The following is a 576,716-nucleotide window of genomic DNA, read 5'->3' on the forward strand; positions in this document are numbered from 1 at the left end:
TTGACTGCACCCTCAAAGGCTCACTCCTCCATTGTCTCCCGAGACAGATGGATGGCAGCCAACCAACCAGATGTGAACAGCTCTTGTGTCAAATTCAGTGTCATTTTTCTTGAAAAAGAGGTGCCAGAACTCAACATGAACACTGAAATATACTTGGAGTCGAGTGCGAATTTCATGCTCTTTATTCAGTCCGTAGTTGCAATGAATGAAGGTAAAGGTACCCCTGCCCGAAGGCCAGTCGTGTCCGACTCTAGGGTTGTGCGCCCATCTCACTCTATAGGCCGGGGGCCAGCGCTGTCTGGAGACACTTCTGGGTCACGTGGCCAGTGTGACGAAGCTGGTCTGGCGAGCTGGCACCAGAGCAGCACATGGAAACGCCGTTTACCTTCCCGCTAGAAAGCGGTACCTATTTATCTACTTGCACTTTATGGGTGCTTTCGATCTGCTAGGTGGGCAGGAGCTGGGACCGAACGACGGGAGCTCACCCCACCACGGGGATTTGCAATGAATGAAACTTTCCCCCAAACGTCTAGCTATATATACATTATTTACACAATGGGCCCCGCGTGATTGGCTAATTCTGGGCTGCTCCTGTAGGCCAATCAGGTTTCTGATTCACTTCCACCTGGAGCTGGATTGGGTGGCTCCTGCGGACCAATCAGACTGCTGCATTCTGCATCCTATTTTTCTAGGATTCAGCTCAGTACATAACAAACGCGCCTAAGATTTCAGATTAAAACTGCAGAGTGGAAGGAAAGGAAGACCTTTTTCAGCTTCCAGCTACTCTCTGAAGACTGGAGAAGAGACCCTCTTAAGAATATTAGGGGGCGGGGGGAGGACTACTAGAGCATGTGAAAAATGAACATAATATTTTAGCTGCCGTTCATTCAGTTTCAGCTTTGTATTATTGTTATTTTTTAAAATTGTGCCTAGACATTCCATTGTTGCGCCCATAACCTCGGTTTAAGGTGCCATTTAGCTCCTAGCTTTCATATATTTGTTTCTAACACTGCTCTCACTTACTTGTCATTTCCTTTGCCTCCGATGGCATAGATGAGGTCATTCTGGGATACCACACTGTGGCCATAGACTGGGTAAGGAAGGTTGTCCGCTTCTCCCCATTTAAAGGACCTGGTGGACAGAAGAATGATATTATTTCAGGCAGCCTTCAGCTTTCTTCCCAGGCCCCCAGGCCGTATGAAAAGAACATCCAGAAATGCGTTGCGTTAGGGGGAATCGCTGGGCAAAAATGGTATTTTATACAAAAAATGTATATTACTCCAAAAAAACTGCATATAAATGTGCCCATTAGGAGAACACGCTGATGAATTTTCTTTAAAAAAAAGATCTGCAAACTAACATCGAGAACTGAAGAAAAGGAGACACTGAGGGAATTCTGACATATTTGCTTCTTTGTCCTCCCAGGAAAATGGCTCTAGGATTGCTCCCCTTCACCCCTCTTTTCTGCATTTCTTTGCTCCTTTCACAGCAGCATACTAAAATCTCTCCCCACTTCCATGAATGTCTTTTAGGCACCAAGCAAATATCTCCCTGTTTCCCCAGGCTTTTAACCTCAGACGTGCTTAAAAAAATATATCAAAAAATCTATTGCAATCGTTTCTACTGCTGCCTTTTGCTGTGATTAACTATTTTAACGGATGGCTTCTGTATCTATTTTCTGCGCAATCCGAATTCTCTGGGTGGCTCACAAGGAACAAATTAAATGCAGACATAGTATAGAACAATAAAAGCGGCGACACAATTAAAGCATAATTATAAAGTAAGTTATGGGTTGTTGTCTGCTGCTGCAAACTACCCAGACGTTGTTTTGTTTTTAATGTTTGTGTGTTATGGAAATGTTTTAAATAAATAAAGACACTAATCCCAGGGGTGACAAATTATTACCCCGAGGCCCTTGTTGATTTTGACAGGCACAACTGAGGCCGATTTGATCTCCATTTTCATATAATCATAGAATTGTAGAGTAGGAATTGACTCTGAGGGTCATAGTTCAACCCCTTGCGATGCAAAATCTCAACTAAAGCATCCTTGACAGATGGCCATCCATTAAAAAGGTCCAAGATTCACCACCTCCCTAGGGAGACTGTTCCACTGTTGAACAGCTCTCACTACCAAAACGTTCTTCCTAATGTTTAGACGGAATCTCCTTTCTCGTAACTTGAATCCATTGGTTCGGGTCCTAGCCTCCAGAGCAGGAGAAAACAAGCTCCATTTGAAAGCCCTTGAGATATTTGAAGATGGCTCTCATATCTCCTCTCAGTCTCCTCTTTTCTAGGCTAAACATGCCCAACTCCCTCAACCGTTCCTCATAAGGCCCTTGGTTATCTTGGTTGCACACCTTGCAGCTTGTCAACACCCTCCAACCCACAGTTTTGCCTGTCAAAATTTGAACAATGGCCTCAGGGTCATAATGTGGACTGCCCCTCGTCCAAAATCTGCTTCGGAGTCTGTATTGGCTGGCTCATGTTTTAGGCCCAAGTCTGAAACCAACGACTAGAAAAAAAGCAGCTAAAAAAGCCAATGCAATTCTGGGCTGCATCAATAGGAGTATAGCATCTAGATCAAGGGAAGTAATAGTGCCACTGTATTCTGCTCTGGTCAGACCTCACCTGGAGTACTGTGTCCAGTTCTGGGCACCCCAGTTCAAGAAGGACACTGACAAACTGGAACGTGTCCAGAGGAGGGCAACCAAAATGGTCCAAGGCCTGGAAACGATGCCTTATGAGGAACGGCTAAGGGAGCTGGGCATGTTTAGCCTGGAGAAGAGGAGGTTAAGGGGTGATATGATAGCCATGTTCAAATATATAAAAGGATGTCACATAGAGGAGGGAGAAAGGTTGTTTTCTGCTGCTCCAGAGAAGCGGACACGGAGCAATGGCTCCAAACTACAAGAAAGAAGATTCCACCTAAACATTAGGAAGAACTTCCTGACAGTAAGAGCTGTTCGACAGTGGAATTTGCTGCCAAGGAGTGTGGTGGAGTCTCCTCCTTTGGAGGTCTTTAAGCAGAGGCTTGACAACCATATGTCAGGAGTGCTCTGATGGTGTTTCCTGCTTGGCAGGGGGTTGGACTCGATGGCCCTTGTGGTCTCTTCCAACTCTATGATTCTATGACTTTGTTTTGCACTCACAGCCGATCGTAGCACAGGACTGAGTCCAGGGTTTCTTCTCCTTCCTTCAGCTCTTTTCCACCAACCACAAAGATGGAGTTTTCAGCCTCGCCGAGGCCAAACAGGCAGCGCGGAGACGGCAGGGGAGGCATCCCGAGCCAGTCTGAGTCCAAGTGGTCATACTGCAGAGAAGCGATAAGGCAGAGAAGCATCAGGGCAGAGCTGAGGACCACAGTCCCACCTGCACAACTTTCTGAGGGCCGCAGGGCCAGAGGCAAAACCAGCTTGTTTCTTCTGCGCACCCCTTTATCCTCCGTCCAGGAAGCCCAGAGGTTCCATCAGAGATTGAGGACATTTTCCAGCCAGGCCAAAGCACTCAAGTCCAAAAGGTCTGATAGAAAGGCCTGGAAGGTCACATTTGGACCCTGGGCCTGAAGTCTCCCACTCCTGTTATACAGGAAGAAGAAGACTCCAAAGAGCGTGGACCTTTATCATACCCCTCAGCCATCTAGATTTGAGCAGGACATCTTGGAATTACAGAAGCCAACCTTTGCTTCTGACTGGATCCCAGAATGTCCTGTTTTTTGGCCTCTCGCTCTCACCCAAGTCAACTGACTCCCGCAAGGTAAAGGTAAAGGGACCCCTGACCAGTAGGTCCAGTCGTGGCCGACTCTGGGGTTGCGGTGCTCATCTCGCGTTATTGGCTGAGGGAGCCGGCGTACAGCTTCCAGGTCATGTGGCCAGCATGACAAAGCCGCTTCTGGCGAACCAGAGCAGCACACGGAAACACCGTTTACCTTCCCACCAGAGTGGTACCTATTTATCTACTTGCACTTTTGGCGTGCTTTCGAACTGCTAGGTTGGCAGGAGCTGGGACTGAGCAATGGGCGCTCACCCCGTCGCGGGGATTTGAACCGCCGACCTTCTGATCGGCAAGCCTTAGGCTCTGTGGTTTAACCCACAGCGCCACCCGACTCCCGCAAGAGTTTGGGCCAAAAAAACAAGCATCCCAATTTTGATCAGTTGGAGTTGATGCTGTATAGATTTATTCAGAAGTACATCACACTGCATTGAGCAGGGTTTACGCTCACCCTGCTGCTAGGGTTTTTAGGACTGAGATATAGCTTTGGTTGTGGTTGGGCAGTAGAACGATGGAGTTGACAGGTCCCCCAGAGGTTATCTGGCCCAATGCCACTGGATCTACAATGCAGGATGCAGCTGCAGCCTCCCCAATAGAGAACCATCCAGCCTCTGCTTCTATACCTTCAGGGGACAAGGAAAGCCTCTTCCACAGTTCAACAAATCTCATCATTTGGATCTTCCTCTGAATGCAGGGGCGAGAAACTTGTAGCCTTCCAGATGTGTCTGGACTCTAGCTCCCATCACTCCGGACTAGTATCCTTGGTGTCTGGGGCTGATGGGAAACAGAGTCCAACCGCATTTGCCATTTCCACCCATCGGTTCTAGTCCTGCCCTCTGGAACAATGGAGAACTAGGCCATGTTTACACCCTGCTCTCAAAGCACTATACTATTTTAAACAGTCATAAAAAGGTAAAGGGACCCCTGACCTTTAGGTCCAGTTGTGGCCGACTCTGGGGTTGCGGTGCTCATCTCGCTTTATTGGCCGAGGGAGCCGGCGTACATCTTCCAGGTCATGTGGCCAGCATGACTAAACCGCTTCTGGCGAGCCAGAGCAGCACATGGAAAAGCTGTTTACCTTCCCGCCAAAGCGGTACCTATTTATCTACTTGCACTTTTGACGTCCTTTTGAACTGCTAGGTTGGCAGGAGCAGGGACTGAGCAGCGGGAGCTCACCCCGTCGCGGGGATTTGAACCGCTGACCTTCTGATCAGCAAGCCCTAAGCTCTGTGGTTCAACCCACAGCGCCACCCACGTCCCTCTTTAAACAGTCATAGCTTCCTGCAAAGAATTTTCGGCACAGTAGTTCGCTAAGCATGCTGAGAGTTGCTAAGAGACCTTCTCGGCTCCCAATATGTGACTGGAATACTCAGCAGAAGCACTTCATACTGCAAGTTTCTGTTGCAGGGCCCACTTGTGTTCGGCTAAAGGGGAAGCGGGACCCCTGGCTATGTGGATCTCCTGCCTCATCTAGCCAGACAACTGTTAGATTATGAACAAAGCAATAACTATCTAGGTAATGCAATATAAGGTGATGCAATGCCATTGTTCTGAACTTGCCACCATCCCTGCTGAGCCACAAACTTAAAACAGGGTGTCAGGCCAGTTTGAACCAGTGCACATCTGAAACTGGACCTAAACCACCCTGGAGTCGGCTCCGCACTCCAAGGGGAATCTAGCACTGCATGACTCTTGGCCCAGGAGCAGGAAGCTGTGTACATCATTCAAAAGCCAGGAGGAAGAATACAACAAGTGGTACCTGCAAGAAATAGGAGTTCATGGGGTCCTCTTTATTGTCCTCGTTGTAGTAAATTCCACCTGCTATGAAGATCTGGTTCTCGCGGGTGACCAGGCTGACGTGATTCTTTGGGATCTGAGCAGAGACGGAGGCAAAATAGCACTCGTTGGCTCCCGGATCATAGGCCACTGCCCCAGAGTCACTGACCATGAAAATAAGGTCTTGTAGAAACATCCCAAAGCGCATTGTGTCGTTCAAGATCCCTGGGAGAGCCGCCTCCTCTTCCTCTTCCTCTCCTGCTTCTTGCTCTACCTCTCCGTTGATGACATTGTCGCCAGCTTTCTTCTCCCCCTTTTTCTTCCCTGTTGTCTTTCTCACCACCGTGAACTTCCCGTCATGGGCATCCTTGACCATCTGGACCTTCTTGAGGAGCTCTGGGCTGGACTTGACCAAGGCGTGCTTCTCCACATGGTCCTTGAAGTAAGCTTTGTCCATGAGTCGGAAGCGGATGCTCTCAAAGACCACCGGGAGCGCTTTCGCCCGGGCCTCGCGGTCCCTCGCGGTGGCCCACTTCATCACCACCTCGAAGACGGTCTCCTCCTTCTCTACGTTGAGCGAGTCGGTGGAGATGATGGCGATGAGCTCGTCGGGAGAGAGCTGGTTGAACTCCTCGTCCCGGGAGATGAGGGTGAAGCGGTCGCTTATGAAGTCCCTCGCCGCTATGGCTAGGCGTGCGCAGTCCAGCATCAAGCCCAGCCTGAAGATGGCCAGGCAGTTGCTGAGGCAAAGCCTCTTTTGAAGGAAGGAGACGCAGACGGTGAAGATGGAAGGTATCTGGAACATGTTAGCCACCGTGAAGATGTCCTGGACGTTCTGCTCGGTGATGTCCAGCTCCGAAGTGTAGATGTAGTGGAGAATCTTCCCCATGACTTCTGGGTCGACGTCCTCCAAGTCGATCTCCTTTTTCTTGCTTTCCTCCATGTCCGAGAGAAACATAGCCCTGAAGTAGGGGCTGCAGGCGGCGAGGACCAGGCGGTGGCACGGGAATTCTCTCCCTTTGACCTTCAAGACGCAGTCGAGGAACTTGTTGTGGTCTAGCATGTCTTTCAGACCATCCTGGAGGAGGGTTTGCTGGTAGAGACGCAACTCCTCAGCTTGTTCCATCGGCAAGGCCATGACTCCTGTCTCTTCCTCCTCCTAGGTCTTCTCTTCCCACTCCTTTGAACCCGTGAGTGTCCGAAGTCCCCCTTTTTTTGCTCCCAGATGGAGCTCAGAGAATATGAGATACTTGCTGCCAACGCAGCTGACTGTGTGGCTCAGTTTCCACAGCAAGAGGGGCTTTTTATATATAGCTACAGCATTACGGAGCTTAGGGAATCCATTCGGCAGCATATGTAAGCCGATCACCTTTTAATATGACAAACTGGCCTGCCGGGGAGGGGTGGCTGTTGTTGGCGGGTGGGGTGGCACGAGGGGGGCTGAGTAACAGCTGTAAGTGTAATTCTAGATCCATGGCAGACGCTTTCGTGATTCACTATCGGGGAAGCCTTTTCCTGAAGGACCTTCAGCAGAAAAGCTGGGGACCGGCTGCCTTAGGAACTGTGTGTGTGTGTGAGAAATAGATTCTGCCTCAGAGTGACTCAAAGTCCCTAAAATCAAGCTCAGGAGCCATGGGGATAGTCTTGACTGCACACACACACACACACACACACACACACACACACACACACACACCCATATCCCTGGTCTCCTTTGCTAAATCCGGAGCAAAGATTAATGCGCTAAAAATATACTGCAAAGTCAGAGTTGAGTAAACAGCAAATATATGCATCTGACGTTTGGTGCGAAAGAAGGAAATCCGTCCAAGTCACAAATGCCCCAGGGATGGTTTATCTGATTTGATTTATTGATTTATTCACATGTACATCGTTGTTTGAGCTGTGTTCCCTCAAGTGACCGGCTGTTCCATGGGCAGCCGTACGCAGGATTCGTTTCCTCGTCAGGAGCAAGTGCAGTTGTGTTATGGGGCCCTTGGCAACAAACTTTTTGTTTACAAGTGAACAGATGGGGAAATAGGCAAGCTGCTAGTCCCTAAGGTGAAGCCCACTATACCCATCACGCCAAGCCAGAAGCCTTTTAGCAGCCTGTTCCAGACAGCTTTGAACAGAGGCTGAGTTTCATTGTGTTCAAATTTCATTCCCCATCCTGCTCCTGGCTTCATATTTTCCCCATACTGAAATAATAAGCCCTATTCCTGGCATTTCCACCATAATAGCAGGACTTGACTGCTCGTTTTGTCGCTGGGAACAGCAACAAAATGTTGCAGTATGAAGCGCTTCTGCTTAGGATTCCGGTCAGCCAGCCACGCCCTGCCTCAGGATACTCCACTCCATAATAATAATTTATTATTTATACCCCGCCCATCTGGCTGGGCTTCCCCAGCCACTCTGGGCGGCTTCCAACAAAATATTAAAATACAGTAATGCATCAAACATTAAAAGCTTCCCTAAACAGGGCTGCCTTCAGATGTCTTTTAAAAGTCTGGTAGTTGTTCTCTTTGACATCTGGTGGGAGGGCGTTCCACAGGGCGGGTGCCACCACCAAGAACGCCCTCTGCCTGGTTTCCTGTAACTTGGCTTCTCACAGTGAGGGAACCACCAGAAGGCCCTCGGAGCTGGACCTCAGTGTCTGGGTAGAATGATGGGGGTGGAGATGCTCCTTCAGATTACCTGTCCCTCTTGCTTTTACACACCCTGCCCCCAAAATAGCCAGTCAGGATTCCCTTTATGTACTTCAGCAGACTTTGAGGGTACCCGCAAAGCTGCAGGTGTATCCCTCTTGCTTGTTGGTGGTACCATTTTGGACGCATAAGCACTGGCAATACCCTCTGTTTTCAGAAATATGTGGAATGATTGTTAGTGGCCAACTGACACTAAAGGATGAAAGTCCTGCTGGGACTATAATATTTATATTGCTTTGTCCCAAGCATTCACAGAGGCCTATATATAGCTTATTCAATATCCACTCAGGCATGGTGCTCGCTTGGGTCCTGGGGCCACATCCTGCTTCACCCAAACCTACCTCACAAGGCTGTTGTGAAGATCATGGGGAGGATGAACTCTCAGCGCTGCCTTGATTTCTGTAGAGCAAAGGCAAGATGCAAATTCAAGAATACCATAAAGATTTATGGATTTGAGAGTCTGAAATGCTGAAAATCCAGCCAAAATTTTAATGCTCGGGTAATACTGTTCCCAGCATCTTAAAAAGCAGAGACATCACCTTGCCAACAAAGGTCCATATAGTTAAAGCTATGGTTTCCCCAATAGTGATGTGTGGAAGTGAGAGCTGGACCATAAAGAAGGCTGATCGCTGAAGAATGGATGCTTTTGAATTCTGGTGCTGGAGGAGACTCTTGAGAGTCCCATGGACTGCAAGAAGATCAAACCTATCCATTCTGAAGGAAATCAGCCCTGAGTGCTCACTGGAAGGACAGATCCTGCAGCTGAGGCTCCAGTACTTTGGCCGCCTCATGAGAAGAGAAGACTCCCTGGAAAAGACCCTGATGTTGGGAAAGATGGAGGGCACAAGGAGAAGGGGACGGCAGAGGACGAGATGGGTGGACAGTGTTCTCGAAGCTACCAGGATGAGTTTGACCAAACTGTGGGAGGCAGTGGAAGACAGGAGTGCCTGGCGTGCTCTGGTCCAGGGGGTCACGAAGAGTCGGACACAACTAAACGACTAAACAACAACAATACCGTTCCACTAATAGCTTAGGATATCTTTCAGCTTTTATGGCGTTAATTAACGGGAAACTTTACTAGACATTTACATATTGCATGATGATGATGATGTGTAGTACAATATGCTGATGACACCCGTGTCGGTTTGGCAGTCAGAATTCAAGGCTGACAACTGACATGGTGGATAGCTAAATAAGATGGTTATTTTCAAAATCCCAGGTGCTTGGGGTTTGTTCGTTTTTTTAAAGCTGGATCTCAAAAGATGTTTTGCAAGGAAATTAAATATATGTACACACCTCCCTCAGACTTGGGCACATTATTTCAGTGGAGTGGGTTTGGGTGTCCTTGGCACAGAGTATTATTTATTTTATTGCATTTATATCTCACCTTTTTTCTCCAAAAGGGTTCTCCCCCTCCCCATTTAAACCCCACAACAGCCCTGTGAGGTAGATTAAGGCTGAGAGGCAGTGACTTGCCCTAATGTCGCCCAGCGAGCTTTGTGGCCAAGTGGGGATTTGAACCCTGTTCTCCCAGGTCCTAGTCCAACACTTTAACCACTGCACCACATTGGCTCTCAGTAAACAGATGCCCTGATTAGTCAAGTGTAGTCTGGGGCAACAGCTGGAATTCATAATCCAGCCTGTCCTCCCCTTGCCTTTTTTATTTTTTGGCAAACAAAGGGTTAGCAGGTCTTTCCAGAGCAGCACATTGTCTCGGCTCCAAGCCATGTTCTTAATCCTCTCTGTGGATTATATTTTCCCATCTGCATTAATTTGCCCCTTTGCAAGGGGACTTAACATCTGATGAGCTCTTTAATCTCTCAAATGTCCCTGTCACCCCATCAGCTGCAAAGGATGGCAAATTAATGTGTGAGATCCACACTGCACAGCCACGCGGGTGCGATGGGACTCCTTCATTCCTCTTTGTCGATTAACCACATTTCCATGCCATTTAGGGCCTTCTCGGTGGTGGCTTATCCTAGACTTTGGAACTCTCTGCCTAGAGAAACCAGACTGGCTCCCTCCTTGCTGTCTTTCTGCCACCTGGTGAAGAACTTCTTCCAACAGGCTTTTGGGAAGCAACTGCATTCAGTGAAAGGGCTGGCGCCATGTTGTTTTTATTACAATTGTCCATTTGATTCTATGAGTTCTTTTATATTTGTGTTCTGCATAGGTCTACCTTTGAAGGTGACCCAAAAATTACAACTAATTCAGACTGCGGCAGCTAGACTGGTGATTGGGAGTGGCTGCCGGGACCACATAACACCACTTCTGAAAGACCTACATTGGCTCCCAGTACGTTCCCAAGCACAAATCATTGTGTTGATGCTGACTTTTAAAGCCCTAAATGGCCTTGGCCCAGTATACCTGAAGGAGCGTTTCCACCCCCATCGTTCAGCCCAGACACTGAGATCCTCCTCAGAGGGCCTTCTGGCAGTTCCTTCACTGTGAGAAGTGAAGTAACAGGGAACCAGGCAGAGGGCCTTCTCAAAGGTGGCCCCCACCCTGTGGAACGCCAACCCATCAGATGTCAAGGAAATAATCAACTATCTGACTTTTCGAAGGCATCTGAAATCAGCCCTGTTTGTTGTTTAGTCATTTAGTCATGTCCGACTCTTCGTGACCCCATGGACCAGAGCACGCCAGGGACTCCTGTCCTCCACTGCCTCCCGCAGTTTGGTCAAACTCATGCTGGTAGCTTTGAGAACACTGTCCAACCATCTCGTCCTCTGTCGTCCCCTTCTCCTTGTGCCCTCCATCTTTCCCAGCATCAGGGTCTTTTCCAGGGCGTCTTCTCTTCTCATGAGATGGTCAAAGTATTGGAGCCTCAGCTTCAGGATCTGTCCTTCCAGTGAGCACTCAGGGCTGATTTCCTTCAGGATGGAGAGGTTTGACCTTCTTGCAGTCTATGGGACTCTCAAGAGTCTCCTCCAGCACCATTTAGGGAAGCTTTTAATGTCTGATCTTTTATGGTGTTTTTAATATTTTGTTGGAAGTCGCCCAGAGTGGCTGGGGAAACCCAGCCAGATGGGTGGGGTATAAATAATAAAGTATTATTATTATATGGTTTTAATTATATTAATGTTTAATTGTTTTTTATCATTGGTTCCCCTGCCCCTATGTTTTTAGCTGATCTGAAAGCTGCCTTGAGTCCCTGTCAGGGAAAAAGGGAAGGGAATAAATCAATAATAAAAAATAATGCAATACAGTGGTGCCCCGCAAGACGAATGCCTCGCAAGATGGAAAACTCGCTAGACGAAAGAGTTTTCTGTTTTGGAGGTGCTTCACAAAACGAATTTCCTATGGGCTTGCTTCGCAAGACGACAATGTCTTGCGAGTTCCTGCTGGTTTTTTTCCCCTCCCCTCCTTTTTCTAAGCCGCTAATAGCGCTAATCCGCTAATCCGTCAATGGGCTTGCTTCGCAAGACGAAAAAACCGCTAGACGAAGAGAATCACAGAACGGATTCTTTTCGTCTTGCGAGGCACCACTGTACAGTGGTACCTCTGGTTGTGAACGGGATCCATTCTGGAGGCCCCTTCGCAACATGAGCAGCATGCAACCCTCATCTGCGTTGGTCGCGATTCGCCGCTTCTGCCCATGCGCGTGATGTCATTTTGCGCATCTGCGCATGTGCGAGCGGCGAAACCCAGAAGTAACCCTTTCCAGTACTTCGCCACAGGACGCAACCTGAAAACACTCAACCTGAAGCAAACGTAACATGAGGTATGACTGTAGTGCTATAGTTGAACCCTAAACCCATGGTTAGCAGAAACAAACCAGTTTGACATCTCATGGTTTGAAGTTGGAGTGTTTCGCTAAAGCCCAGTTAGTTCCTAATTAGCTGGGCTAACCCCAACGAAGACCTTTAATCTCTGTTGCTGGGAAGAGGCTGCAACCGTGTGATATGGAAGACTTGCCCGCCCAATCGTTCATTCCGCCTGTTCAGCGAGTTGCACTTCCTTCTGATGGTATCTAACTTTAGATCCTTCTGTAGCATTCCAGAAAGCTCAGCTCCCGGTTTAAATTTAGCCGCATTGTGGAGGGACAGCTAGTCCTTCTGGAACGGGGCGTGGAATCCATTTGTCATCGTCGGGCTTTTATTGATGCGTCATGGCAGAGGCCACCAAGTGGTCCCATGACTTCAACACCAGGGACTGGATGACCCAGTTTCCCTGATGGAGGAAATGACCATTCTACTCTGAAGGTTTGGGAGAAGGAGCAGCAACAGCCTTCAGTGTCGTCATCTTCAGGGTGAAGGCAGGGATTTAGGAGATTTTTTCAAAAAAGAGGACAACATGAACTTGGAAGTGTTCTTTATAATTAGTGGTGGGTGGAAGGCAAGGAGACCAACAGTACGTGGCATCAGAGCCAAGGACAGACAGTGGCAAATTATCTCTGCCACCCCTCATGGGTCAAGTTTGACAGATGAGAGGATGCATGTGAGAGCTTTCTTCATACACCCCTCCCCAAACAATACTTCTTTGCAATGTTATTTTTCTAGAAAAAGAGGAGCGCATCCCCTGCACTCTTATAAACGGCCTCAGTCCAGTATACCTGAAGGAGCGTCTCCACCCCTATCATTCTCCCCAGACACTGAGGTCCAGCTCCAAGGGCCTTCTGGCAGTTCCCTCGCTGCGAGAAGCCAAGTTACAGGGAACCAGACAGAGGGCCTTCTCGGTGGTGGTGCCCACCCTGTGAAACGCCCTCCCCTCTGATGTCAAAGAGAAAAACAACTACCAGACTTGTAGAAGATATCTGAAGGCCGCCCTGTTTAGGGAAGCTTTTAATGTTTAACAGACTATTGTATTTTAATATTTTGTTGGAAGCTGCCCAGAGTGGCTGGGGAAACCCAGCCAGATGGGCGGGGTATAAATAATAAATTATTATTATGATTATAATGGCAATGACTCCCACCTGAGCACTGCTGGAACCGAGTTCTGGCTGAAAAAAAGCTCTGAATCTTCAATAAGTGTTATGTACTGAGTTGAATAGGATCCAAACTGAAGCAGTCTGATTGGTCCTAGAACAATAGGATCCAAATTGCAGCAGTCTGATTAGTCCTAGAACAATAGGATTCAGAATGCAGCAGTCGGATTGGTCCTAGAACAATGCAGCAGTATGATTGGTTGGCAGGAACCACCCAATCCTGCTCCAGATAGAAGTGAATCCACAACCTGATTGGCTTACAGTAGAATTCCGGAATTAGCCAATCATGTGCATCCCATTGTGTAAATAATGTATATAAAGCAGATACTGTGAGGGGACTTTCATTCATTCCTCCTCACCACTATGAGCTGAATAAAGAGCATGAAATCACTTTGCGACTCTGAGTATATTTCACTGGCGACGAGGATGGGATCCCGCTGAGATGACTGCTACACACAGCACCGCAACACCGCCACCTGCCGCACCGCTGCCTCGCACCGTGTATCCAGGCTTCAGCTCCGGGACACAAGGAACTCAGAATGGCAGCCAACAGCAGCTTCTCGCCATTCAACCCAGCATCTGGAGACTGGGAATCGTACGCCTCCCGTTTCACCTTCCTCCTAGAAGCCAAAGGGGTCACCGACGAAGAAGACGCCAAGAAGAGGGTGATATTCTTCAGCGTCTGCGGAGAGGAGACGTTTGAAATCGCCCGGGCTCTCCTTGCGCCTGAAGACGTCGCTACTGTTCCATACAAAACAATAATGGAACAGCTGAAGGGGCACTTTTCGCCGCAGCCCTCAGTGGTGGCTCGTCGAAATGCCTTCTACGCAAAGCGACAAGCCCCTGGGGAAACCATAACTGGGTTTGTGACCTCTCTCCGCCAAGCCGCCCGGTTCTGCAACTTCTCAGAGCTGGAGAACATGCTTCGTGACCGCCTCGTCGGTGGCCTGAAGGATGAGAAGCTGCAACGACGCCTCTACGCTAAGAAGGACCTAACGTTCCAGGTCGCTCTGGAGGAGGCCCTGGCAACGGAAGCTGCCGAGAGGTCGACGCAAGAGGCACGGCCGAGCCTGCCATCCCAACCGAGGGTCCACCACGAAGACCTCACCGACGACTCAGGATCCGACAGGGAGGAGGTGCACCGAATACAGCAGCGCAGTCAAGCAGCGCGCAGACCACAGCTGCCTCGACGAGAAGGAGGAAACTGCGCAAGCTGCGGGGAGAGTCACGAGAGGAGGACCTGCCGTTTCCGCAATGCAGAGTGCAGGCAGTGCAGAAAATCGGGACACATCACCCGGGTGTGTCGGGCTCGGCCCACCCGACACCAGGCATCAGATGACCAACCCAAGAGCCCCAGGTCCCGGGGCCCAACACACCAAGGCAACTCGACGGAGCTCACGGACTGCCAGGTATACCAGTTGCCCCACCCCAACGTAGAGAAAATTTATGTAGAGGTACAGATAGAGGGGGCCCCGTGCCGCATAGAGCTTGACACGGGTTCAACTCTATCCATAATCTCGGCAAGGACCTTAAGGAAACTGTGTCCTACTGGGGGTCCCAAACTCAGGCCAGCCCCATTCACCCTACGGGACTTCCAGAAACGTAAGGTCCCCACAATGGGGGTGGGGACCTTCAGGGTGCAATACCGAGGGCGGACGCGGCAACTGGACTTGCTTGTGGTCAAGGGCCCCTACATTAGCTTACTGGGATTGGCATGGTTTGGACCACTGGGGCTAGCTGTCACCGGGGTGAACCACACTAGCTTACAAGTGGACGTGGACGCCATATGCAAGGAATTTCCAGGGGTTTTTGACGGGAAATTGGGACAGTATACGGGCCCCCCCATTGCGCTACAGCTTGACCCCACAGTACGACCGGTCAGGCTCAAGGCCCGCCGGGTCCCGTTTGCCCTGAAACCCCGTATAGACGAGGAATTGGACCGACTCGTGGAGCAAGGAGTGCTGGAGCCGGTGGCTAATGCCCCCTGGGAAACCCCAATCGTCACACCCGTCAAGCCTAATGGTTCGGTCCGCATCTGCGCAGACTACAAATGTACCATAAACAACGCCCTCACGGCCCACGCATACCCAGCGCCAGTGGTCAGCCATGTCCTTGCCACCCTGGCTGGGTCGAAAATGTTTGGCAAGCTGGACTTGGCCCAAGCATATCAACAGCTGCCAGTAGATGAGGCCACAGCAGAGGCACAGACAATTGTGACGCACAGAGGAGCGTTCAGGGTAAAGCGGCTGCAATTCGGGGTCAGCGTGGCACCAGGCATATTCCAGAATCTAATGGACTCTCTCCTTAAAGGGATTCCTGGCGTCACCCCCTTCTTCGATGATGTGTTGATTGCCGGGCCCACACCAGAGGAGTTTGAGGACCGCCTCCGCACCGTTTCCAGACGGCGGGTCTCAAGGTGAAGCGGGAAAAATGTCTACTAGGAGTGCCTCAGGTGGACTTTCTGGGATTTATGGTGGACGCAGAAGGGGTCCATCCAACTGGGGACAAGGTACGGGCCATTTGTGATGCCCCAGCGCCCAAGAGCAAGACTGAACTTCAGGCCTTCTTGGGACTATTGAACTTTTACCATTCCTTCCTTCCCCACAAGGCGGCGGTAGCGGAGCCCCTACACAGACTCCTGGACAAGCAGGCCCCTTGGGTGTGGGGCCAGCGCCAGGAGGCCGCATTCCAGGCAGTCAAGGACTTGCTTGTCTCAAACTCTGTCTTGGCACACTTCGACGAGAGGCTGCCGGTGGTGCTAGCATGCGACGCCTCACCCTATGGCATTGGCGCTGTCCTGGGGCACCAACTCCCAGATGGAAGAGAGGTACCAGTGGCGTACTTTTCCCAGACACTCAACGCAACTGAGCGGAACTACTCGCAAATAGACAAGGAGGGTCTGGCAATCGTGAAGGGAGTAAAAAAAATCCATGATTTCTTGTACGAGCGGCCCTTCACCGTGGTGACTGACCACAAGCCGTTGCTTGGCTTGTTTGCCCCCGAAAAGCAGACCCCCCAAGTGCTGTCTCCTCGCGTCCTCAGGTGGTCAATTTTCCTTGCCAGCTACCAGTATGCACTGATTCACCGACCTGGGAAGGCGATGGGCCATGCGGACGCCCTCAGCAGGCTACCACTACCGGAAACAGGCCCTGACCCAGCACCTGCACAAGAGGTTATGAGCCTGGAGCTGCTTCCCGACCGCCCCATTCAGGCACAAGAAGTTGCACACCATTCCAAGAAAGATAGGGTCATCTCCCGGGTCCTGGACTGGGTGTGGAGGGGATGGCCCAGCAGCAGCCCCGGGCCAGAATTCGCCGGCTACACAACCCGCAAACATGAACTGTCGGCCCACAAGGGGTGCCTGTTATGGGGAAGCAGAGTCGTTGTTCCCCAGCCCCTCCACAAAAGGGTCCTCACAGCCCTACATGAGACACATCCAGGGGTAGTAAGAATGAAGGCCCTTGCCAGGAGTTATGTGTGGTGGCCGGGGATCGATGGAGAGATAGAGGCCTGGGTCAAACACTGCCAGGCCTGCCAAGAATCCTGCCCAGATCCTCCAAGGGCCCCAGTCCAGTCCTGGGAGTCCACCCGAGCACCATGGTCACGCCTGCATGTGGATTTTGCTGGCCCCTTTCAGGGGAAAACATTCTTCATAGTGGTGGACTCCTACACCAAATGGCTGGAAGTCGCACTGGTACCGTCCACTTCCACGTCCGCAGCCATCCGGGTACTACGCAGGCTGTTTGCAACCCACGGGCTCCCTGACACTCTCGTCTCAGACAACGGGACTGCATTTACGTCAGGAGAATTCCAAACCTTCACAGCACAGAACGCCATCCGCCACATCCGTTCGGCGCCGTTCCACCCTGCCACCAATGGCCAAGCAGAACGCATGGTGCGGACCACCAAGGACACCCTTCGTCGCATGACACAAGGGGACTGGGAGTACCTCCTTGCCACATTCCTTCTAGCACAGCACAGCACCCCCAGCTCAACGACTGGCCGGAGCCCCGCTGAACTACTAATGGGTCGGCGCCTTGCAATCAGATTGGACCGCCTTCACCCCGATAGAGCTCAGGATGAGGTAGTGGTGGGGGAAGGCAGGAACCCCCGGACCTTCGAGGCCCAGGACCCAGTGTACGCAAAGAATTTTGGGGCAGGCCCAGCATGGGTACCTGCCACAGTCACCAGGGTCACTGGCCCAGTGTCGTACGAGGTGCTAACGGATGGGGAGCAATGCTGGCGCCGCCACTGCGACCAGATACGGCGACGATTCCCGGGAGAAGCCCAGGAGGAGGACAGGTCAGAGGAGTCCCAAGGGAACAGCGGGGCAGTGAGGCCCATAGAGCAGGAGGGGCCAGCAGGAGAGGCAGAATCAGTAAATACAGAGAGGACCCGTGAGGCCGAAAGGACACCGGAACCAGAACCACGACTGAGCGAGCCGGTTGCACCAGACCAAACAGCCCCATCACAGCCAGCATCCTTGGAACACGAGCCAGAACCTGGAGCCTGGACCAGGGAACACCCCAGGCCGCAACGCACACGTAGGCTGCCGGCATACCTTGAGGACTATGAATGCAACCTCCCGGGCAGGACTGGAACTTAGAGGGGAGGGGTGTTATGTACTGAGTTGAATAGGATCCAAACTGAAGCAGTCTGATTGGTCCTAGAACAATAGGATCCAAATTGCAGCAGTCTGATTAGTCCTAGAACAATAGGATTCAGAATGCAGCAGTCGGATTGGTCCTAGAACAATGCAGCAGTATGATTGGTTGGCAGGAACCACCCAATCCTGCTCCAGATAGAAGTGAATCCACAACCTGATTGGCTTACAGTAGAATTCCGGAATTAGCCAATCATGTGCATCCCATTGTGTAAATAATGTATATAAAGCAGATACTGTGAGGGGACTTTCATTCATTCCTCCTCACCACTATGAGCTGAATAAAGAGCATGAAATCACTTTGCGACTCTGAGTATATTTCAATAAGAATATAAAAATAGCCTGCTGGATCAACCCAGAGGCCCCTCTAGTTCAGCATACTCATCTCACAGTAGCTAACCCGATGCCTCTAGGGGGAGCCCCAGTGGCATTGCGTCCTTTGCTGGTGCCCGGGGCAGGGCACAGAGGGTGAACAAAACCCACCGCACCAGCCCAGCCCTCGCCACTTACACTACCAGGCAGACACAAGGGCAGAGAGGGTTTATGGGGCCACGCTATGCCACCTGCCCACACAGTGGGGAGCCCAGTCAGCCAACGCAGCCCTTGATACTTCCCCCGAACACTGGCCCATACCCTCCAACATTTCTCAGATGAAAACAGGGACGTCCCATTCCATAATGATAAGTTTACTATTTGTACCCCACACACCTTACTGGGTTGCCCCAGCCACTCTGGGAGGCTTCCAATATATATATAAACATAACAAAACAAAACATTAAATGTCCTTATACAGGATTGCCTTCAGACGGCTCGGGGGTCGGATAACTCCACACCCTCCAACATTTCTCCGATGGAAGTAGAGACGTCCTAAGGAAAAGCAGGACATTCCGGGATCAAATCAGAAACTGGGATGGCTTCTCTAAATCAAAGATGCCCCTGGAATATAGGGGCATGTGGAGGGCCTGCTGGCAGCAAGGGGACCTGGAGCGTGGTAGCAAGGCCAGGCTGGACTTCGGGGCCAGAGGCCCCTGACAGCAGACAAGGTAGGACAGGGATCAGTGCTTAGTTCGCAGCACCTCAAAATCATGTTCCTGGGGCTATGGCTATGGCTACACCCCTGGGAAGCCCATGAGCTGAACCTAAACACAACAGGTCACTCTTTCCTCTATATTAGGTAAAGGTAAAGGGACCCCTGACCATTAGGTCCAGTTGCGGACGACTCTGGGGTTGCGGCGCTCATCTTGCTTTATTGACCAAGGGAGCTCCGGGTCATGTGGCCAGCACGACTAAGCTGCTTCTGGCGAACCAGAGCAGCGCACGGAAACGGCGTTTACCTTCCCGCCAGAGCAGTACCTATTTATCTACTTTCACTTTGACGTGCTTTCGAACTGCTAGGTTGGCAGGAGCAGGGACCGAGCAACCTGAGCTCACCCTGTCACAGGGATTCGAACTGCCGACCTTTTGATCGGCAAGTCACAAATACAAGATGGGTGTATTTTGATCGAGAGGCACAAATTTTGATGGGTGGCACCTGGCTTGAGAGCAGTACATGTGAAAAGGATCTAGGAGTCTTGGTTGACCACAAACTTGACATGAGCCAACAGTGTGACGCGGCAGCTAAAAAAGCCAATGCAATTCTGGGCTGCATCAATAGGAGTATAGCATCTAGATCAAGGGAAGTAATAGTGCCACTGTATTCTGCTCTGGTCAGACCTCACCTGGAGTACTGTGTCCAGTTCTGGGCACCACAGTTCAAGAAGGACACTGACAAACTCGACCGTGTCCAGAGGAGGGCAACCAAAATGGTCCAAGACCTGGAAACGATGCCTTATGAGGAACGGCTAAGGGAGCTGGGCATGTTTAGCCTGGAGAAGAGGAGGTTAAGGGGTGATATGATAGCCATGTTCAAATATATAAAAGGATGTCACATAGAGGAGGGAGAAAGGTTGTTTTCTGCTGCTCCAGAGAAGCGGACACGGAGCAATGGATCCAAACTACAAGAAAGAAGATTCCACCTAAACATTAGGAAGAACTTCCTGACAGTAAGAGCTGTTTGACAGTGGAATTTGCTGCCAAGGAGTGTGGTGGAGTCTCCTACTTTGGAGGTCTTTAAGCAGAGGCTTGACAACCATATGTCAGGAGTGCTCTGATGGTGTTTCCTGCTTGGCAGGGGGTTGGACTCGATGGCCCTTGTGGTCTCTTCCAACTCTATGATTCTATGGTTCTATGATTCTAAGTCCTAAGCTCTGTGGTTTAACCCACAGCGCCACCTGTGTCCCGGACTTCCTCTGTATTACCTACTATTTAATGGTTTGTGACCATGTGTAACCTTCCCGCAGAGCCAGAAGCTGGCCATAGATGAGAGGCGCTCCCAAAGAATGGCGAGGTCTGAATCACGGCACACTCACAACACAACGGCTCTTTACAGAAATAACTTGGCAGCCCTTGTGTTTGAGTCTTATAGAAAATATCTTTTTTAATTTAAATAGGGAAAGGAGTTCATTACACAGGTGAGCTTGCACGTGGCTACAGGAGATCTTCGTGGCAGCATACAGGCGCTCAGGGCTGAGGGGTCAGGCACTTTGGCCTAGCGTGTCAAAAAGCTGCGGCGGCCATTTTGCGGGCTGGCCTCTCTCCCTCTCCTTTACTCTGTCTTGTCCTTGTCTCCTTTCTCCTCCTGGAGAGCCAGGAAACGTTCTCTCTCCTTGATCAGCTGCACACCGCAGTAAGTGATGAACCAGATGGATAATGTGCTGAGGGGGAAACCTGAGGAGGAGAGCAAAGGAGAAGAGATCAACATGGCCACAGGGCAGATATTTCGTAGCTGGCCAGATAGCGTCTGTTGAGGAACAGGAATGTTATGAGAGAATGAGCATATCTGGGCCACAGTTTTAGACTGGTTTAGCAGTCATTCCCTCTCTGTACATGCTCACATGCACCTTCTACCCTTGACCCAAAAGGCATGCTCAGAGTTCAAGGACAAATTCCAGATAGGCAAAAACACTCAGGATGTGAAGCAGGGACAGTGAGAGGTGTGGCTGTGGGGAAATCCTGAGGGACAGACAGAGAGGTTTTTGAGGGGGCACATTTGGACCCTGAGCCCGAGGTTCCCCACCCCTCCCCTTCTATTAGCCTCACCTTTCTCACACTTGGGCCCCCAGATGTTGCTGGACTACAAATTCCATCATCCCTTGCTACCAGTGGTCAAGGATGATGGGAGTTGTAGTCCAACAACATCTGGGGGCCCAAGGTTGAGGAAGGCTGTGTTAGCCTGAGGTCCCTCATACTTTTAATCCAGTTCTGAGGCAGAGTTTTATGGGGAGGATGGAAGGGCCTAGGACGCCCCACACAGGGACCAGGGACAGAAGAAGTAATGTGTGCTACTGGAGATAAGTAAGGAGGTCGAGAGGCCTCAGAAACAGCAGGTGTTCAATTCCAAATATTGATCTGCATCTCTAGTAGGTTTGTTAGGTAAGCTGGCTAACGGGTACAGCCATGGTAAATATGGTTTTCAGCCCATCATGGTCAATATGGTTTTCAGCCCATGGTAAATATGGTTTTCAGCCCATTCCTCTGCCGGAGGAACGTTACCTGTTTGGAGAATTCTAGTGGTGACGAGAATGGCGAATTCGAGGCTATTGAGGGCAAGGATGTTGTACAGGACGATAGCCCAGAAGTTGGCTGCCCCAAAGAAGCCTCTAATCCGCCGAGACATTGCCTCCGACATTCTGGCCTGCCCGGGAGAAGAGACTTGTGTGAGAGTTTCTCGTGGGCATAAGTTTAAGGGTTAACACACAACCATAACAAGTATATCCACTTATAAACGTCATCTCCAACTCCTTGAAAGATTCCATCAATTGTGTCTCTGAAAAATGTTACACATCACTTGGGAAGACATGCGAGCTAATGCCAGTATACTGGAAGAAGCGAAGATCACCAGTGTCAAAGCAATGATTCTTCAACATCATCTTCATTGGACTGGTCATGTTGTGCGGATGCCTGATTATCGTCTTCCAAAGCAACTACTCTATTCCGAACTTAAAAATGGAAAGCGTAATGCTGGTGGTCAACAAAAAAAGGTTTATCAAGGCAAATCTAAAAAAATGTAGTATACACACTGACAACTGGGAAACACTGGTCTGCGAGCGCTCCAGTTGGAGAACAGCCTTTACCAAAGGTGTCATGGGCTTCAAAGACACTTGAACTCAGAACGCAAGGGAGAAACGTGCTAAGAGGAAGGCACGCTTGGCAAATCCACACCGTGATCAACTCCCACCCGGAAACCAATGTCCCCACTGTGGAAGGACGTGTGGATCCAAAATTGGCCTCCACAGTCACTTACGGACTCACTATTAAAACTGTTTATGGAAGACAATCTTACTCGGCTACGAGTGATCGCCAAAGAAGAAAAAGATGACAAGTGTATGCCGTAACGCCAGTAAAAGATCCTGCAATGTGTCTACGAACATATGCTAGTGTTGGCTGCACACATGCAACACAATAACCTCTGGAGGTATCCGCACCCTCAGCCCAGCGGGTCTTAAGAGTCTAGCAATGCATTAAGGACCAACACTTATACCTCTATGGCGGCAAACGGCTTCAGCTGAAAGAACTGCTGCACCCACAGCTCAAAATTGAGGCCAAAGCAGTTGCAGATGGACCAGATGTAAACTATTTCGCAAGGACCAAGCCAGAGGGTGGTCACAAGAAAGGTGGCGATGGTGGCTACCAGCTCCTTCAAGATGTTGTCGTGATTGCCCCCGATATAATCGTAGACGTACCTAGGAGTCAAAGCACACACACACAAAGTGAGAAGGTTAGCTCGAGGTTTCATGTCCCCAAGATGGAATAAGCTTCTTTTCTGCTGCTCCAGAGGGTAGAACCTGAAGTTGACAATTCTATGATTTGATAAGGACCTGAAGGACCAGGTGCACAGCCTGGGAGTCATTCTGGACTCACAGCTGTCCATAGAGGCACAGGTCAATTCTGTGTCCAGGGCAGCTGTTTATCAGCTCCATCTGGTACGCAGGCTGTGACCCTCCCTGCCCGCAGTCTCGCCGGGGTGGTGCATGCTCTGGTTATCTCCTGCTTGGACTACTGCAATGCACTCTACGTTGGTCTACCTTTGAAGGTGACCCGGAAACTACAACTAATCCAGAATGCGGTAGCTAAACTGGTGACTGGGAGCAGCTGCTGAGACCATATGGCACCAGTCTTGAAAGACCTACACTAGCTCCCTGTACGTTTCAGAGCACAATTCAAATGTTGGTGCTGACCTTTAAAGCCCTAAATGGCCTCGGTCCAGTATACCTGAAGGAGCATCTCCACCTCCATCTTTCTGCCCGGACACTGAGGTCCAGCGCTGAGGGCCTTCTGGCGGTTCCCTCGCTGCGAGAAGCCAAGTTACAGGGAACCAGGCAGAGGGCCTTCTCGGTAGTGGCACCCGTCCTGTGGAATGCCCCCCCCCCCAGATGTCAAAGAGAACAACAACTACCAGACTTTTAGAAGACATCTGAAGACAGGTTAGGGAAGCTTTTAATGTTTAATAGGTTATTGTATTTTAGTGTTCTGTTGGAAGCCGCCCAGAGTGGCTGGGGAAACCCAGCCAGATGGGCAGGGTATAAATAATAAATTATTATTATTAGGTGGAAATGGCGGGCACTAGATGAATATTCCCTTATTTCTCCACCACCGTCTGTGAATAGTTTGTAATGAGAGCAGAAAATCTCCCAGGGACCTCAAGAAACATTAAGTGCCATCGCCGGAAAGGAAACTTACTTGCATAGCCAGTCGTTAATCCCTCTGTCAAAGTGCCTGCGAGACAAATGCAGAAGTTAGATTAAAAAACAGAAGCTTTTGCTTTATTTGTTGCCCCTGGTTCCACATCTATTCCCTCCAGGGCACATGGCTGCTGCAAAGTGCTCTAAGCCCATGGGTGAAGTAACACAACCAGATTTTATTTTATTTACCAATTTATAATTCACGCTTTCATTTTTTAAAAAAATCCAGGCGTCACAAAGCATGCAAGAATAATATCAGCAAAAGGCTTCTGTAAAAACATCATTGAAAACCTCAATAAATACTGATTGGTTAAGAAAGAGAAACTTCCGTGTTTCAAAGGCCTGTCTAAACAATATATACGGCAAGGAATCTTTCACGGTTCTCAAGTGTGCCTTTAAATGCTGCCTCCTCCACAGTTCAAGGTGCCTTTCAAAGCCATTCAGAAGAATATAAAAATACCAAAGGCAATGAAAAGCCCACAATACCATAGAAACAAACAGTGGATTTAGAGTTATTGGAGAAATGAGATTTTTATTTTCAAGAGGCAAGCTTTGAACTGTCCCTCTTAGAAACAAGGTTTGTGTGTGTTCATGCAAGGGGTTCAAAAGTCTATTTATTTTTCCGATGGCTGTTTAATGGCTTTGTTTTATTAACTGTTGCTGCTGCATTTTCATTGGCTATTTTTTTTGGGGGGGGGTTGAAAATAGTTTTCCATTTTCCATAGTGTTTGGATTAGCCTTGAAAGCAAAGAGCTCAAGCTCAGTCGGCAGAGAATGAGACTCTTACTCTCAGGGTCCTGGGTTCGAATGCCACATTCGGCAGGATTCCTGTGTTGCAAGGGGTTGGACTAGATTAGGGCCTTTTCAGTGATGGCTCCGACCTGGTGGAATGCTCTGTCCCAGGAGACTAGGGCCCTTCAGGATTTAACCTCCTTCTGCCAGGCCTGTAAGACAGAGCTATTCCGCCTGGCCTTTAATTCAAATTCAGCCTGATCTTTTATTTCCCTTCTCTTCCCTCCCCTCTCCTTTTATGAAAATTACCTGCTCTGAGACCCCACAGCTAATTCTCCCCTGGCCTCCTCGCTGGCCCAAGTAGGACCAATTCAGCCATCTAGCCCTATATAATGCTTATTGGATAGATTTCCCCCCAATCGATTTTTGAAGTTTGAATTTTATTGTTATTCGTGCTTATACTGTATTTTATGCTGCTTCTATATAGTACACTCATACCTTAGGAAAAATACGCTTCGGGTAGAATATTTTTGGGTTGCACTCTGTGGCGACCTGGAAGTAACAGAGTGTGTTACTTCTGGGTTTTGCCGCGCACACATGCACAGACGCTCAAAATGACATCACATGCATGCGTGGAAGTGCCGAAACATGACCTGCACACGTGAAGACGCGTGGACATGGGTTACATTCACTTCGGGATGCGAACGGGGCTCTGGAATGGATCCCATTCGCATCCACAGGTACCACTGTATTACAATTAAGTGTTTTAATTGACGAGCTTTCGAACTGCTAGGTTGGCAGGAGCAGGGACCGAGCAACGGGAGCTCACCCCATCGCGGGGATTCGAACCACCGACCTTCTGATTGGCAAGTCCTAGGCTATGTGGTTTAACCCACAGCACCACCCATGTCCATTCGTATGGGACATAGTTAACTCTTTATTAGCAAAAACAGGATATGCACAGGAGTGGTCAGGCCTAATAAGCACAGCAGCTCATCTCTGGCACGTCTTGCCCCCACGAAGCAGTTCCTAAGGCTGAAAGTCTCCCCCCGCCTCTCCACAGCTGCCTAAGTCCTCTCCAGGGCAATCTCCCAAGCAATCGGAGACTGTGAAGATAAAGGTGGGGATACTCACGTTTCTGCAAAGACGTAGAGCATGGTGATGCATTTGGGTGGCTGAGGGGGGTCGAGGTGATCCAGCCTGGCGATGGTGTTGATGACCCCAAACATCACTGCGGCTTTTACCCAGTCGTAGACCAGGTTGGAGTAAGCCAGGCCAGCTGCGGGACAGAAGAGGAAGGAGAGGGGCAGAAGGTTGACGTACAAGGAAGCAAGGGCAGAGGACTATGTGAAGCATTTTGGGGAACTGGTTTGGATGCAGAAGGTCCCAGGTTCGGTCCTCAGCATCTCCAGGTAAGACAGAGGAAGACTCCCTATATGAAAACTGCCCGTCAGTGTAGACAGGACTGAGCTATATGGGTCAATGTCCTTACTCAGTATAAGGCAACTTTCCATGTACAGTGGTACCTCGGGTTACATACGCTTCAGGTTACACACTCCACTAAGCCAGAAATAGTGCTTCAGGTGAAGAACTTTACTTCAGGATGAGAACAGAAATCGTGCTCTGGTGGCGCGGCGGCAACAGGAGGCCCCATTAGCTAAAGTGGTGCTTCAGGTTAGGAACGATTTCAGGTTAAGTACGGACCTCCGGAATGAATTAAGTACTTAATCCGAGGTACCACTGTACCTATGGATGGACAAAGTCGTCCGTGTTTCATGTCTTTCCAATGTTAAATCCAGTTTTCCACATCTGCTCAGAAATTTAAGATATTTTGTTGTTGTTATTAAAAAGTCATCCTGAAAATCCACCCACAATTTAATGCAAATTTCTCCTAAAGTACACATCTTTGTGGGATGCGAGTGGCGCTGTGGGTTAAACCACTCAGCCTAGAGCTTGCTGATCAGAAGGTTGGTGGTTCGAATCCCCGCGATGGGGTGAGCTCCCGTTGCTCGGTCCCTGCTCCTGCCAACCTAGCAGTTTGAAAGCACGTCAAAAGTGCAAGTAGATAAATAGGTACCGCTCTGGTGGGAAGGTAAACAGGATTTCCGTGTACTGCTCTGGTTCGCCAGAAGCGGCTTAGTCATGCTCGCCACATGACCCTGAAACTGTACGTCGGCTCCCTCGGCCAATAAAGTGAGATAAGCGCCGCGACCCCGGAGTCGGCCACGACTGGACCTAATGGTCAGGGGCCCCTTTACCTTTACACATCTTTGTATGCAATTTGACTAGTATACATACTTTTCTTTGCATGCTAATGTATGCATTTTTGCACATGTTATCTGGCGTGAGGATTGCATTGCAAAATTCGGAGAAGTGCAAATTTCAAAGGAGAATTTTGCTTCGTTTCGCTGATTGGTTTGAGAAGTGGGAATTGGTGTCTCATGAAAACGCAGGCCTCTCCCAACATCTTTACCCCATCCCTGCATTCTACTGGAATGTCTCCCGTGAAAGTAATCTTAAGAGCACGTGGGAATGATCTATGTGGAAAACATATCGGAAATAAAATAGAGTGGCTTGCCAAATTATTGGAGTACTACAATATATCCAAAACAATGGGAGAAATTGGAAGGATCTCAAAAGAGAAGGCAGACAGGGACTGGAAGGTGTTTAAAAGATACTTGCAAAACTATATCGAAAAATCAGAACTCCTATTAGAATAAACAAGTTTCGTTTCAAATATTGGAATACTAAATAAGATGGATAACAATGTGTAATAGAAAAAGAAGTATGAAATTAGGTTAAAGGTGTGTGAAAGAAAGTAATAGAAGTGGAAAGAAATTGCAATTGAGTAGATTGGAAGTCTAACACAAAGGGTGAGGGGTGGTGGACGGTGATGGGAATTATCTGTGGGATTGAGTGTGGGTATGTTGTAGGTATGTTGTATGTATGTAGGTATGTTGTATGAAATGTATGTTTGTATGTGTATTAATGTTGAATTATTTTAACAATAAAAAAATTAAAAAATTATTTTTTTTAAAAAAAGGAAAGAAAATAAGAAAGGGGCTTCCTTTACTCCCTGAGCACAGGACTGAGGACTCACTCACCCAACGCCCAATCTGAGAGGTGGTTGACAAACTTCATGTCCGAAGGAAGGGTCAGGATATAGAAGAAGTGGAAAAAGACATCCACTGCCATGATGGCCACAAGATGAACGAAAGCATGGACACAGATGTGCCACATCTCATAGTCTTTGCGCCGCAACTCACTGATGTGCACCTGTGGTCAAGGAAAATGGGGGAGATGGAAGGACGTGTGCTTTGTTCATGGACCCAGAGAGAACATCATGTAGCATGAGTGACTGTCTCGGGGAGTATAATAATAATAATAATGATTTTTTATTTATACTCCGCCCTTCCTGGTTCAGAAAACCGGGCTCAGGGCGGCTAACAACAAATTTAAAACACTTAATTGATACAACAAAAAACAGCATAAAATACAGCATAAAACGTGAATTACAATAAACTCAGAATTCAAAAATCAATTTAGGGGGAAAATCCATCCAATAAACATTTGATGATCACCAGGGCTAGCTGGCTAAGTTAGTCCTATTTGGGCCAGTGAGGAGACCAGGGGAGAATTAGCTGTGGGATCTTCATAAAAAGGGGAGGGGGAGGGAAGGAAGGGGAACAAAAGATCAGGCTAAGTTCAAATTGAAAGCCAGGCAGAATAGCTCTGTCTTACAGGCCCTGTGGAAGGAAGTTAAATCCTGCAGGGCCTGGTCTTATGGGACAGAGCATTCCACCAGGTCGGAACCACCACTGGTGGAGGATAATCTGACTTCCTTAGGGCCCGGGACCTCTAAACTATGGTTATTCATGGACCTTAAGGTCCTTTGTGGGGCATACCAGGAGAAGCGGTCCTGTAAATACGAGGGCCCTAAGCCACAAAGGGTTGCCCAACAGACCCCCGTCCAAGAAAGGAGTAGCATGCCTTAAACTTAGGAAAGGAGCAGCAAAGAGCATGACAGTGAATCCAGCCCACCTGGTCATGGAACCGGTCAAAGGTCATGACAGGTCCGAAGAAAAAGAAGGGGAGGTAGAAATTGTATTTCAGGAGGGCGAAGATGGAGTAATTGCCTTCCTTCCTCTCGCAGTTCTCCAGGGCAAAACTCATGGCACGCATGATGCTGAAGCCGGTTCCTCCGTAAAAGAGAACATCTTGAAGATCAAAATTTCCTGTTACAAACCCATTCTGGACAAAAGAGAATAGTTACCACATATACCAAGGAAACGAGGTTGCTTCAGAGTCTCGTCTGGTGCATAGAAACCTCTCGGTTCACCCTGTGAACTAGATCTTTCAGGCAGCTCTGATCTGAACATATTTTTGAACAAGCTATATTATAATATGGGACGCGGGTGGTGCTGTGGGTTAAACCACAGAACCTAGGGCTTGCCGATCAGAAGATCGGCGGTTCGAATCCCCGTGACGGGGTGAGCTCCCATTGCTCGGTCCCTGCTCCTGCCCACCTAGCAATTCAAAAGCATGTCAAAGTGCAAGTAGATAAACAGGTACTGCTCCAGCGGGAAGGTAAACAGCGTTTCTGTGCGCTGCTCTGGTTCACCAGAAGCGGCTTAGTCATGCTGGCCACATGACCCGGAAGCTGTACGCCGGCTTCCTCAGCCAATAAAGTGAGATGAGCGCCACAACCCCAGAGTCGGTCACGACTGGACCTAATGGTCAGGAGTCCCTTTACCTTTACCTTTTATATTATAATATATCCCTTATTAACACCACCCCATTGGCGGGTTGAGCAGACGAGAATAAGTGTGGGTCCAATAGTCAAGAAGGCCATTTTTGTCCGAGCTGTAGAGGGAAGTGAGGGGCAGATGGGGTTTGTCAACCTGGGAAGGGAGCCCATCTAGGAGAAGGAAAACTCTGATTCTGAACCTCTTGTGAGGCTGATACCTGCAGCCTTGCAGGACATCTTCGGGAGAAGAAAAGCCCAAGGAGGAAAGCCTACACAAATCTGGAGTGAAGTCCCTAAGACTGTTGGATGTTGCCTTGTATGCCTCCTTCCAGCAACTCCAGTAGCCAAACTGGGAGTTGCTCTGCTTCTTTGCTCTGCTTTTCTTTGGGCTATATCAGCAAAGCTGAGAGTGGGGTGTGGTCACCTGCGCCCCAGGGAGGTCACTTTGGTGCTACTAATGCAAGAAAAACAACGCAGGAGGCAGCAACTGCGAGTTACTGGTCCCTGCAGCCACAGCTGGCGCTGTGATTCTCCAGCGATGTGGCTTCATCCCTGGAGGCACACTCCGCCGTCTCTTGAGACAGGCAGATGCCAACGAGAGGTCCGGAGGGTGGCAGCACAAGGGCCTTCTCTGCAGTGGCTCCCCTTCTGTGGAATGTTATTCCCAAAGAAATTGGCCTGGCACTTCATTATACACCTTTAGGCACCAGGCAAAAACGTTGCTTCTTAACCAGGCCTTTGGCTGACCTGATCCCATACCCTTTTAAAATGTGGCTCTTTTGGGGGGCGTAATTATTGGGTTATTGCTTTTTATTTTATATGCCGTGATCCTTTTATGTGAACTGCCCTAAGACCTCCAAGTATAGGGCAATATATAAATTCTTTTTTAAAAAATAGTTTTTATGAAGAATTTCAACACAACAAATTATCAAAACATATCATCTCCTTTTCATCCCCCCCCAATTTTTCCCCTCCCCCCTGAGACTTCCCTCAGCTCCTCTCTCTGATTTTTCAACACATGTTATTCTCTGCATATTATCAAATTGTCAAGATCCTTAAATCATCTGTCTACTTTGTTAACAATCAATAAATTTGTGTATGTTTCTTCAAAACCTGCCAAGGAGTCCAATTCGTCGTTGTTGTTTTTTAAGTAATTTGTAAAAAGCTCCCATTCTTCTTTAAAGTCACAGTTGTCCTTATCTCGAAGGCAATACAGTGGTATCTCGGGTTAAGTTCTGGAGGTCCGTTCCAGAGGTCCTGAAACTGTTCTTAACCTGAAGCACTACTTTAGCTAATGGGGCCTCCTGCTGCTGCCGCGCCGCTGGAGCAAGATTTCTGTTCTTATCCTGAAGCAAAGTTCTTAACCTGAAGCACTATTTCTGGGTTAGTGGAGTCTGTAACCTGAAGCGTATGTAACCTGAAGCGTATGTAATGCGAGGTACCACTGTATATAAATTCAATAAACAACAACAACAAATTGCCCCTCAATGCCAGCCCCATGGGGTAGGCTAAGCTGAAAGATAATAATAACTTGCTTAGTCTCCTCCAGTGAGTTCCATGGCCGAGTAATTTGGACCCTGCCTTGGATCTGGACCCTCCTGAGCCCCCTAACCCAGAGATAGCCAATGTGCTTCCATCCAGGGATTGTTGGGTTCCAACTCCCCTTGAGCCCCAGCCAGCATGACCAATGGTCAGGGAGCCCAAGAACATTTGGAGGCCACCACATTGACCATGTCTGGTCTGGTCCTGAGGACTCGGCCAGCCAAGTCCCTCTTTGGCAGGTGAGGTAGCTGCACACCGACATACCTGCCAGCTGCTAAAGGGCTCCACCTTGAAGGAAGCCAAGCTACAAAGGCCCGCGATGAAACACAGCCACTTCTGCTTAACGAGCGAGATGGTGTAGATGACCAAGCAGTGGGACAGGACGATCATCAGGTAAGTGCTGCCCATTGTTCCCAGCACGGCCAGCAGCCCGTACGCCATGTAAACCACAGACCTGTGCTGTGAGAGAACGAAATAACCTTTTGTCTACTTTTGTCACAGGCCTTTGTGGTCCGTTCTCTTCTGTTCATGGTCCGTGGGGCTAGAATCCCTTCCTCTGCAGACGTCCGTCTAAGCAGCTCCTTCAGATCTCATCTCACGTTCCTGGCTGTGCGGAAGCCTCGCTTCCCATGGGGAGTTTCCCTTTCTCCCCCAAAAACAGATTTCCAAGGGGGGAAACCACGCATTTCTGGAGATGGAGGAGAAATTGGGCTTGGTTTGCACTGGAACGCAGTCCGCCCTTGTTTTCACTCCCCCAAAACAACTGTCCTTCAAAAGTTGCACTCCTTCAAGTTCTCCAACCAAAGATGTACACAAAATGAAGTGTACATATTAGTGAAAATAGTGTGCAAACACACACACACACTCGCATCTCCACCCCCATCGATCAGCCCAGACACTGAGGTCCAGCTCTGAGGGCCTTCTGGCGGTTCCCTCATTGTGAGAAGTGAGGTTACAGGGAACCAGGCAGAGGGCCTTCTCAGTGGTGGCACCTGCCCTGTGGAACACCCTCCCGTCAGATGTCAAGGAAATAAACAACTATCTGACTTTTAGAAGACATCTGAAGGCAGCCCTGTTTAGGGAAGTTTTTAATGTTTGATGTTTTATCATGTTTTTAATACTCTGTTGGGAGCCAGCCAGATGGGCGGGGTAGAAATAATAAATTGTTATTATTCCAAGTGCTCCAAATACCAGGTTGCACACCTAGGATTCTGGGATAAAGAAGCACGGCTTTTTCATTTGTCCTGGTTCCCCTCAACCTCTGCTTCAGGGGTCTGGAAGCTTTGCCTCCTCCCAGATAATGCTTGGCTGCAGCTCCCATCTGCCCCAGCCAACATGGGGATGCTGGGAGCAACATCTAGGAAGCCAGAGGTTCTGCACACCTGCTCTGATTTCTGCAACATCTTTTCTTGTGGAGAGTTCTGGAGAACTTGGGAAGCCTGCCACACTTTGGGGACATTGGTGTATTAACTTATGGTCTCTGTGTGTGGTTTGGGAGCTGCACGGTTCAGGGGGAAAACAATGTTGTCCAGGGTTGTAAAGACTGCGGAGAGAATAACTGGGTGCACTCTTCCCACCTTGGATCAAATCTATGCTTCCAGGTGCCATAAGAAAGCTGCAGAGATAGTGCAGGATAGTGCGCACCCCGGAAATGATCTCTTTCAGCTTCTGCCTTCTGGAAGAAGGTACAGGGTTATAAAGACTAGGACTAGCCACCTGAGAAACAGTTTCTATCCAAATGCAATTTTGGTTTTAAACACAGTATAAGGAGTCTCTATGGCAGTATATTGTATTTAATTATGGGGTATCAGAGTTTTTAGGGGGCTAACCAGGCTGGGATAGCTGGGATAGCAGGCTTGTTGGTTTCTGAATGTCTGATGCAGATTTTCACTTTTGTTGTTCTGTATGGGACAATGACAATAAAGATTATCGTATTGTATCGTTTAGGTCTCTCCACTGCCCAGACATGAACATTTGTGGTTTATAGTTTTTTGCATGGATCAGAATGGCTACATTTTGCATGCCTTGAAGTATTACAGGAGAATCTGTACACAGCAATGATGCATTATCAGTGGCGTAGCGTGGGGGGTGCAGGGGGGGCTGGCCGCACCGGGCGCAACATCTGGGGGTTAGGGTTAGGGGGCGCAAATCCACGGGTTAGGGGGCACAAATTACTTGCCTTGCCCCGGGTGCTGACAACCCACGCTACGCCACTGTGCATTATGTTAAAGTCGGGGCTTCCAGTGCAATCTCAACCAACTCTACTCAGAAATAAACCCCAATGAATTCACAGGGGCTTTCTCCCTGGTAAGTTGAGTTAGAACTGCAGCCTTATCCCCTGGGATCTTGACTCCCTCAAGGCTTCCTATTCCCCACCCACCTCAAATTGCTCACTATATGACTAGTTTCTAGGTGTATTCAGTGCAATGATCCTCAAGTCCATTTCTATGACTGATTACATTGCTTGTTTAATTGCTGCTAAAGTAAATTTATTTTGGCTGCTCGAAATTAATTCACTAGATAGCTCTGGTGTATGTGTGCCTATTTAACTATCATAGGAGAGTTTAAGTTGACCAGTTTTGATCAATATGTTCAACACATTTAGACAGGCTTGAGTCAACATTATTATATTTACATGAATATATTTATATGTTGTTTCTGCAGAATCCACCATTGATTCTAACCCATGCCTTTCCCCCCAGTTCTTATTTCCATCCCCATCATTTCCAGCTTTCTTTTAATTTCCACTGGTGTGTCTTCATATAATTTTTGTTGACCTTGGTCACGATCCAGCCACAGATGAAACACTTTTCAGACGTAAGCATTTGATCCAATTGCTTGTAACAGAAACCTGCCAGCAGGTGGTGCTGTAAGCCTTACTTAACGTTAAAGGGCCAGAGTACTGTACTTGCTTACTTGAGGAGTCGTCATGGAGCAGATCTTGGCGAAGAGAACATGCCCAGAGAGGGCAAAGATGATGAAGTTTCTGAAGGAAGTGAACCACATGGCCCATTCAAAGTCAGCTGCATCCTGCAAGGACAGAGAACTGAAGCAGTAAGATCACAGAAGCTCAGATTTTCTGCTTTCACAAGCCCTGCCTCACACACAATCAACACAGCAGCCAGTCCTGCTTGCCGGAGAAAAAGTTGACACAACTTTCTGGATAATTCCAGATAGGTGTTTATTTCGGGATCGGTGCAGGTTATTCACACAAGTTTTTCTGGTCATTCACACGGCATCACAAGCATCAAAATTTGATCCTCTAACCTACCCGTCCTGTCCATTTTCTCTCGATTTACCCTTCCCCTGTCTAGAAGAAGCAACCATGTCCCTGGTTGCTGTGCAGTTGCATGGAAATATTGCAAGCAAGGGTTCCAATGGCAGGCAAAACTAAGTGCATTGCATAGGCTTAATAGGGCCAGCCCACTCATTAGGCAGAGTGGGGTCGCTGCCTCAGGCAGGTCTGGCGGCAGCAGTGAACCACCACTTGTGTTTTTAATACAGTGGTGCCTCGCAAGACGAAAATAATCCGTTCCGCGAGTCTCTTCGTCTAGCGGTTTTTTCGTCTTGCAAAGCAACCCTATTAGCGGCTTAGCGGATTAGCGCTATTAGCGGTTTAGCGGTTTAGCAGCTATTAAAGGCTTAGCGGCTTAGCAGCTAAAAGGCTATTAGCGGCTTAGCAGCTTAGAAAAAGGGGGGAGCGAAAAAAATCGCAAGACTTGCAAGACGTTTTCGTCTTGCGAAGCAAGCCCATAGGGAAATTCGTCTTGCGAAGCGCATCGAAAAACGGAAAACCCTTTCGTCTAGCGGGTTTTTCGTCTTGCGAGGCATTCGTCTTGCGGGGCACCACTGTATTCTGTTGGGAGCCACCCAGAGTGGCTGGGAAAACCAGCCAGGTGGGTGGGGTATAAATAACAACTTCTTCTTCTTCTTCTTCTTCTTCTTCTTCTTCTTCTTCTTCTTCTTCTTCTCCTTCTCCTTCTCCTTCTCCTTCTCCTTCTCCTTCTTCTTCTCCTTCTTCTCCTTCTTCTCCTTCTTGGATAAGGGCCCCAGGTGTGTGGAAAAGCCTCCCACCAGTACATGATAGGGCTTGCTGATCAGAAGGTCGGCGGTTTGAATCCCTGCGATGGGGTGAGCTCCCGTTGTTCGGTCCCTGCTCCTGCCAACCTAGCAGTTCGAAAGCACGTCAAAGTGCAAGTAGATAAATAGGTACCACTCCGGCAGGAAGGTAAACGGCATTTCCGTGCACTGCTCTGGTTCGCCAGAAGCAGCTTAGTCATCCTGGCCACATGACCCAAAAGCTGTACGCCGGCTCCCTCGGCCAGTAAAGCGAGATGAGCGCCGCAACCCCAGAGTTGGTCAAGACCGGACCTAACGGTCAGGGGTCCCTTTACCTTTTACCTGCATATTTATCAATACCAGTATCATAGGTGCCAACTGTGTGGGGCTGTGTGCGCTCCAGCCCCCACAACATTCCCCATGAAGGGGCCACGCATGCCGCAGGGGCAAGTGCGCCTGATGTCAGCACACCCAAGGGCAGAACGTATCCTTCCACCAAGTGTGCCCCTGAGGGAGCCCGCTGTGCCCGGCCTGCTGCCCAACTGAGGAGATGAGCAGCAATGCTGCCCCGACTTTCTATCTTCTGTCCACCTCCCGGGTCAGACCTGACATAGGAGTGGAGCTGAGCTGGGATGCTGGCTGCTCCCTCGTGGGGGCAGCCAGTGCCTCTCCTCCGCTCTGTCCACCCCTGAATCAGATTTGACCCGGGAGTAGAGCTCCAGTTGCGTGCTGGAACCAGACTCCAATGAGAAGAAGAAGAAGTTTGGATTTGATATCCCGCTTTATCACTATCCGAAGGAGTCTCAAAGCGGCTAACAATCTCCTTTGCCTTCCTCCCCCACAATAAACACTCTGTGAGGTGAGTGAGGCTGAGAGACTTCAGAGAAGTGTGACTGGCCCAAGGTCACCCAGCAGCTGCATGTGGAGGAGCGGGGAAGCGAACCCGGTTCCCCAGATTATGAGTCCACCGCTCTTAACCACTACACCATGCTGGCTGAGGGAGCCCGTGTGGGGGCGCCCAGTCACACTCCCTCCCAAAAATGCACCCTGGCCACGGCAGGCATGCTGACATCAGATGCATGCATACACATGAACCCGGGCACCCACTGTCCTGGGTACACTCCAGCAGGCCTGGCCAGTATTCACTGCCCTCCATGCTGAGTTTTTGGATGTTTTTCAGTGACAGGCGGTGATGCTGCTTTTGAACAAGAGCGAACATCTGTAGTAGTTGTGGCCCCATAGATCACGGGAAGTTATTGACTTCATAGATGCCTTGGCCCATAGATCTATGATTTCATAGATCTGTAGTCATGGCAGGACTATAGAGCTAGAACATGAGGCAGGTTCCTGCACCCAGTCATATTTTGTACGCCCACCCAGATGCACTTACCCATATGTCTCCCAGTCTTCATTTATGCCTACACAATTCACACATGCTCCACCCACATCCCTCCTTCATGCAAATTCACTGAACAGCCCCTCCGACAGCTCTGGAGGCAACGGGAATTTTTGGCAAATTTTAAACAGGTGTGAATATTCATTGCAGCCTGGACCGGCCCAGCCCCCTTCTAAGCAGCGACTGGCCAAAGATGGCCCCGAAAATTGTACCGCTCACCATTTTCCTGCCAAAGTAATGCCATCCTGGTTTAATGTTCTCCCGGAAAGCTTTTCGGTTCATGCTTTCTGAAAGAGAAAATGTGTTACTTGTTGGGGGAAGCACTGGGTTGCATCGAGAAAACACCTTGGCTCGGCCAATCTAGTTCCCTCCAGGCATTCTGAACTACAACTCTGTTATGTACTGAGTTTAATAGGATCAAATTACAGCAGTCTGATTGGTCCTAGAACAATAGGATCCAGAATGCAGTAGTCTGATTGGTCCACAGGAGCCACCCAATCCAACTCCAGGTGGAAGTGAAGCCGCAACCTGATTAGCCTACAGGAGAATCCCAGATTTAGCCAATTGTGTGGCGCCCATTGTGTAAATAATGTATATAAAGCAGATATTTCGGGGGAACTTGCATTCCTCACTACTATGAGCTGAATAAAAAGCATGAAATCCACACTCGACTCTGAGTATATTTCATGTACTGAGCTGAATCCTAGAAAAATAGGATCCAGAATGCAGCAGTCTGATTGGTCTGCGGGAGCCACCCAATCCAACTCCAGGTGGAAGTGAATCAGCGACCTGATTGGCCTGCGGGAGCAACCAATCAGGCTTCTGGAGGAGGTGAATCCTCAACCTGATTGGCCTACAGGAGCAGCCCGGAATTAGCCAATCACGTGGGGACCATTGTGTAAATAATGTATATATAGCCAGACGTTTGGGGGGAAGTTTCATTCATTGCTTCTACGAGCTGAATAAAGAGCATGAAATTCACACTCGACTCCAAGTATATTTCAAACTCCCACTGCATCAATCACCTGGCATCCTCCTGACCAGAGTTATTGCACCATGCCAGGATGGAGGGGAGGGGAAAGGCAAGGCAGTGGCAAGGTTGTTGCAAACACCTTGGCAGAACCACCAGATTGGCTCCACTAGCGTGTGTGCACCATGCCCGTCTCTCCACTGCACCCTTACTTTTCCCCATGTTGGTATGCTGCAAAAACTCAGCCAGATGGTATACTGCGGTGACTCGGTGACTCGCCACAATGTCCACTGCCCTTATTTGGTCACTTGGGAAAAAAGCCATGTCCACAATCTGTTACGGTCATTTTGTGGTACACAACTGCATGCTCTGGGTAGCTTCTGGTACCTGGCACAGACAAAGGGTGGAACCAGGGGTAAGTCAGGGGGTGAGCTGCACATGTACGAAAGTGGCACATCGCCATGTTGCTACGGCAACACACCATCAGCTCCAACTCAACTTGGCACAACAGAGGCGACGGGGTGGCGGGGAATGAGCCACACACAGAGGCCTGCACCCTTGTGTGCAACATCTGTGCAATGGCGCACTGGGGCTGAGCTTAGGAACCTGGCACCCTACTGCGTATGCCCTGGCGACTCCAGGGAGCCTAGGCAGGTGCCAGAATGCTGACCTTTACTCCAAGCGTTATGGAGCAACTTCAAAACTTCTGGCCGAATGCTTGGCTTTGGCTCAACAGGCTCTGTCCTTCCGTTTTACCCTCTTAATCCTCCTTCCCAAATGCAACAAAACTTTAAGTTGGCGTGACAGCGCTGCCTTCCCAGCCTCCCTGTATCATTGCACCACTGTCTGTGTTAAATCCCAATGCTCATGTAGCTCTTTAAGGAGCACAGGGTGCTAATACCACAGTGTAACTACTGTATTTTCCGCTCTATAGGACGCACCGGATGATAAGACTCACCTAGTTTGGGGGGGAGGAAACAAGAAGAAAAAAATTCTGAACCCCAGAAGCCAGAACAACAAGAGAGATCTGGCTTCTTGGATAGCCTCATGCTGTTCTGGCTTGAGGGACAGCCTTTGAAGCCTCCGCAGAGCAGGGGGGTGAAGGCCCCCCACTGCCCTGCGGAGGCTTTGCGCAGCTAACCCCAAGCTAGAACAGCAAGACGGAGCGCTGCGCAGCGCTCCGGCTCCCTGTTCTGGCTTTGGGCTTAGCTGCGCAGCCTGCATTCACTCTATAAGACGCACACACATTTTCCTTTACTTTTTAGAAGGGAAAAAGTGTGTCCTATAGAGCGAAAAATACGGTATACAATGAAAACTATTGTTATTGTTGTTGTTAAAAAGCAAGGGGCTATATTTTCCCTTGCTGTGGGCAGGCTTAAGGCTTCTCCAGACTGATGGGGGTGGGGCTGAGGGTCCCCCCCGCTACATTTCATTGATGCAATCAGTGTCATTAATAATAACAATAACAATAACAATAATTTATTATATATACCACACCCATCTGGCTGGGTTTCCCCAGCCATTCTGTGTGGCTTTCAACAGAATATTAAAATATAATAATCAATTAAACATTAAAAGCTTCCCTAAACAGGGCTGCCTTCAGATGTCTTCTAAAAGTCTGGTAGTGGTTTTTCTCTTTGACAACTGGTGGGAGGGCGTTCCACAGGGCGGGCGCCACTACCGAGAAGGCCCTCTGCCTGGTTCCCTGTAACTTGGCTTCTCACAGGGAGGCAACCGCCAGAAGGCCCTCAGCGCTGGATCTCAGTGTCTGGGTAGAACGATGGAGGTGGAGACGCTCCTTCAGGTATACTGGACCGAGGCCTTTTAGGCTTTAAAGGTCAGCACCAACACTTTGAATTGTGCTCAGAAATGTAGGTCTTTCAAGACCGGTGTTATGTGGTCTTGGCGGCCGCTCCCAGTCACCAGTCTGGCTGCCGCATTCTGGATTAGTTGTAATTCCAGGTCACCTTCAAAGGTAGCCCCACATAGAGCGCATTGCAGTAGTCCAAGCGAGAGATCCATCTCAGTGGCGGATTTGCACCAGACCATCCACACACCGTTCGGCTTTATTTGCGGTTCTGCAATGCTTCCCTGCTGCTACTGAGTTCTTTCTGCCTGGGGGGGGGGATTTGTTCTCTAGCACAAGAAAAGTAGGAACCCACCCCCACCCTGCAAAATAAAAGCTTGTGGCACAAAATTATACAGGATTTCAGCAGGAAGTCAAGGGGCATGAGCTGATGGGGAACAAAGCAGTCTGTTGTCCCCTAAACTTTTGCAGGCGCAGGCAGAATCGAAAGTGTGTTTGCATATATCTGCCTCAATACTCTTATAAGAACCTAAGATGAGCTGGATCAGGCCAATGGCACATCTAGTTCAGCATCCTGGCTACATCTGACCCTTTTGGGAGGCTCATTTCTTTGAATTTGCCTTCTTTCACTGGGTGGAAGCTGGAATATTATTGTGTTACCAGAGCTCTGAATCTTTTCCATTTTGTTTCTGTTTATTCACGTTATTTCATTTGCAGTAGTATCTCTGGTTAAGAACTTCATTCGTTCCGGAGGTCCGTTCTTAACCTGAAACTGTTCTTAACCTGAGGTACCACTTTAGCTAATGGGGCCTCCTGCTGCCGCCGCGCAATTTCTGTTCTCATCCAGAGGTAAAGTTCTTAACCCGAGGTACTACTTCCGGGTTAGCGGAGTCTGTAACCCGAAGTGTTTGTAACCCGAGGTACCACTGTATATATCCCACCTTTCTTTCATGGAACTTAAGGCAGCATACAGAGTTCTCTTTCCCATTTTATCCTTTCAGCAATCCTTTGACATAAGTTAGGCTGAGAGTATCTCTCTAGCTAGCTTCATGGCTGAGTGGGAATTCGAACCCTGGTCCAGCACTCTAACTGCTGCACCACACTGGCTCTCAATATGTTTTGTTTATATGTTTATTTATAAAATCATCTCTCTGCCTGGTTCTCAGGAGTCTATTCAGGCCATGCCCCTTCCCAAGCCACACCCCTTCCTGAGCCACACCCACACCCTGCCTTGCACCCTCATTGGCTGTTTTTGCCTAGCTATAATGCATCCTTGTCCTCTGATAGAACTTCAAGCCTGCCTTGATGGACAATAGAGAGGGAGGTGGAAGCAAATTATCATTGGTTGCTCCACCCACTTTGGCTTATGGCCCCGCCCACCCTGGCATGTGGCCCCAAGAAGCTTGCCCAGGAGAGAATGTGGCCCTCAGCTGAAGAAGAAAAAACTCTCCGCCCTTGTTTTATAGGACAAGTGGAAAAAGGGAGATGTCCTCTCCTCTGGCCCAGCTGACTCAAAGTCCCATTCTCTTGGCCTTGACTGGACGGAAAAAGTTACCTCTGGAGCTTTCGAAGATCTCCTGCCCGCTGTAAACGATGGCACCTGCCACGACCAGAGCGTAGAGCCCCAGCTCGTAAGTGGGCAACTGAGCTTTAATGCCCATGTTGGAGGATCGCTGCTGCCACAAAAGCCAACTCGAAGGGGATCCAGATCTGCAGAGGGAAGGAAGCAGGGGGAGATACCTTCACATTTCATGGAGTTGGTTGTGGGCTCCAAGGCATCGCGGGAGTTATTCTGCCCGCAGAGCTGTCTTCATTCATACATGTGCAGGGTGAATATTCCCAGCACAATATTCAGCTGTCCCTAGTCTAATGGGTGGTGCTGTGGATTAAACCACAGAGCCTAGGGCTTGCCGATCGGAAGGTCGGTGGTTCGAATCCCTGCGACGGGGTGAGCTCCTGTTGCTCGGTCCCTGCTCCTGCCAACCTAGCAGTTCGAAAGCACGTCAAAGTGCAAGTAGATAACTAGGTACTGCTCCAGCGGGAAGGTAAACAGTGTTTCCGTGCGCTGCTCTGGTTCGCCAGAAGTGGCTTAGTCATGCTGGCCACATGACCCGGAAGCTGTACGCCGGCTCCGTCGGTCAATAAAGCGAGATGAGCGCCGCAACCCCAGAGTTGTCCGTAACTGGACCTAATGGTCAGGGGTCCCTTTACCTTTACTTTACTACACCCACCCAGCCACCCCTTGGCCAGTTCCTGCACCCTTAACAGAAGCTTTTTCAGCCTTGGCCCCGATCTGGTGGAACTCTCTGTCACAAGAGACTAAGGCCCTGCGGGACTTGACATCTTTCCGCAGGGCCTGCAAGACAGAGCTGTTCCACCAGGCCTTTGGCCAAGGCACAGTCTGACGCCCTCTTTCTGTAATCCTCATAGAACTCTAGCCCAAGGGTTGCCATTAATTTGACTCTGAATTGATTTTAGAATGAATTGATTTTAGAATGTGTTTCAATTAATTGATTGTGATTTTATGTAAACTGTGTTACTTTTACTGTTGTTAGCTGCTCTGAGCCCGGCTTCAGCTGGGGAGAGCGGAATATAAAAAAAATGTTGTTGTTGTTGTTAGGCTAACATGCAAAAATTCAAGTAGTGAAGCTTTTTCCAGCAGAAAGATAAGTAGTGGGGGATATTCCACTCCAACTTATTTTTGTGCATGTATATATGTTTGTAGATAGTGTGCATTCTACCCACAATGCACTGTGAACTGCCACCTATACACTCCTAGCTAAGATATCATCCTACCCACAACTGTATCAGGCCTCGAACTCGCTGCTATCAGCTGCCCACAGTAGCCCCGGCTGCTATTATCTTCCCATGGGTCATATTCCCACAGAGTCAATAACTTAATGGAAGCCCACACCCAGCCCAAGCCCCCAAGCAGACAGGAAACCTCCCAAAGTACGACCAAGCAGATGTTGTTCTTGAGGTGTCGTACAAACTTCATGCACCCAAGGGAGCCAGCCCTGTTGGGTTCTGCTCGTTCTTTGGACTGAACACTACAGTCAGCACAGAAAGGAATAGAAAGGAATAACGTGGGAGTGACTCCAGAGCAGAACTGGCCCTGGACTGCAAAAAGCAACGATATTGGTGACCAGGGCCGGCCCGCCCATGAGACAGACTGAGGCAGCTGCCTCAGGTAGCAAAATCTCAAGGGGACACCCCTGCCACCACCATTGGAAAAGCAAGGAGAAGCAGCAATGGCTTCCAGGCAGATCTTGCGGCGCTATAGTGAGATCTCACCACCACTTCTCCAGGGCTGAGCCTAGTAACTGAGGTTTCAGGAAGTGTGGGACAGTGGGGGGGGGGGGGATGGCAAAATGGGATGGGCCACCCCTGCTATGAATGCAGCTCAGAATGGGAATCACTGCTTTCCTGAGCCCTTAGTTATTTTTTAGGATATTTTAAAATAAATAAATTATAAGTTGTGTGTACCATGTTTCTCAATTTGATCCTTTTACATGGTTTTGTATGTTTTGTGGAATTTTGTGCATGGTGATTTGCTGTTATTTTTTTATTGATTATAGGTTGGCACTTCTTTATTTCAATTGATAAGTGTAAACTGTTTAATTATTATTTGCCATCCTTTAATTTTACTGTTTACTATTAGACTCTAATGGATTATTGAATGTTGCTTTATTTGATATGTTGTTTATTTTAAAGTTATTGTGATTTTTTTTTATATACAGTGGTACCTCGGTTTAAGAACAGCCCTGTTTACGAACTACTCGGTATATGAACTCTGCAAAACCGGAAGTAGTGTTCCGGTTAGCGAAATTTACCTCGGTCTACGAACGGAATCCGAATGGGGGAAGGGCACTGGTGGCAGGAAGCCTCATTAGGGAAAGTGCACCTCAGTTTAAGAACAGCTTTGGTTTAATAATGGACTTCCGGAACGGATTAAGTTCGTAAACCGAGGTACCACTGTATATTGTATCAGATTGTTACTATTAATGTTTGATTTTTATGATGTTTTTATATGTATTGGAAACCGCCCAGAGTGTCTGGGGCAACCCAGCCAGATGGGCGGGGTATAAATATATTGTATAGTAGTAGTAGTAGTGGTAGTAGTAGTAGTGGTGGTGGTAGTAGTAGTAGTATTTGCACTAGGCAGCTGTCTTCCAGTACAGTGGCATCTGTTAGAATTCCTGCTCCATGACTGCAGTCATGGGATTGTTGTCTATCACATGACGGTGTATGTTTTGACTCCACAGAGTGGGAAGTGACGGAGACAGGATGTTTGTGTTACTGTGTTCCATGAAGTGGGACTATTGTCCTTTGTCCTTTTTCTCTTTGCTGTCTGATGCTAGAGAGAGAGGGAGCCATGTTGCAGTGCTCCATGAGTGTTTATATGTCAATAAAGTAGATTAGCCAAAATGCTGAGTTGCTGAGGTCTGTCACACAAGCTGCAAAGACTCTGTAGATCCCTAAGTGTGCCGATGTCTGTTGGCATCGGTCACTGTGATGTTCGGGTGGAAGAAAGCTTTTGAAGCTCCCGAACGATCAACCAGGAGGGAGAGAACATGCCAGTGGGGCATGTGTCTCTGCCAGGGTCCTACTCGAGTGTAGGGACAAGCTCTTCTGCCAGCTGAGGGAGCTCTTTGTAATGTACGATTGCATCTTATGTGCATTTAACTTGCATGATTTCAACCATACGCGGCTGAAGGCCGACTGGTTTAAATTGTGTGTGTGAAATGCAAAGAAAGCAGAGATCTTAAATGTTCTTCATGTGCCAGGCTCATTTGAGGTTACTCAGCACGTAAAGAGCTGTTAAGTTCTCCACCTTGCTGGGACCCTGCTCAGTGCGCCGCCTCTCATGTGAGCCCCCCAGAACCTGCTCTCTATGCGCCGGGTAGCTGGAGCAAGGAAGAGGTTTTAAGGTCTCCAACTTGCTTGCTGGGCAAGGTGAGCTTGCCTCTAGGAACAGGGGGTGAGGTTTTCTCCCTTCCAGACATCACCTGCAAGAACAGTTCCAAGGGATCGGGAATCCGCAATTTTCGTGCGCACACAGAACCCTTGGATCCAAACCACCCATGTAAGATTCACTTGTACTGTCTGTCCATGGGGAAATGTGTCAATCTGTCTTTTGCCCCGGGCAGCAAAATGTCTTAGGCTAGCCCTGGGGTAGGGGAGGAGAGAATCCCATAATAATCAGTGCTGGATTTACGTATAAGCTAAACAAAGCTAAAGCTTAGGGCCACACTCTCTTGGGCCTCCTACCAAAAAAAAATTAAAGGAAAAAATACTGGATGTACATTTCCAAAATATAAGATAAAAAACAAATAAAATAAAACCTACATACAGCAACTGTGTTTTGTGTTGTGTAGGCTCCTACGATGTAAGTCATGGGCCCCGCCTGCTAGCCTGCTCCCTAAAATATCACTGGTTTAGATACCTATTAGGTCCATAAATTACCACATAGCATATATTCAACACACAAAACAGTGCCAATTTGTTGTTGACAAAGGACAGCTGGACATATAAAGGGCCCCATTACCTTCAGTAGCTTAGGGCCTCATCAAACCTAAACCCAGTCCTAATAGTAATAATAATAATAATAATAATAATAATAATAATAATAATAACCCAGATCCTATAGTTTTTAACACCAGCCTGGCACTCTGAAATCTACATGCTATTGATTTCAGTGGGATCCAACAAGGGATGGGGAACCCACAGCCCTCCAGATGTTCCTGAACTTCAATTTGCATCAGCCCAAGCCGGCAGGACCAGTGGTTTGACTTTGGAATGGTGGGAGTTAAAGTTTGGTAACACCTGGAGCCCCACAAGTCCTCCATCCCTGGGACACAGCCAGCCATGCACTCTGTTCTTTGACTGAACGCAATGCTGCTACTTAAGGGTGCTTTAGCTTCTGGCTGGATCGGGGCCATATTTTTTTTTTAGCAGGCCCATGCAGCCACGTACACAACTTTTTTGTCATTCCTTCACGGATATGGTATATTGTAGTGTGCAGAGGATGCAGCTCGAATAATAATAATAATAATAATAATAATAATAATAATAATAATAATAATAATTTATTTATACCCTGCCCATCTGGCTTAGTTTCCCCAGCCACTATGGGCAGCTCCCAATCGAGTGTTAAAAACAATACAGCATTAAATATTAAAAGCTTCCCTAAACAGGGCTGCCTTCAGATGTCTTTTAAAGATAGGATAGCTGCTTATTTCCTTCACATCTGAAGGGAGGGTGTTCCACAGGGCGGGTGCAACTAGCAAGAAGGCCCTCTGTCTGGTAACCTCACTTTTCACAATGAGGGAACCGCCAGAAGGCCCTCGGCGCTGGACCTCAGTGTCCGGGCTGAACGATGGGGGTGGAGACGCTCCTTCAGGTATACTGGGCCAAGGCTGTTTAGGGCTTTAAAGGTCAACACCAACACTTTGAATTGTGCTGGGAAACGTACTGGGAGCCAATGCAGATCTCTCAGGACTGGTGTTATGTGGTCTCGGCGGCCGTTCCCAGTCACCAGTCTAGCTGTCGCATTGTGGATTAATTGCAGTTTCCGGGTCACCTTCAAAGGTAGCCCCACGTAGAACGCATTGCAGTCGTCCAAGCGGGAGATAACCAGAGCACGCACCACTCTGGCAAGACAGTCTGTGGGCAGGTAGGGTCTCAGCCTGCGTACCACATGGAGCTGATAAACAGCCGCCCTGGACACAGAATTGACCTGTGCCTCCATGGACAGCTGTGAGTCCAGAATGACTCCCAGGTTGTGTACCTGGTCAAGGGCAGTTACCTCATCCAGGACCAGAGAGTCCCCCACCTCCTCCCACCCCCTGTCCCCCCAAAACAGTACTTCTGTCTTGTCAGAATTCAACCTCAATCTGTTAACAGGAAGCTCACAATGGTTAGAGCTACGGGTTGTTGAAGCTCCTAGTCTTTACGGTTAATTTCTCCTTCTGCATAGGGGTTACCATCAGGGAATATCTTTGAAGCAAGAAAGGTCCCTGCTTTGCAGAACTACAGCCCCTCCAAGTGTCCCTATTTTCCAGGGGCAGTTTGGGATTTACAGAAGCCGTCGCGGTTTCTGATTTGATCCTGGAATGTCCCGCATTTCCTTAGGACGTCCCTATTTTCGCCGGATAAATTTCGGAGGGTATGGAATTATGTGGCCCCTGAGCCGAGGAGATAAGTAACTATACAACCTTTAGAAGACATCTGAAGGCAGCCCTGTAGAGGGTTAGGGTTTTGTAATGTTTAATGCTTTATTATGTTTTTATATATGTTGGAAGCTGCCCAGAGTGGCTGGGGCAACCCTATCAGATATGTGGGGTAACAGTAGTAGTAGTAAAGGTAAAGGGACCTCTGACCATTAGGTCCAGTTGTAGTAGTAATAATTGTAATAATATTACAGTGGATGCTCGGGTTGTGAACGTGATCCGTGCGGAATGCACATTCGCAACCCGCAGTGTTCGCAACCCGTGCCTGCACATGCGCGGGTTGCGATTCAGCACTTCTGCACATGTGCAAAGCGCAATTTAGCACTTCTGCGCATGTGCGACCACCGAAACCCGGAAGTAACCCATTCTGGTACTTCCCGGTTTTGGCAGTCCGCAACCTGAAAAAACGCAACCTGAAGCGTCTGTAACTTGAGGTATGACTGTAGTGAAAATGAGGTACCTAATTTCATCAAAGGAAAACTGGAGGGTGTGGAACAAGTTAGAAAGTGCCCTCAATGCAGCAGAGCTAGCTTGCCACAATTTTAAAGTAAAATAATTCTGTCTAAAGAGGGCTAACCCCCCCACTGCCTGAACAGACACATATACGGCCCCAGTAAGGCCAGAGGTCAGAATGACCTAATTGCACCCCTGCCTTTGCATCAATTAAAAAAACCCAACCCACTGTTCTTTGGTCCTGGAAGAAACGCTCAGGTGTGTTAATTCTACTGGCTCTATCCTGCATCGATTACGCCGAATGTTTTTTTAAAGGGAAGCTGCATTATTGATCACGGTGGCAAGGGAGGGAGACAGTTAATGGAGCCTGGGTCTTAAATAGCATAAGGCAGGGAATGGCACTGTAGCTGGGGTGAGGCGGGGCGGAGAGGGAAATCATCTGCAAAGCAGCCGTCCTGTCCAATTTTAGCTTAGTAATTGCTCTATCTGCAGCCGGCGGCGCAATGTGATAGCAGAGGCGATCGTTTTCCTGGGGCAGCCTCTGACAGGCGCTCGGAGATGCACCGAGCGTGGAAGTTTTACGGCCTTTTCGAACGAGCTTTCTTTGCCTGACTCTTTTGTTGTTGTTGTTGCTCCAGTGAACACACCTGCATGTGACGTCCCAAGGACCTCTCACCGTTGCGATGCCAGTATATCGATATCGAAGCTGCCACACTGTGGATGAATGCCATGGCCAGAAGCAGTTCCCTCCGACTTGCCCTCCGCACACCTCTCTCCTTCCAGCTGAGCGCACATGCCGTTTAACCCTTCGCTAGCCAGCAGCTGTGCCACTAGCGAATCCCACACAGAAGCGGCAGCGGCTGCAGGGGACAACCGGCTGGCAACTTAAACCACGCGCCAGATTTTGCCCTACCCAAACCCCCTTGGCAGCATGCAGATTCCCCTCTCACTGACCTTGAGAAACAAGCTGGCCAAGTTCAGCACCACCACCGGCCTGGAGAATAAAGGGGAGGTCTAGGATAAGAGGAGGCAGAGGAGGAGGCCGGGGCAACCTCTGTTTGAAAGTCCCAAGTTTAGATAGACATGAATGAAGGAGAGATAAAAAAGTCCTTCTGTAAAAAGGTCCTGTGGTTTTTGTTTGTGTGTTTCTTTTAAAGGAGTGATTGGCCGGTGGGTGCCCCCCCTCCTTGGCAGTTCCCTGGTGTCAGTTTAGCAAAGAGTGGAAGGTGGCCGGCTGCAGATATTTTTATTTTGGAGGACCACTGCAGAGAGAGGGGCTGGCCCAGGAGCTGCCTGTCAAAAGGACTGCTGAAGACAGCCCAAAACAGCAGCAGGAGCAGGAGCGGGAGCAGCCAAAGTTAATTCAGGACAATGTGAGAGAGGAGGACAGAGGAGCAAGGCGAAGCCAGCAGCCCCAAGGTGCACAGATAGCGGCTCGCTCACAGCGCTGCTACCTGGCCGCTGCTGCTGCAAGTCCCGGGCCAGCAGGATTGAGTTGCTTCCCTGGGGTGCGCTTTGCTGCTGCCCGTAAGTGTCGGAGGCAGTAAATCAGGGCCACTCGACACCATCCCTGAATATGCAGCTAGGGAAATGCAGGAGGGCCCCTGTCTCCAGCGCGACTGTCATTATTTTGCAGGAGGGGCTCAGGCGCATATGCCAGAACCTTAGCCATGCACAGCTGAATTGGATGAAAGGGCTTTGCTGCGCTAGCGCAACGAATCCACTTTACAATAAACCCTGGGGCTTTTTGTGGTTCACAAATGCACCGAAGCAGGATGCACTGCAGGGTGAATGGTTCAGTGTCTCCCCATTAACTAACCGGAAGAATTTATGTTATTTCATTCATTAATATCCCACCTCCTCTTCCCCCCTCGTCTGGGGCTCAAGGCAGCTTAAGAATAATAATAATAACAACAATAATAATAATAATAATAATAATAATAATAATAATAATAATAATAATTTATACCGCGCCCTCCCTGGCCAGAGCTGGGCTCAGGGCGGCTAACACCAGTAAAATTACAGTAAAAACATAATGGGGGGGGCAATTTAAAATACAGGTTAAAATGCAGCCTCATTTTAAAAGTAGTTCAAAGATCAAGACCATAAGGAGAGGGAAACATAAGGCTCAGACTGAGTCCACACCAAAGGCCAGGCAGAACGGCTCTGTCTTGCAGGCCCTGGTCTCTTGTGGCAGAGTGTTCCACCAAGTCGGGGCCAGTACTGAAAAGGCCCTGGCCCTAGTTGAGACCAATCTAACCACCTTGCGACTTGGGACCTCCCAAATGTTGTCATTTGTGGACCTTAAGGTCCTCTGTGGGGCATACCAGGAGAGGCGGTCCTGTTGGTATGTGGGTCCTAGGCCGCACGTGAAACAAGCTGAGAAGCATAGAGAAGACCATCATTAAAATGTCATTAAACACTGATAGAATTGAAATAGTATAAAAAGATCCATTCAAAACACAGACAATAAGAATAATGACATCACAGCACCAGCCCTTTCCTAAAAAAGGAAAAGGAAAACATCAGTTTCCAAAAGCCTGTTGGCAAAGAAAGGTCTTCACCTGCTGGCAGAAGGACAGAAAGGAGGGAGCCAGCATAGCTTCTGTAGCAGGGAGTTCCAAAGTCTGAGAGCAGCCACCACCAAGCGTGGCTGTGAGAGTGGTGGAACTGAAAGAAAGGTCTCCCCCAGAGATCTCAGAGCCTGGGCAGGTTTGTATGAGGAAATAGGAACTTTCAGATAGTCTCCTAACAACTCTCAGCACCCTTTATAAACTACACTTCCCATGATTCCTTTAGGAGAAGCCATGGGTGTTTAAAGTGGTATTACAGTGCTTTAAAGGGTGCTGTGGGTTAAACCACTGAGCCTCTTGGGCTTGCCGATCAGAAGGTCGGTGGTTCGAATCCCTGCGACGGGGTGAGCTCCTGTTGCGCGGTCCCTGCTCCTGCCAACCTAGCAGTTCGAAAGCACGTCAAAGTGCAAGTAGATAAATAGGTACCACTCCAGTGGGAAGGTAAACGGCGTTTCCGTGCACTGCTCTGGTTCGCCAGAAGTGGCTTAGTCATGCTGGCCACATGACCCAGAAGCTGTACGCCGGCTCCCTCGGCCAATAAAGCGAGATGAGCGCCGCAACCCCAGAGTCGGCCACGACTGGACCTAATGGTCAGGGGTCCCTTTACCTTTACCTTTACAGCGCTTTAAATGCATGGGGTGAATGTGCTCATGGTTTAAAAGCTTTGTGGAAGAAAACGAAGCTTCGCAAAATTCAGCTTTGTGGATGAATGCTGAATCAAGAGGTCATCCGGTGGAGGTTGACATATGATATATAAAATCTACTAGATCTACTAAAAACATACAATCACAACAAAAACAGCATGGCGCTAGCCCCCTCATTAAAAGCAGTCGGTTCCCAAAAGTCTGTTGGGACAAGAAGGTCTTCTCCTGCCAGCAGAAGAACAGCAAGGAGAGAACCAGTCACCAGCTTCTCCAGGGAGGGAGTTCCAAAGTCTGGGAGCCACCACCGAGAAGGCCCTCCCCTGCGTCCCCACCTAGCATGCCCTCAAGGGTGGCAGGACCTCCCCTGAATGTGCCCCTCAGGATGCAAAAGGCTCTCCAGGCTTAGATTTAATTCTGAGCTATGGCTTTTAGACTCAGGAAGCCACTGACCTATTGTATCTAAGCCAGTTTAGGACCTGGGTGGAAGAAAGGTGCAAAGGAGTAAAATTTAAACAATGCGCTTTGGAATGGGGAAACGGTGAGCACTTACCCTCAAGTTCCTGCTATTGTTAACGCTCCCCCAGGCAGAGAGAAGGAAAACTCATTTCTCCTTCTTTAAAGGGAAGCAAGCTCTGGTCCTTGGCTCTGCAGTGCAGCAAAGAGAGGCCTGGGGGGTGGCGAGGAACCCATGCAGGGACGTGAGCAAAATGGGCAGCAGAAAACTCTTGGCTCGCTCCCTCTCTCTTCCTGCCAGCCTAAGGCTGAGGTAGGAGCTGGTGCAGAGTCTGAGTGAACCCAAAAGACTCTAAAGGCTTAAAGGGAAAGCGTGTGGTTTGTTTCTGATTGTTCAGAACAGCCTTCGCCAACCCGGTGCCCTCCCATCAAATCCCAGCCAGGATCCCCAAACATTTGGAGGAGGGCACCAGGTGGGGGGGACGTGGGTGGTGCTGTGGGTTAAACCACAGAGCCTAGGACTTGCCAATCAGAAGGCCGGCAGTTCGAATCCCCATGACGAGGGGAGCTCCCATTGCTCGGTCCCTGCTCCTGCCAACCTAGCAGTTCGAAAGCACATCAAAGTGCAAGTAGATAAATAGGTATCACTCCGGCAGGAAGGTAAACGGCATTTCCGTGTGCTGCTCTGGTTTGCCAGAAGCAGCTTAGTCATGCTAGCCACATGACTCGGAAGCTGTACTCCGGTTCCCTTGGTCAATAAAGCGAGATGAGCGCCGCAACCCGAGAGTCGTCTGCGACTGGTCCTAATGGTCAGGAGTCCCTTTACCTTTACCAGGTTGGGGGATGGTGGCTTAGAAAAATTATAGCCTGCTTTTCTCATAAAGTGGCATATTATACTATACCTTTCCGTGTATAAGACTAGGTTTTGTTTTGTTTTGCTTTGCTTTAAAATAGGTTAAAAATCTGGAGGCGTCTTATACACGGATAGTGCATATGCCCATTTTCTAAAGTTGGGGTCCCCAAAAGTAGGGGGTATCTTATACATGGGGGCATCTTATACATGGAAAAATACAGTAACTACAACAAATGAAGCAATAATAATAATAATAATAATAATAATAATAATAATAATAATAATAATTATTATTATTATTATTATTTTATTTATACTCCGCCCTCCCCAGCCCAGACCGGGCTCAGGGCGGCTAACACCTGATATAAAACAATTGATCAAAATACAACTTAAAAAACAAGATTAAAATACAACAGTAAAACATTAAAATGCAGCCTCCTTTCAGTGGAAACTCAGATCAAAAACTTTTGGGGGGATAAAAACGTCAAGTCTTCACCAAGGCTATAGTGTAAATTGACTCAGAATGAGCCTCTTCATTTAAAATCTACAGCTAGGGATTATCGTATTGGAACATTTTTGAACGTGAGCAATACTCTGCGGTTGGTATTTGGTGAAAGGCTAAATGTCAGCAATCTGTGGCTTATCTTGGTGGATACCTTAACATGCTGATGGATTGAAAAGTTGTTGCATACGCTTTGCTCTGCAGATGAATTCATTTTTATACGCCACAACCGCAGCGAGAATATTAAGATGCGCAAAAATGGCGAGATGCGGTGGTACCTACTAAAGAGGATCAGCAGCTGAAATTCATGGAACAGGCTGAATTGGCAAGTTTAACAGGCAAAATTAGAGAGCAGGATGAGACTGACTTTAGGGAGAAGTGGGAAATGTTTGTAGACTGGTTAAAAAACAACTGTTGTAAACATGTTAAAACGTGTGGGCTTTGAATGAGAACAGTAAAATCGTATCTGAGAAAATTGTGGTGGGATTAACTATAATATGCAGCAATATTCGAAAATTTGAGGAAACCATGGAGGGGGGGAGGGGAAGTCCAATGATAATTGACTATTAATTGGAAAATGTTATACAGTGGTACCTTGGTTTAGGAACAGCTTAGTTTATGAACAACTTGGATTAAGAACTCTGCAAATCTGGAAGTTGGTGTTTTGGTTTGTGAACTTTGCCTTGGAAACAGAACATGTTTCGCTTCCTGTTGAGTGTGTTCTATTTGTAAATCGAGTCCCCCACTGCTATGGGAAAGCACACCTTAGTTTAAGAACACTTTGGTTTAAGAATGGACTTCCGGAACGGATTAACTTTGTAAACTAAGGTACCACTGTTTTTGTTTGAAATTTGTAAGTGAGTCCGATGTATGTGGTGCCTTGGAACGTACTCCACGTGTAACCTGCCTGTATTGTTTGCAATGATATTGATTTAGATATTGATTGTTACTTTACTGTGATATTCAGGCCCACCCATGAGGCAAGATGAGGCGACTGTCTCGGGCAGCAGGATCCAAGCAGAAAAAAGGCTGAACTACCGTTTGGGATGTATTAGTCAAATGTATAAGATTGAGAGTAAAGGAAGCAGTAAGTTTCAGGTGCTGGGCAGGTGAGAAATTAACCATTCGTGGATACCAGATTGAGATTCTGGCTGATATCCCCCCAGAAATAAGGATGGATGAATATCTCATTTTTAAATTTTCCTCAGCTTCTTAATGTTCCAAGCTTAAATTCTCCACATTTCCACATCAATTTGCATTAAAAAATGAGTTCTCATGAAAATTCAACAGTGAATTTCTCTCAGTATTCATATGCATGTATGCAATTTTGCCTATGATGAACATGTTTGCGAAAACATCTCCCTAAAATAATACATTTTAAGTCACTTTCACCAATAGATGCATTTCCAAACACACTTGTACATGTTACTTGGCTGGAGAACTACATTGCAAAATTCAGAGAGGCGCGAATTTTGAAGAATAGCTGTTTTTCAGTTCGCACACTGGTTTTTTAAAAGTGTGAATTGTTGAGCTTGCCTTTAAATGAAACTGGATCAAATTTCTCCCCAATCCTTACCCCAGACACATTAGTCAAGAAAATGGAACTCAAATTTCAAACGCAATCCCTGAGACAAATGAAAATAGGGGAGGGGGAGGGGAGATACTGTTAAAAAAATAGTATGTCAAATAATATGAGCAATAGTGGGAAGCATTGTGGTCAAAATGGGGAACCAGAGTAAAGAACTATTAGATGAAGGTTCACACACTGAAACTCAACAAAGGAATTCCATCAAAGTGTGGAAACGGAGGTAGTCACTGAGAAGAAACCACAAAATAAAGGGGAATTTTGTGAACCGTGGAACGGCTTTCTAGTTTTGTCAGATAATGTTAATTTTTCGGAAGCCGAATGCAAAGAGGTTGAACTCTCCATTTAGGCAGTGCAAATGCACAAGAGGTCTAAGAGGAGAAATCACAGGCTTCGTACACTAATACCGGCAATAGTGGGAAGCTTCTGAAAAGCTTTTGAAAACTCACCGGGGCTTGCAATTGGCAGGACACTCAAGACGTAAACACAAGCAAACAAACAAAGATGTGACTATATCCCTACATATCTGTTCATAACTCCTGTTGCAGAATGGACTCTTATTCAGTCTCTCCTGGTTTAGCATTGCTAGACTAGATGGGCCTTTGGTTTTACCCAGCAGAACTTGTTTCCATAAATGTCTGGCGAGACACAATACATGGCTTGGTGGGTCTGCTCAAAGTGCTCTCAAACATACCTTGAAATCTCCAAATCAGTCTTGCCTCCTGGTTTGACCCAATCCCTCTTCCTTCTTCTCCTCTTGCCTCTGTTGCCTCCCAAGTCTTGCTTTGCTTCCAAAGCTAACGGATCAGAGATCTGTTTGGTGACTAACTGAGCTCAGGTGAACCTCCTGTTCTGACTCTGGTTTCAACCTGCCTTTTAACTTCTGGCCCATCCACAACCTATTTTGGCAAGGATGCCACAGGTGGGGTCTTTGTGGGCCTGGAGCAGGTCAGCACATTTCCCCCTCCTGCTAAATGTTCGGGACAAAATTGCCTTCGCAGGTACGTTACATAGCAAGGCGGCTTGTGGAATAGCAGGTGAATTTAAGCAGGGCCTGGGGTAGCTGGAGGAAAACAGGATGAACGGTGTTGTTGTAACCCAACCAAGCTGGTTCTTCTGCAGCCAAAAGGCACAATTGGGTGCATTGTGAAGACGGGGACATCTGGAAGATGATACAAATGCGAGGAACAGCCAGAGTGGGAGCGAAGCGGCCAAGAAACTGCCTTGGAAATCAATGGCAAATCAGACCTTTTGTCTCGAAAGAAAGGACCCTTATTGTGGCCACAAAAGTGGGAATCATGGTGCTGCCGAACCTCTGGAGTTCACTGCTTCATTGGATCAAAGAACAACAAGGAATTCACCTTGGATCCTGTCCTCTCCCCCATCCTTCCTATGTTAGAACTCAGGCCTAGAACTTTGGGGTTTTTCTTGAGACAATGGAGAGGAGGGGAAAAGTTCACTAGGGCACAGCAGCTGATTTAATTGCAGTGGACCTGTAATTCATGATTTGTTACATGATTACAGATTTGTGTGGGTGGCAGGAAAATAAATAGATAACACTGGGAAACAAAATTTTTGTTGCATTGACACCTGCAGTTGTTCTAACCTAATTTCAACGTACTGATTTCATATCTGAAGTTAGTTTTGTTCTGTAAGTTCTAGGTTTTTTTTTGCAATTCATGTTTTTCATGGTCCGATCTGAAAAAATACAAATATTTAGGTTACAGAACTATAAAAATAAAGAAAAATTAAGATTGCAAAACAATAATTGTCATGTGGTTAGGGTAGATCAACGTGTCAGTGTCCACTTAAAAGGTAAAGGTACCCCTGACCATTAGGTCCAGTCGCAGACAACTCTGGGGTTGTGCGCTCATCTCGCTCTATAGGCTGAGAGAGCCGGTGTTTGTCCGCAGACAGCTTCCGGGTCATGTGGCCAGCATGACTAAGCCGCTTCTGGTGAACCAGAGCAGTGCTCGGAAACGCCGTTTACCTTCCCGCCGGAGCGGTACCTATTTATCTACTTGCACTTTGATGTGCTTTTGAACTGCTAGGTTGGCAGGAGCAGGGACCGAGTAACAGGAGCCCACCCTGTTGTGGGGATTCGAACCGCCAACCTTCTGATCGGCAAGTCCTAGGCACAGTGGTTTAGACCACAGCCCCGCCCGCATCCCCAGTGTCCACTTATTCCCAGTGTAAATATGACATATCGGCAAAAGTCGGAAATTGAAAGATAACTATAGCATGTACACGAAAATTGATTTCAGACTTGAAATCAGCATTGAAAGAACATGTAAGAACAGTTGAAAAATCTCATGGAACAGAAAATGAAAAAAAAAAAAGGTCCCCAGTGTAATGGCGAGCTGGGGGAAAACAGTCAGGAGGGGCCACCTGAGATCTCATGAGATCTTCCCAGAGCCCAGTAAGCAAGGCTTAGAAAGCTCTTTCTGCACTGAGTTTTCCTGCCACAGGACAGCGGCAGTGCCTGAAAGGGGAAGGGAAAAGGCGGCTTTGGAATCTGCTCCTCCACATATTCCCTCGGCTCCACCCTTTGCTTGCATTTGCCCTGTGCCATTCTTGTGAAAATGAGGAGGTATAAATAGGTGTCCAGGCAGATCACCCGCTGGGCACAGGATTGCGACCACAGCTGCTCTCTCAATCCCTTGTTTGCAAGGACGGCATTCTTTCCTTCGAAAAGGCACAGGCTGCGCTGGGCTCCGGTTTCAAAGGCTTAAGAGGGTGCTGCTCGGAGGCAGACAGCCTGCGCACGTTTCCAGCAATGCTCAATGTTCAGGGACTTTGCCTGCTCTCTGCAGCCCTCGCCCATGATGTGCCTGCAGGCATTTCCATGATGGCGATGTGGTTGCCGGGTTCAGTTTTCACACATCTAACATATCACACTTGTGTTTCGGACAGCCTGCACCAGATACTTGTCTTGGGTTTTGTTTTGTTTTTTAATTATTTTTAGTTTCAAATTTATACATTTCACCAATTTTACAATCATCTTAACATTTCAAAACTTGACTTCCTTCCCCCTCTTCCCGCTGTTCCTTAAATTTATTTTTAATGTCTCTTGCATATCCAAATCAACTTAATTTGATTATTTATTCATCCACTTTAAATACAGTGGTACCTCGGGTTAATAATAATAATAATAATAATAATAATAATAATAATAATTTATTATTTATACCCCGCCCATGTGGCTGGGTTTCCCCAGCCACTCTGGGCGGCTTCCATAGAAACCAAAAATACAGTAAAATATCACAGATTAAAAACTTCCCTGAACAGGGCTGCCTTAAGATGTCTTCTGAATGTCAGGTAGTTATTTATCGCTTTGACATCTGATGGGAGGGCGTTCCACAGGGCGGGCGCCACTACCGAGAAGGCCCTCTGCCTGGTTCCCTGTAGCTTTGCTTCTCGCAATGAGGGAACCGCCAGAAGGCCCTCGGCGCTGGACCTCAGCGTCCGGGCAGAACGATGGGGGTGGAGACGCTCCTTCAGGTATACTGGGCCGAGGCCGTTTAGGGCTTTAAAGGTCAACACCAGCACTTTGAATTGTGCTCGGAAATGTACTGGGAGCCAATGTAGGTCTTTCAAGACCGGTGTTATGTGGTCTCGGCGGCTGCTCCCAGTCACCAGTCTAGCTGCCGCATTCTGGATTAGTTGTAGTTTCCGAGTCACCTTCAAAGGTAGCCCCACATAGAGCGCATTGCAGTAGTCCAAGCGGGAGATAACCAGAGCATGCACCACTCTGGTGAGACAGTCCGCGGGCAGGTAGGGTCTCAGCCTGCGTACCAGATGGAGTTGGTAGACAGCTGCCCTGGATACAGAATTGACCTTAAGTTAAGTACTTAATCCGTTCTGGAGGTCCGTTCTTAACCTGAAACTGTTCTTAACCTGAGGTACCACTTTAGCTAATGGGGCCTCCAACTGCCGTCGCACGATTTCTGTTCTCATCCTGTAGCAAAGTTCTTAACCTGAGGTACTATTTCTGGGTTAGCGGAGTCTGTAACCTGAAGCGTCTGTAACCTGAAGCATCTGTAACCTGAGGTACCACTGTATATGCTCTTATAATACAACAGTTTATTACAATAATCCTGCCAATTTTCTTATCTGTTTACAATTTATCTGTAAATATTCAATAAACCATTTCCCTTGTTTTCTAAAAAGTTTGTTAACTTGATTTATCGGCTCCTCCCTTAAAGAGGGCACGTGTTGCAGTGAGACCGGGCAACCAAACCCTGCGTTGTGGGAGGGGTTAGATTGGTCAGCCGCAACACCCGATTGGTAGGTCCCTTGATGCAGGGTTTAATCAGGCCAATGGGATGCAGGCTAAACGGATCAAGGGACCTATGTACGTGACCCAGAGCTTCCTCTTTCAGAGCTTGCATTCAGAACACCCACCCACCTCTCCCTGCTTTTAGGGCTTTGTGCTTGACTTTGCTATGCCGTTGTGTGTCATTTGTCGTTGGGACAGGGGCATAGCAGGAATTTTCCTCACTTGGCTGATGGTTTGCACAAAATTTGGGGTGTTCAAAGTTACACAGGGATGGCCCTTGCTTTCACCTACTGTGATGGCCTGGGAATCGGATTCAGAGGCTGAACCTGAGGAATCCCAGCCTGCACAGGAGTCCCCGCCTCCAGGGCCAGCTGAGCTGGGGCAGGGGCTTGAACCTGAAGGGCCCTCACCTGTGCCGGATCCTCAGGAGCAGACACCAGCTGAATCCGCTCTGGCTCCTGAGGTGATGGAGGACCCATTGCCTGCAGGTGCGCCTCTGTCAGCCCTGTCAGGGGAAGGTGAGGTTGCCTCTGGGTCTGGTAACCCTCCAGCCTCTCCTGAGCTGCAGAGGCTCAGGGCAGAGAGGCGGAGGGAACTAAGTTCTCACAGGAGGAATGCTCGCCTTAAGGCCAAGAGAGGTGAGTCACCTTTGGGCCGGGACCGCCCTAGGCCTCAGAGGAGATAAAGGCCAGTCAGCCCAGTCCCAGGACCCTGATCTATTCCTGCCAGGACCCTGACCTGCTCTCCCTGAGTTCCTGACCACGCCCGGCCCCTTGCCTTGGACCCCGCTTCACCCTCAATGGACATCCTCCAGACCCTTGACCCAGGACCGGACTCAGACCACGCCGCACGGTACCCCCCCCCCCAGGACCAGCACACCTGCGAAACGATGGACAGTCTGAGATGTGCCCACATCAAAGCAGCTGGCACATAAGTAGGATGGATGGAGGGAAAGTCTTCTGTTGTGCTTTTGCCATACCCAAACCGCACACCCAAATCGTGGCCTCTGATAACTTGCAGAGAGAGAGGTATGGCATCTCTTTAATGGGCCGCACTTTGAGGTCTCACCAACACGAGAAACTTTGCTGCGATGTCAACATAGAGGGTCATTTGCTCCCACCAGCAGAAAGTCAGAGGGATTGTTGCCCTTCCAAATCCCCTGGGGAGGGGTGTGGGATCCAGGCAGTGCTAAACGGAGCAGGGCGAAGGTGTCCCCTGGGAGGTAAAAAAAAAAAGGCTGTCATGGCAAAAGGCAGAGAGGAGAGAAATATGATCCGCCTCTTGGCCTGGCTGTGGCTTAATTTAGAGCTCCAGCAGAAGTTGCTGCACTCTTCCAGTTGGCTCTCCCCAAAAGGAGCTGCTATCGTAGCAGCACTGGGTGGAGGGGGGCAGAAAGTGCCGCCAGAATCTTGCTGCTAAAAACCACAGGTGTTTGTAGCTGTGCACATGGGATGTGGGTGGTGCTGTGGTCTAAACCACTGAGCCTCTTGGGCTTGCTGATCAGAAGGTCAGCAGTTCGAATCCCTGCAACAGAGTGAGCTCCTGTTGCTCTGCCCCAGCTCCTGCCAACCTAGCAGTTGGAAAGCACGCCGGTGCAAGTAGATAAATAGGTACCGTTTCGGCAGGAAGGTAAATGGTGTTTCTGTGCGCTCTGGTTTCTGTCACGGTGTCCCGTTGCACCAGAAACGGTTTAGTCCTGCTGGCCACATGACCCGGAAAGCTGTCTGTGGACAAACGCTGGCTCCCTCGGCCTGAAAGCGAGATGAGCGCCACAACCCCAGAGTCGCCTTTGACTGGACTTAACCGTCCAGGGGTCCGTTACCTTTAGACCCAGAGAATTGTAGAGTTGGAAAGGACCCCAAGGCCCAGTCCCCTGCAATGAAGCAATCATAGCTAAAGCATCCATGGCAGATGGCCACCCAACCGCTGCTTAAAAACCTCTACGGAAGGAGAGTCCACCGCCTTCCATTCTACTGTCCAATAACTCTTACTGCCAGAAAGTATTTCCTAATGATTAGCAGGAATCTCTTTTCTTGCGATCCTGAATCCACCGTTTGCCTGCTTGCTTCTTACTTGCACCTAGTCCAGATGAGGCCACTGCTTGCCATCTTCCTCGGTGTCAGTGTTGCCTCTGTCGTTCTTTTTTAAAAAAATTGGAAGTTTATTTACAACAAAACACAACCCCTCCATACACAAATCCGCCCTCATTAAACGTGAACATAACATACAGTGAGCATAACACACAACAATACAAACAAACCAAATAAAAGACTTCCTTTATCCTGTACCTGGCCTCCTTATTTACCTCTTATAAGCTGTTTCTTTATGAATAATGATTAAGATTTTTCTAATTATAACTTAAATATCCACAAAGTCTCCTGCAGACATTAATCGAAACAAAATCCAGGTATGTATTTTAGGGCACTGTTTTGTGAAGTATTCTCTGCATTTTCCCCATGCTTTTTGAAACTCTTGTCTGGTGTGATCTCTAATTGCCTCTGTTAATCTAGCCAGTTCAATATACTCTGACAGTTTGTCTTGCCATTCCTTTTTTGTTGGCACAATTTCTTTTTTCCACTTTTTAGCATTTAGGATCCTTGCTGCTCCTGTGGCATAGAGGAATATTTTCTGATCTTCTCTTGCTATACCTGTGTCCGTTTTCCCTAGTAGAAAAGCTTCTGTATATTTCATAGAGTTATACTTAAACCTTTTTTTAAGCTTGTCATATACTGTGTTCCAGAAGCTTTTGACTTTTTCACAGGTCCACCAAACATGTATAAGTGCCCTCTCTGTTTTACCACACCACCAGCACAGATTTGTTTCTGTCTTATGCATTTTAGCTATTTTGGTAGGTGTTAAGTACCACCTAAAAGGGACGCGGGTCGTGCTGTGGGTTAAACCACAGAGCCTAGGGCTTGCTGATCAGAAGGTCAGCAGTTTGAACCCCCGCGATGGGGTGAGCTCCCGTTGCTCAGTCCCAGCTCCTGCCAACCTAGCAATTCAAAAGCACGTCAAAGTGCAAGTAGATAAATAGGTACCTCTCCGGTGGGAAGGTAAATGGCATTTCCGTGCGCTGCTCTGGTTCGCCAGAAGCAGCTTAGTCATGCTGGCCACATGACCCGGAAGCTGTACGTCGGCTCCCTTGGCCAATAAAGCAAGATGAGCGCCGCAACCCCAGAGTTGCTCACGACTGGACCTAATGGTCAGGGGTCCCCTTTACCCTTTACCTTTTAAGTATCATCTATAAAACATCTTGATTAGGTTTTCCCTCAATACTTCAGTGTTGCCTCTGTCAGACTCAACAGGGAAGAGCAGAGAGGCAAAACCAGAATGAGTTAGCTGTATCTCCCATCGACTCTCTGGCACCACCACCTGGTGGCCGCCCTGCCTTTCACCCCAGGAAGAAAGAACGGAATAAGTATTGTTACCTTAGAAATGGAAGCAAGAAGAAATTCCGACAAAAGAAGAACGGCAGACAAAATTAATGGACTATGCAGAATTAGATAAAATTTCAGGAAGGATTCAAAACCTGCGGGACCAGAGATTCACAGAAGACTGGAAAAAATATACCAACTATTTGAAGAGCAACTGTAATCAACAAATTGCGCTGGTAGGACTACAAGAAGTTTTGTAAGGAGGAATATATGAAACACTGCAAAATAGAGAAAGATGAGAGATATTAGTTATGAGATTTAAATGTAATAGCGAAAGTAAGAAATGTATGTTAAGTGATTAGATTGGAAATTTTTCAGATGTGATTGATGGAAGTCAAAAAATTTGTATAAGGTGTAAAAGTATGTTTAATTAGGCTGTGGATATAGGCTGTAGGGTTAGAAGCAGAAGATAGTGTATTTTAAAATAATATTATTTGTAAGCGATAAAATGTGAAGTTATTTTAAATGTGATTAAAAAAAAGATGGTTGGAACTACGATATATGTAAACTGCTAAAGATGAAGTAAAATGAAAATCAGATAGGTCGGACTTGGGGAAGCTCACCTAACAATGTTTAGAAAAAATAAGGATAAGACAAGAATTTGTTTGTATTGTTTGTTTTTCTGTTTGTGTTGTTTATTTGTGTTATAAAATGAATTAAAAAAATTAGGACAAAAAATTGTTATACATACAGTGGTGCCTCGCAAGACGAAATTAATTCGTTCCGCGAGTTTTTTCGTCTAGCGAATTTTTCGTCTTGCGAAGCACGGTGTCGGAAAAGTTTTGGAAAAGCTTCAAAAATCACCAAAAACCTCAAAAAAGGCTACCACACTGCGTTCTATGAGTTGCTCCTCGAAGTCAAGTCGCAACTGTATTAATGGTGTTAAGAAAAAGGAAACAAACTTGCAAGACGTTTTCGTCTTGCGAAGCAAGCCCATAGGGAAATTCGTCTTGCGAAGCAGCTCAAAAACCGCAAAACCCTTTTGTCTAGTGAATTTTTCGTCTTGCGAGGCATTCGTCTTGCGGGGCACCACTGTAATTTTCCCGAAAAAAACCACCTCGTCTTATACACTGAAAAATACGGTGCATTTCTCGAGTTGCTCTAAAACAACTTTCACCATACGATTCCTCGCCGCGCTCTCTCGTTCTGTCGCACACAGCGCTTGACAAACATCCAAATCTGCTGAAGTGGTTGGAGGAAACAGGCGAGATAGACAAAGGGGTCCCTTGGCATTCTCCGTGGCGATGCCGTGCCTCTTGGCTTCGCTGAGTTTGGTGTTGGCATCCTGCCCTGCCTGGAGCCACGGCTTGAATGGCAAGTGAAAATTGTTTTGCAGCAGACGTCACCTGCTTTGTTGACCAAGGAAAAAGGTCTCATCAGGACAGGCTACACATTACAAGCAAAAGCGTGCCACAGAGAGACCCGGCAGAATGACTTCAATTCATTTTTTTCTTATTTATTTATTTTTTCCTTCAAAATTTTTTCTTCATTTTATAACACAAATAAAGAACACAAACAGCAAAACAAACAAATTCTTCTCATATCCTTATTTTTGTAAACATTGTTAAGTGGGCTTTCCTAAGTCCCACCTATCTGATTTTCATTTTACTTCGTCTTTACATATATCATAGTTTCTAACCATCTTTTTTTTTAAATCACATTTAAAATAACTTCGCATTTTATCGCTTACAAATAATATTATTTTTAAAATACACTATCTTCTACTTCTAACCCGACAGCCTATATCCACTTCCAAAGCTATTCTGAGACTTAAATATTAACATCGCTCTTAACCACTACACCACACTGGCTCTGGAAACATCATCTGAATTGCCCCTCACTGTTCTGGTGGTTGAAGTTTTAAAACAACACAGTTGCTGCCATCTAGTGGAAAGCACCTTCTGACCAACGCAAACAGAAGAGCTTCCTCATAATTATCTGTTTCTCTGAATCCCTTCTCAGACTCTGAATTATTTGATTATAATCTTGTGGATTTGTGGCTGAGGCGAGTTTTGAACCAGGGTCTTTAGACTTGAGACACATGGCCACTTTCGCTAGCTCATCTAATCCTTTTTTAAAAGATCGTAGCTATTTACAACGTAGTAATACCACCCACATGCTTGGTACCTGACAGACCGAAATCGGCAAAAGGCAGGCGCAGTACGCCATTTTGGATTTTGACTGGGAGAGGAAGAGGCAAATGGGAACTGAAAATGCAGCTGGATTTGGGGTCAGAAATACATGTAACAATACAAGCAGAGGGTTCTCAGCTCCATAACACTAATTGGGGGCAGAGAACTGGAAGACAGGATTAATAGCCATTAATAGGGAAAAAAGAATGTGAAAATGAAGGTCAAAAACCAAAAAAGGAGTGGTCTGAGACCTTCTCACAGCATTTGTATATAAAACCAATCATATGTGTGTTCGTGTATATATAAGGTAAAGGGACCCCTGACCATTAGGTCCAGTCGTGGCCGACTCAGGGGTTGTGGCGCTCATCTCGCTTTATTGGCCAAGGGAGCCGGTGTACAGCTTCCGGGTCATGTGGCCAGCATGACTAAGCCACTTCTGGCGAACCAGAGCAGCGCACGGAAACGCCGTTTACCTTCCCACCAGAGCGGTACCTATTTATCTACTTGCACTTTGACGTGCTTTCGAACTGCTAGGTTGGCAGGAGCAGGGACCGAGCAATGGGAGCTCACCCATCACGGGGATTCGAACCACCAACCTTCTGATCAGCAAGTCTTAGGCCCTGTGGTTTAACCCAAGGTGCTACCCGCGTCCCATATATATATTACTTGCAGTTTAATCAAGAGACGCTTGTTACCATCAAAACCTAATAGAAAGGCGGTGTTGGTTAGAATAATATGTTTAATAAAAGCAGTCATTGGGTTAGATTTATACTGTGTCAATCAATATCACTGAGAACACCATGATAAAGCCAAGGAACGAAAGAATTTTACAGATTTGAAATTCCAGTTTGGTCACAGCTGTAAGGTTACATCTATTAGCTGCGAACAACAGGATAGGAACATTTATTGACACATATGGGTAGGTTGCTGTAAAAACAGCAGCTACAGGTCTGCTGCCTTTTTAAAACATTTTGTCTTTTGGGTTTTTAATTCCATTCTAAAGACTTCTTTTTAACTTATTGATGTTTCAACACTGCTTCACATCATGGCCTGCCAACAGACAACAATTCAAACTAGACTGTTTCCTTGCTTAGGAAAAGAGGCAGCAGGCCTGAAGATAACAGCTGTTGCCCAACCAGAGATTTGAAGAAGGCTGATTTAATTGCTGCTCATTATTGGGTTGAATTTTTGGCTGGTGATTACAGTGGTGCCTCGCAAGACGAAATTAATTCATTCCGCGTGTTTTTTCGCCTAGCGAATTTTTCGTCTTGCGAAGCACGGTGTCGGAAAAGTTTTGGAAAAGCTTCAAAAATCACCAAAAACCTCAAAAAAGGCTACCACACTGCGTTCTATGAGTTGCTCCTCGAAGTCAAGTCACAACTGTATTAACGGTGTTAAGAAAAAGAAAAAACAAACTTGCAAAAAACGCAAGACGTTTTCGTCTTGCGAAGCAAGCCCATAGGGAAAATCGTCTTGCGAAGCAAGCCCATAGGGAAAATCGTCTTGCGAAGCAGCTCAAAAACTGTAAAACCCTTTCGTCTAGCGAATTTTTCGTCTTGTGAAGCACGGTGTCGGAAAAGTTTTGGAAAAGCTTCAAAAATCACCAAAAACCTCAAAAAAGGCTACCACGCCGCGTTCTATGAGTTGCTCCTCGAAGTCAAGTCGCAACTGTATTAACGGTGTTAAGAAAAAGGAAACAAACTTGCAAAAAACGCAAGACGTTTTCGTCTTGCGAAGCAAGCCCATTGGGAAATTCGTCTTGCGAAGCAGCTCAAAAACCGCAAAACCCTTTCGTCTAGCGAGTTTTTCGTCTTGCGTGGCACCACTGTACAAGCGTAGAACAGGATATAACCAGCACCCCCTGGCCACTAACAGATCCATTTTCCTCCTGGAGGGAGGCAAGTGATCTCCCAACCTCATGATGAGGTTCAGGAAGCGGTGAGACCATCTTGTCATTGGTGAGGGCTCCCCACAACCTCTCTTCCTCTCCAAGCTTTGAGCCGGACAGGAATCCAGGGGTGTCACAATCAAGAACTGCCCCACTCAGGGGAGGCTCAGAATTGGTGGCAATGACAGATTTTGGCTTGCTACCAGGGGGAATCCAAATGTATGGAGGATCTTGCTGCACTGCTAAGGGTTCAGCATTCTGTGAATGTGGGTGGCGCTGTGGTCTAAACCACTGAGCCTCTTGGGCTTGCCGATCGGAAGGTTGGTGGTTCGAATCCCCACAACAGAGTGAGCTCCCATTGCTCTGTCCCAGCTTCTGCCAACCTAGCAGTTCAAAAGCATGCCAGTGCAAGCAGGTAAATAGGTACCACTGCAGTTGGAAGGTAAAGGGCGTTTCCATACGCTCTGGCTTCCATCACGGTGTTCTGTTGCACCAGAAGCGGTTTAGTCATGCTGGCCACAGGACCCCGAAAGCTGTCTGTGGACAAATGCCAGCTCACTCAGCCTGAAAGCAAGATGAGCGCTGCAATCCCATAGTCGCCTTTGATGGGATTTAACCGTCCAGGGGTCCTTTACCTTTTTATTCTGTGTTTAATTCTGTGCTACCAAAGAAAAGTGTGTTTTTTGGCAATTGAGAGAGAGAGAGAGAGAGAGAGAAGAATTCAAGATGCTGTAATGCCACCCAGAGTGAAAAGAAGTGGAAGTTTTAGAATTTAATGTTAGGTAATAAATCATCAATGGGACGTGGGTGGCGCTGTGGTCTAAACCACAGAGACTAGGGCTTGCCGATTGGAAGGTCGGCGGTTCGAATCCCCGCGATGGGGTGAGCTCCCGTTGTTTGGTCCCAGCTCCTGCCAACCTAGCAGTTCGGAAGCACACAAAAAGTGCAAGTAGATAAATAGGTACTGCTCTGGCGGGAAGGTAAACGGCGTTTCCATGCGCTGCTCTGGTTTGCCAGAGTGGCTCAGTCATGCTGGCCACATGACCTGGAAAAACTGTCTGTGGACAAACGCTGGCTCCCTTGGCCAGTAAAGCGAGATGAGCGCCACAACCCCAGAGTAGTCCGCAACTGGACTTAACGGTCAAGGGTACCTTTAATAAATCATCATCATCATTTTCATTATAATCACCATCATAATTTTATTATTTATACCACACCCATCTGGCTGGGTTTCCCCAGCCACTCTGGGGAGCTTAAAGCATATACAAAAACATAGCAAAGCATCAAACATTAAAAACTAAATAAAGATTAAACTATTTACAATCTGCTATTTAAGGGTCACATCATAAGGGTTAATCTTCCACCACAATTGTTTCTAATTCAGAGCTAAGAGAGGTTGACTACCTATCTCTTAAACAGGCATGGCACCAACACAGGGATATCCCTCACTTTGTTGCTTTGCTTGTTCACAACCCAGAGGAGCAACCTCTGAAGAGAGTGCCTTACGTGTTGGGTAGGCTTAGTGAAAAAGGGTTGCATGTTGTGAAAATTTATCAATTGATGGTCACACTCAAGAGAGAGAGAGGAATCGCTTTTGCCGCCAACAACCTAATGCAGAGCCACACTGGCAGCATAGAGTTTAACACTGTGCATGAGATTGTGCAAAGTTCTTATTATTGCAGCGCCATTTCTGAGTGAGGTCTTTCTCTAGGGTACATAAGAACTCTGGACAGGCTTCAATTGACCGCTTCCTAGGGCTTGGGCTTCACCCAGTATTCTTGATACATGGAATAAATGACACCTGGAAGAGAGAGAGAGAAAGGTGTGTTAGATAGGAGGGTTTGAGTTCAAAGCCGTCTTTCTTTGACTGGGGAAAGAGACGGCAACAAAAACTACATCCTTGCTAGAAGACCGATCCCAAACAGTGGGACCAAGGAAGTCAGATTTAACAGTGTGATCTGTTGCGTATTCTTACTATGTAGGACACACATCTTGTAAGGTAAAATCAGGGCGGGGGGGGGAGGTCCAGAACACTTTGCCAGGGATCAGTTTGCCTGTTTCTATTTCTGTGTAATGGGTGCAGAGGAACCAGCTTGGGAACCATGACGGGAAGAAGGCTCAGAGCTCGGGGAGTGATGGTGGGGAAGTGATGAGTGGTCAGAGGGAGAAGACGGGGAGGAGGAGGTGTTGCAAGCTGAAGAGGGAATGGGGCTTAGTGAGCAGGGGGAATTTGTGGTAGAGAGAAGTCCAAAATCAGAGGCAGAGACGGAAGCAGGAGAGGAGGGAGGCCAAGAGGCAGAGATGAGTCAGGCTTGTGAAGAGTCATGGGTGTTTCCACCTCCTGCTGCAACAAGCTCCACCCCCCTCTGACTCCCAGAATCAGAAGCGGCATGAAAAGGGCAGAGAAGAGCTTGGCTGCACAGAGGCATAGTCTCTGATTGCTTGGGAAAAGCCCTGGAGGGGAGGGAACTTACTGTATGTTTCGCTCTATAAGACACACTTTTTCCCTCCTAAAAAGGGGAAATGTGTGTGCGTCTTATGGAGCGAATGCAGGCTGCGCAGCTATCCCAGAAGCCAGAACAGCAAGAGGGATTGCTGTGCAGTGATCCCGCTGGCTGTTCTGGCTTCTGGCATTCAGAATATTTTTTTCTTGTTTTCCTCCTCCAAAAACTAGGTGCGTCTTATGGTCTGGTGCGTCTTATAGAGCGAAAAATACGGTAGATGGCTGTGGGAAGGCAGAGATTTTCAGTCTCAGCAGCCGATTCATGGGGCCAGACCTACCAAGGGTGACCTGCTGTGCTCATTAGAACCAACAGCCAAGTCTGTGAATATCATGTTTTTGCTAATGGAGAGTTAAATCCAACTTTGAACGTTGATCCTCCACCTGATAGAAGGCTCTTGCCACTCAGATCACAGGAAACAGCCTGCACAGCACAAGAGCAGCCCACATCAACCCACCCTCTCCGGTACCTTGGGAAGCTGAAACAAAGGTTTTCAGGGAAAGGCTGTTTGCCACTTAGCAGATCAAGGCACAGGAGTCTCACGTTTCAGTACGTACCGCAGGTCATGGCCCCCACAACGAATCCCTGCGCTGCGACACGCATATGAATCAGGTGGACGGACATTTTGGTGTCCCCTCTGTGCTTCAGCTTGTACAGCCCGTAGGCCACCACGGCTGCAAAACCCGAAATGCCTAGAATAGGGGAAGAGAGGGTGAGAAGGTTTTTGAATTCCTTGTTTGCCAGCCATGGAAGATAGGAAGTGCCTACAGAGGGTGGTGAATACAGCACAAGATACTATGGGCTTTCCCGTGAATCCGCTGGATGAAATAGCAGAAGAACGTTGCCCCGGGAGAGTGAGGAAAATTCTCAGGGTTGATTCACACCCTGGCTGGCACTTTCTTGATCTCCTGCCCTCGGGCAGAAGATATAGAAGCAGGATTAGTCGTGCCAACAGGGTAAAGAACAGCTTCTATCCGTGGGTTGTTAGGCTGCTGAATGAAAAGATAACAACAGGGCAGCTGACTTTCGGGTTTGGTGGGTGTGCATCAGTAAACAAGGGGAATTAAGAGTAAGAGAGCTGAGTGGGGGGTGCTCATGTAATCTCACTGTATACAAGTTGTACAAGTGACAATAAAGTATTTCAATTCAATTCAAACTTCAATTCAGTTCTACTGTACTGGGTACAACAACGAAGCAACATCTCAAGGGAATTTCCTGACTGTGCAAGACTTTGTTTATACCCATTGCCTAAGAGGGGAATTGCGTTTCTTCCATAGATCACAAAAGGAGGGCAATGGCGAAATGTTTCTGTGTCAGAGCAACTTACCAATTGGGACAAACGGAGACTCCCGGGACTTTCTGATCAGCTTTGAGGTTTGGCTGTCGTCCGTCTCGTAGCTAGGGAGAGGATTTTCTGAACCGGACGCCATGCTAACTGCAAGGAAGGAAGTGATAAAAGATGAAAGATACTCGTTCCTGGTAGATAACCTACCTGAAAAAAATTCCAGATTTTCCCCTGAAGAAGATATGATAGAAGGGACTATGAGGGTCATCTAGTCCAACCCCCTGCAATGAAGGAATCTTTTGCCCCATGCGGGGCTTGAACCCATGACCTTGAGATTAAGAGTCTCACACTCTGCCGACTAAGCTATCCCCAGTGGCGTAGCGTGGGGGGTGCAGGGGGGGCCGGCCGCACCGGCCGCAACATCTGGGGAGGGGCGCGCTCACACTCGCAGCTCTCTGCCCCTACCTGGCTCACTCTCTCTCTCTCACTGCAGTGCTGGCTGTGCGAATCCTATCCGTGCCGCTGGGTCGCCGCCCACTGTGGAGGGGGTGGGTGCCAGGTGTGCGGTGCGGAGAGAGAGCGAGGGACTATCTGGGGGAGGGACAGTGCAGCGGCCGCCCAGCGCAGCGCTGAGTGCGGGAGAGAACCACACCAGACCAGACCAGGCAGCAGCAAGAAGAAGCTGGCAGCGGCTGCAGGTTAGGGGTTAGGGGGCGCAAATTACTTGCCTTGCCCCGGGTGCTGACAACCCATGCTACGCCACTGGCTATACCAGCTACGTTTACAGACACAGTTTCAGAAAGAGAGACACACAGAGAGTTCCAGTAGCAGACAGAACAACAGGCTGTGAAATGGAAGGGAAAGAAGTCTTGCAGGGATTTCTAAGCAGCAGCATAAATATTCTTGAAGTGTTACGGAAGAGACGTGCTTCGGAGTTGAATCCTTCTCGTTCAAAAAGGACTTAATACCAAGGTTGCAGGTTCGAGCCCCGTATGGGACAACTGCATATTCCTGCACTGCAGGGGGTTGAACTAGATGATTCTCAGGTTCCCTTCCAAACTCGACAATTCTGTGATTCTAAGTTTTAGGCAGTGAGAAAGATCTCGGACCCTGGAAAGCCACTCTCAGTCAGAGTCCAGAACCTTTTATCCAGTGCCGGATTTATGTATAAGCTAAACAAGCTATAGCTTAGGGCCCCACTCTCTTGGGGACCCCCAAAACATTTAAAGGGAAAAAAACCTGGATGCACATTTCCAAACTATAAGATAAAAGACAAATAAAATAAAACCTACATACAGCAACAGTGCTTTGTGTTGTGTTGTGTAGGCTCCTATGATGTAAGCCCCGCCTGTTTGTATTAACTACAATTGCATTGTACATTTTATAACACTTAATTTCATATTAATAAAGCTATTGATAATTATTAGTAGTTTGCATCATATATCACCTATTATTATTTCATGTTATAGCAAGTTTCTAGAGACTAGATTATGAGTCTTTGTAATTTGTGTTTCTAAATGAACTTTTGTTATTGCCAAATGCCAATGTGTTTGCATTATTAAGTTGGTTATGAATAAAAAATCATTTGAAGTTAGAGCTTAATAATTATTTCACTATTAATAAACTTCTTCTTAATTGTATTTCAGTTCAGCAATTACTTTGATAAAATACATACTTTGTTATGTGCAAATGGCTTTAGCTATCTATGAGGTCCATAAATTACCATATAGCATATATTCAACACAAAAAGCAGTGACAATTTGTTGTTGACAAAGGACAGCTGGAAATATAAAGGACCCCATTACCTTCAGTAGCTTAGGGCCTCATCAAACCTAAACCCAGCCCTGCTTTTATCCCCTTGGAGAGTTTCAAGCAAGTCATTATTAATTCAACCACCATTAGAGGAAATGAGGAGCAGTTTTGGAAAAAGAAGCAATGAAACTCAAAAAGAATCATTGGTGTCTAAAGCTGTTGCTTATGCAAGACAAATAAATTGCCTTGAAGTCATAACACACTAAGTTTTTTAACACACTAAGGAAGGATCCAGAAGGAAAAGGCGTAAATAGTTATTTATTCTTATTCTTATTCTTATATTTCTATACTACCGACCAGCCAAGGATCCCCTGGTGGTTTTCAATATAAACCTTGCAATACAAATCTTATTTCTTTATTGGTAAGTGGCTGGGAGTATGACTCCGTTGAACGCTTTAGGCCTTTATTTTTTCAGCAAACTCTCCCCTTCCTCAAAACGGTTTGCCTGAGGATATAAATGCGCCATTGCACTGTTCTGCTATAGACTGCTTTCCTTCCTATGCATTTCACATAATATAAAACATTTCCCAAGAGGAACATAGCCAAGCCGTCACATCGAAGAATGATCTAACGAAAGGATCGTTAAAAAAATCAAAACCTTCTTGGGCCAGGGGGTGGGCACCAAAGAAAGAACATGCATTTAAACCACCTAAGACACATGGGAGCATGCGGAATGATATTTTTTAAACTAGCAACTGTAGAAATAATTTTTGATTTGATTATATTACTAATGTAATTACCTGGACGTAGTTGGGGCTGCTTTTGGGGGGGGCGGTTAAGGGGAAATTATATTTGATTGCTTGTATTTGATTACAGTGGTGCCTCGCAAGACGAAAAGAATCCGTTCCGTGAGTCTCTTTGTCTTGTGGTTTTTTTCGTCTTGCGAAGCAAGCCCATTAGCGGTTTAGTGGATTAGCACTATTAGCGGCTTAGCGGATCAGCTGTTAAGCAGCTTAGCGGATCAGCTGATAAGCAGCTTAGCGGATCAGCTGTTAATCGGCTTAGCAGCTTAGGATCAGCTGATAAGCGGCTTAGCGGCTTGGGAAAAAGGGGGGGAAGGGGGAAAAACCCCCGCAGGAACTCGCAAGACATTTTCGTCTTGCGAAGCAAGCCCATAGGAAATTCGTTTTGCAAAGCACCTCCAAAACGGAAAACCCTTTCGTCTAGCGGGTTTTCCGTCTTGCAAGGCATTCGTCTTGCGGGGCACCACTGTATACGGGACACGGGTGGTGCTGTGGGTTAAACCACAGAGCCTAGGACTTGCCAATCAGAAGGTTGGCGGTTCGAATCCCCGCAATGGGGTGAGCTCCCATTATTTGGTCCCTGCTCCTGCCCACCTAGCAATTCGAAAGCACATCAAAGTGCAAGTAGATAAATAGGTACTGCTCTGGTGGGAAGGTAAACAGCATTTCCGTGCGCTGCTCTGGTTCACCAGAAGCAGCTTAGTCATGCTGGCCACATGACCTGGAAGCTGTACGCTGGCTTCCTTGGCCAATAACGCGAGAAGAGTGCCGCACCCCAGAGTCGTCTGCAACTGGACCTAATAGTCAGGGGTCCCTTTACCTTTACCTTTATTTGATTATACAGCATCTTAAAAAGCAGAGACATCACCTTGCCAACAATGGTCCATATAGTTAAAGCTATGGTTTTCCCAGTAGTGATGTATGGAAGTGAGAGCTGGACCATAAAGAAGGCTGATCGCTGAAGAATTTATGCTTTTGAATTTTGGTGCTGGAGGAGACTCTTGAGAGTCCCATGGACTGCAAGAAGATCTAACCTATCCATTCTTAAGGAAATCAGCCCTGAGTGCTCACTGGAAGGACAGATCCTGAAGCTGAGGCTCCAAGACTTTGGCCATCTCATGAGAAGAGAAGACTCCCTGGAAAAGACCCTGATGTTGGGAAAGATGGAGGGCACAAGGAGAAGGGGACGACAGAGGATGAGATGGTTGGATGGTGTTCTTGAAGCTACCAGCATGAGTTTGACCAAACTGCGGGAGGCAGTGGAAGACAGGAGTGCCTGGCGTGTTCTGGTCCATGGGGTCACAAAGAGTCGGACACGACTAAATGACTAAACAACAACAACAACAACAACAATAATAATAGTACTCTCTCCTTCCTCAAAACGGTTTGCCTGAGGATATAAATGCGCCATTGCACTGTTCTGCTATAGACGGCTTCCCTTCCTATGCATTTCACATAATATACTGTAAAACATTTCCCAAGAGGAACGGAGCCAAGCTGTCGCATCGAAGAATGATCTAACGAAAGGATCGTTTTTTAAAAAAATATACCTTCTTGGGCCGGGGGTGGCATAAGGAGAAAAGGCTGGACTCTGCCTTTCTTACAACAGCAACGACTCAAACAGAAACTCTTCTATTGCGCCATCAAGCGCAGCTGACAAGCGACTGGAGGGCCGGACACGGGTTCAAATCCGTGCAATGGCCATGACGCTCTCTGGGCGACCAGGAACACCTCGCTTACCTTGCAGGGCCGTTTTGCGAGTATTAAGGTGCAGATCCCCATGCACGCAGTCTTGAGCAAAGTAGGGCATACGCGTAAAAGAGGGATGCAATTAACGGAGTTTCCCCCGGTCAGATAATCCCTGTTTAAAAAGCACCTGCCCGTTCTCTTTAAAAACTGCTTAAAAGGTATTTCCGCCCCCCCCAAAAACCCCCACTCACTTCTTCTTGGGGTTTAATTTTCCCTTTTGCACCCCAGTCTCACCCCAGCGGTCGTCCCGATGCTCGGACGACGGAGCTGCTGCGCGCAGCGGTTCCCAACCTGCGGGTCCCCAGATGTTGTTGGACTACAACTCCCATCATCCCTGAGCCCTGGCCTTGCTCGCTAGGGGTGATGGGAGTTGTAGTCCAACAACATCTGGGGACCCGCGGGTTGAGAAAGGCTGCTCCTGCCCTTCCCACGCTGAACGATGCAGCGGCTCCAGAAATGAAATGACATGAAATACTTTATTGTCACTTGTGGAAACTACAACTCCCAGAAAGCATTGCGCTGCTAGAGAGCTTCCCCCTATTGGTGGGCCGGACGGGGTTTTCCTCCCTCCCCACGCTGCGCTTTTCAGATGTCGATCACTGTATCCTGGTCAATCATAGCGAAGGAACCTAGGCAGCTGCCTTTTTTTCTGAATGAAATCGTCGGTCTATCTAGCCCAGTGTTGCCTACACGGACTGGCAGCATCTCTCCAGGCGGTTTTAGGCAGCGACTCTTTCCCTGCCCTGCCTGGAGATGCCAGCAGGGCATGCACGCTGGGCTATGGACTTTACCCCCTTCCTCTGCTGGGTTTAAGGAAGGCCAGCTCTGCTGTTTTATTGGAAGCGAAATATTTATTAAGAAGGTGCAAGCCTTATGTGAGAATAGGAGGCCTGCTCTGCACGTGTAGCGTGAGCTAGTGCTGTGCAAGACCTTGATGGCCAGGGTTCAAAATCCATCCCCGGTTTGTATGCTGTTGGTGGATTTTTGTCGTTGTCTTGTTGGGTTGTGTATGTGATAACGGGGAGCCATACCGGGGTAAAGGCGTCTTCTTCTATTTGTCCCCGTGTCAGTTTCGGTTTATTGGTTAATTTTCCTAGTAGGGCTGTTTCCCATACTATTTGGTACCATTGGTCCATGCTTACTCCTGACAGGTCTCTCCAGTGTCTGGTTATGGGGTTTCTGGCTGCTGAAAGTAGGTGGGTTATGAGTTCTTTGTGGCTTACCTGATCCAAAAACACTTACCCACCCCACTCACACACGAAAACAAAGATCACCACAGCCAATCACAAACAAACAACCACACCCTAGGCCAACCCCAACCTCTCTCACCACCAAAGGAACACAAGTGAACAGCACAAGCAACGCTGACACCAAACCCCACATACATTAAGCATAATAGAAACATCGCCACCCGACCCCCCGACCCCCACCCATCTTCCCTCCCTCCACCCTTTCTTTTTTTTCCCCTCCCCCTAATGGCTCAACAAATGAAACGGATTTGTAAAAATGTTACATGGAAAAAATATGAGAGACATTACACTTACTTCTGTAAAACAAGAAAATCTTTAATATTTTTTTTTAAAAAAACCACAACCATCCCTGGTCATTGAACCAAAAAGGATGACCTTAGGCCAGTCTCTCTCTCTCTCTCTCTCTGGTCTAACCTACCTCTTAGGGTTGTTGTGTGTGGGAGGTGGGGAGGGATAACCACATATGTTTCATTGAGTTTCTTGTAGGGCAGGTAGGATATAAATGTGCTTTGTGAGGCAGCAGAGCCACGTTCAAGTTACAAGAAATGAGATTCCAACTAAACACCAGGAATAACTTTCTGGCAGTTAGAGCTGCCTGCCTTGGAGGTTTTTAAGCACAGGATGGGTGTTCCATCTGCCATGGATGCTTTTGTTGTTGTTTAGTCCATAGCTGTCAACTTTCAGATTTGAAAATAAGGGATCAGCAGCCTCACCTGTCCTGGGGACAGTCTACAGGATATCTAACAATCCGGGATAGCAGCGGGAAACGGCGCTGGAATAAGGGAATTTCCCGCAAAAAAAGGGGAAGTGAAATATACTCAGAAGTGAAATATACTCAGAGTCGCAAAGTGATTTCATGCTCTTTATTCAGCTCATAGTGGTGAGGAGGAATGAATGAAAGTCCCCTCACAGTATCTGCTTTATATACCTTATTTACACAATGGGCTGCACATGATTGGCTAATTCCGGAATTCTACTGTAAGCCAATCAGGTTGTGGATTCACTTCTATCTGGAGCAGGATTGGGTGGTTCCTGCCAACCAATCATACTGCTGCATTGTTCTAGGACCAATCAGACTGCTGCAGTTTGGATCCTATTCAACTCAGTACATAACAGGAAGGTTGACAGCTATGGTTTAGTCGTGTCCGACTCTTCGTGACCCCCTGGACCAGAGCACGCCAGGCACTCCTGTCTCCCACTGCCTCCCGCAGTTTGGTCAAACTCATGCTGGTAGCTTCAAGAACACTGTCCAACCATCTCGCCCTCTGTCGTCCCCTTCTCCTTGTCTCCTTCTCCTCCATGGGACTCTCAAGAGTCTTCAACCTTTTTGAATCCACGGCTCCTACATTCTTTCTGTGGCACCCATGTGGGGCTCAGGAGCCCAGTTATATGACCCCTTGCCTGCAGAGCTGGCGGCCTCACACCTTTTTTTGAACACCCTCCATTGTGGAGTGTCCCCTTAGCCTCCTCTCCCCTCTCCCTCCTTAGCCGCCCCTGATCTCTAAGCTGCCACCCCCTGTCCCAGAGGGACAGAGGCCAGTGTTGCCCACGGCACCCCTGACTATCATTCAAGGCACCCCAGGGTGCCACGGCACACTGGAAGAAAACCACTGCTTTAGCTGATAATTCCTGCATTGCAAAGGGTTGAATTAGATGACCTCCAGGGTCCATTCCATCTCTACAATTCTATTTATTTAGTTCTAACGTTAATTAACTTTAAGTAAAAGAACCTCCAGGGTGCCTTACATAAACACACCAGATTTGTGGCAAAAAACCCCCAACAACAACAACCGGAGATAAACAATTAACAAAGGATCGTGGGGAAAGAATGTTTAATTCTAATTATGCTTTAGCTGATAATTCCTTCATGGCAGGGGGTTGGACTGGATCAGGCATCCCCAAACTCAGCCCTCCAGCTGTTTTGAGACTACAAAACAGAAGTACTGTTTCTGGGGGACAGGAGGCGGGCAGGTGTGGGGGATTCCCTGGTCCTGAATGGGGTAACCGTGCCCCTGAAGGACCAGGTGCGCAGCCTGGGAGTCATTTTGGACTCACAGCTGTCCATGGAGGCACAGGTTAAATCCGTGTCCAGGGCAGCTGTGTACCAGCTCCATCTGGTACGTAGGCTGAGACCCTATCTGCCCGCGGACTGCCTCGCCAGAGTGGTGCATGCTCTGGTTATCTCCCGCTTGGACTACTGCAATGCGCTCTACGTGGGGCTACCTTTGAAGGTGACCCGGAAACTACAACTAATCCAGAATGCAGCAGCCAGACTGGTGACTGGGAACGGCCGCCGAGACCATATAACACCGGTCTTGAAAGACCTACATTGGCTCCCAGTACGTTTCCGAGCACAATTCAAAGTGTTGGTGCTGACCTAAACGGCCTCGGTCCAGTATACCTGAAGGAGCGTCTCCACCTCCATCGTTCTACCCGGACACTGAGGTCCAGCACCGAGGGCCTTCTGGCGGTTCCCTCACTGCGAGAAGCCAAGTTACAGGGAACCAGGCAGAGGGCCTTCTCGGTAGTGGCACCCGCCTGTAGAACACCCTCCCACCAGATGTCTAAGAGAACAACAACTACCAGACTTTTAGAAGACATCTGAAGACAGCCCTGGTTAGGGAAGCTTTTAATGTTTGATGTATCATAGTATTTTAATATTCTTTTGGAAGCCGCCCATAGTGGCTGGGGAAACCCAGCCAGATGGGTGGGGTATAAGTAATAAATTATCATTATTATTATTATTACAACTCCCATCATCCCTAGCTAACAGGACCAGTGGTCAGGGATGATGGGAATTGTAGTCCCAAAACATCTGGAGGGACGAGTTTGGGGACGCCTGGACTGGATGATCCTTGGAGTTCTACAATTGCAAAAAAAGAAGAAGTAAACATAAAAATTCTCAATAAAAGATGGATTTGAGAACCGGAAATTTTATAAATATAAGCATGGGGATGAGGGAAGAAGCAGTCCTGGAGGCGCTGAATCACCTGCTACTTTACTGCTGAGTGAGAATAGCTGCTTGGCCTCAGTGCCAGGGGAAGGTGGCGCCACGGTGCCTTTAGCTGCAATTAGCTGCCCTGTTCTCTGTCAGCATTAGGGGAAGGCAGCAGCGTTATCATCGTGTGATATCAGTGGCGCCTTGAAATCAGCTGGCCTGCTCTCCCTCGTGCAAGGAGCGATATATTGCTGGGTATTGCCGGGTCAAAACCATTACAGTCATACCTCGGGTTACAGACGCTTCAGGTTGCGTTTTTTTTGGGTTACGGACCGCCGAAACCCAGAAGTACCGGAATGGGTTACTTCCGGGTTTCGGCGGCCACGCATGCGCAGAAGCGCCAAATTGCAACCCATGTGTGTGCAGGCATGGGTTGCGAACACTGCGGGTTGCGAACGTGCCTCCCGCACAGACATAGCTGTCAACGTTTCGTTTTTTTAAAGGGAAATTCCCTTATTCCGAATAAGATTCCTCGCAAGAAAAGTTGACAGCTATGCGCATGGAACACATTTGCAACCCGAGCATCTGCTGTGCCGCGGTGTGATTTTAGAACCGATTTTGGCCATTATATTGAAAAAAAAATCACACAGCGATAAAACAGACCATAAAATGTGCGATCTTACCATGCAAACATGACAGAAATTTAGTTGGGGGAGGCAAGGGATGCAGCTGTGGACCCCCTAGGTGCATTTCTCAGACCCCCAGGGGTCCCCAGACCATTAATTGGGGACCACTGATCTAAGAGGTTTCCATCCCAATCCCAACTCTGATTTGTGCCAGTGCACAGACTATGGAGGACGCAGCCAAATGCTCTCTGATCTTCCCTCTTCTGGAATCGCGTTCTAATTGGAAATCAATGTTTACTTTGGTAGCCACCCATTTAAGCAAAGAGGCCGAACCATCAGCCTCCCCCAAATTGACCCCCCCCCATCTGATGCTTGTTCTTCAGCAAACTGTTACACAACTGGGGAAACAAAGGAGGCTGCAAAAGGCTGTCTGTGATTGCTTCACCTCACCTAGGTGACTGAACTCTTACCTTTTCCTTGCCCCCAAAGGTTATTCCATTCGGACACCGGCAAAAAGTTTTGCAAAAGAAATTCTGTATGCCAGAGGTGACTGAAAGCCTTTCCCAGATGATTTTTTGGGGGAAGAGAGGGGGAGGAGCAGGAGAAAGCCTGAAAGTTTATTTTTAGCACCAAACAACAAAATATTCGAGTCCTGTGCTGTGTGTTGGGAGAACAAGATAAATGAGTATAGTGGTACCTTGGGTTACATACGCTTCAGGTTACATACACTTCAGGTTACAGACTCCACTAACCCAGAAATAGTGCTTCGGGTTAAGAACTTTGCTTCAGGATGAGAACAGAAATCATGCTCTGCCGGCGCGGTGGCAGCGGGGGGGCCCCATTAGCTAAAGTGGTGGCTCAGGTTAAGAACAGTTTCAGGTTAAGAATGGACCTCTGGAACGAATTAAGTATTTAACCCGAGGTCCCACTGTACTGCAATGCTGCGGGGGGAAATGGGGCGAGGGGAAAAGAGAACAATTCACTGCATGAGGTGGTTCTGCTGAGGCATCAGGCATAAGCCTGCATTTTATTAATGTTTGATCAGGACTTGTATATTAAAGAGAGAGCCTAAAAGATTTTCAAAAGTTTCATGCCAGGCAAGAAGGCTAGCTGCTTAAGAAAATACTGACAGTGTTTTCTTCCTCTTAGACAAGGGGCCCCTTTTGATTGATAGCAGAAAACAATTCTCAAAGTCGTAAAAGCTGAAATTACAGACTGAGAGTAAGGACACTGACCCTACATGTTATAGAAGATAAAAAAGGCAGAGATAAACATGATTAGGAATGAGTAAATAGTAAAATGATGCCAATGTGCCTCCCAGTAAAATGAGCCAGATCTTCTAAGGTTAAAAAGGCCAAGACCAAATGGAGAAGCATCTAGCTGGGAAGTCTTTTTAAAGCTGTTTCTTAAACTGAGAGAGTTTCAATAAATGTTGGGAAGAGATAATGGGAAAAGCAGCTTGCTGAAGGGGGGGAGGCTTCTTCTGAAACTGTTTTAAACTGAGTTCTTTTTTCTTTCTCTCTCTACTTTAAAAAGGCCTTATTCTTTTTAAAAGGCTACCTATGTTATGTATTGTCTTAAATGTAATTATGCAAAGGATTTAACAAATGCTAGAAGAGTTGTATTTATCCTGGAATTAAGTCAGCCAGCAGCCTAGCCCCCTACCAGACAAAGAGACGCCATCTGGGCTGTCCTGATATATTAGCTGTCAGACATTTGTTTAGAAACCTTCAAATGAAGGATATCTTTCAATGTTGATGTGAAACTCAAGATCCTTGACATATGTTTAAGATAAAAATTTAAGATTAACCATTTGTTTTAGAAGGCAATAGGGCAGGGAGGGCAAGAGGTGAGCTGGTAATTAAGATTCCTTGTTGAGACACATGTAAGATATATTACTACTTATTTGTCATTTATAGATGTAACAATATATAGCTCTTTGTCCTCCATATAAGGACAGGAGGATATGTTGGGAAACTGCCAGGGAGATAACGTCCATCTGAGCCCCCAAGCCGGAGTGTCGGACATCCATCGGCCTCCCGTAGCTCAGGCAGATCCAACAGTTAGCGACACGAAGCCTCTGGAAATTCCTAGCATCATTCCTAGGCTGGTGTACACTGTTTATCAGCAGATAAAAGCACAGCCAAAAGCTTGCACCGCAGAAGAGCAAAAGAGCATATTTACAGACTTTATTTAGGACATGAACAGAACAAAGAAAACACGTCCATTCTCAGTCAGCGCCTCTGACCATCAGAAAACGAAAGGAATATCAAACCATAAACATCCTGTGATTAGGACATGCGCAGACTCTGTTGCTTACAAAGCCTGCTCCCTTTAAGGTGGAACGGAAATATCCTAACATCCTCCCCCTTTCCGTGTAACCTGTTGTACCTGTGGTTCACCCAATTGCAACCTTTGTACATAAACCTTAAGTTGTTCTTTGTTAACAACCTTAGACAACAGATCAGCAGGAATTTCATTTCCTGGCATGTAGGACACCTGAATAAGTCCTTTCTGAATACACTCCCTTGCACGATGTAGCTTAATCTGCAAGTACTTGGTTCTCTGCTTGCAACTCTCCGAGTTCAGCAAAGCCAAACACGATCTATTGTCTTGATACACTTGTATAGGACATTTCACAGACACCCTGATGTCCTTAAACAGTTGCATCAACCATTCACAATCCATGAGTGAAAATGACAGAGCATTGAGTTCTGCTTCACAGGAACTTAGGCTCACTGTTGTCTGCTTCTTGCACAACCAGTCAAACAGGCAGTGGTTGTACATGTAGCATACTCCAGAAGTGCTTGTACCATCCGTGGTGTCACTTCCAAAACTTGCATCAGCAAAGATTTCAAGACCTCCAGTCTTCTGACTGGTGAACCTCAGCCTGTAGTGCATAGTCCCTTTCAAATAGCGGGCTATGCGCTTCAGAGCTTTCCAATCCTGAACCGTAGGATTGTTGGCATGTCTGCTAAGCAGATTACAGCTTACAGCTATGTCAGGTCTTGAACATCTGGCAATGAAATTCAGCTTGCCTAGAATGCATCTGTACAGCGTTGTGTCAGAAAACGCTTCAGCAGTACTGTCTACCTGGTAACCTGTCACCATCGGTGTGTCTGCTGGGTTTGCATCAACCAAATTCAACCTGGTTAACACATCAGCAATTTTCTGTGTTTGGTGTACCAGAAAATTACCTGTTTGGTCCTTCTCCACCTGCAGAGAAAGATAGTTGGATACCTCACCAAGATCCTTCATGTCAAAGTGCTCCTTCAGCTGAGCTAGGGTGCTTTGGTAGAAAGCCTGATTCTTCCAAAACATCAGAAGATCATCAACAAAACATAAACAATACAGTTTGTTTTGCCCCTCCTCCTTGACAAACACACATGGATCAGCTTTGCCCTGGTGAAAACCTAGAGAAAGCAATGTCTCAGTGAGTTTTGTGTTCCAACACCTGGCACTCTGCTTAAGACCATATAAGGATTTCCGCAGTTTACAGACCATTCCCTTCTGTATCTCCATCCCATCAGGTGGAAGCATGAACAGCTCCTCGTTCAAAATGCCGTACAAAAAAGCTGTATTGATGTCATGATGGGAAACATGCAGTTTCTCCTCCGCAGCGATCTTGAGCATCAGCCGAATGCTCTCATATTTGACTGTGGGTGAGTAGGTCTCGTGGTAATCCTGTCCTGGTACCTGTGAAAAACCTCTGGCAACCAGTCTGGCTTTGTGTCTGACTACCTTGCCATTCTGGTCTGTCTTGGCCTTGAAGACCCATTTGCTGCCAACCAGTCTCATTCCTGGGACTACCGGTACCAGTTCCCAAGTTTGGTTCCTGTTCAAGGAATCAACTTCAGCCTTCATGGCATTAAGCCAAGGCTCAGCATCCTTAGAGGTTAACTCCTGAACCTCTTTGAAGCTTGAAGGTTCCCATACCTTCTCTGAGCTACTAAGAACAGCAGTTGCCGTCTTAGCAAACTCATCAGCATACCTCTTTGGAGGTCTGCCCTTGGTCGCCCTTTCAGACCTACGTACTAGACGCAAGTCTTCTGGACTCATCTCCTCTTTCTTAGGAGAAAAATGACCAATGGTGAACAGTGGTTCTTCCAGTTCATTGTCAGACGCATCAGATGGTCTGATTGAGGCCTTTGCGCTCTGGTAGTCTGCTGTGTCATCACTTTCACTGACATCAGCAGCAGCGCCGCCCACTGAACTGGAATCCGAACTCTGATCATCATCATCATCCTCATCCTCATCATCCTCATCCTCAGCAGCAGCAGCTTTCTCATCTTTAGCTGCTTGCTTGACATCACCTTCATCCTCCTCTGGGTAACTCTGGAAAATTCCCACATTTTCCCCCCACTTAGGATTGTACTCAACACTCCTTGTGAACTTAATGGACTTAGAGTCAGTCATCCATACCCTGTATGCACCCTTTTCGTACCCCATGAACAAACCATGTGCCCCACGCTTCCCAAGCTTGTTGGTTTGTTGTGTGCGTACCCACATGTCTGAACCAAAGATTCTCATGTGTTTGGTGTTGGGTTTCTTGCCAAACATCTTCTCATAGGGGGTACAACCAATGGGTGATGACAATCTTCGATTAACGGTATAAACCAAATTCCCCAAAGCTTCCCCCCAAAACTTATCAGGGAGATTGGCATCATGCAACAAGGTCTTGATTCCTTGCAGCAAATTTTTGATTTGCTCTCTCCGCAAGACCATTCATCCATGGCGATCTGGGCGTTGACATGTCATGCTGGATTCCCTTCTCAGTCAGGAAAGCTTCAAACTGCTGAGAAGTGAACTCCCCGCCCCGATCAGTAAACAAACAAGAAATACGTTTACCGTGCACATTCTCCAACCAAGCACAGAATTCCTTAAACTTCGGAAACGCTTGCGATTTCTGTTCGAGCAAATACACATGAATGTACCTGGAAAAGGAATCAATCAGAATCATGAAGTACCTTGCTCCACCTAAAGAGGGCGCAAGTGGCCCAACCAGGTCTGCATGCACTAGCTGGTAGGGTTTGGAAGCCTGCCTGCTAGACTCCTTGCCTTTTGGAGCAACCTTCACCTTGTTCTCTGCACAAGATACACATTTCATGTGAAATTTACAGGGTTTGATGTTCAAACCTTCAACCACCTCTGGCATCTTGGCCAGTGCCTTCCAAGAGAGGTGACAAAATCTTCGATGCGAATCGTGAATGCAACCTGCATGAAGAACTTTGTTAGTTTGTGCAACACAACAAGAATCAGCATTAGACACAACAGCAGTGTCATCATAAGTTATATGGAACAAACCATCCATAAACTTTGCATGCAAATAGTCCTCTTTGCCTTTACTGATGACACAGACGCTCCTCTTGAAGGAAATCTGAAAACCACGTCCAGTAAGCTGTGGGATGCTCAGCAAGTTGCTCGCAGCTCCTGGAACATACAGTACACCGCTGATGGTTGTGTGCAAACTTGCAAGTTTCACAGTCCCTTCTCCTGCAATTTTCAACGTCCTTCCATCAGCCAGGTGGATCTCACCTTCCTGAGGCTTGAAGGAGATAAAGAGATGCCTGTCCTTTGAGACGTGGCGCGTGGCACCTGAATCCACAATAAACCTGCCTTTGGCTGTTGGAGCAGTCTTTACAGCAAGCAAACCCTTGTTTTGCACTGGTGTGGGCTTTTGCAGCTTGCCCCCCTGCTGCTCCTGGCCAGCAGATGTGTCTTTAGCCTTTGGTGAAGCTGTGCCAGCTAGCAAAACCTCGCTTTCCACTGGCGTGGGCTTTTGCAGCTTGCCCCCCTGCTTCTGGCCATCAGACGTGCCTTTAGCCTTTGGTGAAGCTGTGCCAGCAAACAATGCTTTCTTTTTCCCTTGCGCGGGCTCTTCACCCTCCCTCTGCTCCTGGCCATCTGCAGACGCTTGCGTGTGTTTACCTTTGCCTTTCCGGCCTCTGCAAAGGCGATGGCCTTGGTTCCCATGAGAAACAGAGCTCTCAGCTGCCGACTCCTTGGCTCCCCCTGGAGGCTGGAATGCTGCCTGGGATGACGTGACGGTCAGCTCCCCCTGCAGCTTGCAACCGGTGCCCTCAGCATCCCTGGATTCACTCTCATTCTGGGAAACAGCTAGGACCTCCGATGCAGTCAAACTCTGGGCTGGGATTATTTGTTTGTGAACTTTTTTCAAAGCAGTCCACATTGCACGTGCAGTGGTGTTGCCAGCCAGCGTCTTAATTTCCTCAAGAGATACAGATAGGACTATTACGTCAATCGCTTTCGAATTCTGCGATTTCCATCTCTCTGTCAGAGGAACTGGGGGGGCTTCAGAAACAACATGCCAGACCCCAAACTGACGCAGCAAAGATTCACACCATTTTGCCCAGGTGTCATAATTCTGCCCATGTAACTTAGGGGATTCAGCATCTCCAGAAGCTTGGAAAAACTCCATTCCAGCTTTTACTTTAGCCGTGAGTCGAGAGACTCCTTATCTTGGCAGCCATTAATTACGAAGCCTTTCTGGCTCGGCTCCCAGGCCAATTAATCTGCCGGAGATCAAAGACTCCTTGCCGAGGTAAAAACAGGAAAACGTCCCTTCCTTTCGCTTTCCCCACATACCTCAAACGCAGTCTGTTGCAGCTTTACTCTCCTGTAGGTGCCGTGAATCTGGGCCCATAACCTTGTTGTTGGGAAACTGCCAGGGAGATAACGTCCATCTGAGCCCCCAAGCCGGAGTGTCGGACATCCATCGGCCTCCCGTAGCTCAGGCAGATCCAACAGTTAGCGACACGAAGCCTCTGGAAATTCCTAGCATCATTCCTAGGCTGGTGTACACTGTTTATCAGCAGATAAAAGCACAGCCAAAAGCTTGCACCGCAGAAGAGCAAAAGAGCATATTTACAGACTTTATTTAGGACATGAACAGAACAAAGAAAACACGTCCATTCTCAGTCAGCGCCTCTGACCATCAGAAAACGAAAGGAATATCAAACCATAAACATCCTGTGATTAGGACATGCGCAGACTCTGTTGCTTACAAAGCCTGCTCCCTTTAAGGTGGAACGGAAATATCCTAACAGGATATGGGTGTATCTTTTTGTGATTGGTTCTAGCAATCAGCCAATAGGAAATTCAACCAGGCTGATTGGACAGAGGCAGCCACAGGAGGAGCAAAGGGGGCTGGATTAAGGGAATATAAGGGCTGGCCATAATGGCAGGAGCCAGGCCAGAGCTTGGTAACCATATACCACTGTGCCTCTCATTTATTTGTCTGACAAATAAATAATTATTTTAATTTCTCTATTGCTGCGTTGAATATTTCATTCCAGCTAAGCGTTAACCACAAGCAGGGTGCTACATTTTATGGTGCTCCTGTGACTCGGATAAGTGGTCTGCTGGAACGCAGCCCCTTCGCCCTATTGGGCAGGGTACAAGAGAGAGGATCTCTAAACTGCTTACCCAAGCGCGCACTGGTAAATTTTTCCAGGGGGAACGCAGAAGTCTCGTCTGTCTGATACCCTGCTCACTGGCGGCGACGGACCGGGGTGAAACGGAACCAACCAGGGGTAAGTGCACAAAGGGATTTTTGGCCCTCCAATTAACTGGGAGGAAGAGAAGTCTTGATCAAACTTCTGCGTCTCAGTAAGTGGGAACTGAGTACGCTAGGTGGTTGGATACATCAGATGGTGATCTGGTGGGGGAAAAGGGAAGAATGGGAGGTAGTGTGTGGTGAAGTATCTAGCGCATTGTATGTGTGAGAAAGTACAGAGCAATCTGTAGCTGACCTGAGTGTGGAGTGGGCAGTACTTCGGTTCCTGGTAAGGCGACTTCACCAGGCAAGGAAATCCACGAAGCGTGTGTGTGAGTGACTGAGTGGATACTTCACAGGGCCATACAATGGGAGTTGGGGGTTCAAAAGGGGAAAATACACCTCTTGAATGTATGTTAAATAATTTTAAGAAAGCCTTCTCAGGGGCGTATGGAGTCAAAATGACGCCAGAGCGCCTGAGAACGTTATGTGAACTAGAATGGCCAAAACAAAATACTGAATGGCCATCTCAAGGAACCTTTGATATAAATTTAGTAAGCAAACTTTGGTCTAACATCGCCAAAGAAACTGGAGGGTGCCCAGAACAATTTTCATATATAGATTCCTGGCTGAGCACATTAAATAAAAATCCTCCATGGATAAGGGAATGCAAAGTCCAACGATGCAAATTATTGGCTGTAAAAGCCGAAGCTAGGAAAGGAATCTTGCCAAATAAACTCAAACCCATTTTTGAGGGACCAGAGGAAGAGCTGCTTCCACCTCCACCCTATGCTCCACATCGAAGGGAGCCTAATCCAAACACTCCACCAGTTGTAACCCCAAGGCAAGAAAGTGGAATGAATAATGGGGCTGGAGTCACAGAACTTGATTCCTTGATAGATTATGATAAATATCTTCAGGAGGCATTGGAGTCCTATAATAAAGCCCAAGCAGAAGTGGTTATTCCATCTGTGAGTCCCAGTAGAACTCCATCTACAGTCTCTTTTAGTGAAACAACTGATTGCCTACCCCAAACTCCTGTACATCCAAATCCTAGAGAATTATTACAGAAGTTACAGGGAGACCTTAATCGGTCAGCAAGCAATACAGCCAGGCGTATAAAGCTGCTAAAAGAACGCCTTGGGACAAATACCATCCCCTATGATTTGAGGCCTCTAGAGCAAAGCGAAGAGAAAGATCACGTAGTAGCCCCTCTCAGAAGAGTATTTGATGCACTTGAGGAGCCTGTGCTGGTTAACGGGCAACTCGGACCACGGCCACCTCGAACTTCGACCCTCCAGTACATTCCATTCACAACTACGGATCTGATGAATTGGAAAACACACACCCCATCTTTTGCAGAAAAACCTCAGGCTATGATGGACTTGGTGACTTCAATAATAAATACTCATAGTCCTACTTGGACAGATTGCCGCCAGCTCCTGAATACTCTGTTCACCACTGAGGAAAGGAGAGACATAATTGAAAAGGCACAGATATATTTGCGTGAGCAGGCCAGAGTGGGAAATATTTTTAATATTGACCGTCATCTCCAAGACAACTTTCCCTTGGAAGATCCTAATTGGGATCCAAACAATGTAATTCACCTGGCCAGACTTACCACCTACCGCCAGACGCTTGTGCAAGGTATCCGCAGGGCATGCCAGAAGCCCACTAATATGTCTAAAGTCTCAGAAGTAGAACAGAAACCAAATGAGAGCCCAGGAGACTTTTTAGAGAGGCTGCAAGAAGCCTATCGTATATGGACTCCTTTTGACCCTGAAGCCCCTGAAAACAGCAGAATGATTACTGCTACATTTGTGGCCCAGTGCGCTTCTGACATTCGTAAGAAAATTCAGAAATCAGAAGGATGGGAAGGGATGCTGATGAGCCAAATTATGGCCATTGCACGCCGAGTTTATCGGAATAGGGATGAGGCTGAGAAACAAGAGAAGAAGAAGTGGCAGAAGGAAAAGATGGTAATGCTGGCCACAGCAGTGAAGCAAGACTACCGCCCCTTAAATGGAGGAAGAGGGCGGGGAAGGAATCCACCACTGGGAAGGAATCAATGTGCGAATTGCAAGAAGGAGGGTCATTGGAAGCGGGAGTGTCCTGAACCCCTGAGGTTGGAAGAAGTACGCCCAGGCCCAGGCCCAGGCCCAGGCTCCGGCCCAAGAAACCAGGGACGAGGACGGGGAATGATCCGAGATGGAAGATATCAGAGACCTGGACAAGGACGGAGTAGGGACAATGTCATTGGACTGGCAGAGGAGGATTTTACCCAAGACTAGGAAAGACCGGACTCCATAAAGTTAGGCTTCCAGGAGCCCACGGTCACGATTCAATTAGGAAGCCATTTAATAGACTTTATGATTGATACTGGGGCTGAATACTCAGTACTCCCAGAACTATTGCAGAAAAAGGCATCCAAAAGTGTAGTCATTAAAAGTGCCACTGGTCAGTCAGCTAAGAGGTCTTTCCTCCAACCTTTGGAATGCCAGATTGGGGGACATCGTTTAACCCATCAGTTTTTGTATATACCTGAGTGTCCAATACCTCTCTTAGGTAGAGATATGCTGTCCAAATTGCAGGCCCAAATCACCTTCACTCCTCGAGGTCCAGAAATGAAACTGCCATCAAAGGCAGCAGGAATAATTTCCCTCTCAGTACCTAAGGAACAATCATGGCGCCTAATGTCAGCCCTGCAAGTCCAACCCACATTGGATACAGAGTTAAACAAGCTCCTCCGAACTCTACAGGTGCCACCAGGAGTATGGGCCGAAAATAGCCCCCCAGGAATGGCCAAGAATATAGCTCCAATTGTAGTAACCTTAAAACCTATGGCTACCCCTGTATCTGTAAAGCAATATCCTTTACCCCGGCGAGCAGCAGAGGGCATCCAGAAACATTTGGACCGCCTATTAAAATATGGTCTGCTTAAGCCCTGCCAATCAGAATGGAACACACCCCTTTTGCCTGTTCGAAAACCTGGGACAGATGAATACAGGCCAGTGCAGGACTTGAGGCTCGTAAACCAGGCTATCGAGACCTTGCACCCAAATGTACCAAACCCATATACCCTGCTGAGTTTGATCCCACCAGAAGCAACATTTTTTACTGTATTGGACTTGAAAGATGCATTCTTCTGTTGCCGGCTGGCACCACAGAGCCAACCTATATTTGCCTTCCAGTGGGAAGACCCTTTGACAGGAACAAAAGGCCAGCTAACCTGGACGAGATTGCCCCAGGGATTCAAAAATTCCCCAACTTTATTTGGCACTGCCTTGGCGAAGGATCTAACAAGTTACCCCTCAATACCTGGAGAAAAGGTGGTTCTGCAATATGTAGATGACCTTATACTAGCAGCAAAGGATTTTGATACCTGTAAAGAAGGTACAGAGGAACTGCTCCACTTGCTCTGGCAAGCTGGCTACCGAGTTTCCCAGAAAAAGGCACAGTTATGTTTAGAAAAGGTCAAATATTTGGGCTTTGACATCTCACACCAACAACGAGCATTGAGGCCAGAGAGGAAAGAAGCTATTTGCCTTATCAAGGAACCTACCACAAGGAAACAACTCAGAGGATTCCTGGGAACAGCAGGGTTTTGTAGACTATGGATACCTGATTTCAGCAGTCTGGCCAAACCCTTACATGAAAGCACTCGAGGTGCAGAAAAGGACCCATTCGTATGGGGACCTGAGCAGCAACAAGCCTTTTTAGTTATCAAACAACGACTTATGGAGGCCCCAGCCCTTGGACTGCCTAATTCGGAAAAACCCTTTCAGCTGTATGTACATGAACAGAATGGGATTGCAGCGGCAGTCCTGACCCAGAGATTAGGAAGTTGGAACCGTCCAGTAGCTTATTTGTCAAAACAATTGGACTCAGTAGCAAAAGGATGGCCTCCATGCCTAAGGGCAGTAGCGGCCACTGCAAGCCTTGTCAAAGAAGCTGATAAATTTACCTTCGGCCAGACAATGTATGTGAATGTACCTCATGCTGTTCTGACACTCATGGAATATAAGGGTAGTTATTGGCTAACGAACCCAAGGATGGCTAGGTACCAAGGCCTATTGTGTGAAAATCCCAGGATTCATCTATGAGTAGTGAATATGCTCAATCCAGCGACTTTGCTGCCCCTACCAGAGGTAGATGATGAAGAATCACATGATTGTCTCCAAATAATGGATGAAGTTTATTCCAGTAGACCCGATCTGAAAGATGAACCATTGAAAAATCCAGATGTTGTATATTATACTGATGGTAGCAGTTACCTGCATGAAGGTGCCAGACGAGCAGGATATGCTGTGGTCACCAATGAGGAAGTTGTGGAAGCTGAAGCTTTGCCTGCTGGCACCTCAGCACAAAAAGCTGAACTTATAGGTTTAACTAGAGCTCTGCAATTGGCAGCCGGATGTAAGGCAAACATCTATACTGATTCTAAATATGCCTTCTTAACCCTGCATGCACATGGTGCTCTATGGAAAGAAAGAGGTCTAATAGGAGCCCACGGGAAGGCCTTGAAATATGGACCTGAAGTAGAAATCCTGTTAGAAGCAGTATGGGCTCCAGAACAGATTGCTGTAATGCACTGCAAAGGTCATGGACGAGGAAGGGATCCAATAACCAGAGGAAATCATGCTGCTGACAAAGCAGCCCGAGAGGCAGCCCAAAAGCCTGTGGGAGGATTTATAGCAGCCCTCATACCAGAGGTAGTTCCAGAAGAAGTTAAACCTCACTATACCCCAGAAGAGAGGAAGTGGGCTGAACAGGAAGGAGCAGTTGTGAAGGACGGTTGGATGATCCTGCCAGACAATAGGATTTATGTACCTCATCATCTAGCAGGCACAATTGTAAGAAATTATCATGAATCTACTCACCTTGGCGGTACTGCAACCAGAGAGAGTCTCAGTCGGAAGTTGTATATTATTAACCTATCACAATTAGCAACTTGCATTTCACAGAAATGTGTTCTTTGTGCTAAAAACAATCCCAGGCAGGGACCGGTACAACCTCCTGGAATCCAACATGTGGGATATGTCCCCATGGAAAGCCTAATTGTGGACTTCACAGAGCTGGTCCCTTCTAAGGGATTCAAGTATCTCCTTGTGTTTGTAGATACTCTTACCGGATGGGTTGAAGCTTTTCCCACCCGAACTGAAAAGGCACGAGAGGTAACTAAGAGACTCCTGACTGAATTGATCCCGAGGTTTGGATTACCTAGATGCATTGGAAGTGATAATGGGCCAGCGTTCATTGATCAAGTAGTACAAGAAGTATGTCGAGTCCTACAAGTGAAATGGAGACTGCATGCAGCCTATAGGCCTCAGAGTTCAGGGAAAACTGAAAGAATGAATCGGACTCTGAAAACCCAATTGGCAAAATTAACCCAGGAAACGGGATTGGGATGGGTAGATGTGTTACCCATAACACTGTTTCGTGTTCGGTGTGCACCCACAAAAAGACTTAAGTTGTCACCTTTTGAGCTCCTGTATGGGAGACCGCCCTCCTTTGTTCAGGATATTTCAGCTGATCTTAAACAAATAGGAGACCATGTGACACAGGGACAAGTGCAATCTCTCTCCCGTGTTTTTGTTTCTCTTAACAGGTGGGCCCTCGAGCGCACGCCGTGCAGCATTGCCGAGCCGATTCATCAGTTCCAGGCTGGCGATAGCGTATGGGTGAAAGAGTGGAAACGTGATCCACTTGCACCTAAGTGGCGTGGACCTTACACCGTCTTGCTCTCTACTCCAACAGCGGTGAAGGTAGCTGAGGTGACCCCCTGGATTCATCACTCCCGTTTGAAGAAATCCGAAGGCAGTTGGACGTGCAAAGGTGACCCCTCTAATGCTCTTAAACTGACTCTCTCCAAAAACCCCTGTATCTAGCCCTACCGGGAACGGGCTAGGTCACGGGCAACATTAGACGACCGGCCTGCTGCAGCCACAACCTGGAAGCTGGCTGACCTGCGCACGCCTGAAGCTTGAGGAGCATCTGAACCAGCGATTGTGAAAGGAAAGATTCTCTTATACAATTAATTGACTGCCCACCCCCTTGTGGAACAATTATCAGATATTACTCATTGGGGATCCTCGGGATATATGTTTTGGTCTTGGTGGTTCCCCATTTCTGTCACTGGGGGAATTATATTGGGACTAATATTTATTTGCTATCACTATAAGGTAATCTTTTGTGGAAGGAATGCATATGCTAGACATCAACATGATTTTATTATTAATCCTGATCCCTTGGGAAGGGGAAGGGTCCTTGAATCTGGCCAAATTGACTAAATATGGATTCCACCATGACCACAATATGTGGGTAGGTTTAGCTGAAATGGTAGCCAATGTTGCAAATAGGACCAATTGCCTTGTTTGCTCTCTTGGGCCAGATGATTCAGAGGGAGGTATGCCCTTATTACCGATACCATTAGATGCTATTGGTATGGTAAGCGAAATACCACACCAAACAGAAGTACAGAATTTCCCCGGATGGAACTCAACTAAACCATTACGAGTTATACCTGTACAAGGGGAATTCTGTGTACATAAATCATCAGATGCAGCTGATTCTACCATGATAGGCTCTTCTCATTGTCACTATACTTGGGATAATATTAAGAATACCTGGGCACACGATACTACCTATCGAACTCGGAATGCCTTGCCCTGTGCACCTCCTTTTATTCATGCATGGAAAGTGGTATGGAACATAACTGTGACAGAAAAAGGCAATCTAACATACTGCACTGTGAACTCTCTACCTCTTTTGCTATTTCGCCTTCTGTACTCCACGTACCAAAGACCTCAGACCCGATGGTTGTGGTGGATATGTGGAGAATGGGCATACAAGAAACTCCCCTCCAAATGGAGTGGGACTTGTTTCCTGGGATGGGTATTACCACCAATGTGGATTATGCCCACTAATTTGGCCAAGCGTACACGAAGAAACGCTGATATTTCTCATATAGCAGGAGGAAGTACCCAAAGTTGGAGCGGTACTGATGATTGGCCACCAGAGCGCATTATAGCCTATTATGATCCTGCCTCCTGGAATCCTGGTGAGCTCATACAAGGGGCACGGGATCCTATTTATAATCTAAACAGAATAATTCGATTGCAAGCAGTAGTGGAACTTGTAACCAATGCAACGGCCCGGAGTTTGAGACTTATTGCACAACAGTTGGATGAAAGTAGAGCCGCCATTTTGCAGCTGAAAATGGGAATGGATTATGTACTTGCCAAGCAGGGAGGCCTATGTGGAGTCTTGAACTTGACAGGGAATGCCTGTTGCTTTAACATTTCAGATAATGGTGAGGCAATCCGTGTGTTGGCCACAAAGATGGAGAATATAGCACATGTCCCAGTACAAACATGGGAAGGATGGGATATGGGATGGCTCACCAATTGGTTACCTAATGTCACAGGACTCAAAGGGATACTATTGTCTTGCTTGTTTTTCTTGACAGTAGTGGTAATGGTTTTATGTATGATGCCATGTATCATTTCATGTTTTAGAAGTACAATTAGCAAGATGGTTTCAAATGAAACTCTACCTCATATCATGGCCCTATACCGAGCTTTACCTCAGGAACATGATGAAGGTCAAGCTATCAAGGACACTTGGGACGAAGGTCCTTGAGCTTGAAAGGGGGGAATGAGGCATCAGGCATAAGCCTGCATTTTATTAATGTTTGATCAGGACTTGTATATTAAAGAGAGAGCCTAAAAGATTTTCAAAAGTTTCATGCCAGGCAAGAAGGCTAGCTGCTTAAGAAAATACTGACAGTGTTTTCTTCCTCTTAGACAAGGGGCCCCTTTTGATTGATAGCAGAAAACAATTCTCAAAGTCGTAAAAGCTGAAATTACAGACTGAGAGTAAGGACACTGACCCTACATGTTATAGAAGATAAAAAAGGCAGAGATAAACATGATTAGGAATGAGTAAATAGTAAAATGATGCCAATGTGCCTCCCAGTAAAATGAGCCAGATCTTCTAAGGTTAAAAAGGCCAAGACCAAATGGAGAAGCATCTAGCTGGGAAGTCTTTTTAAAGCTGTTTCTTAAACTGAGAGAGTTTCAATAAATGTTGGGAAGAGATAATGGGAAAAGCAGCTTGCTGAAGGGGGGGAGGCTTCTTCTGAAACTGTTTTAAACTGAGTTCTTTTTTCTTTCTCTCTCTACTTTAAAAAGGCCTTATTCTTTTTAAAAGGCTACCTATGTTATGTATTGTCTTAAATGTAATTATGCAAAGGATTTAACAAATGCTAGAAGAGTTGTATTTATCCTGGAATTAAGTCAGCCAGCAGCCTAGCCCCCTACCAGACAAAGAGACGCCATCTGGGCTGTCCTGATATATTAGCTGTCAGACATTTGTTTAGAAACCTTCAAATGAAGGATATCTTTCAATGTTGATGTGAAACTCAAGATCCTTGACATATGTTTAAGATAAAAATTTAAGATTAACCATTTGTTTTAGAAGGCAATAGGGCAGGGAGGGCAAGAGGTGAGCTGGTAATTAAGATTCCTTGTTGAGACACATGTAAGATATATTACTACTTATTTGTCATTTATAGATGTAACAATATATAGCTCTTTGTCCTCCATATAAGGACAGGAGGATATGGGTGTATCTTTTTGTGATTGGTTCTAGCAATCAGCCAATAGGAAATTCAACCAGGCTGATTGGACAGAGGCAGCCACAGGAGGAGCAAAGGGGGCTGGATTAAGGGAATATAAGGGCTGGCCATAATGGCAGGAGCCAGGCCAGAGCTTGGTAACCATATACCACTGTGCCTCTCATTTATTTGTCTGACAAATAAATAATTATTTTAATTTCTCTATTGCTGCGTTGAATATTTCATTCCAGCTAAGCGTTAACCACAAGCAGGGTGCTACACTGCAATAAAGTAGAAATACAATTAGTGTTCACTGCGATAACCCCCCCCCAAAAAAGTGATAAAATATTGCTGCAACAAGTGATGAGAAATAGACAAGTATTAAACTTTAAATCCATCCATGGGTTGTATCCCAGAATAGCCCTTCTCAGAGTAGACCCATTTATCTCAGAGGATAGCTCAGTCAGGTCGTGGGTTCAAGATTCCTGCATTTCAGGGGGTTGGACTAAATGATCATTGGGACCCATTGATTCTATGATTCTGTGAAATTAACAGGCCTAAGTTAGCCATGTCCATTCATTTCAATGAGTCTACCAAGAGCAGAGCCGGTTCTGGATTTAGATAAAGGTAAAGGGACCCCTTACCATTAGGTCCAGTTGTGACCGACTCTGGGGTCATCTCGCTTTACTGGCCGAGGGAGTCGGCGTACAGCTTCCGGGTGATGTGGCCAGCATGACTAAGCCACTTCTGGCGAACCAGAGCAGTGCACGGAAACACCGTTTACCTTCCCGTCGGAGCGATACCTATTTATCTACTTGCACTTTGACGTGCTTTTGAACTGCTAGGTTGGCAGGAGCAGGGACCATGCAACGGGAGCTCACCCTGTCGCGGGGATTTGAACCGCCGACCTTCTGATCGGCAAGTCCTAGGCTCTGTGGTTTAACCCACAGCGCCACCCGCGTCCCTTATGTATAAGCTAAACAAGCTATAGCTTAGGGCCCCACTCCCTTGAGGGCCCCCCAAAAATTTAAAGGAAATAAACCTGGATGTACATTTCCAAAATATAAGATAAAAGATAAATAAAATAAAACCTATATACAGCAACAGTGTCTTGTGTTGTGCAGTCTCCTATTAGGTCCATAAATTACCATATAGCATATATTCAACACAAAAAAACCAGCGGCAATTTGTTGTTGACAAAGGACAGCTGGACATATAAAGGGCCCCATTACTTTCGGTAGCTTAGGGCCTCATCAAACCTAAATCTGGCCCTGAGCAGAACTAGCGTTACTTGCCACGAATTGTCATCATAAATTTACTTCTGGGTGTTTGTGATAGCTTATCTCTGCAGTGCAATTATCATTTCACCCCAAAGGCGCTCCCTGCTTTACAGGTTGTAACTTTCTGCAGTGCTTTCAAGCTCAGCCTACAGATAGCAAGAGATTAAAGACGAAAGGACAGAGTTCAAAGCTGCGGCAGGACGCTCTGTGCTCTTGTGATATGTTGCAAGGTTCAGACAATATGTTATTTGCAGTTGCATGTATCGTCACCCCCTGGCTTTCCTTTCCTTTTTTAAACTGAATCCAATTTCTGGGAGGCTGTAAGTTTGACTGGCAGAATGTCAGGGAGAAAAGAACATAATGTTGCAAGCCACCCCAATCTCTGAGCGGTGCAAGATTCCAGGGGTTCCTGGCACTTTGCAAGGGTTGGAATGAGGGTCAGCAGAGACTCTGGTGTCTTTATGATATATGGTTTACTTAAACATCTATACAACTTGAGCCTGAGACGCTCACAGCATGAACACCCCAAGAAGCTCTTGTTCCCCCCCCCCAGCCTTGGATTCCAGCAGAAAGCAAGCATGTCTCTCCCTCTTGGACATCCGCCTCAACCTTTTGTCCTGGGCACCCATTTGCCCTCTGTCACAGAGCCACTTCATTTGTTACCCATAAAGGTAAAGGTAAAGGGACCCCATGACTAAGCCACTTCTGGCGAACCAGAGCAGCGCACGGAAATGCCGTTTACCTTCCCGCCGGAGCGGTACCTATTTATCTACTTGCACTTCGTGCTTTCGAACTGCTAGGTTGACAGGAGCAGGGACTGAGAAATGGGAGCTCACCCCGTTGTCAGGATTCAAACCGCCGACCTTCTGATCAGCAAGTCCTAGGCTCTGTGGTTTAACCCACGCCACCTGCGTCCCCTTTTTGTTACCCATACTTAGGCCATAAACAAGAAGCTGAGCTTGGTATTCAACAATTGAACCCTGTTCTGCTTGTGTTCCCCCAACAACTGATCAGGGACGCGGACTTATAAAAAATATTGGGGGGGCCCGGGAAAGCTCATGAATAATAAATAAGCTCATGAATATGCAAATAAAGTGGCTCCGGCCCTAAATAGGGCAAGCCACGCCCCCCCAGACAGCCGATTGGCTGGCTGGGAGGTGTGGCCAGTCGGGATTCCCCTGTTCTCGCGGGATTTCCGGCAGTGTCTTGGCAGTGGCGGTGGTGCTGCGAAGCAGCGAGGCAGGAGCCCCCGCCCCCGGGGATTCCCTAATCTCGCGGGGGACGGCCGGGGCTCTCCGATTAGGGCGCGCGGCTGGCTGGCTGGCTGGCGAAGGAGCAGGTGGGGAGGAGGCGGGGGACGGCGGCGGCACTCTGCTGGAAGGGCGCCCGAGATTATTGGGGGGGCTGAGCCCCCCCCAAAATTTTTTTGAGGGGGCTCGAGCCCCCTCAGGCCCCATGGAGTCGGCGCCTATGCAACTGATATTCTAAGGCAGTGGCGACAAATAAAAAGATCAGTATTAAGACAGTCCCTAATCACAGGCTCACAAGCAAAAAAGGCACGACACACAAGGAAAGAAGGAATGGGAGGGAGGAGGGGAAAGCAAGCTCAAGCTCTTTAAGTTACCATTCTAAAGCTACAGAGAAAATGTCCAGTTCTGGCCATCTTGCTCTTGAGAAAGACAAGCCCCCAGCCCCACCCCATTCCCGCCCCGAAGCATTTTTAGCCTGCTTTCCCAATCAGAATTAGGAGCAGAGCTCATAACCCTGCCCAAACCTAGGTTGCCATTCTCAGAGTTGGCAACAGACTAGGAATAAAATGCTGGTTTCTTTAAAAAGCCAGTGTGCCTGCTAAAATAATCCAGCTTTTCCATTTCAGGCCAGTTGCCTTCTCAAATCTCAGGCATCTCAATTTCAGACGGGGTTGTATTTTTCCCCCAATAGGGGCTTTGCACTAGCAGAAACCACTTCTCTTTGTGCAAGACGAGGCCTTGATTTTTTTTAATGAACCCCGCTACCTACTGCAGCTGAGCATCACCACCCTGCCTTCTCCCAAAAAATATGCTTCCGAGAACTGGGGGTGAGGGTGGGGTATCCCTTCTGGAATAGCATGGGTTATCGGGGGCTGCAGGAGGCAGTTATGTTGGGGGGGTAGGGATGGAAAATGGATGCCCAGCCTTGCATGGGCATAACTGATTTCTGCTTGGTGCAAAACCGCCACTGAATGCAGGCTAGAATTTCTCTGTTGACAGATTTTGGAGAGAGAAAAAGGAAGCTTCTCCTCAGTTCACACCTTCTATTTGGCTTACCAAAGTTGTTGGACAATGTTAACTGACCATTTCCTCTCTGTGTGCAAAACTCTGCCCATCTGCACTAAAACAAGGATGGATTTGATGAGGACTTTTCTGTTTCCCAATCTTAAATTCAGTTCTCCACATTTCTACAGCAATTAACAACAACAACAAGGAAATCCTCACAAACTTTCTCCAGGATTTTGGCGCGGATCTCTAATGAACACACTTTTGTGTGTAGTTTTGTACCAATGTACACATCCTTGCAAGCAAGTTCTCCTCGTGCAATGTACTTTTGTGCATTATTTTCACTAATACATCCGTTTTACGAATACTTTCTCCAAATATATGCAATTTTTGGCGCACTCTGATGGAATAGCTGCATCGCAAAACTCAGGTGAGTGTGAATTTCAAAGAATGGCTGTGCTTTGATTTTCACACTGCTTTGCAAATGTTGAATTTCATAGGTTTGAAACTGAACTGAAATTCTCCCTGCTTCCTTACCCAGGAGTAGGGTCCCTTTGAACTGCAGCTGTGCAAACATGCATAGGGTTGCACCGTGAAAATATCTATATGTATGATTTTTTAGTTATATGTGTATTTGTCTTGCACAGCCATCTCTGGTTTTACTCACCAATTTAGCTACTCTGTGCACAGCCTCTGACTTTTGGCTTGAGACGCGTCTCTAATCTCTCTCTCAAACAGCATTATTGCACATTATTACAGCAATGCAAGCTTGGGTTTATCTGGAGGTGGTTTCTGCAACCTCAGCAATAGCATCTCTCACCAGTAGGTGGTGTTGCTGTTGTTGTTTAGTCGTTTAGTCATGTCCGCCTCTTCGTGACCCCATGGACCAGAGCACACCAGGCATTCCTGTCTTCCACTGCCTCCTGCAGTTTGGTCAAACTCATGTTGGTACCTTCGAGAACAATGTCCAACCATCTTGTCCTCTGTCATCTTCTTCTCCTTGTGCCCTCCATCATTCCCAACATCAGGGTCTTTCCCAGGGATTCTTCTCTTCTCATGAGGTGGCCAAAGTATTGGAGCCTCAGCTTCAGGATCTGTCCTTCCAGTGAGCACTCAGGCCTGATTTCCTTCAGAATGGAGAGGTTTGATCTACTTGCAGTCCGGTAAAAAGGTAAAGGACTCCTGGATGGTTAAGTCCAGTCAAAGGAGACTATGGGGTTGCGGCGCTCATCTCGCTTTCAGGTCGAGGGAGCTGGCCTTTGTCCACAGACAGCTTTCCGTGTCCTGTGGCCAGCATGACTAAACCACTTCTGGCACAACAGAACACTGTGACAGAAGCCAGAGTGCACGGAAACGCTGTTTACCTTCCTGCCGCAGCGGTACCTATTTATCTACTTGCACTGATGTGCTTTTGAACTGCTAGGTTGGCAGGAGCTGGAAGAGAGCAACGGGAGCTCACCCCATCGTGGCAATTTGAACCGCTGACCTTCTGATCAGCAAGCCCAAGAGGCTCAGCGATTTAGACCACAGCACCACCTCCGTCCCTGTTACTATATACTTGCCAGGGATACATCTCTGAAAATGTGAAGTAGGAACATATAGACATTTAAAACAGTACCATGCCACTGGGAGCCAGTGTGGTGTAGTGGTTAAGACTGGTAGACTCGTAATCTGGGGAACCGGGTTCACGTCTCTGCTCCTCCACATGCGGCTGCTGGGTGGCCTTGGGCCAGTCACACTTCTCTGAAGTCTCTCAGCCCCACTCACCTCACAGAGTGTTTGTTGTGGGGGAGGAAGGGAAAAGAGAATGTTAGCCGCTTTGAGACTCCTTCGGGTAGTGATAAAGTGGGATATCAAATCCAAATTCTTCTTCTTTATACAGTCATGGCTTTGTCCTGCAAATAATCCGGGGAACTGGGGTTTGTTCAGGGTACTGAGAATTGTTTGGAGACCCCTATTCTACAATTCCCAGAGTGATTTAAGAATCCATCCCTTTTCCCAGGGATTATAGCCCTGTAAGGGGAACTGGGGTCTCCTAACAACCCTCATCACAGTTCCCAGGATTCTTGGGAGGAAGTGATGGCTGTTTAAAATGTTGTGATATGACAGGGCTTCAATTTAACACCTTTAAAGGAAGCCCACATCAACAGCTTCTCACAGTTCAGTTCTTCCCCTTAATAAAGTTCCATATGATTCTTTCCTACCCTTTCATTTCTCCCTCTTTTAGCATTTTTAAAACTTAAGAAAACACAACTAGGAAAAGCCACATCAGATTGATAAACAAGTCTGCACAAACTGCAACAACAACAACAACAACAACAATTATATATCCCACTACAGTGCAGAATCAAATACAAGGGCAGTGATGAGGGTAAGGGATCCAGTCTCACTGGTATGGATCCACTCTGAACCACTAATTTAGTTGGCGAGGTTCAATCTACGCATGCTCCAACTAGGGACGTAAAAAAGCCACCAATTTCTGCTCCACCCCGGTATTTGTCACATGTAACGTCGTTTCTGTTCCACTGCAATTCAGCTTATCCCGCTGCCACTACGGCAAAATTTCATGTAACATTACTCCGTGCAAAGCAAACACAGTGCAAAGTGTGGAAAGAAGAAATTGATTATGTACCATTTGTGGACTGAAAACAATAGCAGCAGCAGCAAATACAGTCCTGATTTCAATTGCTGGGTTGGTTTGCGTTCTGACATGGGGCAAATAAACAAACGCCAGCAATCTCTGCCCTTGTTTTCGTCAGTGATATATGAAAACCCAGAGAGAGAGAGAGAAAGTGTCCAGTTAAGCTCTCTCCTGCGTCCAAAGAACCTGTGTAGATCGTCCATACTCCCTTGTGAGTATGGATGAGAGTCCGAGACCAAAATATCAGAAGCCGTATTTTCTTTATTAGGAAATACAACAGGGTTCCCCTGGTATCTGAAGCCGACAGGTAAGAGAACCCCGAACAAAGGACACGCTGTATCTTATCTACCCCTTTGGTGAAAGTTTTAGGTTTCCCTTGCTCCCCTCGCCTTGGTGTTGGACCTACACTTAAGGAAGGTAAGTCATGAATTGCCTGGGGCTTTGCAGATGGGTGTTGGCATTAAGTGGGTGTGAGAGATTGTGACCTCTGGGTATGTCAAAGGTGGGTACAATCAAGGTGATTAAGCTAATATATTGCTTAATCCTTTCCCAGGAGTGGGGAGAGAAATGGGATTACGAGAGATGAATATTGCACGATACAGTTCTGAATTTTACCATGCTAACAGGATTGGGTAATTTGGAATTGGGCCCTTGGGAATCATACTTTTGCGCAAGAAGGTTACATTTCCAGGGAATGGTTTCCATTTCAACATAGGATATTCATTGTACACAAGGTAGCAGGAATGCATATAAAATGGTGCACGTGGCTTGATGTATCTGAGACTTCAGATAAAGTTTCATTAACTACAGGTGAAACTCGAAAAAATAGAATATTGTGGAAAAGTTCATTTATTTCAGTAATGCAACTTAAAAGGTGAAACTAATATATGAGATAAACTCATGACATGCAAAGCGAGATATGTCAAGCCTTTATTTGTTACAATTGTGATGTTTATGGTGTACAGCTGATGAAAACCCCAAATTAACAATCTCAGAAAATTAGAATATTAAATGAAATCAGCAAAACAAGGACTGCAATTAGAGCAATATTGGACCTCTGAGAAGTAGAAGCATGCACATGTACTCAGTACTTGGTTTGGGCCCCTTTTGCATCAATTACTGCCTCAATGTGGCGTGGCATGGATGCTGTCAGCCTGTGGCACTGCTGAGGTGTTATGGAAGACCAGGATGCTTCAATAGCAGCCTTCAGCTCTTCTACATTGCTCGGTCTCATGTCTCTCATCTTTCTCTTGGCAATGCCCCATAGATTCTCTATGGGGTTCAGGTCAGGCGAGTTTGCTGGCCAATCAAGCACAGTAATCCCATGGGCATTGAACCAGGTTTTGGTACTTTTGGCACTGTGGGCAGGTGACAAAGTCCTGCTGGAAAATGAAATCAGCATCCCCATAAAGCTCGTCTGTGGAAGGAAGCATGAAGTGCTCCAAAATCTCTTGGTAGATGGCTGCATTGACCCTGGACTTAATGAAGCACAGTGAACCAACACCAGCTGATGACATGGCTCCCCAAATCAACACAGACTGTGGAAACTTCACATTAGACTTCAAGCATCTGGCATTGTGTGCCTCCCCATTCTTCCTCCAGACTCTGGGTCCTTCGTTTCCAAGTGAGATGCAAAAGCTGCTCTCATCAGAAAAGAGATTTGGGGTAAAAGAAAAGACTCTAGGGTTGCGCGCTCATCTCGCTCAAGAGGCCGGGAGCCGGCGCTGTCCGAAGACACTTCTGGGTCACGTGGCCAGCGTGACGAAGCTGCAACTGGCGAGCCAGCACCAGCGCCGCACATGGAAATGCCATTTACCTTCCCACTAGAAAGCGGTCCCCATTTATCTACTTGCACTTAGAGGTGCTTTCAAACTGCTAGGTAGGCAGGAGCTGGGACCAAACGACGGGAGCTCACCCCGCTGCGGGGATTCGAACCGCCGACCTTTCGATCGGCAGGTCCTAGGCTCTGTGGTTTAACCCACAGCGCCACCCGCGTCCCTCTTTTCTTTTAACACCCCCCAAAATGAAGTTCTTTATTAGTTACATTGCATTGTATGAGTCCCCTTCATGGATCACTGCCTTGCAGTGGCAAAGGGGCTTGAATAACTTAGAGAAGCTATGAGCTATGTCGTGCAGGGCCACCCAAGATGGACAGGTCATAGTGGAGAGTTTTGACCAAATGTGATCCACCTGGAGCAGGAACCGGCAAGCCACTCCAGTATCCCTGCCAAGAAAACTCCATGGACAAAGACAACAGGCATATAAAAATTATGACGCTGGAAGATAAGCCCCCCGGGTCTGAAGGCCAAAGCCGAAAGGTCGCTCAGTTGCGGATATGCCTGGAAGCGAAAGTCCAATGCTGTAAAGAAAAATATTGCATAGGAACCTGGAATGTAAGATGAGGTGGTTGGACAGTGTTCGCAAAGCTACCAGCATGAGTTTGACCAAACTGCGGGAGGCAGTGGAAGACCGGAGTGCCTGGCATGCTCTGGTCCATAGGGTCACGAAGAGTTGGACACGACTAATCGGCTAAACAACAACAATTGTATGAGTGGTTATTTGCTGCTTCATATTTCACGAGTGGTAAAAATTCCTATATCGGTCAGCATTCCCTGACATCCTTAGTCAGCAGCTTCATGCTGGAAAAAGCAAAACAGAAGGCAGCACCTGAGAGTGCTCTCTGCAGATGTCATACTACCATGTATCTGCCCGCTTTGAACATGGTTAAATTGCTTGAGTTAACTTGCCAAAGCACGAAAAATTCCCCAATCAGCCTGATCCAAGTTCTTCCATTTTCTCTGTGCCTGTGTGCTGATTCCCAAGTTGACGGAACCATCGTCTGCACTGCACATTAATGGCTCCCCCCTGCAAAGAATCCTGGGAACTGTAGTTTGTTAAGAGTGCTGAGAGTAGTTAGGAAGCCCCTAGTCCCCTCAGAGAACTACAGTTTCCAGGATTTCCTAGGAAGAAGAGGGATTGTGTGTCAAGCCATTCCGGGAAATGTATGGAAAGTAAATGAAGTTTTACCTACATGGGCATACTGGGTTGTTGTTGTTGTTTTAAAAAAAGAAACCAGTTTGTTTACCTGAATGTATGGGTTATTTCTTCTTTTTCTTTTTTTGTATATAATTTTTATTAGTTTTCCATTTAATAATATACAATCATATCATTGTTATCCACTTTACTTCTCTGGCTCTTTAGAGCCCATTGACTTCCTTTCCTCCCGCCTCATGGCTTTTGAAATCAGCCTTCATATCATTGCATTTTATATACGTTTTCCAATTCTAGATTCACTCATTACAAAAAGGCATTAAAATTTAGGTTAAAATAAAAAGGGAGAGGGCTTCTCATTACGAGTCTTCAGACAATCCTGCTAGTGATGCTAATTGCTTGCAGTAATCTTTCAAATATCGTATAAATTTACTCCAGTCCTTTTGGAATACTTGATCACGCTGGTTTCGGATTTTTCCTGCCAGCTTTGCCAGTTCCGCAAAGTCCATCATCTTCATCTGCCACTCTTATTTCGTTGGTACTTCTTGCTGTTTCCATTTTGGGGCTAAAAGGATTCTTGCCACTGTTGTTGCATACATAAACAGTCTTTTATCTTCCCTTGGTATCTCTTCACCCACCATACCCAATAAAATGGCTTCTGGTTTTTTAACAAAAGTAACACCTATGGGTTATTTTGTCTCTATTATGTGTTTCATCACAGAATCCTATGATTCTAGAAGCATGTGCCTTGCAATTGCAGGACATAATGCTCCAGGCAGCAGAACTAAACAGCATTGGCCACAGGAGACCTGCTAATTAAAGAGCGGTGGTATAAGTGCCGGCTGATGCAATTTAAGAATGCAGATAAGATGACACACATACTCCTAATTAGTGCTTATATAGACCAGTTGATCATGTTTAGTGTCTTCTATGAAAACGATGTAGCACAGGATTGAGGCCAATGCATAAAACTTCTAATAAACTGCTTCCTTAATTTCCTGATAAGGTTTGGCTGGGATTTTTAGGATAAAAATAAAAATAAAACTATGTCTCTGGGCAGGAACAGGAAAACAAGAGGGCCATGTTGATCCATGTTGTCTGCCACATTTGCAGCCAGTCCAGTTAGAATCATAGAATCACAGAATCATAGAGTTGGAAGAGACCACAAAGGCCATCGAGTCCAACCCCCTGCCAAGCAGGAAACACCATCAGAGCACTCCTGACACATGGTTGTCAAGCCTCTGCTTAAAGACCTCCAAAGTAGGAGACTCCACCACACTGGCAAATTCCACTGTCAAACAGCTCTTACTGTCAGGAAGTTCTTCCTAATGTTTAGGTGGAATCTTCTTTCTTGTAGTTTGGATCCATTGCTCCGTGTCCGCTTCTCTGGAGCAGCAGAAAACAACCTTTCTCCCTCCTCTATGTGACATCCTTTTCTATATTTTTTTTTTATATATATATAATTTTTATTGGTTTTACAAAGTTTTAAACAACAAACAAACACTTAAAAGAACAAACATACATGTATAGTTTCATCCCCTATTTTTGTAAACCTCTTTTCTCAGACTTCCCCATACCTCCCCTTTCTGCATCCCAATGTCCATATTTTTATAGCAACTCCCAATTGTTACTCTCCACCTCTGTCCTCTTAGTCCTCTCTATAATCTGACCTTGTGTCACTGTATCCCTTTGTTTCTGGGAACCAGAACATTTTAACATTCATTAAGTTTATAATAGTCCTTAAGATAGCTTTTAAATTTTCTCCACTCTTCTGCCGCCGTCTCCATTCGTTGATCACGGATTCTGCCTGTCATCTCGGCCAATGTCATATAGTCCATCACTTTCATCTGCCATTCTTCCAGAGTGGGTAGATCTTGTGTTTTCCAGTACTTCGCGATAAGTATTCTTGCTGCTGTAGTAGCATACATAAAGAAAGTTCTATCCCTCTTTGACACCAATTGGCCGACAATGCCCAGGAGAAAGGCCTCTGGTTTTTTAGGAAAAGTACATTTAAGTACCTTTTTCATTTCATTATAGATCATTTCCCAGAAAGTCTTAATCTTTGGGCATGTCCACCAAAGATGGTAGAAGGTACCTTCAGTCTCTTTGCATTTCCAACATTTATTATCGGGCAGATGATAAATTTTTGCCAGCTTGACTGGGGTCATGTACCACCTGTATACCATTTTCATAATATTTTCCTTTAGGGCATTACATGCCGTAAATTTGATACCAGTGTTCCATAACCATTCCCAGTCAGCTGACATAATGTTATGACCAACCTCTTGTGCCCACTTAATCATAGCTGATTTGACTGTTTCGTCCTGTGTGCTCCATTTCAGCAACAAGTTATACATTCTAGATAAATTCTTAGTACTGGGTTCTAACAATTCAGTTTCTAATTTTGATTTTTCCATCTGGAAGCCAATTTTCCTGTCCTGTTTAAAAGTCAGTTCAGTGTCTTATTGTTCTGAAGAGGCAGACCGTTTCGTGCTTTCAATAGATAAGACGGCAGAGGATTTTGCTTCAAATAAATCATGCAGTTTAAAGTCTCATTCACCTCCCCTCTGCCCTGCCAGCTAGAGGGGAGATCTATGGTCCAAATGTCCAGTTTAATTAATTAAAGAGCGGGTTTCAACGGATGCAAGTTTAGAGTTCCGTTGCTTTCACTTTCATGCAGTCGGGGGGAGGCAGACTTCCTTGATTTAATCTCCCCGCTTTTAGCTCAATTTTCAGAATTTAAAGGGTCCCGATTGTTTTTCCGTTCTTACTCACGGGAAAGCAGTCCAGATTTTCTTTTCAGGAAGGAATCGGCGCTCTCCGCTTATGGCGACGCGGCTTCACTTCGCAGGCTGGGTAGCGACTCTCAGCACCGCGCTCACTCCCGATGTCGATCCGTAGCCTTTAAAAAGGCTCTTTCACGGTACCGGGGGGCGCAAAGGTGCCCACCGAGTCTCCTTGTTCTCAGGCTTCAGCGCCTGAGATTTTAGGGGTCCCCCGCTCGCCGTAGCGGGTAAGACCCGAACTTGCGAAGCAGTCCTTCTCCGGAGCTCGGAGGTAGGACCGCCATTAAGCGCTGGCACCGACCGGAAGTCTCCATCCTTTTCTATATTTGAACATGGCTATCATATCACCCCTTAACCTCCTCTTCTCCAGGCTAAACATGCCCAGCTCCCTTAGCCGTTCCTCATAAGGCATCGTTTCCAGGCCTTTGACCATTTTGGTTGCCCTCCTCTGGACACGTTCCAGTTTGTCAGTGTCCTTCTTGAACTGTGGTGCCCAGAACTGGACACAGTACTCCAGGTGAGGTCTGACCAGAGCAGAATACAGTGGCACTATTACTTCCCTTGACCTAGATGCTATACTCCTATTGATGCAGCCCAGAATTGCATTGGCTTTTTTAGCTGCCGCGTCACACTGTTGGCTCATGTCAAGTTTGTGGTCAACTAAGATTCCTAGATCCTTTTCACATGTACTGCTCTCAAGCCAGGTGTCACCCATCTTGTATTTGTGCCTCTCATTTTTTTTGCCCACTTCAATCACAGCCCAGAGGAAGACATCATGAAGCAGTTCCTCATTTGGGATGAAAACAGGGATGACATTTCAGTATCAAACCAGAAATCAGGACGGCTTCTGCAAATCTGGGACTGTCCCTGGAAATAGGGGCACTTGGAGGGTCTGAAGGTAAGCTCAGAAATTCTCAGGTGTTCTGAGAAGGAGGCAGAAGAACGGAAGCTTCCTTCACCAGGGAAGAAAACTGTTAGGATGTAAATCTGTTTTCGCATTGTGGACCTCTATTTACATTCCTCCCATGCACTTAGCTTGGAAAAGATGTTTTTGCACTCTCGAGTAGTCTTCCAGTTATTAAAACCACTGACAGAGAAAAATGGTGGGGGGTCTTTTCTCCTTTAATATTGTGGTGGGTTTGGGCAGTCAGTCTGGATGATACCCCTTTACAGGGGTAAAGGGATCCCTGACAGTTAAGTCCAGTTGCGAATGACTTTGGGGTTGTGGCACTCATCTCGCTTTACAGGCCAAGGGAGCCAACCTTTGTCTGCAGACAGTTTTTCCAGGTCATGTGGCCAGCATGGCTAAGCTGCTTCTGGCACAAGGGAACACCGACACCAGAGCAGCACATGGAAACGCCGTTTACCTTCCCACTGGAGCGGTACCTATTTATCTGCTTGCACTGACATGCTTTCGAACTGCTAGGTTGGCAGGAGCAGAGACTGAGCAACAGGAGCTCACCCGTCACAGGGATTCGAACCGCTGACCTGTTGATCGGCAAGCCCTAGGCTCAGTGGTTTAGACCACAGCGCCACCCGCGTCCTGAGCCCTGACACCCTGAGCCCCTTCCAATTCTCGAGGTCCTGTAACCAGTGAGGTTCCTGGACTGGTCAGGAAAGTTTCTTTTTAAGACAATGAACTTAGATGGCCACTTAAGTGTCATCAGCATCCCAAAAGAGTGAGCTAGGTGGCAAGAGTACAACTAAGTGACCATCTGCCATGGATGCTTTATGTGCATTATCTACAGGGGTTTATTCAGCATAGTTCAGGAACAAAGGAAAAAACATGTCTGCTTCCCTTCGTGTCCAGCAAACAGCAGGAAAGCAAAAGCAATATACAAACGGAAGTTCCCAGCAAACCTGTGCTGGAAGTAAACAGGCATGTGACACACAACAGTCATGCCTGTTCCCTTTTAAGGTGGAACGGAACTATATCCTAACAGGGTGGGGAGCAGGCAGCCTCCCCTGAAGCCCTGGGGAGGTTTGGGAGCCATGACTCCCGCCTGTTCCCCCTCTGCAGCTCGCTTTAAAGTAGCAAAGAGGACAGGATCCGTTGGCTTTGCTGCTTTAAAGCGAGCCACGGAGGAGGGAAGGAAGGGGAGCCATGGTGAGCCACGGAGGAGGGACAAACCATCCATCCCCCCTCCATGGCTCGCTTTAAAACAGCAAATTGCCGTCTCTCAGTGCCTCCTAATTCAAATGCAAAAGCTTGATTGCCTAACTGGATCCTGAGCTCCATTTGTTTTTTTGTGGTTTTTTTTAATAGACATTTTTTAAAAAAAATAAATATTTATTAGGAATTTTCCATTTTGAAAATCCAAAAAGAAAAAACAAAAAGAAAAATTAAAAACATATACAATTTGCAATCCTTATTTTCTATAACATCTTTCCCTGACTTCCCCACACCTCCCCTTCTTATATTCCCATTCGAATTGTAAATTCAACAAGTTCTTATCCCCAGTTTTTAACCTTTTTATACTTAATTCATTTTAAAATCAATTTTACCTTATAAACCTCAAAATTTATACCTCAGTACTCATTCTTAAATCCTTTTTTCTAAAGTTGACCCAAATTCCTTTACACGAATTCCCCACTTTTCATACTGATATCAAAACAAAATAAAAGAAAAAGACAAATTATATTTATACACCCTTTGGATCCCCAAACCCCACCCCATCCCCTTTCCCGGTTTCAATCCCCAACAAATGTCCATCAGTCTTAATCTGCTATCAGCCTGGAGATCTCACATCCGAGGCTCTTAATTGTCTCTCAGTTCCTCTCTGCCGGTTTTTTGATAGTCCTTAATATTAAACACCAGATCTCGGAGTTGCTCTAATCCGATGGGGGCAAAGTTTCCTCCAGCCAGACCACCATACTTAAAAGTGGAGCCCAAATCTTGTTTCTTACTCCTTTCAAATCCAAATGTCCCCAAAGCTCCAGCTTTCACCTTGATCAAATTTGTAATCCTTAGATCTTCAGATCTCCACATATAGAGATCTCTCCATTCTTCAGTCTCCAATTTGGACCAAGTTTTCATCATCCAATTCTTATTTCCCTTTGTAGCCATCATGTCAGTTCTCTGGCTCTCCTTTGTCGTCTGCAACACCACATCTCCTCCTTCCCTTTCCTCAGAAACAACATATGTCTCTTTCTCCACACTCTCAAAATTCTCAACTTTCTCCTCTTGTCCAGCTGCATGAACTTCCTGGACCACGTCCTTATCAAATTCAATGCACTTGTTTACTGTTAAGTCCAGGGTTGCAACGTTAGTAGCCAAAACATCAATTTGGCCTTGTAACTTTCCCAAGAGAAAGAAAATTCTGTCCAATTTAGCTTGAGTTTTCCCTCCTTCAGCCATTCTTGTAATGTCCCAAAACCCCCTCTAGAGGGATTTTGGTTACTTAGTATTCCATCCAGTTGAAATCCAAAAATCAAGTTAGTTTGTATCGGTTCTTCCTTGTTTTCAACAAAATATAACCAAATTGTAACAAATATATCCAGCAGAGACAGAAAACAAAGATCGCTTTTTCCGTCTTGACAGCTAGTTTGACAGCTGTCAAGCTCTTCAATATCTCTCCAACAGGCTTTCTCGCGGATCACTCCCGGGTCTGGGGGGGGGTGACACTTCAGCTCCAAAAATTAACTCTTGTCCTCCAGTAGAAATTACTTAAACTGCCAAATCGTGAAATTAATATCTTTTGCCCAATAAGAAGGAAAAAAATCCTCTCGACCTTAGTTAGTTAGTACTTGCTTTAGATTATTTATAAGACGGGGAGACGGACTTCCTGCTTACGCCTTCCCCGATCGTGCCTAATTCAACAAAAAGTTTTCCTTTGAAAGTCCAATTTTCGTACTACTCACGGGTTGCTGCTTTAGGGTCCAATTGTTCACAAGAAGAAGTCAGCGCTCTCTGACCATGGCATGCGGCTTCACTCCGTAGGAGAAGCAGTCGACTCACAGCACCGCGCCACTCACCCCGTCCCCCGTTCCGAAGCCTTTAAAAAGGCTCCTTCACAGGTCGGGGGGGGGCCCGCAAATGGTGCCCGCCGAGTCACCATGTTCACAGGCTTCCCCGGCTGTGATTTTTAAGGGTCCCCGCGTCGCCGCAGCGGCAAGACCCGATCCTACGGAGCCGATTCCCTCCGGAGCTCAGAGGGAATCCGCCATTAGTCGATCGTGCTAACCCGGAAGTCTCGATCCTGAGCTCCATTTGAAGTTTAAAAATATTAAGTTTGGGGATTTCTTCAAGTAGCAGTTTTGCAGAAATAGTCATAAATACATGCAAAGCATCTCCACAAACCAAAAAAGTGGGCTCAGCTAAAACCGAGCAGGCATCTGGCTCAGGAACAGTTTAAGCTGCACAACTATTTCCATATGATCAGTGCTATCTGGGCAAGATAGCAAATGAACTTTGGAGTTCAGTCAGATGTGATAATAATGCATTTTCTTGTTAGACACTCAGGCATTGCAGGAGACTCGCCCCCCCTTTGTATTTCAAGTTAAATTTAAACCCAACAGTGATATCTAGTGCATAAAAAAGTTCAAACTGAAGATTGTTGGCTAACTTCCTTCACCCAGCTATTGCAGAATTAATTGTAACCGGACATCCTGTGTGTTTGTGTGTGGACTATGTTCCTAGCAGCTAACCTTTATTGCTGAAAAGAGGCACTGATATTCCACTCCAAATCTATAATTCATTATACAAATTCTTACAAGTACAGTCTGCCTATACCAAACCAAAAACATTGTCTTCTCTTGGTATTGAATAGAAGCTATTTATCTGCCCTCTTTTCCTCCTCTCATTCCATTTCCCACTCTTTGAATCTTCCTTTCAAAACAACCATGCCTGTTTTGAGAAAACTTCACAGATTTAGGAACTGGAGCGCAATCATTTGATCTCTTTGTTGTTCCTCCATACTCCAAGCACTTCTCATTTGCACAGCCCTGGTTTCTCTCCCTGACTATTACCATTCTTGATTAATAACAGTAAAATGCTCAAAGTTTAAGTTCATGTGACCGCTGCCAATACTAACTCCCAGTGATAATGAAAACAACTACATTGTAATGGAATGTCTATCCTTTCCCCATTCTCTTCATTACATACCGTGGCTCGCTTTAAAGCAGCAAAGTGGACAGGAGTCGCCATTTTGCTGCTTTAAATAGTTTAATACAACATTTGATTCAGATCCCTCCCCCTTGCTCTAAAACTAGGTGCATCTTATGGCCAGGTGCGTCTTAGGGAGCGAAAAATACAGTAATAAATGCTAGGATTTTGATGAATTGTGATATGCATTAAAGTAAAAGCTGCAGAGCTATGCCAGACAGAGAATTCCTGGGCTGGTTTATGCAAACCAACCTGGCAGGTTTAGTAAAGAGCAAACCCGTTAACATGACAAAAGGTGTTGATGGGCCATTGGGGAGGAATTATTTGGCCTGGAGAATCAATATTACCAAGGTGATGGGGGGTTATGTTTGAGGTGGCAGAAAAAAGGAGTCTTGGAGCAAGGGTTACAGGGAAGAAGGAGCAGGAAGTGGAGCTGGGATCCATCTTGGGCAGGTTGGCTGAAGGCTGCCTCCACTGCTGAGGGACGAAAGCCCCTCTTGAAATGATTGTGCTATAAGATCTGGACTCCCTCCATGCAGACTGAAGGTGTAAATAGGTCAATAAACCATATTTCTTAAAGCCACAACAGTCTCTGCCGTGCCTTCCATTCTCCAAAGGAACACAGACCTTGTGTGGGTGTCCAGGACCCCATGGGCTCTTGCCACCGGAGGTGCATGCACCTGACTTTTGTAACAATATATATGTAAGCAAAACCGTATTCCCTAAAGTCACAACACCTTCCTTTCATGGAAACAGAACCCCGAGAAAGCGGTGGTATCTCACAGTGCTCTGAGATTGGGGTTGCACTTAACAATAAGGTTACCATATTTTTTTTCCAATGAATCCGGGGACACTTTTCAACTTCCTACTAAATAGATGTATTTTGTCAGGGGACTGATTTGTAAATAATAATAATAATAATAATAATAATAATAATAATAATAATAATAATAATAATATCTTTATTGTCATTGCCCCCTCTCGGGGACAACGAAATTACTTGCCTGCTCCATCCACCCAGGTAGGGCACTCCACACAAAATCAAAACAACTATAAAAACACTAATTAAAACAATACAGTATAAAACAGCAAGGAAGATTAGATGACTTTCAAAGTCCAGGCTTCCCATTCAGGGCCGAGATCGCTCTGGAGAAGAAGCTGTTCTTAAGACGGCTCGTTCTTGTCTTCATCATCCTGTATCTCCGTCCCGACAGCAAGAGCTCGAAGAGACAGTGACCAGGATGCGATGGATCTTTTACTATGTCCAGGGCCTTCCTATGGCACCTTGTGGCATAAATCTGCTCTAAGGTGGAGAGTGGGCAGCCAACAATGCTCTCTGCTGCCTTAACAACTCTGCACAACCCCAACCTGTCCTGGGTAGTACAGCTTCCGTACCACACACATAAGCCATAAGTGAGCACGCTCTCAATGGCACAGTGATAGAAGGCTAGCAGCAGTTTCTGCGGAAGATGGTTTTTCCTTAGAATTCGGGGACTGTCCCTGGGAAACGGGGACGTCTGGTAACCTTACTTAACAATATATTCTGCCCTGGCAGCAGAAAACCTCGTTGCTGGTAGAAAAGGATTCCAACAGGAGAATTCCAACCAATTGCTGTTATGGTTGTGGAGGCTGGGTGCTGCCTGCGTCCTGAAGGTGTTTATAACTCTTTCCCCATGAACTTTGATTTGTGGAATGTCATGTACCAGCCCCGTCCTGACCTTGCTCTTTGTGACAGAGCAGGCTTTGTACTATTCAAATGATTTATGCAACACAATGTGCACTGCACATTCAAAATAAGGACCTTTCACAAAGAAAAGGTGGTTCCAGACCATTGTTCTCAGATCACACACTGGCAAATTAAGGTTGCACAAATATTTTTGATCAGGAGGTCTTGTGTAACAAACCTGCTTCCCCCCACTCAGATCAGACTTTTTCAAAAAGAAAAGCGCTGGAGAATGTGCTGGAAAATGAAGGACTACACTTAGCCTGTGTACACACCATAAGGTAAAGGGACCCCTGACCATTAGGTCCAGTGGTGGCCGACTCTGGGGTTGCGGCGCTCATCTCGCTTTATTGGCCGAGGGAGCCGGCGTACAGCTTCCCAGTCATGTGGCCAGCATGACTAAGCCGCTTCTGGCGAACCAGAGCAGTGCACGGAAACGCCGTTTACCTTCCCGCTGGAGCGGTACCTATTTATCTACTTGCACTTTGATGTGCTTTTGAACTGCTAGGTTGGCAGGAGCAGGGACCAAGCAATGGGAGCTCACCCCGTCGCCAATCTTCTGATCGGCAAGTCCTAGGCTCTGTGGTTTAACCCACAGCGCCGCCCGCGTCCCTGGGTATGCTTATATCACCCCAAATATCACTGCCAGATGTCATCCACCCCACCACCAGCCATGAAAGGCCCTACTCTCTCTGTTGTACCCTGTGTTTGTTTACTCGGCAATGACCTGTGCTTCACCGAAAGATGACAAAGAATGATTGCTATGTTGGGTAAACACGTACTTGAAAGGAAGGAAAAAAAATCCCTTATGGCTACTCCCTATAAGGTTATGAACAATTATGGTGGCAGGGCACACAAATCATTTTTCTTTTTTTTTCTTTTTTAAAATAATATTTATTAAGCATTTTAAAATTACAGAAAAAACAAAAAGACAAAGAAGGAAAAGAAACAAGGGAAAAACAAACAACAATCAAACAATACAAATCGATTAAAATCAAAAGCAAAAACCAAAACCAAAACACATAACACATCAAAATCAAAAAACAAAAGTAAACCACAAAAATTTAAAAACAGATCCAATATTCTCAAATCCTTAACTGTCATGACCTTATTTCATCGACCTCCTCACACCTCCCTTTTTTGTATTCTAGTTATTAATTATCACAGCAAATCCTTCCCATTTTTCATAATATTCTGTCATTAAAGTACCTTAATCTATTTTAACCTTATCTTACTATAAAAAACCCTAAAACTTAAAACTTAAATCTTATTTATACCAATTTCTCATAACCATAACATATTCTTGCATAGTTCTTTTTAACATTTCTGCTAAAGCCAAATAATTTCGTTCCAACATTTTTCTAATACTCATTAATTTTACAAAACAATCCTAAATAAAAAAATTTTAAAACTTTCTTCCGATCTTCATCCAACGTCTCTTCCTCCTGGTCCCGGGTTTCTGTCAGTCCTTCCTATCCCATCCATCTAGTTCATTAACCTGGTAATCTTATGTCCGAGGCCCTTAAGTCTCTTCCATGTCCCTTCCGCAGATCTTCTTCATATTTATACCTGTACTTTACTTTGTCTCCTGGTCCTTTCACTCGTGGAAACTCCAACTTGACAGTATTTTTGTCCCTTCTCGACAGATCAGCCCCTTTTCCATAGTCCACACTGAGCTCCATGTGGTATTTAAAAGCATGTTTCAAGGTCCCTCCAGAGTTGAGGACCCCCACAACCCCAAACTCCTCACGGCCCATTGCCAGACTTGAAAAGTCAAAACTTCCCTGCATAGGGGAGTCTATCCAGCCCCCCATCTCCAAGCCAAACAAAACTCTATCTCTCCAAATCTGGCTTTTTCCAAGTTCATTTGTCAGATCCAACAACTCATGTTCCTGCTGGGCCACAGCTCCCTCCATCTCTGCCACCCGAGGTCCAGCAACAACCTCCTCCCTCATCTGATCTGTCAGAGCACACTCCTGAGTTGATTCCTGGGTGGGCTCTATATAGATACCCACTACCTATCCAAAATTTCTAATTGCAACAGTCATCAAATCCGTCTTCTCTTGTAACTGTTCCAATAAAGCACTTGTCTTGCAGAAAGCACGCACCAAAGCCTCTGAATACATTGTTATGCAAGGTCAGAAGTCTGTTCCCACAATCTTAATCTGTTTGCAGCTGCGAAGCTCCCCAGTTCAAATTTAATAACAGTTTCACAAGCTCCCTCTAGGGGAAGAACTTCTATTTGTATCAGTCTCTTTTCTCCCCCCCTTTTTTAACAGCAGATCTAACAACAAAGTTTCCTTTTTCAGATATTTTGTCAATATTTGTTCCTTTAAAATGCGAAAGAGAACAATGGAATCACTATGTTTCTCTTCTTTTAACTGTCTGTCAAAAACATTTGTCTATAGTCAATGAACTTCCCAAAAAACATCTGTCCTGACACCCCGCTCCCAGGTTTGAGACGGTGGAAAATTACTTTTCTTTACACTCTCTTTGGAAGTTTAAACAGTCCGGATAAAATCCCCCCCCTTCTCCTGCTTCCGAAGGGGGTTCAGTAGTTTTAGATGATGAAAGTTGATCCTTTAGAAACGATTTCCTAAACTCTAGTTTGCCATGTCTTTGCTTTAATCTATCTACAAGAAACGGAAGGCTGACTTCCTGTTTAGACCTTCCCGCTTCAGTGCCAAATTAAGAGGAATTTCTTAATCCAATCTTCCATTGTACTCACAGATCGTTGTTTAAAGTCCAATTGTCCAAATTTGATCTGCTCACGGGTAGTTGTTTTTGTAGCCAAATTGTCCCAGGAAAAAGGTAGCACTCTCCGGCAACAGCTGTGCGGCTTCACTCCACGGAAGAAGCAGTTGACTCTCAGCACCGCGCCACTAGCCCCTCTTCGTTCCGGAGCCCGTAATTGGGTTCCTTTACGAATTGGGGGGGCGCAAAAGGTGCCCGCCGAGTTCCATGGTCACAGGCTTCATCTGCCTGTGATTTTTTAAAGGGTCCCCGCTTCGCCGTAGCGGAACAGACCCGTTTTCCATGGAGCCAGTCCCTCCGGATCAGAGGGAATCCGCCATTACCGATGGCGCCACTCCGGAGGTCCCACACAAATCATTTTTCTACCAGAGTGGGAGCAGCTGAAACCAGGCAGAAGGGTCCTGATTCCAACCCCCAGAAACCAGCACTCTGAACAAAACATATTTGCTGAGCCAAAGCCTAGCTCTGATCTAGGAGTGAACTGGATTGATCCACATCTAGCGGGAAAACTTAATTATTCAACCACAATGTCTTACCTCTCTCTGCTTCTCCTATTACCTTTGGAATTAGCTAGCAAGCAGAGAGAGCCGACCTGAAGTAACCGGGAGTTACCTTTGGAGTTCATATAGATAAGATCTTGCTCAACACCATAAATTAGATTTATGAAAGCATCATAGACAATGCTTTCTTAATGTTTGCTATACCAGTTACTGTAATCCACAAGAGAGGAGGGTGCTTTTGTGTTGAAATCCTGCTCCCTGGTTTCCCATAGGCACCTAGTCCATAGCTGTCAACATTTCCCTTTTCTAAAGGGAAATTCCCTTATTCCGAACAGGATTCCTCGCAAGATGATGGAAAGGTTGACAGCCTGGGAGTCATTTTGGACTCACAGCCGTCCATGGAGGTGCAGGTTAATTCTGTGTCCAGGGCGGCTGTCTACCAGCTCCATCTGGTACACAGGCTGAGACCCTACCTGCCCACGGACTGTCTTGCCAGAGTGGTGCATGCTCTGGTTATCTCCCGCTTCGACTACTGCAACGCGCTCTATGTGGGGCTACCTTTGAAGGTGTCCTGGAAACTACAATTAATCCAGAATGCAGCAGCTAGACTGGTGACTGGGAGTGGCCGCCGGGACCACTTAACACCAGCCCTGAGAGATCTGCATTGGCTCCCAGTACGTTTCCGAGCACAATTCAAAGTGTTGCTGCTGACCTTGAAAGCCCTAAACGGCCTCGGTCCTGTATACCTGAAGGAGCATCTAACACCCCCAGAGTTGTTCAGCCTAGACACTGAGATCCAGCACCGAGGGCCTTCTGGCAGTTCCCTCAATGCGAGAAGTGAGGTTACAGGGAACCAGACAGAGGGCCTTCTCGGTAGTGGCGCCCACCCTGTGGAACGCCCTGCAATCAGATGTAAAGGAAATAAGCAGCTATCTTATTTTTAAAAGACATCTGAAGGCAGCCCTGTTCAGGGAAGTTTTTAATATTTAATGCTGTACTGTTTTTAAAACCTGATTGGGAGATGCCCAGAGTGGCTGGGGAAGCTCAGTCAGATGGGTGGGGTATAAATAAATGATGATGATGATGATGATGATGATGACCTAGTCAGCCCCTGTGAGATGCTGGACTAAATGAGCCATTGGCCTGAGTCAGCAAGCTCTTCTTATGTCATATCCAGGGGCGTCTTACCCATAGACGTTAGTGGCGCAGGACGCCAGTGTGCCAGATTTTGGAGGGCGCCACAGGCTGAGTGTCCGGGAAGGAGAGTCAGGGCGCGCTCCCTTCCCCGCTCTGGGGCAGCCCCCTCCTCTCCTCTCAGTCACCCATCGGAGCGTGCTGCGTCCGGCTCAGGGAAGCCCCTTCACGTCCCCTCCTGCCGGGGCTGCCTGGGTGGCAGGTGGGCGCTATTGGAGGTGGGTGTGGGGTGCCCCCTCTGGAAGCGAGTAGAGCAGGGAAGTGCCCTGTGCAATCCCGGTGCCAAGCAAGGATGGCACAGCTGGCAAGCCACCTGATCTGCTTGCTGGCCCTCCTGTGGCAAAGACTTCCCCGGACGGGGGCAGGTAAGGGGCACAGGGCGCTTAGAGGGAGGCTTCGTGTGAGGCCATCTGGGCTGCGATCCGGGCACCTCTTACTCATGTGCAGTGCCGAGTGCACGTTGGACCGCATGATGTAAATGAGCCGGATCGAAGGCCCCCCCTTAAAAAAGGTCGACAACTCTGGGAAACGGGGGGGGGGGTATCAGATAGATATTTGCACCACAGCACTGAATATGCTTAAGGGGGCCCTGGTTGTATCCTTCAGCTACCAAATGCCTTCGTAAAAAAAGGATGTTTCCTATTTCCCCCTTCGTTAACAGTTGTCAACAGGTTTACCACACCTATCAGCCAACCACCCATGCCCACCACCCTTATAAGTAATACCCGTTCCCACCCTCTCACTATATATAAAGGTCTGGTGACTTCTGTTTCAGTGTATCTGAAGTGTGCATGCACACGAAAGGTCACACCAAGAACAAACTTAGTTGGTCTCTAAGGTGCTACTAGGGATGTGGGTGGCGCTGTGGGTTAGACCACAGATCCTAGGACTTGCCGATCAGAAGGTCAGCAGTTCGAATCCCCGTGACGGGGTGAGCTCCCATTGCTCGGTCCCTGCTCCTGCCAACCTAGCAGTTCGAAAGCTCATAAAAAGTGCAAGTAGATAAATAGGTACCACTCTGGTGGGAAGGTAAACAGCATTTCCGTGTGCTGCTCTGGTTCGCCAGAAGCGGCTTAGCCATGCTGGCCACATGACCTGGAAGCTGTACTCCGGCTCCCTCGGCCAATTAACCCAGCGCCACAACCCCAGAGTTGGTCACCACTGTACCTAATGGTCAGGGGTCCCTTTACCTTTACCTTAAGGTGCTACTGGACATTTTTAATATATATTTCTATTTCCCCCTGAAAGTCAGTAATAATGGAGACAGAAGCACCTCACCAGGGAGGGCATTCTCCTCATAGTGAGAATTCACGCATGACAAAGCATTGCGTAAGGCATTGCTTGTGATCTGTCTTTATTGTTTATTGAGCATTTGTCTGGATTTGTTTGCAGAAACTGTGGGAGGAAATTAGGCAACCTTGTTCAAGAAACAGCCATTCATTCCAATTTGTTTGTGAGCCGTTTATACAGCTATTGCGTCAAGCATGTTATTCCACATTTCCCTGTTACTTTTCTTGTTGCTAAGTTGTCTCATAGGGGAGCGGCTTTGCTGCTCAAAAGCTCCAAACTAACTTCAATTTCACAATTTGAAATTGCCAGGATATTACTGAATCCCAATGGAAAAATCCCAATAGGCTGGAAGTGCCCTGGAGAGCATTCTATGTGAAATGGTGGGGGCATTTGAGCAAAGTGCTGAATTGTGGTGTTTTGCCCCTTGTGTACTTGGAAAAGGACTGAGGTCGGCATTTGCGTGGACAGGCGGAGTCCCCCAAACCCTGGGTAGCCCCCGTGTGGAATGAAGACTCAAGACAACGTGCTATGGGATTAAAATTGGCCACAACTTTCTTATGTTTCAGATGTGGGTAGACCTTGGCTCAGGCATTGGGCGTTTATCCCTCCCAGTCCCCCACTGGCGATCTGGGGAACATCAGGGTTCATAGAATCATAGAATCATAGAATCATAGGGTTGGAAGAGACCACAAGGGCCATCGAGTCCAACCCCCTGCCAAGCAGGAAACACCATCAGAGCACTCCTGACATATGGTTGTCAAGCCTCTGCTTAAAGACCTCCAAAGAAGGAGACTCCACCACACTCCTTGGCAGCAAATTCCACTGTCGAACAGCTCTTACTGTCAGGAAGTTCTTCCTAATGTTTAGGTGGAATCTTCTTTCTTGTAGTTTGGATCCATTGCTCCGTGTCCGCTTCTCGGGAGCAGCAGAAAACAACCTTTCTCCCTCCTCTATGTGACATCCTTTTATATATTTGAACATGGCTATCATATCACCCCTTAACCTCCTCTTCTCCAGGCTAAACATGCCCAGCTCCCTTAGCCGTTCCTCATAAGGCATCGTTTCCAGGCCTTTGACCATTTTGGTTGCCCTCCTCTGGACACGTTCCAGTTTGTCAGTGTCCTTCTTGAATTGTGGTGCCCAGAACTGGACTTATCCAGGGTTATCCAGTGGGGGGGGGGGCCCTGGAGAACATATGTTCAAGCAGAGAGCCCACCCCCCCCATTACATTGCTGTCGCAAGGGAGAGCAATGACGACCCCTAGGGTATGGCCAGTCCCTCCCCTCAAACAACCCCTTTAACGGGGAACGCCGCAAAAAGGAGGGGCGTGGGTCACCGCTGCAGGCCCACCCCCATTTAGGGAAGATAGACTAAAGGATTCCGCCCAAGGCCTGATACCGCCAAAGTTGTGACGTTTTGCTACGGGAAAGGCAAAGCTACCAATGCAGGAGAATTCCTTTCCGGCCCTTCAACAGCGACCTTGACGTAGCAGCGCCCGCGTACCTGTGGAGAAAAGGTTAACCTGCAAAAGAAGTCTTAACTGAGGGTGGGTAGGGTGGGAGCCAACTGACAATTCCCAGGTAAGATCCTCTCCCTATTGTGTGGGCAGGTGGTCCCTCCCCCTACCTGGCCTGATCACCTTGGCAACGCTTCCCCAGGCTGGATTGGGCAACTGGCTGAGGTAGGCGGAGACCTCCAAGTATCCCACCTGGGGAAGGCGAAGCCAAGCCTGTGCTAATGATGCCACATAGGGTCTAGGGGGCTGTGCGTGACCACGCAAAGGGTGCCCCCATTTAATGTGGGGAGCGGTCATTGTCCAAGAGCTCACCTGCTTTGTCTTTTGCCTTTAAGCCCCTTTTGTGCAAAAAGGAACTCTGTTCCTCACTTTTAAAGAATGCAAACAAGGGCTGTCAACATCCCTGGATTGCCTTGGGTTTGGTAAGACCTTTGCTAAGATTTGGGGCTCATCCACGCTCGCTTTTTGCCCTGTCCTTTCTAGACTCGGGTCCATGTTCTAATGCTTCATGTCTGAGCATTTTCTCCCCACCCCCAATTGCTTTCACAAGGAAAACACGCTATTTAATGCTGAACTGGAACAAATGCCAATTTGGGTTTTTTTGTAAATTGCAGTTTGCTCTGATTTGGTAATAAACAGCAGACTTTCATGGAGTAAGCAGCAGGGTGGCAAAGGAGCTCGGAGCTTTACAGCACAGCGCAAAAGGAAGTCAGGATGGGCCCTTTCTATTTAAACCAGGGGTCAGCAAACTTACCAAGCCTCGGGCTGGTGTCTCTAGCGCCGATTGCGTGGCGGGCCAGAGGGCAGGGGAGCGCATGCCCATAGGCGTGCGCACATGCTATTTCCAGGTCGGAGGAGCACCGGAAATAGCTTCTGCGCATGTGCACAGGCCTCCTCCGACCCGGATGTGCACTGGAAATAACGTTTGCACATGCGCAAATAATGCTTGCCCATGCGCACAAGCTATTTCTGGTGCTCCTCCGACCCGGAAGTGGGCAGCCGTGTAGCGCAGTGTGGGTAAGAGTGGGCAGCGGCAGCGGGCGGTGGGGGTCGCCACGGGCCGGATAAACGAGTCGCTTGGGCCTTACCCAGCGTACAGGCCTTAGTTTAGGGACCCCTAATTTAAACTTTCCCCATCCTGGTGCTGTTTGCCCTGCGCTCCTGGCTGCATACCGTAAGGTCGCGAATATCAGCCACACTTTAACTTTTCACGGCCAGAATTTGGGGGAAAAGTGAGGCTTATATTCAGGCCCATCCTGATTTTTGTGTGTGCTGTGTTTCTGACAATGCTGACATGGCCTCACTCCTGTCAGCAATCGGGCTGCAGCATTCTGCACTAACTGCACCTTCTGGACCAGATGCAAGGGAATCCCACGTAGAGCGCATTGCAGCAATCAAGTCTTAAAGTAGCCAATGCATGAACTCAAATCCATTCATTTTCCGTTCTACCAAAAGTTCATACAGGGTTCTCTAGTTCTTATTCTTAGTGAATGTCAACAATAATTTCTCTCCAGTCAAACCTAACAGCTTTACACCCAATAACTTCAACAACTATTTCTCCATATTAAACCATAATATTGTTTTTCTTTGTTCACACAAGAGTCTGTCTTCTGTGGTCATATGTTAAAACAATATTCCATAGTTGTTTACTTATTGTGTATGCATTAATTCATATCCAGCTCCATATCTTCCAATCCTATTCCCTGTTTTGCTGAAGTCTTTCATCCTGATTAAAGAATTTCATTCCTTCCATTTTGTTTCCTTTGCACTAAGTCACTCACTCCTGTCCGGGTTTGCGGGAGCTGCAGCTTCTTAGCCTCCCAACATAGAAAGCAGCTTTTGCAGAGCTGTGTAAAGAGCCCAATATTTATTTACCGCATTTTTCGCTCTATAAGTCGCACCAGACCACAAGACGCACCTAGTTTTTGGAGGAGGAAAACTAGAAAAAAAATATTCTGAATCTCAGAAGCCAGAACAACAAGAGGGATCGCTGCGCAGTGAAAGCAGCAATCCCTCTTGCTGTTCTGGCTTCTGGGATAGCTGCGCAGCCTGCATTCGCTCCATAAGACGCACACACATTTCCCCTTACTTTTTAGCAGTGGCGTAGCGTGGACGGTGCAGGGGGGGGGGCCCGGCCGCACTGGGCGCAACACCTGGGGGTTAGGGTTAGGGGGCACAAATCCACGGGTTAGGGGGCGCAAATTACTTGCCTTGCCCCGGGTGCTGACAACCCACGCTACGCCACTGCTTTTTAGGAGGGAAAAAGTGAGTCTTATAGAGCAAAAAATACGGTATTTTAAAAACACACATTTTTGCCATTTTGTCACACCCCCCAGTGATGACACCCGGGGCAGCCTGAACCCACTGCACCCCCATTCCTACGCCGCCGAGAGGCGGATTAGACAAAATCATAAAAGGCAAGATTATGTTCTGCTTCCAGTGTCGGGGGCAGTGATGCTTCTGAATACCAGTTGTTGGACGACGCAGGAGGGCAGAGAGTTGCTGCACTCAGATCCTGCTTCTAAGCTTCCCATAGAGATCTGGGTGACCACTGTAAGAACAAGACGTTGCGCTAGACAGGTCAGTGACCCCATCCAGTTTGTGCAATCCAGGTTATCCAGGTTGTGCAAGATGAGTAAGGCTAGTGTTGCATTATCGACTGTAATTAATTCCTGGAAAGAAATAAAACTCAGATGAACGCTGGCAGGGATCAGCTTGTCGTGGAACACCAACCATATCTGAGTGCTTTTATTACCATACTGAAGAATGCTTTTGGCAAGCATTATTTGATATGTACAAACTGGGTGTCCACAGGTTCCAGTGTTATGAGAAAGCAAAGCTTTTTCTCTGTCCACACCATATATAATCTATCATACTGCTTCTTAGGGCTTCTCCACACTTCCTGTTGTTCCACTGCTTTCCCCCAGGGAAAAGGGCTGTTTAGCACTCAGCTGGAGCAAAGGGCAACCACGTTTCCCATTGGTTCCCATTTAGAGCTAAAGAGTGGGTTTGCCTGGGGGAAAGGAGTGGGGTAAGGCAGTAAGCCACTTAGACACGTGCCTGGGAATAATAATAATAATTTATTATTTATACCCTGCCCATCTGGCTGGGTCTCCCCAGCCACCCTGGGCAGCTTCAAACAAAGTATTAAAATACAGTGGTCTGTTAAACATTAAAAGCTTCCCTAAACAGGGCTGCCTTCAGATGTCTTCTAAAAGTCTGGTAGTTGTTCTTCTCTTTGACATCTGGTGGGAGGGTGTTCCACAGGACGGGTGCCACTACCGAGAAGGCCCTTTGCCTGGTTCCCTGTAACTTGGCTTCTCTCAGGGAGGGAACCGCCAGAAGGCCCTCAGCGCTGGACCTCAGTGTCCAGGCAGAACGATGGGGGTGGAGACGCTCCTTCAAGTATACAGGACCGAGGCCGTGTCAGCACCAACACTTTGAATTGTGCTCGGAAACGTACTGGTAGCCAGTGTAGATCTTTCACCACCGGTGTTATGTGGTCTGCCAGTCACCAGTCTAGCTGCCGCATTCTGAGAAGTGCTGGTCATGTGGAAAACTGCTTGGACCCATGACACAGGACAAATGGACAAGCCCTAGCGCATCTTTCCTCTAATCTGAAATCCTCACATGTTGCAACCTTTCCTGGCAGGAGAGTTGCTCGATCCCTTTAATCCCTTCTGAAACTGAAGTCAAGCCTCAGGATGCTTCCATTGAGATTTCTGCCTTGCAAGGGGCTGGGAGCCCTTCCAACTCTACAATTCTGTGATTCTGTTATCATGTTAGGTTTTCTTGGCAACTACTCACTTAAATGGGATGCGGGTGGCACTGTGGGTTAGACCACAGAGCCTAGGACTTGCCGATCAGAAGGTCGGCAGTTCGAATCCCCATGACGGGGTAAGCTCCCGTTGATCGGTCCCTGCTCCTGCCAACCTAGCAGTTTGAAAGCACATCAAAGTGCAAGTAAATAAATAGGTACCACTCCGGCGGGAAGGTCAACGGCATTTCCGTGTGCTGCTCTGGTTTGCCAGAAGCGGCTTAGTCATGCTGGCCACATGACCCGGAAGCTGTATGCCGGCTCCCTCGGCCAATAAAGCAAGATGAGCGCCACAACCCCAGAGTCAGTCACAACTGGACCTAATGGTCAGGGGCCCCTTTACATTTACCCACTTAGATATGTTTCGCACTTGGCAATGCTATGGACGCAGTTGCCAATGGGTACAACACGTCTCGCACCCAGCAGTGGGTGCCATTTAAGATGAGGTCTAGGGTTGCTGCCCCTCTGGTCCAACAGTCCTAGGGCACAGTCATTTAGGGCAGGGGTGTCAAACTCAAATTCATCGGGGGCCGCATCAGCAGTTTGGTCACCCTCAAAGGGACGGTTGTAACAAGTGGAGGTTTCCTGAATGCATGTAAAGTGGAGGTTTCCTGTGTAGAACGGCCGGCGCCGCTAGAGGGCAGACGTTCTCTGGCTTGTAGGCTGCCGCGCATGCGCTGAAGAGGCGGCTTTCTTGTGTCAAAAAAAAACCAAACCAGAATAAAAGGTGAAGGCTGGTGGCTGGCGGCGGCTACACGGGCCACATGACGAGGTCTGGCGGGCCGGATTCGGCCCGCGGGCCTTGTGTTTGACACCCGTGATTTAGGGGATCTAGGAATGTTACCTCTTTATTGTTGTGAAAAGAAAGTAATAAGTAATTAAAAAAGCAGAATTCCAAAAGCTTGCGTAATATAGATGGTACGCTGAAAGAAGTTAAAAAGTGATGAGACAAAGCAAATGAAAACTGAGCATTAAAAGAGGCTGCCCAACAGCCAAGCCATATGTAGGATGGGCACAACGGACAGGTAGGTATTCAGATGCAATTATCAGAAATGCGTCTGGAAATGCTCTCGCTGCTCTGGAATGACTTTGTTGTTGTTTAGTCGTTTAGTCGTGTCCGACTCTTTGTGACCCCATGGACCAGAGCACGCCAGGCACTCCTGGAATGACTTAACAAGGAGCATTTTCATTCAGTCTCCTGCAAGGGACTTCTGTCTAAACCAGGGGTCTGCAACCTTTAAGACAAAAAGAGCCACTTGGACCCGTTTCCGAAGAAACAAACACTGGGAGCCGCAAAACTAGTCATTATAAAAATAACTTTTTTGTCAATTTTTTATTATTTCTTTGTTTGACCCCTCAGAATTACTCCTCCTCATAGAAATAAACGTTAAATTAACAAGTTACCTTTGTGTGTGTGTGTGTGTTCTTCACTCCCCTTCAAAACAGTTACCAGCGTACATGCCCCCTTTCAGTGACCAGCGTACATGCCCCTTACAATGTAGCAGGCGGGCGGGAAGGTGACATCGGGACGGTGCGTGACTAACGCACGCACCGCCCCATGCGACGTCACAGCCAGTACAGCGCCCGCCACAGTGGGGAGTGTCGGGGCGGACAATGCGCCTCCTCCCCTCGCTAGTATCCGACCCGGAGCCGTGGCAAAGGTGTAAAAGAGCCACATGCGGCTCTGGAGCCGCGGGTTGCAGACCCCTGGTCTAAACCATATACAGAGTCTGCTTGGGATTGCTCACCTACACTCCAAGGCAAATTGCCCCCCCCCCCGGGTCTGGCGGTAGGATAAATTGTGCTTAGGCAACAGTTCCTTTGGAGCTGCTCCCACAGCTGTCATCTTTTCCCTTTTCTTGCGAGGAATCCTATTCGGAATAAGGGAATTTCCCTTAAAAAAAGGGAAAAGTTGAGAGCTATGGCTGCTCCCCACTTCAAGTTCATTTTGCAGTGTTACTAAATTGCATGGCTCAGGTAGGGCTGCAAACCTTGGCAGTATAACAGGCCCTATTATTCTCGATAATTTGCTGCCAGTGCTCTCCTGCCCCCCCCCCTTTCTGACACGCTGTAGCTTGTCCTTCTGGCTTCTTCCCTGCCTCCAGTTATTTGCCTCCATCTCTGCCCCCTCCCTTCTCTGACTCAGCTCTTTTAGAATAAAACCCTCTGTTCTAGGTCAGCAGTTGTTGGCTGTAGGCTAGGTTCCCTTCCTAAATCCCAATAAAGTTAAGAAAGCAGAGCAAGGAAAGGCTTTGAAGGTTCCTCACAGTGTGGGAATAGATTCTCTGGGTTTTCCTTTCTCAGGATCATGCCTTCTCATTATCTTTTTTCTCATCGTGTCTTCACCGCAGAGGTCCACCGCGTTCTCTTTCCTTGTACTCAGTCTCTGTTTTAACTTTCCCAGCTGTTTTGGATACATCTGATATGCTTATTTGATTTCCTGGAGGTTTCATTAAACGCCCACTCTGAAAATCACTCTTACCTTGAAACAGCAGAGAACAGAATAGAATAGAATTTATTATTTATACCCCGTCCATCTGGCTGGGTTTCCCCAGCCACTCTGGGCGGCTTACAACAGAGTATTAAAATACAGTGGTCTGTTAAACATTAAAAGCTTCCCTAAAGAGGGCTGCCTTCAGATGTCTTCCAAAAGTCTGGTAGTTGTTCTTCTCTTTGACATCTGGTGGAAGGGCGTTCCACAGGGCAGGCGCCACTACCGAGAAGGCCCTCTGCCTGGTTCCCTGTAACTTGGCTTCTCGCAGCGAGGGAACCGCCAGAAGGCCCTCGGTGCTGGACCTCAGTGTCCGGGCAGAACGATGGGGGTGGAGATGCTCCTTCAGGTATACTGGACCAGAGGTGCAGCAAGCATCTGACAAAGCCTTGTACCTGGCATTCATGACAACCAATACAGTAGTACAGGTGAGGTCAACACCACCTATTGCAACATTGTGTGTTTGCAGGTCAACCCTGTCTCCTGAGTCTATGAGGGAGGGGCTTGCAGCATTAACATCCCAAGAGGGTCTTGCTTCTTTCATTCCCAACAGGAACCAGGCATGGTTCTGTCTCTCCCAGCTGCTCAGCCTGCAGCCTGGCTTCTAGGTCACGCAGCTTGACCCTCAACTCTGGCCTTTGTCCTTCTAACAATGAGCGAGTTTGAGAGAGGTTACGCCCTCCCATTTGGTATCTGGCACAGAACGACTTCCTTTGCTACCTTAACGGCCTATACTTAGAGAGCCAACCAGGAAGCTAGCCTGGCTGTTCCCGGAATTGAATCCGTCCTAGGTCCAGGAATTAGAGGGGAGTTCAGGCCTACACCCCCCCCCCCCGCACTGCCCAAACTCATAACACTATGCAAGATTTAAGACAGGTGTACAATGGATGTTCGGGTTGTGAATGTGATCCGTGTGGGATGCATGTTCGCAACCCGCGTTCGCAACCCACAGCGGCGCATCTGTGCACGCGCGGGTTGCGATTTGGCGCTTCTGCGCATGCGCAAAGTGTGATTTAGCGCTTTTGCGCATGCGCAGCTGCCGAAACCCAGAAGTAACCTGTTCCAGTACTTCCGTGTTTTGGCGGTCCATAACCCCAAAAAATGCAACCTGAAGCGTCTGTAACCCAAGGCATGGCTGTATTTACAAAAACATCTTTGGAAAATCTGTCTGGGACTCAGAACAGAAAACGCAAAGCAGAGCAACAGACCCAACTGCAGAAAAGTTATGATGGTGTGACAATGTTCCTTCGGCCTGTTGGAGCAGCAGGTTCTTCATGCAGTTATAATGGGGATGCTCAACGACGACAGCACAGACCAGCCTTCACCAATGTGTTGGTGTTATACTGCAGTACAACTATCATCAGCCCAAGTCAGCCTGGGAATGCAAAGTGTGCCAGCTAACCCCCCTCCAAATTTGAGGCTAGGTGGGTGTCAGGGAGAGGAGTCCAGCAGGAGCATCCATTTAAGGGCTGCAGTGACAACCAGTTGGGTGGCGAGTCGTCCCCCCAAGTGAAAATAAAGACACGTGACCCAATTATTTAAGGTTTATGGGCTAAATATGGCCACAACTTCAAGAGAAGATAGCTGCTTATTTCCTTCACATCTGGTGGGAGGGTGTTCCACAGGGCGGACGGCACTACCGAGAAGGCCCTCTGTCTGGTTCCCTGTAGCCTCACTTCTCACAATGAGGGAACCGCCAGAAGGCCCTCGGAGCTGGACTTCAGTGTCTGGGCAGAACGATGGGGGTGGAGACGCTCCTTCAGGTCTACTGGGCTGAGGCCGTTTAGGGCTTTCAAGGTCAGCACCAACACTATGAATTGTGCTCGGAAACGTACTGGAAGCCAATGCAGATCTCTCAAGACCGGTGTTATGTGGTCCCGGCGGCCACTCCCAGTCACCAGTCTAGCTGCCACATTCTGGATTAATTGCAGTTTCCGGGTCACCTTCAAAGGTAGCCCCACATAGAGCACATTGCAGTAGTCCAAGCGGGAGATAACTAGAGCATACACCACTCTGGCGAGACAGTCTGCGGGCAGATAGGGTCTTAGCCTGCGTACCAGGTGAAGCTGGTAGACAGCTGCCCTGGACACAGAATTAACCTGCACCTCCATGGACAGCTGTGAGTCCAAAATGACTCCCAGGCTGCGCACCTGGTCCTTCAGGGGCACAGTTACCCCATTCAGGACGAGGGAATCCCCCACACACGCCCGCCCCCTGTCCCCCCAAAACAGTACTTCTGTCTTGTCAGGATTCAACCGTTTTTCAAGCCCAAAGAGTGGATGAGCTTCTGCCTTCTGGAAGAAGGTATATGGTTATAAAGACTAGGACTAGCTGTCTGAGAAACAGTTTCTACCCAAATGCAATTCTGGTTTTAAACACAGTATAAGGAGTCTCTATAGGAGAATACTGTATTTTAAAATGGGGTTTCAGAGTTTTTAGGGGTGTTTGAATGTCTTATGTAGATTTTTCAATTTCATTGTTCTGTATGGGACAATGACAATAAAGATATCGTATTGTATTGCAGTATGCTTTGATGCAAACATGAACAGACACATCACAACACACTATGTATTTTTGTGTTTGCAAGGGGGATGTGTAGTGCTAGGGCACAGAGGAAAAAATGGTGCATAATGTTTAAGCACAAAGCCTCCACCGTTCCCCTCTCTCCTTGGGCCTATGAGAAAGACTGCTGAATGTATGTTATACGAGCCATGCTAGGGGAAGCCCTTTTGATAAACCCTGCGACAGAACCCCATTAATAAAGTAGTTAAATTATCAAGACCTGAACGAAACCTGGACACTAAAGTCAAAAGTTCAACAGGCAGCATAACAAACCTACCCGGAGTAAATTCAAGGTGCAAAATTCCCTTTAAATACTGTACATTCTCCTGAAAAGACCCATTCTCATGTTGCTACCATCCAGATCTATCATGAAAAGCCTCTGATGTTCATATGGGGAGAGGCAGTCCTTGATGTACTATGATCCTGAGCTGTTTAAGACTTTGTAAGTCAAAACCAGGGACATGGGTGGCACTGTGGTCTAAACCACAGAGCCTAGGGCTTACTGATCGGAAGGGCGGTGGTTGGAATCCCCGCAATGGGGTGAGCTCCCATTGTTCGGTCCTAGCTCCTGGCAACCTAGTAGTTTGAAAGCACGTCAAAGTGCAAGTAGATAAATAGGTACCACTCCGGTGGGAAGGTAATTGCCGTGTGCTGCTCTGGTTTCGCCAAAAGCTTCTTAGTCATGCTGGCCACATGACCCAGAAAAACTGTCTGCGGAGAAACGTTGGCTCCCTTGGCCAGCAATGTGAGATGAGCGCGGCAACCCCAGAGTTGTTCGCGACTGGACTTAACTGTCAGGGGTCCTTTACCTTTTGAGTCAAAACCAACCCTTTGAATCGGGCCTGGAAACTAATAATAATAAAATAATAATAATAATAATAATAATAATTTATTACTTATACCCTGCCCATCTGGCTGGGTTTTCCCAGCTACTCTGTGCAGCTTTTTAGATGGATTTTTTAATAGGCTTTGTTGGCAGCCAATGCAGTTGGGTAAAGTGGCTGCTTCATAAGAACATGAAGGAACAAGTAAAATCTCAATCGCACTAGCTTGATTTACATTGTTACACGCCAGCCACAGAAGTGCAAGGATCATGGGGTCTGTGCTTCCTGTCGGACAATAAGGCACAGTGGAGTCAGTGGTTTCTTTATGATATATGGTTTATTTACACATTAATACAACCTGAGCTTGGATTGGGGGTCGGGTGGGAGAATACCAGCATTACACACAGTAGAGGATCTCTTGCTCTTTCCATAGTTGCAGCAGGCTTGCTAGTAACCCAGCAAAACTATCTCCAACCTGAATTCCTAAACCCTTCTTGTCTGGCCCCTCTCCACAGCTGGTACCTCTTAATGGCTTCCTTGATGGGCTAATAATGGCTAGCCATCTCCGAGACCAGGGAGAAGAGTCGGTGAAAGAAGACTGGAAGAAATTAGAATCATAGAATCATAGAATCATAGAATCCTAGAGTTGGAAGAGACCACAAGGGCCATCGAGTCCAACCCCCTGCCAAGCAGGAAACACCATCAGAGCACTCCTGACATATGGTTGTCAAGCCTCTGCTTAAAGACCTCCAAAGTAGGAGACTCCACCACACTCCTTGGCAGCAAATTCCACTGTCGAACAGCTCTTACTGTCAGGAAGTTCTTCCTAATGTTTAGGTGGAATCTTCTTTCTTGTAGTTTGGATCCATTGCTCCGTGTCCGCTTCTCTGGAGCAGCAGAAAACAACCTTTCTCCCTCCTCTTTGTGACATCCTTTTATATATTTGAACATGGTTATCATATCACCCCTTAACCTCCTCTTCTCCAGGCTAAACATGCCCAGCTCCCTTAGCCGTTCCTCATAAGGCATCGTTTCCAGGCCTTTGACCATTTTGGTTGCCCTCCTCTGGACACGTTCCAGTTTGTCAGTGTCCTTCTTGAACTGTGGTGCCCAGAACTGGACACAGTACTCCAGGTGAGGTCTGACCAGAGCAGAATACAGTGGCACTATTACTTCCCTTGATCTAGATGCTATACTCCTATTGATGCAGCCCAGAATTGCATTGGCTTTTTTAGCTGCCGCGTCACACTGTTGGCTCATGTCAAGTTTGTGGTCAACCAAGACTCCTAGATCCTTTTCACATGTACTGCTCTCAAGCCAGGTGTCCCCCATCTTGTATTTGTGCCTCTCATTTTTTTTGCCCAAGTGCAATACTTTACATTTCTCCCTGTTAAAATTCATCTTGTTTGTTTTTGCCCAGTTCTCTAATCTGTCAAGGTCGTTTTGAAGTGTGATCCTGTCCTCTGGGGTGTTAGCCACCCCTCCCAGTTTGGTGTCATCTGCAAATTTGATCAGGATGCCCTTGAGTCCATCATCCAAGTCGTTGATAAAGATGTTGAATAAGACCGGGCCCAAGACAGAACCCTGTGGCACCCCACTAGTCACTCTTCTCCAGGATGAAGAGGAACCATTGATGAGCACTCTTTGGGTTCGGTCAGTCATCCAGTTACAAATCCACTGAGTGGTAGCATAGTCAAGACCACATTTTACCAGTTTCTTTACAAGAATATCATGGGGCACCTTGTCAAATGCCTTGCTGAAATCAAGGTAGGCTACATCCACTGCGTTCCCTTCATCTACCAGGCTTGTAATTCTGTCAAAAAACGAGATCAGGTTAGTCTGACATGACTTATTTTTCAAAAATCCATGCTGACTATTGGTGATCACAGCATTCCTTTCTAGGTGCGCACAGACTGTTTGCTTAATGATCTGCTCCAGAATCTTCCCTGGTATTGATGTCAGACTGACTGGGCGGTAATTATTTGGGTCCTCTCTTTTCCCCTTTTTGAAAATAGGGACAACATTTGCCCTCCTCCAGTCTGCCGGGACTTCGCCTGTTCTCCAGGAATTCTCAAAGATGACTGCCAGTGGTTCTGAGATCACATCTGCCAGTTCTTTTAATACTCTTGGATGCAGTTCATCTGGCCCTGGAGACTTGAATACATCTAAACTGGCCAAGTATTCTTGTACTATCTCCTTAGTTATTCTGGGCTGTGTTTCCTTTGCTGAATCATTTGCTCCAAATTCTTCAGGTTGGGCATTGTTTTCCTTATCGGAGAAGACTGAGGCAAAGAAGGCATTGAGGAGTTCAGCCCTTTCTGTGTCCCCTGTTTGCATTTCACCATCTTCTCCTCTGAGTGACCCCACTGTTTCTTTGCTCTTCCTTTTGCTACGAACATACCCATAGAAGCCTTTTTTGTTGCTTTTAACCTCTCTAGCAAGCCTGAGTTCATTCTGTGCTTTAGCTTTTCTGACTTTGTGTCTACATGTGCTGGCTATTTGTTTGAATTCCTCTTTGGTGGTTTCCCCCCTTTTCCATTTTTTGTACACATCCTTTTTTAATCTTAACTCAGTTAAAAGTTCTTTAGATAGCCACCCTGGCTTCTTTAGGCACCTTCCATGTTCCCCTCTCATTGGTATTGCCTGACGTTGTGCTTTTAGTATCTCCCTCTTAACAAACTCCCAGCCATCATGAACTCCCTTTCCTTTTAGTATTACTGTCCATGGGATCTCACCCAGCACTTCCCTAAGTTTTATGAAGTCGGCTTTCTTAAAGTCAAGAAATTGAGTCCTAGTATGCTTGGCTGCTCCTTTCCGCTGTATAGTAAACTTCAGAAGAGCATGATCACTCGCGCCTAATGATCCTTCCACTTCTACCCCACTAACCAGGTCATCAACATTGGTTAGGACCAGATCTAAAATGGCTGTTCCTCTTGTTGCTTCTCCCACTTTCTGGACAATGAAGTTGTCTGCAAGGCCAGTGAGGAATCTGTTTGACCTTATGCTCTTGGCTGAGTTTGACATCCAACAAATATCCGGGTAATTGAAGTCCCCCATTACTACTATCTCCCTTCCTTTTGCATGCTTGGCCATCTGTTCCAGGAAGGCATCATCTATGTCCTCCGTTTGGCTTGGGGATCTATAGTAAACTCCCACAATGAGGTCCCTGTTATTCTTCTCTCCCTTAATTTTGACCCAAATGCTCTCACTTTGGCTTTGATGTTCTAAATCTTGGATCTCTTCACAGGTATACACATCCCTGACATATAACGCCACTCCTCCTCCTTTCTTGTCTGGTCTATTTCTCTGAAATAGATTGTATCCCCCCATTATTACATTCCAATCGTGGGACTTATCCCACCAGGTTTCAGTGATGCCTATTATGTCATATTTAGTTTGCTGTACCAAGAGCTCAAGCTCATCTTGTTTATTTCCCATGCTTTGCGCATTAGTGTACAGACATTGAAGTCCATTAATCATTCCCCCGTGTCTCTTATTTAAGGATTTTTTCCTCCCACCACTAGGTCTGCGTGCTGTTTGCTCCATTTGGTCTATGACATTTGGATGATCATCTTCATCAATTGATAGGCTCCTACCTTCAGGAGCACTGTCTCCCTCCCCCACATTAGTCAGTTTAAAGCCCTCCTGATGAGGTTTCTGAGATTTTTGGCAAAAACATTTCTCCCAACTGTTGTGAGGTGCAGCCCATCGCTTGCCAGAAGTCCATCTTCAAGAAACTGCAGTCCGTGATCTAAGAATCCAAACCGTTCCTGTTTACACCATCTGCGAAGCCAGCTGTTCACTTCCACTATTTTCCCCTCTCTCCCTGGGCCACGTCGTTCAACTGGGAGGAGAGATGAGATGACAATTTGTGCATTTAGTTGCTTCAATTTCCTGCCGAGAGCCTCGTAGTCTCTTTTGATCTTCTGGAGGCTATTGCTTGCAGTGTCATTGGTTCCCACATGAACCAAGAGGAAGGGGTATTTGTCAGTGGGTTTTATGATTCCTTGCAGTCGTTCAGTTACATCTTGGATCTTAGCCCCGGGGAGACAGCACACTTCCCGAGACATCTTGTCAGGCCCACAAATCACTGCTTCTGTTCCCCTCAGTAGGGAATCCCCTATCACCACTACACGCCTCCTCTTAGGTTTGGTCGGGGTTCTTCCATGAGCTGTCCGTTCCAAGGTCGCCTGCACATTCCCTGGGGACTGACTTTGCTGCTCGCCTTCATATACCTGATCGACAGAAATGAGGGAGAGATCCTCAAATGGAGTCTGCTCTTCGTCTTCCATGCTAGGGGAGAGGACCTCAAAGCGATTGTGTAATTCTAAACAAGCAGAACGAACCCTGGGCCTCCTACTTCTTTGAGTCACGTTTCTCCATATATCCGGCTCCTGTGTTGGTGAACTAGCCTCCTTCTCTGGGGAGTCCCCTGTCTCCTCCTTGATGGAGGCGGTGTGGTCTGTTGCTTCCAAGAAGAGCTCCAGCTCTCTAATTCTTTGGAGCGTAGCTACCCTTTCCTCCAGTTTCTGGACTTTGTCTTTTAAGAGGGCAATCAACATGCAATTGCTGCAGGTAAAGCTGCCTGCAACCTTTGGCAAGATGGCAAACATTGCGCAGGAACCGCAGGCGACAGCAGCTGTTCCCTCCTCCTCCATCTTGAGAATGTGTCGTTGGGGGTGGCTACAGCGGTCCTCCATCATAAAAATGTGCAGACAGGACAAATAACTCCCCCCACAAAAAACCTAGGTCTCCCCCAACAAACGTTTCAGACTAGCTCCCCTAAATCTAAAAGATGGATCAAACTGCGCACGCCGCTGCCCTGCTAGCTCTGATAAGCTCCTCCCACAGCTAATCACCTTCCTCAACAGAAACCCTGTCCCCTCTGACCTTTGCACAGGGAAAACAGCTAATCAGCCACAAAGAAACACAAGCACACAAGAGAAAACCCTTTTTGCTCCTTCTTCAACTGCTTTCCTGCTAGCTCTGATAAGCTCCTCCCACAGCTAATCACCTTCCTCAACAGAAACCCTGCCCCCTCTGACCTTTGCACAGGGAAAACAGCTAATCAGCCACAAAGAAACACAAGAACACAAGAGAAAACCCTTTTAATTCAAATTCAAAGACTACTTGCAGAAACATTGTAAAATTAATGAATGTTAGAAGGATGTTGGATAGAAACTAAGCGGTTTCCAGCTGTAATGCTTTAAGAGATATGAAAAAAAAGAAAAGAGGTTTTACAAATGGGTAAAAGTTTAATGGTAAGGATTTGCTGAACTAACAAATCGAACTGGAATACAAAGAAGGGAGGTATGAGGAGGTCCGAGGAAATAAGTGTATGGAAGTTATGTTATTGGAAATTAATGTGTGTTTTTAACTGTTTTTTATTTTGTATGTTTATTTTTCTTTTTTCTTGTTATATCTTAAAAACTTTTAATAAATATCTTTTTTAAAAAATAATGGCTAACCATCATCAGCCTTCTGTTCCTCCAATGACCTCAGCTAGTTCTGCCAAGTTGACCTGATTCACCAGCAAAAGCTGAATCAAGGGCTTTCTGTGTTTGGCATAGTTTATACGAGGAGGATCTGGCACTGAGGAATTTAGGAGAAGCTATAACAATGTACTACGGAACATAATTGCCGTGCTACTGGGCTAATACTGAAAGTGAATCACAGACTGAGTGGTTCTGTACCACAGCTGCTGACCCAGGGAGCTGGTAACCATATAATTCGGTTAACACAATCTTACTCTCCTAGCTAGCAAGCTGTCGTAACATACTTCCAGTAATAATTTCCACTTCACGTGCTTCAGTGGTTCCTCAGCTCGTGAACAAGCAGAACATAAATCTGAGAGAATAATGCAATGCCGTAATTATGCAAAATTGAGGAGAGCTTGCCAACTCAAATGAGCCGAGGCAGTTTTACGCAGGGCAGCCAAGCAGGTGCATTATAAGTAGAGCTGAGGATTCGGTTTTTGAGTTGGCTGAGCGGCTTGGCTTCTGAACACCAGTCATGGATTCCTGGGAGATTGCGCTTTGTGTTTTCTTCGCATCCTTCCTCGCAACCATATTTGGTGGGCTCTACGCAGTAGGAGCATTTCGCAAGAGGAGACCCAAGGAACCTCCTCTGGACAAAGGCTTCATTCCATGGCTAGGACATGCGATTAAATTCAAGAAGAAACCTGTAGAATTTTTGGAATGCATGCAGAAGAAACACGGGGATATTTTCACGGTTCTGGTTGGCGGCAATTACTTACATTTTGTGCTGGACCCTTGCACTTACCGGGATATAATAAAGAAGCCCAAAGATAAGCTGGATTTTGATACGTTTGGATTGAAAATAGTTTTTAATGCTTTTAGGTTCCACGCATCCGAATCTCATCACAAAATTGTGCAGCAAAATAGCAAGAAGTATCTGAGAGGCAAGAGTCTAGCTGCCCTGAACCAGGTGATGATGGAGAAATTGAAGACCGTGATGCTTCATAGCTGGGATTCAGGTGAGAATAAGAGACAATGGCAGCAGGATGGGGTTTTGCACTTTAGCTACAATACAATATTCCAGGCTGCCTTTCTGGCTTTGTTTGGAACTGACCCAGACAAAGCTGTTGAGAGTGAAGGAAATGCAAAGGAGAATAAACTAACACAACGCGGGGATTTTTTTGGGAATTTTCAGAAGTTTGATCACTTATTTCCCCAAATGGTTTTTGGTATTCTGGACCCTCAGGGCAAAATGGAGACAGAAAGATTGAGGAAATTCTTATGGGACATACTGTCGGTAGAAAAGATCTATCAGAAGGATAACATCAGCAACTGGATAGTTGAGCAAGATCAGCAAATGGCTGAGATTGGGGTGACCGAAAAGATGAGGACACAATTTATGTTTCTTCTCCTCTGGGCATCTCAAGCCAACACAGGCCCCGCTGCCTTCTGGGTTCTTGTGCATCTCCTGAAGTATCCAGAAGCAATGAAGGCAGTGTGGGAAGAAGTGGACCGAGTACTGAGAGAGACTGGCCAGGAAGTGAATCCAGGAAGCCCCATCATCGATGTCTCCCTGGAAACAATAAAGACTCCTCTTCTGGACAGTACAATAGAAGAAACACTGCGCTTGAAAGCGAATCCCTTCCTGTTCAGAAGTGTGATGCAGGATACAGATCTTAAAATGTCTGATGGGAGAGAATACATCCTTCGTAAAGGAGACCATCTACTTCTTTTCCCTTTCCTTGGACTGCATATGGACCCAGAGATCCACCCTGATCCTCACACGTTCAAATACGACAGGTTCTTGAACCCAGATGGCACCAAAAGAGAGTTCTATAAGAATGGGAAGAAGCTCAAACAATACGCTATGCCTTTTGGTGGAGGGCCGTCTATTTGCCCTGGGCGATTCTTTGCTGTTAGTGAATTGAAGATGTTTGTGATCCTGATGCTCACCTGCTTTGACATGGAACTGGTTAACGCAGAAGAGGAAATACCACCAGTAGATGGAAGCCGCTGTGGCTTTGGAATTGTGCATCCTTCTCGAGATATTCAGTTTAGGTATCGATTGCGCTCCTAAACTTAAACCTGACTTTTATACATTGGCTTGCAACAATTAGCTGTTGTATACCCCAAACTGAAAACTAAACTGGTTAATCTTCCAAAAGTCCTTTCGCTAGGGAGTAGTATAATCACAGAGAGCGTCTGTGTTATTTAGTATTGGCAAAGGACAAAATGTACATTGGCATCTCTAGCTAATTACCGGTAAGTAGGATAGGTTTCCACCAGCTACAACATCAGATAAAGTGAAGTTGGGAGGTGTGCAGCCCCTAGAATAGGGAGAGAAAGAATAATGTAGTTTTTGTTGGCTCACAGTCAACCTTCTCTGACCAATTCATGAATTCCTGGAAGTCTGTCAGTCAGGCCCATGGAGGGTGGCAGGCCAGGAATAGCCTTTTTTTTTGGTTTGGAATAGGCTTTTTGGGTTTGAATTTATAACTTTATTCTAACAAGACTTCTGCCCCGGGCCACAGACAAGCTCTGCATGGGCCTGCTGTTTGCTGTGAAAGTAGTGGTCTAAGGCCAATTTATAGATTCATGGCAGAGGCATGATTTAAAGCTGGGGAAAGGTGACTTCCTGATTTCTAGTTTAGTTTCTTAGTCTCTCCCTCAGGGATAGCCAATGTAGTACCCTCCAGACTGCAACACCCCTTGACCTCCTACCATTGACCATGCCAGCTAGGGCTAATGGAAGTTATAGTCCACAACAGCTCAAGCACAGTACCTGATACCAGCACTTTAAAAGTTTCAAACTCTAATATTCACTGTTTTAAGACAACTAAACTACCGTATTTTTCGCTCCATAAGACGCACTTCTTTCCTCTTAAAATCTAAGGGGAAATGTATGTGCATCTTATGGAGCGAATGTGTGGTCCCTGGGGCTGGGGGGGGGGACGACCCAGGCTTCCCCCGCCAGCCCCGCCAAGCTCCTGAGCAGCTCTGGGGTAGCCCTCGAAGCCTCCGCAGGGCAACGGGGAGCATTCATCCCGCTGCCCTGGGGAGGCTTCGCGCAGCTATCCCTGGCTTTTGCGGGAGGTGGGGGAAGGGTCAGAGTGAGGCTCCCTCACTTCCCCCACCTCCCTCAAAAGCCCCCAAGAGCCGCATATTTTTTTTCTTGAACCCCCCCCCCCAAAAGAGTAGGTGCGCCTAATGGTCAGGTGCGCCTTACGGAGCGAAAAATACGGTACATGTTTTTGCCTTACAACGTGGGCAGCCAGCCTGTGGTACTACAGATCTTGTTGGACTGTCCCCCCCATGAGCCCCAGCTAGCATGGTGAGCGGTTAGGGATGATGGGAGCTGGAGTCCTACAACATCAAGAGGGATCCAGATTCCTTACCGCTGCTTTACAATGCACACCTGTGATTGCTAAGCCTCTAAGGCAGTGATGGCCAAACTTGGCCCTCCAGCTGTTTTGGGACTACAACACCCATCATCCCTATCTAACAGGACCAGTGGTCAGGGATGATGGGAATTGTAGTCCCCAAACAGCTGGAGGGCCGAGTTTGGCCATCACTGCTCTAAGGCAACATATTTTGCCCTGCAATGCTCTTGCCTTATTAGCAACCACAGCTGTCTGTTGCCTTGGGAAGTCGTGCTTAGGTATAAAGCACCTGTCTTGTGCATATTCCTAACTGCTATGGGAGAGCACAAGAGTTTGTGACATCTTGTGTTTGATTAGTACAGCGTACACTGGAAGAATAGGTGAGATAGTTGACGAAGCCAGAAACTGGGCTTCTATAAGCCCGTTACTATGAGGAGAGAAACTTAAATTGTAGAAGAACGTGCTTAAGGATATTTGTGCAAACTTATTTTCCTGCATTTATGGAGTGTTTAGATCTTGTGTGATTTACTGGAGCCAAACAGAAGCATCCATAGAACTGGGTGTTTACTTTGGAATGGCTGCGCTTTTTTTACACACTTTCTTATGAGACATTGGCAAAACACTGTGAATATAGTATTCCTTACATGAATCGTGATTGCCCTGTTCAGTTTCTGTTTGCTATTTTTAAAGCTCCGAAAATCCAACTTTTTTTTATATATATAAAAAAATTGCTGTGCAATTTTTCTAGTTTTGCTGTCTCTCTTTTAGTCTCTTCACCACTCTGGGTGCTGGGTTATTTTCCTTTGGTATCTTCAACAAGAGGTTCCTCCCTTATCTTTTAGTCACATGCTTTTAAAACTGTGTTATGAATTTATATAGTTCAAAAGGCAAGCTTGCTTCATATGTTGTGATGTTTAATCTATTTTGCATTGTGCTATTTAATCAGCAGCTGAATAACTTATCCGGGGGTACATAGTCCTCTTTCCCCACTTTCAGCTAAACTGTTGTAGCCACTTTAGCTACAATCTGTGTATACTTAGGTAGCCAAACCCAGAAAGAGATTCAGTGTTATAACTGCTGAGGACGCAGGGGGCGCTGTAGTCTAAGCCACTGAGCCTTTTGGGCTTGCTGATCAAAAGGTTGGCGGTTCAAATCCATGCGACGGTGGTGAGCTTCCATTGCTCTGTCCCAGCTTCTGCCAACCCAGCAGTTCAAAAGCACGCTACTGCAAGTAGATAAGGAGGTACTGCTGCAGCAGGGAGGTAAATGGCGTTTCTGTGTGCTCTGGTTTCTGTCACGTTGTCCCGTTGTGCCAGAAGGGGTTTAGTCATGCTGGCCACATGACCTGGAAAGCTATCTGTGGACCAATGTTGGCTACCTTGGCCTGAAAAGTGAGATGAGCGCCGTACCCCATAGTCGCCTTTGACTGGACATAACCATCCAGGGGTCCTTTACCTTTACCTTTACTTAAATGCTGAGGAATTAGTTAAAAATAGGAAAATTAGAGCAAATTATATAGCCAAGGTAGCCACCATCTAAAGGAGATGAATTTATTTGACCCTATCTACATCAAGCTATATTCTATCTTTATCACCAAACTCCGAATATAATTGCACACTGTATTAATTAACATTATTTTTTTTAATATATTAGAGGCCATGTGATAATTTTAGCTTATACATTTTATTGTTTAATGTCTTAATTTGTATATTAAGGTACTTTTATAGCTCTGTTTAGAGTAGGTAATGTCTTGATAACATAAACGTTTTAAGTTTTTTGTACCAATCCAGTATATTTTCTTTTAATTGTTGAATGATTCTGTGTACATCGCGGCAGCATTTGGCTATCTGCAATAAAACTGACTGACTGAGTTAAAAATAGTTAGGCTACATAACTCTGGTACATATAGCTATTTTAAAAATCATAAAAATAAATGCCACCATCCATAATAGTTGAATCATGCTGTAAGTATCACCTGACACAGCTCCAGTACAAAGATGAGCAAAACCTATGCATGACCTGTGTTCAGGTATAGCGCAGTCAATTACTTGTATGATTAAACTTACCTCAGTGTGTTAAAATAGGACACCTGGTTAATTAGCTAAAGCTGCAGTGAGGATGACTGTAGCCAATAACAGCCGCAGCTGAGCACGCTGAGGAATTAATTCTTATTAAAAGCACAAGAAAATAGTATGGCTTTTAAAATATTGCAGATAGTAGAGCTGAAACTGGGGCAGTGGCAATCCTAACCACCGGCTCCACTGGCTGCAGGAGCTCAGGAACAAGCGAAGGATCCTCTCTACTGGCAGAAAGGCAAACTGAATCATCATTTACTGTGGATACCCTGCTACTCACGCTGATTAACTCTGCAGGTGTAAACAACAAAACGAACTAGACTCCTTGGCAGGTTTTGAATAAAGACTCACAAACTTTTATTGATAATAGCCAGTCAGATAAACTAAGGATCTATACAATTTTGTAACATGCAGAGAATAACATTTGTTGATAAACCAGAGAGAGGAGCTGAGGGAAGTCGGGGGGGGGGGTATTTTATGGGAAGGGGGGAGGAGGAAAAAAAGGGGGAATTAAGGATATGTTTTTTGATAAAATGTTTTGTTGAAATTCCTAATAAAAATATTTTAAAAAAACAACGCTGCATGTGTCGAGCCTCTGAACCTGGTATGTGAATTGGGCCCCTTGCCTTGCAGGTACATACACACTGCTACGAATTAGCAATAACAACTGCTCTTTATGTACAGTGGTACCTCGGATTAAGTACTTAATTCATTCCGGAGGTTCGTTCTTAACCTGAAACTGTTCTTAACCTGAAGCACCACTTTAGCTAATGGGGCCTCGATTGGCTAATAGTCGCTCTTTCCTTTACAGTGGTACCTCGGGTTAAGTACTTAATTCGTTCTGGAGGTCTGTTCTTAACCTGAAACTGTTCTTAACCTGAAGCACCTCTTTAGCTAATGGGGCCTCCTGCTGCTGCCAGTGGACTGCCGCTGCACGATTTCTGTTCTCATCCTGAAGCAAAGTTCTTAACCCGAGGCAATATTTCTGGGTTAGCAGAGTCTATAACCTGAAGCGTCTGTAACCTGAGGTACCACTGTATATAAATTAACTTAACCTACCTAACCCATAGAGGGACGCGGGTGGCGTTGTGGGTTAAACCACAGAGCCTAGGACTTGGTGATCAGAAGGTCGGCGGTTCAAATCCCTGTGACGGGGTGAGCTCCCATTGCTCGGTCCCTGCTCCTGCCCACCTATCAATTTAAAAGCATGTCGAAGTGCAAGTAGAATAATAGGTACCGCTCTAGCGGGAAGGTAAACGGCGTTTCCGTGCGCTGCTCTGGTTCGCCAGAAGCGGCTTAGTCCTGCTGGCCACATGACCTGGAAGCTGTACTCCGGCTCCTTCGGCCAATAAAGCGAGATGACCGCCGCAACCCCAGAGTCGGCCACAACTGGACCTAATAGTCAGGGGTCCCTTTACCTTTACTTTACCTAAGCCATAGGTGTGCTGCAAAGATAAAAAGGGACAGCAGAGGGCACTGTACACAACCTTGAGCAATTGGGTGGAAAAGCAAAATGCAAATATATAATGGCATTCATGGAATCACAGAATTGTAGAGCTGTAAGGGACCCTGAGGGTAATCTAGGCCAATGCCCTGCAATGCAGAATCCTGCCCACAGCTGTCCCTGAGGGGGCTCGAACCACCCTCAACCGTCTAGTTAAGAGCCAGACCCATTGCACTACAGGCGTCTGCAAAGAAAAAGAAACACACACACACACACACACACACACACACACACACACACAGCCAGAAAAGCAGCCCTCCTTGCTTTAGCTACATTTAATAGTCCTGATATTTTCAACGAAACAACTCTGCCAACTCTGATAAATAAAAGCAAGCAAAAGTTCTCTCACGTGTGTGCAGTTTCACAACTTTGGGGTCTGAACTCCCATCAGCCTAGCTCACAACCTCACAGGGCTGTCGTGAAGATAAAAAGAGTTGTTTTTAAATTTATTGTTGTACATTGTTTTAATTGTTTCTTTTTCTTCTGCGACTGTACCCCCAGGTGTGTTTTATAAGCTGGTCTCTGACCGTAATAAATTATCTATCTATCTATCTAAAAAGAGGGGAGGGGGGAACAATATACACAGCCTTGAACTCCTGTGAGGAAAATATACAAGCAATTAAAAAACAGGTGGAGTTTCACAAACATGATAAAGCATTCTTGTGTTAAAAGCACTGTCTATAGGCAGTGGCATAGCGTGGGGGCCCGGCCGCACCGGCCGCAACATCTGGGGGCGCGCGCTCGCACTCGCAGCTCTCTGCCCCTACTAAAATCTACGGGTTAGGGGGCGCAAATTACTTGCCTTGCCCCGGGTGCTGACAACCCACGCTATGCCACTGTCTATAGGTATTTCTTGCTGCAGCTGTAATATTTTTGATTATTTTATGCTTATATTAGCCAATTCATTTTTGTATGTTTATTCATGGTCACTGTGTGTATTAATAAATAACAGCCTGGTGATGACAAACAGACCAGTAGTGGCTGTGTGGACACATGGAAAATGGTGTCTACTGAAAGGTCACCAATTTTTTATCCGTAGGAGGGAAGCCTTATTTAGTTAAAGTATCTTTATTTCCAAGCAGAATATACCAAATATAAAAATATAGTTAGTCTCTCCTGACACATCTTACCTGGGAGTAAACCCCATTAAGCTTAAAGAGACTTACTTCTGAAGCAGAGAATTGTACAGGTGTCCCCCCCCCCACTTATGCACAATTGACTTGTGTGCAAACACGTATACACCTGGTGCTAGGAAATAATTCAATTCATACCTGGAAATGGGGGGAGACAGCTAGAGAGTCCTTGTGGCTCATGAGGAAACCCTCCCTGGAGCTGAAAAGGACATCGGTAAGGGTGGAGGACCAGAGGCACAGCAGGGCTTTGTTCAAGCTGCTCCGCTTCCCCGCCAAACAGCTGATGTTTGGGGTAGCACAGCTGCCGCTGCTTTCTTGAGGGTCCTCCAGTCTCCAGCCAGCCTCAGAGCTTGAATTCTAGCTGTGGATATTTTCTGATATTTTTGCGAGAGCCGCAGAGAGGGCGTTTAAAGGGTGTTTAGAGGGTGCTCCCCACTTTACACATTTTTACAAGTGAAATTAACCCCCGCATAAGTGGGGGGGGATGCCTGTACTGCAAATTAACTACTGTACACAGTGAATTCTCAGTGAGTGCCTGGTCTTTAGCTCCTGCACGGCAAAAGACATGCCTAAATCTCTTTGCAAAGTCTTCACATTTTGCATTTGCTATTTCACACACACACTGCCACCTACTGCCACTGACTAGGGTTGTCAAGGCAGGAGCATCTCAGACCTCGAGGTTTCAGGGCCACAACCCTAAAACCTAGGGGCAGCCCCAGTGATGTGATGTCATTAAGTGCAACACATTAAGTACTACAGTGGTACCTCTGTTTAAGAACAGCCCTGTTTAAGAACTATTTGGTTTATGAACTCCGCAAAATTGGAAGTAGTGTCCCGGTTTGTGAACTTTACCTCGGTCTAAGAACGGAATCCGAACGGTGGAAGGGCACTGGCGGTGGGAAGCCTCATTAGGGAAAGCGCGCCTCAGTTTAAGAATGGTTTTGGTTTCAGAACGGACTTCCGGAACAGATTGAGTTCATAAACCAAGGCACCACCGTATTTACGTGGGTGGCGCTGTGGGTGGCGCTGTGGCCTAGGGCTTGCCGATCAGAAGGTCGGCGGTTTGAATCCCTGTGATGGGGTGAGCTCCCATTGCTCGGTCCCTGCTCCTGCCAACCTAGCAGTTAAAAAGCATGTCAAAGTGCAAGTAGATAAATAGGTACCACTCCAGCGGGAAGGTAAACGGCATTTCCATGTGCTGCTCTGGTTCGCCAGAAGCGGCTTAGTCATGCTGGCCACATGACCCAGAAGCTGTATGCCGGTTCCCTCGGCCAATAAAGTGAGATGAGCGCCGGAACCCCAGAGTCAGCCACGACTAGACCTTCTGTCTTTTCAGGATTCAACCTCAATCTGTTAGCCACCATCCATCCTCCAACGGCTGTAAACTCCATCCGGTGGTTTACCCTTACCGGACTTCCTGAGCATCGGGCAGGAATCAGATATAGTCTTTTAGAAGACATCTAAAGGCAGCCCTGTTTAGGGAAGCTTTTAATGTTTCATAGGTGTCAGAGCTGCTTCAAGATCCTAGCTCACAGAGGATCACGCTAGCCAGCGGTCATTAAGTAAAAGTCTTTATTGAGTTACAGTTTCCATTCCCAAGCTGCTGCGTGCAACTCTACGTCTAATGGCTAGATCGGCGAAGCTCCGTCTGAGTCTCCGCCCCTTGTGCACCAACTTAATATCCTAGCCCTGCTCCACCTTTTCCGCCTGACTGCTCTCCTCTGGGTCCCTCTGCCCCCCGGGGTCTCTTCCTTCCGGGATTCTTCTGACGCCGACCCCCCGGAACTCCCTGTCTCCTTGCGCCGGGCTTTAGGACCTGGCTCCCTTTCCTGGCTGCCTACTGCGTCACTTTCCTGTGCATTTGAACTTGGCGCGCGCGCCCAACCTTCCACTTTCCGTCTGACCGTTTCTTCGCTCCCCGATGGAGGTGTGGCCACTCCTGACTCGTGCCCTCCCCCCTGTTGCGAGCTGCCAGCGCTTGATCTCTGGCGCTCCTCCTCTTCCCTGCTCTCTGGCTGTGACGCTGGTCCCGATTTCCAACTGCTCTCCTCTGAGTCCCCTCTGGCTCTATCTTCCTGGGGTGTCCCCCTAGGCTCCCCCCTTGCCCTGACCACTGGTGCTCCTTTCTGTGAATCTTCTGATTCACTGGAAAGACTCGGAGATCTCGGGTCGTCGTCATCACTCATCTTTTCTTCTGCCTCCTCCCCCTCGCTCTCTGTTTCCTCCCTTGCCCTTGCCTCTGCTCCTGAACCCCTGACATCCATCCCCCCCTCGAAGCCCCCCGTTCCCCCCTCCCCTCCTTCCGGTGCGGGAACTGGGTGCTGCTGTGTCAGAGGGACGAACGTCGGATACAGTTCGCTTCCCGTGGCGGGCCTCCATCTGAAGTCTCCCGGTTCTGCCTCCCTGCTCTCGTCGACGACGGTCACCTCCGCTTCCATCTCTGTGCCGCCGTGCTCGAAACCAGGGTCGTCCCCGAAAACGTCCATGTCCGTCTCTCCCTCACTTCCTCCTGGCGGCGTTGCTCGTCCTGGACCTTCCTGCCACTTCCTGCGCCACTGCTCCTCTGGTCTATCGTCCCACCAATACGAGGGTTCTGAGGCAGATCCCGAGGGTGACCCCTCCGGGGAACGGGCGTCTCGTATCGGGTCCTCGTCCGAGTCGAACCCCCGGAACGTGCTGGCAGAAAGCGTTGGCGTGAAAAGCCAGTCGTCGAAAAATTCTGCTGGCATTGGTCTATGTGGGAAGAGGGCATGAAACTCGTCTTTGAGCAGAGGTTCGTCCAAGGCGTAGCCCGGCACCCAGCTGTTCGCACTGGCCGGGGTGCCCTCCTTGGCGAGAAGGTATTCTACCCCTTCTTCCCCCCATCTGGAGTCCAAAATCTCTGTGACTTCGTTGATGCGTTCCTTCTGTGCCACTCCCGCGTGCCCGGTTCCTTCTCTGAGCGGACTCGGTGCCGTTCCGGGTTCCTGAAACCTGTGCGGTGCCTTGTAGGGGGTGAGCACCGATCTGTGGAACACCGGATGCATTCTGGAACCCTCCGGAAGCGCCAGCCTGAAAGCCACCGGGTTGACCTGCTCTTCAACTTGGTAGGGCCCCAGTTGCTTATGCCCCAGCTTCTTCTTGGCCAACGACCTGGCCGGCACTGCGTGGGCTGCTAACCAGACCCAGTCTCCCACATGGATCTCTTCGCCAACCCTTCTGTGTTTGTCCGCTTGCACCTTGTATGCATGTTTGGCCAGCTCCAGGTGTCGCCGCAGCTGATCGTGGACCTCCTGCAACTCCGACGCGAACGCGCCTGCTGTCTGCGGCTCCCCCTCCCCCATCCTTTCCAGTCCCGGGAAGGTTCTGGGGTGCCTCCCGTTGTTAGCGAAGAACGGCGTGACCCCCGTGGACACGTGCTTCGTGTTGTTGTAGGCAAACTCGGCGAGCGGCAGGTAATCCACCCACGTCGCAGGCTGTTGATTCGCATAACATCTCAGGTACTGCTGCATGATGGCATTGACCCGCTCCGCCTGCCCGTTGGTCTGCGGGTGTCTCGCCGACGCCAGGTTGATCTTGACGTTCAGGAAGCCCATCAGCTTCTGCCAGAAATTCGAGATGAACTGTCGCCCCCGGTCGGACAGAATAGACCGTGGCAGACCGTGAACCTTGAACACGTGGTCTATGAACAGTTTGGCGGTTTGCTCCGCCGTGGCCACCTTGGCACACGGAATGAAATGTGCCATCTTGGAGAACAAGTCCACCACCACCAGCACGGCCGTCTTGCCCCTCGAGCTGGGCAGATCCGTGACAAAGTCCAGGGCCACCCTCTCCCATGGTTCGACCGGAGTTTGCAGCGGTTCCAACAGTCCGGCCGGTGGTTTGTGCACCGGTTTGGCCCTCTGGCAGGTGTCACACCTCGCCACGTAGTCCGCGACCTCCCCTCTCATTCCGGGCCACCAGAAGTCCCTGGCGACTAATTCCACCGTCTTCTCCTTGCCAAAGTGCCCGGCAGTGGGCGCGTCGTGCAGCTGCTGCAGTACCTTGGCGCGAAGTTCGTCTCCCGGCACGTAGATGGCCCCTTTACGAATGAGCAATCCATCTCTCAGCTGGAACTCGTCGGTCGCTGCCGTGCCCCTGTGCACCTCTGCCATCTTCGCTTGCGTGAAGGAGTCATCCTGCAACGCTCGCCGCACCGCCTCCAGGTCCACTGTTGCCGCAGCGCACGCCCACACTGTTGGTGCGAAGATGTGCATGGCGGCCGCTGGCTTGGCGTCCTCCAGATATTGTGGCTTACGAGAGAGAGCGTCCGCCATGATGTTGGTGTCCCCCGGGACATACTCTATTCGGAAGTCGAAGTTCGCAAAGAACTCAGCCCAACGTATCTGCCTCTGGTTCAGGAACTGTGCCGTGCGCCAGTGCTCCAGATTCTTGTGGTCCGTGCAGACCTGCACCGTGTGCTTGGCGCCGATCAGGAAGTGCCTCCATGCTTTGAATGCTGCATGAATGGCCAGCAACTCCCTGTCCCAGATGGTGTAGTTCTGTTCGGACTTGCTGAGCTTCCTGGAGTAAAACGCTCCCGGCCGCCAAACCCCCTGCGGGTCTTTCTGCAGCAGGACTGCTCCCACGGCTCTGTCCGAGGCGTCTGTCTCCACCCTCATCGGCCTGCTGGGGTCAACATGCAGCAGCTGCTCTTCCGACGCGAAGAGACGCTTGAGTGCCTGAAAGGACTGCTCCGCCTGCTCTGTCCAGATGAACTTCTTTTTCTTGGAGCTAAGCGTGTCCGTGATGGCCGCTGTCTGCATAGCGAAGCCTTTGATAAACTTGCGATAGAAGTTCGCGAAGCCGACAAACCGTTGGACCTCCTTCCGGTTGCGTGGGCTCTTCCAGTCCAACACCGCTCGAACCTTGGCGCTGTCCATGGCGAGCCCCTTGTCAGACAACTTGTAGCCCAGAAAATCCACCTCCGTCACGTCGAATTGGCACTTCTCCAGCTTGGCGTAGAGCCTATGCTGCTGTAGCCTGCTTAGCACTTCTTTGACGTGTCTGTCATGCTCCTGCTGCGATTCCGAAAAGATCAGGATGTCATCTAAGAAACAGACGCACGTCTTGTAGAGGAGCCCCGCCAACACGTGATGCATGAACGCTTGAAAAACGTGGGAGCCATTTTGCAATCCAAAAGGCATAACTCTATATTCGTAGGTGCCCAGCGGCGTGAACATGGCTGTCTTCCACTCATCCCCTTCCCGCATGCGAATGAGGTTGTACGCCCCTCGCAGGTCTAACTTGGTGAACACGCTGCCCTTTCGTACCTTTGCGAGGAGGTCGTCGATTCGGGGCATGGGGAAGTCCGATGGCTTGGTCACACTGTTTAAGATGCAATAGTCCACCACAAGTCTTTTTTGGGGCGTGTCCCGCTTCTTAACAAAGAATACAGGACTGCCCCCCGCTGCCTTGGACTCCCGGATGAAACCGCGCTCCAAATTATGATCTATGAACTCTTTGAGTTCCTGCAGTTCGTCCTCAGACATGGAATACAGCTTCCCTTTAGGCAGCGCCGCCCCCGGCAGCAGGTCAATTTTGCAGTCATATGGTCTGTGGGGGGGGGGGTAGCCTGTCTGCCTCCTTTTCGCAGAAAACCTCCAAAAATTCTGCGTACTTGTGGGGAATCGCTTGCAGCGTGCCTAGCAGCAGCTGTGTCTCCTCTTCCTCTCCTTCCTGCCGGGGGACGATGCAGTGTTCAGCACAAAAGGAAGAGCCGAAGGTCAGCTGCCTCTGGTACCAAGCCAGCGTTGGGCTGTGCTTGTCCAGCCAACTCATGCCCAATACAATGGGCGTGTCCGATAGTTGAGTGACGTTGAAGCTGATGATTTCCTTGTGATTCCCAAGGCGCATCACCATTGGTGGCGTCTGCTTCACCACTTGCCCCCCTAGCAGCTCCCTGCCATCCACCGTGACCACCTGCAGGGGCAGCGTGGCCGGCAGCAACTGTATAGCGTGCCGGTCTACAAAGTCTTGCCCTATAAAGTCCGCATTGCTTCCCGAGTCAATGGTGAGCGGCACGTCCATGGTGATTCCATTGGGCAGCTGGAGCGATGCGGTGAGCCTCACTACTGGTTTGGGCGGGAGGGGGTCCATGGGCTGTGAAATCTCCGGGGACTTCTTCACTGACACGTCTGGCTGGGCCCCAGTGCCTCTTCCTCCAGCCAGACATCGTCGTTTCCCTGCTGTGGTCCTCCTTGTTGCGTTGCTGCAGTTACCATTGCTGAGGCTGCAGTGTGCTTGTGGAGCCTCCGGGGACACTCTTTCGCCATATGCCCTGGATCCTCGCAGATGTAACACTTCCTGTTCCCTCTAGGAGGCTTCGCTTTCACTGTTGTCGGTGCTAGGGCTCTGGCTGCTGATTGAGCCCTTGCACTTCCAACCTCCATAGGTTCCACTCCTCCTCCTGGCGGAGGCGTGGATTGCGCACGCGCTGCTTCTCTGGGAAGGAAGGAGGAGCCCCTGGCTGGTTCGCGCCCTCCACGCCCTTCGTCCCTGCTCCACGGACGTTCTTCCAGCCGCACCCCCACGGCTAGCGCCCTCTGAACGATCTCCTGCGTGGTCCGGGGTCTCTCCCCCCTCGCAATTTCATCTTTAACAGAGCCGTGCAATCCCTCCCAAAACAGGTCTCTTACAGGAACCGAATCCCTGTCCCATTCCAGAGCACTGACCAAAGCGAAAAAGCGGGCATGATACTGCCTTACGCTGGCCCTCCCTTGTTTCAGTCCATGTATCTGCTGCCGAGCAAGATCCACGTCAATGCTTGATAAGAAACACCCATCCATCGCTTTAATAAAGGCATCCGCATTTTGGAGCGCCGGATCCTTATCCCTCCACAAATTGCGCAGCCATGCTTTAGCTTCCCCATGCAAATGGGACATGATGAACCCCACTTTCTCTTGCTCATCTCTAAAGTCTTTTTTCAGCAGTTCCAGTGCGCACATTACATCTGCTCTAAAGTTGGGGTACTGCTGCAGGTTCCCATCGAAGTGAGAGACCAGACCGCCTGTTCGTCTCGCCAACCCAATTCCCTCCTGTCTGGGTGTCAGTTGCCCGTGCTTCGTAAGCATGTCCAACCTGACCTGGAGATCCCTGCAGGCGGCAGCTGCCTCCTCCTCTCTCTTCCTGGATGCGAGAGCCTCGGCATTCAGTTGTGACACTGCTTTTCTGAGTTCCTCTATCTGCTGCTCAGCCGTCATGTTGTCTGCCGTTCGTGAGCTAGCTAGTAGGCACCTGCTTCTCTCCTCTCCTCGAGGCTGTAGATGCCCACAATTTCCGAGACGGAGCTTACTGTCAGAGCTGCTTCAAGATCCTAGCTCACAGAGGATCACGCTAGCCAGCGGTCATTAAGTAAAAGTCTTTATTGAGTTACAGTTTCCATTCCCAAGCTGCTGCGTGCAACTCTACGTCTAATGGCTAGATCGGCGAAGCTCCGTCTGAGTCTCCGCCCCTTGTGACCAACTTAATATCCTAGCCCTGCTCCACCTTTTCCGCCTGACTGCTCTCCTCTGGGTCCCTCTGCCCCCCGGGGTCTCTTCCTTCCGGGATTCTTCTGACGCCGACCCCCCGGAACTCCCTGTCTCCTTGCGCCGGGCTTTAGGACCTGGCTCCCTTTCCTGGCTGCCTACTGCGTCACTTTCCTGTGCATTTGAACTTGGTGCGCGCACCCAACCTTCCACTTTCCGTCTGACCGTTTCTTCGCTCCCCGATGGAGGTGTGGCCACTCCTGACTCGTGCCCTCCCCCCTGTTGCGAGCTGCCAGCGCTTGATCTCTGGCGCTCCTCCTCTTCCCTGCTCTCTGGCTGTGACGCTGGTCCCGATTTCCAACTGCTCTCCTCTGAGTCCCCTCTGGCTCTATCTTCCTGGGGTGTCCCCCTAGGCTCCCCCCTTGCCCTGACCACTGGTGCTCCTTTCTGTGAATCTTCTGATTCACTGGAAAGACTCGGAGATCTCGGGTCGTCGTCATCACTCATCTTTTCTTCTGCCTCCTCCCCCTCGCTCTCTGTTTCCTCCCTTGCCCTTGCCTCTGCTCCTGAACCCCTGACAATAGGTTATTGTATTTTAGTGTTTTGTTGGAAGCCGCCCAGAGTGGCTGGGGAAACCCAGCCAGATGGGCGGGGTATAAATAATAAATTATTATTATATTATGGAGGAGCCCTGTTGATGCAGACCAACTCGAGCTCCCCGGGATGTTCCTGTCGGGGTTGTGTCATGGCCCTAGCCCCTGACCCGGACTTCGGACAAGATCAACACCCCCGGATCCCTTTAACGGAATACCCTTAAGCTTGGAGGGGCAGGTGATGGCCGCACCTCCCCTCCCCCACACAAGGTCAAACAATGCCTAACCGCCACAAGAGCCCAAAGGCTCCCCCTCTAAATACCCTCACACCTGTAACCAATGCCTCAAGCCATCTGCAAGATCGGCCAGCCATATATCATTCCCCCAATCGGAAAGGCGCACACCATCGTCACAAAGAAGAAGAGTTTGGATTTGATACCCTGCTTTATCACTACCCGAAGGAGTCTCAAAGCGGCTAACATTCTCCTTTCCCTCCCTCCCCCACAACAAACGCTCTGTGAGGTGAGTGGGGCTGAGAGAACCCGGTTCCCCAGATTACGAGTCCACCACTCTTAACCACTACACCACACTGGGTCTCACGAACCCCGGTTCACACAGGTTCTGGAGCCCACTGAATAGGCTTCCATCTTACACCACATTCTCGAAAAGAAGACCGGCTGGCAAGGTGAAGGGGGTACTCTTCCTGCCCCCCTCAGTTTGGAAGCTTGACATGAGCCATTATTGCAAAAATAGAGATGCAGGGGGCATGGCCGCAGTTATAATATTTCTGTTTTTGTTTTAAAGTCAGCAGAATGTCTACCTCAGAGATTAGGCCAGGCGAACGACACCAGGCCCTCAGACATGGAGCTTTCAAGTGCCAACTGTGACTGGAAAGGGATAAAATAAAAAAATTCCTTCCAGTAGCACCTTAAAGACCAACTAAGTTAGTTCTTGGTATGAGCTTTCGTGTGCATGCACACTTCTTCAGATACACTGAAACAGAAGTTGCCAGATCCTTCTATATAGTGAGAAGGTGGGGAGGGGTATTACTCAAAAGGGTGGTGGGAATGGGAGATTGGCAGATAGCTGAAATGAGCCTGTTGACGACTCTTAACGACTGTAATAGGTCTTGCAGGAAAAGGCAAGGGGTGAGAAGGTGAGAAATGGCTTTCAGTGTATCTGAAGAAGTGTGCATGCACACGAAAGCTCATACGAAGAACTAACTTAGTTGGTCTTTAAGGTGCTACTGGAAGGAATTTTTTTATTTTGACTATGGCAGACCAACCTATCTGTAACTGGAAAGGGATAAGGTCAAGTTAAGTGTGGATAAGCTGCAAGAGAGAGCTAGAAATTCTGGGCTTATCCATTTCTTGTCCCGCCGCTTTCCCTTGGAGAATACTGCTCTTTAGCACTCAGTTGGAGGAAATGGCAACCAGGCCAGGCTTTCTGTAGATTACCATCTGTTCCTATTCAGAGCCTCTTAAAAATAATTGGAACAACCTCCTACAATAGCTGTTGTCAAAACGTTGGGGTTAGCAAATACCAGTGTGAACCAGTTGGGTGTGTGCGCACTCCTAACGCTCCTCGCCCATAAGAAAGTCATTAAAAAAATAATGATATCCTGTGCTGCGTCATGGAGTGACAGTAGACTTGGTATGTGCCTGTGAATTTTATTACCCTAAATCTTTGCCACCCTAGGCAGCCACTTATCTCACCTAGTGGTCAAATCAGCTCTGAGTGTGAATCAACAAAACTCCACCCTCTGATTGAGGATGCAGAATTTCACTGAAGCACCCTGGGGGAAAGTCCTGACTTAACTTTGTCAGAACTTCAATTTTGGTGGCAAATAAAGTTGCAGTCCACAAACTACTGAGCTGGCAATAGCTTTGTCATAGTTTAAAGAGAATAACTGGCAGATCTACTTGGGAGAATTGTTGTTGTTTAGTGTTGTAAATAAAAATATGCCCTTTTCCCTTATGGGGTATCCAAGAGCCCATATAGAGTCCTTACATAGGTTCCCTATTGGTAGGAGAAAATAACAGAGGCCAACCAGAGAATATTGAGAAGCAAAGCAGCTAGTAAGCTTGATCTTTATTGATCTGTTGCAACAGGGTACCCCCCTCACACGCAGGAGAGGAAGAGGACCCAGAACAATGGCCTGCAAGGCCTTATAAAGACTTTTGAAATTCCCCTTCTCTAGATCAGGACCACCCCCAGAAACATTATGCATACATCACAGAAGGGGTGTAACCTAAGACCACCCCTCAGATACATCCCACCTACATCACAGAAATTTAAATGTTGTTTTTCTCTTGTCCTTGTTTATCTCCTGTCTAGCAGGTTACTTGATTGGATTTTCTGTGGAGCCTGGCCATTCTTTTGTAGTGGTAAAATACTTATTTCCTGGGCCAGGTCACAGGCTCACACCTTATTCAAACACAGATTAAAGGAAGAGACAATGGGGAGGCTTTTCCATTTTTAACCTTGCAGAGAAAGGATTTGGTCAGTTTAGGAATCAAAATGGTTCCACGTTGGCCTTCCTGTACTGATCTATGTATGTGCAGTTATGAACATTACTATATATCTAAAACCATAAAATTCCTATCACAATTTCCCCCCTTTGGGGCTAGAATTTTTCTTAAAAATTTTTGCCCCACAAATAATAACATCGTATGTTGTAAATGGATGTCTTTGTATGAATATATCATATAAAAATAACACATGTTGCGTTTTGCTACTAAATTACTTGTGGCATTCTAACACTTTGGGAGAGACCATTTACTCAATAGTGTTCTATGCTTTACACCTAGCAGGAAGGTAAGGTCCACTAATGACTGAAAAGTGCAGTTTGCTTCCCCCCCGCCATTTTAGTGTTCTCAGGTGTCAAGGTAGCTCTTCTGTGGTCTCACACTGACATAGTGCTACAGCAACACATCCTGTCTGTTGAATCCCCTCAGGGCTTTCATTTAACCATGTCGCCTGGCATTCACCATAGCTGGCACTGGTTTGGGCATCTCGTGAGGGAGAGGTCTTCGCCTTGGCCTTTAGCTATGGGATTTTATTATAGGCTGTGGTCTTGGGCTCATGAGAAGTTGCTCACTTGCACTTAAAGGACCAAAAAGCTAATTGCAGCCTGGATACACTTGCCCAATTCAAACTGAGTCCAATTTGAATTTATCTTGCCCCATGGTTCTCAAGTCTTCAAACCAATCTGTTAAAAGAAAACCATTCTTAACAAGGGCAGTTGTCCAAATAAGTCAATTTAAGTCTATAAGGGATCATTCCTGCTAAACCAAAGCATATCCACCTTCATGTTTCTTAGAAGCTTCTCCTTGGTAAAGCAAGTTTTAGCACATTTTTTTAAATGGGTAGGGAAGGTTGGCATAGTGCCAGGTGGGACAACGAATTGTGGTTATCTAAACATTGGACTACACAATAGTGTGAGCTATTAGAAAGTATAAAATGCATGAGAATTCTCCATTGGTGTGTAAGGAATAAGACATTAAACATAAAAACAGTTAGACACAAAAAAAATTGCCCCCCTTTGTGGAAATCACACTGTCAGACACATTTCAACATTCTTACATAATAACACATAATACAAAAAAATAATAATTAAATATCTGTTACATATCTTGACACAATTGTGATCTTTTACGTATGTATCTTTTGAATCCTGGAGCACAGTCTTAAGGTTCAAGTGAAAAAATGTCCTTGCAATTCAACTCCTCCCCCCTTTGTCAGGTCCACTCCCCCCCCGGCAGTCTATATCCTTTGAAAGAGATAGCTGTGGGCACTTTGAAAACTCTGGCGTTGCAGGTCTTGTGATGGCGAAGGGGTTGTTGCTGCTTTTCATCATTGCACATCTGTAGAAGTGATATCCTGTAAGGGGGCAGGGTTTTGGGGAGACTTAAAAACACAGTTAGACAAGAAAGAGGCAAAAGGCAAAAAGGATGTCCTCCAGTTTCCATGGGAAGCTGCAAATAATAACAATCTTAGTGGATTAAACATTTTATTCATTATCACATTTCCATGTAATTACTGTTATTATCTGCTAAGTTTGTTTGCTTTCCTTCACTTAATTTTTGTTGTTGTTGTTCTTTTCATATTATAAAATAAAAAATTACTCCACATGTATAGAAAGAGAACTGTAAAAATACAAAGGTTAAAAAATAAAAAGAAAGCAAAAAATTAGATTACCAGTTAGATGAAAATGGACTTGACACAAAGACATCAGATTCAGAAAAGACCTATTATTAAATATATTATCAAAACCACGCAGATTACTACTAGACTGAAAAAAAATGGGAAAACAATGGGGAAAACTTAAAATTCACCATGTGCTATCCAATAAAAGAACTTCATGAGACTGACTTTCAACATGTGATGAACATGTCCCCAAAGTAAAACACAAACACACAAAATGAGCTATGAGGAACCAAAAATAAATAAATGCTAAGACACACAATTAATAAGTAACCTGAAGTAATCTGTTTTGGCATTCTAACATCCCAAATGAAAATAAAAGTGTTTCTTGATGTGACATCAGCTGTAATGTTAATAGCGGAATACTGGGAAATGAGTTAATACCAATAAAAATGAATGGCAATTTTTAAGTTGTGCAGGTACCTTGCACTAGCCAAAATGACAGAATTAGTAAGAAATGCTCAGGCCAAAGGTAAACAAGTACCATTCCACAAACAATGTTTGGTTGTGCTTCGATTAACTTCATAGACATCATGGAGAAACTGATTAAATAAATGAAAACAGATTATTTGTAACTTAAAAAAAAAATGTCAAAGGCACAAAGAGATAGAGGTCACTAATACAGCAGGGATTCAGACTTGTTTCACAGAACAGAAAGAAAGTTGCTGTTTGGCTTTTAGGGAAGAAAGACAAAAGAGAAACAAATGCAATTACTTTTTATAGAGTATTTAAATCACTGTTTGCATCCCCTCATTATCATTTGTGCTGTGGGAGAAAAGAAAGGACACTGTGTTAAAAGGGAAAATTATTTCATGTGAGAGGTCTGTCAGGAAGTGCTGTTCCTAAAATGCATAGACATACACACACACACACACCAAAAAAAAAAAAAAAAAAAAACAAACAAACAAAAACAAAAACTTATAAAATTTAAATTCCATTGGGAGGCGAACCTTTTGTTAGCCCCTGGGGCAAGACATTAAGGGTGATTTCCCTCAATGGTTCCAAATTTTACATAAGGAAATTTGTATAGGTTTCAGGCTCTCCAAACCTTCTCTCTCCCCCCTCCTTTCTCTCTCTCTCTCTTTTGTAAGCTGATCTATCCTCTGTGCATGTGCAGAGTTCATGCCTCAGCAAACCTTTTATACTATTGAAAATGTTGCATCCTTTGGCTAAATTACCATTTGAATAAGGGAAAGGAAGGGTAAGGAGTAGATTTTGAAAACAGGGTTTGATTTTAAACAAAAAAGAGAAACTCAGCAATTTAAGTATTCACCAAAACTAGCAATTTCAGCCCAAGCAAACTGAGACTGCTTCCTTTATGTACAGGAAAGGGCTAATATCCCTCTGGCCATTCGCGGAACAATGCCGCTCTCTTATTTATGAGTAAAAATGGCCAGAGTTAGAATTCATAGGATTATTATTATTATTATTATTATTTTTTAACATTCTCAGCCATTTCAGCCTTACCATTTGCAGACAAAAAATTATTATCATTATTATTAATATTATTATTTTCTGCGCCTTAATTTACAGGAATGGCCAAGGCTAATTGTACTTGATTATTCATTTGTATGTGCTTAAACTTTGAATTGACTTTTAAGTTTGATTAAAAAAAAATAGTAGACAAAATGATAAATACTGTAATCACTCAAATGCTTGATATTACCAGTTGTGCTTCAAAACATCATGGCTTTTACCTCTCACCTTTTAAAACTAAAAAGCAAAGCTAGGCTGAATTTCAACTCCATTACCACACCAGAATTTAAGAATTACCCTCCAATGCTTGCAGACACATGGTCTTCCACACAGCCACAAATTGGGAGAGTTGAAAGGGACCCTGGGGTCATCTAGTCCAACCCTCCAAAATATAGGGTTCACAGCAAGATTTCGCAGCAAGATTTGTACTACCAGAAACACACACATTCACCTCTCACCTTTAAAAACAAAGAGCAATCTGGGCTGGATTTCAACTCATCAGCCACAAATTGGGAAAGTTGAAAGGGACCTGGGGTCATCTAGTCCAACCCTAAAATACAGGGTTCATAGCAAGATTTGTACTACCAGAGAGACACACACATACTTATGTACACAGACACAACTGGGGAAGAGACCACACGCCATGCGCCTATCATGTACTAAGGAAGAGGAAAATAAAAGTACCCAATTCTTTTAGCAGATCTTGAAGCTAGTTTGAGTGAGAGTTTACTTCCTTAGACTAAAGAGTGAAAGTTCCTAGATAAATTATCTTTAAAGACTGAAGTGAACATTTTTCCTAAGATAGGGAGAGGATCTCTTATAAAGCATAGTTTAAACAGCCATAGATTTGATTTAAAAGGAATACAAGAGTGAACAATTTTTCCTGAACTTGCAGAGGAATAGTAAGCCTAATCTATGCCCCCCCCCTTGCAGTTTCCTTTAAAGGAAGCTTACTCGGAAGTAAATTTACCTGGCACAGAATAAGAAGGAGAAGGGAAAAAAAAACCCCTGAAAGAGACAGAGTGAAACAAGGGGGGGCATGTTCTAAGAAAAGAGGCCAGGACGTCTTATAGAGACTGATATCAGGAGCCTTACAATAACTTTTCTGTCCAACCAGATCAAAGTTAAAACTGGACTCAGATATTTTTCTTAGAAGGAACACCATACTTTCATAGGCATATGCTTAATGAAATACATACACTGCATTTTAGCTTGAGAGAGCAGTTGGCTCAACTAGGCTTTTGCAGCAGAAACATTAGGTTAACTTAGACTGGAACACAGGTGTGCTTGCAAACTCAAAAGTTACAACAAAACATTTACCATTAGACTTAAATCGCCCTCCTCACTTAAACTAGAGGAAGGAGGTGGGGTAATTCCCCTTTCAGAACACAAGTAGCACGTATACAAGATTTTACCACTTGGGAGGAAAACTCTTTTAGAGCCTCTCTCAAATAACAAACATTTGCACACTCCATTCTCCATTTTGTCTTGTTTTTAAGACTGATAAGGTTCAACATGGCTTCCTTAGATTTAGAATTTGGAGCAAGCTTGCATTCTTATTTTAGATGGCACATTTAAGATAAGCAGCTGCTGGATGTTACCTAAGTACAATTTAAACACAGGAAAAACGTTTCTTAAACACAAATTGAAGGGGACTGTCAGAGTCCAGGCGGGAAGTAAGCACCAACTGGGCTTCTTTCACGCCAGGGGTCTGGGGACTATTTTTCTTTTGACTGAGGTGCACCCATTTTCAATTAAAAGGGTTTTGGACCTGGGCAAAACTCCGAAGGGTCCGGAAAAGGGGAAACCTGGACAAAAAAACTTGGGGATACCTGGACAAATCTCCGATGGGAAAACTTGGGGATCCAAGGGAAAAAACCTGGGGATACCTGGACAAATCTCCGAGGGGAAAACCTGGGGATCCGAGGGAAAACTTGGGGATACCTGGACAAATCTCCGAGGGGAAAACTTGGGGATCCAAGGGAAAACTTGGGGATACCTGGACAAATCTCCGAGGGGAAAACTTGGGGATCCAAGGGAAAAAACCTGGGGATACCTGGACAAATCTCCGAGGGGAAAAACCTGGGGATACCTCACTTAATCTCTATTCTACAACTCACAGCAACCTCCCTGCCTTTTACAATCTAACTCAGAGTCCCTACTGAACGCTTGCACACTTGCAATGCCAGATTGAGACTCAGAAATGACAAAGAAGGAAAGGAATCAGGTGCCCTTGCTTTCTCCGCTCACAGGTCATCTCTAACAAAGATCGCCATGGCAGAGGTGCGGCTACACCTGAGAGTTATAGTTTTGGGAATTATAGTTTTCAGTGCAGAAGAAATTGCACAACCTTTCTGGGCAAAACTCCGAAGGAATAGGTTGGCATACAGAGTTAAGTGGAAGAAATCACACACAACCTTTGCCTGGGCATACTCCGAAGGGCTAAGGCTGGTGTTGAGATCGAGGGGACAGAAAGGAGTAGAAGGCAATTTTTTCAAGAGTTAAAGTGAGGAAAGAAGTAAGGATTTGAGAAGTATAGGTTTGCTGTGGTTTGCAGAATCCCACCCCACTACCCATTTTTCCTACTCATACTCACTTCGCAAGCGCTGTCCTGGTGATCCCGGGATCTCTTGACTGGTTGTTTAAGGCCGGCCTGATCAAGCTTTGCTTCCTCTGGTTAGCCCCGCTGAAACTCCAAGTTATTGCCAGACCCTGGGACCGATGGAAGACTGGTTATTCCTCCTGGCAAACTGCCTGGTGCGCGCTGGATAACCAGTCCTTCCTCGTTTCCAGAATCCGGGTAACCAAAAGTCCCTTCGTGCGTGGTCGCCATCTGTTGTAAATAAAAATATGCCCTTTTCCCTTATGGGGTATCCAAGAGCCCATATAGAGTCCTTACATAGGTTCCCTATTGGTAGGAGAAAATAACAGAGGCCAACCAGAGAATATTGAGAAGCAAAGCAGCTAGTAAGCTTGATCTTTATTGATCTGTTGCAACAGGGTACCCCCCTCACACGCAGGAGAGGAAGAGGACCCAGAACAATGGCCTGCAAGGCCTTATAAAGACTTTTGAAATTCCCCTTCTCTAGATCAGGACCACCCCCAGAAACATTATGCATACATCACAGAAGGGGTGTAACCTAAGACCACCCCTCAGATACATCCCACCTACATCACAGAAATTTAAATGTTGTTTTTCTCTTGTCCTTGTTTATCTCCTGTCTAGCAGGTTACTTGATTGGATTTTCTGTGGAGCCTGGCCATTCTTTTGTAGTGGTAAAATACTTATTTCCTGGGCCAGGTCACAGGCTCACACCTTATTCAAACACAGATTAAAGGAAGAGACAATGGGGAGGCTTTTCCATTTTTAACCTTGCAGAGAAAGGATTTGGTCAGTTTAGGAATCAAAATGGTTCCACGTTGGCCTTCCTGTACTGATCTATGTATGTGCAGTTATGAACATTACTATATATCTAAAACCATAAAATTCCTATCACATTAGTCATGTCCGACTCTTCGTGACCCCATGGACCAGAGCACGCCAGGCACTCCTGTCTTCCACTGCCTCCCGCAGTTTGGTCAAACTCATGCCGGTAGCTTCGAGAACACTGTCCAACCATCTCGTCCTCCCCTTCTCCTTGTGCCCTCCATCTTTCCCAACATCAGGGTCTTTTCCAGGGAGTCTTCTCTTCTCATGAGGTGGCCAAAGTCTTGGAGCCTCAGCTTCAGGATCTGTCCTTCCTGTGAGCACTCAGGGCTGATTTCCTTCAGAATGGATCGGTTTGATCTTCTTGCAGTCCATGGGACTCTCAAGAGTCTCCTCCAGCACCAGAATTCAAAAGCATCCATTCTTTATGGTCCATCTCTCACTTCCATACATCACTATTGGGAAAACCATAGCTTTAACTATATGGACCTTCTTGGGAGAATTAGTATTCCTGTATTCTGACTTGCAACCTGGTCTTGCACTGTTTTTAGGCACACCAAATTTGCCACCAAATCACCACAGGATTAGCAATGTCCCAATGAATTTTCCTCCCACTTCCCTAGAGAAAAGAGCATTGGAATCTCTAAAAAGTCCAGTGGAGGCAATATGTGAGCTGGGTGGCAGCTCCATGTGTACACTGGCCTGCGAGCGCCCCAACCGGAGAACAGCCTTTACCAAAGGTGTCATGGGCTTTGAAGACACTCAAACTCAGGACGCAAGGGAGAAACGTGCTAAGAGGAAGGCACGCTTGGCAAATCCACACCGTGATCAACGCCCACCCAGAAACCCACATCCCCACTGTGGAAGGACGTGTGGTTCCAGAATTGGCCTCCACAGGCAGAAACACCAGCGTGTGAGGAGATGCTACAAACTTATAGAGGGGAATCATAGACATAAAATCCACACAGAAACACATCATTGCTTGTTTCAACTCACTTGTGGGAACAACTCAGAGGCTGTGAAAGAAGGAAGGTTAACAACAGGAAGAATTAGAGGGACCATTGGAAATGACTATGAAAAGCAGTAGAGATATGAGATGAGCAGAACCCTCTGAACTTGAAGCTTGGGAAGTCCTATTAAAAAATTTATAATTTGGCAGAATATTTGGATTATTTGGTATGTATATGTATAATTTGGAATATTTAATGTGATTTGATTGGATTGTTAAAGTAGAAAATTTAATAAAAATGAATTAAAAAAACACCAAACAGAATTGGCCTCCACAGTCACTTATGGACTCATTGTTAAAACCATGTTTATGGAAGACAATCTTACTCGGCTACAAGGGATCGCCAAAGCAGAAGAAGACCTTTCACCCCTTTCCTCAGCTACAGCCAATAAGCTATCCTTCCATCATTCTCTCATGAGACAAGTTCTGCCTGGCCTAGAGCTGCTGCTCTGGCCCACCACTACCACCAGTAATTGGGAAAGGTGGCGTGTTTTCTCAAGTGGCACTTTGTTTTGTTGCTTTTCTTCCACTAAGATCAGACTGCCTTAACCTTAGTGTCTAAGGTTAGCCACCGATGGTGTCTGTTCTCGGTTGAGCTTTGATCTCTGCTTGCTCTCTCTTGCGTTGTAGAATCAGGTGCTTTCCAGTAGTAACTTGCCTTCATCAACGTGTCAGCCAGTCATAGCACAATGTGGTTGACTGGGGCAGCCATAAAGCAGCAAAATGCTTTGTTCTGCTTGGCTCGGTGTTATTAGCCACAATGAAATGGGGAAACTGGAGATCTTTTTTTCTATGACACACTCTCTTAAACTATATATACACAAAAAGTGCTTGAAAATTAAGTGTTTGTTTCCCTGGAATTACAGGGCAGAGTAAGCGGTAAGCCACAAAAGAGATATGTGCACATTTTCAATGACTACCGTATTTTTCGCTCCATAAGACACACTTTTTTCTTCCTAAAAAGTAAGGGGAAAGGTCTGTGCATCTTATGGATCCTCAGGATATTTGCATTGGGTCACCCCAAATTCACCATCAGATCACATAGCATGTCCATGGCTACAGCCTGCACCAAAAAATTCACCCACCCACTGTTGCCCGGGGCCGCAATGGTGCAAAAACATGGTTACAAAGCACGGATCCACATGGATCCTCAGGATTTTTGCCTTGGCTCACCCCAAATTCACCATTAGATCACATAGCATGTCCATGGCTACAGCCTGCACCCAAAAACACACATCTACTGTTTTGTGGGGCCGCAATGGCTCAAAAACATGGTTACAAAGCACGGATCCACATGGATCCTCAGGATTTTTGCTTTGGGCTACCCCAAACTCACTGTCAAATCACATGTCTGTAGCCACAGCATGAACCACAAAAATCATACATCCACTGTTTCGTTCAGATATTTTTTTCTTTTTTCCCGCCTCTAAAAACTAGGTGCATCTTATGGAGCGAAAAATATGGTAAATTGGAATGGGCTGTCTTCTGCTGAAGCCAAGCAAGTAGTAAAGTAGGAAGCAAGACGCGTGAAGGATGTGTAGGGATGTGAGTGAGCTCAGGTTCTGATATTTTCTCTACCCTACCTGGAGTGCTAGGAGGTGCCAAGAATGGAAGGACCTTTAAAATAGTAAGCTCATACTCTATCACTGAATAGCAAAGGTGAAAATGTCAATTTGAACTGTCAAATGCTAGAAAGGAAATAGGTTACATTAGTCAATACCTTGGCCCCAATTGTTAATTACAGGTTCAGCAGGAAAGGCGTTTTAGCTCTATAATTATTTTGTTGGATGATGTTGGCATCACAAGAGACCTAAAATGGTTAGGGAATGCTGAGGCGCGGGTCAGTAATTGTAATCTAAGAATTTTGGGAACGGGGATGTCCTATAACTCAGTGCCCCCGCCATGAAGCCTCCAGGGGACGCCATTGAGGCTCCCAGCTTGTATGCAAATGCACATAGTTTGTTGTTGTTGTTTTTTTGCCAAACTGGGTCTTTGACTTGGGTGAAATAAAGCCTAGTTTCGCCCCTGTGAAAGGGAGATCTGGGAAGACATTCCATCTGAAATTCTGGAGAGCCACAGATATTTGGTATTAACAATACTTCCCAAACTACCAGGGGTAGTATTACAGGCCAGGTGATGGTGCAGCTATTATTTATGAAAGGCCATCCACTACTGGGCACCCAACAACTGCAAGACTTGCTGGGACCTCCTTAATGATAAACTGTGGCTTGGTTAATGGGCCCCTGCATTAATAAGAAGTCTGAGAGGCAATCTTTCCACTTGGAATGAGTGATGTGCCGGGTTAGGCACTTTGGCTTGGAATGCTTGGAAGCTAGAATCACTTTTTCAACATGTCACATTCCAGGGATCAACAACAACATTGCCAACACCCACTCTTTTTTCAGGAGGAGAATTTTTGCGGCATTACACCAGGCGTGGTGCGCAACTTGGAAACATTGCCATGAGCACCCATTGAACTTGCTCCACATTCAAGACTACTCTATTTGGGCAAGAATATGTAATAACATAGTCATACCTCATGCTAGGTTTGCTTCAGGTTGCGCATTTTCAGGTTGCGTCCCGCGGTGACCTGGAAGTACCAGAAAGGGTTACTTCCGCGTTTCGCCGCTTGCGCTTGCGCAGATGCGCAAAATGACATCACACGCATGCACAGAAGCGGCAAATTGTGACCTGTGTGTGCGCAGATGTGGGTTGTGTTCTTTTCAGGTTGTGAACGGGCCTCCGGAACGGATCCTGTTCGCAACCAGAGGTACCACTGTATAGTTTTCCACAGTGATATCTAATGTGGCTCAGGGTTTTTGTTTTTCAAACAGTGGGGACAGTGGACATAAGGAAGGAGGGAAACATGAATACTGGAATGTTATTACTGGCTGAAGTAGGAGCAAAAGCACAACTCCCTTTGACAGCCCAGAAATGGAATTAGACAGTTGCACAACCTGATCTGCCATCTGTTTGACTGCTTTATAAGTACGCCTCTTGTTCCATTTAACTTTACAGTGTTTCTTCCAGAGCACCAGGGATGAATTTCTGGGAGACTGCGCTTTGTGCTTTCTTAGCTTCCCTCTTGGCAATCCTACTTGGTGGGCTCTATACAGTAGGAGCATTTCGCAAGAGGAGACCCAAAGAACCTCCGCTGGACAAAGGCTTCATTCCATGGCTAGGACATGCGATTAAATTCAAGAAAAACCCTGCCGAATTTTTGGAAGTGATGCGGAAGAAACATGGGGATATCTTCACACTGCTGGTTGGCGGCAATTATATACATTTTCTGGCGGATGCTGATTCCTTCGAACCAATACTGAAAGAGTCACCTGACAAATTGGATTTTGATAAGTTTGGATCGATGATAGTTTTAAATGTTTTTGCTTTTCAACCAACTGACTCTCACCACCATATTTTGAAAAAAATAAGCAAGGAATATCTGAGAGGTAAGGGTCTGGCTGTCCTAAATAAGGTGATGATGGAGAAATTGAAGACCGTGATGCTTCATAGCTGGGATTCAGGTGAGCATAAGAGACACTGGCAGCAGGATGGGGTTTTGCACTTTAGCTACAAAACAATATTCCAGGCTGCTTTTCTGGCCTTGTTTGGAACTGAGCTAGACAAGGAAAGTGCCAAGGAGAACACATTAACACAATGTGGAGAGTTCTTTGGGAATTTCCAGAAATTTGATCACTTATTTCCCCAAATGGCTCTCGGAATCCTGGACCCTCAGGGTAAAAAGGACACGGAAAGGCTGAGGAACTTCTTCTGGGACAAACTGTCGGTAGAAAAGATATGCAAGAAGGATAATATCAGCAAGTGGATAGTTGAGCAAGATCAGCAAATGGCTGAGATTGGGATGACCGAAAAGATGAGGACACAATTTATGTTTCTTCTCCTCTGGGCATCTCAAGCCAACACTGGTCCCGCTGCCTTCTGGGTTCTTGTGCATCTCCTGAAGTATCCAGAAGCAATGAAGGCAGTGAGGGAAGAAGTGGACCGAGTACTGAGAGAGACTGGCCAGGAAGTGAATCCAGGGAGCCCCATCATCAATGTTTCCCTGGAAACAATAAAGACTCCTCTTCTGGACAGTACAATAGAAGAAACTCTGCGCTTGAAAGTGAGTCCATTCCTGTTCAGAAGTGTGATGCAGGATACAGATCTTAAAATGTCTGATGGGAGGGAATATATTTTTCGTAAAGGAGACCAACTTCTTCTTTTCCCTTTCCTTGGACTGCATATGGACCCAGAAATCCACCCTGATCCTCACACGTTCAAATACGACAGGTTCTTGAACCCAGATGGCACCAAAAGAGAGTTCTATAAGAATGGGAAGAAGCTCAAACAATACACTATGCCTTTTGGCGGAGGGCCGTCTATTTGCCCTGGGCGATTCTTTGCTGTTAGTGAATTGAAGATGTTTGTGATCCTGATGCTCACCTGCTTTGACATGGAACTGGTTAACGCAGAAGAGGAAATCCCACCAGTAGATGGAAGCCGCTGTGGCTTTGGAGCTACACATCCTTCTCATGATATCAAGTTCAGATATCGGCTGCGGTTGTAAAGTGAAATACAGTGGTACCTCTGGTTACAGATGCTTCAGGTTACAGATGCTTCAGGTTACAGACTCCGCTAACCCAGAAATAGTACCTCGGGTTAAGAACTTTGCTTCAGGATGAGAACAGAAATCGCGCAGTGGCAGTGGGAGGCCCCATTAGCTAAAGTGGTACCTCAGGTTAAGAACGGTTTGAGGTTAAGAATGGACCTCCGGAATGAATTAAGTACGTAACCAGAGGTACCACTGTATCCCAGTTTCGCTTTCAGAGCCATGACTGGCAGCTCCTAATTCTGTTTATTCCTGGGTGAAATAATATATAAAAGAGGGGTGGGAAAGCTTTGGCCCATGGACCAGCCAGTTTGGGCAAGAAATAGGGTGCACAGCAAAGCAGCAAAATGTTACCCAAGAAGAGGTTTTTGTCAAAATGCCCTGCCAAAATGCTTTCTGTGTATGAACTTTAAAACAGTATAGTACAGTGGTACCTCTGGTTGTGAATGGGCCCGTTTGCAACATGAATAGAATGCAACCTGCAGTGGGGCGTCTGCACACGCGCAGGTTGTGATTTGCCACTTCTGCGCATGCGCGTGACATCATTTTGCGCATCTGTGCATGCACGAGCAGCAAAACCCAGAAGTAACCCTTTCCGGTACTTCTGGGTTGTCGCAGGACGCAACCTGAAAAAACGTATCATGAAGCAAACGTAACATGAGGTATGACTGTATTATAAAAATATTGTCAGTATATTAATAACCGACGTGTTGCTTGTTGTTGTACAGAGTGTTCTGTTTTGCAATACAGGCGATTTTCTTTGGTGTACAAAGAAGTATGCTTGACATCTTCATTATATTGTTTTCACTAGATGCCCTAGGCTCGGTGGTTTAGGCCACAGCGCCACCCGCATTCCTCTGCAGTCCTATACATGTAGGATAATCTGCAATTCTATGCTGAGTAGACATGTATAGGATTGAATTCTACCAGGATATATTTCATCATTTTAAGGACTGCACTCTTGGCTCCTGAGGCTACACTATCAGTGACAACCCACACAGCCTAGAAGTTCACAGGGTGGCCTTGGACCAGTCACTGTGTCTCAGTCTAACCCACCTCCACCTTGAGCAAAAGTGGGATATATATATATATATATATATATATATATATATATATATATATATATATAATATTTTTTTTTGCTCTATAAGACGCACCAGACCATAAGATGCACCTAGTTTTTGGAGGAGGAAAACAAGAAAAAAAAAAATCTAAATCCCGGAAGCCAGAACAGCAAGAGGGATCGCTGGGCAGTGACCCCTCTTGCTGTTCTGGCTTCTGGGATAGCTGCGCAGCCTGCATTCGCTCCATAAGATGCACACACATTTCCCCTTACTTTTTAGGAGGGAAAAAGTGCATCTTATAGAGCGAAAAATATGGTATATTGGGAAGCGGTTTGTCCATTTCTTCTCGGTGTGTTCAGATGCTTCTTGTGAGATGGTTGCCAAATGGCATTGAGGGTTCTCAATGTGGGTACCAGTCTCTGTTTATGTTTGGCCCTTTTGAATCAAGGGGGTGGACCAAAATGACACTTGGATGTGACTTCACATTTTCTGGGCATAGGTTTAGCCACCCTCAAGATATCATCAGGGACGCGGGTGGCGCTGTGGGTTAAACCACAGAGCCTAGGACTTGCCGATCAGAAGGTCGGCGGTTCGAATCTCCGCGATGGGGTGAGCTCTCATTGCTCGGTCCCTGCTCCTGCCCACCTAGCAGTTCGAAAGCACATCAAAGTGCAAGTAGATAAATAGGTACCACTCCGGCAGGAAGGTAAACAGCATTTCTGTGTGCTGCTCTGGTTCGCCAGAAGTGGCTTACTCATGCTGGACACATGACCCGGAAGCTGTACGCCAGCTCCCTCAGCCAATAAAGCAAGATGAGCGCCGCAACCCCAGAGTTGGTCACGACTGGACCTAATGGCCAGGTGTCCCTTTACTTTTACCTTACAATATATCATCATCATCATTTTTATTAAATTTATATACTGCTCTTTATCCGAAGATCACAGGGCATAAAAAAACAAAATGGAAACACAAAATACATATCATAAGAACAAAAACAATGAAAAACCCAAACCCCTCCCCCAAACATATTTTAAAGGGTATAGATTGTTCAATTGCCCAAAGGACTGGCTATAGAGGACTGTTTTTGTCTGGAGTCTAGAGATAGATAGTGAAGGCACCAGGCAAGGGAGTGCAGCTGTGCAGTAGTGTCAAACCCAGGGTGATGTGGGCCTTTTGGATTCCTGCACCTTTGGCCCGTGCTCAACTTGGCTGGCAGCTACCCTTGGCAATAGGGACAGGTTAGGGCCAAGAAGAATTGTGCCACACTTTGTACATGGATCGAGCCTTCTACCCCATCTTGTCGCAGATAGTGGCGTCACAACGGGGGGGGGGCGGTGTGCCCCAGGTTCCATGCCTGCGGAGGTGACAAGAAGTCACCCTGCGGGGGTTCGCGGCGGCATGAGCAGCCACTGCGCTGCCGCAGCCGCATGCGGAGGGTCCTCCGTTCGCAGCTGCAGCCGCAAGCAGAGGACCGTGGCACCGTACGGCGCTGGAGCGGCGCCGGTGGCAAACCAATATACAGCGCATGTGCGACGTTGCTACGTATGGCGCATGCGCCGTACATAGCAATGCCGCACATGCGCCCTACGTAGCGATGCCCGCCCCAGGTGTCACGACGCCTTCCTTCGCCCCTGGTGGCAGGAATGTAGGGTCCTAACATTCAGATAATTGCAGCATTTTCCATGGGTTTTGGCTGCATTTACTGATGAGGGACGCGGGTGGCGCTGTGGGTTAAACCACAGAGCCTAGGACTTGCCGATCGAAAGGTTGGCAGTTCGAATCCCTGCAACGGTGTGAGCTCCCATTGCTCGGTCCCTCCTCCTGCCAACTTAGCAGTTCGAAAGCACGTCAAAGTGCAAGTAGATAAATAGGTACCACTCCAGGCAGGAAGGTAAACAGAGTTTCCGTGTGCTGCTCTGGTTCGCCAGAAGCGGCTTAGTCATGCTGGCCACATGACCCAGAAGCGAGATGAGCGCCACAACCCCAGAGTCGGTCATGACTGGACCTAATGGTGAGGGGTCCCTTTACCTTTACTGATGAGGAATTATTTATGCAGCTTTATTCGATCCCCACATGACTGCATCCTCTCATATACATACATACTTCCGCAATTTTATTTGTATGTCACCTTTCCACAGTTCAAACCATGCTGAAAGCGTCTTATAACATAAAAAATATGTATCTGCAACATAGCAAAAGTAGTCATAAAGACTAAATAAAACATTAAAAAATACACAACCAAACTGAACAATTTCCACAGGAATCACAAGAAGAGCTAAAATAAAGAAAAAAGAAATGAGATTCACCTGGCATGACTAGTTTTTTTAGAAACCCTTGCTGTGTTTTAAAAATCACATCATCCATTTCTAAGTACTTTTCAAAGTGCCATGTGGTCCCATCAATATACTACGTGGATGCTTTTAGTTAAACCTGCCTCTTTTAAATGCCGCTATTTCAACAATTTTAACTATTTATTGTAGGGAGCATTCATTTTGCACAAATGATCAAGAAGGGGGCACAATAGCAGGGGGACAGGTGTTTATCTCCCTGATCCAGCTTTGGGGAGGGAGTAGAAACTGCAGAACTGGTTCTCCTTTTGGAATTTCATTAGATTAGAAACCCGTAATCAGAAATCCATAATAATATGTTTCTAAGGATTGTTGTTTTGTGTTGCAAGAGACTTCTCACGGTTATCATTAACTCATATTGCAGCCCTGATATTAGTCTGACTGTTGTTGCTTTTTCATTAGTCACGCCTTGAAATTTTCAGCACTCACACACATAAACAAGATAGTTAAAATCAACCTCTAGTTGCTTTAGTTATTGCTGTAGTAATGATGATAGTAATGGTGATAATGATATCTGCTGCTTGTTATCCATGAAATTTGCCTGCCCCCCCCCCGTAATTAGCCTTTTTTTAACAACTTGTTAAGTTGGGGAAGTGCACTCCAAAATTCAGATAATCTTGAAGGATAACCACAATTCAGTTTGCAGTACAAATTACAGTGGTACCTCCGCTTGCGAACGGGATCCGTTCTGGAGCTCCGGTCGGATCCCAAGGGATTTGCAACTGGAGGTGCTGCTTCTGCACATGCGCGTGGTGTGGTTTAGCTCTTCTGCACATGCGCACGGTGTGTAGAGTGCTTCTGCACATGCACTTGGGGCAAAACCCGGAAAAATACTTCTGGGTTTGCCGCGTACGTATCCCAAAGAATACGTAACTGGAGGTGAACCTAAGTACAGTGGTACCTTCAGATTGCATACGCTTCAGGTTACAGACTCTGCTAACCCAGAAATAGTGCTTCAGGTTAAGAACTTTGCTTCAGGATGAGAACAGAAATTGTGCTCCGGCGGCGCGGCAGCAGCAGGAGGCCCCATTAGCTAAAGTGGTGCTTCAGGTTAAGAACAGTTTCAGGTTAAATACGGACCTCCAGAATGAATTAAGTACTTAACCTGAGGTACCACTGTAGCGGAACCACTGTACCGACCTAAATTGCTCCGCTACCCCTAGTTTCAGCGTTTTCCTAGGTTAGTTGCACACCCTAGCTAATATTAATCTCTTCCTGAGATTATATTTTCTTGGGTAAGATCTTATCTCAGATCAGTGTTTTTCTTCTTCTTAATCCTTTTATTGCGTCATTGATATTAGCTTCCCACGGTCCTTTCGTCTTGCCATGCTTTGAAGTTCTCGTGATGCACCCACATAAACAAGAGACTGCTTGACACTTGTTTGGTATCCTATAGAATAGCATACAGTTTCTCCCTGTAAATGTGATGGGCCAAATCAGATTACCTGCGCTCAGAAATTGATGAACCCTGATGGGTTCTTGAGTGCTCTGGGGGACTTTCCAGTGGGGACAGCTGATGACCTTGGTCTCCCTGTAGAACAGTGAGATCAAACAGGCCATTGAGTCCGAGCAACTTCTTTTTTTTTATTTAATTTTTATTAAGTTTTCCTTTTGCAAGTATTAGTTACAACCGTGATTACAATTTAACAGTTTTTGAACTTCCACCAGCACCTCCCTCAATCATCCATTTTTCTTATCTTCCCGCATTTTCTATATAATATTGCCGATTTAACATTAACCTTTCAACTCTAATTCTGTCTTGCAATATACCTTAAATTATCACAAAGTCTCTTTAAAACCCACTAGCGTTGTATGTTCGTCACATATAGTTTTCAGATATTCCGTGAACTTTCCCCAGTCCTCGATGAATTTTTGATCTTTCTGGTATCTCATTTTTCCAGTCATTTTATCCAATTCTGCATAGTCCATAAGTTTCATCCTCCATTCGTTCAAAGTCGGTAATTCCTCTTGTTTCCACTTCTGGGCCATTAATGTTCTTGCCGCTATAACAGCATACTGAAACAGTTTATAATCCCGTCTTTTTATCTCTCTTCCTGTTATTCCCAGCAGTAGAACAGTGAGATCAAACAGGCCATTGAGTCCGAGCAACTTCTTGGCTCTCTGAAGAGCTCCAGGCTATGAAACAAGCTGGATGAAAGCTGGAGAGCACGTGGCACAAGACTTGCTCTGAAGCCAACCGAAAGCTGGTAGGAATGTGCTGATCAGTGCAGGCAGCAGAAAAGGCTCGTTTTACAAGGGCTGTTCCTAGTCAAGGAATGCACACAGCTGAGAATTAAGTCCTTATTGTCAAAGTCACTTCTGCAGCTCTGATGACCCATGCCCACCAATCAGGCATTCAGGCACCTATTCCCAGGTCTGCAACATGGGACCCCTCCCCTTCCTCCAGTTTCTTCACCTTCTCCCAATGGGCTGCATGCATGTAGCCAGAGGCTACGCTATCATGGAAGCTGCCCCTGCTCTTCCTGCTTCTGTTGTCTCCTGGTTCTTGTAGACAGTGGTACAGGAATGGGTGGGGAAGCACCCGGCCCTTCACTTGCCTGGCCTGCCTCTTCCTCCAGCTCTGAATCTTCACCTGCCTCTGATTCTTGCCTCCTGGCTAGTACAGGTCCTCACAAACCACTGCTCATCTCTCCAGCCCCCCTCCCCCTGGCCCATACTCATCAGCAGTCCCTGACACTCCAGAAGCTGGATGGTGGAGTTATCTCAGACAGCCCGGAGGTTACTGATGCCCATTGTTGGGGAAGGACTTCAGGAGCCCTAAAAGGCACTCCAGAAGCTGGATGGTGGAGTTATCTCAGACAGCCCGGAGGTTACTGATGCCCATTGTTGGGGAAGGACTTCAGGAGCCCTAAAAGGCACTCCAGAAGCTGGATGGTGGAGTTATCTCAGACAGCCCGGAGGTTACTGATGCCCATTGTTGGGGAAGGACCTCAGGAGCCCTAAAAGGCACTCTAGAAGCTGGATGGTGGAGTTATCTCAGACAGCCCGGAGGTTACTGATGCCCATTGTTGGGGAAGGACCTCAGGAGCCCTAAAAGGCACTCTAGAAGCTGGATGGTGGAGTTATCTCAGACAGCCCGGAGGTTACTGATGCCCATTGTTGGGGAAGGACCTCAGGAGCCCTAAAAGGCACTCCAGAAGCTGGATGGTGGAGTTATCTCAGACAGCCCGGAGGTTACTGATGCCCATTGTTGGGGAAGGACCTCAGGAGCCCTAAAAGGCACTCTAGAAGCTGGATGGTGGAGTTATCTCAGACAGCCCGGAGGTTACTGATGCCCATTGTTGGGGAAGGACCTCAGGAGCCCTAAAAGGCACTCTAGAAGCTGGATGGTGGAGTTATCTCAGACAGCCCGGAAGTTTCTGACTCCCATTGTTGGGGAAGGACCTCCTGAGGATGTTTTGTGGGATCAGTATGCAATCACGTGATGTGGATAAGGTGCTGCCCGACCTCGGCCCCTGTCCGTCCTGGCTTGTAAAATTTAGCAGAGGAAGGCTGTTAATGCATCATTGGCAAAGGGTCCCTGCTGCATTGAAAGAGGCAGTGGTGTGATTGCTTCTAATGAAACCAGCTCTGGACCCTTTGTACTGGCCACCAGGCAATGGCTTTTCCCACCTGCCTTGCCCTACCCTATGGCCCTGGGAGCCTTCATAGGGGAGTTGTTTCCAGTGGAAGAACTGTGAGGGGAGAGAGACTTTGTCTGTCATCATGGGGTGGGTGGTTTCACCGATGCTGCCCACCCAAGAAACCAGAAGGGAACTGCTGCTGCAGTGTGTATGTGTCTTTAAAGGGGACCCCTGACCATTAGGTCCAGCTGTGGCCGACTCTGGGGTTGCAGCGCTCATCTCGCTTTATTGGCCGAGGGAGCCTGCGTACAGCTTCCGGGTCATGCAGCCAGCATGACTAAGCCACTTCTGGAGAAGCACAGCAGCGCATGGAAACACCGTTTACCTTCCCGCCGGAGCGGTACCTATTTATCTACTTGCACTTTGACGTGCTTTCGAACTGGTAGGAGCAGGGACCAAGAAACGGGAGCTCACCCCGTCGCGGGGATTCGAACCGCTGACCTTCTGATCGGCAAGTCCTAGGCTCTGTGGTTTAACCTACAGCGCCACCCGCATCCCGTATGTGTCTTTATGTGAACTAAATAGAGTGAAAGATTATGAGTCATGGGAGTGGGGTGGGGGTGTATGAATTCAACAGTGCTTAGTTTATTTTTTGGTTGCTGTTTTGTTTATGTTGACAAAGCGTGTTCTCCTTCATGGAGAGCACGTGTTGCGGTGGGGTCTGCTGAGCCACCCCTCTGTTACCAGGCAGGGTCTCTAAAGATGGCCTGGGGCAGTGATTGGTTCACTGGGTTGCTGGGGTAAAAGTTATGTTGCAATTTTGGTGGGAGGGGTAAAATGTTTAAGTACTCTGCAAGCAGCCTGGAGCTTTCTCTTTGCTGCGTGCAACGGATCACCTGGAGCACTTGGACCGTCTGGAGGATAGTGGAGCGATCTTCTCATTGTCTGGTTACATTTCTTTATTTTCCCCTTCTTTTTAATCTTCTCTAGTCCCTTAATTAATTTAATTCCCCCCTTCCCCCCCCCGTTTGATTTCCCACCCCACCACTTACCCTGCCCTTTGGGAAGATTCTCCCTGTACCTGTGAGCGCTGCCTGTGCATAATCCTCCTTGGCTTGCCTTTCCCAATCGGGAGAGAGCCCCCATTAGGGGCTTTCTTTTGCAAAAAGGTTTTCCCCACTTTCGCCTTTTAATTGTGGGGCTAGCCAGGGCTGTTCCCAGCTTACCTGGAATCACTTTCATTTATAGTATTCCCATAGGTTGGCTTTATTTTGGGTGCATGCAGTGCTGTTGGCCGAGTTTTTATCTAGCCTTGGGCAGGCACACTATGTTGAGTTCCTTTAATATTGCAATGAGACTATAAAAGGCAGAGAGCAGAAGCAGGGAGGCCATCACGGCCTGCACATATCATTCAAGCCTAAGCCTGCTACAGTTAGCAGTACAGTAAATTGTTCAGTTTCTGTGACATGTGACTCATTCTCTCTATAAGAATGCATCTGTTTGTTTGCAGGCTCACTTGTTGCTAATGTATATCTTAGGCAGAGTGGAGCCAGAGGCTCACTGTGCCTCCAATGAGCACTCTTTGTATGCTCTTTAACTATGCTGTTTCTGAACAAGTTTATTTTCTTCAAGTTTGTTTTTCCCTGATAGTGGCGACTGCCATTTTAGAGGCGAGCCATTGTGGCTTAGTGGCTAGAGTACAGGACTAGGACCTGGGAGACAGGGTTCATATCCCCCACTTAGCCATTGTTATAACAAGGCAAAACAAGCTGCTCCTTTTGGACTATTTTGTTGCTGGGTAAGTTTGGCCCATTTGTGATATTGCTCCCAAAAAGAACTCTGGGTTTCTTGAGGAGGTGCTTCCCTCTAAAGGGGAAACAGGGGTACCTGGACAGGCGGTGGGCTGCCTCGAGTTTGTTATCTCATTGGAAACATTTATGTCTGGCCTAGCAGGTGATCCTAGGGCTTGGCCCTAGAATTTGATGGCCTCTGGCAGCGTTTCTGGCCTGCATAGCGTCCCCATGTGGTGCAAAGCATTGGTTTCACCTGTTCCTCACATTGTTTAGGTTTTTTTCTTTTTGCAGACTATGACAGGGCCTTTCCAGATGCCTCCAGAGCTTGCCTCTCCTGCAGAGGATGACTTGTTGATGCCCCAGGTGCCTTCTTCCGGAAGGAAGCGTCTTCAGAGGCAGGAAAAAGTGGAGCAGGGATGATGCTTACACCTCCTTGCAGGTAAATCATCACTGGGCTCTGATGATGATTCAGACATCACCTTGGACCTCTCCAGGGGTCAGGGTGAGGCTGTTCCAGGTCTTTAGGGATCATCCTGGATAGCTCAGCTGGTCAGTGTATGGTGCCGGTAATGCCTAGGTTGCAGGATTGGTCCCTGTATGGGACAGCTGCATGCTCCCTCATCACTTTACCCGGACACTGAGGTCCAGCGCCAAGGGCCTTTCTGGTGGTTCCCTCACTGTGAGAAGCCAAGTTACAGGGTACCAGGTGGAGGGCCTTCTCGGAAGTGGCACCTGCCCTGTGGTACACCCTCCCACCAGATGTCTACTACCAGACTTTTAGAAGACATCTAAGGCAGCCCTGTTTAGGGAAGCTTTTAATGTTTGATGCATTACTGTATTTTAATATTTTGTTGGAAGCTGCCCAGAGTGGCTGGGGAAGCCCAGCCAGATGGGCGGGGTACAAATAGATGATGAGGATGATGATGACGATATTGTGGGAGAGTGGACTAGATGAGTCCCTTCCAACCCCACTATTCTATAAGTGGTAATTCACTATGATGGGAATGTTAGACGCAGGGCTGCCATCATCCCCTTAGCTCGCTAGGATCGCAGGGACGGGGACATGTGGACCACTTGCGCAGCTCCACATTTCAAATGGAAAGTCCCTGAAGCTGGTATGCAGGAAGCTGGCCCGGTGGCAGCTTTGTTGGGACTTCTTTAGGGTTTCTGGCGGACGTTGGCCCTGTAAATTTGCACATCATGGTGGCAACTCAAGGCAGGGCATCTTGCCCAAGTGGGGACTGGCAAGCAATAACTCAATACCTCTCGCCCATATTTCCATAAAAATATCTCCCTTGAAAGCCTGGCTAAAAGGTTTTCTAGATGGGTCAGTAGCTTTGTGCTTGTGGGAAGGGTTTTTCCCAAGGTTTCGGGATTCCTCTGGCTTTTCAGCCAGTGGCTCAGGATACAGCAACTCAAAAGCCAGTTAGAGAGCTACCTGTGGTAGCCGGAAAGAAGGTTAGGAAGCAGCTTGCCTTGGGACGTATGGTGGGATCCCCTTCATTCTCCTTCTAGTCCCGATTTTCATTTATCCCCATTGGGGATCGTCCCCAAGAAAGCCCCATATAATTCCATCTGATCCATATTTATCGCATCCCAAAGGCACCTCAGTGAATGATGCCATCCCTCCGGAATTGTTCCGTGAAATATGCATCTTTGGATCAGGCAGTTGAGCTTACCAACAAATTGGAGGAGGTGCCTTGTTGGCATTATGCGATATTGAATCGGCTGTTAGGCTGCTGCCGGTTCACCCTCAAGATTTTAAGTAGTTAGGCTTTAATTGGATGGTCCTTATATTGATAAGGCGATGCCAGTGAGTTGCTCAATAGGCTGTGCAACACTTGAGTCCTTTAGCGCCTTTCTGGATTGAACATTGCGAGTCAAGACTCATTTAACTGGGGGTATCGTTATGTGGATTATTTTACTGGCTGGTTCATGTGACACCAGCCTCTGCTTAGCTTACTAGATGCCCCTTTATTCACTGAGGAGCTGGGTGTTCTGTTGGCAGTGGAGGACAGTGGGTCCTACTGCCCCCTTTTAACGTATTTGGGGGCTAGCTGGATACCGTTGCTCAAACATCTGCTTGCCTGTGGAAAAGCTGTTTGCCTTGTAATGCTTCCTCTGAAGCAAGTGTTGCTTTGTCAGATCCTATCATTACTAGGTCAGTTAAATTTTGCATGCAGGGTGGTTGCTCCAGGCTGCCCCTTCCATTCCTGCTTGGCCAGGTGGTCTCATGGCCCGGGGTCCCTTCATCATCATGTACAGTGGCCTTGAGCCTGGCAGGGCAAGGCAATCACATGTAACCTAACTTTTCTCGAGTTTCCCCCATTGTAGTGTCAGCGCACATCTGGACTGAGGAGTTTAGGGACCGTTGGGTCTGTCTTGGTCTGATAACCAGGCAGTGTAAGAATCCTGGCAAAACGGTCTTCATGCTCTGGCAGAGTCTTCGCACTGCTTAAGGTTTAATATTGCGTTTCTGCTCGCTTTATTTCGGGATCATCTAATGTTTTGCTGTCGCTCTATCCCGTTTTTTCAGTTGGAGAGCTTCAGATCCTGGGCTCTGGACGCCCAGCTATAGCCGGATTTTTCTGGAGCTCCTGTGGCACTTGGCAACAATTAATAATTATGAGGAGTAGTAGCTTACGTTTCCCCATCCGCTTTCAGGTCTTATGAGAAGGCCTGGACTGATTTCTTAAAATTTAGCTGGCAGTCCTCGGCCATTCAGAGGAACCTGCCCCCATCCTCTGAGCAGGACCTGCAGTAATTTGCCCACCTGCTGCAGATCGGATGCACTGTTAAAACTATCAGAATTCAGTCCGCTGCAATGTCTGCTAGAGTAAAGCTTTAATTTTTCAGAGACCCTTCTAAAAGTGTGTCGTGCGCAGGGTCTTGGAAGGTTGGAATAGGCTCTGACCTTCACAGGACAGCAGGCAGGAAGCCGGTCAGTCTTTGACCTATGCAGTATCCGCAACAAGTTAAGACTTGTCGGCTGGTTCAAGATCAAGACGAGGCTTATTTCAGTATTCCATTGTAATTTGGTGTACTGAGGGTTGGGGGAAATTGTGTTGGAGCCAGCACGGGGCTGAGATTTTGGAGGCTTATTGCCTCAGGACTTTTCCTTATCTGCTTTGGAGCTTGTCATAAATGTCTGGAGCTCTAAGTCAGACCTAGTGAGCAGGGTTGCCACCATCAGGCTTCCAGTCACAGGTGAGGTGGGCCCTTGCCCTGTTATTGGATACCGGAAATATTTGGCTTTTCGTTCCCCTGGGGGCTGGCTCAATCCTAGTGCACAGAAATGGGTTCTGGTTCGACAGGCATCTAATTGCTCACGTCGTGCGCCAGTTATTGCAGCCTGTGGCTTGCCTACCGCTGAACATGCCTCATTCCTTCCAAATAGGTGCTGCTGCAAAGGCTGTGCACTGGGGCCTGTTAGTAGACAGGATTGTGAATACGGGTCATTGGAAGTCTGACGCTGACAAAGGTTATGTCAGGAAGCATCGCCAATGATGCCTGTGCTGATGCCTGTCTGTTATTCCTTTTTTCATAGGAGCAGCTGTGCGCATTTGGATTGTCGGCCACAGCATCATGCACTGAGCTGGCAAGCACCCTGACGAGTCTGGACTGGGGGCGCCATCTCGGCCGTCCTGCCCATGTTTCTAGCTCCAGTCCGCATCTGGATTGTGGGGCACAGCATCGTTTACTGGGCTGGCATCAGAGCTAGGCAGTCTGGAAGGGGACTGGGTCTTGGCCTCCCGTAGCACGTGGAGGTGTTGTGGATGTCCAGGCGCAGAATGCAGTGGAGCGAATTCATCCCGCTAATTAAGCAGAGGGTGCTTTCGGATGGCCCCCCCATGGCAATTGTGGTTCAGCTGGGGGAGAACGAAGTGGCAACTTATGATTGCTTTACTTTGCGCTCCACGATTCAGAGAGACTTGGGGGAATTGGTGACCTTAATACCCACAGTTAAAATATTTTGGTCACAATTGCTGCAAAGGCGCAATTGGCACGGCATTTCTCGACCTGAGGCTGCTGAAAGGGCCAGGAAGCGCATTAATTCCGTAGTGTGTAAGAAGGTGGCATATTTGGGTGGATTGGTTATTTCCCGCCCGGATATTACCTTCATGGCTCTGGCCCTTTACCGTAATGATGGAGTACATCTCTCTGTACTGGGGAATGATGTTTGGTTGGATGCGGTAACTGCAAGGTTGAAGGTTGGGTTGGGATTGTGAGTGGTTGGCAGCGAGCGTAAAGGGCTCGATTGGCGGTTAGGCATTGGTTATAAATTGGTGGAGGAGGGGTTAGGATAGGCTGGGCCTGCCCCTCCATGGTTGCTGCGGAAAGGGAAGTCCATTAAAGGAATCCTGGGGCTTGCCATCTTTTCGTCCAATCCCTGGAATGGGACTAGGGCCGGCAAGCCTTCGGGGAGCATGCGGGTGAGAATTGAGGGTCTGTGACTCAGCTCCATTTCTCCCCGACTTGCTTTCCCCCGCACTGTCTTTCGGTGGTGCCCGGAAGTCAGTTCTGTCCCCAGGCGGGGGGACAGATAGTCTTAACCAATGCCTAAACAACCACTCACGGTTTTGTATTTAAATAAAGTTGTGGCCAAAATTATGCCAAAAACCTTAAACAAAAATTAAGTGTGCGTTGTGAGTTATTTGGGGGGGTGGCTTGGGGACCTCGACACGCAATATTGTTTTATAGATTATGAACCCTGTAATATGACTTTTGCCATAACTGTGCTGTTTAGCTTACTTTTTAGTTGTTTTGTTAATCGTGTTTTATACATTGTAATTGTTTTCGCAGATTAACTAATTAATTTTACTAATTTTATTGTTTTATCTTTTGTAAATTACTTTGGGGTTTGCTCTTTACAATCAAAGTGAATATAAATTTAAACAAACAAACAAACAAACAAACAAAACCATCAAGAGAATGTGATGGAGTGTTTTAAGATATATTCTTCTTTGGTGATTACTCATAGCCGAGTAAGATTGTCTTCCATAAACATGGTTTTAACAATGAGCCCGTAAGTGACTGTGGAGGCCAATTCTGGATCCACATATCCTTCCACAGTGAGTACATTGGTTTCTGGGTGGGAGCTGATCACGGTGCAGATTTGCAAGGCATGCCTTCCTCCTAGTATGTTTCTCCCTTGCGTCCTGAGTTCGAGTGTCTTCAAAGCCCCTGACACCTTTGTTCTCTAAATGGAGCACTCACAGGTCAGTGTTTCCCAGTTGTCAGTGTTTATACTACATTTTCTTAGATTTGCCTTGAGACGGTCTTTAAACCTCTTTTGTTGACCACCAGCACTACGCATTCCATTTTTAAGTTCGGAATAGAGTAGTTGCTTTGGAAGATGATCATCAGGCATCCGCACAACATGACCAGTCCAATGAAGTCGATGTTCAAGAATCATTGCTTCAACACTGGTGATCTTTGCTTTTTCCAGTACACTAGTATCAAGGGTGTCAAAGGCCAGGGTATAGAGGTGCATATTTAGCATCCAGTGAAAACTATATAATGAAGATGTCAAGCATACTTCTTTGTACACCAAAAAAAATCCCCTGTGTTGCAAAACAGAACACTGAACAACAACAAGCAACACGTCGGCTACTAATATACTGACAGTAGGAATGTGGATGTCACGGGGATCAGGGAAAGTACAGTGGTACCTCAGGATGCGAACGGGATCCGTTCCGGAGCCCCGTTCACATCCTGAACAGAATGTAAGACACCACTGCGCATCTGCGCAGGTCGCGTTTCGTTGCTTTCGCGCATGCGCGTGTCGTCATTTTGACCATCTGTGCATGCATGAGCGGTGAAACCTGGAAGTAACCTTGGCATTAGCAGCAACCAACTGAGCTATCATCTTGCATGTGTTTATCATTGTGTGCACGCATATCACATTCCTGGATAATGTGCAAGAAAGACCACACAGTAAGACCTCTGTCTCTGCAATAAAGCTAGTAAAATTTATGGTTGACAGGCAGTAACACCAGCACGATTGGACTTTGCTTCCATTCTCTTGGTGCACACTTTTCCTTCTGTAGGGTGGGACAGTCAGTCAACCGCTAACTCTCCCTCAATTCCTATCTTCCTGGAAACAAAGTTCTCAAAGTGCTGAAGACTGCATAATAGAGCCATCATTGCTCTCAGCTACTGCTGGTTAGCTGGGACGCTGGTGGCGCTGTGGGTTAAACCACAGAGTCTAGGACTTGCCGATCAGAAGGTCGGCGGTTCAAATCCCCGCAATGGGTTGAGCTCCCGTTGCTCGGTCCCTGCTCCTGCCAACCTAGCAGTTTGAAAGCACGTCAAAGTGCAAGTAGATAAATAGGTACCACTCCGGCAGAAAGGTAAATGGCATTTCCGTGCACTGCTCTGGTTCGCCAGAGGCGGCTTAGTCATGCTGTCCACATGACCCAGAAGCTGTACGCCAGCTCCCTTGGACAATAAAGCGAGATGAGCGTGCAACCCAGAGTCGGCCACGACTGGACCTAATGGTCAGGGGTCCCTTTACCTTTACCTTACTGCTGGTTAGCAAGCTTTTGAAGAAAAGCAAAGACTTGTACAATCAGTGGAGATGATTGCAGAACACAAAGCATGAGCAGCGCTGGTTCTATCATGTCTCTTCGAAATAAATATTTGGCTGTCTCTATCCCTTGCCTCCCAAAGGGGCAGAACGAGCCACGAAACTAGTGGCAATTGGAACAGCTCCCAGTGCCTTTTGGTTTTACTTTAATGGTACTGAGTGTGTAGTTTCATTGGATTAGGTTTGATTGATTTAGTTTCTGCAGTGACTGCAAACCTTCGTAATCTGAAATTGTTTTTCAATTATTCCCCAAACAGCTTTCCTTCGATTGCTTAACACTCCTGTTGCAAGGAATAGTTTTTATTAGCAGGGCATGTCAACGGCAATAAAGTTGAACTGACTTAATGAAGTCAACTGCAGGAAGGTATAAGGGATGCGGGTGGCACTGTGGGTTAAACCAGCCTAGGACTTGCCGATCAGAAGGTCGGCGGCTTGAATCCCCGCGACGGGGTGAGCTCCCGTTGCTCGGTCTCTGTGCAAGTAGATAAATAGGTACCTCTCCAGAGGGAAGGTAAACGGTGTTTCCATGCTCCATGTTTCCAGTCATGGATGAATCTGGGGTTGCTGCGCTTATCTCGCTTTATTGGCCAAGGGAGCCAGCGTACAGCTTCTGGGTCATGTGGCCAGCATGACCAAGCCGCTTCTGGCGAACCAGAGCAGTGCACGGAAACGCCGTTTACCTTCCCGCCAGAGTGGTACCTATTTATCTACTTGCACTTTGACGTGCTTTCAAACTGCTCTGTTGGCAGGAGCAGGGACCGAGCAACGGGAGCTCACCCCGTCGCGGGGATTTGAACCGCTGACCTTCTGATCGGCAAGTCCTAGGCTCTGTGGTTTAACCCACAGCACCACCCACATCCCTTGGTTTAGAGGTATAGTGCTTACTTAAGCTCATGTGTCCCTGTTCCCACCCCCCCACCAAACAGGTAAACTATTAGTGCTTCAACCCTTCTGTTGCTACCTATTACATTTCCCTGAACCAGCGCACCAGCGCACAACCATTTTATTCATGGTGGAATTGATGGCAGAAATCCCCACTAGTACAGGGGTCAGCAACCTTTTTCAGCCGTGGGCCAGTCCACTGTCCCTCAGACCATGTGGTGGGCCGGACTATGAACAAATTCCTATGCCCCAGAAATAACCCAGAGATGCATTTTAAATAAAAGCTCACATTCTGCTCGTGTAAAAACACCAGGCAGGCCCAACATATAACCCAGAAATGCATTTTAAATAAAAGGACACATTCTACTCATGTGAAAACACGCTGATTCCTGGACCATCCGCAGGCCGGATTGAGAAGACTATTGGGCCACATCCGGCCCCTCGGCCTTAGGTTGCCTACCTACTTTCCTCCTGGTATCACTCCCTCCCTCCCTCCCTCATTCTTACATTTAGATGCCACCTCTCCTCCCAGGAGCTCATAGTGGCATGCATATGTAGTTATCTCTCCTCCATGTCACATTGTTGAATGGAGACTAGAACCTTGGTTTCCCAGATCCTAGTCTGACACCCTACCATACCACATTTTTGTATCTTACTTTTGTGAATATATGCATTTTTATGCACACTACCCCAGTGTACACATTTTTTCTACACATTAGCTGCCAGAAAACCTGCATTGCAAACTTTGGAAAAATGCGAGTTCCCATGAATGGCTGTTTCTGTGTACATATAGCTTCAGGACCTTCAAATTAAGTACCGTTTTTTTCGCTCTGTAAGATGCACCAGACCATAAGATGAACCTAGTTTTTGGAGGAGGAAAACAAAAAAAAATATATTCTGAACCCCAGAAGCCAGAACAGCAAGAGGGATCTGGCTTCTGGGAAAGCCTCTTGCTGTTCTGGCTTATGGGATAGCCGAGTGCAGCCGCTCCCAGGCAGTGGGATGAAGGCTCCCTCAAGAGCCACGCTCCCTTTAAAGAGCACGCAGAGCATGTGTGCGGCTCTTTAAAGGGAGAGCTGAGCAGCCTCCCACCTTCATTCACTCCATAAGATGTACACACATTTCCCCTTTCTTTTCAGGAGGGGAAAAGTGTGTCTTATAGAGCGAAAAATACGGTAACTTAGCTTCCCCCTCCTTTATTTACAGCACCACCAGTCGCTTCCAGATCTCCCTTTGCCGTGAACTTCTTACCTTATGTTTGTTTCCATCCTGCAAAGTCATCCACATTTCCTCCTCCTCCCCTTGTTGCTTCCCCTTTTGTTCCAAAGCCAGATCCATCTATTACAGAGTTAAATCTGCATTTCTATTGATTAAAAACAAAGAAATATTTAAAAGCTGTGTACTTTCAATCTACATTCAAAAAACATAAACCACAACTGGAATTAAAAACACTTCCGTCTCTTACGAGCTCTAGTTCAGATATTGTTTTAGTGCAAATAAATTAACCTTAGCAAGGGTTAACCTTTGCTTGCTCTGCTTACTGGCTCCACCTAGATTAATGGTATGCGAAGCAACTTTTTATAACCACCTGTTTTTTCTGCAAGAGCTGGCTTGTGCTTTTGTGTCGCAGAGCTCCGAGAGATGGCTTTCTGGGTGATGGTCCTATGCGCCGTCCTGGCATGCATATTGGGGGGGCTCTATCTGGTGGGGGCGTTCCGCCAGAGGGGAGCCAAAGAGCCCCCTTTAGATAAAGGCTTCATTCCGTGGCTTGGACATGCACTGCGCTACCGAAAGGACGGTGTTGCCTTCTTGCAAAGGATGCAGAAGCAGCATGGGGACATCTTCACGGTACTGCTTGGAGGATACTATTTCACTTTTGTGATGGACCCCCTCTCCTATGGAGCTATTGTGAAAGAAGCAAGAAGCAAGCTGGATTTCAACGCATATGCAACACAACTTGTGGCCCAAGTGTTTGGTTTTCAACCAGAAATGAGCACTCATAAGATAATAGAGACCGCCAGCGTGAAGCACCTCAAGGGCAATGGGCTCGTGGTGATGACCCAGGCCATGATGGACAGCTTGCACAGAGTGATGGGCCATAGCCTGAGTTCAGCTGGAGGGGAGAAGTCCTGGAAACAGGATGGGTTGTTCCACTTCAGCTACAACATGGTCTTTAGGGCTGGCTATCTAGCCCTGTTTGGAAATACAACCAGCAAAGGTGAGAAGAACAAAGAAGATGCTCAGAGGTGTGACGTAACTCGCTCTGAAGAGGTGTTTGTAGAGTTTCGTAAGTATGACAAACTCTTTCCAGGTTTTGCTTCTTCCACGCTGTCTCGTGGAGAGAGAAAAGAGGCTGAGTCTCTGAAGAGACTATTCTGGAAACTCATGTCTGTGAAGGATGTATATGAGAGGAGTAACATCAGTGGCTGGATAACTGACCAGCAGGAGCAACTGGCTGAGGCTGGGATGCCTGAATACATGAGGGACAGATTTCTGTTTCTGCTCCTGTGGGCGGCTCAAGGTAATACCGGCCCAGCTTCCTTCTGGCTTCTTGCCTACCTGATGAAAAATCCCAAGGCAATGGATGAGGTGAGGAAGGAAGTGGACAGAGTGGTGGGAGAATCTGGCCAGGAAGTGAGGGCAGGGGGTCCGGTGCTTAATGTCACCAAGGAGATGTTAGACAAGACCCCCATCTTGGACAGTGCTGTGGAAGAGACTCTGAGACTGGCAGCAGCCCCTATGCTGATCAGGGCTGTGTTAGTGGATCTAGAACTCAAGATGAACGATGGGAGAAAATACCTTCTGCGCAAAGGAGACAGAGTTGCCCTTTTCCCCTTTGTGGCAGCACATATGGATCCAGAAATCCACCCAGATCCCCATGTTTTCAAATATGACCGGTTCCTCAGCCTAGACGGCAGGAAAAAAGAATTCTACAAGAATGGAGAAAAGGTGAAATATTTCACCATGCCATGGGGTGCAGGGACTTCCATGTGCCCTGGGCGATACTTTGCTACCAATGAGGTGAAACTCTTTGCCTTCCTGATGCTGACATACTTTGATATGCAGCTGGTTAACGTGGAGGAGGAAATCCCTCCTGTAATCAAGAACCGCTATGGGTTTGGTGTGATGCAGCCCACACGTGATGTTCAGTTCAGGTACCGACTTCGCCACTGAAGCTAGGAGGCAGAGGAAGCCACCTGCTATCGCGTGCCTGTGAATCTTCAGGCCAAAATAAGTTTAAAAAGAGATCAAATGTATGTTTCTGTATGTGGGTAAAAGCTCGTGGGAGAACGTAGCGCTTGCACAGAATGTTTGGTAGAAGCCATTATCATTTAACAAGTCATTTTATCCTACAGTTTTATTTTCCCATTGTTATGGAATGAAGTGGAAACTGGGGGCCTTATAAGTGTGGTGGAATTGATAGCATGTAAGCTAATATTCTGTGCTAACATTTATCTATCTAAGGCACCAAGCTCAGGCCTGCTGCTGTCAAAGCAGTGGAGTTAAGGGTTAGCAGAAAAGTAGTATCGGGTGCTGGTGGGGTGCTTGATCATTCTCACACCAAGATACTTTCACCTGCAACTCCTTCTTCTGGTTAAGGACTTTTAATCCTTAGCGCTGAAAGCTGAGGACCCCAGTTACAATCTCATCTCAGCTATGAGCTCACTAGGTGGCCTTTGGCAAGCCAGGTGTATCTCATTGTCTTTGGGCTTGCACACGATTCCATTTGTCCCATGCCTAGAAAGCATGGGTCTGAATTGTTTCCCCATTGTTCCACTTATTTCCCAGGGAAAAACCCACTCCTTGGCTGTAAATCAGAACAAACATCAATCTGCAGAAAACCCAATTGCCGTTTGCTCCAATTGAGCACTAAAGAGTGGCTTTCCCCAGGGAAAGCAGCAGGACAAGACAAAGTGTGGATAAGCCCTCTGTCTCTAACTCCAATCGGAAGTGAGAGGCGTGTGTTGTTGTTGTTGTTGTTTGTGTGTGTGTGTGTGTGTAGAACTAGGCACTGTGTTCCTCCCTTGCTCTGTGCACTATGAACCCCATGGAATGTCCTAACTTTACAATTCAAAAGCTTCACCTGGACACTTTTTCCTACCCAGCACACAACACACATCCTGCCTAGTAAGCACACGTACAGGAGATTTCATCCGAAAGACCAAGCATACAAGCAAAAACCCCACAAAACTTTACTGCTCCCTCCCTCCCGCCACACAAACGTTTAGGTCCTAAACTGTTCTTCTTCCCATTTAATGGTACTATGCAATGTCAGCCTTTCCCCCCAGAAAGGCTTGGACTGAATTGAATTGCCCTTTGCTCCAGTTCAGCAGCAAAGAACAGGTTTTTGTGGGGAAAGCATGGGGGGGGGGGGAGAGAGAAAAAGAGAGAGAGAAATGCTCAGACACAATGCTTTAGAGTGCAGAACTGAGCCTAGAAACGCGGCACAAAAGAAAGTCTGGATGAGACCTAAGATAGGAATATAGAGGAAACTGCTGTCATCCCAAGCAACTCATTTCCCAGTAGATTCACTCTGCAGTTGTCATTAGCAAGCGGAATGGGCCTGCGCCAAATAAGGGCACAAGCTATTTTGTACACTAGGTACCTTTCATAACATGTACAGGACTTTGCCTCTATTTGCAAGGTGGAAGAGTTCCAGGTATGTGTCAACATTCATCTTTGCACCTGCAACCAACTTTATCTCTTTTATTTATTGTTGTGCAAGACAATGTCCTTGGGGCAAGCTTTGATTCTGGCTCCAATATCTTGAGTACCTTGAATATCTATTAATGTCATGAGTACTCTTAGGTGTAAAGGCTTAAGCATAATTAAGAATGCATGCTTTTAACTGCTTTTATTTCCCCCACATCATCTGCTCTCAACTTGTATGGAAAATACCACCTCTGTGCTGCTCCTATGTTTTGTAATTTTGATTGTTGTTATTTTGTTTGTCTGTACCTTTGTTTCTACACGAATGTAAAACCTTTAAAATTGAAAAGAAATACTTATGGGAAATGAATGGAATATGAGGAAACAATAAAGATAAAGTTAAAGCAACTGTGTTGGGCAGGTTGCTTAGACATGTAATAAAAGGAGCTGTGTCATGCAAAGTGTTTTGCTAACTGGTTATTTCAACTGTGTGCATTAATTTTCATCCTAAGAAACCCTTTCAGTCTATCATAACATAGTCAGCACCAACAACTCTGGCATAAAATCTTTATTAAAATAATTTATTTAACAAAGCAGCTCAATATTCATAAATATCTTTAGTTGTGCTCAAAATACATGCAAATAGGAAAAAAAGGTAAGTCACTTCATTCACATCATATACATAAGAAAATATGCTGTTAGTCCAGATGTTGCTAGTAGAGTTAAAATACAAACTCTACATTAAAATACCTTCCTCCTCAAATGATGTTTACCTCCACAGATCAACTAAAACTTCAAACCGATTAAAGCCATGACAACTTCAAAAAATGATCCCGCTCGCAAGCCAAGACCTTTCCTCCCTGTGAACTCTTAAGTCAGCTCACCTTGCATGTAGGTTATTTTACAGAAGAAAACTTCTGACAGCAGAAATAATTTTCTTCGTGAATTCTCAGCATTCAGACTCTCTGCACTAACACTTCAGAATTTAAAGCTCAGTGGTCTGTTCTTGCTGGCTTGATTCATGTTCCTCTAAAGAAATTAAGGCAAAGTGGCTTGCTCAAGAAAAGTTCTTAGTTTGTTATCTTAAGGCCTAGTTCTTTCACCCGAGTCCATGGATTTCTGCTAGTACTTAACAGCTCACAACTGTTTAAGAATCAGTCTGGTTCACAACCAGTCACATTTTTACAGCCTTGGGAAAGGTAAAGGAGCCCTGGACAGTTAGGTTTGGCCTCTTGAATGTGCGTGCGGAATCAAAAGGTCAGAAATAATTCAGCTTCTTTGTTCCAGTGGCATATTCAAAAATTTCAGCAATATAAGGCATATAGATTGCCAATCAAATGGGCTGAAAACAACAGGTTTCCAAGGCAGTGTATAAATTTGGTTGTTCCAGAAGAAATACCACATCAAGTCTACCTAGCACAGCAAAAGAGGGAATATATTGATGGCAACTGAGATTACAATTGTGCCAAACAAGGAATAACTTAGCCAGATAACAGAAACTTATGTCTTTGCTTGGAAGTCATCCTGGACTGCTAGGCTGCATGCAGCCCACTACTTGTGCTACGCTAAAAGACCTCAAATACACTCGCAGATAAGACTATGAAATATTCTCATATATGGACAAAACTCTTTGCATGCGAAAATGATATCTTTGACTCTCCAGCCAGTGGCGTAGCGTGGGGGGTGCAGGGGGGGGGCCGGCCGCACTGGGCACAACATCTGGGGGTTAGGGTTAGGGGGCGCAAATCCACGGGTTAGGGGGTGCAAATCCACGGGTTAGGGGGCGCAAATTACTTGCCTTGCCCCGGGTGCTGACAACCCATGCTACGCCACTGTCTCCAGCTGCTTATAATTAATGGGATCATCAAGCAATGATTCATAGCCGATAGAGTGCTAGAATTACTTCTGCGGACCTGCTGGGCATCCCTAGAAAAGTACAAGGTGTTCTGCATTAACATATTATACTGTACCCACAGCAGATTAACTCCTGTGTTTCAGTGATAGGTTCCATTATTCCTGCAGGCTAGCACATTTCTCTCACATATCTGGTCACGATCACCATATTTGTTCTGCTAGGTTATCATTCAGGGACTAACTACACCCTCACCAAATCTGAAGTTAATTAACGACAGAGAACAAGCTAATGGTTCCTTTACTGCAGAGCTTTCCAAACTGTGTGTTGCAACATGTTAGTGTGTCAGCTGCAGTGTGTAGGTGTGTTGCATGAAGACTTCCAGCACTCCTCCCAGGGCTGGAAAGGGGTTAGTTTAACCTCCAGTTTGCTAGTAAAACTGTGTTGTGAAATTATGCTTGTCTGAAAAGTGTCAGCAACATGAAATGTTTGGAAAGCTCTGCTTTACTGAAAGAGTGTTTCTCTGAAATAGAGAACAGATAGCTTGTAACAGAGAGCTATAGGTAAAGGTAAAGGGACCCCTGACCATTAGGTCCAGTCATGGCCGACTCCGGGGTTGCGGTGCTCATCTCGCTTTATTGGCTGAGGGAGCTGGCATATAGATTCCGGGTCATGTGGCCAGCATGACAAAGCCGCTTCTGGAAAACCAGAGCAGCGCATGGAAACGCCATTTATCTTCCCGCCAGAGCGGTACCTATTTATCTACTTGCACTTTTGACGTGCTTTCAAACTGCTAGGTTGGCAGGAGCAGGGACCGAGCAACGGGAGCTCACCCCGTCGTGGGGATTCGAACCACCGACCTTCTGATCGGCAAGCCCTAGGCTTCTGTGGTTTAACCCACAGCGCCACCTAGAGAGCTATACAAAGTACTATAAAGGCCATAAAGACTGACAACCCAATCAGTTGAAAACAACAGGTTTTGAATGACATTTGAAGCAGCACCGTATCAAGTCAGGCTTCCACAGCAAAATGGGAGGGGGATTTGATTACAGCTTAGATTATAATAATATTCAACAAGAAATCCATTTCCTGAACTGTCAAAACAAGTTTCTTAGCTAGACAGTCATTCTGGCCAACATTACTCCAAGCCCCAAAGGAGGTTCTTGGTTGCATCGAAGGATCACAGCTTGCTTGTATTTTACAGACTCCTGTTGACAAATCAATTGTATGTTTTGCGGCATTCTCTTCTTCTTCTTTAGCTGCTGAGCACCAGTGTTCTGCTTAGCTCAGAGAGTTTATAAAATTGTGTTCCTAGGAACCCACGAGTTACCTTGGAAAACATTTTTCAAGGCCTTTCTTACATTTTCAGATTGGGGCATCCAAAACTGACAAGTACACAATCACGAAAGGAGGAGATTCCAGAAGTTAGTCATAGATTCCAACACTGAACTGTTCTGGAGAGACAGGAAATTTCCCATAATGTTTCATCTAACCCATTATTATTGCCTCCCACCTTAAGTACACCACAATTGTTCCGCTCCATAATGACATCTTCAGATAAACAATATTGCAGGATAAATGAGAGATATGCATGACCCGCGACTTGGTATCCATTCATGAAAATACAGATTATGATTACTGTGGATACATAAATATGCAGGTGAACAGCAATTCTTTGACTCACACCTACTTGTGACCATTCCTTTTCAGTCCAGAAGCCAGAAATTATAATAAAACATTCCTAGGTGTGAGTAGGATCATGTGGAGATGGAAGTCTGAGAGTGATTCTCTCTGAAAGTGTTTCACTACACGGTCATCACGCCATACTTGGAACAGAGTAGAGCCCTTTTTCTTTCCCGCTCAGCTAGAAAGTTCCTCAGTTTAGTGGTGGAGAAAGTAACTGTTGCTTGTTGCCTCTCATCCAAACCTGTTTCCTGCAGCCATGGAGACTGAAGGCATTCAGATGCTGTTGGCCGCCTCCTAAGTAGAGAAAAAGAATAACAGGTCCTAGGATCAGTTGTTTTGCTATCTCCAAGTGGAGGGAACTAATTCTCCTCGTTTCTCACCTGCTCGCAGTCATGGGATAGACTCTATACTTTATATAGTCAGCGCAAATAGGCTCACCACCCAAGCGGGGTGGGGGCGGGAAGTCAGTCCTGGCTTTCAGAGCGTAGTGATCATACCATGGCACTTCCACAAGTGAGGACATGATCAAAACTCTACCCGCACCAAAAATCAAATCCAGCGTGTGGCCTGCTTGGTGTGTGGGACCCAAAACAAACTCATGTCACCATGGAAGACACCAGGTCCAGAGCCCGTGAGGAGGGGGGTGGCATCAGCATGGATGTTGAAGTCCCCCAAAACCAGTAGGTTAGGGAACTCCAAGGCCCAGCCGGCCACCGCCTCCAACAGGCCTGACAGGGTGGCTGCTGGTGCGCTAGGTGGCCGGTACACCAGCCAGACAGCCAAGCTCTCCTTGGTACCCCACACCAGGCCAACACATTCAATGCCGGAGATCGAACTCTTGCTTAGCATTAGAGTGTTTATTCCACCATGCTTGGGGGCCTCAGCTCAGCAGAAGAACACAATCAGAAGGGGGTGGGGAAAGAGAAATCAAATCTCTCACTTCTCCATTTAAAAGGATTTCAGGTAGATCTTGGGGGGGGGGTGACACTTGCCTGAGGCATTAGAGAACTACTGCCAGTTGAGTGGGATGGACAGAAGGATGTTGTGATGTATTGGAAGTGTGCTGGTCTGTGAGTGCACCCAACTAGTGATGTGCTACAAACAAGTGACAACTGCTCTTACCTACCTGCAGAATTCATCAGAGCCAAGTAGTTGGAGAACAGGCCAGGGCCTACCACCATTCTTTTGGGACGCTAGGTTTTTGCTTGCCCAAAATAGGGGATGAATGAGTGGGCCATTGTAGCCTTGTCTCACAATACAGTGGTACCTCGGGTTATGGATGCTTCAGGTTACAGACGCTTCAGGTTACAGACTCCACTAACCCAGAAATAGTACCTTGGGTTAAGAACTTTGTTTCAGGATGAGAATAGAAATTGTGCTCCGGCGGTGCGAGGTACCACTGTACCCCAACCACACAAGGCTAGCTTGACTTCCCACAGGGTAGACTCACACACTGTCTAATTTCCATTACACAGTTTGGAAGTTTTATAAATTACTAAGTGGCTCCTGTGGCACAGTGGATCAGTGTTTCAGGCTGTTAACCAGAAGGTTGATGGTTCGAGCTCCCCCAGGGACGGCGGTGGGCAGAATTCTTGCATTGCAGGAAGTTGGACTAGATTATTCAAACTCCAGTGTTCTCAAGTGCTTAAGCTATTGGTTAATAAACTAGACCTAGTTTACCCCATAACCTGTCTCTTGCCTCTTTATTACTGATCTCCTAGCACAACTGCTTTTGGGGGTTCATTAGTTCAACTGAGATCACTTGAACGAGGCTCTCTTTTTGTGTGAGATACTGTGGAGGGACACGCACACTCTCTATAATAATTAACTAATTCTTGAGAAAGTCTGCCTTAGATAAAGAGCGACCTTCGCACCATGGATTAGAGGACAGTGTGCTTTGTAGGAACAAAACGGCTCCTCCTGAAAGGCCCGCATAGCATTTGTTGAACTTGATTTTCTCTCTCTTCACAAGCCTCCCAAAGTCACAGGCAGCCTCAGAGCTGATCGGGTATTCAGCGCTCAGCCTGAGGACAGAGGAGAAGAGTATTAGAAATGGTTCTTTTTGGCCTTGGGCGGAAGCAAAGCAGCACATAAAAAAACCTCACAGTCTCCAACATTGATCCAGGGAAGCACACAGATACTGATTTAAATATCTTTCGTAGATGCTTTATTAACTAGACTTGTGCTCAGTCCAGGTGACCCCTGCCATCGTCAAGTAAGTTCTTCTGGGAGAGATCTCCTCCTTGGTCCAATTCCATGCAGGGTGCTTGGAAAAGTGGAAGCACCCACAAGCCCACTCACCGCTTAGTCTTTAAGGGCTTCTCCAAGGCTTCCCATTCCTCCTCCTCTATTGGTTCTCTCCCATCATCACCACCACCAGGAAGTGGAGCTGTCACTCTGCCTGGGCTTGGATCATAGCCATCCCAGACCCCATCATGCTCTCATGGCCAAGCCACAGCCTCCCCTCACTTGCCTTCTCTTCTAGCTCCAGTCTCAACCAGGGCTTGACTAGCCTGCCTCCTATTCCAAGGAGTGGCAGCGTTCTCTCTCTTTCTCCAGTCTGTCTCTTTCCCTCTCTTCCCTTTTCTCCTTCTGCCTCAATGCAGCCTTAAATATCCATGCCCTTTCTCTGCTTCCCATCCAACTCTTGCCTCCTTCTGACCCTCCAAGACTTGCCTTATGGGCTCCTTTCACCTCTCCCTCCTCTATCCCACTGCCCCTTTGTCTCCTGCCGTCCACTGGGGTCCTTTCACTTACTACTGTACCTCTTCTACCCATTTCTGTTATTTATCTCTCCATTTCTCTCTTCTTTGGCCGGCTCCTGACTGCCTGGCAGCTGCCCACCAGGTAGCTTGCCTCCACCCCAGCCAATTTTTTTGGTTGTTTGCTGATCTTCAGTTTGGCCCACAAACTTGCAGTTGCCTACAGCTACTCTAGATGATGCTTCTAGGGCAGGTGAGGAAAGGAGCCACCACCCCAAGCTCTGTTATCATGTTAAGCACATTCCCATCTTTATTCATCTCCACCCAACTTTTTACAAGCATCTGATTCTCACTCCCATTTCACAGAAGAGGTTCTCCAGTCTCCGTAGGGAGCTATGAAGAGCAAGAAGGCACCAGAAGAGCTTATGGCTAATTAGGTTTAGATAAGCACATCTGCTCCACCTCAGGTATTGTCAGGGACTGGCAGGATGTTGGGATTTCAGTTCCCACCAGCTGCCAGGAAGTAGCAAGAGCAGCAAGGTTGTTGACATCAGGTGATATGTCTCAGCGTGAGAAAGGAAGTCTGAGCCAATTCTCAATACAGGAGACACTGAGGAGTGGTGACTGGATTCTGATGATTGGGCACAGAGAGAAGGGGACTTGGAAACTGACTTGGCAGAAGGGATACATGAGCTGGGGAAAGCTGTAGCAGCCAGGAGATGAGAGGCAGACACACATAGCTGTCAACTGCACTGGCTCCCGGTGGAGTACAGGGTCAGGTTCAAGGTGCTGGTTTTAACCTTTAAAGCCCTATACGGCCTAGGACCCTCGTACCCACGGGACCGCCTCTCCTGGTATGTCCCACAGAGGACCTTACAGTCTTCAAACAAAAACATCTTGGAGGTCCTGGGCCACAGAGAGGTTAGGCTGGCCTCAACTAGAGCCAGGGCTTTTTCGGCTGTGGCTCCGATCTGGTGGAACGCTCTGTCACAAGAGACTAGGGCCCTGAGGGACTTGACATCTTTCCGCAGGGCCTTCAAGACAGACCTGTTCCACCAGGCCTTTGGCCAAGGCACAGCCTGACCCCCTCCTTTGGCAATCCTCACAGAACTCTAGCCCAATGGCTGCCATTGATCTGATTTGAATTGATTTTATAATGAAATGATTTTAGAATGTTGTATCATTTTAATGTTAGCTGCTCTGAGCCCGGCTTCGGCTGGTGAGGGCGGGATATACGGTAAATAAAATTTTATTATTACTATTATTTCTTCTTTTTTTAAGGGGAACTCCCTTATTCTGAATAGGATTCCTCACAAGAAAAGGGAAAAGTTGACAGCTATGCAGAGGTAGGAGAAGATGCAGGATTGGAGAGTGAAGAACAGGTGCAGGAGGAGGGGGAGATAGGTTAAGCCGGTGTAGAGTCAATGGCTTCCACACCTCCTCTTCCTGCCCCCACTTCTCCTGCTCCACTGTCTCCCAGGACCAGAAGAGGACTGAAGCAGTGCCACCCGTGTCCCTATTTGTAAGTGTACTTTTGACAATAAAGAGTTAATTCCTCACTCTGGACATTCCATACCTGACAGCACCATGACAGGTATCAAAACGTTGCTTGTCTGCAAAACCAGTTTGGGGGCTTTGCCATGGGGATACTGCAGGCATACGCCCATGGGGATGCTTTCACCCACACATTCTGTAAATGGAGGGGTGAGGTTTGCACTGGCGGAGTGACACAAACATCACTCTGCTAGCAGGAGTCGAAGGACGCTTCCACTCCATGCAAACTGGCCCAGCCCGGCTCCATTTGTATGAGTGATTTGGATTGCAGCCTTAGTAATAATACATGAGTCTGGGATCAGTTAAGAGGTCATCTGACTCAAGCGGACAGTAAAGGAGCAGTGGAAGCAGGAGGGGCAAATAGAGATAAATAATGTTTATGCATTTCTAAGCCATAAGAGGTCAAAAAGCAATTATCACACAGTGGCTATTATTGTGTGAAGTAACAGTATCCTATAGGGATGCGGGTGGCGCTGTGGGTTAAACCACAGAGCCTAGGACTTGCCGATCAGAAGGTTGGCAGTTCGAATCCCTGCAATGGGGTGAGCTCCCGTTGCTCGGTCCCTGCTCCTGCCAACCTAGCAGTTTGAAAACACATCAAAGTGCAAGTAGATAAATAGGTATCACTCTGGCGCTACTCTGGTTCTCCAGAAGCAGGTTTGTCATGCTGGCCACATGACCCTGAAGCTGTACACCGGCTCCCTCGGCCAATAAAGCAAGATGAGCGCCACAACCCCAGAGTCGGTCATGACTGGACCTAATGGTCAGGGGTCCTTTACCTTTACCTATTATTGTGTGAAGTAACAGTATCCTGGTGAATTTCTGCTCCAAGCCTCCTTTGCATGTTTTCTCCAGATCCACTGTGCTTTGGTGGAATTTTAAGTTAATTATCCCTTTTGCAAACAGCCACGCACCCAAGAAAACAAAACTTGAAAAGACTTACATGATGAAAGCTGTTACTCCAACAGCCCAGATGTCTGTCTGTGGAACAGCTCCTTTATCTGCCAGGAGTTCTGAAGCTAAGAAGACACATTTGTATTAGGGAAGCTTCCTTAGAAATGCAAACGCTGGTACTTACCATGATAAACTCCTCCTCTGTAGGAAGAGGATCCTGTGTGGGCTGCAAGGATTAAGGCTTTCTGGGAGATGATTTATAATGAAATGAAAAGGGTATTTAAATATACCTTTCTGAAGAAACCAGAGGCCTTTCTCCTGGGCATGGTCGGCCAAATGGTGCCAAAGAAGGACAGAACTTTCTTTATGTATGCTACAACAGCAGCAAGAATACTTATTGCAAAGTATTGGAAGACACAAGATCTACCCACTCTGGAAGAATGGCAGGTGAAGGTGATGGACTACATGGAACTGGCGGAAATGACTGGCAGAATCCGAGACCAGGGAGAAGAGTTGGTGGAAGAAGATTGGAAGAAATTTAAAGACTACTTACAGAAATATTGTAAAATTAATGAATGTTAGAATGATGTCAGAATGAAGTTAAGTGGTTTTAGCAGCAATGTCATAAAGGTGTATGTAAAAATGGATGGTTAATAGGTGAGAATCTAAAGCTATAATATATTAAGTTAAAGGACTAAGACAAAAACAAAGAGGGAAAGGAATTGCTGAATTAACCAATTGAACTGGAATACAAAAAAGGGAGGTGAGAGGAGGTCAGGAAAGCAAGGAAATGAAATGTAAGATACGGAAGGATTAATTTGTTTTTAAGTGTTTTTCTATTTTTTTCTATACTTTGTATGTTTTTTCTCTTTTTATATATATTTTTCCTTGTCTTTTTTACTTTTAACTATGTAATTTTTTTTGCTTTTGAAATTTTAATAAATATCATTTTTTTAAAAAAGGATCCTGTGTGGGCTGTTGCCACCCACCTCTCCACTGGCAGGAAGTCAAACTTTTGAGAGGGTACACCGGGTGGACAGGGTGATCCCCTCGCTAGTTCAATTTGTGCATAAGCTAGTAAACCAATAGCCAAAAAATAAACAACTTATCAGAAAAAGGAAAGAAAAGAGCACAACCTGTTAAGGGAAAAGAACTCAGTGTGACGGCTTGGGACTCGGGCTCGGACTCAGAGCCAAAGGAAACTCAGTCCGCACCAGACCCTTTGCCTCAGGCGGCAGCTGAACCTAGTCTGGGGCCTGATTCTGGAGTCCCAGTCTGCAAAGGTTCCCCTGCAACAAACACCAGCTGGGCTGAGTCAGGGGCCTGAGCCTGCCCTGGCTCCAGATGTGGGGATTACCTCGTTGCCTTCAGCTGGGCCATCACTTACAGCTGTGTCACTACTGGTTGGGTCAGGGGAGGCTGAGGCAGCCTCTGGATCTAGTAACCCACCAATGTCTCCCGAGCTGCAGAGACTGAGGTTTGAGAGAAGGAGATACCTGAGTACTTGCAGGAGGAGTGCTCATCTTTGGGCGAGACAGGGAGGTAAGTCGCTGGGGGATCAGAACTGGCTGCTACCCCGACCGAGATAAAAGGCTGATGGAGCCTGCCCCAGGTTGCGGGAGCAATGTTGCTGTTTGCTGGAACCTGCCTGTGATCCTGTACCTGTCCTTGCCTGGTTTCCTGCCTTGGCCCTGTCGGACTGACTCCTCGTGGAACCGTTGGATTCAGGACCAGACCTGGACCGTGTTGCTCGGGTTACCCACGGACCCAGCACATCAGTGGTCCCACAGTGGGAACATAACATTCTAGGTCAGCCAGTCCCTGGGCCTCAGTCCCAAAAAGCTATAATGACCCATGTAATGTAGCACAGGTGAAGAAGAGAAGAAAACCCTGGTATGGGCTGAAGAGTAAGAGAAGAGGAAAGGGAAACATGGGGGGGGGGAGACAGGAGATCCCTGGCCATTGTTGGTGTGAGTACTTTATGCTCCCAGTAGTAGATAGGTAGCCGTGTTGGTCTGCCATAGTCAAAATAAAAAAATTCCTTCCAGTAGCACCTTAAAGACCAACTAAGTTAGTTCTTGGTATGAGCTTTCGTGTGCATGCACACTTCTTCAGATACACTGAAACAGAAGTTGCCAGATCCTTCTATATAGTGAGAAGGTGGGGAGGGGTGTTACTCAGAAGGGTGGTGGGAATGGGAGATAGGCAGATAGCTGAGAGAGCCTCTTGACGACTCTTAACGACTGTAATAGGTCTTACAGGAAAAGGCAAGGGGTGGGAAGGTGAGAAATGGTTTAGTTATGTATAGTGAGATAAGAATCCAATGTCTTTGTTCAGTCCAGGTCTTTTCATGGTTTTAAGTTTGGTAATGAGTTGTAATTCAGCAGCTTCTCTTTCCAGTCTATTTCTGAAATTCCTTTGTAGTAAAACAGCTACTTTGAGATCTTGTATAGAATGTCCTGGGAGATTGAAGTGTTCTCCTACTGGTTTCCACCCAGAGGGGATTGGGTCCCAAACAGTGCTTCTGGTGGAATAGACTCTGCTTCCCAATGAGGCTTCCCCTCTCATAGCATCTGGTAATGCCAGCTTTTATACAGCGTGCCAGTGGAGTGTCTGCAGGAAGCTAGGATGGTAGAGATTACCATCCTAATTCTCTTAGAATCATAGAATCATAGAGTTGGAAGAGACCACACAAGGGCCATTGAGTCCAACCCCCTGCCAAGCAGGAAACACCATCAGAGCACTCCTGACATATGGTTGTCAAGCCTCTGCTTAAAGACCTCCAAAGTAGGAGACTCCACCACACTCCTTGGCAGCAAATCCCACTGTCGAACAGCTCTTACTGTCAGGAAGTTCTTCCTAATGTTTAGGTGGAATCTTCTTTCTTGTAGTTTGGATCCATTGCTCCGTGTCCGCTTCTCTGGAGCAGCAGAAAACAACCTTTCTCCCTCCTCTATGTGACATCCTTTTATGACATGGCTATCATATCACCCCTTAACCTCCTCTTCTCCAGGCTAAACATGCCCAGCTCCCTTAGCCGTTCCTCATAAGGCATCGTTTCCAGGCCTTGGACCATTTTGGTTGCCCTCCTCTGGACACGTTCCAGTTTGTCAGTGTCCTTCTTGAATTGTGGTGCCCAGAACTGGACACAGTACTCCAGGTGAGGTCTGACCAGAGCAGAATACAGTGGCACTAATACTTCCCTTGATCTAGATGCTATACTCCTATTGATGCAGCCCAGAATTGCATTGGCTTTTTTAGCTGCCACGTCACACTGTTGGCTCTTAGGCCCTCCCTCTCTACAACAGGTATGGAGTTGTAACCAATCTGACTCTGGGTGGTGGACTAATCACTGTGACACCAGGGTCCACCCTGGAGGGTAGGGGCAAAGGGTCTGCCGCTGATAAGGCCATGAGTTCTGTGAACCAGCCCCTGCCCCCGGCAAGAAAGGAGTCACTACAATAATCTCATCTGGTGCAAATCTAACACCCCTGAGAAGTCTCAATTAGAGCAGTGGGAGGAAAGGTGTATAGAAGCCCCGTACCCAGCCAGGCAGAGGTCAGAGAATCCATGCCCAGCACTCCCTGAGTCCTGAACCAGGAGAAGAGCTCCACCTTTTGGTCTTCTGAATTTGTGAACTGCTCTGTGTCCAGGGCAGCTGTTTACCAGCTCCATCTGGTACGCAGGCTGAGACCCTATCTGCCCACGGACTGCCTCACCAGAGTGGCGCATGCTCTGGTTATCTCCCGCTTGGACTACTGCAATGCGCTCTTTGTCGGGCAACTTTGGAGGTGACTACAACTAATCCAGAATGTGGCAGCTAGACTGGTGACTGGGAGTGGCTGCCGAGACCACATAACACCGGTCTTGAAAGACCTACATTGGCTCCCAGTACGTTTCCGAGCACAATTCAAAATGTTGGTGCTGACCTCTAAAGCCCTAAACGGCTTCGGCCCAGTATATCTGAAGGAGCGACTCCACCCCATCGTTCTACCCGGACACTGAGGTCCAGTGCCGAGAGCCTTCTGGCGGTTCCCTCACTGCAAGAAGCCAAGTTACAGGGAACCAGGCAGAGGACCTTCTCGGTAGTGGCACCCACCCTGTGGAACACCCTCCCACCAGATGTCAAAGAGAACAACAACTACCAGACTTTTAGATGACATCTGAAGGCAGCCCTGTTTAGAGAAGCTTTTAATGTTTGAGGCATTACTGTATTTTAATATTGTGTTGGAAGCTGCCCAGAGTGGCTGAGGAAACCCAGCCAGATGGGTGGGGTATAAATAATGGTGGTGGTAGTGGCGCCTGCCCTGTGGAACGCCCTCCCTTCAGATGTGAAGGAAATAAGCAGCTATCCTATCTTTAAAAGACATCTGAAGGCAGCCCTGTTTAGGGAAATTTTTAATATTTAATGCTGTATTGTTTTTAACACTCGATTGGGAGCCGCCCAGATTGGCTGGGGAAACTCAGCCAGATGGGCAGGGTATAAATAATAAAATGATGATGATGATGATGATGATGATGATGATGATGATGATGATGATGAACAGGTCTACTCTTGGAAGACTATTTGCTGGAACACCTGTGGAAAAAAGCTCCACACTAGCTTGGGAGACCTGTTGGCGGCTGAACATGTCTTTTCAGATGTTGGAGGCGCCTGATACATGCTCTACTGATAGAGATTCTGGATACCGTTCTGCCCTAGACAGGAGAATGGTGGCCTTCTGCACGAGGACCTGCCACTTGGTTCCACCTTCTTTCCATGTATATGCTTTGGTAGCAGTGTTGTCTAGGGTCTCTCAGCCTGTTGGTGAGAGTCTGAGCTGATCAAGATGTTGTTCCCTAGATGGTCCACCACAGCTACCAGCAACTTCAAGAACATCCTGGGGCTGAGGACCAATCCAAGGTGAGGCATTTGTACTGGAGATTTCTGCCCTGGTATGCAAAATGCAGAAATCTGCAAAGAGATGGGTAAACTGGTATGTGGAGGTAGGCATTGATCAGGTCCAGGGAAGCAATGCAGTCCCCAGACATGAGGCCTTCTAGGATGCTCTTCAAGGTCTACATTCTGAATTTCTTTTGGCTCAGCTATCAATTGACCCTCTTGAGATCCAGGATGGCCCTCCATTTCCCCAACTTCTTTGGAACCATAACGAGAGTAGCGTAGCAGCAGTGGCGTAGCGTGGGTTGTCAGCACCCGGGACAAGGCAAGTAATTTGCGCCCCCTAACCTGTGGATTTGCGCCCCCTAACCTGTGGATTTGTGCCCCCTAACCCTAACCCCCACATGTTGCGCCCGGTGCGGCCGGCCCCCCTGACCCCCCACGCTACGCCACTGGCGAGCACCTCCTAAGCATGTGCAGAGCGCCTCCCTCTGCCCCGCCACGCGGAGCTCAGCCTGCGCGTAGGCAGGCCCTTTGCGTCATGCGCGCTTGGAGAAATGAAGCAGTGACCCGACAAGGAGTAGCGAAGGATGGGCGTGTTTCGTCCCTGATCCGGATGAGATCAAGGCTCCGGCAACGGGAAGGAGGCGGGGGAGAAGCAGGAGCAGGCCAGCCGGGGCTGCTCCAGACCCCCCCCATCTCTCCCATCGCCGCTGGAGGGGTCATGGAGGCACTGAGCCCGGGAGGCGGGTAGCCAGCCAGGGCGCACCTACCCAACCTCGCCGCGCCCAGGCACGCTACTCTCTCCAGCTTCCTCCCGGCCGGGCCAGCAGCTCCACCTCTTCCTTTGCCTCTTTGAGCCGCTTAATTCCCAGCAAGCGATTAGCAGGCTCGGATCGGATCCTGCGGCAGGCGGCGCCTCCACCTCCTCCTCCTCCCGGCTTTGCTGCTGCTGCTGCGCGGCTCTTTTCCCTCCACCGACGGCGCGCTGCGCTTTGGAGAGGTTCCCACTTCCTCGAGGGGGGCCGGCCAAATGGAGACAATGACCCCCCCACCCCAAACAAGCCTCGATTGCTTGTCCCTTCCCTCTGGACTCGCGCCCCCCCCCCGATGTTGCGCCCGGTGCGGCCGGCACCCCTGGCACCCCCCACGCTACGCCACTGCGTAGCAGCCAGATTCCACCTTATGGTTCTGGCACAGGCTGTATTGCCCTGATATCCAGCAAATGTGGGATCTCCTGAAACATCAGAAGATGTTTCTGCGATTTCTTGGAGTGAGCAGAGGAAATGAAATGGTGGTGGTGGAGAGAGCTGCTCAAACTCTATCCTGTAATGCTCCTGGTCATGACTTCCCAGTAACTGAGGAAATGCTTACAGCTTCTGCTACATCAGAAACTGGTCTGAGTCAGGGCTGTTGCTGTTGCTGGGACTGTCTCCTGCCTCCCCTGTTGTTACTACCCTGAGGCTGCTTGAAGTAGGTGTTCTGCCTATATTGCCTATATTCTTGTTTATATTGCACAAATTGCATTTTTAAAGAAGTAAAACAACTTCTTTCTTAAAGGAAATGTGTTTTCTTTGAAAAATGTGAGTGCATCAAATATGTTGGTTACAGAAATGCTTACTGTAAGTAAATGATTAATTGTTTTCATTCTTCTCTTACATGTGTTGCAATAATATTCAGGTTGGCTTCTCCTAGTATAGTATTAATCCATGCAGTTACAGTCGAAGTGAATTTTCCTTCAAAGGAAAAGTTAAGAAAGCAAGCTTTACAAACCCTTTGAGCAACTACTACAAAGAGTCAGCATCACCAAAACCAATAAACAAAAACCAGTCAGGACCCACAACACAACTGAGGATCAATTAATGAGTAAATTTTAATAAGAGCCAAAAAGTAAAGCAAAGTACTAACTCTCTTTCTCCCCAATCACCACCAATTATTTGGGCTTCTTATTTTCAAGATACCACAAGACAAACAAACGGCAATATCCCTGGAGACATGAAAATGGATACTTGTTGATGGGCATTGATCAACAGTAACAAAACTGAAAATACCAAAATGTACTGAATAAACATCTTTCGCAAGAAAGCCAGGAGAATTGCAAATGATTATGAAATGTTCACAAACTGGACTGGACTGGACATGACATTCTTTTTACAGAATGTAGATTGCAACAGACCAGATATAGGCAAGGGTATGTAGGGGAAATGTGACCAGCTGCAGGGCAGTGTACCCCATCCCTGGTAGCAAGCATGAGTTTTATGCCTTAGAGAGACAACATTTATAACATGAAAGACAGGGAGAGAGTTTGTGGCAACCATCTTACAGGAAAGAGAGGACCAATATTCCGATCGAATGCACATCAAATATTCCACAAAAGAGCCCTCAAAAGTTGAAAGGCCACCTGTCTCCACTTTATTTCTTAACAATGTTTAAAAAAGGGGTGAGATAATAGAATCATAGAATGGTAGAGTCAGAAGGGAGTCCAAGGGTCATCTAGTCCAACCCCCAGCAACGCAGGGATCTCAACTAAAGCATTCATGACATATGGATAGATAAAATGCACCATTGATACTTGCATCTACCAAACTTATTGGGCAAAGAGCACATTCTTCTACAAGTTTTGACCCACAAGTAGAAACATATGATTGATTTCTTTTTAAACTTAATTTAGCCTGAAGATTCGCAGGCACGTGATACCAGGTTGCTTCCTCTGCCTCCTAGCTTCAGTGGCGAAGTCGGTACCTGAACTGAACATCACGTGTGGGCTGCATCACACCAAACCCACAGCGGTTCTTGTTTACAGGAGGGATTTCCTCCTCCACGTTAACCAGCTGCATATCAAAGTATGTCAGCATCAGGAAGGCAATGAGTTTTAGCTCATTGGTAGCAAAGAAACGCCCAGGGCACATGGCCCCTGCACCCCAAGGCATGGAGAAATATTTCACCTTTTCCCCATTCTTATAGAATTTCTTTTTTGTGCCGTCTAGGCTGAGGAACCGGTCATATTTGAAAACATAGGGATCTGGGTGGATTTCTGGATCCATATGTGCTGCTACAAAGGGGAAAAGGGCAACTCTGTCTCCTTTGCGCAGAAGATATTTTCTTCCATCGTTCATCTGGACTTCTAGATCCACCATCACAACCCTGATCACCAGTGGTGTTGTGGCCAGTCTCAAAGTCTCTTGCACAGCACTGTCCAAGATAGGGGTCTTGTCTAACATCTCTTTGGTGATATTAAGCACCGCACTCCCTGCCCTCACTTCCTGGCCAGATTCTCCCACCACTCTGTCCACCTCTTTCCTCACCTCATCCATCGCCTTGGGATTTTTCATCAGGTAGGCAAGAAGCCAGAAGGAAGCTGGTCCAGAATTAGCTTGAAGTGCCCAGAGCAACGTGAAAAAAAGCCGCCCCTGCATGTATTCAGGCAACCCAGCCTCTTCCAGGTGTTTTTGCAGGTCAGTTATCCAGCCACTGATATGTTCCTTCTTATATACTTCCTTTACAGACGTGATGTTCCAGAAGTGTCTCTTCAGAGACTCTGCTTCCATTTTATCTCTGGGAGACAGCGTGGAAGATGCTAATCCCGGGAAAAAATTATCAAATTTGCAAAACTCTGCGAATAAATCTTCAGAGTCAGCTAGGTCACTCCTCTCAGCATCTTCTTTGTTCTTTTCACCTTTGCTGGTGGTATTTCCAAACACAGCAAGATATCCGGCCTTAAAGATCATGTTGTAGCTGAAGTGGAACAACCCATCCTGCTTCCAGGACTTCTCCCCTCCTGCTGAACTCAGGCTATGGCGCATCACTCTATGCAAGCTGTCCATCATGGCCTGGGTCATCACCATGAGCCCATCGCCCCTGAGGTGCTTTGAGTTGACTGCCTCTAGTACCTTATGAGTCATTTCTGAATGCTGAAACCCAAACACTTGCTCCACAATTTGGGTTACATATAAAGTGAAATCCAGCTTGCTTCTTTCTTCTTTCACAATAGCTCCATAGGACAGGGGGTCCATCACAAAGGTGAAATAGTATCCCCCAAGCAGTACCGTGAAGATATCCCCATGCTGCTTCTGCATCCTTTGCAAGAAGGCAACACCGTCCTTTTGGAAGTGCAATCCATGTCCAAGCCACGGAATGAGGCCTTTATCTAAAGGGGGTTCTTTGGCTCCCCTCTGGCGGAACGCCCCCACCAGATAGAGCCCCCCCAATATGCATGCCAGGACGGTGCATAGGACCATCACCCAGAAAGCCATCTCTCGGAGCTCTGTGACACAAAAGCACAAGCCAGCTCTTGCAGAAAAAACAAGTGGTCATAAAACGTTGCTCCACTTATCATGAATCTAGGTGGAGCCAGAAAGCAGAGCAAGCAAAGGTTAACCCTTGCTAAGGTTAATTTATTTGCACTAAAATAATATCCAGTGTACCTTATGCAAAGAAAACCATTAAGATAATTAACAAACTGGGATTTGGAATGGATGGAAGTACCGTATTTTTTGCACCATAACACTCACTTTTTTCCTCCTAAAAAGTAAGGGGAAATGTCTGTGCGTGTTATGGAGGGAATGCCTACGGGTGGCATGCCTACAGATTTTCCTCCTCTAAAAACTACGTGCATGTTATGGTCGAGTGCGTGTTATACAGCGAAAAATACGGTATGTCTTTTTAATCCCTATTGTAGTTAATGTATTTATTTTTAATAAAAAGCCCTGTAAATTGGAAGTACTCAGCTTTAAAGTACCTATCTCCTTCGTTCTTTTTAAGCAACATAAACACAGATTTATATTAATAGATCTAACTTATGAACAAAAGAAGGGAGGCCATAAAATGAGGAAGGGGAGGAGAGGGGGGATGTGGATGACCAAAGGGGGAGGGGAAAACCAAATATAGGACAAGAATTTCAGGGCAAAAGAGGATAAGGAAGTGAGGGGTTAGTGATGCAGTTGTGGGAAGGGGAGGTAAAGTTACTTAATTCACACTACCTGAAGCAATATGCAAACCAAAACAAAAGCTGATGTATTGCACACGTTCCCTCCTCCAAAACTATAAACAGCCACTGTGCACTGTATAGAAACATATGGTCTTTCCTTCTCCCTTCTCCCTTCTCTCTGCTCTTCGCCCTGCTCCCAAGGAGTAGAGTTGCTGTCACTCACTGCAAGTGTCTCCCGCCTCTTAAGGGCAGCAGTTTTTTGTTGCTCTTGACTTTCTGGCTCCACAACCCTGGCTTTTGCCACAGGGAATGTGAGGACAGCGAATTCCATCTATGTTGTTGTTGTTTAGTCGTTTAGTCGTGTCCGACTCTTCGTGACCCCATGGACCAGAGCGCGCCATGCACTCCTGTCTTCCACTGCTCCCGCAGTTTGGTCAGACTCCTGTTTGTAGCTTCGTGAACGCTGTCCAGCCATCTCATCCTCTGTCGTCCCCTTCTTCTTGTGCCCTCCATCTTTCCCAACATCAGGGTCTTTTCCAGGGAGTCTTCTCTTCTCATGAGGTGGCCAAAGTATTGGAGCCTCAGCTTCAGGATCTGTCTTTCCAGTGAGCACTCAGGGCTGATTTCCTTCAGAATGGATAGGTTTGATCTTCTTGCAGTCCATGGGACTCTCAAGAGTCTCCTCCAGCACCATAATTCAAAAGCATCAATTCTTCGGTGATCAGCCTTCTTTATGGTCCAGCTCTCACTTCCATAATAATGACTAACTGGCTGAACTGGAGCTAGGGTCATTGAGCTAAGTGCAATACTTAGAGCTAAGGGTCATTGAGCGAAGTTAAACTATTTGCGATGTGGGGCTACAACTGACAACACAATAGTTTCGATAAGTGGCTCTGTAATCTTGCTCTGATTTGGGGGAAGACCAAGCCAAGGTGGAACACGAACTCTGCAAGTGGAAAGACCCAGCTCAAAACCCTTGCTTTTCTAGTCAAAGAATCTTAGGTAGCAGGACTTTGAAGAAACCCCATCTGAAGCTTTAGAGTGCCACAGCCAAACAGAGTAGACTGGGTTACATGGCCCAACTGTGCAACTCAAGACACGACATTTTCATTTGTCCCTGTGATCACCAAGCCTTTCAGACCCTTGATCCAAGAAAAGGCACCTAACAAATCACTGATTACTCACCCATAGTTTCTACATAGTCCGTGCACCCATCGAGGGTAATGATTCTGTCGGGTTCATAGAACTGTGCGTTGCCAAAGTCCAGGAGTTTGAGCAGGTTTGGTTCCGTGATGATCATATTTTCAGACCTCAGATCCAAGTGCAGGATATTCTGAGCATGGAGGTATTCAACAGCACTAAGAATCTGCCACAGATAGTCTCTGACTTCCACCTCTGAATAGGATGACCTACAAAAGAGAACCTGGTTACACAACAACACGTTCTTCATTCTCCATAAGCCTATAATCAGTTGGTGCTAAGCAAGGAATGCACATAAATACTTACTGAAAGCAAACTCAAAGGGCATTTTTTCTAGATAGTGTTGGATGGGTGTTAGTGTGAGCATACCATTAAAGAAAAGGCAGAGATTATTTTAAAAACTACATTTCTCAGACCTTTCTTACTGTGTGTGTCTCTGTGTGTATAATGCATAAATATGCACATGTAGTGTAGACACACACACACACACACACACACAGATGTATATAATCTGCCAGATTTCTGGGGATTTTCAGGTTTTGGTAACCAATCTTGTAAAAAACAACAACACTATACTTAAGTAATGCAAAATAAGGAAGTAATTTTCCAGCCAAAGCCAGGGGTTATTGCAACAGGAGACCCATCCACTTCTGTGACTACCACTTCCTCTTGTTTTAAAGGTGGGTCCTGTTTTGGAAAATGTTGAAGACTACTGGTCTTCTTCATCTGGCACCTTTACACTGGGTTGCTGTAGTGGTTGGGAGTTACTCGTGCGTAATCCTGCTCCGTTTGAGCATCGGATTGCCTGGTTAAACCCTCCGGACTGCGCAGCCCATATTTGCGTGGCTGCCCTTAGTCACTCGTAGAATCTGTCTGTGGGCGTTTCTTAAAGCATTGCCAACATTGCCCAATCGTTTCCGCCTCTCACTGCGCGGGAGTCTCCTACGCAGGGTGGGCGTGGGCAGCGGGGTGCTTGGGCTCTCCTCGCTAACTTCCAACGAAGAGTCCTGGAGCCCTTGCACCTCCCTGTCCCGTTGCTCTACTGGATCCCTGGTGTTACACTCATTCTCTTCCCCTTCTTCCCGGCTGAGTCTCCCTCTAGCGCTTGGACCTTCCCCTGCAGAATCAGAGACCCTCTCCTTCTCCCGTGCCTCTGATGGCAGTTCCCTGACAGTTGCCTATGGAAATTTTACAACGGAACCTCTGAAAACTGTATTCTGAGGAGGAGGAGGAGAAAAGAGGCCTTTTGTGGCTGATGCATATTTAGTTTGTTGGACAAGCAGGCTTACCTTCCAGCTAAAGCATTGAGAAGCTCGGGGCCAACACAAAGCTCTGTGATCAGCACCAGGTGGCGTGGGCTCACATAGGCCCCCTGCAGCTGCCCGATGTTGGTGTGGTGAAGCTTCCTCAGGATCTGATACTCCTGGAGCACATCTTCCTTGTCTTCTTGTCTATAGGGAATGATCTTGGCAGCCAAAGCATTTCCACTGAGCTTTTCTCTGCACTGTTTGATGATGCTGAAGCGCCCTCTGTCCCGAGGGGGAGCAGCAAAGAAGGGGAAGAAACGGAACAGAAGTTTGAGCTGAAGGTTATTCCTTAACCTGGTGATACCCCACCCACCCACGTTCTGCCATGCTTTGAGAAGACTGTCCTACTGGATGGCACCGAACCATGCTTAGGAGTGGCTAAGGGGAAGAGCTGCTACTGCAGGACCACTAAAAAGGACTCACAATAGTCGACACAAACTGTTGCCTGCAAGTGAGACGTCAGCACAGTGAGCAACTGACCCAGCAGCCTTCTCGGGAGATATTGTTTGCGGTGTCATGTGATGCTGATTATCATGTGGTACAGAGTCCCCTGCAAGGGACTCTGCATTCTTTCCCTCTGTCACTCACCTGGCCTTCACTGAAGGAAATTGCAAGCAACAAAAACTCTACCCTCTAACCCACACTGCATCTAAGTTGAATCTTTGATTTCGTTGCATAATTTCTGTTGTCGTCCATGAGTTGTGTCAACCACACTTTCCTACTGATAAGCCAGGCAAATACACCCTAGGAATGTCTGACACCACAAGGTCAGACTTATCTTCTACCCCCCCCCCCTTAAGAAAAAGAGGCGTCGAAGGTTTTATGGCTATTTCCTCCCCTCTCCAGCTCTGACGCCTCCTCAGTCTGCATTCCCCTCTATCAGCAGTCCAGATACATATGCAGTATTGCATATCCAGGCAAGCTATTACCATTGTACATAGGGGGAAATGCACATTCCCTTATTTGCTTAATTTATTACCAGCCTTTCTGGCCTATAAAGGTAAAGGGACCCCTGACCATTAGGTCCAGTCGTGACTGACTCTGGGGTTGCGGCGCTCATCTCACTTTATTGGCCGAGGGAGCCGGCGTACAGCTTCCGTGTCATGTGGCCAGCATGGCTAAGCTGCATCTGGCGAACCAAAGCAGCGTGCAGAAATGCCGTTTACCTTCCCGTCGGAGCGGTACCTTTTTATCTACTTGCACTTGACATGCTTCCGAACTGCTAGGTTGGCAGGAGCAGGGACCGAGCAACGGGAGCTCACCCCGTCGCGGGGATTCGAACCGCCAACCTTCTGGTCGGCAAGTCCTAGGCTCTGTGGTTTAACCCACAGTGCCACCCGCGTCCCTCAGGCCCTTAACCACAACTGGGGTGGGATTTGGTGCTGCTGCAGGGGGGGGCCTTTTAGAGAGTAAAGAGGGGCAGTTCTTAAGGCCACATTTTTCCTCAGTGACACCTATACGCACTGAGGGGACCATGCCTGGCAAGAGCACCATTTTCCTTTCTTAAGAAGCTTGCTTAGCAGGCTAAATTTCTCCGCATATAGAACTTGGAGGAATTCGACTAAGTGGTTACTAAGGAGCAGTGAGCCAATGGAAATCTGTACCTTTTAATTTCCGTCTGGAAGGCATACGTCTGGTGGGTTGGCTGAGCAGGAGCTGTCATTTGGCTGTCCTCTGGGTCCACAGACTGGAATGCTGTGGGGTGGGGTGGGATGGGGGAATCAGAGACAGAAGTAGGAAAACGTCAAAACACGCAGTCGGTGATGAAAGAGGTAAATAGCTGTTGATGCAATGCAAATTTCCAAGGCTGCTTTCAGTTAAGCCCTAGACAATCAAGGGTGTTGTTTGTTCCCCAAATATCCCATGACCATGGAAGGACGTTTAGACATCCCAGGGGCATTCCAGGAAGGGTGCCAGCTGGAGAGGTGTTTTGCAGAGATGCCAGAAAGCAATGCAAGGTTGTTGTTTTTCAAAGTGAAAAAGGAAGAACGCCCCTTAGCCACCCCATGACCACTGATTATTAAAGTGAAGTTCCAAACGCTCGTAAACCACCCCTGAAAATGTCACCAAAAAGTTTTAGAAAAATGATGACCTCTTTTGAGGGGCTAGGAGGTGAGGAGGAGTTCTGTGAAACTGTTGGATGGAGCTTGGCACAGCATTCATGTTAGGTTATTTTAAAGAAATTATAAAGGCTTTCTAGTGATGTATGGAAGTGAGAGCTGGACCATAAAGAAGGCTGATTGCTGAAGAATGGATGCTTTTGAATTCTGGTGCTGGAGGAGACTCTTGAGACTGCAGGAAGATCAAACACATCCATTCTTAAGGAAATTAGCCCTGAGTGCTCACTGGAAGGACAGATCCTGAAGCTGAGGCTCCAATACTTTGGCCACCTCATGAGAAGAGAAGACTCCCTGGGAAAGACCCTGATGTTGGGAAAGATGGAGGGCACAGGGAGAAGGGGACGACAGAGGATGAGATGGTTGGGTGGTGTTCTCGAAGCTACCAACATGAGTCTGACCAAACTGCAGGAGGCAGTGGAAGACAGGAGTGCCTGGCGTGCTCTGGAAGAGTCGGACACAACTAGACTAAACAACAACATAAAGGCTTTCATGCGTCCTGGGCTATCTATGCTATGTCTATTTTAGTGTTCTAAGCCACCCTAGGACCTTATGGTAAAGGGTGAGTAAGATATCTAATAATGCTAATAATAACAGCAGCAGTGGCCCCCCAGGAAGTAACTGTCATGCCAAATGGCAGGTCTGAGGCCTATGCTGCTATTATAATATACCGTGTATATTCGTGTATAAGCCGACTTTTTCAGCACATTTTTTATGCTGAAAAAGCCCCCCTCGGCTTATAGTCGAGTGAGGGTCACTTTCAGGCCGCTCCTTCCTCCTCCTCTGCCTTTGCCGCTGTTGGCGATGGAGGAATGAGCAGCCCGAAAACAGCACTTTTGGGCTGTTGCTCTTCCTCCTCCACTGCCGCCACCAGGCAGGTAGGCAGGGGGATGGGAGGGGCAGGGGCGGAGAGCGCTGTGACGTTTGATATGTTCACCCACAACTTAACACTGGTGACGAGGATCAAGGCTAAAGAAGATGGGTGTACCTGTATATTGACCCAAAGTGCCGTCAAAAACCTCGGCAAAGTCTTTGACCAGACCCTCAGTCTCTGCGTTAGAGATGCAGTTGATGCTGGTGACTTCCAGGCCGAGGGCATCAAACCAGTCTAGCCCTAGCCCCAGTCTAGCCCAAGACACGATGGACAGGGCAGACCTAGTGTCGATCTCCATGTCACATGGAGCTCCTTCAATGAGCACCATCAAAAGACTGGTACCCAGAGTGTCCAAAAGGCTACTCGACTCACTGCGTACACCTGAGAGACTACCAGGGAAACGACATTCCTGTGGTAGGCGTTGGCCGGTTCTGGATCGCTTTCAAGGATTTTTCGGGCCTGCTCTGACTGGTGGTGGTTGAAGGTCAGCGACCAAGCCTCCTAGGGCTAGACTGGTTTGATGCTCTCGGCCTGGAAGTCACCAGCATCAACTGCATCTCTAATGCAGAGACTGAGGGTCTGGGCAAAGACTTTGCTGAGGTTTTTGATGGCACTTTGGGTCAATATACAGGTACGCCCATTTCCTTTAGCCTTGATCCTCGTCGCCAGTGTTAAGTTGTGGGTGAACATATCAGACGACACAGCGATTCTTCAAACAGCTCTTGTTTATTCACAGGCCAGAACAGAACTGAACTGAAGGGTTCAGCCAGCCTGCTTATATAGAGCTCCACTAGAACGCAACAGTAACCATTTTCTGTAACCATCCAATCACTGACCATCACTTTCAATCCCTTATTTGCATATGTGGACCTGAGTGAAAACTATCTACAGTATCCCCCTGCTGGCCCAGGGTGAGAACTTCAGTACATAACAGAGAGAGAAGCCCCCTCTGCTGCACTCACACACGCACTCCAGCCCACCAGGAGGTTTGTGGTGTGGTGAACTGGCTTATACGCGAGTCAGTAAGTTTTCCCAGTTTTCTGTGATAAAATTTGGTGCCTCAGCTTATATTCGGGTTAGCTTATACTTGAGTATATACGGTGATTGTAATCATCACTATTACTATTACTGAATTTATTGTGCACCCATCACCAGCAGGTCCCAGGGTGGGTTACACCTATTCAAAATTCAGAACAGTTAAAACAAATGACGGGAATAGGGTGGGCTCTGAAAACACGCATCTCAGGTGTAAAAGATCAGGGTAAAGAGGAGCGTCTTCAGCATTCTCTGAAAGCTGTGTAGCAAAGAAGTCACACACCTCTCTGTGTGGAGGGAATCCCACAACTTAGGGGCTGCCACATAGGAGAAGGCATACCACTCAAACTTCTGAGGGAGGTGGAACTACCCAGAGGCCCCCTCTGTCTGTCTTAGCACCTGGGAGGGTCATTGGGGAATGAAGGTCCAGAGCTCACTGCGTGATGTTTAAAATAGTGAGCTCTCAGGCACTGCCAAAAGAGTTCCTGCATATGCTCTAGAAATTGCAAGTTGCCTGTTCCTGTGGCAGTGCCTCCTAGGGATAGGCAAATCTGTTAATTTCAGTTTCTCTTGTTTTCTCATGTTTCCAATCTTAGGCTCACTTTGCCACGTAGGTTGTGATTTTAAACAAGATAAAAGGTCCTCATGAAAATTCAATAGTATTTTAGTGGAAATTTCTCCTAATACACATTCTCCTAATATATTCTTGTATATAATTGCATTATATGCATTGTTTTGCAAAGCATTCCCCCCTCAAAAAATAATGCATTTCTGCATGTTATTTTCATTAATTTATGCATGTATATGTCCACTCAACCCTGTTATATGCCGTTTTCTACACATTACTTGCAAACTTAGGAAAAGTGCGTCAAAGCACAGCTGGGTTCCCATTTGTGTATTGTTTCCTAAAGTGTGAAATATGTAAATCTGTCTTTAAATGTCAACTGAATGGACTTTCTCCCTAGTTCCTCCTGCCCCATAGAAAGCTGCTCCTGAAAACAAGATGATGCTGAGACTTGACCTCCAATGGAGAACAAGGAGCTGCAACTGGGACAGCAGCAACAACAACAACAACATGAAGAGAAGGCCTGGGCCTAGCACATGCAGTTGGGTTTGTAGGCATGGCTAAGTCTCCTGGATTACAGTGAAATGGCATAAGTCATGAGACCTGTTCATCCCCCTGTGGTGTTTTGGAGAGTTCTTTCCATGGAGGAGCAAAGGCAGAAATGCAAAGAGAAGGATTCCAGCTTGAATGAGAAGGATGGAGGAAACTAAGGAACCCTGTCTGCTTATGTGGCTATAAAAGGCATTTCCAGGCTTATGCTGCTGGAGAGGAAAAGTACAGGAACTCTATTCAGTGTGGATTATGTTGTTACCTGCTGGATCCGTGTCACCAATTCTCACTTTGGCAGTTGGGTTGCTATACGGCCCTACACCACTTTTGCTGACGCAGGCAAACCGGAAGGATAACACCAAACCCCGAGGGAGATGCTCAGCAGTGTAGCAGCACTCTGAGATGTCGCTGGCCAGAGTCTTCCATTCACCATCTGGGCCGACAAAAGAGAAGAATAAAGTTTAGTATTTAAATACAGCGGGCTGCATGTAACAGTGTCATATTTTGACCAGATGGGCTTGGATTAGGATGCACAGGGAGGGAGATTTCCAGCTATTGCAGAAATGAATATTCTGTCTTCTATCACTTTAGACAGGTGCACTATTAAAGAGATGTGTGCGATCTCTCAAAAGCACAATATTCAGTCCTGCATCCATCCTTCTCCCCTCTCTATGGGATTTCATTTTTTTAAATGAATTTTATGTTACTTCAAGCTGTTTCCCAATATTTTGGCCAGTTGGCCTCCATATTGAGTCTTTTCTGAGCCTTTTCTGAGAAAATATTATGAAAATGATATATAGGTGGTACATGACCCCAGTCAAGCTTGCAAAAATATATCACTTGCCAGACAACAAGTGTTGGAAATGTAAGGAAACTGAAGGAACATTCTTTCACCTTTGGTGGACATGCCCAAAGGTTAAGGCTTTCTGGGAAATGATCTATAATGAGCTAAAAAAGGTATTCAAATATACCTTTCCTAAGAAACCAGAGGCCTTCCTTTTGGGCATTGTCGGCCAATTGGTGTTAAAGAAGGACTTCAAGCTGTTTCCTTGAAAGCAGCCTCATACTTTCTCAAGATTCGGAAAGGAACCAGATTGTTTTTAAAAGCCCCTCTCTGCCGAAGAGAACTGCAAAAGCTTAGAATGCAAATCCAGATTTCTCAGGAGTGCAGAGCTTTCATTATGGAAAGCGTTCCAGAGAATCCAGAGCAATATGATTGCACCACATTCACTTTCGCTTGTCCTGTTGTAGTCTCTTGTGCAACGTATTTTATAGGATTTGAAGCAACAAGCACCCCACCCTCAATTACTATCTGTTAGTAGAACAGGGGTGGGGGAAGCTATTGGCAAGGCTGGCTCTATCATGTTTGGCTTTTATCTAAACAGTTGTCAGGTGGGAGATGGAGCCAGCTTGTTTTCTCCAGCTCTGGAAGTGGCTTCAAGTTACAAGAAAGGAGATTCTGACTAAATATAGCTGATGGTAAGAGCTGTTCAACAGTGGAACAGTCTCCCCTGGGAGGTTATGGACTCTCCTTCATTGGAATTTAATTTTTATTTCCCCCAAAAAAAATTTTATTCATTTTATAAGACAAATAAACAACACAAACAGAGAAAACAAACAATACAAACAAATTCTTGTCTTATCCTTGTTTTTTCCTGAACATTGTTATGTGGGCTTCCCCAAGTCCCCCCTGTCTGATTTTCATTTTACCTCATCTTTAGCAGTTTACAGATATCATAATTTTTAATTTTTTATCACACTTACTTTTACCATAAAAATCTTCACATTTTATCCCTCACATACAATACTATTTTAAAATACACTATCGTCTACTTCTAACCCTACAGCCTATATCCACTTCCAAAGCTATTCTAAGATTTAAATATGAACATATTCCCCCCCCCCAAATATTCTTTAAACTTTTCCCAATCTTCTTCCACTGTCTCTTCTCTCTGGTCCCAGAGTCTCCCAGTCAGTTCGGCAAGTTCCATATAGTTTCTTCATTGGAATTTTAAGGCAGAGGTTGGATGGCCACCTGTCATGGATGCTTTAGCTGAGATTCCTGCATTGCTGGGGTTGGACTAGATGACCCTTGGGTCCCTTCCAACTCTAAGATTATATTATTTTATGGCTTGACCTTATGATACCTGTGTTGTGGCAGTGGATTAGACTGCTCCAGGTTATTTTATGATTCTGTAGTTGCGGTGGGGCCTGGGAGATGCCTCAGCAATGTTTCTAGAAAAGGTAAAGGTACCCATGACCGTTAGGTCCAGTCGCGGACGACTCTGGGGTTGCGGCGCTCATCTCGCTCTATAGGCCGAGAGAGCCGGCGTTTGTCCGCAGACAGCTTCCGGGTCATGTGGCCAGAATGACTAAGCTGCTTCTGGCGAACCAGAGCAGCGCACGGAAACGCCGTTTACCTTCCCGCTGGAGTGGTACCTATTTATCTACTTGCACTTTTGACATGCTTTCAAACTGCTGGGTTGGCAGGAGCTGGAACCGAGCAACGCGAGCTCACCCCATCATGGGGATTCGAACCACCGACCTTCTGATCGGCAAGTCCTAGGCTTCTGTGGTTTAACCCACAGCGCCACCTAGAAAGCTATACAAAGTACTATAAAGGCCATAAAGACTGACAACCCAATCAGTTGAATGGGAGCTCACCCCATTGCAGGGATTCGAACCGCTAACCTTTTGATCACCAAGCTATAGGCTCTGTGGTTTAGACCACAGCGCCACCCTGACAATGCAGGAAATACTTTCCTACAGAAACCACAGGCTGGATCCTAGAATCATAGCTGGAAGGGTCAGTTTGTACAAGGAAGCAGTTTGTACAATGAGTTCTCATTTGTTTACCATCTTTTTTGCACAGTACAGAGTAAGTAACGGGAGTGTTCAGTTCCACTGGCTTCCAGGCCAACTCCACTCCATCTTCAAGAACCTCAACAATATCAGGAGACGGTGGGTTCGAAGGTGTCTCTGTCAAAGTGGAAGACAAAATTTAAGTCTGTGACTGGTAGAATGAAGCCATCCACAGTGTAAACTTAGGACCAAACTTTAGCTCTTGTGCTTGATGGTGTAAGCACCCTGTGATATTCGGATGAAGGGTGGTATATCAGTTTAGTAAACAAACATCAACATCATAGATATTTAAAGCATACATAGCTGCCAAGAGGAAGGGAACTGAGTTTGATGCCTGTCAGGGAACTGACATCGGAGCCAGAGGCGGAGGGAAGGCTCTCAAGTGATGCTGGAGAGGGACCCAGCAGGGAGAGAGGCAGCTCATCAGCTGGGGAAGGAAATCAGTGCAACACCAGGGATAAAGGGGGGCAGATGGGGGAATCGGTGAGGGGGCTCCAGGACTCCTCGCCGGAGACCAGCGGGGAGAGCACGGGTCCTCCGCTACCCACGCCCTCCCTGCGCAGAAGACTTCCGCGCAGGGAGAGTAGGAGGAGACTTGGCATCAAACAACTTTTATTCTGGAAAAGGTTTAAGAAACGCCCACTGACGGATTCTGCTAGCGACTGAGGCAGCCACGAAGTGAAGGGCTATCCAGACAGGAAAGGTTTAACAAGGCAACTTAGCCAGGAGTGGCAGTAACTTACGCACGAGCAACCCATATTCATTACAATGCCCCATGCCACAAACCCAATGAAAATGCTCCCCTTACAACTACTATTTGCCCAAAGAAATTTCTCCCACCAGCAGAAGCTACCCTACTGTGCGACTACTGCTTTCAGTGAGGGGGCAATTTTCATTAGGATTTTGTCATGGGGAAAAGAGCTAACCCCATTTTCTATCACATGGTGCTGATAATGCTTGGATTGCCTCATCCACAGATCACAGCTCCTAATTTTATTGCAGAAACTAGATGCGCTGATTGCATGCCAATTAGTGGTAAATCCAATTTGGCTATCTTACGCCAGTGCTTGTTGCTTGTCGGTTATTTAGGAGGTAACAATCCCAAACACCCCAGGACTTGACAAACACATTGCCCAAGCTCATCTGAGGTGCTGCCTCTTTCTCCTTGCTGCAAGAGTCATACTAATTGCCTGAATGTTCTCAGGGTCTTTATGGAGGTATAGTCATGGACCTCCAGTCATAGCTTGTAGCTCAGCCTCCCATTTTGTTTTACTGGAGCTACTGGGAGGCTGGGGACAGTGAGAACAGGAGAGCTTTAGAGGTGTCATGCCAGCTTGCATTCCAAGATGGGACAAGACTTTTGTGAATGATTCCTGATAGACTGTGTTGATTCAGAGAAAGCAGAAAGGCTCTACAGTGGTACCTCAGGTTACATATGCTTCAGGTTACAGACCCTTCAGGTTACAGACTCTGCTAACCCAGAAATAGTACCTCGGGGTTAAGAATTCTGCTTCAGGATGAGAACAGAAATTGTGCTCCGGTGGTGCGGCGGTAGCGGGAGGCCCCATTAGCTAAAGTGGTGCTTCAGGTTAAGAACAGTTTTAGGTTAAGAACAGACCTCCGGAACGAATTAAGTACTTAACCTGAGGTACCACTGTATTTCTGAATGCTGTCCTACACAAAAAATATTGCTGCACATGGAAAGTTGGCATGTCAGAGAGAAAGCCGTGCTAGGACTTTCCTGCCAAAGATCAATTGGGAAATGCTACGCTACAAGTTCAAAGGATCAAAGGGGAAATAATTTGTTCCTTTACCTGCTTTCCTTATTACACAGGAGATGGAAACTGTGCCCTGGGCGTTGGTGGCTACACATGTATAAGTGCCAAAATCATTGGATGTGGCTGCTAATATTGTTAAAAGCTGGAAGTGTTTGAGCGTAGAGGAGATCAGGATCCTGTCCGTACTACGAATGGCTGCTCCATCTGGAAGGTGGAAATGAAATACACACACACACACACACACACACACACACACACACACATATATATATATATGAATGGGTCAAGGTTATGAAATCTTATGAAATCACAGAAAGAGGTACGTGAAGAATCTTGAGTAGAGTCATTACGTCAGCCCTAGAATGTAGGGTGCAGAGGGTGGGAGCGACTCTCCTCTAGAGTAGGCCTGGAAGCCATGAGATTTGAAAATAAATGGGAATCCTCCCTATCCCCTCTTGGTTCCTGGGTTCATAATAAAGGACGATTTCTTTCCCCTGGCTGGGATGGATGACAGTGCCTATAACCACTTGATAACAAAACAGCTATCCTTTTGAGCAGCCTTTCCTTTTATAGGCTCTAGATTTATTTAAATAGGAAATTTATAAGCTACTCGATCAAGCAGTTCTCCAAATGTTGTACAAATAAAATTGGAAGACTAATAACAGCTAAGATTCAGTCTAAGCGAAAACAAATATATGCATTATTATTATTATTATTATTATTATTATTATTATTATTATTATTATTATTATTAATAAAACTAAAATTAAAAACTAATAAAAATAAATCAAGAAGAATGAAAAAAGAGAAACCAGCAAATTGTTAAAAGACATATAAGTAATTACATTATAAGCCTGGGTAGGTTTGCCAAAACAAAAAGTTCAGGAGGTATCTAAAACAATATAGCAAAGGTACCTGCCTAATTGTGCATATTTCAGGTAGGGAAATTCTGGCTTCCCCTCCCACCTCATTCATTCACTACTCTCTTTCTCCCACCATTGAATCCCTGATCATGCACATGTAATGCCCATGTTGAAGTGTGGGAAGGGATTTGTGAAGAAAAGGGTCTAACAAATAGAGAAATGGTTCTGCCGTTCCCTCCTTGCTTTGCCCCAAACCATCCCTGTAACAGATTCATCACAGGTGGACAGGTGTGGAGGTTATATCACCTTTGAACCATTCAATGTTGGGTGATGAATGGGCAGATGTCCGGCAGGACAGCGTCAGAGACTGCCCCAAGGCAATGGTCTGGTCAGTGAGCTCTTCAGCAAAAGAAGGTGCTGAAAAGGAAGAGAACTTTAGAGAACACAGGTCAGTGAGGCAGGAAGCAGATACCTGAAATGCGTTGGGTTTTACCTTTTCTAGCACACATTTCTAAATCAACAGAGAGAACCAGAGGAGTAAGCCGCATTCTCTCCCATTTCCAGATCTCCAGGTTGCAATCCAGCAATCCTAGCTGGTCCTTTGTGTCGGTGCAATTTGTATGATGGCTAATTTAATAAAAGGGGACGCGGGTGGCTCTGTGGTCTAAACCACTGAGCCTCTTGAGCTTGTTGATCAGAAGGTCAGCTGTTCAAATCCTCGCAACGGGGTGAGCTCCCGTTGCTCTGTCCCAGCTGCTGCCAACCTAGCAGTTCAAAGCACGTCAAAGTGCAAGTAGATAACTAGGTACCGCTCTGGCGGGAAGGTAAACGGCGTTTCTGTGTGCTGCTTTGGTTTTGCCAGAAGCAGCTTAGTCATGCTTGCCGCATGACCCAGAAAAACTGTCTGCGGACAAACGTCAGCTCCCTCAGCCAGTAAAGCGAGATGAGCGCCGCAACCCCAGAGTCCTTCGCGACTGAACTGTCAGGGGTCCTTTAACTTTTACCTTTTTAATTTAATAAAGAAGCTTCAATCGTACAACGTTTCTACAGTTTTCATGCTGTGCTTCCCCAGGTTCTAGTTTTAATGCAACAAACAAACAAACAATGTGATAGTACCTTTCTCCTTTGTTTTGAGGCTTGGAAGAGTGAATGAAGGGAACCCTGTTTTCTTTTTCAATCCTCTAGAAGCCTCTGTCAAAGATGTTCTTTCTTGTAGCTCACCCTTCCGCTCCTCTGAGCCTGTTGAAAATGAAATGAACCACTGTAAAGACAACCAAGTGATGGGCGCTTTAGGCATTAGTTATTTAACTAGATATTTATATATACAGTGGACGCTCGGGTTGCGAATGTGATCCATGCAGGATGCACATTTGCAACCTGCAGCGTTCACAACCTGCAGTGGCGTGTCTGAGCATGCGCAGGTTGCAATTCAGAGCTTCTGTGCATGCGCAAGGCGCGATTTAGCGCTTCTGTGCATGCATGACCGCCGAAACCCAGAAGTAACCCGTTCCAGTACTTCCGGGTTTCAGCGGTCCATAACCTGAAAAAACACAACCTGAAGCATGTGTAACCCAAGGTATGACTATATACATTTTTAGAACAGACTGGATAGCTCAGTTGGTTAGAGCACGGTGCTGATTAACACCAAGGTTGCAGGTTTGATTCCTGTATGGCTCAGAGGCATTGCAGGTGCTTGGACTTTGATCAGGATCCCTTCCAGCTCTATAGTTCTATTATTCTGTGATTCTACATCATTGGCACCTGCCCTGAACTCATACGATGAGGCAGCCCCCCAAAAAACCCAATAGGGCCACTTAGGCCTTTGGGAAAGCCATGTAAAATGGTGTACATAATTGCATGCTTGAGTGAAGATGAAGAAGGAATTGTCCTACTCCAGCCACTGCCTTTTCAGTTACTGTGCTTAATCACAAGGTGTGTTTGGGTCTTTGTAGGATATAGTTAAATGTCTAGTGAAGGTGGTCTTCAGAGTAACATTTTAGGGTTGCTATAGCAGGTTCTCAGATACCTGGTAACTTCTCATGGTCACCTCTCACTGAGCCAGGTCTTCAGACCTCCTTTACCCTGCGCTTAAGAAAGGAAACATGCACACATATAAAATTATTACCTTCCCTGCTTTCCTGATCAGAAGATGACTTTCTCGTCAACATTCTTGAGAGGTGGGTGACTGATGCTTTTACCTTCTTCTTTAGACTTTGCTCTACCAACTCCATGGACTGAGATCTGACAAAGGGCTTGAAGAGCCCCACTTTGTCTTGTAAAGATCTCCTCCGCTGTTTGGCTGGGTCTTCCAGGAGACCATAGATTTGTTGAGACCCTGCTGGTATGTTACCTTCTGAATCAGACCTATTTCCTAGCCGGGGTGCTTTGGCTTCTTTTGGCTCTACGTCCAACTCAGGTGGAGTTTTCTCTTCATCTCTGGGAGCTTCCTGTACAGCCTCACCTTTCAAGTTATCATCCCTGGCACATATTTTTTTATCCTGATGTGCATGAGATTTCAATCCCGGTAGCAACTTTGCTTTTTCGCCCATAGGCAAACGTCTTTTGCTGGGTAGATTCTCAGGGGCTTTTCTGAAGCTAAGGAACTCAAATGGGAAGTACACAATGTCATAGAGTTCATACAGGTTGAGAAAGGCAGGCTCCACCTCAGAGATGTCAAATTTTGCTGTCTTGCTATCAGGACGAGGCATGTCCTCTGAGAGGTCCTGAATCTGTACTAAGCGGATTTCGCACATTTGGTCACTTCTTTGGCTGTCACAGTAATAGGAGAATCTGTCCCCAAACCCAGAACTACCAAAATGAGATACCATGGGCATTTCTGCGCCTACATAACCCATGCCTTCGAAAGGGGGAGACATCCTGGCTTTCTTGCCCATGGAAGGTAGCACACTGAAGTACTCTTCTTCCCCAGGATATATAATATCTACTTCTGAGGGATCTGCTAAGCCAATGCCCCCTTCTCTTTTTCCTCTCCGAACAAGGTATCTGGTGGCCGGTCTTACTGATTGCCCAGGTGAGCCTGGGTAGAACACCTCCCTGGATGGAGAAATGTGTCTTCTGGATCCCTCTGGATCAGAAACGGACTCTGCTAAAGCAGTCATCTCTTTTGACAGGCAAACCATCTCATCAACTAAGTACTCCAGGGCTTCAGCCTCTGTGTCACTATAAATAGCAGGTTTCTGATGATGAACATGTCCTCTGGTTCTTCCTTGTCCAATGGAATATGGGGTTTCCTTTTGAGTAACCGGGATTTCTCCCCCAGAGGCTGAAAACGGCACAACTCTTGCTTGGGAGAAACCTGAAACAGATGGCTCTTGGTCTTTCTGGAATACAGACTCGTCCTCACTGGAAGCAAGTTGTGTACAATAAATGAGTTCTCGTTTTTCCGGTTCAGAGAGAGAAATTGGAATAGCTTTGCCTTGTGAAGCCATTAGGATTTGCCTCTCTCCAGGAAAGGCATCAAGCTTTCTCTTTCCTGGGGCAAAATGTTTCTGCTGTAGGTGTTTATGGTGTTCCCCCTCATGGATCAATGCTTGGACGGTATCTGCTTGTTGAGAAGGCTCTCTTATCTCACCAGGAGCAGGAACTGCTTTGCTGTGAATGAAGGACTTAGGAGGCTTTTGGCTTTCTCCATGAGAGACTGATATAGAAGCAGGCAAAGTCTCTAAGCCAGCAGAAACATCACCTTCTCGAACAGGAACTTTCATCTCACTGTGCATGGGAGGTGTTTGGTATGAATGCTTAGGCTTAGTGTTTGAAACTGGGGCAGCTTTCGCTTGAGAAATAGTTAAACTAGCTGTGCCTTTGCCCTTTAATGCAGCCGATTTCGCCTGGCTGAGTGCTGATGGTTTCTGTGGCAGAATCTGCTGCTCTTTCCCTCCAGGGATGGATACAGCTGCCTGTGGGCCCGGAAGACTTGAGCTTTTACTCTCCAGTAGAACTTCTGAAGGCTTATGATGTAAAACCAAAGAGCCTTCCACCACTGGCATAGTCTGCAAGACCTCTGGGCTTTTGCCCTTTGTCTTAACAACTTGTTGAATTTGCTGACCCTGAAGAGAAGGAACTTGAGGCAACTGGTCTCCACTTTTAAATGCCCCCTGAAGAACGGCAGGTCCTTCTTTGCCCTGGACAGAAGACAGCATTGTATTATGAGGGAGGCCTTTCCCCTTCCCACTGTCTTGGGAGACCAGTGGGGCTGTTTCTGGCGGAGTGACTCTCAAATCTGAGCTCTCTCCCTTTGGAAGAACAGGAACCGTGTCCTTGCAAAGAGGAGCTTTGAATGTCTGAGGTAATCGCCGTTCCTCACTTTCACCCTTTGGGGCTAAATCTGACTGCTGAGCAGTTAGAGCCAAGTCTTCCCTTCCTAGGGTAGATGTTCCCGGCTTTGTTGAAAGAGGTAGCCCTGGTTTCTGAAGCAGACCCTCTCCTTTTTCAGATGGCGGTGTTGAAATCAACGCCTTCTCTTGCTGCTGAGCAGCCAAAGACGAGCTGTGCCCCTCACCACGTTGTGCAAATGGCACTTCACCCTTCACAATTTTCTTTGAGCCTTCCTTTGCCGAAGTCTTTTCTGAGCCCTTTTCGCTGCAAGCCTCAAAAGCACTGCCCTCGGGAATTAAGTCGCTCTCTTCTTCCTCAATGTACTGCTCCTCAGCAAAGCTTGTCGCTCTCATCTTGTAGTCATCCAGCGACCGGCTTCTGCTGGAAACTTGAAAAGTAACTCGCGGCGATTTCTGCGCAGTGTCAAAAGAAGCCGATTTGGTCATCAGAGGACCAGCTCCGCCTTCTCTGCCCCACTCGGTTTCTTCATCCCCAGACAATCCTCCCTCTCCCAATTCGAACTGTTCTAGAAGGGGTTCACGGAGGCCACTTAAAGCTGATTTTGAATAGCCGGCTTTCCTATAGGTTCTCTTTGCTCTTTCTAAATGCTTCCTGTGCTCTTTGCCTGGTGATGAAGGCACATCGGCAAGACTCTCAGAAGGCTGGCTGTAGAAAGTACTTTTTATGACGCTATGTCTGGGGACGCATCCAGGGGATCTTCCTGCTTCGGTGCTTTCAATTTCCCCTTCTCCGGGTACCAGTAAACCGGCTTTATCTTGCGAAGAAGCTGTGTCAAACGTTGGTCCCCGAGGCATTAATTCTTCACTTTCTTGGCGTGTCCGATCACCCTGCTGCCTCTTCGCTGAAGCCTGTTTAGGTTTTGTAAGCAGCGGTGGCAGCGAGGATTCAGAATTCTTAGCCTCTGCTATGGACTCCTGGCATTCTGGGTAATCTGATCCCTCAAGCACAGATAAGTGAAGTCCAGGCGTAGGGCCAAAGTGCCTTCTTCCCGTGGAGGCCGAAATCTCATTGTCTGAAGATGATCCACTGGTGCTTGATGAGCTGCTCTCTTCCATCAGGTGTCGGGAGATGCCTAGAGAGGTGGTCTTTTGAGTTTTCTCCAGGATTTCTGGGATGGGTCTCATCACCAGCACAGATTTATAGCTCATAAGAGAACGCTGAGCAGTGGAATAAAACACAAGGCAAAGGGGTTAAAGCAACTGAGAGGAGAAAACTAGTTAAGACACAGCAAGAAGCTCTAATGGATGCTCAGAAGAACTTCTTGGGAAACAGAATTTCTGATCAGTGCACATTAGCCTGCAGCAGTTTTAATGGGTTTGGTGTTTGTTTGTTTTTTTGCAAATAAGGAAACTATATAGTGAACCAATGGCAATCAAAGTCTGTTATTTGCAATCTCATGTTGAGCTTCTTTTGCGTATAATATTCTGTGATGGCTCCCCGTTTGTGGAATGCTCTCCCCCTAGAACGCTCACCTGGCAACTTCACTACATATATTTAGGCGCTAGGAGAAAATGTTTCTCTTTAACATAGCCTTTGGCTGATGAAGGGAACGCAGTGGATGTAGCCTACCTTGATTTCAGCAAGGCATTTGACAAGGTGCCCCATGATATTCTTGTAAAGAAGCTGGTAAAATGCAGTCTTGACTATGCTACCACTCAGTGGATTTGTAACTGGCTGACTGACCGAACCCAAAGGGTGCTCATCAATGGTTCCTCTTCATCCTGGAGAAGAGTGACTAGTGGGGTGCCACAGGGTTCTGTCTTGGGCCCGGTCTTATTCAACATCTTTATCAACGACTTGGATGATGGACTCAAGGGCATCCTGATCAAATTTGCAGATGACACCAAACTGGGAGGGGTGGCTAACACCCCAGAGGACAGGATCACACTTCAAAACGACCTTGACAGATTAGAGAACTGGGCCAAAACAAACAAGATGAACTTTAACAGGGAGAAATGTAAAGTATTGCACTTGGGCAAAAAAAATGAGTGGCACAAATACAAGATGGGTGACACCTGGCTTGAGAGCAGTACATGTGAAAAGGATCTAGGAGTCTTGGCTGACCACAAACTTGACATGAGCCAACAGTGTGACGCGGCAGCTAAAAAAGTCAATGCAATTCTGGGCTGCATCAATAGGAGTATAGCATCTAGATCAAGGGAAGTAATAGTGCCACTGTATTCTGCACTGGTTAGACCTCACCTGGAGTACTGTGTCCAGTTCTGGGCACCACAATTCAAGAAGGACACTGACAAATTGGAACGTGTCCAGAGGAGGGCAACCAAAATGGTCAAAGGCCTGGAAACGATGCCTTATGAGGAACGGCTAAGGGAGCTGGGCATGTTTAGCCTGGAGAAGAGGAGGTTAAGGGGTGATATGATAGCCATGTTCAAATATATAAAAGGATGTCATATAGAGGAGGGAGAAAGGTTGTTTTCTGCTGCTCCAGAGAAGCGGACACGGAGCAATGGCTCCAAACTACAAGAAAGAAGATTCCACCTAAACATTAGGAAGAACTTCCTGACAGTAAGAGCTGTTCGACAGTGGAATTTGCTGCCAAGGAGTGTGGTGGAGTCTCCTTCTTTGGAGGTCTTTAAGCAGAGGCTTGACAACCATATGTCAGGAGTGCTCTGATGGTGTTTCCTGCTTGGCAGGGGGTTGGACTCGATGGCCCTTGTGGTCTCTTCCAACTCTATGATTCTATGATTAACATTCTATGTCCTTTTAAATGTGTTTGTGGGAGGAGGGCTTTTGTTCTGTTTTTGTTTTTATTACATAATTTGTGTTCTCATTTTATATTTTTGTGTTGTGAACCACCCTGTGATCTCTGGATGAAGAGTGGTATACAAAATAATAATAATAATAATAATAATAATAATAATAATAATAATAATAATAATAATAATAATGATGATGTTTTTCTTAGGTGTGCAGCTAAGATTTTTTTAACATGTACTGCTAAGTTGTAATGTGTAAATATGAGAAAAGGGCAGTTGGAAACACATATGTTAGAAAGAAAAACAGATCTCCTGAACTGCAGGTTCTGCAATTCTCTAGAAACTGAATAAGGAACAAAAACATGTTGAAGCACAGTCCAGTGGCTGGGCTGGAGCCTACTAACCTGCCATTTGCTTCGGGACACAAAAAATTTGAGCTGCTTTGTATCTATGAAGTGAGCTTCTTCAAGTGGGAGGTTATGCTGTAAAGGGGAGGGAAGGAATAAATTAACATAAATATAAACATTAAAATGGCAATTTACAAAGAATCTGGCATCACGTGTTTCAGAAGAGTGACTTTCTTTTGCCAGAAAACACTAGCACTGATGGTTAAGGGTCCATCTATTGAGCAGGGAACTTATGAGGGCTTACCATAAACCATGTGTGGGAGAGACACGCCATAGCACTAGGCCTTGCCCTGGGAAGAGAGAAAAACAGGTTTCAGCTTGTGTGTCATGGTATGGTCCTGTCTACCAACAATAGTGAAGGTGAGCCAGAAACTACAACTAATCCAGAATGCGGCAGCTAGACTGGTGACTGGGAGCGGCCGCCGAGACCATATAACACCGGTCTTGAAAGACCTACATTGGCTCCCAGTAGGTTTCCAAGCACAATTCAAAGTGTTGATGCTGACCTTTAAAGCCCTAAACGGCCTCAGTCCAGTATACCTGAAGGAGCGTCTCCACCTCCATCGTTCAGCCCAGACACTGAGGTCCAGCGCTGAGGGCCTCCCTCACTGCGAGAAGCCAAGTTACAGGGAACCAGGCAGAGGGCCTTCTCGGTGGTGGCACCCACCCTGTGGAATGCCCTCACATCAGATGTCGAAGAGAAAAAATAACTACCAAACTTTTAGAAGACATCTGAAGGCAGCCCTGTTTAGGGAAGCTTTTAATGTTTAATAGGTTATTGTATTTTAGTGTTTTGTTGGAAGCCGCCCAGAGTGGCTGGGGAAACCCAGCCAGATGGGCGGGGCATAAATAATAAATGATGATGATGATGGTGATGATTAACAGCCAAGAATCCTGGTTTGCTTAGATGAATTGTTCTACTGTGGCAGCTGGTGAGCCTAACTGTGCTACTCTGCAGCTACTTGCTGTGCCTGAATGGCTATGATTATAAGAGCTGGAGAACTGACACACACCCCCCCCTTGAATTAAAATTAAAAATAAAAAGAATACTCACTCTGGGGACGGTTGCAGTATTGTTCTGATAAAATCCTGTGCTTCTTTGCTCAGATGCACAAAATCAGGAATATCCCATGAAACGGTTCCATTCTGAATATTTAGGAGGGTTGCTCTGTCATTTTCCCCAGCAAATGGAGACTTGCATGTCAAGCTAATTTTTTGAAATGAAATGTAGACATTTTAAACATAGATCCCCACCTTCCGGGTAATAACAATGGAGGGGAAACAGTACAGCCCTGACCCAGAGATCTGTACATGTATGTATGTATCACCCTTGTATTTAATCCCCTTTGCGGTTAAAAAATCAAACTTCCTTGATGAACTAGAAATGCTCTGGGACCTTCATTGACCTTAGAATTCATTTATGTTCACAGTGGCCAGATAGGACACAGGTCATTCCACATCAAATCAACGCAAAAAGCAAGGGTTTCGTCACCCACCATCTCAGATTTCGATGAAATTTGGTGTACACCCTTCCCTTATGGTTGAAGGAAACTCCTTAAATTTTCCCCCTCTATCTCAAACGGTTTTAATTTTATAGCACTTCAAAGTTTCGTGAAATCTGTGTTTCTGTCCCTCTTGAGATCCTCAGCCTTATGTACATTCCCCCCCCCCCTCCATAACCAATGATCAGATCTCTTGGAAATTTTACACAGAGCTCAATAACACGACGAGGAGTCCTGCTGGCCTAGCCGTGATGATTCTTGCGCAATACCATTTCCTCATATGCTTGGTATTGTACAACTTCCACAGACAATAACTGGCAGGAGATACTTCTTTCCCAACGAGTGTATGGCATTGATGGAAGAAAAAATGAAAAACTTACAGGTGATATTGAGGCTACACCTGTAGGGGGTTTCTTTCTACCATAAGGGAAAGGTGTACACCAAGTTTCATCAAAATCCAAGATGGTGGGTGACACGACTGCGTTAAACATAACCACAGGTTAGGTACCAATAAACCATCCAAGTATGATGTTGCTCACATAGTATAGGACTCAATTCTGGGTCACTTATTTTCAGCATAAAAGTATCTAGAATTTTTAGCCAGCTTTTCAATTCCTAACTACTTATTTATAAATAAAGAAAATAAATAGAAACAAAAATTTGAAGAGAAGTGTCATTTTCACGGCTTTAAGTTCCAGCTAATCACAATGACTTAATTTTCACCCACCTTCCAATACCAGATTGTATGTTTAGTTATTAATTTTTGCAATATTGCTTGTGTCCAGACACCAGTTTTATTCCAAGACACCTGACTAGGTTACTAGATGAATTTATACTAAAATTCAATTCTATATTCCTTTAATAAAGAAGATCATTTAATGGTAACAAGCTCTGACTTTGGCCAATTTATTTTATATTCTGATATAAGACCATATTTTTCTATACTATAAAATGACAAAGGTGTATCCACATATAATGCTATTTTAATTTAAAGTGCTTACCTTAAATAGCAAATAACACCAACAGGCCTAAAAGGGGGAGAAAGATGTGTATCAGCAAAAGATTTCAATTCGCATATAATATGTTTTGACAATTTCATTATGTTAATGTGGTGATCATCTAAATGACCATGTGGGTAGACCCTGCAGCAATCATATTAATGGTTGACCTAACAACAACTATGTCACGATCTTAGAACTTTCTTGATAACAAATCCAATACATATGGGTTGAGCCAATAATTTGGGACACAACCATGAATGTAATGTAGGTCCAGAAACAGCTTGGACAGAAGCCCTTTAAGGAATTCAAATAGTGTATTATTGAGATGAGGCTGGCATATTAAGAACGGTGTTGTTTGACATGGGTGGACGGCTTCACAGCAAAATCCTTATTTTGCTTATTTTCTTATTTTGGAGGGTGGGTGGACTCCAGCCCCCTGGTCACTCTGATTGCCTCTTTCTTCAATTTTCCCACTTCTGCACATGCTTCCTGGATGCAGAAACCAGACATGGGCACAATATGCCAAGTGTGGCTGCACCTCAGGAAACACTGCCCTGAGCAGGCTTTGCTTGCCCTTCCCTTCCTAACTGGCCAGGATCACCATGGTGACCTGTACAGGAAACTTTGCCCTCCATCTAGATTAGCTTTGGTTGCCCTCAGTGATATCAACATGTGGCCCAGTCTACAAAGTCCCACCACATCAACCCAGTCCCCATCTCTGGCCGGCTAGGAGCATGTACTGAAGGGGACGGAACACTTAAGCAAGAAGACTTAAATGTCAATGAAATAGCAACAGATTCAGGAAACGACTTCAACATTCATGGAAAATGTTGGATGCTTTCTGGCACAGGATTTTTTCAGGGAATACTTGGGACTCCCTCAAAGCACTACTTTCACCTGGTTGTCATTCAGTGGAGTCCTAAGGAGTCTTTGTTAGATTTCTGTTATGCCACTGTGCAGTTTTTGGAGTCACAAGACTCTGTTGACATTCCAGACTGTTGGAAGTCTCACGGGAGATGGGAGACAGATGTTGATGTTACTGGTTTCCCGTTTCTTTGTTCCAGTTGTTCACTGACTCTCACAGAGAGCAGATGCATATTCTTTTCTGTCCTGCGTAGTTAGAAATAAACGTAGCAATGTAGCATATATTTCTCGTCCTTCTGCTGTTTGGATACTCTGCATAATGGGAACATGCCTGAAGCTTCATTAAAGGCTTAGGTCGTTAATCACCGTCGGAGGAGAACCTGATGGATTCCGAAGAATGTCCAAGGAGGAGAGCTATTTCAGCTCGGTCGAACGGAACCTCCGACAGTCTTCACAGACTGACAGCACCCTGTTCTTTCTTCTACCCCACTGTGCCAGTCCTAGTAGCCAGGAGAAGCCCAAGGGCCAACTGCAACCTGCTCTGTCATACAGAAGAATCCATGCCCTTAACCTAAGCCAGACAGCCCTTTTCCCTTTGGGATTCAAAGTTTGCCTGTCTCTTGTGCCCTACCTCCTATGTTGTATCTTGTCCAAGTTGTCTTATTCTAACAAACCATCCTCACCCAGCAGAAACAAAATATAGAAGCAGAACGAGCTCCACCCCTACAATCTGCCCAATAACAGCCAGGGTCCTTAGACAGCTCCACCCTCCTCTGCCCACCACCAGCACAGCCAAGCACTGGGAGTTTCAGGCAAATCAATCAGCCTGGTTGTTACAAATCAGACATGTTTAGTCGTTTAGTCGTGTCCGACTCTTCGTGACCCCATGGACCAGAGCACGCCAGGCACATCTGTCTTCCACTGCCTCCCACAGTTTGGTCAGACTCATGTTGGTAGCTTCGAGAACACTGTCCAACCATCTTGTCCTCTGTCATCCCCTTCTGCTTGTGCCCTCCATCTTTCCCAACATCAGGGTCTTTTCCAGGGAGTCTTCTCTTATGAAGTGGCCAAAGTATTGGAGCTTCAGCTTCAGGATCTGTCCTTCCAGTGAGCACTCAGGGCTGATTTCCTTCAGAATGGAGAGGTTTGATCTTCTTGCAGTCCATGGGACTCTCAAGAGTCTCCTCCAGCACCATAATTCAAAAGCATCAATTCTTCGGTGATCAGCCTTCTTTATGGTCCAGCTCTCACTTCCATACATCACTACTGGGAAAACCATAGCTTTAACTATACGGGCGTTTGTCGGCAAGGTGAAGTCTCTGCTTTTTAAGATGCTGTCTAGGTTTGTCATTGCTTTTCTCCCAAGAAGCAGGCGTCTTTTAATTTTGTGACTGCTGTCACCATCTGCAGTGATCATGGAGCCCAAGAAAGTAAAATCTCTCACTGCCTCCATTTCTTTCCCTTCTATTTGCTAGGAGGTGATGGGACCAGTGGCCATGATGTTAGTTTTTTTTAGATGTTGAGCTTCAGATCATATTTTGCGCTCTCCTCTTTCACCCTCATTAAAAGGTTATTTAATTCCTCCTCACTTTCTGCCATCAAGGTTGTGTCATCTGCATATATGAGGTTGTTGATATTCCTTTTGGCAATAAACTAGAACAGCCATTTAGTTGTCTCAGGTCTGCCCCATGAGGCAAGAGACAGGACCTAATTTTTTTACATCAAAGGAGCATATACAAGTGAGGAGAGCTGAGCTTTCTCTGTTCCTTGGCCTTAATCTGTGCATTCATTCACCCTCCTGGTACCAGAGCCAGGCTAGAAGAAAAAGTGCCTGAGGTGCTTGAGTGTGAGGTGAGAGAAAGTTCAGTTCTCCTCATCCACACAAGCCTCTTTGGGGAAGGGGGGATAACTAGATGCAACTAGATAATGCAAGTGCAGCAATCTGAACATTTGACAGCGCTATAAAAATGCTCAATGGCTGCTAGTCATTCCACTACCTCCAGTTTGCTCTTCAACTGCCTTAGAGCCCTACATATATTTCCATTTAAAAGCAAGCAAACAAAGAAACAGCCCAAGGGGGAAAATATATTTTACCAGATGTCGGATGCTGTCGATACGGGTGACTGGGAGAGAATTTCAGGTGAGACAAATTCCGGAGACCCATATTTACTGTACTGAGGCTCAGATGGGTTTATCTTTTGAGCGAATCCAAAATCACAGATTTTAATGTCATCTCTGTCGTCATAAACCATCAAGATGTTTGCAGGCTGTTGAAGCAAAGAGAAGAGTGTTTTATGCAGAGGAGGCTAGGAGATACCACCCGTAAAACAAGCAAGGCTCCTCTCTCTTGTAGTATCAACCCGTACTTGAAAGAGCACCCCAAATGACTTCCTGTTCAGACCCTAGTCTTCAGCTGAGTGCGGTCCCACCCTGCTTAACATGAGCCAATGGCCTTGCCCAGCTCCAGGAACTCTGAGGTGTCAGCAGGCCTCCAGGAATAAGCCCCCCAACAATGACAGAGTGGTATCTCAGTTAGCATGGGGTGAGGCTCTGTGTGTGTTTCATTGGAGTCTTAGAGGTGTGTAGCCCAGGGAATCTGAAACTCTTGGCTGAACCTCAGGAATGCAAGGAAGAAGGGTGTGGAGAGGTCCTGCACCTCTGGGATCTTTCTCATAGGAATATGGGAATATGCCTTCTACTGAAGCTCAGGTCATTGGTCCATAGAATCATAGAATCATAGAATTGGAAGAGACCACAAGGACCATCGAGTCCAACCCCCTGCCAAGCAGGAAACACCATCAGAGCACTCCTGACATATGGTTGCCAAGCCTCTGCTTAAAGACCTCCAAAGTAGGAGACTCCACCACACTCCTTGGCAGCAAATTCCACTGTCAAACAGCTCTTACTGTCAGGAAGTTCTTCCTAATGTTTAGGTGGAATCTTCTTTCTTGTAGTTTGGAGCCATTGCTCCGTGTCCGCTTCTCTGGAGCAGCAGAAAACAACCTTTCTCCCTCCTCTATATGACATCCTTTCATATATTTGAACATGGCTATCATATCACCCCTTAACCTCCTCTTCTCCAGGCTAAACATGCCCAGCTCCCTTAGCCGTTCCTCATAAGGCATCGTTTCCAGGCCTTTGACCATTTTGGTTGCCCTCCTCTGGACACGTTCCAGTTTGTCAGTGTCCTTCTTGAACTGTGGTGCCCAGAACTGGACACAGTACTCCAGGTGAGGTCTGACCAGAGCAGAATACAGTGGCACTATTACTTCCCTTGATCTAGATGCTATACTCCTATTGATGCAGCCCAGAATTGCATTGGCTTTTTTAGCTGCCGTGTCACACTGTTGGCTCATGTCAAGTTTGTGGTCAACCAAGACTCCTAGATCCTTTTCACATGTACTGCTCTCAAGCCAGGTGTCACCCATCAAGGTGTCCATCTAGCAGAGAATCAACTGCATGGATTGGCAGCAGCTCTCCAGAGTTTCATTCTTCTGCAGCCCTCTCTGGAGAATCTGAATCTGAGACCTTTTGCATGAAAAGCAGGTGCCCTCTCACTGAATTACGGTCCTTCTCCTCCCTGCCTACCCTTCAGGCCCTTGGCAGAACCCAGGGACTTTATCCTGTCTTTGCAGCTTCTGGAAAAATATCAAACCCAAATGTTATAATGTGCTTGTTTTTCAGCAGGAATCTACAGGTGAAACTCGGAAAATTAGAATATCATGGAAAAGTTCATTTATTTCAGTAATTCAACTTAAAAGGTGAAACTAACATATGAGATAGACTCATGACATGCAAAGCAAGATATGTCAAGCTTTTATTTGTTATAATTGTGATATTATAGCGTACAGCTGATGAAAACCCCAAATTAACAATCTCAGAAAATTAGAATATTAAATGAAATCAGCAAAACAAGGGCTGCAAATAGAGCAATATTGGACCTCTGAGAAGTAGAAGCATGTTTCACCTGTATACTCAGAGCAGAGCATCCCCACACAGTCAAATTGTCAAAAAAACCAATAACCAAACTTGGCTTCATAGAAAACTTCCCAGATTCTCCGAAGCAATTCATAAATGATGCAGCGAACCGAACATGCAGCTCTTTTTAAACGTTACCTTAATATCCAAATGAAGCACTTTATTCTTATGGAGATATTCAATCCCTTCTAAAAGTTGTCTGAAGTAGAACTTGACCTGCAAGTTGGAGAGAGGGGGAAATGTAAGGTTATCAGTGGATTTATCTAGATGCCACAAGTATATCTCTGATTTCAGAACTGTTGTGGGATACAACAATAGTATCTGGACTAAAAACCCTACATCCCTCCCAAAAGAAACACAAAGAAGGAGCTTCACCTCTGCTTCAGTAACCACATTCTTCCTGAACAACCGGTCCAGAAGTTCTTCATTGGAGCATCTAACACACTAAGGAACACAACATCCTTTTTGTTATGGAGCAATAAAAAGCAACTGATCAATTATTCTCTGGCCCCAAACATCTCTTGAGTTTCTAGTACAAATATACTTACTTAATTGTGTGTGTGTGTGTGTGTGTGTGTGTGTGTGTGTGTGAGAGAGAGAGAGAGAGAGAGAGAGAGAGAGGTGTCAATGTAATTATTATGTTATTAACCCACAAATAATGTGTAGCTGATAACAGAACAATTCTAGAAATAATTAGTGGGTGGGAATTAATCATAATTACAATCATAATAATTTATTTTTTGTGCCCCACCCATGCTTAGCAGCTTCCAACAGAATAAACGGAAACACAACAACAAAAACAACAGAACAGAACGTGATACATTAAAAGCGTACAGAACTGCTTTCAGATGTCTATGGAAGGTGTCATATAATTATTTATCTCTTTGACATCTGACAGGAGCGCATTCCACAGGGTGGGCGCCACTACCGAGAAGGCCTTCTGCCTGGTTCCCTGTAGTTTCACTTCTTGCAGTGAGGGAACCGCCAGAAGGCCTTCAGAGCTGGATCTCAGTGTCCGGGCTGAACGATGGGGGTGGAGATGCTCCTTCAGGTATACAGGACCAAGGCCGTTTAGGGCTTTAAAGGTCAACACCAACACGTTGAATTGTGCTTGGAAATGTACTGGGACCCAGGTTGTTTATTGTTAGAGTATTGCTAAGGTTGTTTTACTGTTCATGAGGCTGATGTGTTGTTTTTGTTCTTCCATAAGTTTTATGTTATATGAAATATTATACAACTCCCACCTTTTTTCTGTGGCACCATGTATGTGCAGACCACATGTGCTGACCAGGCCTCCCAACCCAGCCTCCGTGGGATTGTGACGGGGGACAGTGCCTGGCCACAATGCCACCTACCCAATTGAGGGGTAAACAGACGTCTCAAATAAAGACACCTCAGAGGGAGTATGAAATGTAATCTGAAGCCTCAAAATCACAACTTAGCACAGAGTTCTGTTCTGTCATCTCTAGCTTGAACTGGAATAGTTTTTGGGTTTTGTTTTTTTAAAAAAACCACAATACATATCTGTCAGGGAACTGCCATCCATTCAGGAGGGAGAGAGGAAAAACCGAATGGAGTACAGAGAGCCTCCAAGGATCAGGGGATGCAGCTCCTCCTCAACGGAGGAGAGTAACCACGCCTCCAGGGGAGAGGAGCTGCAGGGCTCGGAGGAGGCGAGGCGGTGCCAGGAGACCTTGCCTGGGCAAAGTGGGGAGGAGAGGGGTCCTCCGTTACCCATGCCCTCCTTACGCAGTAACCTTCCGCGCAGAGAGGGGAGGCACAGACTGGCCGTCAAGAAATTACTTTGCTGGGGAAAGTTTAAGGGCCACCCACTCACGGATTCTGCCAGTGAATGAGCCAGCCATGGGAGAGTGGCGCTCTGGACAGATAAAGTCTGTTTTTGCAGCTAAAGCAAGGCTTTACAGCTGAGTAGGCAGGTAACTGCCTGCTTGCTCTCGAGCAACCACTTGGAACCATTACAATATCAATGCTAGAAGTTTGCATTATCTGCTACACATTATTTGTGAATGTTCACTGCAAATAACATAACTGCCACTGACTGTACTCCCTGCACTTCATTTCCCTTTGGCACCAACACATGTGCCTATAGTACCATAAAATGTGACGCAAAGGATTCTTCCATAATAAATGTGTTAGTTTTTAAGGCGCCTTGCTTTAAAATAATTAATTAATTAACAATGCCAAAAAAATAAGTAAACAACGCCAAAGCATATTTGGCAATGACACAAATACTGTGCGCATTTTTTTGTTTTGATTCCAGGTTTGACGTTCAGGTTCATTGCACTGTCTTCAAAGAGCCTGCACCAGTGCTGAACACCAGCTCTCTTCATCATCTTACACAACCGCAAGCAGTGTTAACATACATTCCCCCTCCAGGATTCAGAAAAAAAAAAAAAGGATACAGCTCCAAAATCAGAATCAAGGTTTTCCGTGTTTCAAACTGATCCAGAAGCTGGGTGATCCTGTCATGGGACACTGTGGCTAGGATATCCCTCTCCTGATAGGCTTGATCCCTTGTTTTGCTTCGCAGGGCGATAAATTTGGCTGCACATGACACTCGGTTGCCTTTGTGGACCACTCTTTTAATCAATCCAAAGGAACCCCTGTGAAAAATTTTTTAAAAACAAACAAGACAGGCTGATTCAAATCTCCAATCTGTGGCAGAAGCAACTTTCCTATTGAGTTCTTTCCCATGCCTCAGACACCCACACAAAACAATAATTATGACCCAAGTGGAATATCAAGTGAAAAATAGTTTTTACCTTCCTATTTCTTGTTTAACCTCATAAAAAGAATGAAGCTTTCTTCTATTGCTCTGTTTCTTTGCCTCTTGGCTTTTCTTATCTGTAGCAATTCAAACAACAAGAACATGTAAAGTAGCGGGCCTCCACACGATCACGCTCTTGCATCACTTCTCCTTTGCTGAACACATTTCACGCATCATACATTCCATCACTTTTGTGAGGGGTGGTATCCAAAACACTGCATTTTATATGTGGGAAAGTGATTATGATGTCATCACGAAGGGGCACCATTCTTTGGAGTTATGTCGTTTGTAAAAAACAAAAGCACTTAAACAATCAGATCTGTTTTAATAACCCTACAAGCAAGAATAATCCTATGAGATAGGACAACATGGTTATCTCCAAATTTCAGATGGTCACAAGACATTTTGGAGGAGGCAATTTGAGGCAGAAGAATGGAAAGTCTGTTGAGACACTGCATGCCACTAATAAGTAGGCAAGAACTAATGAGAAAGGCAAATGTAAGTAGTGCAAGGACCAGTTCACACTTCTATACAGTGGTACCTCTGGTTGCGAATGGAATCCGTTCCAGAGCCCTGTTCGCAACATGAGCAGAACGCAACCCGCGTCTGCGCGTGGGTGGGTTGCGATTTGCTGCTTCTGCGCATGCGTGTGATGTCATTTTGTGTGTCTGCGCATGCGCGAGTGGCAAAACCCGGAAGTATCCCTTTCCAGTACTTCCAGGTTGCCGCGGGACGCAACCTGAAAACGCTCAACCTGAAGCAACATAACATGAGGTACGACTGTAGTTACCTTCTTGGACCACAAGTTCAGCTTTGCATAAGACCTCCCCCCCTGTATTTTTAGCGATGCAAGTGTAGACACCACCATCTTCAGTTCTAGTGTTGTACAGAATCAAAGAGTATCTTGTGCCTTCACTGAGCTGATGGACTCTTTCACTGTCTGTCAACAATGAAATACCCTGGAAGGATGAGAGAAATATAGCACATGAAGGCCACTGAGGAAGGCAGATAAAAGTAAACCAAGACTACCTAGGTATATAAAATCTTGTACACGATCCATCAAGTCCGGGACGATCTCCTGGACAACCCCAGTCAAAAATGTTTTTAATTCTTTTCTCTTTTTTAAGGATTAATTTCTAAAAATACACCTCCAGAAGAATCACTAATTTCAACATTTTGAGCTCCACTCTGGAAAATCCATCTGGCAAAATGGAACTTCAGAATCCAGTGAGGGTTCTGGCAGAGAGGGAAACTGTTACTTGGTGATTCCCAGTGCACCACTGAAATGTATCTTCATGCTTTCAGTACATCCAATTTTCTGTCCATAAATGCAAAAGTGGAGACTGTATATGAACTCATCTCTTAGCCCATGCCCATTTTACTACTCTGCAGATTTATTCAATCTCCTTTCCCTTTATTCACACCTCTGTCTGGGAACGTCTGCTGCCTACCTTAAACCATGCAATGGTTGGCTGTGGGTCTCCTTCAATAATAGCATGAAACTTTGCCATCTCCCCACACCGAACCTGCACATCTTCAATTGTCACCTGCATGTACGGTGGGCCTGATGAAACAAAAGTGTTAGGTTTCAGCTCCTTAAAAAAAGAATAATATTGGAAACAAGGGTGGATGAGAAACAAATCGCAGTTGTGACCAAATTTTGCACAGTTCTTGGAAGATGACTTCCAGGACATTTGTGCTCAGAGATCATAGAGTTAACTCCCTAAACCTCTTCTTCTTACACTTGCTAGCTATTGCAATTTCTCTCTTCTGGATGGCTGCAGAGGTGCCTTCAGCTGCTACAATGCCTTCTAGAACCTGGACTTTAGTGTTTCTGAAGCTTTTGAGCTTAGTTCCCCCACTTCGAAAACCAGTCTTACTCTGGTAAGAAGTCTCTCATAAATAACCCAGCAATATCTGTTTTGCAGATATTGAATTTGGTTTCAAAGCATACTGGTAGATTGTGCAACTGGAAGAGAATTGGTGTTGTATGATCTCTTTGCCTCAAGCACTGTTGACAGTCGGGCAGCCACGTTATACTAACTGAAGCTTCTGCACCATTTTCTGCACATAAAGCACATTGCGGTAGTCCAGTCTAAAAGTTACCAGAGCTTAGATGACTGTAGCCAAGCGATCCCTGTCCAGATAGGGTTGTAGTTGGGCCACCAGCCTAAGTTGGTGGAAGGCATGCCACAGTACCAACACTGCCTGTGCCTCAAGCTCCTTCAGAGGAGGTGTGGTCCCCATCTACAGCCAACTGCATACCACTCAGCTGGAGAAAGGATCCTCCCACTGATAGCATCTCAGTATTACCTGGTTTAAGTTTCCGCTTACTGGCCCCCATCCAAACCCTTATTGCAACCAAGCACTATTTAATCAAATGCACCATGAGATCAAATAAGCAGTTCCTAAATAAGTTTTAGTTAATGAGTTTTAGTTAAGGGATGCGGGCGGCACTGTGGGAGCCTACAGAGCCTAGGACTTGCCGATCAGAAGGTCAGAGGTTCGAATCCCTGCAACGGGGTGAGTTCCCATTGCTCGGTCCCTGCTCCTGCCCACCTAGCAGCTCAAAAGCACGTCAAAGTGCAAGTAGATAAATAGGTACCACTCTGGCAGGAAGGTAAACGGCCTTTCTATGAGCTGCTCTGGTTCTCCAGAAGCAGCTTAGTCATGCTGGCCACATGACCTGGAAGCTGTACGCTGGCTCCCTCAGCCAATAAAGTGAGATGAGCGCCGCAACCCCAGAGTCGGCCACGAATGGACCTGATGGTCAGGGGTCCCTTTACCTTTAATAAGGCAAGTAGGGAATACAAATCTAACAAGGACCCTCCAACAGAAAGTATTCAAACTATGTGTCTTGAGGGATTGAGGAAAGAAGGCTCCACCTGCCTCAGGATTCTAATTCTTCTTCAAATCTTGTACAGCCCACCATTCCCCCCCCCCCACTGTACCAGTGTTTACATGCTCAATTTCACAAGGCATTTCTACCTCTCAAGTGTAAGAGTCAAAAGATGCAGCAATCATTTTGGAGCTGGAAAGCCTGGAACTGATGTCTGGCTCACACATGAGCTCACAGGCTGGCCAGAACAGACACAGGCAGTGATCAAAGTAAAAAAAATCCTTCCAGTAGCACCTTAAAGACCAACTAAGTTAGTTCTTGGTATGAGCTTTCGTGTGCATGCACACTTCTTCAGATACACTGAAACAGAAGTTGCCAGATCCTTCTATATATGGCTCATCTCAGCTATCCTTCTAGATTGGCAGATAGCTGAGATGAGCCTGTTGACGACTCTTAACGACTGCAATAGGTCTTAGAGGAAAAGGCAAGGGGTGAGAAGGTGAAAAATGGCTTTTCACCTTCTCACCCCTTGCCTTTTCCTGTAAGACCTATTGCAGTCGTTAAGAGTCGTCAACAGCTATCTGCCAATCTCCCATTCCCACCACCCTTCTGAGTAATACCCCTCCCCACCTTCTCTCTATATAGAAGGATCTGGCAACTTCTGTTTCAGTGTATCTGAAGAAGTGTGCATGCACACGAAAGCTCATACCAAGAACTAACTTAGTTGGTCTTTAAGGTGCTACTGGAAGGAATTTTTTTATTTTGACTATGGCAGACCAACACGGCTACCTATCTGTAACTGATCAAAGTAATGAGAGATAATTGTGTCCAAGGTTGAAGCTGGAAGGCCATTGAGACTTGGCCAAATTGGAGGTGGGGGGCACTTGCCCCAAACTTTTCCCAGAGTGTCTCAAGGTTTTTGTTCCCTGAATGTAGCTTATTTTGTTCCATACATACAATGGGAGTTAAAGCACTCCATTGACCTAAGGACTTGATGGCCAAAGTCAAAAACTCCTGAATGCTGTGTTTGGGAGGAAGAAACTTGGCATAATAACGTTTCAGATTCCAAAGACAAAATGCAATCTGAAAATTGAAGCCCCAATAAAGTTTTGACAAAACTGATTTGTCTTGACTCCAGGCAAGATCATGCAATAGGTTGGCTTACTTGCTGCGCTCTTCTCCGCTGTTTTATAGATGCAGGTTCTCTCCGTGGTCTCAATATAAACTTCCCTCTGTACATCCAAGATGACATCAGCCCCGTCGTGCTTGGGCCACTCTGCTCCAGCCATGATTTGAGAGGTTCTTAAGCATTAAAGCAGGAAGGAAAGTCACAATGGACACAAGAGTTTTTGGGACACAGTCGACAAACTGAAAGCAGGCCGCAATGTTGCTGTTTATTCCGCATACTACTGGTGAGTAGGGAAGCCTGAGGAAAGATTCTCCTCCACTTGCCCAGCACCAATGAAATGGAAGCAATCTAGTAAATTAAGGCTTGGAAATTCCATCAGTTTCTAGACTGATCTATTTCTCCACTCACAATTAAGTTTCCTGTAATCTATCTCATATTCTGCTGGCTTTCCCATTCCTTGGTAGATTTTTTTTGTACTAAACATATTAACTTGCTGGATGTGCTGAAATTTTGCTAGGGAGTGAACACTGGCTGTTTTGAAATGGTTCTAATATCCCTCACCTCCAAAAAAGACTTAGATTGCATGACTATTTGCCACTAATTTTGCTCCTTTATTTCCCCTGATGGCTGGCTCCTCTTTGAGTTGGAGATATGGATAATCCAACTGCATCAAGGTGATCAATGAGTAAATGGGGTATTATATGAGGTTCTTAGCAGTCATCAGAACATCAGATGTTCTTAACAGATTTCATAATACAGAGGTGGTGGAGGAGGAGTTTGGATTTGATATCCCACTTTATCACTACCCGAAGGAGTCTCAAAGCGGCTAACATTCTCCTTTCCCTTCCTCCACCACAACAAACACTCTGTGAGGTGAGTGAGGCTGAGAGACTTCAAAGAAGGTCACCCAGCAGCTGCATGTGGAGGAGCGGGGAAGCGAACCTGGTTCATCAGGTTACGAGTCCACCGCTCTTAACCACTACACCATGTTGGTGTAGTGGTGTATTCCTGGTGTAGAGAGGAATAGCAACCAGGGGCCTGCCCCTCTCCCAGTCCCAGCATACTTTTGCCTAGCTGGAATTTTTCCTATTGATTTCTGAACGTGCCTCTTTCTTATGTGGATAGGCACATACATGCATACATGCCTGACGTGTGCTTGGAATGTAGTATACTGTAAAAAGATAAGAGCTTCAATCCCTTTTGGCTCTGGGCCTGCCCACCCTGGCATGTGGCACTTGGAAGGTTGTCCATGAGGGAACAAGACCTTCAGGCTGAAAAGTTTCCTCAACTGTCGTATTACATATTAGTTGTTTTAGGCTATCTATCCTCCAACCTTCCTCTGATGACAATAGGGACAGTCTATGCTACACCAGTATTGCTGCTTGAGCTGGTCAAAAATTATCAGAGGAAACACACACAACTGTAGCATTTTAAGCACAGAAACCTTTGAATTTATGTCCTGCGTTAGGGGAAAAGGAAACCCCAAAGAGAATAGGACATCCCTATTTTCATCTGAGGAATGCTGGAGGGTATGATGCAATAACTTCTCTGAAGGCAAGTGAGAGCAAAGGCAAGTGATGACAATTTAAGTGAATAAGCAAACATTTCCACAATAAGTGCTGAGAGACCGCCAATAGGGGGAGATACTTTTTTGACCCAGCTGAAAATGTGTGTCCGTGCGGTGGGGAGTGATTAATTTCAGTTCAGTCCAAATTCACCTCTCTCCTGATCAGACATTGCAAATGTGCACTCGATAGTAAAGATATTGCTATATAGCAGCATTCGTAAGCCTCATGTAAGAGACTCGGGTGGTGCTGTGGTCTAAACCACAGGGCCTAGGGCTTGCTGATCAGAAGGTCGGAGGTTCGATCCCTGCAACGGGGTGAGCTCCTTTTGCTCGGTCTCTGATCCTGCCAAGCTAGCAGTTCGAAAGCACATCAAAGTGCAAGTAGATAAATAGGTACCGCTCTGGCGGGAAGGTAAACGGAGTTTCTGTCTGCTGCTCTGGTTCGCCAGAAGCGGCTTAGTCATGCTGGCCACATGACCTGGAAGCTGTGCACCAGCTCCCTCGGCCAATAAAGCGAGATGAGCGCCACTACCCCAGGGTCGGCTGCGACTGGACCTAACGGTCAGGGGTCCCTTTACCTTTAAGCCTCATGTAGGATTGACTTCTGAAGAACTGAATCCCATCAGAATGCAGGTTGGGGACTGAACGTATAAATGCTAATGTAACCCATTTCCTCTTCACACCAATACCTACACCAACCCCCCCCCCAAAAAAAAACCTCCCGGTATATACACAACTAGGATATTAGGAAGAAAACTAGACTGCAGCTGTTCTCCCAGACAACCTGGTTTTCCACAGGTAGGGAATTTTAATGCTGGTGTGAATTAAACTATATGATGTACCGCCTGCATTTTGAAAAAGGGATAAAGGAAAATTAGTAACACAATTTTTCGTGTGTATGGCACCTAGCTATAAAAGAGGAACTGAAATGCAGGATACTTTACCTGCATGGCTTTCAGTGGTACGGTATCTGAATTGGTCAAGGAAGTTACCTTGTAATAGGAATAGTCCGTTCTTGAATCCCATCACCTTGAAGAACTGTGTCCTTTTGAGTGGTGCTTGACTTTTCCTCTGGAATTTTACCAATAGCTTCCTGCTGTTCAGCTAGCAGTGAAAACGTAGGTGGTTAGGTCGCGCATACAGGGATGAGACAGAGGAAAAACAAGAGACCACCAGCAGCAATGCTGTCTACCCCCCTTAAGCCATGAATAGACAGGATAGAAATGTTTTAAATAAATTTATTTTAAACAAACATTAAATTGGGTATGATTCGTCAGCCACAACACCCGATTGGTAGGTCCCTCGAAGCTGGGTGCAATCTGGCCAATGGGATGCAGTCCAAACGGTTCGAGGGACCTATTTATGCCCATGCACGTGACCCAGAGCTTCCTCTTTCGGTGCGTGCATTCGGAACACCCGCCCACCTCTCCCTACTTTTAGGGCTTTGCGCTTGACCTTGCTATGCTGTCGTGTGTCGTCTGTCATTGGGACAGGGGCACGGCAGGAATTTTCCCCACTTGGCTGATAGGCTGTTGTCATTTGGGTTTCACCTGCCGCATAGCAAATCGTCACAACTTGTAAGGTTGCAGATAGGCTCTGCTTCAGGTGATAGGGATGGGAGAACGCTCTCGCCATCCCAATGTGAAGGGTATTCCATTAAAGGAATCCAGGGACTTGATGGTTTGGTCAACCCCTGTGAAGGGGTTGTGCCCATGCCTGAGTTCAGGGGGACATTTGGGTGGCGGAGATAGCCTGTTCCTGACTTCCCACTTATCCAGGTGTTCACCCTTGGCTGACCTATGCTGGTGCCCTGGGTCAGCGCTACCTGCAACGGTGCAGGGAGCTAGTCGAACCAGAGCCTATGCAACCAGTCACTTTCTGTGATCAATAAAGTTGTGGCCTAAATTCTGCCAAAAACCAAAACCAAAATTTGAGTCAAGTGTGAATTTATTTAGGGGGGAGGTTACTGGGTCTGAACTGGCTTCTTCCCAAAAGCAGTAGCAAAATTTATATGAAAGATACCCAGACTGCTACCTATCACATTTTACCAGGCTCTCTAGTGCATCGTATAGCACCCAGCCTGGTATCAGAACATTTTGCTGCCCAAACTGATACAGTCTGAGAAATGTGTCCCATTCCCTCTCTACAAGGTGTGTTGACTGGGGCATAGCTCTCAGATCATGGTCAAATGTGCATTATTCAAGCTGAAATCAGAGTATCCTCTGTGACTTTCCAAAGGATCTTGAAGCACACCTCTCCAGTTGCACACAACTTCAAATTGCCCGTGTTGCTTATGGATTTTGACTGTCCTAATAATTCTAACCACAGAGGGATATATCTGGGAATAGCAGCTTGAAAGCGAGCCCAGTGGCAGATCAGTAGCTTGGTAGGGGCTTCAGAACTGTGAAACTGGGCAGGTCTAAAAAATAATAATGAAAATGTATTTGAGAGTTTATAGGGATGTGAGCAAGAGAAGAGTGAGACCATGCAATTTCTTCAAAAACTGAGATAAAAGGATGTTGGATATTTCCTCAAAGAAAAATAAAAGGTGGTCTTCATACTCAACTAAAGAAAGTACCGTATCTTTCACTCTATAAGACGCACCAGACCACAAGACGCACCTGCATTTTTGGAGGAGGAAAACAAGGGGGGAAAAATTCTGAATCTCAGAAGCCAGAACAGCAAGAGGGATCGCTGCGCAGTGAAAGCAGCGATCCCTCTTGCTGTTCTGGCTTCTGGGAGAACTGCACAGCCTGCATTCGCTCCATAAGACGCACACAGATTTCCCCTTACTTTTTAGGAGGGAAAAAGTGAGTCTTATAGAGGAAAAAATACGGTAAATCAACACATCCAGAGTAATCATAATTGGAGCTGCATTTTTAGTACAGCAATTAATGCCATCTCCTGGGAGTTGTCAACAAATAAATTTAGAGAAGTATTACTCCTGTTTTTCGTTAAGCCCTTTCCGAACTCGGGAGGAGAGGGGGTTGCGGGCTATCCCCTCCCACACACGTGGGGGCTGGCCTTGTGCCCCCGCGAGATCCAGGGAATCCCCGGGCGTGCCTGCGACCCTGCCCGCCAATAGGCGGGCTGGGGAGGCGTGGCCTAGCATACTTAAGGCCAGGTACGCCCGGGGACCGCCTGTGGTTGTGGTTAACCCTTCCCGGTCTCCATGCCGGGTAGTCGATAGGAGCCAATGCCTAAGGCCAATACCTTTCAATTCTGTAATCAATAAAGTTGTGGCCTTTTTATGCCCATTAACCTTAAATTTTTTGTCCAGTGTCTTCATTTCACATGGGGGAGGGTTCTTGCCACGCAATGTATATTAAGCAATTATCTGTTGCAAGTTTGGACAAGAATACCATTAGGCTATTTTCAAGCACTGATGTGTTGCAAAAAGAAAGAAAGAAAGAAAGCACATTCACACAAGCCTATATGCTTTCTGCATTTGCCAGGGCTGCACAATACATTTTGGAACCTGAGGCAAACCACAAAATGATGCCGCCCCCAACCAGGGAAGAATTGGGGGAGGGGGCACTGAGGAAGCGGCAAATCCGGCATCCAAGGAGTGTGCCATAGTTGCAGCGGCAGCAGCACCTGAGGCGACCTGCCACTTGAGGTGGTCGCCTCACCTTGCCTCATGAATGGGCTGGCCCTGGCATTTGCACACCAGCAGTCTACTGCCCCAGAGAACATGTGTTCCAAATGCTATATAGATATGGGTTAGGGGCAGAGAGTAAGTGCCTTTTAAAGATGTTTCCAATGCCTTTCATTAGGAAGAGCATGCATGACTGGATTAACCAAAATACACTGAATTCAGTTTAGCTGCTATACCGTATGTCATACCCTCAGAAGGGGACGGACTCTCCAACAGAGGTTTTTTAATGGAGGTTGGGTGGCCATCTCTCAGGGGCTCTTTAGCTGCAATTCCTGCATGGCAGGGGATTGAACTAGATGACATTTGGAGGCCCTCCCTGTTAGGATATTGACGTTCCATTCCACCTTAAAACAGATGTGTGGATTGTTGTCTGTTTACTCTCCAGCACAGCTTGCTGGGAATGTCCGTTTGTGTATAGCTTTTGCTTATGCTCCTTTTTGCTTGGACACGAAGGGGAGAAGACATGTTTCCCCCTCTGTCCTGATGCTGAATAAAATGCCTGTAAATACGCTTTACACAGCCTCTCTCTGCCCTTCTGTTGAGAAGAGCTATTTTCTCTGCTGGCTTGCGTGCTCAGCCTCTGAAGAAGAAGAAGAGTTTGGATTTGATATCCCGCTTTATCACTACCCGAAGGAGTCTCAAAGCGGCTAACAAGCTCCTTTCTCTTCCTCCCCCACAACAAACACTCTGTGAGGTGAGTGGGGCTGAGAGACTTCAAAGTAGTGTGACTAGCCCAAGGTCACCCAGCAGCTGCATGTGGAGGAGCGGGGAAGCGGGGAAGCGGGGAAGCGAACCCGGTTCACCAGATTATCACCAGAGTCCACTGCTCTTAACCACTACACCACTCTGGCTCTCTGAAGGTTTCTGAGGCTCGAGTCGCAGTTTACATGCTGATCCAAGGGCCGGAGATCCAAGGACTGGGCTGGAGCCAGCTGGGGGCCTGCCAATTGCCCCCGTTCCCTCGGATGCATCCCAACACTCCCAACTCTACAGTTCTATAACATTGGCAGCTAAATATCACAAAGTGTGAAAAGGGGATCTACATCTCCAAAACTTGGGGCAATGTGCTGGGTTGTAGCCTATACCTTCTTGGCACATGTTCTCAACTACCTTTGAGACATGCATGCTTTATTTGTATTTTATAGTGCCGAGTCCTGCTAACACCCGTGCACACACGTCAAGGACATTTCCCCTTGTGTGTAAACTGGCTCCTTGACAAGGTTCTCTTGGACAGCTATGCTGTCTATTGCTGCCTATGCACTCCCATTTACTCTGCGTCCAGAGAACCTTCACTGCTGGTTTAGGTAGCGGTGCACAAATGGCATTAGCCACAATCCATGTACATTCTGTTGTTTCTTGAGAAATAATGAGCTTTGGTGTGTTTTCCCACAGACCAATGTCAGTCCAAATGGAGGAAAAGGACAACATAGCTGTGTTTCACACTGGTAGTATGTGCACAGCCTTCGTGCCTAGCTTAGGAAATGGAGAGCAACTTGTTAATGTCCCTATAACATCCCTTTGAACTAAGAAAATTAGGAGATGATGACAGAGACTAGATGCAACTGCTATTAATAGGCTAAAGAATGAAAGGAACACATTGTACGTTAACCCCTTCATGCTTCATTCACAAATTGTTTTCTTTGGAAAGCACACCTCAGTGTGGTTTTATGAAAAGTAATCCCTTTGTCCTCCAAAAAAATTGGCAGAGCACTATTTAAGGTTGCCTATTAAGTGCAAATAAAATCTTAACAAAATCACAGATCCAAAGAACTGCAGTGGAAAGCTGAGTTCAGAAAGTGCTGTAGAATCAAAATCCTATTTCATTACAGTGGTACTTAATTTGTTCCTGAGGTTTGTTCTTAACCTGAAACTGTTCTTAACCTGAGGTACCACTTTAGCTAATGGGGCCCCCCTCTGCTGCCACTGTGCAATTTCTGTTCTCATCCTGAAGCAAAGTTCTTAACCCGAGGTACTATTTCTGGGTTAGTGGAGTCTGTAACCTGAAGCGTCCGTAACCCGAGGTACCACTGTATATCTATGGAAGATTTATTTGGACCATAAGCAGTATTCCAACTTTGCTAGATAGAACCCACAGACAATCGAGTGCAAGGGCTTCTGCCATCACACCCTGAAAAAACCTTAGGACCTCCACTGCATTCCACTGGTCATGACAGAGTGGCAAGAGGAAGTTGAAAGAGTGACACTCTTTCCCAATTCCTCTTTCTTCTTTGTGCTTATCAAGCCTCAGATTAATTCCAACTTTTATCCAGTTCCCTTGGGAAAGCGTAAGAGTGTGTGTGTGTGTGTGTGTGTGTGTGTGTGTGTGTGTGTGTGTACACGCTTCTCTTTCTGCCTCTCTTGGGGAGTGGTTGATGATCCAAGGGAAGAGAAGTGATTGGCGTATGTGCCCATGGCACTCACTAAAAAATCCAAATGTGGTCCGTAAAACAGTGGCCTCTGATGCAACACTCTGTCTCTCAGGAATGAATGATTTGATGCAGGAGTGGGGAATGTCTCCTGACATTGTTGGACTACAACTCCCTCAGCCTTGACTATTGTCCATGCTGGCTGGGATTGGTGGGAGATGTCCCTAGTATCCTGCAACGAGCAGTGCCTCTAGCTGGCTTGAAAATAGGTACTGTCAGGCAGAACTAATGAAACATAATGTGGACACATTTGAGCTGGTGTCCGTACAGATTCACTAATTCAAAATCAATGGTGGAACCAAGTTAACCACAATTCCTTTCATGTTTTGATCTCTGCTTTCAATTTTAATTCTAACCACAGAAATGCCTGCAACATGCTTGGTGGTCTTTGGGGTCGTGTGGTTTTCTTCCAACCCCAGCTCAGGACTGGGGGACCCGATGTGGCTAGCAGAGCTTTGAACTGATTGTTGGCTTTGTGAGCTACCATAAGGAGGCCTAGTGGGTAGCCTTGAAGGCAACAAGCCAAGGCCACCGATTTGCTGGCTTTCCCTCTTGTGACTGGAGGAAGCGATGCTGCTGGTGACACAGAGTCCATGGTTTTCTCTTTTACCTCCTTATCTGCATGTTCGAGTGAGGCCCCCGACAGAATCCTCCAGCTCTGATCGTGACAAAGGCATCCCCTATAGCTTTTCTCTCTTCAGTGCGAGAAGAAAAGGGTTAGCATCAAAGTCAACCCACTTCACGTCATTCAGATCACAAGATGATACCCAGAGATGTGCCAGTCACTCGTAACAGTGACCTGATAGACACAGACCCTCCTAAAATCTGGACCCGGTTTGTAGTGAGCTTAATTCACTGCCACCAAGTGCACCTTTCACAAGGTTGTCCTTATGGAGGGGGGATGTTGAGGCAGCACTCTACTTATTAAACGCCCATTGACACTGAGAAGCATGGGAGAGAGAGTTGCAACTGCCAAGAAAGGGGTACAGGTAATAATTAATCCCTTTTGGAATTTATCTCTGTAAAATCAAATAAAAAACAATTTCAAAAGAAAGAAATCAGTCAGATATGAGCACGGGGAGGAAGGCGGTTCCGTCTCAACTTTTATCTGCCTTGCTGTCGATGCCGTTGCGGTCGCAGTTATTGTGCTTTCTACCTATGGTGAAAGGGACACAGGTGGCACTGTGGGTTAAACCACAGAGCCTAGGACTTGCCGATCAGAAGGTCGGCGGTTCGAATCCCCGCGACAGGGTGAGCTCCCGTTGCTTGGTCCCTGCTCCTGCCAACCTAGCAGTTCGAAAGCATGTCAAAGTGCAAGTAGATAAATAGGTACCACTCCAGCAGGAAGGTAAACGGTGTTTCCGTGAGCTGCTCTGGTTCGCCAGAAGCGACTTAGTCATGCTGGTCACATGACCCATAAGCTGTACGCTGGCTCCCTTGGCCAATAAAGCAAGATGAGTGCCGCAATCCCCGAGTCAGTCACGACTGGACCTAATAGTCAGACCCTTTACCTTTACCTTACCTGTCAGGGAACTGACATTGGAGAGAGAGGCGAAGGGAAGGCTCCCAGATGATGCTGGCGAAGGACCCAGCAGCAGGGGGAGAAACAGCTCAGTAGAGGGGGAAGCCAATCAGCGCAACACCAGGGATAAAGGGGGGCAGATGGGGGAAGTGGCGAGAGGGCTCCAGGACTCTTCACTGGACATCAGTGAGGAGAGCCCAGGTCCTCCGCTACCCACGCCTTCCCTGCGCAGAAGACTCCCGCACAGTGAGAGGAGGAGGAGACTGGGTGTCAAACAACTTTTATGTTGGAAGAGGTTCAAGAAACGCCCACTGACGGATTCTGCCAGTGACTGAGGCAGCCACCGTGAGAAGGGGCTGTGCAGTCAGAAAGGTTTAACAAGGCAAATTAACCCAGAAAGGGACCAGTTTACACACGAGTAACTCATACCTATTACATTACCTATGGTGAAACCCTGTGATTTAGAATACAGTTCAGCTATCAGCATCTGCAGGAGGGTCCCCCAAACTGCTGGGAGTTCTCTACTCCACCTGCTGCACGAATATCGCAGGCACCTTCTTAAGCCTGGGAAAATGTCTGTCCCAGAACCAAGAGTGTTGAGTGTGGCGCATAACCGCATGGTGCACTTACTTCCCACTGACACCTTTTCACTGTAATGATCCACCATGTTACAATTAGGTACCCCAGTTATGAATTCTTCACGTGTTCCCTAAGGAAGGTGAATAACATGCCCACCCTCAGCCAATCTGAACAGCATGGGAAATTCCTTCCTGCTCTCAATTCATTATACAGTCGTACCTCGGGTTAAATACTTAATTCGTTCCGGAGGTCCATTCTTAACCTGAAACTGTTTTTCACCTGAGGTAGCAGTTCGAAAGCACGCCAAAGTGCAAGTAGATAAATAGGTACTGCTCCGGCGGGAAGGTAAACGGCGTTTCTGTGCACTGCTCTGGTTCGCCAGAAGCGGCTTAGTCATGCTGGCCACATGACCCAGAAGCTGCACGCCGGCTCCCTCGGCCAGTAAAGCGAGATGAGCGCAGCAACCCCAGAGTCGGCCACAACTGGACCTAACGGTCAGGGGTCCCTTTACCTTTACCATTACCACTTTAGCCAGTGGGGCCTCCTGCTGCCGCCGCGCCACTGCTGCACGATTTCTGTTCCCACCCTGAAGCAAAGTTCTTAACCCGAGGTACTATTTCTGGGTTAGCAGAGTCTGTAACCTGAAGCGCATGTAACCTGAAGCGTATGTAACCCGAGGTGCCACTGTAATCCTGGCTGGCATAGAGGATGGGTGGCCTCTGCTTCTGCTAACTGCTGAGTCAAACTGGAGACAAGCTATGTTGGATGGAGCCTGGTGCCAGCATCTCCAAGTTTACGTCACGCAAATCTCACAAGGCTGAAAAATTCCATATTGGATGATTTTGTCTCCCTGTTCTGGAAGCTCCCAGTCATTCTCAGGTGCTGTGTACTGTGGTCACCCTTCAGAGAGAGCAATCGGATGGGAGAACTGTGTCACCTCTGTCTGCTTGCAGCCATCACCCTCTTCACAGGCACTGTCTGCTACCGTGAAGTCTCTATTGCAGGGATAAATTTGGGGAATAGGGTTGTCTAGTGGCAGGGAGCTCCCCTGGATCTGATTCTACAGGCCTAAACTTAAACAAGTTAATCTAAGCACAAGCCAAATTACCTGTCTCGACTTGAGACCATGGTGGAATCTACACACATATAAAAAAACGCTGTTTATAATCCCATCAGGATTATAAAACCCATCAGGATTATAAATGTTTGGACTTGATAAAGGAACTTGGGAAAAACCAGACTGGGAAAGGTAAAATCTGGTTTGGTTTGGAAATGGGGGGCTGGATAGACCCCCCCTGTACAGGGAGATTTGGGCTTTTCAAGTCTGGAAAGGGGCCGCCTTATGTTTGGAGCAGTGTGGGCTCTTAACTTTGAAGGGAATCTGGAACATGATTTTAAAAAATACATCGAGTTTAGTCTGGACTGTGGAAAAGGGATGGACTTGTTGAAAAGGGTCAAAAACATCATCAAGCTGGAGTCCCCAAGAATAAAAGGAAAATATGAAAAAGTGCAGCGGAAGGGACATGGAAGAGACATGAGGGCCTCGGATATAAGGTGGCCAGGTTAATGTGCTAGATTAACATGACAAAAAGGACTGACAAAACCCGGAACCAGGAGGAAGAGACGCTGGATGAATATTGGATTGTTTATTTTTATTTTTGCCATTAGGACCATTTTATAAAATTGATGAATGTTAGGAGAATGTTGAAAGGAATTTATTTGGCTCTTATAAAAATGTTTAAAGAAATAGGTAAGAAGGTTATGGTCAGGAGAAGCTGGCGAAAATTAAGATTTAAGTTTCAAATTTTAAGGTCTTTTTTGTTTTATATATATATATGTATAAAATAAGATGAAATAGATTAAGGTAATGGGATGACAGAATTTTATGAATTAGGGATAGGATTTGAAAGAGGGGAAGGATTTGCTGGAATAATAATGAACTGGAATACAGAGGAGGGAGGTGTAAGGAGGTACGGGAAATAAGTTAATGAAAGATATGTAATGATTGGTCTATTTTTTCAAACTATTTTTATCTTTTTTTTCTTTTTGTATTTTTTTTCTTTTTGTATTTTTTCTTTTTTGTCTGTTTTTACTTTCTGAAAATTTCAATAAATATCTTGATAAAAAACAAAAACGCTGTGAAAATGCTTTTTTAAAAAAGTGTTTTGAAAAAATACATTGAATTTGGCATAGCTCCCTGCTGCCATCTAGTGTCACGTTTGTGTACTGCACTTTACAACACATTGAAAACATTTTATTTGCAGCTGTAGAGCTGAGTCCCATTAGACGTCAAGCCTGCAGGAGTCTGTCCCTCATTACTGCCCCTTCTCTCTCCTTACCACCCTTCTCCAAAGTTACTTGCAGAAGAGTTTTAGAGAGGTACCCCATTCAAGCTGTAAGAACACACCTGCCATCGGACGCAAAATCCAGAAAACTGAAACACCCAAAAGCTATTGTGTGAGGGAACTACACGAAAGCAATACACAAGAGAGTGAATAGAATGTCAGCTAATATTAGACATTTATTGATATGAATCTGAGGCTCTAACAGCACAATATGACTTTAATTATGTCTGAGGTTTGTCTCATCTCTCAAACTGGTTTCTACTTTATATCCTTCCTTCCATGGGAATATGCAGTCAACCCAAAAAAACCTGTTAATCATGTACAAGCAAATGCTCTTTTAATTTCTAGGAAAATACTTTGAAAATACAAATATAGGGCTCTCCATCGTCTTAAAAATGTTTTAAAATAGTGGATAGGACACATCATTCTGCCAAGTTACTTTTTGGTTAATTTTTTTTTTTTAAGAAAATGTAAACTGATGGAGGGGGTTGGGTAAAAACAAATGCAGTTATCCCCTGGAGAAAACTACTGTTCAGTTAGCAAACCGTTACTCAGCAAAATAAAACTGCAAGATTAGCATTTCTGCACGTTTTATAGAAACAACACTCTTAGAATTTCTGCATGTAAGATTACAAAAGGCACACTTCTCTTGTTTCTTAATGACAGTTCTCTAGAGTTCCACAAGTAGTATCTAAAACAAAAACCTGGCCCTAATAATAAAATAATATTGCGCAGAGAGGTATTTTCATCTTTAGCAGTGTCTATAACTTTCCAACATAAAATGCATAGTGCAATAGACACTGACATATTCATGTACCTTAATTATATACAGCATAAACCAATGAGGTGTTGTGAAAACCGAAAGTTACAACATGAATGAGGTTCACCGAAGAAAACCACTGAGAAATGTCTAACCTTTTACAGTAGTACACAGGTACTGCACGCAGCTTACAAAAATTAAAACTGGAGTTATAACTACTAAATGAAGCCACAGTGTTCAAGTGCCATTCTCGAGATGAACATTTATGTGGATTATTTTTTTAAAGCTGTGTTCAGAGATTGTCTTGGTAGGGTGTCCATTTTGGGAATCTCAGGCAGCAAAGTGATGGGCCAAATTATTTCTCCAGTATAAAGTAATTATAAAAGGGCAGTAACTACTGTTAGCCCTCCTCAAATTAGATCCATTGAAGATAACGACCATTTCTATGGTCTACTCTGAGGATAACTTGGTTGGCTACAAGTCAACCCAACATCTTTAAGATGTGCTGAACTGTCTTAGTGTATCAGTAACTTTATTGTTATTTCTTCATATTCATACAACAGGCTTGAGTTGTATGCTTTCAAGCAGCTGTTGCTTGCTTGGTGGAGTTGTAGACCCAAACATCTGGCAGCCACCAGCTCAGAGGAAGGCTGTTTCAGAGCAACAGCCAATGTACTAGTTTCATCCTCAGGCTTGGTTCACACTAACTAGGCAGGCTGGATATTGCTATCCCCTGTAACACCACACCTGTATACAAAGGTTTTTGTTTTTTTAATGGATGCAAACTTTGCTCCTTCTTGGCTATTTGGGGGTGCAGGACATGGGAATGGAAGGGAGTGAGGTAATTACTCATGAGCAACCCTTACAGAAAAATTCATTGGGGTTCCCCTTTACAAGGGGAACAAATGTTTGGACTGAGAAGTCATTTCAGATCATTCTCGATGTGCTGTACCCCCAAGATTTAGTCAGCATCCAGCATTTCCCCCCCAGTTGCTTTGTCCAAGGGAGTTGCTACTGAAAATATCTGTGAGTGCCCATTTCGTTTGTCCAGTTGTGTGTGTTTGAGGTTCATAAGGATGGCTCTTGTGCAGTGGCGTAGCGTGAGGGGTGCAGGGGGGGCCGGCCGCACCGGGCGCAACATCTGGGGGTTAGGGTTAGGGGGCGCAAATCCACGGGTTAGGGGGCGCAAATTACTTGCCTTGCCCCGGGTGCTGACAACCCACGCTACGCCACTGCTCTTGTGGACGAAAAGCATCATTTGAACGAGCCCAAAATATTATGGAATACAAAGGATGCGATCCACCACATTCAGGCTTTGGCCATAGTTGCCACATGAAGAGAGTTTAGTACAACTAGAATAGCAGTCGTTGTAATACTGCAAATACAAAGTTTTGGGCTCCTGATTAGGAGCAAATGAAAACCATGTAAATGCAACCACAACAATGTTGATTATTAAGGATGCTCTATAGATGCAAATTGAATTCTTTACGCAGAATTCACACATGAGAAAATTCATTTAGAGTATCTGACATGTTTAAGTTTGGTTTAGCACTACCTGTGTTAATAAGCTGCCCATTCCTTTCACTGAATAGTATTCTGGGTGCAATGCTGCAAAGGTAAGATTCCTTCCATGCCTCAAAATATATTTGTTTCTTAAATAATGCAGATTGCACAGCCTGAGATCTTAGGCATCCACTGTAGTAACAGGTTAAAAGAAAAGTATATATGTATTCATGACAGTTATCAATCCAATACAGAAGTCTTGGAGAGGGTACACAGCTCTGCCAAAAACTTATGATGCTATATTGGCACTGCAGAGGACTTATGCTGGCAGTAGAAATGTTGAAGATTAAGGTACAAGCTGCAAACATCTCAAATTGGCTTATGATTTGCACTTAATCGAAATTAGGACCGTGAGTACCACATTAGTCACTGAGATAAAACTGAATTAACAACAAATGCCGCTTTAATTAGTTTTTTTATCACATATAATCTTGTTTCCTCTGAATTCAATGTCAAAAACAGCACTGAATTTCTATAGAATCAAGGCTTTTACAGTCTTGTCAATTGTACCTATTTAGCTCCACCACGAAGAAAAGAACATAAATTGTACATTCTGAAAGGCATGCGTGGCATCCGTGTTGTCCACACACACAAAGTGAAAGTAAATCGTTTTTTAAAGCACACTTAAATGTGCAGAAGCAGTTTGTGGTCATTACGTTGTTTACTAAAAGTGTCAGCTCAGCTATTTCACGAGAGCCTGGCATATACAAACAGCAACTTGAAACACGCTTAGATGAAAGGCTTTCCTTTAGTTGCTGCCAAAGAGCAATTATGTAAACTTCCTTCTTTACGAGTTTGGCAGCCCTGTGTTAACATTTGAAAACATAAACGCAAACTTAATTAGATCTTGTCACTAATTATGCCCTAGGTCTACGCTACCTGCTCCTTATTGCTTCACAATGGAATGGTGTGCTTTAAAAAAAACACCACAAGTCAAAGGTTGCATTATATATACTGAACTGACAGAAGTGTTCCCTTTAAGACTAGAAAATCTCCACATTTAATTGCAATGCACAGTATTTCACTTGAGTTTTCTTCTGGCTTCTTCTTTATTATTCCCATCACAGTTTTCTCCCTAAGGTTCTTGGTGTTGCTTATGGCTGTTGCTTACAGTGAGGTTTATAACTGCTAGAGAAATAGAGTTCACTTCCGCTCAACTTTGGGAGGAGTCTTCCTTCTTGATGCACAGTGTAACGGTTTCTCCAACTGCGCCATAGATGCGGGTTCTTGTGGAAACCTCAGTTTTGAAGCTGGATTGTCCGTTGTCTGCGGACAGCTGGACTTCGGTACAGAAAGATGGTGTGGGCTTGAATGCGGCCCCTGTGGCAGAGGCGTGTGGTTGTGGTGTTGCCATTGCTGCTGTGCAGGACTCGCTGACATGGAATGAAATATTCGATGGGCCCCTGGACTGCATTCCGGCCACTCTGGATGCTGACATGAAGACCTCTCCTGGGTGATGCCCTTCAAACTGGCTAAAATAGGTCTGCCTTGGCTTAGAAGCCACTGGCCTGCCTACATTCAATAAGACAGGTTTCCCGATGGTTGGTTTGTTGATTTCGGTCTGGAGCACAGCTATTTCACAAGGTTTGTCTTCTGCAGAGTTAGGATTCGTGCACCTATATGTCTCCCCTTCCTGAGGGACATAGTCTTCAAGGTCCTCCAAAGTTAATGCTTTCCCATTACGAGTCAGGATTTTAAGATCTCGCTTTTTAAGGTCATCCAGCTCCTCCACTTCCGGTTCATCAATTATAACGTTTTCCTCTGGAAGACCTTCATCTTGCATTGGACCTGAGGTTTCATCCTTGGTAGCATGCTCTTTAAACTCTAGATCTCTGTGTGAATGCAGACAATAATCCTTGTCTACTCCACTTGCCTCAAGTGGTTCATCCACAAAAGTAATCACAGATGGGGTAGCCAACGAGTCAGCCTTACTAAGAGATTCTTGAGGGCAACTCTTTCCTTCCAACCTATCATGAGAAGTTTCATTTTCATCGCTGATTATTGCTTCTTTGCAGTCATCTCCAGACATTTCAGCATCTTGGGGCAGGGAAGATTTTTCCTGCTCCACTAGTTTGTTGTTTGAGTTATTTGTGTTTGGGTCATCTTCAGGAGAACGCCTGGGTCTTGGGCCAGACAGACTATAGCCTGACACTGACTCATCTTTATCCGATCTTGCAGGAGATGCCCCTCTTTTCCTTGTGGTTTGGGTGGGCTTCTTCACATTGAACTCAATTATTTCCTCTACTTCAACCCATTTGGGCTTCTGTTCCTCCACAGTGGTTTCTACAACGATACCTCTGACTGCCGCTCCTTGCCTCTCGTCTGGCTCTGTCACAAAGAGTGTAGGGATGGCTGGCCTTTGCATTACCTCTGGGTCTTGCCTATGGACAGGCTGCCTAATCTTGGTCACAAAAATGGGCTCGGGTGTCGAGTACTCCGATCTTGGAGAGCGAGGAGAATACCCTGAGGATGGGCGGGCAGGAGATAGTCTTCGCTTTACCCTTGGGGTCTTCACCACTGTCGTTATAGTTTCCTCTCTGATGATGAAAAGTTTGAAAATTGTGTTTGTGTGTGCAGCGACATGCTCCCTGCCCGCATCCCACCCATTTAGGAGGCACACTTCGTCGCATGCGAACACCGAAGAGGTGAGGGAAGCACAGCAGTGTTAGTTTTGCGAGCTTTTCAGCGATGTGTGGGTTCTACTGTTTGAAAGTGGCCATGCACACCCTACAAATCCACCTCATATTCAGAAACAGAATCTCTAGTCAACCAGAACATTATCCAGTGTCCTTCTGGTTTTGTACTTTTCTTGAAGGTACACAAATGTCCCAATCCATATCAGGTTTTAGTTGACTATACAGAAACAGTGGCTTTCAAACACTGTCATTCCTCAAATATATTGAACATGTTGCTATTCCAACCCCCCCACTCCTCCCATGTTTTAAAATGGAAAAAAAAAATTAATTAACTTATTGTGACCCTAAGTTACTAGTGGCCCACTAGAATAAGCAGTGTTAAGTACTCTGAATGTAATATAAACAGCTGATAGCAGAGTTGCTTCATTTATAATTATCTTTGCTCATAAAGTATTACTTCCAAAAGCAAACATGAGGTTTAAATTACTCCAAGGTGTAATTTAATAACGATGCATCCTTTTAGTTAATTGGTTTTGATGTTACTTAAGAAGGTTGCATTTGTATGTGCAGGCAAGCAAGCAAGACTGTGCAACATCAATCAGTTAGAATACAACATCAAGGAATTAAAGTAAAGCCAAGTATTACAAAAGAGATGGGTGTTGTGTCCAGGAGACTGAAGCATATGCAAGATGTGTTTTATATGACATTTAAATACAAGGAAGAGTTTCAACAACCCTTTCCAACTAGCATGTTCAGACCTTGGAGTTTATATGGCAGAACTAAAATTATTTGAGAGCACAGTCTGAACAGCAGAATCTGTTGGGATAAAGAGAAGAGATCCCTTTTCCTTCATGAGATCCTTGTGTACCAGAGAGAACATGAAGTAGAGCTTAGCTCAATCAGGGGGCTGTTGTACTCAGTTTCTGCACCTTCCTTTGTTTTCACCAGTGCGGGGCATGAAGGGGCGCAAAGGTCTTTCCACAGTTGGCTAGAGGGTGGTCTGATAACACCAAGGTTGCAGTTACAGATAGGTAGCCGTGTTGGTCTGCCATAGTCAAAATAAAAAAATTCCTTCCAGTAGCACCTTAAAGACCAACTAAGTTAGTTCTTGGTATGAGCTTTTGTGTGCATGCACACTTCTTCAGATACACTGAAACAGAAGTTGCCAGATCCTTCTATATAGTGAGAAGGTGGGGAGGGGTATTACTCAGAAGGGTGGTGGGAATGGGAGATTGGCAGAAAATAAAAAAATTCCTTCCAGTAGCACCTTAAAGACCAACTAAGTTAGTTCTTGGTATGAACTGCCAATCTCCTATTCCCACCACCCTTCTGAGTAATACCCCTCCCCACCTTCTCACTATATAGAAGGATCTGGCAACTTCTGTTTCAGTGTATCTGAAGAAGTGTGCATGCACACGAAAGCTCATACCAAGAACTAACTTAGTTGATCTTTAAGGTGCTACTGGAAGGAATTTTTTTATTTTGACCAAGGTTGCAGGTTTGATCTCTGTGTGGGACAGCTGCATAATCTGCATTGCAGGGGGGGGGTGGACTACGCAATCCTCAGGGCACCTTCCAATTCTACAATTCTAAGGGGAATATATAAGGTTGTAATGAAGCGACTGAGCCAGCGCTACCCGTTTTGCCATAGTGTGCTAGCAGGGAATGAAACTTCCAAGAGTGCAGCTGGCCCCATCAATGGACTAACACACTCCTTCTCCCCTTCATCGCAATTCACGGTGACCTCTGTGGCATTCCCAAGTAGGTAATCTTGACTGGCTACATGGCTAGGGGATGTCACTGTGCTGGCTGTGTGGTCTCTTGGTTACCTGCCATCACACAACCAACAGCAAGATTTATAAATGATGTTGACGTAGCCGCTAGCATAGGCAGGTGTGGAAAAGGTAACTGGAAGAGAGAATTTAGGAAACACGTTCAGAGTCCTTCTATTGTGCTGAATCCCCACTGTCTCCCAGTTCTGGTACAGTACCAACATGAAGCAGTTGTGTGCCAAGAACGAAAACCAGGTTACATTGCCAAATTTTACTAAATCCTTCATTTGAAAAACCCAAACCAACCAAAAACTTATTTTGGTAGATTTAATAGTGGAGGGTGCGAACGAGGAAGAAATATTGCAAGTTAAATGGCATGTTAGTACGCTTTAGCACATTGTTTGAAGTAGTAGTGTTCAGAGATGGATTCCTGATGTTCCTAATGGGTTGATTTTGGCTTGATGGAACTCCAGTTGACTTGCAAACGGAATGTATCGCAGGAAGAGTTAGACAAAAGCTATGCCTATGTGCTACTGCTGTTGGCTATTGCAATGTGGGATGGGCTACAGGTTTGTTTTGCTCACCCATAAAACCTATTGCTTCCTTTTCTCATAACACAAAAATACCACAAGATCTGATGGGATGGGAAAGGATCACACTTGCATGGCCAATAAACACAGGCTTGTTATTGGGACATGCAGAGGCAGCACATCACAACACGAATGTTAAAAAATATCAGCACTTACATGATGATGGTTTTCTTGGGTACTTTAGTCTCTTGCTCAGTGACTACAAAGAAAACAGTATGAACAGCATGGGGTTAAAGAAAGGCAAAAAGCTGAAAAGATTACATTAACTTTGTTAAGTGAATCAAGGAGAAAAAAAACTTGATTGGAAAGAATAATAATTTAGGTAAAAAGAAAAAACCAAAAACAACATAACACCATCCCATCACTGATTTCTGTGGTTATTTGAAGTGTTATTTCTAGTATCCCTAATCATTACTGGTTCTGAGAACCAGATCCACAAATCACTTAAATTGGCAACGCACTTTACACTTGAAAAACTGGCTTAACTCATTGGAAACCAGTGGGGCCAACAACCTGTGCATTGTTTGTGTGCCATGCCAATTGATGGAGCCCAATACACTATGCGTAAGCCAGACTCCAATCAGGTGAACTAACGTGGTATGCAAAATATAGTTCCTAGTTCCTATTCCCCACCCCACTCCACTCCTACAACCCATGCTGGTGGTTTTCTCATTTCTAATGTCGGTCCTTCTGTGGACAAAGCATGGGGTGGGGATGGGGATGGGAAGAAACACAAGGAGACAAGACGGTTGGTCTTAGATTGGAGGATGAACAATGCTACAGGTTAAATTTGGGCTTATCCACACTTAGCTTTCCTCCGTGCTTTCCAGGCATAGTCTGTGCTTTAAAGCTCAGTCGTAGCACATGAGATTCTTAATCATGGGTTAGAGCCCCACGTTGGGCATAAGATTCCTGCATCGCAGGGGGTTGGACTAAATGCCCTTTGTGGTCCCTTCCAACTTTACAATTCAATGTCTGAGTGCTCTTTTATTTCCTTTTCTTGCCCCAGAGCTTTCCCCTCAAAAACCTGCTCTATAAGCTGAATTGGAGCAAACACCAATCCGCAGAAAACCCAAACTGCCATTTGTTGCTCTTCTGATTTAAAGAGCAGGTTTTTGTGGGGAAAACTCTGCGACATTAAAAAAGGGGGAACTTGGGACACAGAGCTTAAAGCACTGGGAAGAACTGGACACAAGTATAGTGTGCATAAGCCCTTATTCAATGTATATGCAAGTGCAGCGATTTAACTGATTTGTGGATCACAACCTAAAACTCCTTAACCAGTTAACAGTTTTGTTGGCAGTGAATGTATGATGGTTTGTTTATTTAGCACATATATATCCCATGTTTCTTCCACACCGGAACTCAAGGTGGCATAGGCAGGGCTCATAAGCACCCCCATTCAGGCACTGACCAGACCTAGACCTCCTTAATTGCATCATGGTTGCTGCATCATGTGCCTTCAGAACATGCACAAGTAATTTTAATTTCAGTCTTTCCCCATATTGTTCTGAGTCTTTCTTTCTTTTTTGTATTTTGAATTGGGGCAAGGAAATAAGATTAAAACCCTTACACAACTTCTCATTTTGAATAAGAGAAAGGGAACTTATTGCGTAGCTTAAAGGATGAGGGTAATTTTATTACTGAAGGGTGAGCTCCTAAAATCATTTACACGGAAGTAAGGCCACAGGGACGTGGGTGGCGCTGTGGGTTAAACCACAGAGCCTAGGACTTGCCAATCAGAAGGTTGGCGGTTCGAATCCCCGCAAGGAGTGAGCCCCCGTTGCTTGGTCCCTGCTCCTGCCAACCTAGCAGTTTGAAAGCACGTCAAAGTGCAAGTAGATAAATAGGTACTGCTCCGGCGGGAAGGTAAACGGCGTTTCCGTGCGCTGCTTTGGTTCACCAGAAGCAGCTTAGTCATGCTGGCCACATGACCCAGAAGCTGTACACCGGCCAATAAAGCAAGATGAGCGCCGCAACCCCATAGTCGGTCATGACTGGACCTAATGGTCAGGGGTCCCTTTACCTTTACCTTTAAGGGCACAGGATTGCCACAGGGGGAGTTACAGATCACAAGCAAAAGCCTTTCAACAAAAAGGAGGAATGCATAAGAAAATAAGTCCAAGATAATGGGGGGGGGGTTCGGGGGGGAGATTGGTTTTTTAAGCAGAAACTCAAAACGAATCTCTTTCTCTGCAGGTAAAATGTATTCATTGGTGGGGGTAGGATGACTTTTCTCCACACACACAATCCTATCTGCAGGTCAAAATAAAATTTACTGCTCTAGCAGAACTTTAAAAATGTCAAAACCAAAACCACTTTTTATTTTAGCTGAAAGGTAGAAAGGGGAATATGTTTTAAATGCATAACTAAATGCAGGTATGTCATTTTCTCTCTCTCTCTCTTTTTAAAAAGGTGAATTTTTAACTTACTTCTGTCTATATACTGGCTTTTTCTTAAGAAACAAATGTGTACAATGTCTTTGAAGCAGGAATTAAGCAAAGCAGAAACACCACATCAAAGGATTTAATGAGTTAGTAAGCTCTGTAGGGTTATTAAGTTTCTCGATTTCTTTTAAATAACCCACTCAGGGTATTTATCATGTTACCCCATTCCTATATTTGCAAAGCACATGCACACACCTTGCCTTGGCGTCTCCAACACCAAACTGCTGAGTGCAGGCAGATCTGTGTGCCAAAGAGGCAAATTCAAGACATTTGTACGTGTCTTTGCAAAGACAGGGATTTGGGGTGGAATTCCTTGTATGCTTTTAAAGCATAAGACAATAAACAGCTATGCACATAGTTTTAGGCAAACTTCCAGATGTTAGAAATGAGCACCCAGAATTAAGTGAAATTTAAGCACGTTGGTGTCTCACGTTGTGTGAATTCAGCAGACATACTGCAAGATGGGAAACTGTTGATTGAGCATGACTAGGGACAAAGCCCATGTGGCAACTTTAACTTTGATCTTGGCCACCAATATAATCAACAATGGATTATTCAGGCCCTCTCTAGTTTGATCTGCATTTAATGTGATTAAATGGTACCAGCATTACTCCTGGAGATACAATATGACTGACCCAATCCTATTTTCAGAAAGAAAAACAGGAAATTAACACCAAGAAGCCAACGTTCTCTTCTAGGGTTTTCCAAACTACCTTCAAATGTTTGGTTGTGATATTGCGGCAACATTTAGCTTTGCAAAGCAGAAGATCCTGATAAGCGCATTAAGAGCTGTTAGGTGTGAAGGCTAGCCCCCAGAATCTATATAACAGGCTTTCCTTGTTAAAATGTTAAGCCAGCTAATTCACACAATGTAGGGCAATACAATGGATGTGTATGAAGAAAAATAAAACTCTCAGAATTCTTTGAGCTGCACAGTTTGTTTTCAAACAGACTTTATTATATATCCTCTGGATGACGTAGAGAAACAAAATGTCAGCTCCATTGTACATTCCACCAGTTTGTTACGCCAAGAGAACTAAAAGAATTGTGATTTCTGTTTTGAATAGGTGACAAATAATATACTTTTAGGCATAAACTTCCAAATTAATTCAACTGTTGGGTATTAGCCGAGGGATAGAAAACATTTTCCAATATGCATAATATGAAATTTACAATAATTTATATTTTAAAGGATAGTCATAGCTGAAAAAGTAAGGTAAGTTATGCCTCCAGGAAACAATCTTTCAATTCATTTATCCGTTTACAATGAATCAACAACTTTTAAGACCAGCACTGTTAAAATAGTCAAACTCCAAAAGCCTGTTATTTTAAACATCCTGATCAACAGAAAATCTAAACAGATCCTCATGCATTTGTATTTTGAAAACAACCACTACCATGGTCACTAAAACAACAAATCAACCGCCAGGATTTGCAACCAAAAGCTCCAATCCTTGCATCTGGATAAATAACTGACACATATGTTATAACAGTATCTGCAATTCTGGATAGACCACAGGAAAATGCGTTCAGAATTAACTGTGTGGGAAGGCAAAGTGTGATCACCTTAACCAAACTTCCTTTAAAGAGCCACCAAAATATATCTAACGATCAACGTCTGCCAATACGCTTATGAAGAAGCAATTAAAGAACAACCAGTACTAAGAAGAACCACAGAGCTAGTGAGATGAGACAAAAACAAAGCTTTCCATTGTAATAACGAAGTAGGCACATTTCCTTGCCAAGTGAAAACCATAGTGGGTTTCTAGAGTTTATTCGGACAACCACTCAAAGCATGTTGCGACTGTACTTTAGCCTTTGCAGGGTAGACCTGTAAGTTCTGATCCAAAGGTTATCATGCAATATACAGATTGCATGCAGAGGGTGGGTGCAGCCTTGCTGCAGAGGGAATTGCATGCTGCGGTTTTTGAAATCAGGACAGATGCGAGCTGGCAAGCACACATCATACAACTAAAAATAAGATTAAAAAACAAAATAATCACAAAATGGCAAGGCATTCTTCTATGGAAAGGGGGGAGATCTGCTGTTCATAGGTACTTTTTAACAGGCTACAAATTCTACATTTTGGAGAAAAGGCAGCCATGAAGCTCTGGTCTAGAATGTGTTCCTGTAAAATAGCACATTCAGGGGCACCATAGGAGCCATACAGATGGCTGGCTTTCAGAAAAGTCCTGTGGGGTCCTGATCCCGGTCAGGAACATGTTCTGGATTGGGACATTGCAACGAATTCCCTGCCCTGTAATACTTGCTGTGGAAAGCCAGCCCAACCAGGCAAGTGAGCAAAGGTCTGTTGAGAATTCTGAAGTCTCCTCCACCAAGAGAAAGCTGGACAGAAATCACAGGGAGAGTATAGAGGAGTTTCTGAGCACTCCAGTCTGCTAGCAATGGTGGTGGCCCAAGAGGAAGAAGAGGCTTCTTTGGAAGGTCAGCGGAGGTCATATGCTGCTCTCAACCTTATTGGTGCTCTTGCAGGTCTTCAGCAGTGGCTCTCACTACATAGGCCCACTAAGCTTGCATATAGGGAGCCCTAGCCCCCAGTGTAAAATGTTATTGCAGCCCTGAGGTGGTCCTAGGCAAGCTATTCTCCTCTAGAGGGAGCCTAATAAGTAATGTGGGGATAATACAGAGGTATCTTGCACGCGGGTGGCGCTGTGGGTTAAAGCACAGAGCCTAGGACTTGCCGATCAGAAGGTCGGCGGTTTGAATCCCCGTGACGGGGTGAGCTCCCGTTGCTCGGTCCCTGCTCCTGCCAACCTAGCAGTTTGAAAGCACGCCAAAGTGCAAGTAGATAAATAGGCACCGCTCTGGCGGGAAGGTAAACGGCATTTCCGTGGGCTGCTTTGGTTTGCCAGAAGCAGCTTAGTCATGCTGGCCACATGACCCGGAAGCTGTACGCCGGCTCCCTCGGCCAATAAAGTGAGATGAGCACCGCAACCCCAGAGTCGGCCACGACTGGACCTAATGGCAGTGGCGTAGCGTGGGGGGGTGCAGGGGGGGCCGGCCGCACCGGGCGCAACATCTGGGGGTTAGGGTTAGGGGGGGCAAATCCACGGGTTAGGGGGCGCAAATCCACGGGTTAGGGGGTGCAAATTACTTGCCTGGCCCCGGGTGCTGACAACCCACGCTACGCCACTGCCTAATGGTCAGGGGTCCCTTTACCTTTTTACAGAGGTATCTTATGGGGTGCACCACTGCCACCACCACCGAGAGGTGTTCTGGTGCAGTGTTGCTACTCATCTTCCCCACACTCGGGCAGAGAAGCCAAGGGAGGGCCAACGCTTTGCAGGAGCATCCCGGCTCCTGCTGAATTCTGCAAGAACCAGATTGTGGCAGCAGCAGAAGTGAAGCACAGTGGGCAGGGCAGGAATTCCCACTTCGCCTCAGGTGGTGAATCAGGGTGGGCTTTTGAAAATTCACTTCAGATATGAGAACTGAGCCAAACCTCTCACAAGGAACATGGCACATTAACGGGTGGATATTACAGTCATTCCTTATTTGCTAAGTTGGCGCACGTTGACTGCGCTTGAGGACACGTTCGTATTGTGGAGCGTAGTTTGGTGGAGCAAGAATTTTCATTCTTGCTTTACCAGCTGGATGAACAGGTTTCTGCCACTTTGCATTGCTTTTTAATTTCGCCTCCTGTTATTTTTTGCACCGGTTTTAAACAGGCTTTTCGCTGTTTTTATTATATGTTGTACATCACCTTAGGAATATGTCAAAGGCAGCAGCAACAGCAACAGCTCGTCCAGGGGAGAGTCACAAGTCTCAATCATGTACGACATGATTATATAATAAGATATATTATATAATAAGATCTTATATAATAAGATTCTCTAGGATGCACTATACATAGCTAATAAGAATGATGTCAGTGACAACGTACTGGGCCGATGGTGACATGATTTCAACTCGAGGTAGCCAAAGCTATTTCCTCCAGAAGTTGCTGGACTTCCAGCTTCCATAATCTCTGACCATTGGTCAAGCTAGCTAAGGCTGATGGGAGTTGTATTTCAGCAACCTCTGGAGGCTGCTACTTTGGCCACCCTGTTCTGTTGACTTTCCTCAGCGGTTCTTACACAGCAATCTACCTTCAGAGCTGACACACCATAGATTCCGAGCTCTTCCACATTAAGCTATATCTGTCACTTTCCCCTGTTCCCACCTCAAACAGCCCTCTGTGCTCATTGCGCAGAGCAACAACAAGGTGAAACGCTTCACACAGAACAGTTATGCTATCAAGAAAATCTGTGCACTCAGGCAAGTAATATGAACATAGCCGGTTCTGAGGTAAGACAGTACAGTGGTGCCCCGCAAGACGAATGCCTCGCAAGACGGAAAACTCGCTAGACGAAAGAGTTTTCCGTTTTGGAGGTGCTTCGCAAAACGAATCTCCTATGGGCTTGCTTCGCAAGACGACAATGTCTTGCGAGTTCCTGCTGGGTTTTTTTCCCTCCCCCCTTTTTCTAAGCCGCTAAGCCGCTTATCAGCTGATCCGATCAGCAGATAAGCCGCTAAAAGCCTCTAAAAGCCTCTAAAAGCCGCTAATAGCGCTAATCCGCTAATCCTTCAATGGGCTTGCTTCGCAAGACGAAAAAACCGCTAGACGAAGAGAATCACAGAACGGATTCTTTTCGTCTTGCGAGGCACCACTGTACATTCATTCAGTACTTCCGAGCATGACTTCATGGCAACAGGGATTTAATGGCATTATCACAGAGCTGAAAAACAAACAAACCCAGCCATACCTTCAATTGTAATGGCTTGATCCGGCCTCCTCTCCTGAGCCAGTGCTGCTGCACTCTGGTGGTAAAGCTGAGCACCGCTCTTTGCTGTCCCTAATCTGTTTACCAACTAAAGGAAAGTGTGCAAGATCAGTTAGAATGCGTGAGAATTTCTGGATAAAGAAGCTAAACTAACTCATGTGTGTCAGGCGCCATATTACCAAAATCCATCCCTGGGGGTGGATAGATTAGGGCCATGGAAATGGAAGAAGAGGTTTAAACTCCTTTTCCCTGTCCTATATTTTGATGTACGGGACTTCTATGTTTTCCTTAACAGAGCACACATTTTAATTGGGAATAATAGAATTGGAGGGGGGGGGGACAAAACAAACAAAAAAATTCCTGTAGTGTTACAATCTCGTCCAACCCCCCAGGTGACTTAACTTTTTTAAAAAATGAAATAAAACAGATTAGGCATCTCCCAATGGATCTTTAATTTTGGCCCTAAATCCCACTGACTTCAGTGTGGCTCACTCCCAAATAAGTCTACAGAAGATCATTTTTACCCGTGCCATCTGAATTAAATTCCTGCATTGCAACAATAATGCAAACAAATTCAGAAAGCTATGAGATGCTCACCTCACATTCATAAAAGCCCACGTCATCCTTACAGGCATTTTTGATTACAAGAACTATGACGCCACTCCGGGGTTCACTAAAGCTTTGGTGTTTATTTGGGTCTGTCAACAGATCTCCATCTTTATACCACCTGTTGGGGAAAGAAAGACCGAGAGCTAGTAGACCATAATAAGATATCGGATGACATCCCAGAAGTAGAGGTGTCAGGGAATTCCATTGGAAGTAGGAGCCGAAATTCCTACAACCGACATGCTCATTAGAGGCCAGAAATGGAAATCACACCATGAATTGCAGAGAAGGAACTGAATGTTGTTTCCTTCCTTACCTTATCTGTGGATAAGGTGCTCCTTCAATGGTGCATGTAAACTGTGCATCTTCGCCATCAGCATAGTATGCGTGCTTAACCTTGTTTACAAACCGAGGAGGCACTAGAAAGAAAAAAGAAACCCGATGAAGTCTGAAACCACATGATGGAAGGCATGGACCAGGTGTCCTGCATTGCTTCATGAAGCCTAGCCAATCGCAGGCAGCCATGGTTACATGGGTTTAGACTAAAAGTGCAATCTGTCTACTCAGAAGTAAACCGCATGAACTCAGCAGGGCTTGCTCCCATGTAAATGGGGTTAGCACCGCTGCCAAATTCAGAAGAATGTGGTTTTCAAATGTCAAAAACTTCGAAAGCTTCACTGCCAGGGGAAGATAATGTTAGCATTCTGGTGCCATGATGCTAAAAGCACGTGCTTGAGTAAAGTTCCCTTTATCAAAGGGGGAGAGAGAGAGAGAGAGAGAGGATATAAGAGAAAAGGCAGTTTCTCAGAAAACCTGATCCCGAAGGCACATACTGAGTTAGGAACAGGTGGGTTTAAATTAGTTAAGAACACTGAAGTTAAGAACGAGTTAAGAACACTGTGTTGAGAATGATTGGAAGACTCGTTTTGTCAGAAGTCTTTTTTATTTAAGTATTTATTTAAATATTAATTAGGAAGATTAACTTTTTTAATGCACGTAAATCTGCTTTTTCTTCTTTTCTTTTTCTTTAATTTTCTTTTTGCCATATGAGATTGTAAATTTTTTTTATATGTGTGTAATTTAAATTAATAAAGATTATTTTTAAAAACCACTGTCTCTATCTATCTATCTATCTATCTATCTATCTATCTATCTATCTATCTATGAAAAGCTGTGGTCCATAGCTCAGCTCATCCATGGTACAACCCTGGTTACTGAGGAAAGACCTTAACCACACATCCTGGTTCGGACAACATGCTAAGATGAAACTTGGCTTAGCACAGAGTGATATGAGAGCAAAAAGAACCAGACAGGAGCAAAGCAGCACTCTGGGAACCCACACATTCCTGCGAAGGTTTGCTTTCATGTGCCATGGAAACCAAGCCAAAGAGAAAAGCCAATGGGAGATCCATGGGTAAAGGTAATAAGGCAAATGTAATAAGTAAGCACAACATGTCTCTGAAGCTCTGTGGTTTAGTGTGTGGTGCTCAGCAGGCAGGCGTTTAGTCCTATTGGGCACTGAAAGAACTTTTACCTTGGACAAGGATCTTTCCCAGGGTGCTGGCGTTGCCAGCTGAGCTTGCAGCAAAGCACATGTATTGCCCTGAGTCAACACCCGTCAGGTTGTCAAGGATCAATGTGCAGGAGCCGTCAGGATCTTCAATGATGATGTGATGGGGATCCACCTCCACAGGTTTGCCATCTTCAAAATTAAGCAAAGAAAATGGCCTTCAGCAAGCATAGTTGCTGCATTTAGGGTAATAATAATAATAATAATAATAATAATAATAATAATAATAATAATAATAATAATAATAATTTATTATTTATACCCCGCTCATCTGGCTGAGTTTCCCCAGCCACTCTGGGCGGCTTCCAATCAAATGTTAAAAACAATACAGCATCAAGTATTAAAAACTTCCCTAAACAGGGCTGCCTTCAGATGTCTTTTAAAGAGAAGACAGCTGCTTATTTCCTTCACATTTGAAGGGAGGGCATTCTACAGGGCAGGCGCCACTACTGAGAAGGCCCTCTGTCTGGTTCCCTGTAACCTCACTTCTTGCAATGAGGGAACCACCAGAAGGCCCTCGGCGCTGGATCTCAGTGTCAGGGCTGAATGATGGGAGTGGAGACGCTCCTTCAGGTATACAGGACTGAGGTCGTTTAGGGCTTTCAAGGTCAGCACCAACACTATGAATTGTGCTCGGAAACGTACTGGAAGCCAATGCAGATCTCTCAAGACCGGTGTTATGCGGTCCCGGCGGCCACTCCCAGTCACCAGTCTAGCTGCCGCATTCTGGATTAATTGCAGTTTCCGGGTCACCTTCAAAGGTAGCCCCAAGTAGAGCGCATTGCAGTAGTCCAAGCGGGAGATAACTAGAGCATGCACCACTCTGGCGAGACAGTCTGCGGGCATGTAGGGTCTCAGCCAGGGTAGGAAACTGATTCACTGACCACTTTAATATTGTTGCTGAATGGTTAAACCAAATAAAATTTGGAGATCGATTTTGACCTACATTACAGGAAGCTAAGAATGCTTGTACCTTTATACCAGCTGACACCTGGCTTGGGTGTGCCTGTTACTCTACAGGCTAATTTGACAGTTTCACCAAGTTCAGCGGTACAGTCAGCCAGTTCTTCCTCAAACTCTGGCGGATCTGGAAGTGAACAGATTTAAAATAAGTGCTGGAAATCTGGATAAGGAAAAGCTGAAGAAGGGGAATATCAGCCAGTGCAGATGTGGGACACAGTCATTTGTACTTACCCCAGACAGGGAGGCTGATGCGTTGCTGAATGCCACAGATTTCCTTCACCCAAGAGTTCTTGATGATGATGGTCCTGGCTTGAAACAGATACTTGCGGACTGAGTCTTCCCGCTCATGCCAAATCTCAAAGGCCCGGTCATCTCCTTCCACAAGATCATTCACGTCTATGTTTGGTAGCTGGGTAGTCAGAGGGCGGTGTTAAAAGCCATTTGAAATATCTCCTCATTTATTGCAGAACATAAAGAGGCATATCATCCATGAGGCCTCAAGCTCAATCTATGCACTAAGGACCTACAGGCGCATTAGTTTAAAAGTGTTGTTTGAAGAAATGTCACTGTGTTTTGTTTTGTTTTAAAAATTAAATTAAATCAAATCAGGGAAGTGATCAGGACTGAGACCACAGCATGTAGGAGTGGAGCTTTCACCCTTCCTTCTTTTGCAGTGGTCCTCTCCCTTAGCAATTAATGATAGTAAAAACAAATGAGCAAAAAAACGACCTTGTTTGCATCAATTAGATCTTTTTTTCTTTTACGATTGTATTTTTACTATTGCTGTAGAGGGACTTTTTCTTTTTTTAAGGATTGTATCAGGAGAGGGAAAGGGAGGGAAATTTTCACAAAAAAGCCATTAGTATTTTACTGCAAATTCCTCCTAATACAATGGTACGTTGGGTTACAAACACCTCGGGTTACAAACACTTCCGGTTACAGACTCCGTAAACCCGGAAGTAGTACCTTGGATTAAGTAAGAACTTTACCTCAGGATGAGAACAGAAATCGTGCGGCGGCAGTGGGAGGCCCCATTAGCTAAAGTGGTACCTCAGGTTAAGAATGGTTTCAGGTTAAGAATGGACCTCCGGAATGAATTAAGTTTGTAACGAGAGGTACCACTGTATACATGTTTGTTTGCAATTTTGCCTAAATACATTTCTTTGCAAAGCAATTTCCCCTGAAATAAGGCATTTTGGTATGCTGTTTTCACTGATATATGCATTTTAATGCACAATTTACCTTAGTATTACATTTTTTCCTTCTTGCTTTTTTCTTTCTTGCTACTATGATATTTGAAATTAAATGCTACTGTAAAGAGCAATGCAATGTTTTCCTGGCAGACAGCTTGACCTGGGCAGGCAAAGGGAAAGGAAGTGGGAATCTTGTTGTCAAATAAAGAATCTAATGGTCAAACCTTCATCATATTCTTGAAGATGTAGCTGTAAGTATCTGTCTTGGTGTCTCGTTTGGGCTTGCAAACCAAGATATAATTCTTGAAGAGGAAGACATGTCTCTTGTGACCCTTCCAAGCCATTCTGGCACCAGGAGCGCCTTCCCAAACAATGAACTGGCCCTGGAAGGAAAAGCAAAATTTAGCCAAGTTGGTCTTTTGCAGACCAGAACCCTCCTTCTCTGGGCAATTCAACTTGTGTTCCGTGTAAAGTTTTGTTTTGGTGCTTCGTTTTGTTCTCCAAAACTCCACCCTACCCCTACATTCTGCAGCAGAGGCAAAACCCATTGTCATCCTTGATACTATTCTATTCATTGCAGGGATTTAGATCTCGCACCTTTTGCAGAAACCACAAGACAAGTAGCAACCAACTCAGTCTGCAAAAGATGAAAAGGTCTATGTCTTAAACTCAAGCAGGAACATTTGAGGTTCCCCTTATATACTCATGGTTACCTTCCACAAGACATTTTTCCTATGTGAGCATAGACAGAAAGTAAATGCACTGCCTATATCATTAGGTGTCTGAATAGCACTCAAACATTTATTTGAGACCAAAAAATGTAGTGACAAATTGATATAATAATGCATACATACTAATGTGCATGCATGTGTTAGAAACACACCATCAATTGTGCTAATTTCAAAAATATAAGGCACTAGGTAAATAATGAAGTGTGTGTTATAAAAACAGAGCTCAGCCAAAAGGAGGGGGCATTTTTTTAAACCAAAAGCATTGTTTTCCTTTAGCAATTTTCAGGTGATAGCTTCATGCGTCATATTTTCAGGAAGCCCTCACTTTCAGTTGATTTTGCCGGCCTCAGTGACTACCTCCTAGTACCAGAACTGACTGGCTATGTAAATTTGTGATATCATGACGGTCACTATATGATCCCTGATTGGCTGGAATTGCCCCTAAGATGAATCCAGTGGTTTTCAACCAGTGTGCTGTGGCACCCTGGGGTGCCTTGAATGGTGGTCAGGGGTGCCACAGGTAACACTGGCCTCTGTCCCTCTTTCCTTCCCTCTCTCTTCTGATGCCCTCTTGCATTTCTGCCTCCCAAAGGCTTGTACAGCTGTTTGCTGCAACAGCCCTGGCTACAAGCTCCGCAGGCGAACAGTGCCTCTGGGACTGGTCAGGGGGTGCTGGTTGCCAGGAGATGAGGTGTCCTTGGAGTAAGCAAGCAAGCAGGCAAGGAAGACCCAGCCAGCCCTTGCTGTTGGGAATGGACAGACAAGTCCCAGGCCCTTGTGGGGCAGTGTGAGGAGGCACCTCTCTCTGGGGTGGGGTTGGGTGGCTCAAAGACCAAGGTTGGCAGCAGTGGCTGCCCAAAGGACTGTCAAGGAAAGGGAAAAGAAGAGGAGGCTGAGAGAACACTCAACAAGTGTGATGGACTGGGATTCAGGCTCGGACTCGGAATCAGAGGAGACTCAGTCTGCACCAGATCCTTTGCCTCAGGCGGTGTCTGAACCAAGTCTGGGGCCTGATCCTGAAGAGTCCCAGTCTGCATAGGTTCCCCTGCAACAAACACCAGCTGGGCCAAGTCAGGGGCCTGAGCCTGCCCTGGCTCCAAATGCGGGGGTGACCTCGTTGCCTCCAGCTGGGCCATCACTTACAGCTGCTCCACTACCGGTTGGGTCAGGGGAGGCTGAGGCGGCCTCTGGGTCTAGTAACCCATGGACATCTCCCGAGCTGCAGAGACTAAGGTCTGAGAGAAGGAGAGACCTGAAGAGGAGTGCTCGCCTTCAGGCAAAACAGGGAGGTGAGTCGCCGATGGATCAGGACCGGCCGCTGCCCCGACAAAGATAAAAGGCTGTCGGACCCCGTCCCAGCTTGCAGGAGCAACATTGCTGTATGCTAGATCCTGCCTGAGATCCTGTACCTGTCCTTGTCTGGTTTCCTGCCTTGGCCCTGTCGGACTGACTCCTAGCAGTACCTCCGGATTCTGGGACCGTGTTTCACGGGTTACCCCTGGCGCTCAGCTAAAGAGGGGAGGGTGTTCGAAAAGGGGTGAGAAGCTGCCACCTCTGCAGGCAAGGGGTGACATAACTGGGCTCCTGAGCCCCCATGGGTGCCACAGAAAGATTGTAGTTGGTCAAGGGAGCCATGGACTCAAAAAGGTTGAAAACTAAGAGTCGGTGGAAGAAGACTGGAAAAAGTTTAAAGACTATTTACAGAAATATTGCAAAATTAAGGAATGTTAGAAGAATGTTGGAACGAAGTGATATGGCTTTAGTAGAAAGGTTATAAGGAATTAAGTACAAATAGATTAATAGAGTATTAAAGGAAAAATAAGCTTGAAATGTGTTAAGATAATTATAGGATAGGAAACAGGGGAAGATGGAAAGGAATTGCTGAAATAATTAATAGAAGTGGAATACAAAAAGGGAGGTGTGAGGAGGTCGTGGAAATATGTGAAAGAAAGTAAGATATTGAAATTTCCCCCCTTTTCTTGTCTTTGTTGATGTGTTTTTAAATTGTTTTTGTTTTGTCTTGTTAGTTTAATGTTTTAGTGTAAGTGTAAGGTAGTGTCTTTGTATTGGAATGTATTGTTTTTTCTTTGTTTTTTTTTGTAGTGTTTAAATTGTTGTAAAAGCAACAAATATTATTTTTTTTTAAAAAAAGGTTGAAAACCTCTGCACTAATCAAACCAGAAGCAATAAGAAGAAGAGGGAGAATAGTGCCAAAGCAGCAGCAGATAGAGGAAGCAATAGTAGCAAGCGGGATTGGGGGAAAAATGTGAACTTTCACATAATCTAGGAAATAACTGAAAAATAATTGCTTGATACAGGGTTGATTCACAAAGCAATGGGCATTAACCTTGTCAAAGCAAAGTGCTTAGAGCAATAATTAATATAAATCCAGCATCTCTGTTGGCTCAATGTGAGGAGCCAAAATATATAATAAACACAACTCTCTGATATCTATTAGACAAGATCAGAATGAGACTCTTTGCCTTCCAGTACCTGTCGGATGGGCTCCCCTAGGATTTCTAGGGTGCCTGGATAGTTCTCAATGAGCGACACGTGAAGGTTGTTTTCTGCTCGTCTGTTGAGGGCAGACACAATGGCGTAAGCCTGCTCCAGCAGAGCACAGTTTTGACTGTTCCTTGCTTTGTTCCGAATTAGCTCCTGCAAATACATAGAATACATAACCCAGAAATAGTACCTTGGGTTAAGAACTTTGCTTCAGGATGAGAACAGAAATTGTGCAGCGGTGGCGCGGTGGCAGTGGGAGGCCCCATTAGCTAAAGTGGTACCTCAGGTTAAGAACTGTTTCAGGTTAAGAATGTACCTCCAGAACGAATTAAGTTTTTAACCCGGGGTACCACTGTATTAGGGATATGGGTGGCATTGTGGGTTAAACCACAGAGCCTAGGACCTGCCGATCAGAAGGTTGGCGGTTCGAATCGCTGCGATGGGGTGAGCTCCCGTTGCTCAGTCCCTGCTCCTGCCAACCTAGCAGTTCAAAAGCGCGTCAAAGTGCAAGTAGATAAATAGGTACCACTCCGGCGGGAAGGTAAACAGCGTTTCCGTGCGCTTCTCTGGTTCGCCAGAAGCGGCTTAGTCATGCTGGCCACATAACCCTGAAGCTGTACGCCGGCTCCCTTGGCCAGTAAAGCGAGATGAGCGCCGCAACCCCAGAGTCAACCACGACTGGACCTAAGTGTCAGGGGTCCCTTTACTTTTACCACTGTATTATAGATCAAAGTGCATGTCATGCATCCCCTCAGCTTTGCCCACCAGCACCTTCTCGGAACCCCGCAAAACATCAAGAACATCATTGAAGCACACAGAGACTCACCAGCACCACACTAACCTGGTCTCCTCTGTGAGAAGTTTGCCACTCTTTCTGATCTGATTGTTAGCTTTGACACTTTCCCAGAATTACCTGGAAAGTTTCTATTGCTTATTAAATGTCGTGTTTCCTCCCACCTTGTGCCTTTGGCATATGGGTGACAATAGTGCTCCGTGCAAATTTTTCTCCTGAAAAGTGCTCTGTGACTCAAAACGTTTGGGAACTGCTAGGTCAGAGTGTGGTGTTGATAATGCCAAGGTTTCAGGTTCAATCCCCAGATGGGACAGTTGTAAATTCCTGCATTGCAGAGAGTTGGACTAGGTGAGCCTCAGGCAGTGGCGTAGCGTGGGTTGTCAGCACCCGGGGCAAGGCAAGTAATTTGCGCCCCCTAACCCATGGCTTTGCGCCCCCTAACCCTAACCCCCAGATGTTGCACCCGGTGCGGCCGGCCCCCCTGCACCCCCCACGCTACGCCACTGGCCTCAGGGTCCCTTCCAACTCTACAAATCTATGATTCTATGAATTGACTGGTGCAGATTTGTTTGCTAGCTTTCCCTGTGGCAAAGAGAAAGCTTGCTATAAGAATGTAAGACAAGCCTGCTGGATCAGGCCAATGGTCCATCTAATTCAGCATCCTGATTGCACAGTGACCAACCTGATGCCTATGGGAAGCCCAGAAACAGGATTTGAGCATGAACAAACTTTGCCCTCTTGTGGTTTCCAGCAACTGGTATCTAGAACCACTACTGTCTCCAACTGTGGAGGCAAAGCATAGTCATCATGGCTAGTAGTCATCAATATCCTTTTCCTCCATTAATCTGTCTGTCAGGTGTGCGGGCTCTGTGACCAATAGGATTCTGCAGGACTGGGGCCTTTCTAGGTTTGTTCTGAAGAGGCAAGGCGCAGCCATAGCAAACTGTCACGGTCCGGTTCACGGGCGATCAAAGTCTCCGCTGGGGACGTTGGGACCGTGGGCAAGATGGCGGGGTGGGAGCAGGAACGGGAGTCCAGAAGCCAGGAGTCAGAAAGTCAAGAGTCCGAGGGTCAGACAGCCAGGAGTCAAGAAGCCAAGGGTCCGAGGGTCATGAAACAAGGAGTCACAAAGTCAAGGGTCCAAGGATCAAGAAGCAAGGAGTCAAATGCAGCAAGGCAGGGAACATGTTGCTGTGGCAAAGAGCCGAAGGGAAAATGCTGACCTTATATCCCTTCCTGGCTCTTGCCACCAGGTGCTGTGAGTTACCAATTGGCCTCACCTGTGTGGCCGCGCCTTGCCTCTCCAGAACAAACTTAGGAAAGCCCCAGTCCTGCAGAGTCCTATTTGTTAAGTTGTGGGTGAACATATCAGACGACACAGCGATTCTCCAAACAGCTCTTGTTTATTCACAGGCCAGAACAGAACTGAACTGAAGGGTTCAGCCAGCCTGCTTATATAGAGCTCCACTACAACGTTACTGTAACAACTTTCTGTAACTATCCAATCACTGAACGTCACTTTCAATCCCTTATTTGCATATGTGGACCTGAGTGAAAACTATCTACAGTATCCCCCTGCTGGCCCAGGGTGAGAACTTCAGTACATAACATTATTGGTCACAGGGCCTGGCTCCTGCACGCACACCTGACACTGACTAATTTGTAAGGTTTCATTAATCTTACTGGTTTGCCCCTGGGAGTTGTTCAGGCTTCAGGAATTTGGTAAACTTAGATTGTGATCAATGCTAAACCAGAAACAAGCTGGCGAGGACTAAATTATGAATAATCTCGGTGAAACCAAAATAATAAACAGGTGTCAAGTCAAGCTAAGAGAGAGAAATATTTGCCTACCCACACCCACACCCACCCGAAACAATGACACCAAGAATTAAAAGGAAATGCTCCTGACCTTAATTACAGTTTGATACTTCTGGATCCTGTTTATCGGTCTCTCTAGATAGTGCTGCAGAGGAAGCACTGGGGGCTGAGATGAGTCCGCAGAATATGTTCCCTCTATATATCGCTGCGCAAGGAAAAAAACAATGGTCAAGATTTTTCAGGCTGTCAGAACTCATACTGCCATTTAAAAGTCTTGGTTGCTTTGCAAACATCTGGCAAGCAGACAGCAAGAGAGAAAATGTATAAGACTAAATAGGTATAAGCTTCAGCAGATAAACAGATATCTAATTTGAATTCAACTTTGTTCTTTCATATCCCTGCATATTTTTTTATGCTATGCTGCAAGATTTGAAATTTTAAGCTTCTGTACTAACGTACTGATCAGTTGCAGTATGTATCTGACAGGGCCTTTGGTGTGAAAAAAGAAACACAACAAGTTTACAGGCTTGTTGCAATAATGTGCAAGTGAAAATGAGCGTACACATAGGTCAGTGGTGTCCAAACTTTTTTCAAAAAGGGCCAGATTTGATGAAGTGAAGGCCAACCAAAGTTGTTGTTGAGTGTTGAGCTTTTTTTAGGATTTAAATTATTGAGGGTTTTTTAGGATTTTTACCCCAGGAAATGAACTGCCACAGGAGCCAGATTACACCAACCGGCAGGCTAGATTAGGCCCCCAAAATGGACTTTGGACATGCTTGGCATAGGTGAAGAATCCAGGCAGGTTTCAATGCAAAGATTAGTTGTTGTTGTTGTTGTTTAGTCGTGTCCGACTCTTTGTGACCCCCCCGGATCAGAGCACGCCAGGCACTCCTGTCTTCCACTGCCTCCCGCAGTTTGGTCAAACTCATGCTGGTAGCTTCAAGAACACTGTCCAGCCATCTCATCCTCTGTCGTCCCCTTCTCCTTGTGCCCTCCATCTTTCCTGACATCAGTGTCTTTTCCAGGGAGTCTTTTCTTCTCATGAGGTGGCCAAAGTTTTGGAACCTCAGCTTCAGATTCTGTCCTTCCAGTGAGCACTCAGGGCTGATTTCCTTCAGAATGGATAGATACTCAAACCTAAATCTGGTTTGAAGAATCTCTTGCCTGACAATTACTGTATTTTTCGCCCTATAGGACACACTTTTTCCCCTCCAAAAATTAAGGGGAAATGTGTGTGCGTCCTATGGGGCGAATGCAGGCTTTCGCTGAAGCCTGGAGAGCGAGAGGGGTCGGTGCGCACCGACCCCTCTCGCTCCCCAGGCTTCAGGAGAGCCCCACCGCCAGCCCCACAAGCTCGGGGGACAGTGGGGAGGTGGAACACCGCCATCCCGCTGTCCCCCGACTTGGTTAGAAGGCTGGCGGGGGGGGGGGGAGAAGCCTGCTCCTCCCCGTTGCCAGCCCCGCAAACTCGGGGGACAGCGGGGAGGTGCAGCGCGCCATCCCGCTGTCTCCCGACCTGGTTTGGAGGCTGGCGGAGGGCTTCCCCCTCCCCCAGCCCCGCAAGCTCCCAGAGCGATGCCGAAGTTGCGTGCAGCTTCGGCATGGCTCTGGGACCCGGTTATGGGGGCTGGGGTCGGGGGAAGCTCGGGCTTCCCCCGCCCCATGCCTGGGGGGGGGAAATAATTTTTTCCCACTTTATTTCCCCCCCCAAAAAAATCTAGGTGCGTCCTATGGGCCAGTGCGTCCTATAGGGCGAAAAATACGGTAAATTAATCCACTGATACGGTTATAATAGAGTTGTGCAGTGAATGGAGTTAATAGTACTGGACATGGGACAGCTAACCCAGCCATGAAGCTGAGTGGGACTGAACAGGTCTACTGAACCACTCAACAACATGACCCAGAAGTTAATCCCTATATATTCAACAGACGATACAATCAAATAGTCAACTGTGTTTCCCAGAGGGAATGGCATGTATTATAGTAGCCAGCAATACTTACCTTATAGAACTCCTGAACAGTTTTGCTGACAACGACAGATTCAGCCTGTATTCGGCCCACCAGGTACTGGATGTACCTGTCAAATTCCCCCTCGTTCTTGATGAAGCACATAGCTACGTCGTCATCAGTGTCACATTTCTGAAGCTCTGGGAAGAATGTCCTGTGGGCGAAAGGGTCATGAAAGGCGGAAGGCCAAGGCCATAACAACCAAACTCTGGTTGGAATCATCCCAACCGACAGAATACACACAGGTGTTTTTTTTTACAGCAGTGCCGACATAAGCACAATACAGCTGCAAATTTATTCACTAACAAAATACTATTCTGCTTTTATTTCCAAAAGAAAACTCAAAGCAGCTAACCACAAATGGAAACGAAAGTTACAATATTCATAAATATCCAACCTTAAACTAACAGTACACAAGAACGTAAGAAAAACCTGGCTGGTGGATCAGGCGAAAGGTCCACATAGTCCAGAATCCTGTTCCTACAGTGGCCAACCATATGCCTACAAGTAGGACCTGAGCACATAGGAGCCAACTCCTAGGGGCAGAGGGGCCTTCGCCCCCTCCCCCAATAAAATATTTGAGGGGGCCGGGGGCCCCTAAAAGGTTGATGGCCATTGCCATTAAATGGTGTGTGTGCACCGTGTCATGTGATCAATTATACAGGGTGGGGCTTACTTGCCCCCCCCCCATATTTTATTCAAGTTGGCACCCCTGCTTGAGCACAACTGCACTGAGCCACAATGTGCTGGTTCCAAGGGTTAACTGTGCGGCGAGGTCCGAGTCCAGTCCGAGGTCGAGGGTGCAGTATGGAGGCTGACCGTCAAAGCTGAAGCTGGGTCCAAGGCAGGTGAGGTCAGGAACTCTGGCAGGAGAGCAGGACAGGGTGCAGGCAGGAACAGGCCACCAACAATGTTGCTCCTGCAACCTGGGACTGGGGCTGGCTGGCTTTTATCTCCTCCAAGGCATAGGGCGGCCCCAGTCCTCTGGTGACTCGCCTCTCCTGGCCTGGAGGCGAGCACTCCTCCTGCGGGAACTTAGTTCCCTCCGCCTCTCTGCCCTGAGCCTCTGCAGCTCAGGAGAGGCTGGAGGGTTACTGGACCCAGAGGGAACCTCAGCTTCCTCTGACGGGGCTGAGAGTGGAGCACCTGCAGGCAATGGGTCCTCCATCCCCTCAGGAGCCAGAGCAGACTCACCTGGTGCCTGCACCTGAGGATCCAGCACAGGTGAGGACCCTTCAGGCTCAAGCCCCAACCCCGGCTCAGCTGGTTCTGGAGGCGGGGACTCCTGTGCAGGCTGGGATTCCTCAGGTTCAGCCTCCGAGTCTGAATCCCAGGCCATCACACACAAAAGTTTCTTTCACTCCCCTCCAACATAGTGATGGATAAAACACTTTGCTTGGCTGGAAAGCTTGGACCCCGAGTGGTTTTCTGTTTGTCCAGCTGCTTGCCCCAGAGAAAATGCACTCTTTACCACTTTTCACCTCTGAATCAGAGCAAACATCAATCCATAAAAAACCCAATTGACGTTTGCTCCAATTCAGCAGTAAAAAGCGAGTTTTCCTGGGGGGAGGCAGCTGGACAAGCAGAAGTGTGGGAGAACCCATAGTCTAGTCAGCCTCCACCAGAAGCCTGCCTTAAAAAGCCAAGTCTTCACAGAGCAATAAAAACAGAGAAGGAAGCTGGAGGGTTTCACAGGGAAGAGTCCCATCACTGTATTGATTTGGTTTTTTAAAAATCATAGGTAGCATTTCCCTGAGTCTCCAAATTGCCTCCTCCCAAAGTGGCTGGTCCTCTAGGGCCTATCAGTTCAGACATTCACTGCTAGCTGGGCCTCTATCTCACTGACCATGCCGTCCCCCAGTTATACATACATGGAATGGAAGTGGGTAATGTCGGTGATGTTCCTGAAGATGATGAGCTTCTGACTGGAAAGAGCCACAGGGACGACAGGGCAGGTCTCGGTGAACTGAATGTGGTGTGTCTGGAGGAACTCTAGGTCCTTGACAAACTCCTCCTCAGTGTTCAGCAAGTCTTGAATAATGAGGCTGGTGGAAAGAGAAAATAGGTCAAGACATTAGTAGCTCCAGTTCCAGCCCATAAAATGGTGCCTTCTACTATAACTAACAGGGACGCGGGTGGCGCTGTGGGCTAAAGCCTCAGCGCCTAGGGCTTGCCGATCGAAAGGTCGCGGTTCGAATCCCCGCGGCGGGGTGCGCTCCCGCTGCTCGGTCCCAGCGCCTGCCAACCTAGCAGTTCGAAAGCACCCCCGGGTGCAAGTAGATAAATAGGTACCGCTTACCAGCGGGAAGGTAAACGGCGTTCTGTGTGCTGCGCTGGCTCGCCAGATGCAGCTTTGTCACGCTGGCCACGTGACCCGGAAGTGTCTCCGGACAGCGCTGGCCCCCGGCTAATAGATGCGAGATGGGCGCACAAACCCCAGAGTCTGTCAAGACTGGCCCGTTCGGGCAGGGGTACCTTTACCTTTACCTTTACTATAACTAACATCTGGGAAGGAGAGTTGGCAGGAAACTGGTGTAGTGCCCCAGTCTGGATTGAGAGCACAATCTGGGTTGAATCCAGCACTAGCCAGAGTAGACCCACTGAAATTAATGGGCATGACTGGTTTAGGTCCATTCATTTCAATGGGTGTTAGAACTTAGTTGGACACAGCCCTCTGGAATGGCTCCAAGGCTGGTTTTTAATTCAGAATAAAAGTGGAGAGTTCATGGATAACAGCCCCACCCGTAGAGACAAATGGAATTGGACCTCTCTTAGAGGAAGGACCTTCGTGAAGTGCCCACCTTAGCTTCTTTTTATATTCATCCTCTGAAACTGATTCTCCATGGAACTCTGGAACCTCTGGAATCCCCCACTCAGCAGACAGCTAAAAATAATAAAGGGAATAAAATTTAAGATCTGGTCATTTCTGCATCTACTAGTTCTCATCTCTTCCTCCGATAGTCCAACACCATATCACCCTTCCTCCTCAAAGAGGTTGGGGCGATGTACAATACAGTCAGATAAATTGTTTACACAACTTTGGCTTAGAATCATAGAATCATAGAATCATAGAGTTGGAAGAGACCACAAGGGCCATCGAGTCCAACCCCCTGCCAAGCAGGAAACACCATCAGAGCACTCCTGACATATGGTTGTCAAGCCTCTGCTTAAAGACCTCCAAAGTAGGAGACTCCACCACACTCCTTGGCAGCAAATTCCACTGTCAAACAGCTCTTACTGTCAGGAAGTTCTTCCTAATGTTTAGGTGGAATCTTCTTTCTTGTAGTTTGGATCCATTGCTCCGTGTCCGCTTCTCAGGAGCAGCAGAAAACAACCTTTCTCCCTCCTCTATGTGACATCCTTTTATAAATTTGAACATGGCTATCATATCACCCCTTAACCTCCTCTTCTCCAGGCTAAACATGCCCAGCTCCCTTAGCCGTTCCTCATAAGGCATCGTTTCCAGGCCTTTGACCATTTTGGTTGCCCTCCTCTGGACACGTTCCAGTTTGTCAGTGTCCTTCTTGAACTGTGGTGCCCAGAACTGGACACAGTACTCCAGGTGAGGTCTGACCAGAGCAGAATACAGTGGCACTATTACTTCCCTTGATCTAGATGTTATACTCCTATTGATGAGGCCCAGAATAGCATTGGCTTTTTTAGCTGCCGCGTCACACTGTTGGCTCATGTCAAGTTTGTGGTCAACCAAGACTCCTAGATCCTTTGTCTGCATGTCCCTGAGGAAATCTCAAGCAAAAGGAATCTGATGTTGGAGAACCCAAACATGGATGCTTCTCACCTTTAACCTCTTATCCAGATAGGCAGGAGAAACCCAACCTTGCCTGGATGGGTTGGACTTAGTGGGCTTGGTCCTCACTAGCCATTTCAGAGGATGAGCCGAATCCAGGACTTCCACGTATTGTCCTTCCTTCAGGCTGATGGTTTCACGATCAGCACCCATGGGCAGGTAGTCTGCTGTAACCATGTAGATGTCAAAAATCTGTAGGAAGACGGTATATATTTCAGTATATATTTTTATAGGAAAAGTACACCAATTTGCAGAAAGCCTACTTGATATTCAGATCACATCCACACCATACATTTAAACTACATGGCTCCCGCTCCCCCCGGCCAAAGAGTCCTGGGAACTATAGTTTGCCCTCCACAGGGCTACAGTTCTCAGCACCTTTTACAAACTACAGGTGCGAGGATTTTTGGGGAGAAGCCATGTGCTATCAATGTGCAGTGTTGATGTGACGTTAGAGAGACTGACTGCCACAACCAACTGCTTCTAGCTGCATCTAGAATTACAGAGAGTATCAGTTTGGTCTACTGGACTCAGCAATTGATTAAATCCCACCCAGGCAAGGATTGGCTAGATAATAATAATAATATCTTTATTGTCATTGCCCCCTTCGGTCAGATCAGTGGTTCCCAACCTTTTCCCTCAACTGAAAATTACTGGTGGTCTTTGTGGACCACTTATCAATGTTTCTGCTTGTTGCAGCAATGTGCAGCGCTAGATGCTGTAAAAAATAAGTAGGAACATTTAATACAAACCCTTCCACTAGATGGTAATTTGGCTAATCCCAAATTTGCTTTTACTGGAATGAAATACATGGCAGTGCAAGAGGGTTACCAAAAGCAATAGTGGTCTGAATGTCCATAGGCTGGCTACTTCTACTCAAAATGGTATCTATCTTCCAGCCCCAGATCAACATCACCTAAAATTTTACACAAGAGTTACTATCTTATGATCGGGAGCTCTTTCTATTGTGAATCAATTTTCACCTCAAACGTACTCCATCCAACCAGTTTCTCAAGCCCAAAATCAGTCTTCCAAATTACCTCAAGGAATGAAGAACACACCTTTATGAACAGGTGGTAGAAAGTCTGTACTAGGAATGTACACCTGTAAGGCAAACTGGATTCATTTGGGATTAGTGGGGAAGAAGAAGAAGAGGAAGAAGAGTTTGGATTTGACATCCCGCTTTATCAATACCCTAAGGAGTCTCAAAGCGGCTAACATTCTCCTTTCCCTTCCTCCCCCACAACAAACACTCTGTGAGGTGAGTGGAGCTGAGAGACTTCAGAGAAGTGTGACTAGCCCAAGGTCACCCAGCAGCTGCATGTGGAGGAGCAGGGAAGCGAACCCGGTTCCCCAGATTACGAGTCTACTGCTCTTAACCACTACAACACATTTGGTTGACCCATTATATTATTCCTGTGGAGCAGTCAAAAGGTCTCAGCTCTCTGGGCCCAACACCAATTGCAATGCTAGTTTGAGATACAATGCTGTAGTTGCCTTTTTATATTCTGGGGAACTCATGGAATGTTCTGTGCTGAATCACTCTTCCTTGGGCATGCATCCAGTTCACTTATGCAAACATTATACCTCTCCTCTTGCATCCCCCTCATCTGATTCAGAGGAAGACTCCTGAGCAGTTGAGGAAGGCCTGGACCTGCCGTGTCGTGGGGATGGAGATGGCGTTTTTGATTCATCGTCACTGTCGGCTCCAGGTACTTGAAGTGTGGCTGAAGTGGAAACATGAACAATTAAAATACACTCCTAGCAAATAATTGCTTTGTTTTGTGAAAAAGCATGCTTCTGTTCATTCATTTAATTTATACCCTACTTCCCAAGTCCTCAAGGGAACATGCACTATAAAGCAATCAAATGCCTTTAAATCAATTAAAAACCCCAAACTAGCCACAGTGAAATCAAATCCAGAAACAGCAACATAAAGACTAGTCTAAATCTTCCAGTCTGAATACTTGGCTGATGTTGGATGTGACTGTTAATTACTGTTGTGACTAGTCCCAACCTCCTCTTTCCTAAATGCCAATTCTGAGATTTCCACACTAGCATTTTGAAATTTGCGTAGGAAAGTGTCTGAAAAAGGTCCAGTGGGACGCCTTTGATAGGGACCAATAAACATGAGCTAGTCTGGCATGTATGCTTCTGTCTCAGACTGAAAACTGACTGTCAACATGCTCAGACAAGCTGTTACCTTGACTAATCTTTGCAGATACCATTTCTGTGATCTGCGATGTCAGTTTCTGGAGGAATTCCTCAGTCCCAACCTCAGCAAGTGAAATGTGGCTCCGACCAGCTTCACCTTCCACAAGTTCCCCTGTCAAAGAAGAGTGAGGTACTTAAGCCGTAAAGTCATAAGAACATAGGAAGCTGTTTATACCCATCTCAATCAGTAGTGTCTGCTATAACTAGGGCTCAACAACTTTAACACCCACCCATCCTCCAAAAATAAGCTCAATAACTTTTTTCTGGATTTTCACTTCTGGAAACCCTAGCAATGAATGCCAGAGACTCTATAAAGGAGGGAAGCAAACACAGACACAATTAATGATTGACATAAATGCATGGTGAGTCCCCCCCCCCCAAAATAAAGACACATGACACAGTTATTAAGTAGTAGATAGGTAGCCGTGTTGGTCTGCCATAGTCAAAATAAAAAAATTCCTTCCAGTAGCACCTTAAAGACCAACTAAGTTAGTTCTTGGTATGAGCTTTCGTGTGCATGCACACTTCTTCAGATACACTTCGTATCTGAAGAAGTGTGCATGCACACGAAAGCTCATACCAAGAACTAACTTAGTTGGTCTTTAAGGTGCTACTGGAAGGAATTTTTTTATTTTGACAGTTATTAAGGTTAATGGGCTAAATAAGGCCACAACTTATTACAGGTTACAGGTGATGAGTGGTATTGGCTTAGGCACTACCGAGAAGGGCCTCTGCCTGGTTCCCTGTAACTTGGCTTCTCGCAATGAGGGAACCGCCAGAAAGCCCTCGGAGCAGGACCTCAGTGTCCAGGCAGAACAATGGGGGTGAAGACACTCCTTCAGATATACTGGACCGAGGCCATTTAGGGCTTTAAAGGTCAGCACCAACACTTTGAATTGTGCTCGGAAATGTACTGGGAGCCAGTGTTGGTCTTTCAAGACCGGTGTTATATGGTCTCAGCGGCCGCTCCTAGTGTGAAAACATTTTTACCATCCTTCCCACCTTTTATGGCGTATTTTTCCTAAGACATCTGTACTTCAGTATAGATGCCAGCATACAAGATGTACAAGCCTTGCAAGAGGTATGAATGGTGCACAGGTGCATAAATCAAAGCAATCACTTCAAAATACTTGCAAGCAGGAATCAGAAAGGGTGGAGTCCTGCAGGGCGGTATTTTGAAATGAGAATCCTTATTTGAAAGGCATGAACACCCTCCCATGGTTGACATGATGCCTACACATTTAGTAGTTTAGTATCTGTTACCCTAAGTGTCACCAGTACAACTGACATGATGCCTTGCCTGACAGATACAATTCCTGGTTGAAGGGGAAGGTAGCTAGTTGCAGATTTAAAGCATGGTGTAGTGGGTATGAGTTACTCGTGCGTAAACTGGTGCCTTTCTCGGTTAATTTGCCTTGTAAAACTTTCTGACTGCGCAGCCCCTTCTCATGGTGGCTGCCTCAGTCGCTGGCAGAATCCGTCAGTGGGCGTTTCTTGAACCTCTTCCAACATAAAAGTTGTTTGACACCCAGTCTCCTCCTCCTCTCACTGCGCGGGAGTCTTCTGCGCAGGGAAGGCGTGGGTAGCGGAGGACCTGGGCTCTCCTCACTGATGTCCAGTGAAGAGTCCTGGAGCCCTCTCTCCAATTCCCCCGTCTGCCCCCCTTTATCCCTGGTGTTGCGCTGATTGGCTTCCCCCTCCACTGAGCTGTCTCTCCCCCTGCTGCTGGGTCCTTCACCAGCATCATCTGGGAGCCTCCCCTTCGCCTCTCGCTTCGATGTCAGTTCCCTGACACATGGGTAGGCAAACTAAGGCCCGGGGGTCGGATCCGGCCCAATCGCCTTCTAAATCCAGCCCGCGGACGGTCTGGGAATCAGCATGTTTTTACATGAGTAGAATGTGTCCTTTTATTTAAAATGCATCTCTGGGTTATTTGTGGGGCATAGGAATTTGTTCATTTATTTATTTTTTTCAAAATATAGTCCGGCCCCCCACAAGGTCTGAGGGACAGTGGAGCAGCCCCCTGCTGAAAAAGTTTGCTGACCCCTGATTTAAAGCAATGAATTTAATTTGAACGTGATCTGCATGAACCTGGCAACCCAGAAGCTTTAAACCAGCCTCTTCTCTCTTTTCCATTTATTCAGTGAAAAAACATTTATTTGATGAAGAAATCAGAGACCACAGCTGTAAACTATAATAAAAAAATTCCTTTCAGTAGCACCTTAAAGACCAACTAAGTTAGTTCTTGGTATGAGCTTTCGTGTGCATGCACACTTCTTCAGATACACTGAAACAGAAGTTGCCAGACCCTTCTATATAGTGAGAAGGTGGGGAGGGGTATTACTCAGAAGGGTGGTGGGAATGGGAGATTGGCAGATAGCTGAGATGAGCCTGTTGACGACTCTTAACGACTGTAATAGGTCTTACAGGAAAAGGCAAGGGGTGAGAAGGTGAGAAATGGCTTAGTCATGTATAATGAGATAAGAATCCAATGTCTTTGTTCAGACCAGGTCTCTCCACGGTTTTAAGTTTGGTAATGAGTTGCAATTCAGCAGCTTCTCTTTCCAGTCTATTTCTGAAATTCCTTTGTAGTAAAACAGCTACTTTGAGACCAACACGGCTACCTATCTGTAGCTGTAAACTATGTAATTCATATTAGTGAACATTATATGGAACAGCAAACTGTGATCTACATTAGTAAAATTTTGAAGTTAAAGCACAGGCGAAACTTTTCATACCTTTTCTGCCTTCAGGAGGATGTACAGAAACCCCGACTCTAAGGAAGAGAAAAGCGAAGGTATAAATATATGAGAATTTATAAAGCGCTTAATAATAATAAAAAAGAAAGAAAGAAAATAAGAAAAAAGAAATAAAAGAAAAAAGAAAAAAGTGTTTAGCAGCTGCTTGAAACACTAGAATGAGGGTGCCTGCCTAATATTAATATAAGTGCAGCCACACTAAAAGTTCAACTCCTCACATAAATGGAGCAAATGTCACATAATACTTTTAAGACTGCAAGTTCCATAGAGGAGGAACAGAGGCCAGGCAATTTCAACTACACTGGTCCAAAGCCGTGGTAAAATTAAAAAATTCATAAAACTTATATACCACATGATTGCCCTCCCCCCCAAAACAAAATCCCTCAGAGTGGTTTCCAAAAAGAAGAAAACAATAAAATTATCAGTGAAAACAGAAAAATCTGCTTAAAACATTCAGGAAAATAATAAAACCAGTGATCAACTGAAAACTGGTACTCAGGCTGAGACCCTATCTGCCCACAGACTGCCTCGCCAGAGTGGTGCATGCTCTGGTTATCTCCTGCTTGGACTATTGCAATGTGCTCTTTGTCGGGCAACTTTGAAGGTGACTACAACTAATCCAGAATGTGGCAGCTAGTCTGGTGACTGGGAGTGGCCGCAGAGACCACATAACACCGGTCTTGAAAGACCTACATTGGCTCCCAGTACGTTTCCGAGCACAATTCAAAGTGTTGGTGCTGACCTTTAAAGCCCTAAATGGCCTTGGTCCAATATATCTGAAGGAGCGTCTCCACCCCCATCGTTCTGCCCGGACACTGAGGTCCAGCTCCAAGGGCCTTCTGGCGGTTCCCGCACTGCAAGAAGCCAAGTTACAGGGAACCAGGCAGAGGGCCTTCTCGGTAGTGGCGCCTTCCCTGTGGAACACCCTCCCACCAGATGTCAAAGAGAACAACAACTACCAGGCTTTTAGAAGACATCTGAAGGCAGCCCTGTTTCGGGAAGCTTTTAATGTTTGATGTATTATAGTATTTTAATATTCTTTTGGAAGCCGACCAGAGTGGCTGGGGAAGCCCAGCCAAATGGGCGGGGTATAAATAATAAATTATTATTATTATTATTAAACAGATTAAAATGCAAACCAATACTCTACATTTCTGGGAAGGTTTCCCTGAAGAAAAATGTTTTTAGCAGGGGCCAAAAAGAGTGCAGTGAGTTCAATAGGCAGGGAGTTGCAGGGTGTGGGTTCTGCCACACCATCTTGACAGAGGGAAATGCATTTTAAAGGATACCAAAATTAGAATTCAGTAACGGAATAACACAAAGTTTTAAACATCGCCAATATCACTATGTGTTAACAAGAACTTTCAGACATTACCCATGTTCTTTCTTTTCCTTTTCTTCATACCTGCGACAAAAACAAAAAGGGAAGAAGGAGGTGAGGAGAACAGGATCTCCCGTGAGTTTCCAGTATGAAAATCTTAAGACGTGTTCAGTTTTTTTTCTAGTCTCTCTGTGCAGCATCCTAACCTCCAGCCACACAGCCTCCCACTTACCGAAGTGATGTCATGATGGCCTCTGTCACCATCACACGCTCCTGGGTCAGAACCTCAGCCTCTTTCACTGCAAGGGAATGAACGACAGAAAACCTATCAGCAGGCATGTCTCAGGCTGGGGAATATTTTTCATCCTTCCCAAGCTTTGTTGGGGTTATGGGTGAGGGAGATGTTGGAATTCAACTACCCTGCCTTGGCTCAAGTTCGATGTCACCATTTTAATTGAAAGCAATTTTCCCTTATAATGATGGGGTGCCCTGTAAGGTAAAGGTACGCCTAACTGTTAGGTCCAGTCGTGGCGGACTCTGGGGTTGTGGCGCTCATCTCGCTTTATTGGCCGAGGGAGCCGGCATACAGCTTCTGGGTCATGTGGCCAGCATGACTACGCCACTTCTGGTGAACCAGAGCAGCGCACAGAAACGCTGTTTACCTTCCTGCCAGAGTGGTACCTATTTATCTACTTGCACTTTGATGTGCTTTCGAACTGCTAGGTTGGCAGGAGCTGGGTCTGAGCAACGGGAGCTCACCCTGTCGCAGGGATTCAAACCGCCAACCTTCTGATCATCCAACCCTAGGCTCTGTGGTTTAGACCACAGTGCCACCCGCGTCCCATTGGGGATTGGGGTGGCCTGTATTGCTCCCCTATTTCCAGGCCTTTTGTGTTCAGTGTCCCCAGCAGGACCAGAACTGACTTCTTGTTGTTGGCATCTGCCTCAAGAGACAATGGAGAGAGCCTCCAGTTGACGCACTGCATTAGCAGCACTGCAGTGACTTTCCAGGTGCTCAAGTCTGGCCAGTGTGTCTGGAGGTCCTGAGCCACCCAGACGACAAGACTCAGCCTGGCTGATGTGGTCCAAAGGAAAGTAGAGCAATACATTTGACACCAGCTTGGCTGCAGAAGTTGCTGGAAGGAGGTATACAAAGCGCCAGCCAACCGTCTTAGGGATTCCACTCCAGATGTGCGTAGGCCTTTCTCCTTAACCTTTCTGTTGGTACTAAAGGGTTAAGAGGTAACAAGTCGCTCTAATCACTCAGCAGCTGGAAGTCATTAAGCATCCAGGAATGTGAGTTAGTTTGTATAAATAGTCAGTCCCCCCCCCTTGTGTTTTCTCTCTCTCCCCCCCTTGACCTGACTCGCAGACTCAGTTTATGGCCATGGGCGTGTTTGCTAATATGAGTTAAGTTTAGAGTAAAGTTTTCTTTATGCCGGAGATAAAAGCATGTGTGCTTTATCGCCAGGGTTTTTCTTTTGTAAATAAAATTTTTTTCCTGAGTTCCAAAGTGCTTGCTCCAGGATTCTTCATTGAAAGGTACTGACTCTCCTGCCTTCTTCAACCGCTGCATGAAATTCTCTGCTGAGATAAGATTTATGGCATTGGAAGTGCACTGGACGTTTACTTAACATTAAACTAATTAAAGTTTAATGGACACTTTCCTTCTCATGAACATGCATAGAACTTGCAGATAAACTAAGCACAGAGCTCTGGACTCTGGGCTGCTGTGATATCAAGTTCAGCTTCTGGCAAGGGAGAACTCGAAACCTCAGTAGAAGCTCATTTGCATCAGATTTTATCCTTCTTCCAAGAGCCTGTGACTTTTTCACAAGTTGGGGAAAGCACTATTGTTTTTATTTGTGGGGTGACGGGGAGTGTACATGCTCTGTACACGTAAGTTGTATTTCCATGGCCACTGGTGACCACACAGAAACCCAGAGATTATGACTAGCGTGAAGCCAATTTTAATGAAACAGCCAGCACATATAAATATGGAAATAGAGAAGTTGGTGAAGTGCTTACCATCCAGAACTTCTAAGGAGGAGCTACAGATAGACTGCCCAGCCTGATTGGACGCAATGCAGGTGTAGTTTCCGCTGAACTCCTTCTTCACATCCAGCAGGATGAGACTATGGTGCATGTTGGAGCTGGCAAGTTTATAGCCTGGGGTGTCCGGCTTGATCCAAAGGATGTCTTCTCCATGGTACTCTTCCTTCAGCCAAGTCACTGAGGGTGGTGGACATCCTACAAAGGGGGGGAAATGAGGGTGCTGTTAGCGTATCATTTCTTCTCGTCACCCAGATAACCTCCCTTCCCAAGTCCCGCCATTTGCGTAAAGTCTTTGCTTAGCACCCCAGTCTTCATCCACAACTCTGGAAACCTCACCTGGCCAGAACAGAGAAACGATGGTCAGATTGACAGTTGCATGGCTGTTCTTAGTTGGTAAAGTGATTAGACTTGTTAATTCCGACCCTGAACAAGCCTCTGGCATGCTAATGAGCCATGCCACCCCCATACAGTCTGCATTTTTAGACATATCCTAAAAACGGTGTTATTCAAATAAACCTTTGCAATATGAAATCCTTTTTACCAGCCAGTTTCTATTCATGTTTTGGCTAATGCTGTTATTGATTTTTCTTTCTTTATCTTATTGTAATTTTATGCACTGTATTCTTATGAAAGGGTGGTCTATAAATATTTCAACAAATTATTATTATTATTTATTAAATTTGTACACCACCCTTCATCCATAGACCTTAGGGTAGTTCACAGCCTAAACATACATGAGAAACAAAACAAAACAAATGCTGCACAGTCTTGTTGTTGTTGTTTAGTCGTTTAGTCGTGTCTGACTCTTCGTGACCCCATGGACCAGAGAATGCCAGGCACTCCTGTCTTCCACTGCCTCCCGCAGTAGCTTTGAGAACACTGTCCAACCATCTCATCCTCTGTCGTCCCCTTCTCCTTGCGCCCTCCATCTTTCCCAACATCAGGGTCTTTTCCAGGGAGTCTTCTCTTCTCCTGAGGTGGCCAAAGTCTTGGAGCCTCAGCTTCAGGATCTGTCCTTCCAGTGAGCACTCAGGGCTGATTTCCTTCAGAATGGAGAGGTTTGATCTTCTTGCAGTCCATGGGACTCTCAAGTGTCTCCTCCAGCACCATAATTCAAAAGCATCCATTCTTCGGTGATCAGCCTTCGTTATGGTCCAGCTCTTGCACAGTCTTAATTCATTAAAATGAAACTACTCATATTAATCCCTTGCTAAAACATTGCCCCTTTCCCTCCCTTCCTCTTCCCAGTGTCAAACTTTAGAGGCAGGATCCTTGGGGCAAGGACCTCTCTTTGTGCGTGCTGGAAAGCAAAGCATGCATTGACTCCACTACAACCTTTGTCTCCCCTGGATAGGCAAATTCAATCATGGAGTAGGGTAGTTGGAGTAGCGAGAATGCCTCTAAGTTCATTTACCTTCAACTTTCACTGAAAGGGTAATGCTTGCACCTTCCCTCACTTTTTTGTTGGTATATCGTTCCAGGAACCTTGGTGGCACCAGCTGCTCATGAACATCTGAAAATTAAGTTGTTCAGAGAGAAACATAAAAATGTCACGGGGCAATAGACAGGTAGGACTAAGTTCCACAGAGCTGGGGCTGCTCTAGAGTTCGCAGCTTTGAAAGGGCAGCCCCAGCGCAAGGGCAGCCAAGACCTTTGTTCCCACCAATTCCTCTTGTTTTTTGTCTCACCTCTTCTGGGTTTCTCTTCTTCCTCGCCAGGCCCTGCAAAATTGAAAGAACAGCAGCACCATCAGGTGACAGATCACGTGAGCCCACACCTGCCGTCCAAAATGGTATAGCAAGTGCTAGGCCTCAATTTCCACCAAAAGGGCTTTCATACTGTTGCTAATTCTGAGCGGGATTCAATCACATAGCAGCAAATTCAGGCTGCACAATTATAGCTGGCTGAGAGGTCCTGTGCAAGAAGCCTGCTTCTGCAAATTATTGGCCTTTTTTGTGATCAGGAGAGTGGCACTGGAAAGTGTGGGGTCAACACTTGTTTGGACACAACATCACCTAATCTCTTCACAACCAAATCAGGATGAATGCTCGTTAAATAACCAACATTGTTTAATCTCCCTTTTGAAATAGGGCAACCCTAGCCTGGAAGTGATCAATGTGTCTAACAAAGATCCCCATGTCTTTTTTTTGGCACCACATTAGACATTCAGAAAACCCACTAACGATTTGATGGGTTGTGTCTATCTGCTTTCAAGTTGGCATGGCCAACTTTTGAATTCTTGGATGGTAGGGCTGTTCTCTTCTTTAGAAAGAGATCTGTGAGTCCATTTTGCTACAAATTCAAAGCACTTCATAGGTGGTCAGATTCTTTAAATGGTCCCAGTTACCAATAAGGGTTCAAAACAATAGGACACAAAGATTTGCATTACCTACTAAACCCAAAGAGAGGGAGTCCAATAAAATGTGGAAATTTTAGCTTCTTGGGGGGAGGGATCCCCTTGTAGGAAAATTGTGGGTCCACTTTTTACCAAACAATAATTAAAATTAGAGTAGAATTGAAGCTATTCACATTTTTTGGGAGGGTGGCCATTTCATATCAAAAAGACTTCCTTTACCCACTGATTTTTTTAAAATGTGTGCCTTGAGAAAATGTCTACTTAATTCATTTTCATTGCCTTTGCCTGCTAGGGTCTTCATTCATCTTCAAGACATCAACACACAGCCAAATCCAGTGGGCCATAGAGACTTGTTCCATGATTAGATGGATCACCCTTGACTAAATTACAGGTGAAACTCGAAAAATTATAATATCGTGCTTGATTGGCCAGCAAACTCGCCTGACCTGAACCCCATAGAGAATCTATGGGGCATTGCCAAGAGAAAGATGAGAGACTTGAGACCGAGCAATGCAGAAGAGCTGAAGGCTGCTATTGAAGCTTCCTGGTCTTCCATAACACCTCAGCAGTGCCACAGGCTGATAGCATCCATGCCACGCCGCATTGAGGCAGTAATTGATGCAAAAGGGGCCCAAACCAAGTACTGAGTACATATGCATCCTTCTGCTTCTCAGAGGTCCAATATTGCTCTATTTGCAATCCTTGTTTTGCTGATTTCATTTAATATGCTGATTTTCTGAGAATGTTAATTTGGGGTTTTCATCAGCTGTATGCCATAATCATCACAACAAATAAAGGTTTGACATATCTATCTTTGCGTGTCACGAGTCTATCTCATATATTAGTTTCACCTTTTAAGTTGAATTACTGAAATAAATGAACTTTTCCACGATATTCTAATTTTTCAAGTTTCACCTGTAGGTAGGAAGAAGATATGGCTACAAAGTGAAACCATGGCATTTAAGAAGGAGAATATTAGCCAAAAATAATGTGAGCGGGTTGTGGGAGAGAAACTACTACCATACCATTTTGCTAATTTCTAGTTCAAAAATAAAACTAGATATTTGGTGCACCTCCTACTAACATTTATCAATGTGCCCAGGAGCCAGAGAAATTGTTTTGCCAGTTAGCTATCCCTTGTTTTAATTTTAAATTTTGTTTTGCAGGCTGCTTGGTACTGGATAAGCAATATACCATGCTTTTGTTATTCTTGTTGAGAGCGGTAGGCCTCACACACACTTCTGGGCACAACATAAGCCATCATTTCAGCATCACACGGCTAACCTTTGACAAGCAACCTGGCCGCTGAATATGCTGAACCAGCCGAGTTCCTAATAAATACAGAATATTGACCAGCGTCCTGCTTTGTGACGTTGAGAATTTCAAGGGCATGAAACTCCCTCTTGTCTGTCTTCAAGAGTCGGTCTGACGCATGCAGTGGCTGACCATCTTTGAACCAGTAGAGGCGAGGCTGTGGGTAACCTATGCAGAATAAAGAAAGGTAGGAATAGATAAGGTACAGTGGTGCTTCTCAAGACGAAAAGAATCCGTTCTGTGATTCTCTTCGTCTAGCGGTTTTTTCCGTCTTGCGAAGCAAGCCCATTGAAGGATTAGCGCTATTAGCGGCTTTTAGAGGCTTTTAGCGGCTTATCTGCTGATCGGATCAGCTGATAAGCGGCTTAGCGCTATTAGCGGCTTTTAGCTGCTTTTAGCGGCTTATCTGCTGATCAGATCAGCTGATAAGCGGCTTAGCGGCTTAGAAAAAGGGGGGGAGGAAAAAAAACCCAGCAGGAACTCGCAAGACATTGTCGTCTTGCGATGCAAGCCCATAGGAGATTCGTTTTGCGAAGCACCTCCAAAACGGAAAACTCTTTCGTCTAGCGAGTTTTCCGTCTTGCGAGGCATTCGTCTTGCGGGGCACCACTGTATATCAAAAAGAAAAGTGAGAAGAGATTGGTTAAATTTCCTAGCCCCCATGCTTAGCTCTTTTGAACACACATGTACCCCTCCAAGGAAAGAGTAGCAACAATAGGCGCTATTCAGCTAAACAGATTTGCTCAATGTAAGGTTAAGCAAAATAGCTGCCCCTCCCCAAGCCCCTCCTTTTTTTAAAAAAAAAAGTTTTTATTGGTTATTTTCACATAACAAATTATTTCAACAATTGTATTCCCCCCCCCATTTTTCCCTCCCACCCCCACATACCCCTCTCCCCCCTACGACTTCCCCCAGTTCCTCTTTCTGATTTATTTACATACATTGTTCTCTGCATGTTATAAAAATGTAAAATTTTCTATTTTTTCCATCTGTTATGTTAACGAATAAATTGTGCATGTTTATTCAAAACCTGCCAAGGAGTCCAGCTCATTTTGTTGTTTGTTTAAACACTTTGTAAAAGGTTCCCATTCCTCTTTAAAGCCACGATTGTCCTTGTCATGTAGTTTGTGCGTCAGAATCCCCGTGACGGGGTGAGCTCCCGTTGCTCAGTCCCTGCTCCTGCCAACCTAGCAGTTCAAAAGCACGTCAAAGTGCAAATAGATAAATAGGTACCACTGTGGTGGGAAGGTAAATGGCATTTCCGTGTGCTGCTCTGGTTCACCAGAAGCGGCTTAGTCATGCTGGCCACATGACCCGGAAGCTGTACGCCGGCTCCCTCGGCCAGTAAAGCGAGATGAGCGCCGCAACCCCAGAGTCAGCCACGACTGGACCTAATGGTCAGGGGTCCCTTACCTTTACTTTTGCCAATTCCACATAGTCCATTAATTTCTTTTGCCACTGTTCTTTTGTCGGGCCTCCCCAATCACCTTCTGATCTGAGGCCCCCCCAACTCTCCAGAGCAGATTTGGGGAGGACACAGGAGGCATGGGAAGGAGAAATTTAGTTGTGTAAGCAGAAATCCTTGCACTAGAGCATCTATGTAGCTAGATGACACCCACTGGGTCAAAAATTCATCTTTAGAATATGAACATACTGAATAAATGTACTGCAACCTGCTGGTGAAGGGTGGGTAATAAATATAATAATAATCCTAAATTGTTAGATACGTTTTATGAAAAAGTAAGCAGGTTCTGCCAAAAGTTGACACACAGCAGAGGTGGGGAGTTTTGGTTACCTTTCACCTTCAGATGGAATTTGGCCAAAGCTGCTCCTGGAGCTACATGGATGTCGTGAAGTTCATCTAGAATCTGTGGCAGCTGCTCCTCTTCAGTCATAGATTCCACTCCTTCTTGCTCACGGCTGGTTCAGGCAGGGAGGAATAAATGAAATGTTTTACATATAACCCAAAGCTCTGGTGAAAAGACAGCTTACCATGAGCTGTGGCCAACACAGAAGGTTCCTGTGGCCACAATGAGCTGCTGGGTAGCTCAGTAAGTAGAGCATTAAATTCTTAATTTCAAGGTTGTGGGGGTTCAAGCCCCACATCAGGCAAAAGATTCCTGCATTGCAGTGGGTTGGGCTAAATAACCCCCGTGGCCCCTTCCAACTCTTTTATATACCAATATTGGTTTTATATACTAATACTGTGATGACATCATGGCCACTGGGCCCACCACCTCCTGGCAAATAGAAGGGGAAGAAATGGAGGCAATGAGAGATTTTACTTTCTTGGGTTCCATGATCACTGCAGATGGTGACAGCAGCCATGAAATTAAAAGATGCCTGCTTCTTGGGAGAAATGCAATGACAAACCTAGACAGCATCCTAAAAAGCAGAGACATCACCTTACCAACAAAGGTCCGTATAGTTAAAGCCATGGTTTTCCCAGTAGTGATGTATGGAAGTGAGAGCTGGACCATCAAGAAGGCTGATCGCCGAAGAATGGATGCTTTTGAATTCTGGTGCTGGAGGAGACTCTTGAGAGTCCCATGGACTGCAAGAAGATCAAACCTATCGATTCTTAAGGAAATCAGCCCTGAGTGCCTGGTGTGCTCGGGTCCATGGGGTCACGCAGAGTCGGACACGACTAAACAACAACAACATTGTGATGACAGTGTAATGTTTTCCAGTGTGCAGGCAGCGCTTACCTGGAGAGATACCCTTTGGCGCTGTAGTAGGATGAAGTTTCTGTTGCATCTGCTGCTGTATCATAGTCTGTACTGGTCACTAGTGAATGGAAAAGAAAAAAAATCCAAACATTGTGTGTTGCTTCATGTCAGGAGTACTAACAGAGGCAACGCAAGGGAGGCCCAGGCAGTTGTGCAGAGAGGAGGTTGTGAACCAGTCCTCTGGCAGCATCAATGGTTTACTCTCAAAATGTACTCTCTGCTGCTTACGCAGCAAAGTGGAAGAAGTGCAAGTGGAGTTACTGAGAGCCCCAGAAGGTGTTGTTCAAAAGACCTTTCAGACTGTTCCAACACATTGCAGACAGGGGTAAGGATCCAACTTCTAGGGAGGCTCACAAGAGCACAGGGAGAAAATGTTTGCCATCCACAAGTTTTTAAAATCCTTCACTGAAAGACAGTTGCATGTAGGAATCAGGGCGTGTATACAGCCATATTTTGAACACTGGGGTCCCTTCAATTCTGATTCTATGGTCCCTTCCAATGTTACAATTCTATGATTTTGTGACTCTATCATAACATTTTATGTGGGGAGGGGTTGCTGATTATATTTAAGCTGGAAAACTGTGATTGACTGCAGCTTCCCAGTACAGTGGTACCTTGGGTTACATACACTTCAGGTTACATACACTTCAGGTTAGAGACTCCATTAACCCAGAAATATTACCTCGGGTTAAGAACTTTGCTTCAGGATGAGAACAGAAATCGTGCAGCAGCAGTGCGGCAGCAGCAGGAGTCCCCATTAGCTAAAGTGGTGCTTCAGGTTAAGAACGCACCTCCGGAATGAATTAAGTACTTAACCCGAGGTACCACTGTACTTGTTGTTTACAATGATCTGCATACCAGGAGCTTGTTCATGCCTCTCACACAGGAATTTTGTGGTGCGTGGAGTGCTCTGAATGCATAGCAAACTAGGGATGGATTCACCCACAATGAGTATTTGCCTATTTCTAAACTGACAATGATCTCACCATCCTCTTTGAATTTGACATCCCCGTATTCACTTAGTCATGTGTGATAGGACACACTGGTTGTGATACATTTCACACTTCCTATGTGGGGCTGCCCTTGAAACTCCAGCGGGTGCAGAATGCCGTGGTGAGACTCCTTACGGGGTCCTCGCTGCAGAATCACATTCACCCGGTGCTATACCAGCTGCACTGGTTCCCGGTGGAGTACAGGATCAGGTTCAAGGTGCTGGTTTTAACCTTTAAAGCCCTATACGGCCTAGTACCCTCGTACCTACGGGATCGCCTCTCCTGGTATGTCCCACGGAGGACCTTGCGGTCTTCAAATAAAAACATCTTGGAGATCCCTGGCGACAGGGAGGTTAGGCTGGCCTTGACCAGAGCCAGGGCTTTTTTGGCCGTGGCCCCAATCTGGTGGAACGCTCTGTCACAAGAGACTAGGGCCCTGTGGGACTTGACATCTTTCCGCAGGGCCTGCAAGACCTTTGGCCAAGGCACAGTCTGACCCCTTCTCTCCTTCTGTAATGCTCATAGAACTTTAATCCAATGGTTGCCATTAATTTGATTCTGAATTGATTTTAGAATGTATTTTAATTAATTGACTGTGTGATTTTATGTACTCTGTGCTATTCTTACTTGTTGTTAGCCGCTCTGAGCCCAGCTTTGGCCGGGAGGAGTTTGGATTTGATTTGATATCCCGCTTTATCACTACCTGAAGGAGTCTCAAAGCGGCTAACATTCTCCTTTCCCTTCCTCCCCCACAACAAACACTCTGTGAGGTGAGTGAGGCTGAGAGACTTCAAAGAAGTGTGACTGGCCCAAGGTCACCCAGCAGCTGCATGTGGAGGAGCGGGGAATCGAACCTGGTTCACCAGATTACGAGTCTACCACTCTTAACCACTACACCACACTGGCTCTCAGGGAAGGGCGGGATACAAATAAAAATTTCATTATTATTATTATTATTATTATTATTATTATTATTATTATTATTCCAGGTCATAATTATTGAACTTGAGTATTTCTGTATCTCTGGGTAATACTCACAGTCCACTCTCAGCTCGGCTTTAGTTGAAGACACGCCCATGCTGTTTTCAGCCAGACAGCGGTAGACGCCCATGTCAAGGGGGACCACAGCCGTAATGATCAGCTGGTGGCAGCCTTCCTGGTCCTCGTTGATCATGTAGTGATCGTCCTCTTCAATAACCCTCCCATCCTTGAACCACCGGATGGTGGGGGTTGGCTTGCCGATAACAACACAGTCAAAACTGACTGGATATCCATCCTGTACCTCTTGGTTTTGAAGTTCAGTTATGAAGATGGGAGCTGGAATTGTTTTGAGGATAATTACAAAAACAGAAATGTACATATTTATGTGGCAATAAAGTATCTCTAGGGACGCGGGTGGCGGGTGGCGCTGTGGGTTAAACCACAGAGCCTAGGACTTGTTGATCAAAAGGTCGGTGGTTCGAATCCCCGCGACGGGGTAAGCTCCCGTTGCTCAGTCCCTGCTCCTTCCAACCTAGCAGTTCGAAAGCACGTCAAAGTGCCAGTAGATAAATAGGTACCGCTCCAGCGGGAAGATAAACAGTGTTTCCGTGCACTGCTCTGGTTCGCCAGAAGCGGCTTAGTCATGCTGGCCACATGACCCGGAAGCTGTACGCTGGCTCCCTTGGCCAATAAAGCGAGATGAGCGCTGCAACCCCAGAGTCGGCCACGGCTGGACCTAATGGTCAGGGGTCCCTTTACCTTTAAAGTATCTGTAGCTCCCTCCACGCCTCGTTCTATACATAGTGTCTTTTTTGGTTTTGGTGCCATGCTAAATTCAAACTGCAATCTTCTTGTAATCCCAGGTACATGTGTGACAAGATAAGCACTTCTGCTGTAAGTAGGCTTCTAATTTTTGGGAAAGGTTCTGGGGTTGAAGACGGGCAACCTCTAACCTAACCTACTTCAAAAAGGTGATATGATGATAGCCACCAACCTGGGTGGCTGTAAAAGTGGATTAGGGGGGAAAATCATGGAGGATCCATAGGGACTATCGGAGGCAGCATACCAGTGCATACCAGATGATGGGAATCACAGGTGGGGAGACAACACTGTTGCACTCAGTTTCTCCAAGGTGTGGAGCATATAGTGCATTTTCAGAAGTTTCCTTTGTGTTCGATACTTGGGAGAGAGGTTTATTATTATAAATTTTAATAAAAGCAAAACAGAGCCCATGGGTTTATGTATTTCCATGTAGCTAAGCAAGTTTGGGAAATCAAATGAGAACTTAATGCACATTGATCTGAGCTCCTTTGAGGAAGAGCAGAATGCAAACATTACCAAGCTGTAAACGAATTAAACAATTCTGATCTCAGTCATCTTCAAACCACCATTTCAGGTGGTACCTGATTAGCCAGCACGTGTCAAAGAGGAATTCAAACAAATAGCCAGCACGTGTAGACACAAAGTCAGAAAAGCTAAAGCACAGAATGAACTCAGGCTTGCTAGAGAGGTTAAAAGCAACAAAAAAGGCTTTTATGGGTATGTTCGTAGCAAAAGGAAGAACAAAGAAACAGTGGGGTCACTCAGAGGAGAAGATGGTGAAATGCAAACAGGGGACACAGAAAGGGCTGAACTCCTCAATGCCTTCTTTGCCTCAGTCTTCTCCGATAAAGAAAACAATGCCCGACCTGAAGAATTTGGAGGAAATGATTCAGCAAAGGAAACACAGCCCAGAATAACTAAGGAGATAGTACAAGAATACTTGGCTAGTTTAGATGTATTCAAGTCTCCAGGGCCAGATGAACTGCATCCAAGAGTATTAAAAGAACTGGCAGATGTGATCTCAGAACCACTGGCAGTCATCTTTGAGAATTCCTGGAGAAGAGGCGAAGTCCCGGCAGACTGGAGGAGGGCAAATGTTGTCCCTATTTTCAAAAAGGGGAAAAGAGAGGACCCAAATAATTACCGCCCAGTCAGTCTGACATCAATACCAGGGAAGATTCTGGAGCAGATCATTAAGAAAACAGTCTGTGAACACCTAGAAAGGAATGCTGTGATCACCAATAGTCAGCATGGATTTCTGAAAAATAAGTCATGTCAGACTAACCTGATCTCGTTTTTTGACAGAATTACAAGCCTGGTAGATGAAGGGAACTCAGTGGATATAGCCTACCTTGATTTCAGTAAGGCATTTGACAAGGTGCCCCATGATATTCTTGTAAAGAAGCTGGTAAAATGCGGTCTTGACTATGCTACCATTCAGTGGATTTGTAATTGGCTGACTGACCGAACCCAAAGGGTGCTCATCAATGGTTCCTCTTCATCCTGGAGAAGAGTGACTAGTGGGGTGCCACAGGGTTCTGTCTTGGGCCCGGTCTTATTCAACATCTTTATCAACGACTTGGATGATGGACTCAAGGGCATCCTGATCAAATTTGCAGATGACACCAAACTGGGAGGGGTGGCTAACACCCCAGAGGACAGGATCACACTTCAAAACGACCTTGACAGATTAGAGAACTGGGCCAAAACAAACAAGATGAATTTTAACAGGGAGAAATGTAAAGTATTGCACTTGGGCAAAAAAAATGAGAGGCACAAATACAAGATGGGTGACACCTGGCTTGAGAGCAGTACATGTGAAAAGGATCTAGGAGTCTTGGTTGACCACAAACTTGACATGAGCCAACAGTGTGACGCGGCAGCTAAAAAAGCCAATGCAATCCTGGGCTGCATCAATAGGAGTATAGCATCTAGATCAAGGGAAGTAATAGTGCCACTGTATTCTGCTCTGGTCAGACCTCACCTGGTCTGCGTGTTCTGGGCACCACAATTCAAGAAGGACACTGACAAACTGGAATGTGTCCAGAGGAGGGCAACCAAAATGGTCAAAGGCCTGGAAACGATGCCTTATGAGGAACGGCTAAGGGAGCTGGGCATGTTTAGCCTGGAGAAGAGGAGGTTAAGGGGTGATATGATAGCCATGTTCAAATATATAAAAGGATGTCACATAGAGGAGGGAGAAAGGTTGTTTTCTGCTGCTCCAGAGAAGCGGACACGGAGCAATGGATCCAAACTACAAGAAAGAAGATTCCACCTAAACATTAGGAAGAACTTCCTGACAGTAAGAGCTGTTCGACAGTGGAATTTGCTGCCAAGGAGTGTGGTGGAGTCTCCTACTTTGGAGGTCTTAAAGCAGAGGCTTGACAACCATATGTCAGGAGTGCTCTGATGGTGTTTCCTGCTTGGCAGGGGGTTGGACTCGATGGCCCTTGTGGTCTCTTCCAACTCTATGATTCTATGATTCTATGTCAGGATTTACAGATCTTTGATACTATGGGTGGTATTCGACTAAATAGTACTCAGAGTAGGTCTATTGGAATTAATCGACCTAACATAATTTCAGTGGGTCTACTCTGAGTATAACTTTGTTGACTACCACCCTGAGATTTCAGGTGATTGGGGAAAGCCACTTCCAAACTTGAGAGGAGGTGGGGTTGCGGGCCCATGCCCTCCCCACACATGCGGGGGCTGACTCACAGCCCCGCGAGAATGAGGAAATCCTCGGGCGCGTCATCTCCCTGTCCAGCCAATTGGCTGGCCAGGGAGGCATGACCTGGGCTATTTAGGGCCTGCGTGCCCAAGGACTGCCCTCGCTTCACCGTTCCAGCTGACCCAGTTTCCCACCCCACCTGCCCTTAGTCCCTGCTCTGACCTTGCTATGGTCGCCGTCAAAGGGCCTGGCAGGATTTTTTTTCCACTTGGCAAATTGGCACCAGCCATGTGGTTTTTCGCCTACCTCGTAGCAAATCGTCACAACTTCTCAGCATTGGCGGTTAGGCATTGGTAGGGGTATTTTTATGCAAATGAGGGGGAAGGAAGCGCTATCACCTCCCCCATATATTGAAGGGTAGTCCAGTAAAGGATTCCGGGGGGTGTTGCCCTGTCCGAAGCCTATGGAGGTGTGGGCCTAAGGCACGCCCCCAAGTGGTGACCCAGGGGGAGTTCCTAGTTGATGTACATCAGCAGGACTCCCCCCCCCCACTGATGGTTAACCCTTACCAGCCTTCATGCAATCGGGCTGAAGCTGGTAAGTTGATAGGACCAATGCCTAAGCCAATACCACTCAATTCCTTCAATCAATAAAGTTGTGGCCTTTTCCGCCCATTAACCTTAAATACCGTGTCCTGTGTCTTTATTTCCCAAGGGGGGAGGGGGACTTGCCACGCAATCTGCATCTGAACTAGGATTAAAAAAAGCTGGTCAATTGGGCCCCACCTGCCCTGACCTGCATGCATCACTTACCAGTGTCAGATGTAAGCAAAGGAGGTGGTGGTCTTTTCACCAGGGTTCTCAGTTGCCCTGGGGCAGGAGGTGTGGCTTTCCCAATACGCAGCTCTATCTTCTTGGAGCCTTGATCTAGGATGTCAATCTCAACAGCAATACCCATAGCAGCAAACATTTCTCTAAACCGGCTAGCAGCTGTCTTCGCCTCAGCCATAACTTCAAACTTGATGTAGATGTACCTCTCATCTTCACGGTAGGTCTGGTGGTCCACCACCTCTATCTCTCCCTCATCAGCACTAACAAAGAGTTCCTCGTCCACGTCCGAAATCTCTGTGGATATTTTTGACTTGAACAGCTTGTGAAGCCTCCTCCCTGCTTTACGGAAAGCGTCGTCCAACTCGCTGCCAGAAGAGCTCTCCTCACTCTCGGGGATCTTTTTGGCAGCCTTGTGTTTCCGTACGGGGGCTTGAGGTGGGACACCCACTGTCACCTTGGCGCTGTGGGAGGCCTTGCCAAACTTATTGGATACCTCGCAGGTGTACTTGCCAACGTCATTCATTTCGAGGCCAGTGATGATCAAGGAGCAGGTCCCGTCGCTGTAATTGTCTATGTGGCAATGGCGCCCGTCCAAAACTTCAACGCCGTCTTTCAGCCAGCGGACCTTCATGTCGGTTTTGCTTTGAGCCACACACTCAAGGTGGAGGGTGCTTCCTGGTTCTCCAAAGAAGTCCTTGAAGGTCTCGGCAAACACGGGGCATTCTTGCTGCTTGATCTCTTTCCGCACTTTGTACCCTTTGAAAGCAGCCTGGATCTTCACAGCTGCGTGAGACAACGAAGGGTCATCCAGATCTCCTTCTACAGCTTCTGGTTCAACAGGCTTAGCAAGAGCAGATGGCTCAGGACCTGCTTTCTCCCACTGTTTAGAGACTTTCCCTGCAGAGACAGTCTGGACTTTAGAACTAACGCTGGTTGTGCTCGCCTTTTTGAGGTAGTTAATAAGGGAAGGAGTCCCAGCCCTTGACTCGTCATCTGAACTGGTGACAGAGAAGTCTGCTTCTCCTGCTTTAGCTGACTCATCACAGGTAGAGTATTCCTCCGAATAGTACTGAATGATCTCAGCTTCTTCCTTCCTCTGTTTCTGACGTTTGTCATCCTCTTCTGGCAATTCGCTGATCGAATCCAGAGTTGGCTCCCGACTCATCCTGCGCTTTTTGGCAAGAGCCTCCCATAGGAGGTGGAGGTCACCCTCCTGAGCAGCTTCAGGTGGTAAACTGGGTTGCATCTGGTCATCTGCTATCTCGCCAAGCTCCTCAGGCTTGAGGGTTTTCTCAGTGGCCTCTTTTAACATGGACACAGTTGACACTAAGGGAAACAGAATAGCACAGTTTCATGATTACACCAAGGAGCAGCAGGACGACCAGATTAACATCAAGATACAACCCTGTGTCTTTGAGAGCTATATAATGTCATATTATATAGCATGTAAACCTCTTAGAAGGTTGATGGAGTAGTTCCAAAAAAAATTGCATTTTGGCAGACAATGCATGCCCATAAGTTCAGCAAAAACCAACTGTCCTTTCTATTGCTATCTCTTACTGCAAATGAATAAAAAAAAGCAAGGAATCAAATTACCATGAATGGGGGAAGAAATTTGATACGGGGCTCTTTTAAAGCAGAATCACATTCACACTTTCCTGAAATGGTATGTGGGCTGAGCCACGGCTATCCTTTGAAATTTGCACTTTCCCTATGCAGTTTGCCAACCAAACAATGCTTACCAAAATGCATATATTAGGAGAAATTGCTTACAAAAGGTGTGCACATTAGTCAAAACTGCATCTAAAAATGTGTTTATTAGGAGAAATTCACACTCAAAGGCTGATGAATTTTCAAGAGGATTTTTCCCCCCTGGAAAAAATGCAAATGACTGTAAAATATGGAGAGCTGTCACCTGAAAAATGAGAAATTAAGAAATTTTCTGTTTCGACAGATCCTTCCATCCCTAGCATGGATAATGCAATTATGTCCCAGACACACACCTTAGCATGCTTTGTGCACATTTTATTATGTCCATATATTTATATATAGATATAACTGCTCTGGTGTTAGATGATGTGTGGTTTAGAAACACTTTCAATAATTAAAATAAAATAAATTTCAAAAGCAGTGTTGGCATTGGGGTGTTGCAGAGAACATGGCAACTGCTTAGGCAAGTGCATCCCCACTTTCCCCCCAGCTATACGCATTGACACAACTTTATTTAGGGAGTGGGGTTTTATGCTGATCTGAAACTACTCAGTATTTGTGAACATTTTCTATAGTGTCAAAACATGCCCCCTTTCAGAGTTATTTTTCAGCACTCTTTGAGAAAATCTTCACCCAATAAGTTTATGCTGCCTTTGCTCTCCATTGCCCTCCCTTGTGTTCAGTAACATATTCACAAAGTAACATCCGAGAGGCTAACAGAGCATTATGATAGAGCAGTCTTTGCAAATCTGGCGCCCTCCAAATATTTTTGGTACAATATCAAGTATGATGCGTGGGTAAGATTGTGGAATGAGAGTATAAAATTTACAGCATGTGCCACCCTGAAAGAGAATATAATGAAAATGATTTGGATAAGAAAATTGGCTTCCAGGTGGAAAAGTCAAAATTAGAAACAGAACTGTTAGAACCTGTCAGGGAACTGCCATCGGAGGAACAGATGGTGGAAGGGCTTACGGAGGCTGGGAGAGACTCAGCAGCTGAAGCAGGAACCAGCAGGGGGAGAGGTGGGTCTCTGGTGGAAGGGCTCACAGAGGCTGGTAGAGACTCAGCAGATGAAGCAGGAACCAGCAGGGGGAGAGGTGGATCTCTGAGGGAAAGCGAGCAAGAGGGAGGGCTCAGGGACACGTCCAGCGAGAACAGTGGGGAGGTATCTGAAGCTCCCATAGGGAGACCCATTCCTCGCCGGAAGCTGTCACGCCGCGAGTCCCGGAGACGTGTTTCCGTTAAGGAGCTTTTATGCTGGAGGCGCTTCCGAAAGCAACCACTGTCGGAATCTGCAAGTGACTAGAGCAGCCATGTCTGAGGGGCTCCGTCACAGACAGAGGTTTGTGGACTTGCACAAACTCTGAGGGACTACGATTTTACGCACAAGCAGCTCATCATCCCATCACAGAACCCAAAACTAAGAATTTGTCAAGAATGTATAACTTGCTGTTGAAATGGAATACTCGGGATGAAACGGTGAAATCTGTTATGATTAAATGGGCACAGGATGTTGGACATAATATTATGTTTGCTGACTGGGAACAGTTATGGACCACAGGTATGAAGTTTACGACATGCAATGCCTTAAGAGAGAATATTATGAAAATGATATACAGGTGGTACATGACCCCAGTCAAGCTCGCAAAAATCTATCATTTGCCCGATAACAAATGTTGGAAATGTAAAGAAACGGAAGGTACATTCTTTCACCTTTGGTAGACGTGCCCAAAGATTAAGGCTTTCTGGGAAATGATATATAATGAACTGAAAAAGGTATTTAAATATACCTTCCCTAAGAAACCAGAGGCCTTTCTCCTGGGCATTGTCGGCCAATTGGTGCCAAAGAAGGACAGAACTTTTTTTATGTATGCAACAACAGCAGCAAGAATACTTATTGCAAAGTATTGGAAGACACAAGATCTACCCACTCTGGAAGAATGGCAGATGAAAGTGATTGACTACATGGAATTGGCAGAAATGACTGGCAGAATCCGAGACCAGGGAGAAGAGTCGGTGAAAGAAGAGTGGAAGAAATTCAAAGACTACTTACAGAAACATTGTAAAATTAATGAATGTTAGAAGGATGTTGGATAGAAACTAAGCGGTTTCCAACTGTAATGCTTTAAGAGATATGAAGAGAGAAAAAAGAGGTTTCACAAATGGGTAAAAGTTTAATGGTAAGGATTTGCTGAACTAACAAATCGAACTGGAATACAAAGAAGGGAGGTATGAGGAGGTCCGAGGAAATAAGTGTATGGAAGTTATGTTATTGAAAATTAATGTGTGTTTTTAACTGTTTTTTTATTTTGTATGTTTATTTTTCTTTTTTCTTGTTATATCTTAAAAACTTTTAATAAATATCTTTTAAAAATAAAAAAGAGAATATAATGAAAATGATGTACTGTTGGTACTTAACACCTGTGAAATTGGCAAAAATGTAAAGAGAAGGGTGGTGATTTTTATCACATGTGGTGGTCATGTGAGAAAACAAAATTATTTTGGGAACTGATTTACAATGAATTGAAAAAGATGCTTAAATATACCTTCCCCAAAAAGCCGGAAGCTTTTTTGCTGGGCTTGATGGGAGAGGAAATTGAAAAAGCGGATCAAAGGTTATTTATGTATGCAACGACTGCTGCTTTGTTTGCCCAAAAATGGAAAGTACAGGAATTACCAACGGTGGAGGAGTGACAGACGAGAATGATGGATTATGCAGAACTAGCAAAACTAACCTACAAGATCCGAAACCAGGAGGAAGCAAAATTCCAAAGAGATTGGAGTAAATTTATGGATTATATAAAAAATAACTGTAGAAATCTGAAAACACTAGCAGGACTGAAATAAATCTTACGACGTGGACTTGACAAAATAAGAAAAAACTGCGGGAAGTAGACTGAAATAGGAAAACCTGTTGGAGGGAGGGAAGGAAGTCACTGTTGGCAGAGTGATGGACAAGTAAGTGAGCGGATGATTGTTGAAATTTATTGTACTTTGTTTAAAATGGAAAATAAATAAAGAAAGAAAGGTAAACACACAGCCAAAACAACAACAACAACAAATATTTTGGAGTTCATCTGACATCATGCAGCACAGTAGGAGGCTGTGTTGGGAAATGGGAGTTATTGTCTGTAACACCTGGGTGAAATCAGGTCAGCAAAGGTTACTGTAGAGAAACAGTAGCATGGAACTAAAAAACAAACAAACTTGAACACTGAAATGGTTTTCAGAATAAATTCCAAGACCACTTTTAGGCTGGGGTTACTAAAGCAGTGAAAGTGATGGTGCAAATGTACCTTCAACAGAAAGTTTGGCGGATGTTTTGATGTCAGGAGATGCCATGCAGGTGTATGACCCTTGATCTTCAGCTTTAAAGCCATGAATGATGAGGGTCTGTTTTTTGCCCTCTGAGATGAGTTCGTACTTCCCGCCAGGTTGGATTGGTTTTCCTTCTTTGAGCCAAACAACCTCTTTGGTTTCTTTGGACAATTCGCACTCTAAACGAGTCTTCTCCCCTTCCATGGCAGACTTGTCGGCCAAAGGTCGAGTGATTGCGGTCACTGCAGCTGGCTCTGGAATGGGAGACATCAAGAACAATGGGCTTATGTCATACAATTCTCCTTTTGTGCTTCAACAAGCAAAGCGACAAAGAAGAAGGGATAACCAGCAAAAAAAAAAGGGAAAAAAAGTGAGACAAATGTCTGAGTGTTCCCTTGTTTCCAGAACTAGGTTTATATATATATATAATAATATTTATTAATGTTTCACAAACAGTAAAAACAAATTCCAAAATTTAAACTACAAAAACAAAACACATAAAAAATGCACAATAAAAAACAGTTAACAGAAGAGAAAAGAAAAAAGAAAGAATAAAAACAGAGAGAATAACCAAAAATCAAAACAGAAAATAGATTAATATTTTCAACTCTTATATTTCCTTCACTAGTTTCTTGACCTCCTCACACCTCCCATTTTGTATTCCAGTTCAAATATTAAATTCAGCAAATCCTTACCCTCTAACATTTATCCTTACTCCATATATTAACCTATTATAAGTATCAATTTCCAATTATCAATCCCTATTTACATTTTCTTAAGCATCTTTTTACCAGTACCACTTATTTTCAATCAAACGTCATTTCAACATTCCTTAATTTTACAGTGCTTCTGCAGGTAGTCTTCCAGAACTAGGTTTTACATGGACCACGAATGCAGTTTCTTAGCATGGGACTGGAAATATGAGTGTTTCAGTTGTAATAATCTCTCATGTCTGCACCCTTCATCTCTGACCCCATAGAAGTTTATATCAAAGAGGGACTAAAATGCAAACGTTGCTTTGCAGAAGAATGTGCAGTAGCTGTGATGATGGCAGTGGTTTCACAAGTGTGCCATACGGAACCTACAGAAATCTTGACTTCCGTAGGGTTTTAGAAGCAGCCATGGACTTCAACGTCCCATATTCACCAACATCATATATTGCTTCATTGGTAACGTAAGGGGGTAAATGGCTATTACTTATACTTAATCTGAGCACACCACAAGGGCTTCTGATTAGGTGTTTGGCTATGCAACATTGAATGTTATTTGTTAAATCTGCTCCACTCTAATTCCCCTTTGTTATTGTTTTTGTTTAAACCCATTCAAGAACTTGTACAATGACCACAAACAATGAACCATATGTTGCAAATATTACTGCAAATTTATTGTTCTATTTTTTGTGATATACTACTACTAATAATAATTTTATTATTTGTAAAGGTAAAGGGACCCCTGACCATTAGGTCCAGTCATGGCTGACTCTGGGGTTGCGTCACTCATCTCGCTTTATTGGCTGAGGGAGCCGGCGTACAGCTTCCGGGTCATGTGGCCAGCATGACTAAGCCGCTTCTGGTGAACCAGAGCAGCGCGCGGAAATGCCGTTTACCTTCCCACCAGAGCGGTACCTATTTATCTACTTGCACTTTGACATGCTTTTGAACTGCTAGGTTGGCAGGAGCAGGGACCAAGCAACGGGAGCTCACCCCGTTGCGGGGATGCGAACAGCCGACCTTCTGATTGGCAAGTCCTAGGCTCTGTGGTTTAACCCACAGTGCCACCCACGTCCCTTTAATATTTGTACCCTGCCCATTTGACTGGGTTGCCCCAGCCACCTCTGGGCAGCCTCCTACATATATAAAAGCATCATAAAACATTAAACATTAAAAAACCTCCCTATACAGGGCTGCTTTCAAGTGTCTTCTAAAGGCTTTATAATTACGTGCTTATCTCCTTGACAGGACATGAGAAGACTTGGTCTATTTATTTGTATCAATCATCATTGTTATGATCCTTGTTTATAAAACCCAATAAAAGGAAGAAGTAGCCATGAAAGCCATGAAAACATATCACCAGCTTTATCTTTGAAGTCTTCATTAGGAGAGATAAATAGATGTTGTAGAAATTGATTATATGAAGACAGTGTCACAGCCCCACTAAGTTGTGAAGGATCAGGCTTTGACTTCACAGTGGTGTGTTAGTCTTTTAGCACACTGCTGCCAAGATGTTGCATGTAGCTTTGGTTAGGGAAAACACACATGTGGCCTTGTGGAGATGAGACAGTCATAAGCATGGGGAGGCAATAGAGGCCACAATACGGAAATGAGTTCAAATTGGGCATGAACTTAGAACCTGAGACGTGTGTGTGTGTGTGTGTGTGTGTGTGTGTGTGTGTTTCCCCCCACCATGAATTTTCAGAGTACAGTCAAACCTCAGCTCGTGAACGGCTCAGTTTTCGAACTATTCAGCTCCTGAACGCGGAAAACCCAGAAGTAAATGCTCCGGTTTTTGAACATTTTTCGGAAGCCGAACATCTGACGCAGCTTCTGCTTGAGTGCAGGAAGCTCCTGCAACCAATCAGATGCCATACCTTGGTTGTCAAAAGTTTTGGGAGCTGAATGGGCTTCTGAAATAGGTTACGTTTGACACCTGAAGTTGACTGTAACAAGCTATAGCCAGAAAATGGTAGAGTGGGGAGCAGAGAGCTCTTCCTTCAAATCTAATTCAGTTGATGCATCAATGCCTGGCTTGCCCACTACATTTACATAACGCACAACCTGAGCGTGGAGCTTGCCTACAAATTGCTGAAAAGTAAACAGATCCTTCCTGCTGCGCGGCAAAACTCACATGCCATGCAAGGTGCTGAGCTGTAGAGCTACTCTCAGGACAGCAGAGGGGTCCTCTAATTCTCACCTAGCTGCACACTTTGAGGCAAATGCACTGGCTTCCCAGCACCCGCTTTGCTGACAGCTGAAATGCGGAATCTGTACGTCTTGCCTGCTGTGAGATTGTCCACTACAAACTCTGTGCTTGGGGTAAGTCCGGTGCCGCATGGCTGCCAGTCACTGCCTGGGCTTTTCATTTCGACACGGTAGCCTATGAGGTCAGCACCCCCGTTGTTGAGCGGCTTGAACCAGGACAAGGTGACCGAGTGGCTGGTCTTACTTATGATCTCCGGTTCCTCAGGAGGGTCAGGAAGGGCTGAAGGCACAACAGAGTTCCAGGCATGTATAAAAATAGTGCTGCATCTTGTAAGTATGGCAACACATTCAAGACCAGTCCCGGGGCCGTAAGAGCCAACTGCTAGGGGCCGAGGTCCCTTCACACACACCCAATAAAATATTTGATGGGACCAACCACTGCCCCAAGTTGATGCGCATTGCCATTCAAATGGTGCGTGCGCACCACATCTCATGATTGATTATGCAAGGCGGGATTTACCTGCCTCCCCACATATTTTTTTGCGAGTTGGTACCGCTGCCCAGTGCTGAGTGGCAGGCAGGTCAGACCAATGAGAGCCCTAAGGTAAAGGTAAAGGGACCCCTGACCATTAGGTCCAGTCATGACCGACTCTGGGGTTGCGCGCTCATCTCGCTCTATAGGCCAAGGGAGCTGGTGTTTGTCCGCAGACAGCTTCCGGGTCATGTGGCCAGCATGGCTAAGCCGCTTCTTGCGAACCAGAGCAGCGCACAGAAACGCTGTTTACCTTCCCGCCAGAGCGGTCCCTATTTATCTACTTGCACTTTGACGTGCTTTCGAACTGCTAGGTTGGCAGGAGCAGGGACCGAGCAACGGGAGCCCCCTCGTTGCGGTGATTCGAACCGCCGACCTTCTGATCGGCAAATCCTAGGCTCTGTGGTTTAACCCACGGCGCCACCTGTGTCCCTAGAGCCCTAGACCTGGCCAATTGTTAACACCAGGCCTGCTTATGATAGGTACATTGTCACAGCTACATCCAAGATGCTCCAGCCCTATAAAAGCTAGCCCAGACCTCGTTTGCAGAATGCTGCTGAAAATAATCATTTCTGACATATTGTTCAACATGGAGAGCTGGGTGATGAATGCCCGAACATGGCTTAAGTCAGAAGAACATCATTCTACAGGGGTTGTAGCTCAGCAGGGAATCTCGGAAATGCTCTGCATCTTACCACAAACATGGGGCAGCAAACCAAGTCCTCCATAGCCACAAGTGCTTGAGAACTTTTCAGATCAAACAGTGGCATCGTGTTAAGTATAATGATGCTCCAGAGAAAATAGCACCAGAAGTGGTTTTGGTTTTTTTTAATCAACATCATTATTCTACTAAATATAATTCTGGCTTTGTTAGGATGTCAGCAAACCAAGGCACAATCGATTTTTCAAACAGATTTGTTGGAATTGGAACAAATCTTTTGAAAAGCGATATAACGCGTGAGCCACTGTGGTGCTTTGGTGGATGATCTGAACAGCGAACGTTCTGAATTTACAGCAGTACTTATCATGCAGAAAGTTACACTCAGGACAACAAGATTAAAAATCTCATTGATGTGACATTCCACCAAGCATAGAAAAAGTGGCACTATTGTCAGACCCCACAATAAAGCTTAATGATGCTAAATCAGAGCTAGAATCATCAGGAACTTGGATTTTCCCAACCTACCTATGACAGATAACTTAGCTGTCGCAATGGCATCCCTTGCAGCAAAGGTCACCTCTCCAGAGTGATGCAGTTGAGCTTTCTTCAGTATGAGTTTGTAGCTATTTCCTTCTGCTTGGATCCTCCAGTTTTCATCTGCTTGGATATCCACATCGTTAATATACCAAGCGATTTCATTGACTGGAACTGCTTCACTTAAAACACAGGTGAAGGTCGCCTGGTCCCCAGCAGTAACTGTAGTGTCAGTGATTGGCTCCAAGAATTCCAGACGCCATCCTGAAATTATGACGAAATGCATAAGTGATGCCTTCAAAGCAAGGAAGGGAAAGTTGTGAGTTAAGTGCACCGCAGGGGTGGGAAAACTGTGACCTTCAGATGTTGGTGGCTTCAATTCCCAGCAGCCCAACTATCATGGTGATTGTCATCAGGGATGATGGGGTTTGCTGTCCAGCGACATCTTGGAGGTCCACAGATTTCCCAGCCCTGCCCTTTTGAGTTTCTTAGTGTCCAGATCATAGAATCATAGAATCATAGAGTTGGAAGAGACCACAAGGGCCATCGAGTCCAACCCCATGCCAAGCAGGAAACACCATCAGAGCACTCCTGACATATGGTTGTCAAGTCATATCACTTGCTCAGCTCTTGGCTCAGCACACTTTGTCTCAGCTCCTGCTCCCACACTCTAGCTCATGGAAACAGGGTTATGTGGCTGGAGCCCAGAACATTGCTTCTTCTCACACCAGTTTCCAGGATGAGTGGCATCGGTGTGAAGAACTGGGATTCGTTCTACAAGATGCTCCTACATTCCAGAGAAAATGGGAAGCGGGAAATCAATCCACAGAATGCAACTGATACTCAGTGTTGGTGCTAGTGCTTTCAGTGTGTGTATGATACACAATTATTTGAATTATGGTGCTGGATGAGACTCTTGAGAGTCCCATGGACTGCAAGAAGATCAAACCTCTCCATTCTGAAGGAAATCAGCCCTGAGTGCTCACTGGAAGCACAGATCCTGAAGCTGAGGCTCCAATACTTTGGCCACCTCAGGAGAAGAGAAGACTCCCTGGAAAAGACCCTGAGGTTGGGAAAGATGGAGGGCACAAGGAGAAGGGGACGACAGAGGACAAGATGGTTGGACAGTGTTCTCGAAGCTACCAGCATGAGTTTGACCAAACTGCGGGAGGCAGTGAAGGACAGGAGTGCCTGGCGTGCTCTGGCCCATGGGGTCACGAAGAGTCAGACACGACTAAATGACTAAACAACAACATGATACACAATTGATTATGCCCCATTTGAATTGTGTTTTCTTTAGATTGAAATAAACCCACCCACCCCCAACAGCATTAAAAAATGGGCTAATTTGACCCAACAACCCCCTCCTCCTCATACGCACAACCAAAACTCACTGCAACCAACCGTGCTCTGGGTTCTCCAACCTCTTGTGCCACCAACACAAACAAACAAACAAACTTATCTGCCTGACACTCACACAAAACTCTGCATGTACACTATGCAGAAGAATGAAATATCATTACCTCCCGTCTCTCTCCCCACACCCTCAAAATCCCTATGACAGTAGCGTCTCACACTGAATGTAATTGACCTGTAGAAAGGACTCTATGAACGGAAAACAGAGACCTACGTTATACGCACCTCTGTTATCCATGGAAATCTTTCAATAAAAACAAATTTAAAAAGAAAAAGAAAAGAACATAATGATGATATAATGTATGTCATTTTTGTTAGGATATTTCCGTTCCACCTTAAAAGGGAGCAGGATGTTTGTGTCACAGCCTGCGTATTTCCTGTTCACAGGATGTTTATGTTATCTATTGCTTTCGTTTCTCTCTCTCTGCTGGAGAGACTGTCGCAGGCAGTCATGTCTTTCTTTGTTCTGATCAACACTGAATAAAGCTTGTAAATAATGCTCTCCTGAGTGCAACTTTTGGCTGTGCATTATCTGCTGATAAAGAGTGTGCATCGGCTCTAGAATGTTCTGGAGCTCATGTCGCTAATTGCTGATACTGCGTGTCTACGGGAGGTCGATGGATCGTCCGGCAGCCGGATTGGGGGCCATGATGGACTTTATCTTCCTGGCAGTATCCCAACAATTTTATCACAGCAGACAGCAAGTTTTTGGCAGAAGGTGAACTGCAGCAGAACTAAGACAGAGCCGCATGAGACAAATACAGGGAAGGATGCAAAAAGATGCCTTCTTACATCCCTACCCAGGGCTCCAACGTTACTTGCAGAGCACAGGGAAGATTGGTCCTATAGTAGCTCCCATACTGAAAAGGTACTACCGGATGGGGCCCAGTTGCATACATCTCATTCGTTCATTACTCTGAGTCTAGTAACTTTTAGAAAAAGGACAGAGAATGACAGAGAATGGAAGGAACAATGATATGTTATCTGGGTCAGTAGGCTTGTGGTTCTGGTGCAATAGTATGATACTACCTTTTACAGTTAGGAATGCAGACGAAGCCACGTCACCCGTCTGGAAAGTCACTTGGCAGCTGTCATGGGGCGTGAGGTTCTTCAGGAGAAGGAGGTGCCGGAGACCATTTTCAAAATAAACCATCTCAATGTTTTCAGAGGTTTTGGCTGGCTCATCGTCAATCAGCCAGTTATAATTGTAGCACTCAGGTTTTGAAAGGTAGCACTCAAACAGAGCTTCGCCCCCTTCCATCGCATCAACGTTCTCTAAGCCCTGGACGATGGTGTTCTTGGCTGTTGGAAAGGTTTTTTTTTAAAAAAAATATCACAGTTAATCACTGAGTTTACGCATCTGAACATTACATAGAAAATCAAAATAGGAGATCACATATTGGTTGAATGTAATTCCTTAGGTCAGAGGTTCTTAAACAGTGGTCTTCAGACCACAGGTGGTCTACTAGTTCTATACAGGTGGTCTATATCTCTTCCATTACGGAAGAAGCTAACAAAGCTTTGGCCTCGAGCCTGTGAGTTTCATAAACAGCAATGGTGTTAGCACCGAAGAAAAAATGTTAAAATGTGAGTTGTGTATATGCTTTGATTTGTCAAACAACAAAACTTTACAAGTCCACTGAGCACACACACACCCCAGCAATTTGGTCCATCGAGGGAGGGGTGAAATTTGAGAGCCACTAACTTAGACTTTCCATACAATCTTCATTTAAAACACGGCAGTCATTGTGCAGTGGCTGAAGAGCTCTAAAATGATGCAGTGTTCTGTTTGATGACCCAGCAAAGAGTTACATAATCAACTGATCTGTAATGTCAACATAAGGGCAGTGCAACTCAGGAAGAAGCTGCATCAGGCCAAAGGACCGTCTAGTCCAGGAAGAGACACCATGAGCCTGGCAACTGTGAAGCCATCAACCTGGATGGCTTTAAAGGAAGATTAGCCAGTGTTTCCCAACCTTTTTTGGGCAAAGGCACACTTGTTTGAGGAAAAAAATCTCGCGGCACACCACCATTACAGCCCCGTGACGTCAGCGCGCAGCGCCACGCCGGGAGGGACGCACGAAAGTGAAAGTTTTCAATTTTTTCCCCTCCCCCTTGCCGGGGAACCTCCAAGCTTTGGGGGTGGGGGGGGAGGAGGCAGCAAAGCGAGGGACTGAGGGACGGCGGCAGCTGAGGCGGCGGCGGCTGTTGTGGTGGTGGCGGCGATAGCGGGCGGAGGAGGGGCGGCGGCGGGGCCGAGGTGGCCGGCGGCGGCGGGGGAGGCGGCGGCGGGTGGAGCAGGAGGGCGGCCGAGGCCGGTGAGGGAGTAGGGTTGCCCGGGGCTTGAGGAGCCGTCGCCGGGAGTTGCTGCTGCTGTTGTTGTTGCTGCTGCTGCCCGGACATGCCGGCCTCCTCCTCGTCCGCTGTCTCGCGCTCCTCCCTTTTGCACGCACTGCCCCGCCGCCGCCCCATTGGCTGGGTCCTGTCAGCTGATCCTGTGTTATTTCCTGTGTGTGTGTGTGTGTGTGTGAGGGGAGAATGGAGAGAGAAACCTCGGCACCACCACCGCGGAGCCGCCCCCGGCTCGACACGGATCCTCGCCGCCGCCGCCTCTCACCGCCCGACTCGCCCGCCTCCCTCCCATGGCACACCAGCCAACTTCTCACGGCACACTAGTGTGCCGCGGAACACCGGTTGGGAAACACTGGATTAGACAAATTCATGAATGAAAAGGCTCTCAATGGCTACTATCCATGGTGGCTCAGCTCTGCTAACACAGCTGAAGGCAGTAATGGTTCTGAATACCAGTCGCTGGAGACCACAGGAAGGAAGAGTTGCTGTTATGTTCACGTGCTGCTTGAGGATTTCCCCACAGGCATCTGGTTGGTCACTGTGAGAACAGGATGCTGGGCTAGATGGGTCATTAGCTTCATCTAGCAGTCTCTTGAGCCAGTGTGGTGTAGTGGTTAAGAGCGGTAGACTCGTAATCTGGTGAAATGGGTTCGCTTCCCCGCTCCTCCACATGCAGCTGCTAGGTGACCTTGGGCTAGTCACACTTCTTTGAAGTCTCTCAGCCTCACTCACCTCACAGAGTGTTTGTTGTGGGGGAGGAAGGGAAAGGAGAATGTTAGCCGCTGGGGGCTGAAACCGGGAAAGGGGGGTGGAATTTGGGAATCCAAAGGGTTTATAATTACAATATATTTCATTTCGATTTTGTTTGTTATTGGTATGTAAATTGGGAAATCCGTGGAAGGGAATTTTGGTCGACCTTAGGAAAAAAATGCTTCAAGAATAGGAACCGATGTATAAGATTGATGTTTAAGTTTGGATAATGTAAAGTTGGTTTTGTTGTTTTTTTAAATGAAAATAAGGTTATCAAAATACAAATTTAGAAGTTTAAAAGTCAAATGGTTTTCAGCAGTAATGTTTAAGTTAAAAGAAAAGAAAGGGCAAAAACTAAATGAAATTAAGGGAGAGGACTTGCTGAATAAATAATTGGAAATTGGAATACAGAAAGGGGAGGTAGGAGGAGGTCAGCGAACTAAGGTATAAGAAAATAAGGGTCTGAAATTATACTTGTTTTTTGTCTGTGTTTTGTTTGTGTGTATATATAATCTTTGAAAATCTCAATAAATATCTATTTAAAAAAAAGAGAATGTTAGCCGCTTTGAGACTCCTTCAGGTAGTGATAAAGCGGGATATCAAATCCAAACTCTTCTTCTTCTTCTTATGTCAAGCATTCCGTACTCACAATGGCCAAGCAGATGGCCTTGGCAAGCCAACAATCAGGACCTGAGCTCAACAGCAGCACTCTCCACTTACAGGAACTGGTATAATAGAGGCATACTGCTTTGATGAGGCAGGGTGAGGCGCCCACCTCAAGCAGAGGAAGCCCAAGAGATGCCACCCGCCTCATCTCCATAGCCCAGCCCACCAGCAGAGAAGTGGCATTGGCAGCGGTTTCCTGTGAGATCTTACTGAAGTCTTGCAAGATCTCACAGTGGCAAGGGAGGAAGGGACGGATTCCAGTTTCGCCAGAAGCAGGTAAACGGGATGCACCATCTCTGGGCAAGCAGAATATAGCCATCATGACTCATCGGCATTGAAAGCCTTCTCTGGGAATTTATCTAATCCTTCTTTAAAGCCATCCAAGTCTGTAGCTTCACAACTGCCATGCTCATGGTGCCACCTACTTTTTAAAAAATGTGCTTCATTGAGTTTTAAGTTACAAACGAATTAGCTGCAAAGTCAAGAGAAACTTATAATGTCAGCAATAATCCATAATAATGTCATCATCAACAACAACAAGAAGTCAGAGTACAGAGCCATCACAAAAAAGGAAAAATATAACAGTAGTGATTCAATAAAAACTTGTGGAAACACTTTTAAAATGGTGCACTGGTGGGTACATGCAACTGGCAAAATTGCATAAAATCAGTCAAAATATCTCTCCATTATGCTGGCAAGATTGCAGACTTCCTGGTGCCTCCTCCTTAATTCAGCCCAGGGCAAACTTGGTTCCAGAAATTCAAAGGGGTCAGAAACTGTCAGGATTGCACACTGCCATTGCTATAAGTGGCAATGGTGAACGGCTCGTGAACCATCTCAGTGCAGGACTATTGAAAGACGAAATGACAACATCAAAATAAATGAGATACTGTTTTTCCCCTTTTGCAATATAAAACATGTAAAAGAATTCCATATCTCCTCCTAACCCTCACCAAAGTTTATGCATTGACCTGTGGTAGCCGACAGTAAAAACCCTTCTTCTCCCAATACGGAGATTTCCCAAATTGATCGTATGATGTCAAAAGCAATAAACATGGGTAATGTGAACTGCGCCATTGTGGATTGCATAATTCCAAGTAGCTGTTAATGCACAGAATAGCACAAAATATATTGTCCCTTCTCTTGTCATTATGGACACCTCACTTTTACTGATTTTAGAACTGTTATGGCCCACTTTCCCACAGGCTCAAAGCAATCAACAGACACCCAATAGAAATAACATAGCTAAACAACTATAAAAACAAAATTCTAATTATAATACCACCACATTGCTAATAGCAACCAAGTAAGAATAAGCAAAGAGCAATATATGTGATACAACAGTATCAGAAGTCTGAGCTCTGGGTAAATGTAGACTAATATAATCAAAGGCAGTATTTATCTTTAGCATTTCTGAAACACTTTAGGGTACTCAAAGCATTTCACATTTATTTTATTTTCAGTTATCCTTACAACAGCCCTGTAAGGTAGGCAAGTATTACTTTCCCCCTTTTGCAGTTGGGGAGGTTTAGGTTCAGGCAGGGACTTACCTAAGCCCACCCTAGCAAAGTTCATAACTGATGTGAGAATTAAAATAGCAGGGTGGCTCCTCAGCTCTCAGCTTACACTCAGAGCCGTAACATTACAACAGACCTTTAATTATCCAAAACGACTTTCATTAGATTTTGCATGAACAGGCAGTCCTAAATTAAAGGCAGTATGTGGAAATGAAAAAAGGCATGTTGGGGAAGTGTTGGAAAGAGGTGCCCTGGGGTATTGTTTCAAAGCTTTTGCAAAGACCATGTTTCACATCATCCCAGCAGCAGGTAAGACTCAGTCCCAGAGGCCACATAAAATTGCTAACTAGGGATGGAAGGGAAATTTGGCTTGGTTTCCATTTTCATGCAAGCCTACCTAATATGTGTTTCCTGGGAAAAAACACATGAACCAAAATATAGCTATCCTTTAAATTTTGCACTTCTCCAAATTTTGTGATGCAGTTCTCCCTCCAAATATTGTGTGTCAAAATCTGTACATTATGGGGGAGGGGATAAGCATTATAATGTATATAGTGAAAATAATATACTCAGCTAACTTATATTAAGGTAAACTGCTTGCAAAAATGTGCACATTGCAGAAAACTGTATTAAAAATGTGTGTATTGGGATAAATTTCCACTATCAAGCCTGATTTGTTTAATAATGAAAAATTGCAAGCTGATGCGAAACTTTGGAGAACTCGAGGACTAGAAAAATGTGAAAATGAGAGAAACCAAAACTGGAAGGTTTGTTCAGCCCTATAGCTACCCCACCCACCCACCCACGCCCCATTTTTTTTAAGGAGCGGGTCCTTTCCCCCATGCTCTATAATCTGGAAGAGTCAACAGCTCCTCACAGAATCACAGAACTGTAGAGTTGGAAGGGATCCCAGCTCAACCCCAGCAAAGCAGGAATCACAGCTACAGAACCCCTGAGAGGTTGTCATCCAGCCTCGGTTCAGACACCCCAAGCTGCAGCTGGAAAACAGCGCTAGGCCATGGCAAAAGAAGGAGCGCTGCTCATGGTCGGTTGCTGCTGTGAACGCTCCCTGCACTCCCTCGATAGTCTTCTTTCCATCGTGGAAGACCTCACCTTGAACATCAAGCAGAGCCACCACTTTAGTGCCTCCAGCTTCGCAAGAATAGATGCCGGTGTCCCCTGGGAGAGCAGGCTTGATCTTCAGCTTGGCCACATTCCAGTCTTGCTCAATGACAATTCGCTGGCCGTCTGCATGAACCGCCTGCTCGTTCTTCATCCACGTGGCCTGCACAGGCCTGGAATACTGGCAGATGAATTCTGCTGTGCCATCTTCGTCCACGGTAATGTCCTGCATGGGACTGACCACTTCAATGGTTGGATCTGTCAACCGACACGTCAGGAGGGACATGTATTAGTGCATCCTTCGGGGAAGGTTTACGGGCGCTCATTTTGTTTAAGCACAGTGCTCTCGGTGTGAGTGAGATGCATGAAAGCGGATGAGAAGCACCACTTAGTTTGATAAGTTTTGTGTTTGCTTGTGACATCAGCAACGAGCAGTATAGAAGCAGGTGAATTAGCTGTTAGGGAAGCTTTCGTGTTGTGTGTCCCTGGGACATTACAGTTATATCTCTGTAGGTGTGTTACTAGAGAGCGGGCTCACATTCTGATCTATAAAGGTAAAGGTACCCCTGACCATTAGGTTCAGTCGCGGACGACTCTGGGGTTGCGGCGCTCATCTCGCTCTATAGGCCGAGGGAGCCAGCATTTGTCCGCAAACAGCTTCCGGGTCATGTGGCCAGCATGACTAAGCCACATCTGGTGAACCATAGCAGTGCACGGAAACACCGTTTACCTTCCCGCTGGAGTGGTACCTATTTATCTACTTACACTTGATGTGCTTTCAGACTGCTAGGTTGGCAGGAGCTGGTACCGAACAACGGGAGCTCACCCCGTTGTGGGGATTCAAACCACCGACCTTCTGATCGGCAAGCCCTAGGCTCTGTGGTATGGACCACAGCGCCACCCGCATCCCATTTTCTGATCTATAGACCTGCCCAAACCAAGACCTTTAATCCCACCCACCCAGTCATTGGGTCTGCTGTAGTTAAGGGCTGACATAGCGTGGGATTGGCAATAATGAAGCAGCGTTGACCTGAAGTGGCAACAGCCCCAAGTGGTCAGATTATACCTCCTTTGATGGCCCCCTTCGCTGATGTCTTACAAGACAATTGAGTGGGGCATAATGTTGCCTAAAAACTGAGTCCAAGATCGAGATCAGAGTGAGGCAAGTTGTGCCCTGGGTGAGAATGATTCAGAAGTGACGTTGGAGTGAAAAACAGTCCGGGGTCCTCAGAGAAGAGGTGAGGTGACACAGGCTGCACCAATTGAGAGGTCCTTGTTTTTAAATTTAAGTCCAGGCACTTGTCCATTTCCTTGCACGCTTAGAGCTAGACTTGGAATTGTGCAGGAATTTGGACTAAGATCCAACAGCTTACATTAATGCACAAAAACCAAACTAGAATTGTAATGTTGTGAGTTCCACAGAGGGAACCGTGCATCTCCAAATAAGCATCATTTGTGCACATGTAAGCCTGCTTATTGTTGGGAAACAGTGAATGAGAAGGAAAGAATATCCTCCTGACATCTTCTGAGAAGATCTGGCCTGGACAGAAAAGACAGGCTGATATAAAGAGAAAAGGCAAAAAGCACAGTGATAGCACTACCAGCTGAAACATAAAGGAAGTGTCTGTTAAGGGCATTAATGTAAGCATGGTTAGAATTTCACTAGTACATTATTATTCCTGGTGAATGAAGCCACCCTTGGATTCTTCAAGTATTGTTCTTATTTCAAACTGGATCTATCCCTTTCTACCCATTTTTCTTGGTGAATGAAGAGTACAGTGTAACTTGAAAGCCTGGCTTCTCTTACATCAACACAGGTTGATATAATAAAGGGAATTACTTTACTACTTGTTCATGCTGATTATTCTCTGAAAATATCTTGGGAAGCTGCCTATGATTTCACAGGAACGCTACGTGATTTCTGACTATAAACGAATTCCAGTGGGACTATTGAACTGAGACACACAAACGCTCATCTTCTGCAACCTTTGGCATGTTCCCTACAGGCAGTGGCGTAGCGTGGGTTGTCAGCACCCGGGGCAAGGCAAGTAATTTGCGCCCCCTAACCTGTGGATTTTACCACTCGAGTGCGAGCACGCCCCCCCAGATGTTGCACCCAGCCCCCCTGCACCCCCACGCTACGCCACTGGGGCTGGGGGCGAGCGAAGGAGCCAAGGACCCCCCCCCCCAAGGCTCAGCAGGAATTTATTAAATTTATTATTTGCGGAGCCCCCGCGGGCCGAGGCAGCCGAAGCCCCCTCCCCTCGGGCGCCTCCCCGCCCCCTCCTCTCCTTGGGCTGTAGGTGGAGCTCCAGATCCGGGCTTGGCGAGCGCCTCTCCTCCTCCCGGCCGGGTCCGGGGGCTTCCAGCCGTGCTCCGTCCTCGCCCCCCCCCCGCGGCTCAGAGCCGGAGCCAGCGGCGCCCCCTTCTGCCAAGAGATCCTCGCCCGCCCGCCGGCTTCCTCTCGGAGGGTTTTGGGGAGCGCAGGGCGCGGCGAGGCCCTCGGAGCTCTCCTCCCTCCCAGTCGGCAGAAGCAGCCGCCCCCTGTGGCTGGGCCGAGGGGATGGCGGCGGCGGGGTGCGGAGGCTGCCCGTGCCCGGCCAGGCTTCGGTGGCGGCATCGGCGCTTCTGCAGCGGCTGCTCCTCCTGCGAGCAGTGAGTGGAGCGCAGCCGCAGCGGCGGCGGGGGGCACGCGCGCTAGGGCGCAAGGCTGGCGGCGGCGGTGGGGAGCCCGGCGGAGGAAGGAACTTGTCCCTTCCCTCTGGACTCGCGCCCCCCCAGATGTTGCGCCCGGCGCGGCCGGCACCCCTGGCACCCCCCACGCTACGCCACTGCCTACAGGTAACAGCCATACCCTTAAGGACCAACGTGATTCATGTGCAAGAGAGAGGTGTCAACTTTTCTAGTGTTTACAGCCATAAGCCTCAGTGGGACTGAAATATTTAGAACTAGTAACCATAACCCTTCGTCCAGTTCCAATTTCAGCAAGAGGGGGAAATGTTTGGGGGCTCACTATGCAAACACTTATATCAGCCCCCCAAATTTTCACCCCAGATTAAACTGGAGGGCAGCAGCAGCTGCTGCACCTGGATGCACATTCAGAACATAGCTGTCAACTTTTCCCTTTTCTTGTGAGGAATCCTATTCAGAATAAGGGAATTCCCCTTAAAAAAAGGAAAACGTTGACAGCTATGATTCAGAAGTGCATCTAACTTCCAGTAGTAGTCCCTAAAAGCAAGGGCATCCGAGACACACTGTGGAATATATTGTAAACCACCCTGTGATATTAATATGAAGAGTGACATAATAATAATAATTTCCCCATGTTTCCAAGACTGGTAAGAAGAACAGGGTGGGTTTCGTATATTCTTATTAAGGATCATTGCCCCAGTAAGCAATGTTGCACCTGTTTTGGTTATATGGATGTGTCTTTCGCAAGAAAATTTCTAATTCAATATGTACACTGCCAGCATTCAATCACCTCTGAAAATCTCACATTTTAATTGCCTTTCCAAGCAGTATCCTTCTGCCTAGCTGTCTACGCTATGCTTATGAGAGTCTGCAAACAACTTGGAGCTTAAAAAGGGGTTCATACTTTTCTCCTGGCCCATGGAAGGCTTTGGGGGCAACCTCCATTGTCTCTGCATGTGCATGTATGCTACACCTTATGATGAACTAGTACTGGAAAGAACACCTGCAGTGGAACATCTTGTAGGAGGCCAGCAGATAAGCTAGTAAGATGGTGCTTACTGGTTAATGCATGCCTTCCAGTAGCCATTTTGCAGAAATTTGTTAAGGGCCACCTGAAGCCAGAAGCGTAAGTAGTGTGGTTTGTGGGGCGGCCCGTGGGGCAACTGCATCCAAAGCCAAAATACCTTTGATTAATAATTTAGCGGAGGATATGAGGGGGCCCGCTCTGAAGGTCACAATTCCTGAATCATTGGGCCCCAGGTCCTTTAGGGTCAAAGTATACACTTTCCCATCTTGCACAGAGATTTCGTTCACGGGGCTGCTTTGAAGGGGAGATCCGTCCAGCCACCACTGTACGTTTTGCATGCCCGGGCGCGAGAGCTCGCAAGTGAAAGCGGCTGATTCGCCCGCAAAGACGTCCGTGTTCTTTAAACCAGAAACTATCTGCACTTCCTCTTCTGCGTGACAAAGTAAGAGAATGCATACCAAGGGAGAACACATGTGTAAACATACCGGCTTTTACAAAACTGACAACACCCACCACTTAAGAGGCGAACATCATTAGGGGACTTACAAACCTAGCAATCAAGATTGATACCGAAGAACATATCACAATTACACATAGACACACTCAAGGCCAATGATCAAAACTCATTTATCCTGGAGAAATGGCTAAGTGTTGGCAACTCCTGCCATGACCTCTTGTAATGTTGCCATGGGATAGTGGTCTTTAAGAACGACCTGTTGTGATTGCAACTGATCACATTCTTTAAAATACTTTGGAAACTAGGTACAACCAAGACGTTGGCGAGCTGTAATTTGGTCTAATGTTGGCATCAAAATACCACGAGCCTGCGCCAGAACTTCAAGAAAATTCAACTTGCAGGACCCTCCATCATGTTAAGACATAACAGATATGGGATTCCACCATTTTGGTAGGTACAGAGCATGCATTCATAGGACAACACCATGGCATCTATGAGATTGTAGGGATCAGTTAACACAGATGTTTAATAAAGAATCGTTCTCTTGTCACATTGACTAACTTTCTAACACTCTTCCTTGGAGGTTTTTAAGCAGAGGTTGGATGGCCATCTGTCAGGGAAGCTTTAGTTGAGATTCCTGCATTTCAGGGGGGTGGACGAGATGAGCTTTGGGGTCCCTTCCAACACTACAATTCTTTGATTCTATGACTGTATAAGGAAGCTAATCTGCCCCAACAAGACAGATGGGGTTTTGCTTTCACACAATCAAGCAATTGATACTTTTTGTCATAATATTGCACCCTGATATGCAAACAAGGCAGATGTGCCAACTCTCTTGGGTGTCGCCTTTGATCGACATGGCTTAGATACACAACAAAACCTTCTTCAAATGGTAAGAGAATGAGTGCTCAACTATTCATCCTAATGTACATTTGTAAAAAAACCTTTTGACGGTTCCTTGGAATCAAACCAGATGGTAATTGTGGGAGATGCATAAACAGTTTCTTGAAGCAAGCTGAAAAGTAGCTGTAGGAAGCTGTTAATTTCATGATGTGCATGAAATACTTAACCCTTTCTCCTTCCACTATTACCCACTCAAAATCACACTTCTCTGCAGCTTTTCTCCCTGCAGGGGAAAAGGCACAGGGACCTTGTAACTTCTCTCCCACAGGTGAGAAAGCAGCCAGGGATGGGTTGATTTTGAATGGGGAAATGGCAGGAAGTAAATAAGCTATATAGTCCCTTCTCCTTTCCCCCTCCCCCAAAAAAACCTCCTAATCACAACCTCCAATTGCCAGGAGACCATTCACATGAGTATCATGAAGCATAAAATGATGCCTAGTAGTAAACTAAAAGGAGAGCTCTGGCTTTCTATTTGGCTTATGTATGCTTGAAATGTTCTGCCAGTACAGAGTGGCAGTGACTACTGCTTTCATATACCTGCGACTATGCATGTATCGTTCACACATACAGGTTTGTTACTCAATGAGCGAAGCACTGTGACAGAAACTTGCATGTGTGAATGAGATCTCACACATCGAGAGCCGTAGACAGAACTTTCATAGCACCTCACATTAATGCATGTCAATGAAGCTAGGACACATCCAACCGAATGGCATCAAGTGCTGAGAAGCCAGGTAGTGAGAGATAAAAGTGATGCGAATACATGTGTGAACCAGCTCTACCTCTCTTTCAAATCAGAACCAGTGAAGGCGGTGAAGGTCCTGTGTCTGGAGGCGGTTGGAGGATGGATGGCGGCTAACAGATTGAGGTTGAATCAGAAGACAGAAGTATTGTTTTGGGGGGACAGGAGGTGGGCAGGTGTGGAGGACTCCCTGGTCCTGAATGGGGTAACTGTGCCCCTGAAGGACCAGGTGTGCAGCCTGGGAGTCATTTTGGACTCACAGCTGTCCATGGAGGAGCAGGTCAATTCTGTGTCCAGGGCAGCTGTCTAACAGCTCCATCTGGTATGCAGGCTGAGACCCTATCTGCCCGCAGACTGTCTTGCAAGAGTGGTGCATGCTCTGGTTATCTCCCACTTGGACTACTGCAATGTGCTCTATGTGGGGCTACCGCTGAAGGTGACCAGGAAACTACAACTAGTCCAGAATGCGGCAGCTAGACTGGTGGCTGGGAGTGGCCACCAAGACCACATAACACCGGTCTTGAAAGACCTACATTGGCTTCCAGTACGTTTCCGAGCACAATTCAAAGTGTTGGTGCTGACCTTTAAAGCCCTAAACAGCCTCAGTCCAGTATACCTGAAGGATCGTCTCCACCCCCATCGTTCTGCCCTGACACTGACGTCCAGCACCAAGGGCCTTCTGGTGGTTCCCTCACTGCAAGAAGCCAAGTTACAGGGAACCAGGCAGAGGGCCTTCTCGGTAGTGGCACCCTCCCTGTAGAATGCCCTCCCACCAGATGTCAAAGAGAAGAACAACTACCAGACTTTTAGAAGACATCTGAAGGCAGCCCTCTTCAGGGAAGCTTTTAATGTTTAACAGACCACTGTATTTGAATACTCTGTTGGAAGCCGCCCAGAGTGGCTGGGGAAACCCAGCCAGATGGGTGGGGTATAAATAATAAATTCTAGACTCAAGGATTTAAGCAAAGCACAACCAAACCACTTTACGCACAGAATTACAATACTGTGTTTCAGCCCATATGCTGTGGTGTTGGGTGAATGTGCTGCTCTGGAAGCAGTGTGGTTTTGCACTGCCGTATGGTACGTGTAAGTTTTGGGTTACAAAATCCAGCCGTATTATGGTGAACGCACCTTGTACATAAACAGAGCCTGTCGACAGCTCGTCTCCTGTGCTACAAGTGTAGGGGCCGCAATCTTCGGGCTCCAGATTGTGAATGATCAGCTCAATACTTGTGCCTCTCTGCCGCATCTCATACTTGGCACTAGGCTGAAGGACGATGGCTCCTTTCCTCCACTCCACAGGAGCATCAGGTTTTGAGATCTCGCAGCGCAGGACGGCCTTTCCACCTGCTTCTGATTCCACGTTCTGCAATTCTTCTTTGAAGAGCACTGGCAGAACTGCAGGGAAGAGAGAATCAGGGCAGTGGTCTATCAAAACGGAGGGCTTGGACTGGGAAAGATCTGTGGGTGTAGATTATGGCTTTAATTAACGTAGCATAAGAAACTCTGGCAAGATGCCCACACCAGCTTCTGTGGGCTTTGCAGTGATGCCATCTATGGCAACACTGTCAGAGATGAGATAGGTAAAGGTATATGGATATATATTTAAAAACAGGGTGTGGCATGGCCAGTTCTGGTTGTGCCCACAGGATTATGAGCACTGCCCAGCTACCACTGATTTCAAAATCCATACTAAGATCCCAGAGGTTGTCAAGACTGGGAGAAGAAGGTAAGGAATGAGGTACCTGTGGCCAAACCATTATCTAGCTTCTGGCAGTTCTGAGTTTTAATCAGAGTATGCTAAAAGGTTTCCCCAGAGTTTCATTCATATGGAAAATGAAATTGTTACACCGTTAGCCACAGACATGGCAGAATTGGTCTGTAGGTGGCAGCGGAAGGGGGGAACCGGGGGGGGGGCAAGGGGACAGTTGCCAGCCCCCTCCCAATGAATCATAACCCACAGAGTCCCAGTTTTCACTTATTTTTTTTCTTTCTGCTGTCCCACTTTTGGTTGTTAGTACCTTTATAAGCTCCTGCCAACCTAGCAGTTTGAAAGCACGTCCAAGTGCAAGTAGATAAATAGGTACTGCTCCGGCGGGAAGGTAAAAGGCGTTTCCGTGCACTGCTCTGGTTCACCAGAAGCGGCTTAGTCATGCTGGCCACATGACCCGGAAGCTGTTTGCAGACAAATGCTGGCTCCCTTGGCTTATAGAGCGAGATGAGTGCTGCAACCCCAGAGTCGGTCACGACTGGACCTAATGGTCAGGGGTCCCTTTACCTTTACCTTTACAAGAGTTTTCCTGCTTGTTTTTTCCTGATTTTACATTGTAGGTTTTGTATGTTCTTTTTCTCAGGGTCTCTCTCTCTCTCTCTCTCTCTCTCTCTCTCTCTCTCTCTCTCTATAGCATTTGTAGAACCTGGGATATGAGGCAACATGTACAGACACTACTCTTACCATTTTTCTGTGAGTCAGTAGCCTGCTCCCTGCAGGATACGCTCCCACTGTAGCTTTCCTACCAGTCCAGGGTAAAACATGATGGCAGTGATGCAAGACTAACACTTGTTACATCTCTGGAGTGGAACTATTGATAAAAAAAATGCAGACCCCCAGGCCACAAAGGCAAGCATGCAGAAGGAATGGGAACGAGTCCAAGCTTATTATACCTTTGACTTTCACTGTGGCTGTTGTCTGTTGGTCTCCTGAATTGCAGGTGTATTCCCCAGCATCCTGAGCTTCCACATCATAGATGAGGAGCTCTGCAAAGTTCCCTTCCTGCCTGAGCTCATACTTGTCGCTTGACTGCAGCACCACTTTCCCTTTCTTCCAGGCCACCGGGGCCAAAGGCTTGGACAGCTCACAGCGCAAAGACACCGTGTTCCCCGTCTCAACCTCTTTGTTTTGGAGACCACGTTTGAAAAGGACAGGGAGAGCTGGAAGGCAATGCACACACTAAAGAGAACTCGTATCTGAGAGTCATTATGATCAAAATACTCTTTCTTAATCATGCCTCCTTCTGGCTCAGAATAGGAATAGCAGTCGAGTTTCATTTTTTAAAAAAAATGATTTGTTGATGTGTTTCTGTTTTTAATGGGACATGGGTGGCGCTGTGGGTTAAACCACAGAGCCTAGGACTTGCCAATCAGAAGGTCGGTGGTTTGAATCCTGCAATGGGGTGAGCTACTGTTGCTCGGTCCCAGCTCCTGCCCACCTAGCAGTTCAAAATCACATCAAAGTGCAAGTAGATAAATAGGTACTGCTCCAGCGGGAAGGTAAACGGCGTTTCCGTGCGCTGCTCTGGTTCGCCAGAAGCGGGTTAGTCCTGCTGGCCACATGACCCGGAAGCTGTACGCCGGCTCCCTCAGCTAATAAAGCGAGATGAGTGCCGCAACCCCAGAGTCAGTCACGACTGGACCTAATGGTCAGGGGTACCTTTACCTTTACCTTCTGTTTTTAATAGCATTTGCCATAGCTGTTCTTAGTTTATATAAGTGGTGGCTTTTGGGGCTGCCTAGAAAATGTATCTCATGGGGCAAGCTATATAAATGCAATATAGGGATAAATAAATGCCCCGATTGCACTAGCACTTTGAGATTCAAAAGGGGTGTGTGCTCAGTCAAGAACCCTTGGGCCAAATGCTCTCAACACCCCTAAAGCCCTAGTACACATAAGTACAAAACATAACGGTTGCTCTCTTTCCTCCCATCTCTGTAAAAGACTAGCTTAAAGGGAAAAGCTGTCTGGAGCAACCTCCAAAAGTCATGATGCCACCCCCCAAAAATTGTCTAAGCTGAAATTTGATACCGGTCTGGAGGTTCTTTCCCAGGCCAAGCACCTGTAGGCTTTCAGAAGAAGCCTAAAGCGTTGTTGTAAGATTAGAATAAAATTCTGGGGAGAGACCTGAACATTCCTCAGTTGCAGCCGGATTGCGATCGAGGCAAAATTTGCTATGAATTTTGTGGTTTGTCTGCAGGCAAGACATCTGAGGAACTTCAAGGGAAATCATAAAGGGTTTGGTGAGCCCAGAGTCCAGGCATAAAAGTTACTGTAATCATTTTCAGTAGTGCTTTCCTGTCTGCAATATACTTCACAATTATTATTTTGATTTCTCCCAGCAACCTGAGGACAACTTCACACTTTTATGCTGTTACACTGAAGCAGAGGTGGGCAACCTCTGGCCCGTGGGTTAATTTTTGCCTGCCAGGGGTTCCAGTTTGGCTCATGAGACCAGATTCTCAGCTGATGGGAAGGATATGGGGTCCAATCCTGTGCTGGCTGCATGCAACAGTTCCCCATAGGGAACTGGCGCACACAGTCAATGCAGAAGAATTCAGGCCCCCATCATCAGCTCAGTTTGGCAAGATTCAATACAGAGATATGATATCTTTATTGTCATTGTCTCATGCAGAACAATGAAATTGAAAAACTACATAAAACATTCAAAACCCCCTAAAAACTCTGAAACCCCATTTTAAAATACACTATACTATAGAGACCCCTTATGCCACCTTTAGAACCAGAATTGCATCTGCGTAGAAACTGTTTCTCAGACAGCTAGTCCTGGCCTTTATAACCCTATACCTTCTTCCAGAAGGCAGAAGCTGAAAGAGATAATTTCCGGGGTGCGTGCTACTATCCTGCACTATCTCTGCTGCTTTCTTATGGCACCTGGAAGCGTAGATTTGATGCAAGGTGGGAAGAGTGCACCCAATTATTCTCTCTGCAGTCTTTACAACCCTGGACAGCATTGTTTTTTTCCCTGGCTGTGCAGCTCCCAAACCACACACACAGTGGTTTGGGAGCTGCACGGCCAGGGGGGGAAAAAAAAAAAAACCCCAATGATGTCCAGGGTTGTAAAGACTGCAGAGAAAATAATTGGGTGCACTTATCCCTGATCAGGAAAGGTTTTGTACTGTACTCACTGCTGTAACAAAACTTAGCTTTTTCAGGGAGTTCAGGCCAAACTCCTTCCTGGTGGCAAAAGGATTTTCACTGAACCCGCTTTAAAAATCAAGGCTTCTTCCCCACATTGCTGTAAGCTGCTTCAGAAATGAGATGCTGCAGGACTCCAGAGCACTAAATCACCTGATGCCATTTTGTCCTCAGATGATTGACAGTTGGACACCCATCTGTTAAATTTGGCCCAATCCTAATAAAGATCTGCTCCATGGAGCAAAAAAAGGTTTCCCATGCCTGTTAGTCATAAACTCCAAAGAGAGGTTCTCACCTTTAACCTTTAATCTAGCTGTGGTCTTCCTGTCGGCTGTACTACAGCTGTATTCTCCTGAATCTTCAGGGACCGCGGTACGGATGATCAAACTGTGGGCAGTTCCTTCTACATTAATTTCAATCTTCTGGCTCGGCTGGACTGTGGACGAACCCTTCTTCCATTCCACACGGACATTGGGTTTGGATAGGTCACAGCGGAAGATAGCTGTGGCGTTCTCATCTACTTCCATATTCTCCAGCTGCTTTATGAAGATTACTGGAGCAGCTGTACAGAGGGGAAAACAAAGCCTTTGCTGGAATGGTATGTATATACATATGTGTGTGTGTGTGTACACACAAACAAATACAATTTGAATCCATGTTTCATTCTTAATGCAGCCTCAGAGTGAGGAACAGCACTGAAATACAATAAAACAATATTCGTTTAAATGCAACTTAAGCCAGTAAGATACTAATATAACCACTTCAGCTAAACAAGGGGTACCACTTTAGTCAAATGCTTGGATGAATAATCATGCTTTTACCTGGTGTCAAAATTCCATTACCATAGATACCAATGGTGCCTGATAAGGGTGGTCATTCTAAAGTATGGGTGCCACTATTGAGAATGTCCCGCCAGGGGTTATCACATACCATTATTTCAGAGAACTGTGACACAGTGAGAAGGGCTTCATCCCCCGATGGGCTGCTTAATTGTTCAGCAAGCATAAAAAATTAATTACTTTTGCACTATTCCCAGAGGGGGGGGGAATATTTTTTCTGCAAAAAAAATAGAGGACTCACACTGTCCAACATTTAATTAGGACATCTTCCCTGGCTGTAAAAGCTTTTATCTAATCAATCCTCTGTGGGTGCTGTAATGATTATTTTGTTTGGTTGCATTGTTTTGTACATATTTTTAAAATAGAGAGATGTGGGAAATAAATATATTTATTTCCCAAATTTCTCTATTTGTAAAATAATGTATTTTTTCCGGGTATAACACACCCCCCCCATGTATAAGATAACCCCTATTTTTTTAAACCCAAAATTAAGAAAATAAGTTGTTTAGCTTTTTTTTGGGGGGGTGAGGGCGGTCACTTCTGCCAATCGCTCACCCGCCTGCCCGCCACTGCCGATCGCTTGCCACAGCCACTGCCGATGGCACACCTCACCGCAGCCAATTGTCTGCCCACTCGCTGCCACCAACAGCCCACCTGCCCACTTCCCGCAGCCGCCAATTGCCTGCCTGCCTCGCCACAGCCGCCAATCGCCTTGCCCAATTGCCACAGCCACAGCCAATTGCCAGCAGGCCTTGCCGCAGCCACCAACCACCTGCCCAATCACGGCTGCCAATCTCCTGCTTACTGCTGCCATTAATCACACGTCCCCCCTCTGCATTCACTATCCATGTATAAGATGACACCCAATTTTTGCCTTCTTTTTTTTAGCAAAAAGCATCGTCTTATACACAGAAAAATACGGTATGTACAAAACAATGCAACCAAATATACACACAATAATAATTAAAATAATTCTTAAAAAAACATCACTACCCACAGAGGTTTCATTAGATAAAATCATTATAGTAGCCTCACTTAAGCACAGTAGTCCTAGGACCTTGCATCGCTGCTTCTCACCCCCAATATTCACCTCAAAGGAACCCCAGGGTTTGCACTTAGAATACAGAGATCTGTGATTTGAGTAGACAAGCACATTTTTTGATCAACAGAGCTAAGTTTCTTCTGACAGACACAACAGGGTATTGCAGGATCCAGATTATTTTGACAGAAGGGAGAGCTCTCCCTCTAAAGGACTGGGTTACTTGGGCTGCTCAGTTTGCTGGGCCTCATTTACAGAAAAATGGTGGACCAGTTTGAGGGCCAATAACATAGATTCCCCCTACAAAGAGTTATCTCACTTACGCTGTACGGTCAGCTGGGCCTCAGAAGAATTCTGTCCCACTTTGAAAGTGACGGAGCCGGAGTCTTCGAGTGTCACCTTCCGGAGCGTGAGCGTGTGAACTTTTCCTAGAACCTCAATCTCATTCATTTCATTGGACTGGAGAGGCACCCCACTCAGACTCCATTCCACGTCCTTTGCCTTCTCCCGAGAGACCTTGCACTGGAACACGGCATCTTCGTTTTCATACAAGGTGATATCTTTCAGTGCCTCCACTATGGTGGCTGGCGCTTCTAAAATTAAAGCAGAAAGATTTATTTTTCCCCCAGTTCCTTTTTTCTTTCCATATCTCTTGCTACACTATTCACAAGCACCTGTTAAATGTGGTCTCTAATATTCATCAGCTGCAGGAAACAGATGAATAACCACAACTTGGCTGTTTAGTGCACCCCTTTGCCATTAAAACTGAAAAAAGAACCCATGGAAACAATAGGAATGGGTGAATCTGTCTATTTCATTATCACTTTCTCATTTTTCCTGAAAAGTAGGTGGGTTCCTGTCAGGGAACTGCCATCGGAGCATCAGGCGGTGGAGGGTCTCAGGGAGGAAGAAAGAGACTCAACAGCTGAGGCAGGAACCAGCCGGGGGAGGAGTGGATCTCCGAGGGAATGCGAGCAGGAGGGAGGGCTCAGAGACGCTTCCAGCGAGAACAGTGGGGAGGTATCGGAGTCTCCCATAGGGAGACCCACACCTCGCCGGAAACTGTCACGCCGTGAGTCCAGGAGACGCGTTTCCGTTAAGGAGCTTCTTTGCTGGAAACGCTTCCGCAGACAGCCACTGTCAGACTCTACGAGTGACTAAGAGCAGACATGTTTGTGGAGCTCTGTCACACACAGAGGTTTGTGGAGTCGCACAAACTCTGAGGGAGCACGATTTTACGCACAAGCAGCTAATCATCCCATTACAGCAGTCTGACAGTCTCTGTACGCTGCCTGTGCAGGAGAAAGCATCATGAGCGAACCAGCCGGAACCGGAGGAGCAGGAGTTGGAGCTGGTCCAAGCTTGGAAGAAAGGTACCGAGCGTTGGAAGTCCAACTTGCGCTGCAGACGGCGAGGCTGGAGGAGAGAAGGGCTCAGGATGCAGACAAGAAGGGGAGAGCCACTCAGTTCCCCAGAAAGGTACCAGGATTGGTGCAGAAGTTTGGGGGGGAGCCCAAGGACTACCATGCCTTTAGGACAGAGATGCAATATGCCCTTAATGTGCAGTTCGATGAGTTCCCTGATGAGGAATCGCGAGTTGCTTTCGTAATTGGGCATCTTGAGAAAGGGGCGCGGGACTGGGTTCGACCCCTAATGGCAACGCACAATGACGTCCTAAAGGACACGATGAAGTTCTTTAGAGCAATGGATATCATGTTTTCCAGCGATATTGAGGAAGGGGTGGTGCGCAGACAGCTAATGGCTTGCAAGCAGGGAAGCCGATCTGTCCGTGAGTACTGGACTGAGTTTACCATGCTGATTCACAGACTGGGTTGGGATTTATCGGCGGCACCCATTCAGATGCTATTTGAAGAAGGTCTTTCTTCGGCTGTGAAAGACGAGCTGTCCCGGAGCCCCAGGGCGGTGTCTATGGATCAGCTGACCAAATCTGCGCTGACCATAGGAGCGCGTCAGGAGGCAAGAGCCTTGGAGAGGCGGGAAGGGAGAGGGGAACGTTGGAAGGAGTTCCGCATTCCAGACATTCCTGAGCCAGCTTTCCCGCCGGCAGAGCCGATGGAAATCGGAACAGCGCGCGCGCGCGCATTTTCAAAACCCAGTGAGGGGGTTAAGAAGGAGGGAAAAGGCGCCCGGAAATGCTATCTCTGCCAACAGCCAGGCCACTTTGCCAGAGTCTGCCCCCAGAGGAAGGAATGGCAAGGGATGGTGGGAGCTGTTGAGGGAGGAGAGCAGGGAGAAACGGAGCAGGTAAAAGCCAACGCCTGGTTGCCACAGTCAGGGCACTGCAGCCAGGCCAAAGAGCAGTGAAAGTGCCCGTGCCAGAAGCTCCTCAACCTGCTCTAGTTATTGATGTGTCGCTAGAGCTGCAAAATGGACACCCCCTAAAAATAAAGGCGCTGTTGGACTCAGGCAGCTCCTGCAATTTTATGAGCAAGGAGTTTGCTGCTGAACACCAGATACAGACTATCCCTTTAAGCAACCCCCTGCAGGTGACCACGATCGATGGCAGGGAGTTGTTGGGAGGAGGAGTCAGCTTGCAGACCGTCCCAATGATAATGAGGGTGGCAAGGCACACAGAACTGATAGCGTTTAATGTGGCCACCTTGGGAGGCGCTCCCATTATTTTGGGAATGAGCTGGCTAGCGCTACATGATCCGCTGGTGGGCTGGCATCAAAGAGTGGTTTCCTTTGGTTCAGCACATTGCTTAGAACACTGCAAAGGGGAAGAGGGGTCAGCAGGGGCCCAAGCCACCCTAGCAGGGACGGAAGTAATGGAGAAGGTGAAGGTACCACCACAGTATGCAGATCTCAGCGACGTGTTCAGCGAGAAGGAAGCTGACCAACTACCCCCTCATAGGCCCTTTGATTGCCAGATCAATTTACTCCCTGGAGCACAGCTTCCTGTGGGCAAGTTGTATGCCATGTCAGACAGAGAAATGCAGGAGTTGCGAGAATTTATTGACAAGAACCTGAAGAGGGGCTTCATCAGAGAGTCCAAAGCAGCGGGGGGTAGCCCAGTGTTTTTTGTGGATAAAAAGCACACGGACAAGCCGAGACTTGTATGTGATTTTAGGAGGTTAAATGCAGTGACTGAACCAGTGACTTTCCCTATGCCCAGGATTGATGATATTTTGACCAGGGTGAGGAAGGGAAAGATTTTTACAAAGCTGGATCTAAGGGGGGCGTACAACCTGATACGTATAAGGAAAGGGGATGAATGGAAAACCACCATGTTTACCCCTTTGGGGGCATTTGAATACCTCGTTATGCCTTTTGGATTACAAGCAGGCTCAGCGTGCTTTCAATCTTTTATGAACCACGTACTGGGTCCTTTGCTCTACAAGAATTGCGTTGCCTTCCTAGATGATGTGTTGGTGTATTCGGAGAATGAGGAGCAACATGTGAGAGACGTCAGAGAAGTGTTGAGCAGGCTGCAAGCCAACAGGCTGTGGGTGAAACTGGAGAAGTGTCAGTTTCATACCAAGGAGGTGGAATTCCTGGGGTACCGCCTGTCAGACAAGGGATTGGCCATGGATCCCGGTAAGGTGCAGGCAGTGCTGGACTGGAAAACACCCAAAACCAAGAAGGATGTGCAGAGGTTCCTAGGGTTTGGAAACTTTTATCGTAAGTTCATCCGAAACTTCGCCCACCTGACGGCGCCCATTACGGACTGTCTCAGCAGTAAAAAGAAATTTGTATGGACGGCGGAGGCGGAGCGAGCGTTTGAGGAACTGAAAGGGGCCTTCGCCTCGGAAGAACAACTTCTGCATGTGGACTTACAAAAGAAGCTGAGGGTCGAAACAGACGCATCTGACAGAGCCATAGGGGCGGTGCTTCTTCTGCAGCCGGGGAAGGAGGAGTCAGAATGGCGACCGTGTGCCTTCTTTTCGCGAAAGCTGAACAAATCCGAAAGGAACTACACGGTGTACGACTGGGAACTTCTTGCTATTCATGAGGCTTTCCGGAAATGGAGGCACCTGCTAATTGGTGCACAACATAAGGTGCAAGTGTGCACGGACCATAAGAATCTAGAGTATTGGAGAACTGCGCGAGTGCTCAACCAACGGCAGTTGAGATGGGCCCAGGAGTTCTCCAAATTTAACTTTGAGATTTGTTACGTGCCAGGCCCAGAGAACGTTAGGGCGGACGCTCTCTCACGCAAACCTGAATATTTGGAGGGGGAGGGAGCACCCGAAGAGACCCATGTCATTCCAGAGGACCGCTGGGTGTGTGGGGCGGCATTGGTGGGGCAAAGGGAGTTGGTAGAGGGTACGGTGCATGATGAATACGCCCAGGACAAACTCAGGGGTCTCAGGAGGGAGGGAGACAAACCCGGGGGTTTTGAGGAGAGAAACGGGGCATTGTACTACAAGGGAGCGTTATATATACCCGAAGGGGAATTGAGGGAGAAGGTACTCAAGCAACTGCACGATAGCCCCACAGCAGGGCATTTTGGGCAACACAAAACCATGTGGCTGGTTACCAGGGAATTTTGGTGGCCCAAGGTCAGGGAAGATGTGCGGGAGTATGTGAGAGGGTGTGAACAATGCCAACGAGCCAAGGGGGAGAGGCGGGCACCGGCAGGTTTATTAGAACCACTACCTACACCTGAAAGACCGTGGGAAGCAGTGGCCATAGATTTTATGACTGATCTGCCAAGGTCTAGAGGGAAAACAGCCATCATGGTTGTGGTAGACCTGTTAACTAAAATGGCCCACTTTATAGCCTGCTCACATGCGGTCACAGCAGAAGAAACAGCCAAATTGTTTGTAGAAAATGTGTTTAGGTTGCATGGCGCCCCCTTGAGGGTGGTTTCAGACCGAGGGAAACAATTTACTTCCAGGTTCTGGAGGAAGCTCATGAGCTTACTGCACGTTGAGGTTAATTTCTCAACGGCCCGTCATCCAGAAACCAACGGGCAGGCGGAAAGAGCTAATGGTGTTCTCCAGCAATATTTGAGGTGTTATGTCAATGACAGAGAGAATGATTGGGTAGAGAAGCTGGCGTTGGCAGAATTTGCCTACAACAATGCAGAGAACGTGTCCACGGGGATGAGCCCCTTTTTGGCTAATCACGGGTGCCATCCCAGAGCCTTCCCAGGGGGGGAAGGGGAGAACTGGAGCGTTCCAGCTGCAGAACAGTTCGTGGAAGAAATGGAAGCGATCCATCGCCAGCTCCAACTCAACTTAAACAGGGCTAAGGAGGAATATAAGAGGCAGGCAGACAAAAACAGAAGGGAAGGTGAAAGCCTCAGGGTGGGGGACCAGGTGTGGCTGTCAACCCAAGGGTTGCCATTCAAAGGGGGTTGTAAGAAGTTAAGACCCAAAAGGCTGGGACCATTTGAAGTCATGCAGCAGGTCAACCCAGTGGCTTTCAGACTCCGGTTACCGAACCACATGAAGCTGCACCCAGTTTTCCACAGGTCATTGCTGTCACCGTATAAAGGGGACAGTGAAGGGAGGGTCACTAGGGGACCAGCAATGGAGGAGAAGGAACACAGCTACCATGTAGCGGAGATCCTCGATTCCAGGTGGAAGGGAGATCAAGTTGAGTATTTGGTAATGTGGGAAGGGGAACCGGAGTCGGAAAACACCTGGGTTAAGGCAGAGGATGTCAATGACGAATTTTTAATAGAAACTTTTCATCAGAGGTTCCCACGCAAACCTCAGCCTGTAGCGAGGTTCCGAAGGGAATACTTTGCCACCACCGACGAGGAAGAGGAGTTGGAGGGGTTCACAGATTCCGAAGAGGAGGAGGATTCAGCGAGCCAGGACGGCGATCGATGGAGGGAATTGTTCGAGACGTCTGAAGATGAAGAAGATTCTTTTCGGGGTTTTAACCCTTCACCTCCCAGGGAAGAGGAAATGGGAGGGGGTGAGGGGGGCCCTGGAGGGGAGGTGGATGTCAGGGAACTGCCATCGGAGCATCAGGCGGTGGAGGGTCTCAGGGAGGAAGAAAGAGACTCAACAGCTGAGGCAGGAACCAGCCAGGGGAGGAGTGGATCTCCGAGGGAATGCGAGCAGGAGGGAGGGCTCAGAGACGCTTCCAGCGAGAACAGTGGGGAGGTATCGGAGTCTCCCATAGGGAGACCCACACCTCGCCGGAAACTGTCACGCCGTGAGTCCAGGAGACGCGTTTCCGTTAAGGAGCTTCTTTGCTGGAAACGCTTCCGCAGACAGCCACTGTCAGACTCTACGAGTGACTAAGAGCAGACATGTTTGTGGAGCTCTGTCACACACAGAGGTTTGTGGAGTCGCACAAACTCTGAGGGAGCACGATTTTACGCACAAGCAGCTAATCATCCCATTACAGTTCCCGTGAGGCAAGACACAGCAAGAACATTTATTAAACTACATAACTGGGAAACAGGGGGAAAGCAACTGCTTATATATATTCCTGAAAGCCTGGGCCACTCCCACTCCCAACGTGATTGGCTATCTAAACTTCCAAGCTGCGAATCACGACTCAGAGTTCAAGGGCCAATGGCAGAGGCCCAAATCCTGAAATATTCTGTGACTGGACATCATGTATCGAATCAGAACACAGAAGCTCAGAATCCTTAGTCCAGACTCAAACTCAGGCACTGACCACTGAATACATAACATTTTCCATCTTAAGTTCAGTTCCCCTCATTAGTTTGTGCTTTTTAAAAAGGTTCTTGTGAAAATAAAGCAGCATTTTAATGTGAATTTCTCCTAATAGATACATTTTGTTTGCAATTTTGCCTGCTTTACATGTATCAAAGCCATTTCACAAATGTAATCAAATTTTGCATGTTATTTTCAGCATGCTTGACCCTAGTAGATGTATTTTTGAACAAATTACATGGCTGGGGAATGGCACTGCCAAATTAAGAGTATGCATTTTAAAGAATGAAGTGTTCCAGTTCGCATATTGTTTCGGAAAGTGAGAATTAGTTAAGTCTGCCTTTAAATGTAAACTGAATTGAGCTTCTCCCCCACCTCTATTTTGTTATAATGCCTTGTTCGTCTTTTCCCTTTTCGATTTTATGTTACGCTCTGTGTCTCTAAAGTTTTGTAAGCTACTAAGAGGCTTTTTGCATAGCAAGCAACCAATATTAATATAATAATAATAATAATTTATTATTTATACCCCGCCCATCTGGCTGGGTTTCCCCAGCCACTCTGGGCGGCTTTCAACAGAATATTAAAATACAATAGTCTATATTAAACATTAAAAGCTTCTCTAAATAGGGTTGCCTTCAGATGTCTTCTAAAAGTCTGACAGGGCTGGTGTCACTACCAAGAAGGCACTACAGAGATAAGTCAGCAAGTGACGAATAAGTCATCATCTCTCAGGAGACTAAGAGGAGATATGAGAGCCATCTTCAAATATCTCAAGGGCTGTCTCATGGAAGAAGAAGCAAGCTTGTTTTCTCCTGCTCTGGAGGTATAGGACTTGAACCAATGGATACAAGTTACAAGAAAGTTACTAAACATCGGGGGGGGGGGGAATTCTGACAGTAAGAACTCTTTGAGAGTGGTTCGGTCTCCCTCAGAAGGTGGTGGACTCTCCTTCCTTGGAGGTTTTGAAGCAGAGGTTGGATGGCCACCACTCATGGTCACTTCAGCTGAGATTCCTGCATTGCAGAGGGTTCGAACTAGATGACCCTTGAGGTCCCTTCCAGCGATTCTATGATTCTATGATATGATATGATATGATATGATAGCCATGTTCAAATATATAAAAGGATGTCACATAGAGGAGGGAGAAAGGTTGTTTTCTGCTGCTCCAGAGAAGCGGACACGGAGCAATGGATCCAAACTACAAGAAAGAAGATTCCACCTAAACATTAGGAAGAACTTCCTGACAGTAAGAGCTGTTCGACAGTGGAATTTGCTGCCAAGGAGTGTGGTGGAGTCTCCTTCTTTGGAGGTCTTTAAGCAGAGGCTTGACAACCATATGTCAGGAGTGCTCTGATGGTGTTTCCTGCTTGGCAGGGGGTTGGACTCAATGGCCCTTGTGGTCTCTTCCAACTCTACGATTCTATGATTCTATGATTCTCCAAAAGAACGTCTGAGGCCTTACCGTTCACCAGCAGTGAAGCAGTGGTCTCCTGGTCTCCCGTGTCACAGCTGTATACTCCCGCATCATCTTCAGTCAGCTCAGAAACAATCAGCTCCACCACGGTGCCGACTTGCTTCATGGTGTATTTGCCACTGGACCTCAGGAGGGACCTATCCTTTTTCCACTTCACAGGTGCGCCACCTTTCGAGATCTCGCAGCGCAAGGTGACCTTGCCGCCCTCTACCGCCTCCTGATCCTCAAGCAGGTTAACAAAAAGTACTGGCAAAGCTATAAAAGGACAGAAATGGGAAAGGCAGAGAAAATGATGCCGGGTGGTTCATAGCAGTAACCAAAGGCGCCTCAAAAGTAATACAATTATGGCAGCTAAACTTTGTTACCTGTGTCGTTTTTTTTGTTTTGTTTTATACTTATAGATGAAATTGTTTTTGCACTACAAATTACAATCTTGAGAAAATTAATGGGGGGCTCCATGTGGATATATTTAATGTTCCAGGCCAAGGGGAGTAGATTGCGTAACACTTTGGTAGTTTTTTGCCTTATGTGCAGAAGTGGTGGTTCCCACTTCACCAGCCCATAGTTTGTTCATGGAACATTAATAATAATATAATGTTATTGTGTTGTTGTTGTTTAGTCATTTAGTCGTGTCCGACTCTTCGTGACCCCATGGACCAGAGCACGCCAGGCACTCCTGTCTTCCACTGCCTCCCGCAATAATTTAATTTATTAAATGATAATGATTTATTATTTAATAAATTATATTTATTTATTATTTATACCCCGCCCAACTGGCTGGGTTCCCCCAGCCACTCTGGGCAGCTCCCAGCAGAACACTAAAATACAATAACCTATTAAACATTAAAAGCTTTCCTAAACAGGGCTGCTTTCAGATGTCTTCTAAAAGTCTGGTAGTTGTTCTTCTCTTTGACATCTGGTGGGAGGGCGTTCCACAGGGTGGGTGCCGCTACCTAGAAGGCCCTCTGCCTGGTTCCCTGTAACTTGGCTTCTCACAGTGAGGGAACTGCCAAAAGGCCCTCAGCACTGGACCTCAGTGTCCGGGTAGAACGATGGGAGTGGAGACGCTCCTTCGGATATACTGGACTGAGGCCATTTAGGGCTTTAAACGTCAGCACCAACACTTTGAATTGTGCTCGGAAACGTACGGGGAGCCAGTGTAGGTCTTTCAAGACCGGTGCTATGTGGTCTCGGCGGCCGCTCCCAGCCAGCAGTCTAGCTGCCGCATTCTGGATTAGTTGTGGTTTCCGGGTCACCTTCAAAGGTAGCCCCAAGTAGAGCGCATTGCAGTAGTCCAAGCGAGAAAGAACTAGATTAATTAATGTTGGGGAGTAGGGACAGAGTTACACGAGACAGTAGAGGCACAGACCATGTGTGTTGGAATGTACTAGCCAAAATATTGGTTGCAGACCTCTAATAGATTTTAATTAACTGATGTATCAGTTGCTTCTTCATTTATTGAAAACACACATAGAAATGTATAGAACATTTTAAAGAAAGACCCAGATATTTAAAACTAGAAGGACATGGGGGTACAATTATCCAGCCCAAGCTAAAATTAAGTTCCACTGATATCACTGAACTTAATTCTCCCACTTGGGGCCAGTGGGACAGAGATGGCTTAAGAGTTTGGTTGGGTTGTATCCAGCAGATGGAGACCCTGCACTTTTATGAGGAAGTATCTGCTTATTAGGGACGTGGGTGGCGCTGTGGGTTAAGCCACAAAGCCTAGGGCTTGCCGATCAGAAGGTCAGCAGTTTGAATCCCCGCAACGGGGTGAGCTCCTGTTGCTCAGTCCCAGCTCCTGCCAACCTAGCAGTTCGAAAGCACGTCAAAGTGCAAGTAGATAAATAGGTACCGCTTCAGCGGGAGGGTAAATGGCGTTTCCATGCACTGCTCTGGTTCGCCAGAAGCGGCTTAGTCATGCTAGCCACATGACCCGGAAGCTGTACGCCGGCTCCCTCGGCCAGTAAAGCGAGATGAGCGCCGCAACCCCAGAGTTGTCCGCGACTGGACCTAATGGTCAGGGGTCCCTTTACCTTTACCTATTTGGTTATTAAAACACCTTGCCATTGTTCACTAAGCAAAGGCATAGCCTAGCAAGTCCCACTGGGTGGTGAATTCCACAGCAGAGGAACTGGTTGCCCTCAACAAAGGCCAACCCTGTTCCCTCTCCTTTGGTGGACAGGGTACACATGTGGCCCAAGCCATTCAGGATTTGAAAGAAAATAACCATCACCTCAAGCTGAGCCCAGGAGCCAATGCAGTCAAACTAACTTTGGCACAATATGCTCTCCAGGGCCTGCTCATTGATATTCCTATGTGCAAGACCAGTCCCAGCAGCAGCAAAGTTTAAGGAAATGTGCTCCTCCTCACCTTTGACAAGCACTGATGCTGTGGTCTGCTGGTCCCCAGAGTCACAGGTGTAGTTCCCAGAGTCCTCTGGCTGCGCATTGTGAATGAGAAGCTCAACAGTGGAGCCCTTTTGCCTCATCTCGTACTTGTCGCTGGCTCGCAGTCGGACTGAGCCTCTGCTCCACTTCACAGGAACGTCAGGTTTGGAGAGCTTGGCAAGGAGGGTGACCACTGAGCCTTCCTCAGCCTCCTGGCTCTCAAGCTGGGTTTCAAAAAGGGCTGGGAGAGCTGAGGGCCATGTGGGAGGAATGAGATGATTGTGAGTTGAAGGCAAATGGTTATTTGGGGATTTGTAATGCAGACCATCATCAGGAGAGACAGACTGGCAATTGCTCTTGAGCCTAATGTTCTTGATAAATGTTTTCAACAAATGCCCAAAAACTAAGAACGTTGGGCCTTGCTTCACTTGTAGAGGAAGTGAATTCTATAGAACTTGGTGCCGCTCAAAGCACATGCTCACATTCGTTTATTTCATTACATCTACAGAAATATTATTATTATGTCTTGCATTTGTCTAACACCCATCATTCACAGATCTCAGGGTGCTTCACAATATAAAATTGCAATATAAAAACTGTTATGTACTGAGTTTTAATAGGATCTAAATTGCAGCAGTCTGATTGGTCCTAGAACAATAGGATTCAGAATGCAGCAGTCCGATTGGTCCGCAGGAGCCACCCAATCCAACTCCTGGTGGAAGTGAATCCGCAACCTGATTGGCCTGCAGGAGCACATCAAAGTGCAAGTAGATAAATAGGTACCACTCCAGCAGGAAGGTAAACGGCATTTCCGTGCGCTGCTCTGGCTTACCAGAAGCGGCTTAGTCATGCTGGCCACATGACCCGGAAGCTGTACGCCGGCTCCCTCAGCCAGTAAAGCGAAATGAGCGCCGCAACCCCAGAGTCAGTCACGACTGGACCTGATGGTCAGGGGTCCCTTTGCCTTTACCTTTATAAAGCTTATAGCTGACAGGTTCTCATCAGCGCAGGGCTCTGATAACCTGAATGTTAAAGGTTAAGAATAATAACTAGCATCCAAGGCCAGTTAAGGCCTTTTAGTCTAGAAAGAAAGACAACAAGGGACGAGTAATTTGCAGTACAGATCCTAGGACCTGTTGACTTAATAAAACCCCTACCTTCAACAGAGATGGTTGCTGTGGTTTTCTGGTTCCCAATGTCACAGGTGTATTTGCCAGAGTCCTCTGGTTTTAAATTGTAAATCTTTAAGGTGAGTATTGTTCCTTCTTGCTGGATTTCATACTTGGAACTTGGAGAAATCACTTGGGCTCCCTTCTTCCATGTCGCCGATACGCCAGGCTGGGAGACTTCACATTTCAAGATGGCCATACTGTCCTCTTGCAACTCTTTGTTGGCCAGCTCCTCTTTAAATGTGGGGAGTGGTGCTAAAAATACAAAATATAAATGGTATTTTAGAAAACTGCTAGAGGGACAAGCAGAAAATATGACCCAGTTGCCTCATAGTGCCTTAAAGCAGGTTCCAGGCTCGTGTGATGAATTTTGCAGATTCAGAAATCATTTCATGTTCTTCTTAGTCTGTTGTATTTAAACTTAAGGTAAAGGGACCCCTGACCATTAGGTCCAGTCGTGACCGACTCTGGGGTTGCGGCACTCATCTCGCTTTACTGGCCGAGGGAGCCGGCGTACAGCTTCCGGGTCATGTGGCCAGCATGACTAAGCTGCTTCTGGCGAACCAAAGCAGCGCACGGAAACGCTGTTTCCCTTCCCTCCAGAGCGGTACCTATTTATCTACTTGCACTTTGACGTGATTTCGAACTGCTAGGTGGGCAGGAGCAGGGACCGAGCAACGGCAGCTCACCCCGTTGCGGGGATTCGAACCGCCAACCTTCTGATCGGCAAGCCCTAGGCTCTGTGGTTTAACCCACAGCGCCACCCGCATCCCTTTTATTTAAACTTATTGCACAACAAATACATTCAGCCTTGCGTGATCGCAATGCTCATTAGAATACAAAATATTTTTCTCCCCCTTCTTTCACGTGTACTAATCTGTTTCTTTTTCCTTAGTCATATGCAGCCTGTCTTGTGGAATTATGACTTCCTGTCTCACAACATTTTACAGTAGTAACAGGAAGCTGGTTGTGCTAAAAAATATTGATATATTTTCTCCTTTCTGCCAATCACAAAGACATGCTCGAGATATAACATAGTTGGCTTGCCTAGTAGTTTTGTCACAATGCCCCTCATGGGATTACCTTTCACTTTGAGCTGTGCTGTGGAAGTATATGGTCCAACCCGGAAGGTGACCGTGCCTGAATCTTGCTGGGTCACCTTCCTCAGCTGCAATATGTGGACCCTGCCTTTTTCAACGGAGATCTTGTTCATCTCATTGCTCTGGAGAGAGGCCTCCTGAAGCTTCCACTCCACATCCTTCGCATTGTCGTGGGAGACCTTGCACTCAAAGGTCACATCTTCATCCTCAAAGACCTCCGTGTTCTTCAGCCCCCTAATGATGGTGATGTCAAGTCCTGCAAGTGTCAGCGATGGTGGAAAGTGAGGGAACAAAGTTCTCATAGTGTGGACCATCACAATTTGATCCAGCCAGTGCTTTGTTCTCTGTAACTATCCTACAAGCCAGGGCATGCACATTTCTTTTATTAAACAATACAGTGGTGCCTCGCAAGACGAAAAGAATCCGTTCTGTGATTCTCTTCGTCTAGCGGTTTTTTCGTCTTGCGAAGCAAGCCCATTGAAGGATTAGCGGATTAGCGCTATTAGCGGCTTATCTCCTGATCGGATCAGCTGATAAGCAGCTTAGCAGCTTAGAAAAAGGGGGGGAGGAAAAAAAACAGCAGGAACTCGCAAGACATTGTCGTCTTGCGAAGCAAGCCCATAGGAAATTCGTTTTGCGAAGCACCTCCAAAACGGAAAACTCTTTCGTCTAGCGAGTTTTCCGTCTTGCGAGGCATTTGTCTTGCGGGGCACCACTGTATAGTGGTACCTCTGGTTAAGAACTTAATTCGTTCCGGAGGTCCGTTCTTAACCTGAAACTTAACCTGAGGTACCACTTTAGCTAATGGGGCCTCTTGTTGCCGCTGCACCGCCGGCTTGCGATTTCTGTTCTCATCCTGAGGTAAAGTTCTTAAGTCGAGGTACTACTTCCGGGTTAGTGGAGTCTGTAACCCAAGGTACCACTGTATTGATACAGTATATTGATTGAGTGTAGGAAAACCTCTAGGTGCTTAAATTAACAATTGAAAAAGCAGTTGAAAACAATTTAAAATGTTTTAAAATAATTAGCAGTAAAAAAAAAAAAGATTATAATGCGCCAAAATCTACATGTCTGGATATTAATTAATTAATTAATTAATTAATTTTTGCCCTGACGGGACTCAAGGCAGCTTACAAATAAAAGCTTGTTTAATAAAAAATGCCATAAGCAGGTGCCAAAAAGAGTACATCAAAGCTGGTTGCCTAATGTCAATAGGCAGGGAGTTCCAAAGTGTGGTTGCTGCTGCCACACTAAAGAGCTGGTTTTCTGGAAGGGCGGAACAAGTATCAGGTGGCATCTGCAACAGTGCCACTTCCACAGATCTAAGCAGTTGAGTGAGAACCCACGGGGTAATTGTGAATATTCTACCATTCAAGAAGGAACACAGAATTTACTACTATGCCACAGAAAACAGTATCTGGGTAATATAAAACTTCCATTTCTCTTACTTTTGAAATTGCCTGCATTCCATCTATTTTTTGAGAATTAAATTGGAACGTACCATGATCTAGCTAAAGCCTACCCTGGATCCATTGTCTAAAGCAATGCCCATGCATGTTGAGTTATACATTCTTGGCATACAAAAAGATAGGGTTACCATATGTCTAGGAATTCCCAGACATGTCCTCTTTTGGGGGTCCTACATGTCCATCCAAGGGGAATTTAAAATGTCGTGGATTTGAGGGTTTTATTTTTTTAATCTTTTTTGTTTGGGGGGGGGGGGGACTCTGATTCAGGCTCTGGCGCAGGTGACCTGGGCTCTGGCGGAGGGAATATCAGACAATTGCCCTAAAAAAGCTCAACAACTTTTTGTGTCTGGATTTGAAATATGGCAGCCCTAAATAAGAGAGGTAAAGGTAAAGGACCCCTGGACAGTTAAGTCCAGTCAAAGACGACTATGGGGTTGCGGCGCTGATCTTGCTTTCAGGTCAAGGGAGCCGGCGTTTGTCCACAGACAGCTTTCTGGGTCAAGTGGCCAGCATGACTAAACCACTTCTGGCGCAACGGAACATTGTGACGGAAACCAGAGCGCACGGAAACGCCGTTTACCTTCCCGCTGGAGCGGTACCTATTTATCTACTTGCACTGGCGTGCTTTCGAACTGCTAGCCTAATGGTTGCCATTAATTTGATTATGAACTGATTTTAGAATGAATAGATTTTAGAATGAATTTCAATTAATTGGTTGTGATTTTATGTGAACTGTGTTACTTTTAATGTTGTTAGCCGATCTGAGCCCGGCTTTGGCTGGGGAGGGCAGGATATAAATAAAAATTTATTATTATTATTATTATTATTATTATTATTATTATTATTATTATGTCGGCAGGAGCTGGGACAGAGCAGCGGGAGCTCACCCCGTTGCAAAGGATTAGACTGCCAAATTGTAATGGTGACAATTGCCAGGAACGCTGCCTCCTACCTTTAACTTCCAGCTTTGCCGACGTGGTTTGATCCCCAGTGATGCAGGAATACTCTCCACTGTCCTTGGTTTCCAAATCGCGAACAAGTAGCTCATGCTTGGCACCTTCCTGTTTCATTTCATATTTGGGACCGGGATGGAGCACTACACCATCTTTCCTCCACTCCACTGACGCCTTAACCACCGTCACCTCACAGCGCAGCCTGGCTGTTCCACCTTCTTCCCCTTTCTCATTCTTCAGCCGTTGCTTGAATTCAGGCTTGAGGGCTGTGGAGCCAACAACAAGAGATGAAGACAAAACATGGGCTATAATGCTTATAGGTGCAAGACGGGGAACCGTTCTGGGAAGGTGAAACCCTGGCGGAGGCTCCTTCCTCGTCCAAAAAAAGAAAGAAAAAGCTGTTTGGAGGAAAGAAACAGTTGGTGGAAACAATGGGAAGAGCATCATTCACAACATTAGAGATTTTGCTGCAATGTGAGGAACTGTTAACCGTTAACCATATGCAAGGTTGTCTTCAATACCCATGGTGAATACCTGGTTTTTCCCTAGTAAGTTTGCTTTTGCTAGGATGGCTTTAAGGAGTTATACTTAGTTTATATCAACTTGCTCAGTGGGACAGTGGGAAGAACAGTAGTCAATCAGGACTTTTATCCAGCAATAATAATAAGTGTTTCAGACACGTGGCATTCACTGCAACGGAATGCAAATGTCTATGATGACCAAGACAATAAACTATATTTATTGCATGGCTGTGAATAGCTCCTACTTTCACATTTCAGTGTTTTGAAAATTGCCATTCTTAACAACGTACAAGACCCCAAATTTCAAAATGTCAACACAAGGCATCTCAAATCTTTATGGTTTAAAAATTCTGTGAAAGTACCAAAAAGAAAGTATAAATTGCCAGAAACTGGTCTTATGGTGTTATAAGTTATGGTCTTATAAGTTATTATTACTATTACCACCACCTCCACTACTACTATAGGCCTGGTTCACTGCAGGTACACATATGTTCATTACTTGATGACTGCAACATCTAAGTAACAACTTTCATGGGCAAATAAGTCATCCCAGATGAAACTTTGCAGGCTGAACTTTCAAGTCACCCAGTGTCCTCTCCTGCACAATGCTGACCACTAGCTCAAACATTCAGCTGCCAGTTATCACTTGTAAATCAAAGCAGTTAAGTCATGTGTGTACATGAGCAAGGAGGGACGCGGGTGGCGCTGTGGTCTAAACCACAGAGCCTAGGGCTTGCCGATCTGAAGGTTGGTGGTTTGAATCCCCGCAACGGGGTGAGCTCCCATTGTTCGGTCCCAGCTCCTGCCAACCTAGCAGTTCAAAAGCACGTCAAAGTGCAAGTAGATAAATAGGTACCATTCCAGCGGGAAGGTAAACGGCATTTCCGTGCGCTGCTCTGGTTTCTCCAGAAGCGGCTTAGTCATGCTGGCCACATGACCCGGAAGCTTTCTGCAGACAAACCCCAGCTCCCTCGGCCAGTAGAGCGAGATGAGCGCCGCAACCCCAGAGTCATCCGCGACTGGACTTAATACTGTACCTTTATACATGAGCAAACCATCCCACAGAATATTTACTTTGCAGCCCTACCATAATCCCAAACTTATTTATGATCCTAGAATTTGACTATCGATACATTCACTGGCTGGATTAATTTCACACACTTTACCGTTAACTGTTAAGACAGCAGTGGTCTTCTGGTCTCCACATGTGCAGGTGTAGCGTCCAGCATCCTTCATGTCTAAATCATGGATCGCCAGCTCCGTGACAGTTTCTTCCTGCCTGATTCGGTACTTGTTGCTTTCTGCTAGTTTCTTTTCTTCCTTCATCCACTCCACCGGAGCGGCCTTGGTGAGCTCACAGCGTAGTGTGGCCGTTTCATTTTCAGTGGCTTTTACATCCTTCAGTGCCATTTTGAACTGTGCTGGGAGGGCTGCAGAACACAGATTTATAAATGTATGATGACCCAACACTAGTAGCTGGGTGATATGAGAGGAGGGAAGGTTGTAGGTAATATAAAGTGGAATGGGGAATCTATAAAAAGTCCAGGTCCAATGCCTGTTGATTTTCAATGGAAATGGCTTCATCAGGCATTGGCACACGGCCTTGAAAGGGAGACAGCACTTGGGGATGGTGGGAGGTCATCTCTACACACTCCTTCTCGACAAACGAGACACTGACATGGATGTATGCTACCGAAACGCAATGGAACACAGAGACAAGAGAACAGAAAGACCAGGAACACAGGAGGATGTACAATGTATTTCAGGAACAACTTGCAATGGAATGATGAAGTTCAAGTTCAGAGATCAATGGGCACTAAAATACTCATCCCACAGTACTTTGCACAATGCAATTTTACTGTTGACTGTCAAGGAGACTGTCATCTTCTGGTCTCCATGGTTGCAAGTATATTCTTCAACACTCTTTGAATCTACGTCAGAATCAAATGGATCTCCCTGCTTAATGAAGCACTTGTTGCTGGGTCTGAGACCTCTATGCTCCTTCCTTCCCTCCACCAAACCATCAGCCTTTGTCAACTCAAGTACCAGAGTGAGTCTTTCGCCTTCTGTGACTTCCTGACTGTGCAGCTCTTGTGTGAAAAAAGGCTTTTCTTCATGACGTTCAAAATTCAGTCTGTAATTACTACTACAGTGGTACCTTGGTTTATGAACTTAATCCATTCCGGAAGTCCGTTCTTAAACCAAAGCGTTCTTTAACCAAGACGTGCTTTCCCATAGCAGCAGGGGACTCAATTTACAAATGGAACACACTCAACATGAAGCAGAACATGTTCTGTTTCCAAGGCAAAGTTCACAAACCAAAACGCCGTCTTCTGGGTTTGCAGCGTTCTTAATCCAAGTTGTTCATAAACTAAGCTGTTCTTAAACCAAGGTACCACTGTATATCTATGCAGCAGCCCTTGATTTGACAACAATGGTTTCCCATCATATGATGGATTCCTTCGGGCAACATGATTCCACCTGATTCCCATTCGCTTGGTGGCTGCAGAAGACGTTGCTTGCTTGGCATATGTGTGATAAATCTTCTATGGTGCTCAACAATAAGACATAAACAAACAGAGACATGTGATACACATAAGGTGCACAATAGCTGAACACAGACACATGTTGCAACCAGAACTACTCTATGCATTACCAGTGGAACACACACACACACATGCACATAGTTTAAACAGGGATGGAAGCCATTGGAAGACAGCAACACAAAAGTAGTTGACGCAAGGACATCAGAAGAAGCCAAAATGGTAATGATGAAGGGGTCTTCTTGCATGTACACAGCCACCAGTTCAACAGAGACAGAGGATGCTATTCCAAAGGAAAAAGAGGTGGAAAGGGATAGTAGGAGAGGCAAACACAGATGGTGGAGTTTGCTTCCAAAATTGCGATGTTACAAGGCAGCGTGAAAAGCTCGTTGTTTGTCAAGTAGCATTGTTTACCATTGACTCTTAGGGTCGCAGAGGTCTGGTGGTCTCCACAAACACAGGTATATTCTCCTGTATCCTGTTCATCAGGGCTGTGGATCAGCAGCTCTGAAATGGCGCCTTCCTGCTTTAGTGTGTATTTCTCACTTTGTCTGAGGACCAGCTGCCCCTTCCTCCACTCGACTGGTGCCACCTTGCTCAGCTGACACCGAAGAACAGCAGATTTGCCTTCAGTGGTTTCCTGGTTCCTTAGTTCACCTTTGAAATAGGCAGGTAAGGCTGAGGATGCAACAGATAGCGGGACGGTTAGGCATTTATGCAGGTGGCTACTCCGGGCCACAGGAGAAGAAGAGAACCAAATGAAGAATAAAACTGAAAACCAGGCAAATTAGACATGCAACAGTAACTTCCCATTATTATTTTACTCTTTTGTTTTAATTCAGAGTAGAATCCCTGCTAAAGAAACCAACAATGATGGCAACAAGGAGCAATTTTAATTCAGGATTCAAGATCGCCACAGACATTGGTGTTTCAAGCTCCTACAAATCCACCCCTCTCCCTGCCCAGTCCACCAGTTTTCTATTGGTTTTAGAACGGTCTCATCAAAGTAAGAGGGACTTTGTAAGTCCAGAAGTACTAGGAGAAAAACTTGTCTTGTCCCATTCCTACTTGGGGGCAGGAGCAGGGGGAGAAGGGGGAAGACAAAATAATTTTAAAATATTAAAATATAAAAATTAAATTATAAAAGAATATTAGAGAGTTGAGATAGGCATTGCACAAAGCTTAAGTTTTAGAAGTGATACTAGGAAGTCATCTAATCAAGGTTGGCCTTTTGCTTTTACCATGGACAGTTAAAGCAGCTGTTGTCTGCTGGTCTCCGCATACACAGGTATAATCTCCTGCATCCTGCATTTCTGCATGATCAATAGTCAGCTCTGCAGTAGTCCCTTGCTGCGTCATGATGTACTTGCCACCTGCATTCAGCAGGTTGTGCCCTTTCTTCCACGCCACTGGAGCATCTTTGCTCAACCTGCAGCGCAGTGTTACTGAGCCTTCTTCTGCAACCTGCTCACTCTTTAACTCTTCCTTGAAAAACGCGGGGAGAGCTATGGGACACAAAAGAAGCAGAGCGCGTGAACATCTCCAAAAGTTTGGACCAGTGGTGAGCTGTGCTAAATGCATTATGAATCAAGTTTTGGAAGTCCATGGCACTTGGAAGTGCATGCTCGCTATGCTGCAGACTAGAGTGGGCACTGTCTTACGCCTTGTGTCTTCCAGATATTTCGGACTACAATTCCCACTATCCCCAGCCAGCACTGATGGGAGCTGTAGTCTGAAACATCTGGAGGGCACTAGGCAAGGGAAGGCAGATATACTGTAGCTATTCAGGGTGAAATTAGCAAATTTTTTTAGAAGTTAATTTGCAACCCATAGTTTACCATTGACTGTCAAAGACGCTGTAGTTTGTTGGTCTCCACACACACAGCTATAGTTTCCCATATCCTGAAGATCTAGTTGATGGATCTCCAGCTCTACGGCGCTACTATCTTGTCTCATGATCCACTTTTCACTAGCTTGGAGCACTTGGCCGTCCTTCTTCCATTCCACGGGTGCAACCTTCGTCAGCTGACACTGCAGTGTGGCCACGCCACCTTCTGTTGCTTCCACATTCTTTAGGTTGCGTTTGAACCTTGCAGGCAAGGCTGAGGGTCACAGAACAAAATCATTGCACTTAAAACAACAAGTGACCACTTGGGAGGAGCACTGTGGACCACACAACATGAGCGAACAACAATCAAAACGTATAGGAAGGCTTTAAAGGCAGGAAGCTGATAACAACTTGTAATTGCAAACACAGCTTCCTGTCTTTGCCATTTATGGGAACCCAGTGGATAATTTAACAAGACAGAGAATGTTATCGTGTGGAAACACCATGGAAATGAATTGGGAACATGTAACTTATTTCAACGACGATTGCTCCTAGACAAACGTTGACAGGCCATGCCCAACAATCAGAGACGACGTCACAGAAATGACATAGATATGGATGACAAACACAAACATGTGGAAATTAAATCCAACTCCAGATAATGTACAGTTAGTGGGATGGTAGGTGACCACGCATTTAACTTCTTTACCATGCACGGTCAAGGAAGCTGCTGTCTTCTGGTCTCCACAGACACAGGTATATTCGGCAGCATCTGTCAGTTCCAGATCTTGAATCAGCAGCTTAACAACAGAGCCTTCCTGTCTCATTTTGTACTTATCACCTTCCTTGAGTAAATGCTGCCCCTTCATCCACTCCACCGGAGCAGCCTTAGTTAGTTCACAGCATAGAGTGGCTGTTCCTTCTTCTGTAGCTTTCACATTCCTTAGGGGCTCTTTGAAGAGGGCCGGTGGAACTGAGGGATACAATACGTAGAGCCTGTTAAAGCACACTTACCCAGATGCCCACTGCAATGGACATGACAAGTCCAAATTGGGTGTTCTTCAAAGAAAAGCAACATACATAAAAAAATGGGTGAAGGGATGGTGGGAAACATTATGGTTCCTTTAAAATATATGGCATTACCATGTACTGCTAAGGCAGCTGTGGTTTGCTGGTTGCCACACACACAGGTATAATTGCCAGAATCCTCCTCTTCTAGGTGATGAATCAGCAGTTCCACTATGGTGTCCTTCTGCCTCATCGTGTATTTTTCACCATGCTTCAGTGACTGACTGCCCTTCTTCCATTCGACCAAAGCAGGCTTGCTGAGCTTGCAGCGCAGGGTGGCCACCTCGCCTTCCACAGCTTCCGCACATTTTAGTTCTTCTTTGAAAACTATGGGCAAGGCTAAGAAACAAGGAAGCAGCAAATACTCTCAGCAACCTTGTGTTCTCTCAGTGTGGGTGAAATGAACAGATCTCCACAGCTGCTACCGTTTAACACAGGTTCATGCCAGTATCCTTTCCAGCTGAAGTGAGACCACAACACACCACAGAAGTGGACATGCCACAGAGATATCATTAATGTGCATTAGCCAGACAACGGAACACTCCATGTCAAAACAAAGCAATGGGAATGCATGAGGTCTTTCGAGGAGAGCAATAATGCAAGGATGCTCTAGAATTATGGTTTTCAAACTTTTTAACTTTGGGGAACCTTTTCTATATCTATTTGTCTACTTGTTGGTTTGCTAGGGAATCCTTACTCGTTGCAGAGGTTACGGGAAATGTTCTAGAGGAACACACAGTCCTGAAAAGACCCAAGAGTAAAAATTCTCCTGCAGCTGCTGCTGGTGGGCAAGCTGTCTGTCAGGGAAGCTCATCTTCCATTGCAGATCTTCTAACTGAGGAACCCTCAACAGCCTTCTGAAGAGTTCTAGGTTCCCCCAGAACAGAGTCTGAAAATCACCACTCTAGAATAGAGGGGAAACAGTAGATAGACCAAGGGGGTAATCAGTGCAGGAACATGCACTGGAACATCCAGTGAATTAGGAAGATATGACAAAACACATCACAGAGGAGAATGCGACGTCAACACACACAGAGGACCGGCTGGGAAGAACGACCAGGGTTTTCCAGACTACCCGGACATTTAGGACACGCTGATTTACCGTGCACTGTCAGAGCCGCAGTTGTTGTCTGGTTGCCGCACACACAGGAATACTCTCCAGCATCCTTAAGTTCTAGGCTGACTATCACAAGCTCTGAGACAGCACCTTCCTGCCTCATTTTGTACTTGTCACTCGGTTTGAGTGACTTATGCTTCCTCTTCCACTCCACTGGAGATGCTTTCGTCAGCTCGCACTGGAAAGCAACCGTCCCATCTTCCAAGGCCTCTTGATCCTCCATGCCTTTCTTGAAAAGGGCAGGGAGGGCTAAGAAGTTTAGAATGAATATATTGAGTGACTGTCAACATCTGAAAAACGTTTCTTACATACATTGAGAGTCTGGGAGGTTTAAAGACACTCCTCCACAATTCTTTGCAATTCTCAGCAAGAGAATCAACACACCAGTAAAATCAGTATCAGTTGTATATTACCAAGATTACTCCATGGCCACCTGGTTACGTTAACTATGGAGGATAGCAGAAGTGACAATGCAGCAGAAACTTCATTATGCTGGATGTCCATTCAGCCCAAACCTACTGTGTGCCTCTTTTATATACTTCTATATTACCTACATCCTTGAGAATACAGCACTCTTGTTTCCCTGGTTTCTGTTAGAATTCCTGCTCCACGATTGCAGTCATGGGATTGTTGTCTTTCACATGACAGTATATGTTTTGACTCCACAGAGTGGGAAGTGACGGAGACAGGATGTTTGCGTTACTGTGTTCCGTGAAGTGGGACTATTGTCCTTTTTCTCTTTACTGTCTGATGCTAGAGAGAGAAGGAGCCATATTGCAGTGCTCCGTGTGTGTTTCTATGTAAATAAAGTAGATTAGCCAAAATGCTGAGTTGCTGAGGTCTGTTATGCAACTGCACAAACTCTGCTGATCCCTAAGTGTGCCAGTGTCGGTTGGCATCGGTCGCTGTGATGTTTGGGCAAAAGAAAGCTTTTGAAGCTCCCGAACGATCGACCAGGAGGGAGGGAACATGCCAGTCGGGCATGTGTCTCTGCCAGGGTCCTACTCGAGCGTAGGCTGAACTCCTGACAGTTTCTGCATGTTTTGGTTGTTGCCCTGGGTCTCAAAATACAAGCGATAATACTCAGCCTATCAGTGTTGTAAACCTCTTTAGATCTCTTAGCTACATGGGAGAGTCCATGAGGACAGATAGATAAGGATGCCTGCTTTTCCTGCAGTTACTCATGTTGCATTTGACAAACTGGAAATAGAACCATTAAATGTACCATTCACTCTCAAGGAAGCCAAGCTCTTCTGGTCACCAAAGGTGCAGCTGTAATCTCCAGCATCTCCCAGTTCCAAACTGTGGATGACAAGCTGAGCAACAGCACCTTCTAGCTTCATTTCGTATTTGTCGTTCGGCTTGAGCACCTCATTGCCCTTCCTCCACTCCACTGGAGCTGCTGCCTTGGTCAGCTCACACTTCAAAGTAGCTGTTCCGCATTCTACAACCTCCAGGTTGCTCAGCTCTGTTTTGAAGCGTGGAGGCAGGGCTGGAGATCACAAAGAGCACATTAAAATTCACAGCAGTTGGGAGATTCCAGGAGATTCCTCTTATCCACCAATTACCCTAGTATTCACAGTATGGCTTTTCTGATTTCCGAGAAGGTATCAGCATGAGGGAGGGCAAATGACTTGTACTTGGAACCTTAAGTACACCATGCTACTGAGAAGAAAGAAGAGCTTATAGCTGCCCCCAATTTTTGGCCATGGTTCTTGAAGACAGATAGTTGCTCACTTCTCACACTCATATTGCTAGAATTGCCCAATGAGCTGCAACATGAGGGTTCCCTGCACAAAATAAGCCTTGTGGCTCAGGGTTGACTTGCACTGTACACCTCTGTGTTTTGCACGGTCTCCATGGCATAATTCACCAACCCAGGTGGGTTTCAACCGTTTCTGTAAGTAGAAGGAATTCTGAGAATTTGGGCAGACTGTCCAAGACAGTCAGGAGAAACAGTATTGCAAATGAGAACTTACAGAAACTGCATAGAGGACAGTCATGCCCTAAACATACTAACAAGTCAATACTAGGTTAAGGAAATGAATGTCTATGCTATCTTGTGTCTGCGATGATTATTTGCAAAACACAGTGCAATCTTCTAAAACTGGCTCAGGGCTGCTTCACGTTTTTTAGCAACGAGAGCCACTATTATGTCTCCCCCACTAGCCCCAGAGAATGCTTTCCATTCCATATCATCCAGCCTGTAGGTTCCTCCCCTTTCCGCTACATTTCTCTTCCACCCAAGCCCCAGAGAAAAGCACATGTGATACTATATTCCCCCTTATGCTCCTCCTTCTGTTGGAAAGCTCTAGCTAGCTTGATAACTCTGCAACCATGTGGAATTAAATGCTCCTAATGCACCCGCCTCTGCCCCAGCTTCACATTTAAATACTTTATTGTCACTTGTACAACTTGTATACAGTGAGATTACACAAGCACCCCCCACTCAGCTCTCTTCGTCTTAATTCCCCTCGTTTACTGACGCACACCCACCAAACCCGAAAGTCAGTTGCCCTGTTGTTATCTTTTCATTCAGCAGCCAACAGCCTGAGGGTGTGAATCATCCCTGAGAATTTTCCTCACTCTCCTGAGGCAACCTTCTACCAGTTTTGTGTATAGACATCTGTATAGTAACAGCAAAACAGGCCAGAAGGAAGCCAGTTCCTCCACTCCCACCTCCACCAAACATCCATGCACACATCTGTTGGCAGCATGCACCCAGCGCACTAAACCAAACCTTGGGTTGGCAAGACTACACAAATGCACAAGCTCCCAGAGAGGAGACCGCAGCCTCTCTGCTCGTTTTTCTAAGCCAGCAGTTCTCAACCGGTGGGTCCCCAGATGTGTTGGACTACAACTCCCATCATCCCTGAGCTCTGGCCTTGCTAGCTAGGGGTGATGGGAGTTTTAGTCCAACAACATCTGGGGACCCACAGGTTGAGAACCGCTGCTCTAGGCTTAGCATGCCATCCAAACTGGGACTCTCATCACTAACCACAAGCTATAACCAAAGTTTGACTTACCTCGTCACGTGAACTTGGCCACAGAGCATCTGGGCTGAGGATCTAGTGGGCGGTACTGAGAACCTGCAGCTGCTTTGAGGAAAACCTCCTCTCCGACCGCCCACCCTCCACCATTCCCAGCATTCATAGTGTGTTTCACAGCCAATGAGAGACTTGTGTCCAAAAATGGATTATGTACCACCCCATGCTACAGCTCAGTGAACTATAGGGGGAGACTATAGTTGGAATGATTCAAGTTGCTTAAATAAATGTTATTATCCATATATACACAGAGCATGGTTAAATGTCCTGCCTTATCTTGTTGCTGCTGATGTCAGGGCCATGGGAACCTCAACATTGACTAAGTTGCTCCCAAACGCTATGAGTAAATTATAGCTAGAACATTTGCATCAGTTTTGGTACACTTAGTCAGAGAAACAACAAAATGGGACTTAGGAAAAAGAAACAGGATAATTACCACGACCAAGAGAAACCCAGTGTAGAATGGTGGACTATATTTCACATGGTCTGAGGAGAATCTAGGTATAAAACATATCTTGTAGAATGTTGTCAATGCCACATGCGTATAATATTTACCATGCACAGTTAGAGAGGCAGATGTTTTTTGATCTCCGCACACACAAGAGTAATCTCCAGCATCTTGGTCCGTGACGTCTTGGATGATCAGCTCGGCAACATTATCCTTCTGTTTGATTTTGTATTTATCACTCGGTTTGAGTAGCTGTTCACCCTTCCTCCACTCCACTAGGGCAGCCTTGCTCAGCTCACAGCGCAGAGTGGCCGTCCCACATTCCGTGACTTCCTGGCTTTTAAGTTCTTCTTGGAAACGTGCAGGCACAGCTGAGGGGAGTAATATTGATAGAGAGTGTGTCATGTGACCCAGATATTCCAAGAACCACTTGAGCTGTTCACCTGCATCCATTAGAAGGGTCTTTTGAGAGAGCAGTGCTTTGTTGATGGCAGATTCTGGCTTCTTTCCACCAACAACAGAACCACGTATAAAGCATTTAAAACTCTTTTGAAAGAGCAATGCCGTTTCATTATATGCAAAAATAAAAATGAAAAGGTTCTGGTAATTTTAAATGTCAGCCATTTTCTAGCTTTCAGGTTTTTCAACAGCATTTTGGACATGAAACTAAATGGAAATGTGGATCATTTGTTGAAATGAGATCACAAGTAATGATTTCATTTCATCCAACTTCAGAACACAAACTCTTAGAGACAAATAACTTGCTTGGGAGTAGCATTCAGCATCCCCACAAATGAGACATAAATGTACACACACACACACACACACACACACACACACACACACACAAATGAAATGTAAATATGAACATCGTGCAAACAAAACAAACAAACAAACAAACAAAAAGGACGGTAAAAGCTGTAAACATTGCCAGACATCAAAGACATTTCACCTGCCTCTTAAAATGGGGAAAAAAATATGAACTCATTAGAATTTTCCATGGGAAAAAAATTTGCAAGGAAGGATGAAAAAGGAATGCAATAAGCAGAATTGAAAATAAGAAATAAAAGCAAAAGGCCTAAACAGTGAGTTTTAAAGTCGAATGAACAGAAGTTGGTGGGGGGGGACGGGACGGGACACCAAAACGGCGAGTCTTCAGCTGCAGTGGAGAGAACACTTGGAAGCGATTTCTGCTAAAATGAATGCCATTGGCTTCTCCAGAAGAAGATTTGACATGACTTTGACACATGGAACCTGCAGATTCCCCTGTGTTTTGCATGTCAGATAAGGATCTTCCAGCCCAACATGCACCATGAGCCATTTTTTCATCAATGTGCATCTTGTTCTGCGCAAGCCCAGAAGTTACTCAGAATTATGTCCCATTTGGACTTACCTCCTAGCTACAAGGGCTTAGGGTTTCAGCCTAGGGCATCAATGCAGGGACTGAAAGCTAGAACCAGCCCTGAAAAAGCCTCAGAACTAAGCTGATGTACCAGCCTCCTCAAGTTCTTCAAAATGTTATGGAACTTGAGCAGTTGCATGATTGTGCCCAGGGCTCCTCTGAAGCACCTGAAACCAGCTATTTTTAGGCAGAGCTGCAGAAGATAAGAGACATGCCCTGCAGGTCTATAGATGCAGATTATTACCAAGTTTACTACCAAGCAACCATTAGCAACCATGCCCCATGATGTCCTACAGTTGTGATATTTAGCAACTTAAAGCCGGGCCCTAACATTATTATGTCCGTAAACAAAGCATTTCTAATGGGAAATAACGACCGCTAGACCAATAGACTTTCACAGCCATTGGGTTAATGCCCAACAGCATGACAAAGGACAAAGGAGAGAGTGTAAGTTGCCTTATTTGGGAAACAGATACCATCAGAAATGTCTGTCATAAAAGACTTTAAAGAAAAGTAGATTAAAATGGGATGAAATAAAGTAAGATACATGCCACCCGGGGACATGGGTGGCGCTGTCGGGACACGGATGGCACTGTGGGTTAAACCACAGAGCCTAGGACTTGCCGATCAGAAAGTTGGCGGTTCGAATCCCCGCGATGGGGTGAGCTCCCATTGCTCAGTCCCTGCTCCTGCCCACCTAGCAGTTCGAAAGCACGTCAAAGTGCAAGTAGATAAATAGGTACCACTCCAGCGGGAAGGTAAACAGTGTTTCCGTGCGCTGCTCTGGTTCGCCAGAAGTGGCTTAGTCATGCTGGCCACATGACCCAGAAGCTGTACGCCGGTTCCCTTGGCCCATAGAGCGAGATGAGCGCCGCAACCCCAGAGTCGGCCACGACTGGACCTAATGGTCAGGGGTCCCTTTACCTTTACCTTTACATGCCACCCGTGGACTTTGCAGCCATCATGGAGCCACTGGCATGGGACTAAACATCCCAACAAGAATCTCAGAGATTCCCTTGCTAGTATATAGCCAGCACCCAACATGTCATGCCCAAATGATGCAATGCAGTTAGCAACTGAAATTCCAATATACTTTTGGAAGTTTCCAAGTAAAAGACTCTCAGATATATTTTATTCCAAGGAATGTCTTATTTCAGATGTGGAACTTTTGTGGCTTTTTAATAGTTTTGATCCAGAAACCATAACACAGGAGGTAGGTTATGAGGCAACAAAGATTTCAAAGATGAAGAATGTAGTTTGGTTAGCAGGAGGGAAAAGGATGAACAAAAGCCATGGATGATAAATTAAAAGTGGTCCAAGGCAGTTGGACTATATTTCAAAAGGAATGCGACCTTTTCGGTTGACTTGTAGGCAAGTAGGTTGAAAATATATGGGGGGGGGGAGCACTTTACCAGGTCACACAGAAGTACACTATCCAAGTCACCAAGCTAAAAACAAGATGTTAATGATCAGTGAAAGCTTCCAAATGCTAGTGAGCAAAATAGAATATTGTTATAAATTTGTGGGGAGGCAAGACTCCCCTAAAATATCTGGATTCAGTAAGGTGGCTGGAATTTAACCAAACCTCATAATTCCTGGCTTTCATAAATGTTGACGTTTAATCAATGGATTTAGCAGTGTAAAAATACTGACTTGTTCTCTTGACCAGGGAATCGCCTGGAGAGGGGCCATTATGAAACAAAGGCAGAGTCATTAACCCATCAAGAAATCCATCAACGAGGCAGAAGACTCTCTTCCAGAAATATAGGGGGGAGACCCCACCCTGAGCTCTGGGTAATTAGCAAAAGACAATCCCAGAGTTGGGAGCAGGAAGATCATACATGATGTTTGGGGTCTCCTGGAATCGGAGGCTGCAGCAATGAGAGGAACAGCACCCTCTTGGGCTGTGAACGCTTTGCGCTCTCTCCATCCAGACACAGGTCGTATATATGTATTAAAAAAACACATATCATTGTCCCAAAAGGGAACACAGACTCCGGTAAGTATGCTTGCAACACCTAGAATCTCGTACCACATAGAGATTGGTGTGGCATGAAATAATATTATAAAATCAGTTGTAATTGAGTTTTCAAGAAGTGTCCTGTTAAAAATCTTCCAGAGATGGTTTCAGGCCGTAGAAAACGACCTTGTTGATGTGGAAGAACAGCACGGCTCCCGATTTCCAGTACTTATATCATAGCTTCTCATTGTAGGGTAATTTCCAACAACACATAAATGACAGACGCACAGTAAACAAGAAGTGTGTAGGAGGAAGCATTCGAAGTGCTCTATGGACACACCCCTCCACAGTTCTCCAGAACTGCAGAGATTCTACTCCAGTGCTGCCAACAGATAATGAAGACACACATTTTTACAACTGGGATTTCAGTGCAAACCACTGGCTGCAACATTAAGGATCTATTTATGACACAGAGCTTATCCACACTTCCTCTCGTCCCACTGCTTCCCTCCAGGAAAACTACTCTTCAGTGCACAATCAGAGCAGGCAGCCATTCAGGTTTTCAGCGGATTGCTGTTTGTTCCGATTGAGAACTAAAGAACAAGCTTTCCCTGGTAAAGGAGTGGGACAAGCAGAAAACCGTCGGGATCTGAGCTTTCTAGGCAGAGGACAAGCAGAAGTGTGGATGAGCCCACACTCACTCATGCTGGAGACAATACAAGGTATGTTAACAAGCAAATGACAGAGAAACAGACAGATCGAGATGAACAAAGGAGGGAAACAACAAAGGCAACACAAAGTCAGTAAAAATACAGAGAGAAGGCAGATTCCGAGACATCACCATTGCAGCATGGAACGTTTGGTTACCATGAACAGTCAAGACAGCCGTTGTCTTTTGGTCTCCACAAACACAGGTATAATCTCCTGTGTCCTCCACCTGCAGGTCTCGAATCAAGAGTTCAGCCGCAGCACCTTCCTGCCTCATTCTGTACTTGTCACTTGGCTTGAGAGACTCAGACCCCTTTCTCCACTTCACCTCAACGCCAGCTTTGGTCATGGCACAACGCAGAGTGGCAGTGGTGCCTTCCACGGCTTCCCTGTTCTTCAGTCCTTCTTTGAAAAGCACCGGGAGGGCTGAGAAGGTGGTAATAGAGGGGGAAAGTAAGCGGCGGAGGGAGAAAAAGAAATTGATCCTTACCCCTGCATGCAACCACTGAAGTCCCACCACTCAGAGGCAGTGAAAGGCATCACCCATTCAGGGAAATATTGGCTATCTCAACCTACCTAGAAAATCCACTTCCTCTGAAAGACAGGAAATAGAGGAATGGATGTGGAATTAAAAAGGGCTGTGGCCTTAGAAGTAGCGCCCAAAACATCTGGATTCCAACCTATCTAAGAAGACTCCCTCCCACACACACACACTTATGAAAATATTGAGTTCTATCAGTCATGCAATGTCCTGCCCTGCAACAGTGGATCTGGATTCCAAAAATAAGCCAGGAAGGATAACGGTAACACCATTGAATGGGTAGAAAAGGTAGAAACTAGGTTGAATGGGTTGCGAGCTTGTTTGTTTGTTTTTACCCTTGACTTCTAAAGATGCCACCGTCTGCTGCTCTCCACATACACAGCTGTAACTCCCAGAATCTGTTAGCTCCAGGCCTTGGATGATAAGCTCAGCAATGGTGCCATCCTGCCTCATTTTGTACTTGCTGCCTTGCTTAAGGGTCTTGTGCCCTTTCTTCCACTCCACGGTGGCAGAGGCCTTGTTCAGCTCGCACCGCAGAGTGGCGGCTTTGCCTTCCGTAGCTTCTTCATCCTTCAAGGCTTTCGTGAAAAGTGTAGGCAGGACTGCAAGGTGGAGGTAACAACAGGACAGGAGTCCATCAAAACTGAGACCCTCGAGACTGTGGACTACCCTCCTCTTAGCAAACAATTATAAGTGTGCTACCGGTGTCAATGTATTGATTTACTTGGGGCTTGTCTTTTCATTGCATTAAATTACGCTCATCCTAGAGAAGCCTATTCTGCCTAGGTGCAGGGTTTCAGAATTGAATTATAGACTTCAGCCTTTTTTGGCCTTGACCTAAAGTGCCTCCTTGGTTTTGCTTGCACCATTCTATCCCAGTAGCTTGCACTTAATCCTACACTGAAAATGGCACCACTCCCAGTTTAGGTCTGGCTGTTCATTTAACAATTAACATATTTGGAGATGGGAATGAATTTAATACCCCCCTAGCAATTCTTCGTGACAAGTCCTAACCAAAAGGCCCTCCTCCCGCAGCTCCAACCAATGCGGAAATTCTCTGGATCTCACTGAATGAAGACTGAGTGAAAACATCACGACTTGTTTTCTTAGGTAAACCAAGCGTGATGAAGACCCAGTGAAGCTTTTCAACATTTCTGAGCCTGTAAATTTGTAGCTGGCATGTTACATTCATTTGAGAGGGTCTATGCATCTGCTGTGAGGAAGAAGTTCCAGAATCCACACCAAAGGGGTGTTTTAAGGAGGAGGAGGAGGAGGAAGGTAACATGTGTGGATTAGGAAGAGTGCTGTTGGGTTTAATTTCAGAAGAAAAACCGCAAGAGAAGTCTGGCTATATATAAGGTACACGTTATATCTCTACATTTCTTTTCTTTACCATTCACGGTCAAGCTAGCTGTAGTCTTCTGTCCTCCGCATTTGCAAGTGTAGTCTCCAGAATCTGCTACATCCAAGTCATGGATCACCAGCTCAGCACAAGGCCCCTCCTGCTTAATTTCGTATTTGCCACCTGCTTTGAGTGCCCTTTGCCCCTTCTGCCATTCCACGGGGGCAGCCTTGCTCAGCGTGCAGAGCAGTGTGGCCGTCTCGCCCTCTGTAACCTCCTTGCTTTTTAGTTCTTCTTGGAAAAATACAGGCAGTGCTAAAGAATGCAATATGGGTAGAGAGAAAGGGTCAGATCACCGGAGGACCTCTGACGTTTTGATGCTTTAGCACACTGGTCAGGTCCATGTTGCTAGGAAGCAACTGGCGTCAAGAGCAACCAACACAAAGGTTTAGCTGTGCCGCAACCATCACCAGACCCCTATGTAGCAGGAACACGGGAGCATTTTGCAGGAAGAGGTATAACTGCATTGTTTTATGTATCAAAATATTGGGCGGGGGGGAGGACAGGGAAGAAAAAGAAGCCCCAGGAGACCAGCAGCAAGAGATCCACAAAACCACTTCCGAACTCGAGAGGAGGTGGAGTTGCGGGCTTCACACCCTCTCCACGTGCACGGGGGCTGGCTCTCAGCCTCCGCGCGATTGAGGGGATCCCTGGCAGCGTCATCCCCTGGCCAGCCAATCGGCTGCCCTAGGGGGGGCGTGGCTTGCACGATATCACACTGGCGCGGCCAGGGACCTCCCTCTTTTGCCGCCTCAGCTCATCGGCAAGACCAACAGCAAGAGATCCACAAAGACATGTTGCAAGAGCGGTTACAGCTGGATTAAGCATGTTTGTTAACAGGCTTTATCTGTGGGCATAAGGTCCATTACCATTCACTTTCACGGCTGCAGTGGTCTTCTGATCTCCACACACGCAGGTGTAGCTTCCAGCATCCGTCAGTTCCAGATCTTGGATGGTTAGCTCAGCAAAGCGACCCTCTAGCCTCATTCTGTATTTTTCACTCGGTTTCAGCACCTTTTGATCCTTCAGCCACTCAACGGAGTCAACGGCCTTGGTCAACTCGCAATGCAGAGTGGCTGTTCCGCTCTCTGTTGCTTCCTCATTCTTTAGTCCCATTTTGAACTGTGCTGCCAAGGCTGAAGGACGCAGAATGAACAGATACTGTGTCAACAACCACAAGTTATGCGGAGGCTCTCTCATTCTCTGGCATGCTGCTGAATTGTGCAATTCACCCCCCAGTTATGGGGAACCATCTTGGACATGCTTCCAGCAAATCCTGCCAATTGCCAACTTGGGGGACAGAAAAGAACTTCCGAATGGGGTTATCCTTAGGAATGAAGGGGTGCCCCATTAAGAGGAGGCTGGCCGGAGAATTGAAATAATAACTCAGATATGAAATGGCCAACCTTTTCTTAATGAGGGTGACAGAACCACACAGTATATCTCATACCTTGTGCACGTCATGCCATGTCATTTGCGAGAGGAACTTTGCAAATCGCGTAAGCATGCAACAGCAACACCTTACATCCTGCGAAACTGGAGAAGAGTAAAGCAGGGAGGCTGCATGCCGGCATGACAGCGAAGGACAAGACGAAGGAAAAGTAGAGCTGAAGACAGAGCTTTGCAAGAACATAAATTAAGCGGGTGGGGGCAGATGGCAGAATCACTCCAAAAGGCTGGTAGCGTTGTTGTGTTTTTACCATTCACTGTTAAGACAGCTGTTGTCTTTTGGTCTCCAGTGGAACATGTGTAATCCCCAGCATCCTTGAGGTCTAGATCGTGGATCGTCAATTCGGCCACAGTTCCTTCTTTCTTCATTCTGTATTTGCTGCTGGGCCTCAGACCTTTCTGCCCCTTCATCCACTCAACTGGAGCAGACTTGTTCAGCTCACAGTGCAGAGTAACTATCCCACCTTGTGTGGCTTCCGTGTTCTTTAGCGGTTCTTTGAAGCGGGTAGGTATGGCTGGAGGATGAAGGGATTTAAAATGTATATACACAAACACACACACACATGAGGATGACTTGCATCTGATTCAGTAATAATAATAATAATAATAATAATAATAATAATAATAATAATAATAAATTTTATTTATATCCCGCCCTCCCCAGCCGAAGCCGGGCTCAGGGCGGCTAACAACACTAAAATAGTGCAACATTATAAAAACATCAAAGAATTAATTAAAATCAAAATTGATGGCAACCATAAACTAAAGTATTGTAAAGATTGCCAAAGGAGGGAGTCAGGCTGCGCCCTGACCAAAGGCCTGGTGGAACAGCTCTGTCTTGCAGGCCCTGCGGAAAGATGTCAAGTCCTGGAGGGCCCTTGTCTCTTGTGACAGAGCGTTCCACCAGGTTGGAGCCGCAGCCGGAAAAGCCCTGGCTCTAGTTGAGGCCAGCCTAACCTCTCTGAGGCCTGGGACCTTCAAGATGTTTTTATTTGAAGACCGTAAGTTCCTCTGTGGGGCATACCAGGAGAGGCGGTCCCGTAGATACGAGGGTCCTAGGCCGTATAGGGCTTTGAAGGTTAAAACCAGCACCTTAAACCTGATCCTGTACTCCACCGGGAGCCAGTGCAGCTGGTATAGCACCGGATGAATGTGATCCCGCAGCGAAGACCCCGTAAGGAGTCTCGCTGCGGCATTCTGCACCCGCTGGAGTTTCTGGGCCAGTCTCAGGGGCAGCCCCACGTAGAGCGAGTTACAATAATCCAGTCTGGAGGTGACCGTCGCGTGGATCACAGTGGCTAGGTCAGGGCGAGAGAGGTAAGGAGCCAACTGCTTAGCTTGGCGGAGATGAAAAAATGCCGCCTTTGTTATAGCTGCAATCTGCACCTCCATGGAGAGGGAGGTATCGAAGATTACACCCAAACTCTTAACGGACGGTGCTGGCACTAATTGCACCCCCGCAAGAGATGGGAGTTGCCCCCTCAATCCCATATCGTCCCGTCCCAGCCAGAGGACCTCTGTCTTCGAAGGATTTAACTTCAACCGGCTCCCACGTAACCATCCAGCCACAGCTTCCAAACATCTGATCAGTGTGTCTGGGGCCGAGTCAGGATGGCCATCCATCAACAGATAGAGTTGGGTGTCATCAGCATACTGATGGCAGCCCAGCCCAAAACTCCGGACAAGCTGGGCGAGGGGGCGCATAAAGATGTTAAAAAGCATCGGGAAGAGTATCACACCCTGGGGCACTCCATACACCAAGGAGTGGAGGGATGACAGTTCCCCCCCAAGCGCCACCCTCTGTCCCCGACCAGAGAGAAACGAGCGCAACACTGCCTCCAACCCAAGATTTCATATGGTCCTTTCAAACTTTTCTCACCTCTGCAGCCCCTGTGAAGTTATGCCTCTCTTCTCTGATCTTTCTTTCCCCTGGTTTTCATTCCCTTCTCAGATTCATCCCCCACTCTGGCCCTCTCTTCTTCCTATCATTCTTTTGAACTCTTCCATGTCCCAATCCTCCTTCCCTTGGGCCTTGTCTAGTCTACGCCTCTTTCCCTAGGCCCAAAGACTCTCCATGAACCACTGAAACTCCCAAGCAGTTCAGGCGTATTATGGCTGCCATCACAAAATTGCCTAGCTCATTATGATAAAGATTTAGGGAGCTTCCAGACTATTGCTATTGCCAGGTGGGATTCAACACATACCGGCAAATTGAGGTTGTTCAGCTGTAGTTAACTAGGCAGTCTCGCACACACACAAAAATCACCTCCCTCAAAGACTGGACTTCCTTACAATAAGGAAAGTTATGGGGAAGTATGGGATAACACCTTTCACGAAACATTGTCTAACAAATCGGAATGGTTGCTCATTAAATAGCTGGTGTCATCTAATCTCCGCACAAACAAATCAGGATAATTGCTCAATAATGACCACTCTCCCATCAACCAGAGGGCAACCTTTGCATGGGGAGGGCAACTCCCCAATCCCCGAGACAACGACAGAAATTCCTGGTCCGCCTCCCCACATCACGCCCCTTTGAGGTTCCTGACAAACCTCAGTTCTAATGAACCTATCTGTGGTGGGGGGAGGCGGAGCTCTTTGTGTTGTTAAAAGGGGCGGAGCCTACCTGAGAGCACGCACTCAACAGAAAAGCCAGGATACTAATCTTCCAAACATGCTCCTCCAGATGTGGTTTTTATTGTGCATTCATGGTGAATTGTGCTCATGATGGTATCGGGGAAGTTATCCACAATCCCATTTTCAATGTTTTTTGCACCTGCAAACGTTTTGTGGCTGGCATGCTGCCTGCAACTTCCTCCTGAAATCCTATAACGTTTCATACCCCCCCAAATGACATGCATTTTGCTTTTTCTCCCAATCTTGTAGTGCAAGAGTCCCCCCGCAGGCAGCAATAATGCAAGAACGCTGCAGATGCATTGCAGAACAGTCCAGAGTGGACAGTCCAGTATAAATCCATCACTATTATTGCATCAACGGACATGTTGCGGAATAGACCCATGCACCAAAAAAAACCCTAGGAGAAAAACTCCCCAAATTGGAGGCGCCCTCTGTAATAAACACAGCATAGAAAACCCCAATGAACTTCCTAAAAATATCAAGCTGGTAGGATTGTATACCACGTATTTGCTAAGCAAGCTAAAACTCAGAGTAGATACATATAAAATGGGAATAAATGCAATAATGAGATGGATGCATTCCCATTACCCTACCATGGATTTTGACCTGAGCTGTGCTCTGCTTATCTCCGGCATCACAGGTGTATCTCCCACCATCCTCTGGCTCTGAATTGTGGATGAACAGCTCAGCCACACACCCCTCCAGCTTCATCTTATATTTGTCACTAGCCCGAAGGACCGTCGCTCCTTTCTTCCAGGCCACGGATACGTCCGGCTTGTTGAGTACGCAGCGCAAAGCTACGGTGTCTCCTTCTTCCTTTTCCACATCTTTAAGCTCTTGCTTAAAAAGAACTGGCAGGGCTAAAATGTACAAGCAGGGTGGAGGGGAAATGGCAAAAGTTAAGCACTGTGGCAGAACTACATGTAACAGCCACACGCAGCAAGGACCACTCCCACCCCACTCCCGTCCAATACGCAGGAACAGATGGAAAACACAAATTCTGTCAATGGTTTTGGCTTCAGGGAGGTAGTGTCTAAATCTGGGGTTGTCCACCTGGTCCCTACCGCCCACCAGTGGGCGTTTCAGGATTCTAGGTGGGCGGTAGTGGGTTCTATGGCACAAGCTGAATCCTCCTTCTATTGAGCACTGGTGGACGGTAAGGAAATTTTACCATCAAGAAAGATGCACTAGTAGGCGGTAGGTATAAACAGGTTGACTACCCCTGGTCTAAATCCTAGTTCTCCCTGCCAACAGAAAACTAGCATTTGAGGGAGAAGGTCTAGCTACAACCCATCTCCCCGCCACTTGCCATTTTCTGTCCTGTGAGCCCCCTAACCCAACTGCAGTGGTACAGCCTGGAGCAGCTCAGAAAGGAAATGGCTTGCTTGGGAGTCTGGCAAAAAAGACCTCATCATCAGAGCCATCACTTTGGATCAGTGGTGGAGAACCTCAGACCCAGAGGCCACATGTGGCCCTCAAAGCCTCTCTATGTGGCCCTTGGGACTCTCCACAAGCCACAAACCCTTTCCCTAGTTATGCCCCTCAGAAGCCCATTTTGCACCCTCTTTGGGTGTTTCTGCCTGGCTGGAATGTGTCCTTGGACTCTGAGAATGCTTCCAGTTTCTCTGGATGAAGAGAGGTGTGCAAGTGGGTGTAGAAACTCGCCTACTGTGCAAAGGTAAAATTTGCACCAGTTGCTCTGCTTCCTTTCACCTCTGGCCCTGCCCACCACAGGCATGTGGCCCCTGGAAGGCTGCCCAGGAGGAAATGTGGCCCTCGATCTGGAAAGCATTCCCAACCACATCTTTCAACTGCCATATGTCCGCTGCAGAGATGGTTAACTTGGATCTTACAAACATGGAACTTCTTTACACAGGCTTAGCTCTACAACATAGGTCAAAGATTCAACCATGAGTGATGGTGTCAGGGGACTGCCCTCGGAACGGGGGGGGGGAGGCAGGGGGGCCGCTGGGATACAGAGAGCCTCCGAAACTCCTGAGGAGCAGTTCCTCTTCCAGTGGTGGGAAAAGCCACACCTCCAGTGGAGAAGAGAGGGAAGGGGCCAGCCAAGCGAGGAAAGGGCTGGAGGATGCTGCTGAGAGCCCCTGCGCCTCACCTCGCCAGGCGGGCCAGGAGGGACACAATCCACTTCTGTCACCCACCTTGCGCAGAGGGGTGAAACGCAAGGAGGGGAGGAGGAGGCTTGGGGTGCCAAAGTTCGTATGTTGGGGGAGAAGCCGGAAGAGGCCACTCCCGAATTCTGCAAGTGACTGAGACGGACATGAACTTGGTAGATCTGCACTGTAAATAGTTTGCACAATAAAACCTTTAAAAGCCAGGTCAGAGTCCTGCCTGGTTACTCACGAGCAACCACCACCGCCATCTGACAGATGGAAGCAGAATGGTATGGTTAGATGCACGTCGCCTAAAACATACAACTCACACTCACAGAGGTCGGGTTGCATGGTGGCGCTGTGGGTTAAACCACAGAGCCTAGGACTTGCCGATCAGAAAGTCCGCCGTTTGAATCCCCATGACGGGGTGAGCTCCTGTTGCTCGGTCTCTGCTCCTACCAACCTAGCAGTTCGAAAGCACGTCAAAATGCAAGCAGATAAATAGGTACCACTGTGGCAGGAAGGTAAACGGCGTTTCTGTGCGCTGCTCTGGTTCGCCAGAAGCAGCTTAGTCATGCTGGCCACGTGACCCAGAAGCTGTACACCGGCTCCCTCGGCCAATAAAGCGAGATGACCCCAGAGTTGGCCAGAGTTGGCTAATGGTCAGGGGTCCCTTTACCTTTACCTACTGCAGTGAGCAAATTTCGCATGCATGGCATTTCCGTGAAGGCCCCCTATTAAATTATGGCATAGATAACTGAGCACCGCGAAACTAGTGGCTCTTCCTACCCGTCACTTGCACTCGAGCCGAGGTCTTCAGCTCGCCAGTGCTGCAGGTATAATCCCCAGCATCAGAACTCTTTACATCCCGGATCACTAGCTCTGCCACAGCGCCACGCTGCTTCAACTCATACTTGTCGCCGGCCTGCAGGATTTCTTTTCCCTTCATCCACTGCACCGGCAGGTCTGCCTTGTTAAGCTCACAGGTAAGCCGCACCTTGCTTCCTTCCTCAGCTTCCCTGTTCTGCAGTTCTTGTTGAAAAAGAACTGGAAGGGCTAAAATGCAGAATTAAAGAAGGTGAACATGGGCCAGGAGGAAAGGCTTAAGAAAAGCTGTGGGTTCTTTGCTTCCCCAACAGCTTTTGCAAGAAGGAATTTGAAGCAAATAATAATAATAATAAAATTCAACTGATGGAAATGTCATTGACCCACTGTTCTAACCACCTATTCTCCACATGGGGAAAAAGCTTAAGAAAATTACAGTAACCGGCTTGATAACTTAATGCTTTAAAAAAAGAAGAAGGAAATAATGCAATTAGGTTCACCTGAACTGTAAGTTTTACATTCCCTACCCATTGATTTAGACATATAGTAAAGATCAAAGCAGGTAATATCTAATTAACACATAGCATATAACATAAGATACACATCTAGGTATCTATGTGGACTTTGGCAAAATAAAGACAAATGGATTTTGGCATAACAGACAACAGCAAATATGTAGATACTCTGATAGTTCAAAAATAGTTTCTGTTGGTAGACTGTGAGGTGGAGTTACAGTACATCTATAGTCAAAGGACTGAGAAGAAGCTTATGAGTTATGTCTCTTTCTTTCTTTTTCTTTTTAAAAAAGGTAGGATTTGCCAGTTAGTAATTTCACATCACATTTCAAACTCCCTTCTAGCATAAGATTATTGAGGAGGGACATCTCTTCTGAAGCAGACACTGGCATCCAAGCCAAAGGACTATTTTTCTCCCTTCCTGCTAGTCCACACTTCCTGTAGAAAGGTCACATGAACACAGATGGGCATCTTCATCCTCTATGATTTTATTAGTCCAAGTTCTTAGATGTAGTCATCCATAGCTGCCAGTACAGGAAGGGAATGCCAATGAAATATTGATGATTGCCGCAATAGCTCAGTTGGTAGAGGCTCTTAATCTCGGATTGTGAGTTTGAGTCCCGTGTTGGGCAAAATATTCCTGCACTGCAGGGGGTTGGAGTAGATGACGCTCGTGGTCCCTTCCAACTCTGCAATTCTATTCTATAATTCTATGAGAATTAATTCTATAATTCTATGAGAACCCTTCTCAACATGATTTCATCATGATCTACTCTTCTAGCACAGTTTACCATCTTCCATTTCTAGAAACTTGACATCCTTCTGTAGTTTCGTTTAGAGGGAAACTGTGTCCAAGCAAATAAAACTGGATATGTAGTGGGTGGGAGCGTGGGTGGGAGAAGCTGCTGTCTCTCAGCAAATTTTCAGTTTGTTGACTCTCCCCTTTCGCACCTTCAGAAACAGGAGTTTGCCCCAGAACAACAGAAAAAGATCTTTAAACAACAGAACAGGTGGAAATTAATGTTGATCAGATATCCATAGTATATCAACAGGACAGCTTTAGGTTGAAAAGATAGAGAAAAATGGACAGTAGAGGCATGGAATAGTTATTTGTTTGAACTTATTCAGTCGGACATTGTCGCAGTCATGTCACAGGAAACAACATGGAAGGTCAAGTCCACCACGATAAGGAGCAGATGGAACCCCTATCTTCAATGGATAAAAACTACTGAAACAAAAGACATTCGGTGAAAACTAAAGATGCTATGCCAGTGGCTGAGGATAATAGTTTGAACCCTTCCAATGGATATGGGGAGGGGGAGGGGGGAGGAAAAAATTGTATGAGAAATTTAAAATTGGAAGGAGATAATAGTATGTGAAAATCCCAAACTTGAATAAAACTTTTTTTAAAAAAAGTATACCAACATTAGCAACAATCCTTCTTTTGATTATGGAGGCAACATCCCATGTACCATGTGAATTCTTTCCAGGCATATGGAGCTACCGATTATATTCTTCAGAGATCTGTATAAGCTGATAAAGTGCATCCATTCTACGTACTCAAGGAGAATAATTTCTTTCAAGTAGAATACTCTGGATCCTGTTGACACCTGGAGTGCTCTCTGGTCCAAAGAAAAACACTTCAGTTGATTTCATATTCAACTATGAAGTCCACTGATGAAATCACGTAGAATAGACTGAACCAGTAAGAGATCATTTTCAACCCAGTTGCAAACTTAGCATTGATAATCAGAGTGCTTAATACAACACAACTAACATTTATTTCCATTGTAATGAGAATATTTGCTCTCCTGGCTTGACAGTGAATCATAGAATTGTAGAGCTGGAAGGTACCTAAGGGTCATCTAGTCCAATTCCCTGCAATGCAGAAATCTCAACAGGTGGTCCCCCATCCAATTTGAAACCATAGCAGACCCTTCTTAGCTTTGCAAATGTGCTAGCAGTTTTATTGCTACACCACTGGGAGACTCCCGTTTCTTTGTATCACCTTCTATATCTCACTTTCCGTTTTATACATGAGAAGGGGTTTCAAATCTTGACAGGGTATTCCGGAAGTTAAAGATGCATCTCCCAAAATGGTTTAGAATTTACAGATTATTTGCAGAGGCAGGTCAATAATAAACTTGGAGGATAACAACTACTACCCACAATGGTCATGTTTTACCTCCCCTGTTGGAGACAGTATGCACCTGAAGAGGAGAGGCTGGTCAACTAGGGTGAATGGCACACTGCCCCACCAATCCCAGTCTGCTCTCAGTCAGCTCTTGCCTGCCTGCCTTCTTACTTGCATCCAGTTCAGGGATGGCACTGCCTGTCAGTTTCTTTGCCCTTGGTCTCTGTTTTGCCTGTGTAGAACTCAAGAGGGAGAAGGATGGGGACAAAACTAAAACTATCTGGCTCTGCTTGTCATTGGCTTCAGCCCATGAGTTCCAATGGGCACTCACCACCACTGATCCTTCTTTACATTTGCAAGTAACAGTAACATCCAAAGGCACTTTCTGGGCCAGTACAACAATTGCTGGAATGGAGGCTGTATGCTTCTGAATGGCAGCTGCTGGGAATCGCAGGTGGAGAGAGTGATGTTGCGCTCATGTCCTGCTTGTGGGTTAGGCACAGGCAATTGGTTGGCAACTGTGGGAAACAGGATGTTGGACTAAATGGGCCTTTGGCCTGATCCAGCAGGGCTCTTCTTATGTTCTTTTCAGGACCTTGGAAAGCTCCAAGGTAATGCAGACATTGCTCCAATCTAAAGCCTAAAATTGGTCTGTTGAGACCATACAGGGAAGCCAAGAAGTTTTTTGGTAGCTAGTATGACACAGAGCAGAATTGAGTTTGCTTGCTTGAGTGGCCCAAGCTGCTGGTCTCCAGGTCAGAATCCAACATCAAATCCAGACAGAAATGAGCTGTAGCACCAAGTGAAAAGCATCTCACCTCAGATGGGGTGAGCTTTGAACTGCAAACTTCCTCACCCTTTTGCTTCCACCATCATACAAATTAGAAGAATCTAGTGCTTGCCTTCATCTGGTTTACCCTCTATTGCAGTCTTCATGCCTGGATCATTTTTCATGAGTGGCTTCCTCATTAAATGCCTCAAAGTAGCAGATCCTTTGAGTGACGATTGCATCTGAAAGTAGCATCCCCCGATGCAACCCATTGTCACCTGATTCAGCTTTATTCCAAACCTATTGTGGATCGTATGTTATGTTGTAGGGATCAACCACTTGCATATAGCAGACACCTTTAAATCAAACATGCATGTTCCAGGCCTTTGGTTATTGGCCTGGAAAAAGGAACACGAGCACAAAATAAAACATCAAGAAGTTTCCATTGTAAGGCATAGTTCAAAGAGAAGTGCCTCTCACTTATCACGAGCCTGTAATATAAAGAGACTTAGATACACGTCCATGATTGCTGATAAAGGAAAGAATATGGAAAAAGTTACATGTTGTAATAAATACAGTATATGCCAATACAGATTTCATCGTGCAGGAGACTAGTTTAATTAAACAAGTCATGGTTACAATATACAACAGCCTTCCTCCAACATGGTGCCCTACAAATGTTGTACAAATTATAAATTCTTGTTGTTGGACTACAACTCCCCTCATCCCTGACCACTGGCTATGCTTGCTGAGGCTGATGGGAGTTGAAGTCCAGCATCATCAGGAAGGCATGAGGTTGGGAATGGCTGATCTACAGTGGCTTAGGCTATTTGTTGCACCAACTCCATCTTAGGCAAAGTTACATTAATGTAAGAACTGCTCCAGTATTCTGGTTTCCTTACACGCTCTGGAGAAAACACAGGAAGCTGCTTTATATCAAGTGAATTCATTCATCTGTCGAGAATTTTTGACAGTAACTTGCAACACTGAACTGTAGAGTCGGAAGGGACTGTGAGGGTTATCTAGTCCAGCCCCCCAACATGGGTCTCGAACCCACAACCCTGAGATTAAGGGTCTCATGTTCTACTGACTGAGCTATCCCAGGGTTTCAGGCAGGAGACTCTCTCAGCTTCACTGGAGACACCAAGGTTTGGACCTTGGATCTTTTGCATGCACATCATGTGCTCTACCACCAAACCATGGCCTTTTCCATTTATTTGACAAAATCTAAATGCTGGGACTACAGGCTGAATTCCCCCCCCCATGGCAATAATTAATAAGACAAACCACACAGCGTTCGTACCTTGCACTACCACCTTTGCGCTCGACTGGGTCTCGCCAATGTCACAGGTATAAATGTCACTGTCGTCTTCCTGTAAGTCGTTCACTGTGAGTTGCAGGACTGTCCCCTTCTGGCTGATCTCGTATTTCTTGCTCGCCTTGAGGTCCATAATCCCTTTCCTCCAGGTCACAGCAGAAGCCGGCTTCTTGGTTTCGCAAGTAAGGACTGCTTTCTTATTTTCCTCCAGCTTCAGGTCCGTAAGGTCTTTGATGAAGCAGTTTCCTGCTTCTGAAAGGAAATGCGATAAAGTGATAGGTAAGTGAGCACTCAAATCAAACACAGCGACAGAGATAAATGAAACAATGGCTACATGCTTCTCTCGTACTTCTCAGAGGTGAAGATTCTCACGCCACAACCCAAACACACAGCACCACCTTGGAGCAATTTACAAGGCCCGCAATAGACAGGGAAGAATGTTCACCACCACTTGGAACTTAAAGGATATAAATGGAATGAGGCTGAATCCTGACAAGACAAAAGTACTGTTCTTGGGGGATAGAGGGTGGGCTGGTGTGGAGGACTCCCTGGTCCTGGATGGGGTAACTGTGCCCCTGAAGGACCAGATGCGCAGCCTGGGAGTCATTCTGGACTCACAGCTGTCCATGGAGGTGCAGGTCAATTCTGTGTCCAGGGCAGCTGTCAACCAGCTCCATCTGGCACACAAGCTGAGACTCTACCTGCCCGCAGACTGTCTCGCCAGAGTGGTGCATGCTCTGGTTATCTCTCGCTTGGACTACTGCAATGCGTTCTATGTGGGGCTACCTTTGAAGGTGAGCCAGAAGCTACAACTAATCCAGAATGCGGAAGCTAGACTGGTGACTGGGGGCGGCCGCCGAGACCACATAACACCGGTCTTGAAAGACCTACATTGGCTCCCAGTACGTTTCCGAGCACAATTCAAAGTGTTGGTGCTGACCTTTAAAGCCCTAAACGGCTTCGGCCCAGTATATCTGAAGGAGCGACTCCACCCCATCGTTCTACCCGGACACTGAGGTCCAGTGCCGAGAGCCTTCTGGCGGTTCCCTCACTGCAAGAAGCCAAGTTACAGGGAACCAGGCAGAGGGCCTTCTCGGTAGTGGCACCCACCCTGTGGAACGCCCTCCCACCTGATGTCAAAGAGAACAACAACTACCAGACTTTTAGAAGACATCTGAAGGCAGCCCTCTTTAGGGAAGTTTTGATGTGTGATATTTTAATGTATTTGTAATCTTTGTTGGAAGCCACCCAGAGTGGCTGGGGAAACTCAGCCAGGTGGGCGGGGTACAATTAATTAATTAATTAATTATGATGAAAGATAGAATAGAGCGAGATGCTAACCATCTAGCCTGGTGAGAAGACCCCTCTCTTCTGAACCGTATTTAAGACAGGCTGCTGGAGCACAGTGAGGTCATTGCCAGCAACTGGAACATTTCTGCCTTATTTTATACTTCCTTCTTGCTTGCTCCTTTTATATTCAAGTCTAGAGTATTTATTTTTGTAATATGGAATTCCCACCCCCTATATTTGGCAAACTGTTGATGGTTGTGCTTTGAAATCTGCAGTTTGAGATTTGGTAAAAGGTAAAGGGACCCCTGACCATTCGGTCCAGTCGTGGCCAACTCTGGGGTTGCGGCGCTCATCTCACCTTATTGGCCGAGGGAGCCAGCATACAGCTTCTGGGTCATGTGGCCAGCATGACTAAGCCACTTCTGGTGAACCAGAGCAGCGCATGGAAACGCCGTTTACCTTCCCGCCGGAGTGGCACCTATTTATCTACTTGCACTTTGATGTGCTTTCAAACTACTAGGTTGGTAGGAGGAGGGACTGAGCAACGGGAGCTCACCCCGTTGCGGGGATTCAAACTGCCAACCTTCAGATCGGCAAGCTCTAGGCTCTGTGGTTTAACCCACAGCGGTAGGTTTGCCTTTAAATGCAAATTGAATCTAGTTTCTCTCCAACCGTTGTGGAACCAAACTGAATTTCAGAAAATTTCCTTTCCAATTGCTGACTGGATCTACTCTTTGCAAGGCACCACTACTGACCTTCCACAGTAAGCGTTGCTTTTGTTTTAGAGATTTCGGTCTCGCATGTATATTCCCCACTGTCCTTGACTGAGGCATCGTGGATGATCAGTATGACGCGGGTCCCCTCCTCGCGCAGGTCGTACTTTTGGCTCCTCCGAATCTCTTTGCCATCCTTGCGCCACTTAATGTTGCCGTCCCACTTGGACAAGTCGCAACTCAAGCTAGTCTCCTGCCCCACCAACGCGGTCTTGTCCTCCAGCTCACGTACAATTTCTGCTGGCTTTTCTAAAGGGAAACGAAGCAAAAGAATCTTTCTATTAAGAAGAAAAATAACTCCTCAGGTTTATCATCTTTTTTACTATGTTGGAGAATTTTTTTTTGGGGGGGGGAATCTGTAGTAAAGGAGCAACAAGACAAGGAACTGAGATTCAGCAGGCATTTCATCTTATAAACATGTGCTGAAAATGTTTCTGTTCTATCATGCTTATGCAATTAGGAATAAATCTTTCCAAAGCAGGTAGCTGTTTTCTGATTTTAACATGTTTATATGGTTGTATGATTTTATGAATAGTTGTTGCAAACCGCTCTGATTTTTCAAAAACAAATAGTGGTATAAAAGGTAAAGGGACCCCTGACCGTTAGGTCCAGTCATGGCCGACTCTGGGGTTGTGGCGCTCATCTCGCTTTACTGGCCGAGGGAGCCGGCGTGCAGCTTCTGGGTCATGTGACCAGCATGACTAAGCCGCTTCTGGCGAACCAGAGCAGCGCATGGAAACGCCGTTTACCTTCCCACCGGAGTGGTACCTATTTATCTACTTGCACTTTGATGTGCTTTCGAACTGCTAGGTTGGCAGGAGCAGGGACCAAGCAACGGGAGCTCACCCCGTCGCGGGGATATATTTTCATAAATAAATAAACTAAATAGTGCCATTTTATAATCCGTTGAGACTGTCCATGTACCAAACAGATGTTCCTGCTTAAGATGCACACCCAAATTTCCTCTACGCACCTTTCACGACTAGAGTGGCTTTGGAGCTTAAGTCACCGAGGGAGAAAACGACCTCTCCAGCATCAGTGGCCATTGCTTTTTTAATATTGAGAGTGTATTTCCTCCCTTTCTTGAATGCTCTAACCCGTCCCTCGTGGCCCACTTCAGTTCCGTTGATGAGCCAGCGGCAATCTTCAGCGCTTTCGTGGGAGAGAACACATTCAAAGCTACAACTCTCCCCTTCCAGGACTTCCGTGTTCTTGAGGCGTTTGGTGACGCCGATGTTCAGTTCTAAGAACAGAGATAAAAGGGTTATCAGAGAGGCTTTGGCACCTACACAAGGCAAGCGCAATGCAAGAATGAGAACAGTGGAACCCCTGTGCAAACAGAGAGCATGACTAAGGAATCCCCAGGGCATTGCCACAGAGGAAGTATAAACAGAAAAAAGCTCTTTGGATGCATTTGAATGCATTTGTTATTTAAAAAGTGTATTGTCTTGGGTCATTTCTCTAAGGTAGACTTTTTAAAAGTTTTTATGTGTTTATATGCCTATTAAAAAACAGAGACATCACCTTGCCAACAAAGGTACGTATAGTAAAAGCTATGGTTTTCCCAGTAGTGATGTATGGAAGTGAGAGATGGACCATAAAGAAGGCTGATCGCCAAAGAATGGATGCTTTTGAATTATGGTGCTGGAGGAGAGTCTTGAGAGTCCCATGGACTGCAAGAAGATCAAACCTATCCATTCTGAAGGAAATCAGCCCTGAGTGCTCACTGGAAGGACAGATCCTGAAGCTGAGGCTCCAAGACTTTGGCCACCTCATGAGAAGAGAAGACTCCCTGGAAAAGACCCTGATGTTGGGAAAGATGGAGGGCACAAGGAGAAGGGGACAGCAGAGGATGAGACGGTTGGACAGTGTTCTCAAAGCTACCAGCATGAGTTTGACCAAACTGCGGGAGGCAGTGGAAGACAGGAGTGCCTGGCGTGCTCTGGTCCATGGGGTCACGAAGAGTCGGACACGACTAAACGACTAAACACCAACAACAACATGCCTATCACACTTTTAAACTTAAAATCCATTGTTGTATATTGTTTTAAATGTTTGTTTTGCTATTGGGATTGTAGTTCCATTTGTGTTTCTCAAGCTGGTCTCTGACCTTAATAAATTTCATGTTCATGAGTACAGTGGTACCTCGGGTTAAGTACTTAATTCGTTCCAAAGGTCTGTTCTTAACCTAAAACTGTTCTTAACCTGAAGCACCACTTTAGCTAATGGGGCCTCCTGCTGCCACCGCGCCATCAGAGCACGATTTGTATTCTCATCCTGAAGCAAAGTTCTTAACCTGAAGCACTATTTCTGGGTTAGCGGAGTCTGTAACCTGAAGCGTATGTAACCTGAAGCGTATGTAACCTGAGGTACCACTGTATTGTCTTCCGTAACATTCTGGTGTGTTAGAACCCTAGAAAGGACAAGAAAAGATGGCAAAAGATGCACAAAGCTGGCGCACATTTGCTTTGGCCCTCTGCTTGTGGTTTGGTTTGTGGGGCTTTGTGGGGGTGCATGTTTACACCCTGCAAGTCTACAGTTCCGGACTTCACAATGCAGCAGCCCCTACCTTGGACACTGACTCTAGACTTGGCCACCTCTGTACCAAGGTCACATGTATACAAGCCAGCATCAGCCTTGTCGAGGTCATGGATAATGAGACCCAGCGTCTTCCCAGCCTGCAACATCTCATACTTGTCGCTTGGGGTGAGTTCCACACCCTCCTTCTTCCAGATGGGCTTGACCTTTGCCTTGGAGACCTCACACTCCAGGCTGACTGTACTGCGCTCCTCTGCAGCAACATCATCCAGGGACTTCATGAAGACGGCAGGCTTCTCTGAAGAACGGTGCAACAGGGAAAGGAAACGGCAATGTTTAGATCCAACTTTCCAGGTGTTACTTATTTCACAAAACTCATACAGCAGCTTGATTGTAAGGAAAGCGAGGACCAAGGCCCTTAGGTGAAAAAAGGAAACTCACCTTTCACCTTCAGCCGAGCACTCTCGGTGACTTTCTTCTGAACCTTGATCGTCACTGAGCCAGCATCTTCTGGCATGACGTGTTTGAGCATCAGGCTGTGAGAGGTGCCCAGTTTCTTGATCTCATTGAAGTTGTTGGGGAAGAGGTGTGTGTCATTGAGGAACCATTCCACGTCGTCAATGTCTTCAGACAGCTCACAGGAGAAGAAGGCACAATTCTCCTCCTCAATTTCCACATCTTCCAGATGCTTCGTTATCTCCACTTTGCGTTCTGTTTGAGGGGAGGGATTAGGCACACAATGAGGTTCCACAGTACAAGATGCTAACTTACCAGAACCATCTCCAGCTCTGCAAACAGCATGTTGCAAACTTCTTGCGGCCTCCATTCTATACGCAAAGGCAGTTTCCCACATAGCATTTTCAGAGAATCCAAAGGGCCATGATAGCAAATAAAATATTTTTCTGAACATCTCAGATTCTCCATCTGCTGCCTAAGAAATGTCCTCCCCTGTCGTATGGCTTCTTCCTCCCCACACTCCAAATAAGCAGGTTCATTCCATACTCCTGAGGGAGGCACCATTCTCCAGTATATTACAGGTTGTCACAACACACTCTGCATTGCAAATTCCCTTTCTAACCTGCAACCTGAGCAGGTAGCAGCAACCTTCTCGGGCCAGTGGGCACACTTGGAATTTTGAGAACATTCCATGGGTGCCAGTAGCAAAATGGCTGTTGTGGGGTTGTGGTATATGACAGATGGGCTGACATGGAGGTGTGTCAGAGTGGCTTCAACTTAGGGGAGGCTGAGCGTGCTGGGCCCGGGGATAAACCTGAGCAATGCAGTCCAGGTCCGGTCCCGAATCCAAGGGTTCCACAAACAGTCAGTCCGACAGGGTCAAGGCAGGAAACCAGGCTAGGTCAGGCACAGGGTCACAGGCAGGTTCCAGCAAACAGCAATGTTGCTCCTGAAACCTGGGGCAGGCTCCATCAGCCTTTTATCTCGGTCGGGGTAACGGCTGGTCCTGATCCCCCGGTGACTCACCTCCCTGTCTCGCCCGAAGGCGAGCACTCCTCCTGCGAGTACTCAGGTCTCTCCTTCTCTCAGACCTAAGCCTTTGCAGCTTGGGAGATGTTGGTGGGTTACTAGACTCAGAGGCCACCTCAGCCTCTCCTGACCCAACGGGTAGTGGAGCAGCTGTAAGTGATGGCCCAGCTGGAGGCAACGAGGTCATCCCCGCATCTGGAGCCAGGGCAGGCTCAGGCCTTTGACTCAGCCCAGCTGGTGCTTGTTGCAAGGGAACCTGTGCAGACTGGGGCTCTTCAGAATCAGGACCCAGACTTGGTTCAGATGCCGCCTGAGGCAGAGGTTCCGAGTCCGAGCCCAAGTCCCAGGCCATCACACTGAGTCAAGGCAAACAGGAACTGGGCAAAAAGAGGCAACAGTCTCCCTTGCATTTGGGGGGGCATTTATTGACATCTTTCAAAGGTACCAGAGGATGGTGCCTTTTCTATGCATTATTGCTGCCTTAATGCGGCATATAGACATGTCACTAAAAATTATTCACTTATCGGATTTCACCCAATTTCTAATAGTAAGCATACACATGAGAATTGCTAATTTCTTTCCCTGCACATAAAGCAAGGCTGGACTCCCCTCACCTTCCCTCCGTTGTTTCACCTACGTACCCAGAATGGTCAGTGAGGCCTTGGTCTCTGAAGTCCCAGCTTTGCATCTGTAAACACCAGAATCTCCAACAGACAACTTCAGGATTTTTAGCTCTGCTGTGTTCTTATCCCTCTTGAGCTTAAACCTCTCTGAGGGCTCGATGAGGGTGTGGTCTTTGTACCATTCTACAACCTTTGGAGAAGGCTTGAACTCACAAGAAAGGACAACCGAGTGGGTTTCCTGGACAACCTTGTCTTCTAGGTGCCTAGTAATAGTCACTTGGAGATCTACAAAGAGAAGGAGCAAGGAGGGTCATCATGGACAAAGAAGAAGTTGCAATGAATTAGATCTAGGAGAAACTATGGGAGTGGCATTGAATTAGAACTAGGGGAACTATGCACAACTGCTAGTTAATGCATGAAGGAGGGACACTGGTGACGCTGTGGTCTAAACCACTGAGCCTCTTGGGCTTGCCAATTGGAAGGTCAACAGTTCGAATCCCTGCAACAGAGTGAGCTTCCGTTGCTCTGTCCCAACCTAGCAGTTTGAAAGCACGCCAGTGCAAGTAGATAGGTACAGTGGTGCCTCGCAAGACGAAATTAATTCGTTCCGCGAGTTTTGTCGTCTTGCGATTTTTTTTGTCTTGCGAAGCACGGTGTCGGGAAAGTTTTGGAAAAGCTTCAAAAATCACCAAAGTCTTTAAAAACCTCAAAAAAGGCTACCACACCGCGTTCTATGAGTTGCTCCTCGAAGTCAAGTCGTAACTGTATTAACGGTGTTAAGAAAAAGGAAACAAACTTGCAAGACGTTTCCGTCTTGCGATGCAAGCCCATAGCGAAAATCGTCTTGCGAAGCAGCTCAAAAAACAAAAAACCCTTTCGTCTAGCAAGTTTTTTGTCTTGCGAGGCATTCGTCTTGCGAGGTACCACTGTACTGCTGTGGCAGGAAGGTAAACGGTGTTTCCGTGCGCTCTGGTTTCCGTCACTGTCACCCATTGAGCCAGAAGCGGTTTAGTTCTGCTGGCCACATGACCCGGAAAGCTGTCTGAGGACAGCCACTGGCTCCCTCAGCCTGAAAGTGAGATGAGCGCCGCAACCCCATAGTCACCTTTGACTGGACTTAACCGTCCAGGGTTCCTTTACCTTTACCAATTCATGAAGGGGTAAAGAACCATGGAATTGTATTGCTAGGTTGACTCATACTTGTGCTGGGCCCGGGGGTTAAACCGAACAATGCGGTCCAGGTCCGGTCCCAAATCCAAGGATTCCATGAGCAGTCAGTCCAATAGGGCCAAGGCAGGAAACCAGGCACAGAGTAACAGGCAAGTAGCAGCAATGTTGCTCCCGCAACCTGGGGTGGGGTCTGGCAGCCTTTTATCTCTGATGGGGTAACGGCCAGTCCTGATCCCCCTGTGACTCACCTCCCTATCTCGCCCAAAGGTGAGCACTCCTCCTGCGAGTACTCAGGTCTCTCCTTCTCTCAGACCTTAGTCTCTGCAGCTCGGGAGACGTCAGTGGGTTACTAGACCCAGGGGCCGCCTCAGCCTCCCCTGACCCAACCAGTAGTAGAGCAGCTGTGAGTGATAGCCCAGGTGGGGGCAACAAGGTAATCCCTACATCTGGAGCCAGGGCAGGCTCAGGCCTTTGACTCAGCCCAGCTGGTGCTTGTTGCAGGGGAACCTGTGCAGACTGGGGCTCTTCAGAATCAGGCTCCAGACTCAGTTCAGATGCCTCCTGAGGCAGAGGATCCAGTGCGGACCGAGACTCTTCTGGTTCTGAGTTTGAGCCCGAGTCCCAGGCCATCACAATACTATCCTTGACTGAGGTATCGTGGATGATCAATACGGAGCGGGTGCCCTCCTCGCAGAGGTCGTACTTTTGGCTCCTCTGAATCTCTTGCGCCGCTGAACGTTGCTCATCTAAAAGCCCCCCTGCCTTCTCCTCAAGAACCACCCTGAACAGAACTGCTGCTGCTGCTGCTGTTTCAAGTTCTGAGGAAGAAGTGACTTACCTTTCACCACCAAGTTCGCTGTGGACTTTGCTTTGCCAATGGCAAACTGAATGGTGCCTGTCATCTCTACGTCAGTCTTCCTCAGGATCAGGCGGTGCAGCCTCCTCTCCTGTTCTATCACAACATCCTTGCCGGCCTGCAGGAGTTCTCCACGGAGAGACCATTTAGGGGGCTTGACAGACTCAATGGAGATTTCGCACTCAAACCTGGCTTCCGCTGGCTCACTGACCTCCACATCCCTCAGCTCCTTCACAATATTGATGGATTGCTCTGAGGACAAGGAGGAGCCAAAGAGGAAAAGGTCAAATGCCCATCCTGCTGCCTCCACGCAGACCATGTAGTGGTGGCTTATTAACAGCTATTTAAAATCATCATAATGTTGAGATTTGAATATTGCTGGGCTCCTTGGTCCAGCTTAGGACAAGAGGAGCAGGAAATAAATATTAATATGCAGTAGCATATTTTTACCCCTTCATGGATCACTGCCTTGCCGTGGCGAAGGGGCTTGAATAACTCAGAGAAGCTGTGAACTATGCCGAGCAGGGCACCCAAGATGGACAGGTCATAGTGGAGAGTTTTGACCAAACGTGATCCACCTGGAGGAGGAACCGGCAAGCCACTCCAGTATCCCTGCCAAGAAAACTCCATGGACAAAGACAACAGGCATATAAAAATTATGATGCTGGAAGCGAAGCTACCAGCATGAGTTTGACCAAACTGCGGGAGGCAGTGGAAGACAGAAGTGCCTGGTGTGCTCTGGTCCATGGGGTCACGAAGAGTCAGACACGACTAAATGACTAAACAACAAAGCATATTTTTAAACCCTTCAGCTTGCCACTAAGAGCAAAACTAGCCAATTTCTGACTCCTCTTCCTGCTCTTGTTGTAGGCCCAGTGTGGGTAGCCTGTGGCCTTCACGTCAGTGTTGCTGGACTACAAATCCCATCACCTCTGACCATTGGTCATACTGGCTGGGCTGATGGAAGCTGTAGTCCAGAAACAGCTGGAAGTCCACAAGTTCTTTATCCATATTGCGGGCAGACTTTCTTTGTTGGTTCTCTTTCCCACCTCTGACCGTGGCAGCAAATTATGCAACACAATGATACATGCAAATATTGGGGCAGGCAGGGGGGGGGGGGAATTGACCCAAAGCTGTCATTTTCAGTGGCAGCCCCATGTCAATCATCAAGCCCAGCTCTCTTGTGGGGTTGCAATTCTAAACACATTTAACCTGACACATCTTTTGCCATTAAAAGTGCACAGGCTTAGATTGTAAGGACAATTCTTATATACTATGATATGTTCTTCTGGAATCTTTTGGGTTATACTGACACTTTATTGGTATGCTTTTTGCTGTAGCTAGGAAGTTAGGGTGATCAAGACATTTGATGATTTGAATTTTGTTGAAAGGGCACTTTCCCACAGGATATTATGCAGATCTCCGATGGACTGATTCCTTTACTCAATCTGCTCAGTTCCTTTCATAAAAAAGGGTGCAGAACCCAAAACACAATTCATGTATGTGGCAGAGAGAAGTACAAAGCCTCTTACAGCATGAGGAAGTTTTTAAAGAAATGTCAGTTCCTACACTTCAAGTTGTGTGCCTAACATTCTGGATCAACAGCAGGAGAAACTGTCATGTGAAGCTATCCTAATGTTCTGGGGTAAGGTTCAGCGATAGTAGCATTTTTACCATTAAATCTGCTTTAACCTCAGTTCAGAACCAGCAATGCAATGAACCTGGCTCTAGTTCAGTAATGACTATTTGGTCACCTGTAGGTAGGACCCAAAACTGCAGACCAATATTTATGTATGCAACTATGGCAGGAAGGTTATTGATTGCCAAAAATTGGAAAAGTAGCAGCGTCCCAACTAAAATAGACTGGCTATCTAAAATGATGGAATACTTCCATATTGCCGAACCAACAGGGAGGATAAGAGGAAATATGGTACAAAAAGTGAATAAGGAGTGGGCTATCTTTAAGGAATACATCAAAATTTATGTGGAAAAAGTAGAATTTCTGACAGATACTGAGTGAATCCAGAAAATGATTAGAGTGAAAGGAGAGTAAAGTCAAGATAGAAGAAGAGATTAAAGAAATAATGAAATGCGTTTAAGCTGGTTGGAAAAATAAAATAGCATAACAAGAACGGCTGGAAGTCAAATCACTTGGCAGATGTCCGTGTGGGGTAGGTGTGTAGGTATGTTGGGTATATGTACAGTATAGGTAGATATTATATAGAGTATTGTAGGTATGTTTTATGTTATGAAAATAAGGTAGTGTGTTGTGTATGTGCATTGTGTAAATGTAAATGTATGTGTTTTATATGTTAATAAAATAAAATTAATTAATTAAAAAAAAAAGAACTGGGCAAATATTTTGCCTGCATTTCCACAACACCTTGTCTGGAAAGAAGGGCAGGGGTGGCAGGAACAAGCCTGAAATCTAAATGATGCTCTTCTTGGCTTTGGGAATTCCACCCACCCATCTTGCGATATTTAGATAAATGGCACGACTACTCAGTTTCATGGCTTCCCTCCACATATTCCAGCTGAAAACAAGTTAGTACCTTCCACATAAAACTGAGCACTGCTTTTGTCATCGATGGCATCACAGGTGTAAATGCCTTCATCAGCAAACTCTGTCTCATTGATTATGAGCTTCCTGTAGACCCCGTCGCTGACAATCTCATACTTTTCGCCAGGTTGGATCAGCTTGTTATCCTTGTACCACTTGACCTCAGCATTGCGGCGAGACACTTGGCACTCCAGAAAGCCCCGGTGCTTCTCAATTGCAATCTTTACGCGGAGAGGTTTCACAAACCTTACAGGCAGTTCTAAAAGACGACAAAGAAACATCATTACTAGCACTACTGCTTTGAATCGATATAGTGCTTTAGGAAGTTCAAAACATTTGAGATTCATTTTCACCTGGCGCCTAAAAACGTAGAATGAAGGTGCTAGACAAGCCTCCCTGGGGAGAGCATTTTACAAACAGGGAGCCACTGCAGAAAAGGCCCCGTTCTTGTCTTGCCACCTTCCCTAACTCTCATGGAGGAGACACACAAAGAAGGGCATCAGATTATGATCACAGGGTCTGGGTCGGTTTATATGGGGAGAGGCGGTCATTAAGTATTGTGGTCCTGAGCTGTTTAGGAAATTAACCAAACTGAAGGTGTGTTTTTAAGAAAGACTAATAAGCCACCCATCACTGGTCCCATCACCTCCTGGCAAATAGAAGGGGAAGAAATGGAGGCAGTGAGAGATTTTACTTTCTTGGGCTCCATGATCACTGCAGGTGGTGACGGCAGTCATGAAATCAAAAGATGCCTGCTTCTTGGGAGAAAAGCGATGACAAACCTAGACAGCATCTTAAAAAGCAGAGACATCACCTTGCCAACAAAGGTTCGTATAGTTAAAGCTATGGTTTTCCCAGCAGTGATGTATGGAAGTGAGAGCTGGACCATAAAGAAGGCTGATTGCCGAAGAATTGATGCTTTTGAATTATGGTGCTGGAGGAGACTCTTGAGAGTCCCATGGACTGCAAGAAGATCAAACCTATCGATTCTGAAGGAAATCAGCCCTGAGTGCTCACTGGAAGGACAGATCCTGAAGCTGAGGCTTCAGTACTTTGGCCACCTCATGAGAAGAGAAGACTCCCTGGAAAAGACCCTGATGTTGGGGGGACGACAGAGGACGAGATGGTTGGACAGTGTCCTCGAAGCTACCAGCATGAGTTTGACCAAACTGCAGGAGGCAGTGGAAGACAGGAGTGCCTGGTGTGCTCTGGTCCAGGGGGTCACAAAGAGTCGGACACGACTAAATGACTAAACAGTAACAACAACAAATAAGCTACACTGCAATACAATGCCATCATAATTACCTTTTACTTTAAGTTTTGCCCGGGATTCTGCTTTTTCAGCAACAAATTTGATTTCTGCTGAATCCTCCATCTCCACACTTCTGTAGACTAGCGCGTAGCTTTTCCCTGTGAACAGAGACACAAACTCACAGTTATGGGCCATCAGTTTTGAGATCTGCTGAGTGTACCACACCTTAGGCACCTGCTTCTTAATCTCATTGTAGCCTCTCCTACTGCCCAAGAGGACACAGAAAGCACATTTTTAGTAGTAAATCCCACAACACAAGAATCCCCTTAACCCTCGAGGACATGGTCTAATATCCATTTCCTTAGCCCAGAGAATCACGGGGTTTATAGCTCTGTAAGTAGACTAGATATATCCATCTGAGAATTCTTAGCACCTTTGTCAAACACTTCCCATAATTATTTGGGGAAAGCCACAACACTCAAACTGGTATATAGTCATACCTCGGGTTACAGACACTTCAGGTTGCATTTTTTCTGGTTACGGACCAGCTGAAACCAGGAAGTACCAGAACAGGTTACTTCCGGGTTTTGGGGGTCATGCATGTGCAGAAGTGCTAAATCGCAACCCGCACGTGTGCAGACACGCCACTGCGGGTTGCGAACATGCATCCTGCACGGATCACATTTGCAACCTGAACTGTTATGTTGTGGGTGAACATATCAGACGACACAGCGGTTCTTCAAACAGCTCTTGTTTATTCACAGGCCAGAACAGAACTGAACTGAAGGGTTCAGCCAGCCTGCTTATATAGAGCTCCAGTACAACGTAACTGTAACAACTTTCTGTAACTATCCAATCACTGAACGTCACTTTCAATCCCTTATTTGCATATGTGGACCTGAGTGAAAACTATCTACAGTATCCCCCTGCTGGCCCAGGGTGAGAACTTCAGTATATAACACGAACGTCCACTGTATAACTGATATGCATGTGATCTGAAGGTGAGCCCTCAAGCTTTAGTTATGCAGGAGACCTAAACAGTTCAGACTCGCTTTCCAGTGGTCTTCCCCCACATGCCCTTCCAACATGAAAACAAATCCAATGTTTCTACTCATCGGCTGTCCCCTTTCCTACCGTCCTGGCGCAGCCTGATGTTTTCTCCGGCCCGGATCTTGTTTTCGTTGCTGAACCACTGGGTTTCAACCTCGTCGTGTGAAATCTCACAGGTGAAGGAAGCACTCTCTTTCTCGCTCACCTCCACATCTTCCAGTGGCTTCACTATCTTGATATCTCGGGCTAAGGGGTTACAAAGAGGTATTTTACTGGAGATATTTGCTCCTACTGACTTCTGGAATAAGTTGTACCCAGGCAAAATGTGTTCCTTTTGGCCTGCTCCTCTGTCCTTCCTCTTTCTTTCTTTCTTTTTTAAATTTTATTGCAAATATGTACAAATCAAAACTTACAAACTTGAAAAAGAAATAAGAAATTAAGAAAAGGTTACCAAAAAAAAGAAAAGAGAAAAAGAAAAGAAAAATGAAAAATGAAAAACAGAAACATAAATATCATACACCGATACAGTTAAGTCTTAATAAAGAAAATCATAAATAAAACGACATTAAGTCATTCATTATTAAACTAATACTTCACAGATCAAACACAAATGTTTTTAAAAATTACCTCTTCCATGTCATCCATTTTCCTAATAAACTGACATTTCTTAAATATTTCATTTTTTGTGTTTTTTGTTCTTTCGTTCTTTGGGCTTCCGTCAGTCTCGCAACAGTTCATTATTTCTAATGGAAAATAACTTATCTGTATTTAGGGGTGCAATGCCCCTGCACCCCTAAAAGGGGGTAAGCGGACTTTTAGGGAGGTGATGTGAAAGGGAAGGTTTGAGGCCCTTTGACCTCTAGACTGGCTAATCAGTTCACCCCAACTGAGCTAAAACGTCATTTATTTTATTTGTTTGCTTGTTTATCATTTAGTAAAGGTAAAGGGATCCCTGACCATTAGGTCCAGTCGTGGCCGATTCTGGGGTTTGGCACTCATCTCACTTTATTGGCCGAGGGAGCCGGTGTACAGCTTCCGGGTCATGTGGCCAGCATGACTAAGCCGCTTCTGACGAAACAAAGCAGCTCACAGAAACGCCGTTTACCTTCCTGCTGGAGCGGTACCTATTTATCTACTTGCACTTTGACGTGCTTTCAAACTGCTAGGTTGGCAGGAGCAGGGACTGAGCAACGGGAGCTCACCCTGTCGCGGGGATTCGAACCACCGACCTTCTGATCGGCAAGTCCTAGGCTCTGTGGTTTAACCCACAGCGCCACCTGTGTCCCGTTTATCATTTAGTAGTAGTTAAAAAATACAGAAAGTTTCATCACATACCAAAGGTTCTTAATGGAGCAATTGCAGAGCAATTACACATTCTAACTGTAGATATAAGCACTTTCAATATACATTCTACTCCACCTTTATGATAGTGTCCATTAGTTCAATTTATGCTAAAAAGCGGAAAAATGAGAATCCTGTTTAGCATGCCTTTTAATTATACATACGCACACAGGCACACCTGATGCTGTCGGTATTAACAGAACAGAATGTACCATGCTTTCAGGCTCTCCTGCTGGTGGACTTTCTGTAAGCACCCAGGTGGCTACTGTGAGAATGAGATGCTAGGCTAGATGTACCTTTGGGTAGATGGTTTTTTCCTCCTTCCCCGAGATGCTCCCTTGCCTTTCATCTACATCCTGCACTTACAAGCACAGTGGTGGTACCATTGATGGGCAACAATTGGACAGACCTAAGGAGGAGAGACCTTAACCATGATCCTGGGGTTAAGTTACATGCTAAACCAGATTTTGGTGTAGAAGAAGAAGAAAAAGAGTTTGGATGTGATATCCCGCTTTATCACTACCCTAAGGAGTCTCAAAGCGGCTAACATTCTCCTTTCCCTTCCTCCCCCACAACAAACACTCTGTGTGGTGAGTGAGGCTGAGAGACTTCAGAGAAGTGTGACTAGCCCAAGGTCACCCAGCAGCTGCATGTGGAGGAGCAGGGAATCGAACCCAGTTCACCAGATTACAAGACTACTGCTCTTAACCACTACACCACCACTAGCTGCTGCACCACACAGGGAACAGGGGATGAGCAAAGCCACAGTTTGGCTTACTGTGAAGTGCAAGCCAGGCCACTGAGCAACACAGACATTCTACCTGTGACATTTATCCCTCCTCCTTCTCACATGCAAGGCACCACCTGATGCAGCAGTGATGGAATCTTAATAAATACACATGTGAATCGGCCTGATGACTGGGCAGCGTTTTAGGCAAAATCATTCGGAAAGGAAAAGATTTTTGTTCTTCCCACTGAAACATACCATGGACCACCAAATTAGCTGAGCTCTTGTCGTCAACAGCATCGCACATATATTTCCCTTTGTCTTCAAATTCGCATTTGTGAATTGTGAGGCTTCTCGTGGTCCCTCGTGCAAAGACTGCAATTTTTTTATTTGGCCGAAGTTCAATTCCATCCTAAAAGGAAGAAGTCGAAATCAGGTTTTAACAGACTCACCAAGCTTCTTAATTGCAGTGTTCTTGTCTCACCAAAATTAGTATGGAACAAGAAAGTATTCCACTGCTTGAAGGTACTATAATACTTTCATTCAAGATCCACAAAACTCTGTTTGGACAGGATATAATTCACACCTGAGGCCCCATTGGAGATTTGCCAGAATTTAATAACTGCCATTGTGTTCCTAAGAAAGATGCCACTTACTCTAGAAAGTCAATGTCAGATTTGAGAATGAGCCACCATTTCACTGAATTTGCTGTTGCTGGGGAGATTTATATGTTGCCATTTCATGATTGACAGCCATAGCCTTTAAATACCCTGCGTGCAGCGTTGAGCTTCCTCTTTTCACTGTGCGCATCGGATCACCCACCCCACCATCCCTAATTTTAGGGATGTTGCGTTGACCTTGCTATGCCTGCCATGGGGTTGTCTGCTTTTGGGGCAGGGGCCTGGTAGGAATTTTGTCCCTCTGGTTGATTGGCTGGTGCCATTTGGTTTTTGCCTACTGTGTAGCAAATCGTCACAACTTGTAAGGTTGCGGTTAGGCATTGGTTTAGGAGTTGGTTGGTGGAGGGGCATGGATTGGCTGTGCCTGCCCCTCCAAAATGCTGCTGCTGCAAGGGTTTTCCATTAAGGGAACCCAGGGACTCGCCGTACTTTTGTCTGAACCCCTGTCAAGGGGCTAGGGCCAGGCAAGAGCCCCTGGGAGCATTTGGGGAGAGGTGAGGCATGGTTCCCAGTCCCGTCTCTCTCCCCAAAATGTTTTCTTTTTACTGACTTTGCAAGCGGGCGAATGTCAGTCTGTCCCCGTGCGGGGTCAGATAGTCGCAACCAATGCCTAAGCAACCACTCACATTGCTTGTAATTTTAATAAAGTTGTGGCCAAAATTATGCCAAAAACCTTAAAACTAAAATCTTGTGTCAATTGTGTTTTATTGGGGGTGTCGACACGCAAGAGGAAAGACTGTGTCATACATTTCCAAGAGGAATGAGGTTCTTGTAATACAATTTAGTGCAATGTTTCAGTGCTCCTCAGTGTCCAGTTTTGCTCTGATTATTACTGTTATGGGATGGTGAGCTTGAGCTGAAAGACTTTGGGGGGTCTCTTAATGAGTCAGTGATTCCCGGTTCTGCATTTTTTGCAGATGGGTTTTCCTTCTATATATGTTGCTTGAAGCTTACCAGGTATGCGTGGACTTGTACTTTGTTCTGGCTAAGTTGCTCCCTATGTTATGAAGATTTGCTGACTTTGACAATAGCGAGTGTGTCTCTCTCCATCCCTTGGCTGGGTGGGAAATCATCAAGCTGTCTGTGTAAAAATGCTTAAACAGGCAGCTCAAACTGAGAAAGATTGAGGGTCAGAAAGCTAAGTTGGAGCTTTGCAATATTTTTGGATATCTGTTGGGGTGCTAAGCACCTATATTCAAGTTACATATTTGTAAGTAAATACAAATACTACACAGCACCCTGAACTTTCTGCAACGGAAGAGTCCATGTGACACATCAGACCCCTTTTTCTTAAGGTAGGAAAAGTCACATGGCAAGTAAATTCAGTACCTTACGCCACTTGACATCTGCATTAGGCCTGGAAAGTTCACATTCGAAGGTTACTTCGTCCTTGTTCTGAGCATTAATGTCTTGCAAAGGTTTAATTATTTTCACGGGCCGTTCTGCAAAAATAAAAACAACAATGGTAGTAGTAGCAGATAATAATAATAATAATAATAATAATAATAATAATAATAATAATGCAAGTGAAAGAGAACCATTCCACCCCACAATAAGGCATATTATTATTAATAATAATAATAATCCAAGGATCCCAGGGCAGATTATTATTAATTATTATTATTATTATTAAAATTTGTATACTACCCTTCATCCAAAAATCTCAGGGTGGTTCACAACAGAAAAAGAGAAAACACATAGTGAAACAAACACAAACCAATAACCCCTCCCACACATTTTAAAACCCAAAAGAATGTTAATCAGCCAAATGCTTGGTTGAAGAGAAAAGTTTTTATCTGGCACCTAAAGATGTGTAAGGAAGGCACTAGGCGGGTCTCCCTGGAGAGAGCATTCCACAGATGGGAAGCCACCGCAGAAAAGGCCTGTTCTCATGTTGATACCCTCTGGACCTCTTGAGGAGGAGGCACACAAAGAAGGATCTCAGATTATGACTGCAGAGCCCGGGTCAGTTCATATGGGAAGAGGCGGTCCCTGAGGTATTGAAGTATTGCAGTTACCTAGCTATCACAAGGAAGGGTGAAATATACTTGGAGTTGAGTGTTGATTTCATGCTCTTTATTTCAGCTCATGGTAAACACTGAGTGAGTGGTTTCCCCAAAAAACCTCTGGCTATATATACATTATTTACACAATGGGTCCCGTGTGATTGGCTGATTCAATTCCCCTCCTGGAGCCTGATTGGGCTGCTCCTGCAGACCAATCAGGTTGCTGATTCACTTCCTCCTGGAGCCTGATTGGGCTGTTCCTGCAGGCTAATCAGGTTGTTTCCTTCTAGGATTCTACCTGCCTATTGTTCTAGGATCCAAGCTCAGTACATAACAAAGGGTTTGCCAACAACCTCTGGGCTGACCTGGGGATGGGACTCCTGTGGTTGCTAGGCACCCCCTACGGCGTGCTTCTATTGGCGGTTCACGTTGTGGTCAGCAAAACGTTTGAATGGAACTGATGCTCAATAGAGCCAGTAGGCCCTGTGCTTTGGAGATGTGTCTCATGCACCCAACGAATAGAGTTGCACAACAAAAACATCCAAGATCTGAATGCCTACCTTTCACATTAAGTCTGCCTGTTGTGTGAAGACTTTCAGCCTTGAAGGCAACAAGGCCCGAGTCCTCAATTTCAAGGGATGAAAGAGTCAGCGAATGCTTCTTCCCCTGGACACTAATGCAGCAGTTGTCCTTGGCTTTCAGCCTCACGCCATCCTTCATCCAGGTAACTTCCACATTCTCGTGTGACAACTCCACCTCAAATGTAGCAGACTGCCCCTCATGGGTATCTACTGGCTGAAGGCCTTTCACCAGTTTGATGGGTCTCGCTTGGGAACAAAGCAATATCACAAAGAATTAGATGTGTCTGGGCCAAAGTAAGATTCCCAGGCTTATCATTCTTCCCATTTAAGTGGTGTGCCCATCTGGAAACTGCACCAAGGATTCAACTAGCAAGAAATAGACACGGGGTAGTGATCTCCTTCAGGCCCTGATTCAAAATTTCCAGAGGCATTTGACTGCTAGAATGCTGGACTGGGTAGGCAGGAGAACATTAAGTACACCAGTTTTCTTGTGTGCTTATGTTCTTACTGTCGGCACAAAATAAAGAATATTCTGTCTTTCACCTAAGCATACATGATTAACCATTCTAGGAAAATACCCATAAACATTCCTGGATTAATAATTAAGCTAAATACACCACTGAGGAGGCCTCCCATGGGAGATTCCCACCTTGCTTCTCTGCAAGCAAAGAAAGTATAGTATAGTGTTGTTTTTTTATTTTGAAACCTCTCACAGTCAAGACTTCATAATTTCTAATGTCTCTGTTTCCAAGTATTCAGAAGTCTATTATCTAGGGTCTATGGCATTTGATATTTGGATCCCTAACATTCTGGAAACCTATTGGAATGGGGCATTTCATAATTCTGAACTTCCAAAATGTGTACGATGAATGCTTTCAAAACAACCCAAAATAATATGCACATTTTTGCTCAAGGTATGTCAACCAGATTCAAAGGGTAGATTCTTGTCCACACCTAATACTTCTAATCTATGTCCCCCTCTTCTATAAAAGTGAGCATGACTTGCACTCATACGATGTTGACTCGCATTGGGCACTACAATAGGACTTCTGCAGACACAGGTATTGCCGCTTTCTGGTGGTATATTATTAGTGATGAGGCATTCAATTATATACATAACAAACGGCACAGATGGAAGTCATCCTCACAGATAAACACAGTCAACACCCAGGTAAGAGTTCTTGCAAATGCTTAATGGCTGATTCACACACTTACATGTGTTAAATGAACACCTAAGATGCTACAACTAGGCCGAAAAACACAACCGTGTAAATGCAAGAAATATGTGCATCACACAGGTATACTCACTGGGGAACCAGGTATGATGTCATGTGATGTGTGGAACAGGTCTAGAAATCTTTTGACCAAATGTACACCTGTCACTTCAGGGCCCCTTTTCTGATATTCTACTCCCTTAAGCTTCAGAGTTTGCAGGACAACTCCCTCCCCCCGCCCCCCGCCAAAAAAAAATCCATCATACCAGTTATAGGGATGACCTTTGGACTGGGTCAGTGGATATTCCATCACTCAGGACTGGGGAATGTGCTTGTAGGCATACTAAGGTTATTTTGAGGAAGAGCTGCTGGGGAAGGGATTAGCAAAAGCACCAACTCCACACACAAGCACTGCCCAAGTGAATACTTGCCCTACAGTACAGCAAGGAAACAGAGGCAAAAATGCTTTTTGTTAAGGAAACCAGTCTCACACACTGAGATTGGTGGAACAGTTAACATGACCAAACTCACTTAATGAAAATATGGAGGGCGTGGACCATGTAGTGATGTGGAAGGATCTGCAAATCTGTCAATTTCAGCCTCTTCCCTTTCCTCATTTTTCCAATCTTAAATTCAGTTCTCTACAATTCCACATTGGTTTGCAATTTTATTGAATGTTATTTTTTTAAAAGGTCATGCGGATTTCTCCCGATGGGCACACGTCTGTGTGCAATTTCCCCTAATGTACACATATTACAAAGCAATTTCCCCCAGTATAACAGATTTTGAAATATTTTCACCAATATATACATTTTTATGCACATGTTATCCTAGTATATGCGTTTTTGTGTGCATTTCTTTGCTGGAGAACTGGATTGTAAAAGCCAGAGAAGCGTGAATTTCCCAAATGACAGCTGTGTTTCGGTTTGGGGCTGGTTTCAGAAAGGGTAGATTAGGTAGGTTTACCTTTAAATGTGAACCGAATCGAATTTCTCTCCCATCCCTAGTCATGTGACTGCTTTTACCATGAATTAAGGAACCACCTTATACTGAAGGAGCCTGTGGAGCTGCAGATTGTGTGGGTTTTTTCCACCAAATCCCAGGCAGACTCATGGCTAGGTTATCTCTTGTATCTCTGCCTTGGGTGCTTTTCTGTCTCATTTTAAAATCTTCCTTTAGTTGGTTTTTTTGTTCCAGTGCGTTTGAGGAGGCAAGCGCTGTATTTGCAAAAAAGCAAACACCCACAAGTGAAGGCATGCAACCATCCCTGACTCACTTTCCACAGCTATTTTTGCCTGGGTCTTGTCATGGAGAGTCTCGCAGGAGTAATAGCCACGGTCCCCGCAGGCAGCACTCTTAATCACTAGGCTGTGCTTTGTCCCTTCAGCCTTGATCTCCATGTTGTCACCTGGATGGAGCAAGCTGCCGTTCTTCATCCATTTCACCTCTGTGGTTGGCTTTGATAGCTCTACTTCCAGAGTCACCATCTCCTTCTCCTCAACAATTTTGGCTTCCAGTTTCTTCACGAATGATACTGGCGTCTCTACAGGCAACAAAGACACAAATGCAACATTGTAGAGAGAGCTTTGGAAATGGCTACAGTTAGGCACGGTTATGGTGGGACACGGGTGGCGCTGTGGTCTAAACCACTGAGCCTAGGACTTGCCGATCAGAAGGTCGGAGGTTCGAATCCCTGTGACGGGGTGAGCTCCCGTTGCTCAGTCCCTGCTCCTGCCAACCTAGCAGTTCGAAAGCACGTCAAAGTGCAAGTAGATAAATAGGTACCACCCCAGCAGGAAGGTAAACGGCGTTTCTGTGCGCTGCTCTGGTTCGTCAGAAGCGGCTTAGTCATGCTGGCCACATGGCCCAGAAGCTGTACGCCGGCTCCCTCGGCCAATAAAGCTGCAACCCCAGAGTCGTCCGCAACTGGACCTAACAGTCAGGGGTCCCTTTACCTTTTAGGCACGGTTATGCAGAAGGGGGGGGGGATGTTTGACATGAGCTCCTTTGTATATTACCTACTAAGCAATTTAAGGGTTGCTGCTCCCCCACCCCCAAATAAACCCAACAACTTTTGTGTCCGGGTTTTCATTTTTTGAAATATGGCAACCCTATGCTACGTTTATCTAGCGGAATGAAAAATGCAACATTCTAAGAGTCGACACAGCCATTCTCCACCCAAAGCAAAATCCAGCTTTGCCAATAGCATTTTTGAACATTTCCACTGCACATGAGGAACTCCCTGCTTATATCCCCTGGTGGTGCAGCAACAAAACTGATAGCACGTTTCCAAAGCTAAGCAGGGTCAGGCAGGGTCTCAAATTGGATGGGAGACCAGAGGTTTGATTCCTGCATTGCAGAGAGTTGGGCTAGACGATCCTTGGGTCCCTTTCAACTCTATGATTCTATGAATAAAGCTTTGTGTAGCCCTCCCTGGGTGAAAAAACGTAATTGAGCAGAGGAAGTGGTGTGGCTGAGTGTGTCCCACCCTGCAAAAAAGCACACGGTAGCATTCAAAGGTATGAAATTGATGGTGGTAGTGAATAATCATCATTGGAAGCCATCTAGCACAAGTCTCTGAGGTACTTACAATCTACTCTTACAAGCTTTACCATCCCCATTTGGAATCTAAAGTGGTGCAATTCAGAATGCTGCCGCCACAGTCTACCGTCTTATTCTCTGTAACTTGAACCTGACCTTAAACAGGTAGCAAAAAAGGTGGAAAAGTTATAAAGGGGACAGAATGGATGGTACCATTTCAGACTGCAGGTCTGGAATGCTATTTTTAATTCTTCTCCTGCATAAAACCTCCCTACATCTAGGAAACTGGCACCACAGGGGAAGGGCTTGCTAGAACTTCTTTTCCTGGTGTACTAGATTTCCACTTGCAAATAGTGTTTTCCCTCTTCCCCACCCACCCCCAGTTCGCTTTTACATCCAGAAACAGAAAGTAGAAGTCCATTCTATCTCCATCTTCTGCATGCTTAGTTGCAGCCTTGCAAAATCCACCTAGTGGTGGACATTCTTTGCCACTTTCCACCTCTCACCTTCCACTTTGAGGGTTGCTTTGCTCTCTACTCCTTCCGCTTCTGCTGAGATTGCAGCGGAGTCTTTCAGAGTCAAGTCAGTGATGGTGAGGCTATGGTTTGAGTCCTCCTGGGATATGACATATTTTTTACTGGCTTCGATTTTGGTTCCATTCCGACTCCACGTGACAGCGGCGTCGCTGGGGGAGACGACGCATTTGAAAACTGCCTCTTTGCCTTCTTCAGCTACTATGTTGTGGAGGCCTTTGACAAACTTCACCAGCCTAGGAACTGGGGGAGGAGATGGTGATTAGTTGTCATAATAATGCAGCGCATTCAGCTAAGCATATAGAATAAAGGCACACTGGACGTCCCCTTATCCTGGGGTCAGTGCACTGCTCCATCTAGCTAGGCGTTGTGCATCCTGAACGGCAGCAGGTCTCCAGGGTTTCAGACTCGTGACATTCCTAATCCTGCCTACAGAAGGAATGAACCTGGGATCTTCTACATGCAAAGCAAACACCCTACCACTGAGCTACAGCCCTTCATCATTGAACATTCACCTTTTCTTCCCATCTGTGTCAAAGTTCCCCTAAAAAGGCACCCCTTTATTAGTGTCATCTTGGCCAATTTGAGGTGGGAAACATGTGCTTGGTCAGCTGGCATGTAGCTCTGCACCAAGCCTTCCCATACTTGAACATGGCCTGTGTCAAGACCACCTGGAAGAATTTTACCTTTATGATTTCTATATAATCATATATCCATATATAACCATATATCCGAGCACAATTCAAAGTGTTGGTGCTGACCTTTAAAGCCCTAAACAGCCTCGGTCCAGTATACCTGAAGGAGCGTCTCCACCCCCATCGTTCTACCCGGACACTGAGGTCCAGCGCCGAGGGCCTTCTGGCGGTTCCCTCACTGTGAGAAGCAAAGCTACAGGGAACCAGGCAGAAGGCCTTCTCGGTAGTGGCGCCCACCCTGTGGAACGCCCTCCCACCAGATGTCAAAGAGAAAAACAACTACCAGACTTTTAGAAGACATCTGAAGGCAGCCCTGTTTAGGGAAGCTTTTAATGTTTGATGTATCACAGTATTTTAATATTCTTTTGGAAGCCGCCCAGAGTGGCTGGGGAACCCAGCCAGATGGGCGGGGTATAAATAATAAATTATTATTATTATTATTATTATTATTATTATTATTATTATTATTATTATTATGTTCAAATCACTAAGGCTTCAGCAGAGCTAAAAGTGCTTAAATCTCAAGCCCTTTGCCCTACTTCTCTCTCTGCCCTGCTATTGTGCTTGAAGGAAACAATAAATCTGATGTGTCGGCATTTTTCTATAGGGAACCTTCGCCAGAATGCTTCTCATGTTCACAAGATGGGGCGGAGGTGGGGAACGGGAAAAAGCAGTCTGCCACAATGCCATTTTCTAGCCGATAACAGATGGTGGGGGTTATTCAGGTTTCAACGGTCAAATAGGTTTCTTTTCCTCTTTATTGCTGAAAATTAGAGCAAAGGGCAATGATGATGTACTGTCAGGGAACTGACATCAGAGCGAGAGGCGAAGGGGAGGCTCACAGATGATGCTGGCGAAGGACCCAGCAGCAGGGGGAGAAACAGCTCAGTAGAGGGGGAAGCTAATCAGCGCAACACCAGGGATAAAGGGGGGCAGATGGGGGAATTGGAGAGAGGGCTCCAGGACTCTTCACTGGACATCAGTGAAGAGAGCCCAGGTCCTCCGCTGCCCACGCCCTCCCTGCGCAGAAGGCTCCCGCGCAGTGAGAGGAGGAGGAGACTGGGTGTCAAACAACTTTTATGCTGAAAGAGGTTCAAGAAACGCCCACTGACGGATTCTGCCAGCGACTGAGGCAGCCGCGATGAGCAAGGGCTGTGCAGTCAGAAAGGTTTAACAAGGCAAATTAGCCGAGAAAGGCACCAGTTTACGCACGAGTAACTCATAGCCATTACATGCACCATCTGAGAAAAGCAGAAGTATTCTTTACATGGGCAGAGGAAGAGCTTGTGCCCGCTCAATTGTTTGATTTTGCTGCAATATATGAATATGTCATGTTTTACGCTGTTTGTAATCAGGTATAAAAAACCCAATGCCCAGGGGCTTTGGCACCCAGGCTCTGGAAACTATTCCACTGAGTCTTTATTGCTCAGCAATAAACTTTGCCTTCTTTTTCTCCACTGCTGCGCCTGTCGATTCTTGGACACACTTTGAGTGGGCAACAGGTATTCAGTTCAGTTCAGTTCAAATCCTTTATTAGGCATAACACACCACACATTAACAAACAAACATCATATACAGACTGTATAAAATACGGGCTCAGCGAACCCAAGAAATGAATCGATGTACAAAGATAATATAATACAACACAGCAACATCACCTACCATTAAAAACCACTAAGTCTCTTTATCATGGCCCATTCTTTCTTCATGGACCAACAGGTATTCCTTATATGCTTGCAACAGGTCCTCGTGCAAGACCATAACAAGCCTCTTGCGCCATTTCCTGCTATGCTTCTTCTTCACCACTGCAATGCCATCCTCCCTTGTAGGTGGTCTGTGCAGATCCAGAACCCCATGAGAGACACAGCTTTGCTTTCAGAACACCCCCCAAGCCAGGGGTAACCAACATGATGCCCTCCATATGGTTTAGGACTACAACCCCCATCAACCTCAGCTAGCATAGCAAATAACCAGGGATGATGGGAGTTGTAGTCCAAAACTTCTAGAGGCCACCGCATTGGGTAGCCCTACCCTAAGCAGACCCCCATCCCTGACAATGGACCTTTGGGTGCCCATCTCTGGATCAGCTACCGACAGCACCTTGGAATGTATGTTCCTACCACAAAGACCTGAACCCAGAGCCATACGTTTCTGAGCACAATTCAAAGTGTTGGTGCTGACCTTTAAAGCCCTAAACAGCCTCGGCCCAGTATACCTGAAGGAGCGCCTCCACCCCCATCATTCTGCCCGGACACTGAGGTCCAGCTCCGAGGGCCTTCTGGCGGTTCCCTCCCTGCAAGAAGCCAAGTTACAGGGAACCAGGCAGAGGGCCTTCTCGGTGGTGGCACCCGCCAGTAGAACACCCTCCCACCAGATGTCAAAGAGAAGAACAACTACCAGACTTTTAGAAGACATCTGAAGGCAGCCCTGTTTAGGGAAGCTTTTAATGTTTAATAGGTTGTTGTATTTTAATATTCTGTTGGAAGCCGCCCAGAGTGGCTGGGGAAACCCAGCCAGATGGGTGGGGTATAAATAATAAATTGTTATTATTATTCATTATTATTATTAGTAGTAGTAGTAGTAGTAGTAGTAGTAGTAGTATTATACCTGTGGGGCTGACATGAATGCTGCACTTGTCATCCTTGGTTTCACAGCAATAATCCCCCTTGTCTTCTGCCCGGAGGCCAGTTATGACCAGGATACACTTTTCGCCCGTCTCACGCATCTGGTAGCGCTTGCTTGCTTTGAGCTCCACTCCATCCTTGCGCCAGACAACTTTGCCCCCAGGTTGGCTTAGTTCACAACTCAGAGTCAGGGCCCCTCCGATCTCAGCTTTAACGGGTTCCAGCTTCTTTGCAAACTTCACTGGGACTTCTGCAGTTAAATTGGGTGGAACAGAAAGTACACATACATGTATCAGAAAATGGGTGCGAGATTTGGGTCAAGGAATAACCAGGAAACAATGGAACTGGATTTGGAACAACTTCCACTCTGATATAATTTCAGCAGAATAACAATTTTAAAACCTAATGTCAATGGTATTTAGCACCTTGTAAGCAGAGACATCACCTTGCCAACAAAGGTCCGTATAGTTAAAGCTATGGTTTTCCCAGTAGTGATGTATGGAAGTGAGAGCTGGACCATAAAGAAGGCTGATCACCGAAGAATTGATGCTTTTGAATTATGCTGTTGGAGGAGACTCTTGAGAGTCCCACGGACTGCAAGAATATCAAACCTATCCATTCTTAGGGAAATCAGCCCTGAGTGCTCACTGGAAGGACAGATCCTGAAGCTGAGGCTCCAATACTTTGGCCACCTCATGAGAAGAGAAGACTCCCTGGAAAAGACCCTGATGTTGGGAAAGATGGAGGGCACAAGGAGAAGGGGACGACAGAGGACGAGATGGTGGGACAGTGTTCTCAAAGCTACCAGCATGAGTTTGACCAAACTGTGGGAGGCAGTGGAAGACAGGAGTGCCTGGTGTGCTCTGGTCCATGGGGTCACGAAGAGTCGGACACAACTAAACAACTAAACAACAACAACACAAATTGAATTTAATATATCAGTTAGGAACAACTCCTTCAGTTTTGGCATCTTCCCTTGCATGTTATGCTTAACAAGCAGTTCTCAAAGTATGAGGTTCCGCAGCTCAGCAAATCCACACTAAGCAATAGGAGGGGTAGGGTACCAAGTCTGTGACCTATTTAAGAAAGATATAGGAAGTGGGTTTTTTTAAAGAGCAAAGCTCTAATTTTTAAAGGGAGTCTTCAGAAGATAATAAGGAGTTGATTTCTAAGATGCATAAACTAATTCTGGAATGGGAAACTGAGGATGAAATGGTGAAACAGCCATGATTCATTGGGCAAGAGATGTGGGTTTTGGGTTGGGGTAGATTCAGAGCTGATGAAGCGGCTGGGCCAAAGCTGAAAGGTCGCTCAATTGCAGATATGCCTGGAAGCTAAAGGAAAGTCCAATGCTGTAAAGAAAAATACAGTGTTCTTGAAGCTACCAGCATGAGTTTGACCAAACTGCGGGAGGCCGTGGAAGACAGGAGTGCCTGGCGTCCTCTGGTCCATGGGGTCACGAAGAGTCGGACATGACTAAACGACTAAACAACAACAACAACAACAAGGCTTTCATTGCCGTCAAGTTTAGATTGAGCTGGGCTTGCAAACTGCAGAACATTTAAATAGGTTGGGTTTGGCTTGTAAGGCATAGCATTTGGTGCCCCGAGACGGCAAAATCTTTTCTGACTAATAGTTTACTACTGGAGTGACACACAAAAGATGAACAAGTAAAGTCGGTTAGGACTGGTTGGGCACAAGATGTGGGACATAACATAATGATGGAGGATTGGGAGAGACTTTGGAAGAAAGGGGTTAAGTTTACCGCATGTACAATGTTAAAGGAAAATATTATGAAAATGATGTATAGATGGTACTTAACCCCTGTTAAATTGGCAAAGATGTACCATAATTGTGACAATGTATGTTGGAAATGTAAAGAAAAAGAAGGTACCTTCTATCATATGTGGTGGACTTGTTCCAAGGTAAAGGACTTCTGGGAAAAAAATTATAATGAATTAAAAAAAAATGATGAAATGTACATTTATTAAGAAATCAGAGGCCTTTCTCCTTGGGATAGTAGGTACTGAATTGCCCCAAAAAGATGTGAAAGTATTTTTGTATGTGACAACAGCTGCTAGGGTTTTATTAGCCAGAAAATGGAAAACACAAGAATTACCAACGGTAGAAGAATGGCAGATGAAGATGATGGAATTTATGGAGCTGGCTGATCTCACCGGGAGAATCCGTGACCAGAAAGAAGAGGACTACCAAGAAGATTGGAAGAAATTTAAAGACTATTTGAACAAATATTCTAACATTAAAGATATGTAACCACTTGAAAGAACCAATCAGGCCTAGAATTAAATTAGACTTAAATATATAAATAAGAAAATGTATTATAAGAAAGGTAAAGAAATTGGAATACGACTGTAATAATGTTTTATGACATAATGATATTGGAAACTGCTACATTCAAATTAAGAGGAAATTCTGATGGGGGAGATTAGAGGAAGTCAACCAAAATGTTTATGAAAATGCATTTTAACTAATTAATTGAGATTCTTTTTTCTGTTTAGGTATCTTAAGTTTGCTATTTTTTCTTCTTCTTTTTCACCTTTCTGTTGTGTTGTTGTATGTAATGTGTATGGGTTGCTCGTGCGTAAGTTGCCGCCTCTCCAGGCTTTGTTGCCTTACTAAACCTTTCAGTCTGGGCAGCCCTTCACTTTGTGGCTGCCTCAGTCGCTAGCAGAATCCGTCAGTGGGCGTTTCTTAAATCTTTTCCAACATAAAAGTTGTTTGACACCCAGTCTCCTCCTACTCTCTCTGCGCGGAAGTCTTCTGCGCAGGGTGGGCGTGGGTAACGGAGGACCCGTGGTCTCCCCGCTGGTGTCTGGTGAAGAGTCCTGGAGCCCCCTCGCCGATTCCCCCATCAGCCCCTCTATATCCCTGGTGTTGCGCTGATTGGCTTCCCCATCTGCGGAGCTGCTTCTCTCCCTGCTGGGCCCTTCTCCAGCATCATTTGAGAGCCTTCCCTCCGCCTCTAGCTCCGATGTCAGTTCCCTGACATTGTATATTTTCTTTTTTGTTATGCCTATTGATGAAATTTAATAAATATTATTGTAAAAAAAAAGTCATCTTTTCTGACTAATACTGAGAAGTGTTCCTCACCTTGGACCTGCACCTGGAACTGCTGCTTATCACTCTTGGTCTCACACGTGTACACACCAGTATCTTTGACATCGGCCACCTTCACAGTCAGGGTCCTAGAGGCGCCATCTTTTTTTATCTCATACTTCTTGCTGGCTTTGATCTCAATTCCGTCTTTGAGCCATTTGACTTCGGCATCTTCAGGCACCACTGAAGTTGACAGGTTGATGCTCTTTTCCTCCTGAACCACAATCGGCTTCTCTTGGGGAACTTTCCTTTCGAATTTTGCCTCAGGCTCTGCAATCAGTAAATGCCATACATAAGAACTTCCAGGTTCTACAAAACTCTAGAGCATGGGTAGGCAAACTAAGGCCCGGGGGCCGGATTCAGCCTAATCGCCTTCTAAATCCAGCCCGCAGATGGTCTGGGAATCAGCGTGTTTTTACATGAGTAGAATGTGTCCTTTTATTTAAAATGCATCTCTGGGTTATTTGTGAGGCATAGGGATTCATTCTCTCCCCCTCCAAATATTGTCCAGCCCCCCACAAGGTCTGAGGGACAGTGGACCGGCCCCCTGCTGAAAAAGTTTGCTGACCCGTGCTCTAGAACATGGGTAGGCAAACCAAGGCCCGGGGGCCGGATCCTGCCCAATCGCCTTCTAAATCTGACCCGCAGATGGTCCGGGAATCAGTGTGTTTTTACATGAGTAGAATGTGTCCTTTTATTTAAAATGCATCTCTGGGTTATTTGTGGGGCATAGGAATTCGTTCATTTTCCCCCCTTCAAAATATAGTCCGGCCCCCCACAAGGTCTGAGGGACAGTGGACCGGCCCCCTGCTGAAAAAGTTTGCTGACCCCTGCTCTAGAGAACCTCAAATGAAATTTAAATTAGGTAGGTTCACCTTTAGAGATGAACTGAGTCAAATTTCTCCCCCATTCCAACAAACGTATCACTTTAGGATTGCTTTCTGTTGCTGTTTTTTTCCTCCTGCAGAGGGAAAGGGAGCTTACCTACTGCTTCAACCTTGAAAATCAGTTTCTGGCCAGACGCTTCACATGTGTAGTTCCCAGCATCATTCTTCTCCATCTGCTCCAATACCAGCTTCCGGGAGGTGCCATCAGAGACCACCTTGATTTTTTTGCTAGTACTGAGGGGCTTCCCATCTTTGTACCACTTCACCTGGGTATCGGACGTGGCCACCTCACAGACCAAAGCAGCACTCTCCTTCAGGACAGCCTTGATCTCCTTCGGCACCTTCTCCTTTTTGACAAATATATCTGCAACCTCTGGAACATAGAGGAAAAGTAACTGAGCTTCTGTCGGCGAGGAATGAGCATCAACAGGGGCTGCCAGATTGGGGTGGGATTCAATCACATACCAACAAATTCAGGGACTACAATTAAAGATTGAACTTTTTGTGCTAAGAGAAATGACCACATTTCTCGCCGGGACCACATAACACTGGTCCTGAGAGATCTGCATTGGCTCCCAGTACGTTTCCGAGCACAATTCAAAGTGTTGGTGCTGACCTTTAAAGCCCTAAACGGTCTCGGTCCTGTATACCTGAAGGAGCATCTCCACCCCCATCGTTCTGCCCGGACACTGAGATCCAGCTCCGAGGCCCTTCTGGCGGTTGCCTCATTGCGAGAAGTGAGGTTACAGGGAACCAGACAGAGGGCCTTCTTGGTAGTGGCGCCCGCCCTGTGGAACGCCCTCCCTTCAGATGTGAAGGAAATAAGCAGCTACCCTATCTTTAAAAGACATCTGAAGGCAGCCCTGTTTAGGGAAGTTTTTAATATTTAATGCTGTATTGTTTTTAACACTCGATTGGGAGCCGCCCAGAGTGGCTGGGGAAACTCAGCCAGATGGGCGGGGTATAAATAATAAATGATGATGATGATGATGATGATGATGAAATGAGCTGGAAAGTGTGGGATTAACACTTGCTTTGATGCAACGACATCTAACCTCCACACAGACAAATCAGAATGAATACTCATGAAAAATCCAGTATCAACTAATCTCCCTGAAAACATACCAGGATGAATGCTCAATAAACATGTTGTCTAGAGGTGCCCAACATTACCATTTCAAACAACTCTGTGAGCTCTGAGAGGCCATTGCAAATGGCTGTTTTCAGTTAAACAGGTAATATAGGTTGTGCAGGCCTGTGACAGAAATTATAGCGTTGCCTTCCCACAAAGAATTCTGGGAATTGTAGTTTGAGATGGCATTAAAAGTTTATTTGCCAGACCCTTCATGAAACCTCCAATACTGTTACTTCTGGCTTATTTTTGGTCCCTCTTTTGTTGCGGTAGAGTGCAAGAGTGCCCCTAAAGAAGGCATCAATGCCATAACATTGAGGAACCATCACAAACAAACTGGTAAGTTAACAATTATTACTATGACTGTCATTTGTTTTAACTATTTTTAATATCAATTTTTAAATTGTTGTAACCCGCCCTGAGATCTAATAGTGAAGAGCAGCTAATAAACTGAAATAATAATACCGAATGATATAGTATGTGGATAGTTCAGTAGTTATCTACCACTAATGTTCTATTAGTGCATTAATGACATGTTGTAGAATACACCACCAGCCTTTAGGGGTCCTGGTCTTGGGAAGTCTATCTCTCATTCTCACCTGGAACATTAAGTTTGAAGGCTAGTTTCTGGTTTCCGGCCTCACAGGTGTATTCGCCAGCATCCTCTTTTTCCACCTGTTGCACAATCAGCCTCCGGGTCTTGCCTTCCGCTTCTACCTTGAATTTCTTGCTGGAGGTGATCTGCTTCCCATCCTTGAACCACTTCACTTCTGTCTTGGCCTGGGCCACCTCACAGGTGATGGAGGCGTTCTCTGAAACAGCAGCCTTGATCTCCTTCTGGACCTTCTCCTTGTTGACAAATGCATCCTCAACTTCTGCAACAGTGGCAAGGTGGAAGAAAATAAGCAAAGATCAGTAACTCTAAGCTCCGTTTTATAGCTTAGGAATTCTTTCCTATACAGTGGTACCTCGGGGTTACATACGCTTCAGGTTACAGACTCCGCTAACCCAGAAATAGTGCTTCAGGTTAAGAACTTTGCTTCAGGATGAGAACAGAAATCGTGTTCCAGTGGCGCAGTGGCAGCAGGAGGCCCCATTAGCTAAAGTGGTGCTTCAGGTTAAGAACAGTTTCAGGTTAAGAACGGACCTCCGGAACAAATTAAGTACTTAACCCGAGGTACCACTGTATAGGAATTCTTTCGTTTTGTATGGGAACTCAGTAAAACACTAACAGCAGGGATATCACACAGAAGACTCATCTGCCGTTTCAGCCACTCTGTGCCTGCAGCAATATCCACACCCTCCCAAAATAATTTGTAAGTCACCTTTGGACAAGTAAGTGGTGCCCAAGCAAGACAGAGAGGATGAGTACCAAGAATTACCACTTCATGCCCAACATGAGCTTCTCTCCTATTCCATCTCAGTTAGCAGAATTTGGAGTGCAAGGTGTGCATTTTTTCAACATAGGCAGCCAAGGTGAGAGGAGAAAGTCATGGGTGGGGGGTGGTGGCCTTTGGTCAGTGGAAAAGGCAGCCCCAAATGTAAAGCAGTAAGGTATAAAAGGAGAGAAGGCAAACCTTTTGCAGCTGTCGCAATGACTTTGAAGGTGAGCTTTTGGCCAGCGGCCTCACAGGTGTATTCGCCAGCATCCTCTTTTTCCACCTGTTGCACAATCAGCCGCCGGGTCTTCCCTTCAGCTTCTACCTTGTATTTCTTGCTGGAGGTGATCTGCTTCCCATCCTTGAACCACTTTACTTCTGTCTTGGTCTGGGCCACCTCGCAGGTGATGGAGGCGTTCTCTGAAACAGCAGCCTTGATCTCCTTCTGGACCTTCTCCTTGTTGACAAACACATCCTCAACTTCTGCAACTGTGGCGAGGGGAGGGAGAAAAGAGAACAAGGACTGTAACTCTAGACTCCCAATTTACAGCACATCAAGGTTTCCCCATTGTTATGTACTGAGTTGAGTGGATCCAAAATGCAGCAGTCTGATTGGTCCTAGAATAGGATTCAGAATGCAGCAGTCCGATTGGTCTTAGAACAATAGGATTCAGAATACAGCAGTCTGATTGGTCCACAAAATGGTTGCCATGGAAAGTTGGCTATGCCCTAGCTGGTCCTGATGGTGGAGATCACACAATATAGATACACACAAACACAGCTCTAAGAAGGAGCATTTCCAAGTATGAGGGGAAATGTATAATGTAGCCACACACATTCACTCTCACTGTGTCATATACACACTCATATACTTCACATAGACACAGCCGCAATCTATTTCTGCCTCTCTGCCCAAGTGCATCTCATCCTCTCTCACAGAGATCATACATAAAAGTACTGCTTTTTTTCTGTTAAAAATGTATATGGGTATTTTCATTTTGACTCAAGAAAATCACAATTTTATATTTCAAATTGGGAAAAATAAGTACAGTAAATGGACAAAAGTACAGTCATACCTCGGGTTACAGACACTTCAGGTTGCGTTTTTTCGGGTTGTGGAACACCGAAACCCAGAAGTACTGGAACAGGTTACTTCTGGGTTTCGGCGGTCACACATGCGCAGAAACACTAAATCGCTCTTTGTGCATGCGCAGAAGTGCCAAATCGCAACCGGCGCGTGCACAGACGCGGGTTGCGAACACTGCAGGTTGCGAACGTGCATCCAGCATGGATCACATTCGCAACCCGAGCATCCACTGTACAAAGATTCACAAAATGTTTAGGGGTATGCATTGTCGGATTCTTAAGCCTCAGTCTTTATTTCTGTCATTGCAGCAGTACAGAGAAACGTGTCTGCACTCTCCAGTCTCCAACAGTAGAGAGAGAAACTCCACCCCTGTACTTCCAGTACAGGTCAGATGACACTCTGAGCTAACATCCGGTGCTCAGTACAGTGAATAGACTGTCCCTTTGTTCCCATGGTACAGTCCCAAACATCAACATCCTGTTTTGCTTTCCAGACACCTGCAGCTCGCTCTTGCATTGCTGCTTTTTCCTGACAGGCATACCCCCAGGAAAAAAGCACTGCATATAAGCAAACCATACACAAACCCTGCTCTCCCTTTGCGTCTTGGTTGTTTTCTCTTACTCCCACACATCACATACAAACAGAGCACACACACCTCTCTCTCTCTTTCTTACACATACACGCATATCTCTCCTCTTCTCTCTGCTGAAGTACATGTCTCCCATTTGCCCCAATTGGACCATCTTCCACTGGAAAAGAGACATGATATCGCCAGAGGGGGGAATCCACCTTTGGAGGGTAGATAGTGGCATTTGAGAAAGGGGCTTAGATAATACAGAGCTAAGAGTTTAAGAGGGAGGATCAAGTTTGGAGCTGGCCATTGGAACAGAGGCTGATTAAGGGCAGAGAAGAGAGTTTGGATTTGATACCCCGCTTTATCACTACCCAAAGGAGTCTCAAAGCGGCTAACAATCTCCTTTCCCTTCCTCCCCCACAACAAACACTCTGTGAGGTGAGTGGGGCTGAGAGACTTCGGAGAAGTGTGACTGGCTCAAGGTCACCCAGCAGCTGCGTGTGGAGGAGCGGGGAATCGAACCCGGTTCACCAGATTATGAGTCCACCGCTCTTGACCACTACACCACACTGGCTCTGCCACACTGCGTGCCAAGCTTAGGGCATGAGGATCTCAGTACAGACAGCAACCCAAGGAAGATTGGAGTTCAACAGTTTGCTGAATGCTAATATGCCTGAAGAGACGCAGGTGAAGGGTGAGAAGGGAAAGAGGAGGCAGAACCTTCTGAACCCATGCGGCAGGAACAAGTCTCGCTGTACCTGATGCAATGATTTTGAAGAGAGAGAGAGAGAGAGAGAGAGAGAGAGAGAGAGATTCCTTGATCACCCACCCACATTAAGAAAAGCCTTTCCCAGAGTGAAGGAAATGTCTAACATTTCCAAAACAAACAAACAAAAAATAAATAAATAACACACAAGGTGTGCTAGATTGGCAAACCCTGATATACACGATAATGCAGAAGGTTCCAACATCAATCTCCAACAGATTAGCACACAAAATTCAGGTTACTTCACAAAACAAACACAGCAGTAGGGAGGCCATCCACATAAACAGCAAAGCCCTTTTTGAATCATAGGTATGAATTCTTCTTAAAATTAGTTCACAGTACACATCATTTAAAGTGATGCCCAACAAAGCAGCTGGGCTGACACTCCACTGACTGCTATATTATGCCTCAACACCATCCACTCTCCAGTTCCATTTGAACTTGCAGTATTATTGTAAAGGTGTGTGAGACTTGTGATTTTTCAGCATTGGTGACCAGAGAGAAAGGAAAATAATGGATGATAATTGCCTTTGGTCAGCAGGATAAAGGTAAAGGGACCCCTGACCATTAGGTCCAGTCATGGACAACTCTGGGGTTGCGGCACTCATCTCGCTTTATTGGCCGAGGGAGCCGGCGTACAGCTTCCGGGTCATGTGGCCAGCATGACTAAGCCGTTTCTGGCGAACCAGAGCAGCACACGGAGACACCGTTTACCTTCCCGCCGGAGCGATACCTATTTATCTACTTGCACTTTGATGTGCAAGTAGACCTCACCTGGAGTACTGTGTCCAGTTCTGGGCACCACAATTCAAGAAGGACACTGACAAACTGGAATGTGTCCAGAGGAGGGCAACCAAAATGGTCAAAGGCCTGGAAACGATGCCTTATGAGGAACAGCTAAGGGAGCTGGGCATGTTTAGCCTGGAGAAGAGGAGGTTAAGGGGTGATATGATAGCCATGTTCAAATATATAAAAGGATGTCACATAGAGGTGGGAGAAAGGTTGTTTTCTGCTGCTCCAGAGAAGCGGACACGGAGCAATGGATCCAAACTACAAGAAAGAAGATTCCACCTAAACATTAGGAAGAACTTCCTGACAGTAAGAGCTGTTCGACAGTGGAATTTGCTGCCAAGGAGTGTGGTGGAGTCTCCTTCTTTGGAGGTCTTTAAGCAGAGGCTTGACAACCATATGTCAGGAGTGCTCTGATGGTGTTTCCTGCTTGGCAGGGGGTTGGACTCAATGGCCCTTGTGGTCTCTTCCAACTCTATGATTCTATGATTCTATGATTCTATGATTCTATGATTCTATGATTCTATGATTCTATGATTCTATGATTCTATGATGTGCTTTCAAACTGCTAGGCGGGCAGGAGCTGGGACAGAGCAACGGGAGCTCACCCCATCGTGGGGATTCGAACCTCCAACCTTCTGATCAGCAAGTCCTAGGCTCTGTGGTTTAACCCACAGCGCCATCTGCGTCCCAGTCAGCAGGATAGGCAGCCCGAAATATAAAGTAATAGGGCATAAAGAGAAGCGTGCAAACCTTTTGCATCCGTTGCAATGACTTTGAAGGTGAGTTTTTGGCCAGCGGCCTCACAGGTGTACTCGCCAGCATCCTTCTTATCCACCTGTTGCACAATCAGCCTCCGGGTCTTGCCTTCAGCTTCTACCTTGACCTTTTTGCTGGAGGTGATCTGCTTCCCATCTTTGAACCACTTCACTTCTGCGTTGGCCTGGGCCACCTCACAGGTGATGGAGGCGTTCTCCGAAACAGCAGCCTTGATCTCTTTCTGGACCTTCTCCTTGTTGACGAACACATCCTCAGCTTTTGCATCTGGGAGGGAGGGGAAGAGAGCAAGAAACATACAGTAACTCCACCTCCCCTTTCAAGGCTCTCCAAGGCTTGCCACTAACACCTGGCTCATAGATGAGTCAGAAAGAGAAAAACACATCACAAATGCTCCATGAAGCGGGGTCTTCCTAGATTGGCCTCCTACTAACAAACAGAACAAAATCAGCAGAGGAGCCAAATAATTCTAGTTTTTTCTCCATCCTCTTCCCTTCTGACTTCCTTAAGGGCAGCACTTAGAGTGAGAATGAAGTTGACAAGCAGTGTCACCTCTTAGACAGGTTGTGAGCAAGGAGGCAGGCTGGTTGGCTTGGTTGGTGGGCTACCATCCCATTTGCCCTAATTGGACCATCCTCCACTGGAAAAGAGGTATGATATTGCCAGAGGGGGGAATCCACCTTTGGAGGATAGATAGTGACGCTTGAGAAAGGGGCTTAGATAATACAGAGCTAAGAGTTTTAGAGGGAGGATCAGGTTTGGAGCTTGCCTTTGGGACAGTGGCGGTTATAGGGCAGAGCGTACAGTTCTGCCAGACTGGGTGCCAAGCTTAGGGCACGAGGATCTCACTACAGACAGCAACCCAAGGAAGATTGGAGTCCAACAGTTTGCTGAATGCTAATATGCCTGAGGAGACACAGGTGAAGGGTGAGAAGGGAAAGAGGAGGCTGAACCGTCTGATCCCTCGCGGCAGGAACAAGTCTTGCTGTACCTGCTGCAATGACTTTGAAGGTGAGTTTTTGGCCAGCGGCCTCACAGGTGTATTCGCCAGCATCCTTCTTCTCCACCTGCTGCACAATCAGCTTCCGGGTCTTGCCTTCAGCTTCAACCTTGAATTTCTTGCTGGAGGTGATCTGCTTCCCGTCTTTGAACCACTTCACTTCTGTCTTGGCCTGGTCCACCTCACAGGTGATGAAGGCGTTCTCCGAAACAACAGCCTTGATCTCTTTCTGGACCTTCTCCTTGTTGACAAACACATCCTCCGCTTTTGCATCTGGAGGTAGGGTAGAAAAAGAAGGCAAGCAAAGATTCAGAACTCTACTTCCCTTCTTAAGGCACTTTATTACTTCTGGTTAACATCTGGCTCATAGAAGAATGAGTACCATGGAACCATACAGCAAATGCGCCATATCCTGGCCCCATGCTGTATAGGGCTTTGTACACCAGAAGCAGCACCTTGAACTCAGTCCAGTAGCTAATTAGTAGACAAGGAAATTATTTCAGCAGCGGCAAAATATAATGTGAATATTCTGCCCCAGAGAGCAGTTGAACCACATAGAGCACGTTGCAGTAATCCAATGTGTAGGTTAAAGGTAAAGGGTAAAGGGACCCCTGACCATTAGGTCCAGTTGTGGCCGACTCTGGGGTTGCGGCGCTCATCTCGCTTTATTGGCCAAGGGAGCCAGCGTTTGTCCGCAGAAAGCTTCCGGGTCATGTGGCCAGCCTGACTAAGCCGCTTCTGGCGAACCAGAGCAGCGCATGGAAACGCTGTTGACCTTCCCGCTGGAGTGGTACCTATTTATCTACTTGAACTTTGACATGCTTTCGAACTGCTAGGTTGGCAGGAGCAGGGACCGAGCAATGGGAGCTCACCCCATCGCAGGGATTCGAACCGCCAACCTTCTGATCGGCAAGCCCTAGGATCTGTGGTTTAACCCACAGCGCCACTCGCGTCCCAATGTGCATGAATTACAATTCTCAGGCTTCCTGATCCAGAAATAGCTGTATTTTTCCACCCGCCGACTGACATCAGGCAGATGCCTTTGCTGTACCATTTGCAGTGCATGCTTAAAACATTTTATTATAGGCAAGACTATCTGGACATGTAGACGCTGATGCATTTTAATCTCTTTTAAGGTTCATTTTAGTTATTTTTCAATGCTTTTAATCATTTTAAACTTTTTATTTATATTTTTAAGATTTCTTGTAAACTGCTAAGACATTTTACTACTATGTAGCAGTATATAAATATTCTTAGTTAAGTAAACAAATAAATGCCAATTGATCGATTTGAGTCACTTCAGATGCATGCAGGGTAAGTAACAAAACTTTCCTTTAACACTATTTTAAATCATCAGTTAAGCTGAGAGCTAATGTATACACGGGACGCAGGTGGCACTGTGGGTTAAACCACAGAGCCTAGGACTTGCTGATCAGAAGGTCGGCGGTTCGAATCCCCACAACAGGGTGAGCTCCCATTGCTCGGTCCCTGCTCCTGCCAACCTGGCAGTTCGAAAGCACGTCAAAGTGCAAGTAGATAAATAGGTACCGCTCCGGCGGGAAGGTAAACGGTGTTTCCGTGTGCTGCTCTGGTTCGCCAGAAGTGGCTTAGTCATGCTGGCCACATGACCCGGAAGCTGTCTGCAGACAAACACCGGCTCCCTTGGCCCATAGAGCGAGATGAGCGCCGCAACCCCAAAGTTGGTCACGACTGGACCTAATGGTCAGGGGTACCTTTACCTTTACCTTAATGTATACACAGCAGGCATAAAATACGGATCCTCTGTTGCCACTTTCAGCCCCAAATATGGTAGGGTATAATATATATTATATATATATATATATATATATATATATATATATATATATATATATATATATATGCAGGTTTTGGTGTCTTCGGGTGTCTTCCCGTGTAAGAGTTGGGGTGTCTAGGCGACGTTTCGACGAGGTCTCACTCGTCATCTTCAGGCTGGTGCTTTCGGCTTCTTGTTACTAGAACAGAGCAGGATCTCAGTGTTTGAGTTCCTATAAATACTGTTGAGGGGGTGTGGTATATAGCCTCCAACGTTCTGGGCAGAGAGGAAGTTCCCAGGTTAGTGTGCCTTTTCTTCTTTTGTTCATTAATAAGAAAAGGCACACTAACCTGGGAACTTCCTCTCTGCCCAGAACGTTGGAGGCTATATACCACACCCCCTCAACAGTATTTATAGGAACTCAAACACTGAGATCCTGCTCTGTTCTAGTAACAAGAAGCCGAAAGCACCAGCCTGAAGATGACGAGTGAGACCTCGTCGAAACGTCGCCTAGACACCCCAACTCTTACACGGGAAGACACCCGAAGACACCAAAACCTGCATTCCTGTACCCGTGAAAATCTACGAAAGCATATATATATATATATATATATATATATATATATATATATATATTATTCAGGATTTTCTTGTTTTACAGAAGTGTAGTGCCTCGTTGTTGTTTTTTCATGTAACATTTTTACAAATCCGTTTCATTTGTTGAGCCATTAGGGGGAGGGGGGAAAAAGAAGGGGTGGAGGGAGGGAAGATGCATGGGGTGGGGTCGGGTGGCGGTGTTTCTATTATGTTTAATGTATGTAGAGTTTGGTGTCAGCCTTGCTTGTGTTGTTCACTTGTGTTCCTTTGGTGGTGAGAGAGGTTGGGGTTGGCCTAGGGTGTGATTGTTTGCTTGTGATTGGCTGTGGTGATCTTTGTTTTCGTGTGCGGGTGAGGTGGGTGGGTGTTTTGGATCAGGTTAGCCATATTGATTTGTATGCTGTTGGTGGATTATTGTCACTGTCCTGTTGGGCTGTGCATGTGATAAAGGGGAGCCATACTGGGGTGAAGGCGTCTTCTTCTGTTTGTCCCCGTGAATATATTATATTGAAATACCTGCTGCAGTGACTTTGAAGGCTAGTTTCTGGTTTCCGGCCTCACAGGTGTATTCGCCAGCATCCTTCTTCTCCACCTGCTGCACAATCAGCCTCCGGGTCCTGCCTTCAGCTTCTACCTTGAATTTCTTGCTGGAGGTGATCTGCTTCCCATCCTTGAACCACTTCACTTCTGTCTTGGCCTGTGCCACCTCGCAGGTGATGGAGGCGTTCTCCGAAACAGCAGCCTTGATCTCCTTCTGGACCTTCTCCTTGTTGACAAACACGTCCTCAATTTCTGCAGCTGAAGGAGAGAAAAGAGGACAAGCAAAGATAGGTAACTTCAAACTCCTTTTTTATGGCACTTTAAGGTCTTCCAGTAACATCTGTTCAGGGTAATAGATGCACATATCATTTAATCCATGAGGATGGATCGTCCAGCGTCAAACTCTTGAAGCTTAATCCACAACATTCATATTACAACACAGGCTGCTGCAGCAAGCAGTAGGGCAGCCAGCTTTCTGTGTTCATAGAGAACAAATCCCCATTTTTATTACATCTATATACCGCCCTTCATCATAAGATCTCAGGCTGCTTCTTGAGGCCTGGGTTGCTACCAGAAGGAATAATAGATCTTGTATGGCGGCTGCTTTGAAGGCTCTAAATAGTGGGGCTATCAAATCTAAAGCATTTGGGATTTTTCAAGCCCTCGGTCTAGCACATGCAAATTATTTATTATTATTATTATTATTATTATTATTATTATTATTATTATTATTATTACAGCCATACCGTGGGTTACAGATGCTTTGGCTTGTGTGATTTCGGGTCGCGCACCGCACCGAACCCGGAAGTACCGGAACGGGTTACTCTCGGGTCTCGGCGCTTGCGCATGTGCAGAAGTGCTAAATCACGCTTTGCGCATGCGCATAAGTGTCAAATTGCAACCCGCACGTGCGCAGACGTGGCGCTGCAGGTTGCGGATGCAGTGGATTGCGAACGTGCTTCCCGCACAGATCACATTCGCAACCCAAGAGTCCACTGTATTATTATTATTATTATTATTATTATTATTATTATTATTATTATTATTATTATTATACCACCTTCAGAGCAAATAAGTGATGCCCAAATAAGTGATGGGGTGAAACTGCCAATTCCTTAATACCAGCTGTTCCATGTATGTTTGCTCTTGGAACCGAAAGCAGGTCAGTGGTGTCCCACTCCAATTGGGACAGCAGCAGCAGGGGCCAATTCTCTCTCTCTCTCTCTCTCTCTCTCTCTCTCTCTCTCTCTCTCTCTCTCCCTCCCTCCCTCCCTCCCTCCCTCTCCCTCTCCCTCTCCCTCTCTCACACACACACACCAATGCTCACTTTTTTAAAAAAATAAAGTGCAGATGTGAAAACTCTGGGACAGATGTTGTGGCTATTTGCCCTTTAGTGGCACAAGTATCTAGGACTTTGGGACATGCAATCTTTGAGCACTGGCCGCTGGGGAGAAAGGAATTGTGTGGATGGGGTTTGATAGCCTTTGGTTATAGGAAAAGGCAGTCCCAACCGTAAATCAGCAGGGTATACAGGAAAACATGTGAACCTTTTGCAGTTGTCACAGTGATACTGAATGTCAGTTTCTGGTTTCCGGCCTCACAGGTGTATTCGCCAGCATCCTCCTTCTCCACCTGCTGCACAATCAGCCTCCGGGTCTTGCCTTCAGCTTCTACCTTGAATTTCTTGCTGGAGGTAATCCGCTTCCCATCCTTGAACCACCTCACTTCTGTCTTGGCCTGGGCCACCTCACAGGTGATGGAGGCGTCCTCTGAAGCAGCAGCCTTGATCTCCTTCTGGACCTTCTCTTTGTTGATAAACACATCCTCAACTTCTGCAACTGAGGGTGAGGAAAGCACAAGCAAAGATCAGTAACTCTAAGCTTACGTTTTATGGCACTTGAAGGTTCCCCATTAACATTAGAAACCCATCGCTCACAGAACAATCCATCTGTGTTAAAGAGGAAATCAGCCTGTTCCGGTCGCCTGCCTAAAGTGCAAGGAATACTCACATTTTGTACAGGAGTGAAGCAAAACACTAACAGCGAAACTGTGAAATGTAAGGTCCATCTCCTTTTTCAGCTCATTTGTTGATTAAAAGATGGCCTGCAGTAGTATTCACACCTTGCAAAAATTATGCATGATACATCTTTGGAACAAATAAGTCATACCCAGGTAAGGCAGAGGGGCTGAATACCAAGAATTACTCTCCTATTCCTTAACACTGAGGGGTAGCTCAGGTGGTAGAACATGAGACTGTTAATCTCAGGGCCATAGGTTCAAAACCCACATTGGGTGAAAGATTCTTGCATTGCTGGAGGTTGAACTAAATCATTATTGTGGTCCCTTCCAACTCTGATTCTATGATTTCATTAAATAGAACATGGAGTGTAGGGTGTGATTTTTTTCAATCAGCAACAGCAAAGGGGAAAGGAAAAAGTTATGAATGGGAATGTAATATAGTGGGGTATAAAGGGGAACTTGCAAACCTTTTGCAGCTGTCGCAATGACTTTGAAGGTGAGCTTTTGGCCAGCAGCCTCACAAGTGTATTCACCAGCGTCCTCTTTTTCCACCTGCTGCACAATCAGCCGCCGGGTCTTGCCTTCAGCTTCTACCTTGAATTTCTTGCTGGAGGTGATCTGCTTCCCATCCTTGAACCACTTCACTTCTGTCTTGGCCTGGGCCACCTCACAGGTGATGGAGGCGTTCTCTGAAACAGCAACCTTAATCTCCTTCTGGACCCTTTCCTTGTTGACAAATGCATCCTCAACTTCTGCAACTGTGGCAAGGTGGAGGGTGGAAGAATATAGGATAAGCAAATATCAATAACTCTAAGCTCCATTTTATATGGGAACTAAGTAAAACACTAACAGCAGGGATATCACACAGAAGACCCATCTTCCGTTTCAGCCACTCTGTGCCTGCAGCAATATCCACACCCTCCCAAAATAATTTGTAAGTCACCTTTGGACAAGTAAGTGGTGCCCAAGCAAGACAGAGAGGATGAGTACCAAGAACTACCACTTAATGCCCAACATGAGATTCTCTCCTATTCCATTTCATTTAGCAGAATTTGGAGTGCAGGATATGCACTTTTTTTTCAACATAGGCAGCCAAGGTGAAAGGAGAAAGTCATGGGTGGGGGGGTGGCCTTTGGTCACTGGAAAAGGCAGCCCCAAATGTAAAGCAGTAAGGTATAAAAGGAGAGAAGGCAAACCTTTTGCAGCTGTCGCAATGACTTTGAAGGTGAGCTTTTGACCAGCAGCCTCACAAGTGTATTCACCAGCATCCTCTTTTTCCACCTGTTGCACAATCAGCCGCCGGGTCTTGCCTTCAGCTTCTACCTTGAATTTCTTGCTGGAGGTGATCTGCTTCCCATTCTTGAACCACTTCACTTCTGTCTTGGTCTGGGCCACCTCGCAGGTGATGGAGGCGTTCTCTGATACAGCAGCCTTGATCTCCTTCTGAACCTTCTCCTTGTTGACAAATGCGTCCTCAACGTCCGCAACTGTGGCGAGGGGAGGGAGAAAAGAGGACAAGGACTGTAACTCTAAACTCCCAATTTACAGCACATCAAGGTTTCCCCATTAACCTATAATCACTTTTAATATACCCCATAAAAGGCAAGTTCTCCTCCAACACTAGTCTCCTGTGGATTAACACACAAAATTCAGGTTGCAGCACAACACAGCAGTTGGATCTATAAACTCTGTTTGTAGGCAACAGTCCCCTTTTCAAATCATGGATACAGAGTCTGCTTAAGGACTTGTTCACTATATATATAAAAAAGTTCCCTACCAGGACAGACCTTGCTCGTGTGCTCAAGACATCGATTCTATAAAACATATTTTGCTGCACTGTGCAAAATATGAGCAAGCCAGGGCTGAACTGATATTACCCTTGCTGGTACCTTCCCCGGGAAAATCATAGGCTCACTATGTCAGGTTCCTATTGGAAGACCGGACAAATGCTAGAACATTAGCAGTGGCAAAGTTCTTATTGGTGGTTGCAAGAACCAATGATCCCTATCTTTAAGTCTGAACAAAATGCTTGTTTAACCTGGAGGTAGGCTGTATGAACTGTGCATTGCTTTGTAATGATTTGTTGGGTCTCTGGATTGATTGATTGATTGATTGATTGATTGATTGATTTAAAAAAACTTCTAAAATGATGCCCAATAGGGCAGTCAGTTGGGCTGACATTCCAGTGGCTGCTACATTATACCTCAACATTACCAGCTCTCCATTTCCATTCAAATTAGCAGCAGACCATCAAGGAATGTGGGATGTGCAATTTTTCATGGTTGGTAGCCCAGGAGATAAGAGTGTGTGTTGGGGGGTGTGGACTTTGGTGAGCAGAAAAGGTAGTCCCAAATATAGTTAGTACCATATAAAGGAAAACATGCAAACCTTTTGCAGCTTCTGCAACGACTTTGAAGGCGAGTTTTTGGCCAGCAGCCTCACAGGTGTAATCACCGACATCCTCTTTTTCTACCTGCTGCACGATCAGCCGCCGGGTCTTTCCTCCAGCTTCTATCTTGAATTTCTTGCTGGAGATTATCTGCTTTCCATTCTTGAGCCACCTCACTTCTGTGTTTTCCTGGGCCACCTCGCAGAGAAGAGATGCATTCTCTAAAAAGGTAACCTTGATCTCTTTCTGTACCTTCTCCTTGTTGGCAAATACAGGAACAGGCTCTGCAGTGGGGAAAATAAAACACATGCCAAATTTCATGATTTCTTTTTTCCCTTTTTTCTTTTTTTGAAGAACGTGTAATGTTTCTCGTATTTTTTCCATGTAACATTTTTACATATCAGTTTCATTTGTTGAGACATTGGGGGGGAGGGAATAGAGGGGGGTAAAGATGGGTGGGGGTGGGGGTGGGGGTGGGGGGTTGGGTGGCGATGTTTCTATTTTGCTTAATGTATGTAGGGTTTGTGTCAGTGTTGCTCGTGCAGGTTCTCTGCTGTTCACTTATGTTCCTTTGGTGGTGAGAGAGGTTGGGGTTGGCCTATGGTGTGGTTGTTCATTTGTGATTGGCTGTGGTGATCTTTGTTTTCATGTGTGAGTGGGGTGGGTGGGTGTTTTGGATCAGGTTAGCCATATTGAACCCACCATGCTGTTGGTGGGTTATTGTCATTGTCTTGTTGGGCTGTGCATGTGATAAAGGGGAGCCATACCGGGGTGAAGGCGTCTTCTTCTGTTTGTCCCCGTGTCAGTTTCAGCTTATTGGTTAATTTTTCTAGTAGGGCTGTTTCCCATACTATTTGGTATCATTGGTCCATGCTTATTAATTACTGATTTCTAACACACACACACACACACACACACACACACACAACTTAAGAACTTAAAACTCAATATAACCTACACAGAATAAAGTACAAAAAATAAACAGTAAACCAACTTCAGCTGCACAAACACATGGCTGGGAAACACATTACAGAAAAAGGCAACCAGCTAAAAGATAATACTGTAGGGGTGCTTGCCTAAAATCCAAAGAGAGGGAATTTCAAGAATTGGTGCAGCAGTGCTAGACGCCCTGCTCTTGGTGGTCATGGAGCAGACCTCAGGAATGTACGGCAAATAGTCCCTCTGCCAAAGATGGCAGTGACAAGGAAGCAAATTACAGAGCAAGGTGTTTTGCTTTGGCCCTGTCCACCACTGACATGCAGCCCCTGGAAAGGTTGCCTTATATCCTGTTTCCTGCTATGGCCAGCCAGGTGCGTGTGCATTGTGTTAAGTTGTGGGTGAACATATCAGACGACACAGCAATTCTTCAGACAGCTCTTGTTTATTCACAGGCCAGAACAGAACTGAATTGAAGGGTTCAGCCAGCCTGCTTATATAGGGCTCCACTACAACGCAACTGAAACAACTTTCTGTAACTATCCAATCACTGAACGTCACTTTCAATCCCTTATTTGCATATGTGGACCTGAGTGAAAACTATCTACAATATCCCCCTGCTGGCCCAGGGTGAGAACCTCAGTACATAACACATTGTATTCCAGAGGGAGGGGGTGGAATATCTCTTGCAACAAGTTTCCTTGCTATCAGTTCTATATTTACAAAGTAGACCGTAATGTGTAGGTGAAATATGGCCTAGCTGCTTCGGTGCAACTGAAATAAAAAAAAATTAAGGTCATTCATATATATATATATATATATATATATATATATATATATATATATGCAGGTTTTGATGTCTTCGGGTGTCTTCCCGTGTAAGAGTTGGGGTGTCTAGGCGACGTTTCGACGAGGTCTCACTCGTCATCTTTAGGCTGGTGCTTTCGGCTTCTTGTTACTGGAACAGAGCAGGATCTCAGTGTTTGAGTTCCTATAAATACTGTTGAGGGGGTGTGGTGTATAGCCTCCAACGTTCTGGGCAGAGAGGAAGTTCCCAGGTTAGTGTGCCTTTTCTTCTTTTGTTCATTAATTACTTGAGGGATATCTTGAGAGATTTCTTGAGTGATATTCTGAGTACCATTTAGGAGGGTCATTAGGTGTGAATTAGTTGCTAAAGCTTTCGTGTCTTGACCTCTTGAGCTTGTGAAGAGTTTTTCTGAGAAGATGGCTGTACTGCACTTAGTTGTGCTCTGGCTTGGCTTCGTGTATAGGGGCGAGCTGTGGTTTTGTGCCCTGTGCCAGCCAGATCTGTGTAGGGATTGCAGGGGGGTGCAGCATCCGGAGGTGCCACTATGGTTTGGCTACTGGATGGTGTCTGTAATTTATCTGTGGAGAGGGTCTGCCCAGCCACGTACATTGGACAAACAAACAGACGAATAAATGCACGTATCGCAGAACACAAGAATGCCGTCAAAAAAGAAGAAAAAACTTCCTCTCTTTACCAACACATGAAAGAAACAGGACACGAAATTAATTTTGCAGATTCCAAATTGCTCTTTAACATAGAACATCACCACAAGAGAATAATCATGGAAGCCATCGAGATAGAGAAACACCCTCACAACATGAACAAGCGTGACGACACGTCCCGCCTGCCAGACATCTGGAAATTAGCTCTCCCCACAAAAACCGACACCAGAACCAGAGGCACACAGAACGCCATCTCCAATCAACCACACCAGACCCAAACCCAGACCCTCTCCACAGATAAATTACAGACACCATCCAGTAGCCAAACCATAGTGGCACCTCCGGATGCTGCACCCCCCTGCAATCCCTACACAGATCTGGCTGGCACAGGGCACAAAACCACAGCTCGCCCCTATACACGAAGCCAAGCCAGAGCACAACTAAGTGCAGTACAGCCATCTTCTCAGAAAAACTCTTCACAAGCTCAAGAGGTCAAGACACGAAAGCTTTAGCAACTAATTCACACCTAATGACCCTCCTAAATGGTACTCAGAATATCACTCAAGAAATCTCTCAAGATATCCCTCAAGTAATTAATGAACAAAAGAAGAAAAGGCACACTAACCTGGGAACTTCCTCTCTGCCCAGAACGTTGGAGGCTATACACCACACCCCCTCAACAGTATTTATAGGAACTCAAACACTGAGATCCTGCTCTGTTCCAGTAACAAGAAGCCGAAAGCACCAGCCTGAAGATGACGAGTGAGACCTCGTCGAAACGTCGCCTAGACACCCCAACTCTTACACGGGAAGACACCCGAAGACACCAAAACCTGCATTCCTGTACCCGTGAAAATCTACGAAAGCATATATATATATATATATATATATATATATATATATATATATATATATATAATGTTCATAACTCCATATATAAACCACATGTCTGAAACCCCACAGAAAAAGTCCTGAAACCATTTTGTCCCTCCCAAATTGACCTCAAATATTTCTCTGCAAGCTCGAAGGAAAATGGAAAAGCCTCCCTGTTGTCTTTTTGTTCACAAATCCTGTCTTAAGGGTATGTCTATGTATGAACAGGGTGAGCCTGTGACCTGGCTCAGGAACTAAGTATTTATCATTACAAAAGACTGGCCAGGCTCCCCAGGTATTCCAGTCAAGTGATCATTAACAGGTAACCTGCCAGACAAGAGATAAACAACGCACTCAGATTTCTGTTGTAGACCGACCTTTCTGTGATGTAGGTATGATGTATCTGGGGGGTGGGCTTGAGCTACACCCCTTTCTGTGATGTATGTATGATGTTTCTAGTGGTGGTCTTGGACTCCAGGGCAGGCAATTTAAAATGTCAGTGGTACCTAAGTACTTAATTCGTTTCGGAGGTCTGTTCTTAACCTGAAACTGTTCTTGACCTGAAGCACCACTTTAGCTAATGGGGCCTCCCGCTGCCACCGTGCCGCCAGAGCACGATTTCTGTTCTCATCCTGAAGCAAAGTTCTTAACCCGAGTGTCAGGGAACTGACATCAGAGGAAAGGGAGGTGGAAGGGCTCACAGAGGCTGGGAGGGAGTCCGCAGCTAAAGCAGGGACCAGCAGGGGGAGAGAGGGTACTCTAGAGGGGGAGCTCATGAATGCTGAGAGAGACGCAGCAGCCCAAGCAGGAAATAGCAGGGAAGAGGGAGGGGTGAGGGACACGTCCAGCGAGAACAGCGGGGAGGTGTCAGAAGCTACCATAGGGAGACCCATGCTTCGCCGGAAGCTGCCACGTCGTGAGTCCAGGAGACGCGTTTCCGTTAAGGAGCTTCTTTGCTGGAAGCGCTTCCGCAGACAGCCACTGTCAGACTCTACGAGTGACTAGAGCAGACATGTTTGAGGAGCTCTGTCACACACAGAGGTTTGTGGAGCCGCACAAACTCTGAGGGAGCACGATTTTACGCACAAGCAGCTAATCATCCCATCACAGCAGTCTGACAGTCTTTGTACGCTGCCTGTGCAGGAGAAAGCATCATGAGCGACCCAGCCGGAACCGGAGGAGCAGGGGTTGGAGCTGGTCCAAGCTTGGAAGAAAGATACCGAGCGTTGGAAGTCCAACTTGCGCTGCAGACGGCGAGGCTTGAGGAGAGAAGGGCTCAGGATGCAGACAAGAAGGGGAGAACCACTCAGTTCCCCAGAAAGGTACCAGGATTGGTGCAGAAGTTTGGGGGGGACCCCAAGGATTACCATGCCTTTAGGACAGAGATGCAATATGCCCTTAATGTGCAGTTTGATGAGTTCCCTGATGAGGAATCGCGAGTTGCTTTCGTAATTGGGCACCTTGAGAAGGGGGCGCGAGACTGGGTTCGACCCCTAATGGCAACGCACAATGACGTCCTAAAGGACACTATGAAGTTCTTTCGTGCAATGGATATCATGTTTTCCAGCGATATTGAGGAAGGGGTGGTGCGCAGACAGCTAATGGCTTGCAAGCAGGGAAGCCGATCTGTCCGTGAGTACTGGACTGAGTTTACCATGCTGGTTCACAGATTGGGGTGGGATTTATCGGTGGCACCCATTCAGATGCTATTTGAAGAAGGTCTTTCTTCGGCTGTGAAAGACGAACTGTCCCGGAGCCCCAGGGCGGTGTCTATGGATCAGCTTACCAAATCTGCGCTGACCATAGGAGCGCGCCAGGAGGCAAGAGCCTTGGAGAGGCGGGAAGGGAGAGGGGAACGTTGGAAGGAGTTCCGCATTCCAGACATTCCTGAGCCAGCTTTCCCGCCGGCAGAGCCGATGGAAATCGGAACAGCGCGCGCGCGCGCATTTTCAAAGCCCAGTGAGGGGGCTAAGAAGGAGGGAAAGGGCGCCCGGAAATGCTATCTCTGCCAACAGCCACGCCACTTTGCCAGAGTCTGCCCCCAGAGGAAGGAATGGCAAGGGATGGTGGGAGCTGTTGAGGGAGGAGAGCAGGGAGAAACAGAGCAGGTAAAAGCCAACGCCTGGTTGCCACAGTCGGGGCACTGCAGCCAGGCCAAAGAGCAGTGAAAGTGCCCGTGCCAGAAGCTCCTCAACCTGCTCTAGTGATTGAAGTGTCGCTAGAGCTGCAAAATGGACATCCCCTAAAAATAAAGGCGCTGTTGGACTCAGGCAGCTCCTGCAATTTTATGAGCAAGGAGTTTGCTGCTGAACACCAGATACAGACTATCCCTTTAAGCAACCCCCTGCAGGTGACCACGATCGATGGCAGGGAGTTGTTGGGAGGAGGAGTCAGCTTGCAGACCTTCCCAATGATAATGAGGGTGGCAAGGCACACAGAACTGATAGCGTTTAATGTGGCCACCTTGGGAGGCGCTCCCATTATTTTGGGAATGAGCTGGCTAGCGCTACATGATCCGCTGGTGGGCTGGCATCAAAGAGTGGTTTCCTTTGGTTCAGCACATTGCTTAGAACACTGCAAAGGGGAAAAGGGTTCAGCAGGGGCCCAAGCCACCCTAGCAGGGACTGAAGTAATGGAGAAGGTGAAGGTACCACCACAGTATGCAGATCTCAGCGACGTGTTCAGCGAGAAGGAAGCTGACCAACTACCCCCGCATAGGCCCTTTGATTGCCAGATCAATTTACTCCCTGGAGCACAGCTTCCTGTAGGCAAGTTGTATGCCATGTCAGACAGAGAAATGCAGGAGTTGCGAGAGTTCATTGACAAGAACCTGAAGAGAGGCTTCATCAGAGAGTCCAAAGCAGCGGGGGGTAGCCCAGTGTTTTTTGTGGATAAAAAGCACACGGACAAGCCGAGACTTGTATGTGATTTCAGGCGGTTAAATGCAGTGACAGAACCAGTGGCTTTCCCTATGCCCAGGATTGATGATATTTTGACCAGGGTGCGGAAGGGAAAGATTTTTACAAAGCTGGATCTAAGGGGGGCGTACAACCTGATATGTATAAGGAAAGGGGATGAATGGAAAACCACCATGTTCACCCCTTTGGGGGCATTTGAATATCTCGTTATGCCTTTTGGATTACAAGCAGGCTCAGCGTGCTTTCAATCGTTTATGAACCACGTACTGGGTCCTTTGCTCTACAAGAATTGCGTGGCCTTCCTAGATGATGTGTTGGTGTATTCGGAGAATGAGGAGCAACATGTGAGAGACGTCAGAGAAGTGTTGAGCAGGCTGCAAGCCAACAGGCTGTGGGTGAAACTGGAGAAGTGTCAGTTTCATACCAAGGAGGTGGAATTCCTGGGGTACCGCCTGTCAGACAAGGGATTGGCCATGGATCCCGGCAAGGTTCAGGCAGTGCTGGAATGGAAAACACCCAAAACCAAGAAGGATGTGCAGAGGTTCCTAGGGTTTGGAAACTTTTATCGTAAGTTCATCCGAAACTTCGCCCACCTGACGGCGCCCATTACGGACTGTCTCAGCAGTAAAAAGAAGTTTGTTTGGACGGCGGAGGCGGAGCGAGCGTTTGAGGAACTGAAAAGGGCCTTCGCCTCTGAAGGACAACTTCTGCATGTGGATTTACAAAAAAAGCTGAGGGTCGAAACAGACGCATCTGACAGAGCCATAGGGGTGGTGCTTCTTCTTCTGCAGCCGGGGAAGGAGGAGTCAGAGTGGCGACCGTGTGCCTTCTTTTCGCGAAAGCTGAACAAATCTGAGAGGAACTACACGGTGTACGACCGGGAACTTCTTGCTATTCATGAGGCCTTCCGGAGATGGAGGCACCTGCTAATTGGTGCACAACATAAGGTGCAAGTGTGCACGGACCATAAGAATCTAGAGTATTGGAGAACTGCGCGAGTGCTCAACCAACGGCAGTTGAGATGGGCCCAGGAGTTCTCCAAATTTAACTTTGAGATTTGTTACGTGCCAGGCCCAGAGAACGTTAGGGCGGACGCTCTCTCACGCAAACCTGAATATTTGGAGGGGGAGGGAGCACCCGAAGAGACCCATGTCATTCCAGAGGACCGCTGGGTGTGTGGGGCGGCATTGGTGGGGCAAAGGGAATTGGTAGAGGGAACGGTGCATGATGAATACGCCCAGGACAAACTCAGGGGTCTCAGGAGGGAGGGAGACAAACCCGGGGGTTTTGAGGAGAGAAACGGGGCGTTGTACTACAAGGGAGCGTTATATATACCTGAAGGGGAATTGAGGGAGAAGGTACTCAAGCAACTGCACGATAGCCCCACAGCAGGGCATTTTGGGCAACACAAAACCATGTGGCTGGTTACCAGGGAATTTTGGTGGCCCAAGGTCAGGGAAGATGTGCGGGAGTATGTGAGAGGGTGTGACCAATGCCAACGAGCCAAGGGGGAGAGGTGGGCACCGGCAGGTTTGTTAGAACCACTACCCACACCTGAAAGACCATGGGAAACAGTGGCAATAGATTTCATGACTGATCTGCCAAGGTCTAGAGGGAAAACAGCCATCATGGTTGTGGTAGACCTGTTAACTAAAATGGCCCACTTTATAGCCTGCTCACATGCGGTCACAGCAGAAGAAACCGCTAAATTGTTTGTAGAAAATGTGTTTAGGTTGCATGGCGCCCCCTTGAGGGTGGTTTCAGACCGAGGGAAACAATTTACTTCCAGGTTCTGGAGGAAGCTCATGAGCTTACTGCATGTAGAGGTTAATTTCTCAACTGCCCGTCATCCAGAAACCAACGGGCAGGCGGAAAGAGCTAATGGTGTCCTCCAGCAATATTTGAGGTGTTATGTGAATGACAGAGAGAATGATTGGGTGGAGAAGCTGGCGTTGGCAGAATTTGCCTACAACAATGCAGAGAACGTGTCCACGGGGATGAGCCCCTTTTTGGCTAATCACGGGTGCCATCCCCGAGCCTTCCCAGGGGGGGAAGGGGAGAACTGGAGCGTTCCAGCTGCAGAACAGTTCGTAGAAGAAATGGAAGCGATCCATTGCCAGCTCCAACTTAACTTAAACAGGGCTAAGGAGGAATATAAGAGGCAGGCAGACAAAAACAGAAGGGAAGGTGAAAGCATTAGGGTGGGGGACCAGGTGTGGCTGTCAACCCAAGGGTTACCATTCAAAGGGGGTTGTAAGAAGTTAAGACCCAAAAGGCTGGGCCCATTTGAAGTCACGCAGCAGGTCAACCCAGTGGCTTTCAGACTCCGGTTACCGAACCACATGAAGCTGCACCCAGTTTTCCACAGGTCGTTGCTGTCACCGTATAAAGGGGACAGAGAAGGGAGGGTCAATAGGGGACCAGCAATGGAGGAGAAGGAACACAGCTACCATGTAGCGGAGATTCTCGATTCCAGGTGGAAGGGAGATCAAGTAGAGTATTTGGTAATGTGGGAAGGGGAGCCGGAGTCGGAAAACACCTGGGTCATGGCAGAGGATGTAGATGACGAGGTTTTAATAGAAACTTTTCATCAGAGATTCCCACGTAAACCTCAGCCTGTGGCGAGGTTCCGGAGGGAATACTTTGCCACCACCGACGAAGAAGAAGAGTTGGAGGGGTTCTCTGATTCAGAGGAGGAGGAGGATTCAGCGAGCCGGAACGAAGACCGATGGAGGGAAATGTTCGAGACGTCTGAAGATGAAGAGGATTCTTTTCGGGGTTTTATCTCCTCACCGCCCAGAGGAGAGAGTATGGGCGGGGGGGGAAGGGGGCCCTGGAGGGGAGGTGGATGTCAGGGAACTGACATCAGAGGAAAGGGAGGTGGAAGGGCTCACAGAGGCTGGGAGGGAGTCCGCAGCTAAAGCAGGGACCAGCAGGGGGAGAGAGGGTACTCTGGAGGGGGAGCTCATGAATGCTGAGAGAGACGCAGCAGCCCAAGCAGGAAATAGCAGGGAAGAGGGAGGGGTGAGGGACACGTCCAGCGAGAACAGCGGGGAGGTGTCAGAAGCTACCATAGGGAGACCCATGCTTCGCCGGAAGCTGCCACGTTGTGAGTCCAGGAGACGCGTTTCCGTTAAGGAGCTTCTTTGCTGGAAGCGCTTCCGCAGACAGCCACTGTCAGACTCTACGAGTGACTAGAGCAGACATGTTTGAGGAGCTCTGTCACACACAGAGGTTTGTGGAGCCGCACAAACTCTGAGGGAGCACGATTTTACGCACAAGCAGCTAATCATCCCATCACACCGAGGTACTATTTCTGGGTTATGTTTCTGTAACATGAAACGTATGTAACCTGAAGCGTATGTAACCTGAGGTACCACTGTATAAGGGCGGGAACACCTTTGTTCTGGGTCCTCCTCCTCCTGCGTGTGAGGGGAGCACCCTGTTGCAACAGTTCAATAAAGATCAAATTTACAAGCTGCTTTGCTTCTCAATATTCTCTGTTTGGCCTCTGTTATTTTCTCCAACCGATGGAGAACCTACAAAGGACTTTATAAGGGCTCTTGTGTCCCCCATAAGGGAACAAGGGCGGATTTTTGTTTATTTACACAACACAGCTCCCTTGAAAACATAGCTATTGACATGCCACTCCTAGATCTTCTGCTGTCGGATTCCCTATACCTGAACATATCCATCTGCTTTCAGTCCTGAACAACCAGCAACCTTACTGTGAGCACTAGAATAACAAAAGTGCCAGTTCAACTACCAGAAATATATTGTCAGCAAGGTTTTTGTGAAGGAAGGATGACTACATTGCTATGTCATGGCGAAAAGGAAGCAATCACGTTCCCCTGCTCACCTTCGACCTCAACGTGGAATGTTAACTTGTCGTCCTTTGTTTCACAGGTGTAAATCCCTTCGTCTTCTTTCAGTGCATTGTGGACAATGAGCTTTCTGTTAACTCCCTGAGAGGTAAATGTCACTCTCTGGTCTAGCCTGATAGGTTTTTTACCCTTCTTCCATATGACGGGCTCGTTCTCTGATGAGACCTCGCACACCAGCTCAAATTTCTCTGAGAGCTTGACCTTGATTCCGGGGGTTGATTCATTGACGAACTTTGCCGCTTCGTCTAGAAAAGTAAGTTGAGGTGCAAAACAGAGTTGGCAGCAAAGGGTGCAAACGGATTGAGTATACAACTGAAACAACATTTTGCATGAACTGGAAAATCAGGTGATTTTTTTCCCCAAATCTGAAGCAGAGTGAGGTTTAATTTCATTTTTTCAAAAAGGGGGGAAAGGTTGGACTTTGGAATTTGCATTCTAGACAAATTCAAAATCTGAAAATTAAAACAACGCTGACATTGTAATAAAGGCATTAGAGCTTTCATGGGATGCGGGGAGAACATGTGGAATGAACTCAAAGAAATTCCACAGCAGCAGCAATGTAAAGGGGAGAAAGAGACTTGCCAGGAGACATTTTGCTGCTGAAGACATTTTAACGCCTGAGGCAAAAGTCAAGATGGTGTCCCCTCCCATTCCATGCATAGAAGTTGACCAGTCAGGCAAATACATAGTCTTATTATTCAATGGTTTGAAAAGGGCTAAGAGAACAAGTAATAATAATAATAATTTATTATTTATACCCCGCCCATCTGGCTGGGTTTCCCCAGCCACTCTGGGCGGCTTCCAATTCTTCACTGATGAGTTCTATATATACAAACATTGACTTGTTTAAATATTTTGTTGTTAATCTATAATATTTAAACATCCCATTTATTATTATTATTATTATACTTCTCTTCATCCAAGCATCACAAAGTGATTTACAATATAAAAACACAAAAATGCATACCATAGTAACAAACAAAAACAATAACCCTCCCCTGCCACACACACAGTTTTTGTAGTTGTCGTTACTCAGATTATACTTTATATCCCTCCCCCCCCCCCAATGTTTAATTTTACGGAGTATTTTGAATTGATATATAATTGTGATGGATTAACTCTGAGTAAAACGTTGTTGACTACCACCTCCTGTTTGTATTAGACCACTGTAGGCGGCCTAAGGCTGAAAGACATTTGGTTTATTGGATATTCAAAGGCCAATGGTCATATTTGTGATACAGTTTTATAAAACATTTTATACAGTGTTTTGGAATTTGGATGTTCAGATTCCAATATTGTTTGCAGCTATTTATTCAGTCAGGCACTTGTACTGAGGCCTTTTTGGTGGCTACATCCTGATTAAATTAAATAAATATTTTTTTATTTATACCCCGCCCTTCCCGGTTCAGAAAACCGGGCTCAGGGCAGCTAACAACAAATTTAAAACAATTGATACAACAAAAAACAGCATGAAAATACAGTATAAAACGTGAATAACAATAAATTCAGAATTAAAAAATCATTTTGGGGGGAAAGCCATCCAATAAACGTTATATGATCACCAGGGCTAGCTGGCTAAATTAGTCCTATTTGGGCAAGCGAGGAGGCCAGGGGAGAATTAGCTGTGGGATCCCAGAGTGGGTAATCTTCATAAAAAGGGGAGTGAGGGAAGGAAGGGGAATAAAATATCAGGCTAAGTTCAAATTGAAAGCCAGGTGGAATAGCTCTGTCTTACAGGCCCTGTGGAAGGAAGTTAAATCCTGCAGGGCCCTGGTCTCATGGGACAGAGCATTCCACCAGGTCGGAGCCATCACTGAGAAGGCCCTGGCCCTGGTGGAGGATAATCTGACTTCCTTAGGGCCTGGGACCTCTAAACTATGATTATTCATGGACCTTAAGGTCCTCTGCGGGGCAGACCAGGAGAGGTGGTTCCGTAGATATGAGGGTCCTAAGCCACAAAGGAATGGAATGGGATGGCCTCCCCAGTGAAGCTTGCCTGGTGCCTACATTAAGATCTTTTTGGTCCCAAGTGATGACCCCTTTATTCTTCCAGATGTACTAGTGAGAACAACTGAACCTCCACTTTCTCACACATCTGGGTGGTTAAGGCAGAGCTTGCAAGCTTTGAAACACAGCTCTTTGCTTCTGGATTTCTGCCCCCCCCTCTCCCCAGCAAATAAAAAAAATCCTAAGAAATATGCATATAAAAATACCTTTCAAACTTATCTTGGCAGTGCTTTCAAGATTATTGGCAACAAATTTCACCTCTGCTTCTTTGAAAACACTTGTGACCCTTTTGACAGTGAGGCTGTGCGACGTTTTGGTTCTGGTAATGATATACTTATCGCTGTTCTGCACGATGTTGCCATTAACATACCACGAGCCGGAACAGGTATTAGTGAGGTCAACAGTGAAGATTGCATCCCTGCCTGGTGCTACTTCTACATTTCTCAGAGGGCTTTTCACAGCCAGGACTGGTTCTGTGGAACAGAAGAAGAAAATGCAGTTGAAATGACCAACTACTAGGCAAAACATAAAGGTAATGCAACTCAGAAAACACGTCATCCTTAGGTAGATTGCTACTGTATTGAGATTACCGTATTTTTTGCTCTATAAGACTCACTTTTTCCCTCCTAAAAAGTAAGGGGAAATGTGTGTGCGTCTTATGGTGCGAATGCAGGCTGCACACCTATCCCAGAAGCCAGAACAGCAAAAGGGATTGCTGCCTTCACTGCGCAGCGATCCCACTTGCTGTTCTGGCTTCTGAGATTCAAAATATTTTTTTTCTTGTTTTCCTCCTCCAAAAACTAGGTGTGTCTTGTGGTCTGGTGCGTCTTATAGAGCGAAAAATACGGTGCATTTGTGAGATAACCAGTCTCATATAATCAACATGCTTAAGTATGCATGAAGAGGTTAATGCCATAGAGTAAGCTGTTCTGCCAGGCTTAGCTAGGTCACTCCCCCTCACCTTGGAAGGAAGGTAATCAATTCTATTCTTGTACATCAGTCTACATGAGAAGCTCATCTTGAGTTCCTGCAGAAATAATTTAGGAACTTTCACCACTGTAACTAAGCCAAGTTTTACTGCCTGTGTTTTCTGACTGATGTATGAAAAATCACATGAACCTGACCTTTGAAGAGTTTGTAAGTAAACCATTGATTTAACTTACCAAATGTGTGGTCTTTTTCTATGCTGGGGAAGAGGGGAACTTTGGGAGGAACTTAGAAGGGCATATTTTAAAGGTCTGCCAGCCTGTGTTTCCATGCTTTACTTTGCTGCATATTTTTGCTTTTAAATCTCTGTTAGGGTTCTCCCCCTTAACCCTACAGGGTAAGGTATTCCCCCTTCTTGAGCTTCAGGGCCAACATAACACTGGATGGCCAGAGAAATTATTATTGGCTCACATTTTTTGAACTGAGAACTGTCTTGCAAAAATAGGAGAAATGCAAACTCTAAAGAATAATTACATTTCAATCCACCCATTAGCCCAGGAGGTGAGAAACAGGATTCACAAAAATTAAATTCCTCCATCATTCCTACCCTCCACAATACTCTCAATCTAAATTGTTCTTCCTCAGTGGCTCTTAGCCTAACCAACTTCTCAGAGATCCTGTGAGACCAGCCTGAGGAGGTTTAATCCTAAATCATATCAGAATCTTACTAAATCATACCAAGAACATTGAATAAATTATTGCTGAATATTAGGTTCACCTCTGAATTGGCTGTGGGATGTGAAACACAAGAGCAGTCAAGTACAACATCCTAGAGTGAACATGTTTGCACATGGGGAGAAATGTTTGTCCAGCCAGCAGGTAAACTTCCTGTTTCCTTCTGGGCTGGGACAGACTTCCTCTGCATGTGACCAGAGGTGGGCTTGGCCTCACCTGTGCAGGTAACAACAAAAGCACAGGACAGGGCAGCGATCTCTCTCTCTCTAACTACATTAGTCAAAGAAGCAACATCTGCTTAGCCAAAGATGCTCTCTTGGCCTCCAGCCAAGAGAGTACAATGGGACTGTCTCTTTATGCGATAGTTTCCAGGTGTATGTTACTTTTTTAAGATAAGTCTGCCTTCTGGATCCAACTGTGAACAGAATGTGAGTAAACTCTTTTTATACTTTTATAGAAGACTGTGTTATGTATTGTCTTTTATGAGGGTATACGGGGAAAATACCAGAACAGTTATTATAGAGGCTTAATGAGCCGGAGCAAACACGTCCGCTGTGAGTTTAAAAGGGGGAATGTTACTCTGCTAAATTGTGAACTTGTTTACCCAAGTTGGAAAGGCTATAATCAAACAATATATCCTCTCCTGCATCCCTGAACATTCCCACATCATCAACCCAATACAGCAATCACTTTTGATGCTCTAAAGCTCACATTCAGCTCACTAGCTTCCAAGGGCTTCTTAATTTCATGAGATGTAGCAGGTCTATGCACCCAGCCTCAAGGACTGCAAACACCTCCTCTTTTCATACTCACCAAGGTGCAAGGTTCCTGGGAAGTCAAGGTAGCCGCTCTGGCCATAGTTGTTGACTGCAGACACTCGGAATTGGTAGTCAGCCTCTTCAGCAAGGTTGCTCACAGTGAACTCAGTTTCAGGAACGGGGGATTCATGGCATCTCAGCCAAGTGAATCCAGTCAGTTTCTTACGCTCCACTACATATCCATCAATAGGGATGGGGCGCTCCATCTTAGGCGGGGACCAGGATAGCATCACTGAGGTTTCTGTTTTATTTTTCACCACTGGGTCAACTGGTGGATGCGATGGAGGCTTCTTCGGAGCTGGGTAGTATGAAAAAAGAGGGGGGAAATAAGTTGATCTGTTTGAAAAGCCAGGATAATTATTCATTCATTCATTCCCCAGCCACTCTGGGCAGCTTCCCACCAAAGATTAAAAATACATTAAAATGTCGCACATTAAAAACTTCCCTGAACAGGGTTGCCTTCAGATGTCTTCTAAATATCAGGTAGTTGTTTATTTTTTTGACATCTGATGGGAGGGTGTTCCACAGGGAAGGCGCCACTACCGAGAAGGCCCTCTGCCTGGTTCCCTGTAACCTCACTTCTTGCAGTGAAGGAACCACCAGAAGGCCCTCGGCGCTGGATCTCAGTATCCGGGCAGAATGATGGGAGTGGAGACTCTCCTTCAGGTATACTGGGCCGAGGCCGTTTAGGGCTTTAAAGGTGAACACCAACACTTTGAATTGTGCTCAGAAACGTACTGGGAGCCAATGCAGATTGTTCAAGATCAGATCATTTAGGGATACACACACATCAATGCCAGAGGCAACACGCTAAAAGTCATGCTGTACCAGACATCAATCCTTGCCTCCAGCCACAAAATTCCATAGCCTTCTTCACCCTTGCTTCAGGGAGGACAAACCCTACAATACATTGCAGCTATTTTAATACACCCAGCTTTAGGTTTGCTTCCTTTTAGCCTAAGAGCTCATCCAGACTTCTACTTTCCAGCCGCTTTCCCCTCAGGAAACCCAATCTTTACTGCTGAATCAGTTTTGGGTTCCATGCTCTCAGCAGGGTGCCCCAAAATGTGTGAGATTGCAGAGGTCATTTCTGGGCTCCGCAAGATCGCACAGGTCATGAGGAACAAGGGCTGGGAAGACAAGCATCCCAGTTTCCCAAGTCAACATGTTGGAGGGTATGCCTGTCACAAGCCTATCTGCTGCCATCCCTGTTGTCTAATACGGTGATTGCAGAGTACAGCACAGTTCACCTTTCAGTAAGAAAGGTCCTTCTAGCAGATGCTGACAGAAAGCCAAATTACACTAAGCTCATTGTGTTCCACTGTAATTGACACAGCCATGTTAGCACATGGGATCCACAACCAAATGCCAGAGTCATGGCTGGTGAGTGGAGCAGTGGCTTCAAAAATGGCTCCAAGTTTTCTACCTAAATGCAGGGCCGGATTTAGGTTTGATGAGGCCCTAAGCTACTGAAGGTAATGGGGCCCTTTATATGTCCAGCTGTCCTTTGTCAACAACAAATTGTCGCTGTTTTTTGTATTGAATAGATGGTAATTTAAGGACCTAATAGGTATCTAAAGCCATTTGCACATGCAGAATGTAGGCACCCTAAATACATAGAAATGAGCAAACCAGTGATATTTTAGGGAGCAGGCTAGCAGGCGGGGCCCATGACTTACATCATAGGAGCGTACACAACACAAAACAAAACACTGTTGCTGTATGTAGGTTTTATTTTATTTGTTTTTTATCTTATACAAGGGTACCTCTGGTTACGTACTTAATTCGTTCCAAAGGCCCGTTCTTAACCTGAAACTGTTCTTAACCTGAAGCACCACTTTAGCTAATGGGGCCTCCCACTGCTGCCGCTGCGCGATTTCTGTTCTCATCCTGAAGCAAAGTTCTTAACCCGAGGTAATATTTCTGGGTTAGCGGAGTCTGTAACCTGAAGCGTATGTAACCCAAGGTACCACTGTATTTTGGAAATATACATTCAGTATAGCCAGTTGTTTTTTCCATTAATTTTTTGGGGGAGCCCCAAGGCATGTTTAGCCTGGAGAAGAGGAGGTTAAGGGGTGATATGATAGCCATGTTCAAATATATAAAAGGATGTCACATAGAGGAGGGAGAAAGGTTGTTTTCTGCTGCTCCAGAGAAGTGGACACGGAGCAATGGATCCAAACTACAAGAAAGAAGATTACACCTAAACATTAGGAAGAACTTCCTGACAGTAAGAGCTGTTCGACAGTGGAATTTGCTGCCAAGGAGTGTAGTGGAGTCTCCTACTTTGGAGGTCTTTAAGCAGAGGCTTGACAACCATATGTCAGGAGTGCTCTGATGGTGTTTCCTGCTTGGCAGGGGGTTGGACTCGATGGCCCTTGTGGTCTCTTCCAACTCTATGATTCTATGAGAGTGGGGCCCGAAACGATAGCTTGTTTAGCTTATACGTAAATCCGGCACTGCCTAAATGTGACCAGCATGTTAACATGGAACCACCAGGATTTTCCATGAAGCAAACAAGGTGCTTTTCTAATAGAGCCATTAGACTTTGTAAGACACAGAATAAAAATAGGGAACCTTGGCCTGATACACCCTCCTTCCTTAGCAATCTACATAAATATATATATCAGTGTCACACGATATACTGTCACCCCCCCCTGAAGTTTAATGGGAAGGCCAAAGCTGCAAAGTGCCAGCCTGTTTAGCATCCAGCTCAGGTTCGGTAGGTTGGCTACATACTGAAATCAGATATTAGGTACTAACCCTTGACTTCTTAAGCTTAGTAACATTTAGTCAGATCCCCCTCCCCTCCTCTGAAAGAGCATTCTCAGGTGCAAGATCGTTTTGTTCAGCATGAGAGGGAAGCAACATGCAACTATTGGGTCACTGTTGTCTAGGGTGTCAACAGCTCTTGGGTTTGCTTAGGAATCGCAGCAATTTGCAGTTTTTCAAAATCCTCATTAAAATTCAGCAGCAAATTTCTCATAAGAAATATTTGGATGCAGTTTTGACTAATATGCATGTTTTGAAAGCAATTTTCCATAGTGCATTTTTATATATTCTTTTCACAAATACCGTATTTTTTGCTCTATAAGTCTTACTTTTTCCCTCCTAAAAAGTAAGGGGAAATGTGTGTGCGTCTTATGGAGCGAATGGAGGCTGCGCAGCTATCCCAGAAGCCAGAACAGCAAGAGGGGTTGCTGCTTTCGCTGCGCAGCGATCGCTCTTGCTGTTCTGGCTTCTGGGATTCAAAAATTTTTTTTTCTTGTTTTCCTCCTCCAAAAACTAGGTGCGTCTTATGGTCTGGTGCGTCTTATAGAGCGAAAAATACGGTATATTAAACAGATGGACTGGTGGAGAAGTGCTCCACCTTGCTGCTTCAAACAGCTAGCTGAAACTTTTATTATTCAGGAGATCTGCTTGTGTTCCAGTCCCTCCACAAGAGGGTCAGCTTCATCCCTTGAGAAGCCCTGGAACCTAAGACTTAAAGCTAACCATAGCCATTTTCCTCATCCAAGTGCTGGCCTATTATACCATAAGCTTCAGAGCAACCATACTCTGTGGGTTTCACATCGAGGAAGAGAGAACAGCTCACCAGACACAGTAAACTGGGTGGACGTTCTACACTCGTCGGCCACAAACACGATCTCTGCCGAGTCCTCCATTTTACAATCTCGGATTATCAAACTGTGCTCTTTGCCGGATGAAGTGATGGCAATTCTGCTGTTGGGCTTCAGTTCTTCCTTGTTCTTTAGCCACCGGAATTTCTGGCACTTGTTTTCCAGCTCCACGCAGAATATCGCTGTGTCATTTATGCTGACTGCAGTCTTCCTTGGCAGTTTCTTGATAATATTCCCTTTGGCGGGGTGGAGATTTTTAAAGAAATTATTTTTAATAATAATAAAAAAAAAATTAGCGGAACATTTAAATACAAGGACCTAAAAGATATAACATTGCTTAAATCACTTTCTCTAATTCGTAGAGATTTAAAACTCTGTGCACATAAATTACAGAGGTGAATCCTACATAACTATTTCTATTATTACTAGCGAAGTGACAGAGGGAGATTTTGTTAGCACGTAGGGAAATCAGAGAAATGTAGTGAATAACCAAGACCACATTGATGTGAGGATTTGCAATTTAAAATACAGGTGAAACTCAAAAAATTAGAATATCGTGGAAAAGTTCCTTTATTTCAGTAATTCAACTTAAAAGGTGAAACTAATATATGAGATCGACTCATGACATGCAAAGTGAGATAAGCTTCTACTTCTCAGAGGTCCAATCCTTGTTTTGCTGATTTTCTTGAATATTCTAATTTTCTGAGATTGTTAATTTGGGGTTTTCATAAGCTGTACGCCATGATCAACGCAATGATAACACATCAAGGCTTGACATATCTCGCTTTGCATGTCATGAGTCTATCTCATATATTAGTTTCACCTTTCAAGTTGAATTATGGAAATAAAGGAACTTTTCCACGATATTCTAATTTTTCGAGTTTCATCTGTATATGGAAAATGTTAACTGTGTGTCTTATGTAGTTTATGTCAATAACGCCAATACTGTACACATATTTGTGTCTTTGTTTCATACATAGATGCATACACACACACGTCTATATCTTTCACAAACACAGACTAGGTTCATGGTATCAGGTACTACTTCAAAGGTGCCTTGGAAAGCCTGGTCTTATTTCCAGTAATGGGTGCGATTCACCTGCCTCTGTAATGACTGAGCTTTCTTTAAAAGTTCTTAAACTTTCTACACATCTACTCAGAAGCAAGTCCTACTGATTTCAATGGGGCTTACTCGCCAGGTAAGTGGATATAGGATTGGCTTAAGCTTGATTTGCTCTCGAATCACCCAGTTGTAAAGCTAGCCCCATTGCATGGCGAGTTCCCTTCTCCCCCCAGTGGAAATAAAGACACATGACACAGATATTTAAGGTTAATGGGCTAAATACGGCCACAACTTTATTGGTTACAAGTGATGAGCGATATTGGCTTAGGCATTGGTCCTGGAGCAGCTGGGAGATCCCCGCCGCGCCTGTGTTAAATGGACCATAAAGAAGGCTGATCGCCAAAGAATTGATGCTTTTGAATTATGGCACTGGAGGAGACTCTTGAGAGTCCCACGGACTGCAAGAAGATCAAACCGATCCATTCTGAAGGAAATCAGCCCTGAGTGCTCACTGGAAGGACAGATCCTGAAGCTGAGGCTCCAATACTTTGGCCACCTCATGAAAAGAGAGGACTCCCTGGAAAAGACCCTGATGTTGGGAAAGATGGAGGGCACAAGGAGAAGGGGATGACAGAGGACGAGATGGTTGGACCGTGTTCTTGAAGCTACCAGCATAAGTTGGACCAAACTGCGGGAGGCAGTGGAAGACAGGAGTGCCTGGCGTGCTCTGGTCCATGGGGTCACGAAGAGTCGGACATGACTAAACAACAACAACAACAACAACAACAACAACAACAACAACAACAACAACAACAACAACAACAATGCCTCTTGCTTCTCAGAGTGCAGGACATGGAGGGACATCTCTCTGTGTGTGTAGAAAATAATCTACTGTTCAAGAGTTAAATTTACATGTGTCCCTCTGCACACTTTTGCCTCTGGCCCCACCCACCACTGGTATGTGGCCCCTGGAAGGCTGCCTAGATCAGAATGCGGCCCATGATGCAGAAAAGTTCCCCCACCTTCCTTTAGAGGAAGGGAGGGATGAAAATGAAATAAATTAACAAAGGTGTGTACTGCGGTTGTCTCTCACTCCAGAACCGAGCAAACTCTCTGTAAGCAACAGCTGGAAGAAGGAGCTGTTCTGTTCTTGCCGTACAGGCCAGTGCATGAAGCAGCCAGCCAAGTCCACGTCTGTTACAGCGGAGAGAGGTAGCAGCTGCTTGCGAAAGTGGCCATGTTGTTCTTGTTTGCAAAGAAGTCTCTGGGGGTAGAAATGCAACGACCATCCTATCAGTTGCTTGCTAAGGCAAGCTGGGTGCGACACAGAAACTATGCAGGCAACTGTACACTGGATTACCCCTCTGCTCTTAATATACTCAGCAAATAGTGCAATCAATATCAAGGCTAGCATTACAAAAAATTGCTTTAGAAGACCCTGCCTGACCTTTGGCTGGAGCAAACAAGCCACTGGCATTAACTTGGGGCTTGCAGGACAGATTGTGCATTTCTGTCCAACGTTCCCCTGCCTCCCTTCATCCCTCCATTTCCTCAGCTGCATCTTGCACCCAGGGTAGCCAACTTGTGGCCCTTCAGTTGTTGCTGGGCTCCAACTTCCATTGGCCCCGGTCAGCATACCCAACAGTCAGAGATGGTGGGAGCTTCAACCAAGAAACATCTAGAAAGCCACAAGTTCTCCATCCCTGATCTAAGATGTGGCGTTCCCTACTGCATGCACAAGATGGAAGAACATCTCTGTTTTATGTCAGGGAACTGCCATTGGAGCCAAGAGTGGAGGTAAGGCTCGCAGACCATGCAGGAGAAGGGACCAGTAGAGGGAGAGAGAACACTCCCTTTGGGGAAGGTAATCAGCGTGACACCGGGGAGGAAGGGGATCAGGGAAGGACTTCGGAGAGAGGGCTCCAAGACTCTTCCACAGAGACCAGCTGGGAGAGTCCAGGACCTCCGCTGGCTACGCCTACTCTGTGCAGGAAACTTCCGCGCAGGGAGGCTAGGCGGAGACTGGGCGTCAAGGAATTTTTATGTTGGAAGAAGTTCAGGAAACGCCCACTGACGGATTCTGCCAGTGACTGACACAGTCATGGAGAAAGGGCTGTCCAGCCAGGGAAAGGTTTAGCCAGGCAACGTTGCCTAGAGCTTCAGCGCCCTTTACACACGAGCAACCCCAATTCCCATTACATTTTAATATAAAAAATTAGAAATTACTTGAAAGAAACAAATAGGCCTAGGATTAAACTAAGTTATAATTAAATAAATGGGATTTAGAATGTTAAGAAAAGTGAATAAGATGGATTATAATTGGAAATTGTTTTAGTTTAATAATGATATTGGAAAGCTGTTACTTTTAACTACAAGGAAACTCAGACGGGAGGGACTTGAGGAAGTCAGCCAAGATGTTTAAAAGGTTGGATTTGTAAAGAATTAAGTTTGTTGTTATTGTTTATCTGTTTATTGTTCCTTTTTTCTTTCGTTCATTGATGTATTTTTCTTTTCTTTTTTCTGGTTTTGTGTGTCATTCTGCTCTGTGGTTTTTGTTATAATTGTGGAAAATCTAATTATTATTTTTTAAGAATGTCTCTGTTTAGAAGAGCCTACATCTCATGAGAGAGGGGGATGCCCCTTCTAAGATCACAGGTGGGGAACCTGTAACCTTCTAGGTGCTGCTGGACTCCAGCTCCCACTGGCCCCCATGGGAGCAGCCAACTGCCGGAGATGATGGGAGCTGTAATGCAGAAACATATGGAGTACCATAAGCTAAGCACCCCACCCTAACAGATTCAGGAGGTACAAAATGCAGTTTATCCGAAGGAGCGTCTCCACCTCCATCGTTCTACGCAGACATTGAGGTCCAGCACCGAAGGCCTTCTGGCGGTTCCCTCGCTGCGAGAAGCAAAGTTACAGGGAACCAGGCAGAGGGCCTTCTCGGTAGTGGCACTGCCCTGTGGAACGCCCTCCCACCAGATGTCGAAGAGAACAACAACTACCAGACTTTTTGACGACATCTGAAGGCAGCCCTGTTTAGGGAAGCTTCTAATGTTTGATGCATTACGGTATTTTAATATTTTGTTGGAAGCCGCCCAGAGTGGCTGGGGAAGCCCAGCCAGATGGGCGGGGTATAAATAAGAAATGATGATGATGATGATGATGATGATGATGATGATGATGAAGGTGCAGCAGGTATCCTAGGAGGCTTCACAACTAGACTAGGCCCCACTCCCTTACACACTCTCATCAACACTCCCTGTGCCATGCTCTAAAGATCATTTGAGAAAAGGCAGCGCAACAACGCACAGGTGTTTGTAAGTCTCCACCTGCAGTCATAGCTAGGAACGTCTGAGAATTTCAAGGGGCATGGAAGTGGAAGCTGCCTGTGGTTCCACCTGGCCAATATGTCAACATTCCGTTTGTTTGTTTGTTTGTTTGCTTGCTTGCTTGCTTGCTTGCTTGCTTGCTTGTTTGTTTGCAGTGGGTTAACAGTTGTGAAATGTTGGAAGAACTCCAAATATCTATCGTTAGAAGCATGGTGTAACAAAGTAATGGCAATTAATTATATCAGCAGAAAAACTAGTCAAATCCAGGCACAAATACAAAAGAGTCTCAAGGGCCATTTAGAGCTGCATTTGGCTCCCATACTGGAGCACTCTCCACCCATTGTCTGCAGAAGCCAAACCAAGAGCTACCAGGCCAACCACTGCTGCCCTCCTAGGTAAAGGTAAAGGGACCCCTGACCATTAGATCCAGTTGTGGCCGACTCTGGGGTTGTGGTGCTCATCTCGCTTTATTGGCCAGGGAGCCGGCGTACAGCTTCCGGGTCATGTGGCCAGCATGACTAAGCCGCATCTGGAGAACCAGAACAGCGAATGGAAATGCCGTTTACCTTCCCACCGGAGCGGTACCTATTTATCTACTTGCACTTTGATGTGCTTTCGAACGGCTAGGTTGGCAGGAGCAGGGACAGAGCAACGAGAACTCACCCCGTTGTGGGTATTCAAACCACTGACCTTCTGATCGGCAAGTCCTAGGTTCTGTGGTTTAACCCACAGTGCCACCCGCGTCCCACCTAGTGCTCCACAAATGACCAGCTTTGTACCTCAGGAGCTGGCTTTTACAGGTCCTGCTCAGCTGCTCGTGCAACAGTGTGACACAGAAGAGCCATAAATCCCTTCCTACGCCCACACAGCATCCACTTCGTATTCTCTCTCCAAGTGCAAGGCCTGGAAACATTTGGCTAGCCACTCCCAGCATGTAGGATGGTGGAAGTTTTCACATTTCAAAGAGGGGGAGGAGGCATGAGAAGCACTTAATGTGACAACGTTGACTCTTGAGGGTGCGAAAGGAGAGATAATGGAACAACACACAGCTAGTTTTGCCACTGCAGCACTGTGGGTTCATAATATCACAGAACCATAGAATTGTCGGGCTGGAAGGGAACCCAAAGTTCATTTCATCCAACCCCCTGCAAATTGGGTCCTCCCTTAAAAAAGGGCACGTATTTCGGTGAGACCTGGAAAACCAACACCCTGTGTTGTGGGTGGGTACTATTTGTCAGCCGCAACACCCGATTGGTAGGTCCCTCGAAGCTGGGTGCAATCTGGCCAATGGGACGCAGTCCAAATGGTTCGAGGGATCTATTTATGCATGTGACCCAGAGCTTCCTCTTTTGGAGCTTGCATTCGGAACACCCGCCCACCTCTCCCTGCTTTTAGGGCTTTGCGCTTGACCTTGCTGTGCTGTCATGTGTTGTCTGTCGTTGGGACAGGGGCACGGCAGGAATTTTCCCCACTTGGCTGATTGGCTGGTGCCATTTGGGTTTCGCCTGCCGCATAGCAAATCATCACAACTTGTAAGGTTGCAGATAGGCTCTGGTTCAGGTGATAGGGATGGGAGAACACTCTCGCCATCCCTATGTGAAGGGTATTCCATTAAAGGAATCCAGGGACTCGATTGTTTGGTCAACCCCTTTGAGGGGGTTGTGCCTGTGCCTGAGTCCAGGAGGACATTTGGGTGGCGGAGATAGCCTGTTCCCGGCTTTCCGCTTATCCAGGTGTTCACCTTTGGCTGACCTATGCTGGTGTCCTGGGTCAGCGCTACCTGCCACGGTGCAGGGAGCTAGTCGAACCAGAGCCTATGCAACCAGTCACTTTCTGTAATCGATAAAGTTGTGGCCTAAATTCTGCCAAAAACCAAAAGCAAAATTTGAGTCAAGTGTGAATTTATTTAGGGGGGAGGTTACTGGGTCTGAACACACAATGCAGGAATTTCAACACATGGCTGCCCATCCAATTTGAAACCATACTGGACCCTGCTTAGCTTTGCAAATGAGCTAACAACTTTATTGGTGCACCACTAGCTCCTTGTTATCACAGTTTTCCATTTTTGTCAAACGCAGTCTACCACTAAGAAGCAGTAAGGTTTCCATCTAAAAGCTCATTCAGACATGGGCATTCATCACTAAAAAAGCCAATGCAATTCTGGGCTGCATCAATAGGAGTATAGCATCTAGATCAAGGGAAGTAATAGTGCCACTGTATTCTGCTCTGGTCAGACCTCACCTGGAGTACTGTGTCCAGTTCTGGGCACCACAATTCAAGAAGGACACTGACAAACTGGAACGTGTCCAGAGGAGGGCAACCAAAATGGTCAAAGGCCTGGAAACGATGCCTTATGAGGAACGGCTAAGGGAGCTGGGCATGTTTAGCCTGGAGAAGAGGAGGTTAAGGGGTGATATGATAGCCATGTTCAAATATATAAAAGGATGTCACATAGAGGAGGGAGAAAGGTTGTTTTCTGCTGCTCCAGAGAAGCGGACACGGAGCAATGGATCCAAACGACAAGAAAGAAGATTCCACCTAAACATTAGGAAGAACTTCCTGACAGTAAGAGCTGTTCGACAGTGGGATTTGCTGCCAAGGAGTGTGGTGGAGTCTCCTCCTTTGGAGGTCTTTAAGCAGAGGCTTGACAACCATATGTCAGGAGTGCTCTGATGGTGTTTCCTGCTTGGCAGGGGGTTGGACTCAATGGCCCTTGTGGTCTCTTCCAACTCTATGATTCTATGATTCTATGATCACTTGATAGCTCTTGACGGCTCTTATCTGAATGCGTGTGAATAGATTTATTTAAAGTGTTGTGTCTGTGGGGATCGTAAAGGTAAAGGTAAAGGTACCCCTGATCGTTAGGTCCAGTCACAGACGACTCTGGGGTTGCGCGCTCATCTCACTCTATAGGCTGAGGGAGCTGGCCTTTGTCCGCAGATAGCTTCCAGGTCATGTGGCCAGCATGACTAAGCCGCTTCTGGCAAACCAGAGCAGCACACAGAAATGCCGCTTACCTTCCCGCCGGAGTGGTACCTATTTATCTACTTGCAGATTGACGTGCTTTTGAACTGCTAGGTTGGCAGGAGCAGGGACCGAGCAACGGGAGCTCACCCAGTCGTGGGGATTCAAACCAGCGACCTTCTGATCGGCAAGCCCTAGGCTTAGTGGTTTAGACCACAGCGCCACCCGCGTCGTAGGGGATATCAAATGTGATTGCAAACACTAGACCGGTTATGGCAATGCACGATAGCAGAAACCAATATTCACTCTTAAAATGAAGGGCCATTTAGATAAATCATGGGAAACGAATTTGAATAAATTATCAGCAGCAAAACAAATATGAAAGGCAGGACGCCACAAGATAATAGTTTGGAATAGCATGGGGGGTTATTCTTTCTGGAATAAGACATACTGAAATAAGACAGAATAATAATATCTGAGCTGAACGCATTGTGCTTATTCAGAGAGTGCAAGAGTGCAGAGAGCTATCTTAAAATTAGGGAATATAAATTGAAAACTAAAAAGGGGGATTAGCGTTTCATAACCAAATACAATGTGAAGGCAGAACGTTACATGTCATGTGTGTTACAACCCTCAAGGGCGCTTGAAACAGGCAAATGTGCTTGGGGAGAGGGTGATTTCACTGGAGAAAGAGGGAGATTAACCCTTTCTCTGCTGCTGCTGCTGCTGCTGCTTCCTCTCTACAAGCTTGCAGCTTATCCTGCAAGATTCAGCATGTGTGAAATGAGATGAACATGTATTTCATACCTTGCCGCTGGGGAAGGCAGGGGCAGAGTTACCCACCACACAGAGAGACTTCTTCTCTACTTCAGTTTCTGTGGTGCAAGGCACACTGTCTCAAAATGTTTTGGTTTGAGAAAGCTTTCCCTGAGGTGTGACCAAGTCATTTTAAAAAATCTTAACTGTACACCTGTAGGAATGGTTTAAATATTTTTTTTAGAATTTGTAGAAATGATTTTAATTGTTTTCAGAATTCACATTATTTGCAGTGTGTGTGTGTGTGTGTGTGCGCGCGTGCGTGCGTGCTTGTGTGCGTGCGTGCGTGTGTACACTGCTTTGATGGCCACAGGCTGTTTAGGGATTTGCAAAATAAATAAATAAATAAAAGTGTATTTGCCTATCGGAAGTGCTCCCTGGGGTTTTATTATGTATGTACATGTTATTGCATGTCTTCAACCTGCAGGATGCAATGTTTTTGTAAGGCATACCCTCCAACATTTCTCCAATGAAAATAGAGACATCCTAAGGAAAAGTGGGACATTCCAGAATCAAATCAGAAACTGGGGCGGCTTCTCTAAATCAGTGATGTCCCTGGAGAACAGGGACACTTGGAGGGTCTGTTGCTTTTCCACACGGGCCTTCTTCACAAAAATTTCTGACTCCTTATTGCCAACTCTTCTCAACTATAAATGTTCTTAGATGGTTTGTAGACCATCCTCCTTTGGGATGAAGAGCAGGATATAAATTTAAACAAATCACGAATGAGTGCTGCCAGATTCACAACTTGCATTAGAACAGGAATCCCCAACCTTCGGCCCTCCAGATGTTTTGGACTACAATTCCCATCATCCCTGACCACTGGTCCTGTTAGCTAGGGGTCATGGGAGTTGTAGGCCAAAACATCTGGAGGGCCGCAGGTTGGGGATGCCTGCATTAGAAGCTCCCTAAGGAAAAATGCATTTCATGTGCTTCATTTTCACTTACCTTGGACACTTAATTCTGCAATGGTTCTGCTTCCCTCTTTCATTTCGCATATATAGACAGCATCGTCATCCATGGTAACGTTCTGGACTGTAAGCTTCCGATACGTGCCTTCTTCCTCAATGTTGTACTTTTGGCTCTGCTGGAGTTTTGTCTCCTCTTTGAACCAGGTGGTTTCTGTGCTGGGAACGGGCACCTCACACTGGAAGGAAGCAGATTCCTTCTCCCGAACTTCCAGGTCTCTAAGTTTCATCTTGAAAGGTATTCTCGGTTCTTGGGAACAAGGAAAAGAAGCAATAAGTATGGGAACACAAGAGCATAACAGAGCCAGGTAAGGATTGCTCTGAATACACTATGATGAAATAGTTAACAACAGGAGACCTTGGGCCCAGGAGCTGAATGTGGCCCTCCAAGCCTCTCTATGTGGCCCTTACGATGCTCCCAAGACCACACGCTCTCTCCTATCATGTTCCTCCAAGCCCTGCTTTGTGTCCTCTTTGAGTGTTTTTGCCTGGCTAGACTGTGTCCCTGAACCCTGATAATGCATTTTGCTTGGGACTTTTTACCATATGTGGTGGGACTGCAGTAAAATCAAAATGTTTTGGGAAATGATATACAATGAGCTAAAGAAAATGTTCCATTTAACATTTGTGGAAAAAGCCTGAAGCTTTCTTATTAGGGATAGTGGGAAAAGACCCGCCAAAGAAACTAAAAAATATCTTTATGTATGCGACAACGGCGGCAAGAGTCTTAACAGCACACGGATGGAAGAATGAGGAAATCCCGATGAAATAACTATGGCGAGAGAAACTGATGGACTATGCGGAATTGGCGGAATCAACACACAAACTACGTAACAAGGATAACTGTGACTTTAAAGAAGAATGGGAACCTTTTATGAAGTATTTAAAGAAGCAACAAAATGAACTGGACTTGTCAGGTTTTGAATAAACATTCACAAACTGTTTATTGTAATATATAGATAGACAACTTGAGGATCTTTACAATTTTATAACATGCAGATAGAAATATGTGTTGAGAAACGAGAGAAAGGAGCTGAGGGAAGTCCGGGGGTGGGAGGTTGGGTTTTTTTGTTTAGAGGAGGGGGGGAATAGAGGGGGGAATAAAATAATGTGGATGGTGTATTTTTTATAAAACCATTGTATTGAAATTTCCAATAAAAACAATATTTTAAAATAATGCATTTTCCTTGCCGAGATGGAGTAAGGAGTGGGGAGATTGTGTGCAGATATCAGCCTATTGCAGAAAGGTAAGATTTGCATTTCTTTCGCCATTCGTTTTTGCTTCTGGTCCTGCCCACCAGTGAGATGCGGCCCCTGCAGAAGCTTGTCCAGAAGGGAGTGTGGCCCTCAGGTTGAAACCTCACCCCTGGTTCATAACATACAGCCTGATTCTGTAAACTGATGCAGCGCCTTTTTAGAAATGTTATGCCAATGTACAGCAAGCTAGTAAAGGTAAAGGGACCCCTGACCATTAGGTCCAGTTGTGGCCGACTCTGGGGTTGCGGCGCTCATCTCGCTTTATTGGCCGAGGGAGCCGGCGTACAGATTCCGGGTCATGTGGCCAGCATGACTAAGTTGCCTCTGGCGAACCAGAACAGTGCACGGAAATGCCGTTTACCTTCCCGCCAGAGCGGTACCTATTTATCTACTTGCACTTTGATGTGCTTTCGAACTGCTAGGTGGGCAGGAGCAGGGACCGAGCAACGGGAGCTCACCCTGTCGAGGGGATTCGAACCACCAACCTCCTGATCGGCAAGTCCTAGGCTCTGTGATTTAGACCACAGTGCCACTTGCATCCCTAACAAGCTAGTACTGGACCACAACAAACATGGCATTTGGCTAAGGCAGCCTCCTCACCAACACTATTTTTATTTCATTATTGTTACATAGATATCCCACCTTTCCTGCAGGGAGTTGATGGTACTCCCCTCCCTCCCTTCCCATGTTATCCTCGCAACCACCTTATGAGGTCAGTTAGGCTGAGAATTGGTGACTAGCCCAAGGTCAGCAGTGAGCTTCATGGCCAAGTGGAGATTTAGACCACATCCTAATCCAGCACTTCTACCACCGTGCTACACTGCTTCCCAGTTATCACCAGCTCCTCCTGCTCCTCTTTTTCCATATCATTGCTACCACCTGCTTCCAGGCAGAGAGCCAATGAGCAAGAAGGCAAAGGCATCTTCCACTCCTCACCACCACCTTCTTCTTTGGCGATCCCTCATAGCCGAGTAAGATTGTCTTCCATAAACACGGTCTTAACAGTGAGTCCTGTGGAGGACAATTCTGGATCCACAGGTCCTTCCACAGTGGGGACTTTGGTTTCCAGGTGGGAGTTGATCACGGTGTGGATTTGCCAAGCATGCCTTCCTCTTAGCCCGTTTCTCCCTTGCGTCCTGAGTTTGAGTGTCTTCAAAGCCCATGACACCTTCAGTAAAGGCTGTTCTCCAACTGGAGCGCTTGCAGGCCAGTGTTTCCCAGTTGTTGATGTTTATACTACTTTTTTTTAGATTTGCCTTGAGAGCCTTTAAACCTCTTTTGTTGACCACCAGCATTACACTTTCCATTTTTAAGTTCGGAATAGAGAAATTGCTTTGGAAGACAATAATCAGGCATCCACAAAACATGACCAGTCCAACAAAGTTGGTGTTGAAGAATCATTGCTTCCACACTGGTGATCTTTGCTTCTTCCAGTACACTGATATTAGAGTGCTCTGATGGTGTTTCCTGCTTGGCAGGGGGTTGGACTCGATGGCCCTTGTGGTCTCTTCCAACTCTAGGATTCTATGATTCTAGTTTGCCTGTCTTCCCAAGTGATATGTAAGATTTTTCAGAGACACCACTGATGGAAACTTTCGAGGAGTTGGAGGTGGTGTTTATAAGTGGTCCATGTTTCACAAGCATATAGTAAGGTTGGTAGTACAATAGCTTTGTAAACAAGCATTTTTGTTTCCCTGCGAATGTCCCGGTCCTCAAAAAACTCTGCACTTCAATCGGGAGAAAGCCGCACTCACAGAGTTCAGGTGATGCTGGATTTCGGCATCAGTGTTGACCCTTGTGGAAAAATAACTGCCTAGGTAGGAGAAGTGATTGACATTTTTCAACGTTACACCATTGATTTGTATTTGTGGCGCTGCAGAGGGCTTGTTTTGTACTTGTTGGTGCAGCACTTTGGTTTTTTGGATGTTGAGCGACAGGCCAAGCTTTTCGTAAGCTTCTGTGAAGATAGGGTGGTTTGGAGGTCATCCTCTGAGCGTGCACACACTACGTTGTCATGGTGGATGAACAAGCGGACTGCAAACTCATACAGATAATCAACTGAGGCTGCATCTGCACTAGGCATTTAAAGCATTACGGTACCACTTTAAACAGTCATGGTTTCCCCCAAGAATTCTGAGAACTGCAGTTAAAGGTCCTGAGGGGTTGTTAGAAGACTCCTGTTACCCTCACAGAACTACAATTCCCACAGTTCTCTAGGAAGCAGGATAGACTGGTAAACCATTCTGGAAAGTGTAGCTTGGCTGTAAAAGGTATCGTGTGCATGCAGCCTCAGTGTCAACTTGCAGTTCCACTTCTTTGGGGTTTATTATCTCTCCCCCCATCCCCGATTTCCTCCTCCTGAATGTTTAAAGGTCAGAAGCGAGTTGTGCCACTCCTGATGCCCTCCAAGAGGGTTGGTAGTGGGCGTGAAGGTTATAAATCATTGCCAACTGCATGACAAGAACACCTGTTTGGAACAGCACACAGTACTGCCAGCATGACAAATGACATTCCTTTGTTCTTCCCTCTGTTTGGAATACTTTGAGTATTCAAACAGTCGGTTACTTCAGAGATGAATGCGCTGCATTCTAAATCAAGGGCTGGTCTACACATCCCCAAAAGATCATGTGGTACCGTCATCCTGGAACAGGACCGCTTGAAACTTCTTGGCAGATCGCATCCCTGAATGCTTTCCTACAGAAAATGCCCTTGCATGTGGAAAAATACGTTCTCCTAAGATACATGCCCTGCAAACATGGCTCAACTGAACTAGTGGTGCCAAAGCCCTTCCTCTCCACATCACTGGATTCCTGTCACTAAAGTATACTGTTGTTTTTCTTTCAGAGATCTACTGTAGCTTGCACACCTAGAAATATAATTTGCCTGTTCTGTGACTCCCCGATATTTTTCCCCCTGATGCTTCCCCTTCTCCACCAAGGCTAAACACTTTACCGTAAGAACCAACAAAACCATATCAATTTATCATACAAAACTGAACTAGCTCACGCATCTGGGAGAAAATTAGTTTGCAACTTTTGCCTATGGAAGTCTTGCTTTCTACAGGCTTGCAGTTAAAATATATATATTATTATGGTTTGGAATTTGATGGCACCCCAGTTGTGGGTCTTCTTCCACTTGGAGGCCTAAGTGACCACAACATTGTTGGAGTTTTGCTGCAAAGTGGAAACCCATCTGTCTTCTAGAGCCCTTGGAGGTCAACTCTGATTTTGCTTGCGTCTCTTTTCGTACTGGAACTCAAGTTGTTACTGATTATTGTCGTTCTTGTTATATGTTCATTTCATATTTTATGGATTCTGTTTTTATTGTTGCTTACTTTATGTTAACAGCTTTGGACTCATTTTTGACAGAAAGCAGTATATGAAAAAAACTTAAAAGCAAGCAAGTAAATAAAGTAGGGGCAATTTCTTCCAGTGGAGAGCCAAGCACTCCCAGAACCCACAGTATTCAATTTGCTAATGGATTCCAGCAGTGGCTTCATGGTGGAGGCACCCTTTAAAAACTTTTTTTGTTGAACTGGAGAGGCTGAAATGTTTCCCTACTGAATTCTTCACATTTTTAATACCTGGTTTGTGTCAACTGGTTCTCTTACACAATGAACAACATCTAACAATGCATATTCCTGCTAGTTAGCATGTGAAGGCGTTAGGACCATAGAGCTGTATTGCTGATAGGCAGAGTCAGATGATATAAATGTAATTGGTAGAGAAGGCCCAAGGATACTGGTTTGCAGAATGATGGTGGTGCTGGAAAGTTGCCCGTTAACCTCCCATATGTAATCCAACTAGCACATGACGATGACAGCTCCTCCTTTGTAAATCTCTTTGACTGTGATGTCAAAACTGTTTCTGGAGGTAGATGGCATTATGTTCTGCGTGGTTAAGATTATAAAAGCAAGCAGTGCTGTTTGTTGACAATGATCTCGGCACAAGGACAGAAGCACTCTAGGCAAAAGTCCAATCTTGTACACCAGCCATCAGGAGGGATCCATGCAGAATTTATCTCTTGGAAGCACTGTGAGGAATGCTATTGAGTGTTGTTGCACTCTTTAATTGGGTGGTGGGTCATAAACTAAGTTTTGGATCATAAACAATAGGGAAAATCTTCCAGGTTGCCAAAACCCACATCATATTTTTGAAATTCTGGTGGATCAAATAGAGAACTGAGTTCTTGCCAGGTTTAGGGTGCTTTATAAACTGGGCAAAGCACTGGTGCAATTGAGGAGAAGAAAGATATCATGTTTCCCCCAACAGCAGACTTGGGTGGCATGAGGATAGTTTTAATTATGGAAAGGCGGCAAACAGATAAAATGGCAGTGCTAGTGATGATCAAATCACTCCATTTGAACAAATCAATTATTCCTTCAATCTCTATTCATTTAACTTAGTAAAGGTAAAGGGACTGCTGACCATTAGGTCCAGTCGTGACCGACTCTGGAGCTGCGGCGCTCGTCTCCTTTTATTGGCTGAGGGAGCCGGCGTACAGCTTCCGGGTCATGTGGCCAGCATGACTAAGCCACTTCTGACGAACCAGAGCAGCGCACGGAAACACCATTTACCTTCCCGCCGGAGCGGTACCTATTTATCTACTTGCACTTTGATGTGTTTTCGAACTGCTAGGTTGGCAGGAGCAGGGACCGAGCAACGGGAGCTCACCCCGCCGCGGGGATTCGAACCGCCGACCTTCTGATCAGCAAGTCCTAGGCTTTGTGGTTTAACCCACAGCGCCACCTGCGTCCCCATTCATTTAACTTACAGTCCACCTATTTCCAAAGTAGCTGAGCGTTTGATTTAAAGGAATGGCATCAAAACATTACATGTTATAAAACTACTTTGACTTTTGTAAGCTATTGAAACACATTTTCAGCATTTGAAACTGGCAGGAGGCGCTCCCACCTTCCCCATTTTTCCAGTTTGTGATAGCCTCGCAACCTATGCCAGGGGTCAGCAAACTTTTTCAGCAGGGGGCCGGTCCACTGTCCCTCAGACCTTGTGGGGGGCCAGACTATATGGGGGGCAGTGAACGAATTCCTATGCCCCACAAATAACCCAGAGATGCATTTTAAATAAAAGGACCACATTCTACTCATGTAAAAACACGCTGATTCCCGGACCATCCGCGGGCCAGATTCAAAGGCAATTGGGACGGATCTGGCCCCCAGGCCTTAGTTTGCCTACCCATGACTTATGCACACACTTTTTCCAGATTTCTAAGCTGTGCAATATGAAACCAGGTTACATGGCCACTGTTTTTGACTTGAGCTTCACATTCCCATCTTTGCTAAAATAACCACGTTCGTTACGCCAGTCCTGTCAGCCCTTTGCTGCACTTTCTCACAGCTGCTGAGATCTATCCTAAATGAAAGGCAGGATATTTTATTTCTCCCTCACCCGAAAGGAAACTTCATTGCCAGCGGAAAGACCCCAACCTTTCCAACCTATGGCCAACGTCTGCCATTAACACCCCTATTTCTGCTGAGGCTTTTGAAAGTTACCTTCAGATGTGGGAAAATGTTTAAGGTCGGTGACGGTGCTGAAGGGACATGCCGCAATCGCTTGTAGACCTATACTTGTGTGTTGTGGGTTAGTGGTTTTCATTAAACTATCATGCTTTTTGGGGTACTACAATATTTTAAAGGGGTTCCTAGGATATACAGTAGCTCAGGGCTCATCCAGGCTTCCTTTTGTGCCACATTCCTAGGCACAGGTCTGGGATTTAAAGCCCTGTGTGTGAGTGATTTGTTTTGTTTTTGTCTCAGCCCTTTTCCTGAGAAAAGTTGCATTTTATTGCTGAATCACAGCAAATGGCAGCTGAGTTTTCTGCAGATTGCCATTTGCTCCAATTCAGCAGTAAAATGTGGTTTTCCCAGAGAGAGCACCGGGACCAAAAAAACCCACATGTTTGGACATGGGGCTTTAAATCCAGGACCTGTGCGTGGAAATCATGGTGCTACAGGAAATCTTGATGAGCCTTATGTGGCAAAGTATCTGCATCACATGCAAAAGTCCCAGGTTGAGTCCTCTGTAGATAGGTCTCCACCCCCATTGTTCTGCCCGGACACTGAGGTCCAGCGCCGAGGGCCTTCTGGCGGTTCCCTCACTGCGAGAAGCCAAGTTACAGCGAACTAGGCAGAGGGCCTTCTTGGTAGTGGCACCCTCCCTGTGGAACGCCCTCCCACCAGATGTCAAAGAGAAAAACAACTACCAGACTTTTAGAAGACATCTGAAGGCAGCCTTGCTTAGGGAAGCTTTTAAAGTTTAATAGACTATTGTATTTTAATCTTTTGTTGGAAGCCACCCAGAGTGGCTGGGGAAACCCAGCCAGATGGGCGGGGTATAAATAAATTGTTGTTGTTGTTGTTGTTGTTGTTGTTGTTGTTGTTGTTGTTGGGCTGGGAATCTCCCCTGTCTGAAACCTTGGAGAGGTGCTGCCAGTCAGTGTAGACAATACTAAGCTAGATGTGCCGATGCTCTGACTCAATATAAGACAGCTTTTGATGTTCCCAAGCGTTCCTTTATGTTGAATGACGCAAACGGTCCTTACAGTTCAGTCCTCTGACTGGCAGCACCCCTCCAAAGTCAGCAGTCTTCCCCATCCTGGCTACCCAAGTATCTTCGCCTGCAAATGGAAAGAGCTTGACAAGAAGGTGCAATGCATGCACACTGCCCCTAGGGCTAATTTGCCACAGGCGTCCTTGATCTCTCTGGATCTCTTAGGAGCAAACTACACATGACATTGTGCAGACTTTTTTTAAAAAAAAAGTGTGTCCTTAAACTGGACAGTTTTACTTCTAAGAAAAAAGAAGCTGTGGAACTCTGATCTGAAACATGCTCCAAATCCAGTGTGATGGCCTGGGATTCGAACTCGGAGGCTGAACCTGAGGAATCCCAGCCTGCACAGGATTCCCTTCCTCCAGAACCAGCTGATCCGGGGCTGGGGCTTGAGCCTGAAGGGTCCTCACCTGTGCCAGATCCTCAGGAGCAGACACCAGCTGAATCCGCTCTGGCTCCTGAGGTGATGGAGGACCCAATGCCTGCAGGTGCTCCACTCTCAGCCCCGTCAGAGGAAGCTGAGGTTGCCTCTGGGTCCGGTAACCCTCCAGCCTCTCCTGGGCTGCAGAGGCTCAGGACAGAGAGGTGGAGGGAACTAAGTTCCTGCAGGAGGAACGCTCACATCCAGGCCAGGAGAGGCGAGTCACCAGAGGATCGGGGCTGCCCTATGCCTCGGGGCAGATAAAAGCCGGCCAGCCCAGTCCCAAGTTGTGGGAGCAACATTGTTGGTAGCCAGTTCCTGCCTGAACCCTGTCCTGCTTTCCTGCTGGAGCTCCTGACCTCATCTGACTCCCTGCCCTGCACCCAGCTTCAGCTTTGACGGACTGCCTCCATATTGCACCTTCGACCTCGGACTGGACTCGGACCTCGCCACTCGGTTAACCCCCGGGACCAGCACATCCAGACTGGGTCCCTCAAGCAGTTCCTGCTGAAAATCCACAGCCATGCATTTGAAACACCTGATTTCCACCCCCCAAAAAATCCTGGGAACCGTAGATTGTTAAGGGTTCTGGGAATTATTATTATTATTATTATTATTATTATTATTATTATTATTATTATTATTATATTTTATTAGGTTTTATCGATAGAAAAGTTTAGAAAAATACAAAAGCAAAACAAATACAAAATACAAAAATACAAAATACAAAAATACAAACATTAAGGACAAAAAAGAAAAAAAAGAAAAAACACATATAAAAGAAAAACAAAATTTCCCTCTTTCTTAATCTCTCATCTTTAGTTAACTTATTTTCCTGACTTCCTCACGTCTCCCTTTTTTGTATCCCTTTTTAAATTTGGTTCAGCAAATTCATATCCTATTAGTTTATCTATTATTAATCCCCTCTTACATTTTACCTTGTTGCTAGAACCCCTTCAATTCATTTCAATGTCATCAGCATTCAAAAATTTTACAGTATTTCTGCAAATAAAATTTAAATTTCCTCCAATCTTCTTCCACCAACTCTTCTCCCTGGTCTCGGATAAGGGTTCTGGGAATTATAGCCCTGTGAGAGATGAAAACTATAGTTCCCATTATTCTTTTGGGTGCATGTTGTGGACGTGACCAGAGGACACACTGTCCTTGTCAGAGGACCCTAGAGGATCTAGATGTGTTTTCTGAGGTGAAGCATAAGAGAGCTGAGGCCTCCTGTACTGTTTTTCAGCTCAGGCTGAGTGCACTCAGTGAGGGGGCGGCTTCAAGGGCTGCTGCTCTTTGAGGCTATGTTTGTGCCTGGGGACATCTGTTGCCATGGAAGGCGAGGGAGGCCCTGAGGCTCGTGGTTCACAGGCTGCCAAACAGCTGCCAGACCATTGCAGCCCTTCTGTCACTGCCTGCCCAATACCTGATGGACATCGACAGGCTGGATTTAAGTATCGCACTTTTGCTTGCCAGCTCTCAAGAGAAACAAACCCACAGCGACTGTATGATCCTTCAGCACCCTAATGCTGTAATCTTTGCAGATGAGCAGTAAAACCACTTCACTGCTGGAACGTCCCATTGATAGACGTACTGTGTCCGAAGGCCTTATCAAGCCATGCCTGCTCTCAATTCTAAGGTGGCTTTAGAAGGCAATGGAGTTAAGACCTGCCAAGGAAGCTGGGAAATATCTTCATGTACGCGACAACGGCGGCAAGAGTCTTAATAGCACAAGGATGGAAGAATGAGGAAATCCCGACTAAAGAACTATGGCGAGAGAAACTGATGGACAATGCAGAATTGGCAAAATTGACATATAAACTACAGGACAAGGATAACTGTGACTTTAAAGATGAATGGGAACCTTTTACAAAGTACTTAAAGAAACAACAAAGTGAACTGGACTCCTTGGCCGGTTTTGAATAAACACTCACAAACTTTTTACTGACAATAACCAGTCAGATAAATTAAGGATCTATACAGTTTTGTAACATGCAGAGAATCGCATTTGTAGAGAAACCAGAGATTGGAGGTGAGGGAAGTCGGGGGGGGGGGTTACTTTTGGGGGGGGATTCAAGGATGATATGTTTTAAGATAATATGTTTTGTTTAAACTCTGAATAATTTTTTTTCTTTAAAAAAAGAAGAAGGCAATGGACTTGTTCATCAGAATCTCAGGCTTGAGAAGGCCAGGAGTCAATCTTTTTCCACCGCTATGAGGCAGGAACATTCATTCACCAGACCAACCCAATCAACCTGGACAGTCCAGAAACTGAAAACACTTACGCTTTGATAAGGGCTGTAGCTCAGTGGTAGATCATCTGCCTTGCATGCAGAAGGTCCCAGCTTCAATCACCAGCATCTCCAGGTAGGACCAGGGAAGATTCCCCTGCCCAAAACCCTAGAGAGCCACTGCCAGTCAGTGTAGACAATACTGAGCTAAGGGGACAAATGGACTGACTCAGTATTAAGTAGCTTCCTATACTTGTGCTAGGGGACAAGGGTGGTGCTGTGGGTTAAACCACAGAGTCTAGGACTTGCCGATCAGCAGGTCAGCAGTTCAAATCCCGCGACGGTGTGAGCTCCCGTTGCTCGGTCCCTGCTCCTGCCAACCTAGCAGTTCGAAAGCACGTCAAAGTGCAAGTAGATACATAGGTACCACTCCGGCAGAAAGGTAAATGGCGTTTCCGTACGCTGCTCTGGTTCGCCAGAAGCGGCTTAGTCATGCTGGCCACATGACCCGGAAGCTGTACGCCGGCTCCCTCAGCCAGTAAAGCGAGATGAGCACCGCAACCCCAGAGTCGGCCACGACTGGACCTAATGGTCAGGGGTCCCTTTACTTTTACCTTTATACTTGTGCTACAGAAAGTGCTAAAGAACAAATAGCTCCAGGTGGCTCTGGAAAGAAAGCCAACTATGAACTGAAAGGTAAGGCAAAAATCCCAGGTTTGGGACCAGTCTGACTTCAGAAGCAAACCAAGTGGTTGCTGTGGTGAAGAAGGACCCGTGAGAAAGCATGTGACCCTAGAACAGGCTTCCTCAACCTTAGCCTTCCAGATGTTTTGAGACTACAAATCCCATCATCCCTGACCACTGGTCCTGCTAGCTAGGGATCATGGGAGTTGTAGGCCAAAAACATCTGGAGGGCCGAGGTTGAGGAAGCCTGGCCTAGAACCTTCTGCAACATTACCAGGGATTCTGGGGGTGAAAATTTGGGGTTGCTTGGGGCAGCCAAATGTACCATAACTTAGTATCAGAGCAGAAGCTTGACATACAGAGGATCCCGCATTCTCTGGCATCTCCAGTTAAAATTTTGATGGGAAAGAATCTCTGCTGAGATCCTGGAAGGGTCCTAACAGACAGTGCGGACAAAAGTGAACTACATGAACAAATAGTGCTTTGGCAAATCTAAGAACATAAGAAGAGCCAAGGACCCTTGCACTAGAACAACTCTCATCTCCTGCAGTTTCCAGCAACTGGTATTCGATAGCATTCCTGCCTAAATCTGGCAGTGAATCAGGCTTGCTCCATACTGCAGCAATAAAAAGGTAAAGGGGACCCCTGACCATTAGGTCCAGTCATGGCCGACTCTGGGGTTGCGGCGCTCATCTCGCTTTATTGGCCGAGGGAGCTGGCGTACAGCTTCCGGGTCATGTGGCCAGCATGACTTAGCCGCTTCTGGCGAACCAGAGCAGTGCATGGAAACGCCGTTTACCTTCCCGCCAGAGTGGTACCTATTTATCTACTTGCACTTTGTCGTGCTTTCGAATGGCTAGGTTGGCAGGAGTTGGGACCGAGCGACGGGAGCTCACCCCAATTTACCCCAAATGGAACTGGGACAAGAGAAGATGGCATCTGCCAGCAGCGAAATGACTTTTGGGTGGATTCGGCATAAACACCAGCGTGTGAGGAGATACTGCAACAACAGCGGAGAGTCATACATATAAAATCCACACAGAAACACATCATTGCTTATTTCAACTCGCTTGTGGAAACAGCTCAGAGGCCATGAAAGAAGGAAGGTTAACAACAGGAAGATTTAAAGTAACTATTGGAAAGACTATTGAAGGCAGAAGAGATATGAGATGATCAGAGACACACACACACCCAAACTTGAAGCATGGGAAGTCCCAACAAAAAAATTATAATTAAGGCAGAATATTTGGACTATTTGATATGTACTTGCATAATTTGGAACATTCAATGTGATTTGATTGGATTGTTAAAATGGGAAACTTAATAAAAATGATTTAAAAACAAAAAACAACAACAAATGGAACTGGTACATGCCATTAGCCCAAGCCATAGCTACTCACCTTTGACTGTGACCAGCACAGAGCTGTAGGTTTGCCCTGCCAGGTTGGAAGCCGTACATGTGTAGAGGCCATTGTCAACCTGTTTGCAGAAGAGGATCTTCAGCACAAAATTCTCCTGCTCATCCTCGTAGATGATGTGCCTCCGCCCTTCGAGGATGACTTCGCCATCCTTCTTCCAAACAATCTCTGGCTTGGGCTCTCCCGTCACGTAGCAGCTCATCTTGGCATGTTTCCCCTCTGTGACGGTGAAAGTACGTGTCGTCACCCCGTAGTAAGAACCACCATCGCCCCGGAAACTCTTTGCCGTCAAACTGGCGGCCCTCTCGTAGTCAAGGGAGAGGCTCAGGCCGAGTTTCGACCGCCCTTCCATGGAGGTGTATGCCGAGGAGATCAGAGAGTCGGCAGTGGTTAGGTCTGTCTTCCTGATTTCTTCTCGCCTTTTTTGCAAGTGTGAGAGCAGAGGAGAGGTCTTGCTGCTGTCTGCGTCTATAGCGTGCCTTGTGCCACCTGGGCTGTAAGAATCTGGCGTGTCCACCACCAACGCAGCTGCTGCGCTGGTGGCCCCAAGAGGGTTCTCTGCACGGCAAGTGTACATCCCGCTGTCCACCAACCGAGTGCTTTGGATCTTGAGGGCATTTTTCTCCCCCTGGGTCTCAATCTGGATGCGGTTGGACTCTGACCGACCGCCCAGGTGCCTCCCGTCTTTCTCCCAGTTCACCGAAAGGGGTGGGCTACCCTGGACAATGCATTTGAACATGGCGTCTTCTCCCATGATGACTCGGATAGAAGTGGGCTTCTGGATGAAATAAGGTGCCGATTCTGTCACAGTGGTCTGCTCCCCAACTTTGATGCTAACTGCGGCAAAAGCTTCCCCAATCGAGTTCTTGGCCCTGCAGATATATTGACCGCTGTCGTCCAGACTCAAGTCATAAATGGTTAAACGATATAGGTCGCCGTCTTCCACCATTTTAAATCTTCCCCCTGTCTGGATAGGAAGTTTATCCTTCTCCCAGCTGACCAGCGGGATGGGATTTCCAATGATCTGGCAACTGAGTGTGGCATCTTTCCCCATGGATACCACAAAGGCCTTAGGCCTGGTCAGGAACCTGGGGACGCCACTGTAGGAGCTGAAATCCATCTTGATGGCCTGGAAAGGGGGAAAAAAGGGGGGGAAGCAACTGTAAGAGCAATGCCAGGTCTTTTTTTTAACCCTCCATAGAATTAAAGTATCTCACAGCAGCCACAAAAAGCCTGAATTTCTGGACCATAATGTTTCCAGCTTTGAAAAACGCATCGCCTGAGCTTCAAGTTGGTCTCCCATTACAGAGAATCCCCACCTGATTGCTTCAGGCAGTTAAGCCTGAAGACATTCAAAGCCAATCTGTCAAGAGTCTGAGCGGAATTACAAAATTTCATTCACTTGAGGAGGATATACATATACATATACATATACATATACATATACATATACATATACATATACATATACATATACAATGTTATACCTCATGTTACGTTTGCTTCAGGTTGCACGTTTTCAGGTTGCATCCTGCAGCGACCCAGAAGTAACAGAACAGGTTACTTCTGGGTTTCACCGCTCGTGCATGCACAGACGCACAAAGTGACATCACGTGCATGCGCAGAAGCTGCTAATCGCGACCCGCACATGCGCAGACGCCCAGGCGCGGGTTGCGTTCTTTTCAGGTTGTGAACGGCCCTCCAGAACAGATCCCATTCGCAACCAGAGGTACCACTGTACAGTTGGATGCTAAAACATTCACCATCAGCAAGCTAATGACCATTTCACTACAACTGGAAATAGGAAACATTCATCAATCTCATATAAGGTATACCTGAAGGAGCATTTCCACCCCCAGTGTTCAGCTCCAAGGGCGTTCTGGCGGTTCCCCCACTGTGAGAAGTGAAGTTACAGTGAACTTGGCAGAGGGTCTCCTTGGCACCCACCCTGTGGGGAATGCCCTCCTCCCATCAGATGTCAAAGAGATAAGCAATTATATGACTTTCCAAAGACATCTGAAGAAAGCTCTGTCGGGAAGTTTTTAATGTCTGATGTTTCATGATGTTTTTTATATTCTGTTGGAAGCTGCCCAGAGTGGCTGGGGCAACCCAGGCAGATAGGCAAGGTATAAGCAATAAATTATAATAATATTATTATTAAGCAAGTGGGGGCATGCTCTGGATTTCTTTTTGGGTAAATCATTTCTAGATAACTTTTTGTTAATACAGTTGGAAATTGACCACTGAAATGAAAATTGCAGGATAAGACATTGCATGTTATGATGACCAGTCCTGTTATGACCAATCCAGAGGCTGCCCAGACAAGATTGGCTCAGGTGTTGCCTACAGACCATCGGCTGGCAATCTCTTAAAGCGGGGTAGGCAATGGGGTGTCTTCCAACTAATCCAGAATGCGGCAGCTAGACCGGTGACTGGGAGCGGCAGCCGAGACCACATAACACAGGTCTTGAAAGACCTACATTGGGCTCCCAGTACGTTTCCAAGCACAATTCAAAGTGTTGGTGTTGACCTTTAAAGCCCTAAACGGCCTCGGCCCAGTATACCTGAAGGAGCGTCTCCACCCCCATCATTCTGCCCGGACGCTGAGGTCCAGCGCCGAGGGCCTTCTGGCGGTTCCCTCATTGCAAGAAGCAAAGCTACAGGGAACCAGGCAGAGGGGCTTCTCAGTAGTGGCACCCACCCTGTGGAACGCCCTCCCATCAGATGTCAAAGAGATAAACAACTACCTGACATTCAGAAGGCATCTTAAGGCAGCCCTGTTCAGGGAAGTTTTTAATGTGTGACATTTTAGTGTATTTTTGGTCTTTGTGGAAGCCGCCCAGAGTGGCTGGGGAAACCCAGCCAGATGGGCGGGGTACAAATAAATTATTATTATTATTATTATTATTATTATTATTATTCCAAGTGCTGTGGACTATAAGTCATCCCTAACCACTGACCATACTGACAGGGGCTAGAAATGGGAGAGAATTTTGGTTCAGTTCACTTTCTAATAGGAACATCCCAAATTCATACTTCTTGAAACTTCTTGAACCAAAACACAGCTCTTCTTTGGAATTCACATTTCTGAATTTTGTAGCGCACTTCTCCAACCAAATGATGTGTACAACAATGTAGGAGTGTGCCTGTTTGAGAAAATAGCATACAAAAATGCATTACACTAGGGGAAACTGCATACAAAAATGTATATTAGGCAAAATTTGAACTAAAATGTTGGTGAATATTCATGAGGAATTCTAAAAAAAATGCAAATTGATGCAGAAATGGGATGAAGAATAGAAAAATTAGAAACTGAGAAACTGCCAAAGTCTGCCCATCCCTAGCTGAGGCTGATGGGAGTTATAGTACAAAAGATCCAGTGGGCACCACCGTGCTTCATATATTCAGCTCTTTGTATTTTCCCAACCAAGTCCACTAAAAGTTGCAGTATCCCTCATCCCCACACTGAAAAACCACAAGCACAATCACCACTTGTATGCACATCTCTCAAGAAGACTGAGACAAGTCATCATACCACCAAAAATAGACTATAAAGCAAGTACACACCCCAAAAGTCTGACTAACCCTCCCAAATTAGGAGTTTGCACTGAGTTAATCAACTCAGTGGGAAACTGATATCATTGGGTCCAAATCTGTGTCTTTGGTTATGTTACTGAAAATCCATTCATCATTTCAACCCAGTTATTATCAGTTCATGAATCACAATGCGAAACGATGCCTTTATTTCGACTATCTGGTGCTGGAGATACAAAATGCAACTACTAGCTTTTGTATCTCCGAGAGATGGTTAAATTCTTAGCAACTGAAAAACGTAAGAGGACCCCTAATGGATCAGGCCATAAGTCCATCTAGTTCAGTATGGTGTTTCCCACAGTGGCCAAAATCTCACAAGCAAGACATCATTCATTTTGTGGTCTGATGCTCTTTCATGTTGTTTGAAATTGTCCGCTAGGGTCAAAAGGAGCCCATTTGTTATCGCTAACAAAAATTTTATATTGTGGATGGTTGCCATTAATTTGATTTTGGACTGATTTTAGAACGAATTGATTTTAGAATGCTGTATTAGTTTTATTGTTGTTAGTCGCTCTGAGCCCGGCTTCGGCTGGGGAGGGCGGGATATAAATAAAAATTATTATTATTATTATTATTATTATTATTATTATTATTATTATTATTATTATTATTATTTCTGGTATCCCCCAGCAACTGGTGCTCAGAGGCATACTTTCCCTGAAGCTGGAGTTTGAATATAGCCATCATATATTACTTACCATGCCATGTTCAAGATTCTTGTATTAATTTGCATGTTCCTTAACAGCTCAGGTCTAGGACACCCCCATATCCCTGCCTGCCTGATCACTGGGTGGTTATCAGCAGCTCCTAGTGATGATTTGTTTATTTTAAAATATTTTAAAATAAGTAAATCAGCACTAGAAGCCCCTGAGAGTACCTGGATTTGAAAAGCCAACTAAGGGCTCACCCTTTTCTTGCCATGTTTCTAGGAACAGGTCTGGACTTTAAAACACCATGTTCAAGTGTGGTTTTGTCATTGCAGCTGTTTATAGAATCATAGAATCCTAGAGTTGGAAGAGACCACAAGGGCCATCGAGTCCAACCCCCTGCCAAGCAGGAAACACCATCAGAGCACTCCTGACATATGGTTGTCAAGCCTCTGCTTAAAGACCTCCAAAGTAGGAGACTCCACCACACTCCTTGGCAGCAAATTCCACTGTCAAACAGCTCTTACTGTCAGGAAGTTCTTCCTAATGTTTAGGTGGAATCTTTTTTCTTGTAGTTTGGATCCATTGCTCCATGTCCGCTTCTCTGGAGCAGCAGAAAACAACCTTTCTCCCTCCTCTATGTGACATCCTTTTCTATATTTGAACATGGCTATCATATCACCCCTTAACCTCCTCTTCTCCAGGCTAAACATGCCCAGCTCCCTTAGCCGTTCCTCATAAGGCATCGTTTTCAGGCCTTTGACCATTTTGGTTGCCCTCTTCTGGACACGTTCCAGTTTGTCAGTGTCCTTCTTGAATTGTGGTGCCCAGAACTGGACACAGTACTCCAGGTGAGGTCTGACCAGAGCAGAATACAGTGGCACTATTACTTCCCTTGATCTAGATGCTATACTCCTATTGATGCAGCCCAGAATTGCATTGGCTTTTTTTTTATTTGTGTGTCTGTTTTGCCCTGGTGCTATAGTAGGGAAAAACTGGATTTTTCTTGGATTGGGTTTTCCACCAACTGCTGTTTGCTCCTTTTCAGCAGCAAACCACAGTAGGGCAAAACAAACAAACAAACAAACAAACAAACAAACGCCTTGAAGACAGAGCTTTAAAGTGCATTCCTGGGCCTGGAAAGAACCACTGCCTGTTTTGCAGTTCCCTTGAACAGGTCACCAAGCCAAAGGGGTGCAGAATTGAGAAGATCCATAACTGAGAAGATCCCTTTTGGGGTGGCTAATTTTGGCCTCGCACAGGGCGCCGTATTACAAAATATTACCAAAGCCCACCCCTGAAAGCACAGCACAAAAGGAAGAGTGGGTGTGGCCTGAGTCGGCGGTCAGCACTGTGTGTTGTAGCAGCGTATTTCATCAACGAATTATGTGCATCTTGAAGATTTCACTTTTGTCTCACCTGAAATTCCTGGCAAGTCAGTTTCACTAGTATCATGAAGGAGAAATTCTTATCCTTCTTTATCTCCACAGCTTGCATGATATTATAAACCTGTATCCCTTCCCCTTGGCCGCCATTTTTCTCAACTAAAAATCCCCAAATAAATTTTAATGTGAAAAGTCCTCCCAGATTATTATATTATATTATATTATATTATATTATATTAATTATATTAATTATATTATATTATATTATATTATTATTTTAATTTTCCACCCTTCCCGCCACCCTTCAACACACACACACGGAGCTCATTTTGTGTCCGTGGTTCTTCCCCTCCCCATTTTTATCCTCACAACCACCCTGAGAGGCCGGTTAGGCAGAGAGGCAGTAGTGGCAGGCCCAAGAGACCTTCATGGCTGAGTGGTGAATTCGAACCATGGCCTCCCAAGGCTGTAGCCCCACACAGTAACTCTTACCTCACACTGGCATGGGGCGACTGTGTGGAAATTTCCCCCCTCACGTCACACGGCTTGTTTGTATCTTGTGTAATTCAAAAAGCAGTACAGTGGTACCCTGGTTTACAACCATAATCCATTCCGGAGGTCCGCTTGTAAACCAAAACAGATTGTAACCCAAGCATAGCTGTCAACTTTTCCCTTTTTTTAAGGGAAATTCCCTTATTCCGAATAGGATTCCTTGCAAGAAAAGGGAAAAGTTGACCCAATACGCGCTTTTGCCAATGGGGCCTCCCAAAATTTTTTGTTCATAATCCCCCCCCAAAAAAGAAAGGGTTGTAATCCCCAAAAAGGTTGCAAACCAGGAAACGCACTTCGGGGTTTGACATGTTTGTAATCCAAAACGTATGCAAACCAAGACGTATGCAAACCAAGGTACCACTGTCCCTTCTCTAACCATGGCCCCCCACCACACCCCACACAAATTTGAGCCCCAGAAAAGCTTCCATTGAAGAGGGCAGCTGCCTTCTTCTGAGACTGGGGGCGGGGGGCTGGGTGAGAGAAAGTTACCTCAGAAATTGGTTTTCAAAAACTACAAACTGATCTAGCACCTGGAATCAATAAGCTAATTTCACATTTAGCATCTGAAAGCACTGGATAATGCCTTTTCAAAGGGCCAGGAATAAAGCTGCTCCTAGCACAAGATAAGGGGCTGCAAAGAAACACTAGGCTCACCAGAGTGGTGCATGCTCTAGTTATCTCTAGTTATCTCCCGCTTGGACTACTGCAATGCGCTCTACGTGGGGCTACCTTTGAAGGTGACCCGGAAACTGCAATTAATCCAGAATGCGGCAGCTAGACTGGTGACTGGGAGCAGCCGCCGGGACCACATAACACCGGTCCTGAGAGATCTGCATTGGCTCCCAGTACGTTTCCGAGCACAATTCAAAGTGCTGGTGCTGACCTTTAAAGCCCTCAACGGCCTCAGTCCAGTATACCTGAAGGAGCGTCTCCACCCGCATCGTTCAGCCCGGACACTGAGGTCCAACTCTGAGGGCCTTCTGGCGGTTCCCTCATTGCGAGAAGTGAGGTTACAGAGAACCAGGCAGAGGGCCTTCTCGGTAGTGGCGCCCACCCTGTGGAACGCCCTCCCTTCAGATGTGAAGGAAATAAGCCGCTATCTCTTCTTTAAAATACATCTGAAGGCAGCCCTGTTCAGGGAAGTTTTTAATATTTAATGCTGTACTGTTTTTAACACTTGATTGGGAGCCGCCCAGAGTGGCTGGGGAAACTCATTATATGAGATTATTATTATTATTATTAGGCACAAGGCCTCTAGCCTCACTAGTTAGCTTATAGGTCTCTATGTGCATCAACAGATTTTGCTTTATTAATTTGTAAAGCGCTTTGAGTTTTTTTGCATTCAAGCGGTGAATAATTTTATGAAATAGGCCCGCACCCTGTTTTCACAGTGGCCAACAAGATGCCCATGAGAAACCTTCAAGCAGGTCCTGGGTGCAACAGCACTTTCCTCACTTGTCATTTTGCACAACTTGCATACAGAAGCACACCGACTCCAATAGCGGAGATAGAACATAACTATTGTGTCTAGAAGCAATAATCATGTCGAGAAGCAAGTAGCCTTATCTTCCCTTTCAAAAAAATCATCTAAGTTGCTAGCCATCACCACCTCTTGTAAGAGCGAATACCATAGATTAGCTGTCTTCTGCAGTAGAAATAACTAAATTAATGGTTCTTATTACCCTGAGTAGTGCCAAGTTAAAAACAAAAGAGGAACGCAAATGGGTAAAATTGATGGTAATTGCAGCCAGATAGGTTATAGCGAGTAATTGGAAAAATGCAGAAGAGCTAGGGGTGAACCAATGGAGGAAAAAACTGAATAATATTATAATTTTAGAATACCTAACTGTGAAGATACACAGAATGAAAGGGTTTAAGGTCAGTGAGAAAGTGGAGGATTGCTTTGAGAAGATATTGAACTACTTGAGTAGGTTTGAACAATTTTGGGCAATTAAAATGTTAACCTTGTGGAAGGAGGAGTGTAAAGGTATACAGAAGCGTACATATGGTTGATTTGAATATGTTATTATTGAATATTGTATACCCAATGTATCAGTCACCTGGGGGGGGGGGGTTCACTGTTTGTGTTTTAGTGGTTGGTAAAAAAGAATTTTTTAAAAAACAAAACAACAAAACTGTCTTCTGCATGAAGAAGTCCTTTTTTATTACAATATTATCTTCATAATAATACTTGGCAGGGGGTTGGACTCGATGGCCCTTGTGGTCTCTTCCAACTCTATGATTCTATGATTCATTTCCACAAAATACACCATTTTATCCACTTCTATCATGTCACCCCCTTATTTGCCTTTTCTCTAAATTAAGAAAAACAAGGAATGCTGTAACCTTTCCTCGCAGCAGAGTTGCTCCATTCTCTTGATGATTTGAGTTTGCTGTTTTCTGAACCCTTTCCAGCTCTATAATGTCCTTTTTTGAGGGTGAGGTGGGCAGAACTGCGCACAGTATTCCAAGCGTGCACCATCAATTTGTATGATGACATAATGATATTGGCAGTTTTGTGTTCAATCCTTTTCATAGTTATCTCTCTATTTGCATTTCTCATAGCTGCTGCACACTAGACCGACACCTTCATAAAACTATTCATTACAACCCCAAGGTCTCATTCCTGGTCAGTCACCAACAGTTCAGACCCTCCCCGCATAAGTGTATATGTGAGATTAATTTTGTAAAAAATTGCCCCAGTGTGAATCATCTTACACTTGCTTTCACTGAATGGCATTTGCCATTTTACTGCCCATTCACCCAATCTGGAGAGATTTGCTTTTAACTATGGTTTAACATTATGTGTGAAGTAGGTTGTGGGTAAGTGGAACTGGAAAGCTCCTGGTTTCATTTCATTTCATTGAGAATAACATCTGTTCATTTTCCCTATGATTTCAGGTTCTCCAAATGTTAGAAACCTGTTCCCTTTTTAAAATGAAAGCTGGGAAATCTGGAATTTATGGTTCATTCTTCAGACGGGGGTGGCACCCTGTAGACACCCACCCATGTGCTTATCCCTAAGAAAACCTGGAATGCACCACTAATGGGGCAAAAGACAAGGAAAACTCCAGGTGGCTGAAAATAGAGGCCCGACACATTTTGGAATTATCCATCTTTAAGAGTGTGTTTTAAGCAGAAACTCCAACCAAGTGCACAAACCCATTCATTTATTAATTTTCCATTTCAAGGACCTCCTGACTGTGTCACCCACCAGGAAGAAAAGTCAAGTGCAGGGGGGAAGGCCTGGAAGGAAGGGTTAAGGCACTGTTGGCCAAACTTGGCACTCCAGCTGTTTTGGGACTACAATTCCCATCATCCCTGACCACTGGTCCTGTTAGCTAGGGATGATGGGAGTTGTAGTCCAAAACAGCTGGAGAGCCAAGTTTGGCCAACACTGGGTTACGGGCTCCATGCCACTGCCTGTCCTTTATAATGATTTCCCCTCTCCACCTCTTTATTGCTGTTAACCAGAAGACATATTTGCTGTCAGCACATAGAGTTCCACACCACCCTTAATCAATATGGGGACACCCGATTCTGGCAAGTGTTGACCTTGTGCCCCAAAGTTAGGCCGCATGCTCATGCCACCCATGCCAGACCTCATACCAAAAGCCTAGAGTTGAGTTGAGTCAGCCATTTCTGCCCCAGATTGCTCATCAGCAAGCACAGATGCCTACCGCCTGATCAGTTTTCGACTTCCTCTAATCCTTATATAAAACACTGTCAGCTCTTCTCCTCTCTTGAGCAAACGGCACTACTTCTCTGATGTTACAATGCCCTACCCTTCAGAAACACGCTGCCGGCCTCTCTCTGTCACTTACTTCTTTCTGCCTGCAAACCTCAAACCCACATGCGCTGTGGTGGGTCTACTCTGCAAGTAACTCTTGAGCTACAAATAAACCTCGCTGTTCAGCTTCTATTTCTCTAGACAGTCTTCCCAAGTATGCAGAGCTACACACATAATTTTATTCAAGCACTTGGCATTTACAAGAGCTAAGCTAAGGAACATATTTGCAATACCAAGATTCAGCCACAGAATCTGTGCACAATAGTTTCATATGCTAAAGAAAGGGGCAATTTCATACTGTTGCTAAAAGCAGCCCCCTTCAAGACATCATATTCTATATTTCAGAGGAATGGGGTTGTAGCAGACTATCTATTCAAAAGATTGGCCAATTCGCCTCTAGAATCAATCTTTCATATTTAACTTGTTACCTGGGATTATTTCTTGATCAGAACTGCCAGGCTGAGAACATGAGAGTATCTTGGAGCATGTGCAAAATGGGGCTGTCTCTTGCCATTGCCACCTTACAGCCAGTTAATATCTTGACCCTCCTTCACAAAAATAGCTGTTTACTTTTCCTGTCTTGAAGGCTGAAATTTCAATTCAGTGGAACAGGGTCAAGATATTAACTGATATGCATGAAATTTCAGATATAGCTATATAATCCCTAGTGTAATAAGTTAAGACCATTGGAACAGGTATTTTCAAAATAAAGTTTTTTATGAACCGCCCTATTAGGCAATAATCTCCCCCCCCCCAGTGTGTCTCCCAACAAAAGTAAGACAATAAATAAATCTTTATTTCAGTGCAATCCTATGGCATTTACACTGTGCACACATCATTCATTTAAAGCTCAAACCCGCCCCCAATAAACCTGAGACCTGTAGTTTGTTAAGGGTGCTCAGGACTGCAGCCCCGAGAAGGGTAAACTTCCCAAGGTTCTTCGGAGGGGATCTTTAAATGTATAGTTGTGCGAACAGCTTTATTTCCAAGAAAATGGGCTTAGGCGTGCAGCTGTAGCAAAAGTCGCATTCCCTATACCTCCCTGTGTGTCCCACTGTAAAAAGCGCACACCTTCTATATGGATCTGCATTCTGCATAAATGCAAAAAGCAGGCATCACTTGCCATCACAGACACTCCAGGTCACTGAGCTACTGCTCTTAAAATAGACTCAGCTGTCATTCCCCATCTTTTTTCAGAAGCCCATCTGTAGAAATGCAAGCTGAGAACATGGGAGGAGGCTCTGGCAAGGCCAAAGACTAGCAGAAGAAGGGTGGCGAGGTCAGACAATTAACCGAACACAAAACTTTTTTGTGAGTCTTAGTACTTAGGATGAAAACAAGAATGGTGGTGGGAGGTAACCCTCAACATCACTCCAACACGGCACGTCCACTCCAAAAGAATTATCTCCCTCTCTTGGGCAGATACCAGCAACCCACACAGGTTACAAAATCAAAAGTTAAATATCCTGTTCCTTCAATCCTCCTACCCATCTTTTTCCAGTGCTGGTGAAACCACAGCCACAAGTCATATTAAGCCTAGAGGATAACTCTAATGTCTTGACCTTCATCTGTACTGCTAGCCCCAGCGCTACAGAAAACCACAAATAACATAGCACAAGACGCAAACAGAAAGAGAACTGGTTCCTGGCAAGCTTTTCCGGCCACACAGATTCAAACTGAAATTCAGGTCCTTACCTGGAAGTCCCGTTAAACCTGGAAGTAGTAAGCCACTTTCATCGGGAGAGCAGATCTTTACTGAGTTTGCACAAAGCGGGTGAAGCAGGTGCAAGTGGGCATGGGGAGACCAACAGAATTTGGGTCACCCCCCCCCCACCCAGCGTGAGTATAAAACAGAAACCCCAGTGAGGTAGGGGACGTGTTAAAGGTGAACCCCTAGTCCCACAGCAGAAGCTCCAGCGCTTAGAGTTTAGCCTGTGAGCAGCCCCTCCCTTGGGCTGCCGTCCTCCAGTCAAGTTGGATTGCTGACGTTCCTGCTCCTCTCCCCGCCCTGCCTCCGATTTCCAAAATAGCCTTGGGTGTCATTTACCAGGGAGATTAAATTTCATGTGGTGGAGAGACGAAAGGGCATCGCTTTAGGAAACCCACCGGGGGCAGACCAAAAAGCCCATCTCCAGAGAGCTTGCGTGCAGATAAACCCTGTCCATGGGGCTGGACCTAGTGCTGTTTCTCAAGTGCTTTCCCTGGAGCCAAGTGACAGGTGTCAAACTGGGAAATGACGAGGGAGTGTTACAAGCCTGTTGGCAAAAGCTGATCAGGCTTCTTGCCTACGTCAACTTCAGAAGGGGAAGAAAGAGGGGAGGCTGAGGGTGTCGTTCCAAGGGGCATTTCTGCTCCTGGATGTAAATTAAAAATATTATTGACTGAACCTTATTTTTGGCCTCCTATAGGCTGTAAGGGACATGGGTGGCGCTGTGGGTTAAACCACAGAACCTAGGACTTGCCGATTGGAAGGTCAGCGGTTCAAACCCCCGTGATGGGGTGAGCTCCCGTTGCTCAGTCCCTGCTCCTGCCAACCTAGCAGTTCGAAAGCACGTCAAAGTGCAAGTAGATAAATAGGTACCGCTCTGGCGGGAAGGTAAACGGTGTTTCCGTGCACTGCTCCGGTTTGCCAAAAGCAGCTTAGTCATGCTGGCCACATGACCCAGAAGCTGTACGCCATCACCCTCGGCCAATAAAGTGAGATGAGCACCGCAACCCCAGAGTCGATCACGACTGGACCTAATGGTCAGGGGACCCTTTACCTATAGGCTGTAACATGTGATGAACAGGCCTACTCCCAAAATTACTCAGTCCCAGGGTCAGACCATAAAGAAGGCTGATCGCAGAAGGATTGATGCTTTTGAATTATGGTGCTGGAGGAGACTCTTGAGAGTCCCATGGACTGCAAGAAGATCAAACCTATCCATTCTGAAGGAAATCAGCCCTGAGTGCTCACTGGAAGGACAGATCCTGAAGCTGAGGCTCCAATACTTTGGCCACCTCATGAGAAGAGAAGACTCCCTGGAAAAGACCCTGATGTTGGGAAAGATGGAGGGCACAAGGAGAAGGGGACGACAGAGGACGAGATGGTTGGACAGTGTTCTCAAAGCTACCAACATGAGTTTGCCCAAACTGCGGGAGGCAGTGGAAGACAGGAGTGCCTGGCGTGCTCTGGTCCATGGGGTCACGAAGAGTCGGACATGACTAAATGACTAAACAACAACAACAAGGGTCAGACCTTCAAGCCTATCCCCTGCAATTTAGCAAAAAATAAATAAATAAATAAGTTATTCATACCCCACCCATCTGACTGGGTTGCCCCAGCCACTCTGGCGGCTTCCAACTTATATAAAAACACAGGAAAACATTAAACCTTAAAAAGCTTCCCTATACAGGGCTGGCTTCAGATGTTTCCTAAATGTTTCATACATAATGACTCTGACGTGTGGGCGCCACTACTGAAAAGCCCCTCTGCCTTCTAGGATTTCTGGTAAACATTCCCCAGGCAGTCACTTCTGACCATGAGGACTAGTCTGGTAAACCACGGTTAGTATGTATGGCCCTTCAGAAGGGGACCTGGAGAAATTTTGGCCCCTTGTCCTCCACCTCCAGCCATTACTACAATTCCCCAAGGATTGCCATTGGGTGAATCAAACCTGGGATCCCTTATGGTGCAAAACATCACTTAATGGCCAAATTACGGCTCAAGACCTTCCATCAACAACCCATCATTTATCATGTTCCAATAAAACTAGAAGTGTACCAGATATTTCACCCTGGATCTCTCCTTCCCTTCTCCTTCCATTAATTAGGAGAGAAATTGCATTCAAGAAATATTAAAGAGCAAACTTCTGTAAAATTTTCATGAGGGCTGCAGAGTTTTGCTGTGTTTTACATTTGAGGGGTGACCAGGGGGTGTTCATGACTGTCTTTCATTCTATAAATCGGGGAGCCCCAACTTTTTTAGGATTGAAGTTGTTGAGCTTTTTTTAGGAGGATTATACCACAGGACATTTACTGCCATGGGGGCCAGATTAAATCGACCAGCGGGCCGGATTAGGCCCCCGAAATGGACTTTGGACATGCCTGCTCTAAATGATCCCTCTAATCACCACAATGGGACACGGGTGGTGCTGTGGTCTAAACCACTGAGCCTAGGGCATGCCGATCGGAAGGTCGGCAGTTCGAATCCCCGCAACAGGGTGAGCTCCCATTGTTTGGTCTCAGCTCCCACCAACCTAGCAGTCTGAAAGCACGTCAAGTACAAGTACAAGTAGATAAATAGGTACCGCTCTGGCGGGAAGGCAAACAGCATTTCCGTGTGCTGCTCTGGTTCACCAGAAGTGGCTTAGTCATGCTGGCCACATGACCCGGAAGCTGTACACCGGCTCCCTCGGCCAGTAAAGCGAGATGAGCGCCACAACCCCAGAGTTGTCCACGACTAGACCTAATGGTCAGGGGTACCTTTACCTTTAATCACAACAATACAAACACAACACGTAGGCTAATAGTTAGTAGAAAATATATAATAGAATAATGCTATCATTCAAATTATAGGAGTAAGCCAATCAAAGTTCTTATATACAACATAACAGAGTGGGAGCAAGGACCGTCAAGCCGTGTGCTCAAAACAGATGTCTAAGGACAGTCTCACAATAGTCTTTCAAATGTTTCAGCAGAAGACATCCCAAAAGTTTCAAAAGTAAAGTTTCTCGGTCGTTTTTCAAAAGTTTCAATGGAAGACGTCTCAAAAGCCTCAAAAGGACAGTGTCTCCAGAATGATGCCACTGTTTTTGGTTCATAAATCATCCCTCTGGCAGTCTTCCTGAGTGCTCTCCTTTCCTGGAACCCTGATGACATCCTAAGCTAGGATTCGTGAAGCCCTTTTGCCTTTGAAGAAATGGACATGGAAAGGTTAAAAACATGGAAAGATTTTAAAAACAGAATCATGGCAGCTGGTGTTCCAGCAACATCTGGGTGCATTCTACCAAAATGAAGACAACGGGGTGGGGGGTGGGCAGGTGTTCTGATCTGACCTCTTTGGAGGAAGGATAGATAAAAATGAAATAATTACGTGTCTGACCACATTGACTAAAATAAAATAAAAAATCCCTTAAAGCACAGCAAGGATATCAAAGGGTTTTCAGCATCAGGGGACAGAGTTTCTGTGAGTAAACATCCCTCTCATTTTGGCCAACGTGCTGACAATCCATTGGGCAATAAGAGTGCACGCTGTACTTATTTAGTGTGCAGGGAGAAATGTACACTCAGGACCCTTAGTTTAATCTTTCAGAAAAAACCCCGCCCCCGCTTTTACTAGCAAAACCCACAAATATTTATTTATTCATTGCCTTGACATACTGCTTTTCCGCCAAGGCAGCTTACAGGTGTGTGTTTTTTAGATACTAAGACGAATAAATTATATGTAAAGTTGGCCCTAAGGGACGCGGGTGGCACTGTGGGTTAAACCACAGAGCCTAGGACTTGCCGATCGGAACGTCGGCAGTTCGAATCCCTGCAACAGGGTGAGCTCCCGTTGTTCGGTCCCAGCTCCTGCCAACCTAGCAGTTTGAAAGCACACCAGTGCAAGTAGATAAATAGGTACCACTCCGGCGGGAAGGTAAACGGCATTTCCGTGCGCTGCTCTGGTTCGCCAGAAGCGTCTTAGTCATGCTGTACGCTGGCTCCCTTGGCCAGTAAAGTGAGATGAGCGCTGCAACCCCAGAGTCGGTCACAACTGGACCTAATGGTCAGGGGTCCCTTTACCTTTAAAGTTGGCCCTGGAAGTAGTGTGCTGCCTCTGCCTGCTTCCTTCCTTGATCTGTCTTTCATCCATGACGTCATGATGCTCCCCGCTCAACAAAGCCCAACAAAAATCATTCAGCAAAAAGCAGAACTAATTGAGGGGGAATTGCTTGCGCAGATATAATCTGATGTTTTATGCCATACCTGCTGTGCGCTGTTGCTGTGAAGGCCTAGGAATCCAGCTGGGAGAAACTTGCATGCTACTTTGTGATGCTTCTCTTGCTCCTAATAAAGCTATTGTTTTGCTGTTCTCTTATGGGATTTTCCTGCACAGAACCACTTCTGTTACATGAATAGCAGGCAGAACAGAGCACGTTCAAAGCTCTTGACTCCACCACAAACATGCTTCTCCTTCCATGCTGTCAATCACTGGAGCAACCACCTGTCTCCTTCACACGCATATATAGGGAGCCCAAAAGCTTTAGTGGAAGCAAGTCGGGGGGGGGGGTTTGGATACTTTGACCTTCGCTTTCCAGCTAGGCCTTCTGACACTCTTCTCTATTGCAAGGGAGAAAGAGATATGCCCAAAAACAGATCTGCTTTATTGCACTAATGAAACGCAGTAGCTTAAGCATACTGCTTCCACATTTTCAAAATAATCACTTGCTGAAACAAAGGGAAGGAAATCCAGGAGCGACACAGCCTGTGTTGTTGCTCAAAGTGCCAGTGGTCCAAGCTCGTAGAAGATACTGGGACACACGCTGTTACAGAATTAGGGCTCGTCTCTGTTGGATCGAAGAAAGCTCCATCTCTCTGCGTTTCTTGTTTCCAACAGTTTGCTGCCAGATAGAAATTTCTGGGATGTTCGCAGAAGGGCACTGTTAAGTTGTGGGTGAACATATCAGACGACACAGCGATTCTCCAAACAGCTCTTGTTTATTCACAGGTCAGAACAGAACTGAACTGAAGGGTTCAGCCAGCCTGCTTATATAGAGCTCCAGTACAACGTAACTGTAACAACTTTCTGTAAGTATCCAATCACTGAACGTCACTTTCGATCCCTTATTTGCATATGTGGACCTGAACTATCTACAGTATCCCCCTGCTGGCCCAGGGTGAGAACTTCAGTACATAACAGGCACGAAGGAGAAAAGCCCTTGCCCACGGGATCAGTGGCGGAGGAAGCTGCTGGGGCACCCGGAAAGGCAAATATGATGCGCACCCAGGGATGGGGCGATCTGCCCACAGAGGCGGGGCAATCTTCCCAGGGTGCCATCAGTGGCACACCGATCTTCCCGGGGGTGCCAGCACCGCTCGCCGATTGTGCAAATACGCCCAGGGCATGGCGCTTGCCACCAGAGATGCAAGTGCCACCCACCCGGGGGTGTGTGTGCAAACACTGCTTGCTGGGCGGTGTATCCCTGACAGCCAGCGCCATGCCCTGGGCATATTTGCATAATCAGCAGGCAGCACTGGCACCTCCAGGAGGATCAGTGTGCCAGAGCCTGATTGGGGTGCAAATGCTGCCCACTGGGGGGGCATCCCCGATGGCCAGCACTGCACGCCGATCAGCGGGCGGATTTTTGCTACGATCACGAAAATCCACCTGCTGGGGGTGCGAGTGCCACCACACCGACCCACCCAAGGGAATTTTGTCACACACCCCCAAGCATAGCACCCAGGGTGGACCGCTTCCCCCGCCCCCTTCATCTGCCAGTGCACGGAACGTCTCACCAGCAAAAGGAATGTACTTCTTTTTATGCCTCCTGCATCTTCCAACTTTCAGCTTCATGTCTGCAGTTCCAGGAGTACAATGCCCCTGAACATGTCAAGGTCAGCTGAATTACGCCTTTGCATGTCACATACTACCTGTACAGAAGCTACCAGCATGAGTTTGACCAAACTGCGGGAGGCAGTGGAAGACAGGAGTGCCTGGCAGTATGCAAAATTGATTGATTGATTGATTGATTGATTGATTGATTGATTATTATGGGTCTGGTACGCAAACCTTCCTGCTGTAAAGGACTAGCCTTGTCAAACACCTGCAATGACTTCATAAAGGCCAAGGCAATATGCCAGGTTTCTGCTGCTTAGCCCAGGATGAATGCATAGCTGGAAGCCAAACATTTAAACGCTGCTGCCTTCCAGACTTGCTGCCTCCAGCGGTATAGAACACAGAGGTCATGTTTCCAAAAGCTGGCAAAACAAAGTTCTGCTTTATTCCACTGAGTGGGCATGGGAACTTGTGCTGCCTCTAAAGGCAGGTAAGCAAGTCATATTGGAAGCCACAGAGATCATAGAATCATAGAATCATAGAATCATAGAGTTGGAAGAGACCACAAGGGCCATCGAGTCCAACCCCCTGCCAAGCAGGAAACACCATCAGAGCACTCCTGACATATGGTTGTCAAGCCTCTGCTTAAAGACCTCCAAAGTAGGAGACTCCACCACACTCCTTGGCAGCAAATTCCACTGTCGAACAGCTCTTACTGTCAGGAAGTTCTTCCTAATGTTTAGGTGGAATCTTCTTTCTTGTAGTTTGGATCCATTGCTCCGTGTCCGCTTCTCTGGAGCAGCAGAAAACAACCTTTCTCCCTCCTCTATGTGACATCCTTTTATATATTTGAACATGGCTATCATATCACCCCTTAACCTCCTCTTCTCCAGGCTAAACATGCCCAGCTCCCTTAGCCGTTCCTCATAAGGCATCGTTTCCAGGCCTTTGACCATTTTGGTTGCCCTCCTCTGGACACGTTCCAGTTTGTCAGTGTCCTTCTTGAATTGTGGTGCCCAGAACTGGACACAGTACTCCAGGTGTGGTCTGACCAGAGCAGAATACAGTGGCACTATTACTTCCCTTGATCTAGATGCTATACTCCTATTGATGCAGCCCAGAATTGCATTGGCTTTTTTAGCTGCCGCGTCACACTGTTGGCTCATGTCAAGTTTGTGGTCAACCAAGACTCCTAGATCCTTTTCACATGTACTGCTCTCAAGCCAGGTGTCACCCATCTTGTATTTGTGCCTCTCATTTTTTTTGCCCAAGTGCAATACTTTACATTTCTCCCTGTTAAAATTCATTTTGTTTGTTTTTGCCCAGTTCTCTAATCTGTCAAGGTCGTTTTGAAGTGTGATCCTGTCCTCTGGGGTGTTAGCCACCCCTCCCAGTTTGGTGTCATCTGCAAATTTGATCAGGATGCCCTTGAGTCCATCATCCAAGTCGTTGATAAAGATGTTAAATAAGACCGGGCCCAAGACAGAACCCTGTGGCACCCCACTAGTCACTCTTCTCCAGGATGAAGAGGAACCATTGATGAGCATCCTTTGGGTTCGGTCAGTCAGCCAGTTACAAATCCACTGAGTGGTAGCAGAGTCAAGACCGCATTTTACCAGCTTCTTTACAAGAATATCATGGGGCACCTTGTCAAATGCCTTACTGAAATCAAGGTAGGCTATATCCACTGAGTTCCCTTCATCTACCAGGCTTGTAATTCTGTCAAAAAATGAGATCAGGTTAGTCTGACATGACTTATTTTTCAGAAATCCATGCTGACTATTGGTGATCACAGCATTCCTTTCTAGGTGCTCACAGACTGTTTGCTTAATGATCTGCTCCAGAATCTTCCCTGCTATTGATGTCAGACTGACTGGGCGGTAATTATTTGGGTCCTCTCTTTTCCCCTTTTTGAAAATTGGGACAACATTTGCCCTCCTCCAGTCTGCCGGGACTTCGCCTGTTCTCCAGGATTTCTCGAAGATGACTGCCAGTGGTTCTGAGATCACATCTGCCAGTTCTTTTAATACTCTTGGATGCAGTTCATCTGGCCCTGGAGACTTGAATACATCTAAACTAGCCAAATATTCTTGTACTGTCTCCTTAGTTATTCTGGGCTGTGTTTCCTTTGCAGAATCATTTGCTCCAAATTCTTCAGGTCGGGCATTGTTTTCTTTATCGGAGAAGACTGAGGCAAAGAAGGCATTGAGGAGTTCAGCCCTTTCTGTGTACCCTGTTTGCATTTCACCATCTTCTCCTCTGAGTGACCCCACTGTTTCTTTGTTCTTCCTTTTGCTACGAACATACCCATAAAAGCCTTTTTTGTTGCTTTTAACCTCTCTAGCAAGCCTGAGTTCATTCTGTGCTTTAGCTTTTTTGACTTTGTGTCTACACGTGCTGGCTATTTGTTTGAATTCCTCTTTGGTGGTTTCCCCCCTTTTCCATTTTGATGATGATGATGATGATGATGATGATAATAATAATAATAACAATTTATTATTTATATCCCACTCATCTGGCTGGGTTTTCCCCAGCCACTCTGGGCATCTTCCAACAAAAGATTAAAATACAATAATTCATCAAATATTAAAAACTTCCCTAAACAGGACTGCCTTCAGATGTCTTCTAAAAGTCAGATAGTTGTTTATTTCTTTGACATCTGGTGGGAGGGCGTTCCACAGGGCCGGCACCACTACCGAGAAGGCCCTCTGCCTGGTTCCCTGTAACTTTTTTTCTCGCAATGAGGGAACCACTTGAAGGCCCTCGGCACTGGACCTCACTGAACGATGAGGGTGGAAACGCTCCTTCAGGTATACTGGGCCAAGGCCATTTAGGGCTTTGAATTGTGCTCGGAAATGTCCTGGGAGCCAGTGACAATCTTTTAGGACCGGTGTTGTATGGTCCTGGCAGCCGCTCCCAGTCACTGGTCTAGCTGCCGCATTCTGGATTAGTTGTAGTTTCCGGGTCACCTTCAAAAGTAGCCCAACGTAGACCATGTTGCAGTAGTCCAAGCGAGAGATAACCAGAGCATTCACCACTCTTGCAAGACAGTCCACGGGCAGGTAGGTCTTAGCCTGAGATCCATAAAACCCCACATGAAGCATTGTGGACACCCTCCCAAACACTATAAAGCAAGAGTATTTTTGCAGGTCTCACTTAAGAACGTAAGACAAGCCCTGCTGGGATGCACTTATGAATCCCAGGAATATTGTCTCTGACACAAGTAGCTAGAACATAGCCATTAGAGATTCATAGAGTCCTCTAGTCCAACCCCCTGCAATGTAGGGATTTCAGCAAAAGCATCAATGACTAGCAGCTATTGGTAGCCTCACCTTCCATGCTGTCCAATCCTCTTCTAATGCCATCCAAGTTGGTGGCCATCATTGCACCCTGCGGGGTAAAATTCTCTTGTAAACGTTGTTATGATAGAGCAGCAGTTAAAAGCATTCACAAAACCAGATTGGGAAATATTAAACAATTTTCAGGCTGTGAAGGCGGGGGTCAGATGGACCCCACTGTGCTGGGCCCGGGGGTTAACCAGAGCCACGCAGTCCAGGTCCGGTCCCGAATCCAAGGATTCCGTAAAGAGTCTGTCCAACAGGGCCAAGGCAGGAAAGCAGGCTAGGTCAGGCACAGGGTCTCAGGCAGGTTCCAGCAAGCAACAATGTTGCTCCTGCAACCTGGGGCCAGGTCCAACAGCCTTTTATCTTTGCTGGGGTAACGGCCAGTCCTGATCCCCCGGTGACTCACCTCCCTGTTTCGCCCGAAGGCAAGCACTCCTCCTGCGAGTACTCAGGTCTCTCCTTCTCTCAGACCTCAGTCTCTGCAGCTCGGGAGATGTTAGTAGGTTACTAGACCCAGAGGCCGCCTCAGCCTCCCCTGACCCAACCGGTAGTGGAGCAGCTGTAAGCGATGGCCCAGCTGAAGGTAACGAGGTCATCCCCGCATCTGGAGCCAGGGCAGGCTCAGGTCCCTGACTCGGCCCAGCTGGTGCTTGTTGCAGGGGAACCTGTGCAGACTGGGACTCTTCAGGGTCAGGCCCCAGACTAGGTTCAGACACCGCCTGAGGCAAAGGATCCGGTGCGGAGTGAGACTCCTCTGGGTCCGGGTCCGAGCCCAAGCACAAGCCCGAGTCCCAGGCCATTACACCCACAAATCCACTGATTTCCCCCCTCAAGTAGAGATGGTGGGTCAAGAATTCCTCAAAGAGTTTTTTAGGGGGCACTGTGAGATGGGGAGGGATAAACAAAATATTGTCTCCTTATTGAAGATTGGATGCCTCCTACTGGATCAAAAGCCCATGTGTTTGCATAAGGCACCAGTTGAATATGACAAGTAGTGGGAAATAGAATAGGTTGTAGATTCTCTTAATCTGGGTAAACCTCTATTGAGAATTAAGGTAGGATGCCCTTGTTCTCCCATCACATCTGGAGGGGACTCCTTAGATAAAGTTGTCTGGGGTTTGTGACTAAGGTCTCCCGCTTTCCAGAAGATGGTTTCACACTGCTTCTTTAGAAGGAACAGCTACTTCTATGGAAAAAATGACTTAATCAAGCGTATGATTAGAATTACTATGCAGATTCTGTTCTCTCCAACACTGTTACTCGGCTTCAATTGGCCAAATGGGGAAGGAAGCAACTTTTGATAATTTCTCTTCTTTGCAGTCCTCAAAGCCCCCTAAATCTTTTCCAGAAGACTGTGGCAGATTTAGAGGTGATGCATGGAAGAGTGGGAATGCTCAAAAATCTCTTCCCTCCCTCTTCTGCTGGCAAAAGGCTTACCATCAGCAAAGCAGTTAGATGCAACCGTACAGCTGCAGTCCAAAGGCACTTAACATTAAACCTATCTCACTGAAGAATAGGACTTGCTTCCAAGCACACATATGTAGGATATTAAGGGCTTCTTCCCACTTTGATTTCCCTTATTTCTTCCTCATGGGTCATTTCTCTTCACTGATTTCTTGAAATCACACAACCAGAGTCATTTAAATATTAAATACTTTAATTGTTTAAGTGTTAGCCAGCACACATAATAAGCACTGAGTGAAAATTACAAAAAAAGAAAATAGTATATCTTATATGGGAACCAGCAGCAGATAATGAAACATAGATAAAACCGAATACTTGTAGCAATCAAGCTCATACCAAGTTAACATTATATATAAAAACAATGCTAGAACAAATCACTCACCATGATTTTTATAGGATTCACCAAAACTCTTAACAAACCTTTTTCAAGACATCACAACTTTTTGTGCCTTTCTACAAGCATACCATTTTCTTAATATAATGGACAAGTGAACACATGTTAAGTGACTTCACACAAGTGATGATTTAGCCATAGCTACATGGAATCCCATTTCACTTAAAGTAATACCACAGGTCAGTGTAGAACAATCATCATCATCATCATCTCCATCGTCACCATCATCCAGAAAGTTACAAGAGAGGTAGAAGTGAGATTTTTGCAGGTTTCAGACCCACAATTGTTTCCAGATACAATGAATCAGCACCTGACCTGACCAGCGGTAAAGTATCTTACAGCAACTGACCTCTCTGTCAACATGTTTCAGTTCAAACTAGCCAATCGATCAAATCACAATAGTTTTTTCAATTATGTAAGCAACGTGTACACATTTTTACCATTCAACAAGATTGGCTGAAGATGCACAAGGTATTAAACAGCATAGTAAAATAGTATGTCTTCACATTATCTATAATAAAAACAAATTTAAGCTTCTCTTCCAAAATGCACTGGAAATGGTCTCATCTGAAAGAAAAGGCTCATGTTTCTGCACACCACAGACATTCTGTACTCACTTGTTTTGAGCTGACCTCCTGCCCAGTATACAGCCATCTCTTTTTCTTATCAATTTTGCCAACAAGTACAATAATTTATAGTTTATTTGGCAAAGCAGGCAAGATATATTACGAATTGTTGCAGTTTTGTTAAACGTTTCTCACCAACCAGCTAAACCTGTCCATAAGCTGAGTAAGTAACTTAACACTTTTTTCCACTCAAAACTGTAGTATTGCTATTAAGTTTAACAAAACAAAACAAAAAAACCACCCACATTTTTCTTTAAAAAAATGAAACCTAGAACAAAAAATTTGACTTTTAAAATTACTTACAAGATGCTACGAAATTCTGTTGTAAAAGCACTTACAAGTACAACTATTCATTTTCGTAATTTTATATAAATGTTTACCAAAAGTTTAAGTGTGCTGGTGATTAAGACCCATAAAACCATGCAGGGTACAATTTCAAGCTGGGTTTCCAGACAGGCGAGTAAAAAAACACACACACACACAATTCTCAAAAACTTGTAAATTTGCAGGCTGACTAGGTGTCTACAGTAGAATATTTAGGCTTAAATGAAAGCAGTCTGTTTTCCTCATTCTAAAGGTGCATTGTTGTTGTTTTTACAGATAATCCTGTTTCTAGCATTTATTGGTGCAAAACATTAAAGGAAAACCGAACACCATCAAACATAAAAATAGGTAACTAAAACAATGGTCAATAAGAACCATTAAAACCAAAATAATGTTATCTAATTAGTTTTGTCGATTCACTGTAGATATTATTATAGCCAAAGTTCAGGGGGGAAAATGCAAAGTATTCCATATGCTCAGTAGAGCTTTGTTCAAAGCAGCAACCCCGTGACAGCCCCATGGGAGACTGTGAATTTTAAAACTAGGCGTTGAGAGTGTTGCTCCAAAGAGGAGGAACGAAAAGCACAAGTGCTTCTGGGCACATGCAAAGCAACCTTTGCCTGGTGAATTCTGTAGCTTTAGTAAAAAAAATCCTTCCAGTAGCACCTTAAAGACCAACTAAGTTAGTTCTTGGTATGAGCTTTCGTGTGCATGCACACTTCTTCAGATACACTGAAAGCCATTTCTCACCTTCTCACCCCTTGCCTTTTCCTGTAAGACCTATTACAGTCGTTAAGAGTCGTCAACAGGCTCATCTCAGCTATCTGCCAATCTCCCATTCCCACCACCCTTCTGAGTAATACCCCTCCCCACCTTCTCACTATATAGAAGGATCTGGCAACTTCTGTTTCAGTGTATCTGAAGAAGTGTGCATGCACACGAAAGCTCATACCAAGAACTAACTTAGTTGGTCTTTAAGGTGCTACTGGAAGGAATTTTTTTATTTTGACTATGGCAGACCAACACAGCTACCTATCTGTATCTGTAGCTTTAGGTAACAGAAGATCAGGGTGTTTTTTTTAAAAAAGGGGAAATGGATCCAGATATTGGTCGGTGGTCATCTGTTTACAGAATTAAACACTTTCCTGCTATAAAGGATCTGCCGAGTTGGGTGATCCTTTGGAGCAGCTAGGATGGGAGCAGAGGGGATGGAAGGAAATCATCTTCCCGCTATCGAATTTCAATTTGCAGAAGGGCTCCTCTGGAGCCAAGCCATTAATGCACTACTCACTTTGCATCTCATCCTAAAGCTAAATGTTGCAACATTCTAGTAGCATTTTGTCTGCAAATAAACAAGCCCTACATAAACAAAATGCCAAATAATAAACCAAACTAGACTCACATTTAGCTTTATGGTCATCTGCTACTCTTCTCAGTTTCCAACATCCCAGCATAAGGTAACAACAGAACTCATCTTCACAAAAAGTTTGCAACACACACACACATGCACACACTTTCAGACAAATCTCTTATTTTAGATTAGGAACCTCTAAATTTTGCATATCTAAGCTGCATAATAATTTAACACACCTGATATCAGAGTGCTCACGGGGCACGTTCAGCAGGAGCTGTTAGCTGGGACATCACAGTGTGCTTTATTTGGAGCATTGGTACATACTGACATGAGTCAGAGGGGGCCAGAACTGCATTGGTTCTGAGCATGACATATCTTCCAGCTTAACGTGTATAGGCGAAGTTCAGGATTAAAAGCAATGCAACTGTTCTGTATCTCCATGTGAAGAGCCCATGTATTGATTCTACAACACATGTAAGTGCATGCCCTATGTGGCATTCGTACCATGTGACCATCAGCCAGCTGAACTTAATACTGCTAGAAAAACATCCTGCACAAATCAATGCAAGTCCAATAGAACTTTTTTTCCACCAGCAGAAAACTGAATTTCAGTTCACATGCATTAAATTTAATTTTATCTTCTGGTGGGCATATGTTATAGCCGTTTTATACTAAAAAAAAAAGCCAGCACAAAAGAAAATTAAATGAGAATGAATGCCTTCATAGGCAATATAACTAAAACAGGCATGTTTTATATATTCTAAAGCTAGGGAAACCAATGCTGGAAACTGATTATGAAACATTCATACTGTAAACTACAGCTATCAAATGCAGCTTATTATAATCCCTTTAAATATATTGCTTGGTTGCAACAAAAAGTGAGTACACAGTTATATTTTATCTTTTAAGACTTTGAAAGGCACATTACTTATAACCACCAATTATAACCACAGTTTTAAACAGTTTTCACAAATTAATAACTCGAAGTGTCTAATACACCCATTGCTACAAAGCAGTCCTGGAGAAGTACCATGATTTGGTCAAGAGGGAAAAAAAAGGAAAGACTACCAAACCACTGTTTCTAAACACAGTAAGATTGTTAAGAGTAAAATATGATCAACTCCTCACACTGTAAACTAATTCTAATCCACAAAGCATATATGACCTCATGACATTTAGTGCAAAATGCACAAAGCATAATTTCTCAGCAATAACCAATACAAAGGCTGAAAATACCAAACGAAGAAAATGGCACTTGGATTATTATGCCTTTCAATGATTCCTTTGTTTTTTTAAAATGAAGAGGGAGAGCATGAGGTATCTGCAAGTTCCTGCTACACACACCTTACAGTCCTTTTACTCATTATTACATTTACTCTAAACATTCACAAAGTCAGGCTCCTTTTTGCTTTACTGCTCCTTTTGTGCCAGCAGACCGGGTGAAGGTTGCGCTACGCCTTGTCACCACAGCTATAGGTGGCTGCCTAGTGCTGCCTGTCTCTGCTCGCTTCTCAGCTAAACAGGAAGTGGCTGGGAGGGGGCAGAGTTTGACCTAGACAGGCCAGAGGTAGAACTTCTTCATTACCTGTACACAATAGGGCTCAAAGCTGGGCCTGGGGAGAGAGATTAAGTACATTTATGACGAATCCATTAATTACACTTCCGGGAGCAGTAGCCAATTTAACAACTTAGTAAGCAAGTAAAATCCGTTCCAAGCACTCAAACTAGGTTTCTTCTACCAGGGTCCCTCACATTTCCAAAATGGTTCTTTGAACTGAGACAACTGTTCTCCAGAATTTGCCACGGACATATAAAACACACACACACATTACTTGTTTATCAGTACATAGAGGTATTCTCACGTTTTACAAGATTGTTAAAACATTAATACTCCTAAGTGATAAGAACCCAAACATTAATGCCCCAATCCAGAGATTCCTGTCACACACTGAAGCTCAGCAACATACACGCCCTTCCTATATGAACTAGGGTCTCCTCTCGCCCAATTTGTCAGGGACCAATTTAGGTGTGTGCACCCCTTACCCCATTATTTATATGAAGCTGTCCCCAACATTACAGTGAAACTTTTGGACTGGTGCCTCATCTGTTCCGGTTCTTGCCTTATACATTCACAATGGCCATATAATATATCTGATTGTCCAAGACACAGTATGAAGCCTAATAATGATGGTGATTAAACATACAAAATTTCCTCATGCTAAAAATAAATCAGCCAGCTTTGGTAACCTAGTACAGATTAGTTTTATATAGCTATTCCTACAAACATCCCATCTCCACAAACATTATATACTGTGTATATTTATAGGTTATATATATACACACACGTACAGACCCTGAGCAAACATAAGCCTGATTATTAGGTCTTGCAATAGATCAAAACATATATTAAAATAAAGTAAAAATAATATATTAACCATTAAAATAAATACTCAAATCATTAATAGCCATATGTTCATTAAGTGCATAACAAGTTAAATAGTAGTTTTAAGCCACTAAGGCATTGATATATCCATTTCTAAATCTAAACAATTTAATCTCACTGGCTAATGCTCACTATAATGCAATACTTAATGCTACACATTTATAACTCCTTATTTATTTTCTTTCAGAATCAACAGATTCTGTTGTTCTACCACACTTATGGAAGCTGAAGTTTTGATTAGTGCAGCTTGACACCTTTGTTGCTAATACACCTTCCAACACTCCTTCCAGATTTAACGCAACTAACATGAGCTGCTGATTTAATGTAACTACTGTGAGCCAGACGACTGGCAATTTCTTCCTCAGCTCCTGACAATGCCACAATAAATGTGCATTATTAATTATCAGTGTGAAACAAACAGTATTCAGTAATGACTTTGGCACTTAAAATATTAGCATTACAAAACCGAGGAATGAAGTGGCACCGTGTGTTCGATTGGTATCACAATTAGCTTCGCCACTTGCTAGTTTCCTAGTTAATGGCTTGAGTTACAGCTTTGGATTGGTGGCCAAGAATATGAACTACTATTGCTTGTCTCCACTTAAGCTGACCCTTTCTATTTTACACCCTAGACATATACCACCAATATTAAGACTGCTGCAATACTACTACAGAAATGCATGTTATCTAGGCTTGAATCTCAGCAGTGGAAACGCAGCACAGATCCACTAGACTTGCTGGAAGCCTGGCGTATTTTCTACACTGCTGCAATTACTTGGATGCATTCACTGTATGACCTGTGGAGGCAGTTCGTGGCTCTCTCTCTTGTTTTCTTTGTCATCATGCTCCACGATGTCCTTCACTTGCAAGCTGCCAATGACAGGACAGAGCTCTTGCAAGGCCCTTTCCACTTCTTCTTTTTTTGCTGGCGTGTTCATTGAAGTTTTCGACAGGGTCATCTGAAGAGCACACCATAAAGCTGTACGTGCTTTTCGTGTGAAGAAAGCCAAATCTTTAATGGCAACGGCCAGAGCAAGGACATCTATAACAAAACCAGCATAGCATCATTTACAATTTCAAGAGGGATGTTTCTCCCCAATACTGTAATATAGAGTCTGCTAACGATTTCAAAGAACCAGCCTTCGGATGTGAATATTTTATTTATTTTTATTTCATAAAATTTATATTGCTTGATGGTGAAAAAACCAACAAACCTCAAAGTGGTTTACAAAAAGATAAAACAAGAAAATCAAGAAAGAATTGCAACAGTACTTTAAACATATGAAAGTTAAAATGCTAAAACAGATTAAAATTACCTCAATTTCCTACGCATCTGGGTAAGCTTGTCTAAATAAGAATGTATTTAGCTGACAAGAGTGCGGTGAAGTATTTCACTGCCAAAAGTATGCATTAAGGACTTTCCAAATCCATATCACATCATTAAATAGATGCACAAACAGTCAGTTAGTGATATTTTCATGCATTTAGGGCATAGGACTTAAGGCGCATGTTTCTGCAGGAGACTGTGTTGTAAGCAACACTACAAATGAACATTTGAAGATTCTGCTGCAGGACAGAGGAAACTTTTCATCCTGGCAGCTGGATCTAAAGTATGCTGCAAAAAAATGATCCTGGCCAATCCAAGCAGGGATTGGTTTCAATTGGAAGCCCCTTAGTGGAACCAACCTCAGTGAGGTTTGCATTTGGCATCAAATTTTAAAAGCAGTGAATCACAAGCCCCACTTGCCAATGAACAATCAGGGCTTGCAGCCTTGCCTTTATCTGCCTCACACCTGAGCGGGGCTTCGGGAAAAACAGTTGCAGGCCAAATTAGACCCCCCCTTCAGGTTTAATTAGGCCTTTGGGCCGGAAGTTCCCCTCTGCTTTACTTTTGTATTCAGCATCAACACTTACATCAGCAGGATTGAGACCTCAGTTACTGAGTCTTCCTTGAATAGTTAATGCTTGGACATAAAATAACACTGAAGTTTTACAATTCTATAACAGAATGAACCACCCGTTTTCTATTTGCTATTTGAACACACCTGTCACAAGTTTTGACTCAGGATCTCTTGTAAACGAAAACAAAATGCCTCTCTGGAGCGACCTACTTTTCTCATGCATCCTGATAATTTTAAGAAGAGCAAAGAACTATGGGATAATAAATATGACGTGTCTAATCACAATATTGGCATTTACATGTCATAAAGCAAAGAGCTATGCGGTAATCTGTGTCTCAGTTCTAGAAGGACCTTCTTCAGGATTTTTGTTGACTGAGAAGAGGTCTCTGATGAAACTCCAGATATGAGAGCTGTACTAAAATACATTACAAATACAAAATATAAATCCAGACACTTTGCACCCAACCAACTAAACCTGACAGTAAACAAGCAGCAGCCGCTCAAAGCGGAAAGTTGCCACTTCAGCAACTTTCCTTGTACTGTATCATGATGTTACATGTTTTCTCTTTGACCAACCACCACAAGCAAGAAGATGCATAATGTTACAACATTATGAGATGAAACAAGTTATATTAGAAAAGAAGGAACTGCAACAAAATGTATTCCTGCTTTAGCGAGTTGGACTTAGATGACCCTTGGGGTCCCTTCCAACTCTACAATCCTATGATCCTACCACTAACCCTAAAAAGGAATTATCCTAGATCATGGGTAGGCAACCTAAGGTCCGGGGGCTGGATCCGGCCCAATTGCCTTCTAAATCTGGCCCGCAGACTGTCCGGGAATCAGCGTGATTTTACATGAGTAGAATGTGTCCTTTTATTTAAAATGCATCTCTGGGTTATTTGTGGAGCAAAGGAATTTGTTTATTTATTTTTCAAAATATAGTCTGGCCCCCCACAAGGTCCCTCAGACAGTGGACCGGCCCCCTGCTGAAAAAGTTTGCTGACCTCTGTCCTAGATCCAGCCACCTGGCACAGGGCTTTGAGGCCTCTTGTAGGAGGCAGTGGGATGGGTGGGGAAATGTCTACTCTAACATAACAGGAACATAGAACGTCTTATACAGAGCCAGGCCACTGTTGCAGCTTAGTACTGTCTACTCTGATGGGCAGCAGATCTCAAGGGTTTCAGACAGATGACATTTCCAGTCAGACCTGGAGATGGTGAGGACTGGTCTTGGGATCTTCCGCATGCAAAACAGCTGCTCCACCCGTGAACTATGACTCTGCCCCCTAATGCCTGCTGTAACAATGTGATCACTCATAAAACAGAGTAGGCTTTTCACTTCAGAATGCAGATTTAACCAAAACCCATATTAAGATTTTGCTCTCTGAACGGGAACATTACTCGAAAAGTCCGTTTTGCAGGTGCCACAAAGAAATTACAGTGGTACCTCAGGTTAAGTACTTAATTTGTTCCAGAGGTCCGTACTTAACCTGAAACTGTTCTTAACCTGAAGCACCACTTTGGCTAATGGGGCCTCCTGCTGCCGCCATGCTGCCGGAGCATGATTTCTGTTCTCATTCTGAAGCAAAGTTCTTAACCTGAAGCACTATTTCCAGGTTAGCGGCGTCTGTAACCTGAAGCGTATGTAACCTGAGGTACCACTGTACTTGCCTTTTTCATTGTTGTAACGAGATATTCCTTGCCTCTGATGATTAGCAGCATTAACAATCTCATCCTTGCGCCTTGCTCGGGTAGCACAGATGGCTTCCAAATGACATCTCAAAGTGGCAGATATGTTACCATGGACAGGATGACCACAAAGCCGTTCCATTTTCCCAACTAAAGTGTGTACCTAAAAAAGAAGAATACTTCATTAGGGTTTTTAATACTTAAAAACAATCAGATAGCCAAAATCACGTGACAGCAGCTAGGCACTTCATGGTGAATGTGAGAACGCAGCTAATCTAAATTTAGTAGAAAATATTTTGGAGGAGAAGCAGTTAAAAGCAATTCAGCCATGAATAGAAGCGACACTCCTCATTGCAGCATGAGAAACATAAAACTATGTTATGAAATTACTGGCAGGCAGGCAGGGAAAGCAGAGGAAGCAAGGAAAACAGTGAAGTGGCCCTTCAGGGTTTAAGCATCCAGCCACCCTCATTTGTATTGTACATTCATTTATATTTCTATCCTACCTTGCCTAAGCTTGAAGGAACACACAAAATAGCCACTTTAAACCAGAACCCCAACAGTTCCCAAACTCCTTTTTAAGATGAGTCTTCCAACCCCTTCTAAAGGCCATCACAGTTTTTCTTCCTCTGGAAGGCTGCTGCCCACCTCAGACTGGGCTAACATAATTTCTCAAAAACGTGACGAAGCAAAGCATCAACCAGATCTTGGGTGAATGTGCTTACTCTCGCCTGCTCCCGGAACTGGTCCACAATCAGACGATCCACTCGGGAAGGCTTGTCAGGAAGGCGGGAGAAGGGAGCATTATTTGAGCTGGATACCTGCTTCCCTGGGAAGTTTCTGGCCAGATCTGCCTCTGCCTGAAGAGAAAGCAATAGAATTAATGGAATATGTTCCTCTCTATTGCTTTTCCCCATCCTCTTCCCCCGTTTGTAGCTGGCGAGAAAAAAAGTAAAAATGCCTTAAATTTAAGGACTATCTACAAAAATACTGTAAAATTAAGGAATGTTGAATGATGTTGGATTGAAACTAAGTGGTTTCTAGCTGTAATGGTATTAAGGAATATGATAAAATGGTTTTCTTTTTATAAGTAAGAATTTAAGGTTATAATAGCCTAAGATGATGGAGAGAAAATAAGGTGGTTTTTTTGTCTTTAAAGCTGTAATGCTTTGAGATATGGATTTGCTGCACAAATAATTTGAACTGGATATACAAGAAGGGGAGGTATGAGGAGGTCAGGGAAATATGTTATGAGAAAATAAGTTGTGAAATTTATGTGTTTTTAGCTTTTTTTCTTTTTATGTCTGTTTTTTTTTCTTTGTTTGTAAAAAATTGGAAAATTTAATAAATATCTTTATAAAAAAAAGAAAAAAGTAAAAATGCTCCCCAGTTTCCTACCATAAACCCCAAAAAGCCTACAAAAAAACACTCGGGCAGTGAACAACAGGCACTCTGCAATCATTCTTGGCCATATAAGAAGGCAATTTCAGTCTTGCCCCAGTCCTCCTGGAAGCTGGAGACAATGAAGAAGCCATGCAGATTATGTTATCCAAACTTGGAAAAAGATTTGTCAGGCTGGATATAGTCGTAAGTTTTCCCACCTCTCCACAATGTTACTAATGTCACTATTAACTTCCCCTAGGTTTCACCTTACTAGAGACTATGTTACCTTTTTGCGTTCCCTCTCTAGTGCTCTCCACTGTTCATAACAATCTTCTAGATGACTATGAAGCTCATTTGCAGCTCCACTACGATGCTTTGGAGGTCTATAGTGGTTAAGAGGTGGTGGAAAGGCCAAGTATTGTGCAGGCAAATCTCCACAGAAGAGTTTGTTAAAGAAAGGACTCAAATAGGGTAGGTCATCATAGTGAAGGAGGTCAGCAAGTTCAGACAACGGAAATGGCAATGGAGAAAATGCAACATTAGCTGGTGATGAAAATGTGGGAGGATTAAATGGAGGAAAGTTAGGCATATGTTTATAACCAGGCATTAATGGGAAGAGAGGTAGGAAAGAAGGATTGATGAAATCAGACAAATTGCTGCCATTCTGTTCTTCTGTTCTTCTCAATATATCAGGCTGCGTTTGATTTGGGTTTGCATAGCCTGGGTGTGGAATCCAATTATTTTTATGTCTTCTCTCATTCTGCCTAGTTCTCTCATCAGCAAACTGGCTTTGCTTTTTATGAAAACTATAGTGTTTCGCAGACTCATTTATGGAATGCTTTTGTGACAGCCACCTGGAGGAAGCATTCGTGGATACTTCACCACAGTATCCCTCTCTAGTAGCTAAGGAATCCTTCTGGGTGTGTCCAATAGGGTTAGGTTGCTTCCTATTTTCATTGCAGTTTGAAAACCCTGAGCTGTTAGGAATGTTAGCAGATATATGTTTCTCATCTTTTCTTGCGTTCAACATTGGGGCCACCTGTGAATAAGAAGGCTGGGCTATAGATTGACTGGTGGAAGATCCACCAGACTGAGTTGAACACCTTGAAGACAACTGAGAACTCATTTGCTTTTGCTTCCCATAAGTTGCAAACGATGTAGCCACCGGATTTAGTATCTTACTATCCAGCCATGTATATCCATTGTAAGATGAATTCATATTCTGTAGTGCTGGCTTAAGAGGCAAGTGATTACAGGATGCTTTCTGATGATGTAAGGACATCTTACATTCAGTATTGCCAAAGTTCCCCTCTGTAGTGATGCAACTGTGATGATTTTGTGGGTGGTTTTCCTGCAATTTTGCATTCCTTCCTTCTGGAAAGCTATTCTCTTTATTAAGTGGACTGAGAAGGTATGGAGATGAGCAACTAAACTGTTGAGAGTCATAAGCAGCTGGGAAACCTGTATATCTTATATTCTGCTGGATCACTGGATCCCATATTCCATCAGCGGGAGAATTAGACAATTGAGTGAAATATTTGCTTGATCCTTCTGTGTCATTTTTCCCAAGCACGCCTCTTGCATGGTCAGCTTTCTGGAGTTCTTTAGGAGTATTCGTACTATCTTTTATTCTAGTATGAGATGAGAAAGTGCTAAAATCAGTATGACTCTTCCCATTTCCACTGTTTAACTGATTTTTGTTATAACTGGGTACATTCTGATATGCAAGTCCACCTTGGTGATTGATTCCATTACTCTTAAAAGCCTTGTTTTCTGAATCAGCATTCTTCAAAATCTCATCAGGTGACCAACTACAAGGATCAGAAGTCACAAGCCAGGATCCTATAACATGGAGATCTTCAAGTTCTTTCTTTAGTAATTCTACAGATGTCTTTTGCAAGTTTTCTTCATAAATATTTTGAGTACCAACAAAGTTTGTAGGATCTTCATTTTCCAAGCATTTTGTAGGAAAAAGCCCTGAGAAGTTTTCAGTTTTTTCAAAGTCTGATGACCACACGGGTAGAAATAATCTTGATAGAGAATTCCTGTAACAAACCAACAATTTAGTGCTAAAGACATTTTGTTTCTACAACATAACAGATGAAGCTGCTTTATACATTCAAATCAATGAACCACCTGCCACTGTATTATCTACATTTAACAGGCAAGAGGTATTTTCCAGCCCACTGGTTGAGATTCCTTTTCAACTGGAAATGTCAGAGACTGAAACCCATTTGCCTCCTCTAACAATCTTTGTGTTCATAAATTCAGAAAAACATGCCATTTATGCTGAAAACATTAAAATGTGAGGATTAATATACTCTTTTGCTGAGCTGAATGTCATCTTATGAGTTTTATTATGGTGAAAGAGCAGAACAGCTTGACCTATGTAGAAGATCTGGGGGATGAGGTGAAGCAATCTTAGCCTGATATAGAATTGTAGAGTTGGAAGAGACCCAAAGGGTCATCTAGTCCAACCCCCTGCAATGCAGGAATCCCAACTAAAGCATCCATGACAGATAGCCACCCAACCTCTGCTTAAAACCTCCAAGGAAGGAGAGTCCACAACCTCCATAGGGAGACCATTCCACTGTCAAACAGCTCTTACTGTCAGAAAGTTCTTGCTGATGTTTAGTCGGAATCTGCTTTCTTGTAACTTGAAGCCTTTGGTTTGAGTCCCACCCTCCAGAGCATATCTGCTTAGATTACCTAGGAGACCTTTCCTGCCAGCTAAGGCCAACTGCAGAACCAGGGGGAGATTATTATTATTTTTGTAATCGTGGCTGGACAGGGAAGGGTTAAATCTCCGCTTCCCCACAAGCTAGTTTGATTAAAATTACCCTCTGTGTCTTATATTTTAAAAACCCTGTTGTGTGTAGTTGCTAAGAACTAACTCTGACCCTTAGAAGCAGACCAAATAGGCTGATTTTACAGGAATGTTATTTGTTATTCTACAGGGTATTAATTGTTTTATTAGGAATAGCAGGCCATAGAGTACTGCCCTATGTGATCAGTGAAAGTATTCTTTTTTTTTTCTTCTTTTTTGAGCTCTGAAGGAATCTCACTCCTAGTTCTGAAGTGGTTGGCATTTGAAGTGCCATCTGCTGGTGGAGATAGGCATTTATTTACCAATTTAGACTGAATAAAAAAAATTCCTTCCAGTAGCACCTTAAAGACCAACTAAGTTAGTTCTTAGTATGAGCTTTCGTGTGCATGCACACTTCTTCAGATACAGTGTATCTGAAGAAGTGTGCATGCACACGAAAGCTCATACCAAGAACTAACTTAGTTGGTCTTTAAGGTGCTACTGGAAGGAATTTTTTTTATTTTGACTATGGCAGACCAACACGGCTACCTATCTACTACTGGAACAATTTAGACTGCTACAGCAAAAGAAAGAACCATTTAAACAAGTCCAACCTGCTTCTTTTCCTACAGTTGTCTAGATCCAATAAGGCTCTGGCTGCCATCCTTGAGTGCTATTGAATTCAATCTGATATTCTGAAGGACTCCTCTAGACAACCTGTTTAGCAAGGCCAAGAGGGTGGGTCTTATCAGAGGGGCAGCCTCCATATACACTGCCCAAGCTTGTGTCCAGGGGAGGTCTCTTCAGACAGATGGGTGCCAACCTCCTGATCTGCTCACACCCAACTTACAGAGAATTTAGACTACATCTGGGCTTCATTGAGCATTTGTTCTGATTTGTCTGTGATATGACAATGAGCGTTCATCCTGATTTGCTTGCAAAGTGTTTACATGTCTTGCCATTAACCATCTGTTAATCTCCTACTTTTCAAACCAGTTTCCCGTCACCTTATAAACAGCAAAAGTCTGGCCTTTTTAAAGTGGATTGGTTGTGCTTTAATTCATTTTGATTGTGCAAACTTAGGGCTTGTTCACACTTCTGCTTGTCCAGCCTCTTTCCCCTAGGAAAACCCGTTGCTGATCGTTGAACCAAAACGTACGTCCATCGTTTTTCCTTTAGCTTGATGTTTCTTCTGATTCAGTGGTAAACTGCAGGTTTTCCCAGGGACAGTGTCAGGGCAAATGAAAAAATGCTCTGAAAGCACGGGACAAATGGAAAACCTCTTGGATCCACGGAACAAGGAGAAGTGTGTACAAGCCCTTAAAAGTTTTGACATGCCCTTGAATTCCTTCCGCTAAAGACTTAAATGTGCTTAGGTTCAAGAGTTAGCAAAGGTAAGGAGAGAACAGTTTTTGTGAAGCTTATAGGCGACCTTAAAATAGATATTTATATAAATAGTCATCAGCTTACCAGCCTGTAACAGGTTCTTGCTGGTTTGGCTCCTCCAGGATACTTGTCACTAAGCCAAACATATCAGGGCCATTGCCAGAATAAGATAAATTTTCCTGTGTTCTGAAAAGAGAGATATTTGAGTATCACCTGTACCAAGAATCTAAGAAGAATGAGCCTTCTAAATGAAGTACCTTTAGTTTAGGGGTTTTTTTCAGAGCAATATTTTCATATTACTGAACAGTTCCGTAAGCCACCTCAACCTTGGTGGAGGCAACATAAAATAAATAAGGTAAGCAGAATAAATACCGTAATTAATAAAAGCATTTGGGAAACTGACAAGCAATATTTACTGAAATTAATAAGCACCTCAAATATGAAAAAGCTCAAGTATTACCCTGCTTGGCCTTATCAAGATCAGAGAGCCACTAATGCACGGGAAATTAGAAACACTGTGTGTAGCGGTGAGGTAATAGGATGAGATGTGAGAATGTAACTAAAACAGGACAAGTTAACTGTCTTCCATTGTATCTTTCCACCACTTTTAAAGCAGGAGAGAACAACATGACCAAATAAAGAATCTTGTTCTGTTTTTAATCTTATACATACTAATCCCAGCATAATCACACTCCCAAATGACATGAACGAAGAAAGGGTATGTGCAGAGATTCTAAGCCAAACAAGCCATAGAGTAATCTTGATTTTAGAAAGTGCATAGAAATGGAAAGAAGCAAAAGAAAACCAGACCAAAATCAGCAAATTAGAGCTTGCAATCATTTTCATAAGCAAACAAGCCGAAGTCAGACATTGTGATGTAAATTCAGCACCAGTTTGATAGCAGATCAGTAAATAAAAAAGACAGAAAAGGAAGCAACAGTGAGCATTGTGCACAGTGTACTATGAAGTCTCACAACCTGGTAAAATTAAAATTAACTCTCTTCTTAACCTGGCTTCTCTCCAACTTATTACTTCATTAGGCAAAAAGCCAATATAACTCCTGCTAGTTGCTTTAATATGGCATTTTAACAATGTCACCAAGCAATATTAAAACTGGGATACAAACATCAAGCAAGGAGACTTGATTCATCAGAACAGCACATGGAAATAGGTAACTTCACTGTATTACTTATATCAAAATATTGCTCACAGAAAACTTGTGAGACATGCAATAAGTCTAAATATAAGGGACTAGTTCTGAAAATGGAAAGGATATGTTTCCTAAGTCACTCTATTTACTGCATTAAGCTGTATCATCATGCACTGTCCGAATTACAACTGAAACAAAGTTGGCCATACATTACAGGAAAAATATGTTTTATTCTGTAGCAATATCTTCACCGCAAACAATTAAGTAATGTTAGGGAGGAGTACTATATAAAACTTTGCTGACAGGTGTACCCAGTAGTGTAGGAAGGCAGGGGAAGTGTAAGGGTGTGCCCAGGGTTCAACCATACTTCTTGTCCCACTCCATTCCCTTGGAGAAAACCACTCTTTAGAAGCTCAATTGGAGCAAACAGCAATTTGAGATTTTCCTGGGAAAGGAGCAGGGCAAGGGGGAAACTGCTCAGATCAGTGCTTTCTAGGCACAGGGCAAGCACAAGTGTGAACCAGGCCTCTATCAATCCATTTGTAGATTTCTAGAAAGAACCACAAGGTGGCAATCACTTCATACCTTTTTTTGGTGCAGCCATGTAATGGGGCAATAGCATTGGCATCATCTCCACATGTTGACCAGCTACTGTAAAACTGGGGAGACTCCACAGTGGACGGTGTGTTAGTTATTCCTCCAAACAAAGGAGAGAAGAGCTGTGTGTCCATTTCTTGCTTAGTGCGGTTTACCTGAGTTGAAATTCAAGAGGGAGACATTTTAAGGGGAAAGAGCTTTTTACACGCCAAATGACCAGACAAGCTCACTTTGTTGCCTTCCCTTTTGATATTAGAAAATGAAACAAAAGAAAGTTATTCTTGTTGTCAGGGGTTCAGAGACAGAGGCACAGGTGAGGGAGGAGACGGAGAGCGACGAGGAAGAATCCCAGGACAGTGAGGAAGAGGATGACAATGACTTGAGATCTTCCATGAGTCTCTCAAGTGAATCGGAGGATTCTCAGGAGGGGGCGCCCCTAGTCAGGACAAGGGGGGTCACAGGGGGGACCTGCCAGGAGCAGGGAAGCAGCAGGGAAACCCCGAGCGGGAGTGGGAGATCGGGGCCGGCTTCCCAGCAGGAACGAAGGGAAGAGAGGGGGGTTCCCAGTGTGACACACGGAGCGGAGCAGGAAAGAGACAGGGGAAGGAGATCTGGGGAGAACGTCCTGGCGGAAGAGGCGGAGAGTAGTACAGGGAGTAGTGTAAGTGTCAAAAGGAAGGTCAGGGGTAGCGAGCGAGCGCCAAGTTCAAATGTGGAGGCGCGCGGAAATGGAGAAAGCCCGGAGGAGGAGCCCAGCCCCAAAGCACGAAGGAGGGGGGAACAGGCATCTCAGGAATCCGCTTCAGGAGAGAGCAGGAGGGAAGGAACCCAGGGGGGCAGAAAGACCCTGCGGAAAAGGAAAGACAGGAAGAGGTGGTCTAGCACAAGGCTCTTAAGTTGGTGCAGGGGCGGGACCGATTCAGAGGGGACTTCAAATGTCTAATGTTAGAGACTCGGGGCTGCGCGCCTCGGTTGTGGAATCAATAATGAACTGCAATAAACATCTTTGTATATAAGAAGAGCTTGGTGTTGGTCTTTTGTGAGCTGAGACCTGAGGCAGCCTCTGACACTTGTCATTACTGTTTTACAATAACGAAGCATGGGGAAAAGGTACAAGTACAGGCAGTTATGACATTCAATGCCTTGCTTAAGAAGTGTAGTCACAGATCAACACACTCACACCACATTTTGGTAAAGCATGTATGTTCCTACAGAGCTATTAACTGCACATATGGGAGCCTTCTGAGCAACAGGAGAAAGAAAATAATAGAGCACAAATGAGACCTAGAGCAAGACTATATTCACCAGTGGGCACAGGGAGAGTGTCAGGTCAACACAGCCCTCCCTCCCAAAATTTAAGAATAGTACTGCATTCTCTACACAGCTACCATTGTTCAAGAGAGTGTGACTTACATGCTTAATAACGGGGACATGTAATGCTGTCCCCACCCTGCCTTACCCTATTGTCAGAGAATACAGAGTACTCTGTGCGAACTACAACAAATAACCAGCTGGTAAACAGGACTGCATTTATGCTTCATGTAAAATGTTCAGCAGAGTTAAGATGTTGAATTGCATGGAATGAAGCAAAGTAACATTTACTTGATTTTTGCCTAGAAAGACTTCTTACTGTTCAGGGAGAGCCTGCAAAATGCATTTGGGCACCATAAGAGAACCTCCAGGCTGCAGGCCTAATTAGCTTTCCCCAATGTGGTTTAAAAAACAACAACACCACTCTCACCTATTGATTACCTGACATCAGGCACTAGACTGGTGAATCTGTGGTACTAAACTGCAATAGAATTAGGAGCACACTTTAAGTTCACTCCCAAGTCTTCATTTTTCTGCTGCCCCCACCTCCAAGACAGAAAAAGGTGGCAAACTCAAAAAACCAATGGATTCAAGCTGAAAGAAATAATCAGGAAAGCACTTGGTGCATTCCTGATTCGTCATTTTCAGTTGCTGCAAGTGAAGCCGAGTCATCAGGCACCCATCCTATGACACCAAGTGAATAACAGGTGAGTGGTCCTGCTCACTTGTCAAGCTGGAATGCAGAGTGAGCCAGTTCCAGACCTGGCCCACCAGCTGGATCCAACCCCACACCTCTGAATTAGAGTGAAAATAAAAATATACCCTAAGAATTAACAAATAGGGCCTGCAACTAAAGGTTGCAGCCTACCTCATTCTCCTAAAGAAGGATGTTCCTCTTCAGAATTCCAGATGTCCAAGAACACTAGCCTTGTAGTTAGGTCTGAGGGTGCTGGAGGGGCAAGGCATTTCCTCTGCTACACTACGTAATTTCAGGGGGCTCAGGTTTAGCTGCCAACACTGTACTTGAGGAGTTTCCTTGCTTGGCTTCCATGTTAGGCATGAATGATTTGACTTCCTCAGTGGCCAGCACACTCAGGGGGGGCATAGGACAGAGAGAATTATCAGTTCCTCTTCAGTCAGCCTACTGTATTTCACTGCTGGCTCCTTCAGGAAACGACATGGAAACAAAGCAGACTGGTGGAGGAAGAGGGACATGATGGCCTGTGCCTCTTCCACCAACCTGTTTACTTCCCTGCATGGATTCCTTGTGGCCGACAATGACCAGGCAACTACTGTATTTTTCGCTCTATAGGGCGCACCGGACCATAGGGCGCACCTAGTTTTTTGGGGGGGAAATAAAGGGAATTATTTCCCTCCCCCGCCCCAAAGAGCAAAGAAGCCAAGACAGCCAGCGGGATCCATCCCACTGACTGTCTTGGCTTCCTCTTTAGCCACACACAACCTCTCCAGCCGGCAGAGGCTGCCCGTGGCTTCGTTTTTAGCCACGGGGCTGGAGCGGGGGAAGCCCGAGCTTCCCCCGACCCCAACCCCCAGAACAAGTCCGGGAGCGGCGGCAAGCACTGCGGATAGCTGCCCAAAGCTGCACTCCAAAGGCCTGCAGATAGCTGCCCGAAGCCCGGGGTGCGCAGCGCTGCACACCCCGGGCTTCGGGCTGCAGGCTACTATACGCAAGCCTTCGGAGCCCGGCGGGCACTCCCGCCGCGCTCCAAAGGCTTGCGGATAGCTTCCTGAAGCCTGCATTCGCTCCATAGGATGCAAACACATTTCCCCTTCATTTTTGGAGGGGAAAAAGTGCGTCCTACAGAGCGAAAAATACGGTAATTAAGCACAAGGCTAATTTGCAAACCTATATACATCTATACCTAGCAAGTCATCAGAGCATGTCTATACTACCACACTCTTCTGGGATAGTCCTGCTTCATTTCCGAACTGCTACACACATATACACAACACACCCTGCATTTGCCAGGAGGGCAAATGATTCCTAATAAAATTCTATTTGCTGTGGACTCACCTGTGGCTCATAATGACTGAACGTGGTGCTTTGCTTAACCATATCCTCATTTTCAGTGTGCAGATTCTTGTTTCTAAAATGAGTAGCATTTCCAAACAGACAGAGGTTTGAAGTCTTAACCACAGGTCTCACCTGTCCAAAAATAATCCAGCAATTCAGTTGATAGTAGCTTGCAAAACATTTAATAAAGCTAAACATAATTAAAAGTGAAGTGGCATTCTCCCCAATATTTTGATGAAAAAATCTGCAAAAGTTGAACAAAAAAATGAGAAAACATTCAATATACTATTGTCCTCCTTTCTAAGGCTCAGTTGCTTTCCAACCCAGTAAGAAACATTCCTTGACAGGTACAAATACTTGCTGCTAAATGTGCACCTTGAATTCCAAAACAATCTGTGAAATGCTGTACTAAAGTCTGCAGACTGGCAGATTAAAGACTAAATTACATGTGATGCCTGGCTGTGTGGAGCTTGTCCCAGCCTTTTTACTTTTTACACACACACACACACACACACACACACACACAATGCGGTTGATTAGCTACAAATCAAAGTGCAGGGCCAACATGTCTTAAACCCCTTTCCTTTGTGCTCTTTTGGGGACTAAAACCGAATCCCTCCATTTCCCTTTTGCCCTGCAAGAGAAACCATATGGCTACCTTCATTTTTCCAATACAGTGGTACCTCAGGTTAAGTACTTAATTCGTTCCAGAGGCCCGTACTTAACCTGAAACTGTTCTTAACCTGAAGCATCACTTTAGCTAATGGGGCCTCCTGCTGCTGCTGCGCCGCCGGAGAACAATTTCTGTTCTCATCCTGAAGCAAAGTTCTTAACCTGAAGCACTATTTCTGGGTTAGCAGAGTATGTAACCTGAAGCATATGTAACCCGAGGTACCACTGTACAGCAACACAAAGCAACTGAAGTGGTGCTGGAAAGTTCTGCATCATAACTTTGTATCTTGCCGATGGTAAGCCATCTATTTCTTCTTCCTTTCTTCAAATTTATATCACTTATCTACCTCAATTAAACTCTCTTCTTTTATTGTTAGCTTTGTATTTATATATTTTCCTAGTGGCAATGCCTCTACTTGCATTGTTCACTGACACCTACCTACCCACCGACCGACCTCTTAAACTTCACCAAGCCCTGTTCCCCTTACAGCTCACCCCCTGCCCCCTCCTATCACAGCTCACCAAACCCCCACTCCCTCTATTTACACTGAAGTAGCTTGCCTGACTTGCCACTTCTTTCCTCTTCACCCTCTGCTGCTGAAGGTTTCTTTTATTCTTTCTTTTTTTGAGGGAGTGAGCTATCATTGAGCTGCAGTACGCAATGTCAGCTGTCTATGGCTAAGCGAACTGCAGTGTGACAATATCCTTATGCAAATCTCGGAATATATTGTTCTGCACCATCCCAATCTCCAAGCGATTCCAGGGGTTCCAGGCTCCTACCCAAGGTTTGGTTTACTTGGAATGAGGAACAGCAAACTGTGGTGTCTTTAGGCTGTATGGCTTACAACCTGAGTCTACGATGCAGGGGCTCACAGCATTAACATCCCAGAAGACCTTGCTTCTCCCATAGTCGCAATCTTGGAATCAAGCAGACATCAAACATGGCTCTCATTCTCTGGCTTCTGCCAGTAGCCTGCTTCTAGCCCAGTTCTCACACACTCAACTCTGGCTCTTGTCCTTCTACCCTCCAGGTGAACAAGGGGGACCCTCTGACACAAAACTTTGTTAATGTATTTTTAATCTTTCATTAGAAGCCGCCCAGAGTGGCTGGGGAAACCCAGCCAGATGGACGGGGTAGAAATGATAAATTATTATTATTATTATTATTATTATTATTATTATTATTATTACTTTGTTATTCTAAGGACCATACTTAGGTGGTAACTAGATGTTGCTATGATCTATATAGGAACACCGTCTCTTTGACCAGGAAGCCTCTTGACGTGGCCTAAAAGGGCCTGTATCTGCTGCTGAGTGAGAGAGACAAATTGGGGATGCACAGGCCAGGTTTTAAAACTTATATTACTTTCCTGTATTAGCAAACTGCAACCTTTCTCTCCACACTCCACTAAGGCAGATAGAAAATTTTCTGCTTCCAAATACGAGATTTATGGATGGATATAATGGTAGTCAAATTGGGCAGTTTTGAAATCATACAGGAACCATGTGTGCCTATATAATAAATATAAATGCAAAATTATTTAGGCATGTTAAAATTAGTATGTTAACAGTTTTCAGTGTTTTAATTTTCCCTCTTGGAATTTCTGAGAACATATGTTGTTAAGTTATCATGGCCTTAAAATATCTACAAGCATTCCTTTAAAAATAATTTCAAATAAAGCTTTGAATTCATTTGAGTATTTTGGGAAGATGAAGCAACATTCATGCTGCAATCCTATACACACATACCTGAGAGTAAGGTCCATTGAACTCAACAGTTCTTACTTCTGAGTAGACATGTCTAGGATTGTGCCATAAGTGCAGTTAATTTGAGCAGGGAACAAAATCAAAATTTCAGTTCAAATACTTGCAGCTACTTGGGGGGAAAATAGAAATTATAAGGCATATAAAATTGACATAGTGTATATTTTTAGTTTTATAAAAAAAATAGTCAAACATGCTAAATTAGAGCCAAATCTATTTAGGGCATTGCAAACTTTTCACATTAAATTTTTTCCAGGAAATCCACATCACTTCCCCACTCAAAAGTGGTTTCAAGTATCTGGTTAACATACCCCTTGACATTTAATCTCTCATATCTTCAGCATTTTTAGTAACAAAACTCAGAAACTCCCTGTTTAGAGAAATGAGAACACCACCACCTTCCTAACAGTACAGCAAATTCAGCTTATTTAAATGCAACTTTGCAGAAGTTACTTTTTACATTTTACACCTTCCCTCCCCAAATTCAAAGTGTAGGAAGGGGTAGAAATTAAATTCCCCACCCCACTTAAATGTCCAAACAAACCTGCACAGGGTTTCTATTACAGTAGTTGCTTCTTGCATATACACTTTATCATGAACACAAACCCGAGACAGAGGCACAGGCTTTACATACGGTACATTCAGCTCTGATGCAAAATTCAATCTAACAGCTATACTGTGTTACATCGCACCTTGTCCAACTGCCCTCAATGCTGCTATGTGACGCTTACACATGACAACTCCGTTACTACTCAGATACAGAAACTGTTGCCAGGCTATTGTGTTTCTTCTCCACCCACTGGAGAAGCAGGATAAACAAAGCAAGGAGAATGCAGGGTTGGGTCTAAACACTGACACAGATTCAGAAGAAAAACTAACAGAATTATCAAGTACTGTACTCATATGCTCTAAGAACCACATTTAACCTGCACACAACCAACCCACAGGAAGCCTGATGGTACTATAAAGCCACAATGCATTTTCCAAACATAAATTCCTATTTGGACAGATCTAAAGTGATATGCCTCCCCACAAAAATTTCAGAATGCTAAAGGCTCTGTCTGTCTTTGCAAAAACAAGAGAAACACCGAGCTTACGTTTTTGGCCTTCTTCCTTTACAGCCAGCCTCAGCTGTGCCTGATGTCACTGGAATACCAGTATGTGAAAGTATTATGGGAATTGTAGTTTTCAGACTATTGTGAAATAGCTATAAAGTACAAGGCTCTATTACTGCAGTAACTCCCCAAAAACCTGCAAGAGCTGTCCTATTGTACGGACAGAATGAATTGGGAAGGGGCATAAATTAACTATTCTGTTCTCTATGTCTGGCTAGAATGCAGATTCTATGTGAAAAGAGCTCTTTTCTGCTTTCTGTCCTTCTAGCATTCATTAGAAACAATACAGTACAGTACAGTACTGAGCTAGTACCTAGATGAACCAATGGTATGATGGTGTAAGGCAGTTTCCTACATTCCTAGGAATCTGAAAGACTTGAAAGTGACTTGTGGTAGCTGGCACAAAAGTCAAAATTACTTTGGAACTGAAGTACCATGTCTGTCCTATTAGAAGTAGACTCAAATTGCTGCACCCATGCTAGTCCCATAAAAAAACAAAATCAAAAGTAACAGTTGCATAATACCTTTATTGAGTTAATAAAACAAGTAGGTTTTTATATTTCTCTCTAGCCCACAGGTCCCATGTAATGCAGAGGTGAAAGTGAACAACAAATGTGGTTGCTGATACACTTGTATTACTGAAGGAGATTACCGTATTTTTCGCTCTATAACACGCACCCGACCATAACACGCATGTAGTTTTCAGAGGAGGAAAATCCGTAGGCATGCCACCCGTAGGCATTTCCTCCATAACACGCACAGACATTTCCCCTTACTTTCTAGGAGGAAAAAAGTGAGTGTTATGGTGCAAAAAATACGGTAATTTTAGGTGGTAGAATTAGATATAAAATCAACAGAAGCTGAATTTGGGTAGTGTCATCTAGTGGCTAGAGGGTACTAAACCCTCTAGCCACTAGATGACATAGGTTACCTGCGCGTCCCAGCTAGAACTAGAGACACAATCAGTTAACTGTTGACTGTCACATTTTCAAAAGGAGAGCAGCTATGCTTCTGTCCTATAATCTTATACACCAAGCGTTCTCCAGCCCAACTAAATAAGCATTAGCAGTTCCCTCATTCCATCTTATTATTAAACTACATTCTGGGATTCCCCCCCCCCCATCTAGCAGACAACAGCTTTTATTCCTTTTTAACGTCTCATTCATAACCCAAACGTAGTGTTTTAACGAACACAAAGCTTGCTTACTTTTGCTTTCTTCATAAAGCCCCAATGAAGGCACTCCCCTACTTTCCCTTTCTTTTCTTGGATGAGAGAAGGCAATAATACAAAGCCACCCTTTGGAATGACAGGTACGCCGTGTGAGAGGTTAGCAATCCACAACTCACTGGAAGGCTGATTTAAACCCAAATCCACCTGCTCAAGGACTGCAGTTTTAAACACAGGCCAATTTATTCACTGTGCCAGATTTAGATTTTTATCAGCCTGGTGGCAAGATGCTTTGCTGTGCATCGCTAGTAAGGTAAAGGTAAAGGGACCCCTGACAATTAGGTCCAGTCGTGGCCGACCCTCGGGTTGCGTCGCTCATCTTGCTTTACTGGCCGAGGGAGCCGGCGTACAGCTTCCGGGTCATGTGACCCTGACCAGCATGACCAAGCTGCTTCTGGCAAACCAGAGCAGCGCACGGAAACACAGTTTACCTTCCTGCCGGAGTGGTACCTATTTATCTACTTGCACTTTGACGTGCTTTCAAACTGCTAGGTTGGCTTGAGCAGGGACTGAGCAACAGGAGCTCACCCCGTTGCTGGGATTCGAACTGCCAACCTTCTGATCAGCAAGTCCTAGGCTCTGTGGTTTAACCCAGAGCGCCACCCGCATCCCGTGAATCGCTAGTAGACAACGTTAAATGAGATTGGGGGCGGGCCACGTACACCACCCTGGAGCTCCTTGGAGAGGTGGTATAAAAATGTAAGAAGCAAATGAATCAGTGAATAAATAAATAGATATATGAGGGGAGTAGCAAAGGACACTAAAACAGGCATAGGCAACCTTCGGCCCTCCAGATGTTTTGGACAACAATTCCCATCATCCCTGACCGCTGGTCCTGTCAGCTAGGGGTCATGTGAGCTGTAGGCCAAAACATCTGGAGGCCGCAGTTCTCAACCTGCAGGTCCCCAGATGTTGTTGGACTACAACTCCCATCATCCCTGACCACTGGTCATGCTGGCTAGGAATGATGGGAGTTGTAGTCCAAAACATCTGGGGACCCACAGGTTGAGACCTCACTGTCTGGAGGGCCGAAGTTTGCCTAGGCCCGCACCGAAACGACACCCCCATCCACCCGCCAGGGAAGGAGGCGGGAGTGAAGAGCCACACCAGGACCCGCTGCCCCTGTGGATTCTGCCGCCTGAGGCGCCCGCCTCACCTTCGCCTCACGGGTGGGCCGGCCCTGACTTCCACTCTCCCGCCCCACGTCCCCCCCCCAGACCCTGCCACGGGCGCAAATAGGGTCGCCGCTCTTCCCCTTCCCCGCCGCGCCTCCCGCAGGGCCTCACCTCTGGCCGCCGGATCCCTCCTGAGAGGGGAACAGCCAGAGCACGGGCGCCGTCCGCCACCATCTCCTCCTCCTCCTCCTTTTCCTTCCCGCCTCAGCAACAGGGGCCGGCGCTGGTTGGTTGGTTGGACGGAGGAAGTGGGCGGGGCCTGCCGCCAAATTCTCCTCTTTCGCCGCCGGCTCCCGCAAATAGATGGCGAGGGGGCGGGGCCGCGTGCGTGCGTGCGTGCGTCTCTAGCAACTCCGCCCACCTTGACACGCAGCCGGGAACAGGCCAGGCGGCGGCTGTGCGCGCGCGCGCCCGCGCTCCGCCCCGCGAAATGCGAACGTTCGAAGCGCCTTTTTCGAACGGCTTGCGCGCGCGCGCCCCTGCCCCCGCCTCGCGCCTCGTGACTGAAAAGTCGTTAACGGCCGTTAGGCTAAAACTGCCAAACGGGATAGGGTTGGAAGAAACCATTTTGGTCGCGGGGGAGGAGGAGAAGGGAAAACGGGAATGTAGAGGGGGGAGAGAGATCATTTTATAAGTTTATACGCATCAATAAAAGTCCTTCCTTTCCCTTTTTCCCCCCGTTCCCACAAATAAATAGAAGAACTAGGGAAACTACCCGGGGTGTTGTTATTTTGTGGGATGTTAAGATGGAGAAAGGGATGGTGAGGAAGGAAACTTCCAAAAGTAGCAAATGGGTGGAAACTGAAATATCACAAGGCTTGTTTGCATGTGATACTTTTAAGTCATAGAATCATGGAGTTGGAAGAGACCACAAGGGCCATCGAGTCCAACCCCCTGCCAAGCAGGAAACACCATCAGAGCACTCCTGACGTATGGTTGTCAAGCCTCTGCTTAAAGACCTCCAAAGTAGGAGACTCCACCACACTCCTTGGCAGCAAATTCCACTGTCCAACAGCTCTTACTGTCAGGAAGTTCTTCCTAATGTTTAGGTGGAATCTTCTTTCTTGTAGTTTGGATCCATTGCTCCGTGTCCGCTTCTCTGGAGCAGCAGAAAACAACCTTTCTTCCTCCTCTATGTGACATCCTTTTCTATATTTGAACATGGCTATCATATCACCCCTTAACCTCCTCTTCTCCAGGCTAAACATGCCCAGCTCCCTTAGCCGTTCCTCATAAGGCATCGTTTCCAGGCCTTTGACCATTTTGGTTGCCCTCCTCTGGACACGTTCCAGTTTGTCAGTGTCCTTCTTGAATTGTGGTGCCCAGAACTGGACACAGTACTCCAGGTGAGGTCTGGCCAGAGCAGAATACAGTGGCACTATTACTTCCCTTGATCTAGATGCTATACTCCTATTGATGCAGCCCAAGTCAAAACACTCATTGAAGGTTTTTTTGGGGGGTGAGGCAGATCAAGTCAAAACACTCATTGAAGGTTTTTTTGGGGGGGTGGGGCAGAACAGAGAAATAAATGAAAAATTAAAAAATTGAAATTGTGAGACATTTGTGCACATATAGATATATCAATTGTATAATCATTGGTGTTCACAGAGCTTGCAGACTCCCTCATGAACCATAATCCCCAGATTCTTTTTCTTTTTAAAAAAGTTACTTTCTAGCATTTGTAATAACTCAAGTTGTTTAGTGTGGCAGCGCCGACACTTTGGAACTCCCTGCCTATTGAGATCAAGCAGGTTGCCTTCACTGCGCTTTTTTCAGCACCTGCTAAAAACATTCTTGCATCGAGGAGGCCCATTGACAAATTGCAGCACCGAGTGGAAAGACCGGGCAAAGTTGTTGCGGTGTGCACAGCTATAATCTTCCTCTAAGAAAGCGGGCAGGGTGGCCAAAAGCAGGAGGAGGAGGAAGAGCAACTGAAGAGGGAACGTCATTCGCGGTACACGTGACAGGAAGCCACGGGGCTTGGGAGCAGATGGGCTGGCACCACCCCTGTCTTGCCCTCTAATATCAATGCCACTTTGGCTCCAAGGTGTTCCTTCCACCAGCCTTGTTTTTAGATGTGCAAGGTTTCTCCGGTCGCTGAGGACAGCCTCCTGAGTCCAGTTTGTCCACATCCTGCAGAAATGCACTTGTGTCTGGCTTTCCAGACACTGAGATCCAGCGCCGAGGACCTTCTGGCGGTTCCCTCATTGCGAGAAGTGAGGTTACAGGGAACCAGGCAGAGGGCCTTCTCGGTGGTGGCGCCCGCCCTGTGGAACGCCCTCCCTTCAGATGTGAAGGAAATAAGCAGCTATCTTATCCTTAAAAGACATCTGAAGGCAGCCCTGTTTAGGGAAGTTTTTAATATTTAATGCTGTATTGTTTTTAACACTCAATTGGGAGCCGTCTAGTGTGGCTGGGGAAACTCAGCCAGATGGGCGGGGTATAAATAATAAATTATTATTATTATTATTCCATGTGAGACCTTTAAATCACTTGAGACTCTTTCCAGAAGCTGCTTCAGTTTCTTCCCAATAACGTGGACCTTCTCGTGAGCTTCAACATAATCTCCTCCGCCTTATTTGACCAGCAAGTGAGTGGAAATCTCCTGCAGAGTGTTGACTTGCGGCTGCCGTTCCAGAAGCTCTTTCCCCAGTTGCATTAATTGTCTTCGGCCAATGTGGAGAGGACCATTTGTCATTCTGCTCTCCACCCCAGTCAAATAGAAAGGCTCTCCATGGACCCACCACACGCGTGTCAGGTTACAGGGGAGTCTGTAACCTGAAGTGTCTGTAACCCGAGGAGCTTGTAACCCGAGGTACCACTTTACAGCTAATATGTGAATCACAAAGATCCAGCTCAAAGCAGGAACATAAATTGCTACATGGTGCAAATGGCTACATGTAACACAGGTTCCCAACGTGCATACTAACACAATGTAACAGATCACTGTGAGAAGCCACACCGAATCAGCAAAATTGCCAGTGCTTATTGTGCATGTGTAGTAAACTTAAAATTAGGTAATGATGTACATGATTGGTGAAAATTGGAACCCTTTGTTTGAAACTTTATAAAAACCATTGCCTGAACCACTGGGTGTGGTTGCAGTTCTGCGGAATGATTCGACTGTAACCTATTGCTTTGCAATAAACGTTGGACTCAACTCCTCAAGCTTCTGGGTTGGCTTAAACTCAGGAGATAAGTCATTTTTGGCTTACAACAATGGCACAAACTTTCATGGCCTCTTGCTCACAAAAAGCTCATGCCACAATAAGCATGTTTCTTTCTTAAAGGTGCAAGAATATTTTTTTTTGCTACACCATATGAGCTGCCCTTATAGTTTTCCTGAGAGGGCAGATTTTCTGACTTCCAGGACTGTTGGAAGCGAAGCAAACTGCCGCTTCTACACCTACTATTTGATGAAGCTGTTTCAAGTAAAATATGGATTGAGTGCTGTTATTTTAACTGCTCTGAGTAGGTTGGCAGAGATACAGTAAATAAACACAAAGCTGGCAGTGTAATGATTGAAAGCCACCGGCCTACATAGCTCAAGTGCAGGCTAAACATAAAAGCTGAATTACAAAATACCAGACAGCATTAATTGACATGTAGAGCATTTAATCAAAGAATTGTAGAGTTAGAAATGATATTTAGTCTGACCCCCTACTACAGGAATTTTGGGACTCTTGACAGTCAAGTATGTGACTCAACTATTTTCACCGCCAATTACATTTTATAGCAATAGTTCACAGCAGAATGGAAGTGCTTTTTGCACAGATGTTCCTGTCAGTTTGTTAAGACTGGGCCCTTTTAAAGAGCAACTTTATTCCTACAGACATACATGGCATAATTCTGCTTAAAAAACCAAGTCGTATTTCCAAAAGCGCTGGCTCAGAAGCACGCTCCTTGAACAGTGTAACCCAGTTCCCATGCTTTGATCAGCCTCATCCATCAGCTGGTGGCGAAGGGGAAATTCTATGCCAGCAATGCTCCAATTCAAGCTGCCATTATTTTCTCAGGTTAACAAATATGATGGCATCATGTGGATTGAACATGCAATGACCATTGTTAAGATGCCATACTGAAAGGAGATAGGATGGCTAAATAGTCACGGATGTAGCTAAGAAAGGTTCATTGGCAGAGACCAAGGCAGGGGCTTGGCAGGCAAGTCGCACCAGCCCTATCTATTGCAGGACAAGCACCATCTATTGAATGAGAATTATGAATAGATTCCTTTAAAAAGTGACCTACAACTTGTAGGCCAGCCTGAGGCTTAAAAATAGAATCTAGGTATTTGGGTATTTATGCCATATTGAACCCATCTACTCACATACCTTGTTTTACACATGCTTGTTTTAAGCAGGAGCCAAAAGCTACCAGATAAGCGTGGGCAAGGGTTTTTAGGTAGCTGAAGCAACTATCAAATGCTAGCTGCTACAGTCACCTGGAGGCTTCTTGGCACGTGACGTCACATTCATTGGCTCTTGTGAGAACTGGTGAACACACTCTTTCCCAGCGCCCCAGAAGTTTCCATAGTTGCATGCACCTCTATGGAACAACATACCACCACATAACTTGTGCATGAAGGGTATTGCACAAGCATTAAAAGTTGTGGAAGTGTCTCTATGCAATTTTATATCTTAAATTGATTTTTTTTCTAAAGTGGTTTAAATCCTTTCCCCCTCCTAACTAACCACAAAGGCAAATTATGCAATAGGACTCTGATTCAACATCTTTGAACTTATTATTTTGAAAAGCAAATCCACAATTTTGGCAGGGTTTTATGAGCTGCAACTAGAGTTCTGGAAATTTAAATCTCAAGCAATATTTGTTTCCTCTGATTAACAGCAGCAGTGGGCTGTGGAGAATAAACCATCAGTCAATAAATTCTAATTTAAAAGTATTTGCAACACTAGTGATAAACAGAAACATGTTTGTAGAAGAAAATTACACAGCGCTTCACTGTTGGGATTTTCACGGTGGCAACAGTTATTCTCTTTAATGTTATTCCGTATGTCATAGATTAATATAATTCCTTATGTCATACACTGTTACATTTTTTATATTGATAAATTATAATAAATACTTTTATCATACCCCAAAAGCTGTAGAAACACTGGTTTGTATCCAACATTAGTTATGCTTATAGCATACCCACTGAGATTAATGGACCCAAGTGAATCATGTCCATTCACTTCAATAGGTCTACTCCAAGTTTGATGATTGGAAACAATCCAGTGTTGCCCAAAATAGTAATGGCACCATGCAGAAATCTCTCCGTAGCTACAGCACACTTCTCATCACTCTAATTAAATAATAAATCACTATTAATCATACTGCACACGTTTTTTTCTCCATCAGCAACTTCCCCATCTCAGACCTCTTCCAACTGCAGCAAGAGCAACTGCTGCAAGAGAGAGAAATTCAATGAGCTTTTCAATCATTTCTTTTTGTTTTGACTAGGAAGTTGTGACTTTTCTGAGGGCGAATCACCACCAAGGGCAGGAAATCTCAGCTTGCTTAGAGCTGGAGCAAGGCACGGCTTTGAAATACGCTCTCCACGTGCAAATCTGTACGCTGGCTGTTGCAACGGGAAGCAAGTAGAAGTAGACAGAAGCTTCCATAAATGTGGTACTACTTTAGAGGCTAATATGTGAATCGAGGTTTTAGCAACGTCCCCTGTTTATCTGGTTTGCTTTGTAACATGAAAAACCTTAATAGAAACTTTTCTCTTTTTTTGGTAAAAGTGGCCTGGGGTTTTAAGAACTCAGTTCCATTTTCACGTGTTGTACTGAACCTTTCTGGAAGGAAGGCATGGATAAAAGTGAAGGTTGTTTGGCTAATTTAGAAAAAGTAATATATAGTCCTAATGGAAACCTAATAGAGCCAATGCAAACATACTTTAGTCTTCCCTGCTGACCAATGTAAAAAATGAGTGTAACTCCTTGACAAGCCACACTGAAATGAATTATGCTGTGTAAGATGAATTGATCCATCGTGAAAAGGAAACACTGTAATTCTGGATGAACTGTATGTAAGCTCTTTGGGCATCTTCAAGACACAAAGCAGAGGATCCACAGCGCAAAGCTCCTCTACTTATTGGCAGGCTTGGGCCACCATTTTGGGATGGAGGCAGTGACTCTCACGTGCGAATCTCCTGATATTTTTAGATGCAGCGGTTCGTTTATGTTAGCCAACCGCAGTAATGCCATTCCAAGTTCATCTACTCCGGCACGGTACTTTCCAGCCGGCTTTCCTGATTCCAGTACAATTTCAGCTCCCTCAGGGATGCTCTCGGAAGACATGGGAGTTGAAAGCTGTATGGGCAAGAGGCGTTTACGGATGACACCCATATGATGGGTCCTAGCTGTTAACTCCTGGCCGATGTAACAGCCTTTGGTAAAACTGATGCCATTCATGTAAGTCAAGTTGGATTCCAAAGGGAGGGCTATTCCAGAAGGGAGGTCTTTAATTCCTTCTGGCACACCTGGAAAAGGGAGAAAATAAAGAGGTAAGTGTTGAACAACACTCATACCTTGAGTTTGACTGGCATTTGGTGCTGTTACTGGTGAGTAGCTAAGTGGCTTATGGGGTAAAACATTATGATCCAATTCCTAAAGATGGTAAGTCAGTGGGAACAGCACCTTCGTTCTGGCACCTGCACTGATTCTCAACTGGTTCTACACACAACAGATTTCTAACAATGCTTGTCCTTAGGTTACTATCACTTCCTCTGCCAATCACTGTAGGTATGCTCATATTGTGGGCTGGATACTATTTACCAGCGAACGGCAATGAACGGCGATATTTTCAATTACAACCTGTTGTTGTCTCTGGATGGCCCGTCTGCTTTAAGTGCTTTAGCCTTCCCAAATGTGGAATGTTTATTGGAAGCGTGTTAAGTAGAAGATCAACAACTTAGGGAAGACTGGGACAGGAAATGAGAATGAACTACACAATAGTGAGAGAAAAGGAATACAGGTTTTTATTAAAAGAAGAACATATACCTTCCTAACTTCAGAACTGCTTGTTCATGAGAATGTTCGAAATAGCTAAATTGTTGTCTTTTATTCACACTAATGCCGTGATAGTGATTATTTCCAAAATAAAGTGTTTGTTTGGAAAGTACCTGCTGTCATGAATGAAGCTGTGCTTCCTTAGAATCCGGAGACTCACAATTTTTTTAAAAAATTATGTTGTGGAAAACTGGTGATTATGGAAATTTTGCACACCGTGCACAAATACCAGCAGATCACCACCAAGGAGGTTCACACAATTTACATTAAATTCTGTATTGGCCAGGGGAAGAACAAATCAGATCCAAATTTAGCAAGCTGTCACCACTACCCCACACTCAAGCGTCAGTCTCAATGTCAGCTTCATCGTTTACAAACATTCCATTCACAAAGTAGATAGCTGATAAATGTCACTTTAAATAATGTTCAGGAAAGCTGAGTCTTTAGGTTTTGTGTCATCCTATAGGCATGTTGCCATTCCCACTAACAAACTATTTTTACAGCTTAGTGGAAAAAACCCACAGCCCGGTGGACATAATATGTTGCAATTTATGAAACAAAACTTAAAATCAGATCTGTTATGGTTCTCTCTATGCACATTACAGGGTTGGCAATGTGGGGAAAGCCTTTCATAATATATATCAGCCTTCCCCAACATGGTGCCCTCCTAATGTTTTCGACTACAGCTCTCATCATGTAACTAATTGTAAGTTGCTTTGAGATTCACTTGAATGGGAAGTGGCATCAGTATCCGATGTTTTGAAGGTGTTATTATTGCTTTATTACATCCTTGCTGCCCTGGATTCCTTCAGGAGAAGGGGCAAGATATAACTTAATTAATACAATAATAAAATACAATAATCATTCAATTGATGCGCTAAGTGTTAATTCCGCAAACGTTCATGTGTTTAGTTATCATTGTGCAATGCCTACATAAAGCAAAATTTTTGCTTCCAGAACAGCTGTTCAAAGATGGGGGCAGTTTTACCTTGTTTATACCTGTGCCTATGATAATCCTTAACGTTCCCAATCTGGCATCCAGGAACAACCTCCAGTGGTTCTGTGCCTTTGCTGGTTATCAGCCTCCAACCCATAACACCGACTCTGGGGTCAGGCGTTGCAACCACTGCTTTGCCGGCACACTGTTGGAGTTTATAGGCCCCCTCCTGAGACAGTTCCTTTGGAATGACAGCCCACAAGGAGAGGTCAAGGCAGGGGTTGATGGTTACTTTCCTCCGGATTTTATACAGTTTCAAATGCTTTTGAAGGGACTCCAAGACGCCGGCATCACACTCCAACAGGATGTGAGGCTCTTCTTGCTGGCTTTCGTGAATTCTGAAAAAGATCCAAGATCAGGAGAAAACGAGAGTCGTTAATAGTTCTGTCCCTTTCCTTTGATGCAAAGAACCTCAAACTTTTTAAAGCTCCTCTTCCTTATATTGCGCTGGATTGTTTCCTGAGGCAGAAAACAAAGCAAATTAAGCATGCACCCTACAGGTGCTCACGAAGTACCTCTGAGTATATTTGGGTGGAATTCACCAACTTGGATGGTTTTAAAAGAAGATTAGACAAACTCATGGAGGAGAGAGCTCTTAATAGCTACTAGCCATGAGTCTCTTTGGTTCTTGAGAGGTCTCTGCCAAAATTCATGTTCTACACAAGCTGGTCACAACAGGCAAAATCCTGACACCCATGTAAAGAGTCCTTTTTTGTTTTGCAATCCCTTATTTTGCACCACTCTAATTGGAGGAGGTGCGTATGACTGAGGATACGATGCCTGAGGGGGTCCCCAAATCCTGGAGCCAGCTCTGCCTTTAAGAAAACTGGCACAGGACTGCAGCCTCCAGCCGCATGTCATGCATACTGACTTTGGAACAAGACCCAGAGCACTCAGTGGAACTTCCAAGAAAGCGCATGTATACACTGACTGTTAAAAGTGCCTTCCTTTGCTTTTGGCCACCCTGCGTATATGCTGCTATAACCCTATACTTAAATAGTTATTTGTTCTATTGTTACTTCATGTACAGTGGTACCTCAGGTTACATACGCTTCAGGTTACATACGCTTCAAGTTACATACTCTGATAACCCAGAAATAGTGCTTCAGGTTAAGAACTTTGCTTCAGGTTGAGAACAGAAATCGTGCTCCGGCGGCGCGGCAGCAGCGGGAGACCCCATTAGCTAAAGTGGTGCTTCAGGTTAAGAACAGTTTCAGGTTAAGTACGGACCTCCGGAACAAATTAAGTACTTAACCCGAGGTACCACTGTACTGCATTCATCATGAGTAGTCTGCTGCAGCCTTCCTCCGCCTTCACAGCAGTTGTAACAAACCACTTGTTATCATCTGCCTGTTCTGCCGTTGAGGACTTCTTGCATCATTCTCAAGGCATATCTAAAAAAATGTAGTATAAACACCGACAACTGGGAAACACTGGCCTGCAAGCGCTCTAGTTGGAGAACAGCCTTTACCAAAGGTGTCATGGGCTTTGAAGACACTCAAACTCAGGACGCAAGGGAGAAACGTGCTAAGAGGAAGGCACGCTTGGCAAATCCACACCAGGATCAACTCCCGCCTGGGAACCAATGTACCCACTGTGGAAGGACGTGTGGATCCAGAATTGGCCTCCACAGTCACTTACGGACTCACTGTTAAAACCGTGTTTATGGAAGACAATCTTACTCGGCTACGAGTGATCGCCAAAGAAGAAGCAGCATTCATCAGCCTTTGCAATAACTGTTCCTGACTAAAAAATGACAAATATCTGCACTGCTGAAGGCATTTTTTTTTATCCTGTATAAAATAATACTATATCGTTGTTGTTATTTATTTTATGCATCTTTTATATATACTGCAAACCGAACCTGTGATCTTCGGATTAAGGGCCGTATATAAATTTAAAACTATTATAATAAAAACATAAAAATTTAAAACGGCGATACTAATTTTTATAATAATTAAAATAATAATATACAGCAGCAATTATTATGCCTATGGGGGACTAGAAAATCGCATCCCCTTCTTTGCATTCACTAATGCACCCATGCAGTTGCAAAGCAGGGAACCCGCCTGTACAGAATGACGTCATACTGACCTGTACAGAATGACGTCATAGAGGCACCTCCCCTGGACGTTGAGGGCATGCGCGTAGATGGCGCGAGGCGCGTCCGCAGCCCCGCCCTCCGCCGCCAAACGCGTCACGTCATTGGTCAGCAAGCCCTGGAGGAAGGTCACCGCCTCCGGGCCTTGGAAACGGAGCAGGGCGCGGCTCAGCGGAAAGCAGCCGGCGGTCGCTTCCTCGCCTCGCCCGCCGCTCAGCCTCCTTCCTTCGATGCCGAAGCGCAGCCTGCGAGGGAGGCCCCTCCGCAGCGCTGCGCTCGCCCTCACCAGCATGGCGGCCTGAGGAAAAGTGCCGAGGGTAAAGGCCCCGGCCTCCCTACCGCCATATTGTGTGTGGCGGAGAGTTGAGGGCGGGAAGCGAGGCCGAGTGCGCAGGCGCACAGGCCTCCTTTGCTGCCTTGGGCGCACCCTCCTGGCCGTTCCTTGTTACTGCAGCGTGGAGCGCAGCACCGAGAGGGGGCGGGGCTGTCGCTTCAAACCCCGCCTCCCATTGGCCCAGGCGCTGCTGCTGCTGCTGCTGCTACATTGTGCTGCACGTGCTCCATTTGTAGGCAAACTAGAGCCCGGGGGCCAGATCCTTGCACCGGCCCGCGGACGGTGCGGGAATCAGCATGTTTTTATATGAGTGGAATGTGCCCTTTTATTTAAAATGCATCTCTGGGTTATTTGTGGGGCCTGCCTGGTGTTTTTGCATGAGTAGAATGTGTGCTTTTATTTAAAATGCATCTCTGGGTTATTTGTGGCTCATAGGAATTTGTTCATTCCCAGCCGCCCCAAAAGAAAATATAGTCCGGCCCCCCACAAGGTCTGAGGGACAGTGGACTGAAAAAGTTTGCTGACCCCTGTCCTAAGGTCTCTCTGCAGCTCCAGGGAAGCAAACCTTCCCTGCTGAGTGAGATGGCGTTACTCCCAAGTAAGCATGCATAGGACTGCAAGCAGATTGGACGCAACCATTTGGGGAACGTTTTCCTGTATCTGTATGCTGACAGATTCAGTGCACTAATTCCACACCCTATTCAATCTGCTGGTCTGTCTCCACAGGGATAGGTCCAAATTACACAGCATGCAGTGGTACCTCAGGTTAAGTACTTAATTCATTCCAGAGGCCTGTACTTAACCTGAAACTGTTCTTAACCTGAAGCACCACTTTAACTAATGGGGCCTCCTGCTGCTGCTGTGCCACCGGAGCCTGATTTCTGTTCTTATCCTGAAGCAAAGTTCTTAACCTGAAGCACTATTTCTGGGTTAGCGGGGTCTGTAACCTGAAGCATATGTAACCCAAGGTACCACTGTATTGATATCTGAGTAATTATTACTACTGAAAGCTGCCCCGAGCCATGCTTGATTCTCTTATAATATGCTTCATAGGTCTTAATTATTTCAGACGATTTGTTGCTTGGATAATGTGCAGCGTACAAGTATCTAGCATGCAGTATGAAATCTCTGACATAGAATCATAGAATCGGAAGGGACACAAGGGTCATCTAGTCCAGTGTTCCCCAACCTTGGGCCTCCAGCTGTTTTTGGACTACAACTCCCAGCATCCCTCGCTAGCAAGACGACTGGTCAAGGATGATGGGAATTGTAGTCCAAAAAACAGCTGAAGGCCCGAGGTTGGGGAACACTGATCTAGTCCAACCCCCTGTGGTGCAGGAATCTCAGCTAAATGTAAAATGAGATGGCCAACAGTTCTGCTATGACAGGCCAGCCCCACCAGGCCCACTCTCCCTCACCTCTCATCTGAGGGGCAGCCATTCCATTCAGTGGCGTAGCGTGGGGGGTGCAGGGGGGGCCCGGCCGCACCGGGCGCAACATCTGGGGGTTAGGGTTAGGGGGCGCAAATCCACGGGTTAGGGGGCGCAAATTACTTGCCTTGCCCCGGGTGCTGACAACCCACGCTACGCCACTGATTCCATTAGACTGCCTCAGTGGGAGGAGATAAAAGTAGGGCGGGCATCTCCTATCCTCCCAGCTAGCCATTATAGAAACAATTGTTTAGAAACTGCTTGCCCTGAGTTTTGAGTGTCCTCTTCTCTCCTTGCCATCATGGGCTTTGAAGACACTTGAAAGAATGTAGAGTAGGATTTTTCAGACATCTCAGGGTGCGTTCTGTTTTGATGGGTGGGTGTGCGTTCCAACATATAGAGGAATAGCTTTGTTATGTCTGTGACCGCAAAGTGTCTTGCGGTACCTTAAAAACTTTTATAAAAAACAGTTTATGAAATGTTATGTTGTTGTGCTTATCACAGGGCTCGGTGATTCAAGATGGGAGTGATAATCCAGTGCAATGCTATTGGGTCAGAAAGTCTTTATGAAAAGCATTTTTGCCCCACTGTTCAGCCAAAAAGACTCCCAGAGGAGCTTATGCATTAGGGCTGTGCACGGGATGTTGCTAAAAACCCCAAACTGAATTGAGTTTATTCAGGAGAATCTGGGCTTCGGCCAGTTTGGGTGCTGGTAAGCAGAGGCTACAGGGGTCTTTGTTCTTCCTGCGTGTTCCCCACAAGGGAAGCAGGCTACAGCAGGCTTCAATCCTTTGCATGTGCTTTCCCTGTGGGGCATCTGCCTTGGCAATGGCACCTGGGGGATGGGTCACAATCCTGCCTTGGGGCAGGGAGGGAACTTGGGATCCTGTGAGGCACTGCAGGCAAGCGCTTGCAAAGGCGTGTCCTGCACCCCACAATATGGCATTCCCAAAGCATAGGAAGGATTAGACTCCGATTAATAGGGACGCGGGTGGCGCTGTGGGTTAAACCACAGAGCCTAGGACTTGCTGATCAGAAGGTCGGCGGTTCAAATCTCCACGACGGGGTGAGCGCTCGTTGCTCGGTCCCTGCTCCTGCCAACCTAGCAGTTCGAAAGCACGTCAAAGTGCAAGTAGTTAAATAGGAACCGCTCTGGAGGGAAGGTAAACGGCGTCTCCATGCGCTGCTCTGGTTCGCCAGAAGGGTGAGTGAAGATCTACCTCAGGAACTAGGGGGAAATAAAGATCTACATTGGGATCTGTTGCCCCAGTGGATCCTGCTGCCTGAGGTGGTCACCTCACCTTGCCTCATGGGTGAGCTGGCCCTGAGCAAAGCAGACCCCTTAAGGCTTTCTGCTGGCCCCTTGACAGTTCCAGATTGCTGTGGACATGCAGAGCGATCCAGGAATCTCACCACCCATATTAGGCCCAATGCAGTTCTATATTTCAGGTTCTGGCCGGATCCCATGCACAGCCCTGGCAGTTGGTGAGGGGGAGTTTGGGGGTTCAATCCTGCGGGTTGCTGCTTTGCAAGAGCCTTTTCAACTTAGCGATCTTATATACCACACTATTATGAACTGAACCTTCTCTAGTCAATTAATTCAGAAGAAGAGTAAATTTTGTAAAGCAGTTATTCAAGGCTGAAGTTAAGAGTGGGCCCAGTCCTTGCATGTTTATTCAAAAATACCGTATTTTTCGCCCTATAGGACGCACTTTTCCCCCTCCAAAAATGAAGGGGAAATCTGGGTGCGTCCTATGGGGCGAATACAGGCTTTCTCTGAAGCTTGGAGAGCGAGAGGGGTCGGTGCGCACCTCTCCTTTTGTTCTAATGAGGCTTACGCCTTAGCCTTTTCACTTCTCACTGCAAGAAAAATGAGAGTCAAACTAAAATGTGCTATCTCAAAGGAGCGCTGGTGCAGAAATGCACGAGGTGTCCTGTGTAACTCCAAAGCTTGCATCCAACATCCTTCACCACTATTTGGACCAAATAAAAGGTATTTCCTCATGTGTACTTTTGATGAGGACACATGCAACTTCCCTAGAGCAGTGGGACTAATTTAGAACTGCTGCATCTGCTGCAACTTTTGCCCCCAGGAATCATTCTTCAGCTTTGCAACAAGAATTAGTGAGCCCAGCACTGATTGACTAGCGCCTGTGTCATCTCTAAGAAGCCTCTAAAATTTTCTGAGCAGTTTTGTGATGTTCAGATATTCCCTTTTGTTTTTAATAAGTTAATGAACATGCAGAGCTTTTGAAAAGGGATGGGGAGAGGGCAGCCTTTCTGAAGGATAACAACAACAGGGAAGATTGACAGGTGAGCCAGTGTTCCATATGCTGGTATTTTAGCTGTTATTGACATCAGGAGGAATTTTGGCTGATGGGTGGCAGCAATCTTTACATCAAATATGTCTTTACCCTGTGTTTTATTGTTAGGAGTTATAATCTAGCAAACATGGAAACAAGTTCCCATGGCTACATTTTTTTTAAAAAAAAAAAAAACTTTTGAAGGACACACATTAGCCTTTCTACATAATTGTTTGCACTTCTCATACAACAAACCAGATCAAAAGTTTGATTCCATTTTATTAGTATTGAACAACGAACATCCAACAGTTTTGTGCTGTTGCTTTTTTAAATGTCCTATCATTCTAAATACAATCCAACGGTAACAATTTACATGAAAAATATTTACAGAGAAAAGAGTCAGTTTTGCACTCGAAACGTTTCTCATACAACTTGCAAGTTAGTACAAAAAAAATTAGTAATATAACAGCATAGATTTGTTATGGCCTTTTAGTTAATTTCAAGTATTTTCCAGTGGAATGGAATGTGAGTGACAGCATAATCTGGCTTCTGTTCTGGTTTTTAAACTTGAAACCTTTTAAAAACCATATTGACTGTTAGAGCTTCCCACATGACCGCCTGGGAACTGCAGGGAAAGTGTTGCAATTTCTTTATGGCAGATCTCAGTCTCCTTCATAAAACTACAATTCCCAGAGTGCCTTGAGAGGAAGTGTTGACTTTTATAGTTAAAACAATGGGTTCTTAAAAACTTTCTCTACTGCAGATCATTATTGTATGTTGCTTATTCTTTGCAGGGAATCACATTTTTTTAAATGCAATGGATACCACATGATAGGGTCCCTTGAAAGGCTTCTGAATGAAAACTCATTATAACTTCTGCATTCCAATGCAGCTGTAAAGTGAAGTAGCATGTGCACAAATCTGGCAACAGCTGGCCACTTTCTATGAACACTTGCTATTTTCCTAGTCCAATTGGGGTCATTGCAGTAACACTGGAGTGTAGAAGGAGTTGACTAAATTTGCATCTACTGTATTTTTCGCTCTATAAGACGCATCAGACCACAAGATGCACCTAGTTTTTGGAGGAGGAAAACAAGAAAAAAAATATTCTTAATCTCAGAAGCCAGAACAGCAAGAGGGATCGCCGCACAGTGAAAGCAGCAAACCCTCTTGCTGTTCTGGCTTCTGGGATAGCTGCACAGCCTGCATTCGCTCCATAAGACGCACACACACTTCCCCTTACTTTTTAGGAGGGGAAAAGTGAGTCTTATAGAGCAAAAAATACGGTATTTATCTAGCAGTTCGAAAGCACGTCAAAGTGTAAGTAGATAAATAGGTAAGGTAAACGGCGTTTCCATGCGTCGCTCTGGTTCGCCAGATGTGGCTTAGTCCTGCTGGCCACATGACCCGGAAGCTGTACGCCGGCTCCCTCGGCCAATAAAGCAAGATGAGCGCCGCAAACCCAGAGTTGGCCACGACTGGGCCTAATGGTCAGGGGTCCCTTTACCTTTACCTATCTTCATTGGGGCAAGAGTCAGAAAGGATACTTCAACACCCTTATGTAAACCTACAGGGACTTCATGGCCACTAGCCAGAATTTTCCTGTAATTTCTGATTTGCTCTCTTCTCCTCACTTTGGGAACAGGTTATTAGCCAGCGGCTAAACAGACTTGGAGGAAATGGATGGGAAAGGTTTGAAGAAACTCAAGAAGCCTCTCTGTTTGCTAGGACGAAGTCTGAAAAGGGATGTGGAATATTCACACAGCCATTTTGACACTGAAGTCATCGCTGCAAAGTGGTCTCCCCCCCCCCCCCCGGTTCTACTGTTTTTGTTTTTGCTTCATTCTTTCAAAAGCAGAAGCTTGGTGGACTCTTGTCTATAGCGATATTGTGCTGCTGCAGCTGACCACAATGCTGTTCACCAGGACAAAGATAAAAATGGTTGCGGCTTCAGGGACTAATCTACACTGGGGACTTTAAACATGTGTTATACAAATGTGACACCAGAGGGCGCTGTAGAGCAGCGATCTGTCGCCAAAGAGAAATTGCATTGGGAGCTATATATTTTTATGGCGTTTTCCAGATCAGTGTAGATCAAGCCTTGATTACAGTATCAAAATGGTCATGTGAATTGAAACTTTGAAAGGGTATTTTATAATGGCACCCAATATTTGTGCCTAGCGTGATTTACATCTCCGACAGGAACAGGGAGCTTGTGGACCTTGAGAGGTTGTTGGAGTTGGAACTCCCAACAGTTCCAAACAACACAGCCGATGGACAGGGGATGATGGGAGTTGTAGTCCCATTACAAATGGAGGCCCCCTGATCTAGGACAACCTATTTCCCTAGGGAAAGGAAGGTTGCATTGTGGAGCAAGGAGTCTCCTTGCCATGAAAAATGGCAGATATGTTTATTTTTCTCTCACCACCTGAAATTTTGAATTTTTTTGTTAAACCTCCCAGTGCTTTATTCCCACCCACCCCCAAAACTTTTGGGAAAAGAGCAGAGATTCAAATATACCTGCACCCACCACATCCAGAATTGTAAGCCTTTCTTCCTAACACCTGAATGAGAAACTACAGGGGCTCCTCAGTGGCAACCAAGAGGAGCAGGGAGTGCACTCTGTGTGTGCTCAGGGGTAATCTGTTCAAATCTCTAGAGCTCCTTATATCAAAGTTTAAGCAAGAAAACAACCCGAGGGCAACTGATTCGCACAACTATTTCAGTATGGGGAAGTCACCACGAAACGCTGCCCTCCTGCTTCTCAGCACCACAATTTCCGCTGGTGCTCAGCCAAAAGGCTCCGAAACTAGAACAGTCTGGTTGAGTTTTGAATTTTAAAGGAAGTGAAAGAGTGCTAAAATCAGCAAATTGCAGAGGTATGGGGTTGCAGAGAGACTTGTAGCTGCAGCTCCTCTGGGCAGCCCTCAATGTTTTTCTCCCCAGTAACCCAGGAGTGATATTAAGAGAAGAAAGAAAGAAATTGGAAGACTTCCATGCTGGCAATGGATAAGAACATAACATAAGGAGAGGCCCATCTAATCCACAATCCTGTTCTCACAATGGCTGACCTGTGGGAAACCTGTAAGCAGGATCCGGGCCCAAGAGCCCTCTCCCCTCCTGCGTTTTCCAGGAGCTGGTATTTAGAAGCCTTCAACTGTGGAAGCAGAGGACAGCTATCATGGTCAGTGGCCACCGAAAGCCCTCTCTTCCATGAAGCCCTCACTTCACGACCCACCAATTTGCCATGATGTTAATGTCTGCTCCATCATTCCTTCAAAATGTGGGTTGACCCATGAGCTTTCCCTGAAGGTAGGTGCTGGGGCTCAGACCTGGTGAATCCCGGCACAAATTGAGCCCTGCTTCATCCCTGGAATATCGATTTCCTTCTACCCCAAATTGGAAATGGAGCCCAGATGTTGTCCCTGTTCTGTGTTCTGTTCCCTGAGATTAAAGAGCCCTTGCCTGACGGGAAAGCAGTTAACTTTTATTTTACTGTTTCCTTGATTACATATGTAATTTTCCCTCCTCCAACTAACTGCTTGTCGACATGTTAGCTAGGGTTGCCTCCTTTTCCAAGACATACCGTATTTTTCGCCCTATAGGACGCACTTTTCCCCCTCCAAAAAATGAAGGGGAAATGTGTGTGCGTCCTATGGGGTGAATGCAGGCTTCAGGAAGCTATCCGCAAGCCTTGGGAGCCCGGCGCGACTTCCCGCCGGGCTCCCAAGGCTTGCGGACAGCAGCCTGTTCTGGGGGCTGGGGTCGGGGGAAGCTCGGGCTTCCCCCGCCCCAGCCCTGCGCTTGGGGGGGAAATAAATGTTTTTCTTTATTCCCCCCCCCAAAAAAAACGGTGCGCCCTATGGGCCGGTGTACCCTATGGGGCGAAAAATACGGTACTTTCAGCAGCCGCACAACAGGCAGAAATTCAACAGTGTTCGCGTTCCCCATCATTTTGGGGAGGACTGCACCTGTCAAGTTTCTGCCTGCCACACAACTGCTAAAACCACAGCCTCCGATTGGAAAAGGGGAGTTGGCAACACCTACATTTACAAGCCCCCTTGTTATGTTAGCGAAGAGACACTCTTCCTCCAAAATGAATCCCAATTTATCATAAATATTGACCACGATTTTGGCTTACCCATAGTATTGCAAGGACTACCCTTGACCTCAGTTCCTGAGGCAAACTGGTCTCTCCCTGTATCTGACATTTGCATTCTCTAGACTCTGAGGACCAAATGGAGCAGGGGCAAGCAACCGTGGACATCCATTTATTGTAGGACTCCCAGATGGCCTGTCCAGCCATCATGGTCAGTGGTCAAGCATGATGGAAATTATAGTCCGGCAATGATTGCCATAGGTCCCCCATGCCTGAAACAGAGGTTTGATTTCAACCACACAGATATCTATTGCAAGGGGAGAACAGACCCGGCTTAATATTTCATTTTGAAAATATAATACATATTGCCTGAGTGCTTTTCCACACGCAGATGTGTATGTGCTTGGAAATGCAACACCATGATCAATTTCCCTGCAAATTGTGGGTACTCCTCAGGTGTCAGCTTTGTCCAGATGCCTGAGCAACTGGTACGCTGATTATCTGCAACATCCATGCTCAGGTGGAGGAAGGTGAGGGTGGCCACATCTGGGAGGTGGGCACACTGACTTCTGGAGTCCCAGAACATTTGCAAAGCCACAGGTCCTCCCCCCCCCCACACACACATCCCCGCTCTACACAGAGACACAACAAAGATATCACAAGGGTTCAGGTGTTCCGTCCTTGCAGCGTTATTTAAGGCACTTTTGGTTAGGGTGTGGTACAAGCAGTGGTTAAAAACCCTTCTCAGTGACAGCGGCCAAAGGAAATGCTCCATTTTCCACTGCAAAGGAAGAAAATGCTCTGGTCTTCGTTTGCTTCTCAGCTCACTGCCGAGGATCAAGGGAGTAAACCCTGCACATCTCTGAAGCAGGTGACTCCACTGAAGTCAACTGTGAAAATCCCACAGACATGCTAGATTTGGGGTTTCAGCCTCGTCTTGGAAAGCTGACTCCTGCTTTGCGGAAGCCATTAAACAGTTCAGAGGAGGGCATGGCTACGTATATGGATTAGTAAACCTTTAGCGAGTGCAGCGGTGGTCTTCCTGCAAACCTGATCAACCACTCAGAGCAGTGTTGTAAGATGTTGCGGCAGCTTCTGCAGGCAGGTTGCGTTCCACCAACGAGGTTAGAAATTAAAAGGGTTATTTCAGTCATTTAAAGCAGAATGGAAGGAGGAAAGGGGAGGCATGGTTTGGACTGACAGTTGCTTAGCACAGACAACCCCCTATGGAGGAACAGTGGTCTTGATGCAATAAAGCCTTGGACGCAGAATTCTCACACTTTTTCCTCCATAAACCCAGGCCCTGACCACAAACTTGCAAGCTGGTGTGGGCTGCCGTTGGAATCGATGCAGCCAGAAGTGACACGACTTCCAGTTCACACACAACCTATCGGGTACCAAACTTAAGGATAAAACGGGGGCATAAGAGGCAGCAATGGATAGATTGGCAAGAGTGTGGAAAGCGGAAAAGGATGGATTGGCAAGGAGGAAAGCAGAGGAACGGGGAAAGCAGAGGAGGGGAAGACATCCCAAATGCAACCAGCACAGCAAGGGAGGTGATACCTGAGAGCCATACTGAGCAAATCTGGAGTCCCAGGCCCTCTACATCACGGGGATAAGCCATTTAACTGGAGGGCAGGCCTTGCAGCCAGCACACCCTCTCCCCGTTCCATCTGACAGGGGATACTGCCCAGGAATATACTCTGGAAGCATCATGGCACAACCTGGTGACTTCTCTTTAGGAGTAACAAGACGTGCAAAGGGTTCCGCCACTTCCAGGTAGCTGACTCTTGCATCGAGGGGGCAGGCTTGGTGAAGGATGGCGGCGAGAGGCTTCTTGCCAACCCACTAGATGGTCCTGAAATGCATTGCTCATTTGGCAAGACCCCCAAAAAGAACCCCATTGCTAGCGCCGTCTTGGGGCCGGTTCCGTTCCCGACAGAGAAGCCACCCCCACCTCGTCGTCATCAGGCTATATACCTTGTTAGATCCACACTGAGTTTTTCCCATCCTTGCCGTTCGAGCTACCTTTCTCTGAGCTGGCTTTGGGCTTAGCGCCTTGCTTCTCCTGCGCGGTATTGGCCCGGTTCTGCTCTGCCACCATCCCGCCAGAAGCCGAGCTGCTGGTTCTGGACGGCTGCCCGTTCGCCTGCGTGTGGTTGTAGCTCTGGAAAGCAATGTCCAGCTGCTCCTGAGCCACCCGCAAGTGTTTGTGGAGCGTGGACAGGTCCGGCGGGAGGTTCTCGTCGGGGCTAGTGCACTGCTGCTCCTGGGCCACGTTGGCCAAGTTCTGCTCATGAGCCATCAGGCTGTTGGGGACCTTGGCCTGCTTGTCCGACTTGACCACCAGGTTGTATTCCGGGGGGCAGGAGATGTTCTTCGGGTAAGCGGCATAATTGTAGGGCGGCTGGCGAAAGCTGTGCACCTTCCGGTCGCGGATGGCGTCGCGGATGGTGCCAATGCCCAGATGGCACATCTCGGCCACATTGAGGAGCAGGCAGAGGCAGCTGACAACGTACATCACCAGGAGGAAGATGGTCTTCTCCGTCGGCCTCGAGACAAAGCAGTCAACGTCGTGGGGGCACGGCTGCCGGGTGCAAAGGTAATACGGCGTGACCTCGAAGCCGTAGAGCATGTACTGCCCTATCAAGAAGCAGATTTCGAAAGAGGCTCTGGTGAGGAGCTGGAAGACGTAGATCTTCATCAAGCCCTCCTCTTGAATGTGTCTTCTGCCGTCGTGCTTCTTCTGCTGCTGCTCCTTCTTCTTCTCCTCCTTCGTCTTGACCTTCTCTTCGCTTTCCGCCACATCATCCACGATCATGGGCTCTTCCTCCTCGGCTCCCAGGGGGTCCTCCAGGTTGCGGACGGCTTGCCAGTTGAGTGCAAACTGCTTCTTCTTCTTGAAGCCCCGGAACCTCTTCTTCTCCTCCTCGGAGGACCTGGCGATCCTGTGGATGGCATAGCCCAAGTAGATGACGGAAGGGGTGGAGATCATGATGATCTGGAAGACCCAGAAGCGGACGTGCGACAGCGGGGCGAAGGCATCGTAGCAGACGTTGTCGCAGCCGGGCTGCTTGGTGTTGCAGGTGAACTTGCTCTGCTCATCCGAGTAGATGGACTCGCCCCCGACGGCCGTCAGGACGATGCGGAAGACGATCAGGACCGTCAGCCAGATCTTCCCCACGAAAGTGGAGTGATTGTGGATTTCTTCCAGCAGGCGGGTGAGGAAACTCCAGCTCATGTTTGTCATAGGGGCTAATCATTTATAACCTGCAAGAAAAGGACAAGGGAGGTCGAAGAACAGTTAATGCCGGTCTGTCCCACAGAAGATGCTGCTGTTACACCATAAAAAGGTAAAGGGACCCCTGACCATTAGGTCCGGTCGTGGCCGACTCTGGGGTTGCGGCGCTCATCTTGCTTTATTGGCCGAGGGAGCCGGCGTACAGCTTTTGGGTCATGTGGCCATCATGACTAAGCCGCCTCTGGCGAACCAGAGCAGCGCACGGAAATGCCGCTTACCTTCCTGCCGGAGCAGTACATATTTATCTACTTGCACTTTGATGTGCTTTCGAACTGCTAGTTTGGCAGGAACAGGGACCTAGCAACAGGAGCTTACCCCGTCATGGGGATTCGAACCGCCGACCTTCTGATCGGCAAGTCCTAGGCTCTGTGGTTTAACCCACAGCACCACCCGCGTCCCTTATCTGCTACACAATAGAGTCATCTAGTCCAGCCCCCTGCAATGCAGGAATCCTTTTGGCCAACATAGGTCTCGAACTCACAACCCTGAGATTAAGAGTCTCATGCTTTGCCGACTGAGCTATCCCACCTGCTTCCTATGGGGAGTTTTCCAAGGCTTATATATGCTCTGCCACCCCTGTTTCTGCATAAGAGTAACCTAAATTATGGATAAAAAAATGACAATAAATCATGTGCAGCAGGTACTGCATAAAGGTAAAGGGACCCCTGACAGTAAGGTCCAGTCGTGGCCAACTCTGGGGTTGCGGCGCTCATCTGGCTTTACTGGCCGAGGGAGCCAGCATACAGCTTCCAGGTCATGTGGCCAGCATGACTAAGCCGCTTCTGGTGAACCAGAGCAGCGCACGGAAACACCGTTTACCTTCCCGCCAGAGTGGTACCTATTTGTCTACTTGCACTTGACGTGCTTTCAAACTGCTAGGTTGGCAGGAGCAGGGACCGAGCAAAGGGAGCTCACCCCGTCGCAGGGATTCGAACTGCCGACCTTCCAATCGGCAAGTCCTAGGCTCTGTGCCACAGACCTTTGCATAGGTATGCTCCCTCCTCTCACCCTTCTGCCAGGGTGGATGGGCAGGAAAAGAGCCACAGCCGTGGTTGTGCATCTGCTTTGCATGCAGAAGTACCCGGGTTCAATCCCAGACATTTCCAGGCAGGGCTGGGATTTGACCTTCTCTGAAATCCTGGAGAGCTGCTGCCAGTCAGTGCAAACCTCACTGAGCTAGATGGACCATCAGTCTGACTTGGTGCAGTGGTACCTCGGGTTACAAACACCTCGGGTTACATGCAGTGGTTCTCAACCTGTGGGTCCCCAGATGTTGTTGGACTACAACTCCCATCATCCCTGAGCTCTGGCCTTGCTAGCTAGGAGTGATGGGAGTTGTAGTTCAACAACATCTGGGGACCCACAGGTTGAGAAAGGCTGGGTTATAGACTCCGCTAAGCCGGAAGTAGTATCTCGGGTTAAGAACTTTGCTTCAGGATGAGAACAGAAATCACGCAGCGGGAGGCCCCATTAGCTAAAGTGGTACCTCAGGTTAAGAAATGTTTCAGGTTAAGAACGGACCTTCAGAACGAATTAAGTTCTTAACCCGAGGTACCACTGTATAAGGCAGCTGTCTACTATTCTAAAAATAGAGGCACTGAGTCAGAGAGGGATGTCGACCTGAGGTATGAAATCTCTCTGTGACACACAAGAACTTTGTACACACTTTTTCCTTACAAGAGGAAACCCCGGGCAAAGCCTAGACTTCCCTCTTGATAAAGACTGGGCAGAGTCATCAGAGGCTGGGGAAAATTGCTTCGCCGGCTGGAGCCAAGTGCCGTTGGCGAAGCCTATTCTAAGACCTGCTGGCAGTTTTGGGCTGTGTTTTCATATCTCTAATAACATTTACAGTGGTACCTCGGGTTACATACGCTTCAGGTTACAGACTCTGCTAACCGATAAATAGTACCTCGGGTTAAGAACTTTGCTTCAGAATGAGAACAGAAATTGTGCTCCGGCAGTGGGAGGCCCCATTAGCTAAAGTGGTGCTTCAGGTTAAGAACAGACCTCCGGAACGAATTAAGTTCTTAACCCAAGCTACCACTGCACTTAGCATTTCCGCAGCACTTACCACATCTCAGTAATTCTTACAACATCAGCCCTGTAAGTTAGGGCAGCATTATTCTAAACTGGTGGTTCTCAAAAGGTGTGGCAGGAGAGGATGGGAAGTGTGGGAAGATTCAAGGACTATCAAAGAAGCATTTAAACATTTCAATGTAGTACAGTACAGTACAGTACAGTATAGTATAGTATAGTATAGTACACACACACACCCAAGAACAGTATCCACACTTTTCTTCCAGAGCACTGGCTTTTCTCCTACAGTTCTCCACGGCATATTTTTGTGAACAGGGATTTTCCATTCTGACCAATAAGAAAGAGCAGGAAAGAGAAAGGCGGTTTCTTTGCACTGATCAGGAGACGAGAGTTAGTCTGTCTCTAATTAGAGCCAATATAAATGAGATTGTCTGGCAAAAGCAAGCTAATCACACCTCTCACTGACTTTGCACACATACTTAAAGGTACATATGAAGAGGCTTGTTTATAGTTGTATTTTGGGGAAAGATTCGCTTTCTTATGTACAGTAGCTGCCTTGTTTTACACTTTTGGGATGTCCCATGATCATTTTATAGTAGTTGCGTTCTATGTCATAAATCAAGCACTGTCGGGAGTCGACTCTTTTTTTTATTATCAATAAAGAATTCACTGTGGCATGAGCACATTTTTATTCTAAAGGCATGGCCCAGAGAAAAAAAGTTAGAGAACCCCTGCTCTAAGCATATTGTACGGTTGTGGCCAAGAGAACAGGGGGAAGGGGTTGCCTAATGTCCCCTAGTGAGGCCAAACCAGCGGTGGGTCTCACGCCCATCATGCAATAATAATAATAATAATAACAATAATAATAATTTATTATTTATACCCCGCCCATCTGGCTGGGTTTCCCCAGCCACTCTGGGTGGCTTCCAAAAGAATATTAAAATACTATGATACATCAAACATTAAAAGCTTCCCTAAACAGGGCTGCCTTCAGATGTCTTCTAAAACAAATTCCTGGTTTGTGCGCCATGATACCTAGCGTTCCTTAGTTTGGGGGGGGGGGGTTGCCTTACTTAAAGTTTATTTAGAACAAACACATTTTCCCAAATGACAGTCTAACATGTGCAATCCAGAGGTCTTTCAGCTATCTACCCTCTGCAGAACCTATTTGGGCTTCTGTATTGTGGGCTTTCTCAGTCGCAGTGACATCTTCAGAGGGACTTCAGAGCTGTAGTAACTCAACAGGCCAGATTGCTGTTGACCTGCAAGATGCTGCTCCTGTTGTGAGAGCACCACAATTTCCTCACAGTTAAATCTGCTAGCTGTGTTTTTCGGACAACTGAGACCTCCAGATACGGGGCAGTATCAGCTAACAACAACAACAGATGTGTTTCTTGTGCCTCTGAAGGGCCAGGTGCGCAGCCTGGGAGTCATTTTGGACTCACAGGTGTCCATGGAGACGCAGGTCAAGTCTGTGTTGAGGGCAGCTGTCTACCAGCTCCATCTGGTACGCAGGCTGAGACCCTACCTGCCCACAGACTGTCTCGCCAGAGTGAGCGTTCCTTAGTATTGAAGTCCAGGCTTCTAGTATGGGGTGGGTGGGCTGGCGACAGAGCCCAGAGCAGACCTTAGGAGAAGCTCCACGATTTGGGGCAGGTTCAGGGATGGATTCCCCTGACCTGGTACAGAGCCCAGCACAAATGCTGTCTCTTGTTGACATCCGTTGCTGCAATATTTGTCAACTCCTCTCCAAATGGTTCCATTCCAGCAGGCCATTATGGGAATTTTGTAGCTTAAGCCCCAGTGCCTGAGCTTCCTCTTTTCCTCCTCCCTCTCAATTCCCTTTTCCTTTCATGCTGTGTCTTTGACGTGGCAAACCTGATGGCAGGTACTGTCTTAACGCTGATACAGTGGTACCTCAGGTTACAGACGCTTCAGGTTACAAACACTTCAGGTTACAGACTCCGCTAACCCAGAAATAGTATCTCAGGTTAAGAACTGTGCTTCAGGATGAGAACAGAAATTGCATGGCGGCAGCGGGAGGCCCCATTAGCTAAAGTGGTACCTCAGGTTAAGAACAGCTTCAGGTTAAGAACGGACCTCCAGAATGAATTAAGTTATTAACCCGAGGTACCACTGTACTTGTAAAACTTATTCAGTGGAAGAGTGATCTTAAAATGCTAATGCTAATAATAATAATAATATTGTATTTTACTGTTTTGTTGGAAGCCGCCCAGAGTGGCTGGGGAAACCCAGCCAGATGGGCGGGGTATAAATAATATATTATATTATTATTATTATTATTATTATTATTATTATTACAAATAGCAGTTTTCTGAGGAAGACAGTATGGTTCATTGCTAGAAGGAAACTCTCCCTGGCTCTTTCTATATCCTCTTCAGTCTTTATTCAGCCAGTAGGAGAAATTTCCTGCAAGACAGCCAATGTGAATGGATAGCCTGCGTTAACAGCTCTGCCTCTGACTGTTAACAAAGGACTCAACTACAAGCTGCGAATAAAACGTTTTAAATGTGTTGTAAAGTACAATATACAAATGTGACACTCGAATGGAGACAGTGAGCGATGCAAAATTCAATGCATTTTTCAAAATAGCAATTTCACAGCGTTTTTTTATATATGTGTGTGTAGATTCCACCAAACTATGTTTGGTCAGAGGGACTGGCTTGGTACAAACTCAGGGTGGAAAATGGGACTGATAATAGCTCGGCTTCTAAATAGGACTGCCATAAAGACTTCCTTGTAGAACGAATAATTATGCATTGTAAAAACCATGAGTCACGATCATTGACTGACTTCCTTCTATCTCTCCCCTCAATTTTTTTATTAAAGCATGACTTCATTGGCCTGGGTTCAGGGATGGACAAAGGGGGGTGCGGTGGGTGCGGGCCGCCCCGGGTGTCACCACTGAGGGGGTGACAAAATGCCAGGCGGCACTCACCGCAGCGTGCCCAAGCCACACGTCTCTCCTGGGAGAGACGCAGTGGCTTGGGCGCGCGCAGGCTCTGCGCTGCCCAAACCGTCCGCCCACTGCCTCCCCCCCAGCTATAGGGTGGCTGAGTGGGAGGAGGCAGGCAGACTCCAGAGGCCTCGTGGTGCGCCCTGCCCCTATGGGTGGCTCACCCCATCTCTATGGGCGGCTTGCCCCACCCCTGGGCACACTGCCCCAGGCGCCCAAACAGTTTCCTCCACCGCTGCCTGGGTGGCCGAGTGCCGCCATGTTGTTTTCAAAGACTCTGTTGTTTTTGTAAGCTGTGCTGATTCACAGGGTACATATGTGAGGCCTGGGGACACGGGATCAATCTTTTTACGCATTTATTTACAGTGATACGTCTGGTTAAGAACTTAATTCGTTCTGGAGGTCCGTTCTTAACTGAAACTGTTCTTAACCTGAAGCACCACTTTAGTTAATGGGGCCTCCTGCTGCTGCCGCGCAATTTCTGTTCTCATCCTGAAGTAAAGTTCTTAACCCGAGGTACTACTTCCGCGTGAGCAGAGTCTGTAACCTGAAGGGTTTGTAACCCGAGGTACCACTGTATTACTAAAACATGGATCCAGGTATTTTATGCTCTGGGGATGGGAAAGTTTGTGCAGGGACAATTGTAATAAGAACGTAATAGGGTTGTCATACATTTGGGTGGAAGTATGGGTGGAAGTAAGGCTGTGTACATAGAGTGGTACCTTGGGTTACAGATGCTTCAGGCTACAGACGCTTCAGGTTACAGACTCCACTAACCCAGAAATACTACCTCGGGTTAAGAACTTTACCTCAGGATGAGAACAGAAATCGTGTGGCGGCAGCAGCAAGAGGCCCCATTAGCTAAAGTGGTACCTCAGGTTAAGAACAGTTTCAGGTTAAGAACGGACCTCCGGAACAAATTAAGTTCTTAACCCGAGGTACCACTGTATTAGCAACTTGCAACACAGTGTAGTTCCTCCCTCTTCCCGTTTTATGTCCCATTTGCAGGTGCTGTACAAGCAGTAGAGAAGGAGCAGGAATGTCATTGCCCGAGAGCACAGAGGAACCAGTGTACAGTGGTACCTCAGGTTACATACGCTTCAGGTTACAGACTCCGCTAACCCAGAAATATTACCTCGGGTTAAGAACTTTGCTTCAGGATGAGAACAGAAATCGTGCTCCGGCGGCGCGGCGGCAGCAGGAGGCCCCATTAGCTAAAGTGGTGCTTCAGGTTAAGAACAGTTTCAGGTTAAGAACAGACCTCCGGAACGAATTAAGTTCTTAACCTGAGGTACCACTGTAAACAAAAATATGTACAAAGCCTTGGACTTTTAGTCTGATGCATTAAAACAACTAAGGAGCCTGCTGTAGCCCATTCAACACTAACAGATGGGATATACTTCCGTAGGCCCAAGAACACAAACACACTCCTATCTATCTTTTAGACTTCAAAATACAGACTTTAAGAGAGATACAGGACTCGTTGCAGTTGGAGCTTGGGTTGTAACCAGACAACAAACTGTATTCGCTAGGCAGCCCCATTAAACTGAGGATGCTACCAGAGTGTTGCTATTCAATCACACGCCGGCAGATTCAGGTTGTGCAGTTGAAGTGAATGGGGGGGGTGTCTTGTGCAAGAAACGCGCTTTCCCCCCAAAATAAGACCTTTTACAATAAGAAATGCACTGGGAGGTGTAGGATAATGCTTTGCTTTGATGCAACGCTATCCGAGTTCCCTGCGGATAAATCAGGACGAACCCTCAACAAACCACTCTGAGAGGCTTACTGAAGAGTAAATAAGATTGCCCTGCAACTTTAGGACTGGGGTGCGGGTGGACGGAAGCTCGATACGTTTGGGAAACTGCCTTAAGAACTGTGCATCGTGGCCTGAGAGCTCAAAGGCAACAGACCTTTTCTTTGACTGAACGCCATAGCTGAGATCTCTCATCTTCCTCACCGTTTAGCCTGGAGAAGAGGAGGTTAAGGGGTGATATGATAGCCATGTTCAAATATATAAAAGGATGTCACATAGAGGAGGGAGAAAGGTTGTTTTCTGCTGCTCCAGAGAAGCGGACACGGAGCAATGGATCCAAACTACAAGAAAGAAGATTCCACCTAAACATTAGGAAGAACTTCCTGACAGTAAGAGCTGTTCGACCGTGGAATTTGCTGCCAAGGAGTGTGGTGGAGTCTCCTACTTTGGAGGTCTTTAAGCAGAGGCTTGGCAACCATATGTCAGGAGTGCTCTGATGGTGTTTCCTGCTTGGCAGGGGGTTGGACTCGATGGCCCTTGTGGTCTCTTCCAACTCTATGATTCTATGTTACATGAGCTCCAAAGGCCGGCACATAACGCAAGGAATGTGTTCTACAGATAACAGCGAAAGAGAGAGGTGGGATAGGCAGCTCAGGAGAAGTCCACACCCTCCAACATTTCTCCGGTGAAAATAGGGACGTCCTAAGGAAACACGGGACAATCAGAGACCGGGACGGCGTCTGTAAATCTGGAAAACAGGGACACTTGGTGGGTCTGGAAAACTCATGTATGATGAGGATTAAGGAAAAGCACGGTTTGAGGCGGTGGAAAAGAAAGCAGGAGAACTAAAATGCGGTCGTTTGGTAGCATTTCATTTTTATAACACATTCTCACCCACCCTGTTTGGGTATCCCCTCCATTCTTCCCCCGATTCTCATGCCGTGAGATGAAAACAGAGAGGAATTGATAGGAATAAGCTACTCACAAAGGCATGGCTGAAGGCTCCCTTGCCATCCAGATCTTCCCAAGAAATTTTTTCCACAACCACCGTTTCTTCAGGAAGGCAGCGGGGAATATGAATCCCCATCAGGAAAATGTCTTGTGAAACTAACGCCCCGCCAGCTTGAGAAGGAGACTTTTCAGCGAACTTTTAAACACATCCTGCCGGACTCCGCCTTTCTGACAACGAAGCTGCCACCCCCCTTCTCCACCTCTATTCCCCCCACCAAAAAAAAATCCCAGTAACCCTGGGGGCATCGGCTAAGAGCAAAAGCCACGTTTTCCTTCTCAGGAGGAAAAGGAGAAGCCTTCGAACAAAAGTTTCATGGGAGTGGACGGGAAGGTATTCCAGTCTTTGCTCTCACTGGGTCCATCCATGCGTCCTGTGCTGGAAAAAGCTGACTAAGCAGGGATTTTATAAAAGGAAAAAGGGGGAAAGGAAAGGGAAAAAAGACCCCACTCTGCAACTCTCCTTAAAAATCCTTCTGGTTTAACATTGCTGTGTTTTGCTTTCCCCTTATTGGGCGAAAGTTAAGAGCGCCAGTCTAGGGCATCAGTAACGGATTTGGAGGACGGAAAGCGTGACTAATGAGAAACATCTGGGAAGCACATGGGCTGGGATCTGGAGGGGAGTCACTGGCAGGAAAGAAAGACTCCTCAAGGAAGGAGCAGGAAAGCCATTTCTGCACTTAAACACTGAGAAGCTATTGGCAACTTCCGGGGCAGGAAGGTGGCTTCAACCTGAACCCCAGAAAGCCAGTTCATAAAGTACGAATTTGTGATGCCTGAAATTCTGTGTGGGTTTCCCCCCAAATACCCACATTTCTGCAACTGGAGGAAGGCTTTTTGAAATATACTAAGAGTAGTGATTTCATGCTCTTTATTTCAGCTCATAGGAACAGTGATTGATTTCCTCCCCAAAAACCTCAGGCTTTATATACATTATTTACACAATGGGTCCCGTGTGATTGGCTAACTCTACTTCCTTCCTGGAGCCTGATTGGTCTGCTCCTGTAGGCCAATCAGGTTGTTGCATTCTAGGATCCTACCTGTTATGTACTGAGCTGAATCCTAGAACAATAGGATCCAGAATGCAGCAGTCTGATTGGTCCGCAGGAGCCACCCAATCCAGCTCCAGGTGGAAGTGAATCAGCGACCTGATTGGCCTGCAGGAGCAGCCAATCAGGCTCCTGGATGAAGTGAATCAGCAACCTGATTGGCTTACAGAAGCAGCCCGCAATTAGCCAATCTTGCGGGGCCCATTGTGTAAATAATGGGGAAAGTTTCATTCATTGCTCCTATGAGCTGAATAAAGAGCATGAAATTCACACTCAACTCCGAGTATATTTCACTACCCCGTCTATTGTTCTAGGATCCAAGCTCAGTAGATAACACTTTTTTTGTGGGCACGGTCTTACCCACTTTGCTTAGTCTGCAAATAAATTAAATGTATCAATTGGCAATGTGCTGCATTCACACCAGTCTGTGCAATTAGCGGGGAAATAATTCAATACTTTGCCCTGTGTTCAGGGATAATGTTTGAGATTTCCAAGACCTTAAAGCTAGAGAAAAGGGGTGTGAGTGTGCCTTTCAAACTCTTGGTTGGAGCCTTCTTCAACCCCAGATGTTAGTCTATTAACTGCCATCATCCTCTGACCAGAACTGATAGGAATTGGAGTCCAACATCTGGAAGTCACCATGTTATAGGAAATTGATTTATACCAGGTCAACTATCTGCCCATTTGCCCCCAATACTGCATACTCTGGCTTGCAGGAGCTCTCCAGGGTCTCAGACAGAAGTCTTTGCCATAATTTGATTCCTGACCCGTTTGCTAGTGATGAGACCTGAGACCTCTGTACACAAGTGCAAACTCTCTACCAGTGAATTACAGTCCCTCCCTCTTGAGATACTAACAGCCCAGTCCGCCGCACATCTACTCAGAAGTAAACCCAGCAGAGTTCAATGGGGTTTACTCCCTGATAAGTGCACAAGACAGCAGCCAAAATAACAATCTGCAGGCATTTATTATTTGTCTTTCTAAGACACCTCATTAAAAAAGTTATCTAGGCACTGCACAATAAAATGCAGCAATAAAACCAAGATGCAATAAAAAAACCCCGCAATGAACTTTTAAAACTCCAACCACCATAAAAAACCAAACACAAAATAAAAAGCAATTTTTGAAAAGCACAGTAGTGAAAACCAACTGTCAAATACAAGGGCTAAAACCCAGCAAACAGAAGCTAGCTCCCCCACTCACCAAATATCTTAAAAGCTCTGGTAAAACCACTATGTGGGCACCAAGTGAGCTTTCCTGGGGAAATTCTACATCCAGGGGGGCCACCACTGAAAAGGCCCTTCCTCTGCCATTTTCTGAACTTCGGACCAAAAGGGCACACTGAGAACAGCCTTTGTGGACAATGCTAAGGTAAGGGTAGGGGCATATGGGAGAAGGAGATATGATGTACCAAGCGCTTTTATCAGTCCTTGAACTGGACCCAGAGATGAATTGCAAGCCAGACAGAAAATGTTAAGAATAAAATTGGCGTACTATGGTTCAGAAAGGCAGGGAGGACCTGGAAGTTGCCCATTAGCTGTTAGCATCTGAACAGCAGGCTGAGCAGGCAAACCAATTACCTGGTCACAGTATCCCTACTATACTAAGAGCTCCATCTGATATGACGGCTGAGATTCTACCTGCCTGCGCACAGTCTCACCAGAGTGGTACATGCTCTGGTTATCTCCCACTTAGACTACTGCAATGCGCTCTCTGTGGGGCTGCCTTTGAAGGTGGCTCAGAATCTACAACTAATCCAAAATGCAGCAGTTAGACTAATGACTGGGAGCAACCACTGGGACCATATAACACTGGTCCTAAGAGATCTACATTGACTCCCAGTATGTTTCCAAGCACAATTCAAAGTGTTGGTGCTGACCTTTAAAGCCCCCTAAATGGCCTAGGCCCAGTATACCTGAAGGAGCGTCTCCACCCACATTGTTCTGCCCAGACACTGAGGTCCAGTGCCGAGGGCCTTCTGGCGGTTCCCTCCCTGCGAGAAGTGAAGTTGCAGGGAACCAGGCAGAGGGCCTTCTCGGTGGTGGCGCCCGCCCCGTGGAACGCCCTCCCATCAGATGTCAAGGAAACAAACAACTATCTGACTTTTAGATGACATCTGAAGGCAGCCCTGTTTAGGGAAGTTTTTAATGTTTAACTTTTCACTATGTTTTTATATTCTGTTGGAAGAGTGGCTTAGGCAACGCAGTCAAAGTGGGTGGGGTACAAATAAATGATGATGATGATGAGATGAATTGTGTTTCATCCTAAGTTATGGCAATTGTTTCTATAATCCTCTCTCTCTATACATGCAAATGTTATACAAATCTCTTGTCCTTTCTTTGTGGGGCGACCACTGTAAAATTGCATGCATATGTATTATGTAATTTAAGAAAGAACTAGGTTCTGGTGCTGGTGTGATTTCCAGCAGCAAGAGAGATCTAGACATTTCCTCTGAAACCTAAAATGAGAGACTGACCAAGAGTCTACCAGAACCTCCAGGAAGTTTTGCCATGTTGCAATTTCAAGACGGACGGAAGTTTCATCCCAGGGAACAATGGGATGCAAGGGAGAAACAGGACTGGTGCAAGTTTAGAAACAAGAAAATAAATACAAAGAAGGGAGGAAGCTTCAAGGACCGAGAGGATTTTTTATTTTTTTAAAGAAAAGAATAGAGACAATAATGTTTATGTGGGGAAAGACAACGGGAGGATGTCATGCTAGACAGCTAGGAAGAGAGTAAGGGCAGATTTTATTGTTTCAACCAAGGGTTGTGATGGTGTTAGATAGGAAGATAAGAAGCCTCTGGGAGAGATCATCTGCCTTGCAGTACTGATAAAGAGATGTACAGTTTGGGTGGATGAGAATTTAATTTGCAAACCTGCCTAATTTGCAATAGAGAACCAGAATAGAGAACCAGAATACAGCCATCCTATGAGTTTTGGGTTAAACCACAGAGCCTAGGGCTTGCCGATCAGAAGGTCGGCTGTTCGAATCCCTGCGACGGGGTGAGCTCCCGTTGCTCGGTCCCAGCTCCTGCCAACCTAGCAGTTCGAAATCACGTCAAAGTGCAAGTAGATAAATAGGTACCACTCCGGCGGGAAGGTAAACAGAGTTTCCGTGCACTGCTCTGGTTCGCCAGAAGCAGCTTAGTCATGCTGGCCACATGACCCGGAAGCTGTACGTCGGCTCCCTCGGCCAATAAAGCGAGATGAGCGTTGCAACCCCAGAGTCAGCCATGACTGGACCTAATGGTCAGGGGTCCCTTTACTATTTATGAGTTTTGCAAGGGTATTCTCCAGCCAAGTGCACAAATACCGGGGTAAAGTTTGCATTAAAAAATGCATGCATTTGTGAAAACAACATACAAAAATGCATGATTTGGGGGGGGCAAATGCTCTGCAGAAGTGAGACAAAATTTGCATTAAAAATGTGCAACGCAGGCAAAATTCACACTGCAATGCCAATTAATTTTCTAAGCCTGGAAAAGTAGCTCTGTATCTGCCAGCTGGAGACTCGCTCCTGCAGCTGCTGGACTGTAGTTTGCGGCCGCAGCCCTTTATCAAGGCCATCATTGTCACCGCAGAGTCCTAAAATGGTTTTTAAACAAGATATTGTTGAGGCATAAACATGTGCTTAGGAGATGGGCACCCTCCTCCTTAAATAACTTCCTGCGTTTCCTGAACTCACCTCTTCCTGGCGGCCGCTGTCTTGGAGAGGGGGAGCACAAAGCTGCTGTGGACTTGAGGCAGACACAGGAAGATGAAAAAGAAATGGACACACCATGGATAGGGGATGCTGTGTTGGAAAGGTTACAATCCCAACTTTCCTTGAGTACAATCCAAGGGAACTCTCTGGTGCACGAGCTCCCCTGAAAGGGAGGTAGATGGTATGAATTTAAAAAAATCTTTAAATATAATTTCAGTAAAAAAACAGAGATGTTTTTGTTAGGTTTAATTGGAGATAAAATTCCAAAAAAAGAGAGATGTGAATCTGTTTATGTATGCCACAACGGCCGCAAGGGTACTTCTGGCTCAGAAGTGGAAATCACAGGAGCTTCCAACATTGGAAGAATGGCGGACTAAAGATGGTGGAATACGTAGAGTTAGCAAAGTTGACGGGGGAGATCTGGAAGCAGTGTGACGAACTGGAGCAAAAGGACTGGAGCAAATTTATATTATATATGAAAGAACATTGTAAACGTTTGTAGCTTTGAATTGAAATGTTTTGTAATGGGGATATAAGGAACCGATTTACATTTAATGAGGGGAAATATAAAAATAAGAGAGAAGGTAAAAAAAGTGGTTATGGAAATGCTAAGAATAAAGTAAATATGAACGGAAGTCAGAGAGGGGCAGGAGGAGGTTGATGCTCGGATAGAGTGATGTTTGAGTTTACTGAATTATGTATGGAAACTGTGATTGTGATAAAATTGAAAATGCAATAAAAATTATTTTATATATATAAAAAAGAAAGGGAGGTCCATGGAAACATCTAGCCTTGTGTGCAGCAGTTCCATGTTATTGTGATCTACACTCCATACATTTTGGACAGCCTATTACAGGATTTAAGGATGTATCTGGTAGGTGAATATGAACGCTGTATGGGGCGTTGCAACCATGGGGTTGCAATGGAGTCTGCTGGTCTCAGTGGTCCAGTTACCTGTGAGGGACAGGTAATTCTGCTCTGCCTTCAGCCTGGTTGGAGCAATTCAATGAATGGAGTTACTATTGCAGAAATTAATATTGCACAGCTTGAACAACTGGGTGCTTAAAAATAGACTCCTTTGGGGATGAAACATTGTCCAGACCATGAGTAGGCAAACGAAGGCCCGGGGGTCGGATCCTGCCCAATCGCCTTCTAAATCCAGTCTGCAGACGGTCCGGAAATTAGTCTGTTTTTACATGAGTAGAATGTGTCCTTTTATTTAAAATGCATCTCAGTTATTTGTGGGGCATAAGAATTCATTCTTTCTTCTTCTTCTTCTTCAAAATATAGTCTGGCCGCCCACAAGGTCTGAGGGACAGCATTGAGGGACAGTGCTGAAAAAGTTTGGTGACCCCTGGTCCAGACCCATTAGACATTATTCTAAACTTTACTTGCAGAACTTTCTTCACAACACAGCAAAAACATAAAAGAAACATCCAAATAATTCCATAAGACATCTTGTGCTGTCCGGCATAGGCTCAGCATCTTAGAAAATGTGCAGTACTCTGAACAGACCTATAAGCAAAGGTCTTTCTCTCTTTACAGCCCCCATTAGCCTGAGGCTATGTGCTCCTTGAGTGAGCTCTATTAGGCATCCTTACTTCCACAGAGCTTGGGAACAATGACTAAAGGCATCCTTTCAAAATGGAGATTTGCAACCAAATACCTTTGTCACCTGATCTAAGGTTAAACACTCACGTGTTAGCTAGCAGAATACAGCCGCAGTTAATTATCAACCCATCTAGGAGTTCAGAGACCGCTTAGTATACTCCAGTGGAATTTCCAGTGTCAAACCTTTCAGCGATACACACAGGCATTTTCCATTCTGGTGTCAATCAAACAATTATACTTAACAATTATCAGCTGTCAAAAGAGACTGCCTTTGGATTTCTGCCTGAGACCCCACTCTGGGCTCGCATCCTTCGAATCAGAAGGCATACTGAGCAGTGATTCATACAGAGAAGCAGCAAATAAGTTCCGTTAGAGTAAACCTGCTCTGGCATAAGCTTGAAGTCTATGTCCAGTTTTAATTCAGAATAAAAAGGGTTCCTCTGCTGTCAAAAGTTTCGGAAGCACTTATCCAAATGTCTAGGTATTCTTTGGAAAGCTTTTGCCAAAGCACAAACAATGGAGACACATAAACACCCCCCCCTCCAGCCCTGAACAAAGGTTTATTACACTAACTAGATATGGACCACAAAAACATAGCATTTCTGGTACAGTGTTTGTGTATAAAGCAACAAAAAATAGCAAGGAAGTCATAAACACTGGCCAAATATTTGGTCTGGCAGGCAGCTAACCGTGTATTTCATGGAGAAGCTCAGAAGCTCAGATAAACACTAATTAGATACGGAAGGTTAAGCTGTCAGCAAGAGTTTAACAAGAGAAACCTTCACCCAGCAGGGCAACAGCTCTGAGAATAGAAAACCGGGTCAGATTCTCTCTTGGATATCAGATCCACCTCTTCTTAAGTATCAACACTGTGCAAGTTTCCCTTTCTCCAATACCAGCTGGATTCCTCATTTTGCATGACTGACATCTGGCTACAAATCAATGCAAATTCACTGCACATAAAAAGCTGGGCAAAAGTTCCGACAAGTAGAAAAAACGACAGACTGAGCAGTTTCCTGCCAGCATAGTAGCCTATTTTAAGGCTTAAAATGTTGTGAGGTTTCTTTGAAGCTCCTTTGCTGATTAATCCCTCCTTCTTGCTTCAATTCCTTGTCTCCTCTGCCCTTTAATCTTATTTCCAGTTCATTTTTCTCAGCTAACAAGTCTACCATACACCCTTCCTTTAGAAGGTCTCTGCCCCACATTCGTCTCTGTCCGTCTCTGCCCCACCTTCCAAACAATCTCCCAGTTAACTGCCCATGTGAGATTTCCATCCCAGCCAAACTGACAACTTTCCCTTTCCTCACAGAACTTGGACTTCAAACTGCTGGGTTCCTGGAGAAACTGAGCATTCCATTCCACAATGTCAGCTCAGCCAATCAGTGTCCAGGGCTTCACTGCCACAAGCACAGCACAGAACAGGCTAAGCTTTTTTCTGAGCAGCAATGCAGCAGAATCATTCCTTGGAAACAATGCAAGGCAAAGGGAAATCATATTTTGGGGATTAGAAAAGAACTACACGCAAATGGAGTTCACAAGGGGAAGGACAGTAAGAAGAGGTCAGAGGAATAGCAAGCCTGGCTATGAACAAAGCTCAATTTAACATAATGCAAGGAATGAATGCAAGGATAATACAGAAGTGGTTACATCTTCTTAAGACCTATGCCATTGGTAGTCCAGCTGAAGGTCCGGACCATGGCTAGGTACAAGATTTGGGACACAGGTTCATATCCACAAATCTGCCCGTTTTTGCCTATGCTAATTTATATGTGCAGATGCATATGTACATGCCACAAAAAACAAGGCAAAAAATGTCCCATCTAAGTCATATATTTCCACACACCCCAATCAGGATTCGTCTAGCTCAACTGTTCATTCAGCATTCATCCTGACTTGCTTTCACAAAGCTTACATGGAGGTTAGACTATGTTTGGTTTTAGTTGAGTATTCATTCTGATTCATTTGTGGGGGTGTTTTACAGCCTATCTCATGGGTGTTGTTGTTGTTTAGTCATTTAGTCGTGTCCGACTCTTTGTGACCCCATGGACCAGAGCACGCCAGGCACTCCTGTCTTCCACTGCCTCCCGCAGTTTGGTCAAACTCATGCTGGTAGCTTCGAGAACACTGTCCATCTTGTCCTCTGTCGTCCCCTTCTCCTTGTGCCCTCCATCTTTCCCAACATCAGGGTCTTTTCCAGGGAGTCTTCTCTTCTCATGAGGTGGACAAAGTCTTGGAGCCTCAGCTTCACGATCTGTCCTTCCAGTGAACACTCAGGGCTGATTTCCTTCAGAATGGAGAGGTTTGATCTTCTTGCAGTCCATGGGACTCTCAAGAGTCTCCTCCAGCACCAGAATTCAAAAGCATCCATTCTTTGGTGATCAGCCTTCTTGATGGTCCAGCTCTCACTTCCATACATCACTACTGGGAAAACCATAGCTTTAACTATACGGACCTTTGTTGGCAAGGTGACATCTCTGCTTTCTTTCCTTTTTCATGGGTGTAGCCAGGATTTATGTTGGGGGGGGGGCAGAACTGAGCTATCTGCAGTGTGATTTGGTCAGTTAGTTAAGTATTTTTTATATATTTACTTGATTTAGGGCGGGCAGCTATGCATATGGCCTCTCTCTGCACCCCTCCATTCTACATCAAAGTTAAAATGCCATTCTGTGTCCAGAAGAGGGTGACAAAGATGGCAAGGGTCCTTCTGTCCAAGTCCAATGAGGGAAACGTTGAAGGACTTGGGTATATTTAGACTAGTGATTATGGGACGACTAAGAGGTTATCTGTGTGGGATGTAAACACAGGAGCAGTCAATGACAACATTCCTAGAGTGTACATGTTAGAACATGGGGAGGGATGACTGTCCAGCAAGCAGGTAAACTTCCTGGGGACGGACTTCCTCCGCATGTGACCAGGGGTGGGTGTGGCCTCACCTGTGCAGGTAATGACAAAAGCACAGGGCAGGCAGCCATCTCTCTCTCTCTGCCATTTTCCTTCAATGAGGAAACATCTAAGGATGCCCTCTTGGCTCCCAGCCAAGAGAGGAGATAAGGACTATCTTGCTACAAGATAGATTCTAAATGTATGTAACCTTTTTAAGCCTGTCTGCCATCTGGGATCATACTGTGAACAGAACGTGAGTAAACTCTTTTATACTTTTATAAAGACTGTGTTGTGTCTTGTATTTCAAGAGGGAACAAAGGGGAAATTACCAGAGTAATTATTATAGAGGTTCTAGCGAACCTGTGCACACGTTACCGTTGCGAACTTAAAGGGGAACGTCTATAAACTCTGCTGATATTTTGGGAACTTGTTAGCACAAGTTGGATAAGGATATAATTAGTCAATATATCCTCTCCTGCACCCCAGAACATTCCCACAATCTGGTTGTTCTCTCTGAATAGGGCTTTCACAAAGATGCTGGAGCAAATCTGTTCTCTCTTTGCTCCAAGACCCAAACTGATGGGTTCAGATTATAATACAACCCAGGTGGTTAAGAGAGCCCAAGAGAAATGATGTCAATCAACATCTGATGATCTCTTTCTACCGGTCCACAATAGAAAGTGTCCTTTCATACTGCGTCACGGTGTGGTACGCTGGTTTGACATCAACTGATAGGAAGTGCCTACAGAGGGTGGTGAATACAGCACAAGATATTATGGGCTGTCCCATGAATCCGCCGAATGACATGGCAGAAGAACGTTGCCTCAGGAGAGTGAGGAAAATTCTCAGGGATGATTCACACCCTGGCCGGCACTTTCTTGATCTCCTGCCCTCGGGCAGAAGATATAGAAGCATAATTAGTCACACCAACAGGGTAAAGAACAGCTTCTATCCATGGGCTGTTAGGCTGCTGAATGAAAAGATAACAACAGGGCAACTGACTTTTGGGTTTGGTGTGTGTGTGTCAGTAAACGAGGGGAATTAAGACTAAGAGAGCTGAGTGGGGGGTGCTTGTGTAATCTCACTGCATACAAGTTGTACAAGTGACAATAAAGTATTTCAATTTTAATTTATAAGAAAGGGGGTGGACTTTGAGTAAATATTATTAGGCCAGTATTAGCCATTTGACGGTGGAACAGACTGACTCTTCTTCCTTTGAGGCTTTTAAGCAGAGGATGAATAGCCACCTATCGTCGGTGCTGTAGCAGGGAGACTGGACTTGAGGTCCCTGCAAGCTCTGTGATCTTCCTCTCTCACATGGCTCCAGTTCACCCCAACTCCACCCCTTGTGTTTCAGGGTCCCCCTCCTGCCGGCTCACATGACTCCATGTTTTGCACTCTGCTATCAAACTCAAGTACAAAGAAATCTTTTATGACGCTGACCTTGGCTCTCCGTGATTTATTTGCGGCTAGGTTTTTTCCCTTCTCTGAGCGATCTGGGCTCCTTCCCAAGACAAGGACAAAATGCTCCAGCTTGTTTTCCACCCAAACATTTGCCCCCAAGGAAAGAAAGCCCCTGCCACACTTCGAGTTGTTGCACAGCAAAGCTGCTCGCTGGCGGAGCTCACACACAAGTTGTGATGGGAAAGACAGACACTGCCCTTACACAACTGCCCTCTATTTTTGAGCTGCTTTTGAGCGGCAACTCGGGGGGAGAAGAATAAGGGCTGCGTCTCTCAAAGCTGGCCAGTGGAGCTGGAAAGGGAATGATCTTCTCCGTCTGTCCCACAGGCAGAGGCTTTTTAAGGCATTTGGTGGAATGAACATCGACTACATCAGACGGAGGACTTTCAGTTCTCTGGGGCAGATAAGAGATTTGGGTCTATCTGCAGTAATGCTTAACAGCATTTTCAGTTGCAGCCCTGGAAGGAAATACTTCATTACAGCGATGGAAGAAATGATCAGCAGCATAAGTCTGGGACTGGGTGTAGGGCAGGCTTCCTCAACCTCGGCCCTCCAGCTGTTTTGGGACTACAACTCCCATCATCCCTGACCACTGGTCCTGCTAGCTAGGGATCATGGGAGTTGTAGGCCAAAAACATCTGGAGGGTCGAGGTTGAGGGAGCCTGGTGTAGGGGCACAGATTCTTACATGCTGAGAATCTCAGCTTTTCTCGTTTTCCTCTCTTTTCTTTAAATAAAAAATTACTGATATAAACACATACAAAATACAGTAAAAGTAATAAGTGTAACCAATTGAAATGCTTGCAGAGATAGAAAAAAAATTAAGATACAAGAGGGAGGAAAACCTCAATCCTTGCTGGCGTCTCCAGGCGGGGTTGGGAAAGGTTCAAAGCCACAAACCCTGGAGAGAGAGCTGCTGCCAGTCAGTGTAGACAGCATTGAACTAGACCAGTGGTCTGACTTAGGCTGCATACACATTACTGGCTTACGATGCAGCTAGTTGTTCTTTTTCCCCAATTTGGATTGAATCTGGTTTGGGGGACAATGTGTTATGTACTGAAGTTCTCACCCTGAGCCAGCAGGGGGAGACTGTAGATAGTTTTCACTCAGGTCCACATATGCAAATAAGGAATTGAAAGTGACGTTCAGTGATTGGATAGTTACAGAAAGTTGTTACTGTTGCGTTGTAGTGGAGCCCTATATAAGCAGGCTGGCTGAACCCTTCAGTTCAGTTCTGTTCTGGCCTGTGAATAAACAAGAGCTGTCTGAAGAATCGCTGTGTCGTCTGATATGTTCACCCACAACTTAACACAATGCATCAAAATGCAGTAGAAATGATGGGATAACTACAGGATGAGCATGCTTCTCAAACCAGCAGTGGAAGCATAGTTAACGGGAGGATGCAAAAAGCCTCCAACATTTCTCCAATGAAAATAGAGGTGTCGGCTCCTACATTTCTGCAGGGACATCCCACCATACCCTCCAACATTTCTCTGGTGAAAATCGGGATGTCCTAAGGAAAAGAAGGGTGAAATATACTTGGAGTCGAGAGCGGATTTCATGGTCTTTATTCAGCTCATAGTGTTGAGGAGGAATGGAAGTTCCCCCAGAATGTCTGCTTTATATACATTATTTACACAATGGGCCCCACATGATTGGCTAATTCCGGGATTCTCCTGTAGGCCAATCAGGTTGCGGATTCTCTTCCACCTGAAGCTGGACTGGGTGGCTCCTGTGGACCAATCAGACTGCTGCATTCTGAATCCTACTGTTCCAGGACCAATCAGACTGCTGCATTTTGGATCCTATTCAACTCAGTACATAACAAAGGGCATTCCAGGATCAGCATTCCAGGACTGCCCCTGGAAAAACAGGGACACTTGGAGGGTCTGGAGCATGTACAAAGTGTAAGTATCAAACACATATTATAAAGCACATTCCTTTCCAGCACATCAGCACACCTCAAAGCACAGCGAGCGAGGAAAACAGGACATGAAGGAAGATTCTGGGCGCATTGATGGTGACGGCCTTGGCACGCTCTTTAAAAGTTCCCCTCTCCTTTTTGTCTCTTCTCTCTCCAAAAACAGCAGAGCTGGGATAAAAATGTCTGCGGCCTTCTGGTAAGAGGCGATGTCAATTAATTAGCTGCTTTGCTATTTGCTTCCCTTTCCTGAGATTATAGGGATCATTGAGGAGATGTGGAGCCATTGGGGAGCTGTTGGGACAAGGGCTGGCCCTGCGTCTCTCTCTCTGAAGCATCCATCACGGCTCCTGAAACCTTCATAACAGGAAGCAATCATGTTTCCCATATTTTCATTTGAGCATATCCCCCTCTTTTTCAAATGAAGTGGAGCCAGAGACCATATAGCTGGAATCCCTTTCTGAATGGAAGGAAACGGGAACCCCACCATTGTAGTCCTTGCCAAAGTCCACCCGGAGCTGCCGTCCGCTCCACCTTCCATATTCACATGCAAAAAAGGGCTACGCTTGGAGTTCAAAGGCGAGAAAGGCTTTATAATAGCGAGAAAAAGAGGGGAAAGGAAAGACAATGGGCCTAGGGGAAAGGGAGGGGGCTGGCACTGTTCGACGAGAGAGGGGGTGTCTTTTTCGGCACCTGTGCAAAGGGAGGTGGGTGGCCAAGGGTCATGGCTGCTGGACCAGGGCTCTGGGCAGCCAGTGAGAAAAGGAAGCAGAGGCGTAAAGAGAACAAAGCCATGGAAAGATCTGTGCAGCAAAGAGCAACCGGCGGGAAAGGGAAGCCAGCCCCTTTCGGAAGGCAGCTTTTGCAACAACAACGAAAAGGAAGGGTCCTCTCTGGTTCCTGGCCTTTGCAAGCCTGCCCACTTTGCGTGGTGGGAAAAGAGCTTGGCCAGGTGTCCGCCGTGCATTCCCGAGAGCGCATTTGTTCCCAAATGTTTCGTGGAGGGAAAGGGAACCGGCCAAGAGAATCCGGAGCAAACCTGCCGGTTGCATCACCAGCGCAGGCGCCATCCATCCGGTGCAGTTCCAGGTGAATTTAGATGATCAAGAGCTTCAAGGCACTTCTACTGCAGGGTCTATGCACCTTGTGAACCAGTGAGGCAATTGCAGCAAACCCCATTTAGCAAACAACGTTTTTTTTAAAAAAATGGGAGCAATTGCAGAAGTCTGCTTCAAACAGTGGTCCAGCCAGAAAACTCATGAGCTTGATGTGCTGATTCTGAGTCAAGACCAAGTTCCAGCACCATAATTCAAAAGCCGAAGAATTGATGCTTTTGAATTATGGTGCTGGAGGAGACTCTTGAGAGTCCCATGGACTGCAAGAAGATCAAACCTCTCCATTCTGAAGGAAATCAGCCCTGAGTGCTCACTGGAAGGACAGATCCTGAAGCTGAGGCTCCAAGACTTTGGCCACCTCATGAGAAGAGAAGACTCCCTGGAAAAGACCCTGATGCTGGGAAAGATGGAGGGCACAAGGAGAAGGGGACAACAGAGGACGAGATGGTTGGACAGTGTTCTCGAAGCTACCGGCATGAGTTTGACCAAACTGCGGGAGGCAGTGGAAGACAGGAGTGCCTGGCGTGCTCTGGTCCATGGGGTCACGAAGAGTTGGACACGATAAAACGACTAAACAACAACAACATGTGTGAGAGAGGCATGTGCCGATATGTATGTGTCTGGCACGAGCACACGTTGCACGCATGTGCTGTTCGTGTGTTTCCTGTGTGCAGAATCAGGTCCCCCGGCGACGCAGAGACACCACACTAGCATCACGGCTTACTGGGAGAACAGTGGGGAGGGCAAATCAGTGAGGAGGTCAGTGTGAGGGCTGGATGGGTTCTGCTGTTGCATTTGCACCGTGTCAACTTCCTTGCTACCTTGCCTATCCTGGCAAACAACAGTGGCTCACCTGCTGTGAAGCTGGTATAGCGGCTCCACCCAGTGGAAGTCCAGCGTGGAACAGTACAGTGGTACCTCGGGTTACAGACACTTCAGATTACAGACGCTTCAGATTACAGACTCCACTAACCCAGAAATAGTATCTTGGGTTAAGAACTTTGCTTCAGGATGAGAACAGAAATCGTGCGGCAGCAGCGGGAGGCTGCGTTAGCTAAAGTGGTGCTTCAGGTTAAGAACAGTTTCAGGTTAAGAACGGACCTCCAGAACGAATTAAGTATGTAACCAGAGGTAGCATTGTATATGTTCTGCATGCAAGAAGCCCACCACTCCCAGTCCAACACCTGCAAATTGCGCATGCCCTGACTACCATATGATTTTTCAGGGCTTGCATAGCTCCATGCCCATCACTTTGTAAGGTCCGATGATCAGCTGGGCAAAAATAGGGTCACCTGGAGTCAGCAGAACTTATCTTTTCTGGCTCGTGAGCTGTATTTATTTACCCTTGGTCAAGCCTCCAGAGGCCACATGGCAGGGAAGGGGGATGTCAACGCACTTTTAAACACAGGAGAGTCATTGTGGCGCAGTGGTTAGAGTGCTGGACTAGGACTTGGGAGATCAGGGTTCAAATCCCCCACCAAGTGGCCTTGGGGAGCAGTAAGTAATTCTCAGCTTAAGCTACCACACAGGGTTGTTGTGAAGATGAAATGGAGCTGGGAGGAGAAAAGCTCCTTAGGAGAAAAGGGTGGTGTGTGAATAAAATAAAATAAAATAAACATATATGCACAAAAGGTGCACACACACAGAGGCGCCAACTCTCTGCTCGCCTGATCTCTGCAAAGCACTTAAGGAGGGAGGATTACTGCCAAATGGATTGATCTGATTACTGGAGAGGAGGCAGTTTGCACCCCCATTTTGGCACCGAGCTCTGCCCACCCCCACAGTTATCGTTTTGTAAATGTTTTTGCTACTGCCAAAATCGGTATCGTCTTCACGGGTCAGAATGATTTGCTTGCTGGAGAGTGGGATTGAAGAAGAGGAGTTTGGATTTGATGTCCCACTTTATCACTACACTAAGGAGTCTCAAAGCAGCTAGCATTCTCCTTTCCCTTCCTCCCCCACAACAAACACCTCACAGAGTGAGGCAGAGAGACTTCAGAGAAGTGTGACCAGCCCAAGGTCACCCAGCAGCTGCATGTGGAGGAGCGGGGAATCGAACCCAGTTCACCAGATTACGAGTCCACCACTCTTAACCACTACACCACACTGGCTCTCACACTGGGCCCACAAACTGGGGGTCAGCTTTAAAAGCTGGCCATCAGAAGCAGACCAGCACCCAGCGGAATTGGAAAAGTGTGGCTTGGTGTAATTTGAGCCAGCTTGCTGGCTGCAGACAAAACCTCACAATCACCTTCTGGATCAACTCAATTCAAGAGCAAGCCCACCCAAAACACAACTAGATGGCTATATCTGCCTGTGTAGCCCAAATAACTGCATATGTCTTGCACAATGTGTGAATAATTAGCAATACAATAATCTGTAGCACCATGTTAGCTTCAAGTTATACCATATCGCCTGAATTATATATTATTATATATAGTCATCCCTCTCCATGTTTGCAATAGGCACCTGCTTCTAACACAGAAAACTGTTGTGTCTGCAGTAAGTTCAAAAATAAATCCATTCTCCACAGTTTAAAAGCCCCAAAATTAATGATAAGACTGTTTTAAAAATACTGCAAGCCTTTTGTTAATCTTCAACCCCAGCATAAGCAAGCTAACAACAATAGAATCATAGATTTTTAGAATTGGAAGGAATCCCGCATGTCATCTGGTCTGACTCCTTGCAGTGCAGGAATCACTACTGAAGATCCTTGACTGACAGCCATGCAACCTCTGCCCTGTGGTGCTCAGAAGAAGGGTGGTAGAAAAATTCAAGAACTAATCCCTAATAATGACAGTCTGATTCGCTGTTGAGCAGCTCTCACAATCTGTAAGACTGTGCATCAAACCTCATTAAATACATGTGTGTTTGTATGCGCACCTGTATTATATATGCATAATCAGGTGCACGCACGCCCAGAATTTCCTCTTCAAAATTGTAACTTATGGGAAACAAAGTTCATAAAAACTCCCTCAAACCTCAGACTTCAAGGGAAAATAAATAAATCATATAATCAGGAGCAGGAAGGTTTCAGCAGGCTGCAGAGATGCAAAGAGAACTTATTCAGAATTACCGTATTTTTCGCTCTATAAGATGCACCAGACCACAAGACGCAGCTAGTTTTTGGAGGAGGAAAACAGGAAAAAAAATATTCTCGATCTCAGAAGCCAGAACAGCAAGAGCGATCGCTGCACAGCGAAAGCAGCGATCCCTCTTGCTGTTCTGGCTTCTGGGATAGCTGCGCAGCCTGCATTCGCTCCATAAGACGCACAAACATTTCCCTTTACTTTTTAGGAGGCAAAAAGTGAGTTTTATAGAGCAAAAAATACGGTATTTTCTTTCCCACTCAAGCTTAGGGATTACTAGCACTGGCATGATTATTCCCGAAAACAAGCATTCCCTAAGCTTTCATTGAGAGGAAAATAGCTTTTGGAAATGCATTTGCTCCTTGCTGAAGCCCCAGTACCTTTTCCAGAGAGCTGGTGGGGCAGGCAGCTCCGAGCAGAGCAGGAGAGACGCCTCTTCTTCCGAAGCGCAGGTCCCGCTCACTCACAGCTGGATGGCAACAAGGCTGATGTGACAGCGGCAGCAGGATGCTGGAGAAAGTGAGCTGGGGCGGCTTCCTGGAAGTGTTTACATGGGTGTCTCCAATCTCCACCCCCCACCCCCCAAATGAGACCCAGGAGAGCTGGCTCTATTCGTGCAGGCAGGCAGGAGGGGGGGGCCTTGTCCATCACCGCTCCCAGGTGTGGACGACTGACGGTTTCCGTGCAGGCAAATAGGTCCCAGGTTTGTTCCCTGGTGCCGCACGGTAGGGCCAGGGATGTTGCTGCCTGAAACCCTGGAGAGCTGGAATTTTCAGACTGGGAAAGGTTATGGAAAACTGACCTGAAATTCTCGCCATGCTGTACGTTGAAAGAAAACTATATGAAAACGATGTACCGGTGATATTTGATTCCTAGTAAGTTAGCGAATAGGGAACATGGGTGGCGCTGTGGATTAAACCACAGAGCCTAGGACTTGCTGATCAGAAGGTCGGCAGTTCGAATCTCCGCGACGGGGTGAGCTCCCACTGCTCAGTCCCTGCTCCTGCCAACCTAGCAGTTCGAAAGCACGTCAAAGTGCAAGTAGATAAATAGGTACCGCTCTGGTGGGAAGCTAAACAGTATTTCCGTGCGCTGCTCTGGTTCGCCAGAAGCGGCTTAGTCATGCTGGCCACATGACCCAGAAGCTGTATGCCGGCTCCCTCGGCCAGTAAAGCGAGATGAGCACTGCAACCCCAGAGTCGGCCACGACTGGACCTAATGGTCATGGGTCCCTTTACCTTTACCTTTAAGTTAGTGAAAATGTATAAGGCAGGTACTAAAATCTGCTGGAAATGTAAAGAAAAAGAAGGCACCTTTTATCCTATGTAAGGTAATAAAAGCATATGGGAAATGACATAAGGAAATGAAAAAAAAATTAAAATAACAGAAGCCTTTTTATTAGGAATGTAATTTAAAAAAATTGGGAAATGATATATAATGAATTGAAGAAAATGTTCCTTTTAACATTTGTTAAAAAACCTAAAGCATTTTTGTTAGGGATTGTAGGGAAAGATCTGCCAAAAAAGCTGAAAAACATATTCGTGTATGCGACAACGGCTGCAAGAGTTCTGGTAGCACAAGGATGGAAGACTGAAGAAACCCCAACTAAAAAATCATGGCAAGAAAAATTGATGGACTATGCAGAACTGGCAAAACTGACATACAAGCTACGGGACAAGGATAACTGTGATTTTAAAGATGAATGGGAACCCTTTACAAAGTATTTGAAGACGCAACAAAGAGAACTGGACTCCTTGGCTGGCTTTGAATAAACATTCACAAACTTTTCTATTGATGACAATCAGCTAAATAGTTTGAGGATCTATACAACTGTGTAACATGCAGAAAACAGCATTTTTAGAGAAATCAAAGACTGGAACTGAGGGAAGTCGGGGGTGGGGGTGGGTGGGTTTTGTGTGGGAGGGGGGAGGGAGGGAGGAAACAGGATGATACGTTTCTGGATGATATGTTTTGTTTTAATTTTGAATAAAAAAGTTTTTTAAAAAAGAAGATAAAGCTGCTGTCCAAACAAAGCACATTAGCATTTCACTTCCCTGTTCTGGTTACAGCCCATCTTTCCTTCGAGGAGCTCAAATGGGGGGGTGTGGTTCTCCTCCTCCCCCCTCCCATCCCATTTTATCCTCAGAACAGCCCTGTGACCTAGAGACTGGACCAAGGTCACCCATTGAGCTTCATGGCTGAGTGGAGTTTTCCCTCTGGTCTCCCTGATCCTAGGCTGAGACTTGATCCACATTTTGTATTTTCTGAGAGTGTGGAAATAGCTGAGGCCTGGATGGTTAGTCCTGTCCCGTTGCAATACAGTCCCCAATAAAGGAAGCTGCTTTGCACCATTGTTCTAGCTAGCTCAGAAATGCCTACACCAAGAGTGGGGGATCTAAGCTGCAGGGGTCGTGTGTGGCCCTCAGAGTCTCTCTCTCTGGCCCTTGGGCCTCACCCTCTGGCCACATGCCTTCTCCGCAGGCCACACTCTTCAACAGCCCTCCCTCACACCCTCCTTGAGTGTTCTGGACTAACTAGAGGGGATACCTTGAATTATGGACGTGCTTCGGCCTCGGCCCAGTATACCTGAAGGAGCGTCTCCATCCCCATCGTTCTGCCCGGACACTGAGGTCCAGCGCCGAGGGCCTTCTGGTGGTTCCCTCACTGCGAGAAGCCAAGTTACAGGGAACCAGGCAGAGGGCCTTCTCAGTAGTGGCACCCGCTCTGTGGAACGCCCTCCCACCAGATGTCAAAGAGAAAAACAACTACCAGACTTTTAGAAGACATCTGAAGGCAGCCCTGTTTAGGGAAGCTTTTAATGTTTAATAGGTTATTGTATTATAGTGTTCTGTTGGAAGCCACCCAGAGTGGTGGGGTATAAATAATAAATTATTATTATTATTATTTGCTTGGACAGAGGTTAAAGAAAAGTGATATCACAGACAGGTTGAACAAAGAGGAATAGTGGGAGGAACCAGCTGGGGAACCCCAAGGCAAGAAGGCTCAGAGCCCGGGGAGCGGTGGTGGGGTGACGACGAGCGGTCATAGGGAGAAAACCAGGAAAAGAAGGTGTCGGAAGCTGAAGAGGTAACAGGGCTTAGTGAGCTGGAAGAGTCTGGGGCAGAGAGAAGCCCAGAAACAGAGACAGAAGCTAAGGCCGGAGAGGAAGACAAGGGCAGAGATGAGTCAGGCTGGTGAAGAGTCGCGGGTGTCTCCCCCTCCTGCTGCGACAACCTCCCCTTCCCACTGGTCTCCCAGAACCAGGAGAGGCATGGAAAGGGCAGATATGTTTGCTTCATGCAGGCGCAGTCTCAGATTGCTTGGGGAAAACCTTGGAGAGGAGGGGACTTAGGCAGCTGTGGGGAGACGGGGACCTTCAGCCTCAGCAACTGCAAGACCTACAGGAGATGAGTTGCTGTGTTCATTATTCCTGACACTCCTGTGCAGATCTTGTTCTTCCTAATAAAGAGTTAACTCCAACTCGCACAGTGTGATTTACTGCTGGCTGGCTCCTGACAGATGTACACAGAAACAAGCCTACAGTATGAAGGCAAAATTCACATTTGCTGCGCTCTCCACTTTTGCCTCTGGTCTGAACCACCACTGGCCATGTGGCCCCTGGAAGTCTGAGCAGAAGGGAATGTGCGTCACTGTCCGGTTCACGGGCGATCAAAGTCCTGGCAGGGGACGTCAGAACCGGGAGCAAGATGGCGGGGTGGGAGAAGGAACGGGGGTCCAAAAGCCAGGAGTCGAAGCCAAGAGTCCGAGGGTCAGAGAGCCGGGAGTCAAGAAGCCAAGGGTCCGAGGGTCAGGAAGCAAGGAGTCGCGAAGTCAAGGGTCCAAGAATCAAGAAGCAGGGAGTCAAGAAGTCGAGGTTCAAGGATCAGGAAGCAAGAAGCCAAAGGCAGGAAGGAAGTTGCTGTGGCAAAGAGCTGAAGGGAAATGCTGACCTTATATCCCTTCCCGGCTCTTGCCACCAGGTGCTGTGAGTTACCAATTGGCCTCACCTGTGAGGCCGTGCCTTGCCTCTCCAGAACAAACTTAGGAAGGCCCCAGTCCTGCAAAGTCCTATTGGTCACAGGGCCTGGCTCCTGCACGCACACCTGACAATGTGGCTCTCAGGATGAAGAAAGTTCCCCACGCCTGTCTACTACAGTTTTTAATCTGTGTGCATATTTAATGGAGGGGGCACACAATGATAAGAAAGTATCCTTCGGCCGCAGTCTGAAGTGGTGTAGTCCTCGTCTGCACAAGCAGCAAGCAAGTCCTTTTTCCTCCCACAACTGGAATCTGGCGTTGGGATGTGCATGTTTCATCCCAATATAGAAATATGAGCACATATAACCACGCTGTTAACAAGCCACTCCAGAGAACGAGGAGTAATAAAGAGCCCCCGAAAGAGAGGAGAGGGGAGAGGAGCAGCTGTAAAAACAAAGATTAAAATGAGCTAAACTCCAACAAGGTTCGAGTCAGCGGCCTCCGCATGGCAACGAAACCTCCACCCGGTTCAACGCTGGGTTTTTCCTTCCTTCGTGGGGTGGCATGATTTTCATGAATGAACGAGCATCTATGAATGGTGGAAGTTGTGTGCTCAATCTGGGTTTACCCCCCCCACTCCTATTAAAAAAAAGGAGGTAGGGCCCAGAGCTGGCTGCATAAGGCAAGCACAATGAGGTGACAGTCTGTGAAGATGGAACAATGATGCCAGGAGCAGCAGGCAAGTCCAATTTATTTTAGCACTGTTTCTAGCATGGACCCCCATGTGAAATGGAAATGCAACCGCTGAATTATCTGGCTGTCGGGAACTCCAGAGCTTGAATCAGGAACCTTCTGGGAGTGAGGCTGCCTGCCTGGGAAGGCAGTATCAGTCGCAACAGTTAGCAGGCAGTTCGAAAACTCAATTGACCAGGCGTAGGGTTAAAGGTAAAGGGACCCCTGACCATAAGTTCCAGTCGTGACCGACTCTGGGGTTGCGGCACTCGTCTCGCTTTACTGGCCGAGGGAGCCAGCGTACAGCTTCCGGATCATGTGGCCAGCATGACTAAGCCGCTGCTGGCGAACCAGAGCAGTGCACGGAAATGCCGTTTACCTTCCCTCCGGAGCGGTACCTACGTACTTTGACGTGCTTTCGAACTGCTAGGTGGACAGAAGCAGGGACTGAGCAACAGGAGCTCACCCCGTTGCAGGGATTCGAACCGCCGACCTTCTGATTGGCAAGTCCTAGGCTCTGTGGTTTAACTCACAGCGCCACCCACATCCCAGGCCTAGGGTTAGGCATGAGCAAATTTGCCAATTTAGGTTTTCTCAATTTTCAGCTCCAAAGTTCAGTTCTCCAGATTTTCGCATCAGTTTGCAATTTTAAAAGTGCCCGTGAACATTCGTGAATTTGTCCTAATATGGAACTTTACCCAATCTAAGTCATTTTGCAAGCCATAGGCACCATCCACCACAGGGCCTGGTATAATCCCGCTTTATACCAGGTCCTAATAAGATGGGTAGTGGGTAGTGATGTATGGAAGTGAGACCTGGACCATAAAGAAGGCTGATCGCCGAAGAATTGATGCTTTTGAATTATGGTGCTGGAGGAGACTCTTGAGAGTCCCATGGACTGCAAGAAGATCAAACCTCTCCATTCTGAAGGAAATCAGCCCTGAGTGCTCACTGGAAGGACAGATCCTGAAGCTGAGGCTCCAATACTTTGGCCGCCTTATGAGAAGAGAAGACTCCCTGGAAAAGCCCCTGATGTTGGGAAAGATGGAGGGCACAAGGAGAAGGGAACGACAGGACGAGATGGTGGGACAGTATTCTTGAAGCTACGAACATGAGTTTGACCAAACTGCAGGAGGCAGTGGAAGACAGGAGTGCCTGGTGTGCTCTGGTCTAGGGGCTCACGAAGAGTCGGACATGACTAAACGACTAAACAACAACAAAATAAGATGGTATGACCACTGGTGGAGGAAGGGGTGCGTGGTGGGGGCGGTCCATCTCGGGTGTCATCCCTGAGTGGGGGTGACATCGCCGCCCTGCCCCCCTGGGACGCTTGTCATGGGCGGCGCTATCCTGGGATGCTCACCACTCGCCATGGGCGACTAGCTCTGCCTCTGGGTAGGACCCTGATATTTACAAAAAGAAACACAGACCCAAGTCACCCCAATTGGAAATTCAAGGAAGGCTCCAAGGCCCATCACAAGCTTCCTTGCAGAACTAGAACCTTCAACAGGCAAGCAGATGCATAACATGGTTCTCCAGCTGTTTTTGGACTACAACTCCCATCAACCCTAGCTAGCAGGACCAGTGGTCAGGGAGGGTGGGAACTGTAGTCCAAAAAACAGCTGGAGACCCAAGTTTGGGAAACCCTGAACTGGAGGCCGCTGAGGAACCGCACATAAAAACCCAGCAGGACCTATTGCTTTTTTGTAGCCAATGAAAGTCATCCCTGCACATGCACGAAAGACAGTGGGCGATTTCGCAAGATGGGGTTGGGGGGTCTGGCAGCCCCAGGACTTCACTTGGGGTGAGCAGATCCTGGAGGTGAAATGGCGGCTCATCATTCTCCATCCCCAACTAACCTTTGCATTCCTCGGCTAAGGCGAGTCTTCCCGACGTATCCCCAGACAGCTGCCCCAGCCCACTGGAATTCCAGCCTCAACGCGCGCACACATGGAAAGAAAGAATAGGTAATAAACCCTGTATGTCATCGCAGCTTCCTCCAACAATGGAAGGGTCAGTTCCTGTGAGCCAGGGACGGCTGCCGGCATTTCAATAGCTGGAACTAGGTGTAGCTCAGCTCCCAGCTCCGTGAGTCAAATATACAAGCAATTCAGGGTCCGAAGCTCTCTACCGGTCCGTATCTTAATGCTCTGGCAAGGGAGCAGGAAATGAACAAGCCATTCCTAAAGGCCACAATATTGCTGTTTCAATCCTCTTCTAATTTTCCACCACCGGTTGTGAAACTCCTCTCTTGACCACTGCCAAGGGGTAATTAAGAGCAGGATGGCAGTGCTTTTGCCAAGGGGTGAGGTCAACCTCATACTGAATCCAGTTTCACCTGGATTTTTCACGGAAAGCCAGTGGCAGAGTGCAGGCATGGCGCTACGGAGGCAGAGCAACTCTGTGCGCAAAGTCCACAGGTTCAACCCCTGCTGTCCTACACTAGTGTAGTTGTGATGGCCTGGGAATCCAATTCAGAGGCTGAACCTGAGGAATCCCAGCCTGCACAGGAGTCCCCACCTCCAGGGCCGGCTGAGCTGGGGCAGGGGCTTGAACCTGAAGGGCCCTCACCTGTGCCGGATCCTCAGGAGCAGACACCAGCTGAATCTGCTCTGGCTCCGGGGGTGATGGAGGACCCATTGCCTGCAGGTGCTCCACTCTCAGCCCCGTCAGGGGAAGAGGAGGTTGCCTCTGGGTCCTGTAACCCTCCAGCCTCTCTTGAGCTGCAGAGGCTCAGGGCAGAGAGGCGGAGGGAACTAAGTTCCCGCAGGAGGAGGGCTCGCCTCCAGGCCAGGAGAGGTGAGTCACCTGTGGGCCGGGACTGCCCTAGGCCTCAGAGGAGATAAAGGCCAGTCAGCCCAGTCCCAGGTTGCGGGAGCAACATCGTTGGTAACCTGTTCCTGCCAGCACCCTGTCCTGCTCTTCCAGAGTTCCTGACCACGCCTGGCTCCTTGCCTTGGACCCCGTTTCGCCCTTGACGGACAGCCTCCATACCCTTGACCTAGGACCGGACTCAGACCACGCCGCACGGCAACCCCTCCCCCCCCCGGGACCAGCACAGTAGTGGTTAGATCAGGATGGGGTAGGGGACTGGTGGGCCAGATTACTACATCCCCCCACCCACTGTGGGGCTGGCCATTTGTCAATCATGTGGTGTCACAATGAAATCAGGTGATCCTTCTTGCCCACTGAGGTCCTCAGGTGCCCCCTTCAAGGTGCTAGATTGCCCAGAACTCTCCATGAGGCTTTGCAGGCCCGGCTGATCAGCTGAGCCTGCAAACCCCCTTTTGGCTGAACCAGGCTTTCACCTGCCCCACACCTGATGTACAGTATGGCATCAGGTGTAGGACAGGTGGGGTGAGGCTTCATGGTCCAAGCGGTTTAACATGTTGGACCAGGGTGCAAACTCCCACTTAGCCATGAAGCTCATTGGGTGACCTTGGCCCAGTCACCAACACTCAACAGAGCCTACCTCATATGGCTGCTGTGAGGATGTTGTGGAGAGAGGAAGAACAGTGTGTGCAATTTTGAGCTCCTTGGAGGCAAGATAAATATCCATATTTATGAATGAATGAATGAATGAATGGGTCCCAGGTAGCAGGACTAAGAAGGACTCCTGCCAGAGATAATTAGAATTGTAGACCTGGAAGGGACCACAAGGGTCATCTAATCCAATCCCCTGAAATGCAGGAATATTTCGCCCAACGTTGGGCTCAAACCCGTAACCCTGAAATTAAGAGTCTCATTGATGTATTTTTATCAAGCTGGAGCCATCAGTGTAGCCAGTGGCGTAGCGTGGGTTCTCAGCACCCGGGGCAAGGCAAGTAATTTGCGCCCCCTAACCCGGGGCAAGGCAAGTAATTTGCGCCCCCTAACCCGTGGATTTTAGCACTCGAGTCTCTTCCGCGCCCCCCCAGATGTTGCGCCAGGTGCAGCAGGCCCCCCTGCACCCCCACGCTACGCCACTGCTCCCACCACAAGTCTTCAGGTCAGCCATCCGAAGGCTGGCACAGGGAGAAGGTCTCTCCGCCCCACCGCCAGGCTTCGGAGGAGGTCCGAGGACAGTGGGGTTCCTGCTTCCTCGAGGAGGGCCGGCCAAACGCGCCCCCCCAAAATGTTGCGCCCGGTGCTGCCGGCACTCCTGGCACCCCCCACGCTACGCCACTGAGTGTAGCCTCTTAATATGCTGAGTTCATCAGGTATACCAGGAAAGGACACTAGGCCTGATTACCTAGTTCCTCCCAAGGTGAGCTAAGCCTGGCAGGGCAGCTTACTCTGTGGTCTTAACTCCTCTGTGCATTAATCAGACTTAAGCATGTTGGTTATACGAGGCTGGTTATCCCACAATCTGGGTTTTGTGGGTGCCTCCAGCCGGCCCCTGTGTGCATTTAAATACACATGCATTAAAGGACTCTAGAAAGTGATGAGAAAATGCTCTGAAAAGTCTGGAATGAATGGATTAGTAATGAGAAGACATGAAAACATGCCGCAAGCAAGTCAGGACAAATGCAGGATAAATTGTCAAATATAAACTACCCCCTAAATCAGCAGTTTTCAACCTATGGGTCCCCAGGTGTTGTTGGACTACAACTCCCATCATCCCTGAGCTCTGGCCTTGCTAGCTAGGGGTGATGGGAGTTGTAGTTCAACAACATCTGGGGACACGCAGGTTGAGAAAGGCTGCCCTAAATGAATCAGAAGAAGAGTTCGGTTAAGACTGTGCGCACAGTCTACCCTCCTTGTAAGCTTCCTGCAAGAAAATTAGGACAAACACTCAGGAAACAGGTAATCTGGAATAACCCTCTGTCTCTTGAAAGTAGGAAAGTCTAGCTCCAAGGGAGTTATACTGGGATGTGGGGAACTGGAACAGGCTAAGCAACAGGAGTGTGAATGGAGGGGAAGGAAGAAACAGCCATTCTTCCCAGGCCCAATCTCCAGTATCTCCTGGAAAGGCTGGGAGCGACGCCTGCCTGACACCCTCAAGGGCTGCTGCCGGTCTGTGTCAACAATACTGAGCTACATAGACCAATGGTCTGACTCTGAAAAAGGCACTTTCCAGTGTGCCCCTTGTTAGGGCTTGAAGCAGAGAGCCAGTTCTTGCCAATGACCCTTGTCCTCCCCTTAGCACACCCTCGGCACCAGTCGCTGAATGAAGCCAGCATCCCTTTCCACGGCCATCAGAGCGCACGCCTGCATCCTGCAACCCCTCCTTCGGGCAATCTCAGCCCGTGCTGCAAATATTTGCTTTGGCTCCCCTTGGCGGAGCTCCCTCCTCATCAGGAACTACAACAATGCGGATTGCTGGGTATTTAAAAATAATAATAATCATTATCATTATAATAATGGGGAAATGCCTCTCCGCATTCCTCAGGTCGGAGTCTCCTCCCGGGCCAGGGCTTTGCCTGGTTTTATACACGCTTGAACACGGTAGTGGTTTCGTTCCAGGGCGGCCAAGCCAACCATCTGGAACAGATATCCCTCCAAAAACAGGACCTGCTTCCCACTGGATTGCCAAGTTGGGAAGCCAAAAATCCTAGAAAGAGGAATAAAAAAATAACTGGAAGAATAAAGGGGTTCTTCTTTTATTGTACAGTGTATACTGTGTATATACGGACAATGACAATAAATTTATCTATTGCTTCATGTTTCGCGCATGATTATGCGCAGGAACATAGTCCTGCTATTAGGCTGACTGAGATGGTGCTGCGGCTTGAACTTGGCACCCTCTGCATTCAAGGGAAGTGCTACCGTATTTTCTGGCATATAAGACGACTGGGCGTATAAGACGACCCCCCCCCCCAACTTTTCCAGTTAAAATATAGAGTTTGGGATATACTCGCCGTATAAGACTACCCCTCTTCCAACGCACACCAAATAAAATTTTAAAAAACCAGTCTCCGGTCTGGATCGGAAATCTGCTCCACTTCCCAGTGGCCGGAGGCTGCTAGGGCCAATTTTCAAGCGTATTTCTGCTTCATCTAGAGAGCTTGGTGTCCTCTGATTTAATTTGCTGTCGTTTTATCCTTTGGTAGGGAGTTGTTGCTGCTGTAGCCGGCATATAAGACGACCCCCGACTTTTGAGAAGATTTTCCTGGGTTAAAAAGTAGTCTTATACACCAGAAAATACAGTAATTCACTGAGATTTGGCCCTTCCCCTAATAGGAACATAGGTAAAGGTAAAGGGACCCCTGACCATTAGGTCCAGTTGTGACCGACTCTAGGGTTGTGGCGCTCATCTCGCTTTATTGGCTGAGGGAGGCGGCGTACAGCTTCCGGGTCATATGGCCAGCATGACTAAGGAGCTTCTGGCAAACCAGAGCAGCGCACAGAAATGCCGTTTACCTTCCTGCTGGAGTGGTACCTATTTATCTACTTGCACTTTGACGTGCTTTCGAACTGCTAGGTTGGCAGGAGCAGGGACAGAGCAACGGGAGCTCGCCCCATCGTGGGGATTCGAACCACCGACCTTCTGATCGGCAAGTCCTAGGCTCTGTGGTTTAACCCACAGCGCCACTGTAGGTTATAGAGCCTATTAAAAGTAAAAAATGCCATCCTGAGTGCTTATTGCAAACTAACTAGGGCTACTGTCAAAATGTTGGAACAAATGCTCAGACACGCTTCTATGAAAGAAAATTACAAGTTAAGCAGCAAACGTTTTGAACTGTGCGCTTGGACTTCTTTTAAAGATTGATGTAAGACTTTTTCTATCTGAAATGACCCTCCAAATAATAATAATAATAAAAGGAACAAGGAAAACAGATGTCTCCGCTGCTCAGTGCTAGACACTCCCCTCCTCCCGTATTTAACAAATCTGAATAGTCACTTACTCGGAGTTGCCAAACCTTCTGTCTCTTGCGGTTTCCATTTGACAAACGGTCTTTCAGCAGCATCTGGGCTGCAGCGCAGTCAGTGGCACACGCAGGACAGCGGATGGCAAATATATATTTGAGAACCTAGCAACGCTCCACCACTAAGGCAAGAACAACCCCTCAAAAGAAAACAGAGTGCAGTCCCCCACGTGTCCCCAATTACCGGGACCTAACCACGGCTGGAACATCCATCTCATCGGCTCGGCTCCTCTTTCTGTTTTTGGCTTGGCATCAGGCAGGCACATCTGGAATCCTTAAGCTCCAAAGCCAGATCCTCTGACCAGGGGCGGATGGTGGTAATTTCACAGATGTTTATATTAGGCAATCCCCAATCCATGTTAACAGCATCTGGAAACATGGCAGAAAACGAGTTCTCCTCCTGAGAGAACCTTCCCACCAGGATCTGAGGCCAGAGATCATCTCTGCAGCTCTGGAGAGAGCAAGGCAGGCATCATAGCTGAGCAACCGGAGGAAAGTTTGCAGAACGCTCTGCTTTGTTCTGGGGTGGCTAGCAAATTTCAGCTGCCAAACACACCCCTATTCTTCTTCTTCCTCCATCCCTTTGCTAAGAAAATAGTTTATGCCCTCTGCTCCATGGTCAGATTGTTCAGGGACCTTTGGCCACAGCCCATCCGTGTCAAGGGAGTCTTTATCTGAACTCCACAATTGGCCCATTGAAAGCGTAATCTCTGGAGGCCGTGTGCTTTGGAGAGTCGGCAGCCTGTGCAAAACTGATACATCACTGGAGGTGGTGTATGTGTGTGTGCATAAAGACAGTCATCTTCCTCTCTGTGGTGCAGGGATGCGCAGAGGAACGAGCTGCAACTGCTGAATGTACCCATTGTCTTTTTGACCACAAACCCTGAGCTTTAACCCCAGAGTCGCCATTTGATGTTCACGTACGCACAGAATCCGGGAATCAGGGCAGGGCATGCCCCACACAAACTTATTAACTATGGGATACAGCACACACAATGCTCAGTTAACGTAAGGAATGTCTTGCTGCAAGACGGCCCAACACTCACCAGCTAACTAGATTCCATGTTTAAAAGAAAAATAAAATTAAAATAAAAGGTTGAGACAAATTTGAAGGAGGTGTATCAATAGCTATTGATTGCAATAGGTATGTCGAACCATGTTCAGAAGCAGCAAACCTCCGAACACCAGGCGATGGTGCAGAACAAACAACAGCAGGGTGTGGAATAAAGAACAGCCTTTGTGTTCTTCCCCTGTGTTTGATACAACTGCGCATGATCCTGCAAAACTGTTCTTTCTTACAACTCTGGCGCGTAGAATATGAGAAGGTAAGACACTAACTTTCTAAACCACACGACGAGGGAAAAGGCTGAAAATGTGCCGGCAAGTTTTTCTTGATAAGGTTCCGAGGATCTTCAGCCAGGGAAACTTTAAGCGGGTCCCATTTGCCCTATTCTGAGCCACCGTGGTAAGCTTGTCAACGTAGAAAGTCTCACCAGCTCACTGTTGTACTTCAGCGACACTACTGCAAACAGCCAGAGGGTGGCACTGTGTTCAGGGACAGGCAGGACTCTGAGGAGTGTGGACCGGGGGAAAGGAGGCTGGAGTCTGATTTGGGAGAGGGGGAGCAGTGGTTTCTGGGGACCTGTACCAGCCAGGAGGCAAGAATCAGGAGGCAGGGGAAGCTCCAGAGCTGGAGGAAGAGGCAGGACAGGCTAGCGATGGGCCAGGTGCTTTCCTCCGCTTCCTTGCACCACTGTCTCCCAGAACCAGGAAAGAAGTGAAGTGGGAAGAGCATAGGAAGCTTCCGTTCAGGCATAGTCTCTGGCTATGTCAGGCAAAGGTACATAAACTGGTGGAGGGGGAGTGGTCCTCAGTTGCTGCAATTGTTCCATAGAGAAGAAGAAGAAGAGTTTGGATTTGATATCCCACTTTATCACTACCCGAAGGAGTCTCAAAGCAGGTAACATTTTCCTTTCCCTTCCTCTCCCACAACAAACACTCTGTGAGGTGAGTGGGGCTGAGAGACTTCAAAGAAGTGTGACTAGCCCAAGGTCACCCAGCAGCTGCATGTGGAGGAGTGGAGACACGAACCCGGTTCCCCAGATTATAAGACTACCGCTCTTAACCACTACACCACAGCTACCTAGATGCTAGACAGATATGAGTATCTTTGGCAATAAGTATTTTTCGCTCCAAAAGACACACCTGGCCATAAGATGCACCTAGTTTTTAGAGGAGGAAAACAAGAAAAAAATATTCTGAACGAAACAGTGGATATATGATTTTTGTGGTGCAGGCCGTAGCCATGGACATGCTATGTGATCAGATGGTGAATTTGGTGTGACCCAATGCAAAAATCCTGAGGATCCATTGGCTTTTACCTCCCCCCTCCCAGGCAGCCTCCTTTATCTGTAGCGTCCCTTATCTCCCTCCCCAATCGCTTGCCAATCAGCTGCTTCCTTTCAACACCCTCTTTCAAAAAGAAAAGAAAAAGCATGATCTGCTTTTTGCCCCTGGGCAATTCGGCTCCAGGGATCACACATTCGCTCCATAAGAGGCACAGACTCCATAAGAGGCCCTTACTTTTTAGGAAGAAAAAAGTGCATCTTAAGGAGCGAAACATACGGTAACTCTCTGATCTTTCCTTGGCTGAGAAGCTCCCAGGATTCACTGCAGCTACCAGCTCAGTAGAAGTCAGCCCCCGCCCCTCCCAGTCTTATAAAGTCACAGTCTCTGGCCTGGTTCATTATGCGCAGAGCATCGTGCACGGAATGAGGTCAATGGACTGCAATGACCCACCTTGGCTTGAGGCCGTGAGCCCCCATGTTGCATAAGGATCAGATCTGGGAATCCCTAATATGGTTACCAGATTTTTTTCAATGAATCCAGGGACACTTTTTTTTTCTTTTTGAAGCTGAGTAGCAACAGGGAGTCTGTAGTGGGGGTGGTGAGGCAAAAGACCCTGGGCCCAAGAATACATGCACAGTGCATAAAGGTGCAAAGTCCTTCTTTCGCACCCTGTGAAACATAAATGCACAGAGGTTTTTTTAAAACGTCAACGGCACGCCACTCACCCGTCACTCCCAGGCCTCCCCTGATATCCTCCCCCCTCCTCCCTTTCTTTTGACTGATTGGGGGAGGCTAGGGAGTCACGGGCGGGCAGCCGTTGCCCGGTTTTTTAAAAACTCTGCATTTATGTTTCACAGGGTGCAAAAGAAGGGCTTTGCACCTTGCCTGGCAGAGAAACTGTGTGCCTTGCGCCCCTCCTGGGTAATGGCCACCCACTCGATACTCCCAAAGGGGGAAGGGGGCCAGAAATCTGTACCGCCGGACGTCCCTGGTTCCCCTTTGGCAGTGGCAGCGAGCAGCGTGCAGCTCCTGAAGCCAGCCAGAGCCAACTGCGCTACTAGGCTGGCTCCAGGCTGCTGAGGCTGCCGCTGCCATGTTTCCCGGGAACAGATTTGCAAATCCGGGGACATTCTGGGGCCGGAATTTGTCCGGGGACAGATTTGCAAATCCGGGGACATCAGGTAACCCTACTATAGAAGAGTGGTGGCAAACCGTCCGTTTCTGCAAGTGTGGGTGGGGCCAAGGCTAGAGCGGGTGAAGCAGCAATGTAAATTTGGCCTTCATACACACAAGTGGCGCTGTGGGTTAAACTACAGAGCCTAGGACTTGCAGATCATAAGGTCGGCAGTTCGAATCCCCGTGACTGGGTGAGCTCCCATTGCTCAGTCCCAGCTCCTGCCAACCTAGCAGTTCGAAAGCACGTCAAAGTGCAAGTAGATAAATAGGTACTGCTCTGGCGGGAAGGTAAACGGTGTTTCCATGTGCTTCTCTGGTTTGCCAGAAGTGGCTAAAGCGAGATGAGCGCTGCAACCCCAGAGTCGGCCACGACTGGACCTAATGCTCAGGGGTCCCTTACCTTTACACCAGGCTGGTTTCTACATGCAACATGCCGCTCTGGCCTCCATGCTGGCGATTATCATTTCACTGAGATCCCAGTTCTCCTCCAGGAAGCTCGGAGGAGCTTGTGTGCTGCCTCCAGACAGCATCATGTCCAAATGCTTGCCAGGATGAAACCACTTTGCTATAGGAATGTAAGAGCGCCACTCAGGCCAATGCAGATGTGACAAGCAAAACAGGCGAATACATGGCTGTCCACCTACTTGCAAAGGAAGCTGAAATTTGTCACCCCCTTGAAGAGGGCACGGCTTAACTGTTTCTCCCTGCAGAGTGCAGAGGAAATAACTAGGCAGAACAAAAAACGGCTCCATTGTCCTACACGGGAAGGACGACGGCAGCCATAAAAGTAGATCAGAAAAGGGGTCTGCTGAAATTCCTCTCTGGGCAGGAGTCAGATCGGCAGGCGCTCAGAAAGAGAAGCCACATCCACCGGCCAGACTCCATGCACAGATGCAAGAAGACACTAGTGTAACCTAGCGTGGCACAGAGCACAACAGCATCATTGTACAACTGGGTGTGATCTTTCGAAAGCCACTGAAACATGCTTGACGTCTGCACTATACATTTAAAGTACTGCACCGCTTTAGCAGTCGTGGCTTCCCCACCAAACAAGAACCCTGGGAACTTTGGTTTGTTAAGGGTGCTGGGAACTGTAGCTCTGAGAGGCAGTCTCCTAACAACTCTCAGCACCCTTAACAAACTACAGTTCCCAGGATTTATTATTTTTTATTTTTGTAGGGGAGCTGGGACTGTTTAAAGTGGCATAACAGTGCTTTAGATGGATAGTGCAACTCATCCTCATGAACAAAAGCATATATTTGATAAACTGCTTTTGGGTGACCTAAAAGCATTAAAGTCAATTTCAACAACGCCTTGTGTCAGGGGCTTAGCTTCAAATGCAGGAGCTATTCTCTAAGCAGAAACATGAGAGACCCTGTTTTCATTTTTCGTTTTCATTTTAAAAGGGCAGTTTTCAAGTCCTCAAGGTTCTAGGCAAGGTTTTTCTCCGTATTCTTATTATTTTATTTAAACAGATTTCTAATCCGCCTTTCAGGGCACAATGCCCACGCAATGTGGGCTACAGTTTTATTCATTTATTTTGTAAGGGCGTTAGAACAAATTACAATTTTAAAAGCCATCAGTTAAGAGAGAGAGAGAGAGAGAGCATGGCACATTAACGAAATGCAGACTGGGGTTAAAAATGGGAGACGAGAAAGCTTAAGGATGGATGAGTTCTTTGTAGAGCAAGCCCTTCATTTAGCACAGCGACCTAACAGCTCCTCATGACACCACATTCTCTGACCTCCCTCCTTTGCAAGTTTAGGACATGATCCAGCACTTTAAAGCTGCTGTTCAAGTCAATCGAACTCTGGCTTCAGTTAGTGGAAACGAAAACGCCCGATTTAGCTGCTGACTTGAACTTTGGTCTCCCAGGGTCTAGTTGTCCACTCTAACCACAACGTCACATGCACCAATTCAAAACAATTTGCAAACAGTATTGAGATTGTTTAGAACGGCCCTGACACCAACCTGAGCACAAATAAACATAAAAGCACAATAAAAATGATGTTGGGAGGACCTCTGAGAATAAAGAGCGTGCTCTCTTAAGATCAGTCTGCCTTGCAGAGATCCAAGACCCTCCTTAAGTCCCCTCCCCCATTCAATTTGTATGACGCACTCCAATTCTGCGCGATTTTGATTCACTGCCATAGTTTCCATTTGAGTCACTTGCAGAATCAGATTTTCCTTTGACCAAGGAATGCTCTGGCAGCTATGCCATTAAGAAAAGAGGATTGCTCCCCCTAGTGGTGCTTAAAAATAAGGTTTTTTGGGGGTGGGCGGACAGTACTGGCTCAGAACAGGACGTGCGCAGTAATATCTCAAGTGTGGCCGCACCATTGATATACATAAGAACAATGTGACATTGGCAAAAATCCACAGCAAAGAGTCCTGTGACATCTGATAGACAATATGAGTTGCAGCCCAACAACATCAAGGGCACTGCACTGGCTATTTTTATTTTACATTGGCCAGGCTGTCCAACTAATACGGTGTTGTCTACTCTGATAATACTGAAGATCTCCAGAGGCTGTAGGAGAAAGACCTCTTTCACATCACCTGGTACCTGAGACCCCTTTTCCATAACTGGAGACATCAGGGATTGAACCTGCAACCTTCTGCAGGCGATTGCTCTCCCACTGAACTGAGCAATGGTTTCCAATACGGCCACAGTACGGAGGGGTGTACAAATTTGCTCATTTTCTCAGTCTCTCCTTTGTACCACCTTCAATTCAGTTTGTTACATTTCTTTATCACTTTGTGGTGTGTTTTTTAAACAAGGGCTCGTGAAAACCCATCTGCATATCCCCCCCCCCCAATATACACAAACTGGTATGCAGTTTTGCCTAACATGCACACTTTTGAAAGCAACCCCCCCCCCAATGTAATGCATTTCTGTATGCAATTTTTCACTAATATATGCAATTTCATGCACACTTTCACCAAATACACATTTTGTACAAATGTGCCTAATTTCAGCAGGGGAATGGGACCCCGTGGGCAAATTTATTGCAGTGAAAGCTGATGCCGTAATCCATGAAAGGTTATGCTGTAATAAATAAATTTGTTTCCCCCGACCATGCTGTCCATGCTGGGTGGGAATTTGCACTCCAGGGGTGGTTGGCCCGTAGTCCTCCAGAAAGTTATTGGACTACAACTCTCATCAGCCCCAGGCAGCATGGTCAGGGATGATGGGAGCTGTAGTCCAGCAAATTGGTTTTCCTGGGCAGGGACAAAATAAACGAATCCCTTCATCGTTGCATCTTTTAACTCCACTTAAAAACTGGTCTGCACACACCCGCACGCTGGGTCTGTTGTAAGGCCTACCCTTTTCCAGACCCATCGCCAGTTCAGAGGTGGGGTGGAGTCCTTTGAGGAGTTTAACAGCTTCCAGATGCAACTCTGCTACATCGAGGCCTCTCAGAACCACTTCAATTCCTCCTCTTCAGCCATCTCGTGGGCAGTCTGTTTGACAGGCCGCCCTGAGCTATCCGTTTACCTCTTGTCATTTTAACAGGGTCGTGAGGAGCCAAATGTTCCCTTCCAGCTGTAAATCAAGGAGATTCTTTCCTTGGCAAACACCAAACGCCTGGGACCTTCTGCATGCAAGTCATGCTTTGCATCTAAGCTACGGCCTCTCCCCGTATATCACATCTGCACAGTGATCAAGCTCTTCAGGTGTCACTTGGACTACTGCAACGTGCTCTACGTGGGGCTATCTTTGAAGGTGACCCGGAAACTGCAATTACGGTAATCTAGAATGCAGCAGCTAGACTGGTGACTGGGAGTGGCCATCAGGACCACATAACACCGGTTCTGAGAGAACTGCATTGGCTCCCAGTACGTTTCCGAGCACAATTCAAAGTGTTGGTGCTGACCTTTAAAGCCCTAAATGGCCTCAGTCCAGTATACTTGAAGGAGCGTCTCCACCCCCATCGTTCTGCCCAGACACTGAGGTCCAGCACCAAGGGCCTTCTGGCGGTTCCCTCATTGCGAGAAGTGAGGGAACTAGGCAGAGGGCCTTCTTGGTAGTGGCGCCCACCCTGTGGAACACCCTCCCTTCAGATGTGAAGGAAATAAGCAGCTATCCTATCTTTAAAAGACATCTTAAGGCAGCCCTGTTCAGGGAAGTTTTTAATATTTAACGCTGTACTGTTTTTAACACTTGATTGGGAGCCGCCCAGAGTGGCTGGGGAAACTCAGCCAGATGGGTGGGGTATAAATAATAAATTATTATTATTATTACTGGAGGCACAGAAATACTTGCATTTGCACAGCCTTGAGAACACTGCACTGCTGAGTACCTGTGAAACCCCAGAGGTGGGCCGGGTACCGGACACCTGTAAAACGAGCATCATCCCTGCTTTCTTCCTACCTGGTTAAGGGGAAGGGATGAAGCTCAGTGGGTGAGCACCTGCCTTGCGTCCAGGAGGTCCCAGGTACAATCCCAGGCTCCTCCAAGGAAGGCTGGGGATGCCCCCTGCCCTGGAGAGCAGCTGCCAGTCAGTGTAAACAATACTGAGCTAGATGCACTAGCAACCCGGCTCTGAATGAAGCCATTTCTGATGTCCCAATGTACAATCTAAAGCTTGCTATTTTGCCCACAGGGCTGGTACAAAAAGAAATAAGGAAATCTGTTAGAAAATCACATTTGTTAAATCCCAATCAACTTCATCGCAGTGTCTAGGGCAGAAAAGAACTACCCATGTGTGTGGGGTGAAAAATACTAGAATTGGAAGGGGCCACAAGCGTCATCTAGTCCAATGCTCTGCAATGCAGGAATCTTTTCCCCAATGTGGGGTTCGAACCCACGACCTTGAGATGAGATCTATGCTCTTCCAACTGAGCTATCCCAGGTCCAGCTGTGTATTATTATTATCATCATCATTATTCGCCTGCCCTTCAATCTAAGGTCCCGTGGTGGGCTAAAACATTAAAACACGATGCTAAAGACAGTTTAAAGCAACTTACTATCACAGAAATGCAATGACAAACCT

The 576,716-nt window shown here is 46.2% G+C and overlaps 8 protein-coding genes, 2 long non-coding RNA genes and 3 pseudogenes across 19 annotated transcripts in view; 5 read left to right on the plus strand and 8 right to left on the minus strand.

The window, feature by feature from the left end:
- KLHL40 (kelch like family member 40) overlaps positions 1-6,848 on the minus strand; it is a 13,279-nt gene extending 6,431 nt beyond the window's left edge. Inside the window, exons 1-3 of the mRNA XM_081163677.1 lie at positions 5,530-6,848; positions 3,152-3,312; positions 1,024-1,131 (exon numbers count right to left, since the gene is read on the minus strand). Coding sequence (XP_081019803.1) covers positions 1,024-1,131; positions 3,152-3,312; positions 5,530-6,684 — 1,424 coding nt within the window. The 5' untranslated portion in view covers positions 6,685-6,848. The remainder of the gene's footprint in view (positions 1-1,023; positions 1,132-3,151; positions 3,313-5,529) is intronic.
- Positions 6,849-20,294: 13,446 nt separating this feature from the next.
- HHATL (hedgehog acyltransferase like) lies at positions 20,295-47,621 on the minus strand. The gene is made up of 12 exons (XM_081163772.1): positions 47,511-47,621; positions 40,427-40,581; positions 36,314-36,381; positions 33,556-33,669; positions 30,904-31,098; positions 28,392-28,601; positions 27,455-27,626; positions 25,485-25,629; positions 23,617-23,652; positions 22,418-22,619; positions 21,430-21,571; positions 20,295-20,604 (listed from the first exon to the last, which is right to left on the minus strand). Exons 2-12 carry the CDS (start codon positions 40,530-40,532, stop codon positions 20,483-20,485), a joined length of 1,512 nt encoding a protein of 503 aa, XP_081019898.1. The 5' UTR covers positions 40,533-40,581; positions 47,511-47,621; the 3' UTR covers positions 20,295-20,482.
- Positions 47,622-66,398: 18,777 nt separating this feature from the next.
- On the minus strand, positions 66,399-73,355 carry LOC308569728 (HIG1 domain family member 1A, mitochondrial-like). The gene is made up of 4 exons (XM_081163988.1): positions 73,224-73,355; positions 68,728-68,835; positions 67,958-68,092; positions 66,399-66,700 (listed from the first exon to the last, which is right to left on the minus strand). The coding sequence occupies exons 2-4, from the start codon at positions 68,828-68,830 to the stop codon at positions 66,651-66,653; spliced, it is 288 nt and encodes a 95-aa protein (XP_081020114.1). The 5' UTR covers positions 68,831-68,835; positions 73,224-73,355; the 3' UTR covers positions 66,399-66,650.
- Positions 73,356-135,496: 62,141 nt separating this feature from the next.
- LOC308569618 (5-beta-cholestane-3-alpha,7-alpha-diol 12-alpha-hydroxylase pseudogene) lies at positions 135,497-137,915 on the plus strand (annotated as a pseudogene). Its single transcript has one exon. The product of its transcript is annotated as a 5-beta-cholestane-3-alpha,7-alpha-diol 12-alpha-hydroxylase pseudogene (transcript).
- Positions 137,916-164,254: 26,339 nt separating this feature from the next.
- Positions 164,255-166,815, plus strand: LOC308569624 (7-alpha-hydroxycholest-4-en-3-one 12-alpha-hydroxylase pseudogene; annotated as a pseudogene). The gene has a single exon. The product of its transcript is annotated as a 7-alpha-hydroxycholest-4-en-3-one 12-alpha-hydroxylase pseudogene (transcript).
- A 6,897-nt stretch (positions 166,816-173,712) lies between these two features.
- LOC308569739 lies at positions 173,713-179,462 on the plus strand. Its single transcript, XR_014000780.1, has 2 exons — positions 173,713-175,268; positions 177,164-179,462. It is a non-coding gene; the product is annotated as an uncharacterized lncRNA (long non-coding RNA).
- Positions 179,463-183,886: 4,424 nt separating this feature from the next.
- Positions 183,887-187,411, plus strand: LOC308569621 (5-beta-cholestane-3-alpha,7-alpha-diol 12-alpha-hydroxylase-like). Its single transcript, XM_081163770.1, has one exon. It carries the CDS (start codon positions 183,942-183,944, stop codon positions 185,472-185,474), a length of 1,533 nt encoding a protein of 510 aa, XP_081019896.1. The 5' UTR covers positions 183,887-183,941; the 3' UTR covers positions 185,475-187,411.
- Positions 187,412-189,288: 1,877 nt separating this feature from the next.
- OBSCN (obscurin, cytoskeletal calmodulin and titin-interacting RhoGEF) lies at positions 189,289-474,696 on the minus strand. Its single transcript, XM_081163401.1, has 116 exons — positions 474,460-474,696; positions 462,779-463,925; positions 450,197-450,466; positions 441,049-441,309; positions 437,449-437,751; positions 435,180-435,446; positions 432,942-433,211; positions 422,885-423,169; positions 421,693-421,983; positions 420,964-421,254; positions 420,025-420,315; positions 418,454-418,735; positions 415,537-415,818; positions 414,522-414,812; positions 410,751-411,041; positions 409,773-410,048; positions 408,139-408,414; positions 407,149-407,424; positions 404,021-404,287; positions 400,692-400,961; positions 398,921-399,187; positions 396,410-396,676; positions 395,173-395,285; positions 393,422-393,575; positions 391,180-391,341; positions 390,099-390,203; positions 388,786-389,052; positions 386,216-386,485; positions 384,226-384,492; positions 382,541-382,810; positions 382,131-382,397; positions 380,535-380,804; positions 379,544-379,810; positions 377,484-377,750; positions 372,727-372,993; positions 370,417-370,683; positions 367,438-367,701; positions 366,607-366,873; positions 365,729-365,992; positions 364,671-364,937; positions 363,954-364,220; positions 359,832-360,095; positions 357,455-357,721; positions 356,215-356,478; positions 355,188-355,451; positions 354,754-355,017; positions 354,055-354,318; positions 353,458-353,721; positions 352,631-352,894; positions 350,840-351,103; positions 349,152-349,418; positions 346,714-346,986; positions 345,619-345,885; positions 344,445-344,711; positions 342,057-342,323; positions 334,313-334,582; positions 332,407-332,673; positions 329,846-330,112; positions 328,313-328,579; positions 325,237-325,509; positions 321,353-321,619; positions 315,984-316,256; positions 313,530-313,802; positions 311,804-312,091; positions 308,872-309,147; positions 303,845-305,188; positions 299,597-299,875; positions 297,546-297,624; positions 296,633-296,757; positions 294,808-295,005; positions 292,856-292,888; positions 292,582-292,680; positions 291,141-291,362; positions 289,345-289,411; positions 289,167-289,196; positions 287,771-287,808; positions 285,022-285,144; positions 284,406-284,545; positions 282,810-283,010; positions 281,812-281,894; positions 280,882-281,055; positions 279,005-279,164; positions 277,095-277,208; positions 274,381-274,545; positions 271,381-271,539; positions 270,195-270,372; positions 269,974-270,087; positions 268,965-269,132; positions 267,747-267,849; positions 267,422-267,551; positions 266,807-266,912; positions 242,735-242,846; positions 240,212-240,348; positions 237,659-237,771; positions 236,998-237,166; positions 236,203-236,284; positions 235,843-236,043; positions 233,795-233,855; positions 233,558-233,635; positions 231,536-231,708; positions 228,578-228,604; positions 227,129-227,281; positions 226,319-226,364; positions 226,072-226,149; positions 220,720-224,107; positions 219,711-219,833; positions 218,901-219,011; positions 217,768-217,935; positions 215,948-216,070; positions 213,354-213,524; positions 209,556-209,646; positions 207,934-208,173; positions 206,630-206,853; positions 195,688-195,763; positions 192,363-192,512; positions 189,289-190,782 (listed from the first exon to the last, which is right to left on the minus strand). Exons 2-116 carry the CDS (start codon positions 463,914-463,916, stop codon positions 190,608-190,610), a joined length of 28,797 nt encoding a protein of 9,598 aa, XP_081019527.1. The 5' UTR covers positions 463,917-463,925; positions 474,460-474,696; the 3' UTR covers positions 189,289-190,607.
- On the minus strand, positions 202,373-204,995 carry LOC308569622 (5-beta-cholestane-3-alpha,7-alpha-diol 12-alpha-hydroxylase pseudogene; annotated as a pseudogene). Its single transcript has one exon. The product of its transcript is annotated as a 5-beta-cholestane-3-alpha,7-alpha-diol 12-alpha-hydroxylase pseudogene (transcript).
- LOC308569782 lies at positions 266,684-403,924 on the plus strand. The gene is made up of 3 exons (XR_014000848.1): positions 266,684-266,712; positions 402,769-402,915; positions 403,133-403,924. It is a non-coding gene; the product is annotated as an uncharacterized lncRNA (long non-coding RNA).
- Positions 474,697-485,266: 10,570 nt separating the features above from the next.
- On the minus strand, positions 485,267-510,678 carry LOC308569523 (meiosis-specific coiled-coil domain-containing protein MEIOC-like). Of its 4 annotated transcripts, none has more exons than XM_081163525.1 (9): positions 510,559-510,678; positions 504,494-504,625; positions 501,136-501,302; positions 499,485-499,586; positions 495,495-497,253; positions 494,551-494,685; positions 493,808-493,988; positions 487,468-491,274; positions 485,267-487,055 (listed from the first exon to the last, which is right to left on the minus strand). In XM_081163525.1, the coding sequence occupies exons 1-8, from the start codon at positions 510,619-510,621 to the stop codon at positions 491,018-491,020; spliced, it is 2,796 nt and encodes a 931-aa protein (XP_081019651.1). In that variant the 5' UTR covers positions 510,622-510,678; the 3' UTR covers positions 485,267-487,055; positions 487,468-491,017. The 4 variants fall into 4 exon arrangements, with proteins under 4 accessions (XP_081019651.1, XP_081019653.1, XP_081019654.1 ...); XM_081163527.1 differs by lacking the exon at positions 510,559-510,678 and adding an exon at positions 508,027-508,196; XM_081163528.1 differs by lacking the exon at positions 510,559-510,678 and adding an exon at positions 507,622-508,001.
- Positions 510,679-514,041: 3,363 nt separating this feature from the next.
- IBA57 (iron-sulfur cluster assembly factor IBA57) lies at positions 514,042-520,972 on the minus strand. Its single transcript, XM_081163960.1, has 3 exons — positions 520,552-520,972; positions 518,449-518,795; positions 514,042-516,931 (listed from the first exon to the last, which is right to left on the minus strand). Exons 1-3 carry the CDS (start codon positions 520,848-520,850, stop codon positions 516,537-516,539), a joined length of 1,041 nt encoding a protein of 346 aa, XP_081020086.1. The 5' UTR covers positions 520,851-520,972; the 3' UTR covers positions 514,042-516,536.
- Positions 520,973-528,504: 7,532 nt separating this feature from the next.
- Positions 528,505-576,716, minus strand: part of GJC2 (gap junction protein gamma 2) — a 74,374-nt gene continuing 26,162 nt past the window's right edge. For 2 of the 4 annotated variants that reach the window (XM_081163816.1, XM_081163815.1), the window contains one exon: positions 528,505-531,994. In XM_081163816.1, the coding sequence (XP_081019942.1) occupies positions 530,709-531,974 (1,266 nt within the window). In that variant the 5' untranslated portion in view covers positions 531,975-531,994 and the 3' untranslated portion in view covers positions 528,505-530,708. Of the gene's footprint in view, positions 531,995-539,777; positions 540,322-568,173; positions 568,808-576,716 lie in introns of those variants that run through there. The other 2 variants (XM_081163814.1, XM_081163813.1) reach the window with 2 other exon arrangements.

This window comes from Podarcis bocagei (genome assembly GCF_964188305.1).
Source record: "Podarcis bocagei genome assembly, chromosome: 12".
NCBI lineage: Eukaryota > Metazoa > Chordata > Lepidosauria > Squamata > Lacertidae > Podarcis > Podarcis bocagei.

What these genes read in the sequence shown, in the direction of transcription:
- LOC308569621 (XM_081163770.1), top strand. Translation starts at nt 183,942, where the DNA reads ATGGCTTTCTGGGTGATGGTCCTATGCGCCGTCCTGGCATGCATATTG.
- IBA57 (XM_081163960.1), bottom strand. Translation starts at nt 520,850, where the DNA reads ATGCTGGTGAGGGCGAGCGCAGCGCTGCGGAGGGGCCTCCCTCGCAGG. An exon ending in TATGACGTCATTCTGTACAG is followed by an intron (nt 518,796 to 520,551) that starts GTCAGTATGACG and finishes GATCTTTTTCAG; the next exon opens with AATTCACGAAAGCCAGCAAG. An exon ending in TAGGCACAGGTATAAACAAG is followed by an intron (nt 516,932 to 518,448) that starts GTAAAACTGCCC and finishes TCCCTTTTCCAG; the next exon opens with GTGTGCCAGAAGGAATTAAA.
- HHATL (XM_081163772.1), bottom strand. Translation starts at nt 40,532, where the DNA reads ATGGGCATTAAAGCTCAGTTGCCCACTTACGAGCTGGGGCTCTACGCT. An exon ending in ATTACTTTGGCAGGAAAATG is followed by an intron (nt 33,670 to 36,313) that starts GTGAGCGGTACA and finishes CTGTCCTTGCAG; the next exon opens with GATGCAGCTGACTTTGAATG. An exon ending in CCTCTCAGATTGGGCGTTGG is followed by an intron (nt 25,630 to 27,454) that starts GTGAGTGAGTCC and finishes TCTGTCCCGCAG; the next exon opens with CTGGCCTGGCTTACTCCAAC.
- OBSCN (XM_081163401.1), bottom strand. Translation starts at nt 463,916, where the DNA reads ATGGATTTCAGCTCCTACAGTGGCGTCCCCAGGTTCCTGACCAGGCCT. An exon ending in AGCACAGCTCAAAGTGAAAG is followed by an intron (nt 345,886 to 346,713) that starts GTAATCCCATGA and finishes TTGTATTTTTAG; the next exon opens with CACCACTCCCCACATTTAAA. An exon ending in TGTCCCGAAGCAAATGGCAG is followed by an intron (nt 224,108 to 226,071) that starts GTTAGTAGGCTC and finishes TCCACTGCTCAG; the next exon opens with CGTTCTCTTATGAGCTATAA.
- LOC308569728 (XM_081163988.1), bottom strand. Translation starts at nt 68,830, where the DNA reads ATGGCGTCCGGTTCAGAAAATCCTCTCCCTAGCTACGAGACGGACGAC. An exon ending in GTCTCCGTTTGTCCCAATTG is followed by an intron (nt 68,093 to 68,727) that starts GTAAGTTGCTCT and finishes CCCCTATTCTAG; the next exon opens with GCATTTCGGGTTTTGCAGCC. An exon ending in TGTGGGGGCCATGACCTGCG is followed by an intron (nt 66,701 to 67,957) that starts GTACGTACTGAA and finishes TCTCTCTTCCAG; the next exon opens with GTGTCATTTATTCCATGTAT.
- LOC308569523 (XM_081163525.1), bottom strand. Translation starts at nt 510,621, where the DNA reads ATGGTGGCGGACGGCGCCCGTGCTCTGGCTGTTCCCCTCTCAGGAGGG. An exon ending in GAGGGATCCGGCGGCCAGAG is followed by an intron (nt 504,626 to 510,558) that starts GTGAGGCCCTGC and finishes ATTTTTGGACAG; the next exon opens with GTGAGACCTGTGGTTAAGAC. An exon ending in AGTTCCGGGAGCAGGCGAGA is followed by an intron (nt 493,989 to 494,550) that starts GTAAGCACATTC and finishes CTTCTTTTTTAG; the next exon opens with GTACACACTTTAGTTGGGAA.